At 41.2% G+C, this 576,716-nt stretch overlaps 1 protein-coding gene across 1 annotated transcript; it reads left to right on the top strand.

The window, feature by feature from the left end:
* Window positions 1–452,890: 452,890 nt before the first annotated feature.
* Window positions 452,891–460,846, top strand: LOC138361059 (uncharacterized). The gene is made up of 5 exons (XM_069320536.1): window positions 452,891–452,968; window positions 456,021–456,127; window positions 459,159–459,318; window positions 460,177–460,283; window positions 460,717–460,846. Exons 2-5 carry the CDS (start codon window positions 456,083–456,085, stop codon window positions 460,831–460,833), a joined length of 429 nt encoding a protein of 142 aa, XP_069176637.1. The 5' UTR covers window positions 452,891–452,968; window positions 456,021–456,082; the 3' UTR covers window positions 460,834–460,846.
* Window positions 460,847–576,716: the final 115,870 nt, after the last annotated feature.

Genomic DNA, 576,716 nt, shown 5'->3' with positions numbered 1-576,716 from the left:
TTGAAAACTGCAGGGAGGTTTGGGACAAAATGTGACCAAACGCTGCTTTCAGTACTTGGCATATGTTGGGTATAAAAAAAGTCGCAATTTCAAACTGCGAATACGTGCATAGATCCAGAATTTGGCTCCAAAATATGGCTCAGGCCTCGAAATTGGGATATTTGGGATATTTTGAAAACTGCAGGGGAGTTTGTGCAAAATGTGACTCACTGCCGCTTTCAGGACTTGGCATATGTTGGGTATAAAAAGTCGTAATTTCAAACTGCGAATACGTGCAGAGAGCCTGAATTTGGCTCCAAATTATGACTCAGGCCTCGAAATTGTGAAGTTTTGATATTTTGAAAACTGCAGGGGAGTTTGGTACAAAAATGACCAAATGCCGCTCTCAGTACTTGACATATGTTGGGTATAAAAAAGTCGCAATTTCAAACTGCGAATACGTGCAGAGAGCCAAAATTTGGGTCCAAAATATGGTTCAGGTCTCGAAATTGGGATGTTTGGGATATTTTGAAAATGCAGGGAAGTTTGTGCAAAATTTGACTCACTGCTGCGTCAGTACTTTGCATATGTTGGGTATAAAAAGTCATAATATCAAACTGCGAATACGTGCAGAGAGCCAGAATTTGGGTCCAAATATGGCTCTGGCCTCGAAATTGGGATATTTGGGATATTTCGAAAACTGCAGGGAGTTTGTGCAAAATGTGACTCACTGCCGCTTTCAGGACTTGGCATATGTTGGGTATAAAAAGTCATAATATCAAACTGCGAATACGTGCATAGAGCAAGAATTTGGCTCCAAAATATGACTCAGGCCTAGAAATTGGGATGTTTGGGATATTTTGAAAACTGGAGGGAGGTTTGGGACAAATGTGACCAAACGCCGCTTTCAGTACTTGGCATATGTTGGGTATAAAAAGTCGTAACTTAAAACTGCGAATACGTGCTGAGAGCCAGAATTTGGCTCCAAAATATGGATCAGGCCTCGAAATTGGGATATTTGGGATATTTCGAAACTGAAGGGGAGTTTGTGCTAAATATGACTCACTGCCGCTCTCAGGACTTGGCATATGTTGGGTATAAAAAGGAGTAATATCAAACTTCGAATACATGCATAGAGCCAGAATTTGGCTCCAAAATATGGATCAGGCCTCGAAATTGCGATGTTTGGGATATTTTGAAAACTGCAGGGATGTTTGGGACAAATGTGACCAAACGCCGCTTTCAGTACTTGGCATATGTTGGGTATAAAAAGACGTAATTTCGAACTACGAATACGTGCAGAGAGCCAGAATTTGTCTCCAAAATATGGCTCAGGCCTCGAATTTGAGATATATGGGATATTTTGAAAACTGCAGGGATGTTTGGGACAAATGTGACCAAACGTTGCTTTCAGTACTTGGCATATGTTGGGTATAAAAAGATGTAATTTCGAACTGCGAATATGTATAGAGAGCCAGAATTTGGCTCCAAACTATGGCTCAGGCCTCGAAATTGGGATATTTTGGATACTTTGAAAACTGGAAGGGAGTTTGTGCAAAATGTGACTCACTGCCGCTTTCAGTACTTGGCATATATTGGGTATAAAATTCGTAATATCAAACTGCGAATACGTGAAGAGAGCCAGAATTTGCCTCCAAAATATGGTTCAGGCCTCGAAATTGGGATATTTGCGGTATTTTGAAAACTGGAGGGGAGTTTGTGCAAAATGCAACTCACTGCCGCTTTCAGTACTTGGCATATGTTGGGTATAAAAAGATGTAATTTCAAACTGCGAATACGTGCAGAGAGTCAGAATTTGGGTATAAAATATGGTTCAGGTCTCGAAATTGGGATGTTTGGGATATTTTGAAAACTACAGGGAAGTTTGTGGAAAATGTGACTCATTGCTGCGTCCAGTACTTTTGCATATGTTGGGTATAAAAAAGTGGCAATTTCAAACTGCGAATACGTGCAGAGATCCAGAATTTGGCTCCAAAATATGGCTCAGGCCTCGAAATTGGGATGTTTGAGATATTTTGAAAACTACAGGGATGTTTGGGACAAATGTGTCCAAACCTGCTTTCAGTACTTCGCATATGTTGGGTATAAAAAGTTGCAATTTCAAACTGCGAATACGTGCAGAGATCCAGAATTTGGCTCCAAATTATGACTCAGGCTTTGAAATTGGGATGTTTGAGATATTTTTAAAACTGCAGGGAGGTTTGGGACAAAATGTGACCAAACGCTGCTTTCAGTACTTGGCATATGTTGGGTATAAAAAGTCGTAATTTCAAACTGCGAATACGTGCAGAGAGCCAGAATTTGGGTCCAAAATATGGTTCAGGTCTCGAAATTGGGATGTTTGGGATATTTTGAAAACTGCAGGGAAGTTTGTGCAAAATGTGACTCACTGCTGCGTCCAGTACTTTGCATATGTTGGGTATAAAAAGTCAAACTGCGAATACGTGCAGAGAGCCAGAATTTGGCTCCAAAATATGGCTCAGGCCTCGAAATTGGGATATTTGGGATATTTTGAAAACTGCAGGGAAGTTTGTGCAAATGTGACTCACTGCCGCTTTCAGGACTTGGCATATGTTGGGTATAAAAAGTCGTAATTTCAAACTGCGAATACGTGCAGAGAGCCAGAATTTGGCTCCAAAATATGGTTCAGGTCTCGAAATTGGATTGTTTGGGATATTTTGAAAACTGCAGGGAAGTTTGTGCAAAATGTGACTCACTGCTGCGTCCAGTACTTTGCATATGTTGGGTATAAAAAGTCGTAATATCAAACTGCGAATACGTGAAGAGAGCCAGAATTTGGGTCCAAAATATGGCTCTGGCCTCGAAATTGGGATATTTGGGATATTTCGAAAACTGCAGGGGAGTTTGTGCAAAATGTGACTCACTGCCGCTTTCAGTACTTGGCATATGTTGGGTATAAAATTCGTAATATCAAACTGCGAATACGTGAAGAGAGCCAGAATTTGGCTCCAATTTATGGCTCAGGCTTTGAAATTGGGATGTTTGAGATATTTTGAAAACTGCAGGGAGGTTTGGGACAAAATGTGATCAAACGCTGCTTTCAGTACTTGGCATATGTTGGGTATAAAAAAAGTCGCAATTTCAAACTGCGAATACGTGCATAGATCCAGAATTTGGCTCCAAAATATGGCTCAGGCCTCGAAATTGGGATATTTGGGATATTTTGAAAACTGCAGGGGAGTTTGTTCAAAATGTGACTCACTGCCGCTTTCAGTACTTGGCATATGTTGGGTATAAAAAGTCGTAACTTAAAACTGCGAATACGTGCAGAGAGCCAGAATTTGGCTCCAAAATATGGCTTAGGCCTCGAAATTGGGATATTTGGGATATTTTGAAAACTGCAGGGAGGTTTGGGACAAATGTGACCAAACGCCGCTTTCAGTACTTGGCATATGTTGGGTATAAAAAGACATAATTTCGAACTGCGAATACGTGCAGATAGCCAGAATTTGGCTCCAAAATATGGCTCAGGCCTCGATATTGGGATATTTGGGATATTTTGAAACTGCAAGGATGTTTGGGACAAATGTGACCAAATGCCGCTTTCAGTACTTGGCATATGTTGGGTATAAAAACATGTAATTTCTAACTGCGAATACGTGTAGAGAGCCAGAATTTGGCTCCAAAATATGGTTCAGGCCTCGAAATTGGGATATTTGCGTTATTTTGAAAACTGGAGGGGAGTTTGTGCAAAATGCGACTCACTGCCGCTTTCAGTACTTGGCATATGTTGGGTATAAAAAAGTCGCAATTTCAAACTGCGAATACGTGCAGAGATCCAGAATTTGGCTCCAAAATATGGCTCCAAAATATGGCTCAGGCCTCGAAATTGGGATGTTTGAGATATTTTGAAAACTACAGGGAGGTTTGGGACAAATGTGACCTAACCTGCTTTCAGTACTTGGCATATGTTGGGTATAAAAAGTTGCAATTTCAAACTGCGAATACGTGCAGAGATCCAGAATTTGGCTCCAAATTATGGCTCAGGCTTTGAAATTAGGATGTTTGTGATATTTTGAAAACTGCAGGGAGGTTTGGGACAAAATGTGACCAAACGCTGCTTTCAGTACTTGGCATATGTTGGGTATAAAAAAAGTCGCAATTTCAAACTGCGAATACGTGCATAGATCCAGAATTTGGCTCCAAAATATGGCTCAGGCCTCGAAATTGGGATATTTGGCATATTTTAAAAACTGCAGGGGAGTTTGTGCAAAATGTGACTCACTGCCGCTTTCAGGACTTGGCATATGTTGGGTATAAAAAGTCGTAATTTCAAACTGCGAATACGTGCAGAGAGCCAGAATTTGGCTCCAAATTATGACTCAGGCCTCGAAATTGGGAAGTTTGGGATATTTTGAAAACTGCAGGGGAGTTTGGGACAAAAATGACCAAATGCCGCTCTCGGTACTTGACATATGTTGGGTATAAAAAAGTCGCAATTTCAAACTGCGAATACGTGCAGAGAGCCAGAATTTGGGTCCATAATATGGCTCTGGCCTCGAAATTGGGATATTTGGGATATTTCGAAAACTGAACGGGAGTTTGTGCAAAATGTAACTCACTGCCGCTTTCAGGACTTGGCATATGTTGGGTATAAAAAGTCATAATATCAAACTGCGAATACGTGCATAGAGCAAGAATTTGGCTCCAAAATATGACTCAGGCCTAGAAATTGGGATGTTTGGGATATTTTGAAAACTGGAGGGAGGTTTGGGACAAATGTGACCAAACGCCGCTTTCAGTACTTGGCATATGTTGGGTATAAAAATCGTAACTTAAAACTGCGAATACGTGCTTAGAGCCAGAATTTGGCTCCAAAATATGGATCAGGCCTCGAAATTGGGATATTTGGGATATTTCGAAAACTGCAGGGGAGTTTGTGCTAAATATGACTCACTGCCGCTCTCAGGACTTGGCATATGTTGGGTATAAAAAGACGTAATTTCGAACTGCGAATACGTGCAGAGAGCCAGAAATTGGCTCCAAAATATGGCTCAGGCCTCGAAATTGAGATATTTGGGATATTTTGAAAACTGCAAGGATGTTTGGGACAAATGTGACCAAACGCCGCTTTCAGTACTTGGCATATGTTGGGTATAAAAAGATGTAATTTCGAACTGCGAATATGTGCAGAGAGCCAGAATTTGGCTCTAAACTATGGCTCAGGCCTCGAAATTGGGATATTTGGGATACTTTGAAAACTGGAAGGGAGTTTGTGCAAAATGTGACTCACTGCCGATTTCAGTACTTGGCATATGTTGGGTATAAAATTCGTAATATCAAACTGCGAATACGTGAAGAGAGCCAGAATTTGGCTCCAAAATATGGCTCAGGCCTCGATATTGGGATGTTTGGGATATTTTGAAAACTGCAGGAAGGTTTGGGACAAATGTGACCAAACGCCGCTTTCAGTACTTCGCATATGTTGGGTATAAAAAAGTCGTAATTTCAAACTGCGAATACGTGCAGAGAGCCAGAATTTGGGTCCAAAATATGGCTGAGGCCTCGAAATTGGGATGTTTGGGATATTTTGAAAACTGCAGGGGAGTTTGTGCAAAATGTGACTCACTGCTGCGTCCAGTACTTGGCATATGGTGGGTATAAAAAGTCGTAATATCAAACTGCGAATACGTGCAGAGAGCCAAAATTTGGCTCCAAAATATGGCTCAGGCCTCGAATTTGAGATATTTGGGATATTTTGAAAACTGCAGGGAGGTTTGGGACAAATGTGACCAAACGCCGCTTTCAGTACTTGGCATATGTTGGGTATAAAAAATCGCAATTTCAAACTGCGAATACGTGCAGAGAGCCAGAATTTGGCTCCAAAATATGGCTCAGGCCTCGAAATTGGGATATTTGGGATATTTTGAAACTGCGGGGGGGGGGGGGTTGGGACAAATGTGACCAAACGCCGCTTTCAGTACTTGGCATATGTTGGGTATAAAAAGTCGTAACTTAAAACTGCGAATACGTGCAAAGAGCCAGAATTTGGCTCCAAAATATGGCTCAGGCCTCGAAATTGGGATGTTTGGGATATTTTGAAAACTGCAGGGGAGTTTGTGCAAAATGTGACTCACTGCCGCTTTCAGGACTTGGCATATGTTGGGTATAAAAAGTCGTAATTTCAAACTGCGAATACGTGCAGAGAGCCAGAATTTGGCTCCAAATTATGACTCAGGCCTCGAAATTGGGAAGTTTGGGATATTTTGAAAACTGCAGGGGAGTTTGGGACAAATATGACCAAACGCCGCTTTCATTACTTGACATATGTTGGGTATAAAAAGTTGTAATATCAAACTGCGAATACGTGCACATAGCCAGAATTTGGCTCCAAAATATGGCTCAGGCTTCGAAATTGGGATATTTGGGATATTTTGAAAACTGGAAGGGTGTTTGGGACAAATGTGACCAAATGCCGCTTTCAGTACTTGGCATATGTTGGGTATAAAAAGATGTAATTTCAAACTGCGAATACGTGCAGAGAGTCAGAATTTGGGTATAAAATATGGTTCAGGTCTCGAAATTGGGATGTTTGGGATATTTTGAAAACTACAGGGAAGTTTGTGGAAAATGTGACTCATTGCTGCGTCCAGTACTTTTGCATATGTTGGGTATAAAAAGTCGTAACTTAAAACTGCGAATACGTGCAGAGAGCCAGAATTTGGCTCCAAAATATGGATCAGGCCTCGCAATTGGGATATTTGGGATATTTCGAAAACTGCAGGGGAGTTTGTTCTAAATGTGACTCACTGCCGCTCTCAGGACTTAGCATATGTTGGGTATAAAAAGGAGTAATATCCAACTGCGAATACGTACAGAGAACCTGAATTTGGCTCCAAAATATGGCTCAGGCCTCGAAATTGGTATGTTTGGGATATTTTGAAAACTCCAGGGAGGTTTGGGACAAATGTGACCAAACGCCGCTTTCAGTACTTGGCATATGTTGGGTATAAAAAGACGTAATTTCGAGCTGCGAATATGTGCAAAGAGCCAGAATTTGGCTCCAAAATATGGCTCAGGCCTCGAAATTGGGATATTTGCGTTATTTTGAAAAGTGGAGTGGAGTTTTGGCAAAATGTAACTCACTGCCGCTTTCAGTACTTGGCATATGTTGGGTTTAAAAAAGTCGCAATTTCAAACTGTGAATACTTGCAGAGATCCATAATTTGGCTCCAAAATATGGCTCAGGCCTCGAAATTGGGATATTTCGGAAATTTAAAAAACTGCAGGGGAGTTTGTGCAAAATGTGACTCACTGCCGCTTTCAGGACTTGGCATATGTTGGGGATAAAAATTCGTAATATCAAACAGCGAATACATGCATAGAGCCAGAATTTGGCTCCAAATTATGGCTCACGCCTCGGAATTGGGATGTTTGAGATATTTTGAAAACTGCAGGGAGGTTTGGGACAAATGTGACCAAACGCTGCTTTCAGTACTTGGCATATGTTGGGTATAAAAAGATGTAATATCAAACTGCGAATACATGCAGAGAGCCAGAATTTGGCTCCAAAATATGGCTCAGGGCCTCGAAATTGGGATATTTGGGATATTTTGAAAACTACAGGGGAGTTTGTGCAAAATGCGACTCACTGCTGCTTTCAGTACTTGGCATATGTTGGGTATAAAAAGTTGTAATATCAAACTGCGAATACATGCAGAGAGCCAGAATTTGGCCCCAAAACATGGCTCAGGCCTCGAAATTGGGATATTTGGGATATTTTGAAAACTGCGGGGAGGTTTGGGACAAATGTGACCAAATGCCGCTTTCAGTACTTGGCATATGTTGGGTATAAAAAGACATAATTTCGAACTGCAAATACGTGCAGATAGCCAGAATTTGGCTCCAAAATATTGCTCAGGCCTCGAAATTGGGATGTTTGAGATATTTTGAAAACTGCAGGGGAGTTTGTGCAAAATGCGACTCACTGCTGCTTTCAGTACTTGGCATATGTTGGGTATAAAAAGTTGTAATATCAAACTGCGAATACATGCAGAGAGCCAGAATTTGGCCCCAAAATATGGCTCAGGCCTCGAAATTGGGATATTTGGGATATTTTGAAAACTGCGGGGAGGTTTGGGACAAATGTGACCAAACGCCGCTTTCAGTACTTTTCATATGTTGGGTATAAAAAGACAATTTCGAACTGCGAATACGTGCAGATAGCCAGAATTTGGCTCTAAAATATGGCTCATGCCTCGAAATTGGGATATTTGGGATATTTTGAAAACTGCAAGGATGTTTGGGACAAATGTGACCAAATGCCGCTTTCAGTACTTGGCATATGTTGGGTATAAAAAGATGTAATTTCTAAATGCGAATACGTGCAGAGAGCCATAATTTGGCTCCAAAATATGGATCAGGCCTCGAAATTGGGATATTTGCGTTATTTTGAAAACTGGAGGGGAGTTTGGGTAAAATGTGACTCACTTCCACTTTCAGTACTTGGCATATGTTGGGTATAAAAAAGTCGCAATTTCAAACTGCGAATACGTGCAGAGATCCAGAGTTTGGCTCTAAATTATGGCTCAGGCTTTGAAATTGGGATGTTTGAGATATTTTTAAAACTGCAGGGAGGTTTGGGACAAATGTGACCAAACCTGCTTTCAGTACTTGGCATATGTTGGGTATAAAAAAAGTCGCAATTTCAAACTGCGAATACGTGCAGAGAGCCAGAATTTGGCTCCAAAATATGACTCAGGCCTCGAAATTGGGATTTTTGGGATATTTTGAAAACTCCAGGGGAGTTTGTGCAAAATGTGACTCACTGCCACTTTCAGTACTTGTCATATGTTGGGTATAAAAAGTCGTAATATTAAACTGCGAATACGTGCAAAGAGCCAGAATTTGGCTCCAAAATATGGCTCAGGGCCTCGAAATTGGGATATTTGGGATATTTTGAAAACTACAGGGGAGTTTGTGCAAAATGCGACTCACTGCTGCTTTCAGTACTTGGCATATGTTGGGTATACGTGCAGATAGCCAGAATTTGGCTCTAAAATATGGCTCATGCCTCGAAATTGGGATATTTGGGATATTTTGAAAACTGCAAGGATGTTTGGGACAAATGTGACCAAATGCCGCTTTCAGTACTTGGCATATGTTGGGTATAAAAAGATGTAATTTCTAAATGCGAATACGTGCAGAGAGCCATAATTTGGCTCCAAAATATGGCTCAGGCCTCGAAATTGGGATATTTGCGTTATTTTGAAAACTGGAGGGGAGTTTGGGTAAAATGTGACTCAATGCCACTTTCAGTACTTGGCATATGTTGGGTATAAAAAATTCGCAATTTCAAACTGCGAATACGTGCAGAGAGCCAGAATTTGGCTCCAAAATATGACTCAGGCCTCAAAATTGGGAACTTTGGGATATTTTAAAAACTGCAGGGGAGTTTGGGACAAATATGACCAAATGCCGCTCTCAGTACTTGACATATGTTGGGTATAAAAAAGTCGCAATTTCAAACTGCGAATACGTGCAGAGAGCCAGAATTTGGCTCCAAAATATGGCTCAGGCCTCGAAATTGGGATATTTGGGATATTTTGAAAACTGCAAGGATGTTTGAGACAAATATGACCAAATGCCGCTTTCAGTACTTGGCATATGTTGGGTATAAAAAGATGTAATTTCTAACTGCGAATACGTGCAGAGAGCCAGAATTTGGCTATAAAATATGGCTCAGGGATCGAAATTGGGATATTTGCGATATTTTGAAAACTGGAGGGGAGTTTGGGCCAAATGTGACTCACTGCCGCTTTCAGTACTTGGCATATGTTGGGTATATAGAAGTCGCAATTTCAAACTGCGAATACGTGCAGAGAGCCAGAATTTGGATCCAAAATATGGCTCAGGCCTCGAAATTGGGATATTTGGGAAATTTCGAAAACTGCAGGGGAGTTTGTGCAAAATGTGACTCACTGTCGCTTTCAGGACTTTGCATATGTTGGGTATAAAAATTGGTAATATCAAACTGCAAATACGTGCATAGAGCCAGAATTTGGCTCCAAATTATGGCTCAGGTTTCGAAATTGGAAAGTTTGGGATGATTTGAAAACTGCAGGGGAGTTTAGGACAAATATGACCAAACGCCGCTTTCAGTACTTGACATATGTTGGGTATAAAAAACTCGCAATTTCAAACTGCAAATACACGCATAGAGCCAGAATTTGGCTCCAAAATATGGCTCAGGCCTCGAAATTGGGATATTTGCATTATTTTGAAAACTGGAGGGGAGTTTGGGCAAAATGTGACTCACTGAAACTTTCAGTACTTGGCATATGTTGGGTATAAAAATGTCGCAATTTCAAACTGCGAATACGTGCAAAAAAAACAGTATTTGGCTCCAAAATATGGCTCAGGCCTCGAAATTGGGATATTTGGGATATTTTGAAAACTGCAGGGGAGTTTGTGCAAAATCTGACTCACTGCCGCTTTCAGGACTTGGCATATGTTGGGTATAAAAAGTCGTAATTTCAAACAGCGAATACGTGCAGAGAGCCAGAATTTGGCTCCAAAATGTGACTCAGGCCTCATAATTGGGATATTTGAGATATTAAAAAACTGGAAGGGAGTTTGTGCAAAATGTGACTCACTGCTGCTTTCAGTACTTGGCATATGTTGGGTATAAAATTCGTAATATCAAACTGCGAATACGTGCAGAGAGCCAGAATTTGGCTCCAAAATATGGCTCAGGCCTCGATATTGGGATGTTTCGGATATTTTGAAAACTGCAGGAAGGTTTGGCTCAAATGTGATCAAACGCCGCTTTCAGTACTCTGCATATGTTGGGTATAAAAAAGTCGTAATATCAAACTGCGAATACGTGCAGAGAGCCTGAATTTGGCTCCAATATATGGCTCAGGCCTCGAAATTGGGATGTTTGGGATATTTTGAAAACTGCAGGGGAGTTTGTGCAAAATGTGACTCTGCTGCGTCCAGTAATTGGCATATGTTGGGTACAAAAATTCGTAATATCAAACAGCGAATACGTGCAGAGGGCCAGAATTTGGCTCCAAAATATGGCTCAGGCCTCGAAATTGGGATATTTGCGTTATTACTGGAGGGAAGTTTGGGCAAAATGTGACTCACTGCCGCTTTCAGTACTTGGCATATGTTGGGTATTATATGTCGTAATTTCAACCTGCGAATACGTGCAGAGATCCAGAATTTGGCTCCAAAATATGGCTCAGGCCTCGATTTTAGGATGTTTGGGATATTTTGAAAACTGCAGAGGGGATTGGGACAAATGTGACCAAACGCTGCTTCCAACACTTGGCATATGTTGGGTATAAAAAAGTCGCAATTTCAAACTGCGAATACGTGCAGAGAGCCAGAATTTGGCTCCAAAATATGGCTCAGGCCTCGAAATTGGGATATTTGCGTTATTTTGAAAACCGGAGGGGAATTTGGGCAAAATGTGACTCACTGCCGTTTTCAGTACTTGGCATATGTTGGGAATAAAAAAGTTGCTATTTCAAACTGCGAATACGGGCAGAGATCGAAAATTTGGCTCCAAAATATGGCTCAGGCCTCGAAATTGGGATATTTGGGATATTTCGAAAACTGCAGGGGAGTTTGTGCAAAATGTGACTCACTGCCGCTTTCAGTACTTGGCATATGTTGGGTATAAAAAGTTGTAATTTCAAACTGCGAATACGTGCATAGAGCCAGAATTTGGCTCCAAATTATGGCTCAGGTTTCGAAATTGGGAAGTTTGGGATATTTTGAAAACTGCAGGGGACTTTGGGACAAATATGACCAAACGCCGCTTTCAGTACTTGACATATGTTGGGTATAAAAAAGTCGCAATTTCAAACTGCAAATACGTGCAGAGAGCCAGAATTTGGCTCCAAAATAAGGCTCAAGCATCGAAATTGGGATGTTTGGGATATTTTGAAAACTGCAGGGGACTTTGGGACAAATGTGACCAAACGCCGCTTTCAGCACTTGGTATATATTGGGTATAAAAAAGTCACAATTTCAAACTGCGAATACGTGCAGAGAGCCAGAATTTGGCTCCAAAATATGGCTCAGGCCTCAAAATTGGGATATTGGCGTTATTACTGGAGGGGAGTTTGGGCAAAATGTGACTCACTTCCGCTTTCAGTACTTGGCATATGTTGGGTATAAAATTTCGTAGTATCAAACTGCGAGTACGTGCATAGAGCCAAAATATGGCTCCAAAATATGGCTCAGGCCTCGATATTGGGATGTTTGGGATATTTCGAAAACTGCAGGGGAGTTTGTGCAAAATGTGACTCACTGCCGCTTTCAGTACTTGGCATATGTTGGGTATAAAAAGTTGTAATTTCAAACTGCGAATACGTGCAGAGAGCCTGACTTTTGCTCCAAAATATGGCGCAGGCCCCGAAATTGGTATAATTGGGATATTTTGAAAACTGCAGGGAGGTTTGGGACAAATGAGACCATACGCTGCTCTCAGTACTTCGCAGATGTTGGGTATAAAAAGTCGTAATTTCAAACTGCGAATACGTGCAGAGAGCCAGAATTTGGCTCCAAAACATGGCTCAGGCCTCGAAATTGGGATGTTTGGGATATTTTGAAAACTGCAGGGGAGTTTGTGCAGCATGTGACTCACTGCCGCGTCCAGTACTTGGCATGTGTTGGGTATAAAAAGTCGTAATATCAAACTGCGAATACGTGCAGAGAGCCAGAATTTGGCTCCAAAATATGGCTCAGGCCTCGAAATTGGGATATTTAGGATATTTTGAAAACTGCGGGGAGGTTTGGGACAAATGTGACCAAACGCCGCTTTCAGTACTTGGCATATGTTGTGTATAAAAAAGTCGTAATTTCAAACTGCGAATACGTGCAGAGAGCCAGAATTTGGCTCCAAAATATGGCTCAGGCCTTGAAATTGGGATATTTCGGATATTTAGAAAACTGCAGGGGAGTTTGTGCAAAATGTTACTCACTGCCGCTTTCAGGACTTGGCATATGTTGGGTATAAAAATTGGTAATATCAAACTGCAAATACGTGCATAGAGCCAGAATTTGGCTCCAAATTATGGCTCGGGTTTCGAAATTGGAAAGTTTGGGATGATTTGAAAACTGCAGGGGAGTTTAGGACAAATATGACCAAACGCCGCTTTCAGTACTTGACATATGTTGGGTATAAAAAACTCGCAATTTCAAACTGCAAATACACGCATAGAGCCAGAATTTGGCTCCAAAATATGGCTCAGGCCTCGAAATTGGGATATTTGCATTATTTTGAAAACTGGAGGGGAGTTTGGGCAAAATGTGACTTACTGAAACTTTCATTACTTGGCATATGTTGGGTATAAAAATGTTGCAATTTCAAACTGCGAATACGTGCAAAAAAAACAGTATTTGGCTCCAAAATATGGCTCAGGCCTCGAAATTGGGATATTTGGGATATTTTGAAAACTGCAGGGGAGTTTGTGCAAAATCTGACTCACTGCCGCTTTCAGGACTTGGCATATGTTGGGTATAAAAAGTCGTAATTTCAAACTGCGAATACGTGCAGAGAGCCAGAATTTGGCTCCAAAATGTGACTCAGGCCTCATAATTGGGATATTTGAGATATTTTGAAAACTGGAAGGGAGTTTGTGCAAAATGTGACTCACTGCTGCTTTCAGTACTTGGCATATGTTGGGTATAAAATTCGTAATATCAAACTGCGAATACGTGCAGAGAGCCAGAATTTGGCTCCAAAATTTGGCTCAGGCCTCGATATTGGGATGTTTCGGATATTTTGAAAACTGCAGGAAGGTTTGGGACAAATGTGATCAAACGCCGCTTTCAGTACTCTGCATATGTTGGGTATAAAAAAGTCGTAATATCAAACTGCGAATACGTGCAGAGAGCCTGAATTTGGCTCCAATATATATCTCAGGCCTCGAAATTGGGATGTTTGGGATATTTTGAAAACTGCAGGGGAGTTTGTGCAAAATGTGACTCTGCTGCGTCCAGTAATTGGCATATGTTGGGAACAAAAATTCGTAATATCAAACAGCGAATACGTGCAGAGGGCCAGAATTTGGCTCCAAAATATGGCTCAGGCCTCGAAATTGGGATATTTGCGTTATTACTGGAGGGAAGTTTGGGCAAAATGTGACTCACTGCCGCTTTCAGTACTTGGCATATGTTGGGTATTATATGTCGTAATTTCAACCTGCGAATACGTGCAGAGATCCAGAATTTGGCTCCAAAATATGGCTCAGGCCTCGATTTTAGGATGTTTGGGATATTTTGAAAACTGCAGAGGGGATTGGGACAAACGTGACCAAACGGTGCTTCCAACACTTGGCATATGTTGGGTATAAAAAAGTCGCAATTTCAAACTGCGAATACGTGCAGAGAGCCAGAATTTGGCTCCAAAATATGGCTCAGGCCTCGAAATTGGGATATTTGCGTTATTTTGAAAACCGGAGGGGAGTTTGGGCAAAATAAGACTCACTGCCGTTTTCAGTACTTGGCATATGTTGGGAATAAAAAAGTTGCTATTTCAAACTGCGAATACGGGCAGAGATCGAAAATTTGGCTCCAAAATATGGCTCAGGCCTCGAAATTGGGATATTTTGGATATTTCGAAAACTGCAGGGGAGTTTGTGCAAAATGTGACTCACTGCCGCTTTCAGGACTTTGTATATGTTGGGTATAAAAATTGGTAATATCAAACTGCGAATACGTGCATAGAGCCAGAATTTGGCTCCAAATCATGGCTCAGGTTTCGAAATTGGGAAGTTTGGGATATTTTGAAAACTGCAGGGGACTTTGTGACAAATATGACCAAACGCCGCTTTCAGTACTTGACATATGTTGGGTATAAAAAAGTCGCAATTTCAAACTGCAAATACGTGCAGAGAGCCAGAATTTGGCTCCAAAATAAGGCTCAAGCCTTGAAATTGGGATGTTTGGGATATTTTGAAAACTGCAGGGGACTTTGGGACAAAAGTGACCAAACGCCGCTTTCAGCACTTGGTATATATTGGGCATAAAAAAGTCGCAATTTCAAACTGCGAATACGTGCAGAGAGCCAGAATTTGGCTCCAAAATATGGCTCAGGCCTCAAAATTGGGATATTGGCGTTATTACTGGAGGGGAGTTTGGGCAAAATGTGACTCACTGCCGCTTTCAGTACTTGGCATATGTTGGGTATAAAATTTCGTAATATCAAACTGCGAGTACGTGCATAGAGCCAGAATATGGCTCAAAAATATGGCTCAGGCCTCGATATTGGGATGTTTGGGATATTTCGAAAACTGCAGGGGAGTTTCTGCAAAATGTGACTCACTGCCGCTTTCAGTACTTGGCATATGTTGGGTATAAAAAGTTGTAATTTCAAACTGCGAATACGTGCAGAGAGCCTGACTTTTGCTCCAAAATATGGCGCAGGCCCCGAAATTGGTATAATTGGGATATTTTGAAAACTGCAGGGAGGTTTGGGACAAATGAGACCATACGCTGCTCTCAGTACATCGCATATGTTGGGTATAAAAAGTCGTAATTTCAAACTGCGAATACGTGCAGAGAGCCAGAATTTGGCTCCAAAACATGGCCCAGGCCTCGAAATTGGGATGTTTGGGATATTTTGAAAACTGCAGGGGAGTTTTTGCAGCATGTGACTCACTGCCGCGTCCAGTACTTGGCATGTGTTGGGTATAAAAAGTCGTAATATCAAATTGCGAATACGTGCAGAGAGCCAGAATTTGGCTCCAAAATATGGCTCAGGCCTCGAAATTGGGATATTTAGGATATTTTGAAAACTGCGGGGAGGTTTGGGACAAATGTGACCAAACGCCGCTTTCAGTACTTGGCATATGTTAGGTATAAAAAAGTCGCAATTTCAAACTGCGAATACGTGCAGAGAGCCAGAATTTGGCTCCAAAATATGGCTCAGGCCTTGAAATTGGGATATTTGGGATATTTAGAAAACTGCAGGGGAGTTTGTGCAAAATGTGACTCACTGCCGCTTTCAGGACTTGGCATATGTTGGGTATAAAAAGTCTTATATCAAACTGTGAATACGTGCATAGAGCCAGAATTTGGCTCCAAAATATGGCTCAGGCCTCGAAATTGGGATGTTTGGGATATTTTGAAAACTGGAGGGAGGTTTGGGACAAATGTGACCAAACGCCGCTTTCAGTACTTGGGATATGATGGGTATAAAAAGTCGTAATTTCAAACTGCGAATAGGTACAGAGAGCCTGAATTTGACTCCAAAATATGGCTCAGGCATAGAAATTGGGATGTTTAGGATATTTTGAAAACTGCAGGGGAGTTTGTGCAAAATGTGACTCATTGTCGCTTTCAGGACTTGGCAAATGTTGGGTATAAAAAGTCGTAATTTAAAACTGCGAATACGTGCAGAGAGCCAGAGTTTGGCTGCAAAATATTGCTCAGGCCTCGAAATTGAGATGTTTGGGATATTTTGAAAACTGCAAAGGAGTTTGTGCAAAATGTGACTCACTGCTGCTTTCAGTACTTGGCATATGTTGGGTATAAAACGACGTAATTTCGAACTGCAAATACGTGCATAGAGCCAGAATTTGGCTCCAAAATATGGCTCAGGCCTCGAAATTGGGATGTTTGGGATATTTTGAAAACTGCAGGAAGGTTTGGGTCAAATGTGACCAAACGCCGCTTTCAGAACTTGGCATATGTTAGGTATAAAAAGCCGTAATTTCATACTGCGAATACGTGCAGAGAGCCAGAATTTGGCTCCAAAATATAGCTCAGGCCTCGAAATTGGGATATTTGTGATATTTTGAAAACTGCATGGAGGTTTGGGACAAATGTGACCAAATGCCGCTTTCAGTACTTGGCATATGATGGGTATAAAAAGACGTAATTTCGAACTGCGAATACGTGCAGAGAGCCAGAATTTGGCTCCAAAATATGGCTCCGGCCTCGAAATTGGGATGTTTGGGATATTTTGAAAACTGCAGGGGAGTTTGTGCAAAATGTGACTCACTGCCGCGTCCAGTACTTGGCATATGTTGGGTATAAAAAGTTGTAATATCAAACTGCGAATACGTGCAGAGATCCTGAATTTGGCTCCAAAAAATGGTTCAGGCCTCGAAATTGGGATATTTGGTATATTTTGAAAACTGCAGGGAGGTTTGGGACAAACGTGACCAAACGCCGCTTTCAGTACTTGGCATATGTTGAGTATAAAAAAGTCGCAATTTTAAACTGCGAATACCTGCAGAGAGCCAGAATTTGGCTCCAAAATATGGCTCAGGCCTCGAAATTGGGATATTTAGAAAACTGCAGGGGAGTTTGTGTAAAATGCTACTCACTGCCGCTTTCAGGACATGGCATATGTTGAGTATAAAAAGTCGTAATATCAAACTGCTAATACGTGCATAGAGCCAGAATTTGGCTCCAAAATATGGCTCAGGCCTCGAAATTAGGATGTTTGGGACATTTTGAAAACTGCAGGGAAGTTTGTGCAAAATGTGACTCATTGCCGCTTTCAGGACTTGGCATATGTTGGGTATAAAAAGTCGTAATATCAAACTGCGAATACGTGCAGAGAGCCAGAATTTGGCTCCAAAATATGGCTCACGCTTCGATATTGGGATGTTTGGGATATTTTGAAAACTGCTGGAAGGTTTGGGACAAATGTGACCAAACGCCGCTTTCAGTACTTGGCATATTTTGGGTATAAAAAGTCGTAATATCAAACTGCGAATACGTGCAGAGAGCCTGAATTTGACTTCAAAATATGACTCCGGCCTCGAAATTAGGGTGTTTATGATATTTTGAAAACTGCAGGGGAGTTTGTGCAAAATGTGACTCATTGCCTCTTTCAGTACTTTGCATATGTTGGGTATAAAGGTCGTAATATCAAACTGCGAATACGTGTAGAGAGCCAGAATTTGGCTCCAAAATATGCTTCAGGCCACAAAATTGGGATGTTTGGGATATTTCGAAAACTGCAGGGGAGTTTGTTCAAAATGTGACTCATTGCCGTTTAAAGGACTTGGCATATGTTGGGTATAAAAAGTCGTAATATCAAACTGCGAATACGTGTAGAGAGCCTGAATTTGGCTCCAAAATATGGCTCAGGCCTCAATACTAGGATGTTTGGGATATTTTGAAAACTGCAAGGGAGTTTGTGCAAAATGTGACCAAACGCTGCTTTCAGTACTTCGCATATGTTGGGTTAAAAAAAAGTCGTAATTTTCAATTGCGAATACGTGCAGAGAGCCAGAATTTGTCTCCAAAATATGGCTCAGGTTTCAAAATTGGGATGTTTGGGACATTTCGAAAACTGCAGGGGAGTTTGTTCAAAATGTGACTCATTGCCGTTTAAAGGACTTGGCATATGTTGGGTATAAAAAGTCGTAATATCAGACTGCGAATACGTGCAGAGAGCCAGAATTTGGCTCCAAAATACGGCTCAGGCTTCGATATTAAGATGTTTCGGATATTTTGAAAACTGCAGGAAGGTTTGGGACAAATGTTACCAAACGCCGCTTTCTGTACTTGGCATATGTTGGGTATAAAAAGTCGTTATATCAAACTGCGAATACGTGCAGAGAGCCTGAATTTGGTTTCAATATATGGCTCCGGCCTCGAAATTGGGGTGTTTGGGATATTTTGAAAACTGCATGGGAGTTTGTGCAAAATGTGACTCATTGCCGCTTTCAGTACTTTGCATATGTTGGGTATAATAAGTTGTAATTTCAAACAGCGAATACGTGCAGAGAGCCAGAATTTGGCTCCAAAATATGGCTCCGGCCTCGAAGTTGGGATATTTGGGATATTTTGAAAACTGCAGGGAGGTTTGGGACAAATGTGACCAAACGCCACTTTCAGTACTTGGCATATGTTGGGCATAAAAAAGTCGCAATTTCAAACTGCGAATACATGCAGAGAGCCAGAATTTGGCTCCAAAATATGGCTCAGGCCTCGAAATTGGGATATTTTGGATATTTCGAAAACTGCAGGGGAGTTGGTTCAAAAAGTGACTCACTGCCGCTTTCAGGACTTGGCATATCTTGGGTATAAAAAGTCGTAATATCAAACTGCAAATACGTGCATAGAGCCAGAATTTGGCTCCAAAATATGGCTCAGGCCTCGAAATTGGGATGTTTGGGATATTTTGAAAACTGGAGGGAGGTTTGGGACAAATGTGACCAAACGCCGCTTTCTGTACGTGCCATATGTTGGGTATAAAATTCGTAATTTCAAACTGCGAATACGTGCAGAGAGCCAGAATTTAGCTCCAAAATATGGTTCATGCCTCGAAATTGGGATATTTTGGATATTTCGAAAACTGCAGGGGAGTTTGTGCAAAATGTGACTCACTGCCGCGTCCAGTACTTGGCCTGTGTTGGGTATAAAAATTCGTAATATCAAACTGCGGATACGTGCAGAGAGCCAGAATTTGGCTCCAAAATATGGCTCAGGCCTCGAAATTGGGCTATACGGGATATTTTGAAAACTGCAGGGAGGTTGGGACAAATGTGACCAAACGCCGCATTCAGTACTTGGCATATGTTGTGTATAAAAAAAGTCGCAATTTCAAACTGCGAATACATGCAGAGAGCCAGAATTTGGCTCCAAAATATGGCTCAGGCCTCGAAATTGGGATGTTTGGGATATTTTGAAAACTGCAGGGGAGTTTGTGCAAAATGTGACTCACTGCCGCTTTCAGTACTTGGCATATGTTGGGTATAAAAAGTCGTAATATCAAATGGCGAATACATGCAGAGAGAGAGAATTTGGCTCCAAAATATGGCTCAGGCCTCGAAATTGGGATATTTGGGAAATTTTGAAAACTGCAGGGAGGTTTGGGACAAATGTGACCAAATGCCGCTTTCCGTACTTGGCATATGTTGGGTATAAACAGACGTAATTTCGAACTGCGAATACGTGCAGAGAGCCAGAATTTGGCTCCAAAGTATGTCTCTGGCCTCGAAATTGGGATGCTTGGGATATTTTGAAAACTGCAGGGGAGTTTGTGCAAAATGTGACACACTGCCTCGTCCAGTACTTGGCCTGTGTTGGGTATAAAAAGTCATAATATCAAACTGCGTCTACGTGCAGAGAGCCAGAATTTGGCTCCAAAATATTGCTCAGGCCTCGAAATTGGGATATTTCGAAAACTGCAAGGGAGTTTGTGCAAAATGTGACTCACTGCCGCTTTCAGGACTTTGCATATGTTGGGTATAATAAGTCGTAATATCAAACTGTGAATACGTACATAGAGCCAGAATTTGGCTCCAAAATATGGCTCAGGCCTCGAAATTGGGATGTTTGGAATATTTTGAAAACTGCAGGGGAGTTTGTGCAAAATATGACTCACTGCCGCGTCCAGTACTTGGCATATGTTGGGTATAAAAAGTCGTAATATGAAACTGCAAATACGTGCAGAGAGCCAGAATTTGGCTCCAAAATATGGCTCTGGCCTCGAAATTGGGATGTTTGGGATATATTGAAAACTGCAGGGGAGTTTGTGCAAAATGTGACTCACTGCCGTGTCCAGTATTTAGCATATGTTGGGTATAAAAAGTCGTAATATGAAACTGCGAATACGTGCAGAGAACCAGAATTTGGCTCCAAAATATGGCTCAGGCTTCGATATTGGGATGTTTGGGATATTTTGAAAACTGCAGGAAGGTTTGGGACAAATGTGACCAAACGCTGCTTTCAGTACTTGGCATATGTTGGGTATGAAAAGTCGTTATATCAAACTGCGAATAAGTGCAGAGAGCCAGAATTTGGCTCCAAAATATAGCTCAGGCCACGAAATTGGGATATATGGGATATTTTGAAAACTGCAGGGAGGTTTGGGACAAATGTGACCAAACGCCGCACTCAGTACTTGGCATATGTTGTGTATAAAAAAGTCGCAATTTCAAACTGTGAATACGTGCAGAGAGCCAGAATTTGGCTCCAAAATATGGCTCAGGCCTCGAAATTGGGATATTTCGAAAACTGTAGGGGAGTTTGTGCAAAATGTGACTCACTGCCGCTTTCAGGACTTGGCATATGTTGGGTATAAAAATTCGTAATATAGAACTGCGAATACTTGCATAGAGCCAGAATTTGGCTCCAAAATATGGCTCAGGCCTCGAAATTGGGATGTTTGGAATATTTTGAAAACTGGAGGGAGGTTTGGGACAAATGTGACCAAATGCCGTTTTCAGTACTTGGCATATGTTGGGTATAAAAAGTCGTAATTTCAAAGTGCGAATACGTGCAGAGAGCCAGAATTTGGCTCCAAAATATGTCTCTGGCCTCGAAATTGGGATGTTTGGGATATTTTGAAAAGTTCAGGGGAGTTTGTGCAAAATGTGACACACTGCCCCGTCCAGTACTTGGCCTGTGTTGGGTATAAAAAGTCGTAATATCAAACTGCGTCTACGTGCAGAGAGCCAGAATTTGGCTCCAAAATATTGCTCAGGCCTCGAAATTGGGATATTTCGAAAACTGCAAGAGAGTTTGTGCAAAATGTGACTCACTGCCGCTTTCAGGACTTGGCATATGTTGGGTATAAAAAGTCGTAATATCAAACTGCGAATACGTACATAGAGCCAGAATTTGGCTCCAAAATATGGCTCAGGCCTCGAAATTGGGATGTTTGGGATATTTTGAAAACTGCAGAGGGGATTGGGACAAATGTGACCAAACGCCGATTTCAGGACATGGCATATGTTGGGAATAAAAAGTCGTTATTTCAAACTGAGAATACGTGCAGAGAGCCAGAATATGGCTCCAAAATATGGCTCAGGCCTAGAAATTTGTAAGTTTGGGATATTTTGAAAACTGCAGGGGAGTTTGTGCAAAATGTGACTCACTGCCGTGTCCAGTACTTGGCATATGTTGGGTATAAAAAGTCGTAATATCAAACTGCGAATACATGCATAGAGCCAGAATTTGGCTCCAAATTATGGCTCAGACCTCAAAATTGGGATATTTGGGATATTTTGAAAACTGCAGGGAGGTTTGGACAAATGTGACCAAACGCCGCTTTCAGTACTTGGCATATGTTGGGTATAAAAAGTCGGAATATCAAACTGCAAATACGTGCAGAGAGCCAGAATTTGGCTCCAAAATATGGCTCAGGCCTCGAAATTGGGATATTTCGAAAACTGCAGGGGAGTTTGTTCAAAATGTGACTCACTACCGCTTTCAGGACTTGGCATATGTTGGGTGTAAAAAGTCTTAGAATCAAACTGTGAATAAGTGCATAGAGCCAGAATTTGGCTCCAAAATATGGCTCAGGCCTCGAAATTGGGATGTTTGGGATATTTTGAAAACTGGAGGGAGGTTTGGGACATATGTGACCAAACGCCGCTTTCAGAACTTGGCATATGTAGGGTATAAAAATTCAAAATATCAAACTGCGAATACGTGCAGAGAGCCAGAATTTGGCTCCAAAATATGGCTCAGGCCTCGAAATTGGGATATTTGGGATATTTTGAAAACTGCAGGGAGGTTTGGGACAAATGTGACCAAACTCCGCTTTCAGTACTTGGCATATGTTGGGTATAAAAAGTCGTAATATTAAACTGCAAATACGTGCAGAGAGCCAAAATTTGGCTCCAAAATATAGCTCAGGCCTCGAAATTGGGATATTTGGGATATTTTGAAAACTGCAGGGGGGATTGTTCAAAATGTGACTCATTGCTGCTTTCAGTACTTGGCATATGTTGGGTATAAAAAGTCGTAATTTCAAACTGCGAATACGTGCAGAGAGCCAGAATTTGGCTCCAAAATATGGCTCAGGCCTCGAAATTGGGATATTTGGGATATTTTGAAAACTGCAGGGAGGTTTGGGACAAATGTGACCAAACGCCGCTTTCAGTACTTGGCATATGTTGGGTATAAAAAGTCGTAATATCAAACTGCGAATACGTGCAGAGAGACTGAATTTGGCTTTAAAATATGGCTCCGGCTTCAAAATTAGGGTGTTTGGGATATTTTGAAAACTGCAGGGGAGTTTGTGCAAAATGTGACTCATTGCCGCTTTCAGCACTTCACATATGTTGGGTAAAAAAAAGTCGTAATTTTCAACTGCGAATACGTGCAGAGAGCCAGAATTTGTCTCCAAAATATGGCTCAGGCCTCAAAATTGGGATGTTTGGGATATTTTGAAAACTGCAGGGGGGATTGGGACAAATGTAACCAAACACGGCTTTCAGTACTTGCCATATGTTGGTATAAAAAGTCGTAATATCAAACTGCAAATACGTGCAGAGAGCCAGAATTTGGCTAAAAAATATAGCTCAGGCATCGAAATTGGGATATTTGGGATATTTTGAAGACTGCAGGGGAGTTTGTGTAAAATGTGACCAAACGCCGTTTTCAGTACTTCACATATGTTGGGTACAAAAAAGTCGTAATTTTCAACTACGAATACGTGCAGAGAGCCAGAATTTGGCTCCAAAATATGGCTCAGGCCTCGAAATTTGTAAGTTTGGGATATTTTGAAAACTGCAGGGGAGTTTGTGCAAAATGTGACTCACTGCCGCGTCCAGTACTTGGCATATGTTGATTATAAAAAGTCGTAATATCAAACTGCGAATACATGCATAGAGCCAGAATTTGGCTCCAAAATATGGCTCAGGCCTCGTAATTGGGATATTTGGGATATTTTGAAAACTGCAGGGAGGTTTGGGACAAATGTGACCAAACGCCGCTTTCAGGACATGGCATATGTTGGGTATAAAAAGTTGTAATTTCAAATTGCGAATACGTGCAGAGAGCCAGAATTTGGCTCCAAAATATGGCTCAGGCCTCGAAATTTGTAAGTTTCGGATATTTTGAAAACTGCAGGGGAGTTTGTGCAAAATGTGACCCACTGCCGCGTCCAGTACTTGGCATATGTTGGGTATAAAAAGTCGTAATATCAAACTGCGAATACATGCATAGAGCCAGAATTTGGCTCCAAAATATGGCTCAGGCCTCGAAATTGGGATATTTGGGATATTTTGAAAACTGCAGGGAGGTTTGGGACAAATGTGACCAAACACCGCTTTCAGTACTTGGCATATGTTGGGTATAAAAAGTCGGAATATCAAACTGCAAATACGTGCAGAGAGCCAGAATTTGGCTCCAAAATATGGCTCAGGCCTCGATACTGGGATGTTTGGGATATTTTGAAAACTGCAAGGGAGTTTGTGCAAAATGTGACCAAACGGCGCTTTCAGTACTTCGCATATGTTGGGTAAAAAAAAGTCGTAATTTTCAACTGCGAATACGTGCAGAGAGCCAGAATTTGGCTCAAAAATATGGCTCAGGCCTCAAAATTGGGATGTTTGGGATATTTTGAAAACTGCAAGAGAGTTTATGCAAAATGTGACTCACTGCCGCTTTCAGTACTTGGCATATGTTGGGTATAAAAAGTCGTAATTTCAAACTGCAAATACGTGCAGAGAGCCAGAATTTGGCTCCAAAATATGGCTCAGGCCTCGATACTGGGATGTTTGGGATATTTTGAAAACTGCAAGGGAGTTTGTGCAAAATGTGACCAAACGGCGCTTTCAGTACTTCGCATATGTTGGGTAAAAAAAAGTCGTAATTTTCAACTGCGAATACGTGCAGAGAGCCAGAATTTGGCTCCAAAATATAGCTCAGGCCTCTAAATTGGGATATTTGGGATATTTTGAAAACTGCAGGGGGGATTCTTCAAAATGTGACTCATTGCCGCTTTCAGTACTTGGCATATGTTGGGTATAAAAAGTCGTAATTTCAAACTGCAAATACGTGCAGAGAGCCAGAATTTGGCTCCAAAATATGGCTCAGGCCTCGATATTGGGATGTTTAGGATATTTTGAAAACTGCAAGGGGGATTAGGACAAATGTGACCAAACGCCGATTTCAGGACATGGCATATGTTGGGAATAAAAATTCGTAATTTCAAACTGCGAATACGTGCAGAGAGCCAGAATATGGCTACAAAATATGACTCAGGCCTCGAAATTTGTAAGTTTGGGATATTTTGAAAACTGCAGGGGAGTTTGTGCAAAATGTGACTCACTGCCGTGTCCAGTACTTGGCATATGTTGGGTATAAAAAGTCGTAATATTAAACTGCAAATACGTGCAGAGAGCCAAAATTTGGCTCCAAAATATAGCTCAGGCCTCGAAATTGGGATATTTGGGATATTTTGAAAACTGCAGGGGGGATTGTTCAAAATGTGACTCATTGCTGCTTTCAGTACTTGGCATATGTTGGGTATAAAAAGTCGTAATTTCAAACTGCGAATACGTGCAGAGAGCCAGAATTTGGCTCCAAAATATGGCTCAGGCCTCGAAATTGGGATATTTGGGATATTTTGAAAACTGCAGGGAGGTTTGGGACAAATGTGACCAAACGCCGCTTTCAGTACTTGGCATATGTTGGGTATAAAAAGTCGTAATATCAAACTGCGAATACGTGCAGAGAGACTGAATTTGGCTTTAAAATATGGCTCCGGCTTCAAAATTAGGGTGTTTGGGATATTTTGAAAACTGCAGGGGAGTTTGTGCAAAATGTGACTCATTGCCGCTTTCAGCACTTCACATATGTTGGGTAAAAAAAAGTCGTAATTTTCAACTGCGAATACGTGCAGAGAGCCAGAATTTGTCTCCAAAATATGGCTCAGGCCTCAAAATTGGGATGTTTGGGATATTTTGAAAACTGCAGGGGGGATTGGGACAAATGTAACCAAACACGGCTTTCAGTACTTGCCATATGTTGGTATAAAAAGTCGTAATATCAAACTGCAAATACGTGCAGAGAGCCAGAATTTGGCTCCAAAATATAGCTCAGGCATCGAAATTGGGATATTTGGGATATTTTGAAGACTGCAGGGGAGTTTGTGTAAAATGTGACCAAACGCCGTTTTCAGTACTTCACATATGTTGGGTACAAAAAAGTCGTAATTTTCAACTACGAATACGTGCAGAGAGCCAGAATTTGGCTCCAAAATATGGCTCAGGCCTCGAAATTTGTAAGTTTGGGATATTTTGAAAACTGCAGGGGAGTTTGTGCAAAATGTGACTCACTGCCGCGTCCAGTACTTGGCATATGTTGATTATAAAAAGTCGTAATATCAAACTGCGAATACATGCATAGAGCCAGAATTTGGCTCCAAAATATGGCTCAGGCCTCGTAATTGGGATATTTGGGATATTTTGAAAACTGCAGGGAGGTTTGGGACAAATGTGACCAAACGCCGCTTTCAGGACATGGCATATGTTGGGTATAAAAAGTTGTAATTTCAAATTGCGAATACGTGCAGAGAGCCAGAATTTGGCTCCAAAATATGGCTCAGGCCTCGAAATTTGTAAGTTTCGGATATTTTGAAAACTGCAGGGGAGTTTGTGCAAAATGTGACCCACTGCCGCGTCCAGTACTTGGCATATGTTGGGTATAAAAAGTCGTAATATCAAACTGCGAATACATGCATAGAGCCAGAATTTGGCTCCAAAATATGGCTCAGGCCTCGAAATTGGGATATTTGGGATATTTTGAAAACTGCAGGGAGGTTTGGGACAAATGTGACCAAACACCGCTTTCAGTACTTGGCATATGTTGGGTATAAAAAGTCGGAATATCAAACTGCAAATACGTGCAGAGAGCCAGAATTTGGCTCCAAAATATGGCTCAGGCCTCGATACTGGGATGTTTGGGATATTTTGAAAACTGCAAGGGAGTTTGTGCAAAATGTGACCAAACGGCGCTTTCAGTACTTCGCATATGTTGGGTAAAAAAAAGTCGTAATTTTCAACTGCGAATACGTGCAGAGAGCCAGAATTTGGCTCAAAAATATGGCTCAGGCCTCAAAATTGGGATGTTTGGGATATTTTGAAAACTGCAAGAGAGTTTATGCAAAATGTGACTCACTGCCGCTTTCAGTACTTGGCATATGTTGGGTATAAAAAGTCGTAATTTCAAACTGCAAATACGTGCAGAGAGCCAGAATTTGGCTCCAAAATATGGCTCAGGCCTCGATACTGGGATGTTTGGGATATTTTGAAAACTGCAAGGGAGTTTGTGCAAAATGTGACCAAACGGCGCTTTCAGTACTTCGCATATGTTGGGTAAAAAAAAGTCGTAATTTTCAACTGCGAATACGTGCAGAGAGCCAGAATTTGGCTCCAAAATATAGCTCAGGCCTCTAAATTGGGATATTTGGGATATTTTGAAAACTGCAGGGGGGATTCTTCAAAATGTGACTCATTGCCGCTTTCAGTACTTGGCATATGTTGGGTATAAAAAGTCGTAATTTCAAACTGCAAATACGTGCAGAGAGCCAGAATTTGGCTCCAAAATATGGCTCAGGCCTCGATATTGGGATGTTTAGGATATTTTGAAAACTGCAAGGGGGATTAGGACAAATGTGACCAAACGCCGATTTCAGGACATGGCATATGTTGGGAATAAAAATTCGTAATTTCAAACTGCGAATACGTGCAGAGAGCCAGAATATGGCTACAAAATATGACTCAGGCCTCGAAATTTGTAAGTTTGGGATATTTTGAAAACTGCAGGGGAGTTTGTGCAAAATGTGACTCACTGCCGTGTCCAGTACTTGGCATATGTTGGGTATAAAAAGTCGTAATATTAAACTGCGAATACATGCATAGAGCCAGAATTTGGCTCCAAATTATGGCTCAGGCCTCGAAATTGGGATATTTGGGATATTTTGAAAACTGCAGGGAGGTTTGGACAAATGTGACCAAACGCCTCTTTCAGTTCTTGGCATATGCTGGGTATAAAAACTCGTAATTTCAAACTGCGAATACGTGCAGAGAGCCAGAATTTGGCTAGACAATATGGCTTAGGCCTCGAAATTGGGATGTTTGGGATATTTTGAAAACTGCAGGGGAGTTTGTGCAAAATGTGACTCACTGCCGCGTCCAGTACTTGGCATATGTTGGGTATAAAAAGTCGGAATATCAAACTGCGAATACGTGCAGAGAGCCAGAATTTAGCTCCAAAATATGGCTCATGCCTCGAAGTTGGGATATTTGGAATATTTTGAATACTGCAAGGGAGTTTGTGCAAAATGTGACCAAACGCCGCTTTCAGTACTTCGCATTTGTTGGGTAAAAAAAAGTCGTAATTTTCAACTGTGAATACGTGCATAGAGCCAGAATTTGGCTCAAAAATATGGCTCAGGCCTCAAAATTGGGATGTTTGGGATATTTTGAAAACTGCAGGGGAGTTTATGCAAAATGTGACTCACTGCCGCTTTCAGTACTTGGCATATGTTGGGTATAAAAAGTCGTAATATCAAACTGCGAATACGTGCAGAGAGCCAGAATTTGGCTCCAAAATATAGCTCAGGCCTCGAAATTGGGATATTTGGGATATTTTGAAAACAGGAGGGGAGTTTGTGCAAAATGTCTCACTGCCGCTCTCAGTACTTGGCATGTGTTGGGTATAAAAAGTTGGAATTTCGAACTGCGAATACGTGCAGAAAGCCTAAATTTGGCTCCAAAATATGGCTCAGGCCTCGAAGTTGGGATATTTGGGATATTTTGAAAACTGCAGGGGGGATTGGGACAAATGTGACCAAACGTCGCTTTCAGTACTTGGCATATATTGGGTATAAAAAGTCGGAATTTCAAATTGCGAATACGTGCAGAGAGCCAGAATTTTGCTCCAAAATATGGCTCAGGCCTCGAAGTTGGGATATTTGGAATATTTTGAATACTGCAGGGGAGTTTGTGCAAAATGTGACTCACTGCCGCTTTCAGTACTTGGCATATGTTGTGTATAAAAAGTCGTAATTTCAAACTGCGAATACGTGCAGAGAGCCAGAATTTAGCTCCAAAATATGGCTCAGGCCTCGATACTGGGCTGTTTGGGATATTTTAAAACTGCAGGAAGGTTTGGGACAGATGTGACCAAACGCCGCTTCAGTATTTGGCATATGTTGGGTATAAAAAGTCGTAATATCAAACTGCTAATACGTGCAGAGAGCCTGAATTTGACTTCAAAATATGGCTCCGGCCTCGAAATTGGGGTGTTAGGGATATTTTGAAAACTGCAGGGGAGTTTGTGCAAAATGTGACTCATTGCCGCTTTCAGTACTTCGCATATGTTGGGTATAAAAAGTCGTAATTTCAAACTGCAAATACGTGCAGAGAGCCAGAATTTGGCTCCAAAATATGGCTCAGGCCTCGATATTGGGATGTTTAGGATATTTTGAAAACTGCAAGGGGGATTAGGACAAATGTGATCAAACGCACCTTTCAGGACATGGCATATGTTGGGAATAAAAAGTCGTAATTTCAAACTGCGAATACGTGCAGAGAGCCAGAATATGGCTCCAAAATATGACTCAGGCCTCAAAATTTGTAAGTTTGGGATATTTTGAAAACTGCAGGGGAGTTTGTGCAAAATGTGACTCATTGCCGCTTTCAGTACTTATCATATGTTGGGTATAAAAAGTCGTAATATCAAACTGCGAATACGTGCAGAGCCTGAATTTGGCTTCAAAATATAGCTCCGGCCTCAAAATTAGGGTGTTTGGGATATTTTGAAAACTGCATGGGAGTTTGTGCAAAATGTAACTCATTGCCGCTTTCAGCACTTCGCACATGTTGGGTAAAAAAAATCGTAATTTTCAACTGCGAATACGTGCAGAGAGCCAGAATTTGTCTCCAAAATATGGCTCAGGCCTCAAAATTGGGATGTTTGGGATATTTTGAAAACTGCAGGGGGGATTGTGACAAATGTGACCAAACGCCGCTTTCAGGACATGGCATATGTTGGAAATAAAAAGTCGTAATATCAAACTGCGAATACATGCATAGAGCCAGAACTTGGCTCCAAAATATGGCTCAGGCCTCGAAATTGGGATATTTTGAAAACTGCAGGGAGGTTTAGGACAAATGTGACCAAACGCCGCTTTCAGTACTTGGCATATGCTGGGTATAAAAAGTCGTAATTTCAAACTGCGAATACGTGCAAAGAGCCAGAATTTGGCTCCAAAATATTGCTCAGGCCTCGAAATTGGGATTTTTGGGATATTTTGAAAACTGGAGGGGAGTTTGTGCAAAATGTCTCACTGCCGCTCTCAGTACTTGGCATGTGTTGGGTATAAAAAGTTGGAATTTCGAACTGCGAATACGTGCAGAAAGCCTAAATTTGGCTCCAAAATATTTCTCAGGCCTCGAAGTTGGGATATTTGGGATATTTTGAAAACTGCAGGGGGGATTGGGACAAATGTGACCAAACGCCGCTTTCAGTACTTGGCATATATTGGGTATAAAAAGTCGGAATTTCAAACTGCGAATACGTGCAGAGAGCCAGAATTTTGCTCCAAAATATGGCTCAGGCCTCGAAGTTGGGATATTTGGGATATTTTGAAAACTGCAGGGGAGTTTGTGCAAAATGTGACTCACTGCCGCTTTCAGTACTTGGCATATGATGTGTATAAAAAGTCGTAATTTCAAACTGCGAATACGTGCAGAGAGCCAGAATTTGGCTCCAAAATATGGCTCAGGCCTCGATACTGGGATGTTTGGGATATTTTGAAAACTGCAGGAAGGTTTGGGACAAATGTGACCAAACGCCGCTTCAGTACTTGGCATATGTTGGGTATAAAAAGTCGTAATATCAAACTGCTAATACGTGCAGAGAGCCTGAATTTGACTTCAAAATATGGCTCCGGCCTCGAAATTGGGGTGTTAGGGATATTTTGAAAACTGCAGGGGAGTTTGTGCAAAATGTGACTCATTGCCGCTATCAGCACTTGGCATATGTTGGGTATAAAAAGTCGTAATATCAAACTGCGAATACGTGCAGAGAGCCAGAATTTGGCTCCAAAATATGGCTCAGGCCTCAATACTGGGATGTTTGGGATATTTTGAAAACTGCAAGGGAGTTTGTGCAAAATGTGACTCACTGCCGCTTTCAGTACTTGGCATATGATGTGTATAAAAAGTCGTAATTTCAAACTGCGAATACGTGCAGAGAGCCAGAATTTGGCTCCAAAATATGGCTCAGGCCTCAATACTGGGATGTTTGGGATATTTTGAAAACTGCAAGGGAGTTTGTGCAAAATGTGACCAAACGGCGCTTTCAGTACTTCGCATATGTTAGGTAAAAAAAATCGTAATTTTCAACTGCGAATACGTGCAGAGAGCCAGAATTTGGCTCAAAAATATGGCTCAGGCCTCAAAATTGGGATATTTGGGATATTTTGAAAACTGCAGGGGGGATTCTTCAAAATGTGACTCATTGCCGCTTTCAGTACTTGGCATATGGGTATAAAAATCGTAATTTCAAACTGCGAATACGTGCAGAGAGCCAGAATTTGTCTCCAAAATATGGCTCAGGCCTCAAAATTGGGATGTTTGGGATATTTTGAAAACTGCAGGGGAGTTTGTGCAAAATGTGACTCATTGCCGCTTTCAGTACTTGGCATATGTTGGGTATAAAAAGTCGTAATATCAAACTGCGAATACGTGCAGAGAGCCTGAATTTGGCTTCATAATATAGCTACGGCCTCAAAATTGGGGTGTTTGGGATATTTTGAAAACTGCAGGGGAGTTTGTGCAAAATGTAACTCATTGCCGCTTTCAGCACTTCGCATATGTTGGGTAAAAAAAATCGTAATTTTCAACTGCGAATACGTGCAGAGAGCCAGAATTTGTCTCCAAAATATGGCTCAGGCCTCAAAATTGGGATGTTTGGGATATTTTGAAAACTGCAGGGGGGATTGTGACAAATGTGACCAAACGCCGCTTTCAGGACATGGCATATGTTGGAAATAAAAAGTCGTAATATCAAACTGCGAATACATGCATAGAGCCAGAACTTGGCTCCAAAATATGGCTCAGGCCTCGAAATTGGGATATTTGGGATATTTTGAAAACTGCAGGGAGGTTTGGGACAAATGTGACCAAACGCCGCTTTCAGTACTTGGCATATGCTGGGTATAAAAAGTCGTAATTTCAAACTGCGAATACGTGCAAAGAGCCAGAATTTGGCTCCAAAATATTGCTCAGGCCTCGAAATTGGGATTTTTGGGATATTTTGAAAACTGGAGGGGAGTTTGTGCAAAATGTCTCACTGCCGCTCTCAGTACTTGGCATGTGTTGGGTATAAAAAGTTGGAATTTCGAACTGCGAATACGTGCAGAAAGCCTAAATTTGGCTCCAAAATATTTCTCAGGCCTCAAAGATGGGATATTTGGGATATTTTGAAAACTGCAGGGGGGATTGGGACAAATGTGACCAAACGCCGCTTTCAGTACTTGGCATATATTGGGTATAAAAAGTCGGAATTTCAAACTGCGAATACGTGCAGAGAGCCAGAATTTTGCTCCAAAATATGGCTCAGGCCTCGAAGTTGGGATATTTGGGATATTTTGAAAACTGCAGGGGAGTTTGTGCAAAATGTGACTCACTGCCGCTTTCAGTACTTGGCATATGATGTGTATAAAAATTCGTAATTTCAAACTGCGAATACGTGCAGAGAGCCAGAATTTGGCTCCAAAATATGGCTCAGGCCTCGATACTGGGATGTTTGGGATATTTAGAAAACTGCAGGAAGGTTTGGGACAAATGTGACCAAACGCCGCTTCAGTACTTGGCATATGTTGGGTATAAAAAGTCGTAATATCAAACTGCTAATACGTGCAGAGAGCCTGAATTTGACTTCAAAATATGGCTCCGGCCTCGAAATTGGGGTGTTAGGGATATTTTGAAAACTGCAGGGGAGTTTGTGCAAAATGTGACTCATTGCCGCTATCAGCACTTGGCATATGTTGGGTATAAAAAGTCGTAATATCAAACTGCGAATACGTGCAGAGAGCCAGAATTTGGCTCCAAAATATGGCTCAGGCCTCAATACAGGGATGTTTGGGATATTTTGAAAACTGCAAGGGAGTTTGTGCAAAATGTGACCAAACGGCGCTTTCAGTACTTCGCATATGTTGGGTAAAAAAAAGTCGTAATTTTCAACTGCGAATACGTGCAGAGAGCCAGAATTTGGCTCCAAAATATAGCTCAGGCCTCTAAATTGGGATATTTGGGATATTTTGAAAACTGCAGGGGGGATTCTTCAAAATGTGACTCATTGCCGCTTTCAGTACTTGGCATATGGGTATAAAAAGTCATAATTTCAAACTGCGAATACGTGCAGAGAGCCAGAATTTGTCTCCAAAATATGGCTCAGGCCTCAAAATTGGGATGTTTAGGATATTTTGAAAACTGCAGGGGGGATTGGGACAAATGTGACCAAACGCCGCTTTCAGTACTTGGCATATGTTGGGTATAAAAAGTCGTAATTTCAAACTGCAAATACGTGCAGAGAGCCAGAATTTGGCTCCAAAATATGGCTCAGGCCTCGATATTGGGATGTTTAGGATATTTTGAAAACTGCATGGGGGATTAGGACAAATGTGACCAAACGTCGCTTTCAGGACATGGCATATGTTGGAAATAAAAAGTCGTAATTTCAAACTGCGAATACGTGCAGAGAGCCGGAATATGGCTCCAAAATATGACTCAGGCCTCGAAATTTGTAAGTTCGGGATATTTTGAAAACTGCAGGGGAGTTTGTGCAAAATGTGACTCACTGCCGTGTCCAGTACTTGGCATATGTTGGGTATAAAAAGTCGTAATATCAAACTGCGAATACATGCAGAGAGCCAGAATTTAGCTCCAAAATATGGCTCAGGCCTCGATACTGGGCTGTTTGGGATATTTTAAAACTGCAGGAAGGTTTGGGACAGATGTGACCAAACGCCGCTTCAGTATTTGGCATATGTTGGGTATAAAAAGTCGTAATATCAAACTGCTAATACGTGCAGAGAGCCTGAATTTGACTTCAAAATATGGCTCCGGCCTCGAAATTGGGGTGTTAGGGATATTTTGAAAACTGCAGGGGAGTTTGTGCAAAATGTGACTCATTGCCGCTTTCAGTACTTCGCATATGTTGGGTATAAAAAGTCGTAATTTCAAACTGCAAATACGTGCAGAGAGCCAGAATTTGGCTCCAAAATATGGCTCAGGCCTCGATATTGGGATGTTTAGGATATTTTGAAAACTGCAAGGGGGATTAGGACAAATGTGATCAAACGCACCTTTCAGGACATGGCATATGTTGGGAATAAAAAGTCGTAATTTCAAACTGCGAATACGTGCAGAGAGCCAGAATATGGCTCCAAAATATGACTCAGGCCTCAAAATTTGTAAGTTTGGGATATTTTGAAAATTGCAGGGGAGTTTGTGCAAAATGTGACTCATTGCCGCTTTCAGTACTTGGCATATGTTGGGTATAAAAAGTCGTAATATCAAACTGCGAATACGTGCAGAGAGCCTGAATTTGGCTTCAAAATATAGCTCCGGCCTCAAAATTAGGGTGTTTGGGATATTTTGAAAACTGCATGGGAGTTTGTGCAAAATGTAACTCATTGCCGCTTTCAGCACTTCGCACATGTTGGGTAAAAAAAATCGTAATTTTCAACTGCGAATACGTGCAGAGAGCCAGAATTTGTCTCCAAAATATGGCTCAGGCCTCAAAATTGGGATGTTTGGGATATTTTGAAAACTGCAGGGGGGATTGTGACAAATGTGACCAAACGCCGCTTTCAGGACATGGCATATGTTGGAAATAAAAAGTCGTAATATCAAACTGCGAATACATGCATAGAGCCAGAACTTGGCTCCAAAATATGGCTCAGGCCTCGAAATTGGGATATTTGGGATATTTTGAAAACTGCAGGGAGGTTTAGGACAAATGTGACCAAACGCCGCTTTCAGTACTTGGCATATGCTGGGTATAAAAAGTCGTAATTTCAAACTGCGAATACGTGCAAAGAGCCAGAATTTGGCTCCAAAATATTGCTCAGGCCTCGAAATTGGGATTTTTGGGATATTTTGAAAACTGGAGGGGAGTTTGTGCAAAATGTCTCACTGCCGCTCTCAGTACTTGGCATGTGTTGGGTATAAAAAGTTGGAATTTCGAACTGCGAATACGTGCAGAAAGCCTAAATTTGGCTCCAAAATATTTCTCAGGCCTCGAAGTTGGGATATTTGGGATATTTTGAAAACTGCAGGGGGGATTGGGACAAATGTGACCAAACGCCGCTTTCAGTACTTGGCATATATTGGGTATAAAAAGTCGGAATTTCAAACTGCGAATACGTGCAGAGAGCCAGAATTTTGCTCCAAAATATGGCTCAGGCCTCGAAGTTGGGATATTTGGGATATTTTGAAAACTGCAGGGGAGTTTGTGCAAAATGTGACTCACTGCCGCTTTCAGTACTTGGCATATGATGTGTATAAAAAGTCGTAATTTCAAACTGCGAATACGTGCAGAGAGCCAGAATTTGGCTCCAAAATATGGCTCAGGCCTCGATACTGGGATGTTTGGGATATTTTGAAAACTGCAGGAAGGTTTGGGACAAATGTGACCAAACGCCTCTTCAGTACTTGGCATATGTTGGGTATAAAAAGTCGTAATATCAAACTGCTAATACGTGCAGAGAGCCTGAATTTGACTTCAAAATATGGCTCCGGCCTCGAAATTGGGGTGTTAGGGATATTTTGAAAACTGCAGGGGAGTTTGTGCAAAATGTGACTCATTGCCGCTATCAGCACTTGGCATACGTTGGGTATAAAAAGTCGTAATATCAAACTGCGAATACGTGCAGAGAGCCAGAATTTGGCTCCAAAATATGGCTCAGGCCTCAATACTGGGATGTTTGGGATATTTTGAAAACTGCAAGGGAGTTTGTGCAAAATGTGACTCACTGCCGCTTTCAGTACTTGGCATATGATGTGTATAAAAAGTCGTAATTTCAAACTGCGAATACGTGCAGAGAGCCAGAATTTGGCTCCAAAATATGGCTCAGGCCTCAATACTGGGATGTTTGGGATATTTTGAAAACTGCAAGGGAGTTTGTGCAAAATGTGACCAAACGGCGCTTTCAGTACTTCGCATATGTTAGGTAAAAAAAATCGTAATTTTCAACTGCGAATACGTGCAGAGAGCCAGAATTTGGCTCAAAAATATGGCTCAGGCCTCAAAATTGGGATGTTTGGGATATTTTGAAAACTGCAAGAGAGTTTATGCAAAATGTGACTCACTGCCGCTTTCAGTACTTGGCATATGTTGGGTATAAAAAGTCGTAATATCAAACTGCGAATACGTGCAGAGAGCCAGAATTTGGCTCCAAAATATAGCTCAGGCCTCTAAATTGGGATATTTGGGATATTTTGAAAACTGCAGGGGGGATTCTTCAAAATGTGACTCATTGCCGCTTTCAGTACTTGGCATATGGGTATAAAAATCGTAATTTCAAACTGCGAATACGTGCAGAGAGCCAGAATTTGTCTCCAAAATATGGCTCAGGCCTCAAAATTGGGATGTTTGGGATATTTTGAAAACTGCAGGGGGGATTGGGACAAATGTGACCAAACGCCGCTTTCAGTACTTGGCATATGTTGGGTATAAAAAGTCGTAATTTCAAACTGCAAATACGTGCAGAGAGCCAGAATTTGGCTCCAAAATATGGCTCAGGCCTCGATATTGGGATGTTTAGGATATTTCGAAAACTGCAAGGGGGATTAGGACAAATGTGATCAAACGCACCTTTCAGGACATGGCATATGTTGGGAATAAAAAGTCGTAATTTCAAACTGCGAATACGTGCAGAGAGCCAGAATATGGCTCCAAAATATGACTCAGGCCTCAAAATTTGTAAGTTTGGGATATTTTGAAAACTGCAGGGGAGTTTGTGCAAAATGTGACTCATTGCCGCTTTCAGTACTTGGCATATGTTGGGTATAAAAAGTCGTAATATCAAACTGCGAATACGTGCAGAGAGCCTGAATTTGGCTTCATAATATAGCTACGGCCTCAAAATTGGGGTGTTTGGGATATTTTGAAAACTGCAGGGGAGTTTGTGCAAAATGTAACTCATTGCCGCTTTCAGCACTTCGCATATGTTGGGTAAAAAAAATCGTAATTTTCAACTGCGAATACGTGCAGAGAGCCAGAATTTGTCTCCAAAATATGGCTCAGGCCTCAAAATTGGGATGTTTGGGATATTTTGAAAACTGCAGGGGGGATTGTGACAAATGTGACCAAACGCCGCTTTCAGGACATGGCATATGTTGGAAATAAAAAGTCGTAATATCAAACTGCGAATACATGCATAGAGCCAGAACTTGGCTCCAAAATATGGCTCAGGCCTCGAAATTGGGATATTTGGGATATTTTGAAAACTGCAGGGAGGTTTGGGACAAATGTGACCAAACGCCGCTTTCAGTACTTGGCATATGCTGGGTATAAAAAGTCGTAATTTCAAACTGCGAATACGTGCAAAGAGCCAGAATTTGGCTCCAAAATATTGCTCAGGCCTCGAAATTGGGATTTTTGGGATATTTTGAAAACTGGAGGGGAGTTTGTGCAAAATGTCTCACTGCCGCTCTCAGTACTTGGCATGTGTTGGGTATAAAAAGTTGGAATTTCGAACTGCGAATACGTGCAGAAAGCCTAAATTTGGCTCCAAAATATTTCTCAGGCCTCAAAGATGGGATATTTGGGATATTTTGAAAACTGCAGGGGGGATTGGGACAAATGTGACCAAACGCCGCTTTCAGTACTTGGCATATATTGGGTATAAAAAGTCGGAATTTCAAACTGCGAATACGTGCAGAGAGCCAGAATTTTGCTCCAAAATATGGCTCAGGCCTCGAAGTTGGGATATTTGGGATATTTTGAAAACTGCAGGGGAGTTTGTGCAAAATGTGACTCACTGCCGCTTTCAGTACTTGGCATATGATGTGTATAAAAAGTCGTAATTTCAAACTGCGAATACGTGCAGAGAGCCAGAATTTGGCTCCAAAATATGGCTCAGGCCTCGATACTGGGATGTTTGGGATATTTAGAAAACTGCAGGAAGGTTTGGGACAAATGTGACCAAACGCCGCTTCAGTACTTGGCATATGTTGGGTATAAAAAGTCGTAATATCAAACTGCTAATACGTGCAGAGAGCCTGAATTTGACTTCAAAATATGGCTCCGGCCTCGAAATTGGGGTGTTAGGGATATTTTGAAAACTGCAGGGGAGTTTGTGCAAAATGTGACTCATTGCCGCTATCAGCACTTGGCATATGTTGGGTATAAAAAGTCGTAATATCAAACTGCGAATACGTGCAGAGAGCCAGAATTTGGCTCCAAAATATAGCTCAGGCCTCTAAATTGGGATATTTGGGATATTTTGAAAACTGCAGGGGGGATTCTTCAAAATGTGACTCATTGCCGCTTTCAGTACTTGGCATATGGGTATAAAAAGTCATAATTTCAAACTGCGAATACGTGCAGAGAGCCAGAATTTGTCTCCAAAATATGGCTCAGGCCTCAAAATTGGGATGTTTAGGATATTTTGAAAACTGCAGGGGGGATTGGGACAAATGTGACCAAACGCCGCTTTCAGTACTTGGCATATGTTGGGTATAAAAAGTCGTAATTTCAAACTGCAAATACGTGCAGAGAGCCAGAATTTGGCTCCAAAATATGGCTCAGGCCTCGATATTGGGATGTTTAGGATATTTTGAAAACTGCATGGGGGATTAGGACAAATGTGACCAAACGTCGCTTTCAGGACATGGCATATGTTGGAAATAAAAAGTCGTAATTTCAAACTGCGAATACGTGCAGAGAGCCGGAATATGGCTCCAAAATATGACTCAGGCCTCGAAATTTGTAAGTTCGGGATATTTTGAAAACTGCAGGGGAGTTTGTGCAAAATGTGACTCACTGCCGTGTCCAGTACTTGGCATATGTTGGGTATAAAAAGTCGTAATATCAAACTGCGAATACATGCCTAGAGCCAGAATTTGGCTCCAAATTATGGCTCAGGCCTCGAAATTGGGATATTTGGGATATTTTGAAAACTGCAGGGAGGATTGGACAAATGTGACCAAACGCCTCTTTCAGTACTCGGCATATGCTGGGTATAAAAACTCGTAATTTCAAACTGCGAATACGTGCAGAGAGCCAGAATTTGTCTACAAAATATTGCTCAGGCCTCGAAATTGGGATTTTTGGGATATTTTGAAAACTGGAGGGGAGTTTGTGCAAAATGTCTCACTGCCGCTTTCAGTACTTGGCATATGTTGGGTATAAAAAGTCGGAATTTCGAACTGCGAATACGTGCAGAGAGCCTGAATTTGGCTCCAAAATATGGCTCAAGCCTCGAAACTGGGATGTTTGGGATATTTTGAAAACTGCAGGGGAGTTTGTGCAAAATGTGACCAAACGCCGCTTTCAGTACTTGGCATATATTTGGTATAAAAAGTCGGAATTTCAAACTGCGAATACGTGCAGAGAGCCAGAATTTTGCTCCAAAATATTGCTCAGGCCTCGAAATTGGGATTTTTGGGATATTTTGAAAACTGGAGGGGAGTTTGTACAAAATGTCTCACTGCAGCGTCCAGTACTTGGCATATATTTGGTATAAAAAGTCGTAATATCAAACTGCGAATACGTGCAGAGAGCCAGAATTTGGCTCCAAAATATAGCTCAGGCCTCGAAATTGGGATATTTGGGATATTTTGAAAACTGGAGGGGAGTTTGTGCAAAATGTCTCACTGCCGCTCTCAGTACGTGGCATGTGTTGGGTATAAAAAGTTGGAATTTCGAACTGCGAATACGTGCAGAAAGCCTAAATTTGGCTCCAAAATATGGCTCAGGCCTCGAAGTTGGGATATTTGGGATATTTTGAAAACTGCAGGGGGGATTGGGACAAATGTGACCAAACGCCGCTTTCAGTACTTGGCATATATTGGGTATAAAAAGTCGGAATTTCAAACTGCGAATACGTGCAGAGAGCCAGAATTTTGCTCCAAAATATGGCTCAGGCCTCGAAATTGGGATATTTGGAATATTTTGAAAACTGCAGGGGAGTTTGTGCAAAATGTGACTCACTGCCGCTTTCAGTACTTGGCATATGTTGTGTATAAAAAGTCGTAATTTCAAACTGCGAATACGTGCAGAGAGCCAGAATTTGGCTCCAAAATATGGCTCAGGCCTCGATACTGGGATGTTTGGGATATTTTGAAAACTGCAGGAAGGTTTGGGACAAATGTGACCAAACGCCGCTTCAGTACTTGGCATATGTTGGGTATAAAAAGTCGTAATATCAAACTGCTAATACGTGCAGAGAGCCTGAATTTGACTTCAAAATATGGCTCTGGCCTCGAAATTGGGGTGTTAGGGATATTTTGAAAACTGCAGGGGAGTTTGTGCAAAATGTGACTCATTGCCGCTTTCAGTACTTGGCATATGTTGGGTTTAAAAAGTCGTAATATCAAACTGCGAATACGTGCAGAGAGCCAGAATTTGGCTCCAAAATATTGCTCAGGCCTCAATACTGGGATGTTTGGGATATTTTGAAAACTGCAAGGGAGTTTGTGCAAAATGTGACCAAACAGCGCTTTCAGTACTTCGCATATGTTGGGTAAAAAAAAGTCGTAATTTTCAACTGCGAATACGTGCAGAGAGCCAGAATTTGGTTAGACAATATGGCTTAGGCCTCGAAATTGGGATGCTTGGGATATTTTGAAAACTGCAGGGGAGTTTGTGCAAAATGTAACTCACTGCCGCTTTCAGTACTTGGCATATGTTGGGTATAAAAAGTCGTAATATCAAACTGCGAATACATGCAGAGAGCCAGAATTTGGCTCCAAAATATAGCTCAGGCCTCTAAATTGGGATATTTGGGATATTTTGTAAACTGCAGGGGGGATTCTTCAAAATGTGTCTCATTGCCGCTTTCAGTACTTGGCATATGGGTATAAAAAGTCGTAATTTCAAACTGCGAATACGTGCAGAGAGCCAGAATTTGGCTCCAAAATATGGCTCAGGCCTCGATATTGGGATGTTTAGCATATTTTGAAAACTGCAAGGGGGATTAGGACAAATGTGACCAAACGCCGCTTTCAGGACATGGCATATGTTGGGAATAAAAAGTCGTAATTTCAAACTGCGAATACGTGCAGAGAGCCAGAATATGGCTCCAAAATATGACTCAGGCCTCGAAATTTGTTAGTTTGGGATATTTTGAAAACTGCAGGGGAGTTTGTGCAAAATGTGACTCACTGCCGTGTCCAGTACTTGGCATATGTTGGGTATAAAAAGTCGTAATATCAAACTGCGAATACATGCATAGAGCCAGAATTTGGCTCCAAATTATGGCTCAGGCCTCGAAATTGGGATATTTGGGATATTTTGAAAACTGCAGGGAGGTTTGGACAAATGTGACCAAACGCCTCTTTCAGTACTTGGCATATGTTGGGTATAAAAAGTCGTAATATCAAACTGCGAATACATGCATAGAGCCAGAATTTGGCTCCAAATTATGGCTCAGGCCTCAATACTGGGATGTTTGGGATATTTTGAAAACTGCAGGGGAGTTTATGCAAAATTTGACTCACTGCCGCTTTCAGTACTTGGCATATGTTGGGTATAAAAAGTCGTAATATCAAACTGCGAATACGTGCAGAGAGCAAGAATTTGGCTCCAAAATATTGCTCAGGCCTCGAAATTGGGATTTTTGGGATATTTTGAAAACTGGAGGGGAGTTTGTGCAAAATGTCTCACTGCCGCTTTCAGTACTTGGTATATGTTGGGTATAAAACGTCGGAATTTCTAGCTGCGAATACGTGCAGAGAGCCTGAATTTGGCTCCAAAATATGGCTCAAGCCTCGAAACTGGGATGTTTGGGATATTTTGAAAACTGCAGAGGGGATTGGGACAAATGTGACCAAACGCCGCTTTCAGTACTTGGCATATATTGGGTATAAAAAGTCGGAATTTCAAACTGCGAATATGTGCAGAGAGCCAGAATTTTGCTCCAAAATATGGCTCAGGCCTCGAAACTGGGATATTTGGGATATTTCGAAAACTGCAGGGGAGTTTGTGCAAAATGTGACTCACTGCCGCTTTCAGGACTTGGCATATGTTGGGTATAAAAAGTCGTAATATCAAACTGCGAATACGTGCATAGAGCCAGAATTTGGTTAGACAATATGGCTTAGGCCTCGAAATTGGGATGCTTGGGATATTTTGAAAACTGCAGGGGAGTTTGTGCAAAATGTGACTCACTGCCGCGTCCAGTACTTGGCATATGTTGGGTATAAAAAGTCGGAATATCAAACTGCGAATACGTGCAGAGAGCCAGAATTTGGCTACAAAATATGGCTCATGCCTCAATACTGGGATGTTTGGGATATTTTGAAAACTGGAAGGGAGTTTGTGCAAAATGTGACCAAACGCCGCTTTCAGTACTTCGCATATGTTGGGTAAAAAAAAGTCGTAATTTTCAACTGTTAATACGTGCATAGAGCCAGAATTTGGCTCCAAAATATGGCTCAGGCCTCAAAATTGGGATGTTTGGGATATTTTGAAAACTGCAGGGGAGTTTATGAAAAATTTGACTCACTGCCGCTTTCAGTACTTGGCATATGTTGGGTATAAAAAGTCGGAATTTCGAACTGCGAATACGTGCAGAGAGCCTGAATTTGGCTCCAAAATATGGCTCAGGCCTCGAAACTGGGATATTTGGGATATTTCGAAAACTGCAGGGGAGTTTGTGCAAAATGTGACTCACTGCCGCGTCCAGTACTTGGCATATGTTGGGTATAAAAAGTCGTAATTTCAAACTGCGAATACGTGCAGAGAGCCAGAATTTGGCTCCAAAATATGGCTCAGGCCTCGATACTGGGATGTTTGGGATATTTTGAAAACTGCAGGGGAGTTTGTGCAAAATGTGACTCACTGCCGCTTTCAGGACTTGGCATATGTTGGGTATAAAAAGTCACAATATCAAACTGCGAATACGTGCATAGAGCCAGAATTTGGCTCCACAATATGGCTTAGGCCTGGAAATTGGGATGTTTGGGATATTTTGAAAACTGCAGGGAAGTTTGTGCAAAATGTGACTCACTGCCACATCCAGTACTTGGCATATGTTGGGTATAAAAAGTCGAAATATCAAACTGCGAATACGTGCAGAGAGCCAGAATTTGGCTCCAAAATATGGCTCAGGCCTCAATACTGGGATGTTTGGGATATTTTGAAAACTGCAAGGGAGTTTATGCAAAATGTGACTCACTGCCGCTTTCAGTACTTCGCATCAGTTGGGTAAAAAAAAGTCGTAATTTTCAACTGCGAATACGTGCAGAGAGCCAGAATTTGGCTCAAAAATATTGCTCAGGCCTCAAAATTGGGATGTTTGGGATATTTTGAAAACTGCAAGAGAGTTTATGCAAAATGTGACTCACTGCCGCTTTCAGTACTTGGCATATGTTGGGTATAAAAAGTCGTAATATCAAACTGCGAATATATGCAAAGAGCAAGAATTTGGCTACAAAATATAGCTCAGGCCTCTAAATTGGGATATTTGGGATATTTTGAAAACTGCAGGGGGGATTGTTCAAAATGTTACTAATTGCCGCTTTCAGTACTTGGCATATGGGTATAAAAAGTCGAAATTTCAAACTGCGAATACGTGCAGAGAGCCAGAATTTGGCTCCAAAATATGGCTCAGGCCTCGATACTGGGATGTTTGGGATATTTTGAAAACTGCAGGAAGGTTTGGGACAAATGTGATCAAACGCCGCTTTCAGTACTTGGCATATGTTGGGTATAAAAAGTCGTAATTTCAAACTGCGAATACGTGCAGAGAGCCTAAATTTGACTTCAAAATATGGCTCCGGCCTCGAAATTGGGGTGTTTGGGATATTTTGAAAACTGCAGGGGAGTTTGTGCAAAATGTGACTCATTGCCGCTTTCAGTACTGTGCATATGTTGGGTATAATAAGTTGTAATTTCAAAATGCAAATATGTGCAGAGAGCCAGAATTTGGCTCCAAAATATGGCTCAGGCCTCGATATTGGGATATTTGGGATATTTTGAAAACTGCAGGGAGGTATGGGACAAATGTGACCAAACGCCGCTTTCAGTACTTGGCATATGTTGGGTATAAAAAGTCGTAATTTCAAACTGCGAATACGTGCAGAGAGCCAGAATTTGGCTCCAAAATATAGCTCAGGCCTCGAAATTGGGATTTTTGGGATATTTTTAAAACTGGAGGGGAGTTTGTGCAAAATGTCTCACTGCCGCTTTCAGTACTTGGCATATGTTGGGTATAAAAAGTCGTAATATCGAACTGCTAATACGTGCAGAGAGCCTGAATTTGGCTCAAAAATATGGCTCAGGCCTCAAAATTGGGATGTTTGGGATATTTTGAAAACTGCAGGGAAGTTTGTGCAAAATGTGACTCATTGCCGCTTTCAGTACTTGGCATATGTTGGGTATAAAAAGTCGTAATATCAAACTGCGAATACGTGCAGAGAGCCAGAATTTGGCTCCAAAATATGGCTCAGGCTTCAATACTGGGATGTTTGGGATATTTTGAAAACTGCAAGGGAGTTTGTGCAAAATGTGACCAAACGGCTCTTTCAGTACTTCGCATATGTTGGGTAAAAAAAAGTCGTAATTTTCAACTGCGAATACGTGCAGAGAGCCAGAATTTGGCTCAAAAATATGGCTCAGGCCTCAAAATTGGGATGTTTGGGATATTTTGAAAACTGCAAGAGAGTTTATGCAAAATGTGACACTGCCGCTTTCAGTACTTGGCATATGTTAGGTATAAAAAGTCGTAATATCAAACTGCGAATACGTGCAGAGAGCCAGAATTTGGCTCCAAAATATAGCTCAGGCCTCTAAATTGGGATATTTGGGATATTTTGAAAACTGCAGGGGGGATTCTTCAAAATGTGTCTCATTGCCGCTTTCAGTACTTGGCATATGGGTATAAAAAGTCGTAATTTCAAAATGCGAATACGTGCAGAGAGCCAGAATTTGGCTCCAAAATATGGCTCAGGCCTCGATATTGGGATGTTTAGGATATTTTGAAAACTGCAAGGGGGATTAGGACAAATGTGACCAAACGCACCTTTCAGGACATGGCATATGTTGGGAATAAAAAGTCGTAATTTCAAACTGCGAATACGTGCAGAGAGCCAGAATTTAGCTCCAAAATATGGCTCATGCCTCAATACTGGGATGTTTGGGATATTTTGAAAACTGCAAGGGAGTTTGTGCAAAATGTGACCAAACGCCGCTTTCAGTACTTCGCATATGTTGGGTAAAAAAAAGTCGTAATTTTCAACTGTGAATACGTGCATAGAGCCAGAATTTGGCTCAAAAATATGGCTCAGGCCTCAAAATTGGGATGTTTGGGATATTTTGAAAACTGCAGGGGAGTTTATGCAAAATGTGACTCACTGCTGCTTTCAGTACTTGGCATATGTTGGGTATAAAAAGTCGTAATATCAAACTGCGAATACGTGCAGAGAGCCAGAATTTGGCTCCAAAATATAGCTCAGGCCTCGAAATTAGGATATTTGGGATATTTTGAAAATTGGAGGGGAGTTTGTGCAAAATGTCTCACTGCCGCTCTCAGTACTTGGCATGTGTTGGGTATAAAAAGTTAGAATTTCGAACTGCGAATACGTGCAGAAAGCCTAAATTTGGCTCCAAAATATGGCTCAGGCTTCGAAGTTGGGATATTTGGGATATTTTGAAAACTGCAGGGGGGATTGGGACAAATGTGACCAAACGCCGCTCTCAGTACTTGGCATATATTGGGTATAAAAAGTCGGAATTTCAAACTGCGAATACGTGCAGAGAGCCAGAATTTTGCTCCAAAATATGGCTCAGGCCTCTAAGTTGGGATATTTGGGATATTTTGAAAACTGCAGGGGAGTTTGTGCAAAATGTGACTCACTGCCGCTTTCAGTACTTGGCATATGTTGTGTATAAAAAGTCGTAATTTCAAACTGCGAATACGTGCAGAGAGCCAGAATTTGGCTCCAAAATATGGCTCAGGCCTCGATACTGGGATGTTTGGGATATTTTGAAAACTGCAGGAAGGTTTGGGACAAATGTGACCAAACGACGCTTCAGTACTTGGCATATGTTGGGTATAAAAAGTCGTAATATCAAACTGCTAATACGTGCAGAGAGCCTGAATTTGACTTCAAAATATGGCTCCGGCCTCGAAATTGGGGTGTTAGGGATATTTTGAAAACTGCAGGGGAGTTTGTGCAAAATGTGACTCATTGCCGCTTTCAGTACTTGGCATATGTTGGGTATAAAAAGTCGTAATATCAAACTGCGAATACGTGCAGAGAGCCAGAATTTGGCTCCAAAATATGGCTCAGGCCTCAATACTGGGATGTTTGGGATATTTTGAAAACTACAAGGGAGTTTGTGCAAAATGTGACCAAACGGCGCTTTCAGTACTTCGCATATGTTGGGTAAAAAAAATTCGTAATTTTCAACTGCGAATACGTGCAGAGAGCGAGAATTTGGCTCAAAAACATGGCTCAGGCCTCAAAATTGGGATGTTTGGGATATTTTGAAAACTGCAAGAGAGTTTATGCAAAATGTGACTCACTGCCGCTTTCAGCACTTGGCATATGTTGGGTATAAAAAGTCGTAATATCAAACTGCGAATACGTGCAGAGAGCCAGAATTTGGCTCCAAAAAATTGCTCAGGCCTCTAAATTGGGATATTTGGGATATTTTGAAAACTGCAGGGGGGATTCTTCAAAATGTGACTCATTGCCGCCGCTTTCAGTACTTGGCATTTGGGTATAAAAAGTCGTAATTTCAAACTGCGAATACGTGCAGAGAGCCAGAATTTGTCTCCAAAATATGGCTCAGGCCTCAAAATTGGGATGTTTGGGATATTTTGAAAACTGCAGGGGGGATTGGGACAAATGTGACCAAACGCCGCTTTCAGTACTTGGCATATGTTGGGTATAAAAAGTCGTAATTTCAAACTGCAAATACGTGCAGAGAGCCAGAATTTGGCTCCAAAATATGGCTCAGGCCTCGATATTGGGATGTTTAGCATATTTTGAAAACTGCAAGGGGGATTAGGACAAATGTGACCAAACGCCGCTTTCAGGACATGGCATATGTTGGGAATAAAAAGTCGTAATTTCAAACTGCGAATACGTGCAGAGAGCCAGAATATGGCTCCAAAATATGACTCAGGCCTCGAAATTTGTATGTTTGGGATATTTTGAAAACTGCAGGGTAGTTTGTGCAAAATGTGACTCACTGCCGTGTCCAGTACTTGGCATATGTTGGGTATAAAAAGTCGTAATATCAAACTGCGAATACATGCATAGAGCCAGAATTTGGCTCCAAATTATGGCTCAGGCCTCGAAATTGGGATATTTGGGATATTTTGAAAACTGCAGGGAGGTTTGGACAAATGTGACCAAACGCCTCTTTCAGTACTTGGCATATGCTGGGTATAAAATTTAGTAATTTCAAACTGCGAATACGTGCAGAGAGCCAGAATTTGGCTCCAAAATATTGCTCAGGCCTCGAAATTGGGATTTTTGGGATATTTTGAAAACTGAAGGGGAGTTTGTGCAAAATGTCTCACTGCCGCTTTCAGCACTTGGCATATGTTGGGTATAAAAAGTCGGAATTTCGAACTGCGAATACGTGCAGAGAGCCTGAATTTGGCTCCAAAATATGGCTCAAGCCTCGAAACTGGGATGTTTGGGATATTTTGAAAACTGCAGGGGGGATTGGGACAAATGTGACCAAACGCTGCTTTCAGTACTTGGCATATATTGGGTATAAAAATTCGGAATTTCAAACTGCGAATACGTGCAGAGAGCCAGAATTTTGCTCCAAAATATGGCTCAGGCCTCAAAATTGGGATATTTGGGATATTTCGAAAACTGCAGGAGAGTTTGTGCAAAATGTGACTCACTGCCGCTTTCAGGACTTGGCATATGTTGGGTATAAAAAGTCGTAATATCAAACTGCGAATACGTGCATAGACCCAGAATTTGGCTAGACAATATGGCTTAGGCCTCGAAATTGAGATGTTTGGGATATTTTGAAAACTGCAGGGGAGTTTGTGCAAAATGTGACTCACTGCCGCGTCCAGTACTTGGCATATGTTGGGAATAAAAAGTCGGAATATCAAACTGCGAATACGTGCAGAGAGCCAGAATTTAGCTCCAAAATATGGCTCATGCCTCAATACTGGGATGTTTGGGATATTTTGAAAACTGCAAGGGAGTTTGTGCAAAATGTGACCAAACGCCGCTTTCAGTACTTCGCATATGTTGGGTAAAAAAAAGTCGTAATTTTCAACTGTGAATACGTGCATAGAGCCAGAATTTGGCTCAAAAATATGGCTCAGGCCTCAAAATTGGGATGTTTGGGATATTTTGAAAACTGCAGGGGAGTTTATGCAAAATTTGACTCACTGCCGCTGTCAGTACTTGGCATATGTTGGGTATAAATAGTCGTAATATCAAACTGCGAATACGTGCAGAGAGCCAGAATTTGGCTCCAAAATATTGCTCAGGCCTGGAAATTGGGATTTTTGGGATATTTTGAAAACTGGAGGGGAGTTTGCGCAAAATGTCTCACTGCCGCTTTCAGTACTTGGCATATGTTGGGTATAAAAAGTCGGAATTTCGAACTGCGAATACGTGCAGAGAGCCTGAATTTGGCTCCAAAATATGGCTCAGGCCTCGATACTGGGATGTTTGGGATATTTTGAAAACTGCAGGAAGGTTTGGGACGAATGTGACCAAACGCCGCATTCAGTACTTGGCATATGTTGGGTATAAAAAGTCGTAATATCAAACTGCGAATACGTGCAGAGAGCCTGAATTTGACTTCAAATTATGGCTCCAGCCTCGAAATTGGGGTGTTTGGGATATTTTGAAAACTGCAGGGGAGTTTGTGCAAAATGTGACTCATTGCCGCTTTCAGTACTTTGCATATGTTGGGTATAATAAGTTGTAATTTCAAACTGCGAATACGTGCAGAGAGCCAGAATTTGGCTCCAAAATATGGCTCAGGCCTCGATATTGGGATGTTTGGGATATTTTGAAAACTGCAGGGAGGTTTGGGACAAATGTGACCAAACGCCGCTTTCAGTACTTGGTATATGTTGGGTATAAAACGTCGGAATTTCGAACTGCGAATACGTGCAGAGAGCCTGAATTTGGCTCCAAAATATGGCTCAAGCCTCGAAACTGGGATGTTTGGGATATTTTGAAAACTGCAGGGGGGATTGGGACAAATGTGACCAAATGCCGCTTTCAGTACTTGGCATATATTGGGTATAAAAAGTCGGAATTTCAAACTGCGAATATGTGCAGAGAGCTAGAATTTTGCTGCAAAATATGGCTCAGGCCTCGAAACTGGGATATTTGGGATATTTCGAAAACTGCAGGGGAGTTTGTGCAAAATGTGACTCACTGCCGCTTTCAGTACTTGGCATATGTTGTGTATAAAAAGTCGTAATTTCAAACTGCGAATACGTGCAGAGAGCCAGAATTTGGCTCCAAAATATGGCTCAGGCCTCGATACTGGGATGTTTGGGATATTTTGAAAACTGCAGGAAGGTTTGGGACAAATGTGACCAAACGACGCTTCAGTACTTGGCATATGTTGGGTATAAAAAGTCGTAATATCAAACTGCTAATACGTGCAGAGAGCCTGAATTTGACTTCAAAATATGGCTCCGGCCTCGAAATTGGGGTGTTGGGGATATTTTGAAAACTGCAGGGGAGTTTGTGCAAAATGTGACTCATTGCCGCTTTCAGTACTTGGCATATGTTGGGTATAAAAAGTCGTAATATCAAACTGCGAATACGTGCAGAGAGCCAGAATTTGGCTCAAAAACATGGCTCAGGCCTCAAAATTGGGATGTTTGGGATATTTTGAAAACTGCAAGAGAGTTTATTCAAAATGTGACTCATTGCCGCTTTCAGTACTTGGCATATGTTGGGTATAAAAAGTCGTAATATCAAACTGCGAATACATGCATAGAGCCAGAATTTGGTTCCAAATTATGGCTAAGGCCTCGAAATTGGGATATTTTGAAAACTGCAGGGAGGTTTGGGACAAATGTGACCAAACGCCACTTTCATTACTTGGCATATGCTGGGTATAAAAACTCGTAATTTCAAACTGCGAATACGTGCAGAGAGCCAGAATTTGGCTCCAAAATATTGCTCAGGCCTCGAAATTGGGATTTTTGGGATATTTTGAAAACTGGAGGGGAGTTTGTGCAAAATGTCTCACTGCCGCTTTCAGTACTTGGTATATGTTGGGTATAAAACGTCGGAATTTCGAGCTGCGAATACGTGCAGAGAGCATGAATTTGGCTCCAAAATATGGCTCAAGCCTCGAAACTGGGATGTTTGGGATATTTTGAAAACTACAGGGGGGATTGGGACAAATGTGACCAAACGCCGCTTTCAGTACTTGGCATATATTGGGTATAAAAATTCGGAATTTCAAACTGCGAATATGTGCAGAGAGCCAGAATTTTGCTCCAAAATATGGCTCAGGCCTCGAAACTGGGATATTTGGGATATTTCGAATACTGCAGGGGAGTTTGTGCAAAATGTGACTCACTGCTGCGTCCAGTACTTGGCATATGTTGGGTATAAAAAATTCAAAATATCAAACTGCGAATACGTGCAGAGAGCCAGAATTTGGCTCCAAAATATGGCTCAGGCCTCGAAATTGGGATATTTTGAAAACTGGAGGGAGGTTTGGGACAAATGTGACCAAACGCCGCTTTCAGTACTTGGCATATGTTGGGTATAAAAAGTTGTAATATCAAACTGCGAATACATGCATAGAGCCAGAATTTGGCTCCAAATTATGGCTAAGGCCTCGAAATTGGGATATTTTGAAAACTGCAGGGAGGTTTGGGACAAATGTGACCAAACGCCACTTTCAGTACTTCGCATATGTTGGGTAAAAAAAAGTCGTAATTTTCAACTGTGAATACGTGCATAGAGCCAGAATTTGGCTCAAAAATATGGCTCAGGCCTCAAAATTGGGATGTTTGGGATATTTTGAAAACTGCAGGGGAGTTTATGCAAAATTTGACTCACTGCCGCTGTCAGTACTTGGCATATGTTGGGTATAAATAGTCGTAATATCAAACTGCGAATACGTGCAGAGAGCCAGAATTTGGCTCCAAAATATTGCTCAGGCCTGGAAATTGGGATTTTTGGGATATTTTGAAAACTGGAGGGGAGTTTGCGCAAAATGTCTCACTGCCGCTTTCAGTACTTGGCATATGTTGGGTATAAAAAGTCGGAATTTCGAACTGCGAATACGTGCAGAGAGCCTGAATTTGGCTCCAAAATATGGCTCAGGCCTCGATACTGGGATGTTTGGGATATTTTGAAAACTGCAGGAAGGTTTGGGACGAATGTGACCAAACGCCGCATTCAGTACTTGGCATATGTTGGGTATAAAAAGTCGTAATATCAAACTGCGAATACGTGCAGAGAGCCTGAATTTGACTTCAAATTATGGCTCCAGCCTCGAAATTGGGGTGTTTGGGATATTTTGAAAACTGCAGGGGAGTTTGTGCAAAATGTGACTCATTGCCGCTTTCAGTACTTTGCATATGTTGGGTATAATAAGTTGTAATTTCAAACTGCGAATACGTGCAGAGAGCCAGAATTTGGCTCCAAAATATGGCTCAGGCCTCGATATTGGGATATTTGGGATATTTTGAAAACTGCAGGGAGGTTTGGGACAAATGTGACCAAACGCCGCTTTCAGTACTTGGTATATGTTGGGTATAAAACGTCGGAATTTCGAACTGCGAATACGTGCAGAGAGCCTGAATTTGGCTCCAAAATATGGCTCAAGCCTCGAAACTGGGATGTTTGGGATATTTTGAAAACTGCAGGGGGGATTGGGACAAATGTGACCAAATGCCGCTTTCAGTACTTGGCATATATTGGGTATAAAAAGTCGGAATTTCAAACTGCGAATATGTGCAGAGAGCTAGAATTTTGCTGCAAAATATGGCTCAGGCCTCGAAACTGGGATATTTGGGATATTTCGAAAACTGCAGGGGAGTTTGTGCAAAATGTGACTCACTGCCGCTTTCAGTACTTGGCATATGTTGTGTATAAAAAGTCGTAATTTCAAACTGCGAATACGTGCAGAGAGCCAGAATTTGGCTCCAAAATATGGCTCAGGCCTCGATACTGGGATGTTTGGGATATTTTGAAAACTGCAGGAAGGTTTGGGACAAATGTGACCAAACGACGCTTCAGTACTTGGCATATGTTGGGTATAAAAAGTCGTAATATCAAACTGCTAATACGTGCAGAGAGCCTGAATTTGACTTCAAAATATGGCTCCGGCCTCGAAATTGGGGTGTTAGGGATATTTTGAAAACTGCAGGGGAGTTTGTGCAAAATGTGACTCATTGCCGCTTTCAGTACTTGGCATATGTTGGGTATAAAAAGTCGTAATATCAAACTGCGAATACGTGCAGAGAGCCAGAATTTGGCTCCAAAATATGGCTCAGGCCTCAATACTGGGATGTTTGGAATATTTTGAAAACTGCAAGGGAGTTTGTGCAAAATGTGACCAAACGGCGCTTTCAGTACTTCGCATATGTTGGGTAAAAAAAAGTCGTAATTTTCAACTGCGAATACGTGCAGAGAGCCAGAATTTGGCTCCAAAATATTGCTCAGGCCTCGAAATTGGGATTTTTGGGATATTTTGAAAACTGGAGGGGAGTTTGTGCAAAATATCTCACTGCCGCTTTCAGCACTTGGCATATGTTGGGTATAAAAAGTCGGAATTTCGAACTGCGAATACGTGCAGAGAGCCTGAATTTGGCTCCAAAATATGGCTCAAGCCTCGAAACTGGGATGTTTGGGATATTTTGAAAACTGCAGGGGGGATAGGGACAAATGTGACCAAACGCCGCTTTCAGTACTTGGCATATATTGGGTATAAAAAGTCGGAATTTCAAACTGCGAATACGTGCAGAGAGCCAGAATTTTGCTCCAAAATATGGCTCAGGCCTCAAAATTGGGATATTTGGGATATTTCGAAAACTGCAGGGGAGATTGTGCAAAATGTGACTCACTGCCGCTTTCAGGACTTGGCATATGTTGGGTATAAAAAGTCGTAATATCAAACTGCGAATACGTGCATAGACACAGAATTTGGCTAGACAATATGGCTTAGGCCTCGAAATTGAGATGTTTGGGATATTTTGAAAACTGCAGGGGAGTTTGTGCAAAATGTGACTCACTGCCGCGTCCAGTACTTGGCATATGTTGGGAATAAAAATTCGGAATATCAAACTGCGAATACGTGCAGAGAGTCAGAATTTAGCTCCAAAATATGGCTCATGCCTCAATACTGGGATGTTTGGGATATTTTGAAAACTGCAAGGGAGTTTGTGCAAAATGTGACCAAACGCCGCTTTCAGTACTTCGCATATGTTGGGTAAAAAAAAGTCGTAATTTTCAACTGTGAATACGTGCATAGAGCCAGAATTTGGCTCAAAAATATGGCTCAGGCCTCAAAATTGGGATGTTTGGGATATTTTGAAAACTGCAGGGGAGTTTATGCAAAATGTGACTCACTGCCGCTTTCAGTACTTGGCATATGTTGGGTATAAAAAGTCGTAATATCAAACTGCGAATACGTGCAGAGAGCCAGAATTTGGCTCCAAAATATGGCTCAAGCCTCGAAATTGGGATATGTGGGATATTTTGAACACTGCAGGGAGGTTTGGGACAAATGTGACAAAACGCCGCTTTCAGTACTTGGCATATGTTGGGTATAAAAAATCATAATTTCAAACTTCGAATACGTGCAGAGAGCCAGAATTTGGCTCCAAAATTTGGCTCAGGCCTCGATATTGGGATATTTGGGATATTTTGAAAACTGCAGGGAGGTTTCGGACAAATGTGACCAAACGTCGCTTTCAGTACTTGGCATATGTTGGGTATAAAAAAGTCGCAATTTCAAACTGCGAATACGTGCAGAGAGCCAGAATTTGGCTCCAAAATATTGCTCTGGCCTCGAAATTGGGATTTTTGGGGTATTTCGAAAACTGCTGGGGAGTTTGTTGAAAATGTAACTCACTGCCGCGTCCAGTACTTGGCATATGTTGGGTATAAAAAATTCAAAATATCAAACTGCGAATACGTGCAGAGAGCCAGAATTTGGCTCCAAAATATGGCTCAGGCCTCGAAATTGGGATATTTTGAAAACTGGAGGGAGGTTTGGGACAAATGTGACCAAACGCCGCTTTCAGTACTTGGCATATGTTGGGTATAAAAAGTCGTAATATCAAACTGCGAATACATGCATAGAGCCAGAATTTGGCTCCAAATTATGGCTAAGGCCTCGAAATTGGGATATTTTGAAAACTGCAGGGAGGTTTGGGACAAATGTGACCAAACGCCACTTTCAGTACTTGGCATATGCTGGGTATAAAAACTCGTAATTTCAAACTGCGAATACGTGCAGAGAGCCAGAATTTGGCTCCAAAATATTGCTCAGGCCTCGAAATTGGGATTTTTGGGATATTTTGAAAACTGGAGGGGAGTTTGTGCAAAATGTCTCACTGCCGCTTTCAGTACTTGGTATATGTTGGGTATAAAACGTCGGAATTTCGAGCTGCGAATACGTGCAGAGAGCCTGAATTTGGCTCCAAAATATGGCTCAAGCCTCGAAACTGGGATGTTTGGGATATTTTGAAAACTACAGGGGGGATTGGGACAAATGTGACCAAACGCCGCTTTCAGTACTTGGCATATATTGGGTATAAAAATTCGGAATTTCAAACTGTGAATATGTGCAGAGAGCCAGAATTTTGCTCCAAAATATGGCTCAGGCCTCGAAACTGGGATATTTGGGATATTTCGAATACTGCAGGGGAGTTTGTGCAAAATGTGACTCACTGCCGCTTTCAGGACTTGGCATATGTTGGGTATAAAAATCGTAAAATCAAACTGCGAATACGTGCATAGAGCCAGAATTTGGTTAGACAATATGGCTTAGGCCTCGAAATTGGGATGCTTGGGATATTTTGAAAACTGCAGGGGAGTTTGTGCAAAATGTGACTCACTGCCGCGTCCAGTACTTGGCATATGTTGGGTATAAAAAGTCGGAATATCAAACTGCGAATACGTGCAGAGAGCCAGAATTTGGCTACAAAATATGGCTCATGCCTCAATACTGGGATGTTTGGGATATTTTGAAAACTGAAAGGGAGTTTGTGCAAAATGTGACCAAACGCCGCTTTCAGTACTTCGCATATGTTGGGTAAAAAAAAGTCGTAATTTTCAACTGTGAATACGTGCATAGAGCCAGAATTTGGCTCCAAAATATGGCTCAGGCCTCAAAATTGGGATGTTTGGGATATTTTGAAAACTGCAGGGGAGTTTGTGCAAAATTTGACTCACTGCCGCTTTCAGTACTTGGCATATGTTGGGTATAAATAGTCGTAATATCAAACTGCGAATACCTGCAGAGAGCCAGAATTTGGCTCCAAAATATTGCTCAGGCCTGGAAATTGGGATTTTTGGGATATTTTGAAAACTGGAGGGGAGTTTGCGCAAAATGTCTCACTGCCGCTTTCAGTACTTTGCATATGTTGGGTATAATAAGTTGTAATTTCAAACTGCGAATACGTGCAGAGAGCCAGAATTTGGCTCCAAAATATGGCTCAGGCCTCGATATTGGGATTTTTGGGATATTTTGAAAACTGCGGGGAGGTTTGGGACAAATGTGACCAAACGCAGCTTTCAGTACTTGGTATATGTTGGGTATAAAACGTCGGAATTTTGAGCTGCGAATACGTGCAGAGAGCCTGAATTTGGCTCCAAAATATGGCTCAAGCCTCGAAACTGGGATGTTTGGGATATTTTGAAAACTGCAGGGGGGATTGGGACAAATGTGACCAAACGCCGCTTTCAGTACTTGGCATATATTGGGTATAAAAAGTCAGAATTTCAAACTGCGAATATGTGCAGAGAGCCAGAATTTTGCTCCAAAATATGGCTCAGGCCTCGAAACTGGGATATTTGGGATATTTCGAAAACTGCAGGGGAGTTTGTGCAAAATGTGACTCACTGCCGCTTTCAGGACTTGGCATATGTTGGGTATAAAAAGTCGTAATATCAAACTGCGAATACGTGCATAGAGCCAGAATTTGGTTATACAATATGGCTTAGGCCTCGAAATTGGGATGCTTGGGATATTTTGAAAACTGCAGGGGAGTTTGTGCAAAATGTGACTCACTGCCGCGTCCAGTACTTGGCATATGTTGGGTATAAAAAGTCGGAATATCAAACTGCGAATACGTGCAGAGAGCCAGAATTTAGCTCCAAAATATGGCTCAGGCCTCAATACTGGGATGTTTGGGATATTTTGAAAACTGCAAGGGAGTTTGTGCAAAATGTGACCAAACGCCGCTTTCAATACTTCGCCTATGTTGGGTAAAAAAAAGTCGTAATTTTCAACTGTGAATACGTGCATAGAGCCAGAATTTGGCTCAAAAATATGGCTCAGGCCTCAAAATTGGGATGTTTGGGATATTTTGAAAACTGCAGGGGAGTTTATGCAAAATGTGACTCACTGCCGCTTTCAGTACTTGGCATATGTTGGGTATAAAAAGTCGTAATATCAAACTGCGAATACGTGCAGAGAGCCAGAATTTGGCTCCAAAATATGGCTCAAGCCTCGAAATTGGGATATGTGGGATATTTTGAACACTGCAGGGAGGTTTGGGACAAATGTGACAAAACGCCGCTTTCAGTACTTGGCATATGTTGGGTATAAAAAATCATAATTTCAAACTTCGAATACGTGCAGAGAGCCAGAATTTGGCTCCAAAATTTGGCTCAGGCCTCGATATTGGGATATTTGGGATATTTTGAAAACTGCAGGGAGGTTTCGGACAAATGTGACCAAACGTCGCTTTCAGTACTTGGCATATGTTGGGTATAAAAAAGTCGCAATTTCAAACTGCGAATACGTGCAGAGAGCCAGAATTTGGCTCCAAAATATAGCTCAGGCCTCGAAATTGGGATATTTAGGATATTTTGAACACTGCAGGGAGGTTTGGGACAAATGTGACCAAACGCCGCTTTCAGTACTTGGCATATGTTGGGTATAAAAAAATCATAATTTCAAACTGCGAATACATGCAGAGAGCCAGAATTTGGCTCCAAAATATGGCTCAGGCCTCGATACTGGGATGTTTGGGATATTTTGAAAACTGCAGGAAGGTTTGGGACAAATGTGACCAAACGCCGCTTTTAGTACTTGGCATATGTTGGGTATAAAAAGTCGTAATATCAAACGGCGAATACGTGCAGAGAGCCTGAATTTGACTTCAAAATATGGCTCCGGCCTCGAAATTGGGGTGTTTGGGATATTTTGAAAACTGCAGGGGAGTTTGTGCAAAATGTGACTCATTGCCGCTTTCAGTACTTTGCATATGTTGGGTATAATCAGTTGTAATTTCAAACTGCGAATACGTGCAGAGAGCCAGAATTTGGCTCCAAAATTTGGCTCAGGCCTCGATATTGGGATATTTGGGATATTTTGAAAACTGCAGGGAGGTTTCGGACAAATGTGACCAAACGCCGCTTTCAGTACTTGGCATATGTTGGGTATAAAAAAGTCGCAATTTCCAACTGCGAATACGTGCAGAGAGCCAGAATTTGGCTCCAAAATATTGCTTTGGCCTCGAAATTGGGATTTTTGGGGTATTTCGAAAACTGCTGGGGAGTTTGTTGAAAATGTAACTCACTGCCGCGTCCAGTACTTGGCATATGTAGGGTATAAAAAATTCAAAATATCAAACTGCGAATACGTGCAGAGAGCCAGAATTTGGCTCCAAAATATGGCTCAGGCCTCGAAATTGGGATATTTTGAAAACTGGAGGGAGGTTTGGGACAAATGTGACCAAACGCCACTTTCAGTACTTGGCATATGCTGGGTATAAAAACTCGTAATTTCAAACTGCGAATACGTGCAGAGAGCCAGAATTTGGCTCCAAAATATGGCTCAGGCCTCGAAATTGGGATATTTGGGATATTTTGAACACTGCAGGGAGGTTTGGGACAAATGTGACCAAACGCCGCTTTCAGTACTTGGCATACGTTGGGTATAAAAAGTCGTAATATCAAATTGCGAATACATGCATAGAGCCAGAATTTGGCTCCAAATTATGGCTAAGGCCTCGAAATTGGGATATTTTGAAAACTGCAGGGAGGTTTGTGACAAATGTGACCAAACGCCACTTTCAGTACTTGGCATATGCTGGGTATAAAAACTCGTAATTTCAAACTGCGAATACGTGCAGAGAGCCAGAATTTGGCTAGACAATATGGCTTAGGCCTCGAAATTCGGATGCTTGGGATATTTTGAAAACTGGAGGTGAGTTTGTGCAAAATGTCTCACTGCCGCTTTCAGTACTTGGTATATGTTGGGTATAAAACGTCGGAATTTCGAGCTGCGAATACGTGCAGAGAGCCTGAATTTGGCTCCAAAATATGGCTCAAGCCTCGAAACTGGGATGTTTGGGATATTTTGAAAACTGCAGGGGGGATTGGGACAAATGTGACCAAACGCCGCTTTCAGTACTTGGCATATATTGGGTATAAAAAGTCAGAATTTCAAACTGCGAATATGTGCAGAGAGCCAGAATTTTGCTCCAAAATATGGCTCAGGCCTCGAAACTGGGATATTTGGGATATTTTGAAAACTGCAGGGGAGTTTGTGCAAAATGTGACTCACTGCCGCGTCCAGTACTTGGCATATGTTGGGTATAAAAAGTCGAAATATCAAACTGCGAATACGTGCAGAGAGCCAGAATTTGGCTCCAAAATATGGATAAGGCCTCAATACTGGGATGTTTGGGATATTTTGAAAACTGCAAGGGAGTTTGTGCAAAATGTGACCAAACGCCGCTTTCAGTACTTCGCATCTGTTGGGTAAAAAAAAGTCGTAATTTTCAACTGCGAATACGTGCAGAGAGCCAGAATTTGGCTCAAAAATATGGCTCAGGCCTCAAAATTGGGATGTTTGGGATATTTTGAAAACTGCAAGAGAGTTTATGCAAAATGTGACTCACTGCCGCTTTCAGTACTTGGCATATGTTGGGTATAAAAAGTCGTAATATCAAACTGCGAATACATGCAAAGAGCCAGAATTTGGCTCCAAAATATAGCTCAGGCCTCTAAATTGGGATATTTGGGATATTTTGAAAACTGCAGGGGGATTGTTCAAAATGTGACTCATTGCCGCTTTCAGTACTTGGCATATGGGTATAAAAAGTCGAAATTTCAAACTGCGAATACGTGCAGAGAGCCAGAATTTGGCTCCAAAATATGGCTCAGGCCTCAATACTGGGATGTTTGGGATATTTTGAAAACTGCAAGGGAGTTTGTGCAAAATGTGACCAAATGCCGCTTTCATTACTTCGCATATGTTGGGTAAAAAAAAGTCGTAATTTTCAACTACGAATTCCATGCAGAGAGCCAGAATTTGGCTCCAAAATATGGCTCAGGACTCGATACTGGGATGTTTGGGATATTTTGAAAACTGCAGGAAGGTTTGGGACAAATGTGACCAAACGCCGCTTTCAGTACTTGGCATATGTTGGGTATAAAAAGTCGTAATATCAAACTGCGAATACGTGCCGAGAGCCAGAATTTGGCTACAAAATATGGCTCATGCCTCAATACTGGGATGTTTGGGATATTTTGAAAACTGCAAGGGAGTTTGTGCAAAATGTGACCAAACGCCGCTTTCAGTACTTCGCATATGTTGGGTAAAAAAAAGTCGTAATTTTCAACTGTGAATACGTGCATAGAGCCAGAATTTGGCTCCAAAATATGGCTCAGGCCTCAAAATTGGGATGTTTGGGATATTTTGAAAACTGCAGGTGGGATTGGGACAAATGTGACCAAACGCCGCTTTCAGTACTTGACATATATTGGGTATAAAAAGTCGGAATTTCAAACTGCGAATATGTGCAGAGAGCTAGAATTTTGCTGCAAAATATGGCTCAGGCCTCGATACTAAGATGTTTGGGATATTTTGAAAACTGCAGGGGAGTTTGTGCAAAATGTGACTCAATGCCGCTTTCAGGACTTGGCATATGTTGGGTATAAAAAGTCGTAATATCAAACTGCGAATACGTGCATAGAGCCAGAATTTGGCTAGACAATATGGCTTAGGCATCGAAATTCGGATGCTTGGGATATTTTGAAAACTGCAGGGGAGTTTGTGCAAAATGTGACTCACTGCCGCGTCCAGTACTTGGCATATGTTGGGTATAAAAAGTCGTAATTTCAAACTGCGAATACGTGCAGAGAGCCAGAATTTGGCTCCAAAATATGGCTCAGGCCTCAATACTGGGATGTTTGGGATATTTTGAAAACTGCAAGGGAGTTTGTGCAAAATGTGACCAAATGCCGCTTTCATTACTTCGCATATGTTGGGTAAAAAAAAGTCGTAATTTTCAACTACGAATTCCGTGCAGAGAGCCAGAATTTGGCTCCAAAATATGGCTCAGGACTCGATACTGGGATGTTTGGGATATTTTGAAAACTGCAGGAAGGTTTGGGACAAATGTGACCAAACGCCGCTTTCAGTACTTGGCATATGTTGGGTATAAAAAGTCGTAATATCAAACTGCGAATACGTGCAGAGACCCTGAATTTGGCTCCAAAATATGGCTCAGGCCTCGATACTGGGATGTTTGGGATATTTTGAAAACTGCAGGAAGGTTTGGGACAAATGTGATCAAACGCCGCTTTCAGTACTTGGCATATGTTGGGTATAAAAAGTCGTAATATCAAACTGCGAATACGTGCAGAGAGCCTGAATTTGACTTCAAAATATGGCTCCGGCCTTGAAATTGGGGTGTTTGGGATATTTTGAAAACTGCAGGGGAGTTTGTGCTAAATGTGACTCATTGCCGCTTTCAGTACTTTGCATATGTTGGGTATAATAAGTTGTAATTTCAAAATGCAAATACGTGCAGAGAGCCAGAATTTGGCTCCAAAATATGGCTCAGGCCTCGATATTGGGATATTTGGGATATTTTGAAAACTGCAGGGAGGTATGGGACAAATGTGACCAAACGCCGCTTTCAGTACTTGGCATATGTTGGGTATAAAAAGTCGTAATTTCAAACTGCGAATACGTGCAGAGAGCCAGAATTTGGCTCCAAAATATGGCTCAGGCCTCGATATTGGGTTGTTTAGGATATTTTGAAAACTGCAAGGGGGATTAGGAGAAATGTGACCAAACGCACCTTTCAGGACATGGCATATGTTGGGTATAAAAAGTCGTAATATCAAACTGCGAATACGTGCAGAGAGCCAGAATTTGGCTCCAAAATATGGCTCAGGCCTCAATACTGGGATGTTTTGGATATTTTGAAAACTGCAAGGGAGTTTGTGCAAAATGTGACAAAATGCCGCTTTCATTACTTCGCATATGTTGGGTAAAAAAAAAGTCGTAATTTTCAACTACGAATTCCGTGCAGAGAGCCAGAATTTGGCTCCAAAATATGGCTCAGGACTCGATACTGGGATGTTTGGGATATTTTGAAAACTGCAGGAAGGTTTGGGACAAATGTGACCAAACGCCGCTTTCAGTACTTGGCATTTGTTGGGTATAAAAAGTCGTAATATCAAACTGCGAATACGTGCAGAGAGCCAGAATTTGGCTCCAAAATATAGCTCAGGCCTCTAAATTGGGATATTTGGGATATTTTGAAAACTGCAGGGGGGGATTCTTCAAAATATGACTCATTGCCGCTTTCAGTACTTGGCATATGGGTATAAAAAGTCGTAATTTCAAACTGCGAATACGTACAGAGAGCCAGAATTTGTCTCCAAAATATGGCTCAGGCCTCAAAATTGGGATGTTTGGGATATTTTGAAAACTGCAAGGGGGATTAGGACAAATGTGACCAAACGCCGCTTTCAGGACATGGCATATGTTGGGAATAAAAAGTCGTAATTTCAAACTGCGAATACGTGCAGAGAGCCAGAATATGGCTCCAAAATATGACTCAGGCCTCGAAATTTGTAAGTTTGGGATATTTTGAAAACTGCAGGGGAGTTTGTGCAAAATGTGACTCACTGCCGTGTCCAGTACTTGGCATATGTTGGGTGTAAAAAGTCGTAATATCAAACTGCGAATACATGCATAGAGCCAGAATTTGGCTCCAAATTATGGCTCAGGCCTTGAAATTGGGATATTTGGGATATTTTGAAAACTGCAGGGAGGTTTGGACAAATGTGACCAAACGCCTCTTTAAGTACTTGGCATATGCTGGGTATAAAAATTCGTAATTTCAAACTGCGAATACGTGCAGAGAGCCAGAATTTGGCTCCAAAATATTGCTCAGGCCTCGAAATTGGGATTTTTGGGATATTTTGAAAACTGGAGGGGAGTTTGTGCAAAATGTCTCACTGCCGCTTTCAGCACTTGGCATATGTTGGGTATAAAAAGTCGGAATTTCGAACTGCGAATACGTGCAGAGAGCCTGAATTTGGCTCCAAAATATGGCTCAAGCCTCGAAACTGGGATGTTTGGGATATTTTGAAAACTGCAGGGGGGATTGGGACAAATGTGACCAAATGCCGCTTTCAGTACTTGGCATATATTGGGTATAAAAATTCGGAATTTCAAACTGCGAATACGTGCAGAGAGCCAGAATTTTGCTCCAAAATATGGCTCAGGCCTCAAAATTGGGATATTTGGGATATTTCGAAAACTGCAGGGGAGTTTGTGCAAAATGTGACTCACTGCCGCTTTCAGGACTTGGCATATGTTGGGTATAAAAAGTCGTAATATCAAACTGCGAATACGTGCATAGACCCAGAATTTGGCTAGACAATATGACTTAGGCCTCGAAATTGAGATGTTTGGGATATTTTGAAAACTGCAGGGGAGTTTGTGCAAAATGTGACTCACTGCCGCGTCCAGTACTTGGCATAAGTTGGGTATAAAAAGTCGGAATATCAAACTGCGAATACGTGCAGAGAGCCAGAATTTAGCTCCAAAATATGGCTCAGGCCTCAATACTGGGATGTTTGGGATATTTTGAAAACTGCAAGGGAGTTTGTGCAAAATGTGACCAAACGCCGCTTTCAGTACTTCGGATATGTTGGGTAAAAAAAAGTCGTAATTTTCAACTGTGAATAGGTGCATAGAGCCAGAATTTGGCTCAAAAATTTGGCTCAGGCCTCAAAATTGGGAAGTTTGGGATATTTTGAAAACTGCAGGGGAGTTTATGCAAAATGTGACTCACTGCCGCTTTCAGTACTTGGCATATGTTGGGTATAAAAAGTCGTAATATCAAACAGCGAATACGTGCAGAGAGCCAGAATTTGGCTCCAAAATATAGCTCAGGCCTCGAAATTGGGATATTTGAGATATTTTGAACACTGCAGGGAGGTTTGGGACAAATGTGACCAAACGCCGCTTTCAGTACTTGGCATATGTTGGGTATAAAAAATCAAAATTTCAAACTGAGAATACGTGCAGAGAGCCAGAATTTGGCTCCAAAATATGGCTCAGGCCTCGATACTGGGATGTTTGGGATATTTTGAAAACTGCAGGAAGGTTTGGGACAAATGTGACCAAACGCCGCTTTTAGTACTTGGCATATGTTGGGTATAAAAAGTCGTAATATTAAATGGCGAATACGTGCAGAGAGCCTGAATTTGACTTCAAAATATGTCTCCGGCCTCGAAATTGGGGTGTTTGGGATATTTTGAAAACTGCAGGGGAGTTTGTGCAAAATGTGACTCATTGCCGCTTTCAGTACTTTGCATATGTTGGGTATAATCAGTTGTAATTTCAAACTGCGAATACGTGCAGAGAGCCAGAATTTGGCTCCAAAATTTGGCTCAGGCCTCGATATTGGGATATTTGGGATATTTTGAAAACTGCAGGGACGTTTCGGACAAATGTGACCAAACGCCGCTTTCAGTACTTGGCATATGTTGGGTATAAAAAAGTCGCAATTTCAAACTGCGAATACGTGCAGAGAGCCAGAATTTGGCTCCAAAATATTGCTTTGGCCTCGAAATTGGGATTTTTGGGGTATTTCGAAAACTGCTGGGGAGTTTGTTGAAAATGTAACTCACTGCCGCGTCCAGTACTTGGCATATGTAGGTTATAAAAAATTCAAAATATCAAACTGCGAATACGTGCAGAGAGACAGAATTTGGCTCCAAAATATGGCTCAGGCCTCGAAATTGGGATATTTTGAAAACTGGAGGGAGGTTTGGGACAAATGTGACCAAACGCCACTTTCAGTACTTGGCATATGCTGGGTATAAAAACTCGTAATTTCAAACTGCGAATACGTGCAGAGAGCCAGAATTTGGCTCCAAAATATGGCTCAGGCCTCGAAATTGGGATATTTGGGATATTTTGAACACTGCAGGGAGGTTTGGGACAAATGTGACCAAACGCCGCTTTCAGTACTTGGCATATGTTGGGTATAAAAAGTCGTAATATCAAACTGCGAATACATGCATAGAGCCAGAATTTGGCTCCAAATTATGGCTAAGGCCTCGAAATTGGGATATTTTGAAAACTGCAGGGAGGTTTGGGACAAATGTGACCAAACGCCACTTTCAGTACTTGGCATATGCTGGGTATAAAAACTCGTAATTTCAAACTGCGAATACGTGCAGAGAGCCAGAATTTGGCTCCAAAATATTGCTCAGGCCTCGAAATTGGGATTTTTGGGATATTTTGAAAACTGGAGGGGAGTTTGTGCAAAATGTCTCACTGCCGCTTTCAGTACTTGGTATATGTTGGGTATAAAACTTCGGAATTTCGAGCTGCGAATACGTGCAGAGAGCCTGAATTTGGCTCCAAAATATGGCTCAAGCCTCGAAACTGGGATGTTTGGGATAATTTGAAAACTGCTGGGGGGATTGGGACAAATGTGACCAAACGCCGCTTTCAGTACTTGGCATATATTGGGTATAAAAATTCAGAATTTCAAACTGCGAATATGTGCAGAGAGCCAGAATTTTGCTCCAAAATATGGCTCAGGCCTGGAAACTGGGATATTTGGGATATTTCAAAAACTGCAGGGGAGTTTGTGCAAAATGTGACTCACTGGCGCTTTCAGGACTTGGCATATGTTGGGTATAAAACGTCGTAATATCAAACTGCTAATACGTGCATAGAGCCAGAATTTGGTTAGACAATATGGCTTAGGCCTCGAAATTGGGATGCTTGGGATATTTTGAAAACTGCAGGGGAGTTTGTGCAAAATGTGACTCACTGCCGCGTCCAGTACTTGGCATATGTTGGGTATAAAAAGTCATAATATCAAACTGCGAATACATGCAAAGAGCCAGAATTTGGCTCCAAAATATAGCTCAGGCCTCTAAATTGGGATATTTGGGATATTTTGAAAACTGCAGGGGGATTGTTCAAAATGTGACTCATTGCCGCTTTCAGTACTTGGCACATGGGTATAAAAAGTCGAAATTTCAAACTGCGAATACGTGCAGAGAGCCAGAATTTGGCTCCAAAATATGGCTCAGGCCTCAATACTGGGATGTTTGGGATATTTTGAAAACTGCAAGGGAGTTTGTGCAAAATGTGACCAAATGCCGCTTTCATTACTTCGCATATGTTGGGTAAAAAAAAGTCGTAATTTTCAACTACGAATTCCGTGCAGAGAGCCAGAATTTGGCTCCAAAATATGGCTCAGGACTCGATACTGGGATGTTTGGGATATTTTGAAAACTGCAGGAAGGTTTGGGACAAATGTGACCAAACGCCGCTTTCAGTACTTGGCATATGTTGGGTATAAAAAGTCGTAATATCAAACTGCGAATACGTGCAGAGAGCCTGAATTTGGCTCCAAAATATGGCTCAGGCCTCGATACTGGGATGTTTGGGATATTTTGAAAACTGCAGGAAGGTTTGGGACAAATGTGATCAAACGCCGCTTTCAGTACTTGTCATATGTTGGGTATAAAAAGTCGTAATATCAAACTGCTAATACGTGCAGAGAGCCTGAATTTGACTTCAAAATATGGCTCCGGCCTCGAAATTGGGGTGTTAGGGATATTTTGAAAACTGCAGGGGAGTTTGTGCAAAATGTGACTCATTGCCGCTTTCAGTACTTGGCATATGTTGGGTATAAAAAGTCGTAATATCAAACTGCGAATACGTGCAGAGAGCCAGAATTTGGCTCCAAAATATGGCTCAGGCCTCAATACTGGGATGTTTGGGATATTTTGAAAACTGCAAGGGAGTTTGTGCAAAATGTGGGCAAACGGCGCTTTCAGTACTTCGCATATGTTGGGTAAAAAAAAGTCGTAATTTTCAACTGCGAATACGTGCAGAGAGCCAGAATTTGGCTCAAAAACATGGCTCAGGCCTCAAAATTGGGATGTTTGGGATATTTTGAAAACTGCAAGAGAGTTTATGCAAAATGTGACTCACTGCCGCTTTCAGTACTTGGCATATGTTGGGTATAAAAAGTCGTAATATCAAACTGCGAATACGTGCAGAGAGCCAGAATTTGGCTCCAAAATATAGCTCAGGCCTCTAAATTGGGATATTTGGGATATTTTGAAAACTGCAGGGGGGATTTTTCAAAATATGACTCATTGCCGCTTTCAGTACTTGGCATATGGGTATAAAAAGTCGTAATTTCAATCTGCGAATACGTGCAGAGAGCCAGAATTTGTCTCCAAAATATGGCTAAGGCCTCAAAATTGGGATGTTTGGGATATTTTGAAAACTGCAGGGGGGATTGGGACAAATGTGACCAAACGCCGCTTTCAGTACTTGGCATATGTTGGGTATAAAAAGTCGTAATTTCAAACTGCAAATACATGCAGAGAGCCAGAATATGGCTCCAAAATATGACTCAGGCCTCGAAATTTGTAAATTTGGGATATTTTGAAAACTGCAGGGGAGTTTGTGCAAAATGTGACTCACTGCCGTGTCCAGTACTTGGCATATGTTGGGTATAAAAAGTCGTAATATCAAACTGCGAATACATGCATAGAGCCAGAATTTGGCTCCAAATTATGGCTCAGGCCTCGAAATTGGGATATTTGGGATATTTTGAAAACTGCAGGGAGGTTTGGACAAATGTGACCAAACGCCTCTTTCAGTACTTGGCATATGCTGGGTATAAAAATTCGTAATTTCAAAATGCAAATACGTGCAGAGAGCCAGAATTTGGCTCCAAAATATTGCTCAGGCCTCGAAATTGGGATTTTTGGGATATTTTGAAAACTGCAAGGGAGTTTGTGCAAAATGTGACTCACTGCCGCTTTCAGGACTTGGCATATGTTGGGTATAAAAAGTCGGAATTTCGAACTGCGAATACGTGCAGAGAGCCTGAATTTGGCTCCAAAATATGGCTCAAGCCTAGAAACTGGGATGTTTGGGATATTTTGAAAACTGCAGGGGGGATTGGGACAAATGTGACCAAACGCCGCTATCAGTACTTGGCATATATTGGGTATAAAAAGTCGGAATTTCAAACTGCGAATACGTGCAGAGAGCCAGAATTTTGCTCCAAAATATGGCTCAGGCCTCAAAATTGGGATATTTGGTATATTTCGAAAACTGCAAGGGAGTTTGTGCAAAATGTGACTCACTGCCGCTTTCAGGACTTGGCATATGTTGGGTATAAAAAGTCGTAATATCAAACTGCGAATACGTGCAGAGAGCCAGAATTTTGCTCCAAAATATGGCTCAGGCCTCAAAATTGGGATATTTGGTATATTTCGAAAACTGCAGGGGAGTTTGTGCAAAATGTGACTCACTGCCGCGTCCAGTACTTGGCATATGTTGGGTATAAAAAGTCGGAATATCAAACTGCGAATACGTGCAGAGAGCCAGAATTTAGCTCCAAAATATGGCTCATGCCTCAATACTGGGATGTTTGGGATATTTTGAAAACTGCAAGGGAGTTTGTGCAAAATGTGACCAAACGCCGCTTTCAGTACTTCGCATATGTTGGGTAAAAAAAAGTCGTAATTTTCAACTGTGAATACGTGCATAGAGCCAGAACTTGGCTCAAAAATATGGCTCAGGCCTCAAAATTGGGATGTTTGGGATATTTTGAAAACTGCAGGGGAGTTTATGCAAAATGTGACTAACTGCCGCTTTCAGTACTTGGCATATGTTGGGTATAAAAAGTCGTAATATCAAACTGCGAATACGTGCAGAGAGCCAGAATTTGGCTCCAAAATATAGCTCAGGCCTCGAAATTGGGATATTTGGGATATTTTGAACACTGCAGGGAGGTTTGGGACAAATGTGACCAAACTCCGCTTTCAGTACTTGGCATATGTTGGGTATAAAAAATCATAATTTCAAACTGCGAATACGTGCAGAGAGCCAGAATTTGGCTCCAAAATATGGCTCAGGCCTCGATACTGGGATGTTTGGGATATTTCGAAAACTGCAGGGGAGTTTGTGCAAAATGTGACTCACTGCCGCTTTCAGGACTTGGCATATGTTGGGTATAAAAAGTCGTAATATCAAACTGCGAATACGTGCATAGAGCCAGAATTTGGATAGACAATATGGCTTAGGCCTCGAAATTGGGATGCTTGGGATATTTTGAAAACTGCAGGGGAGTTTGTGCAAAATGTGACTCACTGCCGCGTCCAGTACTTGGCATATGTTGGGTATAAAAAGTCGGAATATCAAACTGCGAATACGTGCAGAGAGCCAGAATTTGGCTCCAAAATATTGCTCAGGCCTGGAAATTGGGATTTTTGGGATATTTTGAAAACTGGAGGGGAGTTTGCGCAAAATGTCTCACTGCTGCTTTCAGTACTTGGCATATGTTTTGTATAAAAAGTCGGAATTTCGAACTGCGAATACGTGCAGAGAGCCTGAATTTGGCTCCAAAATATGGCTCAGGCCTCGATACTGGGATGTTTGGGATATTTTGAAAACTGAAGGAAGGTTTGGGACGAATGTGACCAAACGCCGCTTTCAGTACTTGGCATATGTTGCGTATAAAAAGTCGTAATATCAAACTGCGAATACGTGCAGAGAGCCTGAATTTGACTTCAAAATATGGCTCCAGCCTCGAAATTGGGGTGTTTGGGATATTTTGAAAACTGCAGGGGCTGTTTGTGCAAAATGTGACTCATTGCCGCTTTCAGTACTTTGCATATGTTGGGTATAATAAGTTGTAATTTCAAACTGCGAATACGTGCAGAGAGCCAGAATTTGGCTCCAAAATATGGCTCAGGCCTCGATATTGGGATATTTGGGATATTTTGAAAACTGCAGGGAGGTTTGGGACAAATGTGACCAAACGCCGCTTTCAGTACTTGGCATATGTTGGGTATAAAAAAGTCGCAATTTCAAACTGCGAATACGTGCAGAGAGCCAGAATTTGGCTCCAAAATATTGCTCTGGCCTCGAAATTGGGATTTTTGGGATATTTCGAAAACTGCAGGGGAGTTTGTTCAAAATGTGACTCACTGCCGCGTCCAGTACTTGGCATATGTTGGGTATAAAAATTCGTAATATCAAACTGCGAATACATGCATAGAGCCAGAATTTGGCTCCAAATTATGGCTAAGGCCTCGAAGTTGGGATATTTGGGATATTTTGAAAACTGCAGGGAGGTTTGGGACATATGTGACCAAACGCCGCTTTCAGTACTTGGTATATGTTGGGTATAAAACGTCGGAATTTCGAACTGCGAATACGTGCAGAGAACCTGAATTTGGCTCCAAAATATGGCTCAGGCCTCGATACTGGGATGTTTGGGATATTTTGAAAACTGAAGGAAGGTTTGGGACGAATGTGACCAAACGCCGCTTTCAGTACTTGGCATATGTTGCGTATAAAAAGTCGTAATATCAAACTGCGAATACGTGCAGAGAGCCTGAATTTGACTTCAAAATATGGCTCCAGCCTCGAAATTGGGGTGTTTGGGATATTTTGAAAACTGCAGGGGCTGTTTGTGCAAAATGTGACTCATTGCCGCTTTCAGTACTTTGCATATGTTGGGTATAATAAGTTGTAATTTCAAACTGCGAATACGTGCAGAGAGCCAGAATTTGGCTCCAAAATATGGCTCAGGCCTCGATATTGGGATATTTGGGATATTTTGAAAACTGCAGGGAGGTTTGGGACAAATGTGACCAAACGCCGCTTTCAGTACTTGGCATATGTTGGGTATAAAAAAGTCGCAATTTCAAACTGCGAATACGTGCAGAGAGCCAGAATTTGGCTCCAAAATATTGCTCTGGCCTCGAAATTGGGATTTTTGGGATATTTCGAAAACTGCAGGGGAGTTTGTTCAAAATGTGACTCACTGCCGCGTCCAGTACTTGGCATATGTAGGGTATAAAAATTCAAAATATCAAACTGCGAATATGTGCAGAGAGCCAGAATTTGGCTCCAAAATATGGCTCAGGCCTCGAAATTGGGATATTTGGGATATTTTGAAAACTGCAGGGAGGTTTGGGACATATGTGACCAAACGCCGCTTTCAGTACTTGGTATATGTTGGGTATAAAACGTCGGAATTTCGAATTGCGAATACGTGCAGAGAGCTAGAATTTTGCTGCAAAATATGGCTCAGGCCTCGAAACTGGGATATTTGGGATATTTCGAAAACTGCAGGGGAGTTTGTGCAAAATGTGACTCACTGCCGCTTTCAGGACTTGGCATATGTTGGGTATAAAAAGTCGAAATATCAAACTGCGAATACGTGCAGAGAGCCAGAATTTGGCTCCAAAATATGGCTCAGGCCTCAATACTGGGATGTTTGGGATATTTTGAAAACTGCGAGGGAGTTTGTGCAAAATGTGACAAAACGGCGCTTTCAGTACTTCGCATCTGTTGGGTAAAAAAAAGTCGTAATTTTCAACTGCGAATACGTACAGAGAGCCAGAATTTGGCTCAAAAATATGGCTCAGGCCTCAAAATTGGGATGTTTGGGATACTTTGAAAACTGCAAGAGAGTTTATGCAAAATGTGACTCACTGCCGCTTTCAGTACTTGGCATATGTTGGGTATAAAAAGTCGTAATATCAAACTGCGAATACATGCAAAGAGCCAGAATTTGGCTCCAAAATATAGCTCAGGCCTCTAAATTGGGATATTTGGGATATTTTGAAAACTGCAGGGGGGATTGTTCAAAATGTGACTCATTGCCGCTTTCAGTACTTGGCATATGGGTATAAAAAGTCGAAATTTCAAACTGCCAATACGTGCAGAGAGCCAGAATTTGGCTCCAAAATATGGCTCAGGCCTCAATACTGGGATGTTTGGGATATTTTGAAAACTGCAAGGGAGTTTGTGAAAAATGTGACCAAATGCCGCTTTCATTACTTCGCATATGTTGGGTAAAAAAAAAGTCGTAATTTTCAACTACGAATTACGTACAGAGAGCCAGAATTTGGCTCCAAAATATGGCTCAGGCCTCGATACTGGGATGTTTGGGATATTTTGAAAACTGCAGGAAGGTTTGGGACAAATGTGACCAAACGCCGCTTTCAGTACTTGGCATATGTTGGGTGTAAAAAGTCGTAATATCAAACTGCGAATACGTGCAGAGAGCCAGAATTTGGCTCCAAAATATGGCTCAGGCCTCGATACTGGGATGTTTGGGATATTTTGAAAACTGCAGGAAGGTTTGGGACAAATGTGATCAAATGCCGCTTTCAGTACTTGGCATATGTTGGGTATAAAAAGTCGTAATATCAAACTGCGAATACGTGCAGAGAGCCTGAATTTGACTTCAAAATATGGCTCTGGCCTCGAAATTGGGGTGTTTGGGATATTTTGAAAACTGCAGGGGAGTTTGTGCAAAATGTGACTCATTGCCCCTTTCAGTACTTTGCATATGTTGGGTATAATAAGTTGTAATTTCAAAATGCAAATACGTGCAGAGCCAGAATTTGGCTCCAAAATATGGCTCAGGCCTCGATATTGGGATATTTGGGATATTTTGAAAACTGCAGGGAGGTATGGGACAAATGTGACCAAACGCCGCTTTCAGTACTTTGCATATGTTGGGTATAATAAGTTGTAATTTCAAAATGCAAATACGTGCAGAGAGCCAGAATTTGGCTCCAAAATATAGCTCAGGCCTCGAAATTGGGATTTTTGGGATATTTTTAAAACTGGAGGGGAGTTTGTGCAAAATGTGTCACTGCCGCTTTCAGTACTTGGCATATGTTGGGTATAAAAAGTCATAATATCAAACTGCGAATACGTCCATAGAGCCAGAATTTGGCTCCACAATATGGCTTAGGCCTGGAAATTGGGATGTTTGGGATATTTTGAAAACTGCAGGGGAGTTTGTGCAAAATGTGACTCACTGCCACGTCCAGTACTTGGCATATGTTGGGTATAAAAAGTCGGAATTTCAAACTGCGAATACGTGCAGAGAGCCAAAATTTTGCTCCAAAATATGGCTCAGGCCTCAATACTGGGATGTTTGGGATATTTTGAAAACTGCAAGAGAGTTTATGCAAAATGTGACTCACTGCCGCTTTCAGTACTTGGCATATGTTGGGTATAAAAAGTCGTAATATCAAACTGCGAATACGTGCAGAGAGCCAGAATTTGGCTCCAAAATATTGCTCTGGCCTCGAAATTGGGATTTTTGGGGTATTTCGAAAACTACTGGGGAGTTTGTTGAAAATGTGACTCACTGCCGCGTCCAGTACTTGGCATATGTAGGGTATAAAAATTCAAAATATCAAACTGCGAATACGTGCAGAGAGCCAGAATTTGGCTCCAAAATATGGCTCAGGCCTCGAAATTGGGATATTTTGAAAACTGGAGGGAGGTTTGGGACAAATGTGACCAAACGCCGCTTTCAGTACTTGGCATATGATGGGTATAAAAAGTCGTAATATCAAACTGCGAATACATGCATAGAGCCAGAATTTGGCTCCAAATTATGGCTAAGGCCTCGAAATTGGGATATTTTGAAAACTGCAGGGAGGTTTGGGACAAATATGACCAAACGCCACTTTCAGTACTTGGCATATGCTGGGTATAAAAACTCGTAATTTCAAACTGCGAATACGTGCAGAGAGCCAGAATTTGGCTCCAAAATATGGCTCAAGCCTCGAAACTGGGATGTTTGGGATATTTTGAAAACTGCAGGGGGGATTGGGACAAATGTGACCAAACGCCGCTTTCAGTACTTGGCATATATTGGGTATAAAAAGTCGGAATTTCAAACTGCGAATATGTGCAGAGAGCCAGAATTTTGCTCCAAAATATGGCTCAGGCCTCGAAACTGGGACATTTGGGATATTTCGAAAACTGCAGGGGAGTTTGTGCAAAATGTGACTCACTGCCGCTTTCAGGACTTGGCATATGTTGGGTATAAAAAGTCGTAATATCAAACTGCGAATACGTGCATAGAGCCAGAATTTGGTTAGACAATATGGCTTAGGCCTCGAAATTGGGATGCTTGGGATATTTTGAAAACTGCAGGGGAGTTTGTGCAAAATGTGACTCACTGCCGCGTCCAGTACTTGGCATATGTCGGGTATAAAAAGTCGGAATATCAAACTGCGAATACGTGCAGAGAGCCAGAATTTGGCTCCAAAATATAGCTCATGCCTCAATACTGGGATGTTTGGGATATTTTGAAAACTGCAAGGGAGTTTGTTCAAAATCTGACCAAACGCCGCTTTCAGTACTTCGCATATGTTGGGTAAAAAAAAGTCGAAATTTTCAACTGTGAATACGTGCATAGAGCCAGAATTTGGCTCCAAAATATGGCTCAGGCCTCAAAATTGGGATGTTTGGGATATTTTGAAAACTGCAGGGGAGTTTATGCAAAATTTGACTCACTGCCGCTTTCAGTACTTGGCATATGTTGGGTATAAAAAGTCGCAATATCAAACTGCGAATACGTGCAGAGAGCCAGAATTTGGCTCCAAAATATTGCTCAGGCCTGGAAATTGGGATTTTTGGGATATTTTGAAAACTGGAGGGGAGTTTGCGCAAAATGTCTAACTGCCGCTTTCAGTACTTGGCATATGTTGGGTATAAAAAGTCGGAATTTCGAACTGCGAATACGTGCAGAGAGCCTGAATTTGGCTTCAAAATATGGCTCAGGCCTCGATACTGGGATGTTTGGGATATTTTGAAAACTGCAGGAAGGTTTTGGACGAATGTGACCAAACGCCGCTTTCAGTACTTGGCATATGTTGGGTATAAAAAGTCGTAATATCAAACTGCGAATACGTGCAGAGAGCCTGAATTTGACTTCAAAATATGGCTCCAGCCTCGAAATTGGGGTGTTTGGGATATTTTGAAAACTGCAGGGGAGTTTGTGCAAAATGTGACTCATTGTTGCTTTCAGTACTTTGCATATGTTGGGTATAATAAGTTGTAATTTCAAACTGCGAATACGTGCAGAGAGCCAGTATTTGGCTCCAAAATATGGCTCAGGCCTCGATATTGGGATATTTGGGATATTTTGAAAACTGGAGGGAGGTTTGGGACAAATGTGACCAAACGCCGCTTTCAGTAATTGGCATATGTTGGGTATAAAAAGTCGTAATATCAAACTGCGAATACATGCATAGAGCCAGAATTTGGCTCCAAATTATGGCTAAGGCCTCGAAGTTGGGATATTTGGGATATTTCGAAAACTGCAGGGGAGTTTGTGCAAAATGTGACTCACTGCCGCTCTCAGGACTTGGCATATGTTGGGTATAAAAAGTTGTAATATCAAACTGCGAATACGTGCATAGAGCCAGAATTTGGCTAGACAATATGGCTTAGGCCTCGAAATTGGGATGCTTGGGATATTTTGAAAACTGCAGGGGAGTTTGTGCAAAATGTGACTCACTGCCGCTTTCAGTACTTGGCATATGTTGGGTAAAAAAATCGTAATATCAAACTGCGAATACGTGCAGAGAGCCAGAATTTGGCTCCAAAATATTGCTCTGGCCTCGAAATTGGGATTTTTGGGATATTTTGAAAACTGCAGGGGAGTTTGTGCAAAATGTGACTCACTGCCGCTTTCAGTACTTGGCATATGTAGGGTATAAAAATTCAAAATATCAAACTGCGAATATGTGCAGAGAGCCAGAATTTGGCTCCAAAATATGGCTCAGGCCTCGAAATTGGGATATTTTGAAAACTGGAGGGAGGTTTGGGACAAATGTGACCAAACGCCGCTTTCAGTACTTGGCATATGTTGGGTATAAAAAGTCGTAATATCAAACTGCGAATACATGCATAGAGCCAGAATTTGGCTCCAAATTATGGCTCAGGCCTCGAAATTGGGATATTTTGAAAACTGGAGGGAGGTTTGGGTCAAATGTGACCAAACGCCGCTTTCAGTACTTCACATATGTTGGGTATAAAAAGTCGCAATTTCAAACTGCGAATACGTGCAGAGAGCCAGAATTTGGCTCCAAAATATTGCTCAGGCCTCGAAATTGGGATTTTTGGGATATTTTGAAAACTGGAGGGGAGTTTGTGCAAAATGTCTCACTGCCGCTTTCAGTACTTGGTATATGTTGGGTATAAAACGTCGGAATTTCGAACTGCGAATACGTGCAGAAGGCCTGAATTTGGCTCCAAAATATGGCTCAAGCCTCGAAACTGGGATGTTTGGGATATTTTGAAAACTGCAGGGGGGATTGGGACAAATGTGACCAAACGCCGCTTTCAGTACTTGGCATATATTGGGTATAAAAAGTCGGAATTTCAAACTGCGAATATGTGCAGAGAGCCAGAATTTTGCTACAAAATATGGCTCAGGCCTCGAAACTGGGATATTTGGGATATTTCGAAAACTTCAGGGGAGTTTGTGCAAAATGTGACTTACTGCCGCGTCCAGTACTTGGCATATGTTGGGTATAAAAAGTCGGAATATCAAACTGCGAATACGTGCAGAGAGCCAGAATTTGGCTCCAAAATATGGCTCAGGCCTCAAAATTGAGATGTTTGGGATATTTTGAAAACTGCAGGGGAGTTTATGCAAAATTTGACTCACTGCCGCTTTCAGTACTTGGCATATGTTGGGTATAAAAAGTCGTAATATCAAACTGCGAATACATGCAGAGAGCCAGAATTTGGCTCCAAAATATGGCTCAGGCCTCAATACTGGGATGTTTGGGATATTTTGAAAACTGCAAGGGAGTTTGTTCAAAATGTGACCAAATGCCGCTTTCATTACTTCGCATATGTTGGGTAAAAAAAAGTCGTAATTTTCAACTACGAATTCCGTGCAGAGAGCCAGAATTTGGCTCCAAAATATGGCTCAGGCCTCGATACTGGGATGTTTGGGATATTTTGAAAACTGCAGGAAGGTTTGGGACAAATGTGATCAAACGCCGCTTTCAGTACTTGGCATATGTTGGGTATAAAAAGTCGTAATATCAAACTGCGAATACGTGCAGAGAGCCTGAATTTGACTTCAAAATATGGCTCCGGCCTCGAAATTGGGGTGTTTGGGATATTTTGAAAACTGCAGGGGAGTTTGTGCAAAATGTGACTCATTGCCGCTTTCAGTACTTTGCCTATGTTGGGTATAATAAGTTGTAATTTCAAAATGCAAATACGTGCAGAGAGCCAGAATTTGGCTCCAAAATATGGCTCAGGCCTCGATATTGGGGTATTTGGGATATTTTGAAAACTGCAGGGAGGTATGGGACAAATGTGACCAAACGCCGCTTTCAGTACTTGGCATATGTTGGGTATAAAAAAGTCGCAATTTCAAACTGCGAATACATGCAGAGAGCCAGAATTTGGCTCCAAAATATGGCTCAGGCCTCGAAATTGGGATATTTGGGATATTTCGAAAACTGCAGGGGAGTTTGTTCAAAATGTGACTCACTGCCGCTTTCAGGACTTGGCATATGTTGGGTGTAAAAAGTCGTAGAATCAAACTGCGAATATGTGCATAGAGCCAGAATTTGGCTCCAAAATATGGCTCAGGCGTCGAAATTGGGATGTTTGGGATATTTTGAAAACTGGAGGGAGGTTTGGGACAAATGTGACCAAACGCCGCTTTCAGTACTTGGCATATGTTGGGTATAAAAAGTCGTAATTTCAAACTGCGAATACGTGCAGAGAGCCAGAATTTGGCTCCAAAATATAGCTCAGGCCTCGAAATTGGGATTTTTGGGATATTTTTAAATCTGGAGGGGAGTTTGTGCAAAATGTCTCACTGCCGCTTTCAGTACTTGGCATATGTTGGGTATAAAAAGTCGGAATTTCGAACTGCGAATACGTGCAGAAAGCCTAAATTTGGCTCCAAAATATGGCTCAGGCCTCGAAACTGGGATGTTTGGGATATTTTGAAAACTGCAGGGGGGATTGCGACAAATGTGACCAAACGCTGCTTTCAGTACTTGGCATATATTGGGTATAAAAAGTCGGAATTTCAAACTGCGAATACGTGCAGAGAGCCAGAATTTTGCTCCAAAATATGGCTCAGGCCTCGAAGTTGGGATATTTGGGATATTTTGAAAACTGCAGGGGAGTTTGTGCAAAATGTGACTCACTGCCGCTTTCAGGACTTGGCATATGTTGGGTATAAAAAGTTATAATATCAAACTGCGAATACGTCCATAGAGCCAGAATTTGGCTCCACAATATGGCTTAGGCCTGGAAATTGGGATGTTTGGGATATTTTGAAAACTGCAGGGGAGTTTGTGTAAAATGTGACTCACTGCCACGTCTAGTACTTGGCATATGTTGGGTATAAAAAGTCGTAATATCAAACTGCGAATACGTGCAGAGAGCCAGAATTTTGCTCCAAAATATGGTTCAGGCCTCAATACTGAGATGTTTGGGATATTTTGAAAACTGCAAGGGAGTTTGTGCAAAATGTGACCAAACGACGCTTTCAGTACTTCGCATATGTTGGGTAAAAAAAAGTCGTAATTTTCAACTGCGAATACGTGCAGAGAGCCAGAATTTGGCTCAAAAATATGGCTCAGGCCTCAAAATAGGGATGTTTGGGATATTTTGAAAACTGCAAGAGAGTTTATGCAAAATGTGACTCACTGCCGCTTTCAGTACTTGGCATATGTTGGGTATAAAAAGTCGTAATATCAAACTGCGAATACATGCAGAGAGCCAGAATTTGGCTCCAAAATATAGCTCAGGCCTCTAAATTGGGATATTTGGGATATTTTTAAAACTGCAGGGGGGATTGTTCAAAATGTGACTCATTGCCTCTTTCAGTACTTGGCATATGGGTATAAAAAGTCGTAATTTCAAACTGCGAATACGTGCAGAGAGCCAGAATTTGGCTCCAAAATATAGCTCAGGCCTCGAAATTGGGATTTTTGGGATATTTTTAAATCTGGAGGGGAGTTTGTGCAAAATGTCTCACTGCCGCTTTCAGTACTTGGCATATGTTGGGTATAAAAAGTCGTAATTTTCAACTACGAATACGTGCAGAGAGCCAGAATTTGGCTCCAAAATATGGCTCATTCCTCGATACTGGGATGTTTGGGATATTTTGAAAACTGCAGGAAGGTTTGGGACAAATGTGACCAAACGCGGCTTTCAGTACTTGGCATATGTTGGGTATAAAAAGTCGTAATATCAAACTGCGAATACGTGCAGAGAGCCTGAATTTGACTTCAAAATATGGCTCCGGCCTCGAAATTGGGGTGTTTGGGGTATTTTGAAAACTGCAGGGAAGTTTGTGCAAAATGTGACTCATTGCCGCTTTCAGTACTTTGCATATGTTGGGTATAATAAGTTGTAATTTCAAACTGCGAATACGTGCAGAGAGCCAGAATTCGGCTCCAAAATATAGCTCAGGCCTAGATATTGGGATATTTGAGATATTTTGAAAACTGCAGGGAGGTTTGGGACAAATGTGACAAAACGCCGCTTTCAGTACTTGGCATATGTTGGGTATAAAAAAGTCGCAATTTCAAAATGCTAATACGTGCAGAGAGCCAGAATTTCGCTCCAAAATATGGCTCAGGCCTCGAAATTGGGATATTTGGAATATTTCGAAAACTGCAGGGGAGTTTGTTCAAAATGTGACTCACTGCCGCTTTCAGGACTTAGCATATGTTGGGTATAAAAAGTCGTAGAATCAAACTGCGAATACGTGCATAGAGCGAGAATTTGGCTCCAAAATATAGCTCAGGCCTCGAAATTGGGATATTTCGAAAACTGCAAGGGAGTTTGTGCAAAATATGACTCACTGCCGCGTCCAGTACTTGGCATATGTAGGGTATAAAAAGTCGTAATATCAAACTGCGAATACGTGCAGAGAGCCAGAATTTGGCTCCAAAATATGGGTCAGGCCTCGAAATTGGGATATTTGGGATATTTTGAAAACTGCAGGGAGGTTTGGGACAAATGTGACCAAACGCCGCTTTCAGTACTTGGCATATGTTGGGTATAAAAAGTCGTAATATCAAACTGCGAATACGTGCAGAGAGCCTGAATTTGGCTTCAAAATATGGCTCCGGCCTCGAAATTGGGGTGATTGGGATATTTTGAAAACTGCAGGGGGGATTAGGACAAATGTGACGTAACGGCGCTTTCAGTACTTCGCATATATTGGTATAAAAAGTCGGAATTTCAAACTGCGAATACCTGCAGAGACCCAGAATTTGGCTCCAAAATATGGCTCAGGCCTCAATACTGGGATGTTTGAGAAATTTTGAAAACTGCAAGGGAGTTTGTGCAAAATGTGACCAAACGCCGCTTTCAGTACTTCGCATATGTTGTGTAAAAAAAAGTCGTAATTTTCAACTGCGAATACGTGCAGAGAGCCAGAATTTGGCTCAAAAATATGGCTCAGGCCTCAAAATTATGATGTTTGGGATATTTTGAAAACTGCAAAGGAGTTTATGCAAAATGTGACTCACTGCCGCTTTCAGTACTTGGCATATGTTGGGTATAAAAAGTCGTAATTTCAAACTGCGAATACATGCAGAGAGCCAGAATTTGGCTCCAAAATATGGCTCAGGCCTCAATACTGGGATGTTTGGGATATTTTGAAAACTGCAAGGGAGTTTGTGCAAAATATGACCAAACGCCGCTTTCAGTACTTCGCATATGTTGGGTAAAAAAAAGTCGTAATTCTCAACTACGAATACGTGCAGAGAGCCAGAATTTGGCTCAAAAATATGGCTCAGGCCTCAAAATTGGGATGTTTGGGATATTTTGAAAACTGCAGGGGGGATTGGGCCAAATGTGACCAAACGCCGCTTTAAGGACATGGCATATGTTGGGTATAAAAAGTTGTAATTTCAAACTGCGAATACGTGCAGAGAGCCAGAATTTGGCTCCAAAATATGACTCAGGCCTCGAAATTTGTAAGTTTGGGATATTTTGAAAATTGCAGGGGAGTTTGTGCAAAATGTGACTCACTGCCGCGTCCAGTACTTGGCATATGTTGGGTATAAAAAGTCGTAATATCAAACTGCGAATACATGCATAGAGCCAGAATTTGGCTCCGAAATATGGCTCAGGCCTCGAAATTGGGATATTTGGGATATTTTGAAAACTGCAGGGAGGTTTGGGACAAATGTGACCAAACGCTGCTTTCAGTACTTGGCATATGCTGGGTATAAAAAGTCGTATTTTCAAACTGCGAATACGTGCAGAGAGCCAGAATTTGGCTCCAAAATATTGCTCAGGCCTCGAAATTGGGATTTTTGGGATATTTTGAAAACTGCAGGGGGGATTGGGACAAATGTGACCAAACGTCACTTTCAGTACTTGGCATATATTGGGTAAAAAAAGTCGGAATTTCCAACTGTGAATACGTGCAGAGAGCCAGAATTTTGCTCCAAAATATGGCTCACGCCTCGAAGTTGGAATATTTGGGATATTTTGAAAACTGCAGGGGAGTTTGTGCAAAATATGACTCACTGCCGCTTTCAGGACATGGCATATGTTTTGTATAAAAAGTCATAATATCAAACTGCGAATACGTGCATAGAGCCAGAATTTGGCTCCACAATATGGCTTAGGCTTCGAAATTGGTATGTTTGGGATATTTTGAAAACTGCAGGGGAGTTTGTGCAAAATGTGACTCACTGCCACGTCCTGTACTTGACATATGTTGGGTATAAAAAGTCGTAATATCAAACTGCGAATACGTGCAGAGAGCCAGATTTTGTCTCCAAAATATGGCTCAGGCCTCAATACTGAGATGTTTGGGATATTTTGAAAACTGCAAGGGAGTTTGTGCAAAATGTGACCAAATGCCGCTTTCATTACTTCGCATATGTTGGGTAAAAAAAAGTCGTAATTTTCAACTACGAATACGTGCTGAGAGCCAGAATTTGGCTCCAAAATATGGCTCAGGCCTCGATACTGGGATGTTTTGGATATTTTGAAAACTGCAGGAAGGTTTGGGACAAATGTGACCAAACGCCGCTTTCAGTACTTGGCATATGTTGGGCATAAAAAGTCGTAATATCAAACTGCGAATACGTGCAGAGAGCCTGAATTTGGCTCCAAAATATGGCTCAGGCCTCGATACTGGGATGTTTGGGATATTTTGAAAACTGCAGGAAGGTTTCGGACAAATGTGACCAAACGCCGCTTTCAGTACTTGGCATATGTTGGGTATAAAAAGTCGTAATATCAAACTGCGAATACGTGCAGAGAGCCTGAATTTGACTTCAAAATATGGCTCCGGCCTCGAAATTGGGGTGTTTGGGATATTTTGAAAACTGCAGGGGAGTTTGTGCAAAATGTGACTCATTGCCGCTTTCAGTACTTTGCATATGTTGGGTATAATAAGTTGTAATTTCAAAATGCAAATACGTGCAGAGAGCCAGAATTTGGCTCCAAAATATGGCTCAGGCCTCGATATTGGGATATTTGGGATATTTTGAAAACTGCAGGGAGGTATGGGACAAATGTGACCAAACGCCGCTTTCAGTACTTGGCATATGTTGGGTATAAAAAAGTCGCAATTTCAATCTGCGAATACGTGCAGAGAGCCAGAATTTGGCTCCAAAATATGGCTCAGGCCTCGAAATTGGGATATTTGGGATATTTCGAAAACTGCAGGATAGTTTCTTCAAAATGTGACTCAATGCCGCTTTCAGGACTTGGCATATGTTGGGTATAATAAGTTGTAATTTCAAAATGCAAATACGTGCAGAGAGCCAGAATTTGGCTCCAAAATATGGCTCAGGCCTCGATATTGGGATATTTGGGATATTTTGAAAACTGGAGGGAGGTTTGGGACAAATATGACCAAACGCCGCTTTCAGTACTTGGCATATGTTGGGTATAAAAAGTCGTAATTTCAAACTGCGAATACGTGCAGAGAGCCAGAATTTGGCTCCAAAATATAGCTCAGGCCTCGAAATTGGGATATTTCGAAAACTGCAGGGGAGTTTGTTCAAAATGTGACTCATTGCCGCTTTCAGTACTTGGCATATGGGTATAAAAAGTCGTAATTTCAAACTGCGAATAATTGCAGAGAGCCAGAATTTGGCTCCAAAATATGGCTCAGGCCTCAATACTGGGATGCTTGGGATATTTTGAAAACTGCAAGGGAGTTTGTGCAAAATGTGACCAAACGCCACTTTCATTACTTCGCATATGTTGGGTAAAAAAAAAGTCATAATTTTCAACTACGAATACGTGCAGAGAGCCAGAATTTGGCTCCAAAATATGGCTCAGGCCTCGATACTGGGATGTTTGGGATATTTTGAAAACTGCAGGAAGGTTTGGGACAAATGTGACCAAACGCCGCTTTCAGTACTTGGCATATGTTGGGTATAAAAAAGTCGCAATTTCAAAATGCTAATACGTGCAGAGAGCCTGAATTTGACTTCAAAACATGGCTCAGGCCTCGAAATTGGGGTGTATGGGATATTTTGAAAACTGCAGGGAAGTTTGTGCAAAATGTGACTCATTGCCGCTTTCAGTACTTTGCATATGTTGGGTATAATAAGTTGTAATTTCAAACTGCGAATACGTGCATAGAGCGAGAATTTGGCTCCAAAATATGGCTCAGGCCTCGAAATTGGGATATTTCGAAAACTGCAGGGGAGTTTGTGCAAAATATGACTCACTGCCGCGTCCAGTACTTGGCATATGTAGGGTATAAAAATTCAAAATATCAAACTGCGAATATGTGCAGAGAGCCAGAATTTGGCTCCAAAATATGGGTCAGGCCTCGAAATTGGGATATTTGGGATATTTTGAAAACTGCAGGGAGGTTTGGGACAAATGTGACCAAACGCCGCTTTCAGTACTTGGCATATGTTGGGTATAAAAAGTCGTAATATCAAACTGCGAATACGTGCAGAAAGCCTGAATTTGGCTTCAAAATATGGCTCCGGCCTCGAAATTGGGGTGTTTGGGATATTTTGAAAACTGCAGGGGGGATTGGGACAAATGTGACCAAACGCCGCTTTCAGTACTTGGCATATATTGGGTATAAAAAGTCGGAATTTCAAACTGCGAATACGTGCAGAGAGCCAGAATTTGGCTCCAAAATATGGCTCAGGCCTCAATACTGGGATGTTTGGGAAATTTTGAAAACTGCAAGGGAGTTTGTGCAAAATGTGACCAAACGCCGCTTTCAGTACTTCGCATATGTTGGGTAAAAAAAATCGTAATTTTCAACTGCGAATACGTGCAGAGAGCCAGAATTTGGCTCAAAAATATGGCTCAGGCCTCAAAATTATGATGTTTGGGATATTTTGAAAACTGCAAGGGAGTTTATGCAAAATGTGACTCACTGCCGCTTTCAGTACTTGGCATATGTTGGGTATAAAAAGTCGTAATATCAAACTGCGAATACGTGCAGAGAGCCAAAATTTGGCTCCAAATTATGGCTCAGGCCTCAATACTGGGATGTTTGGGATATTTTGAAAACTGCAAGGGAGTTTGTGCAAAATATGACCAAACGCCGCTTTCAGGACATGGCATATGTTGGGTATAAAAAGTTGTAATTTCAAACTGCGAATACGTGCAGAGAGCCAGAATTTGGCTCCAAAATATGACTCAGGCCTGGAAATTTGTAAGTTTGGGATATTTTGAAAACTGCAGGGGAGTTTGTGCAAAATGTGACTCACTGCCGCGTCCAGTACTTGGCATATATTGGGTATAAAAAGTCGTAATATCAAACTGCGAATACATGCATAGAGCCAGAATTTGGCTCCAAAATATGGCTCAGGCCTCGAAATTGGGATTTTTGGGATATTTTGAAAACTGGAGGGGAGTTTGTGCAAAATGTCTCACTGCTGCTTTCAGTACTTGGCATATGTTGGGTATAAAAAGTCGGAATTTCGAACTGCGAATACGTGCAGAGAGCCTAAATTTGGCTCCAAAATATGGCTCAGGCCTCGAAACTGGGATGTATGGGATATTTTGAAAACTGCAGGGGGGATTGGGACAAATGTGACCAAATGCCACTTTCAGTACTTGGCATATATTGGGTATAAAAAGTCGGAATTTCAAACTGTGAATACGTGCAGAGAGCCAGAATTTTGCTCCGAAATATGGCTCAGGCCTCGAAGTTGGAATATTTGGGATATTTTGAAAACTGCAGGGGAGTTTGTGCAAAATATGACTCACTGCCGCTTTCAGGACTTGGCATATGTTGGGTATAAAAATTCATAATATCAAACTGCGAATACGTGCATAGAGCCAGAATTTGGCTCCACAATATGGCTTAGGCTTCGAAATTGGGATGTTTGGGATATTTTGAAAACTGCAAGGGAGTTTATGCAAAATGTGACTCACTGCCGCTTTCAGTACTTGGCATATGTTGGGTATAAAAAGTCGTAATATCAAACTGCGAATACGTACAGAGAGCCAGAATTTGGCTCCAAAATATAGTTCATGCCTCTAAATTGGGATATTTAAGATATTTTGAAAACTGCAGGGGGCATTGTTCAAAATGTGACTCATTGCCGCTTTCAGTACTTGGCATATGTTGGGTATAAAAGGTCGTAATTTCAAACTGCGAATACGTGCAGAGAGCCAGAATTTGGCTCCAAAATATGGCTTAGGCCTCAATACTGGGATGTTTGGGATATTTTGAAAACTGCAAGGGAGTTTGTGCAAAATGTGACCAAACGCCGCTTTCAGTACTTCGCATATGTTGGGTAAAAAAAAGTCGTAATTTTCAACTACGAATACGTGCAGAGAGCCAGAATTTGGCTCAAAAATATGGTTCAGGCCTCAAAATTGGGATGTTTGGGATATTTTGAAAACTGCAGAGGGGGATTGGGACAAATGTGACCAAACGCCTTGTTCAGGACATGGCATATGTTGGGTATAAAAAGTCATAATATCAAACTGCGAAAACACGCATAGAGCCAGAATTTGGCTCCAAAATATGGCTCAGGCCTCGAAATTGGAATATTTGGGATATTTTGAAAACTGCAGGGAGGTTTGGGATAAATGTGACCAAACGCCGTTTTCCGTACTTGGCATATGCTGGGTATAAAAAGTCGTAATTTCAAACTGCGAATATGTGCAGAGAGCCAGAATTTGGCTCCAAATTATTGCTCAGGCCTCGAAATTGGGATGTTTGGGATATTTTGAAAACTGCAGGGGAGTTTGTTCAAAATATGACTCACTGCCACTTTCAGTACTTGGCATATGTTGGGTATAAAAAGTCGTAATATCCAACTGCGAATGCGTGCATAGAGCCAGAATTTGGCTCCAAAAAATGGCGTCCATTAGGGAGGCTCCGGCCTCCCCCGATGCTGTGAGCCCCTGGATAGCTGCAGTGAGCACACACTGGCCCAAAAAAGCCAGCTGAATTCAAAGATGAGCTCCAGGCGAGGTGTGGAAAGAAAGTCCAGTCAGGAGCGTTCAAACTGCGCGCCAAGATGGCCGACCTTTCGGGCGGGAATTTCTTCCACAACGAAATCTTTTATTGTAGAGCTGTTGACAACGTACTTTTATTTCAACTTATGTTTTCGCCACGCATAATTTTTTCTCATTTGGAAAATACATTATCATCTTCACTATAAATTACTACTATATCGTGTCATTTCTGCTCACACTCATCTCTAAATAAAATGATTACAAATATTTCCCAAGACATAAACTGCCTCATCCAGCCCGCCTCTTCCCTCATTCCAAATCCACAAACCCACCAACAATCCTCCAACTTCATGGGAAGGTCTAGCTTCCCAGGACCTTGGAGTCATTGGAGATGGGTTTGTGGATGACCTGACCTAGCAGTTTATGCCTTTGGGGAGATCTCCCCCACCCCATGGCATATGCATTAATGATATATAATGCATATGCCAGCCAGTCCATGTCTAATCTTAAGATAATTCTCCTATCTCTCAATTTATTCATTACCTACTCTTCACAGCAAGTCTTTGTCACCCACATTGAACAATATTCTAAGTCTTCACTACCCCAAAACTTGCCTCGCCACCCAACTTTTACCTTACCACACACCTTTGCTACCCATCATTTGGTTTGTATTAAACATTCATGGTTAAATGTTCGCCCTTGATCACCTAGCAGCAATTGAGGATACAGATGTAAGCTGATTGGATAGTCGCGTTCTGAGTGTAAACTAGTAGAACGTAAGTCAAGAAACTGCAGATGGCCTATTGTCCTGCACGTGGCACCTCCTATTTATATCCACCTACACTCATTCATATACGTCTAACCTAAGCTTGAAACAATCAAAGATTCCTATGCCTATTATGATCCAGTAATATGGATCCAGTGATCCAGTAGTATGATCCACAATAGACTTGAGAATGGTCCAGGACGGACCGAAACGTCGTCGTCCCTTCACCTTCTAGTGTGTGGTCTGGTCAACATACTTCTGCCACGTTATTGTGACTCGTCGTCTGCACATGATCCAGTAATTTGTTCCACAAATCCACAACCCAGTTACCAAACCAGTATTTACCCAGGTATTTCCTAAATCTAAACTTATCTTCATTGAAAGCCTTATCAATAACTCCCTTGTTATGCCCATTCATCCACTTGTACACTTCAATCATATCACGTTAAGGTTTTTCCAACATCTCTTCATACGGAAGCTTTATAATTTGCGGGATTAACTTTGTCATCCTAACTGACGTGTTCTAGGGAATTATGTCCATTCTTTATCATGGCGATCAAAACTGAACGGCATAATCTAAATGGGACCTAAAAACAATATGTTAATAAACCCAGCCGACTTATTGCTAACTCTTCTATAAATAAATCTATGGTAAAGAAAAGCTCTCAGCCTGCTAACAAGAGTGTACAAATCCACAAGGGCCGGGACGAGGATTCAAACCTGCATCCGAGAGCATCCCAGACGCTGCTGTAATCGACTGAGCTACGACATGGTCAAAAGGAGTTGAAACCGAAGTTCTACTGAACTTACTGGATCCTGCAGCCTCTCCGAGGCACAAACCAGTGTTAGTGTAACAAGAGTGTAAAGTTTTCTACGTCCATCTAGTTCCACCCGCTCCTCCCCAGAACTAGTTGTTAAATAAGCATTTTACCTTGACTCCTCTGATCCAACACTTGTCCACACGTGCCACACTCCTGAAAAAATATTTTTTACATATATTAATGGCAAGTATAAGTAAGTAATTATCAAAAGAAGGCACCAAACCAGGAAGGCTATGTAGCACCAGGGTAAGTATAAACAGTTTATTTCAAATACAATCGAGTAGGAAAATACAATTATGAATTTCAAGAACACTGGAACCAATCACTGGAAAAGGTGTAATTTCAATGGAGATTAATTACAGATTGTAACAACAATAGCGAGTAGGCAAGACTGATAAGACTGCAATAGCCTAACGGAATACATTTTTGTCTTGTAGTCATGAGGCTATGGTTAAGCATCAATGTTCTTTTAAAGTTACATAGAAACACATTAGCTTATTAGGGTCTTCCACTAAAACAAACCTTTAGCTAACCCTAGTTAAAAGTACTGTGTATTATTAATTTATTTAGCTGTCTATTGGCCTAAATTATATAAATAATATGTTTAAAACCTCTTAAGTACAGTATATGGTCTCTGAGCACTAAACCAACGTTAGAAGCCTAGTGGTTACATTGTTAAAAATGACCATTTACAGGTGAATTCATTTTACACCGCAGAGTAAACAAGATGCAAACAATTAACATCTTCCATCTATTAGATAACCAATTATCTAGTCGTCCCTTCACTTTCTAGTGTGTGGTTTGGTCAACATATTTCAGCCCCCGTTATTGTGACTCCTCGTATGCAATAATCTTCCCCATTTATCTGCACAATTGCTATCCTGATATGACCACTCCATCGCCCTAGTCGTTAACACTAAACAATCTAGGGCGACTTGTTGCTAAACATTACATTTCACCTTTAGCTTAGCTACAAGACACCGTGTACATATTATCAAACTACCTTTAATGTCATAATGCAGCAGTTTGCGCGCTCAAAATACAGATAGACAAATTCCTCAGGAACCGTAGGGGAACCTTTGACAAGCCGCCGGTTTCCTGTTGCCGTAGAAGGCACTATGGACAAATGGTGGCTCTCTGGTAAATTTAAGCCAATATTACCTAGGAGTTATTATGTACCAGCCATTAAACATCTGGGACTCAGTTAATATGAAAACAATCCTTAAGAATAGTTAAACGAATCTTTGACTCAAACGAACAACATTGAATATTCAACTGTACGAGTCTCTGTTGTGGTCCCATCTGGCCTACTGTGTCCTAATATGGAAACCTCACTTCAAAAAGATATCAATGATTTTCCGCATTGTATAAAGTTCAAGACAGCAACAACAATCAAGCCAGAACTTGTTCAACTGTCACTACCACGAATCTTTGAAGGACTAACACTATAAATGTTTAAATTGTTATAGATTTTGATAGATTAGCCTATAAATTTTCCTAGAAATTACCTACTTAATATTATCTGTTAGATTAAGGCCCTGCCCGAAGCGCTATGCGTACTAGTGGCTTTACAAGAACGTAAACACATCATGCTGTGTACTCTCAGAAACCCAATGTAACTTCTTGTAGATATATAAATAAATAACAGCCGAGGCCTTTGTAATACTATTTTAATGCATTGCTTTATGCTTTGTAATGTATTTTAGAGAAGTGCTTTGTATTTATAACCTCTAACTTGGTCAGCATTACAAATTAAACAAAAAAAATGATAATACTGACCAAATTGGAGGCTATTAATACAGACCACTTCTCTAAAATGCCATATTTGACACAGACAGGCTGGACAACAGCTTCAAGCTCAACAAGCCACAATGTAACACTGAAAATAGATGTGTTGTTCCCCCAATAGGGTCATTAACCCATGAACCCGCTCGTAAATGCCAAGTCATTCCTCTTGTTCACAATATACACAAGACAAATCCTCAATAAAATAAGGGGGGGGGGGGGAGTAGGAAGGCTGACCTTTGACAAGGCGCCGCCGTCCTGTCCCCGTCGAGACCACTGTAGATGGTGGCCCTTAGGTCAATTCATCATACGAGCCCTTCTCCTTCCATCATTCTGAATCATGCTCATCGTACTAACCTGCACCCCCCTAATCCACTTCCCCCCCACCACCACCACCATCTTCACACAATCTGTGGCCAAAATTTCTAGTTTCATTCAGATTTTCATCAAAATATGTCGAAGATTTCTCTTTGGGTTGTTTTAAAGGGCCTGACAGCCGAGTGGAGAGTGCTTCGGATTCGTAATCCTGAGGTTCCGGGTTCGATCCCCGGTGGAGGCTGAAATAAATGGCCACTTTCTTTCACCCTGTTGAACATGTTCACCTATCAGTAAATAAGTACCTGGGAGTTAGACAGCTGCTACGGGCTGCTTCCTGGGGATGCATAACAAAAAGAAGGCCTGGTCGAGGACCTGGCCGCGGGGACGCTAGGCCCCGAAATCATCTCAAGATTGATGGCTAGCTACTGGCATGGCTTTTAAGGCCACCACAAGCACCCTAATGACTTAACTAGCGGATACACCTATGGCTGCCACCTGACAATCACCTCTATATTTTGTCTAAATACATAAAATATACAAAATAATAAGGAATAACAACATAAAACATACCCCGAACAATCCTTTCTATATAAAGATATCTGCAACACAAATTTCTTTGCACACTGGTAATCAACGTGACCCTTGCCAGGCGGCGGCTGGTCGACAACTGAGCCACACGTTAAGAAGCGGGACTCCCAGACGCGCCACTCACCCTTACTTCACCATAATATCTAAAGTGTCAACCTCTAATACAGTTAAGCATCTGACCACCAGAGGCGCTAATGCTCCCCTGTTATTACACCATCCATATAATGATTGTTCTCATTATTAACTGTTGCAACGTTTAAATACATTCTTGTTCTGTAGTGACAGTGTCAGACCTCGAAGGAAGAATTGAAACACCCTTCTGAAGATGTATTATTAAATACGAAAATACTTAAGGAAATTCCTGTTTCAATTCTTCCTTCGTGGTCTGACACTCACATTTTTCATTACTTGTTAATTGTCTCGTGATTTACACTCAGATTTTGTAGTGTATATACGACAACTTCAGGAAAGTAATGAGTAGCGGATTTAGTCTAAACAATAATATATGCGTTTTGTTTTTTGTGCCAAATTATCTGGCAAATATACATTTGGAGATGTAGCTCAATCCTTCCTGTAGCCCAATCCTTCCTGTAGCCCAATCCTTCCTGTTGCCCAATCCTTCCTGTAGCCCAATCTTTCCTGTAGCTCAATCGTTCCTGTAGCCCAATCCTTCCTGTAGCCCAATCCTTCCTGTAGCCCAATCCTTCCTGTAGCCCAATCCTTCCTGTAGCCCAATCCTTCCTGTAGCCCAATCCTTCCTGTAGCCCAATCCTTCCTGTAGTCCAATCCTTCCTGTAGTCGTGTTTAGTGGTGTAAAGAGTGGAGGTAGGTAGGTACCCGGGAGTTAGTTAACTGTTGTGGGAGACATCCTGAGGTACTGTATACAAACTACAACACTGTATAATCACAACATTGTATACACTACCTTGAGAAAGGTTGTAGGTTACGTCAGATAATGTGTAATACACGTACACATTTATTAGGTAGGCCAACCTGTCCTCCTACAAAGAACGTCGCATTTCGATCGTAGGCGTTACATAAGGCCAAAAATTGTCGCACTGGAAAATGGAGGCGGCTGGCGAAGGTGACGTACTGTCCCGTTTTCTGTTGTGGGTCCTCTGGTAGATTAGGAGAGACCACTTTAAATTTACAATTTAAATTTATCACCCATAACACCGTCCTACCACTAATTGATGTTGTGGGTGGATTGCTTCGGGGCTCTGTCCTGGGACCTCTCTGTTTGCACGATACATCCCAGCGAACATTTACTGTCGAACACAACGACAGCGAACACTTACTGTCCAACACAACGACAGCGAACACTTACTGTCCAACACGACGACAGCGAACACTTACTGTCTAACACAACGACAGCGAACACTTGCCATCCAACATGCCCCCAGCAAACACTTACAATCCTATACCAACACCAGCGGACCTGGATACAAGTCTAAGTGGAAATATATAATGGGTCATTCCTGAACTCGTTGAAAATATATGGGCCAAAAAGGAGAAATCAATAAAAAAGGGAACTAGATGGACGAAACATGTAGTAAAATGAGCTTTGATAACTAAGCAGACCCTCTGGAGAAGGTATAAATCTATGAACATCATTGATTATGATATATGTATATAAGGGCCCTAAACTCAGCCACCCAGGTAATCAGATCAACCAAAAGAAACAATGAAAGAAAACTTTCCAAAAAGAAAGTATGATCCCAAGTCGTTCTATGCCTATACTGAACTGTATAAGAAGTAAAACCAAAACAGAGTACTTGGTAGCACAGATAAAAGATGAGACTAACCAAGTTATAATGGACGATAAAGGGGCAGCAAACTCACAGAATGAATACTTTACATCTGTGTGCACACTAGAAAGGTTAGATGACATCCCAACACCCACACAAATGATTGAAGGAGGTGAAGAGAATGAATTAAGAAATATACCCACAATGTGTGACATAATCTGCAAGAGCATTGACAAATTAAAAGGCTCAAAAGCCCCAGGTGCGGATGGAATTCAATCCAAAATCATAAAGGAACCAGCAGATGAACTATGCCTACCACTGAAACTGCTTATCAGACAATCTTTGGACCAAGGGATAGTAACCATAACTTGGAAATATGCAATTGTCACCCCTATTAAAAAAATCAGCTGAAAACTACTGTCCTATCAGCTTGGCATCATACACCTGCAAGCTCACGGAGACAATTCTAGGGGAAGGAATCATTCACGAACTCACAGCAAACAATCTTGTAAAATCAATAAAGCATGGCTTTGTTAAAATAGATCCTGTATTATAAACCTGTTTACATGTTTGTAAATGGTAACCAGCTACTTAGACAAAGGACTTTCTGTGGATGTAGAAAACATTGATTTTGATTAGGTACCATATGCAAAACTAGCAAAGAAATTTGGGCACTTGGAATAAATGGTAGAATACTATTATGGATAAAACAAAGAAAACACACAATCATGTTAAATGGGAATGAATCTGGCTGGAGAAATGTGGCGAGTGGGGTGCCACAGGGGTCAAGGCCAACCGTTTTTTGTTATATACATCAATGACAGATGAGAGTATAAACCACATGATCAAATTCTCAAATGACAAAATCTATGGTAAAGTGGGAAATGAAAATGATATTGAAGCCTTACAAAGTGATCTACTGTATATGAATTTGACAAGAGGTCATTAGACTGGCAAATGCTTTTTTAATCTCAAGAAATGCAAGACTTTGCATGTGGGGCATAACAACCTACGTCACAACTACTAAATTAATAACATTATCTTGCAGTAGATAGATGAAGAAAAAGACATTGGAGTCAAAATTCACAATTCACTGAGAGTTGCACAACAGGTGGGAGCAGCAGTACCAAAAAGACCTAACCAATCCCCTTGGACTTCAAGTAACAGTTGGTGTTGATTCAACTGCATGAATCTCTGGTGTGCCTTAACTTGGATTATTGTATCCAAGCATGGAGACCTCATCTTCAGAAGGACATGGCTACTCTGGAGAAAGTACAGCACTAAGCGACAAAAATCATTCCAAAGCCAAGTAAACTCTCGTACCAGGAACGATTGAGTGCCTCGGGGCTTTCACTTTCACTGCAAGCCAGGCATGGCGAGGCAGATCTCATCGAAACATTTAAAAAACTTAACAATTTGGAGGATGTTGATCCAGACAACTTTCTCAAAAGGTCAGATGTAACACAAACAAGGATCAATGGTGTTAAACTCAACAAGCCACAATGTAGGACTGAAAACATATTTTTTTTTTCACCTTCCGGGTTATAAACCCTTGGAACCAACTACCCACCGAAGCTGTTCATGCCAAAACTCCATTAAATTTTAAAGTCCAGCTTGAAAAAATCATCATGGCAAATGTCGGGACTTTTGACAAGCTGCCAGCATCCTGTCTTCGTTGAGGCCATTAGTGTGTTAGTGGCTCTCTGCTAAAATCCAGTAAATTCAGGTAAATACACTCTGGCTGCCTGTCCCCCTAACATAGAGCACTTTCTTCCAAAAATGATGCTAACAAGTGTTCTAAGATGGTTGTACAGTTTTGGAATCCTATACATGGGTTAACCTAATTGACAGTTGGGTCCAAGTTCAATATGGTGTGGAACAATTAATTCCATTCATCCATGCACTTCAGAACCTCGAACACATCTCCCTTGTGTGATACAAGGTGAGTGATACAAGCATAAAAGTGATGCCATCCCTTATTGTCATATACATTAATGACAAAGATGAAAATGTTACAAACCTCATCATCAAATTTACAGATGACTCGCAAATCAGTGGTAAAGTGGGAAATCATAATGATATTGAAGTCTTACAGGGAGATCTACATGAACTCCACAAATGGTCAGAAGACTGGCAAATGCTCTTTAATAACGACAAATGCAAGACCTTGCATGTGGGGCATAACAACCCAAGCCACAAATTACAAATTAATACCATTCCATTACAGCAAATTGATGACGAAAAGTTGCTACTCCGTCACTCACTAAAAGTTGCACAACAGGTAGGAGCAGTAGTCAGAAAAGCAAACCAAACCCTTAGAGTAATCAATCGTATCTTTGACTTTAAGGAAAATAAGGAATTGATTCAACTGTAAATATTCTGGTGCATCCACATTTGGACGACTGTATCCAGACATGGAGACCTCATCTTCATTAGGTCATAGCTGCTCTGGAGAAAGTGAACACTGGGCAACAAGTCATTCCTTAGCCAAGTCATGTCTCGTATCGGGAAGGGTTGAGGGCCAAAGGCCTAACAACACTACAAACCTGGCATGACACAGCAGATTTCATTTAAACTTTTAAAATATTGTACTTAAAAAGTTGGATGATGTTGATCCTGACAATTTCTTCAAAAGGTCTGATGTAACACAAACAAGGAGCAACGGTTTAAAACTTGACAAACCTTAATGTAAACTCAACAAACCTTAATGTAGGTCTGAGTTCAGATGCTTTTTCACCCTCAGGGTTACAAGCCTATGGAACCACCTACACACCGAAGTCGTAAATGCCAAAACTAGTTAGGTTTTAAATTTCACCTAGACAGGATCATCAAGGCAAATGAGGGGGACCTTTGACAATCCGCCGGCTTCCTGTCCTCGTTGAGGCCACTAGTTTTAGTGGCCCTCTGTTAGGTTTGGGTAGATAAATATTTGCAGTAGCAATATTTCAATTACAAAATTAATTAATTTTTTTTTTACAATTTGTCAATTGACATAGACAATTACAAAAGTTAGTGTTAACTCTTATGGGTTATCACTGAAGGATCATTAAAAATAATTCAATGTTTTATTACAATTTATTTTGTATTTGCATTGTCATCAATATTTTATATATGAGCTATTCTTTTATTGGACAATGTACTTTTAATAATGAAATTCCCAGTATTCAAGGACTGTATCATATACAGTAAAGTACACAGCTATGTATACTAGTGGTTGTGCAAGAATGTATCACTCACTCACCAGCATATATACTTTAATGATCCATTGTATCATCTTGTATATGAATAAATAAATAAAATAAATATATGTATGTACAGTATAATATATATATATATATATATATATATATATATATATATATATATATATATATATATATATATATATATATATATATATATTATTAAATATGACCGAAAAAGTAAGATTAATAATTCTAACACGAATTTTCTCAATCTTTCGTACATTACGCTTCACTGTTGGAGGTAAATCAAAAATCACTTCTCCAAAATTCATTTTTATTTCTAGTCTGACGCGACACGGGCGCGTTTCGTAAAACTTATTACATTTTCAAAGACTTCACAAATACACAACTGATTAGAACTTATGTATCCCTGATTTTATATCTACATTTGAGTGAGGTGGGAGGGGTGATGTGGCATTAACACAAGACAGAACAAGAGGGGATATTAATAGGGTATTAAAAGTATCAACACAAGACAGAACAGAAACAATGGGTATTGAATAGAAGTGTTTGTAGAAAGCCTATTGGTCCATATTTCTTGATGCTTCTATATTGGAGCGGAGTCTTGAGGTGGGTAGAATATAGTTGTGCAATAATTGGCTGTTGATTGCTGGTGTTGACTTCTTGATGTGTAGTGCCTCGCAAACGTCAAGCCGCCTGCTATCGCTGTATCTATCGATGATTTCTGTGTTGTTTACTAGGATTTCTCTGGCGATGGTTTGGTTATGGGAAGAGATTATATGTTCCTTAATGGAGCCCTGTTGCTTATGCATCGTTAAACGCCTAGAAAGAGATGTTGTTGTCTTGCCTATATACTGGGTTTTTCGGAGCTTACAGTCCCCAAGTGGGCATTTGAAGGCATAGACGACGTTAGTCTCTTTTAAAGCGTTCTGTTTTGTGTCTGGAGAGTTTCTCATGAGTAGGCTGGCCGTTTTTCTGGTTTTATAGTAAATCGTCAGTTGTATCCTCTGATTTTTGTCTGTAGGGATAACGTTTCTATTAACAATATCTTTCAGGACCCTTTCCTCCGTTTTATGAGCTGTGGAAAAGAAGTTCCTGTAAAATAGTCTAATAGGGGGTATAGGTGTTGTGTTAGTTGTCTCTTCAGAGGTTGCATGGCTTTTCACTTTCCTTCTTATGATGTCTTCGATGAAACCATTGGAGAAGCCGTTATTGACTAGGACCTGCCTTACCCTACAGAGTTCTTCGTCGACTTGCTTCCATTCTGAGCTGTGGCTGAGAGCACGGTCGACGTATGCGTTAACAACACTCCTCTTGTACCTGTCAGGGCAGTCGCTGTTGGCATTTAGGCACATTCCTATGTTTGTTTCCTTAGTGTAGACTGCAGTGTGGAAACCTCCGCTCTTTTCCATGACTGTTACATCTAGAAAAGGCAGCTTCCCATCCTTTTCCGTCTCGTAAGTGAAACGCAGCACGGAACTCTGCTCAAATGCCTCCTTCAGCTCCTGCAGATGTCTGACATCAGGTACCTGTGTAAAAATGTCGTCAACATACCTGCAGTATATGGCCGGTTTCAAGTTCATGTCGACTAAGACTTTTTGCTCGTTGGTACCCATGTGGAAGTTTGCAAACAGGACACCTAGGGGAGAACCCATGGCGACCCCATCTACTTGCTTATACATGTGCCCATCCGGGCTCAAGAAGGGTGCCTCTTTAGTACAAGCTTGGAGTAGTTTCCTCAGAATACTTTCTGGCATGTCAAGAAAGGCCCGGGTCCAGGCCTTGACAGGCGCTGGTCCAGGCCTTGACAGGCCCCGGTCCAGGCCCAGACAGGCTCGAGTCCAGGCCCAGACAGGCCCGGGTATAGGCCCAGACAAACCCGGGTATAGGCCCAGTCAGGCCCGGGTATAGGCCCAGACAGGCCCGGGTTTAGGCCCAGACAGGCCCGCGTATAGGCCCAGACTGTCCCGGGTATAGGCCCAGAAAGTCCCGGGTATAGGCCCAGAAAGTCTCGGGTCCAGGCCCAGAAAGACCCGGGTCCAGGCCTAGACAGGCCCCGGTCAAGGCTTTGACAGGCCCCGGTCCAGGCCTTGACAGGCCCGGTCCAGGCTTTGACAGGCCCTGGTCCAGGCCCAGACAGGCCCCGGTCCAGGCCCAGACAGGCCCCGGTCGTGGCCCAGACAGGCTCGAATCCAGGCCCAGACAGGCCCGGGTATAGGGCCAGACAGGCCCGGGTATAGGCCCAGACAGGCCCGGGTATAGGCCCAGCTTTGTCATATGTTGGGTATGAAAAGTCATAATTTCAAACTGCGAATACGTGCAGAGAGCCTGAATTTGGCTCCAAAATATGGCTCAGGCCTCGAAATTGGGATGTTTGGGATATTTTGAAAATTGCAGGGGGGATTGGGGCAAATTTGACCAAACGCAGCTTTCAGTACTTGGCATATGTTGTGTATAAATAAGTCGTAATTTCAAACTGCGAATACGTGCAGAGAGCCAGAATTTTGCTCCAAAATATGGCTCAGGCCTCGAAATTGGGATATTTGGGATATTTTGAAAACTGCAGGGGACTTTGTGCAATATGTGACTCACTGCCGCTTTCAGTACTTGGCTTATGTTGGGTATAAAAAATTCGTAATTTAAAACTGCGAATACGTGCAGAGAGCCAGAAATTGGCTCTAAAGTATGGCTCAGGCCTCGAAATTGGGATATTTGGGATATTTCGAAAACTGCAGGGGAGTTTGTACAATTTGTCACTCACTGCCGCTTTCAGGACTTGGCATGTGTTGCGTATAAAAAGTTGAAATTTCAAACTGCGAATACGTGAATAGAGCCAGAATTTGCCTCCAAAATATGGCTCAAGCCTCGAAATTGGGATGTTTTGGATATTTTGAAAACTGCAGGGGAGTTTGGGACAAATGTGACCAAACGCCGCTTTCAGAACTTGGCATATGTTGTGTATAAATAATTAGGAATTTCAAACTGCGAATATGCGCAGAGAGCCAGAATTTGGCTCCAAAATATGGCTCAGGCCTCGAAATTGGTATATTTGGTATATTTTGAAAACTACAAGGGGTTTGTGCAAAATGTGACTCACTGCCCCTTTCAGTCCTTGGCACATTTCGGGTATAAAAGTCGTAATTTCAAACTGCGAATACGTGCAGAAAGCTTGAATTTGCCTCCAAAATACGGCTCAGGCCTCGAAATTGGGATGTTTGGGATATTTTGAAAACTGCAGGGGGTTTGTGACAAATGTGACCAAACGCCGCTTTCAGAACTTGGCATATGTTGGGTATAAAAAGTCGTAATATCAATCTGCGAATACGTGCAGAGATCCAGAATTTGGCTCCAAAATATGGCTCAGGCCTCGAATGTGGGATGTTTGGGATATTTTGAAGACTACAGGGGAGTTTGGGACAAATATGACTAAACGTCGTTTTCAGTACCTGGCATATGTTGGGTATAAAATCATAAGTTCAAACTGCGAACACGTGCAGAGAGCCTGAATTTGGCTCCAGAATATGGCTCAGGCCTTGAAATTGGTATATTTGGTATAATTTGAAAACTGCAGGGAGATTGGGAAAAATGTGACTCACTGCCGCTTTCAGTACTTGACATATGTTGGGTATAAAAAGTCGGAATTTCAAACAGCGAATACGTGCAGAGAGCCAGAATTTGGCTACAAAATATGGCTCAGGCCTCGAAATCGGGATATTTGGGATATTTTGAAAACTGCATTGGAGTTTGTCCAAAATGTGACTCACTGCCGCTTTCAGTACTTGGTATATGTTGGGTATAAAAATTCGTAATATCAAACTGCGAATACGTACAGAGACCCTGAATTAGGCTCCAAAATATGGCTCAGGCCTCGAAATTGGGATGTTTGGAATATTTTGAAAATTGCAGGGAGGTTTGGGACAAATGTGAATAAACGCCGTTTTCAGTACTTGGCATATGTTGGGTATAAAAAATCGTAATTTCAAACTGCGAATAGGTGCAGAGAGCCTGAATTAGGCTCCAAAATATGGCTCAGGCCTCGAAATTGGTATGCTTAGGATATTTTGAAAACTGCAAGGGGGTTTGGGACAAGTGTGACCAAACGCTGCTTTCAGTACTTGGCATATGTTGGGTATGAAAATTCGTAATTTCAAACTGCGAATACGTGCAGAGAGCCAAAATATGGCTCAGCCCTCGAAATTGGGATGTTTGGATTATTTTGAAAATTGCAGGGGAGTTTGTGCCAAATGTGACTCACTGCCGCTTTCAGTACTTGGCACATTTCGGGTATAAAAGTCGTAATTTCAAACTGCGAATACGTGCAGAAAGCCTGAATTTGCCTCCAAAATATGGCTCAGGCCTCGAAATTGGGATGTTTGGGATATTTTGAAAACTGCAGGGGGGTTTGTGACAAATGTGACCAAACGCCGCTTTCAGAACTTGGCATATGTTGGGTATAAAAAGTCGTAATATCAATCTGCGAATACGTGCAGAGAGCCAGAATTTGGCTCCAAAATATGGCTCAGGCCTCGAAATTGGGGTGTTTGGGATATTTTGAAAACTGCAGGGAGGTTTGGGACAAATGTGAAAAAACTCCGCTTTCAGTTCTTGGCATATGTTGGGTATAAAAATCGTTATATCAAACTGCAAATACATGCAGAGAGCCAGAATTTGGCTCCAAAATATGGCTCAGGCCTCGAAATTGGGATGTTTGGGATATTTTGAAAATTGCAGGGGGGATTGGGACAAATTTGACCAAACGCCACTTTCAGTACTTGGCATATGTTGGGTATAAAAAAGTCGTAATTTCAAACTGCGAATACGTGCAGAGAGCCAGAATTTGGATCCAAAATATGGCTCAGGCCTCAAAATTTTGATATTTGGGATATTTTGAAAACTGCACCAGGGATTGGGACAAATGTGACCAAACAACGCTTTCAGTACTTGGCATATGTTGGGTATAAAAAAGTCGCAATTTGAAACTGCGAATACGTGCAGAGAGCCAGATTTTGGCTCCAAAATATGGCTCAGGCCTCGAAATTGGGATATTTGGGATATTTTGAAAACTGCAGGGGAGTTTGTGCAAAATGTGACTCACTGCCGCTTTCAGGACTTGGCATATGTTGGGTATAAAAAGTCGTAATATCAAATTGCGAATACGTGCAGAGAGCCAGAATTTGGCTGCAAAATATGGCTCAGGACTCGATATTGGGATGTTTGGGATATTTTGAAAACTGCAGGAAGGTTTGTGCAAAATGTGACTCACTGCCGATTTCAGTATTTGGCATATGTTGGGTATAAAAAGTAGTAATATCAAACTGCGAATACGTGCAGAGAGCCAGAATTTGGCTCCAAAATATAGATCAGAACTCGATATTGGGATGTTTGGGATATTTTGAAAACTGCAGGGGGGATTGGGACAAATTTGACCAAACCCCGCTTTCAGTACTTAGCATATGTTGCGTATAAAAAAGTCGTAATTTCAAACTGAAAATACGTGCAGAGAGCAAGAATTTGGCTCGAAAATATGGATCAGGCCTCGAAATTGGGAAATTTGGGATATTTCGAAAACTGCAGGGGAGTTTGTGCAAAATGTGACTCACTGCCGCTTTCAGGACTTGGCATATGTTGGGTATAAAAAGTCGTAATTTCAAACTGCGAATACATGCAGAAAGCCAGAATTTGGCTCCAAAATATGGCTCAGGCCTCGAAATTGGGATATTTGGGATGTTTTGAAATCTGCAGGGAGGTTTGGGACAAATGTGACCAAACGCCGCTTTCAGTACTTGGCATATGTTGAGTTTAAAAAAGGCGTAATTTCGAACTGCAAATACGTGAATACGTGCAGAGAGCTAGATTTTGGCTCCAAAATATAGCTCAAGCCTCGAAATTGGGATATTTGGGATATTTTGAAAACTGGAGGGTGGTTTGGGACAAATGTGACCAAACGCCGCTTTCAGTACTTGGCATATGTTGGGTATAAAAAGTCGTAATTTCAAACTGCGAATACGTGCAGAGAGCCAGAATTTGGCTCCAAAATATGGCTCAAGGCTCGAAATTGGGATATTTGGGATATTTCGAAAATTGCAGGGGAGTTTGTGCAAAATGTGACTCACTGCCACTTTCAGGACTTGGCATATGTTGGGTATAAAAAGTCGTAATTTCTAACTGCGAATACGAGCAGAGAGCCAGAATTTGGCTCGAAAATATGGCTCAGGCCTCAAAATTTTGATATTTGGGATATTTTGAAAACTGCAGGGGAGTTTGTGCAAAATGTAACTCACTGCTGCGTCCAGTACTTGGCATATGTTGGGTATAAAAAGTCGTAATATCAAACTGCGAATACGTGCAGGGAGCCAGAATTTGACTCCAAAATATGGCTCAGGCGTCGAAATTGGGATATTTGGGAGGTTTTGAAAACTGCAGGAAGGTTTGGGACAAATGTGACCAAACGCCGCTTTCAGTACTTGGCATATGTTGGGTATAAATAGTCGTAATTTCAAACTGCAAATACGTGCAGAGACAGAATTTGGCTCCAAAATATGGCTCAGGCCTCGAAATTGGGATATTTGGGATATTTTGAAAACTGCAGGAAGGTTTGGGACAAGTGTGACCAAACACCGCTTTCAATACTTCGCATATGTTGGGTATAAAAAAGTAGAAATTCAAACTGCGAATACGTGCAGAGACAGATTTTGGCTCCAAAATATGGCTCAGGAATAGAAATTGGGATATTTGGGATATTTTGAAAGCTGCAGGGGAGTTTGTGCAAAATGTGACTCACTGCTGCGTCCAGTACTTGGCATATGTTGGGTTTAAAAAGTCGTAATATCAAACTGCGAATACGTGCAGGGAGACAGAATTTGACTCCAAAATATGGCTCAGGTTTCGAAATTGGGATATTTGGGATGTTTTGAAAACTGCAGGAAGGTTTGGGACAAATGTGACCAAACGCCGCTTTCAGTACTTGGCATATGTTGGGTATAAAAAGTCGTAATTTCAGACTGCGAATACGTGCAGAGAGCCTGAATTTGGCTCCAAAATATGGCTCAAGCCTCGAAATTGGGATATTTGGGATATTTTGAAAACTACAGGGGAGTTTGTGCAAAATATGACTCACTGCTGCGTCCAGTACTTGGCATATGTTGGGTATAAAAAGTCGTAATTTCAAACTGCGAATACGTGCTGAGATCCAGAATTTGGCTCCAAAATATGGCTCAGGCCTCGAAATTGGGATATTTGGGATATTTTGAAAACTGCAAGGGAATTTGTGCAAAATGTGACTCACTGCCGCTTACAGGACTTGGCATATGATGGGTATAAAAAGTCGTAATATCAAACTGCGAATACGTGCAGAAAGCCAGAATTTGGCTCCAAAATATGGCTCAGGCCTCGAAATTGGGATATTTGGGATATTTTGAAAACTGCAGGGGACTTTGTGCAATATGTGACTCACTGCCGCTTTCAGTACTTGGCTTATGTTGGGTATAAAAAATTCGTAATTTAAAACTGCGAATACGTGCAGAGAGCCAGAAATTGGCTCTAAAGTATGGCTCAGGCCTCGAAATTGGGATATTTGGGATATTTCGAAAACTGCAGGGGAGTTTGTACAATTTGTCACTCACTGCCGCTTTCAGGACTTGGCATGTGTTGCGTATAAAAAGTTGAAATTTCAAACTGCGAATACGTGAATAGAGCCAGAATTTGCCTCCAAAATATGGCTCAAGCCTCGAAATTGGGATGTTTTGGATATTTTGAAAACTGCAGGGGAGTTTGGGACAAATGTGACCAAACGCCGCTTTCAGAACTTGGCATATGTTGTGTATAAATAATTAGGAATTTCAAACTGCGAATATGCGCAGAGAGCCAGAATTTGGCTCCAAAATATGGCTCAGGCCTCGAAATTGGTATATTTGGTATATTTTGAAAACTACAAGGGGTTTGTGCAAAATGTGACTCACTGCCCCTTTCAGTCCTTGGCACATTTCGGGTATAAAAGTCGTAATTTCAAACTGCGAATACGTGCAGAAAGCTTGAATTTGCCTCCAAAATACGGCTCAGGCCTCGAAATTGGGATGTTTGGGATATTTTGAAAACTGCAGGGGGTTTGTGACAAATGTGACCAAACGCCGCTTTCAGAACTTGGCATATGTTGGGTATAAAAAGTCGTAATATCAATCTGCGAATACGTGCAGAGATCCAGAATTTGTCTCCAAAATATGGCTCAGGCCTCGAATGTGGGATGTTTGGGATATTTTGAAGACTACAGGGGAGTTTGGGACAAATATGACTAAACGTCGTTTTCAGTTCCTGGCATATGTTGGGTATAAAATCATAAGTTCAAACTGCGAACACGTGCAGAGAGCCTGAATTTGGCTCCAGAATATGGCTCAGGCCTTGAAATTGGTATATTTGGTATAATTTGAAAACTGCAGGGAGATTGGGAAAAATGTGACTCACTGCCGCTTTCAGTACTTGACATATGTTGGGTATAAAAAGTCGGAATTTCAAACAGCGAATACGTGCAGAGAGCCAGAATTTGGCTACAAAATATGGCTCAGGCCTCGAAATCGGGATATTTGGGATATTTTGAAAACTGCATTGGAGTTTGTCCAAAATGTGACTCACTGCCGCTTTCAGTACTCGGCATATGTTGGGTATAAAATTCGTAATTTCAAACAGCGAATACGTGCAGAGAGTCAGAATTTGCCTCCAAAATATGGCTCAGACCTCGAAATTGGGATGTTTGGGATATTTTGAAAACTGCAGGGGAGTTTGTGCAAAATGTGACTCACTGCCGCTTTCAGTACTTGGTATATGTTGGGTATAAAAATTCGTAATATCAAACTGCGAATACGTACAGAGACCCTGAATTAGGCTCCAAAATATGGCTCAGGCCTCGAAATTGGGATGTTTGGAATATTTTGAAAATTGCAGGGAGGTTTGGGACAAATGTGAATAAACGCCGTTTTCAGTACTTGGCATATGTTGGGTATAAAAAATCGTAATTTCAAACTGCGAATATGTGCAGAGAGCCTGAATTAGGCTCCAAAATATGGCTCAGGCCTCGAAATTGGTATGCTTAGGATATTTTGAAAACTGCAAGGGGGTTTGGGACAAGTGTGACCAAACGCTGCTTTCAGTACTTGGCATATGTTGGGTATGAAAATTCGTAATTTCAAACTGCGAATACGTGCAGAGAGCCAAAATATGGCTCAGCCCTCGAAATTGGGATGTTTGGATTATTTTGAAAATTGCAGGGGAGTTTGTGCCAAATGTGACTCACTGCCGCTTTCAGTACTTGGCACATTTCGGGTATAAAAGTCGTAATTTCAAACTGCGAATACGTGCAGAAAGCCTGAATTTGCCTCCAAAATATGGCTCAGGCCTCGAAATTGGGATGTTTGGGATATTTTGAAAACTGCAGGGGGGTTTGTGACAAATGTGACCAAACGCCGCTTTCAGAACTTGGCATATGTTGGGTATAAAAAGTCGTAATATCAATCTGCGAATACGTGCAGAGAGCCAGAATTTGGCTCCAAAATATGGCTCAGGCCTCGAAATTGGGGTGTTTGGGATATTTTGAAAACTGCAGGGAGGTTTGGGACAAATGTGAAAAAACTCCGCTTTCAGTTCTTGGCATATGTTGGGTATAAAAATCGTTATATCAAACTGCAAATACATGCAGAGAGCCAGAATTTGGCTCCAAAATATGGCTCAGGCCTCGAAATTGGGATGTTTGGGATATTTTGAAAATTGCAGGGGGGATTGGGACAAATTTGACCAAACGCCACTTTCAGTACTTGGCATATGTTGGGTATAAAAAAGTCGTAATTTCAAACTGCGAATACGTGCAGAGAGCCAGAATTTGGATCCAAAATATGGCTCAGGCCTCAAAATTTTGATATTTGGGATATTTTGAAAACTGCAGCAGGGATTGGGACAAATGTGACCAAACAACGCTTTCAGTACTTGGCATATGTTGGGTATAAAAAAGTCGCAATTTGAAACTGCGAATACGTGCAGAGAGCCAGATTTTGGCTCCTAAATATGGCTCAGGCCTCGAAATTGGGATATTTGGGATATTTTGAAAACTGCAGGGGAGTTTGTGCAAAATGTGACTCACTGCCGCTTTCAGGACTTGGCATATGTTGGGTATAAAAAGTCGTAATATCAAATTGCGAATACGTGCAGAGAGCCAGAATTTGGCTGCAAAATATGGCTCAGGACTCGATATTGGGATGTTTGGGATATTTTGAAAACTGCAGGAAGGTTTGTGCAAAATGTGACTCACTGCCGATTTCAGTATTTGGCATATGTTGGGTATAAAAAGTAGTAATATCAAACTGCGAATACGTGCAGAGAGCCAGAATTTGGCTCCAAAATATAGATCAGAACTCGATATTGGGATGTTTGGGATATTTTGAAAACTGCAGGGGGGATTGGGACAAATTTGACCAAACCCCGCTTTCAGTACTTAGCATATGTTGCGTATAAAAAAGTCGTAATTTCAAACTGAAAATACGTGCAGAGAGCAAGAATTTGGCTCGAAAATATGGATCAGGCCTCGAAATTGGGAAATTTGGGATATTTCGAAAACTGCAGGGGAGTTTGTGCAAAATGTGACTCACTGCCGCTTTCAGGACTTGGCATATGTTGGGTATAAAAAGTCGTAATTTCAAACTGCGAATACATGCAGAAAGCCAGAATTTGGCTCCAAAATATGGCTCAGGCCTCGAAATTGGGATATTTGGGATGTTTTGAAAACTGCAGGGAGGTTTGGGGCAAATGTGACCAAACGCCGCTTTCAGTACTTGGCATATGTTGAGTTTAAAAAAGGCGTAATTTCGAACTGCAAATACGTGAATACGTGCAGAGAGCTAGATTTTGGCTCCAAAATATAGCTCAAGCCTCGAAATTGGGATATTTGGGATATTTTGAAAACTGGAGGGTGGTTTGGGACAAATGTGACCAAACGCCGCTTTCAGTACTTGGCATATGTTGGGTATAAAAAGTCGTAATTTCAGACTGCGAATACGTGCAGAGAGCCTGAATTTGGCTCCAAAATATGGCTCAAGGCTCGAAATTGGGATATTTGGGATATTTCGAAAATTGCAGGGGAGTTTGTGCAAAATGTGACTCACTGCCACTTTCAGGACTTGGCATATGTTGGGTATAAAAAGTCGTAATTTCTAACTGCGAATACGAGCAGAGAGCCAGAATTTGGCTCGAAAATATGGCTCAGGCCTCAAAATTTTGATATTTGGGATATTTTGAAAACTGCAGGGGAGTTTGTGCAAAATGTAACTCACTGCTGCGTCAAGTACTTGGCATATGTTGGGTATAAAAAGTCGTAATATCAAACTGCGAATACGTGCAGGGAGCCAGAATTTGACTCCAAAATATGGCTCAGGCGTCGAAATTGGGATATTTGGGAGGTTTTGAAAACTGCAGGAAGGTTTGGGACAAATGTGACCAAACGCCGCTTTCAGTACTTGGCATATGTTGGGTATAAATAGTCGTAATTTCAAACTGCAAATACGTGCAGAGACAGAATTTGGCTCTAAAATATGGCTCAGGCCTCGAAATTGGGATATTTGGGATATTTTGAAAACTGCAGGAAGGTTTGGGACAAGTGTGACCAAACACCGCTTTCAATACTTGGCATATGTTGGGTATAAATAGTCGTAATTTCAAACTGCAAATACGTGCAGAGACAGATTTTGGCTCCAAAATATGGCTCAGGAATAGAAATTGGGATATTTGGGATATTTTGAAAGCTGCAGGGGAGTTTGTGCAAAATGTGACTCACTGCTGCGTCCAGTACTTGGCATATGTTGGGTTTAAAAAGTCGTAATATCAAACTGCGAATACGTGCAGGGAGACAGAATTTGACTCCAAAATATGGCTCAGGTTTCGAAATTGGGATATTTGGGATGTTTTGAAAACTGCAGGAAGGTTTGGGACAAATGTGACCAAACGCCTCTTTCAGTACTTGGCATATGTTGGGTATAAAAAGTCGTAATTTCAGACTGCGAATACGTGCAGAGAGCCTGAATTTGGCTCCAAAATATGGCTCAAGCCTCGAAATTGGGATATTTGGGATATTTTGAAAACTACAGGGGAGTTTGTGCAAAATATGACTCACTGCTGCGTCCAGTACTTGGCATATGTTGGGTATAAAAAGTCGTAATTTCAAACTGCGAATACGTGCTGAGATCCAGAATTTGGCTCCAAAATATGGCTCAGGCCTCGAAATTGGGATATTTGGGATATTTTGAAAACTGCAAGGGAATTTGTGCAAAATGTGACTCACTGCCGCTTACAGGACTTGGCATATGATGGGTATAAAAAGTCGTAATATCAAACTGCGAATACGTGCAGAAAGCCAGAATTTGGCTCCAAAATGTGGCTCAGGCCTCGAAATTGGGATGTTTGGGATATTTTAAAACTGCAGGGAGGTTTGGGACAAATGTGACCAAACGCCGCTTTCATTACTTCCCATATGTCGGGTATAAAAAGTCGTAATTTCAAACTGCGAATACGTGCAGAGAACCTGAATTTGGCTCTAAAATATGGCTCAGGCCTCGAAATTGGGATATTTGGGATATTTTGAAAACTGCATGGAGGTTTGGGACAAATGTGACCAAACGCCGCTTTCATTACTTCCCATATGTCGGGTATAAAAAGTCGTAATTTCAAACTGCGAATACGTGCAGAGAGCCAGAATATGGCTCCAAAATATAGCTCAGGCCTCGAAATTGAGATGTTTGGGATATTTCGAAAACTGCAAGGGAATTTGTGCAAAATGTGACTCACTGCCGCTTACAGGACTTGGCATATGATGGGTATAAAAAGTCGTAATATCAAACTGCGAATACGTGCAGTAAGCCAGAATTTGGCTCCAAAATGTGGCTCAGGCCTCGAAATTGGGATGTTTGGGATATTTTAAAACTGCAGGGAGGTTTGGGACAAATGTGACGAAACGCCGTTTCAGTACTTGGCATATGTTGGGTATAAAAAGTCGTAATTTCAAACTGCGAATACGTGCAGAGGGCCTGAATTTGGCTCGATAATATGGCTCAGGCCTCGAAATTGGGATATTTGGGATATTTGGAAAACTGCAGGGGAGTTTATGCAAAATGTGACTCACTGCCGTTTTTAGAACTTGGCATATGTTGGGTACAAAAAGTAGTAATTTCAAACTGCGAATACGTGCAGAGAACCAAAATTTTGCTCCAAAATATGACTCAAGCCTCGAAATTATGAAGTTTGGGATATTTTGAAAACTGCAAGGGAGTTTGGGAGAAATATGACCAAACGCCGCTTTCAGTACATGACATATGTTGGGTATAAAAAACTCGCAATTGTAAACTGCGAATACGTGCAGAGTGCCAGAATTTGGCTCCAAAATATGGCTCAGGCCTCGAAATAGGGATGTTTGGGATATTTCGAAAACTGCAGGTGAATTTGTGCAAAATGTGACTCACTGCCGCTTTCAGGACTTGGCATATGTTGGGTATAAAAAGTCGTATTATCAAACTGCGAATACGTGCAGAGAGCCAGAATTTGGCTCCAAAATATTACTCAGGCCTCGAAATTCGGATATTTGGTTTATTTTGAAAACTGCAGGGAGGTTTGGTACAAATGTGACCAAACGCTGCTTTCAGTACTTGGCATATGTTGGGTATAAAAAGACGAAATTTCGAACTGCGGATACATGCAGAGAGCCAGAATTTGGCTCCAAAATATGACTCAGGCCTCGAAATTGGGATATTTGCGTTATTTTGAAAACTGGAGGGGAGTTTGGGCAAAATGTGACTCACTGCCGCTTTCAGTACTTGGCATATGTTGGGTATAATAAGTCGTAATTTCAACCTGCGAACACCTGCAGAGAGCCAGAATTTGGCTCCAAAATATGGCTCAGGCCTCGATATTTGGATGTTTGGGATACTTTGAAAACTGCAGAGGGGATTGGGACAAATGTGACCAAACGCCGCTTCCAGCACTTGGCATATGTTGGTTATAAAAAAATCGCAATTTCAAACTGCGAATACATGCAAAGAGCCAGAATTTGGCTCCAAAATATGGCTCAGGGCCTCGAAATTGGGATATTTGGGATATTTTGAAAACTACAGGGGAGTTTGTGCAAAATGAGACTCGCTGCCGTTTTCAGGACTTGGCATATGTTGGGTATAAAAAGACGTAATTTAAAACTGCGAATACGTGCAGAGAGCCAGAATTTAACTCCAAAATATGGCTCAGGCCTCGAAATTGTGACGTTTGGGATATTTTGAAAACTGCAGGGGAGTTTGAGCAAAATGTGACTCACTGCCGCTTTCAGTACTTGGCATATGTTGGGCATAAAAAGTCGTAATATCAAACTGAGAATACATGCAGAGAGCCAGAATTTGACTCCAAAATATGGCTCAGGCCTCGATATTGGGATATTTGGGATATTTTGAAAACTGCAGGGAGGTTTGGGACAAATGTGACCAAACGCCTCTTTCAGTCCTTCGCATATGTTGGGTATAAAAAAGTCGTAATTTCAAACTGCGAATACATGCAGAGAGTAAGAATTTGGCTCCAAAATATTGCTCATGCCTCGAAATTGGGATGTTTGGGATATTTTGAAAACTGCAGGGAAGTTTGTGCAAAATGTGAATCACTGCCATTTTCAGTACTTGGCATATGTTGGGTATAAAAAGTCATAATATCAAACTGCGTATACATGCAGAGAGCCAGAATTTGGCTCCAAAATATGGCTCAGGCCTCGAAATGGGGATATTTGGGATATTTTGAAAACTGCGGGGAGGTTTGGGACAAATGTGACCAAACGCTGCTTTCAGTACTTGGCATATGTTGGGTATAAAAAGACGTAATTTCGAACTGCAAATACGTGCAGAGAGACAGAATTTGGCTCCAAAATATATCTCAGGCCTCGAAATTGGGATATTTGGGATATTTGGAAAACTGCAGGGATGTTTGGGACAAAAGTGACCAAACGCTGCTTTAAGTACTTGGCATATGTTGGGTATAAAAAGATGTAATTTCAAACTGCGAATACGTGCAGAGAGCCAAAATTTGGCTCAAAAATATGGCTCAGGCCTCGAAGTAAGGATATTTGCGTTATTTTGAAAACTGGAGGGGAGTTTGGGCATAATGTGACTCACTGCCGCTTTCAGTACTTGGCATATGTTGGGTATAAAAAATTCGCAATTTCAAGCTGCGAATACGTGCAGAGAGCCAGAATTTGGCTCCAAAATATGGCTCAGGCCTCGAAATTGGGATATTTGAAATATTTCGAAAACTGCAGGGGGAGTTTGTGCAAAATGTGACTCACTGCCGCTTTCAGCACTTGGCATATGTTGGGTATAAAAATTCGTAATATCAAACTGCGAACACGTGCATAGAGCCAGAATTTGGCTCCAAATTATGGCTCAGGCCTCGAAATTGGGATGTTTGGGATATTTTGAAAACTGCAGGGAGGTTTGGGACAAATGTGACCAAACGCCGCTTTCAGTACTTGGCATATGTTGGTATAAAAAAGTCGCAATTTCAAACTACGAATACGTGCAGAGAGCCAGAGTTTGGCTCCATAATATGGCTCAGGCCTCGAAATTTGGATATTTGGGATATTTTGAAAACTGCAGGGGAGTTTGTGCAAAATGTGACTCACTGCCGCTTTCTGAACTTGGCATATATTGGGGATAAAAAGTCGTAATTTCAAACTGCGAATACGTGCAGAGAGCCAGAATTTGGCTCCAAAATATGACTCAGGCCTCGAAATTGGGAAGTTTGGGATATTTTAAAAATTGCAGGGGAGTTTTGGACAAATATGACCAAACGCCGCTTTCAGTACTTGACATATGTTGGGTATAAAAAAGTCGCAATTTCAAACTGCGAAAACGTGCAGAGAGCCAGAATTTGGCTCCAAAATATGGCTCAGGCCTCGAAATTGGGATGTTTGGGATATTTTGAGAACTGCAGGGGACTTTGGGACAAATATGACCAAACGCCGCTTTCAGTACTTGGCATATGTTGGGTATAAAAAGACGTAATATCAATCTGCGAATACGTGCAGAGAGCCAGAATTTGGCTCCAAAATATGGCTCAGGCCTCGAAATTGGGGTGTTTGGGATATTTTGAAAACTGCAGGGAGGTTTGGGACAAATGTGAAAAAACTCCGCTTTCAGTTCTTGGCATATGTTGGGTATAAAAATCGTTATATCAAACTGCAAATACATGCAGAGAGCCAGAATTTGGCTCCAAAATATGGCTCAGGCCTCGAAATTGGGATGTTTGGGATATTTTGAAAATTGCAGGGGGGATTGGGACAAATTTGACCAAACGCCACTTTCAGTACTTGGCATATGTTGGGTATAAAAAAGTCGTAATTTCAAACTGCGAATACGTGCAGAGAGCCAGAATTTGGATCCAAAATATGGCTCAGGCCTCAAAATTTTGATATTTGGGATATTTTGAAAACTGCAGCAGGGATTGGGACAAATGTGACCAAACAACGCTTTCAGTACTTGGCATATGTTGGGTATAAAAAAGTCGCAATTTGAAACTGCGAATACGTGCAGAGAGCCAGATTTTGGCTCCTAAATATGGCTCAGGCCTCGAAATTGGGATATTTGGGATATTTTGAAAACTGCAGGGGAGTTTGTGCAAAATGTGACTCACTGCCGCTTTCATGACTTGGCATATGTTGGGTATAAAAAGTCGTAATATCAAATTGCGAATACGTGCAGAGAGCCAGAATTTGGCTGCAAAATATGGCTCAGGACTCGATATTGGGATGTTTGGGATATTTTGAAAACTGCAGGAAGGTTTGTGCAAAATGTGACTCACTGCCGATTTCAGTATTTGGCATATGTTGGGTATAAAAAGTAGTAATATCAAACTGCGAATACGTGCAGAGAGCCAGAATTTGGCTCCAAAATATAGATCAGAACTCGATATTGGGATGTTTGGGATATTTTGAAAACTGCAGGGGGGATTGGGACAAATTTGACCAAACCCCGCTTTCAGTACTTAGCATATGTTGCGTATAAAAAAGCCGTAATTTCAAACTGAAAATACGTGCAGAGAGCAAGAATTTGGCTCGAAAATATGGATCAGGCCTCGAAATTGGGAAATTTGGGATATTTCGAAAACTGCAGGGGAGTTTGTGCAAAATGTGACTCACTGCCGCTTTCAGGACTTGGCATATGTTGGGTATAAAAAGTCGTAATTTCAAACTGCGAATACATGCAGAAAGCCAGAATTTGGCTCCAAAATATGGCTCAGGCCTCGAAATTGGGATATTTGGGATGTTTTGAAAACTGCAGGGAGGTTTGGGACAAATGTGACCAAACGCCGCTTTCAGTACTTGGCATATGTTGAGTTTAAAAAAGGCGTAATTTCGAACTGCAAATACGTGAATACGTGCAGAGAGCTAGATTTTGGCTCCAAAATATAGCTCAAGCCTCGAAATTGGGATATTTGGGATATTTTGAAAACTGGAGGGTGGTTTGGGACAAATGTGACCAAACGCCGCTTTCAGTACTTGGCATATGTTGGGTATAAAAAGTCGTAATTTCAAACTGCGAATACGTGCAGAGAGCCAGAATTTGGCTCCAAAATATGGCTCAAGGCTCGAAATTGGGATATTTGGGATATTTCGAAAATTGCAGGGGAGTTTGTGCAAAATGTGACTCACTGCCACTTTCAGGACTTGGCATATGTTGGGTATAAAAAGTCGTAATTTCTAAATGCGAATACGAGCAGAGAGCCAGAATTTGGCTCGAAAATATGGCTCAGGCCTCAAAATTTTGATATTTGGGATATTTTGAAAACTGCAGGGGAGTTTGTGCAAAATGTAACTCACTGCTGCGTCCAGTACTTGGCATATGTTGGGTATAAAAAGTCGTAATATCAAACTGCGAATACGTGCAGGGAGCCAGAATTTGACTCCAAAATATGGCTCAGGCGTCGAAATTGGGATATTTGGGAGGTTTTGAAAACTGCAGGAAGGTTTGGGACAAATGTGACCAAACGCCGCTTTCAGTACTTGGCATATGTTGGGTATAAATAGTCGTAATTTCAAACTGCAAATACGTGCAGAGACAGAATTTGGCTCCAAAATATGGCTCAGGCCTCGAAATTGGGATATTTGGGATATTTTGAAAACTGCAGGAAGGTTTGGGACAAGTGTGACCAAACACCGCTTTCAATACTTGGCATATGTTGGGTATAAATAGTCGTAATTTCAAACTGCAAATACGTGCAGAGACAGATTTTGGCTCCAAAATATGGCTCAGGAATAGAAATTGGGATATTTGGGATATTTTGAAAGCTGCAGGGGAGTTTGTGCAAAATGTGACTCACTGCTGCGTCCAGTACTTGGCATATGTTGGGTTTAAAAAGTCGTAATATCAAACTGCGAATACGTGCAGGGAGACAGAATTTGACTCCAAAATATGGCTCAGGTTTCGAAATTGGGATATTTGGGATGTTTTGAAAACTGCAGGAAGGTTTGGGACAAATGTGACCAAACGCCGCTTTCAGTACTTGGCATATGTTGGGTATAAAAAGTCGTAATTTCAGACTGCGAATACGTGCAGAGAGCCTGAATTTGGCTCCAAAATATGGCTCAAGCCTCGAAATTGGGATATTTGGGATATTTTGAAAACTACAGGGGAGTTTGTGCAAAATATGACTCACTGCTGCGTCCAGTACTTGGCATATGTTGGGTATAAAAAGTCGTAATTTCAAACTGCGAATACGTGCTGAGATCCAGAATTTGGCTCCAAAATATGGCTCAGGCCTCGAAATTGGGATATTTGGGATATTTTGAAAACTGCAAGGGAATTTGTGCAAAATGTGACTCACTGCCGCTTACAGGACTTGGCATATGATGGGTATAAAAAGTCGTAATATCAAACTGCGAATACGTGCAGAAAGCCAGAATTTGGCTCCAAAATGTGGCTCAGGCCTCGAAATTGGGATGTTTGGGATATTTTAAAACTGCAGGGAGGTTTGGGATAAATGTGACCAAACGCCGCTTTCATTACTTCCCATATGTCGGGTATAAAAAGTCGTAATTTCAAACTGCGAATACGTGCAGAGAACCTGAATTTGGCTCTAAAATATGGCTCAGGCCTCGAAATTGGGATATTTGGGATATTTTGAAAACTGCATGGAGGTTTGGGACAAATGTGACCAAACGCCGCTTTCATTACTTCCCATATGTCGGGTATAAAAAGTCGTAATTTCAAACTGCGAATACGTGCAGAGAGCCAGAATATGGCTCCAAAATATAGCTCAGGCCTCGAAATTGAGATGTTTGGGATATTTCGAAAACTGCAAGGGAATTTGTGCAAAATGTGACTCACTGCCGCTTACAGGACTTGGCATATGATGGGTATAAAAAGTCGTAATATCAAACTGCGAATACGTGCAGTAAGCCAGAATTTGGCTCCAAAATGTGGCTCAGGCCTCGAAATTGGGATGTTTGGGATATTTTAAAACTGCAGGGAGGTTTGGGACAAATGTGACGAAACGCCGTTTCAGTACTTGGCATATGTTGGGTATAAAAAGTCGTAATTTCAAACTGCGAATACGTGCAGAGGGCCTGAATTTGGCTCGATAATATGGCTCAGGCCTCGAAATTGGGATATTTGGGATATTTGGAAAACTGCAGGGGAGTTTATGCAAAATGTGACTCACTGCCGTTTTTAGAACTTGGCATATGTTGGGTACAAAAAGTAGTAATTTCAAACTGCGAATACGTGCAGAGAACCAAAATTTTGCTCCAAAATATGACTCAAGCCTCGAAATTATGAAGTTTGGGATATTTTGAAAACTGCAAGGGAGTTTGGGAGAAATATGACCAAACGCCGCTTTCAGTACATGACATATGTTGGGTATAAAAAACTCGCAATTGTAAACTGCGAATACGTGCAGAGTGCCAGAATTTGGCTCCAAAATATGGCTCAGGCCTCGAAATAGGGATGTTTGGGATATTTCGAAAACTGCAGGTGAATTTGTGCAAAATGTGACTCACTGCCGCTTTCAGGACTTGGCATATGTTGGGTATAAAAAGTCGTATTATCAAACTGCGAATACGTGCAGAGAGCCAGAAATTGGCTCCAAAATATTACTCAGGCCTCGAAATTCGGATATTTGGTTTATTTTGAAAACTGCAGGGAGGTTTGGTACAAATGTGACCAAACGCTGCTTTCAGTACTTGGCATATGTTGGGTATAAAAAGACGAAATTTCGAACTGCGGATACATGCAGAGAGCCAGAATTTGGCTCCAAAATATGACTCAGGCCTCGAAATTGGGATATTTGCGTTATTTTGAAAACTGGAGGGGAGTTTGGGCAAAATGTGACTCACTGCCGCTTTCAGTACTTGGCATATGTTGGGTATAATAAGTCGTAATTTCAACCTGCGAACACCTGCAGAGAGCCAGAATTTGGCTCCAAAATATGGCTCAGGCCTCGATATTTGGATGTTTGGGATACTTTGAAAACTGCAGAGGGGATTGGGACAAATGTGACCAAACGCCGCTTCCAGCACTTGGCATATGTTGGTTATAAAAAAATCGCAATTTCAAACTGCGAATACATGCAAAGAGCCAGAATTTGGCTCCAAAATATGGCTCAGGGCCTCGAAATTGGGATATTTGGGATATTTTGAAAACTACAGGGGAGTTTGTGCAAAATGAGACTCGCTGCCGTTTTCAGGACTTGGCATATGTTGGGTATAAAAAGACGTAATTTAAAACTGCGAATACGTGCAGAGAGCCAGAATTTAACTCCAAAATATGGCTCAGGCCTCGAAATTGTGACGTTTGGGATATTTTGAAAACTGCAGGGGAGTTTGAGCAAAATGTGACTCACTGCCGCTTTCAGTACTTGGCATATGTTGGGCATAAAAAGTCGTAATATCAAACTGAGAATACATGCAGAGAGCCAGAATTTGACTCCAAAATATGGCTCAGGCCTCGATATTGGGATATTTGGGATATTTTGAAAACTGCAGGGAGGTTTGGGACAAATGTGACCAAACGCCTCTTTCAGTCCTTCGCATATGTTGGGTATAAAAAAGTCGTAATTTCAAACTGCGAATACATGCAGAGAGTAAGAATTTGGCTCCAAAATATTGCTCATGCCTCGAAATTGGGATGTTTGGGATATTTTGAAAACTGCAGGGAAGTTTGTGCAAAATGTGAATCACTGCCATTTTCAGTACTTGGCATATGTTGGGTATAAAAAGTCATAATATCAAACTGCGTATACATGCAGAGAGCCAGAATTTGGCTCCAAAATATGGCTCAGGCCTCGAAATGGGGATATTTGGGATATTTTGAAAACTGCGGGGAGGTTTGGGACAAATGTGACCAAACGCTGCTTTCAGTACTTGGCATATGTTGGGTATAAAAAGACGTAATTTCGAACTGCAAATACGTGCAGAGAGACAGAATTTGGCTCCAAAATATATCTCAGCCCTCGAAATTGGGATATTTGGGATATTTGGAAAACTGCAGGGATGTTTGGGACAAAAGTGACCAAACGCTGCTTTAAGTACTTGGCATATGTTGGGTATAAAAAGATGTAATTTCAAACTGCGAATACGTGCAGAGAGCCAAAATTTGGCTCAAAAATATGGCTCAGGCCTCGAAGTAAGGATATTTGCGTTATTTTGAAAACTGGAGGGGAGTTTGGGCATAATGTGACTCACTGCCGCTTTCAGTACTTGGCATATGTTGGGTATAAAAAAGTCGCAATTTCAAGCTGCGAATACGTGCAGAGAGCCAGAATTTGGCTCCAAAATATGGCTCAGGCCTCGAAATTGGGATATTTGAAATATTTCGAAAACTGCAGGGGGAGTTTGTGCAAAATGTGACTCACTGCCGCTTTCAGCACTTGGCATATGTTGGGTATAAAAATTCGTAATATCAAACTGCGAACACGTGCATAGAGCCAGAATTTGGCTCCAAATTATGGCTCAGGCCTCGAAATTGGGATGTTTGGGATATTTTGAAAACTGCAGGGAGGTTTGGGACAAATGTGACCAAACGCCGCTTTCAGTACTTGGCATATGTTGGTATAAAAAAGTCGCAATTTCAAACTACGAATACGTGCAGAGAGCCAGAGTTTGGCTCCATAATATGGCTCAGGCCTCGAAATTTGGATATTTGGGATATTTTGAAAACTGCAGGGGAGTTTGTGCAAAATGTGACTCACTGCCGCTTTCTGAACTTGGCATATATTGGGGATAAAAAGTCGTAATTTCAAACTGCGAATACGTGCAGAGAGCCAGAATTTGGCTCCAAAATATGACTCAGGCCTCGAAATTGGGAAGTTTGGGATATTTTAAAAATTGCAGGGGAGTTTTGGACAAATATGACCAAACGCCGCTTTCAGTACTTGACATATGTTGGGTATAAAAAAGTCGCAATTTCAAACTGCGAAAACGTGCAGAGAGCCAGAATTTGGCTCCAAAATATGGCTCAGGCCTCGAAATTGGGATGTTTGGGATATTTTGAGAACTGCAGGGGACTTTGGGACAAATATGACCAAACGCCGCTTTCAGTACTTGGCATATGTTGGGTATAAAAAGACGTAATTTCAACTGCGAATACGTGCAGAGAACCTGAATTTGGCTCTAAAATATGGCTCATGCCTCGAAATTGGGATATTTGGGATATTTTGAAAACTGCAGGAAGGTTGGGGACAAATGTGACCCACTGCCGCTTTCAGTACTTGGCATATGTTGGGCATAAAAATTCGTAATTTCAAACTGCGAATACGTGCAGAGAGCCAGAATTTGGCTCCAAAATATTGCTCATGCCTCGAAATTGGGATGTTTGGGATATTTTGAAAACTGCAGGGGAGTTTCTGCAAAATGTGAATAACTGCCATTTTCAGTACATGGCATATGTTGGGTATAAAAAGATGTAAGTTCAAACTGCGAATACGTGCAGAGAGCCAAAATTTGGCTCCAAAATATGGCTCAGGCCTCGAAGTTGGGATATTTGCGTTATTTTGAAAACTGGAGGGGAGTTTGGGCAAAATGTGACTCACTGCCACTTTCAGGACTTGGCATATGTTGGGTATAAAAATTCGTAATATCAAACTGCGAACACGTGCATAGAGCATGAATTTGGCTCCAAATTATGGCTCAGGCCTCGAAATTGGGATGTTTGGGATATTTTGAAAACTGCAGGGGAGTTTGTGCAAAATGTGACTCATTGCCGCTGTCAGTACTTGGCATATGTTGAGTATAATAATTCGTAATTTTAACCTGCGAATACGTGCATAGAGCCAGAATTTGGATCCAAAATATGGCTCAGGCCTCGATATTGGGATGTTTGGGATATTTTGAAAACTGCAGCAGGGATTGGGACAAATGTGACCAAACAACGCTTTCAGTACTTGGCATATGTTGGGTATAAAAAAGTCGCAATTTGAAATGCGAAAACGTGCAGAGAGCCAGATTTTGGCTCCAAAATATGGCTCAGGCCTCGAAATTGGGATATTTGGGATATTTTGAAAACTGCAGGGGAGTTTGTGCAAAATGTGACTCACTGCCGATTTCAGTACTTGGCATATGTTGGGTATAAAAAGTAGTAATATCAAACTGCGAATACGTGCAGAGAGCCAGAATTTGGCTCCAAAATATGGATCAGGACTCGATATTGGGATGTTTGGGATATTTTGAAAACTGCAGGGGGGATTGGGACAAATTTGACCAAACGCCGCTTTCAGTACTTAGCATATGTTGCGTATAAAAAAGTCGTAATTTCAAACTGAGAATACGTGCAGAGAGCAAGAATTTGGCTCGAAAATATGGATCAGGCCTCGAAATTGGGATATTTGGGATATTTCGAAAACTGCAGGGGAGTTTGTGCAAAATGTGACTCACTGCTGCGTCCAGTACTTGGCATATGTTGGGTTTAAAAAGTCGTAATATCAAACTGCGAATACGTGCATAGAGCCAGAATTTGGCTCCAAATTATGGCTCAGGCCTCGAAATTGGAATGTTTGAGATATTTTGAAAACTGCAGGGAGGTTTGTGACAAATGTGACCAAACGCCGCTTTCAGTACTTGGCATATGTTGGTATAAAAAAGTCGCAATTTCAAACTGCGAATACGTGCAGAGAGCCAGAATTTGGCTCCACAATAGGGCTCAGGCCTCGAAATTGGGAAGTTTGGGATATTTTGAAAACTGCAGGGGGGTTTGCTCAAAATGTGACTCACTGCCGCTTTCAGTACTTGGCATATGTTGGGTATAAAAAAGTCGCAATTTAAAACTGCAAATACGTGCAAAGGCCCAGAATTTGGCTCGAAAATATGGCTCAGGCCTCGAAATTGGGATATTTGGGATATTTTGAAAACTGCAGGAACGTTTGGGACAAATGTGACCAAACACCGCTTTCAGTACTTCGCATATGTTGGGTATAAAAAAGTCAAAATTTCAAACTGTGAATACGTGCAGAGACAGAATTTGCCTCCAAAATATGGCTCAGGCCTCGAAATTGGGATATTTGGGATATTTTGAAAGCTGCAGGGGAGTTTGTGCAAAATGTGACTCACTGCTGCGCCCAGTACTTGGCATATGTTGGGTTTAAAAAGTCGTAATATCAAACTGCGAATACGTGCATAGAGCCAGAATTTGGCTCCAAATTATGGCTCAGGCCTCGAAATTGGAATGTTTAAGATATTTTGAAAACTGCAGGGAGGTTTGTGACAAATGTGACCAAACGCCGCTTTCAGTACTTGGCATATGTTGGTATAAAAAAGTCGCAATTTCAAACTGCGAATACGTGCAGAGAGCCAGAATTTGGCTCTATAATATGACTCAGGCCTCGAATTTGGGATATTTGGGATATTTTGAAAACTGTAGGGGAGTTTGTGCAAAAAATGACTCACTGCCGCTTTCAGAACTTGGCATATGTTGGGTATAAAAAGTCGTAATTACAAACTGCGAATACGTGCAGAGAGCCAGAATTTGGCTCCAAAATATGGCTCAGAACACGATATTGGGATGTTTGGGATATTTTGAAAACTGCAGGAAGGTTTGGGACAAGTGTGACCAAACGCCGCTTTCAGTACTTCGCATATGTTGGGTATAATAAATTCGTAATTTCAAACTGCGAATACATGCAGAGAGCCAGAATTTGGCTCCAAAATATGGCTCAGGCCTCGAAATTGGGATATTTGGGATATTTCGAAAACTGCAGGGGAATTTGTGCAAAATGTGACTCACTGCCGCTTTCAGGACTTGGCATATGTTGGGTATAAAAAGTCGTAATATCAAACTGCGAATACGTGCAGAGAGCTAGAATTTGGCTCCAAAATATGGTTCAGGCCTCAATATTAGGATATTTGGGTTATTTTGAAAACTGCAGGAAGGTTTGGGACAAATGTGACCAAATGCCGCTTTAAGTACTACGCAAATGTTGGGTATAAAAAAAGTCGTAATTTCAAACTGCGAATACGTGCAGAGAGCCAGAATTTGGCTCCAAAATATGGCACAGGCCTCGAAATTGGGATGTTTGGGATATTTTGAAAACTGCAGGGGACTTTGGGACAAATATGACCAAACGCCGCTTTCAGTACTTATCATATGTTGGGTTTAAAAATTCGTAATATCAAACTGCGAATACTTGCAGAGAGCCAGAATTTGGCTCCAAAATATTACTCAGGCCTCAAAATTGGGATATTTGGTTTATTTTGAAAACTGCAGGGAGGTTTGGGACAAATGTGACCAATCGCCGCTTTCAGTACTTGGCATATGTTGGGTATAAAAAGACGAAATTTCGAACTGCGAATATATGCAGAGAGCCAGAATTTGGCTCCAAAATATGGCTCAGGATTCGAAGATGGGATATTTGCGTTATTTTCAAAATTGGAGGGGAGTTTGGGCAAAATGTGACTCACTTCCGCTTTCAGTACTTGGCATATGTTTTGTATAAAATAGTCGCAATTTCAAGCTGCGAATACGTGCACAGATCCAGAATTTGGCTCCAAAATATGGCACAGGCCTCGAAATTGGCATTTTTGGGATATTTCGAAAACTGCAGGGGGAGTTTGTGCAAAATGTGACTCACTGCCGCTTTCAGGACTTGGCATATGTTGGGTATAAAAAATCGTAATATCAAACTGCGAACACGTGCATTGAGCCAGAATTTGGCTCCAAATTATGGCTCAGGCCTCGAAATTGGGATGTTTGGGATATTTTGAAAACTGCAGGGAGATTTGGGACAAATGTGACCAAACGCCGCTTTCAGTACTTGGCTTATGTTGGTATAAAAAAGTCGCAATTTCAAACTGCGAATACGTGCAGAGAGCCAGAATTTGGCTCCATAATATGGCTCAGGCCTCGAATTTGGGATATTAGGGATATTTTGAAAACTGCAGGGGAGTTTGTGCAAAATGTGACTCACTGCCGCTTTCAGGACTTGGCATATGTTGGGTATAAAAAGTCGTAATATCAAACTGCAAATAGGTGCAGAGAGCCAGAATTTGGCTCCAAAATATGACTCAGGCCTCGAAATTGGGAAGTTTGGGATATTTTGAGAACTGCAGGGGAATTTAGGACATATATGACCAAACGCCGCTTTCAGTACTTGGCATATGTTGGGTATAAAAAGTCGTAATTTCAAACTGCGAATACGTGCAGAGAACCTGAATTTGGCTCCAAAATATGGCTCAGGCCTCGAAATTGGGATATTTGGGATATTTTGAAAACTGCAGGGAGGATTGGGACAAATGTGACCAAACGCTGTTTTCAGTACTTTCCATATGTTGGGTATAAAAAGTCGTAATTTCAAACTGCGAATTCGTGCAGAGAGCTAGAATTTGGCTCCAAAATGTGACTCAGGCCTCGAAATTGGGAAGTTTGGGATATTTTGAAAACTGCAGGGGAGTTTGGGACAAATATGACCAAACGCCGCTTTCAGTACTTGGCATATGTTGGGTATAAAAAGTCGTAATTTCAAACTGCGAATACGGGCAGAGAGACAGAATTTGGCTCCAAAATATGGCTCAGGCCTCGAAATTGGGATATTTGGGATATTTCAAAAACTTCAGGGGAATTTGTGCAAAATGTGACTCACTGCCACTTTCAGGACTTGGCATATGTTGGGTATAAAAAGTCGTAATATCAAACTGCGAATACGTGCAGAGAGCCAGAATTTGGCTCCAAAATATGGCTCATTCCTCGATATTGGGATATTTGGGTTATTTTGAAAACTGCAGGAAGGTTTGGGACAAATGTGATCATATGCCGCTTTAATTACTTCGCAAATGTTGGGTATAAAAAAGTCGTAATTTCAAACTGCAAATACGTGCAGAGAGCCAGAATTTGGCTCCAACATATTACTCAGGCCTCGAAATTGGGATATTTGGTTTATTTTGAAAACTGCAGGGAGGTTTGGGACAAATGTGACCAAACGCCGCTTTCAGTACTTGGCATATGTTGGGTATAAAAAGACGAAATTTCGAACTGCGAATACGTGCATAGAGCCAGAATTTGGCTCCAAATTATGGCTCAGGCCTCGAAATTGGGATGTTTGAGATATTTTGAAAACTGCAGGGAGGTTTGTGACAAATGTGACCAAACGCCGCTTTCAGTACTTGGCATATGTTGGGTATAAAAAGACGAAATTTCGAACTGCGAATATATGCAGAGAACCAGAATTTGGCTCCAAAATATGGCTCAGGATTCGAAGTTGGGATATTTGCGTTATTTTGAAAATTGGAGGGGAGTTTGGGCAAAATGTGACTCACTGCCGCTTTCAGTACTTGGCATATGTTTGGTATAAAATAGTCGCAATTTCAAGCTGCGAATACGTGCACAGATCCAGAATTTGCCTCCAAAATATGGCTCAGGCCTCCAAATTGGCATTTTTGGGATATTTCGAAAACTGCAGGGGGAGTTTGTGCAAAATGTGACTCACTGCCGCTTTCAGGACTTGGCATATGTTGGGTATAAAAAATCGTAATATCAAACTGCGAACACGTGCATTGAGCCAGAATTTGGCTCCAAATTATGGCTCAGGCCTCGAAATTGGGATGTTTGGGATATTTTGAAAACTGCAGGGAGATTTGGGACAAATGTGACCAAACGCCGCTTTCAGTACTTGGCATATGTTGGTATAAAAAAGTCGCAATTTCAAACTGCAAATACGTGCAGAGAACCTGAATTTGGCTCTAAAATATGGCTCAGGCCTCGAAATTGGGATATTTGGGATATTTTGAAAACTGCAGGGAGGTTTGGGACAAATGTGACCAAACTCCGCTTTCAGTACTTCCCATATGTTGGGTATAAAAAGTCGTAATTTCAAACTGCGAATACGTGCATAGAGCCAGAATTTGGCTCCAAAATATGGCTCAGGCCTCGAAATTGAGATGTTTTGGATATTTTGAAAACTGGAGGGAGGTTTGGGACAAATGTGACCAAACGCCGCTTTCAGTACTTGGCATATGTTGGGTATAAAAAGTCGTAATTTCAAACTGCGAATACGTGCAGAGAGCTTGAATTTGGCTCCATAATATGGCTCAGGCCTCGAAATTGGGATATATGGGATATTTTGAAAACTGCAGGGGAGTGTGCAAAATGTGACTCACTGCCGTTTTTAGAACTTGGCATATGTTGGGTATAAAATGTCGTAATTTCAAACTGCGAATACGTGCAGAGAACCAGAATTTGCATCCAAAATATGGCTCAGATCTCGAAATTGGGATGTTTGGGATATTTCGAAAACTGCAGGGGAGTTTGTGCAAAATGTGACTCACTGCCGCTTTAAAGCACTTGGCATATGTTGGGTATAAAAAGTCGTAATATCAAACTGCGAATACGTGCAGAGAGCCAGAATTTGGCTCCAAAATATGGCTCATTCCTCGATATTGGGATATTTGGGTTATTTTGAAAACTGCAGGAAGGTTTGGGACAAATGTGACCAAACGCCGCTTTCAGTACTTGGCATATGTTGGGTATAAAAAGACGAAATTTCGAACTGCGAATACATGCAGAGAGCCAGAATTTGGATCCAAAATATGGCTCAGGCCTCGAAATTGGGATGTTTGTGATATTTTGAAAGCTGCAGGGGAGTTTGTGCAAAATGTGACTCATTGCCGCTTTCAGGACTTGGCATATGTTGGGTATAAAAATTCCTAATATCAAACTGCGAATACGTGCATAGAGCCAGAATTTGGCTCCAAATTATGGCTCAGGCCTCGAAATTGGGATGTTTGAGATATTTTGAAAACTGCAGGGAGATTTGGGACAAATGTGACCAAACGCCGCTTTCAGTACTTGGCATATGTTGGTATAAAAAAGTCGCAATTTCAAACTGCGAATACGTGCAGAGAGCCAGAATTTGGCTCCATATTATGGCTCAGGCCTCGAAATTGGGATATTTGGGATATTTTGAAAACTGTAGGGGAGTTTGTGCAAAAAATGACTCACTGCCTCTTTCAGAACTTGGCATATGTTGGGTATAAAAAGTCGTAATTACAAACTGCGAATACGTGCAGAGAGCCAGAATTTGGCTCCAAAATATGGCTCAGGCCTCAATATTAGGATATTTGGGTTATTTTGAAAACTGCAGGAAGGTTTGGGACAAATGTGACCAAATGCCGCTTTAAGTACTACGCAAATGTTGGGTATAAAAAAGTCGTAATTTCAAACTGCGAATACGTGCAGAGAGCCAGAATTTGGCTCCAAAATATGGCTCAGGCCTCGAAATTGGGATGTTTGGGATATTTTGAAAACTGCAGGGGACTTTGGGACAAATATGACCAAACGCCGCTTTCAGTACTTGGCATATGTTGGGTTTAAAAATTCGTAATTTCAAACTGCGAATACTTGCAGAGAGCCAGAATTTGGCTCCAAAATATTACTCAGGCCTCGAAATTGGGATATTTGGTTTATTTTGAAAACTGCAGGGAGGTTTGGGACAAATGTGACCAAACGCCGCTTTCAGTACTTGGCATATGTTGGGTATAAAAAGACGAAATTTCGAACTGCGAATATATGCAGAGAGCCAGAATTTGGCTCCAAAATATGGCTCAGGATTCGAAGTTGGGATATTTGCGTTATTTTGAAAATTGGAGGGGAGTTTGGGCAAAATGTGACTCACTGCCGCTTTCAGTACTTGGCATATGTTTGGTATAAAATAGTCGCAATTTCAAGCTGCGAATACGTGCACAGATCCAGAATTTGCCTCCAAAATATGGCTCAGGCCTCGAAATTGGCATTTTTGGGATATTTTGAAAACTGCAGGGGATGTTTGTGCAAAATGTGACTCACTGCCGCTTTCAGGACTTGGCATATGTTGGGTATAAAAAATCGTAATATCAAACTGCGAACACGTGCATTGAGCCAGAATTTGGCTCCAAATTATGGCTCAGGCCTCGAAATTGGGATGTTTGGGATATTTTGAAAACTGCAGGGAGATTTGGGACAAATGTGACCAAACGCCGCTTTCAGTACTTGGCATATGTTGGTATAAAAAAGTCGCAATTTCAAACTGCGAATACGTGCAGAGAGCCAGAATTTGGCTCCATAATATGGCTCAGGCCTCGAATTTGGGATATTAGGGATATTTTGAAAACTGCAGGGGAGTTTGTGCCAAATGTGACTCACTGCCGCTTTCAGAACTTGGCATATGTTGGGGATAAAAAGCCGTAATTTCAAACTGCAAATAGGTGCAGAGAGCCAGAATTTGGCTCCAAAATATGACTCAGGCCTCGAAATTGGGAAGTTTGGGATATTTTGAAAACTGCAGGGGAGTTTGGGACAAATATGACCAAACGCCGCTTTCAGTACTTGACATATGTTGGGTACAAAAAGTCGTAATTTCAAACTGAGAATACGTGCAGAGAGCCAGAATTTGGCTCCAAAATATGGCTCAGGCCTCAAAACTGGGATGTTTGGGATATTTTGAAAACTGCATGAAGGTTTGGGACAAATGTGACCAAACGCCGCTTTCAGTACTTGGCATATGTTGGGTATAAAATGTCGTAATTTCAAACTGCGAATACGTGCAGAGAGCCAGAATTTGCATCCAAAATATGGCTCAGGCCTCGAAATTGGGATATTTGGGATATTTTTAAAACTGCAGGGGAATTTGTGCAAAATGTGACTCACTGCCGCTTTCGGGACTTGGCATATGTTGGGTATAAAAATTCGTAATATCAAACTCCGAATACGTGCAGAGGGCCAGAATTTGGCTCCAAAATATGGCTCAGGCTTTAAAATTGGGATGTTTGGGACATTTTGAAAACTGCAGGGAGGTTTGGGACAAATGTGACCAAACGCCGTTTCAGTACTTGGCATATGTTGGGTATAAAAAGTCGTAATTTCAAACTGCGAATACGTGCAGAGGGCCTGAATTTGGCTCCATAATATGGCTCAGGCCTCGAAATTGGGATATTTGGGATATTTTGAAAACTGCAGGGGAGTTTGTGCAAAATGTGACTCACTGCCGTTTTTAGAACTTGGCATATGTTGGGTATAAAAAGTCATAATTTCAAACTGCGAATACGTGCAGAGAGACAGAATTTAGCTCCAAAATATGACTCAGGACTCGAAATTGGGAAGTTTGGGATATTTTGAAAACTGCAAGGGAGTTTGGGACAAATATGACCAAACGCCGCTTTCAGTACTTGACATATGTTGGGTATAAAAAAGTCGCAATTTCAAACTGCGAATACGTGCAGAGAGCCAGAATTTGGCTCCAAAATATGGCTCAGGCCTCGAAATTGGGATGTTTGGGATATTTTGAGAAATGCAGGGGACTTTGGGACATATATGACCAAACGCTGCTATCAGTATTTGGCATATGCTGGGTATAAAAAGTCGTAATTTCAAACTGCGAATACGTGCAGAGAACCTGAATTTGGCTCTTAAATATGGCTCAGGCCTCGAAATTGTGATATTTGGGATAGTTTGAAAACTGCAGGGAGGTTTGGGACAAATGTGACCAAACGCCGCTTTCAGTACTTGGAATATGTTGGGTATAAAAAAGTAGTAATTTAAAACTGCGAGTATGTGCAGAGAGCCAGAATTTTACTCCAAAATATGGCTCAGATCTCGAAATTGGGATGTTTGGGATATTTCGAAAACTGCAGGGGAGTTTGTGCAAAATGTGACTCACTGCCGCTTTAAAGCACTTGGCATATGTTGGGTTTAAAAATTCGTAATATCAAATTGCGAATACATGCAGAGAGCCAGAATTTGACTCCAAATTATTACTCAGGCCTCGAAATTGGGATATTTGGTTTATTTTGAAAACTGCAGGAGGTTTGGGACAAATGTGACCAAACGCCGCTTTCAGTACTTGGCATATGTTGGGTATAAAAAGACGAAATTTCGAACTGCGAATACATGCAGAAAGCCAGAATTTGGATCCAAAATATGGCTCAGGCCTCGAAATTGGGATGTTTGTTATATTTTGAAAACTGCAGGGGAGTTTGTGCAAAATGTGACTCATTGCCGCTTTTAGGACTTGGCATATGTTGGGTATAAAAATTTATAATATCAAACTGCGAATACGTGCATAGAGCCAGAATTTGGCTCCAAATTATGGTGCAGGCCTCGAAATTAGGATGTTTGAGATATTTTGATAACTGCAGGGAGGTTTGGGACAAATGTGACCAAACGCCGCTTTCAGTACTTGCCATATGTTGGGTATAAAAATGTTGCAATTTCAAACTGCGAATACGTGCAGAGAGCCAGAATGTGGCTCCAAAATATATCTCAGGCCTCGATATTGGGATGTTTCTGATATTTTGAGAACTGCAGGGGACTTTAGGACATATATGACCAAACGCCGCTTTCAGTACTTGGCATATGTTGGGTATAAAAAGTCGTAATTTCAAACTGCGAATACGTGCAGAGAACCTGAATTTGGCTCCAAAATATGGCTCAGGCCTCGAAATTGAGATATTTGGGATATTTTGAAAACTGCAGGGAGGATTGGGACAAATGTGACCAAACGCTGTTTTCAGTACTTTCCATATGTTGGGTATAAAAAGTCGTAATTTCAAACTGCGAATTCGTGCAGAGAGCTAGAATTTGGCTCCAAAATGTGACTCAGGCCTCGAAATTGGGAAGTTTGGGATATTTTGAAAACTGCAGGGGAGTTTGGGACAAATATGACCAAACGCCGCTTTCAGTACTTGGCATATGTTGGGTATAAAAAGTCGTAATTTCAAACTGCGAATACGTGCAGAGAGCCAGAATTTGGCTCCAAAACATGGCTCAGGCCTCGAAATTGGGATATTTGGGATATTTTGAAAACTGCAGGGAGGTTTGGGACAAATGTGACCAAACGCCGCTTTCAGTACTTGGCATATGTTGGGTATAAAAAGTCGTAATTTCAAACTGCGAATACGGGCAGAGAGCCAGAATTTAGCTCCAAAATATGGCTCAGGCCTCGAAATTGGGATATTTGGGATATTTCGAAAACTTCAGGGGAATTTGTGCAAAATGTGACTCACTGCCGCTTTCAGGACTTGGCATATGTTGGGTATAAAAAGTCGTAATATCAAACTGCGAATACGTGCAGAGAGCCAGAATTTGGCTCCAAAATATGGCTCATTCCTCGATATTGGGATATTTGGGTTATTTTGAAAACTGCAGGAAGGTTTGGGACAAATGTGATCAAATGCCGCTTTAATTACTTCGCAAATGTTGGGTATAAAAAAGTCGTAATTTCAAACTGCGAATACGTGCAGAGAGCCAGAATTTGGCTCCAACATATTACTCAGGCCTCGAAATTGGGATATTTGGTTTATTTTGAAAACTGCAGGGAGGTTTGGGACAAATGTGACCAAACGCCGCTTTCAGTACTTGGCATATGTTGGGTATAAAAAGACGAAATTTCGAACTGCGAATACATGCAGAGAGCCAGAATTTGGATCCAAAATATGGCTCAGGCCTCGAAATTGGGATGTTTGTGATATTTTGAAAACTGCAGGGGAGTTTGTGCAAAATGTGACTCATTGCCTCTTTCAGGACTTGGCATATGTTGGGTATAAAAATTCCTAATATCAAACTGCGAATACGTGCATAGAGCCAGAATTTGGCTCCAAAATATGGCTCAGGCCTCGAAATTGGGATGTTTGTGATATTTTGAAAACTGCAGGGGAGTTTGTGCAAAATGTGACTCATTGCCTCTTTCAGGACTTGGCATATGTTGGGTATAAAAATTCCTAATATCAAACTGCGAATACGTGCAGAGAGCCAGAATTTGGCTCCAACATATTACTCAGGCCTCGAAATTGGGATATTTGGTTTATTTTGAAAACTGCAGGGAGGTTTGTGACAAATGTGACCAAACTCCGCTTTCAGTACTTCCCATATGTTGGGTATAAAAAGTCGTAATTTCAAACTGCGAATACGTGCAGAGAGCCTGAATTTGGCTCCAAAATATGGCTCAGGCCTCGAAATTGAGATGTTTTGGATATTTTGAAAACTGGAGGGAGGTTTGGGACAAATGTGACCAAACGCCGCTTTCAGTACTTGGCATATGTTGGGTATAAAAAGTCGTAATTTCAAACTGCGAATACATGCAGAGAGCCTGAATTTGGCTCCATAATATGGCTCAGGCCTCGAAATTGGGATATATGGGATATTTTGAAAACTGCAGGGGAGTGTGCAAAATGTGACTCACTGCCGTTTTTAGAACTTGGCATATGTTGGGTATAAAAAGTCGTAATTTCAAACTGCGAATACGTGCAGAGAGCCAGAATTTGCCTCCAAAATATGGCTCAGGCCTCGAAATTGGGATATTTGGGATATTTTGAAAACTGCAGGGGAATTTGTGCAAAATGTGACTCACTGCCGCTTTCAGGACTTGGCATATGTTGGGTATAAAAAGTCGTAATATCAAACTCCGAATACGTGCAGAGGGCCAGAATTTGGCTCCAAAATATGGCTCAGGCTTTGAAATTGGGATGTTTGGGACATTTTGAAAACTGCAGGGAGGTTTGGGACAAATGTGACCAAACGGCGTTTCAGTACTTGGCATATGTTGGGTATAAAAAGTCGTAATTTCAAACTGCGAATACGTGCAGAGGGCCTGAATTTGGCTCTATAATATGGCTCAGGCCTCGAAATTGGGATATTTGGGATATTTTGAAAACTGCAGGGGAGTTTGTGCAAAATGTGACTTACTGCCGTTTTTAGAAATTGGCATATGTTGGGTATAAAAAGTCGTAATTTCAAACTGCGAATACGTGCAGAGAGCCAGAATTTGGCTCCAAAATATGACTCAGGACTCGAAATAGGGAAGTTTGGGATATTTTGAAAACTGCAAGGGAGTTTGGGACAAATATGACCAAATGCCGCTTTCAGTACTTGACATATGTTGGTATAAAAAAGTCGCAATTGCAAACTGCGAATACGTGCAGAGAGCCAGAATTTGGCTCCAAAATATGGCTCAGGCCTCGAAATTGGGATGTTTGGGATATTTTGAGAACTGCAGGGGACTTTGGGACATATATGACCAAACGCTGCTATCAGTACTTGGCATATGTTGGGTACAAAAAGTCGTAATTTCAAACTGCGAATACGTGCAGAGAACCTGAATTTGGCTCTGAAATATGGCTCAGGCCTCGAAATTGGGATATTTGGGATAGTTTGAAAACTCCAGGGAGGTTTGGGACAAATGTGACCAAACGCCGCTTTCAGTACTTGGAATATGTTGGGTATAAAATAGTAGTAATTTTAAACTGCGAGTACGTGCAGAGAGCCAGAATTTTACTCCAAAATATGGCTCAGATCTCGAAATTGGGATGTTTGGGATATTTCGAAAACTGCAGGTGAATTTGTGCAAAATGTGACTCACTGCCGCTTCAGGACTTGGCATATGTTGGGTATAAAAAGTCATAATATCAAACTGCGAATACGTGCTGAGAGCCAGAATTTGGCTCTAAAATATGGCTCAGGCCTCGAAATTGAGATGTCTGGGATATTTTGAAAACTGCAGGGGAGTTTGTGCAAAATGTGACTCACTGCCGCTTTAAAGCACTTGGCATATGTTGGGTTTAAAAATTCGTAATATCAAATTGCGAATACATGCAGAGAGCCAGAACGCCGCTTTCAGTACTTGGCATATGTTGGGTATAAAAAGTCCTAATTTCAAACTGCGAATACGTGCAAAGAGCCTGAATTTGGCTCCAAAATATGGCTCAGGCCTCGAAATTGGGATGTTTGGGATATTTTGAAAACTACAGGGGAGTTTGTGCAAAATGTGACTCATTGCCGCTGTCAGTACTTGGCATATGTTGGGTATAATAAGTCGTAATTTTAACCTGCGAATACGTTCATAGAGCCAGAATTTGGATCCAAAATATGGCTCAGGCCTCAAAATTTTGATATTTGGGATATTTTGAAAACTGCAGCAGGGAGGTTTGGGACAAATGTGACCAAACGCCGCTTTCAGTACTTGGCATATGTTGGGTATAAAAAGACGAAATTTCGAACTGCGAATACATGCAGAGAGCCAGAATTTGGATCCAAAATATGGCTCAGGCCTCGAAATTGGGATGTTTGTGATATTTTGAAAACTGCAGGGGAGTTTGTGCAAAATGTGACTCATTGCCTCTTTCAGGACTTGGCATATGTTGGGTATAAAAATTCCTAATATCAAACTGCGAATACGTGCATAGAGCCAGAATTTGGCTCCAAAATATGGCTCAGGCCTCGAAATTGGGATGTTTGTGATATTTTGAAAACTGCAGGGGAGTTTGTGCAAAATGTGACTCATTGCCTCTTTCAGGACTTGGCATATGTTGGGTATAAAAATTCCTAATATCAAACTGCGAATACGTGCAGAGAGCCAGAATTTGGCTCCAACATATTACTCAGGCCTCGAAATTGGGATATTTGGTTTATTTTGAAAACTGCAGGGAGGTTTGTGACAAATGTGACCAAACTCCGCTTTCAGTACTTCCCATATGTTGGGTATAAAAAGTCGTAATTTCAAACTGCGAATACGTGCAGAGAGCCTGAATTTGGCTCCAAAATATGGCTCAGGCCTCGAAATTGAGATGTTTTGGATATTTTGAAAACTGGAGGGAGGTTTGGGACAAATGTGACCAAACGCCGCTTTCAGTACTTGGCATATGTTGGGTATAAAAAGTCGTAATTTCAAACTGCGAATACATGCAGAGAGCCTGAATTTGGCTCCATAATATGGCTCAGGCCTCGAAATTGGGATATATGGGATATTTTGAAAACTGCAGGGGAGTGTGCAAAATGTGACTCACTGCCGTTTTTAGAACTTGGCATATGTTGGGTATAAAATGTCGTAATTTCAAACTGCGAATACGTGCAGAGAGCCAGAATTTGCCTCCAAAATATGGCTCAGGCCTCGAAATTGGGATATTTGGGATATTTTGAAAACTGCAGGGGAATTTGTGCAAAATGTGACTCACTGCCGCTTTCAGGACTTGGCATATGTTGGGTATAAAAAGTCGTAATATCAAACTCCGAATACGTGCAGAGGGCCAGAATTTGGCTCCAAAATATGGCTCAGGCTTTGAAATTGGGATGTTTGGGACATTTTGAAAACTGCAGGGAGGTTTGGGACAAATGTGACCAAACGCCGTTTCAGTACTTGGCATATGTTGGGTATAAAAAGTCGTAATTTCAAACTGCGAATACGTGCAGAGGGCCTGAATTTGGCTCCATAATATGGCTCAGGCCTCGAAATTGGGATATTTGGGATATTTTGAAAACTGCAGGGGAGTTTGTGCAAAATGTGACTTACTGCCGTTTTTAGAAATTGGCATATGTTGGGTATAAAAAGTCGTAATTTCAAACTGCGAATACGTGCAGAGAGCCAGAATTTGGCTCCAAAATATGACTCAGGACTCGAAATAGGGAAGTTTGGGATATTTTGAAAACTGCAAGGGAGTTTGGGACAAATATGACCAAATGCCGCTTTCAGTACTTGACATATGTTGGTATAAAAAAGTCGCAATTTCAAACTGCGAATACGTGCAGAGAGCCAGAATTTGGCTCCAAAATATGGCTCAGGCCTCGAAATTGGGATGTTTGGGATATTTTGAGAACTGCAGGGGACTTTGGGACATATATGACCAAACGCTGCTATCAGTACTTGGCATATGTTGGGTACAAAAAGTCGTAATTTCAAACTGCGAATACGTGCAGAGAACCTGAATTTGGCTCTGAAATATGGCTCAGGCCTCGAAATTGGGATATTTGGGATAGTTTGAAAACTCCAGGGAGGTTTGGGACAAATGTGACCAAACGCCGCTTTCAGTACTTGGAATATGTTGGGTATAAAATAGTAGTAATTTCAAACTGCGAGTACGTGCTGAGAGCCAGAATTTGGCTCTAAAATATGGCTCAGGCCTCGAAATTGAGATGTCTGGGATATTTTGAAAACTGCAGGGGAGTTTGTGCAAAATGTGACTCACTGCCGCTTTAAAGCACTTGGCATATGTTGGGTTTAAAAATTCGTAATATCAAATTGCGAATACATGCAGAGAGCCAGAACGCCGCTTTCAGTACTTGGCATATGTTGGGTATAAAAAGTCCTAATTTCAAACTGCGAATACGTGCAAAGAGCCTGAATTTGGCTCCAAAATATGGCTCAGGCCTCGAAATTGGGATGTTTGGGATATTTTGAAAACTACAGGGGAGTTTGTGCAAAATGTGACTCATTGCCGCTGTCAGTACTTGGCATATGTTGGGTATAATAAGTCGTAATTTTAACCTGCGAATACGTTCATAGAGCCAGAATTTGGATCCAAAATATGGCTCAGGCCTCAAAATTTTGATATTTGGGATATTTTGAAAACTGCAGCAGGGATTGGGACAAATGTGACCAAACAACGCTTTCAGTACTTCGCATATGTTGGGTATAAAAAAGTCGCAATGTGAAACTGCGAATACGTGCAGAGAGCCAGATTTTGGCTCCAAAATATGGCTCAGGCCTCGAAATTGGGATATTTGGGATATTTTGAAAACTGCAGGGGAGTTTGTGCAAAATGTGACTCTCTGCCGCTTTCAGGACTTGGCATATGTTGGGTATAAAAAGTCGTAATATCAAATTGCGAATACGTGCAGAGAGCCAGAATTTGGCTGCAAAATATGGCTCAGGACTCGATATTGGGATGTTTGGGATATTTTGAAAACTGCAGGAAGGTTTGTGCAAAATGTGACTCACTGCCGCTTTCAGGACTTGGCATATGTTGGGTATAAAAAGTCGTAATATCAAATTGCGAATACGTGCAGAGAGCCAGAATTTGGCTGCAAAATATAGATCAGAACTCGATATTGGGATGTTTGGGATATTTTGAAAACTGCAGGGGGGATTGGGACAAATTTGACCAAACGCCGCTTTCAGTACTTAGCATATGTTGCGTATAAAAAAGTCGTAATTTCAAACTGAAAATACGTGCAGAGAGCAAGAATTTGGCTCGAAAATATGGCTCAGGCCTCAAAATTTTGATATTTGGGATATTTTGAAAACTGCAGCAGGGATTGGGACAAATGTGACCAAACAACGCTTTCAGTACTTCGCATATGTTGGGTATAAAAAAGTCGCAATGTGAAACTGCGAATACGTGCAGAGAGCCAGATTTTGGCTCCAAAATATGGATCAGGCCTCGAAATTGGGATATTTGGGAGATTTCGAAAACTGCAGGGGAGTTTGTGCAAAATGTGACTCACTGCCGCTTTCAGGACTTGGCATATGTTGGGTATAAAAAGTCGTAATTTCAAACTGCGAATACATGCAGAAAGCCAGAATTTGGCTCCAAAATATGGCTCAGGCCTCGAAATTGGGATATTTGGGATGTTTTGAAAACTGCAGGGAGGTTCGGGACAAATGTGACCAAACGCCGCTTTCAGTACTTGGCATATGTTGAGTTTAAAAAAGGCGTAATTTCGAACTGCAAATACGTGAATACGTGCAGAGAGCTAGATTTTGGCTCCAAAATATAGCTCAAGCCTCGAAATTGGGATATTTGGGATATTTTGAAAACTGGAGGGTGGTTTGGGACAAATGTGACCAAACGCCGCTTTCAGTACTTGGCATATGTTGGGTATAAAAAGTCGTAGTTTCAAACTGCGAATACGTGCAGAGAGCCAGAATTTGGCTCTAAAATATGGCTCGGGCCTCGAAATTGGGATATTTTGGATATTTGGAAAACTGCAGGGGCGTTTGTGCAAAATGTGACTCAATGCCGCTTTCAGGAATTGGCATATGTTGGGTATAAAAAGTCGTAATATCAAACTGCGAATACGTGCAGGGAGCCAGAATTTGACTCCAAAATATGGCTCAGGCGTCGAAATTGGGATATTTGGGATGTTTTGAAAACTGCAGGAAGGTTTGGGACAAATGTGACCAAACGCCGCTTTCAGTACTTGGCATATGTTGGGTATAAAAAGTCGTAATTTCAAACTGCAAATACGTGCAGAGACAGAATTTGGCTCCAAAATATGGCTCAGGCCTCGAAATTGGGATATTTGGGATATTTTGAAAACTGCAGGAAGGTTTGGGACAAATGTGACCAAACACCGCTTTCAGTACTTCGCATATGTTGGGTATAAAAAAGTAGAAATTCAAACTGCGAATACGTGCAGAGACAGATTTTGGCTCCAAAATATGGCTCAGGAATAGAAATTGGGATATTTGGGATATTTTGAAAGCTGCAGGGGAGTTTGTGCAAAATGTGACTCACTGCTGCGTCCAGTACTTGGTATATGTTGGGTATAAAAAGTCGTAATATCAAACTGCGAATACGTACATAGACAGAATTTGGCTGCAAAATATGGCTCAGGCCTCGAAATTGGGATATTTGGGATATTTTGACAACTGCAGGCAGGTTTGGGACAAATGTGACCAAACGCCGATTTCAGTACTTGGCATATGTTGGGTATAAAAAGTCCTAATTTCAAACTGCAAATACGTGCAAAGAGCCTGAATTTGGCTTCAAAATATGGCTCAGGCCTCGAAATTGGGATATTTGGGATATTTTGAAAACTGCAGGGGAGTTTGTGCAAAATGTGACTCACTGCTGCGTCCAGTACTTGGCATATGTTGGGTATAAAAAATCGGAATTTCAAACTGCGAATACGTGCAGAGAGCCTGAATTTGGCTCCAAAATATGGCTCATGCCTCGAAATTGGGATGTTTGGGAAATTTTTAAAACTGCAGGGGGGATTGGGACAAATGTGACCAAAGGCTGCTTTCCGTACTTGGCATATGTTTTGTATAAAAAAGTCGCAATTTCAAACTGCGAATACGTGTAGAGCGCCAGATTTTGGCTCAAAAATATGGCTCAGGCCTCGAAATTGGGATATTTGGCATATTTCGAAAACTGCAGGGGAGTTTGTGCAAAATGTGACTCATTGCCGCTTTCAGGACTTGACATATGTTGGGTATAAAAAGTCCTAATTTCAAACTGCGAATACGTGCATAGAGCCAGAATTTGGCTCAGACCTCGAAATTGGGATGTTTGGGATATTTTGAAAACTGCAGGGGGGTTTGGGACAAATATGACCAAATGGAGCTTTCAGTACTTGGCATATGTTGGGTATAAAAAGTCGTAATTTCAAACTGCGAATACGTGCATAGAGCCAGAATTTGGCTCAGGCCTCGAAATAAGGATGTTTGGGTTATTTTGAAAACTTCAGGGGGGTTTGGGACAAATATGACCAAACGCTGCTTTCAGTACTTGGAATATGTTGGGTAGGAAAAAGTCGCAATTTCAAACTGCGAATACGTGCAGAGAGCCAGAAATTGGCTCCACAATATGGCTCAGGCCTCGAAATTGGGATATTTTGAAGATTTCAAAAACTGCAGGGGAGTTAGTGCAAAATGTGACTCACTGCCGCTTTCAGAACTTGACATATGTTGGGTATAAAAAGTCGTAATTTCAAACTGCGAATACGTGCATAGAGCCAGAACTTGTCTCAGGCCTCGAAATTAGGATGTTTGGGATATTTTGAAAACTGCAGGAGGGTTTGGAACAAATATGACCAAATGACGCTTTCAGTACTTGGTATATGTTCCCTATAAAAAGTCGTAATTTTAAACTACGAATACGTGCAGAGAGCCAGAAATTGTCTCCAAAATATGGCTCAGGCCTCGATATTGGGATGTTTGGGATATTTTGAAAACTGCAGGGAGGTTTGGGACAAATGTGATCAAATGCCGCTTTCAGTACTTCTCATATTTTGGGTATAAAAAATCATAATTTCAAACTGCGAATACGTGCTGAGAGCCAGAATATGGCTCCAAAATATGGCTCAGGCCTCGAAATTGGGATGTTTGGGATATTTTGAAAACTGCAGGGGAATTTGTGCAAAATGTGGCTTACTGCCGCTTTCAGTACTTGGCATTTGTTGGGTATAATAAGTCGGAATATCAAACTGCGAATACGTGCAGAGAGCCAGAATTTGGCTCCAAAATATGGCTCAGGCCTCGAAATTTTGATATTTGGCATATTTCGAAAACTGCAGGGGAGTTTGTGCAAAATGTGACTCATTGCCGCTTTCAGGACTTGACCTATGTTGGGTATAAAAAGTCGTAATTTCAAACTGCGAATACGTGCATAGAGCTAGAATTTGGCTCAGTCCTCTAAATTGGGATGTTTGGGATATTTTGAAAACTGAACGGGGGATTGGGACAAATGTGACCAAACGCCGCTTTCAGTACTTGGCATATGTTCGGTATAAAAAAGTAGCAATTTCAAACTGCGAATACGTGCAGAGACAGAATTTGGCTCCAAAATATGGCTCAGACCTCGAAATTGGGATATTTGGGATATTTCGAAAGCTGCAGGAGAGTTTGTGCAAAATGTGACTCAATGCTGCGTCCAGTAACTGGCATATGTTGGGTATAAAAAGACGTAATATCAAACTGCGAATACGTGCAGAGAGTCAGAATTTGACTCCAAAATATGGCTCAGGCCTCGAAATTGGGATATTTGGGATGTTTTGAAAACTGCAGGGAGGTTTGGACCCAATGTGACCAAACGCCGCTTTCAGTACTTGGCATATGTTGGGTATAAAAAGTCGTAATTTCAAACTGCGAATAGGTGCAGAGAGCGTGAATTTGGCGCCAAAATATGGTTCAGGCCTCGAAATTGGGATGTTTGAGATATTTTGAAAACTGCAGGGGGGATTGGGACAAATGTGACCAAACGCCGCTTTCAGTACTTGGCATATGTTGGGTATAAAAAAGTCGCAATTTAAAACTGCGAATACGTGCAGAGAACCAGATTTTGGCTCCAAAATATGGCTCAGGCCTCGAAATGGGGATATTTGGGATATTTTGAAAACTGGAGGGAGGTTTGTGACAAATGTGACCAAACGCCGCTTTCAGTACTTGGCATATGTTGGGTATAAAAAGTCGCAATTTCAAACTGTGAATACGTGCAGAGAGCCTGAATTTGGCTATAAAATATGGCTCAGGCCTCGAAATTGGAATGTTTGGGATATTTTGAAAACTACAGGGGAGTTTGTGCAAAACGTGACTCATTGCCACTTTCAGTACTTGGCATATGTTGGGTATAAAAAGTCGAAATATCAAACTGCGAATATGTACAGAGAGCTGGAATTTAGCTCCAAAATATGGCTCAGGCCTCGAAATTGGGAAGTTTGGGATATTTTGAAAACTGCAGGGGGTTTGGGACAAATATGACCAAACGCCGCTTTCAGTACTTGGCATATGTTGGGTATAAAAAAGTCGTAATTTCAAACTGTGAATACGTGCAGAGAGCCAGAATTTGGCTCAAAAATATGGCTCTGGCCTCGAAATTGGGATGTTCGGGATATTTTGAAAATTGCAGGGGGGATTGGGACAAATGTGGCCAAACACCGCTTTCAGTACTTGGCATTTGTTGGGTATAAAAAAGTCATAATATCAAACTGCAAATACGTACAGAGAGCCAAAATTTTGCTTCAAAATATGGCTCAGGCCTCGAAATTGGGATATTTGGGATATTTTGAAAGCTGCAGGAGAGTTTGTGCAAAATGTGACTCACTGCTGCTTTCAGTACCTGGCATATGTTGGGTAAAGAAAGTCGCAATTTCAAACTGCGAATACATACATTGGGCCAGAATTTGGCTCCAAAATATGGCTCAGGCCTCGAAATTGGGATGTTCGGAATATTTTGAAAATTGCGGGGGGGATTGGGACAAATGTGACCCAACGCCACTTTCAGTACTTGGCATATGTTGGGTATGAAAAAGTCGTAATTTCAAACTGAGAATACGTGCAAAGAGCCAGAATTTGGCTCGAAAATATGGCTCAGGCCTCGACATTGGGATACTTGGGATATTTTGAAAGCTGCAGGGGAGTTTGTGCAAAATGTGACTCACTGCTGCGTCCAGTACCTGGCATATGTTGGGTATAAAAAGACGTAATATCAAACTGCGAATACGTGCAGAAAGTCAGAATTTGACTCCAAAATATGGCTCAGGCCTCGAAATTGGGATATTTGGGATGTTTTGAAAACTGCAGGGAGGTTTGGAACCAATGTGACCAAACGCCGCTTTCAGTACTTGGCATATGTTGGGTATAAAAAAGTCGCAATTTCGAACTGCGAATACGTGCAGAGAGACAGATTTTGGCTCCAAAATATAGCTCAAGCCTCGAAATTGGGATATTTGGGATATTTCGAAAACTGGAGGGAGGTTTGGGACAAATGTGACCAAACGCGCTTTCAGTACTTGGCATATGTTGGGTATAAAAAGTCGTAATTTCAAACTGCGAATACGTGCAGAGAGCGTGAATTTGGCTCCAAAATATGGCTCAGGCCTCGAAATTGGGATATTTGATATATTTTGAAACTGCAGGGGAGTTTGTGCAAAATGTGACTCATTGCCGCTTTCAGTACTTGGCATATGTTGGGTATAATAAGTCGTAATTTCAACCTGCGAATACGTGCAGAGAGCCAGATTTTGGTTCCAAAATATGGCTCAAGCCTCGAAATTGGGATATTTGGGATATTTTGAAAACTGGAGGGAGGTTTGGGTCAAATGTGACCAAACGCCGTTTTCAGGACTTGGCATATGTTGGGTATAAAGAGTCGTAATTTAAAACTGCAAATACGTGCAGAGAGCCAGAATTTGGCTCCAAAATATGGCTCAGGCCTCGAAATTGGGATATTTTGAACATTTGGAAAACTGCAGGGGCGTTTGTGCAAAATGTGACTCAATGCCGCTTTCAGGACTTGGCATATGTTGGGTATAAAAAGTCGTAATATCAAACTGCGAATACGTGCAGAGAGCCAAAATTTTGCTTCAAAATATGGCTCAGGCCTCGAAATTGGGATATTTGGGATATTTTGAAAGCTGCAGGGGAGTTTGTGCAAAATGTGACTCACTGCTGTATTCAGTACTTGGCATATGTTGGGTAAAGAAAGTCGCAATTTCAAACTGCGAATACATACATTGGGCCAGAATATGGCTCCAAAATATGGCTCAGGCCTCGAAATTGGGATGTTCGGAATATTTTGAAAATTGCAGAGGGGATTGGGACAAATGTGACCCAACGCCGCTTTCAGTACTTGGCATATGTTCTGTATAAAAAGTCGGTATTTCAAACTGCGAATAGGTGCAGAGAGCCAGGATTTGGCTCCAAAATATGGCTCAGGCCTCGAAATTGGGATATTTGGGATATTTTGAAAACTGCAGGGGAGTTTGTGCAAAATGTTACTCACTGCCGCTTTCAGTACTTGGAATATGTTGGGTATAAAAAGTCGTAATTTCAAACTGCGAATACGTGCAGAGAGCCTGAATTTGGCTCTAAAATATGGCTCAGGGCTCGAAATTGGGATGTTTGATATATTTTGAAAACTGCAGAGGAGATTGGGACAAATGTGACCCAACGCCGCTTTCAGTACTTGGCATATGTTCTGTATAAAAAGTCGTAATTTCAAACTGCGAATACGTGCAGAGAGCCAGATTTTGGCTCCAAAATATGGCTCAGGCCTCGAAATTGGGAAATTTGGGATATTTTGAAAACTGCAGGGGAGTTTGTGCAAAATATGACTCACTGCCGCTTTCAGGACTTGACATATGTTGGGTATAAAATGTCGTAATATCAAACTGCGAATACGTGCAGAGAGCCAGAATTTGGCTCCAAAATATGGCTCAGGACTCGATATTGGGATGTTTGGGATATGTTATAAACTGCAGGAAGGTTTGTGCAAAATGTGACTCACTGCCGCTTTCAGTACTTGGAATATGTTGGGTATAAAAAGTCGTAATTTCAAACTGCGAATACGTGCAGAGAGCCGGAATTTGGCTCTAAAGGTGCCATGGGACCAGGATTTAAAAAATTGTTGTAGGGTATTCATTATTTATTATCCTGATACATTTGAAAGGTGCTGCACCTAGGCCAAGTTTCAGCATCTCAGCCTAAATAGAGACGGAGAAAAACAAAAAAACAAAAAAACAGACGAATTTTTCAACCATGTTCAATTGATTTCACAGCCCACAATTGTGAACCAAAATCATTTATACGACACTCAGCTATGACCTTACTATATAATAAAGATTTGCATGTCACATTATTATCCCAGATGTATTTAGTGCAATAATACAGATTTTATAAAAGTTTCCCAAAAACGTATGCAACAAAATGAGGTGTATCATTATTTATAAAATCAATAAATCTACGTAGATAAGAATAATGACATGCGTTTATAGAGGCGTAAACTCTACATATAATGTGCAAGTTTCATGTAAATAGAGTAATAAATAAAGGCTGTGAAATTTTATCTAGTTGTAAAAGTTGGAGTTGCGTAGCGCGCTCTCAAAGTTTACTCAACCTGCAGTCACTCGTGACTGGTGATTTACGCATTGCGGCCAGCTCGTATGGAGAGCTCGCATGCATCTAGCTGTCAATGCTTTTCTCTTGCTCGTTTGGTAAGTCATATTGCAGTACAAATAGCTAAAAATAGCAAAAATAGCATGTTCTGGGAGATATTGTGTGAGCGCGTCAGCATACATCCTCTCTCCATGAGAGACACGCAGTCACTGACTGCACCACCCTCGTGTCAGACAATAGTGTTGCCATTTGTGTGAGTTTATATTCATTTTATGCATAACATGTTATTTTCAACGCTATTACGAAAAATAAGACATCTACAACGTAAGATACAATACCCCGCGGCGTACTCACGGCGCGAGGACCAGATTCACGAAAGTTGCAGCGGGAAATTTTACTCTAATTACGTTATTTTTCAAGATATCATTAAACGGTTTGGACCACAGTGCTGCCAGAACGTTGTAGTATTTTTCGTAATTTTCGTAAATATTCCATTTTTCATCGGATTTTCGTTTACCATGGCTCCTAAACGCCGCTTTCAGTACTTGGCATATGTTGGGTATAAAAAGACGTAATTTCGAACTGCGAATACGTGCAGAGAGCCAGAATTTGGCTCCAAAATATGGTTAAGACTTCGAAATTGGGATATTTGGGATATTTTGAAAACTGCAGGGATGTTTGGGACAAATGTGACCAAACACCGCTTTCAGTACTTGGCATATGTTGGGTATAAAAAGATGTAATTTCTAACTGCGAATACGTGCAGAGAGCCAGAATTTGGCTCCAAAATATGGCTCAGGCCTCGAAATTGGGATGTTTGGGATATTTTGAAAACTGCAGGGGGGATTGGGACAAATGTGACCAAACGCCGCATTCAGTACGTGGCATATGTTGGGTATAAAAAGTGGCAATTTCAAACTGCGAATACGTGCAGAGAGCGTGAATTTGACTCCAAAATATGGCATAGGCCTCGAAATTGGGATATTTGGGATCTTTCGAAAACTGCAGGGGGGTTTGGGACAAATGTGACCAAATGCCGCTATCGGTACTTCTCATATGTCGGGTATAAAAAGTCGCAATTTCAAACTGCGAATACGTGCAGAGAGCCAGAATTTGGCTCCAAAAAATGGCTCAGGCCTCGAAATTGGGATATTTGCGATATTTTGGAAACTGCAGGGGAGTTTGTGCAAAATGTGACTCACTGCCTTTTACAGTACTTGGCATATGTTGGGTATAAAAAGTTGATATTTCAAGCTGCGAATACGTGCAGAGAGCCTAAATTTGGCTCTAAAATGTGGCTCAAGCCTCGATATTGGGATGTATGGGATATTTTGAAAACTGCATGGAAGTTTGGGACATTTGTGACCAAACGCCGCATTCAGTACTTGGCATATGTTGGGTATAAAAAGTTGTAATTTCAAACTGCGAATACGTGCAGAGAGCCAAATTTTGGCTCCAAAATATGACTCAGGCCTCGAAATTGGGATATTTTGAAAACTGCAGGGGAGTTTGTGGAAAATGTGACCCACTGCCGCTTTCAGTACTTGGCATTAGTTGGGTATAAAAAGTCGTAATTTCAAACTGAGAATACGGGCAGAGAGCCTGAATTTGGCTCCAAAATATGGCTCAGGCCTCGATATTGGAATGTTTGGGATATTTTGAAAACTGCAGTGATGTTTATGACAAATGTGACCAAACGCCGCTTTCAGTACTTCGCATATGTTGGGTATAAAAAAGTAGTAATTTCAAACAGCGAATACGTGCAGAGAGCCACAATTTGGCTCCAAAATATGGCTCATGCCTCGAAATTGGGGTATTTGGGATATTTTGAAACCTGCAGGGGAGTTTGTGCAAAATGTGACTCACTGCTGCTTTCAGTACTCGGCATATGTTTTGTATAAAAATTCGCAATTTCAAACTGCCAATACGTGCTGAGAGCCAGAATTTGGCTCCAAAATATGGCTCAGGCCTCGAAATTGGAATATTTGGGATATTTTGAAAACTGCAGGGGAGTTTGAGCAAAATGTTACTCACTGCAGCTTTCAGTACATGGCATTTGTTGGGTATAAAAAGTCGTAATTTCAAACTGCGAATACGTGCAGAGAGCCTGAATTTGGCTCTAAAATATGGCTCAGGACTCGAAATTGGGATGTTTGATATATTTTGAAAATTGCAGGAGGGATTGGGACAAATGTGTCCAAACGCCGCTTTCAGTTCTTGGCATATGTTGGGTATAAAAAAGTCGATATTTCAAACTGCAAATACGTGCAGAGAGCCAGAATTTGGCTCCAAAAAATGGCTCAGGCCTCGAAATTGGGATATTTGGGATATTTTGAAAGCTGCAGGGGAGTTTGTGCAAAATGTGACTCACTGCTGCGTCCAGTACCTGGCATATGTTGGGTATAAAAAGACGTAATATCAAACTGCGAATACGTGCAGAGAGTCAGAATTTGACTGCAAAATATGGCTCAGGCCTCGAAATTGGGATATTTGGGATATTTCGAAACCTGGAGGGAGGTTTGGGACACATGTGACCAAACGCCGCTTTCAGTACTTGGCATATGTTGGGTATAAAAAGTCGTAATTTCAAACTGCGAATACGTGCAGAGAGCGTGAATTTGGCTCCAAAATATGGCTCAAGCCTCGAAATTAGGATATTTGGGATATTTTGAAAACTGGAGGGAGGTTTGGTCAAATGTGACCAAACGCCATTTTCAGGACTTGGCATATGTTGGGTATAAAAAGTCGTAATTTAAAACTGCAAATACGTGCAGAGAGCCAGATTTTGGCTCCAAAATATGGCTCAGGCCTCGAAATTGGGATATTTTGGACATTTGGAAAACTGCAGGGGCGTTTGTGCAAAATGTGACTCAATGCCGATTTCAGGACTTGGCATATGTTGGGTATAAAAAGTCGTAATATCAAACTGCGAATACGTGCAGAGAGCCAGAATTTTGCTCCAAAATATGGCTCAGGCCTCGAAATTGGGATATTTGGGATATTTTGAAAACTACAGGGAAGTTTGTGCAAAATGTGACTCACTGCCGTTTTCATGACTTAGCATATGTTGGGTATAAAAAGTCGTAATTTCTAACTGCGAATACGTGCAGAGAGGCAGAATTTGGCTCGAAAATATGGCTCAGGTCTCAAAATTGGGAAATTTGGGATATTTTGAAAACTGCAGGGGGGTTTGTTCAAAATGTGACTCACTGCCGCTTTCAGTACTTGGCATATGTTGGGTATAATAAAGTCGCAATTTCAAACTGCGAATAAGTGCAGAGAGGCAGAATTTGGCTCCAAAATATGGCTCAAGCCTCGAAATTAAGATATTTGGGATATTTTGAAAACTGCAGGGGAGTTTGTGCAAAATGTGACTCATTGCCGCTTTCAGTACTTGGCATATGTTGGGTATAATAAGTCTTAATTTCAACTTGCGAATACGTGCAGAGAGCCAGATTTTGGTTCCAAAATATGGCACAAGCCTCGAAATTGGGATATTTGGGATATTTTGAAAACTGGAGGGAGGTTTGGGTCAAATGTGACCAAACGCCGTTTTCAGGACTTGGCATATGTTGGGTATAAAAAGTCGTAATTTAAAACTGCAAATACGTGCAGAGAGCCAGAATTTGGCTCCAAAATATGGCTCAGGCCTCGAAATTGTGATATTTGGGATATTTCGAAAACTGCAGGGGAGTTTGTGCTAAATGTGACTCAATGCCGCTTTCAGGACTTGGCATATGTTGGGTATAAAAAGTCGTAATATCAAACTGCGAATACGTGCAGAGAGCCAGAATTTGGCTCAAAATATGGCTCAGGCCTCGATATTGGGATATTTGGGATATTTTGAAAACTACAGGGAAGTTTGTGCAAAATGTGACTCACTGCCGTTTTCATGACTTAGCATATGTTTGGTATAAAAAGTCGTAATTTAAAACTGCAAATACGTGCAGAGAGCCAGAATTTAGCTCCAAAATATGGCTCAGGCCTCGAAATTGGGATGTTCAGGATATTTTGAAAATTGCAAGGGGGATTGGGACAAATGTGACCAAACGCCGCTTTCAGTACTTGGCATACGGTGGGTATAAAAAGTCGCAATTTAAAACTGCGAATACTTGCAGAGAGCCAGATTTTGGCTCCAAAATATGGCTCAGGCCTTGAAATTGGGATATTTGGGATATTTTGAAAACTGGAGGGAGGTTTGGGACAAATGTGACCAAACGCCGCTTTCAGTACTTGGCATATGTTGGGTATAAAAAGTCGTAATTTCAAACTGTGAATACGTGCAGAGAGCCTGAATTTGGCTATAAAATATGGCTCAGGCCTCGAAATTGGAATCTTTGGGATATTTTGAAAACTACAGGGGAGTTTGTGCAAAATGTTGCTCATTGCCGCTATCAGTACTTGGCATATGTTGGGTATAAAAAGTCGAAATATCAAACTGCGAATATGTACAGAGAGCTGGAATTTAGCTCCAAAATATGGCTCAGGCCTCGAAATTGGGATGTTTGGGATATTTTGAAAACTGCAGGGGGTTTGGGACAAATATGACCAAACGCCGCTTTCAGTTCTTAGCATATGTTGGGTATAAAAAAGTCGTAATTTCAAACTGTGAATACGTGCAGAGAGCCAGAATTTGGCTCCAAAATATGGCTCTGCCCTCGAAATTGGGATGTCAGGGATATTTTGAAAATTGCAGGGGGGATTGGGACAAATGTGGCCAAACACCGCTTTCAGTACTTGGCATTTGTTGGGTATAAAAAATCATAATATCAAATTGCGAATACGTACAGAGAGCCAAAATTTTGCTTCAAAATATGGCTCAGGCCTCGAAATTGGGATATTTGGGATATTTTGAAAATTGCAGGGGGGATTGGGGCAAATGTGACCCAACGCCGCTTTCAGTACTTGGCATATGTTCTGTATAAAAAGTCGTTATTTCAAACTGCGAATACGTGCAGAGAGCCAGGATTTGGCTCCAAAATATGGCTCAGGCCTCGAAATTGGGATGTTCGGAATATTTTGAAAATTGCAGGGGGGATTGGGGCAAATGTGACCCAACGCCGCTTTCAGTACTTGGCATATGTTCTGTATAAAAAGTCGTTATTTCAAACTGCGAATACGTGCAGAGAGCCAGGATTTGGCTCCAAAATATGGCTCAGGCCTCGAAATTGGGATATGTGGGATATTTTGAAAACTGCACGGGAGTTTGTGCAAAATGTTACTCACTGCCGCTTTCAGTACTTGGAATATGTTGGGTATAAAAAGTCGTAATTTCAAACTGCGAATACGTGCAGAGAGCCTGAATTTGGCTCTAAAATATGGCTCAGGGCTCGAAATTGGGATGTTTGATATATTTTGAAAACTGCAGAGGAGATTGGGACAAATGTGTCCAAACTCCGCTTTCAGTTCTTGGCATATGTTGGGTATAAAAAAGTCGCAATTTCAAACTGCGAATACGTGCAGAGAGCCAGAATTTGGCTCCAAAAAATGGCTCAGGCCTCGAAATTGGGATATTTGGGATATTTTGAAAACTGTAGGGGAGTTTGTGCAAAATGTCACTCACTGCCGCTTTCAGTACTTGGCATTAGTTGGGTATAAAAAAGTCGTAATTTCAAACTGCGAATACGTGCAGAGAGCCAGAATTTGGCTCCAAAATATGGCTCAGGCCTTGAAATTGGGATACTTGGGATATTTCGAAAACTGCAAGGGAGTTTGTGCAAAATGTCACTCACTGCCGCTTTCAGTACTTGGCATATGTTGGGTATAAAAAAGTCGCAATTTAAAACTGCGAATACGTGCAGAGAGCCAGATTTTGGCTCCAAAATATGGCTCAGGCCTCGAAATTGGGAAATTTGGGATATTTTGAAAACTGCAGGGGAGTTTGTGCAAAATATGACTCACTGCCGCTTTCAGGACTTGGCATATGTTGGGTATAAAATGTCGTAATATCAAACTGCGAATACGTGCAGAGAGCCAGAATTTGGCTCCAAAATATGGCTCAGGACTCGATATTGGGATGTTTGGGATATGTTATAAACTGCAGGAAGGTTTGTGCAAAATGTGACTCACTGCCGCTTTCAGTACTTGGCATATGTTGGGAATAAAAAGTCGTAATATCAAACTGCGAATACGTGCAAAGAGCCAGAATTTGGCTCCAAAATATGGCTCAGGCCTCGATATTGGGATATTTGGGATATTTTGAAAGCTGCAGGAAGGTTTGGGACAAATGTGACCAAATGCCGCTTTCAGTACTTGGCATATGTTGGGTATAAAAAATTCGTAATTTCAAACTGCGATTACGTGCAGAGAGCTTGAATTTTGCTCCAAAATATGGCTCAGGCCTCGAAATTGGGATATTTGGGATATTTCGAAAACTGCAGGGGAGTTTGTGCAAAATGTGACTCACTGCCGCTTTCAGGACTTGGCATTTGTTGGGTATAAAAAGTCGTAATTTCAAACTGCGATTACGTGCAGAGAGCTTGAATTTTGCTCCAAAATATGGCTCAGGCCTCGAAATTGGGATGTTTGGGATATTTTGAAAACTGCAGGGGGGATTGGGACAAATGTGACCAAACGCCGCTTTCAGTACGTGGCATATGTTGGGTATAAAAAGTCGCAATTTCAAACTGCGAATACGTGCAGAGAGCGTGAATTTGACTCCAAAATATGGCATAGGCCTCGAAATTGGGATATTTGGGATCTTTCGAAAACTGCAAGGGAGATTGTGCAAAATGTGACTCACTGCCGATCTCAGGACTTGGCATATGTTGGGTATAAAAAAGTTGCAATTTCAAACTGCAAATACGTGCAGAGAGACAGAATTTGGCTCCAAAAAATGGCTCAGGCCTCGAAATTGGGATATTTGGGATATTTTGAAAACTGCAGGGGAGTTTATGCAAAATGTGACTCACTGCTGCGTCCAGTACCTGGCATATGTTGGGTATAAAAAATTAGTAATTTCAAACTGAGAATACGTGCAGAGAGCCAGAATTTGGCTCGAAAATTTGGCTCAGGCCTCGAAATTGGGATATTTGGGATATTTTGAAAGCTGCAGGGGAGTTTGTGCAAAATGTGACTCACTGCTGCGTCCAGTACCTGGCATATGTTGGGTATAAAAAGACGTAATATCAAACTGCGAATACGTGCAGAGAGTCAGAATTTGACTCCAAAATATGGCTCAGGCCTCGAAATTGGGATATTTGGGATATTTCGAAAACTGGAGGGAGGTTTGGGACAAATGTGACCAAACGCCGCTTTCAGTACTTGGCATATGTTGGGTATAAAAAGTCGTAATATCAAACTGCGAATACGTGCAGGGAGCCAGAATTTGGCTCCAAAATATGGCTCAGGCCTCGAAATTGGGATATTTGGGATATTTTGAAAACTGCAGGGATGTTAGGGACAAATGTGACCAAATGCCGCTTTCAGTACTTTGCATATGTTGGGTATAAAAATTCGCAATTTCGAACTGCGAATACGTGCAGAGAGCTAGATTTTGGCTCCAAAATATGGCTCAAGCCTCGAAATTGGGATATTTGGGATATTTTGAAAACTGGAGGGAGGTTTGGGACAAATGTGACCAAACGCCGCTTTCAGTACTTGGCATATGTTGGGTATAAAAAGTCGTAATTTCAAACTGCGAATACGTGCAGAGAGCCTGAATTTGGCTCCAAAATATGGTTCAGGCCTCGAAATTGGGATGTTTGGATATTTTGAAAACTGCAGGGGAGTTTTTGCAAAATGTGACTCAATGCCGCTTTCAGTACTTGGCATATGTTGGGTATAAAAAGTCGTAATTTCAACCTGCGAATACGTGCAGAGAGCCAGAATTTGGCTCCAAAATATGGCTCAGGCCTCGATATTGGGATGTTTGGGATATTTTAAAAACTGCAGGGGAGATTGGGACAAATGTGACCAAACGCCGCTTTCAGTACTTGGCATATGTTTTGTATAAAAAAGTCGCAATTTCAAACTGCGAATACGTGTAGAGAGCCAGATTTTGGCTCCAAAATATGGCTCAGGCCTCGAAATTGGGATATTTGGCATATTTCGAAAACTACAGGGGAGTTTGTGCAAAATGTGACTCATTGCCGCTTTCAGGACTAGACATATGTTGTGTATAAAAAGTCGTAATTTCAAACTGCGAATACGTGCATAGAGCCAGAATTTGGCTCAGGCCTCGAAATTGGGATGTTTGGGATATTTTGAAAACTGCAGGGGGGTATGGGACAAATAAGACCAAAGGCCGCTTCCAGTACTTGGCATATGTTGGGTATAAACAGTCGTAATTTCAAACTGCGAATACGTGCAGAGAGCCAGAATTTGGCTCCAAAATATGGCTCGGGCCTCGATATTGGGATGTTTGGGATATTTTAAAAACTGCAGCGGGGATTGGGACAAATGTGACCAAACGCCGCTTTCAGTACTTTGCATATGTTGGTTATAAAAAGTCATAATATCAAACTGCGAATACGTGCAGAGAACCAGAATTTGGCTCCAAATATGGCTCAGGCCTCGATATTGGGATGTTTGAGATATTTTGAAAACTGCAGGGGAGTTTGTGCAAAATGTGAACAAACGCCGCTTTCAGTACTTGGCAAATGTTGGGTATAAAAAGTCGTAATTTCGAACTGCCAATACGTGCAGAGAGCCAGAATTTGGCTCCAAAATATGGTTCAGGCCTCGAACTTGGGATATTTGTCATATTTCAAAAACTGCAGGGGAGTTTGTGCAAAATGTGACTCATTGCCTCTTTCAGGACTTGACATATGTTGGGTATAAAAAGTCAAAATTTCAAACTGCGAATAAGTGCATAGAGCCAGAATTTGGCTCAGGCCTCTAAATTGGGGTGTTTGGGATATTTTGAAAACTGAATGGGGGATTGGGACAAATGTGACCAAACGCTGCTCTCAGTACTTGGCATATGTTCCGTATAAAAAGTCGTAATTTCAAACTGCGAATACGTGCAGACAGCCTGAATTTGTCTCCAAAATATGGCTCAGGCCTCGAAATTGGGATGTTTGCGATATTTTGAAAACTGCAGGGAGGTTTGGGACAAATGTGACCAAACGCCGCTCTCAGTAATTCGCATATGTTGGGTATAAAAAGTCGTAATTTCAAACTGCGAATACGTGCAGACAGCCTGAATTTGTCTCCAAAATAAGGCTCAAGCCTCGAAATTGGTTGATTTGGGATATTTTGAAAACTGCAGGGGAGTTTGTACAAAATGTGACTCACTGCTGCTTTCAGGATTTCGCATATGTTGGGTATAAAAAGTCGTAATTTCAAACTGCGAATACGTGTATAGAGCCAGAATCTGGCTCCAAAATATGGCTCAGCCCTCGAAATTGGGATGTTTGGGATACTTTTAAAAATGCAATGAGGTTTGGGACAAATGTGACCAAACGCCGCTTTCAGTACTTCGCATATGTTGGGTATAAAAAGTCGTAATTTCAAACTGCGAATACCTGCAGAGAGCCAGAATTTGGCTCCAAAATATGGCTCAGGCCTCGAAATTGGGATATTTGGGATATTTTGAAAACTGCAGGGGAGTTTGTTCAAAATGTGACTCTCTGCCGCTTTCAGTACTTGGCATATGTTGGGTATAAAAAAGTCGTAATTTCAAACTGCGAATACGTGAAGAGAGCCAGAATTTAGCTCCAAAATATGGCTCAGGTCTCGAAATTGGGATGTTTGGGATATTTTGAAAACTGCAGGGGGGATTGGGACAAATGTGTCCAAACGCCGCTTTCAGTACTTGGCATAGGTTGGGTATAAAAAAGTCGCAATTTCAAACAGCGAATACGTGCAGAGAGCCAGAATTCGGCTCTAAAATATGGCTCAGGCCACGAAATTGGGATATTTGGGATATTTCGAAAACTGCAGGGGAGTTTGTGCAAAATGTGACTCATTGCCGCTTTCAGGACTAGGCATATGTTGGGTATAAAAAGTCGTAATTTAAAACTGCGAATACACGCATAGAGCCAAAATTTGGCTCCAAAATATGGCTAAGGTCTCGAAATTGGGATGTTTGGGATATTTTGAAAACTGCAGAGGGATTTGGGAGAAATATGACCAAACGCCGCTTTCAGTACGTTGCATATGTTTGGTATAAAAAGTCGTAATTTCAAACTGCGAATACGTGCAGAGAGCCAGAATTTGGCTCAAAAATATGGCTCAGGCCTCCAAATTGGGATATTTGGGATATTTTGAAACCTGCAGGGGAGTTTGTGCAAAATGTGACTCACTGCTGCTTTCAGTACTCGGCATATGTTGGGTATAAAAATTCGCAATTTCAAACTGCCAATACGTGCTGAGAGCCAGAATTTGGCTCCAAAATATGGCTCAGGGCTCGAAATTGGGATGTTTGATATATTTTGAAAACGGCAGGGGGGATTGGGACAAATGTGTCCAAACGCCGCTTTCAGTTCTTGGCATATGTTGGGTATAAAAAAGTCGCAATTTCAAACTGCAAATACGTGCAGAGAGCCAGAATTTGGCTCCAAAAAATGGCTCAGGCCTCAAAATTGGGATATTTGCGATATTTTGGAAACTGCAGGGGAGTTTGTGCAAAATGTAACTCACTGGCTTTTTCAGTACTTGGCATATGTTGGGTATAAAAAGTCGTTATTTCAAGCTGCGAATACGTGCAGAGAGCCTAAATTTGGCTCTAAAATGTGGCTCAGGCCTCGATATTGGAATGTTTGGGATATTTTGAAAACTGCATGGAAGTTTGGGACATATGTGACCAAACGCCGCATTCAGTACTTAGCATATGTTGGGTATAAAAAGTTGTAATTTCAAACTGCGAATACGTGTAGAGAGCCAAATTTTGGCTCTAAATTATGGCTCAGGCCTCGAAATTGGGATATTTTTGAAAACTGCAGGGGAGTTTGTGGAAAATGTGACTCACTGCCGCTTTCAGTACTTGCCATTGGTTGGGTATAAAAAGTCGTAATTTCAAACTGAGAATACGTGCAGAGAGCCTGAATTTGGCTCCAAAATATGGCTCAGGCCTCGAAATTGGGGTATTTGGGATATTTTGAAACCTGCAGGGGAGTTTGTGCAAAATGTGACTCACTGCTGCTTTCAGTACTCGGCATATGTTGGGTATAAAAATTCGCAATTTCAAACTGCCAATACGTGCTGAGAGCCAGAATTTGGCTCCAAAATATGGCTCAGGCCTCGAAATTGGGATATTTGGGATATTTTGAAAACTGCAGGGGAGTTTGTGCAAAATGATACTCACTGCAGCTTTCAGTACTTGGCATTTGTTGGGTATAAAAAGTCGTAATTTCAAACTGCGAATACATGCAGAGAGCCTGAATTTGGCTCTAAAATATGGCTCAGGGCTCGAAATTGGGATGTTTGATATATTTTGAAAACGGCAGGGGGGATTGGGACAAATGTGTCCAAACGCCGCTTTCAGTTCTTGGCATATGTTGGGTATAAAAAGTTGTAATTTCAAACTGCGAATACGTGCAGAGAGCCAAATTTTGGCTCCAAAATATGGCTCAGGCCTCGAAATTGGGATATTTTGAAAACTGCAGGGGAGTTTGTGGAAAATGTGACTCACAGCCGCTTTCAGTACTTGGCATTTGTTGGGTATAAAAAGTCGTAATTTCAAATTGAGAATACGTGCAGAGCCTGAATTTGGCTCCAAAATATGGCTCAGGCCTCGATATTGGAATGTTTGGGATATTTTGAAAACTGCATGGAGGTTTGGGACAAATATCACCAAACGCCGCTTTCAGTACTTTGCATATGTTGGGTATAAAAAAGTAGTAATTTCAAACTTCGAATACGTTCAGAGGGCCAGAATTTGGCTCCAAAATATGGCTCAGGCCTCGAAATTGGGATGTTTGGGATATTTTGAAAACTGCAGGGAGGTTTGGGACAAATGTGTCCAAACGCCGCTTTCAGTACTTCGCATATGTTGGGTATAAAAAAGTAGTAATTTCAAACTGCGAATACGTGCAGAGAGCCAGAATTTGGCTCCAAAATATGGCTCAGGCATCGAAATTGGGGTATTTGGTATATTTTGAAACCTGCAGGGGAGTTTGTGCAAAATGTGACTCACTGCTGCTTTCAGTACTCGGCATATGTTGGGTATAAAAATTCGCAATTTCAAACTGCCAATACGTGCTGAGAGCCAGAATTTGGCTCCAAAATATGGCTCAGGCCTCGAAATTGGGATATTTGGGATATTTTGAAAGCGGCAGGGGGGATTGGGACAAATGTGTCCAAACGCCGCTTTCAGTTCTTGGCATATGTTGGGTATAAAAAAGTCGCAATTTCAAACTGTGAATACGTGCAGAGAGCCAGAATTTGGCTCCAAAATATGGCTCAGGCCTCGAAATTGGGGTATTTGGGATATTTTGAAACCTGCAGGGGAGTTTGTGCAAAATGTGACTCACTGCTGCTTTCAGTACTCGGCATATGTTGGGTATAAAAATTCGCAATTTCAAACTGCCAATACGTGCTGAGAGCCAGAATTTGGCTCCAAAATATGGCTCAGGCCTCGAAATTGGGATATTTGGGATATTTTGAAAACTGCAGGGGAGTTTGTGCAAAATGTTACTCACTGCAGCTTTCAGTACTTGGCATTTGTTGGGTATAAAAAGTCGTAATTTCAAACTGCGAATACGTGCAGAGAGCCAGAATTTGGCTTCAAAAAATGGCTCAGGCCTCGAAATTGGGGTGTTTGGGATATTTTGAAAACTGCAGGGGGGATTGGGACATATGTGACCAAACGCCGCATTCAGGACTTGGCATATGTTTTGTATAAAAAGTCGTAATTTCAAACTGAGAATACGTGCAGATAGCCTGAATTTGGCTCCAAAATATGGCTCAGGCCACGAAATTGTGATATTTGGGATATTTCGAAAACTGCAGGGGAGATTGTGCAAAATGTGACTCACTGCCGATCTCAGGACATGGCATATGTTGGGTATAAAAAGTCGTAATTTCAAACTGCGAATACCTGCAGAGAGCCTGAATTTGGCTCTAAAATATGGCTCAGGGCTCGAAATTGGGATGTTTGGGGTATTTTGAAAACTGCAGGGAGGTTTGGGACAAATGTGACCAAACGCCGCTTTCAGTACTTCGCATATGTTGGGTATAAAAAAGTAGTAATTTCAAACTGTGAATACGTGCAGAGAGCCAGAATTTGGCTCCAAAATATGGCTCAGGCCTTGAAATTGGGGTATTTGGGATATTTTGAAACCTGCAGGGGAGTTTGTGCAAAATGTGACTCACTGCTGCTTTCAGTACTCGGCATATGTTGGGTATAAAAATTCGCAATTTCAAACTGCCAATACGTGCTGAGAGCCAGAATTTGGCTCCAAAATATGGCTCAGGCCTCGAAATTGGGATATTTGGGATATTTTGAAAACTGCAGGGGAGTTTGTGCAAAATGTTACTCACTGCAGCTTTCAGTACTTGGCATTTGTTGGGTATAAAAAGTCGTAATTTCAAACTGCGAATACATGCAGAGAGCCTGAATTTGGCTCTAAAATATGGCTCAGGGCTCGAAATTGGGATGTTTGATTTATTTTGAAAACGGCAGGGGGGATTGGGACAAATGTGTCCAAACGCCGCTTTCAGTTCTTGGCATATGTTGGGTATAAAAAAGTCGTAATTTCAAACTGTGAATACGTGCAGAGAGCCAGAATTTGGCTCCAAAATATGGCCCAGGCCTCAAAATTGGGATATTTGCGATATTTTGGAAACTGCAGGGGAGTTTGTGCAAAATGTGACTCACTGCCTTTTTCAGTACTTGGCATATGTTGGGTATAAAAAGTCGTTATTTCAAGCTGCGAATACGTGCAGAGAGCCTAAATTTGGCTCTAAAATGTGGCTCAGGCCTCGATATTGGGATGTTTGGGATATTTTGAAAACTGCATGGAAGTTTGGGACATATGTGACCAAACGCCGCATTCAGTACTTGGCATATGTTGGGTATAAAAAGTTGTAATATAAAACTGCGAATACGTGCAGAGAGCCAGAATTTGGCTCCAAAATATGGCTCAGGCCTCGAAATTGGGATATTTTGAAAACTGCAGGGGAGTTTGTGCAAAATATGACTCACTGCCACTTTCAGTACTTGGCATATGTTGGGTATAAAAAGTCGTAATTTCAAACTGAGAATACGTGCAGAGAGCCTGAATTTGGCTCCAAAATATGGCTCCGGCCTCGATATTGGAATGTTTGGGATATTTTGAAAACTGCAGGGAGGTTTGGGACAAATGTGACCAAACGCCGCTTTCAGTACTTCGCATATGTTGGGTATAAAAAGTCGTAATTTCAAACTGCGAATACTTGCAGAGAGCCAGAATTTGGCTCCAAAATATGGCTCAGGCCTCAAAATTGGGATATTTGGGATATTTTGAAAACTGCAAGGGAGTTTGTGCAAAATGTGACTCTCTGCCGCTTTCAGTACTTGGCATATGTTGGGTATAAAAACTCGTAATTTCAAACTGCGAATACGTGCAGAGAGCCAGAATTTGGCTCCAAAATATGGCTCAGGCCTCGAAATTGGGATGTTTAGGATATTTTGAAAACTGCAGGGGGGATTGGGACAAATGTGACCAAACGCCGCTTTCAGTACTTGGACTATGTTCCGTATAAAAAGTCGCAATTTCAAACAGCGAATACGTGCAGAGAGCCAGAATTCGGCTACAAAATATGGCTCAGGCCTCGAAATTGGGATGTTTGGGATATTTTGAAAACTGCAGAGGGGTTTGGGACAAATATGACCAAACGCCGCTTTCAGTACTTGGCATATGTTGGGTATAAAAAGTCGTAATATTAAACTGCGAAAACGTGCAGAGAGCCAAAATTTGGCTCCAAAATATATTTCAGGCCTCGATATTAAGATGGTTGGGATATTTTGTAAACTGTAGGGAGGTTTGGGACAAATGTGACCAAACGCTGCTTTCAGTACTTCGCATATGTTGGGTATAAAAAATTGTAATTTCAAACTGCGAATACGTGCAGAGAGCCAGAATTTGGCTCCAAAATATGGCTCAGGCCTCGAAATTGGGATGTTTGGGATATTTTGACAACTGCAGGGGAGTTTATGCAAAATGTGACTCACTGCCGCTTTCAGGACTTGGCATATGTTGGGTATAAAAAAGTCGTAATTTCAAACTGCGAATACCTTCAGAGGGCCAGAATTTGGCTCCAAAATATGGCTCAGGCCTCGAAATTGGGATGTTTGGGATATTTTGAAGACTGCAGGGAGGTTTGGGACAAATGTGGCCAAACTCCGCTTTCAGAACTTCGCATTTGTTGGGTAAAAAAAAGTCATAATATCAAACTGCGAATGCGTCCAGAGAGCCAGAATTTGGCTCCAAAATATGGCTCAGGCCTCGAAATATGGGTATTTGGGATATTTTGAAAACTGCAGGGGAGTTTGTGGAAAATGTGACTCACTGCCGCTTTCAGTACTTGGCATTGGTTGGGTATAAAAAGTCGTAATTTCAAACTGAGAATACGTGCAGAGAGCCTGAATTTGGCTCCAAAATATGGCTCAGGCCTCGATATTGGAATGTTTGGGATATTTTGAAAACTGCAGGGAGGTTTGGGACAAACGCCACTTTCAGTACTTTGCATATGTTGGGTATAAAAAAGTAGTAATTTCAAACTGCGAATACGTTCAGAGGGCCAGAATTTGGCTCCAAAATATGGCTCAGGCCTCGAAATTGGGATGTTTGGGATATTTTGAAAACATCAGGGGGGTTTGGGACAAATGTGACCAAATGCCGCTTTCGGTACTTCTCATATGTTGGGTATAAAAAGTTGTAATTTAAAACTGCGAATACGTGCAGAGAGCCAGAATTTGGCTCCAAAATATGGCTCAGGCCTCGAAATTGGGATATTTTGAAAACTGCAGGGGAGTTTGTGCAAAATATGACTCACTGCCACTTTCAGTACCTGGCATATGTTGGGTATAAAAAGTCGTAATTTCAAACTGAGAATACGTGCAGAGAGCCTGAATTTGGCTCCAAAACATGGCTCCGGCCTCGATATTGGAATGTTTGGGATATTTTGAAAACTGCAGGGAGGTTTGGGACAAATGTGACCAAACGCCGCTTTCAGTACTTCGCATATGTTGGGTATAAAAAGTCGTAATTTCAAACTGCGAATACTTGCAGGGAGCCAGAATTTGGCTCCAAAATATGGCTCAGGCCTCAAAATTGGGATATTTGAGATATTTTGAAAACTGCAGGGGAGTTTGTGCAAAATGTGACTCTCTGCCGCTTTCAGTACTTGGCATATGTTGGGTATAAAATCTCGTAATTTCAAACTGCGAATACGTGCAGAGAGCCAGAATTTGGCTCCAAAATATGGCTCAGGCTTCGAAATTGGGATGTTTGGGATATTTTGAAAACTGCAGGGGGGATTGGGACAAATGTGACCAAACGCCGCTTTCAGTACTTGGCATATGTTCTGTATAAAAAGTCGCAATTTCAAATAGCGAATACGTGCAGAGAGCCAGAATTCGGCTCCAAAATATGGCTCAGGCCTCGAAATGGGGATGTTTGGGATATTTTGAAAACTGCAGGGGGGTTTGGGACAAATATGACCAAACGCCGCTTTCAGTACTTGGCATATGTTGGGTATAAAAAATTGTAATTTCAAACTGCGAATACGTGCAGAGAGCCAGAATTTGGCTCCAAAATATGGCTCAGGCCTCGAAATTGGGATGTTTGGGATATTTTGAAAACTGCAGGGGAGTTTGTGTAAAATGTTACTCACTGCAGCTTTCAGTACTTGGCATTTGTTGGGTATAAAAAGTCGTAATTTCAAACTGCGAATACATGCAGAGAGCCTGAATTTGGCTCTAAAATATGGCTCAGGGCTCGAAATTGGGATGTTTGATATATTTTGAAAACGGCAGGGGGGATTGGGACAAATGTGTCCAAACGCCGCTTTCAGTTCTTGGCATATGTTGGGTATAAAAAAGTCGCAATTTCAAACTGCAAATACGTGCAGAGAGCCAGAATTTGGCTCCAAAAAATGGCTCAGGCCTCGAAATTGGGATATTTGGGATATTTTGAAAACTGCAGGGGAGTTTATGCAAAATGTGACTCACTGCCGCTTTCAGGACTAGGCATATGTTGGGTATAAAAAAGTCGTAATTTCAAACTGCGAATACGTGCAGAGAGCCAGAATTTGGCTTCAAAAAATGGCTCAGGCCTCGAAATTGGGGTGTTTGGGATATTTTGAAAACTGCAGGGGGGATTGGGACATATGTGACCAAACGCCGCATTCAGGACTTAGCATATGTTGGGTATAAAAAGTTGTAATTTAAAACTGCGAATACGTGCAGAGAGCCAGAATTTGGCTCCAAAATATGGCTCAGGCCTCGAAATTGGGATATTTTGAAAACTGCAGGGGAGTTTGTGCAAAATATGACTCACTGCCACTTTCAGTACTTGGCATATGTTGGGTATAAAAAGTCGTAATTTCAAACTGAGAATACGTGCAGAGAGCCTGAATTTGGCTCCAAAACATGGCTCCGGCCTCGATATTGGAATGTTTGGGATATTTTGAAAACTGCAGGGAGGTTTGGGACAAATGTGACCAAACGCCGCTTTCAGTACTTCGCATATGTTGGGTATAAAAAGTCGTAATTTCAAACTGTGAATACTTGCAGGGAGCCAGAATTTGGCTCCAAAATATGGCTCAGGCCTCAAAATTGGGATATTTGATATATTTTGAAAACTGCAGGGGAGTTTGTGCAAAATGTGACTCTCTGCCGCTTTCAGTACTTGGCATATGTTGGGTATAAAAACTCGTAATTTCAAACTGCGAATACGTGCAGAGAGCCAGAATTTGGCTCCAAAATATGGCTCAGGCTTCGAAATTGGGATGTTTGGGATATTTTGAAAACTGCAGGGGGGATTGGGACAAATGTGACCAAACGCCGCTTTCAGTACTTGGCATATGTTCCGTATAAAAAGTCGCAATTTCAAATAGCGAATACGTGCAGAGAGCCAGAATCTCTACTCCAAAATATGGCTCAGGCCTCGAAATTGGGATGTTTGGGATATTTTGAAAACTGCAGGGGGGTTTGGGACAAATATGACCAAACGCCGCTTTCAGTACTTGGCATATGTTGGGTATAAAAAGTCGTAATATTAAACTGCGAAAACGTGCAGAGAGCCAAAATTTGGCTCCAAAATATATTTCAGGCCTCGATATTAAGATGGTTGGGATATTTTGTAAACTGCAGGGAGGTTTGGGACAAATGTGACCAAACGCTGCTTTCAGTACTTCGCATATGTTGGGTATAAAAAATTGTAATTTCAAACTGCGAATACGTGCAGAGAGCCAGAATTTGGCTCCAAAATATGGCTCAGGCCTCGAAATTGGGATGTTTGGGATATTTTGAGAACTGCAGGGGAGTTTATGCAAAATGTGACTCACTGCCGCTTTCAGGACTTGGCATATGTTGGGTATAAAAAAGTCGTAATTTCAAACTGCGAATACCTTCAGAGAGCCAGAATTTGGCTCCAAAATATGGCTCAGGCCTCGAAATTGGGATGTTTGGGATATTTTGATGACTGCAGGGAGGTTTGGGACAAATGTGGCCAAACTCCGCTTTCAGAACTTCGCATTTGTTGGGTAAAAAAAAGTCATAATATCAAACTGCGAATGCGTCCAGAGAGCCAGAATTTGGCTCCAAAATATGGCTCAGGCCTCGAAATATGGGTATTTGGGATATTTTGAAAACTGCAGGGGAGTTTGTGGAAAATGTGACTCACTGCCGCTTTCAGTACTTGGCATTGGTTGGGTATAAAAAGTCGTAATTTCAAACTGCGAATACGTTCAGAGGGCCAGAATTTGGCTCCAAAATATGGCTCAGGCCTCGAAATTGGGATGTTTGGGATATTTTGAAAACATCAGGGGGGTTTGGGACAAATGTGACCAAATGCCGCTTTCGGTACTTGGCATATGTTGGGTATAAAAAGTCGTAATATTAAACTGCGAAAACGTGCAGAGAGCCAAAATTTGGCTCAAAATATATTTCAGGCCTCGATATTAAGATGGTTGGGATATTTTGTAAACTGCAGGGAGGTTTGGGACAAATGTGACAAAACGCTGCTTTCAGTACTTCGCATATGTTGGGTATAAAAAATTGTAATTTCAAACTGCGAATACGTGCAGAGAGCCAGAATTTGGCTCCAAAATATGGCTCAGGCCTCGAAATTGGGATGTTTGGGATATTTTGAAAACTGCAGGGGAGTTTGTGCAAAATGTTACTCACTGCAGCTTTCAGTACTTGGCATTTGTTGGGTATAAAAAGTCGTAATTTCAAACTGCGAATACATGCAGAGAGCCTGAATTTGGCTCTAAAATATGGCTCAGGGCTCGAAATTGGGATGTTTGATATATTTTGAAAACGGCAGGGGGGATTGGGACAAATGTGTCCAAACGCCGCTTTCAGTTCTTGGCATATGTTGGGTATAAAAAAGTCGCAATTTCAAACTGCAAATACGTGCAGAGAGCCAGAATTTGGCTCCAAAAAATGGCTCAGGCCTAGAAATTGGGATATTTTGAAAACTGCAGGGGAGTTTATGCAAAATGTGACTCACTGCCGCTTTCAGGACTAGGCATATGTTGGGTATAAAAAAGTCGTAATTTCAAACTGCGAATACGTGCAGAGAGCCAGAATTTGGCTCCAAAATATGGCCCAGGCCTCAAAATTGGGATATTTGCGATATTTTGGAAACTGCCGGGGAGTTTGTGCAAAATGTGACTCACTGCCTTTTTCAGTACTTGGCATATGTTGGGTATAAAAAGTCGTTATTTCAAGCTGCGAATACGTGCAGAGAGCCTAAATTTGGCTCTAAAATGTGGCTCAGGCCTCGATATTGGGATGTTTGGGATATTTTGAAAACTGCATGGAAGTTTGGGACATATGTGACCAAACGCCGCATTCAGTACTTGGCATATGTTGGGTATAAAAAGTTGTAATATAAAACTGCGAATACGTGCAGAGAGCCAGAATTTGGCTCCAAAATATGGCTCAGGCCTCGAAATTGGAATATTTTGAAAACTGCAGGGGAGTTTGTGCAAAATATGACTCACTGCCACTTTCAGTACTTGGCATATGTTGGGTATAAAAAGTCGTAATTTCAAACTGAGAATACGTGCAGAGAGCCAGAATTTGGCTCCAAAACATGGCTCCGGCCTCGATATTGGAATGTTTGGGATATTTTGAAAACTGCAGGGAGGTTTGGGACAAATGTGACCAAACGCCGCTTTCAGTACTTCGCATATGTTGGGTATAAAAAGTCGTAATTTCAAACTGCGAATACTTGCAGAGAGCCAGAATTTGGCTCCAAAATATGGCTCAGGCCTCAAAATTGGGATATTTGGGATATTTTGAAAACTGCAGGGGAGTTTGTGCAAAATGTGACTCTCTGCCGCTTTCAGTACTTGGCATATGTTGGGTATAAAAACTCGTAATTTCAAACTGCGAATACGTGCAGAGAGCCAGAATTTGGCTCCAAAATATGGCTCAGGCCTCGAAATTGGGATGTTTAGGATATTTTGAAAACTGCAGGGGGGATTGGGACAAATGTGACCAAACGCCGCTTTCAGTACTTGGCATATGTTCCGTATAAAAAGTCGCAATTTCAAACAGCGAATACGTGCAGAGAGCCAGAATTCGGCTCCAAAATATGCCTCAGGCCTCGAAATTGGGATGTTTGGGATATTTTGAAAACTGCAGAGGGGTTTGGGACAAATATGACCAAACGCCGCTTTCAGTACTTGGCATATGTTGGGTATAAAAAGTCGTAATATTAAACTGCGAAAACGTGCAGAGAGCCAAAATTTGGCTCCAAAATATATTTCAGGCCTCGATATTAAGATGGTTGGGATATTTTGTAAACTGCACGGAGGTTTGGGACAAATGTGACCAAACGCTGCTTTCAGTACTTCGCATATGTTGGGTATAAAAAATTGTAATTTCAAACTGCGAATACGTGCAGAGAGCCAGAATTTGGCTCCAAAATATGGCTCAGGCCTCGAAATTGGGATGTTTGGGATATTTTGACAACTGCAGGGGAGTTTATTCAAAATGTGACTCACTGCCGCTTTCAGGACTTGGCATATGTTGGGTATAAAAAAGTCGTAATTTCAAACTGCGAATACGTTCAGAGGGCCAGAATTTGGCTCCAAAATATGGCTCAGGCCTCGAAATTGGGATGTTTGGGATATTTTGAAGACTGCAGGGAGGTTTGGGACAAATGTGGCCAAACTCCGCTTTCAGAACTTGGCATTTGTTGGGTAAAAAAAAGTCATAATATCAAACTGCGAATGCGTGCAGAGAGCCAGAATTTGGCTCCAATATATGGCTCAGGCCTCGAAATATGGGTATTTGGGATATTTTGAAACCTGCAGGGGAGTTTGTGCAAAATGTGACTCACTGCTGCTTTCAGTACTTGGCATATGTTGGGTATAAAAATTCGCAATTTCAAACTGCCAATACCTGCTGAGAGCCAGAATTTGGCTCCAAAATATGGCTCAGGCCTCGAAATTGGGATATTTGGGATATTTTGAAAACTGCAGGGGAGTTTGTGCAAAATGTGACTCACTGCCTTTTTCAGTACTTGGCATATGTTGGGTATAAAAAGTCGTTATTTCAAGCTGCGAATACGTGCAGAGAGCCTAAATTTGGCTCTAAAATGTGGCTGAGGCCTCGATATTGGGATGTTTGGGATATTTTGAAAACTGCATGGAAGTTTGGGACATATGTGACCAAACGCCGCATTCAGTAGTTGGCATATGTTGGGTATAAAAAGTTGTAATTTCAAACTGCAAATACCTGCAGAGAGCCAAATTTTGGCTCCAAAATAAGGCTCAGGCCTCGAAATTGGGATATTTTGAAACCTGCAGGGGAGTTTGTGCAAAATGTGACTCACTGCTGCTTTCAGTACTCGGCATATGTTGGGTATAAAAATTCGCAATTTCAAACTGCCAATACGTGTTGAGAGCCAGAATTTGACTCCAAAATATGGCTCAGGCCTCGAAATTGGGATATTTGGGATATTTTGAAAACTGCAGGGGAGTTTGTGCAAAATGTTACTCACTGCCGCTTTCAGTACTTGGCATTTGTTGGGTATAAAAAGTCGTAATTTCAAACTGCGAATACGTGCAGAGAGCCGGAATTTGGCTCCAAAATATGGCTCAGGCCTCGAAATTGGGATATTTGGGATATTTGGGTAACTAAAGGGGGGTTTGGGACAAATGTGACCAAATGCCGCTTTTGGTTCTTCGCATATGTTGGGTATAAAAAGTCATAATTTCAAACTGCGAATACATGCAGAGAGCCTGAATTTGACTCCAAAATATGGCACAGGCCTAGAAATTGGGATATTTCGAAAACTACAGGGGAGTTTCTGCAAAATGTGACTCACTGCCGCTCTCAGGACTTGGCATATGTTGGGTATAAAAAGTCGTTATTTCAAGCTGCGAATACGTGCAGAGAGGCTAAATTAGGCTCTAAAATGTGGCTCAGGCCTCGAAATTGGGATATTTGGGATATTTTGAAAACTGCAGGGGAGTTTGTGGAAAATGTGACTCACTGCCGCTTTCAGTACTTGGCATTGGTTGGGTATAAAAAGTCGTAATTTCAAACTGAGAATACGTGCAGAGAGCCTGAATTTGGCTCCAAAATATGGCTCAGGCCTCGATATTGGAATGTTTGGGATATTTTGAAAACTGCAGGGAGGTTTGGGACAAAAGCCACTTTCAGTACTTTGCATATGTTGGGTATAAAAAAGTAGTAATTTCAAACTGCGAATACGTTCAGAGGGCCAGAATTTGGCTCCAAAATATGGTTCAGGCCTCGAAATTGGGATGTTTGGGATATTTTGAAAACATCAGGGGGGTTTGGGACAAATGTGACCAAATGCCGCTTTCGGTACTTCTCATATGTTGGGTATAAAAAGTCGTAATTTCAAACTGCGACTACGTGCAGAGAGCCAGAATTTGGCTCCAAAATATGGCTCAGGCCTCGAAATTGGGATATTTGGGATATTTTGAAAACTGCAGGGGAGTTTGTGCAAAATGTGACTCACTGCCACTTTCAGTACTTGGCATATGTTGGGTATAAAAAGTCGTTATTTCAAGCTGAGAATACGTGCAGAGAGGCTAAATTTGGCTCTAAAATGTGGCTCAGGCCTCGAAATTGGGATGTTTAGGATATTTTGAAAACTGCAAGGAAGTTTGGGACATATGTGACCAAATGCCGCATTCAGTACTTGGCATATGTTGCGGACAAAAAGTTGTAATTTCAAACTGAGAATACGAGCAGAGAGCCTGAATTTGGCTCCAAAATATGGCTCAGGCCTCGATATTGGAATGTTTGGGATATTTTGAAAACTGCAGGGAGGTTTGGGACAAATGTGACCAAACGCCGCTTTCAGTACTTTGCATATGTTGGGTATAAATAAGTAGTAATTTCAAACTGCGAATACGTGCAGAGACACGCAATTTGTCTCCAAAATAAAGCTCAGGCCTCGAAATTGTGATGTTTGGGATATTTTGAAAACTGCAGGGAGTTTGGGACAAATGTGACCAAACGCCGCTCTCAGTAATTCGCATATGTTGGGTATAAAAAGTAGTAATTTCAAACTGCGAATACGTGCAGAGAGCCAGAATTCGGCTCCAAAATATGGCTCAGGTCTCGAAATTGGGATTTTTGGGTTATTTCGAAAACTGCAGGGGAGTTTGCACGAAATATGACTCATTGCCGCTTTCAGGACTAGGCATATGTTGGGTATAAAAAGTCGTAATTTCAAACTGCGAATACGTGCAGAGAGCCAGAATTTGGCTCCAAAATATGGCTCAGGCCTCGAAATTGGGATATTTGGGATATTTTGGTAACTAAAGGGGGGTTTGGGACAAATGTGACCAAATGCCGCTTTTGGTACTTCGCATATGTTGGGTATAAAAAGTCATAATTTCAAACTGCGAATACGTGCAGACACACACAATTTGTCTCCAAAATAAAGCTCAGGCCTCGAAATTGTGATGTTTGGGATATTTTGAAAACTGCAGGGAGGTTTGGGACAAATGTGACCAAACGCCGCTCTCATTATTTCGCATATGTTGGGTATAAAAAGTCGTAATTTCAAACTGCGAATACGTGCAGACAGCCTGAATTTGGCTCCAAAATATGGCTCGCGCCTCGAAATTGGGATATTTGGGATATTTTGAAAATTGCAGGGGAGTTTGTGCAAAATGTGACTCACTGCTGCTTTCAGTACTTGGCGTATGATGGGTATAAAAATTCGTAATATTAAACTGCGAATACGTGCAGAGAGCCAGAATTTGGCTCCAAAATATGACTCTGGCCTCAAAATTGGGATGTTTCGGATATTTTGAAGACTGCAGGGAGGTTTGGGACAAATGTGACCAAACGCCGCTTTCAGTACATGGCATATGTTGGGTATAAAAAAGTCGTAATTTCAAATTGCGAATACGTGCAGAGAGCCAGAATTTGGCTCCAAAATATGGCTCAGGCCTCGAAATTGGGGAATTTTGGATATTTTGAAACCTGCAGGGGAGTTTGTGCAAAATCTGACTCACTGCTGCTTTCAGTGCTCGGCATATGTTGGGTATAAAAATTCGCAATTTCAAACTGCCAATACGTGCTGAGAGCCAGAATTTGGCTCCAAAATATGGCTCAGGCCTCGAAATTGGGATATTTGGGTTATTTTGAAAACTGCAGGGGAGTTTGTGCAAAATGTGACTCACTGCCGCTTTCAGGACATGGCATATGTTGGGTATAAAAAAGTCGTAATTTCAAAATGCGAATACGTGCAGAGAGCCAGAATTTGGCTCCAAAATATGGATCAGGCCTCAAAATTGGGATGTTTGGGATATTTTGAAAACTGCAGGGGGGTTTGGGACACATGTGACCAAATGCCGCTTTCGGTACTTCACATATGTTGGGTATAAAAAGTCGCAATTTCAAACTGCGAATACGTGCAGAGAGCCAGAATTTGGCTCCAAAAAATGCCTCAGGCCTCGAAATTGGGATATTTGCGATATTTTGAAAACTGCAGGGGAGTTTGTGCAAAATGTGACTCACTGCCTTTTTCAGTACTTGGCATATGTTGGGAATAAAAAGTCGTTATTTCAAGCTGCGAATACGTGCAGAGAGCCTAAATTTGGCTCTAAAATGTGGCTCAGGCCTCGAAATTGGGATGTTTGGGATATTTTGAAAACTGCATGGAAGTTTGGGACATATGTCACCAAACGCCGCATTCAGTACTTGGCATATGTTGGGTATAAAAAGTTGTAATTTCAAACTGCGAATACGTGCAGAGAGCCAAATTTTGGCTCCAAAATATGGCTCAGGCCTCGAAATTGGGATATTTTGAAAACTGTAGGGGAGTTTGTGCAAAATGTGACTCACTGCCACTTTCAGTACTTGGCATATGTTGGGTATAAAAAGTCGTAATTTCAAACTGAGAATACGTGCAGAGAGCCTGAATTTGGCTCCAAAATATGGCTCAGGTCTCGATATTGGAATGTTTGGGATATTTTGAAAACTGCAGGGAGGTTTGGGACAAATGTCACCAAATGCCGCTTTCAGTACTTGGCATATGTTGGGTATAAAAAAGTAGTAATTTCAAACTGCGAATACGTGCAGCGAGACACAATTTGTCTCCAAAATATCGCTCAGGCCTCGAAATTGGGATGTTTGGGATATTTTGAAAACTGCAGGGAGGTTTGGGACAAATGTGACCAAACGCCAATCTCAGTAATTCGCATATGTTGGTATAAAAAGTCGTAATTTCAAACTGCGAATATGTGCAGACAGCCTGAATTTGGCTCCAAAATATGGATCAAGCCTCGAAATGGGGATATTTGGGATATTTTGAAAACTGCAGGGGAGTTTGTGCAAAATGTGACTCACTACCGCTTTCAGTACTTGGCGTTTGATGGGTATAAAAAGTCGTAATATTAAACTGCGAATACGTGCAGAGAGCCAGAATTTGGCTCCAAAATATGGCTCAGGCCTCGATATTAAGATGGTAGGGATATTTTGAAAACTGCAGGGAGGTTTGGGACAAATGTGACCAAACGCTGCTTTCAGTACTTCGCATTTGTTGGGTATAAAAAATTCGTAATTTCAAACTGCGAATACGTGCAGAGAGCCAGTATTTGGCCCCAAAATATGGCTCAGGCCTCGAAATTGGGATGTTTGGGATATTTTGAAAACTGCAGGGAGTTTGTGCAAGATGTGACTCTCTGCCACTTTCAGTACTTGGCATATGCTGGATATAAAAAGTCGTAATATCAAACGGCGAATACGTGCAGAGAGCCAGAATGTGGCTCCAAAATATGGCTCAGGCCTCGAAATTGGGATGTTTGGGATATTTTGAAGACTGCAGGGAGGTTTGGGACCAATGTGACCAAGCACCGCTTTCAGTACTTGGCATATGTTGGGTATAAAAAAGTCGTAATTTCAAACTGCGAATACGTGCAGAGAGCCAGAATTTGGCTCCAAAACATGGCTCTGGCCTCGAAATTGGGATATTTGGGAAATTTCGAAAGCTGCAGGGGAGATTGTGCAAAATGTGACTCACTGCCGCTTTCAGGACTTAGCATATGTTGGGTATAAAAAGTCGTAATTTCAAACTGTGAATACGTGTATAGAGCCAGAATTTGGCTCCAAAATATGGCTCAGGCTCGAAATAGGGATGTTTGGGATATTTTGAAAACTACAGAGGGATTGGGACAAATGTGACCAAATGCCGCTTTCAGTATTTGGCATATGTTGGGTTTAAAAAAGTCGCAATTTCAAACTGCGAATACGTGCAGAGAGCCAGAATTCGGCTCCAAAATATGGCTCAGGCCTCGAAATTGGGATATTTGGGTTATTTCGAAAACTGCAGGGGAGTTGGCACGAAATATGACTCATTGCCACTTTCAGGACTAGGCATATGTTGGGTATAAAAAGTCGTAATTTCAAACTTCGAATACATGCAGAAAGCCAGAATTTGGCTCCAAAATATGGCTAAGGCCTCGAAATTGGGATATTTGGGATATTTTGGTAACTAAAGGGGGGTTTGGGACAAATGTGACCAAATGCCGCTTTTGGTACTTCGCATATGTTGGGAATAAAAAGTCATAATTTCAAACTGCGAATACGTGCAGAGAGCCTGAATTTGACTCCAAAATAAGGCTCAGGCCTCGAAATTGGGATATCTCGAAAACTGCAGGGGAGTTTGTGCAAAATGTGACTCACTGCCGCTTTCAGTACTTGGCATATGTTCGGTATAAAATTCGTAATTTCAAACTGAGAATACGTGCAGAGAGCCTGAATTTGGCTCCAAAATATGACTCAGGCCTCGATATTGGAATGTTTGGGATATTTTGAAAACTGCAGGGAGGTTTGGGCCAAATGTGACCAAACGCATCTTTCAGTACTTTGCATATGTTGGGTATAAAAAAAGTAGTAATTTCAAACTGCGAATACGTGCAGAGACACACAATTTGTCTCCAAAATATCGCTCAGGCCTCGAAATTGTGATGTTTGGGATATTTTGAAAACTGCAGGGAGGTTTGGGACAAATGTGACCAAACGCCGCTCTCAGTAATTCGCATATGTTGGGTATAAAAAGTCGTAATTTCCAACTGCGAATACGTGCAGACAGCCTGAATTTGGCTCCAAAATATGGCTCGCGCCTCGAAATTGGGATATTTGGGATATTTTGAAAATTGCAGGGGAGTTTGTGCAAAATGTGACTCACTGCTGCTTTCAGTACTTGGCATATGTTGGATATAAAAAGTCGTAATATCAAACTGCGAATACGTGCAGAGAGCCAGAATTTGGCTCCAAAATATGGCTCAGGCCTCGAAATTGGGATGTTTGGGATACTTTTAAGACTGCAGGGAGGTTTGGGACAAATGTGACCAAATGCCGCTTTCAGTATTTGGCATTAGTTGGGTTTAAAAAAGTCGCAATTTCAAACTGCGAATACGTGCAGAGAGCCAGAATTCGGCTCCAAAATATGGCTCAGGCCTCGAAATTGGGATATTTGGGATATTTCGAAAACTGCAGGGGAGTTTGTACGAAATATGACTCATTGCCGCTCTCAGGACTAGGCATATGTTGGGTATAAAGGTCGTAATTTGAAACTGCCAATACGTGCATAGAGCCAGAATTTGGCTTTAAAATATGGCTCAGGCCTCGAAATTGGGATATTTGGGATATTTTGGTAACTAAAGGGGGGTTTGGGACAAATGTGACCAAATGCCGCTTTTGGTACTTCGCATATGTTGGGTATAAAAAGTCATAATTTCAAACTGCGAATACGTGCAGAGAGCCTGAATTTGACTCCAAAATGTGGTTCAGGCCTCGAAATTGGGATATTTGGGATATTTCGAAAACTGCAGGGGAGTTTGTGCAAAATGTAACTCACTGCCGCTCTCAGGACTTGGCATATGTTGGGTATAAAAAGTCGTAATTTCAAACTGCGAATACGTGCAGAGAGCCAGAATTTGGCTCCAAAATATGGCTCAGGCCTCGAAATTGGGATATTTGGGATATTTTGAAAACTGCAGGGGAGTTTGTGTAAAATGTGACTCACTGCCACTTTCAGTACTTGGCATATGTTGGGTATAAAAAGTCGTTATTTCAAGCTGCGAATACGTACAGAGAGGCTAAATTTGGCTCTAAAATGTGGCTCAGGCCTCGAAATTGGGATGTTTGGGATATTTTGAAAACTGCAGGGAAGTTTGGGACATATGTGACCAAATGCCGCATTCAGTACTTGGCATATGTTGGGGATAAAAAGTTGTAATTTCAAACTGCGAATACGTGCAGAGAGCCTGAATTTGGCTCCAAAATATGGCTCAGGCCTCGATATTAAGATGGTAGTGATATTTTGAAAACTGCTTGGAGGTTTATAACAAATGTGACCAAACGCTGCTTTCAGTACTTCGCATTTGTTGGGTATAAAAAATTCGTAATTTCAAACTGCGAATAAGTGCAGAGAGCCAGAATTTGGCTCCAAAATATGGCTCCGGCCTCGAAATTGGGATGTTTGGGATATTGTGAAAATTGCAGGGGAGTTTGTGCAAAATGTGACTCACTGCTGCTTTCAGTACTTGGCGTATGATGGGTATAAAAATTCGTAATATTAAACTGCGAATACGTGCAGAGAGCCAGAATTTGGCTCCAAAATATGACTCTGGCCTCAAAATTGGGATGTTTCGGATATTTTGAAGACTGCAGGGAGGTTTGGGACAAATGTGACCAAACGCCGCTTTCAGTACTTGGCATATGTTGGGTATAAAAAAGTCGTAATTTCAAATTGCGAAAACGTGCAGAGAGCCAGAATTTGGCTCCAAAATATGGCTCAGGCCTCGAAATTGGGGAATTTTGGATATTTTGAAACCTGCAGGGGAGTTTGTGCAAAATGTGACTCACTGCTGCTTTCAGTGCTCGGCATATGTTGGGTATAAAAATTCGCAATTTCAAACTGCCAATACGTGCTGAGTGCCAGAATTTGGCTGCAAAATATGCCTCAGGCCTCGAAATTGGGATATTTGCGTTATTTTGAAAACTGGAGGAGAGTTTGGGCAAAATGTGACTCACTGCCGCTTTCAGTACTTGGAATATGTTGGGTATAAAAAGTCGCAATTTCAAACTGCGAATACGTGCAGAGAGCCAGAATTTGGCTCCAAAAAATGGCTCAGGCCTCGAAATTGGGATATTTGCGATATTTTGAAAACTGCAGGGGAGTTTGTGCAAAATGTGACTCACTGCCTTTTTCAGTACTTGGCATATGTTGGGTATAAAAAGACGTTATTTCAAGCTGCGAATACGTGCAGAGAGCCTAAATTTGGCTCTAAAATGTGGCTCAGGCCTCGAAATTGGGATGTTTGGGATATTTTGAAAACTGCATGGAAGTTTGGGACATATGTCACCAAACGCCGCATTCAGTACTTGGCATATGTTGGGTATAAAAAGTTGTAATTTCAAACTGCGAATACGTGCAGAGAGCCAAATTTTGGCTCCAAAATATGGCTCAGGCCTCGAAATTGGGATATTTTGAAAACTGTAGGGGAGTTTGTGCAAAATGTGACTCACTGCCACTTTCAGTACTTGGCATATGTTGGGGATAAAAAGTTGTAATTTCAAACTGCGAATACGTGCAGAGAGCCTGAATTTGGCTCCAAAATATGGCTCAGGCCTCGATATTAAGATGGTAGTGATATTTTGAAAACTGCTTGGAGGTTTATAACAAATGTGACCAAACGCTGCTTTCAGTACTTCGCATTTGTTGGGTATAAAAAATTCGTAATTTCAAACTGCGAATAAGTGCAGAGAGCCAGAATTTGGCTCCAAAATATGGCTCCGGCCTCGAAATTGGGATGTTTGGGATATTGTGAAAATTGCAGGGGAGTTTGTGCAAAATGTGACTCACTGCTGCTTTCAGTACTTGGCGTATGATGGGTATAAAAATTCGTAATATTAAACTGCGAATACGTGCAGAGAGCCAGAATTTGGCTCCAAAATATGACTCTGGCCTCAAAATTGGGATGTTTCGGATATTTTGAAGACTGCAGGGAGGTTTGGGACAAATGTGACCAAACGCCGCTTTCAGTACTTGGCATATGTTGGGTATAAAAAAGTCGTAATTTCAAATTGCGAAAACGTGCAGAGAGCCAGAATTTGGCTCCAAAATATGGCTCAGGCCTCGAAATTGGGGAATTTTGGATATTTTGAAACCTGCAGGGGAGTTTGTGCAAAATGTGACTCACTGCTGCTTTCAGTGCTCGGCATATGTTGGGTATAAAAATTCGCAATTTCAAACTGCCAATACGTGCTGAGTGCCAGAATTTGGCTGCAAAATATGCCTCAGGCCTCGAAATTGGGATATTTGCGTTATTTTGAAAACTGGAGGAGAGTTTGGGCAAAATGTGATTCACTGCCGCTTTCAGTACTTGGAATATGTTGGGTATAAAAAGTCGCAATTTCAAACTGCGAATACGTGCAGAGAGCCAGAATTTGGCTCCAAAAAATGGCTCAGGCCTCGAAATTGGGATATTTGCGATATTTTGAAAACTGCAGGGGAGTTTGTGCAAAATGTGACTCACTGCCTTTTTCAGTACTTGGCATATGTTGGGTATAAAAAGACGTTATTTCAAGCTGCGAATACGTGCAGAGAGCCTAAATTTGGCTCTAAAATGTGGCTCAGGCCTCGAAATTGGGATGTTTGGGATATTTTGAAAACTGCATGGAAGTTTGGGACATATGTCACCAAACGCCGCATTCAGTACTTGGCATATGTTGGGTATAAAAAGTTGTAATTTCAAACTGCGAATACGTGCAGAGAGCCAAATTTTGGCTCCAAAATATGGCTCAGGCCTCGAAATTGGGATATTTTGAAAACTGTAGGGGAGTTTGTGCAAAATGTGACTCACTGCCACTTTCAGTACTTGGCATATGTTGGGTATAAAAAGTCGTAATTTCAAACTGAGAATACGTGCAGAGGGCCTGAATTTGGCTCCAAAATATGGCTCAGGCCTCGATATTGGAATGTTTGGGATATTTTGAAAACTGCAGGGAGGTTTGGGACAAATGTCACCAAATGCCGCTTTCAGTACTTTGCTTATGTTGGGTATAAAAAAGTAGTAATTTCAAACTGCGAATACGTGCAGCGAGACATAATTTGTCTCCAAAATATCGCTCAGGCCTCGAAATTGGGATGTTTGGGATATTTTGAAAACTGCAGGGAGGTTTGGGACAAATGTGACCAAACGCCGCTCTCAGTAATTCGCATATGTTGGGTATAAAACGTCGTAATTTCAAACTGCGAATATGTGCAGACAGCCTGAATTTGGCTCCAAAATATGGATCAAGCCTCGAAATTGGGATATTTGGGATATTTTGAAAACTGCAGGGGAGTTTGTGCAAAATGTGACTCACTGCCGCTTTCAGTACTTGGCGTATGATGGGTATAAAAAGTCGTAATATTAAACTGCGAAACGTGCAGAGAGCCAGAATTTGGCTCCAAAATATGACTCAGGCCTCGATATTAAGATGGTAGGGATATTTTGAAAACTGCAGGGAGGTTTGGGACAAATGTGACCAAACGCTGCTTTCAGTACTTCGCATTTGCTGGGTATAAAAAATTCGTAATTTCAAACTGCGAATACGTGCAGAGAGCCAGAATTTGGCACCAAAATATGGCTCAGGCCTCGAAATTGGGATGTTTGGGATATTTTGAAAACTGCAGGGGAGTTTGTGCAAAATGTGACTCTCTGCCACTTTCAGTACTTGGCATATGTTGGATATAAAAAGTCGTAATATCAAACTGCGAATACGTGCAGAGAGCCAGAATGTGGCTCCAAAATATGGCTCAGTCCTCGAAATTGGGATGTTTGGGATATTTTGAAGACTGCAGGGAGGTTTGGGACAAATATGACCAAGCGCCGCTTTCAGTACTTGGCATATGTTGGGTATAAAAAATTCGTAATTTCAAACTGCGAATAGGTGCAGAGAGCCAGAATTTGGCTCCAAAACATGGCTCAGGCCTCGAAATTGGGATATTTGGGATATTTCGAAAACTGCAGGGAAGTTTGTGCAAAATGTGACTCACTGCCGCTTTCAGGACTTAGCATATGTTGGGTATAAAAAGTCGTAATTTCAAACTGCGAATACGTGTATTGAGCCAGAATTTGGCTCCAAAATATGGCTCAGGCCTCGAAATTGGGATGTTTGGGATATTTTGAAAACTGCAGAAGGATTAGGACAAATGTGACCAAATGCCGCATTCAGTAATTGGCATATGTTGGGTTTAAAAAAGTCGCAATTTCAAACTGCGAAAACGTTCAGAGAGCCAGAATTCGGCTCCAAAATATTGCTCAGGCCTCGAAATTGGGATATTTGGGATATTTCGAAAACTGCAGGGGAGTTTGTTCGAAATGTGACTTATTGCCGCTTTCAGGACTAGGCATATGTTGGGTATAAAAAGTCGTAATTTGAAACTGCGAATACGTGCATAGAGCCAGAATTTGGCTCCAAAATATGGCTCAGGCCTCGAAATTGGGATGTTTGGGATATTTTGAAAACTGCAGGGAGGTTTGGGACAAATGTGACCAAATGCCGCTTTCAGTATTTGGCATATGTTGGGTTTAAAAAAGTCGCAATTTCAAACTGCGAATACGTGAAGAGAGCCAGAATTCGGCTCCAAAATATGGCTCAGGCCTCGAAATTGGGATATTTGGGTTATTTCGAAAACTGCAGGGGAGATGGACGAAATATGACTCATTGCCACTTTCAGGACTAGGCATATGTTGGGTATAAAAAGTCGTAATTTCAAACTGCGAATACATGCAGAGAGCCAGAATTTGCCTCCAAAATATGGCTCAGGCCTCGAAATTGGGATATTTGGGATATTTTGGTAACTAAAGGGGGGTTTGGGACAAATGTGACCAAATGCCGCTTTTGGTATTTCGCATATGTTGGGTATAAAAATTCATAATTTCAAACTGCGAATACGTGCAGAGAGCCAGAATTTGGCTCCAATATATGGCTCAGGCCTCGAAATTGGGATATTTGGGATATTTTGAAAACTGCAGGGGAGTTTGTGCAAAATGTGACTCACTGCCGCTTTCAGTACTTGGCATATGTTCGGTATAAAATTCGTAATTTCAAACTGAGAATACGTGCAGAGAGCCTGAATTTGGCTCCAAAATATGACTCAGGCCTCGATATTGGAATGTTTGGGATATTTTGAAAACTGCAGGGAGGTTTGGGCCAAATGTGACCAAACGCCGCTTTCAGTACTTTGCATATGATGGGTATAAAAAAAGTAGTAATTTCAAACTGCGAATACGTGCAGACACACACAATTTGTCTCCAAAATATCGCTCAGGCCTCGAAATTGTGATGTTTGGGATATTTTGAAAACTGCAGGGAGGTTTGGGACAAATGTGACCAAACGCCGCTCTCAGTAATTCGCATATGTTGGGTATAAAAAGTCGTAATTTCAAACTGCGAATACGTGCAGACAGCCTGAATTTGGCTCCAAAATATGGCTCGCGCCTCGATATTGGGATATTTGGGATATTTTGAAAATTGCAGGGGAGTTTGTGCAAAATGTGACTCACTGCTGCTTTCAGTACTTGGCATATGTTGGATATAAAAAGTCGTAATATCAAACTGCGAATACGTGCAGAGAGCGAGAATGTGGCTCCAAAATATGGCTCAGGCCTCGAAATTGGGATGTTTGGGATATTTTGAAGACTGCAGGGAAGTTTGGGACAAATGTGACCAAACGCCGCTTTCAGTACTTTGCATATGTTGGGTATAAAAAATTCGTAATTTCAAACTGCGAATACGTGCAGAGAGCCAGAATTTGGCTCCAAAACATGGCTCAGGCCTCGAAATTGGGATATTTGGGATATTTCGAAAACTGCAGGGAAGTTTGTGCAAAATGTGACTCACTGCCGCTCTCAGGACTTAGCATATGTTGGGTATAAAAAGTCGTAATTTCAAACTGCGAATACGTGTATAGAGCCAGAATTTGGCTCCAAAATATGGCTCAGGCCTCGAAATTGGGATGTTTGGGATATTTTGAAAACTGCAGAGGGATTAGGACAAATCTGACCAAATGCCGCTTTCAGTAATTGGCATATGTTGGGTTTAAAAAAGTCGCAATTTCAAACTGCGAAAACGTGCAGAGAGCCAGAATTCGGCTCCAAAATATTGCTCAGGCCACGAAATTGGGATATTTGGGATATTTCGAAAACTGCAGGGGAGTTTGTTCGAAATGTGACTTATTGCCGCTTTCAGGACTAGGCATATGTTGGGTATAAAAAGTCGTAATTTGAAAATGCGAATACGTGCATAGAGCCAGAATTTGGCTCCAAAATATGGCTCAGGCCTCGAAATTGGGATGTTTGGGATATTTTGAAAACTTCAGGGAGGTTTGGGACAAATGTGACCAAACGCTGCTTTCAGTACTTCGCATTTGTTGGGTATAAAAAATTTGTAATTTCAAACTGCGAATACGTGCAGAGAGCCAGAACTTGGCACCAAAATATGGCTCAGGCCTCGAAATTGGGATGTTTGGGACATTTTGAAAACTGCAGGGGAGTTTGTGCAGATGTGACTCTCTGCCACTTTCAGTACTTGGCATATGTTGGATATAAAAAGTCGTAATATCAAACGGCGAATACGTGCAGAGAGCCAGAATGTGGCTCCAAAATATGGCTCAGGCCTCGAAATTGGGATGTTTGGGATATTTTGAAGACTGCAGGGAGGTTTGGGACAAATGTGACCAAGCACCGCTTTCAGTACTTGGCATATGTTGGGTATAAAAAAGTCGTAATTTCAAACTGCGAATACGTGCAGAGAGCCAGAATTTGGCTCCAAAACATGGCTCTGGCCTCGAAATTGGGATATTTGGGATATTTCGAAAGCTGCAGGGGAGATTGTGCAAAATGTGACTCACTGCCGCTTTCAGGACTTAGCATATGTTTGGTATAAAAAGTCGTAATTTCAAACTGCGAATACGTGTATAGAGCCAGAATTTGGCTCCAAAATATGGCTCAGGCCTCGAAATAGGGATGTTTGGGATATTTTGAAAACTACAGAGGGATTGGGACAAATGTGACCAAATGCCGCTTTCAGTATTTGGCATATGTTGGGATTAAAAAAGTCGCAATTTCAAACTGCGAATACGTGCAGAGAGCCAGAATTCGGCTCCAAAATATGGCTCAGGCCTCGAAATTGGGATATTTGGGTTATTTCGAAAACTGCAGGGGAGTTTGTACGAAATATGACTCATTGCCACTTTCAGGACTAGGCATATGTTGGGTATAAAAAGTCGTAATTTCAAACTGCGAATACATGCAGAGAGCCAGAATTTGGCTCCAAAATATGGCTCAGGCCTCGAAATTGGGATATTTGGGATATTTTGGTAACTAAAGGGGGGTTTGGGACAAATGTGACCAAATGCCGCTTTTGGTACTTCGCATATGTTGGGTATAAAAAGTCATAATTTCAAACTGCGAATACGTGCAGAGAGCCTGAATTTGACTCCAAAATATGGCTCAGGCCTCGAAATTGGGATATTTCGAAAACTGCAGGGGAGTTTGTGCAAAATGTGACTCACTGCCGCTTTCAGTACTTGGCATATGTTCGGTATAAAATTCGTAATTTCAAACTGAGAATACGTGCAGAGACACACAATTTGTCTCTAAAATATCGCTCAGGCCTCGAAATTGTGATGTTTGGGATATTTTGAAAACTGCAGGGAGGTTTGGGACAAATGTGACCAAACGCCGCTCTCAGTAATTCGCATATGTTGGGTATAAAAAGTCGTAATTTCAAACTGCGAATACGTGCAGACAGCCTGAATTTGGCTCCAAAATATGGCTCGCGCCTCGAAATTGGGATATTTGGGATATTTTGAAAATTGCAGGGGAGTTTGTGCAAAATGTGACTCACTGCTGCTTTCAGTACTTGGCATATGTTGGATATAAAAAGTCGTAATATCAAACTGCGAATACGTGCAGAGAGCCAGAATTTGGCTCCAAAATATGGCTCAGACCTCGAAATTGGGATGTTTGGGATATTTTGAAGACTGCAGGGAGGTTTGGGACAAATGTGACCAAATGCCGCTTTCAGTATTTGGCATAAGTTGGGTTTAAAAAAGTCGCAATTTCAAACTGCGAATACGTGCAGAGAGCCAGAATTCGGCTCCAAAATATGGCTCAGGCCTCGAAATTGGGATATTTGGGATATTTCGAAAATTGCAGGGGAGTTTGTACGAAATATGACTCATTGCCGCTCTCAGGACTAGGCATATGTTGGGTATAAAGGTCGTAATTTGAAACTGCGAATACGTGCATAGAGCCAGAATTTGGCTCCAAAATATGGCTCAGGCCTCGAAATTGGGATATTTGGGATATTTTGGTAACTAAAGGGGGGTTTGGGACAAATGTGACCAAATGCCGCTTTTGGTACTTCGCATATGTTGGGTATAAAAAGTCATAATTTCAAACTGCGAATACGTGCAGAGAGCCTGAATTTGACTCCAAAATGTGGCTCAGGCCTCGAAATTGGGATATTTGGGATATTTCGAAAACTGCAGGGGAGTTTGTGCAAAATGTAACTCACTGCCGCTCTCAGGACTTGGCATATGTTGGGTATAAAAAGTCGTAATTTCAAACTGCGAATACGTGCAGAGAGCCAGAATTTGGCTCCAAAATATGGCTCAGGCCTCGAAATTGGGATATTTGGGATATTTTGAAAACTGCAGGGGAGTCTGTGCAAAATGTGACTCACTGCCACTTTCAGTACTTGGCATATGTTGGGTATAAAAAGTCGTTATTTCAAGCTGCGAATACGTGCAGAGAGGCTATATTTGGCTCCAAAATGTGGCTCAGGCCTCGAAATTGGGATGTTTGGGATATTTTGAAAACTGCAGGGAAGTTTGGGACATATGTGACCAAATGCCGCATTCAGTACTTGGCATATGTTGGGGATAAAAAGTTGTAATTTCAAACTGCGAATACGTGCAGAGAGCCAGAATTTGGCTCCAAAATATGGCTCAGGCCTCGAAATTGGGATATTTTGAAAACTGCAGGGGAGTTTGTGCAAAATGTAACTCACTGCCACTTTCAGTACTTGGCATATGTTGGGTATAAAAAGTCGTAATTTCAAACTGAGAATACGTGCAGAGAGCCTGAATTTGGCTCCAAAATATGGCTCAGGCCTCGATATTGGAATGTTTGGGATATTTTGAAAACTGCAGGGAGGTTTGGGACAAATGTCACCAAATGCCGCTTTCAGTACTTTGCTTATGTTGGGTATAAAAAAGTAGTAATTTCAAACTGCGAATACGTGCAGAGAGCCAGAATTTGGCTCCAAAATATGGCTCAGGCCTCGAAATTGTGATGTTCGGGATATTTTGAAAACTGCAGGATGGATTGGGACAAATGTGACCAAACGCCGCTTTCAGTACTTGGCATATGTTGGGTATAAAAAAGTAGTAATTTCAAACTGCGAATACGTGCAGCGAGACATAATTTGTCTCCAAAATATCGCTCAGGCCTCGAAATTGGGATGTTTGGGATATTTTGAAAACTGCAGGGAGGTTTGGGACAAATGTGACCAAACGCCGCTCTCAGTAATTCGCATATGTTGGGTATAAAAAGTCGTAATTTCAAACTGCGAATATGTGCAGACAGCCTGAATTTGGCTCCAAAATATGGATCAAGCCTCGAAATTGGGATATTTGGGATATTTTTAAAACTGCAGGGGAGTTTGTGCAAAATGTGACTCACTGCCGCTTTCAGTACTTGGCGTATGATGGGAATAAAAAGTCGTAATATTAAACTGCGAAACGTGCAGAGAGCCAGAATTTGGCTCCAAAATATGGCTCAGGCCTCGATATTAAGATGGTAGGGATATTTTGAAAACTGCAGGGAGGTTTGGGACAAATGTGACCAAACGCTGCTTTCAGTACTTCGCATTTGCTTGGTATAAAAAATTCGTAATTTCAACCTGCGAATACGTGCAGAGAGCCAGAATTTGGCACCAAAATATGGCTCAGGCCTCGAAATTGGGATGTTTGGGATATTTTGAAAACTGCAGGGGAGTTTGTGCAAAATGTGACTCTCTGCCACTTTCAGTACTTGGCATATGTTGGATATAAAAAGTCGTAATATCAAACTGCGAATACGTGCAGAGAGCCAGAATGTGGCTCCAAAATATGGCTCAGGCCTCGAAATTGGGATGTTTGGGATATTTTGAAGACTGCAGGGAGGTTTGGGACAAATGTGACGAAGCGCCGCTTTCAGTACTTGGCATATGTTGGGTATAAAAAATTCGTAATTTCAAACTGCGAATACGTGCAGAGAGCCAGAATTTGGCTCCAAAACATGGCTCAGGCCTCGAAATTGGGATATTTGGGATATTTCGAAAACTGCAGGGAAGTTTGTGCAAAATGTGACTCACTGCCGCTATCAGGACTTAGCATATGTTGGGTATAAAAAGTCGTAATTTCAAACTGCGAATACGTGTATAGAGCCAGAATTTGGCTCCAAAATATGGCTCAGGCCTCGAAATTGGGATGTTTGGGATATTTTGAAAACTGCAGAGGGATTAGGACAAATGTGACCAAATGCCGCTTTCAGTAATTGGCATATGTTGGGTTTAAAAAAGTCGCAATTTCAAACTGCGAAAACGTTCAGAGAGCCAGAATTCGGCTCCAAAATATTGCTCAGGCCTCGAAATTGGGATATTTGGGATATTTCGAAAACTGCAGGGGAGTTTGTTCGAAATGTGACTTATTGCCGCTTTCAGGACTAGGCATATGTTGGGTATAAAAAGTCGTAATTTGAAACTGCGAATACGTGCATAGAGCCAGAATTTGGCTCCAAAATATGGCTCAGGCCTCGAAATTGGGATGTTTGGGATATTTTGAAAACTGCAGGGGAGTTTGTGCAAGATGTGACTCTCTGCCACTTTCAGTACTTGGCATATGTTGGATATAAAAAGTCGTAATATCAAACGGCGATTACGTGCAGAGAGCAAGAATGTGGCTCCAAAATATGGCTCAGGCCTCGAAATTGGGATGTTTGGGATATTTTGAAAACTACAGAGGGATTGGGACAAATGTGACCAAATGCCGCTTTCAGTATTTGGCATATGTTGGGTTTAAAAAAGTCGCAATTTCAAACTGCGAATACGTGCAGAGAGCCAGAATTCGGCTCCAAAATATGGCTCAGGCCTCGAAATTGGGATATTTGGGTTATTTCGAAAACTGCAGGGGAGTTTGTACGAAATATGGCTCATTGCCACTTTCAGGACTAGGCATATGTTGGGGTATAAAAAGTCGTAATTTCAAACTGCGAATACATGCAGAGAGCCTGAATTTGACTCCAAAATATGGCTTAGGCCTCGAAATTGGGATATTTCGAAAACTGCAGGGGAGTTTGTATCCAACATATGCCAAGTACTGAAAGCAGCAGTGAGTCATATTTTGCACAAACTCCCCTGCAATTTTCAAAATATCCCAAATATCCCAATTTCGAGGCGCGAGCCATATTTTGGAGCCAAATTCAGGCTGTCTGCACGTATTCGCAGTTTGAAATTACGACTTTTTATACCCAACATATGCGAATTACTGAGAGCGGCGTTTGGTCACATTTGTCCCAAACCTCCCTGCAGTTTTCAAAATATCCCAAACATCACAATTTCGAGGCCTGAGCGATATTTTGGAGACAAATTGTGTGTCTCTGCACGTATTCGCAGTTTGAAATTACTACTTTTTTTATACCCAACATATGCAAAGTACTGAAAGCTGCGTTTGGTCACATTTGGCCCAAACCTCCCTGCAGTTTTCAAAATATCCCAAACATTTCAATATCGAGGCCTGAGTCATATTTTGGAGCCAAATTCAGGCTCTCTGCACGTATTCTCAGTTTGAAATTACGAATTTTATACCGAACATATGCCAAGTACTGAAAGCGGCAGTGAGTCACATTTTGCACAAACTCCCCTGCAGTTTTCGAAATATCCCAATTTCGAGGCCTGAGCCATATTTTGGAGTCAAATTCAGGCTCTCTGCACGTATTCGCAGTTTGAAATTATGACTTTTTATACCCAACATATGCGAAGTACCAAAAGCGGCATTTGGTCACATTTGTCGCAAACCCCCCTTTAGTTACCAAAATATCCCAAATATCCCAATTTCGAGGCCTGAGCCATATTTTGGAGCCAAATTCTGGCTCTCTGCATGTATTCGCAGTTTGAAATTACGACTTTTTATACCCCAACATATGCCTAGTCCTGAAAGTGGCAATGAGTCATATTTCGTACAAACTCCCCTGCAGTTTTCGAAATAACCCAAATATCCCAATTTCGAGGCCTGAGCAATATTTTGGAGCCGAATTCTGGCTCTCTGCACGTATTCGCAGTTTGAAATTGCGACTTTTTTAAACCCAACATATGCCAAATACTGAAAGCGGCATTTGGTCACATTTGTCCCAATCCCTCTGTAGTTTTCAAAATATCCCAAACATCCCTATTTCGAGGCCTGAGCCATATTTTGGAGCCAAATTCTGGCTCTATACACGTATTCGCAGTTTGAAATTACGACTTTTTATACCCAACATATGCTAAGTCCTGAAAGCGGCAGTGAGTCACATTTTGCACAATCTCCCCTGCAGCTTTCGAAATATCCCAAATATCCCAAATTCGAGGCCAGAGCCATGTTTTGGAGCCAAATTCTGGCTCTCTGCACGTATTCGCAGTTTGAAATTACGACTTTTTTATACCCAACATATGCCAAGTACTGAAAGCGGTGCTTGGTCACATTTGTCCCAAACCTCCCTGCAGTCTTCAAAATATCCCAAACATCCCAATTTCGAGGCCTGAGCCATATTTTGGAGCCACATTCTGGCTCTCTGCACGTATTCGCCGTTTAATATTACGACTTTTTATATCCAACATATGCCAAGTACTGAAAGTGGCAGAGAGTCACATCTGCACAAACTCCCCTGCAGTTTTCAAAATATCCCAAACATCCCAATTTCGAGGCCTGAGCCATATTTTGGTGCCAAATTCTGGCTCTCTGCACGTATTCGCAGTTTGAAATTACGAATTTTTTATACCCAACAAATGCGAAGTACTGAAAGCAGCGCTTGGTCACATTTGTCCCAAACCTCCCTGCAGTTTTCAAAATATCCCAAACATCCCAATTTCGAGGCCTGAGCCATATTTTGGAGCCAAATTCTGGCTCTCTGCACGTTTCGCAGTTTAATATTACGACTTTTTATACCCATCATACGCCAAGTACTGAAAGCGGCAGTGAGTCACATTTTGCACAAACGCCCCTGCAATTTTCAAAATATCCCAAATATCCCAATTTCGAGGCTAGATCCATATTTTGGAGCCAAATTCAGGCTGTCTGCACATATTCGCAGTTTGAAATTACGACGTTTTATACCCAACATATGCGAATTACTGAGAGCGGCATTTGGTGACATTTGTCCCAAACCTCCCTGCAGTTTTCAAAACTATCCCAAACATTCCAATATCGAGGCCTGAGCCATATTTTGGAGCCAAATTCAGGCTCTCTGCACGTATTCTCAGTTTGAAATTACGACTTTTTATACCCAACATATGCCAAGTACTGAAAGTGGCAGTGAGTCACATTTTGCACAAACTCCCCTACAGTTTTCAAAATATCCCAATTTCGAGGCCTGAGCCATATTTTGGAGCCAAAATTTGGCTCGCTGCACGTATTCGCAGTTTGAAATTACAACTTTTTATACCCAACATATGCCAAGTACTGAATTCAGCGTTTGGTGACATATGTCCCAAACTTCCATGCAGTTTTCAAAATATCCCAAACATCCCAATTTCGAGGCCTGAGCCACATTTTAGAGCCAAATTTAGGCTCTCTGCACGTATTCGCAGCTTGAAATAACGACTTTTTATACCCAACATATGCCAAGTACTGAAAAAGGCAGTGAGTCACATTTTGCACAAACTCCCCTGCAGTTTTCAAAATATCGCAAATATCCCAATTTCGAGGCCTGAGCCATTTTTTGGAGCCAAATTCTGGCTCTCTGCACGTATTCGCAGTTTGAAATTGCGACTTTTTATACCCAAACATATTCCAAGTACTGAAAGCGGCAGTGAGTCACATTTTGCCCAAACTCTCCTCCAGTTTTCAAAATAACGCAAATATCCCAATTTCGAGGCCTGAGCCATATTTTGCAGCCAAATTCTGGCTCTCAGCACGTATTGGCAGTTTGAAATTGCGAATTTTTATACCCAACATATGCCGAGCACTGAAAGCAGCAGTGAGTCACATTTTGCACAAACTCCCCTGCAGGTTTCAAAATATCCAAAATTCCCCAATTTCGAGGCCTGAGCCATATTTTGGAGCCAAATTCTGGCTCTCTGCACGTTTTCGCAATTTGAAATTACGACTTTTTTATACCCAACATATGCCAAGTACTGAAAGCGGCGTTTGGTCACATTTGTCCCAAACCTCCCTGCAGTCTTCAAAATATCCGAAACATCCCAATTTTGAGGCCAGAGTCATATTTTGGAGCCAAATTCTGGCTCTCTGCACGTATTCGCAGTTTAATATTACGAATTTTTATACCCATCATACGCCAAGTACTGAAAGCAGCAGTGAGTCACATTTTGCACAAACTCCCCTGCAATTTTCACAATATCCCAAACATCCCAATTTCGAGGCCGGAGCCATATTTTGGTGCCAAATTCAGGCTCTCTGCACTTATTCGCAGTTTGAAATTACGAATTTTTTATACCCAACAAATGCGAAGTACTGAAAGCAGCGTTTGGTCACATTTGTTATAAACCTCCAAGCAGTTTTCAAAATATCACTACCATCTTAATATCGAGGCCTGAGCCATATTTTGGAGCCAAATTCAGGCTCTCTGCACGTATTCTCAGTTTGAAATTACGAATTTTATACCGAACATATGCCAAGTACTGAAAGCGGCAGTGAGTCACATTTTGCACAAACTCCCCTGCAGTTTTCAAAATATCCCAATTTCGAGGCCTGAGCCATATTTTGGAGCCAAATTCTGGCTCTCTGCACGTATTCGCAGTTTGAAATTACAACTTTTTATCCCCAACATATGCCAAGTACTGAATGCGGCATTTGGTCACATATGTCCCAAACTTCCCTGCAGTTTTCAAAATATTCCAAACATCCCAATTTCGAGGCCTGAGCCACATTTTAGAGCCAAATTTAGCCTTTCTGCACGTATTCGCAGCTTGAAATAACGACTTTTTATACCCAACATATGCCAAGTACTGAAAGTGGCAGTGAGTCACATTTTGCACAAACTCCCCTGCAGTTTTCAAAATATCCCAAATATCCCAATTTCGAGGCCTGAGCCATATTTTGGAGCCAAATTCTGGCTCTCTGCACGTATTCGCAGTTTGAAATTACGACTTTTTATACCCAACATATGCCAAGTCCTGAGAGCGGCAGTGAGTTACATTTTGCACAAACTCCCCTGCAGTTTTCGAAATATCCCAAATATCCCAATTTCGAGGCCTGAGCCACATTTTTGAGTCAAATTCAGGCTCTCTGCACGTATTCGCAGTTTGAAATTATGACTTTTTATACCCAACATATGCGAAGTACCAAAAGCGGCATTTGGTCACATTTGTCCCAAACCCCCCTTTAGTTACCAAAATATCCCAAATATCCCAATTTCGAGGCCTGAGCCATATTTTGGAGCCAAATTCTGGCTCTATGCACGTATTTGCAGTTTCAAATTACGACCTTTATACCCAACATATGCCTAGTCCTGAGAGCGGCAATGAGTCATATTTCGTACAAACTCCCCTGCAGTTTTCGAAATATCCCAAATATCCCAATTTCGAGGCCTGAGCCATATTTTGGAGCCGAATTCTGGCTCTCTGCACGTATTCGCAGTTTGAAATTGCGACTTTTTTAAACCCAACTTATGCCAAATACTGAAAGCGGCATTTGGTCACATTTGTCCCAAACCTCCCTGCAGTCTTCAAAATATCCCAAACATCCCAATTTGGAGGCCTGAGCCATATTTTGGAGCCAAATTCTGGCTCTCTGCACGTATTCGCAGTTTGATATTACGACTTTTTATATCCAACATATGCCAAGTACTGAAAGCAGCAGTGAGTCACATTTTGCACAAACTCCCCTGCAATTTTCAAAATATCCCAAATATCCCAATTTCGAGGCGCGAGCCATATTTTGGAGCCAAATTCAGGCTGTCTGCACGTATTCGCAGTTTGAAATTACGACTTTTTATACCCAACATATGCGAATTACTGAGAGCGGCGTTTGGTCACATTTGTCCCAAACCTCCCTGCAGTTTTCAAAATATCCCAAACATCACAATTTCGAGGCCTGAGCGATATTTTGGAGACAAATTGTGTGTCTCTGCACGTATTCGCAGTTTGAAATTACTACTTTTTTATACCCAACATATGCAAAGTACTGAAAGCTGCGTTTGGTCACATTTGGCCCAAACCTCCCTGCAGTTTTCAAAATATCCCAAACATTCCAATATCGAGGCCTGAGTCATATTTTGGAGCCAAATTCAGGCTCTCTGCACGTATTCTCAGTTTGAAATTACGAATTTTATACTGAACATATGCCAAGTACTGAAAGCGGCAGTGAGTCACATTTTGCACAAACTCCCCTGCAGTTTTCGAAATATCCCAATTTCGAGGCCTGAGCCATATTTTGGAGTCAAATTCAGGCTCTCTGCACGTATTCGCAGTTTGAAATTATGACTTTTTATACCCAACATATGCGAAGTACCAAAAGCGGCATTTGGTCACATTTGTCCCAAACCCCCCTTTAGTTACCAAAATATCACAAATATCCCAATTTCGAGGCCTGAGCCATATTTTGGAGCCGAATTCTGGCTCTCTGCACGTATTCGCAGTTTGAAATTGCGACTTTTTTAAACCCAACATATGCCAAATACTGAAAGCGGCATTTGGTCACATTTGTCCCAATCCCTCTGTAGTTTTCAAAATATCACAAACATCCCTATTTCGAGGCCTGAGCCATATTTTGGAGCCAAATTCTGGCTCTATACACGTATTCGCAGTTTGAAATTACGACTTTTTATACCCAACATATGCTAAGTCCTGAAAGCGGCAGTGAGTCACATTTTGCACAATCTCCCCTGCAGCTTTCGAAATATCCCAAATATCCCAATTTCGAGGCTAGAGCCATGTTTTGGAGCCAAATTCTGGCTCTCTGCACGTATTCGCAGTTTGAAATTACGACTTTTTTATACCCAACATATGCCAAGTACTGAAAGCGGCGTTTGGTCACATTTGTCCCAAACCTCCCTGCAGTTTTCAAAATATCCCAAACATCCCAATTTCGAGGCCTGAGCGATATTTTGGAGACAAATTGTCTCGCTGCACGTATTCGCAGTTTGAAATTACTACTTTTTTATACCCAACATATGCCAAGTACTGAAAGCGGCGTTTGGTCACATTTGGCCCAAACCTCCCTGCAGTTTTCAAAATATCCCAAACATTCCAATATCGAGGCCTGAGCCATATTTTGGAGCCAAATTCAGGCTCTCTGCACGTATTCTCAGTTTGAAATTACTACTTTTTATACCCAACATATGCCAAGTACTGAAAGTGGCAGTGAGTCACATTTTGCACAAACTCCCCTACAGTTTTCAAAATATCCCAATTTCGAGGCCTGAGCCATATTTTGGAGCCAAAATTTGGCTCTCTGCACGTATTCGCAGTTTGAAATTACAACTTTTTATACCCAACATATGCCAAGTACTGAATGCGGCGTTTGGTGACATATGTCCCAAACTTTCATGCATTTTTCAAAATATCCCAAACATCCCAATTTCGAGGCCTGAGCCACATTTTAGAGCCAAATTTAGGCTCTCTGCACGTATTCGCAGCTTGAAATAACGACTTTTTATACCCAACATATGCCAAGTACTGAAAAAGGCAGTGAGTCACATTTTGCACAAACTCCCCTGCAGTTTTCAAAATATCGCAAATATCCCAATTTCGAGGCCTGAGCCATTTTTTGGAGCCAAATTCTGGCTCTCTGCACGTATTCGCAGTTTAAAATTGCGACTTTTTATACCCAACATATGTCAAGTACCGAAAGCGGCATTTGGTCACATGTGTCCCAAACCCCCCTGCAGTTTTCAAAATATCCCAAACATCCCAATTTTGAGGCCTGAGCGATATTTTGGAGCCAAATTCTGGCTCTCTGCACGTATTCGCATTTTGAAATTACGACTTTTTTATACCCAACATATGCCAAGTCCTGAAAGCGGCAGTGAGTCACATTTTGCACAAACTCCCCTGCAGTTTTCAAAATATCCCAAATATCCCAATTTCGAGGCCTGAGCCATATTTTGGAGCCAAATTCTGGCTCTCAGCACGTATTGGCAGTTTGAAATTGCGAATTTTTATACCCAACATATGCCGAGCACTGAAAGCAGCAGTGAGTCACATTTTGCACAGACTCCCCTGCAGGTTTCAAAATATCCAAAATTCCCCAATTTCGAGGCCTGAGCCATATTTTGGAGCCAAATTCTGGCTCTCTGCACGTATTCGCAATTTGAAATTACGACTTTTTTATACCAAACATATGCCATGTACTGAAAGCGGCGTTTGGTCACATTTGTCCCAAACCTCCCTGCAGTCTTCAAAATAACCGAAACATCCCAATTTTGAGGCCAGAGTCATATTTTGGAGCCAAATTCTGGCTCTCTGCACGTATTCGCAGTTTAATATTACGAATTTTTATACCCATCATATGCCAAGTACTGAAAGCAGCAGTGAGTCACATTTTGCACAAACTCCCCTGCAATTTTCAAAATATCCCCAATAACCCAATTTCGAGGCGCGAGCCATATTTTGGAGCCAAATTCAGGCTGTCTGCACGTATTCGCAGTTTGAAATTACTACTTTTTATACCCAACATATGCGAATTACTGAGAGCGGCGTTTGGTCACATTTGTCCCAAACCTCCCTGCAGTTTTCAAAATATCCCAAACATCACAATTTCGAGGCCTGAGCTTTATTTTGGAGACAAATTGTGTGTCTCTGCACGTATTCGCAGTTTTTAATTATGACTTTTTATACCCAACATATGCGAAGTACCAAAAGCGGCATTTGGTCACATTTGTCCCAAACCCCCCTTTAGTTACCAAAATATCCCAAATATCCCAATTTCGAGGCCTGAGCCATATTTTGGAGCCAAATTCTGGCTCTCTGCACGTATTCGCAGTTTGAAATTACGACTTTTTATACCCAACATATGCCTAGTCCTGAAAGCGGCAATGAGTCATATTTCGTACAAACTCCCCTGCAGTTTTCGAAATAACCCAAATATCCCAATTTCGAGTCCTGAGCCATATTTTGGAGCCGAATTCTGGCTCTCTGCGCGTATTCGCAGTTTGAAATTACTACTTTTTATACCCAACATATGCCAAGTACTGAATGCGGCGTTTGGTGACATATGTCCCAAACTTTCATGCATTTTTCAAAATATCCCAAACATCCCAATTTCGAGGCCTGAGCCACATTTTAGAGCCAAATTTAGGCTCTCTGCACGTATTCGCAGCTTGAAATAACGACTTTTTATACCCAACATATGCCAAGTGCTGAAAAAGGCAGTGAGTCACATTTTGCACAAACTCCCCTGCAGTTTTCAAAATATCGCAAATATCCCAATTTCGAGGCCTGAGCCATTTTTTGGAGCCAAATTCTGGCTCTCTGCACGTATTCGCAGTTTAAAATTGCGACTTTTTATACCCAACATATGTCAAGTACCGAAAGCGGCATTTGGTCACATGTGTCCCAAACCCCCCTGCAGTTTTCAAAATATCCCAAACATCCCAATTTTGAGGCCTGAGCGATATTTTGGAGCCAAATTCTGGCTCTCTGCACGTATTCGCATTTTGAAATTACGACTTTTTTATACCCAACATATGCCAAGTCCTGAAAGCGGCAGTGAGTCACATTTTGCACAAACTCCCCTGCAGTTTTCAAAATATCCCAAATATCCCAATTTCGAGGCCTGAGCCATATTTTGGAGCCAAATTCTGGCTCTCAGCACGTATTGGCAGTTTGAAATTGCGAATTTTTATACCCAACATATGCCGAGCACTGAAAGCAGCAGTGAGTCACATTTTGCACAGACTCCCCTGCAGGTTTCAAAATATCCAAAATTCCCCAATTTCGAGGCCTGAGCCATATTTTGGAGCCAAATTCTGGCTCTCTGCACGTATTCGCAATTTGAAATTACGACTTTTTTATACCAAACATATGCCATGTACTGAAAGCGGCGTTTGGTCACATTTGTCCCAAACCTCCCTGCAGTCTTCAAAATAACCGAAACATCCCAATTTTGAGGCCAGAGTCATATTTTGGAGCCAAATTCTGGCTCTCTGCACGTATTCGCAGTTTAATATTACGAATTTTTATACCCATCATATGCCAAGTACTGAAAGCAGCAGTGAGTCACATTTTGCACAAACTCCCCTGCAATTTTCAAAATATCCCCAATAACCCAATTTCGAGGCGCGAGCCATATTTTGGAGCCAAATTCAGGCTGTCTGCACGTATTCGCAGTTTGAAATTACTACTTTTTATACCCAACATATGCGAATTACTGAGAGCGGCGTTTGGTCACATTTGTCCCAAACCTCCCTGCAGTTTTCAAAATATCCCAAACATCACAATTTCGAGGCCTGAGCTTTATTTTGGAGACAAATTGTGTGTCTCTGCACGTATTCGCAGTTTTTAATTATGACTTTTTATACCCAACATATGCGAAGTACCAAAAGCGGCATTTGGTCACATTTGTCCCAAACCCCCCTTTAGTTACCAAAATATCCCAAATATCCCAATTTCGAGGCCTGAGCCATATTTTGGAGCCAAATTCTGGCTCTCTGCACGTATTCGCAGTTTGAAATTACGACTTTTTATACCCAACATATGCCTAGTCCTGAAAGCGGCAATGAGTCATATTTCGTACAAACTCCCCTGCAGTTTTCGAAATAACCCAAATATCCCAATTTCGAGTCCTGAGCCATATTTTGGAGCCGAATTCTGGCTCTCTGCGCGTATTCGCAGTTTGAAATTACTACTTTTTATACCCAACATATGCGAATTACTGAGAGCGGCGTTTGGTCACATTTGTCCCAAACTCCCTGCAGTTTGCAAAATATCCCAAACATCACAATTTCGAGGCCTGAGCTTTATTTTGGAGACAAATTGCGTGTCTCTGCACGTATTCGCAGTTTGAAATTACTACTTTTTTATACCCAACATATGCAAAGTACTGAAAGCGGCGTTTGGTCACATTTGTCCCAAACCTCCCTGCAGTTTTCAAAATATCCCAAACATTCCAATATCGAGGCCTGAGCCATATTTTGGAGCCAAATTCAGGCTCTCTGCACGTATTCTCAGTTTGAAATTACGAATTTTATACCGAACATATGCCAAGTACTGAAAGCGGCAGTGAGTCACATTTAGCACAAACTCCTCTGCAGTTTTCAAAATATCCCAAATATCCCAATTTCGAGGCCTGAGCCATATTTTGGAGCCAAATTCTGGCTCTCTGCACGTAGTCGCAGTTTGAAATTACGACTTTTTATACCCAACATATGCCAAGTCCTGAGAGCGGCAGTGAGTCACATTTTGCACAAACTCCCCTGCAGTTTTCGAAATATCCCAAATATCCCAATTTCGTGGCCTGAGCCACATTTTGGAGCCAAATTCTGGCTCTCTGCACGTATTCGCAGTTTGAAATTACAACTTTTTATCCGCCCCATATGCCAAGTACTGAATGCGGCATTTGGTCACATATGTCCCAAACTTCCTTGCAGTTTTCAAAATATCCTAAACATCCCAATTTCGAGGCCTGAGCCACATTTTAGAGCCAAATTTAGCCTCTCTGCACGTATTCGCAGCTTGAAATAACGACTTTTTATACCCAACATATGCCAAGTACTGAAAGTGGCAGTGAGTCACATTTTGCACAAACTCCCCTGCAGTTTTCAAAATATCCCAAATATCCCAATTTCGAGGCCTGAGCCATATTTTGGAGCCAAATTCTGGCTCTCTGCACGTAGTCGCAGTTTGAAATTACGACTTTTTATACCCAACATATGCCAAGTCCTGAGAGCGGCAGTGAGTCACATTTTGCACAAACTCCCCTGCAGTTTTCGAAATATCCCAAATATCCCAATTTCGAGGCCTGAGCCACATTTTGGAGTCAAATTCAGGCTCTCTGCACGTATTCGCAGTTTGAAATTATGACTTTTTATACCCAACATATGCGAAGTACCAAAAGCGGCATTTGGTCACATTTGTCCCAAACCCCCCTTTAGTTAACAAAATATCCCAAATATCCCAATATCGAGGCCTGAGCCATATTTTGGAGCCAAATTCTGGCTCTATGCACGTATTCGCAGTTTCAAATTACGACCTTTATACCCAACATATACCTAGTCCTGAGAGTGGCAATGAGTCATATTTCGTACAAACTCCCCTGCAGTTTTCGAAATATCCCAAATATCCCAATTTCGATGCCTGAGCCATATTTTGGAGCCGAATTCTGGCTCTCTGCACGTATTCGCAGTTTGAAATTGCGACTTTTTTAAACCCAACATATGCCAAATACTGAAAGCGGCATTTGGTCACATTTGTCTCAAACCTCCCTACAATCTTCAAAATATCCCAAACATCCCAATTTCGAGGCCTGAGCCATATTTTGGAGCCAAATTCTGGCTCTCTGCACGTATTCGCAGTTTGATATTACGACTTTTTATATCCAACATATGCCAAGTACTGAAAGCGGCATTGAGTCACATTTTGCACAAACTCCCCTGCAGTTTTCGAAATATCCCAAATATCCCAATTTCGAGGCGCGAGCCATATTTTGGAGCCAAATTCAGGCTGTCTGCACGTATTCGAAGTTTAAAATTACGACTTTTTATACCCAAAATATGCGAATTACTGAGAGCGGCGTTTGGTCACATTTGTCACAAACCTCCCTGCAGTTTTCAAAATATCCCAAACATCACAATTTCGAGGCCTGAGCGATATTTTGGAGACAAATTGTGTGTCTCTGCACGTATTCGCAGTTTGAAATTACTACTTTTTTTATACCCAACATATGCAAAGTACTGAAAGCGGCGTTTGGTCACATTTGGCCCAAACCTCCCAGCAGTTTTTAAAATATCCCAAACATTCCAATATCGAGGCCTGAGCCATATTTTGGAGCCAAATTCAGGCTCTCTGCACGTATTCTCAGTTTGAAATTACGAATTTTATACCGAACATATGCCAATTACAGAAAGCGGCAGTGAGTCACATTTTGCACAAACTCCCCTGCAGTTTTCAAAATATCCCAATTTCGAGGCTTGAGCCATATTTTTGAGCCAGATTCTGGCTCTCTGCACGTATTCGCAGTTGAAATTATAACTTTTTATCCCCAACATATGCCAAGTACTGAATGCGGCATTTGGTCACATATGTCCCAAACTTCCCTGCAGTTTTCAAAATATCCCAAACATCCCAATTTCGAGGCCTGAGCCACATTTTAGAGCCAAATTTAGCCTCTCTGCACGTATTCGCAGCTTGAAATAACGACTTTTTATACCCAACATATGCCAAGTCCTGAAAGCGGCAGTGAGTCACATTTTGCACAAACTCCCCTGCAGTTTTCGAAATATCCCAATTTCGAGGCCTGAGCCATATTTTGGAGTCAAATTCAGGCTCTCTGCACGTATTCGCAGTTTGAAATTATGACTTTTTATACCCAACATATGCGAAGTACCAAAAGCAGCATTTGGTCACATTTGTCCCAAACCCCCCTTTAGTTACCAAAATATCCCAAATATCCCAATTTCGAGGCCTGAGCCATATTTTGGAGCCAAATTCTGGCTCTCTGCACGTATTCGCAGTTTGAAATTACGACTTTTTATACCCAACATATGCCTAGTCCTGAAAGCGGCAATGAGTCATATTTCGTACAAACTCCCCTGCAGTTTTCGAAATAACCCAAATATCCCAATTTCGAGGCCTGAGCCATATTTTGGAGCCGAATTCTGGCTCTCTGCACGTATTCGCAGTTTGAAATTGCAACTTTTTTAAACCCAACATATGCCAAATACTGAAAGCGGCATTTGGTCACATTAGTCCCAATCCCTCTGTAGTTTTCAAAATATCCCAGACATCCCTATTTCGAGGCCTGAGCCATATTTTGGAGCCAAATTCTGGCTCTATACACGTATTCGCAGTTTGAAATTACGACTTTTTATACCCAACATATGCTAAGTCCTGAAAGCGGCAGTGAGTCATATTTTGCACAATCTCCCCTGCAGCTTTCGAAATATCCCAAATATCCCAATTTCGAGGCCAGAGCCATGTTTTGGAGCCAAATTCTGGCTCTCTGCACGTATTCGCAGTTTGAAATTACGACTTTTTTATACCCAACATATGCCAAGTACTGAAAGCGGTGCTTGGTCACATTTGTCCCAAACCTCCCTGCAGTCTTCAAAATATCCCAAACATTCCAATATCGAGGCCTGAGCCATATTTTGGAGCCAAATTCAGGCTCTCTGCACGTATTCTCAGTTTGAAATTACTACTTTTTTATACCCAACATATGCAAAGTACTGAAAGCAGCGTTTGGCCACATTTGTCCCAAACCTCCCTGCAGTCTTCAAAATATCCCAAACATCCCAATTTCGAGGCCTGAGCCATATTTTGGAGCCAAATTCTGGCCCTATGCACGTATTCGCAGTTTGAAATTACTACTTTTTTATACCCAACATATGCAAAGTACTGAAAGCGGCGTTTGGTGACATTTGTCCCAAACCTCCCTGCAGTTTTCAAAATATCCCAAACATTCCAATATCGAGGCCTGAGCCATATTTTGGAGCCAAATTCAGGCTCTCTGCACGTATTCCCAGTTTGAAATTACGACTTTTTATACCTAACATATGCCAAGTTCTGAAAGCGGCAGTGAGTCACATTTTGCACAAACTCCCCTGCAGTTTTCAAAATATCCCAATTTCGAGGCCTGAGCCATATTTTGGAGCCAAAATTTGGCTCTCTGCACGTATTTGCAGTTTGAAATTACAACTTTTTATACCCAACATATGCCAAGTACTGAATGCGGCGTTTGGTCACATATGTCCCAAACTTCCATGCAGTTTTCAAAATATCCCAAACATCCCAATATCGAGGCCTCAGCCACATTTTAGAGCCAAATTTAGGCTCTCTGCACGTATTCGCAGCTTGAAATAACGACTTTTTATACCCAACATATGCCAAGTACTGAAAAAGGCAGTGAGTCACATTTTGCACAAACTCCCCTGCAGTTTTCAAAATATCCCAAATATCCCAATTTCGAGGCCTGAGCCATATTTTGGAGCCAAATTCTGGCTCTCTGCACGCATTCGCAGTTTGATATTATGACTTTTTTTTACCCAACAAATGCCAAGTTCTGAAAGCAGAGTTTGGCCACATTTGTCCCAAACCTCCCTGCAGTCTTCAAAATATCCCAAACATCCCAATTTCGAGGCCTGAGCCATATTTTGGAGCCAAATTCTGGCCCTCTGAACGTATTCGCAGTTTGAAATTACGACTTTTTTATACCCAACATATGCCAAGTCCTGAAAGCGGCAGTGAGTCACATTTTGCATAAACTCCCCTGCAGTTTTCAAAGTATCCCTAATATCCCAATTTCGAGGCCTGAGCCATATTTTGGAGCCAAATTCTGGCTCTCTGCACGTATTCGCAGTTTGAAATTACGACTTTTTTATACCCAACATATGCCAAGTACTGACAGCGGCGTTTGGTCACATTTGTCCCAAACCTCCCTGCAGTCTTCAAAATATCCGAAACATCCCAATTTTGAGGCCAGAGTCATATTTTGGAGCCAAATTCTGGCTCTCTGCACGTATTCGCAGTTTGATATTACGACTTTTTATAACCAACATATGCCAAGTACTGAAAGTGGCAGAGAGTCACATTTTGAACAAACTCCCCTTCAATTTTCAAAATATCCCAAACATCCCAATTTCGAGGCCGGAGCCATATTTTGGTGCCAAATTCTGGCTCTCTGCACTTATTCGCAGTTTGAAATTACGAATTTTTTATACCCAACAAATGCGAAGTACTGAAAGTAGCGTTTGGTCACATTTGTAGCAAACCTCCAAGCAGTTTTCAAAATATCACTACCATCTTAATATCGAGGCCTGAGCCATATTTTGGAGCCAAATTCTGGCTCTCTGCACGTATTGGCAGTTTAATATTACGAATTTTTATACCCATCATACGCCAAGTACTGAAAGCAGCAGTGAGTCACATTTTGCACAAACTCCCCTGCAATTTTCAAAATATCCCAAATATCCCAATTTCGAGGCGCGAGCCATATTTTCGAGCCAAATTCAGGCTGTCTGCACGTATTCGCAGTTTGAAATTACTACTTTTTATACCCAACATATGCGAATTACTGAGAGCGGCGTTTGGTCACATTTGTCCCAAACCTCCCTGCAGTTTTCAAAATATCCCAAACATCACAATTTCGAGGCCTGAGCTTTATTTTGGAGACAAATTGTGTGTCTCTGCACGTATTCGCAGTTTGAAATTACTACTTTTTTATCCCCAACATATGCAAAGTACTGAAAGCGGCGTTTGGTCACATTTGTCCCAAACCTCCCTGCAGTTTTCAAAATATCCCAAACATTCCAATATCGAGGCCTGAGCCATATTTTGGAGCCAAATTCAGGCGCTCTGCACGTATTCTCAGTTTGAAATTACGAATTTTATACCAAACATATGCCAAGTACTGAAAGCGGCAGTGAGTCACATTTTGCACAAACTCCCCTGCAGTTTTCAAAATATCCCAATTTCGAGGCCTGAGCCATATTTTGGAGCCAAATTCTGGCTCTCTGCACGTATTCGCAGTTTGAAATTACAACTTTTTATCACCAATATATGCCAAGTACTGAACGCGGCATTTGGTCACATATGTCCCAAACTTCCCTGCAGTTTTCAAAATATCCCAAACATCCCAATTTCGAGGCCTGAGCCACATTTTAGAGCCTAATTTAGCCTCTCTGCACGTATTCGCAGCTTGAAATAACGACTTTTTATACGCAACATATGCCAAGTCCTGAGAGCGGCAGTGAGTCACATTTTGCACAAACTCCCCTGCAGTTTTCGAAATATCCCAATTTCTAGGCCTGTGCCATATTTTGGAGTCAAATTCAGGCTCTCTGCATGTATTCGCAGTTTGAAATTATGACTTTTTATACCCAACATATGCGAAGTACCAAAAGCGGCATTTGGTCACATTTGTCCCAAACCCCCCTTTAGTTAACCAAATATCCCAAATATCCCAATTTCGAGGCCTGAGCCATATTTTGGAGCCAAATTCCGGCTCTCTGCACGTATTCGCAGTTTGAAATTACGACTTTTTATACCCAACAAATGCCAAGTACTGAAAGCAGCAGTGAGTCACATTTTGCACAAACTCCCCTGCAATTTTCAAAATATCCCAAATATCCCAATTTCGAGGCGCGAGCCATATTTTCGAGCCAAATTCAGGCTGTCTGCACGTATTCGCAGTTTGAAATTACTACTTTTTATACCCAACATATGCGAATTACTGAGAGCGGCGTTTGGTCACATTTGTCCCAAACCTCCCTGCAGTTTTCAAAATATCCCAAACATCACAATTTCGAGGCCTGAGCTTTATTTTGGAGACAAATTGTGTGTCTCTGCACGTATTCGCAGTTTGAAATTACTACTTTTTTATCCCCAACATATGCAAAGTACTGAAAGCGGCGTTTGGTCACATTTGTCCCAAACCTCCCTGCAGTTTTCAAAATATCCCAAACATTCCAATATCGAGGCCTGAGCCATATTTTGGAGCCAAATTCAGGCGCTCTGCACGTATTCTCAGTTTGAAATTACGAATTTTATACCAAACATATGCCAAGTACTGAAAGCGGCAGTGAGTCACATTTTGCACAAACTCCCCTGCAGTTTTCAAAATATCCCAATTTCGAGGCCTGAGCCATATTTTGGAGCCAAATTCTGGCTCTCTGCACGTATTCGCAGTTTGAAATTACAACTTTTTATCACCAATATATGCCAAGTACTGAACGCGGCATTTGGTCACATATGTCCCAAACTTCCCTGCAGTTTTCAAAATATCCCAAACATCCCAATTTCGAGGCCTGAGCCACATTTTAGAGCCTAATTTAGCCTCTCTGCACGTATTCGCAGCTTGAAATAACGACTTTTTATACGCAACATATGCCAAGTCCTGAGAGCGGCAGTGAGTCACATTTTGCACAAACTCCCCTGCAGTTTTCGAAATATCCCAATTTCTAGGCCTGTGCCATATTTTGGAGTCAAATTCAGGCTCTCTGCATGTATTCGCAGTTTGAAATTATGACTTTTTATACCCAACATATGCGAAGTACCAAAAGCGGCATTTGGTCACATTTGTCCCAAACCCCCCTTTAGTTAACCAAATATCCCAAATATCCCAATTTCGAGGCCTGAGCCATATTTTGGAGCCAAATTCCGGCTCTCTGCACGTATTCGCAGTTTGAAATTACGACTTTTTATACCCAACAAATGCCAAGTACTGAAAGCGGCAGTGAGTAACATTTTGCACAAACTCCCCTGCAGTTTTCAAAATATCCCAAATATCCCAATTTCGAGGCCTGAGCCATATTTTGGAGTCAAATTCTGGCTCTCAGCACGTATTGGCAGTTTGAAATTGCGAATTTTTATACCCAACATATGCCGAGTACTGAAAGCAGCAGTGAGTCACATTTTGCACAAACTCCCCTGCAGGTTTCAAAATATCCCAAATACCCCAATTTCTAGGCCTGAGCCATATTTTGGAGCCAAATTCTGGCTCTCTGCACGTATTCGCAGTTTGATATTATGACTTTTCTATACCCAACAAATGCCAAGTTTTGAAAGCGGCGTTTGGCCACATTTGTCCCAAACCTCCCTGCAGTCTTCAAAATATCCCAAACATCCCAATTTCGAGGCCTGAGCCATATTTTGGAGCCAAATTCTGGCCCTATGCACGTATTCGCAGTTTGAAATTACTACTTTTTTATACCCAACATATGCAAAGTACTGAAAGCGGCGTTTGGTGACATTTGTCCCAAACCTCCCTGCAGTTTTCAAAATATCCCAAACATTCCAATATCGAGGCCTGAGCCATATTTTGGAGCCAAATTCAGGCTCTCTGCACGTATTCTCAGTTTGAAATTACGACTTTTTATACCTAACATATGCCAAGTTCTGAAAGCGGCAGTGAGTCACATTTTGCACAAACTCCCCTGCAGTTTTCAAAATATCCCAATTTCGAGGCCTGAGCCATATTTTGGAGCCAAAATTTGGCTCTCTGCACGTATTTGCAGTTTGAAATTACAACTTTTTATACCCAACATATGCCAAGTACTGAATGCGGCGTTTGGTCACACATGTCCCAAACTTCCATGCAGTTTTCAAAATATCCCAAACATCCCAATATCGAGGCCTCAGCCACATTTTAGAGCCAAATTTAGGCTCTCTGCACGTATTCGCAGCTTGAAATAACGAATTTTATACCCAACATATGCCAAGTACTGAAAAAGGCAGTGAGTCACATTTTGCACAAACTCCCCTGCAGTTTTCAAAATATCCCAAATATCCAAATTTCGAGGCCTGAGCCATATTTTGGAGCCAAATTCTGGCTCTCAGCACGTATTGGCAGTTTGAAATTGCGAATTTTTATACCCAACATATGCCAAGTACTGAAAGCAGCAGTGAGTCACATTTTGCACAAACTCCCCTGCAGGTTTCAAAATATCCCAAATACCCATATTTCGAGGCCTGAGCCATATTTTGGAGCCAAATTCTGGCTCTCTGCACGCATTCGCAGTTTGATATTATGACTTTTTTTTACCCAACAAATGCCAAGTTCTGAAAGCAGAGTTTGGCCACATTTGTCCCAAACCTCCCTGCAGTCTTCAAAATATCCCAAACATCCCAATTTCGAGGCCTGAGCCATATTTTGGAGCCAAATTCTGGCCCTCTGAACGTATTCGCAGTTTGAAATTACGACTTTTTTATACCCAACATATGCCAAGTCCTGAAAGCGGCAGTGAGTCACATTTTGCATAAACTCCCCTGCAGTTTTCAAAGTATCCCTAATATCCCAATTTCGAGGCCTGAGCCATATTTTGGAGCCAAATTCTGGCTCTCTGCACGTATTCGCAGTTTGAAATTACGACTTTTTTATACCCAACATATGCCAAGTACTGACAGCGGCGTTTGGTCACATTTGTCCCAAACCTCCCTGCAGTCTTCAAAATATCCGAAACATCCCAATTTTGAGGCCAGAGTCATATTTTGGAGCCAAATTCTGGCTCTCTGCACGTATTCGCAGTTTGATTTTACGACTTTTTATAACCAACATATGCCAAGTACTGAAAGTGGCAGAGAGTCACATTTTGAACAAACTCCCCTTCAATTTTCAAAATATCCCAAACATACCAATTTCGAGGCCGGAGCCATATTTTGGTGCCAAATTCTGGCACTCTGCACTTATTCGCAGTTTGAAATTACGAATTTTTTATACCCAACAAATGCGAAGTACTGAAAGTAGCGTTTGGTCACATTTGTAGCAAACCTCCAAGCAGTTTTCAAAATATCACTACCATCTTAATATCGAGGCCTGAGCCATATTTTGGAGCCAAATTCTGGCTCTCTGCACGTATTGGCAGTTTAATATTACGAATTTTTATACCCATCATACGCCAAGTACTGAAAGCAGCAGTGAGTCACATTTTGCACAAACTCCCCTGCAATTTTCAAAATATCCCAAATATCCCAATTTCGAGGCGCGAGCCATATTTTCGAGCCAAATTCAGGCTGTCTGCACGTATTCGCAGTTTGAAATTACTACTTTTTATACCCAACATATGCGAATTACTGAGAGCGGCGTTTGGTCACATTTGTCCCAAACCTCCCTGCAGTTTTCAAAATATCCCAAACATCACAATTTCGAGGCCTGAGCTTTATTTTGGAGACAAATTGTGTGTCTCTGCACGTATTCGCAGTTTGAAATTACTACTTTTTTATCCCCAACATATGCAAAGTACTGAAAGCGGCGTTTGGTCACATTTGTCCCAAACCTCCCTGCAGTTTTCAAAATATCCCAAACATTCCAATATCGAGGCCTGAGCCATATTTTGGAGCCAAATTCAGGCGCTCTGCACGTATTCTCAGTTTGAAATTACGAATTTTATACCAAACATATGCCAAGTACTGAAAGCGGCAGTGAGTCACATTTTGCACAAACTCCCCTGCAGTTTTCAAAATATCCCAATTTCGAGGCCTGAGCCATATTTTGGAGCCAAATTCTGGCTCTCTGCACGTATTCGCAGTTTGAAATTACAACTTTTTATCACCAACATATGCCAAGTACTGAACGCGGCATTTGGTCACATATGTCCCAAACTTCCCTGCAGTTTTCAAAATATCCCAAACATCCCAATTTCGAGGCCTGAGCCACATTTTAGAGCCTAATTTAGCCTCTCTGCAGGTATTCGCAGCTTGAAATAACGACTTTTTATACGCAACATATGCCAAGTCCTGAGAGCGGCAGTGAGTCACATTTTGCACAAACTCCCCTGCAGTTTTCGAAATATCCCAATTTCTAGGCCTGTGCCATATTTTGGAGTCAAATTCAGGCTCTCTGCATGTATTCGCAGTTTGAAATTATGACTTTTTATACCCAACATATGCGAAGTACCAAAAGCGGCATTTGGTCACATTTGTCCCAAACCCCCCTTTAGTTAACCAAATATCCCAAATATCCGAATTTCGAGGCCTGAGCCATATTTTGGAGCCAAATTCCGGCTCTCTGCACGTATTCGCAGTTTGAAATTACGACTTTTTATACCCAACAAATGCCAAGTACTGAAAGCGGCAGTGAGTAACATTTTGCACAAACTCCCCTGCAGTTTTCAAAATATCCCAAATATCCCAATTTCGAGGCCTGAGCCATATTTTGGAGTCAAATTCTGGCTCTCAGCACGTATTGGCAGTTTGAAATTGCGAATTTTTATACCCAACATATGCCGAGTACTGAAAGCAGCAGTGAGTCACATTTTGCACAAACTCCCCTGCAGGTTTCAAAATATCCCAAATACCCCAATTTCTAGGCCTGAGCCATATTTTGGAGCCAAATTCTGGCTCTCTGCACGTATTCGCAGTTTGAAATTACAACTTTTTATCACCAACATATGCCAAGTACTGAACGCGGCATTTGGTCACATATGTCCCAAACTTCCCTGCAGTTTTCAAAATATCCCAAACATCCCAATTTCGAGGCCTGAGCCACATTTTAGAGCCTAATTTAGCCTCTCTGCACGTATTCGCAGCTTGAAATAACGACTTTTTATACCCAACATATGCCAAGTCCTGAGAGCGGCAGTGAGTCACATTTTGCACAAACTCCCCTGCAGTTTTCGAAATATCCCAATTTCTAGGCCTGTGCCATATTTTGGAGTCAAATTCAGGCTCTCTGCATGTATTCGCAGTTTGAAATTATGACTTTTTATACCCAACATATGCGAAGTACCAAAAGCGGCATTTGGCCACATTTGTCCCAAACCCCCCTTTAGTTACCCAAATATCCCAAATATCCCAATTTCGAGGCCTGAGCCATATTTTGGAGCCAAATTCCGGCTCTCTGCACGTATTCGCAGTTTGAAATTACGACTTTTTATACCCAACATATGCCAAGTACTGAAAGCGGCAGTGAGTAACATTTTGCACAAACTCCCCTGCAGTTTTCAAAATATCCCAAATATCCCAATTTCGAGGCCTGAGCCATATTTTGGAGTCAAATTCTGGCTCTCAGCACGTATTGGCAGTTTGAAATTGCGAATTTTTATACCCAACATATGCCAAGTACTGAAAGCAGCAGTGAGTCACATTTTGCACAAACTCCCCTGCAGGTTTCAAAATATCCCAAATACCCCAATTTCTAGGCCTGAGCCATATTTTGGAGCCAAATTCTGGCTCTCTGCACGTATTCGCAGTTTGATATTATGACTTTTCTATACCCAACAAATGCCAAGTTTTGAAAGCGGCGTTTGGTCACATTTGTCCCAATCCTCCCTGCAGTCTTCAAAATATCCCAAACATCCCAATTTCGAGGCCTGAGCCATATTTTGTAGCCAAATTCTGGCCCTATGCACGTATTCGCAGTTTGAAATTACTACTTTTTTATACCCAACATATGCAAAGTACTGAAAGCGGCGTTTGGTGACATTTGTCCCAAACCTCCCTGCAGTTTTCAAAATATCCCAAACATTCCAATATCGAGGCCTGAGCCATATTTTGGAGCCAAATTCAGGCTCTCTGCACGTATTCTCAGTTTGAAATTACGACATTTTATACCTAACATATGCCAAGTTCTGAAAGCGGCAGTGAGTCACATTTTGCACAAACTCCCCTGCAGTTTTCAAAATATCCCAATTTCGAGACCTGAGCCATATTTTGGAGCCAAAATTTGGCTCTCTGCACGTATTTGCAGTTTGAAATTACAACTTTTTATACCCAACATATGCCAAGTACTGAATGCGGCGTTTGGTCACATATGTCCCAAACTTCCATGCAGTTTTCAAAATATCCCAAACATCCCAATATCGAGGCCTCAGCCACATTTTAGAGCCAAATTTAGGCTCTCTGCACGTATTCGCAGATTGAAATAACGACTTTTTATACCCAACATATGCCAAGTACTGAAAAAGGCAGTGAGTCACATTTTGCACAAACTCCCCTGCAGTTTTCAAAATATCCCAAATATCCCAATTTCGAGGCCTGAGCCATATTTTGGAGCCAAATTCTGGCTCTCGGCACGTATTGGCAGTTTGAAATTGCGAATTTTTATACCCAACATATGCCAAGTACTGAAAGCAGCAGTGAGTCACATTTTGCACAAACTCCCCTGCAGGTTTCAAAATATCCCAAATACCCATATTTCGAGGCCTGAGCCATATTTTGGAGCCAAATTCTGGCTCTCTGCACGCATTCGCAGTTTGATATTATGACTTTTTTTTACCCAACAAAGGCCAAGTTCTGAAAGCGGAGTTTGGCCACATTTGTCCCAAACCTCCCTGCAGTCTTCAAAATATCCCAAACATCCCAATTTCGAGGCCTGAGCCATATTTTGGAGCCAAATTCTGGCCCTCTGAACGTATTCGCAGTTTGAAATTACGACTTTTTTATACCCAACATATGCCAAGTCCTGAAAGCGGCAGTGAGTCACATTTTGCATAAACTCCCCTGCAGTTTTCAAAGTATCCCTAATATCCCAATTTCGAGGCCTGAGCCATATTTTGGAGCCAAATTCTGGCCCTCTGAACGTATTCGCAGTTTGAAATTACGACTTTTTTATACCCAACATATGCCAAGTCCTGAAAGCGGCAGTGAGTCACATTTTGCATAAACTCCCCTGCAGTTTTCAAAGTATCCCTAATATCCCAATTTCGAGGCCGGAGCCATATTTTGGTGCCAAATTCTGGCTCTCTGCACTTATTCGCAGTTTGAAATTACGAATTTTTTATACCCAACAAATGTGAAGTACTGAAAGTAGCGTTTGGTCACATTTGTAGCAAACCTCCAAGCAGTTTTCAAAATATCACTACCATCCTAATATCGAGGCCTGAGCCATATTTTGGAGCCAAATTCTGGCTCTCTGCACGTATTGGCAGTTTAATATTACGAATTTTTATACCCATCATACGCCAAGTACTGAAAGCAGCAGTGAGTCACATTTTGCACAAACTCCCCTGCAATTTTCAAAATATCCCAAATATCCCAATTTCGAGGCGCGAGCCATATTTTGGAGCCAAATTCAGGCTGTCTGCACGTATTCGCAGTTTGAAATTACTACTTTTTATACCCAACATATGCGAATTACTGAGAGCGGCGTTTGGTCACATTTGTCCCAAACCTCCCTGCAGTTTTCAAAATATCCCAAACATCACAATTTCGAGGCCTGAGCTTTATTTTGGAGACAAATTGTGTGTCTCTGCACGTATTCGCAGTTTGAAATTACTACTTTTTTATCCCCAACATATGCAAAGTACTGAAAGCGGCGTTTGGTCACATTTGTCCCAAACCTCCCTGCAGTTTTCAAAATATCCCAAACATTCCAATATCGAGGCCTGAGCCATATTTTGGAGCCAAATTCAGGCGCTCTGCACGTATTCTCAGTTTGAAATTACGAATTTTATACCAAACATATGCCAAGTACTGAAAGCGGCAGAGAGTCACATTTTGCACAAACTCCCCTGCAGTTTTCAAAATATCCCAATTTCGAGGCCTGAGCCATATTTTGGAGCCAAATTCTGGCTCTCTGCACGTATTCGCAGTTTGAAATTACAACTTTTTATCACCAACATATGCCAAGTACTGAACGCGGCATTTGGTCACATATGTCCCAAACTTCCCTGCAGTTTTCAAAATATCCCAAACATCCCAATTTCGAGGCCTGAGCCACATTTTAGAGCCTAATTTAGCCTCTCTGCACGTATTCGCAGCTTGAAATAACGACTTTTTATACCCAACATATGCCAAGTCCTGAGAGCGGCAGTGAGTCACATTTTGCACAAACTCCCCTGCAGTTTTCGAAATATCCCAATTTCTAGGCCTGTGCCATATTTTGGAGTCAAATTCAGGCTCTCTGCATGTATTCGCAGTTTGAAATTATGACTTTTTATACCCAACATATGCGAAGTACCAAAAGCGGCATTTGGTCACATTTGTCCCAAACCCCCCTTTAGTTACCCAAATATCCCAAATATCCCAATTTCGAGGCCCGAGCCATATTTTGGAGCCAAATTCCGGCTCTCTGCACGTATTCGCAGTTTGAAATTACGACTTTTTATACCCAACAAATGCCAAGTACTGAAAGCGGCAGTGAGTAACATTTTGCACAAACTCCCCTGCAGTTTTCAAAATATCCCAAATATCCCAATTTCGAGGCCTGAGCCATATTTTGGAGTCAAATTCTGGCTCTCAGCACGTATTGGCAGTTTGAAATTGCGAATTTTTATACCCAACATATGCCAAGTACTGAAAGCAGCAGTGAGTCACATTTTGCACAAACTCCCCTGCAGGTTTCAAAATATCCCAAATACCCCATTTTCTAGGCCTGAGCCATATTTTGGAGCCAAATTCTGGCTCTCTGCACGTATTCGCAGTTTGATATTATGACTTTTCTATACCCAACAAATGCCAAGTTTTGAAAGCGGCGTTTGGCCACATTTGTCCCAAACCTCCCTGCAGTCTTCAAAATATCCCAAACATCCCAATTTCGAGGCCTGAGCCATATTTTGGAGCCAAATTCTGGCCCTATGCACGTATTCGCAGTTTGAAATTACTACTTTTTTATACCCAACATATGCAAAGTACTGAAAGCGGCGTTTGGTGACATTTGTCCCAAACCTCCCTGCAGTTTTCAAAATATCCCAAACATTCCAATATCGAGGCCTGAGCCATATTTTGGAGCCAAATTCAGGCTCTCTGCACGTATTCTCAGTTTGAAATTACGACATTTTATACCTAACATATGCCAAGTTCTGAAAGCGGCAGTGAGTCACATTTTGCACAAACTCCCCTGCAGTTTTCAAAATATCCCAATTTCGAGACCTGAGCCATATTTTGGAGCCAAAATTTGGCTCTCTGCACGTATTTGCAGTTTGAAATTACAACTTTTTATACCCAACATATGCCAAGTACTGAATGCGGCGTTTGGTCACATATGTCCCAAACTTCCATGCAGTTTTCAAAATATCCCAAACATCCCAATATCGAGGCCTCAGCTACATTTTAGAGCCAAATTTAGGCTCTCTGCACGTATTCGCAGATTGAAATAACGACTTTTTATACCCAACATATGCCAAGTACTGAAAAAGGCAGTGAGTCACATTTTGCACAAACTCCCCTGCAGTTTTCAAAATATCCCAAATATCCCAATTTCGAGGCCTGAGCCATATTTTGGAGCCAAATTCTGGCTCTCGGCACGTATTGGCAGTTTGAAATTGCGAATTTTATACCCAACATATGCCAAGTACTGAAAGCAGCAGTGAGTCACATTTTGCACAAACTCCCCTGCAGGTTTCAAAATATCCCAAATACCCATATTTCGAGGCCAGAGCCATATTTTGGAGCCAAATTCTGGCTCTCTGCACGCATTCGCAGTTTGATATTATGACTTTTTTTTACCCAACAAAGGCCAAGTTCTGAAAGCGGAGTTTGGCCACATTTGTCCCAAACCTCCCTGCAGTCTTCAAAATATCCCAAACATCCCAATTTCGAGGCCTGAGCCATATTTTGGAGCCAAATTTTGGCTCTCTGCACGTTTTCGCAGTTTAATATTACGACTTTTTATACGGAACATATGCCAAGTACTGAAAGTGGCGTTTGGTCACATTTGTCCCAATCCCCCCTGCAGTTTTCAAAATATCCCAAACATCCCAATTTCGAGGCCTGAGCCATATTTTGGAGCCAAATTCTGGCTCTCTGCACGTATTCGCAGTTTGAAATTACGAGTTTTTATACCCAACATATGCCAAGTACTGAAAGCGGCAGAGAGTCACATTTTGCACAAACTCCCCTGCAGTTTTCAAAATATCCCAAATATCCCAATTTTGAGGCCTGAGCCATATTTTGGAGCCAAATTCTGGCTCTCTGCAAGTATTCGCAGTTTGAAATTACGACTTTTTATACCCAACATATGCGAAGTACTGAAAGCGGCGTTTGGTCACATTTGTCCCAAACCTCCCTGCAGTTTTCAAAATATCCCAAACATTCCAATATCGAGGCCGGAGCCATATTTTGGAGCCAAATTCAGGCTCTCTGCACGTATTCTCAGTTTGAAATTACGACTTTTTGTACCCAACATATGCCAAGAACTGAAAGTGGCAGTGAGTCATATTTTGCACAAACTCCCCTGCAGTTTTCAAAATATCCCAATTTCGAGGCCTGAGCCATATTTTGGAGCCAAATTCTGGCTCTCTGCACGTATTCGCAGTTTTAAATTACAACTTTTTATACCCAACATATGCCAAGTCCTGAATGCGGCGTTTGGTCATATATGTTCCATACCTCCCTGCAGTTTTCAAAATATCCCAAACATCCCAATTTCGAGGCCTGAGCCTCATTTTAGAGCCAAATTTAGGCTCTCTGCACGTATTCGCAGCTTGAAATAACGACTTTTTATATCCAACATATGCCAAGTACTGAAAGCAGCAGTGAGTCACATTTTGCACAAACTCCCCTGCAGTTTTCAAAATATCCCAAATATCCCAATTTCGAGGCCTGATCCATATTTTGGAGCCAAATTCTGGCTCTCTGCACGTATTCGCAGTTTTAAATTACAACTTTTTATACCCAACATATGCCAAGTCCTGAATGCGGCGTTTGGTCACATATGTCCCAATCCCCCCTGCAGTTTTCAAAATATCCCAAACACCCCAATTTCGAGGCCTGAGCCATTTTTTGAAGCCAAATTCTGGCTCTCTGCACGTATTCGCAGTTTGAAATTACGACTTTTTATACCCAACATATGAGAAGTACCGAAAGCGGCATTTGGTCACATTTGTCCCAAACCCCCCTGATGTTTTCAAAATATCCCAAACATCCCAATTTCGAGGCCTGAACCATATTTTGGAGCCAAATTCTGGCCCTCTGAACGTATTCGCAGTTTGAAATTACTACTTTTTTATACCCAACATATGCAAAGTACTGAAAGTGGCGTTTGTCCCAAACCTCCCTGCAGTTTTCAAAATATCCCAAACATTCCAATATCGAGGCCTGAGCCATATTTTGGAGCCAAATTCAGGCTCTCTGCACGTATTCTCAGTTTGAAATTACGACTTTTTATACCCAACCAATGCCAAGTACTGAAAGCGGCAGTGAGTCACATTTTCCACAAACTCCCCTGCAGTTTTCAAAATATCCCAATTTCGAGGCCTGAGCCATATTTTGGAGCCAAATTCTGGCTCTCTGCACGAATTCGCAGTTTTATATTACAACTTTTTATACCCAACATATGCCAAGTACTGAATGCGGCGTTTGGTCACATATGTCCCAAACTCCCTTGCATTTTCCAAAATATCGCAAATATCCCAATTTTGAGGCCTGGGCCATATTTTGGAGCCAAATTCTGGCTCTCTGCACGTATTCGCAGTTTGAAATTACGACTTTTTTATACCCAACATATGCCTAGTCCTGAAAGCGGCAGTGAGTCACATTTTGCATAAACTCCCCTGCAGTTTTCAAAATATCCCAAATATCCCAATTTCGAGGCCTGAGCTATTTTTTGGAGCCAAATTCTGGCTCTCTGCACGTATTCACAGTTTGAAATAACAACTTTTTATACAAAACATATGCCAAGTCCTGAATGCGGCGTTTGGTCACATATGTCCCAATCCCCCCTGCAGTTTTCAAAATATCCCAAACACCCCAATTTCGAGGCCTGAGCCATATTTTAGAGCCAAATTCAGGCTCTCTGTAGGTATTCGCAGTTTGAAATTACGAAATTTTATACCCAACATATGCCATGTCCTGAGATCGCCAGTGAGTCATATTTTGCACAATCTCCCCTGCAGTTTTCGAAATATCCAAAATATCACAATTTCGTGGCCTGAGCCATATTTTGGAGCCAAATTCAGGCTATCTGCACGTATTCTCAGTTTGAAATTACGACTTTTTATACAAAACATATGCCAAGTCCTGAATGCGGCGTTTGGTCACATATGTCCCAATCCCCCCCTGCAGTTTTCAAAATATCCCAAACACCCCAATTTCGAGGCCTGAGCCATTTTTTGAAGCCAAATTCTGGCTCTCTGCACGTATTCGCAGTTTGAAATTACGACTTTTTATACCCAACATATGCGAAGTACCGAAAGCGGCATTTGGTCACATTTGTCCCAAACCCCCCTGAAGTTTTCAAAATATCCCAAACATCCCAATTTTGAGGCCTGAGCCATATTTTGGAGCCAAATTCTGGCTCTCTGCACGTATTCGCAGTTTGAAATTACGACTTTTTTATACCCAACATATGCCTAGTCCTGAAAGCGGCAGTGAGTCACATTTTGCATAAACTCCCCTGCAGTTTTCAAAATATCCCAAATATCCCAATTTCGAGGCCTGAGCCATTTTTTGGAGCCAAATTCTGGCTCTCTGCACGTATTTGCAGTTTGAAATTGCGACTTTTTTATACCCAACATATGCCAAGAACTGAAAGCGGCGTTTGGATACATTTGTCCCACTTCCCCCTGCCGTTTTCAAAATATCCCAAATATCCCAATTTCGAGCCCTGAGCCATATTTTGGAGCCAAATTCTGGCTCTCAGCACGTATTGGCAGTATGAAATTGCGAATTTTTATACCCAACATATGCCGAGTACTGAAAGCAGCAGTGAGTCACATTTTGCACAAACTCCCCTGGTGGTTTCAAAATATCCCAAATACCCCAATTTCAATGCCTGAGCCATATTTTGGAGCCAAATTCTGGCTCTCTGCACGTATTCGCAGTTTGAAATTACTGCTTTTTTATACCCAACATATGCAAAGTACTGAAAGCGGCGTTTGGTGACATTTGTCCCAAACCTCCCTGCAGTTTTCAAAATATCCCAAACATTCCAATATCGAGGCCTGAGCCATATTTTGGAGCCAAATTCAGGCTCTCTGCACGTATTCTCAGTTTGAAATTACGACTTTTTATACCCAACCAATGCCAAGTACTGAAAGCGGCAGTGAGTCACATTTTCCACAAACTCCCCTGCAGTTTTCAAAATATCCCAAATATCCCAATTTCGAGGCCTGAGCCATATTTTGGAGCCAAATTCTGGCTCTCTGCACGTATTTGCAGTTTGAAATTGCGACTTTTTTATACCCAACATATGCCAAGAACTGAAAGCGGCGTTTGGACACATTTGTCCCAATCCCCCCTGCCGTTTTCAAAATATATCAAACATCCCAATTTCGAGCCCTGAGCCATATTTTAGAGCCAAATTCAGGCTCTCTGCACGTATTCGCAGTTTGAAATTACGACTTTTTATACCCAACAAATGCCAAGTACTGAAAGCTGCAGTGAGTAACATTTTGCACAAACTCCCCTGCAGTTTTCAAAATATCCCAAATATCCCAATTTCGAGGCCTGAGCCATATTTTGGAGCCAAATTCTGGCTCTCAGCACGTATTGGCAGTTTGAAATTGCGAATTTTTATACCCAACATATGCCGAGTACTGAAAGCAGCAGTGAGTCACATTTTGCACAAACTCCCCTGCAGGTTTCAAAATATCCAAAATACCCTAATTTCGAGGCCTGAGCCATATTTTGGAGCCAAATTCTGGCTCTCTGCACGTATTCGTAGTTTGAATTTACTACTTTTTTATACCCAACATATGCGAAGTACTGAAAGCGGCGTATGGTCACATTTGTCCCAAACCTCCCTGCAGTTTTCAAAATACCCCAAACATCCCAATTTCGAGCCCTGAACCATATTTTAGAGCCAAATTCAGGCTCTCTGCACGTATTCGCAGTTTGAAATTACGACTTTTTATACCCAACATATGCCATGTCCTGAGATCGGCAGTGAGTCACATTTTGCACAATCTCCCCTGCAGTTTTCGAAATATCCCAAATATCACAATTTCGTGGCTTGAGCCATATTTTGGAGCCAAATTCAGGCTATCTGCACATATTCTCAGTTTGAAATTACGACTTTTTATACCAAACATATGCCAAGTCCTGAATGCGGCGTTTGGTCACATATGTCCCAATCCCCCCTGCAGTTTTCAAAATATCCCAAACACCCCAATTTCGAGGCCTGAGCCATTTTTTGAAGCCAAATTCTGGCTCTCTGCACGTATTCGCAGTTTGAAATTACGACTTTTTATACCCAACATATGCGAAGTACCGAAAGCGGCATTTGGTCACATTTGTCCCAAACCCCCCTGAAGTTTTCAAAATATCCCAAACATCCCAATTTCGAGGCCAGAGCCATATTTTGGAGCCAAATTCTGGCTCTCAGCACGTATTGGCAGTTTGAAATTGCGAATTTTTATACCCAACATATGCCGAGTACTGAAAGCAGCAGTGAGTCACATTTTGCACAAACTCCCCTGCTGGTTTCAAAATATCCCAAATACCCCAATTTCGATGCCTGAGCCATATTTTGGAGCCAAATTCTGGCTCTCTTCACGTATTCGCAGTTTGAAATTACTACTTTTTTATACCCAACATATGCAAAGTACTGAAAGCGGCGTTTGGTGACATTTGTCCCAAACCTCCCAGCAGTTTTCAAAATATCCCAAACATTCCAATATCGAGGCCTGAGCCATATTTTGGAGCCAAATTCAGGCTCTCTGCACGTATTCTCAGTTTGAAATTACGACTTTTTATACCCAACCAATGCCTAGTACTGAAAGCGGCAGTGAGTCACATTTTGCATAAACTCCCCTGCAGTTTTCAAAATATCCCAAATATCCCAATTTCGAGGCCTGAGCCATTTTTTGGAGCCAAATTCTGGCTCTCTGCACGTATTTGCAGTTTGAAATTGCGACTTTTTTATACCCAACATATGCCAAGAACTGAAAGCGGCGTTTGGACACATTTGTCCCAATCCCCCCTGCCGTTTTCAAAATATCCCAAATATCCCAATTTCGAGGCCTGAGCCATATTTTGGAGCCAAATTCTGGCTCTCAGCACTTATTGGCAGTTTGAAATTGCGAATTTTTATACTCAACATATGCTGAGTACTGAAAGCAGCAGTGAGTCACATTTTGCACAAACTCCCCTGCAGGTTTCAAAATATACCAAATACCCCAATTTCGATGCCTGAGCCATATTTTGGAGCCAAATTCTGGCTCTCTGCACGTATTCGCAGTTTGAAATTACTACTTTTTTATACCCAACATATGCGAAGTACTGAAAGCGGCATTTGGACACATTTGTCCCAAACCTCCCTGCAGTTTTCAAAATATCCCAAACATCCCAATTTCGAGGCCTGAGCCATATTTTGGAGCCAAATTCTGGCCCTCTGAACGTATTCGCAGTTTGAAATTACTACTTTTTTATACCCAACATATGCAAAGTACTGAAAGCGGCGTTTGGTGATATTTGTCCCAAACCTCCCTGCAGTTTTCAAAATATCCCAAACATTCCAATATCGAGGCCTGAGACATATTTTGGAGCCAAATTCAGGCTCTCTGCACGTATTCTCAGTTTGAAATTACGACTTTTTATACCCAACCAATGCCAAGTACTGAAAGCGGCTGTGAGTCACATTTTCCACAAACTCCCCTGCAGTTTTCAAAATATCCCAATTTCGAGGCCTGAGCCATATTTTGGAGCCAAAATTTGGCTCTCTGCACGTATTCGCAGTTTGAAATTACAACTTTTTATACCCAACATATGCCAAGTACTGAATGTGGCGTTTGGTCACATATGTCCCAAACTTCCATGCAGTTATCAAAATATTTCAAACATCCCAATATCGAGGCCTGAGCCACATTTTAGAGCCAAATTTAGGCTCTCTGCACGTATTCGCAGCTTGAAATAACGACTTTTTATACCCAACATATGCCAAGTACTGAAAAAGGCAGTGAGTCACATTTTGCACAAACTCCCCTGCAGTTTCCAAAATATCGCAAATATCCCAATTTTGAGGCCTGAGCCATATTTTGGAGCCAAATTCTGGCTCTCTGCACGTATTCGCAGTTTGAAATTGCGATTTTTATACCCAACATATGCCAAGTCCTGAGATCGGCAGTGAGTCACATTTTGCACAATCTCCCCTGCAGTTTTCGAAAGATCCCACATATCCCAATTTCGAGGCCTATGCCATATTTTGGAGTCAAATTCAGGCTCTCTGCACGTATTCGCAGTTTGAAAATGCGACTTTTTATACCCAACATATGCCACGTACTGAAAGCGGCGTTTGGTCACATTTGTCCCAATCCCCCCTGCAGTTTTCAAAATATCCCAAACATCCCAATTTCGAGGCCTGAGCCATATTTTGGAGCCAAATTCTGGCTCTCTGCACGTATTCGCAGTCTGAAATTACGACTTTTTCCCATCATTTGCTAAGTCCTGAAAGCGGCAGTGAGTCACATTTTGCACAAACTCCCCTGCAGTTTTCGAAATATCCCAAATATCCCAATTTCGAGGCCTGAGCCATATTTTGGAGCCAAATTCTGGCTCTCTGCACGTATTCGCAGTTTGAAATTGCGACTTTTTTATACCCAACATATGCCAAGAACTGAAAGCGGCGTTTGGACACAAATGTCCCAATCCCCCCTGCATTTTTCAAAATATATCAAACATCCCAATTTCGTGCCCTGAGCCATATTTTAGAGCCAAATTCAAGCTCTCTGCACGTAATCGTAGTTTGAAATTACGACTTTTTATACCCAACAAATGCCAAGTACTGAAAGCGGCAGTGAGTAACATTTTGCAAAAACTCCCCTGCAGTTTTCAAAATATCCCAAATATCCCAATTTCGAGGCCTGAGCCATATTTTGGAGCCAAATTCTGGCTCTCTGCACGTATTCGCAGTTTGAAATTACGACTTTTTATACGGAACATATGCCAAGTACTGAAAGCGGCGTTTGGTCACATTTGTCCCAATCCCCCCTGCAATTTTCAGAATATCCCGAATATCCCAATTTCGAGGCCTGAGCCATATTTTGGAGCCAAATTCTGGCTCTCTGCACATATTCGCAGTTTGAAATTGCGAATGTTTATACCCAACATATGCCGAGTACTGAAAGCAGCAGTGAGTCACATTTTGCACAAACTCCCCTGCAGCTTTCAAAATATCCCAAATATCCCAATTTCGAGGCCTGAGCCATATTTTGGAGCCAACTTATGGCTCTCTGCACGTATTCGCAGTTTGATATTATGACTTATTATACCCAACAAATGCCAAGTACTGAAAGCGGCGTTAGGTCACATTTGTCCCAAACCTCCCTTCAGTTTTCAAAATATCCCAAACATCCCAATTTCAAGGCCTGAGCCATATTTTTTGAGAAAAATTCTGGCCCTCTGAACGTATTCGCAGTTTGAAATTAAGACTTTTTTATACCCAACATTTGCCAAGTCATGCAAGCGGCAGTGAGTCACATTTTGCTTAAACTCCCCTGCAGTTTTCAAAATATCCCAAACATCCCAATTTCGAGGCCTGAGCCATATTTTGGAGCCAAATTCTGGCTCTCTGCACGTATTCGCAGTTTGAAATTACGATTTTTTTATACCCAACATATGCGAAGTACTGAAAGCGGCGTTTGGTCACATTTGTCCCAAACCTCCCTGAAATTATCAAAATATCCCAACCATCTTTGTATCGAGGCCTGAGCCATATTGTGGAGCCAAATTTTGGCTCTCTGCACGTTTTCGCAGTTTAATATTACGACTTTTTATACCCAACATATGCCAAGTACTGAAAGCGGCAGTGAGTCACATTTTTCACAAACTCCCTTGCAGTTTTCAAAATATCCCAAATATCCCAATTTGGAGGCCTGAGCCATATTTTTGAGCCAAATTCTGGCTCTCTGCACGTATTCGCAGTTTGAAATTACGACTTTTTATACCAAACATATGCAACGTACTGAAAGCGGCGTTTGGTCATATTTGTCCCAAACCCCTCTGCAGTTTTCAAAATATCCCAAACATCCTAACTTCGAGGCCTTAGCCATATTTTGGAGCCAAATTTTGGCTCTATGCATGTATTCGCAGTTTTAAATTACGACTTTTTATACCCAACATATGCCTAGTCCTGAAAGCGGCAATGAGTCACATTTTGCACAAACTCCCCTGCAGTTTTCAAAATATCTCAAACATCCCAATATCGAGGCCTGAGCCATATTTTGGAGCCAAATTCTGGTTCTCTGCACGTATTCGCAGTTTGATATTATGACTTTTTATAACCAACATATGCAAAGTACTGAAAGCGGCGTTTGGTCACATTTGTCCCAATCCCCGCTGCAGTTTTTAAAATATCCCAAACATCCCAATATCGAGGCCCGAGCCATATTTTGGAGCCAAATTCTGGCTCTCTGCACGTATTCGCAGTTTGAAATTACGACTTTTTATACCCAACATATGCCAAGTACTGGAAGCGGCATTTGGTCTTATTTGTCCCAAACCCCCCTGCAGTTTTCAAAATATCCCAAACATCCCAATTTCGAGGCCTGAGCCAAATTCTGGCTCTATGCACGTATTCGCAGTTTGAAATTACGACTTTTTATACACAACATATGTCTAGTCCTGAAAGCGGCAATGAGTCACATTTTGCACAAACTCCCCTGTAGTTTTCGAAATATGCCAAATATCCCAATTTCGAGGCCTGAGCCATATTTTGGAGCCAAAATCTGGCTCTCTACACGTATTCGCAGTTTGAAATTGCGACTTTTTTATACAAAACATATGCCAAGTACTGAAAGCGGCGTTTGGTCACATTTGTCCCAATCTCCCCTGCAGTTTTTAAAATATCCCAAGCATCCCAATATCGAGGCCTGAGCCATATTTTGGAGCCAAATTCTGGCTCTCTGCACGTATTCGCAGGTTGAAATTACGACTTATTATACCCAACATATGCCAAGTACTGAAAGCGGCATTGAGTCACATTTTGCAAAAACTCCCCTGCAGTTTTCAAAATATCCCAAACATCCCAATTTCGAGGCCTGAACCATATTTTGGAGCCAAATTCAGGCTCTCTGCACGTATTCGCAGTTTGAAATTACGACTTTTTATACCCAACATATGCCAAGTACTGAAAGCGGCGTTTGGTCACATTTGTCCCAAACCTCCCTCCAGTTTTCAAAATATCCCAAATATTCCAATTTCGAGGCTTGAGCCATATTTTGGAGCCAAAATCTAGCTCTCTGCACGTATTCGCAGTTCGAAATTGCGAATTTTTATACCCAACATATGCAAAGTACTGAAAGCGGCATTTGGTCACATTTGTCCCTAACCTCCCTGCAGTTTTCAAAATATCCCAAATATCCCAATTTCGAGGCCTGAGCCATATTTTGGAGCCAAATTCTGGCTCCCTGCACGTATTCGCAGTTTGATATTACGACTTTTTATACCCAACATATGCCAAGTACTGAAAGCGGCGTTTGGTCACATTTGTCCCAAACCTCCCTCCAGTTTTCGAAATATCCCAAATATCCCAATTTCGAGGCCTGAGCCATATTTTGGAGTCAAATTCTGACTCTCTGCACGTATTCGCAGTTTGATATTACGTCTTTTTATACCCAACATATGCCAGGTACTGGACGCAGCAGTGAGTCACATTTTGCACAAACTCCCCTGCAGTTTTCAAAATATCCCAAATATCCCAATTTCGAGGCCTGAGCCATATTATGGAGCCAAATTCAGGCTCTTTGCACATATTCGCAGTTTGAAATTGCAACTTTTTTATACCAACATATGGCATGTACTGAAAGCGGCTTTCGGTCACATTTGTCCCAAACCTCCCTGCAGTTTTCAAAATATCCCAAACATCCCAATTTCGAGGCCTGAGCAATATTTTGGAGCCAAATTTTGGCTCTCTGCACGTATTCGCAGTTTGAAATTAGGACTTTTTTATACCCAACATACGCGAAGGACTAAAAGCGGCGTTTGGTCACATTTGTTTCAAACCTCCCTGCAGTTTTCAAAATATCCCAAATATCCCAATATCGAGTCCTGACCCATATTTTGGAGCCAAATTCTGGCTCTCTGCACGTATTCGCAGTTTGATATTTCGACTTTTTATACCCAACATATGCCAAGTACTGAAAGCGGCAGTGAGTCACATTTTGCACAAACTCCCCTGCAGTTTTCAAAATATCCCAAGCGTCCCAATTTCGAGGCCTGAGCCCTATTTTGGAGCCAAATTCTGGCTCCTTGACGTATTCGCAGTTTTAAATTACGACTTTTTATACCCAACATATGACAAGTCCTGAAAACGGCAGTGAGTCACATTTTGCTCAAACTCCCCTACAGTTTTCAAAATATCCCAAACATCCCAATTTCGAGGCCTGAGCCATATTTTGGAGCCAAATTCTTGCTCTCTGCACGTATTTGCAGTTTGAAATTACGGCTTTTTTATACCCAACATATGCGAAGTACTGAAAGCGGCGTTTGGTCACATTTGTTCCAAACATCCCTGCAGTTTTCAAAATATCCCAAATATCCCAATTTCGAGGCCTGAGCCATATTTTGGAGCCAAATTCTGGCTCTCTGCACGTATTCGCAGTTCGAAATTACGTCTTTTTATACCCAACATATGTCAAGAACTGAAAGCGGCGTTTAGTCACATTTGTCCCAAACCTCCTTGCAGTTTTCAAAATATCCCAAATATCCCAATTTCGAGGCCTGAGCCATATTTTGGAGCCAAATTATGGCTCTCTGCACGTATTTGCAGTTTGAAATTACGACTTTTTTTAAACACAACATATGCAAAGTACTGAAAGCGGCGTTTGGTCACATTTGTCCCAAACTTTCCTGCAGTTTTCAAAATATCCCAAACATCCCAATATCGAGGCCTGACCCATATTTTGCAGCCAAATTCTGGCTCTTTCCACGTATTCGCAGTTTGATATTACGACATTTTATACCCAACATATGCCAAGTCCTGAAAGCGGCAGTGAGTCACATTTTGCACACACTCCCCTGCATTTTTCGAAATATCTGAAGTATCCCAATTTCGAGGCCTGAGCCATATTTTGGAGCCAAATTCTGGCTCTCTGCACGTATTCGCAGTTCGAAATTACGTCTTTTTATACCCAACATATGTGAAGTACTGAAAGCGGCGTTTGGTCACATTTGTCCCAAATCTAACTGCAGTTTTCAAAATATCCCAAACATCCCAATATCGAGGCCTGAGCCATATTTTGGAGCCAAATTCTGGCTCTCTGCACGTATTCGAAGTTTGATATTACGACTTTTTACACCCAACATATGCCAAGTCCTGAAAGCGGCAGAGTCACATTTTGCACAAATTCCCCTGCAGTTTTCGAAATATCCCAAATATCCCAATTTCGAGGCCTGAGCCATATTTTGGAGCCAAATTCTGGCTCTCTGCACGTATTCGCAGTTTGAAATTGCGATTTTTATACCCAACATATGCGAAGTACTGAAAGCGGCGTTTGGTCACATTTGTCCCAAACCTCCCTGAAGTTTTCAAAATATCCTAAATAACCCAATTTCGAGGCCTGAGCCATATTTTGGAGCCAAATTCAGGCTCTCTGCACGTACTCGCAGTTAGAAATTACGACTTTTTATACCCAACATATGCCAAGTCCTGAAAGCGGCAGTGAGTCACATTTTGCACAAACTCCCCTGCAGTTTTCAAAATATCCCAAATATCCCAATTTCGAGGCCTGAGCCATATTATGGAGCCAAATTCAGGCTCTTTGCACGTATTCGCTGTTTGAAATTGCAACTTTTTTATACCAACATATGGCAAGTACTGAAAGCGGCTTTCGGTCACATTTGTCCCAAACCTCCCTGCAGTTTTCAAAATATCCCAAACATCCCAATTTCGAGGCCTGAGCCGTAATTTGGAGCCAAATTCTGGTTCTATGCACGTATTCGCAGTTTGATATTACGAATTTTTATACCCAACATATGCCAAGTACTGAAAGCGGCAGTGAGTCACATTTTGCCCAAACTCTCCTCCAGTTTTCAAAATAACGCAAATATCCCAATTTCGAGGTCTGAGCCATATTTTGGAGCCAAATTCTCGCTCTCTGCACGTATTCGCAGTTAGAAAATACATCTTTTTATACCCAACATATGCCAAGTACTGAAAGCGGCGTTTAGTCACATTTGTTCCAAACATCCCTGCAGTTTTCAAAATATCCCAAATATCCCAATTTCGAGGCCTGAGCCATATTTTGGAGCCAAATTCTGGCTCTATGCATGCATTCGCAGTTTGAAATTATGACTTTTTTGTACCCAACATATGCGAAGTACTGAAAGCGGCGTTTAGTCACATTTGTCCCAATCCCCCCTGCAGTTTTCAAAATATCCCAAACATCCCAATTTCGAGGCCTGAGCAATATTTTGGAGCCAAATTTTGGCTCTCTGCACGTATTCGCAGTTTGAAATTAGGACTTTTTTATACCCAACATACGCGAAGGACTAAAAGCGGCATTTGGTCACATTTGTCCCAAACCTCCCTGCAGTTTTCAAAATATCCCAAATATCCCAATATCGAGGCCTGACCCATATTTTGGAGCCAAATTCTGGCTCTCTGCACGTATTCGCAGTTTGATATTTCAACTTTTTATACCCAACATATGCCAAGTACTGAAAGCGGCAGTGAGTCACATTTTGCACAAACTCCCCTGCAGTTTTCAAAATATCCCAAACGTCCCAATTTCGAGGCCTGAGCCCTATTTTGGAGCCAAATTCTGGCTCCCTGACGTATTCGCAGTTTTAAATTACGACTTTTTATACCCAACATATGACAAGTCCTGAAAACGGCAGTGAGTCACATTTTGCTCAAACTCCCCTACAGTTTTCAAAATATCCCAAACATCCCAATTTCGAGGCCTGAGCCATATTTTGGAGCCAAATTCTTGCTCTCTGCACGTATTTGCAGTTTGAAATTACGGCTTTTTTATACCCAACATATGCGAAGTACTGAAAGCGGCGTTTGGTCACATTTGTTCCAAACATCCCTGCAGTTTTCAAAATATCCCAAATATCCCAATTTCGAGGCCTGAGCCATATTTTGGAGCCAAATTCTGGCTCTCTGCACGTATTCGCAGTTCGAAATTACGTCTTTTTATACCCAACATATGTCAAGTACTGAAAGCAACGTTTAGTCACATTTGTCCCAAACCTCCTTGCAGTTTTCAAAATATCCCAAATATCCCAATTTCGAGGCCTGAGCCATATTTTGGAGCCAAATTATGGCTCTCTGCACGTATTTGCAGTTTGAAATTACGACTTTTTTTAAACCCAACATATGCAAAGTACTGAAAGCGGCGTTTGGGCACATTTGTCCCAAACTTTCCTGCAGTTTTCAAAATATCCCAAACATCCCAATATCGAGGCCTGACCCATATTTTGGAGCCAAATTCTGGCTCTTTCCACGTATTCGCAGTTTGATATTACGACTTTTTATACCCAACATATGCTAAGTCCTGAAAGCGGCAGTGAGTCACATTTTGCACACACTCCCCTGCAGTTTTCGAAATATCTGAAATATCCCAATTTCGAGGCCTGTGCCATATTTTGGAGCCAAATTCTGGATCTCTGCACGTATTCGCAGTTTGAAATTGCGACTTTTTTTATACCCAACATATGCCAAGTACTGAAAGCGGCAGTGAGTCACATTTTGCCCAAACTCTCCTCCAGTTTTCAAAATAACGCAAATATCCCAATTTCGAGGCCTGAGCCATATTTTGCAGCCAAATTCTGGCTCTCTGCACGTATTCGCAGTTAGAAATTACATCTTTTTATACCCCACATATGCCAAGTACTGAAAACGGCGTTTGGTCACATTTGTCCCAAACATCCCTGCAGTTTCCAAAATATCCCAAATATCCCAATTTCGAGGCCTGAGCCATATTTTAGAGCCTAATTCTGGCTCTCTGCATGTATTCGCAGTTTGATATTATGGCTTTTTATACCCAACATATGCCAAGTACTGAAAGCGGCAGTGAGTCACATTTTGCACAAACTCCCCTGCAGTTTTCAAAATATCCTAAACATCCAAATTTCGAGGCCTGAGCAATATTTTGGAGCCAAACTCTGGCTCTCTGCACGTATTCGCAGTTTGAAATTACGAATTTTTTATACCCAACATATGGGAAGGACTGAAAGCGGCGTTTGGTCACATTTGTCCCAAACCTCCCTTCAGTTTCCAAAATATCCCAAATATCCCAATATCGAGGCCTGACCCATATTTTGGAGCCAAATTCTGGCTCTTTGCACGTATTCGCAGCTTAATATTTCGACTTTTTATACGCAACATATGCCAAGTACTGAAAGCGGCAGTGAGTCAAATTTTGCACAAACTCCCCTGCAGTTTTCAAAATATCCAAACGTCCCAATTTTGAGGCCTGAGCCATATTTTGGAGCCAAATTCTGGCTCTCTGCACGTATTCGCAGTTTTAAATTACGACTTTTTATACCCAACATATGGCAAGACCTGAAAACGGCAGTGAGTCACTTTTTGCACAAACTCTCCTGTAGTTTTCAAAATATCCCAAATATCCCAATTTCGAGGTCCTGAGCCATATTTTGGAGCCAAATTCTCTCTCTCTGCACGTATTCTCAGGTTGAAATTACGACTTATTATACCCAACATATGCCAAGTACTGAAAGCGGCGTTTGGTCACATTTGTCCCAAACCTCCCTCCAGATTTCAAAATATCCCGAACATCCCAATTTCGAGGCCTGAGCCATATTTTCGAGCCAAATTCTGGCTCTCTGCACGTATTCACAGTTTGAAATTACGACTTTTTATACCCAACATATGCCAAGTACTGAAAGCGGCGTTTGGTCACATTTGTCCCAAACCTCCCTCCAGTTTTCAAAATATCCCGAACATCCCAATTTCAAGGCCTGAGCCATATTTTCGAGCCAAATTCTGGCTCTCTGCACGTATTCGCAGTTAGAAATTACGACTTTTTATACCCAACATATGCTAAGTCATGAAAACGGCAGTGAGTCACATTTTGCACAAACTTCCCTGTAGTTTTCAAAATATCCCAAATATCCCAATATCGAGGCCTGAGCCATATTTTGAGCCAAATTCTGGCTCTCTGCACGTATTCGCAGTTTGATATTACAACTTTTTATACCCAACATATGCCAAGTCCTGAAAGCGGCATTGAGTCACATTTTGCAGAAAAGCCCCTGCAGTTTTCCAAATGTTCAAAATATCCCAATTTCGAGGCCTGAGCCATATTTTGGAGCCAAATTCTGGCTCTCTGCACGTATTTGCAGTTTTAAATTACGACTCTTTATACCCAACATATGCCAAGTCCTGAAAACGGCGTTTGGTCACATTTGACCCAAACCTCCCTCCAATTTTCAAAATATCCCAAATATCCCAATTTCGAGGCTTGAGCCATATTTTGGAACCAAAATCTGGCTCTTTGCACGTATTCGCAGGTTGAAATTACGACTTATTATACCCAACATATGCCAAGTACTGAAAGCGGCAATGAGTCACATTTTGCACAAACTCCCCTGCATTTTCAAAATATATCAAATATCCCAATTTCGAGGCCTGAGCCATATTTTGGAGCCAAATTCACGCTCTCTGCACGTATTCGCAGTTTGAAATTACGAATTTTTATACCCAACATATGCCAAGTACTGAAAGCGCATTTGGTCACATTTGTCCCAAACCTCCCTCCAGTTTTCGAAATATCCCAAATATCCCAATTTCGAGGCTTGAGCTATATTTTGGAGCCAAAATCTGTCTCTCTGCACGTATTCGCAGTTCGAAATTGCGACTTTTTTATACCCAACATATGCCAAGTACTGAAAGCGGCGTTTGGTCACATTGGTTCCAAACCTCCCTGCAGTTTTCAAAACACCCCAAATATCCCAATTTCGAGGCCTGAGCCATATTTTGGAGTCAAATTCTGACTCTCTGCACGTATTCGCAGTTTGATATTACGTCTTTTTATACCCAACATATGCCAGGTACTGGACGCAGCAGTGAGTCACATTTTGCACAAACTCCCCTGCAGCTTTCAAAATATCCCAATGTCGAGGCCTGAGCCATATTTTCGAGCCAAATTCTGGCTCTCTGCACGTATTCTCAGTTTGAAATTACGACTTTTTTATACCCAACATATGCCAAGTACTGCAAGCGGCGTTGGGTCACATTTGTCCCAATCCCCGCCGCAATTTTCAAAATATTCCGAACATCCCAATTTCGAGGCCTGAGCCATATTTTGGAGCCAAATTCTGGCCCAATGTTTGTATTCGCAGTTTGAAATTGCGACTTTCTTTACCCAACATATGCCAAGTACTGAAAGCAGCAGTGAGTCACATTTTGCACAAACTCTCCTGCAGCTTTCAAAATATCCCAAATATCCCAATTTCGAGGCCTGAGCCATATTTTGAAGCAAAATTTTGGCTCTCTGTACGTATTCGCAGTTTGATATTATGACTTTTTTATACCCAACATATGCCAAGTACTGAAAGCGGCGTTTGGTCATATTTGTCCCAAACCCCCTGCAGTTTTCAAAATATCCCAAACTTCCCAATTTCGAGGCCTGAGCCATATTTTGGAGCTAAATTCCAGCTCTCTGTACATATTCGCAGTTTGATATTTCGACTTTTTATACCCAACATATGAAAAGTACTGAAAGTGGCAATGAGTCACGTTTTGCACAAACTCCCCTGTAGTTTTCAAAATATCCCAAACATTCCAATTTCGAGGCCTGAGCCATATTTTATAGCCAAATTCAGGCTCTCTGCACGTATTCACAGTTTGAAATTACGACTTTTTATACCCAACATATGCCAAGTACTGAAAGCGGCGTTTGGTCACATTTGTCACAAACCTCCCTCCAGTTTTCAAAATATCCCAAATATCCCCATTTCGAGGCCTGAGCCATATTTTGGAGCCAAAATCTGGTTCTCTGCACGTATTCGCAGTTTTAAATTGCGACTTTTTTATACCCAACATATGTCAAGTACTGAAAGCGGCGTTTGGTCACATTTGTCCCAATCCCCCCCTGCAGTTTTCAAAATATCTCAAACATCCCAATTTCGAGGCCTGAGCCATATTTTGGCGCCAAATTCACGCTCTCTGCACCTATTCGCAGTTTGAAATTACGACTTTTTATACCCAACATATGCCAAGTTCTGAAAGCGGCGTTTGGTCACATTTGTCCCAAACCTCCCTCCAGTTTTCAAAATATCTCAAATATCCCCATTTCGAGGCCTGAGCTATATTTTGGAGTCAAATTCTGACTCTCTGCACGTATTCGCAGTTCGAAATTGCGACTTTTTTATACCCAACATATGCCAAGTACTGAAAGCGGCGTTTGGTCACATTGGGTCCAAACCTCCCTGCAGTTTTCAAAACATCCCAAATATCCCAATTTCGAGGCCTGAGCCATATTTTGGAGTCAAATTCTGACTCTCTGCACGTATTCGCAGTTTGATATTACGTCTTTTTATACCCAACATATGCCAGGTACTGGACGCAGCAGTGAGTCACATTTTGCACAAACTCTCCTGCAGCTTTCGAAATATCCCAAATATCCCAATTTCGAGGTCTGAGCCATATTTTGGAGCCAAATTCTGTCTCTGCACGTATTCGCAGTTTGAAATTGCTACTTTTTTATTCCCAACATTCGCAGTTTGATATTTCGACTTTTTATACCCAACATATGCCAAGTCCTGAAAGCGGCAGTGAGTCATATTTTGCACAAACTCCCCTGCAGTTTTCAAAAAATCCCAAACATCCCAATTTCGAGGCCTGAGCAATATTTTGGAGCCAAATTTTGGCTCTCTGCACGTATTCGCAGTTTGAAATTACGACTTTTTTATACCCAACATATGCGAAGGACTAAAAGCGGCGTTTGGTCACATTTGTCCCAAACCTCCCTGCAGTTTTCAAAATATCCCAAATATCCCAATATCGAGGCCTGACCCATATTTTGGAGCCAAATTCAGTCTCTCTGCACGTATTTGCAGTTTAAAATTACGACTTTTTTATACCCAACATATGCGAAGTACTGAAAGCGGCGTTTGGTCACATTTGTCCCAAACCTCCCTCCAGTTTTCAAAATATCCCAAACATCCCAATTTCAAGGCCTGAGCCATATTTTGGAGCCAAATTCTGGCTCTATTCACATATTCGCAGTTCGAAATTACGTCTTTTTATACCCAACATATGCCAAGTACTGAAAGCGGCGTTTGGTCACATTTGTCCCAAACCTCCCTCAAGTTTTCAAAATATCCCAAACATCCCAATTTCGAGGCCTGAGCCATATTTTGGAGCCAAATTCTGGCTCTATTCACGTGTTCGCAGTTTGATATTACGACTTTTTATACCCAACATATGCTAAGTACTGGATGCGGCAGTGAGTCACAAATTTGCACAAACTCCCCTGCAGTTTTTTGAATTTCCCAAACATCCCCATTTCGAGGCCTGAGCCATATTTTGGAGCCAAATTCTGGCTCTCTTCACGTATTCGCAGTTCGAAATTACGTCTTTTTATACCCAACATATGTCAAGTACTGAAAGCGGCGTTTGGTCACATTTGTCCCAAATCTAACTGCAGTTTTCAAAATATCCCAAACATCCCAATATCGAGGCCTGAGCCATATTTTGGAGCCAAATTCAGGCTCTCTGCACGTACTCGCAGTTAGAAATTACGACTTTTTATACCCAACATATGCCAAGTCCTGAAAGCGGCAGTGAGTCACATTTTGCACAAACTCCCCTGCAGTTTTCAAAATATCCCAAATATCCCAATTTCGAGGCCTGAGCCATATTATGGAGCCAAATTCAGGCTCTTTGCACGTATTCGCAGTTTGAAATTGCAACTTTTTTATACCAACATATGGCAAGTACTGAAAGCGGCTTTCGGTCACATTTGTCCCAAACCTCCCTGCAGTTTTCAAAATATCCCAAACATCCCAATTTCGAGGCCTGAGCCGTAATTTGGAGCCAAATTCTGGCTCTATGCACGTATTCGCAGTTTGATATTACGAATTTTTATACCCAACATATGCCAAGTACTGAAAGCGGCAGAAAGTCACATTTTGCCCAAACTCTCCTCCAGTTTTCAAAATAACGCAAATATCCCAATTTCAAGGTCTGAGCCATATTTTGGAGCCAAATTCTCGCTCTCTGCACGTATTCGCAGTTAGAAAATACATCTTTTTATACCCAACATATGCCAAGTACTGAAAGCGGCGTTTAGTCACATTTATTCCAAACTTCCCTGCAGTTTTCAAAATATCCCAAATATCCCAATTTCGAGGCCTGAGCCATATTTTGGAGCCAAATTCTGGCTCTATGCATGCATTCGCAGTTTGAAATTATGACTTTTTTATACCCAACATATGCGAAGTACTGAAAGCGGCGTTTAGTCACATTTGTCCCAATCCCCCCTGCAGTTTTCAAAATATCCCAAACATCCCAATTTCGAGGCCTGAGCAATATTTTGGAGCCAAATTTTGGCTCTCTGCACGTATTCGCAGTTTGAAATTAGGACTTTTTTATACCCAACATACGCGAAGGACTAAAAGCGGCATTTGGTCACATTTGTCCCAAACCTCCCTGCAGTTTTCAAAATATCCCAAATATCCCTATATCGAGGCCTGACCCATATTTTGGAGCCAAATTCTGGCTCTCTGCACGTATTCGCAGTTTGATATTTCGACTTTTTATACCCAACATATGCCAAGTACTGAAAGCGGCAGTGAGTCACATTTTGCACAAACTCCCCTGCAGTTTTCAAAATATCCCAAACGTCCCAATTTCGAGGCCTGAGCCCTATTTTAGAGCCAAATTCTGGCTCCCTGACGTATTCGCAGTTTTAAATTACGACTTTTTATACCCAACATATGACAAGTCCTGAAAACGGCAGTGAGTCACATTTTGCTCAAACTCCCCTACAGTTTTCAAAATATCCCAAACATCCCAATTTCGAGGCCTGAGCCATATTTTGGAGCCAAATTCTTGCTCTCTGCACGTATTTGCAGTTTGAAATTACGGATTTTTTATACCTAACATATGCGAAGTACTGAAAGCGGCGTTTGGTCACATTTGTTCCAAACATCCCTGCAGTTTTCAAAATATCCCAAATATCCCAATTTCGAGGCCTGAGCCATATTTTGGAGCCAAATTCTGGCTCTCTGCACGTATTCGCAGTTCGAAATTACGTCTTTTTATACCCAACATATGTCAAGTACTGAAAGCGGCGTTTAGTCACATTTGTCCCAAACCTCCTTGCAGTTTTCAAAATATCCCAAATATCCCAATTTCGAGGCCTGAGCCATATTTTGGAGCCAAATTATGGCTCTCTGCACGTATTTGCAGTTTGAAATTACGACTTTTTTTAAACCCAACATATGCAAAGTACTGAAAGCGGCGTTTGGTCACATTTGTCCCAAACTTTCCTGCAGTTTTCAAAATATCCCAAACATCCCAATATCGAGGCCTGACCCATATTTTGGAGCCAAATTCTGGCTCTTTCCACGTATTCGCAGTTTGATATTACGACTTTTTATACCCAACATATGCCAAGTCCTGAAAGCGGCAGTGAGTCACATTTTGCACGCACTCCCCTGCAGTTTTCGAAATATCTGAAATATCCCAATTTCGAGGCCTGAGCCATATTTTGGAGCCAAATTCTGGATCTCTGCACGTATTCGCAGTTTGAAATTGCGACTTTTTTTATACCCAACATATGCCAAGTACTGAAAGCGGCAGTGAGTCACATTTTGCCCAAACTCTCCTCCAGTTTTCAAAATAACGCAAATATCCCAATTTCGAGGCCTGAGCCATATTTTGCAGCCAAATTCTGGCTCTCTGCACGTATTCGCAGTTAGAAATTACATCTTTTTATACCCCACATATGCCAAGTACTGAAAACGGCGTTTGGTCACATTTGTCCCAAACATCCCTGCAGTTTCCAAAATATCCCAAATATCCCAATTTCGAGGCCTGAGCCATATTTTAGAGCCTAATTCTGGCTCTCTGCATGTATTCGCAGTTTGATATTATGGCTTTTTATACCCAACATATGCCAAGTACTGAAAGCGGCAGTGAGTCACATTTTGCACAAACTCCCCTGCAGTTTTCAAAATATCCTAAACATCCCAATTTCGAGGCCTGAGCAATATTTTGGAGCCAAACTCTGGCTCTCTGCACGTATTCGCAGTTTGAAATTACGAATTTTTTATACCCAACATATGGGAAGGACTGAAAGCGGCGTTTGGTCACATTTGTCCCAAACCTCCCTTCAGTTTCCAAAATATCCCAAATATCCCAATATCGAGGCCTGAACCATATTTTGGAGCCAAATTCTGGCTCTTTGCACGTATTCGCAGTTTAATATTTCGACTTTTTATACCCAACATATGCCAAGTACTGAAAGCGGCAGTGAGTCAAATTTTGCACAAACTCCCCTGCAGTTTTCAAAATATCCAAACGTCCCAATTTTGAGGCCTGAGCCATATTTTGGAGCCAAATTCTGGCTCTCTGCACGTATTCGCAGTTTTAAATTACGACTTTTTATACCCAACATATGGCAAGTCCTGAAAACGGCAGTGAGTCACTTTTTGCACAAACTCTCCTGTAGTTTTCAAAATATCCCAAATATCCCAATTTCGAGGTCCTGAGCCATATTTTGGAGCCAAATTCTGGCTCTCTGCACGTATTCTCAGGTTGAAATTACGACTTATTATACCCAACATATGCCAAGTACTGAAAGCGGCGTTTGGTCACATTTGTCCCAAACCTCCCTCCAGATTTCAAAATATCCCGAACATCCCAATTTCGAGGCCTGAGCCATATTTTCGAGCCAAATTCTGGCTCTCTGCACGTATTCACAGTTTGAAATTACGACTTTTTATACCCAACATATGCCAAGTACTGAAAGCGGCGTTTGGTCACATTTGTCCCAAACCTCCCTCCAGTTTTCAAAATATCCCGAACATCCCAATTTCAAGGCCTGAGCCATATTTTCGAGCCAAATTCTGGCTCTCTGCACGTATTCGCAGTTAGAAATTACGACTTTTTATACCCAACATATGCTAAGTCATGAAAACGGCAGTGAGTCACATTTTGCACAAACTTCCCTGTAGTTTTCAAAATATCCCAAATATCCCAATATCGAGGCCTGAGCCATATTTTGAGCCAAATTCTGGCTCTCTGCACGTATTCGCAGTTTGATATTACAACTTTTTATACCCAACATATGCCAAGTCCTGAAAGCGGCATTGAGTCACATTTTGCACAAACGCCCCTGCAGTTTTCCAAATGTTCAAAATATCCCAATTTCGAGGCCTGAGCCATATTTTGGAGCCAAATTCTGGCTCTCTGCACGTATTTGCAGTTTTAAATTACGACTCTTTATACCCAACATATGCCAAGTCCTGAAAACGGCGTTTGATCACATTTGACCCAAACCTCCCTCCATTTTTCAAAATATCCCAAATATCCCAATTTCGAGGCTTGAGCCATATTTTGGAACCAAAATCTGGCTCTCTGCACGTATTCGCAGGTTGAAATTACGACTTATTATACCCAACATATGCCAAGTACTGAAAGCGGCAATGAGTCACATTTTGCACAAACTCCACTGCATTTTCAAAATATATCAAATATCCCAATTTCGAGGCCTGAGCCATATTTTGGAGCCAAATTCACGCTCTCTGCACGTATTCGCAGTTTGAAATTACGAATTTTTATACCCAACATATGCCAAGTACTGAAAGCGGCGTTTGGTCACATTGGTTCCAAACCTCCCTGCAGTTTTCAAAACACCCTAAATATCCCAATTTCGAGGCCTGAGCAATATTTTGGAGCCAAATTTTGGCTCTCTGCACGTATTCGCAGTTTGAAATTAGGACTTTTTTATACCCAACATACGCGAAGGACTAAAAGCGGCATTTGGTCACATTTGTCCCAAACCTCCCTGCAGTTTTCAAAATATCCCAAATATCCCAATATCGAGGCCTGACCCATATTTTGGAGCCAAATTCTGGCTCTATGCATGCATTCGCAGTTTGAAATTATGACTTTTTTATACCCAACATATGCGAAGTACTGAAAGCGGCGTTTAGTCACATTTGTCCCAAACCTCCTTGCAGTTTTCAAAATATCCCAAATATCCCAATTTCGAGGCCTGAGCCATATTTTGGACCCAAATTATGGCTCTCTGCACGTATTTGCAGTTTGAAATTACGACTTTTTTTAAACCCAACATATGCAAAGTACTGAAAGCGGCGTTTGGTCACATTTGTCCCAAACCTCCCTGCAGTTTTCAAAATATCCCAAACATCCCAATATCGAGGCCTGACCCATATTTTGGAGCCAAATTCTGGCTCTTTCCACGTATTCGCAGTTTGATATTACGACTTTTTATACCCAACATATGCCAAGTCCTGAAAGCGGCAGTGAGTCAAATTTTGCACAAACTCCCCTGCAGTTTTCAAAATATCCAAACGTCCCAATTTTGAGGCCTGAGCCATATTTTCGAGCCAAATTCTGGCTCTCTGCACGTATTCGTAGTTTTAAATTACGACTTTTTATACCCAACATATGGCAAGTCCTGAAAACGGCAGTGAGTCACTTTTTGCACAAACTCTCCTGTAGTTTTCAAAATATCCAAACGTCCCAATTTCGAGGTCCTGAGCCATATTTTGGAGCCAAATTCTGGCTCTCTGCACGTATTCTCAGGTTGAAATTACGACTTATTATACCCAACATATGCCAAGTACTGAAAGAGGCAATGAGTCACATTTTGCACAAACTCCCCTGCATTTTTCTAAATATCCCAAACATCCAAATTTCAAGGCCTGAGCCATATTTTGGAGCCAAATTCAGTCTCTCTGCACGTATTTGCAGTTTGAAATTACGACTTTTTTATACCCAACATATGCGAAGTACTGAAAGCGGCGTTTGGTCACATTTGTCCCAAACCTCCCTCCAGTTTTCAAAATATCCCAAACATCCCAATTTCAAGGCCTGAGCCATATTTTGGAGCCAAATTCTGGCTCTATTCACGTATTCGCAGTTCGAAATTACGTCTTTTTATACCCAACATATGCCAAGTACTGAAAGCGGCGTTGGGTCACATTTGTCCCAAACCTCCCTCAAGTTTTCAAAATATCCCAAACATCCCAATTTCGAGGCCTGAGCCATATTTTGGAGGCAAATTCTGGCTCTCTGCACGTATTCGCAGTTTGATATTACGACTTTTTACACCCAACATATGCCAAGTCCTTAAAGCGGCAGAGAGTCACATTTTGCACAAATTTCCCTGCAATTTTCGAAATATCCCAAATAATCCAATTTCGAGGCCTGAGCCATATTTTGGTGCCAAATTCTGGCTCTCTGCACGTATTCGCAGTTTGAAATTACGATATTTATACCCAACATATGCGAAATACTGAAATCGGCGTTTGGTCACATTTGTCCCAAACCTCCCTGCAGTTTTCAAAATATCCTAAATATCCCAATTTCGAGGCCTGAGCCATATTTTGGAGCCAAATTCAGGCTCTCTGCACGTATTCGCAGTTTGAAATTACGACTTTTTATACCCAACATATGCCAAGTCCTGAAAGCGGCAGTGAGTCACATTTTGCACAAACTCCCCTGCAGTTTTCAAAATATCCCAAATATCCCAATTTCGAGGCCTGAGCCATATTATGGAGCAAAATTCAGGCTCTTTGCATGTATTCGCAGTTTGAAATTGCAACTTTTTTATACCAACATATGGCAAGTACTGAAAGCGGCTTTCGGTCACATTTGTCCCAAACCTCCCTGCAGTTTTCAAAATATCCCAAACATCCCAATTTCGAGGCCTGAGCTATAATTTGGAGCCAAATTCTGGCTCTATGCACGTATTCGCAGTTTGATATTACGAATTTTTATACCCAACATATGCCAAGTCCTGAAAGCGGCAGAGTCACATTTTGCACAAACTTGCCTGCAGTTTTCGAAATATCCCAAGTAACCCAATTTCGAGACCTGAGCCATATTTTGGAGCCAACTTTTGGATCTCTGCACGTATTCGCAGTTTGAAATTGCGACTTTTTTATTCCCAACATATGCCAAGTACTGAAAGCGGCATTTGGTCACATTTGTTCCAAACATCCCTGCAGTTTTCAAAATATCCCAAATATCCCAATTTCGAGGCCTGAGCCATATTTTGGAGCCAAATTCTGGCTCTCTGCACGTATTCGCAGTTCGAAATTACGTCTTTTTATACCCAACATATGCGAATTACTGAGAGCGGCGTTTGGTCACATTTGTCCCAATCCTCAATTCAGTTTTCAAAATATCCCAAACATCCCAATTTCGAGGACTGAGCCATATTTTGGAGCCAAATTCTAGCTCTCTACACGTATTCGCAGTTTGAAATTACGAATTTTATACCCAACATATGCGAATTACTGAAAGCGGCGTTTGGTCACATTTGTCCCAAACCTCCCTGCAGTTTTCAAAATATCCTAAATATCCCAATTTCGAGGCCTGAGCCATATTTTGGAGCCAAATTCAGGCTCTCTGCACGTATTCGCAGTTTGAAATTACGACTTTTTATACCCAACATATGCCATGTCCTGAAATCGGCAGTGAGTCACATTTTGCACAAACTCCCCTGCAGTTTTCAAAATATCCCAAACGTCCCAATTTCGAGGCCTGAGCCCTATTTTAGAGCCAAATTCTGGCTCCCTGACGTATTCGCAGTTTTAAATTACGACTTTTTATACCCAACATATGACAAGTCCTGAAAACGGCAGTGAGTCACATTTTGCTCAAACTCCCCTACAGTTTTCAAAATATCCCAAACATCCCAATTTCGAGGCCTGAGCCATATTTTGGAGCCAAATTCTTGCTCTCTGCACGTATTTGCAGTTTGAAATTACGGATTTTTTATACCCAACATATGCGAAGTACTGAAAGCGGCGTTTGGTCACATTTGTTCCAAACATCCCTGCAGTTTTCAAAATATCCCAAATATCCCAATTTCGAGGCCTGAGCCATATTTTGGAGCCAAATTCTGGCTCTCTGCACGTATTCGCAGTTCGAAATTACGTCTTTTTATACCCAACATATGTCAAGTACTGAAAGCGGCGTTTAGTCACATTTGTCCCAAACCTCCTTGCAGTTTTCAAAATATCCCAAATATCCCAATTTCGAGGCCTGAGCCATATTTTGGAGCCAAATTATGGCTCTCTGCACGTATTTGCAGTTTGAAATTACGACTTTTTTTAAACCCAACATATGCAAAGTACTGAAAGCGGCGTTTGGTCACATTTGTCCCAAACTTTCCTGCAGTTTTCAAAATATCCCAAACATCCCAATATCGAGGCCTGACCCATATTTTGGAGCCAAATTCTGGCTCTTTCCACGTATTCGCAGTTTGATATTACGACTTTTTATACCCAACATATGCCAAGTCCTGAAAGCGGCAGTGAGTCACATTTTGCACGCACTCCCCTGCAGTTTTCGAAATATCTGAAATATCCCAATTTCGAGGCCTGAGCCATATTTTGGAGCCAAATTCTGGATCTCTGCACGTATTCGCAGTTTGAAATTGCGACTTTTTTTATACCCAACATATGCCAAGTACTGAAAGCGGCAGTGAGTCACATTTTGCCCAAACTCTCCTCCAGTTTTCAAAATAACGCAAATATCCCAATTTCGAGGCCTGAGCCATATTTTGCAGCCAAATTCTGGCTCTCTGCACGTATTCGCAGTTAGAAATTACATCTTTTTATACCCCACATATGCCAAGTACTGAAAACGGCGTTTGGTCACATTTGTCCCAAACATCCCTGCAGTTTCCAAAATATCCCAAATATCCCAATTTCGAGGCCTGAGCCATATTTTAGAGCCTAATTCTGGCTCTCTGCATGTATTCGCAGTTTGATATTATGGCTTTTTATACCCAACATATGCCAAGTACTGAAAGCGGCAGTGAGTCACATTTTGCACAAACTCCCATGCAGTTTTCAAAATATCCTAAACATCCCAATTTCGAGGCCTGAGCAATATTTTGGAGCCAAACTCTGGCTCTCTGCACGTATTCGCAGTTTGAAATTACGAATTTTTTATACCCAACATATGGGAAGGACTGAAAGCGGCGTTTGGTCACATTTGTCCCAAACCTCCCTTCAGTTTCCAAAATATCCCAAATATCCCAATATCGAGGCCTGAACCATATTTTGGAGCCAAATTCTGGCTCTTTGCACGTATTCGCAGTTTAATATTTCGACTTTTTATACCCAACATATGCCAAGTACTGAAAGCGGCAGTGAGTCAAATTTTGCACAAACTCCCCTGCAGTTTTCAAAATATCCAAACGTCCCAATTTTGAGGCCTGAGCCATATTTTGGAGCCAAATTCTGGCTCTCTGCACGTATTCGCAGTTTTAAATTACGACTTTTTATACCCAACATATGGCAAGTCCTGAAAACGGCAGTGAGTCACTTTTTGCACAAACTCTCCTGTAGTTTTCAAAATATCCCAAATATCCCAATTTCGAGGTCCTGAGCCATATTTTGGAGCCAAATTCTGGCTCTCTGCACGTATTCTCAGGTTGAAATTACGACTTATTATACCCAACATATGCCAAGTACTGAAAGCGGCGTTTGGTCACATTTGTCCCAAACCTCCCTCCAGATTTCAAAATATCCCGAACATCCCAATTTCGAGGCCTGAGCCATATTTTCGAGCCAAATTCTGGCTCTCTGCACGTATTCACAGTTTGAAATTACGACTTTTTATACCCAACATATGCCAAGTACTGAAAGCGGCGTTTGGTCACATTTGTCCCAAACCTCCCTCCAGTTTTCAAAATATCCCGAACATCCCAATTTCAAGGCCTGAGCCATATTTTCGAGCCAAATTCTGGCTCTCTGCACGTATTCGCAGTTAGAAATTACGACTTTTTATACCCAACATATGCTAAGTCATGAAAACGGCAGTGAGTCACATTTTGCACAAACTTCCCTGTAGTTTTCAAAATATCCCAAATATCCCAATATCGAGGCCTGAGCCATATTTTGAGCCAAATTCTGGCTCTCTGCACGTATTCGCAGTTTGATATTACAACTTTTTATACCCAACATATGCCAAGTCCTGAAAGCGGCATTGAGTCACATTTTGCACAAACGCCCCTGCAGTTTTCCAAATGTTCAAAATATCCCAATTTCGAGGCCTGAGCCATATTTTGGAGCCAAATTCTGGCTCTCTGCACGTATTTGCAGTTTTAAATTACGATTCTTTATACCCAACATATGCCAAGTCCTGAAAACGGCGTTTGGTCACATTTGACCCAAACCTCCCTCCAATTTTCAAAATATCCCAAATATCCCAATTTCGAGGCTTGAGCCATATTTTGGAACCAAAATCTGGCTCTCTGCACGTATTCGCAGGTTGAAATTACGACTTATTATACCCAACATATGCCAAGTACTGAAAGCGGCAATGAGTCACATTTTGCACAAACTCCACTGCATTTTCAAAATATATCAAATATCCCAATTTCCAGGCCTGAGCCATATTTTGGAGCCAAATTCACGCTCTCTGCACGTATTCGCAGTTTGAAATTACGAATTTTTATACCCAACATATGCCAAGTACTGAAAGCGGCGTTTGGTCACATTGGTTCCAAACCTCCCTGCAGTTTTCAAAACACCCCAAATATCCCAATTTCGAGGCCTGAGCAATATTTTGGAGCCAAATTTTGGCTCTCTGCACGTATTCGCAGTTTGAAATTAGGACTTTTTTATACCCAACATACGCGAAGGACTAAAAGCGGCATTTGGTCACATTTGTCCCAAACCTCCCTGCAGTTTTCAAAATATCCCAAATATCCCAATATCGAGGCCTGACCCATATTTTGGAGCCAAATTCTGGCTCTATGCATGCATTCGCAGTTTGAAATTATGACTTTTTTATACCCAACATATGCGAAGTACTGAAAGCGGCGTTTAGTCACATTTGTCCCAATCCCCCCTGCAGTTTTCAAAATATCCCAAACATCCCAATTTCGAGGCCTGAGCAATATTTTGGAGCCAAATTTTGGCTCTCTGCACGTATTCGCAGTTTGAAATTAGGACTTTTTTATACCCAACATACGCGAAGGACTAAAAGCGGCATTTGGTCACATTTGTCCCAAACCTCCCTGCAGTTTTCAAAATATCCCAAATATCCCAATATCGAGGCCTGACCCATATTTTGGAGCCAAATTCTGGCTCTCTGCACGTATTCGCAGTTTGATATTTCGACTTTTTATACCCAACATATGCCAAGTACTGAAAGCGGCAGTGAGTCACATTTTGCACAAACTCCCCTGCAGTTTTCAAAATATCCCAAACGTCCCAATTTCGAGGCCTGAGCCCTATTTTGGAGCCAAATTCTGGCTCCCTGACGTATTCGCAGTTTTAAATTACGACTTTTTATACCCAACATATGACAAGTCCTGAAAACGGCAGTGAGTCACATTTTGCTCAAACTCCCCTACAGTTTTCAAAATATCCCAAACATCCCAATTTCGAGGCCTGAGCCATATTTTGGAGCCAAATTCTTGCTCTCTGCACGTATTTCCAGTTTGAAATTACGGCTTTTTTATACCCAACATATGCGAAGTACTGAAAGCGGCGTTTGGTCACATTTGTTCCAAACATCCCTGCAGTTTTCAAAATATCCCAAATATCCCAATTTCGAGGCCTGAGCCATATTTTGGAGCCAAATTCTTGCTCTCTGCACGTATTCGCAGTTCGAAATTACGTCTTTTTATACCCAACATATGTCAAGTACTGAAAGCGGCGTTTAGTCACATTTGTCCCAAACCTCCTTGCAGTTTTCAAAATATCCCAAATATCCCAATTTCGAGGCCTGAGCCATATTTTGGAGCCAAATTATGGCTCTCTGCACGTATTTGCAGTTTGAAATTACGACTTTTTTTAAACCCAACATATGCAAAGTACTGAAAGCGGCGTTTGGTCACATTTGTCCCAAACTTTCCTGCAGTTTTCAAAATATCCCAAACATCCCAATATCGAGGCCTGACCCATATTTTGGAGCCAAATTCTGGCTCTTTCCACGTATTCGCAGTTTGATATTACGACTTTTTATACCCAACATATGCCAAGTCCTGAAAGCGGCAGTGAGTCAAATTTTGCACAAACTCCCCTGCAGTTTTCAAAATATCCAAACGTCCCAATTTTGAGGCCTGAGCCATATTTTCGAGCCAAATTCTGGCTCTCTGCACGTATTCGTAGTTTTAAATTACGACTTTTTATACCCAACATATGGCAAGTCCTGAAAACGGCAGTGAGTCACTTTTTGCACAAACTCTCCTGTAGTTTTCAAAATATCCAAACGTCCCAATTTCGAGGTCCTGAGCCATATTTTGGAGCCAAATTCTGGCTCTCTGCACGTATTCTCAGGTTGAAATTACGACTTATTATACCCAACATATGCCAAGTACTGAAAGAGGCAATGAGTCACATTTTGCACAAACTCCCCTGCATTTTTCTAAATATCCCAAACATCCAAATTTCAAGGCCTGAGCCATATTTTGGAGCCAAATTCAGTCTCTCTGCACGTATTTGCAGTTTGAAATTACGACTTTTTTATACCCAACATATGCGAAGTACTGAAAGCGGCGTTTGGTCACATTTGTCCCAAACCTCCCTCCAGTTTTCAAAATATCCCAAACATCCCAATTTCAAGGCCTGAGCCATATTTTGGAGCCAAATTCTGGCTCTATTCACGTATTCGCAGTTCGAAATTACGTCTTTTTATACCCAACATATGCCAAGTACTGAAAGCGGCGTTGGGTCACATTTGTCCCAAACCTCCCTCAAGTTTTCAAAATATCCCAAACATCCCAATTTCGAGGCCTGAGCCATATTTTGGAGGCAAATTCTGGCTCTCTGCACGTATTCGCAGTTTGATATTACGACTTTTTACACCCAACATATGCCAAGTCCTTAAAGCGGCAGAGAGTCACATTTTGCACAAATTTCCCTGCAATTTTCGAAATATCCCAAATAATCCAATTTCGAGGCCTGAGCCATATTTTGGTGCCAAATTCTGGCTCTCTGCACGTATTCGCAGTTTGAAATTACGATATTTATACCCAACATATGCGAAATACTGAAATCGGCGTTTGGTCACATTTGTCCCAAACCTCCCTGCAGTTTTCAAAATATCCTAAATATCCCAATTTCGAGGCCTGAGCCATATTTTGGAGCCAAATTCAGGCTCTCTGCACGTATTCGCAGTTTGAAATTACGACTTTTTATACCCAACATATGCCAAGTCCTGAAAGCGGCAGTGAGTCACATTTTGCACAAACTCCCCTGCAGTTTTCAAAATATCCCAAATATCCCAATTTCGAGGCCTGAGCCATATTATGGAGCAAAATTCAGGCTCTTTGCATGTATTCGCAGTTTGAAATTGCAACTTTTTTATACCAACATATGGCAAGTACTGAAAGCGGCTTTCGGTCACATTTGTCCCAAACCTCCCTGCAGTTTTCAAAATATCCCAAACATCCCAATTTCGAGGCCTGAGCTATAATTTGGAGCCAAATTCTGGCTCTATGCACGTATTCGCAGTTTGATATTACGAATTTTTATACCCAACATATGCCAAGTCCTGAAAGCGGCAGAGTCACATTTTGCACAAACTTGCCTGCAGTTTTCGAAATATCCCAAGTAACCCAATTTCGAGACCTGAGCCATATTTTGGAGCCAACTTTTGGATCTCTGCACGTATTCGCAGTTTGAAATTGCGACTTTTTTATTCCCAACATATGCCAAGTACTGAAAGCGGCAGTGAGTCCCATTTTGCCCAAACTCCCCTCCAGTTTTCAAAATAATGCAAATATCCCAATTTCGAGGTCTGAGCCATATTTTGGAGCCAAATTCGGGCTCTCTGCACGTATTCGCAGTTAGAAATTACATCTTTTTATACCCAACATATGCCAAGTACTGAAAGCGGCATTTGGTCACATTTGTTCCAAACATCCCTGCAGTTTTCAAAATATCCCAAATATCCCAATTTCGAGGCCTGAGCCATATTTTGGAGCCAAATTCTGGCTCTCTGCACGTATTCGCAGTTCGAAATTACGTCTTTTTATACCCAACATATGCGAATTACTGAGAGCGGCGTTTGGTCACATTTGTCCCAATCCTCAATTCAGTTTTCAAAATATCCCAAACATCCCAATTTCGAGGACTGAGCCATATTTTGGAGCCAAATTCTAGCTCTCTACACGTATTCGCAGTTTGAAATTACGAATTTTATACCCAACATATGCGAATTACTGAAAGCGGCGTTTGGTCACATTTGTCCCAAACCTCCCTGCAGTTTTCAAAATATCCTAAATATCCCAATTTCGAGGCCTGAGCCATATTTTGGAGCCAAATTCAGGCTCTCTGCACGTATTCGCAGTTTGAAATTACGACTTTTTATACCCAACATATGCTATGTCCTGAAATCGGCAGTGAGTCATATTTTGCACAAACTCCCCTGCAGTTTTCAAAATATCCCAAATATCCCAATTTCGATGCCTGAGCCATATTATGGAGCCAAATTCAGGCTCTTTGCACGTATTCGCAGTTTGAAATTTCAACTTTTTATTCCAACATATGCCAAGTACTGAAAGCGGCTTTTGGTCACATTTGTCCCAAACCCCCCTGCAGTTTTCAAAATATCCCAAACATCCCAATTTCGAGGCCTGAGCCATAATTTGGAGCCAAATTCTGGCTCTATGCACATATTCGCAGTTTGATATTACAAATTTTTATACCCAACATATGCCAAGTCCTGAAAGCGGCAGTGAGTCACATTTTGCACAAACTCCCCTGCAGTTTTCGAAATATCCCAAAATATCCCAATTTCGAGGCCTGAGCCATATTATGGTGCCAAATTCTGGATCTCTGTACGTATTCGCAGTTTGAAATTGCGACTCTTTTATACCCAACATTTGCCAAGTACTGAAAGCGGCAGTGAGTGACATTTTGCCCAAACTCCCCTACAGTTTTCAAAATAACGCAAATATCCCAATTTCGAAGCCTCAGCCATATTTTGGAGCCAAATTCTGGCTCTCTGCACGTATTCACAGTTAGAAATTACATCTTTTTATACCCAACATATGCCAAGTACTGAAAGCGGCATTTGGTCACATTTGTTCCAAACATCCCTGCAGTTTTCAAAATATCCCAAATATCCCAATTTCGAGGCCTGACCCATATTTTGGAGCCAAATTCTGGCTCTCTGCACGTATTCACAGTTCGAAATTACGTCTTTTTATACGCAACATATGCCAAGTACTGAGAGCGGCGTTTAGTCACATTTGTCCCAAATCTCCCCGGAGTTTTCAAAATATCCCAAACATCCCAATTTCGAGGCCTGAGCCATATTTTGAAGCCAAATTCTGGCTCTATGCACGTATTCGCAGTTTGAAATTACGACTTTTTTATACCCAACATATGCGAAGTACTGAAAGCGGCGTTTAGTCACATTTGTCCCAATCCCCCCTGCAGTTTTCAAAATATCCCAAACATCCCAATTTCGAGGACTGAGCCATATTTTGGAGCCAAATTCTAGCTTTCTGCACGTATTCGCAGTTTGAAATTACGAATTTTATACCCAACATATGCGAATTACTGAAAGCGGCGTTTGGTCACATTTGTCCCAAACCTCTCTGCAGTTTTCAAAATTTCCTACATATCCCAATTTCGAGGCCCGAGCCATATTTTGGAGCCAAATTCAGGATCTCTGCACGTATTCACAGTTTGAAATTACGACTTTTTATACCCAACATATGCCATGTCCTGAAAGCGGCAGTGAGTCATATTTTGCACAAACTCCCCTGCAGTTTTCAAAATATCCCAAATATCCCAATTAAGAGGCCTGAGCCATATTATGGAGCCAAATTCAGGCTCTTTGCACGTATTCGCAATTCGAAATTACGTCTTTTTATACCGAACATATGCCAAGTACTGAAAGCAGGGTTTAGTCACATTTGTCCGAAACCTCCCCGCAGTTTTCAAAATATCCCAAATATCCCAATTTCGAGGCCTGAGCCATACTTTGGAGCCAAATTCTGGCTCTCTGCATGTATTCGGGGTTTGATACTACGACTTTTTATACCCAACATATGCCAAGTACTGAAAGCGGCAGTGTAGTCACATTTTGCACAAACTCCCCTGCAATTTTCAAAATATCCCAAACATCCGAATTTCGAGGCCTGAGCAATATTTTGGAGCCAAATTTTGGCTCTCTGCCAAAATGTTTGGTAACATTTGTCCCAAATCTAACTGCAGTTTTCAAAATATCCCAAACATCCCAATATCGTGGCCTGAGCCATATTTTGGAACCAAATTCAGGCTCTCTGCACGTATTCGCAGTTTGAAATAACGACTTTTTATACCCAACATATGCCAAGTACTGAAAGCGGCTTTTGGTCACATTTGTCCCAAACCTCCCTGCAGTTTTCAAAATATCCCAAACATCGCAATTTCGAGGCCTGAGCCATAATTTGGAGCCAAATTCTGGCTCTATGCACGTATTCGCAGTTTTAAATAACATCTTTTTATACCCAATATATGTCAAGTACTGAAAGCGGCAGTGAGTTACATTTTGCACAAACTCCCCTGCAGTTTTCGAAATATCCCAAATAACCCAATTTCGAGGCCTGAGCCATATTTTGGAGCCAAATTCTGGATCTCTGCACGTATTCGCAGTTTGAAATTGCGAAATTTTTATACCCAACATATGCCAAGTACTGAAAGCGGCAGCGAGTCACATTTTGCCCAAACTCCCCTCCAGTTTTCAAAATAACGCAAATATCCCAATTTCGAGGTCTGAGCCATATTTTGGAGCCAAATTCTGGCTCTCTGCACGTATTCGCAGTTTTAAATAACATTTTTTATACCCAACATATGTCAAGTACTTAAAGCGGCGTTTGGTCACATTTCTCCCAAACCTCCCTTCAGTTTTCAAAATATCATAAACATCCCAATTTTGAGGCCTGAGCCATATTTTGGAGCCAAATTCTTGCTCTCTGCACGTATTCGCAGTTTGAAATAACGACTTTTTATACCCAACATATGCCAAGTACTGAAAGCGGCGTTTTGGTCACATTTGTCCCAAATCTAACTGCAGTTTTCAAAATATCCCAAACATCCCAATATCGAGGCCTGAGCCATATTTTGGAGCCAAATTCTGGCTCTCTGCACGTATTCGCCGTTTGATATTACTTCTTTTTATACCCAACATATGCCAAGTCCTGAAAGCGGCAGTGATTCACATTTTGCACAAACTCCCCTGCAGTTTTCGAAATATCCCAAACATCCCAATATCGAGGCCTGAGCCATATTTTGGAGCCAAATTCTGGCTCTCTGCACGTATTCGCAGTTTGTTATTACTTCTTTTTATACCCAACATATGCCAAGTCCTGAAAGCGGCAGTGATTCACATTTTGCACAAACTCCCCTGCAGTTTTCGAAATATCCCAAATATCCCAATTTCGAGGCCTGAGCCATATTTTGGAGCCAAATTCAGGCTCTCTGCACGTATTCGCAGTTTGAAATTGCAACTTTTTTATACCAACATATGCCAAGTACTGAAAGCGGCTTTTGGTCACGTTTGTCCCAAACCTCCCTGTAGTTTTCAAGATATCCCAAACATCCCAATTTCGAGATGTTTTGGATGTTGTGTTGGGTTGATGTTAAACTGCGAATACGTGTTGAGAGCCAGAATTTTGCTCCAAAATATAGCTTAGGCGTTGAAATTGGGATGTTCGGGATATTTTGAAAATTGCAGGGGGATTGGGTCAAATGTGACCAAACGCCGCTTTCAGTACTTGGCATATGTTGGGTATAAAAAACTCGTAATTTCAAACTGCGAATACGTGCAGAGAGCCAGAATTTCGCATCAAAATATGGCTAAGGCCTCGAAATTGGGATGTTTGGGATATTTTCAAAACTGCAGGAGAGTTTGGGACAAATACGACCAAATGCCGCTTTCAGTACTTGGCATATGTTGGGTATAAAAAAGTCGTAATTTCAAACTGAGAATACATGCAGAGAGCCAGAATTTGGCCCCAAAATATGGCTCAGGCCTCGAAATTGGAATGTTTGGGAAATTTTGAAAACTGCAGGGGGGTTTGGGACAAATATGACTAAACGCCGCTTTCAGTACTTGGCATTTATTGGGTATTAAAAAGTCGCAATTTCAAACTGCGAATACGTTCAGAGAGCCAGAATTTGGCACCAAAATATGGCTCAGGCGTCGAAATTGGGAAGTTTGGGATATTTTGAAAACTGCAGGGGGGTTTGGGACAAATATGACCAAACACCGCATTCAGTACTTGTAATATGTTGGGTATAAAAAGTCGTAATTTCAAACTGCCAATACATGCAGAGAGCCAGAATTTGGCTCTAAAATATGGCTCAGGCCTCGAAATTGAAATGTTTGGGATATTTTGAAAACTGCAGGGGAGTTTGTGCAAAATGTGACTCACTGCCACTTTCAGTATTTGGCATATGTTGGGTATAAAAAGTCGTAATATCAAAATGCGAATACGTGCAGAGTGCCAGAATTTGGCTCCAAAATATGGCTCAGACCTCAAAACTGGGATATTTTGGATTTTTTGAAAACTGCATTGGAGTTTGTGCAAAATGTGACTCACTGCCGCTTTCAGTACTTCGCATATGTTGGGTATAAAAAGTCGTAATTTCAAACTGCGAATACGTGCAGAGAGTCTAAATTTGGCTCTAAAATATGGCTCAGTCCTCGAAATTGCTATGTTTGATATATTTTGAAAACTGCAGGAGGGATTGGAACAAATTTGTCTAAACGCCGCTTTCAGTACTTGGCATATGTTGGGTATAAAAAAGTCGCAATTTCAAACTGCGAATACGTTTCCGAGAGCCAGAATTTGTCTCCAAAATATGGCTCAGGCCTCGATATTGGGATATTTGATATGTTGAAAACTGCAGGGGAGTTTGTGCAATATGTGACCCACTGCCGCTTTCAGTACTTGGCATATGTTGGGTATAAAAAAGTCGTAATTTCAAACTGCGAATACGTGCAGAGAGCCAGAATTTAGCTCCAAAATATGGCTCAGGCCTCGAAATTGGGAAGTTTGGGATATTTTGAAAACTGCAGGAGAGTTTGGGACAAATACGACCAAACGCCGCTTTCAGTACTTGGCATATGTTGGGTATAAAAAAGTCGCAATTTCAAACTGCGAATACGTGCAGAGAGCCAGAATTTGGGTCCAAAATATGGCTCAGGCCTCGAAATTGGGACTTTTGGGATATTTCGAAAACTGCAGGGGAGTTTGTGCAATATGTGTCTCTCTGCCGCTTTCAGGACTAGGCATATGTTGGGTATAAAAAGTCGTAATTTCAAACAGCGAATACGTGCATAAAGCCAGAATTTAGCTCCAAAATATGGCTCAGGCCTCGAAATTGGGATGTTTGTGATATTTTACAAACTGCAGGGGAGTTTGTACAAAATGTGACTCACTGCCGCTTTCAGTACTTGGTATATGTTGGGTATAAAAAGTCGTAATATCAAACTGCGAATACGTGCAGAGAGCCTGAATTTGGCTCCAAAATATGGCTCAGACCTCAAAACTGGGATATTTGGGATTTTTTGAAAACTGCATTGGAGTTTGTGCAAAATGTGACTCACTGCCGCTTTCAGTACTTCGCATATGTTGGGTATAAAAATTCGTAATTTCAAACTGCGAATACGTGCAGAGAGCCTGAATTTGGCTCCAAAATTTGGCTCAGGCCTCGAAATTGGGATGTTTGATATATTTTGAAAACTGCAGGGGGGATTGGAACAAATGTCTCCAAACGCTGTTTTCAGTACATGGCATATGTTGGGTATAAAATTCGCAATTTCAAACTGCGAATACGTTCAGAGAGCCAGAATCTGGCTCCAAAATATGGCTCAGGCCTCTAAATTGCGATATTTGGGATATTTTGAAAACTGCAGGGGAGTTTGTGCAAAATGTGACTCACTGCCGCTTTCAGTACTTGGCATATGGTGGGTATGAAAAGTCGTAGTTTCAAACTTCGAATATGTGCAGAGAGCCTGAATTTGGCTCCAAAATATGGCTCGGGCCTCGAAATTGGGATGTTTGATATATTTTGAAAACTGCAGTAGGGATTGGAACAAATGTGTCCAAACGCCGTTTTCAGTACTTGGCATATGTTGGGTATAAAAAGTCGTAATTTCAAACTGCGAATACGTGCAGAGAGCCTGAATTTAGCTCCAAAATATGGCTCAGGCATCGAAATTGGGATATTCGGGATATTTTGAAAATTGCAGGGGGGATTGGGACAAATGTGACCAAACGCCGCTTACAGTACTTTGCATATATTGGGTATAAAAAAGGAGCAATTTCCAACTGCAAATACGAGCAGAGAGCCAGAATTTGGCTCCAAAATATGGCTCAGGCCTCGAAATTGTGATGTTTGATAAATTTTGAAAACTGCAGGTGGGATTGGGACAAATGTGTCCAAACGCCGCTTTCATTACTTGCTATATGTTGGGTATAAAAAAGTCAGAATTTCAAACTGCAAATACGTGCAGAGAGCCAGAATTGGTCTCCAAAATATGGCTCAGGCCTCGAAATTGGGATGTTTGGGATATTTTGAAAACTGCAGGGGAGTTTGTGCAAAATGTGACTCACTGCTGCTATCAGTACTTGGCATATGTTGGGTATAAAAAGTCGTAATATCAAACTGCGAATACGTGCAGAGAGCCAGAATTTGGCTCCAAAATATGGCTCAGACCTCGAAACTGAGATATTTAAGATATTTTGAAAACTGCAGGGGAGTTTGTGCAAAATGTGACTCACTGCCGTTTTCAGTACTTGGCATATATTGGGTATAAAAAGTCGTAATTTCAAACTGCGAATACGTGCAGAGAGCCTGAATTTGGCTCCAAAATATGGCTCAGTCCTCGAAATTGGGATGTTTGATATATTTTGAAAACTGCAGAGGGGATTGGGACAAACGTGTCCAAACGCCGCTTTCAGTACTTGGCGTTTATTGGGTATAAAAAAGTCGCAGTTTCGAACTGCGAATACGTTCAGAGAGCCAGAATTTGGCTCCAAAATAGGGCTCGGGCCTCGAAATTGGGATTTTTGGGATATTTTGAAAACTGCAGGGGAGTTTGTGCAAAATGTGACTCACAGCTGCTTTCAGAACTTGGCATAGGTTGGGTATAAAAAGTCGTAATTTCAAATTGCGAATACGTTCAGAGAGACAGAATTTGGCACCAAAATATGGCTCAGGCTACGCAATTGGGAAGTTTGGGATATTTTGAAAACTGCAGGGGGTTTGGGACAAATATGACCAAACGCCGCTCTCAGTACTTGGCATATGTTGGGTATAAAAAGTCGTAATTTAAAAATGCGAATACGTGCAGAGAGCCAGAATTTGGCTCCAAAATATGGCTCAGGCCTCGAAATTGGGATGTGTAGGATATTTTGAAAACTGCAAGGGGGTTTTGGAAAAATGTGACCAAACGCAGTTTTCAGTAATTGGCATATGTTGGGTATAAAAATTCGTAATTTCAAACTGCGAATACGTGCAGAGAGCCAGAATTTGGCTCCAAAATATGGCTCAGGCCTCAAAATTGGGATATTTGGGATATATTGAAAACTGCAGGGAGGTTTGGGACAAATGTGACCAAATGCCGCTTTTAGTACTTGGCATATGTTGGGTATAAAAATTCGTAATTTAAAACTGCGAATATGTGCAGAGAGCCAGAATTTTGCTCCAAAATATGGCTCAGGCCTATTAATTGGAATATTTGGGATATTTTGAAAACTGCTGGGGAGTTTGTGCAAAATATGACTCACTGCCGCTTTCAGTACTTGGCATATGTTCGGTATAAAAAGCCGTAATTTAAAACTGCAAATACGTGCAGAGAGCCAGAATTGGCTTCAAAATATGGCTCAGGCCTCGAAATTAAGATGTTTGGGATATTTTAAAAACTGCAGGGGGGATTGGGATAAATTTGACCAAACGCCGCTTTCAGAACTTGTCATATGTTGGGTATAAAAAGTCGTAATTTCAATGGGCGAATACGTGCAGAGAGCCAGAATTTGGCTCCAAAATATGGCTCAGGCCTATTAATTGGAATATTTGGGATATTTTGAAAACTGCTGGGGAGTTTGTGCAAAATATGACTCACTGCCGCTTTCAGTACTTGGCATATGTTCGGTATAAAAAGTCGCAATTTCAAACTGCAAATACGTGCAGAGAGTCAGAATTTGGCTCCAAAATATAGCTCAGGCCTTGAAATTGGGATATTTGGGATATTTTGAAAACTGCAGGGGAGTTTGTTCAAAATTTGACTCACTGCTGCTTTATGGACTTGGCATATGTTGGGTATAAAAAGTCGTAATATCAAACTGTGAATACGTGCAGAGAGATAGACGTTGACTCCAAAATATGGCTCAGGCCTCGATATTGGGATGTTTGGGATATTTCGAAAACTGCAGGGGGGATTGGGCCAAATGTGACCAAACGCCGCTTTCAAGACTTGGCATATGTTGGGTAAAAAAAAGTTTCAATTTTAAACTGCGAATACGTGCAGAGAGCCAGAATTTGGCTCCAAAATATGGCTCAGGCCTCGAAATTGGGATATTTGGGATATTTCGAAAACTGCATGGGAGTTTGTGCAATATGTGACTTTCTGCCGCTTTCGGGAATTGGCATATGTTGGGTATAAAAAGTCGTAATTAAAAAATGCAAATACGTGCAGAGAGCCAGAATTTGGCTCCAAAATATGGCTCAGGCCTCAAAATTGAGATGTTTGGGATATTTTAAAAACTGCAGGGGGGATTGGGACAAATTTGACCAAACGCCGCTTTCAGTACTTGGCATATGTTGGGTATAAAAAAGACGCAATTTCAAACGAATACGTGCAGAGAGCTAGAATTTGGCTCCAAAATATTGCTCAGGCCTCGAAATTGGGATATTTGGGATATTTCGAAAACTGCAGGGGAGTTTGTGCAAAATAAGTGACTCACTGCCGCTTTCAGGACTTGGCATATGTTGGGTATAAAAATTAGGAAATTCAAACTGCGAATTCGTGCATAGAGCCAGAATTTGGCTACAAAATATAGCTCAGTCCTCGAAATTGGGATGTTTGGGTTATTTTGAAAACTGCAGGGGGGGTTTAGGACAAATATGACCAAACGCCGCTTTCAGAACTTGGCATATGTTGGGTATGAAAAGTCGTAATTTCAAAGTGCGAATATATGCATAGAGCTTGAATTTGACTCCAAAATATGGCTCAGGCCTCGAAATTGGAATGTTTGGGATATTTTGTAAACTGCAGGGAGGTTAGGGACAAATGTGACCAAACGCCGCTTTCAGTACTTGGCATATGTTGGGTATAAAATAGAAGCAATTTCAAACTGCGAATACGTGCAGAGAGCCAGAAATTGGCTCCAAAATATGGCTCAGACCTCGAAACTGGGATATTTGGGATATTTTGAAAACTGCATTGGAGTTTGTGCAAAATGTGACTCACTGCCGCTTTCAGTACTTGGCATATGTTGGGTATGAAAATTCGTAGTTTCAAACTTCGAATATGTGCAGAGAGCCTGAATTTGGCTCCAAAATATGGCTCGGGCCTCGAAATTGGGATGTTTGATATATTTTGAAAACTGCAGTGGGGATTGGAACAAATGTGTCCAGACGCCGTTTTCAGTACTTGGCATATGTTGGGTATAAAAAGTCGTAATTTCAAACTGCAAATAGGTGCAGAGAGCCTGAATTTGGCTCCAAAATATGGCTCAGGCCTCGAAATTGGGATATTCGGGATATTTTGAAAATTGCAGTGGGGATTGGGACAAATGTGACCAAACGACGCTTACAGTACTTTGCATTAATTGGGTATAAAAAAGCCGCAATTTCCAACTGCAAATACGAGCAGAGAGCCAGAATTTGGCTCCAAAATATGGCTCAGGCCTCGAAATTGGGATGTTTGATAAATTTTGAAAACTGTAGGGGGGGTTGGGACAAAAGTGTCCAAACGCCGCTTTCAGGTCTTGTTATATGTTGGGTATAAAAAAGTCGCAATTTCAAACTGTGAATACGTGCAGAGAGCCAGAATTTGGCTCCAAAATATGGCTCAGGCCTTGAAATTGGGATATTTGGGATATTTTGAAAACTGCAGGGGAGTTTGTGCAAAATGTGACTCACTGCCGCTTTCAGGACTTGGCATATGTTGGGTATAAAAAGTAGTAATATCAAACTGCGAATACGTGCAGAGAGCCAGAAATTGGCTCCAAAATATGGCTCAGGCCACGATATTGGGATGTTTGGGATATTTTGAAAACTGCAGTTTGATTTAGGATAAATGTGACCAAACACCGCTTTCAGTACTTGGCATATGTTGGGTATAAAAAGTCGCAATTTCAAACTGCAAATACGTGCAGAGAGCCAGAATTTGGCTCCAAAATATGGCTCAGGCCTCGAAATTGGGATGTTTAGGATATTTTGAGAACTGAAGGGAGGTTTGGGACAAATGTGACCAAACGCCGCTTTCAGTACTTGACATATGTTGGGCATAAAAAGATTTAATTTAAAACTGCGAATACGTGCAGAGAGCCAGAATTTGGCTCCAAAATATGGCTCAGGCCTCGAAATTGGGATGTTTAGGATATTTTGAGAACTGAAGGGAGGTTTGGGACAAATGTGACCAAACGCCGCTTCAGTACTTCGCATATGTTGGGTGTAAAAAGTCGTAATTTCATACGGAGAATACGTGCAGAGAGCCAGAATTTGGCTCTATAATATGGCTCAGGCCACGAAATTAGGATATTTGGGATATTTTGAAAATTGCCGGGGGGATTGGGACAAATGTGACATACTGCCGCTTTCAGTACTTGGCATATGTTCGGTATAAAAAGTCGTAATATCAAACTGCAAATACGTGTGGAGAGCCATAATTTGGCTCCAAAATATGGTTCAGGCCTCGAAATTTGGAAGTTTGGGATATTTTGAAAACTGCACGGAGGTTTGGGAGAAATCTGACCAAACGCCACTTTCAGTACTTGGCATATGTTAGGTATAAAAAAGTCACAATTTCAATCTGCGAATACGTGCAGAGAGCCAGAATTTCGCTTCAAAATATGGCTCAGGCCTCGAAATTGGGATGTTTGATAAATTTTGAAAACTGCAGGTGGGATTGGGACAAATGTGTCCAAGCGCCGCTTTCAGGACTTGGCATATGTTGGGTATAAAAAGTCGTAAATTCAAACTGCGAATACGTGCAGAGAGCCAGAATTCGGCTCCAAAATGTGGCTCAGGCCACGAAATTGGGATATTTGGGATATATTGAAAACTGCAGGGAGGTTTGGGCCAAATGTGACCAAACGTTGCTTACAGTACTTGGCATATGTTGGGTATAAAAAGTCGTAATTTAAAACTGCAAATACGTGCACAGAGCTAGAATTTGCCTCCTAAATATGGCTCAGGCCTATAAATATGAATATTTGGGATATTTTGAAAACTGCAGGGGAGTTTGTGCAAAATATGTCTCATTGCCGCTCTCAGTACTTGGCATATGTTAGGTATAAAAAGTCGTAATTTAAAACTGCAAATACGTGCAGAGAGCAAGAATTTAGCTTCAAAATATGGCTCTGGCCTCGAAATTGAGATGTTTGGGATATTTTAAAACTGCAGGGGGGATTGGGACAAATTTGACCAAACGCCACTTTCAGTACTTGGCATATGTTGGGTATATAAAGTCGAAAATTCAAACTGCGAATACGTGCAAAGAGCTTGAATTTGGCTCCAAAATATGGCTCAGGCCTCGAAATTGGGATGTTTGGGAAATTTTGTAAACTGCAGGGAGGTTAGGGACAAATGTGACCAAACGCTGCTTTCAGTACTTCGCATATGTTGGGTATATAAAGTCGTAATTTCAAACTGCGAATACGTGCAGGGAGCCAGAATTTGGCTCTATAGTATGGCTCAGGCCTCGAAATTAGGATATTTGGGATATTTTGAAAACTGCAGAGAGGTTTGGGACAAATGTGACCAAACGCCCCTTTCAGTACTTGGCATATGTTGGGTATATAAAGTCGTAATTTCAAACTGCGAATACGTGCAGAGAGCGAGAATTTAGCTCCAAAAGATGGCTTAGGCCTCGAAATTGGGATATTTGTGATATTTTGAAAACTGCAGGGGAGTTTGTGCAAAATGTGACTCACTGCCGCTTTCAGTACTTGGCATATGTTGGGTATAAAAAGTCGTAATATTAAACTGCGAATACGTGCAGAGAGCCAGAATTTGGCTCCAAAATATGGCTCAGACCTCGAAACTGGGATATTTGGGATATTTTGAAAACTGCAGGGGAGTTTGTGCAAAATGTGACTCACTGCTGCTTTCAGTACTTAGCATATATTGGGTATAAAAAGTCGTAATTTCAAACTCCGAATACGTGCAGAGAGCCTGAATTTGGCCCCAAAATATGGCTCAGTCCTCGAAAATGGGATGTTTGATATATTTTGAAAACTGCAGAGGGGATTGGGACAAATGTGTCCAAACGCCGCTTTCAGTACTTGACATTAATTGGGTATAAAAAAGTCGCAGTTTAAAACTGCGAATACGTTAAGAGAGCCAGAATTTGGCTCCAAAATATGGCTCGGGCCTCGATATTGGGATTTTTGGGATATTTTGAAAACTGCAGGGGAGTTTGTGCCAAATGTGACTCACTGCTGCTTTCAGTACTTGGCATTTATTGGGTATTAAAAAGTCACAATTTCAAACTGCGAATACGTTCAGAGAGACAGAATTTGGCACCAAAATATGGCTCAGGCCTCGCAATTGGGATGTTTGGGATATTTTGAAAACTGCAGGGGTTTTGGGACAAATATGACCAAACGCCGCTTTCAGTACTTGTCATATGTTGGGTATAAAAAATTAGTAATTTCAAACTGCGAATACGTGCAGCGAGACATAATTTGTCTCCAAAATATCGCTCAAGCCTCGAAATTGGGATGTTTGGGATATTTTGAAAACTGCAGGGAGGTTTGGGACAAATGTGACCAAACGCCGCTCTCAGTAATTCGCATATGTTGGGTATAAAAAGTCGTAATTTCAAACTGCGAATATGTGCAGACAGCCTGAATTTGGCTCCAAAATATGGATCAAGCCTCGAAATTGGGATATTTGGGATATTTTGAAAACTGCAGGGGAGTTTGTGCAAAATGTGACTCACTGCCGCTTTCAGTACTTGGCGTATGATGGGTATAAAAAGTCGTAATATTAAACTGCGAAACGTGCAGAGAGCCAGAATTTGGCTCCAAAATATGGCTCAGGCCTCGATATTAAGATGGTAGGGATATTTTGAAAACTGCAGGGAGGTTTGGGACAAATGTGACCAAACGCTGCTTTCAGTACTTGGCATATGTTGGGTATAAAAAATTCGTAATTTCAAACTGCGAATACGTGCAGAGAGCCAGAATTTGGCTCCAAAACATGGCTCAGGCCTCGAAATTGGGATGTTTGGGATATTTCGAAAACTGCAGGGGAGTTTGTGCAAAATGTGACTCTCTGCCACTTTCAGTACTTGGCATATGTTGGATATAAAAAGTCGTAATATCAAACTGCGAATACGTGCAGAGAGCCAGAATGTGGCTCCAAAATATGGTTCAGGCCTCGAAATTGGGATGTTTGGGATATCTTGAAGACTGCAGGGAGGTTTGGGACAAATGTGACCAAGCGCCACTTTCAGTACTTGGCATATGTTGGGTATAAAAAATTCGTAATTTCAAACTGCGAATACGTGCAGAGAGCCAGAATTTGGCTCCAAAACATGGCTCAGGCCTCGAAATTGGGATATTTGGGATATTTCGAAAACTGCAGGGAAGTTTGAGCAAAATGTGACTCACTGCCGCTTTCAGGACTTAGCATATGTTGGGTATAAAAAGTCGTAATTTCAAACTGCGAATACGTGTATAGAGCCAAAATTTGGCTCCAAAATATGGCTCAGGCCTCGAAATTGGGATGTTTGGGATATTTTGAAAACTGCAGAGGGATTAGGACAAATGTGACCAAATGCCGCTTTCAGTAATTGGCATATGTTGGGTTTAAAAAAGTCGCAATTTCAAACTGCGAAAACGTTCAGAGAGCCAGAATTCGGCTCCAAAATATTGCTCAGGCCTCGAAATTGGGATATTTGGGATATTTCGAAAACTGCAGGGGAGTTTGTTCGAAATGTGACTTATTGCCGCTTTCAGGACTAGGCATATGTTGGGTATAAAAAGTCGTAATTTGAAACTGCGAATACGTGCATAGAGCCAGAATTTGGCTCCAACATATGGCTCAGGCCTCGAAATTGGGATGTTTGGGATATTTTGAAAACTGCAGGGAGGTTTGGGACAAATGTGACCAAACGCTGCTTTCAGTACTTCGCATTTGTTGGGTATAAAAAATTCGTAATTTCAAACTGCGAATACGTGCAGAGAGCCAGAATTTGGCACCAAAATATGGCTCAGGCCTCGAAATTGGGATGTTTGGGATATTTTGAAAACTGCAGGGGAGTTTGTGCAAGATGTGACTCTCTGCCACTTTCAGTACTTGGCATATGTTGGATATAAAAAGTCGTAATATCAAACGCCGAATACGTGCAGAGAGCCAGAATGTGGCTCCAAAATATGGCTCAGGCCTCGAAATTGGGATGTTTGGGATATTTTGAAGACTGCAGGGAGGTTTGGGACAAATGTGACCAAGCACCGCTTTCAGTACTTGGCATATGTTGGGTATAAAAAAGTCGTAATTTCAAACTGCGAATACGTGCAGAGAGCCAGAATTTGGCTCCAAAACATGGCTCTGGCCTCGAAATTGGGATATTTGGGATATTTCGAAAGCTGCAGGGGAGATTGTGCAAAATGTGGCTCACTGCCGCTTTCAGGACTTAGCATATGTTGGGTATAAAAATTCGTAATTTCAAACTGCGAATACGTGTATAGAGCCAGAATTTGGCTCTAAAATATGGCTCAGGCCTCGAAATAGGGATGTTTGGGATATTTTGAAAACGACAGAGGGATTGGGACAAATGTGACCAAATGCCGCTTTCAGTAATTGGCATATGTTGGGTTTAAAAAAGTCGCAATTTCAAACTGCGAAAACGTTAAGAAAGCCAGAATTCGGCTCCAAAATATTGCTCAGGCCTCGAAATTGGGATATTTGGGATATTTCGAAAACTGCAGGGGAGTTTGTTCGAAATGTGACTTATTGCCGCTTTCAGGACTAGGCATATGTTGGGTATAAAAAGTCGTAATTTGAAACTGCGAATACGTGCATAGAGCCAGAATTTGGCTCCAAAATATGGCTCAGGCCTCGAAATTGGGATGTTTGGGATATTTTGAAAACTGCAGGGAGGTTTGGGACAAATGTGACCAAACGCTGCTTTCAGTACTTCGCATTTGTTGGGTATAAAAAATTCGTAATTTCAAACTGCGAATACGTGCAGAGAGCCAGAATTTGGCACCAAAATATGGCTCAGGCCTCGAAATTGGGATGTTTGGGATATTTTGAAAACTGCAGGGGAGTTTGTGCAAGATGTGACTCTCTGCCACTTTCAGTACTTGGCATATGTTTGATATAAAAAGTCGTAATATCAAACGGCGAATACGTGCAGAGAGCCAGAATGTGGCTCCAAAATATGGCTCAGGCCTCGAAATTGGGATGTTTGGGATATTTTGAAGACTGCAGGGAGGTTTGGGACAAATGTGACCAAGCACCGCTTTCAGTACTTGGCATATGTTGGGTATAAAAAAGTCGTAATTTCAAACTGCGAATACGTGCAGAGAGCCAGAATTTGGCTCCAAAACATGGCTCAGGCCTCGAAATTGGGATATTTGGGATATTTCGAAAGCTGCAGGGGAGATTGTGCAAAATATGGCTTACTGCCGCTTTCAGGACTTAGCATATGTTGGGTATAAAAATTCGTAATTTCAAACTGCGAATACGTGTATAGAGCCAAAATTTGGCTCCAAAATATGGCTCAGGCCTCGAAATTTGGATGTTTGGGATATTTTGAAAACTGCAGAGGGATTAGGACAAATGTGACCAAATGCCGCTTTCAGTAATTGGCATATGTTGGGTATAAAAAAGTCGCAATTTCAAACTGCGAAAACGTTCAGAGAGCCAGAATTCGGCTCCAAAATATTGCTCAGGCCTCGAAATTGGGATATTTGGGATATTTCGAAAACTGCAGGGGAGTTTGTTCGAAATGTGACTTATTGCCGCTTTCAGGACTAGGCATATGTTGGGTATAAAAAGTCGTAATTTGAAACTGCGAATACGTGCATAGAGCCAGAATTTGGCTCCAACATATGGCTCAGGCCTCGAAATTGGGATGTTTGGGATATTTTGAAAACTGCAGGGAGGTTTGGGACAAATGTGACCAAACGCTGCTTTCAGTACTTCGCATTTGTTGGGTATAAAAAATTCGTAATTTCAAACTGCGAATACGTGCAGAGAGCCAGAATTTGGCACCAAAATATGGCTCAGGCCTCGAAATTGGGATGTTTGGGATATTTTGAAAACTGCAGGGGAGTTTGTGCAAGATGTGACTCTCTGCCACTTTCAGTACTTGGCATATGTTGGATATAAAAAGTCGTAATATCAAACGGCGAATTCGTGCAGAGAGCCAGAATGTGGCTCCAAAATATGGCTCAGGCCTCGAAATTGGGATGTTTGGGATATTTTGAAGACTGCAGGGAGGTTTGGGACAAATGTGACCAAGCACCGCTTTCAGTACTTGGCATATGTTGGGTATAAAAAAGTCGTAATTTCAAACTGCGAATACGTGCAGAGAGCCAGAATTTGGCTCCAAAACATGGCTCTGGCCTCGAAATTGGGATATTTGGGATATTTCGAAAGCTGCAGGGGAGATTGTGCAAAATGTGGCTCACTGCCGCTTTCAGGACTTAGCATATGTTGGGTATAAAAATTCGTAATTTCAAACTGCGAATACGTGTATAGAGCCAGAATTTGGCTCTAAAATATGGCTCAGGCCTCGAAATAGGGATGTTTGGGATATTTTGAAAACGACAGAGGGATTGGGACAAATGTGACCAAATGCCGCTTTCAGTAATTGGCATATGTTGGGTTTAAAAAAGTCGCAATTTCAAACTGCGAAAACGTTCAGAAAGCCAGAATTCGGCTCCAAAATATTGCTCAGGCCTCGAAATTGGGATATTTGGGATATTTCGAAAACTGCAGGGGAGTTTGTTCGAAATGTGACTTATTGCCGCTTTCAGGACTAGGCATATGTTGGGTATAAAAAGTCGTAATTTGAAACTGCGAATACGTGCATAGAGCCAGAATTTGGCTCCAAAATATGGCTCAGGCCTCGAAATTGGGATGTTTGGGATATTTTGAAAACTGCAGGGAGGTTTGGGACAAATGTGACCAAACGCTGCTTTCAGTACTTCGCATTTGTTGGGTATAAAAAATTCGTAATTTCAAACTGCGAATACGTGCAGAGAGCCAGAATTTGGCACCAAAATATGGCTCAGGCCTCGAAATTGGGATGTTTGGGATATTTTGAAAACTGCAGGGGAGTTTGTGCAAGATGTGACTCTCTGCCACTTTCAGTACTTGGCATATGTTTGATATAAAAAGTCGTAATATCAAACGGCGAATACGTGCAGAGAGCCAGAATGTGGCTCCAAAATATGGCTCAGGCCTCGAAATTGGGATGTTTGGGATATTTTGAAGACTGCAGGGAGGTTTGGGACAAATGTGACCAAGCACCGCTTTCAGTACTTGGCATATGTTGGGTATAAAAAAGTCGTAATTTCAAACTGCGAATACGTGCAGAGAGCCAGAATTTGGCTCCAAAACATAGCTCAGGCCTCGAAATTGGGATATTTGGGATATTTCGAAAGCTGCAGGGGAGATTGTGCAAAATGTGGCTTACTGCCGCTTTCAGGACTTAGCATATGTTGGGTATAAAAATTCGTAATTTCAAACTGCGAATACGTGTATAGAGCCAGAATTTGGCTCTAAAATATGGCTCAGGCCTCGAAATAGGGATGTTTGGGATATTTTGAAAACTACAGAGGGATTGGGACAAATGTGACCAAATGCCGCTTTCAGTATTTGGCATATGTTGGGTTTAAAAAAGTCGCAATTTCAAACTGCGAATACGTGCAGAGAGCCAGAATTCGGCTCCAAAATATGGCTCAGGCCTCGAAATTGGGATATTTGGGTTATTTCGAAAACTGCAGGGGAGTTTGTACGAAATATGACTCATCGCCACTTTCAGGACTAGGCATATGTTGGGTATAAAAAGTCGTAATTTCAAACTGCGAATACATGCAGAGAGCCAGAATTTGGCTCCAAAATATGGCTCAGGCCTCGAAATTGGGATATTTGGGATATTTTGGTAACTAAAGGGGGGTTTGGGACAAATGTGACCAAATGCCGCTTTTGGTACTTCGCATATGTTGGGTATAAAAAGTCATAATTTCAAACTGCGAATACGTGCATAGAGCCAGAATTTGGCTCCAATATATGGCTCAGGCCTCGAAATTGGGATATTTGGGATATTTTGAAAACTGCAGAGGAGTTTGTGCAAAATGTGACTCACTGCAGCTTTCAGTACTTGGCATATGTTCGGTATAAAATTCGTAATTTCAAACTGAGAATACGTGCAGAGAGCCTGAATTTGGCTCCAAAATATGACTCAGGCCTCGATATTGGAATGTTTGGGATATTTTGAAAACTGCAGGGAGGTTAGGGCCAAATGTGACCAAACGCCGCTTTCAGTACTTTGCATATGTTGGGTATAAAAAAAGTAGTAATTTCAAACTGCGAATACATGCAGAGACACACAATTTGTCTCCAAAATATCGCTCAGGCCTCGAAATTGTGATGTTTGGGATATTTTGAAAACTGCAGGGAGGTTTGGGACAAATGTGACCAAACGCCGCTCTCAGTAATTCGCATATGTTGGGTATAAAAAGTCGTAATTTCAAACTGCGAATACGTGCAGACAGCCTGAATTTGGCTCCAAAATATGGTTCGCGCCTCGAAATTGGGATATTTGGGATATTTTGAAAATTGCAGGGGAGTTTGTGCAAAATGTGACTCACTGCTGCTTTTGGTACTTCGCATATGTTGGGTATAAAAAGTCATAATTTCAAACTGCGAATACGTGCAGAGAGCCAGAATTTGGCTCCAATATATGGCTCAGGCCTCGAAATTGGGATATTTGGGATATTTTGAAAACTGCAGGGGAGTTTGTGCAAAATGTGACTCACTGCCACTTTCAGTACTTGGCATATGTTGGGTATAAAAAGTCGTTATTTCAAGCTGCGAATACGTGCAGAGAGGCTAAATTTGGCTCTAAAATGTGGCTCAGGCCTCGAAATTGGGATGTTTGGGATATTTTGAAAACTGCAGGGAAGTTTGGGACATATGTGACCAAATGCCGCATTCAGTACTTGGCATATGTTGGGGATAAAAATTTGTAATTTCAAACTGCGAATACGTGCAGAGAGCCAGAATTTGGCTCTAAAATATGGCTCAGGCCTCGAAATTGGGATATTTTGAAAACTGCAGGGATATTTTGAAAACTGCAGGGAGGTTTGGGACAAATGTGACCAAACGCCGCTTTCAGTACTTTGCATATGTTGGGTATAAAAAAGTAGTAATTTCAAAAAGCGAATACGTGCAGAGACTCACAATTTGTCTCCAAAATAAAGCTCAGGCCTCGAAATTGTGATGTTTGGGATATTTTGAAAACTGCAGGGAGGTTTGGGACAAATGTGACCAAACGCTGCTCTCAGTAATTCGCATATGTTGGGTATAAAAAGTAGTAATTTCAAACTGCGAATACGTGCAGACAGCCTGAATTTGGCTCCAAAATATGGCTCGCGCCTCGAAATTGGGATATTTGGGATATTTTGAAAATTGCAGGGGAGTTTGTGCAAAATGTGACTCACTGCTGCTTTCAGTACTTGGCGTATGATGGGTATAAAAATTCGTAATATTAAACTGCGAATACCTGCAGAGAGCCAGAATTTGGCTCGAAAATATGGCTCAGGCCTCGATATTAAGATGGTAGTGATATTTTGAAAACTGCTTGGAGGTTTATAACAAATGTGACCAAACGCTGCTTTCAGTACTTCGCATTTGTTGGGTATAAAAAATTCGTAATTTCAAGCTGCGAATAAGTGCAGAGAGCCAGAATTTGGCACCAAAATATGGCTCCGGCCTCGAAATTGGGATGTTTGGGATATTGTGAAAATTGCAGGGGAGTTTGTGCAAAATGTGACTCACTGCTGCTTTCAGTACTTGGCGTATGATGGGTATAAAAATTCGTAATATTAAACTGCGAATACATGCAGAGAGCCAGAATTTGGCTCTAAAATATGGCTCAGGGCTTGAAATTGGGATGTTTGATATATTTTGAAAACAGCAGGGGGGATTGGGACAAATGTGTCCAAACGCCGCATTCAGTTCTTGGCATATGTTGGGTATAAAAAAGTCGCAATTTCAAACTGCAAATACGTGCAGAGAGCCAGAATTTGGCTCCAAAAAATGGCTCCGGCCTCGAAATTGGGATATTTGGGATATTTTGTAAACTGCAGGGGAGTTTATGCTAAATGTGACTCACTGCCGCTTTCAGGACTTGGCATATGTTGGGAATAAAAAAGTCGTAATTTCAAACTGCGAATACGTGCAGAGAGCCAGAATTTGGCTCCAAAATATGGCTCAGGCCTCAAAATTGGGATGTTTGGGATATTTTGAAAACTGCAGGGGGGTTTGGGACAAATGTGACCAAATGCCGCTTTCGGTACTTCGCATATGTTGGGTATAAAAAGTCGCAATTTCAAATTGCAAATACGTGCAGAGAGCCAGAATTTGGCTCCAAAAAATGGCTCAGGCCTCGAAATTGGGATATTTGCGATATTTTGAAAACTGCAGGGGAGTTTGTGCAAAATGTGACTCACTGCCTTTTTCAGTACTTGGCATATGTTGGGTATAAAAAGTCGTTATTTCAAGCTGCGAATACGTGCAGAGAGCCTAAATTTGGCTCTAAAATGTGGCTCAGGCCTCGAAATAGGGATGTTTGGGATATTTTGAAAACTGCATGGAAGTTTGGGACATATGTCACCAAACGCCGCATTCAGTACGTGGCATTTGTTGGGTATAAAAAGTTGTAATTTCAAACTGCGAATACGTGCAGAGAGACAAATTTTGGCTCCAAAATATGGCTCAGGCCTCGAAATTGGGATATTTTGAAAACTGTAGGGGAGTTTGTGCAAAATGTGACTCACTGCCACTTTCAGTACTTGGCATATGTTGGGTATAAAAAGTCGTAATTTCAAACTGAGAATACGTGCAGAGAGCCTGAATTTGGCTCCAAAATATGGCTCAGGCCTCGATATTGGAATGTTTGGGATATTTTGAAAACTGCAGGAAGGTTTGGGACAAATGTCACCAAACGCCGCTTTCAGTACTTTGCTTATGTTGGGTATAAAAAAGTAGTAATTTCAAACTGCGAATACGTGCAGAGAGCCAGAATTTGGCTCCAAAATATGGCTCAGGCCTCGAAATTGTGATGTTCGGGATATTTTGAAAATTGCAGAGAGGTTTGGGACAAATGTGACCAAACGCCGCTTTCAGTACTTGGCATATGTTGGATATAAAAAGTAGTAATTTCAAACTGCGAATACGTGCAGACAGCCTGAATTTGGCTCCAAAATATGGCTCGCGCCTCGAAATTGGGATATTTGGGATATTTTGAAAATTGCAGGGGAGTTTGTGCAAAATGTGACTCACTGCTGCTTTCAGTACTTGGCGTATGATGGGTATAAAAATTCGTAATATTAAACTGCGAATACGTGCAGAGAGCCAGAATTTGGCTCGAAAATATGGCTCAGGCCTCGATATTAAGATGGTAGTGATATTTTGAAAACTGCTTGGAGGTTTACAACAAATGTGACCAAACGCTGCTTTCAGTACTTCGCATTTGTTGGGTATAAAAAATTCGTAATTTCAAACTGCGAATAAGTGCAGAGAGCCAGAATTTGGCCCCAAAATATGGCTCCGGCCTCGAAATTGGGATGTTTGGGATATTGTGAAAATTGCAGGGGAGTTTGTGCAAAATGTGACTCACTGCTGCTTTCAGTACTTGGCGTATGATGGGTATAAAAATTCGTAATATTAAACTGCGAATACATGCAGAGAGCCAGAATTTGGCTCTAAAATATGGCTCAGGCCTTGAAATTGGGATGTTTGATATATTTTGAAAACGGCAGGGGGGATTGGGACAAATGTGTCCAAACGCCGCATTCAGTTCTTGGCATATGTTGGGTATAAAAAAGTCGCAATTTCAAACTGCAAATACGTGCAGAGAGCCAGAATTTGGCTCCAAAAAATGGCTCCGGCCTCGAAATTGGGATATTTGGGATATTTTGTAAACTGCAGGGGAGTTTATGCTAAATGTGACTCACTGCCGCTTTCAGGACTTGGCATATGTTGGGAATAAAAAAGTCGTAATTTCAAACTGCGAATACGTGCAGAGAGCCAGAATTTGGCTCCAAAATATGGCTCAGGCCTCAAAATTGGGATGTTTGGGATATTTTGAAAACTGCAGGGGGGTTTGGGACAAATGTGACCAAATGCCGCTTTCGGTACTTCGCATATGTTGGGTATAAAAAGTCGCAATTTCAAATTGCAAATACGTGCAGAGAGCCAGAATTTGGCTCCAAAAAATGGCTCAGGCCTCGAAATTGGGATATTTGCGATATTTTGAAAACTGCAGGGGAGTTTGTGCAAAATGTGACTCACTGCCTTTTTCAGTACTTGGCATATGTTGGGTATAAAAAGTCGTTATTTCAAGCTGCGAATACGTGCAGAGAGCCTAAATTTGGCTCTAAAATGTGGCTCAGGCCTCGAAATTGGGATGTTTGGGATATTTTGAAAACTGCATGGAAGTTTGGGACATATGTCACCAAACGCCGCATTCAGTACGTGGCATTTGTTGGGTATAAAAAGTTGTAATTTCAAACTGCGAATACGTGCAGAGAGACAAATTTTGGCTCCAAAATATGGCTCAGGCCTCGAAATTGGGATATTTTGAAAACTGTAGGGGAGTTTGTGCAAAATGTGACTCACTGCCACTTTCAGTACTTGGCATATGTTGGGTATAAAAAGTCGTAATTTCAAACTGAGAATACGTGCAGAGAGCCTGAATTTGGCTCCAAAATATGGCTCAGGCCTCGATATTGGAATGTTTGGGATATTTTGAAAACTGCAGGAAGGTTTGGGACAAATGTCACCAAACGCCGCTTTCAGTACTTTGCTTATGTTGGGTATAAAAAAGTAGTAATTTCAAACTGCGAATACGTGCAGAGAGCCAGAATTTGGCTCCAAAATATGGCTCAGGCCTCGAAATTGTGATGTTCGGGATATTTTGAAAATTGCAGAGAGGTTTGGGACAAATGTGACCAAACGCCGCTTTCAGTACTTGGCATATGTTGGGTATAAAAAAGTAGTAATTTCAAACTGCGAATACGTGCAGCGAGACACAATTTGTCTCCAAAATATCGCTCAGGCCTCGAAATTGGGATGTTTGGGATATTTTGAAAACTGCAGGGAGGTTTGGGACAAATGTGACCAAACGCCGCTCTCAGTAATTCGCATATGTTGGGTATAAAAAGTCGTAATTTCAAACTGCGAATATGTGCAGACAGCCTGAATTTGGCTCCAAAATATGGATCAAGCCTCGAAATTGGGATATTTGGGATATTTTGAAAACTGCAGGGGAGTTTGTGTAAAATGTGACTCACTGCCGCTTTCAGTACTTGGCGTATGATGGGTATAAAAAGTCGTAATATTATACTGCGAATACGTGCAGAAAGCCAGAATTTGGCTCCAAAATATGGCTCAGGCCTCGATATTAAGATGGTAGGGATATTTTGAAAACTGCAGGGAGGGGTGGGGACAAATGTGACCAAACGCTGCTTTCAGTACTTGGCATATGTTTTTTATACCCAACATATGCCAAGTACTGAAAGCGGCAGTGAGTCACATTTTGCACAATCTCCCCTGCAGTTTTCAAAATATCACAAATATCCCAATTTCGAGGCCTAAGCCATCTTTTGGAGCTAAATTCTCGCTCTCTGCACGTATTCGCAGTTTGAAATTACGACTTTATATACCCAACATAGGCCAAGTACTGAAAGCGGCGTTTGGTCACATTTGTCCCAAACCTCTCTGCAGTTTTCAAAATATCCCAAATATCCTATTTTCGAGGCCTGAGCCATACTATAGAGCCAAATTCTGGCTCTCTGCACGTATTCGCAGTTTTTAATTACGACTTTTTATACCCAACATATGCGAAGTACTGAAAGCAGCGTTTGGTCACATTTGTCCCTAACCTCCCTGCAATTTACAAAATTTCCCAAACATCCCAATTTCGAGGCCTGAGCCATATTTTGGAGCCAAATTCAAGCTCTTTGCACGTATTCGCAGTTTGAATTTTCGACTTTATATACCCAACATATGCCAAGTACTGAAAGTGGCGTTTGGTCAAATTTGTCCCAATCCCCCCTGCAGTTTTAAAATATCCCAAACATCTCAATTTCGAGGCCAGAGCCATATTTTGAAGCCAAATTCTTGCTCTCTGCACGTATTTGCAGTTTTAAATTAAAACTTTTTATACCTAACATATGCCAAGTACTGAGAGCGGCAATGAGACATATTTTGCACAAACTCCCCTGCAGTTTTCAAAATATCCCAAATATTCATATTTATAGGCCTGAGCCATATTTAGGAGGCAAATTCTAGCTCTGTGCACGTATTTGCAGTTTTAAATTACGACTTTTTATACCCAACATATGCCAAGTACTGTAAGCAACGTTTGGTCACATTTGGCCCAAACCTCCCTGTAGTTTTCAATATATCCCAAATATCCCAATTTCGTGGTCTGAGCCACATTTTGGAGCCGAATTCTGGCTCTCTGCACGTATACGCAGTTTGAATTTACGACTTTTTTATACCTAACATATGCCAAGTACTGAAAGTGGCGTTTGGTCAGATTTGTCCCAAACCTCCCTGCAGTTTTCAAAATATCCCAAACTTCCAAATTTCGAGCCCTGAGCCATATTTTGAAGCGAAATTCTGGCTCTCCTCACGTATTTGCAGTTTGATTATACGACTTTTTATACCAAAAAAATGCCAAGTACTGAAAGCGGCAGTATGTCACATTTGTCCCAATCCCCCCGGCAATTTTCAAAATATCCCAAATATCCTAATTTCGTGGCCTGAGCCATATTATAGAGCCAAATTCTGGCTCTCTGCACGTATTCTCCGTATGAAATTACGACTTTTTACACCCAACATATGCGAAGTACTGAAGCGGCGTTTGGTCACATTTGTCTCTAACCTCCCTGCAGTTTACAAAATATCCCAAACATTCCAATTTCCGTGCCTGAGCCATATTTTGGAGCCAAATTCTTGCTCTCTGCACGTATTCGCAGTTTTAAATTAAATCTTTTTATGCACAACATATGTCAAGTACTGAAAGCGGCGTTTGGTCACATTTGTCCCAAACCTCCCTTCAGTTCTCAAAATATCCTAAACATCCCAATTTCGAGGCCTGAGCCATATTTTGGAGCCAAATTCTGGCTCTCTGCACGTATTTGCAGTTTGAAATAACGACTTTTTATACCCAACATATGCCAAGTACTGAAAGCGGTGTTTGGTCACATTTATCCTAAATCAAACTGCAGTTTTCAAAATATCCCAAACATCCCAATATCGTGGCCTGCGCCATATTTTGGAGCCAATTTCTGGCTCTCTGCTCGTATTCGCAGTTTGATATTACTACTTTTTATACCCAACATATGCCAAGTCCTGAAAGCAGCAGTGAGTCACATTTTGCACAAACTCCCCTGCAGTTTTCAAAATATCCCAAATATCCCAATTTCAAGGCCTGAGCCATATTTTGGAGCTAAATTCTGGCTCTCTGCACGTATTCACAGTTTGGAATTGCGACTTTTTGATACCCAACATATAACAAGACCTGAAAGCGGCGTTTGGACACTTTTGTCCCAACCCCCCTACAGTTTTCAAAATTTATCAAACATCCCAATTTCGAGGCCTGAGCCATATTTTGGAGCCAAATTCTGGCTCTCTGCTCGTATTTGCAGTTGGAAATTGCGGCTTTTTTATACCCAATTAATGCAAAGTACTGTAAGCGGCGTTTGGTCACATTTGTCCCAATCCCCCCTGCAATTTTCAAAATATCCCGAATATCCCAATTTCGAGGCCTGAGCCATATTTTGGAGCCAAATTCAGGCTCTCTGCACGTATTTGCAGTTTGAAATTACGACTTTTTATACCCAACATATGCCAAGTACTGAAAACGGCGTTTGGACACATTTGTTCCAATCCCCACTGCAGTTTTCAAAATATATCAAACATCCCAATTTCGAGGCCCGAGCCATATTTTGGAGCCAAATTCAGGCTCTCTGCACATATTCGAAGTTTGAAACTACGAATTTTCATACCCAACATATGCCAAGTACTGAAAGCGGCAGTGAGTCACATTTTGCACAAACTCCAATGCATTTTTCAAAATATCCCAAACTTCCAAATTTCGAGGCCTGAACCATATTTTGGAGCCAAATTATGGCTCTCCTCACGTATTCGCAGTTTGATATTACGACTTTTTATACCGAACATATGCCAAGTACTGAAAGCGGCAGTGAGTCACATTTGTCCCAATCCCCCCGGCAATTTTCAAAATATCCCAAATATCCTAATTTCGTGGCCTGAGCCATATTATAGAGCCAAATTCTGGCTCTCTGCACGTATTCTCCGTATGAAATTACGACTTTTTACACCCAACATATGCGAAGTACTGAAAGCGTCGTTTGGTCACATTTGTCTCTAACCTCCCTGCAGTTTACAAAATATCCCAAACATTCCAATTTCGAGGCCAGAGCCATATTTTGGAGCCAAATTCTGGCTCTCTGCACTTATTCGCCTTTTGAAATTACGACTTTTTATACCCAACATATGACAAGTTCCGAGAGCGGTGTTTGGTCAAATTTATCCCAATCCCCCCTGCAGTTTTTAAAATATCCCAAACATCTTAATTTCGAGGCCTGAGCCATATTTTGAAGCCAAATTCTGGCTCTCTGCACGTATTTGCAGTTTTAAATTACGACTTTTCATACCGAACATATGCCAAGTACTGAAAGCGGCAGTTAGTCATATTTTGCACAAACTCCCCAGCAGTTTTCAAAATATCCCAAATATTCCAATTAATAGGCCTGAGCCATATTTTGGAGCCAAATTCTGGCTCTCTGCACATATTCGCAGTTTTAAATTACGACTTTTTATACCCAACATATGCCAAGTACTAAAAGTGGTGTTTGGTCACTTTTGTCCCAATCCCCCCTGCAATTTTCAAAATATCCCGAACATCCCAATTACGAGGCCTGAGCAATATTTTGGAGCCAAATTCTGACTCTCTGCACGTTTCGCAGTTTGAAATTGCGACATTTTTATACCTAACATATGCCAAGTACTGAAAGCGGCATTTGGTCATATTTGTCCCAAACCCCCCTGCAGTTTTCAAAATATCCCAAATATCCTAATTTCGTGGCTTGAGCCATATTATAGAGCCAAATTCTGGCTCTCTGCAGGTATTCTCAGTATGAAATTACTACTTTTTATACCCAACATATGCGAAGTACAGAAAGCGGCGTTTGGTCACATTTGTCCCTAACCTCCCTGCAGTTTACAAAATATCCCAAACATTCCAATTTCGTGGCCTGAGCCATATTTTGGAGCCAAATTCAAGCTCTATGCACATATTCGCACTTTGAAATTACGACTTTTTATACCCAACATATGCCAAGTTCTGAAAGCGGCGTTTGGTCATATTTGTCCTAAACCCCCCTGCAGTTTTCAAAATATCCCAAACATCCCAATTTCGAGGACTGAGCCATATTTTGTAGCCAAATTCTGGCTCTATGCACGAATTCGCAGTTTGAATTTCCTAATTTTTATACCCAACATATGCCAAGTCCTGAAAGCGGCAGTGAGTCACTTATTTTGCACAAACTCCCCTGCAGTTTTCGAAATATCCCAAATATCCCAATTTCGAGGCCTGAGCCATATTTTGGAGCCAAATTCTAGCTCTCTGCACGTATTCGTTTGAAATTGCGTCTTTTTTATACCCAACATATGCCAAGTACTAAAAGCGGCGTTTGGTCAAATTTGTCCCAATCCCCCCTGCAGTTTTTAAAATATCCCAAACATCTCAATTTTGAGGCCTGAGCCATATTTTGGAGCCAAATTCTGGCTCTCTGCACGTATTTACATTTTTTAATTACGACTTTTTATACCCAACATATGCCAATTCCCGAAAGCGGCAGAAAGTCACATATTGCACAAACTCCCATGCAGTTTTCGAAATATCCCAAATATCTCAATTTCGAGGCCTGAGCCATATTTTGGAGCCAAATTCTGGCTCTCTGCACGTATTCGCAGTTTAAAATTGCAACTTTTTTTTACCCAACATATGCCAAGTCTTGAAAGTGGCGTTTGGTCACATTTGGCCCAATCCCCCCTGCAGTTTTCGAAATATCCCAAACATCTCAATATCGAGGCCTGAGCCATATTTTGGAGTCAACGTCTAGCTCTCTGCACGTATTCACAGTTTGATATTACGACTTTTTATACCCAACATATGCCAAGTCCATAAAGCAGCAGTGAGTCAAATTTTGAACAAACTCCCCTGCAGTTTTCAAAATATCCCAAATATCCCAATTTCAAGGCCTGAGCCATATTTTGGAGCCAAATTCTGACTCTCTGCACGTATTTGCAGTTTGAAATTGCGACTTTTTTATACCCAACATATAACAAGTACTGAAAGCGGCGTTTGGACACTTTTGTCCTAACCCCCCTACAGTTTTCAAAATTTATCAAACATCCCAATTTCGAGGCCTGAGCCATATTTTGGAGCCAAATTCTGTCTCTCTGCTCGTATTTGCAGTTGGAAATTGCTCCTTTTTTATACCCAATATATGCAAAGTACTGTAAGCGGCGTTTGGTCACATTTGTCCCAATCCCCCCCGCAATTTTCAAAATATCCCGAATATCCCAATTTCGAGGCCTGAGCCATATTTTGGAGCCAAATTCAGGCTCTCTGCACGTATTCGCAGTTTGAAATTACGACTTTTTATACCCAACATATGCAGAGTACTGAAAGCAGCAGTGAGTCACATTTTGCACAAACTCCCCTGCAGTTTTCAAAATATCCCAAATATCGCAATTTAGAGGCCTGTGCCATATTTTGGAGCCAGATTCTGGCTCTCTGAACGTATTCGCAGTTTGAAATTGCGAATTTTATACCCAACATATGCCATGTACTGAAAACAGCGTTTGGACACATTTGTTCCAATCCCCCCTGCAGTTTTCAAAATATATCAAACATCCCAATTTCGAGGCCTGAGCCAAATTTTGGAGCCAAATTCAGGCTCTCTGCACGTATTCGCAGTTTGATATTACGACTTTTTATACCCAACATATACCAAGTACTGAAAGCGGCAGTGAGTCACATTTTGCACAAACTCCCCTGCAGTTTTTAAAATATCGCAAACATCCCAATTTCGAGGCCTGAGCCATATTTTGGAGCTAAATTCTGGCTCTATGCACGTATTCGCTGTTTGAAATTACGACTTTTTATACCCAACATATGTATAGTCCTGAAAGCGGCAGAGAGACACATATTGCACAAACTCCCCTGCAGTTTTCGAAATATCCCAAAGTCCCAATTTCGAGGCCTGAGCCATATTTTGGACCCAAATTCTGGCTCTCTGCACGTATTCGCAGTTTGAAATTGCGACTTTATTATACCCAACATATGCGAAGTACTGAAAGCGGCGTTTGGTCACATTTGTCCCTAACCTCCCTGCAGTTTACAAAATATCCCAAACATTCCAATTTCGAGGCCTGAGCCATATTCTGGAGTCAAATTCAAGCTCTATGCACATATTCGCACTTTGAAATTACGACTTTTTATACCCAACATATGCCAAGTTCTGAAAGCGGCGTTTGGTCATATATGTCCTAAACCCCCCCTGCAGTTTTCAAAATATCCCAAACATCCCAATTTCGAGGACTGAGCCATATTTTGTAGCCAAATTCTGGCTCTATGCACGAATTCGCAGTTTGAATTTCCTAATTTTTATACCCAACATATGCCAAGTCCTGAAAGCAGCAGTGAGTCACTTATTTTGCACAAACTCCCCTGCAGTTTTCGAAATATCCCAAATATCCCAATTTCGAGGCCTGAGCCATATTTTGGAGCCAAATTCTAGCTCTCTGCACGTATTCGTTTGAAATTGCGTCTTTTTTATACCCAACATATGCCAAGTACTGAAAGCGGCGTTTGCTCAAATTTGTCCCAATCCCCCCTGCAGTTTTTAAAATATCCCAAACATCTCAATTTTGAGGCCTGAGCCATATTTTGGAGCCAAATTCTGGCTCTCTGCACGTATTTGCATTTTTTAATTACGACTTTTTATACCCAACATATGCCAATTCCCGAAAGCGGCAGAAAGTCACATATTGCACAAACTCCCATGCAGTTTTCGAAATATCCCAAATATCCCAATATCGAGGCCTGAGCCATATTTTGGAGCCAAATTCTTGCTCTCTGCACGTATTCGCAGTTTAAAAAATGAAACTTTTTTTTACCCAGCATATGCCAAGTCTTGAAAGCGGCGTTTGGTCACATTTGGCCCAATCCCCCCTGCAGTTTTCGAAATATCCCAAACATCCCAATATCGAGGCCTGAGCCATATTTTGGAGTCAACGTCTATCTCTCTGCACGTATTCACAGTTTGATTTTACGACTTTTTATACCCAACATATGCCAAGTCCATAAAGCAGCAGTGAGACAAATTTTGAACAAACTCCCCTGCAGTTTTCAAAATATCCCAAATATCCCAATTTCAAGGCCTGAGCCATATTTTGGAGCCAAATTCTGACTCTCTGAGCGTATTTGCAATTTGAAATTGCGACTTTTTTATACCCAACATATAACAAGTACTGAAAGCGGCGTTTGGACACTTTTGTCCCAACCCCCCTACAGTTTTCAAAATTTATCAAACATCCTAATTTCGAGGCCTGTGCCATATTTTGGAGACAAAATCTGGCTCTCTGCTCGTATTTGCAGTTGGAAATTGCTCCTTTTTTATACCCAATATATGCAAAGTACTGTAAGCGGCGTTTGGTCACATTTGTCCCAATCCCCCCAGCAATTTTCAAAATATCCCGATTATCCCAATTTCGATGCCTGAGCCATATTTTGAGCTAAATTCAGGCTCTCTGCACGTATTCGCAGTTTGAAATTACGACTTTTTATACCCAACATATGCCAAGTACTGAAAACGGCGTTTGGACACATTTGTTCCAATCCCTACTGCAGTTTTCAAAATATATCAAACATCCCAATTTCGAGGCCCGAGCCATATTTTGGAGCCAAATTCAGGCTCTCTCTGCACATATTCGAAGTTTGAAACTACGACTTTTCATACCCAACATATGCCAAGTACTGAAAGCGGCAGTGAGTCACATTTTGCACAAACTCCCCTGCAGTTTTCAAAATATCCCAAATATCGCAATTTAGAGGCCTGAGCCATATTTTGGAGCCAGATTCTGGCTCTCTGAACGTATTCGCAGTTTGAAATTGCGAATTTTATACCCAACATATGCCATGTACTGAAAACAGCGTTTGGACACATTTGTTCCAATCCCCCCTGCAGTTTTCAAAATATATCAAACATCATAATTTCGAGGCCTGAGCCAAATTTTGGAGCCAAATTCAGGCTCTCTGCACGTATTCGCAGTTTGAAATTACGAATTTTTATACCCAACATATGCGAAGTACTGAAAGCGGCAGTGAGTCACATTTTGCACAAACTCCAATGCAGTTTTCAAAAAATCCCAAATATCCCAGTTTTGAGGTCTGAGCCATATTTTGGAGCCAAATTCAGGCTCTCTGCACGTATTCGCAGTTTGATATTACGACTTTTTATACCCAACATATACCAAGTACTGAAAGCGGCAGTGAGTCACATTTTGTACAAACTCCCCTGCAGTTTTTAAAATATCGCAAACATCCCAATTTCGAGGCCTGAGCCATATTTTGGAGCTAAATTCTGGCTCTATGCACGTATTCGCTGTTTGAAATTACGACTTTTTATACCCAACATATGCCTAGTCCTGAAAGCGGCAGAGAGACACATATTGCACAAACTCCCCTGCAGTTTTCGAAATATCCCAAAAGTCCCAATTTCGAGGCCTGAGCCATATTTTGGACCCAAATTCTGGCTCTCTGCACGTATTCGCAGTTTGAAATTGCGACTTTTTTATACCCAACATATGCCAAGTACTGAAAACGGCGTTTGGTCGTATTTGTCCCAAACTCTCCTGCAGTTTTCAAAATATCCCAAACTTCCCAATTTCGAGGCCTGAGCCATATTTTGGAGCTAAATTCTGGCTCTCTGCACGTATTCGCAGTTTGAAATTATGACTTTTTTATACCCAACATATGCCAAGTACTGAAAGCGGCAGTGGGTCACATATTGCACAAACTCCCCTGCAGTTTTCAACATATCAAATATCCCAATATCGAGGACTGAGCCATATTTTAGAGCCAAATTTAGACTCTCTGCACGTATTCGCAGTTTGAAATTACGACTTTTTATACCCAATATAAGGCAAGTACTGAAAGCGGCAGTGAGTCACATTTTGCACAAACTCCAATGCAGTTTTCAAAAAATCCAAAATATCCCAGTTTTGAGGTCTGAGCCATATTTTGGAGCCAAATTCTGGCACTCTGCACGTATTCGCAGTTTGATATTACGACTTTTTATACCCAACATATTACAAGTACTGAATGCGGCGTTTGGTCATATTTGTCCCAAACCCCCCTGCAGTTTTCAAAATATCCCAAACTTCCCAATTTCGACGCCTGAGCCATATTTTGGTGCCAAATTCTGGCTCTCTGAACGTATTCGCAGTTTGAAATTGCGACTTTTTAATACCCAATAAATGCCAAGTACTGAGAGCGGCGTTTAGTCATATTTGTCCCAAACCCCCCTGCAGTTTTCAAAATATCCCAAACATTCCAATTTCGAGGCCTGAGCCATATTTTGGGGCCAAATTCTGGCTCTCTGCAAGTATTCGCAGTTTGAAATTACTACTTTTTATACCCAACCTATGCCAAGTTCTGAAAGCAGCAGTGAGTCACATTTTGCACAAACTCCACTGCAGTTTTCAAAAAAACCCAAATCTCCCAATTTCGAGGCCCGAGCCATATTTTGGAGCCAAATTCTGGCTCTCTTAACGTATTCGCCGTTTGAAATTTCGACTTTTTTTATACCCAATAAATGCCAAGTACTGAAAGCGGCGTTTGGACACATTTGTCCCAATCCCCTCTGCAGTTTTCAAAATATATCGAACATCCCAATTTCGAGGCCTGAGCAATATTTTGGAGCCTAATTCTGGCTCTCTGCACGTATTCGCAGTTTTAAATAACATCTTTTTATACCCAACATATGTCAAGTACTGAAAGCGGCGTTTGGTCACATTTGTCCCAAACCTCCCTGCAATTTTCAAAATATCCAAAATATCCCAATTTCGTGGCCTGAGCCATATTTTGGAGCCAAATTCTGGCTCTATGCACGTATTCGCAGTTTGAATTTACGACTTTTTATACCCAACATATGCCAAGTCCTGAAAACGGCAGTGAGTCACATTTTGCTCAAACTCCCCTGCAGTTTTCGAAATATCCCAAATATCCCAATTTCGAGGCCTGAGCCACATTTTGGAGCCAAATTCTGGCTCTCTGCATGTATTCTCAGTTTGAAATTACGACTTTTTTATACCCAACATATGCCAAGTACTGAAAGCGGCATTTGGTCGTATTTGTCCCAAACTCTCCTGCAGTTTTGAAAATATCCCAAACATCCCAATTTCGAGGCCTTAGCCATATTTTGATGCGAAATTCTGGCTCTCTGCACGTATTCGCAGTTTGAAATTACGAGTTTTTTATACCCAACATATGCCAAGTACTGAAAGCGGCGTTTGGTCACATTTGACCCAATCCCCCTGCAATTTTCAAAATATCCCGAACATCCCAATTTCAACGCCTAAGCTATATTTTGGAGCAAAATTCTGGCTCTCAACACATATTCGCAGTTTAACATCAACCCAACACAACATCCAAAACATCTCGAAATTGGGATGTTTGGGATATCTTGAAAACTGCAGGGAGGTTTGGGACAAATGTGACCAAAAGCCGCTTTCAGTACTTGGCATATGTTGGTATAAAAAAGTTGCAATTTCAAACTGCGAATACGTGCAGAGAGCCTGAATTTGGCTCCAAAATATGGCTCATGCCTCGAAATTGGGATGTTTGGGATATTTCGAAAACTGCAGGGGAGTTTGTGCAAAATGTGAATCACTGCCGCTTTCAGGACTTGGCATATGTTGGGTATAAAAAGAAGTAATATCAAACTGCGAATACGTGCAGAGAGCCAGAATTTGGCTCCAAAATATGGCTCAGGCATCGATATTGGGATGTTTGGGATATTTTGAAAACTGCAGTTAGATTTGGGACAAATGTGACCAAAACGCCGCTTTCAGTACTTGGCATATATTGGGTATAAAAAGTCGTTATTTCAAACTGCGAATACGTGCAGAGAGCAAGAATTTGGCTCCAAAATATGGCTCAGACCTCAAAATTGGGATGTTTATGATATTTTGAAAACTGAAGGGAGGTTTGGGACAAATGTGACCAAACGCCGCTTTCAGTACTTGACATATGTTGGGTATAAAAAGATGTTATTTAAAACTGCGAATACGTGCAGAGAGCCAGAATTTGGCTCCAAAATATGGCTCAGACCTCGAAATTGGGATATTTGCGTTATTTTGAAAACTGGAGGGGAGTTTGGGCAAAATGTGACTCACTGCCGCTTTCAGTACTTGGCATATGTTGGGTATAAAAAATTCGCAATTTCAAACTGCGAATACGTGCAGAGATCCAGAATTTGGCTCCAAAATATGGCTCAGGCCTCGAAATTGGGTTATTTGGGATATTTCGAAAACTGCAGGGGAGTTTGTGCAAAATGTAACTCACTGCCGCTTTCAGTACTTGACATATATTGGGTATAAAAAGATGTTATTTAAAACTGCTAATACGTGCATAGAGCCAGAATTTGGCTCCAAATTATGGCTCAGGCCTCGAAATTGCGATGTTTGGGATATTTTGAAAACTGCAGGGAGGTTTGGGACAAATGTGACCAAAAGCCGCTTTCAGTACTTGGCATATGTTGGGTATAAAAAGTCGTTATTTCAAACTGCGAATACGTGCAGAGAGCCTGAATTTGGTTCCAAAATATGGCTCAGGCCACGATATTGGGATGTTTGGGATATTTTGAAAACTGCAGTTAGATTTGGGACAAATGTTACCAAACGCCGCTTTCGGTACTTGGCATATGTTGGGTATAAAAAGTCGTTATTTCAAACTGCGAATACGTGCATAGAGCCAGAATTTGGCTCCAAAATATAGCTCAGGCCTTGATATTGGGATGTTTGGGATATTTTGAAAACTGCAGGAAAGTTTGGGACAAATGTGACCAAACGCCGCTTTCAGTACTTCGCATATGTTGGGTATAAAAATGCCGTAATTTCAAACTGCAAATACGTGCAGAGAGCCAGAATTTGGCTCCAAAATATGGTTCGTGCCTCGAAATTGGGATGTTTGGGATATTTTGAAAACTGCAGGGGAGTTTGTTCAAAATGTGACTCACTGCCGTTTTCAGGACTTGGCATATGTTGGGTTATCTAGAGGTTATCTAGAGATGATTTCGGGGCTTTTAGTGTCCCCGCGGCCCGGTCTTCGACCAGGCCTTCACCCCCAAGAAGCAGCCCATGACAGCTGACTAACACCCAGGTACCTATTTTACTGCTAGGTAACAGGGACATAGGGTGAAAGAAACTCTGCCCATTGTTTCTCGCCGGCGCCAGGGATCGAACCCAGGACCAGAGGATCACAAGTCCAGTGTGCTGTCCGCTCGGCCGACCGGCTCCCTTCTGGGTATAAAAAGTCGTAATTTAAAAATGCGAATACGTCAGAGAGCCTGAATTTGGCTCCAAAATATGGCTCAGGCCTCGAAATTAGGACGTTTGAGATATTTTGAAAACTGCAGGGGAGTTTGTGCAAAATGTGACTCACTGCCGCTTTCAGTACTTGGCATATGTTGGGTATAAAAAGTCGTAATATCAAACTGCGAATACGTGCAAAGAGCCAGAATTTGGCTCCAAAATATGGGTCAGGCCTCGATATTGGGATATTTGGGATATTTTGAAAACTGCAGAGAGGTTTTGGACAAATGTGACCAAACGCTGCTTTCAGTCCTTCGCATATGTTGGGTGTAAAAAAGTCGTAATTTCAAACTGCGAATACGTGCAGAGAGCCAAAATTTGTCTCCAAAATATTGCTCAGGCCTCGAAATTCGGATGTTTGGGATATTTTGAAAATTGCAGGGGAGTTTGTGCAAAATGTGACTACACTGCCGCTTTCAGTACTTGGCATATGTTGGGTATAAAAAGTCGTAATATCAAACCCCGAATACATGCAGAGAGCCAGAATTTGGCTCCAAAGTATGGCTCAGGCCTCGAAATTGGGATATTTGGGATATTTTGAAAACTGCGGGAAGGTTTCGGACAAATGTGACTAAACCCCGCTTTCAGTACTTGGCATATGTTCGGTATAAAAAGACGTAATTTCGAATTGCGAATACGTGCAAAGAGCCTGAATTTGGCTCCATAATATGGCTCAGGCCTCGTAATTGGGATATTTGGGATATTTTGAAAACTGCAGGGGAGTTTGTGCAAAATATGACTCACTGCCGCTTTCAGGACATGGCATATGTTCTGTATAAAAAGTCGTAATTTTAAACTGTGAATACGTGCAGAGATCCTGAATTTGGCTCCAAAATATGGCTCGGGCCTCGAAATTGGGATATGTAGGATATTTTGAAAACTGCAGAGAGGTTTGGGACAAATGTGACCAAACGCCGCTTTCAGTAATTCGCATATGTTGGGTATAAAATTCGTAATTTCAAACTGCGAATACGTGCAGAAAGCTAGAATTTGGCTCCAAAATATGGCTCAGTCCTCGAAATTGGGATGTTTGGGATATTTTGAAAACTGCAGGGGGGATTGGGACAAATGTGACTAAACGCCGCTTTCAGTACTTCGCATATGTTGGGTATAAAAAAGTCGTAATTTCAAACTGCGAATACGTGCATAGAGCCAGAATTTGGCTTCAAAATATGGCTCAGGCCTCGAAATTGGGATGTTTGGGATATTTTGAAAACTCCGGGGAGATTTGGGACAAATGTGACTAAACGCCGCTATCAGTACTTGGCATATGTTGCGTATAAAAAGACGTAATTTCGAACTGCGAATACGTGCAGAGAGCCAGAATTTGGCTCCAAAATATGGGTCAGGTCTCGAAATTGGGATATTTGGGATATTTTGAAAACTGCAGGGATGTTTGGAACAAATGTGACCAAATGCACGCTTTCAGTACTTGGCATATGTTGGGTATAAAAAGATGTAATTTCTAACTGTGAATACGTGCAGAGAGCCAGAATTTGGCTCCAAAATATGGCTCAGGCCTCGAAATTGGTATATTTGCGTTATTTCGAAAACTGGAGGGGAGTTTGGGCAAAATGTCACTCACTGCCGCTTTCAGTACTTGGCAAATGTTGGGTATAAAAGAGTCGCAATTTCAAACTGCGAAAAAGTGCAGAGATCCAGAATTTGACTCCAAAATATGGCTCAGGCCTCGAAACTGGGATATTTGGGATATTTCGAAAACTGCAGGGGAGTTTGTGCAAAATGTGACTATCTGCAGCTTTCAGGACTTGGCATATGTTGGGTATAAAAAGTCGTAATATCAAACTGCGAATACGTGCATAGAGCCGGAATTTGGCTCCAAAATATGGCTCAGGCCTCGAAATTGGGATGTTTGGGATATTTTGAAAACTGAAGGGAGGTTTGGGACAAATGTGACAAAACGCCGCTTTCAGTACTTGACACATGTTGGGTATAAAAAGATGTAATTTCTAACTGCGAATACGTGCAGAGAGCCAGAATTTGGCTCCAAAATATTGCTCAGACCTAGAAATTGGGATATTTGCGTTATTTTGAAAACTGGAGGGGAGTTTGGGCAAAATATGACTCACTGCCGCTTTCAGTTCTTGGCATATGTTGGGTATAAAAATTCGTAATATCAAACTGCGAATACGTGCAAAGAGCCAGAATTTGGCTCCAAAATATGGGTCAGGTTTCGATATTGGGATATTTGGGTTATTTTGAAAACTGCAGGGAGGTTTGGGACAAATGTGACCAAACGCCGCTTTCAGGCCTTCGCATATGTTGGGTGTAAAAAAGTCGTAATTTCAAACTGCGAATACGTGCAGAGAGCCAAAATTTGGCTCCAAAATATTGCTCAGGCCTCGAAATTGGGATGTTTGGGATTTTTTGAAAACTGCAGGCAAGTTTGTGCAAAATGTGACTCACTGCCGCTTTCAGTACTTGGCATATGTTGGGAATAAAAAAGTCGCAATTTCAAACTGCGAATACGTGCAGAGATCCAAAAGTTGGCTCCAAAATATGGCTCAGGCCTCGAAATTGGGTTACTTGGGATATTTCGAAAACTGCAGGCAAGTTTGTGCAAAATGTGACTCTGCCGCTTTCAGGACTTGGCATATGTTGGGTATAAAAATTCGTAATATCAAACTGCGAATACGTGCATAGAGCCAGAATTTGGCTCCAAATTATAGCTCAGGCCTCGAAATTGGGATGTTTGGGATATTTTGAAAACTGCAGGGAGGTTTGGGACAAATGTGACCGAAAGCCGCTTTCAGTACTTGCCATATGTTGGTATAAAAAAGTTGCAATTTCAAACTGCGAATACATGCAAAGAGCCTGAATTTGGCTCCATAATATGGCTCAGGCCTCGAAATTGGGATATTTGGGATATTTTGAAAACTTCAGGGGAGTTTGTGCAAAATGTGACTCACTGCCGCTTTCAGGACTTGGCATCTGTTGGGTATAAAAAGTCGTAATTTCAAACTGCGAATACGTGCATAGAGCCAGAATTTGGCTCCAAATTATAGCTCAGGCCTCGAAATTGGGATGTTTAGGATATTTTGAAAACTTGAGGGAGGTTTGGGACAAATGTGACCCAACGCCGCTTTCAGTACTTTGCATATGTTGGGTTTAAAAAAAGTCGTAATTTCAAACTGCAAATACGTGCAGAGAGCCATAATTTGGCTCCAAAATATGGCTCAGGCCTCGAAATTGGGATATTTGGGATATTTTGAAAACTGCAAGGAGGTTTGGGACAAATGTGACTAAACGCCGCTTTCAGTACTTGACATATGTTGGGTATAAAAAGACGTAATTTCGTACTGCGAATACGTGCAGAGAGCCAGAATTTGGCTCCAAAATATGGCTCAGGCCTCGAAATTGGGATATTTGGGATATTTTGAAAACTGCAGGGATGTTTGGAACAAATGTGACCAAACGCCGCTTTCAGTACTTCGCATATGTTGGGTATAAAAAAGCCGTAATTTCAAACTGCAAATACGTGCAGAGAGCAAGAATTTGGCTCCAAAATATGGCTCAGGCCTCGAAATTGGGATGTTTGGGATATTTTGAAAACTGTAGGGGAGTTTGAGCAAAATGTGACTCACTGCCGTTTTCAGGAATTGTTGGGTATAAAAAGTCGTAATTTAAAACTGCGAATACGTCAGGGAGCCAGAATTTGGCTCCAAAATAGGGCTCAGGCCTCGAAATTGGGACGTTTGGGATATTTTGAAAACTGCAGGGGAGTTTGTGCAAAATGTGACTCACTGCCGCTTTCAGTACTTGGCATATGTTGGGTATAAAAAGTCGAAATATCAAACTGCGAATACGTGCAGAGAGCCAGAATTTGGCTCCAAAATATGGGTCAGGCCTCGATATTGGGATATTTGGGATATTTTGAAAACTGCAGGGAGGTTTGGGACAAATGTGACCAAATGCCGCTTTTAGTCCTTCGCGTATGTTGGGTATAAAAAAGTCCTAATTTCAAACTGCGAATACGTGCAGAGAGCCAAAATTTGGCTCCAAAATATTGCTCAGGCCTCGAAATTGGGATGTTTGGGATAATTTGAAAACTGCAGGGGGGATTGGGACAAATGTGACTAAACGCCGCTTTCAGTACTTCGCATATGTTGGGTATAAAAAAGTCATAATTTCAAACTGCGAATGCATGCATAGAGCCAGAATTTGGCTCCAAAATATGGCTCAGGCCTCGAAATTGGAATATTTGGGATATTTTGAAAACTGCAGGGATGTTTGGAACAAATGTGACTAAACGCCACTTTCAGTACTTGGCATATGTTGGGTATAAAAAGATGTATTTTCTAACTGCGAATACGTGCAGAGAGCGAGAATTTGGCTCCAAAATATGGCTCAGACCTCGAAATTGGGATATTTGCGTTATTTTGAAAACTGGAGGAGAGTTTGGGCAAAATGTGACTCACTGCCGCTTTCAGTACTTGGCATATGTTGGGTATAAAAATTCGTAATATCAAACTGCGAATACGTGCATAGAGCCAGAATTTGGCTCCAAATTACGGCTCAGGCCTCGAAATTGGGATATTTAGGATATTTTGAAAACTGCAGGGAGGTTTGGGACAAATGTGACCAAACGCCGCTTTCAGTATTTCACATATGTTGGGTATAAAAATCGTAATTTCAAACTGCGAATACGTGCAGAGAGCCAGAATTTGGCACCAAAATATGGCTCAGGCCTCGAAATTGGGATATTTGGGATATTTCGAAAACTGCAGGGAAATTTGTGCAAAATGTGACTCACTGCCGCTTTCAGGACTTGGCATATGTTGGGTGTAAAAAGTCGTAATATCAAACTGCGAATACGTGCAGAGAACCAGAATTTGCCTCCAAAATATGGCTCAGGCCTCGAAATTGGGATGTTTGGGATATTTTGAAAACTTGAGGGAGGTTTGGGACAAATGTGACCCAACGCCGCTTTCAGTACTTGGCATATGTTGGGTATAAAAAGACGTAATTTCGAACTGCGAATACGTGAATAGAGCCAGAATTTGGCTCCAAAATATGGCTCAGGCCTTTAAATTGGGATGTTTGGGATATTTTGAAAACTGGAGGGAGGTTTGGGACAAATGTGACCAAACGCCGCTTTCAGTACTTCGCATATGTTGGGTATAAAAAAGTCGTAATTTCAAACTGCAAATACGTGCAGAGAGACTGAATTTGGCTCCAAAATATGGCTCAGGCCTTGAAATTTGGATGTTTGGGATATTTAGAAAAATGCAGGGGAGTTTGTGCAAAATGTGACTCATTGCCTCTTTCAGTACTTGGCATATGTTGGGTATAATAAGTCGTAATTTCAACCTGAGAATACGTGCAGAGAGCCAGAATTTGGCTCCAAAATATGGCTCAGGACCTCGAAATTAGGATATTTGGGATATTTTGAAAACTACAGGAGAGTTTGTGCAAAAAGTGACTCACTGCCGTTTTCAGGACTTGCCATATGTTGGGTATAAAAAGTCGTAATTTAAAACTGCGAATACGTGCAGAGAGCCAGAATTTGGCTCCAAAATATGGCTCAGGCCTCAAAATTGGGACGTTTGGATATTTTGAAAACTGCAGGGGAGTTTGTGCAAAATTTGACTCACTGCCGCTTTCAGTACTTGGCATATGTTGGGTATAAAAAGTCGAAATATTAAACTGCGAATACGTGCAAAGTGCCAGAATTTGGCTCCAAAATATGGGTCAGGCCTCGATATTGGGATATTTGGGATATTTTGGAAACTGAAGGGAGGTTTGGGACAAATGTGACCAAACGCCGCTTTCAGTCCTTCCCATATGTTGGGTATAAAAAATTCGTAATTTCAAACCGCGAATACGTGCAGAGAGCCAGAGTTTGGCCCCAAAATATTGCTCAGGCCTCGAAATTGGGATGTTTAGGATATTTTGAAAACTGCAGGGGAGTTTGTGCAAAATGTGACTCACTGCCGCTTTCAGTACTTGGCATATGTTGGGTATAAAAAGCCATAATATCAAACTGCGAATACATGCAGAGAGCCAGAATTAGGCTCTAAAATATGGCTCAGGCCTCGAAATTGGGATATTTAGGATATTTTGGAAACTGCAGGGATGTTTGGGACAAATGTGACCAAACGCCGTTTTCAGTACTTGGCATATGTGGGTTATAAAAAGATTTAATTTCTAACTGCGAATACGTGCAGAGAGCCAGAATTTGGCTACAAAATATGGCTCAGGCCTCGAAATTGGGATATTTGCGTTATTTTGAAAACTGGAGGAGAGTTTGGGCAAAATGTGACTCACTGCCGCTTTCAGTACTTGGCATATGTTGGGTATAAAAAGCCATAATATCAAACTGCGAATACATGCAGAGAGCCAGAATTAGGCTCTAAAATATGGCTCAGGCCTCGAAATTGGGATATTTAGGATATTTTGAAAACTGCAGGGAGGTTTGGGACAAATGTGACCAAATGCCGCTTTCAGTACTTCGCATATGTTGGGTATAAAAATCGCAATTTCAAACTGCGAATACGTGCAGAGAGCCAGAATTTGGCTCCAAAATATGGCTCAGGCCTCGAAATTGGGATATTTGGGATATTTCGAAAACTGCAGGGGAATTTGTGCAAAATGTGACTCTGCCGCTTTCAGGACTTGGCATATGTTGGGTGTAAAAAGTCATAATATCAAACTGCGAATACGTGCAGAGAGCCAGAATTTGGATCCAAAATATGGCTCAGGCCTCGATATTGGGATGTTTGGGATATTTTGAAAACTGCAGTTAGATTTGGGACAAATGTGACCAAACGCCGCTTTCAGTACTTGACATATGTTGGGTATAAAAAGACGTAATTTCGAACTGCGAATACGTGCAGAGAGCCAGAATTTGGCTCCAAAATATGGCTCAGGCCTCGAAATTGGGATATTTCAGATATTTCGAAAAATGCAGGGGAGTGTGTGCAAAATGTGACTCACTGCCGCTTTCAGGACTTGGCATATGTTGGGTATAAAAAGTCGTAATATCAAACTGCGAATACGTGGAAAGAGCCAGAATTTGGCTCCAAAATATGGGTCAGGCCTCGATATTGGGATGTTTGGGATATTTTGAAAACTGCAGGAATGTTTGGGACAAATGTGACCAAACGCCGCTTTCAGTACTTTGCATATGTTGGGTTTAAAAAAAGTCGTAATTTCAAACTCCAAATACGTGCAGAGAGCCATAATTTGGCTCCAAAATATGGCTCAGGCCTCGAAATTGGGATATTTGGGATATTTTGAAAACTGCAGGGGAGTTTGTGCAAAATGTGACTACACTGCCGCTTTCAGTACTTGGCATATGTTGGGTATAAAAAGTCGTAATATCAAACCCCGAATACATGCAGAGAGCCAGAATTTGGCTCCAAAGTATGGCTCAGGCCTCGAAATTGGGATATTTGGGATATTTTGAAAACTGCGGGGAGGTTTCGGACAAATGTGACTAAACCCCGCTTTCAGTACTTGGCATATGTTCGGTATAAAAAGACGTAATTTCGAATTGCGAATACGTGCAAAGAGCCTGAATTTGGCTCCATAATATGGCTCAGGCCTCGTAATTGGGATATTTGGGATATTTTGAAAACTGCAGGGGAGTTTGTGCAAAATATGACTCACTGCCGCTTTCAGGACATGGCATATGTTGGGTATAAAAATTCGTAATTTTAAACTGTGAATACGTGCAGAGATCCTGAATTTGGCTCCAAAATATGGCTCGGGCCTCGAAATTGGGATATGTAGGATATTTTGAAAACTGCAGAGAGGTTTGGGACAAATGTGACCAAACGCCGCTTTCAGTAATTCGCATATGTTGGGTATAAAATTCGTAATTTCAAACTGCGAATACGTGCAGAAAGCTAGAATTTGGCTCCAAAATATGGCTCAGTCCTCGAAATTGGGATGTTTGGGATATTTTGAAAACTGCAGGGGGGATTGGGACAAATGTGACTAAACGCCGCTTTCAGTACTTCGCATATGTTGGGTATAAAAAAGTCGTAATTTCAAACTGCGAATACGTGCATAGAGCCAGAATTTGGCTTCAAAATATGGCTCAGGCCTCGAAATTGGGATGTTTGGGATATTTTGAAAACTCCGGGGAGATTTGGGACAAATGTGACTAAACGCCGCTTTCAATACTTGGCATATGTTGCGTATAAAAAGACGTAATTTCGAACTGCGAATACGTGCAGAGAGCCAGAATTTGGCTCCAAAATATGGGTCAGGTCTCGAAATTGGGATATTTGGGATATTTTGAAAACTGCAGGGATGTTTGGAACAAATGTGACCAAATGCACGCTTTCAGTACTTGGCATATGTTGGGTATAAAAAGATGTAATTTCTAACTGTGAATACGTGCAGAGAGCCAGAATTTGGCTCCAAAATATGGCTCAGGCCTCGAAATTGGTATATTTGCGTTATTTCGAAAACTGGAGGGGAGTTTGGGCAAAATGTCACTCACTGCCGCTTTCAGTACTTGGCAAATGTTGGGTATAAAAGAGTCGCAATTTCAAACTGCGAAAACGTGCAGAGATCCAGAATTTGACTCCAAAATATGGCTCAGGCCTCGAAACTGGGATATTTGGGATATTTCGAAAACTGCAGGGGAGTTTGTGCAAAAAGTGACTATCTGCAGCTTTCAGGACTTGGCATATGTTGGGTATAAAAAGTCGTAATATCAAACTGCGAATACGTGCATAGAGCCGGAATTTGTCTCCAAAATATGGCTCAGGCCTCGAAATTGGGATGTTTGGGATATTTTGAAAACTGAAGGGAGGTTTGGGACAAATGTGACAAAACGCCGCTTTCAGTACTTGACATATGTTGGGTATAAAAAGATGTAATTTCTAACTGCGAATACGTGCAGAGAGCCAGAATTTGGCTCCAAAATATTGCTCAGACCTAGAAATTGGGATATTTGCGTTATTTTGAAAACTGGAGGGGAGTTTGGGCAAAATATGACTCACTGCCGCTTTCAGTTCTTGGCATATGTTGGGTATAAAAATTCGTAATATCAAACTGCGAATACGTGCAAAGAGCCAGAATTTGGCTCCAAAATATGGGTCAGGTTTCGATATTGGGATATTTGGGATATTTTGAAAACTGCAGGGAGGTTTGGGACAAATGTGACCAAACGCCGCTTTCAGGCCTTCGCATATGTTGGGTGTAAAAAAGTCGTAATTTCAAACTGCGAATACGTGCAGAGAGCCAAAATTTGGCTCCAAAATATTTCTCAGGCCTCGAAATTGGGATGTTTGGGATATTTTGAAAACTGCAGGCAAGTTTGTGCAAAATGTGACTCACTGCCGCTTTCAGTACTTGGCATATGTTGGGTGTAAAAAAGTCGTAATTTCAAACTGCGAATACGTGCAGAGAGCCAAAATTTGGCTCCAAAATATGGCTCAGGCCTCGAAATTGGGTTACTTGGGATATTTCGAAAACTGCAGGCAAGTTTGTGCAAAATGTGACTCTGCCGCTTTCAGGACTTGGCATATGTTGGGTATAAAAATTCGTAATATCAAACTGCGAATACGTGCATAGAGCCAGAATTTGGCTCCAAATTATAGCTCAGGCCTCGAAATTGGGATGTTTGGGATATTTTGAAAACTGCAGGGAGGTTTGGGACAAATGTGACCGAAAGCCGCTTTCAGTACTTGCCATATGTTGGTATAAAAAAGTTGCAATTTCAAACTGCGAATACATGCAAAGAGCCTGAATTTGGCTCCATAATATGGCTCAGGCCTCGAAATTGGGATATTTGGGATATTTTGAAAACTGCAGGGGAGTTTGTTCAAAATGTGACTCACTGCCGCTTTCAGGACTTGGCATATGTTGGGTATAAAAAGTCGTAATTTCAAACTGCGAATACGTGCATAGAGCCAGAATTTGGCTCCAAATTATAGCTCAGGCCTCGAAATTGGGATGTTTGGGATATTTTGAAAACTGCAGGGAGGTTTGGGACAAATGTGACCAAACGCCGCTTTCAGTATTTCGCATATGTTGGGTATAAAAATCGTAATTTCAAACTGCGAATATATGCAGAGAGCCAGAATTTGGCACCAAAATATGGCTAAGGCCTCGAAATTGGGATGTTTGGGATATTTTGAAAACTTGAGGGAGGTTTGGGACAAATGTGACCCAACGCCGCTTTCAGTACTTGGCATATGTTGGGTATAAAAAGACGTAATTTCGAACTGCGAATACGTGAATAGAGCCAGAATTTGGCTCCAAAATATGGCTCAGGCCTTGAAATTGGGATGTTTGGGATATTTTGAAAACTGGAAGGAGGTTTGGGACAAATGTGACCAAACGCCGCTTTCAGTACTTCGCATATGTTGGGTATAAAAAAGTCGTAATTTCAAACTGCAAATACGTGCAGAGAGACTGAATTTGGCTCCAAAATATGGCTCAGGCCTTGAAATTTGGATGTTTGGGATATTTAGAAAAATGCAGGGGAGTTTGTGCAAAATGTGACTCATTGCCTCTTTCAGTACTTGGCATATGTTGGGTATAATAAGTCGTAATTTCAACCTGAGAATACGTGCAGAGAGCCAGAATTTGGCTCCAAAATATGGCTCAGGACCTCGAAATTGGGATATTTGGGATATTTTGAAAACTACAGGAGAGTTTGTGCAAAAAGTGACTCACTGCCGTTTTCAGGACTTGCCATATGTTGGGTATAAAAAGTCGTAATTTAAAACTGCGAATACGTGCAGAGAGCCAGAATTTGGCTCCAAAATATGGCTCAGGCCTCAAAATTGGGACGTTTGGATATTTTGAAAACTGCAGGGGAGTTTGTGCAAAATTTGACTCACTGCCGCTTTCAGTACTTGGCATATGTTGGGTATAAAAAGTCGAAATATTAAACTGCGAATACGTGCAAAGAGCCAGAATTTGGCTCCAAAATATGGGTCAGGCCTCGATATTGGGATATTTGGGATATTTTGGAAACTGAAGGGAGGTTTGGGACTTATGTGACCAAACGCCGCTTTCAGTCCTTCCCATATGTTGGGTATAAAAAATTCGTAATTTCAAACCGCGAATACGTGCAGAGAGCCAGAGTTTGGCTCCAAAATATTGCTCAGGCCTCGAAATTGGGATGTTTAGGATATTTTGAAAACTGCAGGGGAGTTTGTGCAAAATGTGACTCACTGCCGCTTTCAGTACTTGGCATATGTTGGGTATAAAAAGCCATAATATCAAACTGCGAATACATGCAGAGAGCCAGAATTAGGTTCTAAAATATGGCTCAGGCCTCGAAATTGGGATATTTGGGATATTTTGGAAACTGCAGGGATGTTTGGGACAAATGTGACCAAACGCCGTTTTCAGTACTTGGCATATGTGAGGTATAAAAAGATATAATTTCTAACTGCGAATACGTGCAGAGAGCCAGAATTTGGCTGCAAAATATGGCTCAGGCCTCGAAATTGGGATATTTGCGTTATTTTGAAAACTGGAGGAGAGTTTGGGCAAAATGTGACTCACTGCCGCTTTCAGGACTTGGCATATGTTGGGTATAAAAAGTCGTAATATCAAACTGCGAATACGTGCAGAGATCCAGAATTTGGCTCCAAAATATGGCTCAGGCCTCGAAATTGGGATATTTCATATATTTCGAAAACTACAGGGGAGTGTGTGCAAAATGTGACTCACTGCCGCTTTCAGGACTTGGCATATGTTGGGTATAAAAAGTCGTAATATCAAACTGCGAATACGTGGAAAGAGCCAGAATTTGGCTCCAAAATATGGGTCAGGCCTCGATATTGGGATGTTTGGGATATTTTGAAAACTGCAGGAAAGTTTGGGACAAATGTGACCAAACGCCGCTTTCAGTACTTTGCATATGTTGGGTTTAAAAAAAGTCGTAATTTCAAAATGCAAATACGTGCAGAGAACCATAATTTGGCTCCAAAATATGGCTCAGGCCTCGAAATTGGGATATTTGGGATATTTTGAAAACTGCAAGGAGGTTTGGGACAAATGTGACTAAACGCCGCTTTCAGTACTTGACATATGTTGGGTATAAAAAGACGTAATTTCGAACTGCGAATACGTGCAGAGAGCCAGAATTTGGCTCCAAAATATGGCTCAGGCCTCGAAATTGGGATATTTGGGATATTTTGAAAACTGCAGGGATGTTTGGAACAAATGTGACCAAACGCCGCTTTCAGTACTTCGCATATGTTGGGTATAAAAAAGCCGTAATTTCAAACTGCAAATACGTGCAGAGAGCAAGAATTTGGCTCCAAAATATGGCTCAGGCCTCGAAATTGGGATGTTTGGGATATTTTGAAAACTGTAGGGGAGTTTGAGCAAAATGTGACTCACTGCCGCTTTCAGTACTTGGCATATGTTGGGTATAAAAAGTCGAAATATCAAACTGCGAATACGTGCAGAGAGCCAGAATTTGGCTCCAAAATATGGGTCAGGCCTCGATATTGGGATATTTGGGATATTTTGAAAACTGCAGGGAGGTTTGGGACAAATGTGACCAAATGCCGCTTTTAGTCCTTCGCGTATGTTGGGTATAAAAAAGTCCTAATTTCAAACTGCGAATACGTGCAGAGAGCCAAAATTTGGCTCCAAAATATTGCTCAGGCCTCGAAATTGGGATGTTTGGGATATTTTGAAAACTGCAGGGGGGATTGGGACAAATGTGACTAAACGCCGCTTTCAGTACTTCGCATATGTTGGGTATAAAAAAGTCATAATTTCAAACTGCGAATGCATGCATAGAGCCAGAATTTGGCTCCAAAATATGGCTCAGGCCTCGAAATTGGAATATTTGGGATATTTTGAAAACTGCAGGGATGTTTGGAACAAATGTGACTAAACGCCGCTTTCAGTACTTGGCATATGTTGGGTATAAAAAGATGTATTTTCTAACTGCGAATACGTGCAGAGAGCGAGAATTTGGCTCCAAAATATGGCTCAGACCTCGAAATTGGGATATTTGCGTTATTTTGAAAACTGGAGGAGAGTTTGGGCAAAATGTGACTCGCTGCCGCTTTCAGTACTTGGCATATGTTGGGTATAAAAATTCGTAATATCAAACTGCGAATACGTGCATAGAGCCAGAATTTGGCTCCAAATTACGGCTCAGGCCTCGAAATTGGGATATTTAGGATATTTTGAAAACTGCAGGGAAATTTGTGCAAAATGTGACTCACTGCCGCTTTCAGGACTTGGCATATGTTGGGTGTAAAAATTCGTAATATCAAACTGCGAATACGTGCAGAGAACCAGAATTTGCCTCCAAAATATGGCTCAGGCCTCGAAATTGGGATGTTTGGGATATTTTGAAAACTTGAGGGAGGTTTGGGACAAATGTGACCCAACGCCGCTTTCAGTACTTGGCATATGTTGGGTATAAAAAGACGTAATTTCGAACTGCGAATACGTGAATAGAGCCAGAATTTGGCTCCAAAATATGGCTCAGGCCTTGAAATTGGGATGTTTGGGATATTTTGAAAACTGGAAGGAGGTTTGGGACAAATGTGACCAAACGCCGCTTTCAGTACTTCGCATATGTTGGGTATAAAAAAGTCGTAATTTCAAACTGCAAATACGTGCAGAGAGACTGAATTTGGCTCCAAAATATGGCTCAGGCCTTGAAATTTGGATGTTTGGGATATTTAGAAAAATGCAGGGGAGTTTGTGCAAAATGTGACTCATTGCCTCTTTCAGTACTTGGCATATGTTGGGTATAATAAGTCGTAATTTCAACCTGAGAATACGTGCAGAGAGCCAGAATTTGGCTCCAAAATATGGCTCAGGACCTCGAAATTGGGATATTTGGGATATTTTGAAAACTACAGGAGAGTTTGTGCAAAAAGTGACTCACTGCCGTTTTCAGGACTTGCCATATGTTGGGTATAAAAAGTCGTAATTTAAAACTGCGAATACGTGCAGAGAGCCAGAATTTGGCTCCAAAATATGGCTCAGACCTCAAAATTGGGACGTTTGGATATTTTGAAAACTGCAGGGGAGTTTGTGCAAAATTTGACTCACTGCCGCTTTCAGTACTTGGCATATGTTGGGTATAAAAAGTCGAAATATTAAACTGCGAATACGTGCAAAGAGCCAGAATTTGGCTCCAAAATATGGGTCAGGCCTCGATATTGGGATATTTGGGATATTTTGGAAACTGAAGGGAGGTTTGGGACTTATGTGACCAAACGCCGCTTTCAGTCCTTCCCATATGTTGGGTATAAAAAATTCGTAATTTCAAACCGCGAATACGTGCAGAGAGCCAGAGTTTGGCTCCAAAATATTGCTCAGGCCTCGAAATTGGGATGTTTAGGATATTTTGAAAACTGCAGGGGAGTTTGTGCAAAATGTGACTCACTGCCGCTTTCAGTACTTGGCATATGTTGGGTATAAAAAGCCATAATATCAAACTGCGAATACATGCAGAGAGCCAGAATTAGGTTCTAAAATATGGCTCAGGCCTCGAAATTGGGATATTTGGGATATTTTGGAAACTGCAGGGATGTTTGGGACAAATGTGACCAAACGCCGTTTTCAGTACTTGGCATATGTGAGGTATAAAAAGATATAATTTCTAACTGCGAATACGTGCAGAGAGCCAGAATTTGGCTGCAAAATATGGCTCAGGCCTCGAAATTGGGATATTTGCGTTATTTTGAAAACTGGAGGAGAGTTTGGGCAAAATGTGACTCACTGCCGCTTTCAGGACTTGGCATATGTTGGGTATAAAAAGTCGTAATATCAAACTGCGAATACGTGCAGAGATCCAGAATTTGGCTCCAAAATATGGCTCAGGCCTCGAAATTGGGATATTTCATATATTTCGAAAACTACAGGGGAGTGTGTGCAAAATGTGACTCACTGCCGCTTTCAGGACTTGGCATATGTTGGGTATAAAAAGTCGTAATATCAAACTGCGAATACGTGGAAAGAGCCAGAATTTGGCTCCAAAATATGGGTCAGGCCTCGATATTGGGATGTTTGGGATATTTTGAAAACTGCAGGAAAGTTTGGGACAAATGTGACCAAACGCCGCTTTCAGTACTTTGCATATGTTGGGTTTAAAAAAAGTCGTAATTTCAAACTGCAAATACGTGCAGAGAACCATAATTTGGCTCCAAAATATGGCTCAGGCCTCGAAATTGGGATATTTGGGATATTTTGAAAACTGCAAGGAGGTTTGGGACAAATGTGACTAAACGCCGCTTTCAGTACTTGACATATGTTGGGTATAAAAAGACGTAATTTCGAACTGCGAATACGTGCAGAGAGCCAGAATTTGGCTCCAAAATATGGCTCAGGCCTCGAAATTGGGATATTTGGGATATTTTGAAAACTGCAGGGATGTTTGGAACAAATGTGACCAAACGCCGCTTTCAGTACTTCGCATATGTTGGGTATAAAAAAGCCGTAATTTCAAACTGCAAATACGTGCAGAGAGCAAGAATTTGGCTCCAAAATATGGCTCAGGCCTCGAAATTGGGATGTTTGGGATATTTTGAAAACTGTAGGGGAGTTTGAGCAAAATGTGACTCACTGCCGCTTTCAGTACTTGGCATATGTTGGGTATAAAAAGTCGAAATATCAAACTGCGAATACGTGCAGAGAGCCAGAATTTGGCTCCAAAATATGGGTCAGGCCTCGATATTGGGATATTTGGGATATTTTGAAAACTGCAGGGAGGTTTGGGACAAATGTGACCAAATGCCGCTTTTAGTCCTTCGCGTATGTTGGGTATAAAAAAGTCCTAATTTCAAACTGCGAATACGTGCAGAGAGCCAAAATTTGGCTCCAAAATATTGCTCAGGCCTCGAAATTGGGATGTTTGGGATATTTTGAAAACTGCAGGGGGGATTGGGACAAATGTGACTAAACGCCGCTTTCAGTACTTCGCATATGTTGGGTATAAAAAAGTCATAATTTCAAACTGCGAATGCATGCATAGAGCCAGAATTTGGCTCCAAAATATGGCTCAGGCCTCGAAATTGGAATATTTGGGATATTTTGAAAACTGCAGGGATGTTTGGAACAAATGTGACTAAACGCCGCTTTCAGTACTTGGCATATGTTGGGTATAAAAAGATGTATTTTCTAACTGCGAATACGTGCAGAGAGCGAGAATTTGGCTCCAAAATATGGCTCAGACCTCGAAATTGGGATATTTGCGTTATTTTGAAAACTGGAGGAGAGTTTGGGCAAAATGTGACTCGCTGCCGCTTTCAGTACTTGGCATATGTTGGGTATAAAAATTCGTAATATCAAACTGCGAATACGTGCATAGAGCCAGAATTTGGCTCCAAATTACGGCTCAGGCCTCGAAATTGGGATATTTAGGATATTTTGAAAACTGCAGGGAAATTTGTGCAAAATGTGACTCACTGCCGCTTTCAGGACTTGGCATATGTTGGGTGTAAAAATTCGTAATATCAAACTGCGAATACGTGCAGAGAACCAGAATTTGCCTCCAAAATATGGCTCAGGCCTCGAAATTGGGATGTTTGGGATATTTTGAAAACTTGAGGGAGGTTTGGGACAAATGTGACCCAACGCCGCTTTCAGTACTTGGCATATGTTGGGTATAAAAAGACGTAATTTCGAACTGCGAATACGTGAATAGAGCCAGAATTTGGCTCCAAAATATGGCTCAGGCCTTGAAATTGGGATGTTTGGGATATTTTGAAAACTGGAGGGAGGTTTGGGACAAATGTGACCAAACGCCGCTTTCAGTACTTCGCATATGTTGGGTATAAAAAAGTCGTAATTTCAAACTGCAAATACGTGCAGAGAGACTGAATTTGGCTCCAAAATATGGCTCAGGCCTTGAAATTTGGATGTTTGGGATATTTAGAAAAATGCAGGGGAGTTTGTGCAAAATGCCTCTTTCAGTACTTGGCATATGTTGGGTATAATAAGTCGTAATTTCAACCTGAGAATACGTGCAGAGAGCCAGAATTTGGCTCCAAAATATGGCTCAGGACCTCGAAATTGGGATATTTGGGATATTTTGAAAACTACAGGAGAGTTTGTGCAAAAAGTGACTCACAGCCGTTTTCAGGACTTGCCATATGTTGGGTATAAAAAGTCGTAATTTAAAACTGCGAATACGTGCAGAGAGCCAGAATTTGGCTCCAAAATATGGCTCAGGCCTCAAAATTGGGACGTTTGGATTTTTTGAAAACTGCAGGGGAGTTTGTGCAAAATTTGACTCACTGCCGCTTTCAGTACTTGGCATATGTTGGGTATAAAAAGTCGAAATTTTAAACTGCGAATACGTGCAAAGAGCCAGAATTTGGCTCCAAAATATGGATCAGGCCTCGATATTGGGATATTTGGGATATTTTGGAAACTGAAGGAAGGTTTGGGACAAATGTGACCAAACGCCGCTTTCAGTCCTTCCCATATGTTGGGTATAAAAAATTCGTAATTTCAAAACGCGAATACGTGCAGAGAGCCAGAGTTTGGCTCCAAAATATTGCTCAGGCCTCGAAATTGGGATGTTTAGGATATTTTGAAAACTGCAGGGGAGTTTGTGCAAAATGTGACTCACTGCCGCTTTCAGTACTTGGCATATGTTGGGTATAAAAAGCCATAATATCAAACTGCGAATACATGCAGAGAGCCAGAATTAGGCTCTAAAATATAGCTCAGGCCTCGAAATTGGGATATTTAGGATATTTTGGAAACTGCAGGGATGTTTGGGACAAATGTGACCAAACGCCGTTTTCAGTACTTGGCATATGTGGGGTATAAAAAGATTTAATTTGTAACTGCGAATACGTGCAGAGAGCCAGAATTTGGCTACAAAATATGGCTCAGGCCTCGAAATTGGGATATTTGCGTTATTTTGAAAACTGGAGGAGAGTTTGGGCAAAATGTGACTCACTGCCGCTTTCAGTACTTGGCATATGTTGGGTATAAAAAACCATAATATCAAACTGCGAATACATGCAGAGAGCCAGAATTAGGCTCTAATATATGGCTCAGGCCTCGAAATTGAGATATTTAGGATATTTTGAAAACTGCAGGGAGGTTTGGGACAAATATGACCAAATGCCGCTTTCAGTACTTCGCATATGTTGGGTATAAAAATCGCAATTTCAAACTGCGAATACGTGCAGAGAGCCAGAATTTGGCTCCAAAATATGGCTCAGGCCTCGAATTTGGGATATTTGGGATATTTCGAAAACTGCAGGGGAATTTGTGCAAAATGTGACTCTGCCGCTTTCAGGACTTGGCATATGTTGGGTGTAAAAAGTCGTAATATCAAACTGCGAATACGTGCAGAGAGCCAGAATTTGGATCCAAAATATGGCTCAGGCCTCGATATTGGGATGTTTTGGATATTTTGAAAACTGCAGTTAGATTTGGGACAAATGTGACCAAACGCCGCTTTCAGTACTTGACATATGTTGGGTATAAAAAGACGTAATTTCGAGCTGCGAATACGTGCAGAGAGCCAGAATTTGGCTCCAAAATATGGCTCAGGCCTCGAAATTGGGATATTTCAGATATTTCGAAAAATGCAGGGGGGTGTGTGCAAAATGTGACTCACTGCCGCTTTCAGGACTTGGCATATGTTGGGTATAAAAAGTCGAAATATCAAACTGCGAATACGTGCAGAGAGCCAGAATTTGGCTCCAAAATATGGGTCAGGCCTCGATATTGGGATATTTGGGATATTTTGAAAACTGCAGGGAGGTTTGGGACAAATGTGACCAAACGCCGCTTTCAGTACTTGACATATGTTGGGTATAAAAAGACGTAATTTCGAACTGCGAATACGTCAAGGAGCCAGAATTTGGCTCCAAAATAGGGCTCAGGCCTCGAAATTGGGACGTTTGGGATATTTTGAAAACTGCAGGGGAGTTTGTGCAAAATGTGACTCACTGCCGCTTTCAGTACTTGGCATATGTTGGGTATAAAAAGTCGAAATATCAAACTGCGAATACGTGCAGAGAGCCAGAATTTGGCTCCAAAATATGGGTCAGGCCTCGATATTGGGATATTTGGGATATTTTGAAAACTGCAGGGAGGTTTGGGACAAATGTGACCAAACGCCGCTTTTAGTCCTTCGCGTATGTTGGGTATAAAAAAGTCCTAATTTCAAACTGCGAATACGTGCAGAGAGCCAAAATTTGGCTCCAAAATATTGCTCAGGCCTCGAAATTGGGATATTTGGGATATTTTGAAAACTGCAGGGATGTTTGGAACAAATGTGACTAAACGCCGCTTTCAGTACTTGGCATATGTTGGGTATAAAAAGATGTATTTTCTAACTGCGAATACGTGCAGAGAGCGAGAATTTGGCTCCAAAATATGGCTCAGACCTCGAAATTGGGATATTTGCGTTATTTTGAAAACTGGAGGAGAGTTTGGGCAAAATGTGACTCACTGCCGCTTTCAGTACTTGGCATATGTTGGGTATAAAAATTCGTAATATCAAACTGCGAATACGTGCATAGAGCCAGAATTTGGCTCCAAATTACGGCTCAGGCCTCGAAATTGGGATATTTAGGATATTTTGAAAACTGCAGGGATATTTGGGACAAATGTGACCAAACGCCGCTTTCAGTATTTCGCATATGTTGGGTATAAAAATCGTAATTTCAAACTGCGAATACGTGCAGAGAGCCAGAATTTGGCACCAAAATATGGCTCAGGCCTCGAAATTGGGATATTTGGGATATTTCGAAAACTGCAGGGAAATTTGTGCAAAATGTGACTCACTGCCGCTTTCAGGACTTGGTATATGTTGGGTGTAAAAAGTCGTAATATCAAACTGCGAATACGTGCAGAGAACCAGAATTTGCCTCCAAAATATGGCTCAGGCCTCGAAATTGGGATGTTTGGGATATTTTGAAAACTTGAGGGAGGTTTGGGACAAATGTGACCCAACGCCGCTTTCAGTACTTGGCATATGTTGGGTATAAAAAGACGTAATTTCGAACTGCGAATACGTGAATAGAGCCAGAATTTGGCTCCAAAATATGGCTCAGGCCTTGAAATTGGGATGTTTGGGATATTTTGAAAACTGGAGGGAGGTTTGGGACAAATGTGACCAAACGCCGCTTTCAGTACTTCGCATATGTTGGGTATAAAAAAGTCGTAATTTTAAACTGCAAATACGTGCAGAGAGACTGAATTTGGCTCCAAAATATGGCTCAGGCCTTGAAATTTGGATGTTTGGGATATTTAGAAAAATGCAGGGGAGTTTGTGCAAAATGTGACTCATTGCCTCTTTCAGTACTTGGCATATGTTGGGTATAATAAGTCGTAATTTCAACCTGAGAATACGTGCAGAGAGCCAGAATTTGGCTCCAAAATATGGCTCAGGACCTCGAAATTGGGATATTTGGGATATTTTGAAAACTACAGGAGAGTTTGTGCAAAAAGTGACTCACTGCCGTTTTCAGGACTTGCCATATGTTGGGTATAAAAAGTCGTAATTTAAAACTGCGAATACGTGCAGAGAGCCAGAATTTGGCTCCAAAATATGGCTCAGGCCTCAAAATTGGGACGTTTGGATATTTTGAAAACTGCAGGGGAGTTTGTGCAAAATTTGACTCACTGCCGCTTTCAGTACTTGGCATATGTTGGGTATAAAAAGTCGAAATATTAAACTGCGAATACGTTCAAAGAGCCAGAATTTGGCTCCAAAATATGGGTCAGGCCTCGATATTGGGATATTTGGGATATTTTGGAAACTGAAGGAAGGTTTGGGACAAATGTGACCAAACGCCGCTTTCAGTCCTTCCCATATGTTGGGTATAAAAAATTCGTAATTTCAAAACGCGAATACGTGCAGAGAGCCAGAGTTTGGCTCCAAAATATTGCTCAGGCCTCGAAATTGGGATGTTTAGGATATTTTGAAAACTGCAGGGGAGTTTGTGCAAAATGTGACTCACTGCCGCTTTCAGTACTTGGCATATGTTGGGTATAAAAAGCCATAATATCAAACTGCGAATACATGCAGAGAGCCAGAATTAGGCTCTAAAATATAGCTCAGGCCTCGAAATTGGGATATTTAGGATATTTTGGAAACTGCAGGGATGTTTGGGACAAATGTGACCAAACGCCGTTTTCAGTACTTGGCATATGTGGGGTATAAAAAGATTTAATTTCTAACTGCGAATACGTGCAGAGAGCCAGAATTTGGCTACAAAATATGGCTCAGGCCTCGAAATTGGGATATTTGCGTTATTTTGAAAACTGGAGGAGAGTTTGGGCAAAATGTGACTCACTGCCGCTTTCAGTACTTGGCATATGTTGGGTATAAAAAACCATAATATCAAACTGCGAATACATGCAGAGAGCCAGAATTAGGCTCTAATATATGGCTCAGGCCTCGAAATTGAGATATTTAGGATATTTTGAAAACTGCAGGGAGGTTTGGGACAAATATGACCAAATGCCGCTTTCAGTACTTCGCATATGTTGGGTATAAAAATCGCAATTTCAAACTGCGAATACGTGCAGAGAGCCAGAATTTGGCTCCAAAATATGGCTCAGGCCTCGAATTTGGGATATTTGGGATATTTCGAAAACTGCAGGGGAATTTGTGCAAAATGTGACTCTGCCGCTTTCAGGACTTGGCATATGTTGGGTGTAAAAAGTCGTAATATCAAACTGCGAATACGTGCAGAGAGCCAGAATTTGGATCCAAAATATGGCTCAGGCCTCGATATTGGGATGTTTTGGATATTTTGAAAACTGCAGTTAGATTTGGGACAAATGTGACCAAACGCCGCTTTCAGTACTTGACATATGTTGGGTATAAAAAGACGTAATTTCGAACTGCGAATACGTGCAGAGAGCCAGAATTTGGCTCCAAAATATGGCTCAGGCCTCGAAATTGGGATATTTCAGATATTTCGAAAAATGCAGGGGGGTGTGTGCAAAATGTGACTCACTGCCGCTTTCAGGACTTGGCATATGTTGGGTATAAAAAGTCGAAATATCAAACTGCGAATACGTGCAGAGAGCCAGAATTTGGCTCCAAAATATGGGTCAGGCCTCGATATTGGGATATTTGGGATATTTTGAAAACTGCAGGGAGGTTTGGGACAAATGTGACCAAACGCCGCTTTCAGTACTTGACATATGTTGGGTATAAAAAGACGTAATTTCGAACTGCGAATACGTCAAGGAGCCAGAATTTGGCTCCAAAATAGGGCTCAGGCCTCGAAATTGGGACGTTTGGGATATTTTGAAAACTGCAGGGGAGTTTGTGCAAAATGTGACTCACTGCCGCTTTCAGTACTTGGCATATGTTGGGTATAAAAAGTCGAAATATCAAACTGCGAATACGTGCAGAGAGCCAGAATTTGGCTCCAAAATATGGGTCAGGCCTCGATATTGGGATATTTGGGATATTTTGAAAACTGCAGGGAGGTTTGGGACAAATGTGACCAAACGCCGCTTTTAGTCCTTCGCGTATGTTGGGTATAAAAAAGTCCTAATTTCAAACTGCGAATACGTGCAGAGAGCCAAAATTTGGCTCCAAAATATTGCTCAGGCCTCGAAATTGGGATATTTGGGATATTTTGAAAACTGCAGGGATGTTTGGAACAAATGTGACTAAACGCCGCTTTCAGTACTTGGCATATGTTGGGTATAAAAAGATGTATTTTCTAACTGCGAATACGTGCAGAGAGCGAGAATTTGGCTCCAAAATATGGCTCAGACCTCGAAATTGGGATATTTGCGTTATTTTGAAAACTGGAGGAGAGTTTGGGCAAAATGTGACTCACTGCCGCTTTCAGTACTTGGCATATGTTGGGTATAAAAATTCGTAATATCAAACTGCGAATACGTGCATAGAGCCAGAATTTGGCTCCAAATTACGGCTCAGGCCTCGAAATTGGGATATTTAGGATATTTTGAAAACTGCAGGGAGATTTGGGACAAATGTGACCAAACGCCGCTTTCAGTATTTCGCATATGTTGGGTATAAAAATCGTAATTTCAAACTGCGAATACGTGCAGAGAGCCAGAATTTGGCACCAAAATATGGCTCAGGCCTCGAAATTGGGATATTTGGGATATTTCGAAAACTGCAGGGAAATTTGTGCAAAATGTGACTCACTGCCGCTTTCAGGACTTGGCATATGTTGGGTGTAAAAAGTCGTAATATCAAACTGCGAATACGTGCAGAGAACCAGAATTTGCCTCCAAAATATGGCTCAGGCCTCGAAATTGGGATGTTTGGGATATTTTGAAAACTTGAGGGAGGTTTGGGACAAATGTGACCCAACGCCGCTTTCAGTACTTGGCATATGTTGGGTATAAAAAGACGTAATTTCGAACTGCGAATACGTGAATAGAGCCAGAATTTGGCTCCAAAATATGGCTCAGGCCTTGAAATTGGGATGTTTGGGATATTTTGAAAACTGGAGGGAGGTTTGGGACAAATGTGACCAAACGCCGCTTTCAGTACTTCGCATATGTTGGGTATAAAAAAGTCGTAATTTTAAACTGCAAATACGTGCAGAGAGACTGAATTTGGCTCCAAAATATGGCTCAGGCCTTGAAATTTGGATGTTTGGGATATTTAGAAAAATGCAGGGGAGTTTGTGCAAAATGTGACTCATTGCCTCTTTCAGTACTTGGCATATGTTGGGTATAATAAGTCGTAATTTCAACCTGAGAATACGTGCAGAGAGCCAGAATTTGGCTCCAAAATATGGCTCAGGACCTCGAAATTGGGATATTTGGGATATTTTGAAAACTACAGGAGAGTTTGTGCAAAAAGTGACTCACTGCCGTTTTCAGGACTTGCCATATGTTGGGTATAAAAAGTCGTAATTTAAAACTGCGAATACGTGCAGAGAGCCAGAATTTGGCTCCAAAATATGGCTCAGGCCTCAAAATTGGGACGTTTGGATATTTTGAAAACTGCAGGGGAGTTTGTGCAAAATTTGACTCACTGCCGCTTTCAGTACTTGGCATATGTTGGGTATAAAAAGTCGAAATATTAAACTGCGAATACGTTCAAAGAGCCAGAATTTGGCTCCAAAATATGGGTCAGGCCTCGATATTGGGATATTTGGGATATTTTGGAAACTGAAGGAAGGTTTGGGACAAATGTGACCAAACGCCGCTTTCAGTCCTTCCCATATGTTGGGTATAAAAAATTCGTAATTTCAAAACGCGAATACGTGCAGAGAGCCAGAGTTTGGCTCCAAAATATTGCTCAGGCCTCGAAATTGGGATGTTTAGGATATTTTGAAAACTGCAGGGGAGTTTGTGCAAAATGTGACTCACTGCCGCTTTCAGTACTTGGCATATGTTGGGTATAAAAAGCCAAAATATCAAACTGCGAATACATGCAGAGAGCCAGAATTAGGCTCTAAAATATAGCTCAGGCCTCGAAATTGGGATATTTAGGATATTTTGGAAACTGCAGGGATGTTTGGGACAAATGTGACCAAACGCCGTTTTCAGTACTTGGCATATGTGGGGTATAAAAAGATTTAATTTCTAACTGCGAATACGTGCAGAGAGCCAGAATTTGGCTACAAAATATGGCTCAGGCCTCGAAATTGGGATATTTGCGTTATTTTGAAAACTGGAGGAGAGTTTGGGCAAAATGTGACTCACTGCCGCTTTCAGTACTTGGCATATGTTGGGTATAAAAAGCCATAATATCAAACTGCGAATACATGCAGAGAGCCAGAATTAGGCTCTAAAATATGGCTCAGGCCTCGAAATTGGGATATTTAGGATATTTTGAAAACTGCAGGGAGGTTTGGGACAAATGTGATCAAATGCCGCTTTCAGTACTTCGCATATGTTGGGTATAAAAATCGCAATTTCAAACTGCGAATACGTGCAGAGAGCCAGAATTTGGCTCCAAAATATGGCTCAGGCCTCGAAATTTGGATATTTGGGATATTTCGAAAACTGCAGGGGAATTTGTGCAAAATGTGACTCTGCCGCTTTCAGGACTTGGCATATGTTGGGTGTAAAAAGTCGTAATATCAAACTGCGAATACGTGCAGAGAGCCAGAATTTGGATCCAAAATATGGCTCAGGCCTCGATATTGGGATGTTTGGGATATTTTGAAAACTGCAGTTAGATTTGGGACAAATGTGACCAAACGCCGCTTTCAGTACTTGACATATGTTGGGTATAAAAAGACGTAATTTCGAACTGCGAATACGTGCAGAGAGCCAGAATTTGGCTCCAAAATATGGCTCAGGCCTCGAAATTGGAATATTTCAGATATTTCGAAAAATGCAGGGGGGTGTGTGCAAAATGTGACTCACTGCCGCTTTCAGGACTTGGCATATGTTGGGTATAAAAAGTCGTAATATCAAACTGCGAATACGTGGAAAGAGCCAGAATTTGGCTCCAAAATATGGGTCAGGCCTCGATATTGGGATGTTTGGGATATTTTGAAAACTGCAGGAATGTTTGGGACAAATATGACCAAACGCCGCTTTCAGTTCTTTGCATATGTTGGGTTTAAAAAAAGTCGTAATTTCAAACTGCAAATACGTGCAGAGAGCCATAATTTGGCTCCAAAATATGGCTCAGGCCTCGAAATTGGGATATTTGGGATATTTTGAAAACTGCAAGGAGGTTTGGGACAAATGTGACTAAACGCCGCTTTCAGTTCTTGACATATGTTGGGTATAAAAAGACGTAATTTCGAACTGCGAATACGTGCAGAGAGCCAGAATTTGGCTCCAAAATATGGCTCAGGCCTCGAAATTGGGATATTTGGGATATTTTGAAAACTGCAGGGATGTTTGGAACAAATGGGACCAAACGCCGCTTTCAGTACTTCGCATATGTTGGGTATAAAAAAGCCGTAATTTCAAACTGCAAATACGTGCAGAGAGCAAGAATTTGGCTCCAAAATATGGCTCAGGCCTCGAAATTGCGATGTTTGGGATATTTTGAAAACTGTAGGGGAGTTTGAGCAAAATGTGACTCACTGCCGTTTTCAGGACTTGGCATATGTTGGGTATAAAAAGTCGTAATTTAAAACTGCGAATACGTCAAGGAGCCAGAATTTGGCTCCAAAATAGGGCTCAGGCCTCGAAATTGGGACGTTTGGGATATTTTGAAAACTGCAGGGGAGTTTGTGCAAAATTTGACTCACTGCCGCTTTCAGTACTTGGCATATGTTGGGTATAAAAAGTCGAAATATCAAACTGCGAATACGTGCAGAGAGCCAGAATTTGGCTCCAAAATATGGGTCAGGCCTCGATATTGGGATATTTGGGATATTTTGAAAACTGCAGGGAGGTTTGGGACAAATGTGACCAAACGCCGCTTTTAGTCCTTCGCGTATGTTGGGTATAAAAAAGTCCTAATTTCAAACTGCGAATACGTGCAGAGAGCCAAAATTTGGCTCCAAAATATTGCTCAGGCCTCGAAATTGGGATGTTTGGGATATTTTGAAAACTGCAGGGGGGATTGGGACAAATGTGACTAAACGCCGCTTTCAGTACTTCGCATATGTTGGGTATAAAAAAGTCATAATTTCAAACTGCGAATGCATGCATAGAGCCAGAATTTGGCTCCAAAATATGGCTCAGGCCTCGAAATTGGGATATTTGGGATATTTTGAAACCTGCAGGGATGTTTGGAACAAATGTGACCAAACGCCGCTTTCAGTACTTGGCATATGTTGGGTATAAAAAGATGTATTTTCTAACTGCGAATACGTGCAGAGAGCGAGAATTTGGCTCCAAAATATGGCTATGACCTCGAAATTGGGATATTTGCGTTATTTATAAAACTGGAAGAGAGTTTGGGCAAAATGTGACTCACTGCCGCTTTCAGTACTTGGCATATGTTGGGTATAAAAATTCGTAATATCAAACTGCGAATACGTGCATAGAGCCAGAATTTGGCTCCAAATTACGGCTCAGGCCTCGAAATTGGGATGTTTGGGATATTTTGAAAACTGCAGGGAGGTTTGGGACAAATGTGACCGAAAGCCGCTTTCAGTACTTGCCATATGTTGGTATAAAAAAGTTTCAATTTCAAACTGCGAATACGTGCAAAGAGCCTGAATTTGGCTCCATAATATGGCTCAGGCCTCGAAATTGGGATATTTGGGATATTTTGAAAACTGCAGGGGAGTTTGTGCAAAATGTGACTCACTGCCGCTTTCAGGACTTGGCATATGTTGGGTATAAAAAGTCGTAATTTCTAACTGCGAGTACGTGCAGAGAGCCTGAATTTGGCTCCAAAATATGGTTAAGGCCTCGAAATTGGGATATTTAGGATATTTTGAAAACTGCAGGGAGGTTTGGGGCAAATGTGACCAAACGCCGCTTTCAGTACTTCGCATATGTTGGGTATAAAAAGTCGTAATTTAAAACTGCGAATACGTCAGGGAGCCAGAATTTGGCTCCAAAATAGGGCTCAGGCCTCGAAATTGGGACGTTTGGGATATTTTGAAAACTGCAGGGGAGTTTGTGCAAAATGTGACTCTGCCGCTTTCAGTACTTGGCATATGTTGGGTATAAAAAGTCGTAATATCAAACTGCGAATACGTGCAAAGAGCCAGAATTTGGCTCCAAATTACGGCTCAGGCCTCGAAATTGGGATGTTTGGGATATTTTGAAAACTGCAGGGAGGTTTGGGACAAATGTGACCGAAAGCCGCTTTCAGTACATGCCATATGTTGGTATAAAAAAGTTGCAATTTCAAACTGCGAATATGTGCAAAGAGCCTGAATTTGGCTCCATAATATGGCTCAGGCCTCGAAATTGGGATATTTGGGATATTTTGAAAACTGCAGGGGAGTTTGTGCAAAATGTGACTCACTGCCGCTTTCAGGACTTGGCATATGTTGGGTATAAAAAGTCGTAATTTCTAACTGCGAGTACGTGCAGAGAGCCTGAATTTGGCTCCAAAATATGGTTAAGGCCTCGAAATTGGGATATTTAGGATATTTTGAAAACTGCAGGGAGGTTTGGGGCAAATGTGACCAAACGCCGCTTTCAGTACTTCGCATATGTTGGGTATAAAAATCGCAATTTCAAACTGCGAATACGTGCAGAGAGCCAGAATTTGGCTCCAAAATATGGCTCAGGCCTCGAAATTGGGATATTTGGGATATTTCGAAAACTGCAGGGGAATTTGTGCAAAATGTGACTCTGCCGCTTTCAGGACTTGGCATATGTTGGGTGTAAAAAGTCGTAATATCAAACTGCGAATACGTGCAGAGAGCCAGAATTTGGCTCCAAAATATGGCTCAGGCCTCGATATTGGAATGTTTGGGATATTTTGAAAACTGCAGTTAGATTTGGGACAAATGTGACCAAACGCCGTTTTCAGTACTTGGCATATGTTGGGTATAAAAAGTCGTTATTTCAAACTGCGAATACGTGAAGAGAGCCTGAATTTGGCTCCAAAATATGGCTCAGGCCTCGAAATGGGGATGTTTGGGAAATTCAAAAAACTGCAGGGGAGTTTGTGCAAATTTGTGACTCACTGCCGCGTCCAGTACTTAGCATATGTTGGGTATAAAAAGTCGTAATATCAAACTGCGAATACGTGAATAGAGCCAGAATTTGGCTCCAAAATATGGCTCAGGCCTTGAAATTGGGATGTTTGGGATATTTTGAAAACTGGAGGGAGGTTTGGGACAAATGTGACCAAACGCCGCTTGCAGTACTTCGCATATGTTGGGTATAAAAAAGTCGTAATTTTAAACTGCAAATACGTGCAGAGAGACTGAATTTGGCTCCAAAATATGGGTCAGGCCTCGATATTGGGATATTTGGGATATTTTGAAAACTGCAGGGAGGTTTGGGACAAATGTGACCAAACGCTGCTTTTAGTCCTTCGCATATGTTGGGTATAAAAAAGTCGTAATTTCAAACTGCGAATACGTTCAGAGAGCCAAAATTTGGCTCCAAAATATTGCTCAGGCCTCGAAATTGGGATGTTTGGGATCTTTTAAAAACTGCAGGGAAGTTTGTGCAAAATATGACTCACTGCCGCTTTCAGGACTTGGCATATGTTGGGTATAAAAAGTCGAAATATCAAACTGCGAATACGTGCAGAGAGCCAGAATTTGGCTCCAAAATATGGCTCAGGCCTCGATATTGGGATGTTTAGGATATTTTGAAAGCTGCAGTTAGATTTGGGACAAATGTGACCAAACGCCGCTTTCAGTACTTGGCGTATGTTGGGTATAAAAAGTCGCTATTTCAAACTGCGAATACGTGCAGAGTACCAGAATTTGGCTCCAAAATATGGCTCAGGCCTCGAAATTGGGATGTTTGGGATATTTTGAAAACTGCAGGGGGGATTGGGACAAATGTGACTAAACGCCGCTTTCAGTACTTGACATATGTTGGGTATAAAAAGACGTAATTTCGAACTGCGAATACGTGCAGAGAGCCAGAATTTGGCTCCAAAATATGGCTCAGGCCTCGAAATTGGGATATTTGGGATATATTGAAAACTGCAGGGATGTTTGGAACAAATGTGACCAAACGCCGCTTTCAGTACTTCGCATATGTTGGGTATAAAAAAGCCTTAATTTCAAACTGCAAATACGTGCAGAGAGCAAGAATTTGGCTCCAAAATATGGCTCAGGCCTCGAAATTGGGATGTTTGGGATATTTTGAAAACTGTAGGTGAGTTTCTGCAAAATGTGACTCACTGCCGTTTTCAGCACTTGTCATATGTTGGGTATAAAAAGTCGTAATTTAAAACTGCGAATACGTCAGGGAGCCAGAATTTGGCTCCAAAATAGGGCTCAGGCCTCGAAATTTGGATGTTTGGGATATTTTGAAAACTGCAGGGGGGATTGGGACAAATGTGACTAAACGCCGCTTTCAGTACTTCGCATATGTTGGGTATAAAAAGATGTAATTTCTAACTGCAAATACGTGCAGAGAGCCAGAATTTGGCTCCAAAATATGGCTCAGACCTCGAAATTGGGATATTTGCGTTATTTTGTAAACTGGAGGAGAGTTTGGGCAAAATATGACTCACTGCTGCTTTCAGGACTTGGCGTATGTTGGGTATAAAAAGTCGTTATTTCAAACTGCGAATACGTGCAGAGAACCAGAATTTGGCTCCAAAATATGGCTCAGGCCTCGAAATTGGGATGTTTGGGATATTTTGAAAACTGCAGGGGGGATTGGGACAAATGTGACTAAACGCCGCTTTCAGTACTTCGCATATGTTGGGTATAAAAAGATGTAATTTCTAACTGCAAATACGTGCAGAGAGCCAGAATTTGGCTCCAAAATATGGCTCAGACCTCGAAATTGGGATATTTGCGTTATTTTGTAAACTGGAGGAGAGTTTGGGCAAAATATGACTCACTGCTGCTTTCAGGACTTGGCGTATGTTGGGTATAAAAAGTCGTTATTTCAAACTGCGAATACGTGCAGAGAACCAGAATTTGGCTCCAAAATATGGCTCAGGCCTCGATATTGGGATGTTTGGGATATTTTGAAAACTGCAGTTAGATTTGGGACAAATGTGACCAAACGCCGCTTTCAGTACTTGGCATATGTTGTGTATAAAAAGTCGTAATATCAAACTGCGAATACGTGAATATAGCCAGAATTTGGCTCCAAAATATGGCTCAGGCCTCGATATTGGGATGTTTGGGATATTTTGAAAACTTGTGGGAGGTTTGGGACAAATGTGACCAAACGCCGCTTTCAGAACTTGGCATATGTTGGGTATAAAAAGACGTGATTTCGAACTGCGAATACGTGAATAGAGCCAGAATTTGGCTCCAAAATATGGCTCAGGCCTTGAAATTGGGATGTTTGGGATATTTTGAAAACTGGAGGGAGGTTTGGGACAAATGTGACCAAACGCCGCTTTCAGTACTTCGCATATGTTGGGTATAAAAAATCGTAATTTCAAACTGCAAATACGTGCAGAGAGCCAGAATTTGGCTCCAAAATATGGCTCAGGCCTCGAAATTGGGATATTTGGGATATTTTGAAAACTGCAAGGAGGTTTGGGACAAATGTGACTAAACGCCGCTTTCAGTACTTGACATATGTTGGGTATAAAAAGACGTAATTTCGAACTGCGAATACGTGCAGAGAGCCAGAATTTGGCTCCAAAATATGGCTCAGGCCTCGAAATTAGGATATTTGGGATATTTTGAAAACTGCAGGGATGTTTGGAACAAATGTGACCAAACGCCGCTTTCAGTACTTCGCATATGTTGGGTATAAAAAAGCCGTAATTTCAAACTGCAAATACGTGAAGAGAGCCTGAATTTGGCTCCAAAATATGGCTCAGGCCTCGATATTGGGATGTTTGGGATATTTTGAAAACTGCAGTTAGATTTGGGACAAATGTGACCAAACGCCGCTTTCAGTACTTGGCATATGTTGGGTATAAAAAGTCGTTATTTCAAACTGCGAATACGTGAAGAGAGCCTGAATTTGGCTCCAAAATATGGCTCAGGCCTCGAAATTAGGATGTTTAGGAAATTCTAAAAACTGCAGGGGAGTTTGTGCAAATTTGTGACTCACTGTTGCGTCCAGTACTTAGCATATTTTGGGTATAAAAAGTCGTAATATCAAACTGCGAATACGTGAATATAGCCAGAATTTGGCTCCAAAATATGGCTCAGGCCTCGAAATTGGGATGTTTGGGATATTTTGAAAACTTGTGGGAGGTTTGGGACAAATGTGACCAAACGCCGCTTTCAGAACTTGGCATATGTTGGGTATAAAAAGACGTAATTTCGAACTGCGAATACGTGAATAGAGCCAGAATTTGGCTCCAAAATATGGCTCAGGCCTTGAAATTGGGATGTTTGGGATATTTTGAAAACTGGAGGGAGGTTTGGGACAAATGTGACCAAACGCCGCTTTCAGTACTTCGCATATGTTGGGTATAAAAAAGTCGTAATTTCAAACTGCAAATACGTGCAGAGAGCCAGAATTTGGCTCCAAAATATGGCTCAGGCCTCGAAATTGGGATATTTGGGATATTTTGAAAACAGCAAGGAGGTTTGGGACAAATGTGACTAAACGCCGCTTTCAGTACTTGACATATGTTGGGTATAAAAAAGCCGTAATTTCAAACTGCAAATACGTGCAGAGAGCAAGAATTTGGCTCCAAAATATGGCTCAGGCCTCGAAATTGGGATGTTTGGGATATTTTGAAAACTGTAGGGGAGTTTGAGCAAAATGTAACTCACTGCCGTTTTCAGGACTTGTCATATGTTGGGTATAAAAAGTCGAAATATCAAACTGCGAATACGTGCAGAGAGCCAGAATTTGGCTCCAAAATATGGGTCAGGCCTCGATATTGGGATATTTGGGATATTTTGAAAACTGCAGGGAGGTTTGGGACAAATGTGACCAAACGCCGCTTTTAGTCCTTCGCGTATGTTGGGTATAAAAAAGTCCTAATTTCAAACTGCGAATACGTGCAGAGAGCAAAAATTTGGCTCCAAAATATTGCTCAGGCCTCGAAATTGGGATGTTTGGGATATTTTGAAAACTGCAAGGGGGATTGGGACAAATGTGACTAAACGCCGCTTTCAGTACTTCGCATATGTTGGGCATAAAAAAGTCATAATTTCAAACTGCAAATGCATGCATAGAGCCAGAATTTGGCTCCAAAATATGGCTCAGGCCTCGAAATTGGGATATTTGGGATATTTTGAAAACTGCAGGGATGTTTGGAACAAATGTGACCAAACGCCGCTTTCAGTACTTGGCATATGTTGGGTATAAAAAGATGTATTTTCTAACTGCGAATACGTGCAGAGAGCGAGAATTTGGCTCCAAAATATGGCTCAGACCTCGAAATTGGGATATTTGCGTTATTTTGAAAACTGGAGGAGAGTTTGGGCAAAATGTGACTCACTGCCGCTTTCAGTACTTGGCATATGTTGGGTATAAAAATTCGTAATATCAAACTGCGAATACGTGCATAGAGCCAGAATTTGGCTCCAAATTACGGCTCAGGCCTCGAAATTGGGATGTTTGGGATATTTTGAAAACTGCAGGGAGGTTTGGGACAAATGTGACCAAACGCCGCTTTCAGTACTTGGCATATGTTGGGTATAAAAAGTCGTTATTTCAAACTGCGAATACGTGAAGAGAGCCTGAATTTGGCTCCAAAATATGGCTCAGGCCTCGAAATGGGGATGTTTGGGAAATTCAAAAAACTGCAGGGGAGTTTGTGCAAATTTGTGACTCACTGCAGCGTCCAGTACTTAGCATATGTTGGGTATAAAAAGTCGTAATATCAAACTGCGAATACGTGAATAGAGCCAGAATTTGGCTCCAAAATATGGCTCAGGCCTCGAAATTGGGATGTTTGGGATATTTTGAAAACTTGAGGGAGGTTTGGGACAAATGTGACCAAACGCCGCTTTCAGTACTTGGCATATGTTGGGTATAAAAAGACGTAATTTCGAACTGCGAATATGTGAATAGAGACAGAATTTGGCTCCAAAATATGGCTCAGGCCTTGAAATTGGGATGTTTGGGATATTTGGAAAACTGGAGGGAGGTTTGGGACAAATGTGACCAAACGCCGCTTTCAGTACTTCGCATATGTTGGGTATAAAAAAGTCGTAATTTCAAACTGCGAATACGTGCAGAGAGCCAAAATTTGGCTCCAAAATATTGCTCAGGCCTCGAAATTGGGATGTTTGGGATATTTTGAAAACTGCAGGGGAGTTTGTGCAAAATATGACTCACTGCCGCTTTCAGGACTTGGCATATGTTGGGTATAAAAAGTCCAAATATCAAACTGCGAATACGTGCAGAGAACCAGAATTTGGCTCCAAAATATGGCTCAGGCCTCGATATTGGGATGTTTAGGATATTTTGAAAGCTGCAGTTAGATTTGAGACAAATGTGACCAAACGCCGCTTTCAGTACTTGGCGTATGTTGGGTATAAAAAGTCGTTATTTCAAACTGCGAATACGTGCAGAGAACCAGAATTTGGCTCCAAAATATGGCTCAGGCCTCGAAATTGGGATGTTTGGGATATTTTGAAAACTGCAGAGGGGATTGGGACAAATGTGACTAAACGCCGCTTTCAGTACTTCGCATATGTTGGGTATAAAAAGATGTAATTTCTAACTGCAAATACGTGCAGAGAGCCAGAATTTGGCTCCAAAATATGGCTCAGACCTCGAAATTGGGATATTTGCGTTATTTTGTAAACTGGAGGAGAGTTTGGGCAAAATATGACTCACTGCCGCTTGCAGGACTTGGCATATGTTGGGTGTAAAAAGTCGTAATATCAAACTGCGAATACGTGCAGAGAGCCAGAATTTGGCTCCAGAATATGGCTCAGGCCTCGATATTGGGATGTTTGGGATATTTTGAAAACTGCAGTTAGATTTGGGACAAATGTGACCAAACGCCGCTTTCAGTACTTGGCATATGTTGGGTATAAAAAGTCGTTATTTCAAACTGCGAATACGTGAAGAGAGCCTGAATTTGGCTCCAAAATATGGCTCAGGCCTCGAAATTAGGATGTTCAGGAAATTCTAAAAACTGCAGGGGAATTTGTGCAAATTTGTGACTCACTGTTGCGTCCAGTACTTAGCATATGTTGGGTATAAAAAGTCGTAATATCAAACTGCGAATACGTGAATATAGCCAGAATTTGGCTCCAAAATATGGCTCAGGCCTCGAAATTGGGATGTTTGGGATTTTTTGAAAACTTGTGGGAGGTTTGGGACAAATGTGACCAAACGCCGCTTTCAGTACTTGGCATATGTTGGGTATAAAAAGACGTAATTTCGAACTGCGAATACGTGAATAGAGCCAGAATTTGGCTCCAAAATATGGCTCAGGCCTTGAAATTGGGATGTTTGGGATATTTTGAAAACTGGAGGGAGGTTTGGGACAAATGTGACCAAACGCCGCTTTCAGTACTTCGCATATGTTGGGTATAAAAAAGTCGTAATTTCAAACTGCAAATACGTGCAGAGAGCCAGAATTTGGCTCCAAAATATGGCTCAGGCCTCGAAATTGGGATATTTGGGATATTTTGAAAACTGCAAGGAGGTTTGGGACAAATGTGACCAAACGCCGCTTTCAGTACTTGGCATATGTTGGGTATAAAAAGACGTAATTTCGAACTGCGAATACGTGAATAGAGCCAGAATTTGGCTCCAAAATATGGCCCAGGCCTTGAAATTGGGATGTTTGGGATATTTTGAAAACTGGAGGGAGGTTTGGGACAAATGTGACCAAATGCCGCTTTCAGTACTTCGCATATGTTGGGTATAAAAAAGTCGTAATTTCAAACTGCAAATACGTGCAGAGAGCCAGAATTTGGCTCCAAAATATGGCTCAGGCCTCGAAATTGGGATGTTTGGGATATTTTGAAAACTGTAGGGGAGTTTGAGCAAAATGTGACTCACTGCCGTTTCCAGGACTTGTCATATGTTGGGTATAAAAAGTCGTAATTTAAAACTGCGAATACGTCAGGGAGCCAGAATTTGGCTCCAAAATAGGGCTCAGGCCTCGAATTTGGGACGTTTGGTATATTTTGAAAACTGCAGGGGAGTTTATGCAAAATGTGACTCACTGCCGTTTTCAGTACTTGGCATATGTTGGGTATAAAAAGTCGAAATATCAAACTGCGAATACGTGCAGAGAGCCAGAATTTGGCTCCAAAATATGGGTCAGGCCTCGATATTGGGATATTTGGGATATTTTGAAAACTGCAGGGAGGTTTGGGACAAATGTGACCAAACGCCGCTTTTAGTCCTTCGCGTATGTTGGGTATAAAAAAGTCCTAATTTCAAACTGCGAATATGTGCAGAGAGCCAAAATTTGGCTCCAAAATATTGCTCAGGCCTCGAAATTGGGATGTTTGGGATATTTTGAAAACTGCAGGGGGGATTGGGACAAATGTGACTAAACGCTGCTTTCAGTACTTCGCATATGTTGGGTATAAAAAAGTCATAATTTCAAACTGCAAATGCATGCATAGAGCCAGAATTTGGCTCCAAAATATGGCTCAGGCCTCGAAATTGGGATATTTGGGATATTTTGAAAACTGCAGGGATGTTTGGAACAAATGTGACCAAACGCCGCTTTCAGTACTTGGCATATGTTGGGTTTTAAAGATGTATTTTCTAACTGCGAATACGTGCAGAGAGCGAGAATTTGGCTCCAAAATATGGCTCAGACCTCGAAATTGGGATATTTGCGTTATTTTGAAAACTGGAGGAGAGTTTGGGCAAAATGTGACTCACTGCCGCTTTCAGTACTTGGCATATGTTGGGTATAAAAATTCGTAATATCAAACAGCGAATACGTGCATAGAGCCAGAATTTGGCTCCAAATTACGGCTCAGGCCTCGAAATTGGGATGTTTGGGATATTTTGAAAACTGCAGGGAGGTTTGGGACAAATGTGACCGAAAGCCGCTTTCAGTACATGCCATATGTTGGTATAAAAAAGTTGCAATTTCAAACTGCGAATATGTGCAAAGAGCCTGAATTTGGCTCCATAATATGACTCAGGCCTCGAAATTGGGATATTTGGGATATTTTGAAAACTGCAGGGGAGTTTGTGCAAAATGTGACTCACTGCCGCTTTCAGGACTTGGCATATGTTGGGTATAAAAAGTCGTAATTTCTAACTGCGAGTACGTGCAGAGACCCTGAATTTGGCTCCAAAATATGGCTCAGGCCTCGAAATTGGGATATTTAGGATATTTTGAAAACTGCAGGGAGGTTTGGGGCAAATGTGACCAAACGCCGCTTTCAGTACTTTGCATATGTTGGGTATAAAAATCGCAATTTCAAACTGCGAATACGTGCAGAGAGCCAGAATTTGGCTCTAAAATATGGCTCAGGCCTCGAAATTGGGATATTTGGGATATTTCGAAAACTGCAGGGGAATTTGTGCAAAATGTGACTCTGCCGCTTTCAGGACATGGCATATGTTGGGTGTAAAAAGTCGTAATATCAAACTGCGAATACGTGCAGAGAGCCAGAATTTAGCTCCAAAATATGGCTCAGGCCTCGATATTGGGATGTTTGGGATATTTTGAAAACTGCAGTTAGATTTGGGACAAATGTGACCAAACGCCGCTTTCAGTACTTGGCATATGTTGGGTATAAAAAGTCGTTATTTCAAACTACGAATACGTGAAGAGAGCCTGAATTTGGCTCCAAAATATGGCTCAGGCCTCGAAATGGGGATGTTTGGGATATTTTGAGAACTGCAGGGGAGTTTGTGCAAAATATGACTCACTGCCGCTTTCAGGACTTGGCATATGTTGGGTATAAAAAGTCAAAATATCAAACTGCGAATACGTGCAGAGAGCCAGAATTTGGCTCCAAAATATGGCTCAGGCCTCGATATTGGGATGTTTAGGATATTTTGAAAGCTGCAAATAGATTTGGGACAAATGTGACCAAACGCCGCTTTCAGTACTTGGCGTATGTTGGGTATAAAAAGTCGCTATTTCAAACTGCGAATACGTGCAGAGAACCAGAATTTGGCTCCAAAATATGGCTCAGGCCTCGAAATTGGGATGTTTGGGATATTTTGAAAACTGCAGGGGGGATTGGGACAAATGTGACTAAACGCCGCTTTCAGTACTTGACATATGTTGGGTATAAAAAGACGTAATTTCGAACTGCGAATATGTGCAGAGAGCCAGAATTTGGCTCCAAAATATGGCTCAGGCCTCGAAATTGGGATATTTGGGATATTTTGAAAACTGCAGGGGGGATTGGGACAAATGTGACTAAACGCCGCTTTCAGTACTTCGCATATGTTGGGTATAAAAAAGCCTTAATTTCAAACTGCAAATACGTGCAGAGAGCAAGAATTTGGCTCCAAAATATGGCTCAGGCCTCGAAATTGGGATGTTTGGGATATTTTGAAAACTGTAGGGGAGTTTGTGCAAAATGTGACTCACTGCCGTTTTCAGGACTTGGTATATGTTGGGTATAAAAAGTCGTTATTTCAAACTGCGAATACGTGAAGAGAGCCTGAATTTGGCTCCAAAATATGGCTCAGGACCTCGAAATTGGGATGTTTGGGATAGTTTAAACACTACAGGGGAGATTGTGCAAAATGTGACTCACTGCCGTTTTCAGGACTTGCCATATGTTGGGTATAAAAAGTCGAAATTTAAAACTGCGAATACGTGCAGAGAGCCAGAATTTGGCTCCAAAATATGGCTAAGGCCTCAAAATTGGGACGTTTGGATATTTTGAAAACTGCAGGGGAGTTTGTACAAAATTTGACTCACTGCCGCTTTCAGTACTTGGTATATGTTGGGTATAAAAATTCGTAATATCAAACTGCGAATACGTGCATAGAGCCAGAATTTGGCTCCAAATTACGGCTCAGGCCTCGAAATTGGGATGTTTGGGATATTTTGAAAATTGCAGGGAGGTTTGGGACAAATGTGACCGAAAGCCGCTTTCAGTACTTGCCATATGTTGGTATAAAAAAGTTGCAATTTCAAACTGCGAATACGTGCAAAGAGCCTGAATTTGGATCCATAATATGGCTCAGGCCTCGAAATTGGGATATTTGGGATATTTTGAAAACTGCAGGGGAGTTTGTGCAAAATGTGACTCACTGCCGCTTTCAGGACTTGGCATATGTTGGGTATAATAAGTCGTAATTTCAAACTGCGAGTACGTGCAGAGAGCCTGAATTTGGCTCCAAAATATGGCTCAGGCCTCGAAATTGGGATATTTAGGATATTTTGAAAACTGCAGGGAGGTTTGGGACAAATGTGACCAAACGTCGCTTTCAGTACTTCGCATATGTTGGGTATAAAAATCGTAATTTCAAACTGCGAATACGTGCAGAGAGCCAGAATTTGGCTCCAAAATATGGCTCAGGCCTCGAAATTGGGATGTTTGGGAAATTCTAAAAACTGCAGGGGAGTTTGTGCAAATTTGTGACTCACTGCCGCGTCCAGTACTTAGCATATGTTGGGTATAAAAATTCGTAATATCAAACTGCGAATACGTGAATAGAGCCAGAATTTGGCTCCAAAATATGGCTCAGGCCTCGAAATTGGGATGTTTGGGATATTTTGAAAACTTGTGGGAGGTTTGGGACATATGTGACCAAACGCCGCTTTCAGTACTTGGCATATGTTGGGTATAAAAAGACGTAATTTCGAACTGCGAATACGTGAATAGAGCCAGAATTTGGCTCCAAAATATGGCTCAGGCCTTGAAATTGGGATGTTTGGGATATTTTGAAAACTGGAGGGAGGTTTGGGACAAATGTGACCAAACGCCGCTTTCAGTACTTCGCATATGTTGGGTATAAAAAAGTCGTAATTTCAAACTGCAAATACGTGCAGAGAGACTGAATTTGGCTCCAAAATATGGCTCAGGCCTTGAAATTTGGATGTTTGGGATATTTAGAAAAATGCAGGGGAGTTTGTGCAAAATGTGACTCATTGCCTCTTTCAGTACTTGGCATATGTTGGGTATAATAAGTCGTAATTTCAACCTGAGAATACATGCAGAGAGCCAGAATTTGGCTCCAAAATATGGCTTAGGACCTCGAAATTGGGATATTTGGGATAGTTTGAAAACTACAGGGGAGATTGTGCAAAATGTGATTCACTGCCGTTTTCAGGACTTGCCATATGTTGGGTATAAAAAGTCGTAATTTAAAACTGCGAATACGTGCAGAGAGCCAGAATTTGGCTCCAAAATATGGCTTAGGCCTCAAAATTGGGACGTTTGGATATTTTGAAAACTGCAGGGGAGTTTGTGCAAAATTTGACTCACTGCCGCTTTCAGTACTTGGCATATGTTGGGTATAAAAAGTCGAAATATTAAACTGCGAATACGTGCAAGGAGCCAGAATTTGGCTCCAAAATATGGCTCAGGCCTCGATATTGGGATGTTTTGGATATTTTGAAAGCTGCAATTAGATTTGGGACAAATGTGACCAAACGTTGCTTTCAGTACTTGGCATATGTTGGGTATAAAAAGTCGTTTTTTCAAACTGCGAATACGTGCAGAGAGCCAGAATTTGGCTCCAAAATATTGTTCAGGCCTCGAAATTGGGATGTTTGGGATATTTTGAAAACTGCAGGGGGGATTGGGACAAATGTGACTAAACGCCGCTTTCAGTACTTCGCATATGTTGGGTATAAAAAGACGTAATTTCGAACTGCGAATACGTGCAGAGAGCCAGAATTTGGCTCCAAAATATGGCTCAGGCCTCGAAATTGGGATGTTTGGGATATTTTGAAAACTGCAGGGAGGTTTGGGACAAATGTGACCAAACGCCGCATTCAGTACTTGGCATATGTTGGGTATAAAAAGATGTAATTTCTAACTGCGAATACGTGCAGAGAGGCAGAATTTGGCTCCAAAATATGGCTCAGACTTCGAAATTGGGATATTTGCGTTATTTTGAAAACTCTAGGGGAGTTTGGGCAAAATGTGACTCACTGCAGCTTTCAGTACTTGGCATATGTTGGGTATAAAAAAGTCGCAATTTCAAACTGCGAATACGTGCAGAGATCCAAAATTTGGCTCCAAAATATGGCTCAGGCCTCGAAATTGGGTTATTTGGGATATTTCGAAAACTGCAGGGAAGTTTGTGCAAAATGTGACTCACTGCCGCTTTCAGGACTTGGCATATGTTGGGTATAAAAATTCGTAATATCAAACTGCGAATATGTGCATAGAGCCAGAATTGGGCTCCAAAATATGGGTCAGGCCTCGATATTGGGATATTTGGGATATTTTGAAAACTGCAGGGAGGTTTGGGACAAATGTGACCAAACGCCGCTTTCAGTCCTTCGCATATGTTGGGTATAAAAAAGTCGTAATTTCAAACTGCGAATACGTGCAGAGAGCCTAAATTTGGCGCCAAAATATTGCTCAGGCCTCGAAATTGGAATGTTTGGGATATTTTGAAAACTGCAGGGGAGTTTGTGCAAAATGTGACTCACTGTCGCTTTCAGTTCTTGGCATATGTTGGGTATAAAAAGTCGTAATATCAAACCCCTAATACATGCAGAGAGCCAGAATTTGGCTCCAAATTATGGCTCAGGCCTCGAAATTGGGATATTTGGGATATTTTGAAAACTGCAGGGATGTTTGGAACAAATGTGACCAAACGCCGCTTTTAGTTCTTGGCATATGTTGGGTATAAAAAGATGTAATTTCTAACTGCGAATACGTGCAGAGAGCCAGAATTTGGCTCCAAAATATGGCTCAGGCTTTGAAATTGGAATATTTGGGATATTTCGAAAACTGCAGGGGAGTTTGTGCAAAATGTGACTCACTGCAGTTTTCAGGACTTGGCATATGTTGGGTATAAAAATTTGTAATATCAAACTGCAAATATGTGCATAGAGCCAGAATTTGGCTCCAAATTATGGCTCAGGCCTCGATATTGGGATGTTTGGGATATTTTGAAAGCTGCAGTTAGATTTGGGACAAATGTGACCAAACGTACGCCGCTTTCAGTACTTGGCGTATGTTGGGTATAAAAAGTCGTTATTTCAAACTGCGAATACGTGCAGAGAACCAGAATTTGGCTCCAAAATATGGCTCAGGCCTCGAAATTGGGATGTTTGGGATATTTTGAAAACTGCAGGGGGGTTGGGACAAATGTGACTAAACGCCGCTTTCAGTACTTCGCATATGTTGGGTATAAAAAAGTCATAATTTCAAACTGCGAATGCGTGCATAGAGCTAGAATTTGGCTCCAAAATTTGGCTCAGGCCTCGAAATTGGGATGTTTGGGATATTTTGAAAACTGCGGGGAGGTTTGGGACAAATGTGACTAAACGCCGCTTTCAGTACTTGGCATATGTTGGGTATAAAAATTCGTAATATCAAACTGCGAATACGTGCAGAGAGCCAGAATTTGGCTCCAAAATATGGCTCAGGCCTCGATATTGGGATGTTTGGGATATTTTGAAAACTGCAGTTAGATTTGGGACAAATGTGACCAAACGCCGCTTTCAGTACTTGGCATATGTTGGGTATAAAAAGTCGTTATTTCAAACTGCGAATACGTGAAGAGAGCCTGAATTTGGCTCCAAAATATGGCTCAGGCTTAGAAATTGGGATGTTTGGGAAATTTTAAAAACTGCAGGGGAGTTTGTGCAAATTTGTGACTCACTGCCGCGTCCAGTACTTAGCATATGTTGGGTATAAAAAGTCGTAATATCAAACTGCGAATACGTGCAGAGAGCCAGAATTTGGCTCCAAAATATGGCTCAGGCCTCGAAATTGGGATGTTTGGGATATTTTGAAAACTGGAGGGAGGTTTGGGACAAATGTAACCAAACGCCGCTTTCAGTACTTCGCATATGTTGGGTATAAAAATCGTAATTTAAAACTGCGAATACGTGCAGAGAGCCAGAATTTGGCTCCAAAATATGGTTCAGGCCTCGAAATTGGGACGTTTGGATATTTTGAAAATTGCAGGGGAGTTTGTGCAAAATTTGACTCACTGCCGCTTTCAGAACTTGGCATATGTTGGGTATAAAAAGTCGAAATATTAAACTGCGAATACGTGCAAAGAGCCAGAATTTGGCTCCAAAATATGGGTCAGGCCTCGAAATTGGGATATTTGGGATATTTTGAAAACTGCAGGGATGTTTGGGACAAATGTGACCAAACGCCGCTTTCAGTACTTGGCATATGTTGGGTATAAAAAAGTCGTAATTTCAAACTGCGAATACGTGCAGAGAGCCAGAATTTGGCTCCAAAATATGGCTCAGGCTTTGAAATTTGGATATTTGCATTATTTCGAAAACTGTAGGGGAGTTTGGGCAAAATGTGACTCACTGCCGCTTTCAGTACTTGGCAAATGTTGGGTATAAAAGTCGCAATTTCGAAATGCGAATACGTGCAGAGATCCAGAATTTGCCTCCAAAATATGATTTAGGCCTCGAAACTGGGATATTTGGGATATTTCGAAAACTGCAGGGGAGTTTGTGCAAAATGTGACTCACTGCAGTTTTCAGGACTTGGCATATGTTGGGTATAAAAATTTGTAATATCAAACTGCAAATATGTGCATAGAGCCAGAATTTGGCTCCAAATTATGGCTCAGGCCTCGATATTGGGATGTTTGGGATATTTTGAAGGCTGCAGTTAGATTTGGGACAAATGTGACCAAACGCCGCTTTCAGTACTTGGCGTATGTTGGGTATAAAAAGTCGTTATTTCAAACTGCGAATACGTGCAGAGAACCAGAATTTGGCTCCAAAATATGGCTCAGGCCTCGAAATTGGGATGTTTGGGATATTTTGAAAACTGCAGGGGGGTTGGGACAAATGTGACTAAACGCCGCTTTCAGTACTTCGCATATGTTGGGTATAAAAAAGTCAAAATTTCAAACTGCGAATGCGTGCATAGAGCTAGAATTTGGCTCCAAAATTTGGCTCAGGCCTCGAAATTGGGATGTTTGGGATATTTTGAAAACTGCGGGGAGGTTTGGGACAAATGTGACTAAACGCCGCTTTCAGTTCTTGGCATATGTTGGGTATAAAAAGTCGTAATATCAAACTGCGAATACGTGCAGAGAGCCAGAATTTGGCTCCAAAATATGGCTCAGGCCTCGATATTGGGATGTTTGGGATATTTTGAAAACTGCAGTTAGATTTGGGACAAATGTGACCAAACGCCGCTTTCAGTACTTGGCATATGTTGGGTATAAAAAGTCGTTATTTCAAACTGCGAATACGTGAAGAGAGCCTGAATTTGGCTCCAAAATATGGCTCAGGCTTAGAAATTGGGATGTTTGGGAAATTTTAAAAACTGCAGGGGAGTTTGTGCAAATTTGTGACTCACTGCCGCGTCCAGTACTTAGCATATGTTGGGTATAAAAAGTCGTAATATCAAACTGCGAATACGTGCAGAGAGCCAGAATTTGGCTCCAAAATATGGCTCAGGCCTCGAAATTGGGATGTTTGGGATATTTTGAAAACTGGAGGGAGGTTTGGGACAAATGTAACCAAACGCCGCTTTCAGTACTTCGCATATGTTGGGTATAAAAATCGTAATTTAAAACTGCGAATACGTGCAGAGAGCCAGAATTTGGCTCCAAAATATGGTTCAGGCCTCGAAATTGGGACGTTTGGATATTTTGAAAATTGCAGGGGAGTTTGTGCAAAATTTGACTCACTGCCGCTTTCAGAACTTGGCATATGTTGGGTATAAAAAGTCGAAATATTAAACTGCGAATACGTGCAAAGAGCCAGAATTTGGCTCCAAAATATGGGTCAGGCCTCGAAATTGGGATATTTGGGATATTTTGAAAACTGCAGGGATGTTTGGGACAAATGTGACCAAACGCCGCTTTCAGTACTTGGCATATGTTGGGTATAAAAAAAGTCGCAATTTCAAACTGCGAATACGTGCAGAGATCCAGAATTTGGCTCCAAAATATGGCTCAGGCCTCGAAATTGGGATATTTCAGATATTTCGAAAACTGCAGGGGAGTGTCTGCAAAATGTGACTCACTGCCGCTTTTAGGACTTGGCATATGTTGGGTATAAAAAGTCGTAATATCAAACTGCGAATACGTGCAAAAAGCCAGAATTTGGCTCCAAAATATGGGTCAGGCCTCGATATTGGGATGTTTGGGATATTTTGAAAACTGCAGGAAAGTTTGGGACAAATGTGACCAAACGCCGCTTTCAGTACTTTGCATATGTTGGGTTTAAAAAAAGTCGTAATTTCAAACTGCAAATACGTGCAAAGAGCCAGAATTTGGCTCCAAAATATGGATCAGGCCTCGATATTGGGATATTTGTGATATTTTGAAAACTGCAGGGAGGTTTGGGACAAATGTGACCAAACACCGCTTTCAGTCCTTCGCATATGTTTGGTATAAAAAATTTGTAATTTCAAACTGCGAATACTTGCAGAGAGACAACATTTGGCTCCAAAATATTGCTCAGGCCTCGAAATTGGGATGTTTGGGATATTTTGAAAACTGCAAGGAGGTTTGGGACAAATGTGACTAAACGCCGCTTTCAGTACTTGGCATATGTTGGGTATAAAAAGTCGTAATATCAAACCCCGAATACATGCAGAGAGACAGAATTTGGCTCCAAAATATGGCTCAGGCCTCGAAATTGGGATATTTGGGATATTTTGAAAACTGCAAGGAGGTTTGGGACAAATGTGACTAAACGCCCCTCTCAGTACTTGGCATATGTTGGGTATAAAAAGACGTAATTTCGAACTGCGAATGCGTGCAGAGAGCCAGAATTTGGCTCCAAAATATGGCTCAGGCCTCGAAATTGGGATATTTGGGATATTTTGAAAACTGCAGGGATGTTTGGAACAAATGTGACCAAATGCCGCTTATAGTACTTGGCATATGTTGGGTATAAAAAGATGTAATTTCTAACTGCGAATACGTGCAGAGAGCCAGAATTTGACTCCAAAATATGGCTCAGACCTCGAAATTGGGATATTTGCGTTATTTTGAAAACTGGAGGGGAGTTTGGGCAAAATGTGACTCACTGCCGCTTTCAGTACTTGGCATATGTTGGGTATAAAAAGTCGTAATATCAAACAGCGTATACGTGCAAAGAGCCAGAATTTGGCTCCAAAATATGGGTCAGGCCTCGATATTGGGATATTTGGGATATTTTGAAAACTGCAGGGAGGTTTGGGACAAATGTGACCAAACGCCGCTTTCAGTCCTTCGCATATGTTTGGTATAAAAAATTCGTAATTTCAAACTGCGAATACGTGCAGAGAGACAACATTTGGCTCCAAAATATTGCTCAGGCCTCGAAATTGGGATGTTTGGGATATTTTGAAAACTGCAGGGGAGTTTGTGCAAAATGTGACTCACTGCCACTTTTAATACTTGGCATATGTTGGGTATAAAAAGTCGTTATCTAACTGCGAATACGTGTAATGAGCCAGAATTTGGCTCCAAAATATGATTCAGGCCTCGAAATTGGGATGTTAGGGATATTTTGAAAACTGTAGGGTGGTTTGGGACAAATGTGACCAAACGCCGCTTTCAGTACTTAGCATATGTTGGGTATAAAAAAGTAGTAATTTCAAACTGCAAATACGTGCAGAGAGCCTGAATTTGGCTCCAAAATATGGCTCAGGCCTTGAAATTTGGATGTTTGGGATATTTAGAAAACTGCAGGGGAGTTTGTGCAAAATGTGACTCACTGCCGCTTTCAGGACTTGGCATATGTTGGGTATAAAAAGTCGTAATTTCAACCTGCGAATACATGCAGAGAGCAAGAATTTGGCTCCAAAATATGGCTCAGGACCTCGAAATTGTGATATATGGGATATTTTGAAAACTACAGGGGAGTTTGTGCAAAATGTGACTCACTGCTGTTTTCAGGACTTGCCATATGTTGGGTATAAAAAGTCATAATTTAAAACTGCGAATACGTGCAGAGAGCCAGAATTTGGCTCCAAAATATGGCTCAGGCCTCGAAATTGGGACGTTTGGATATTTTGAAAACTGCAGGGGAGTTTGTGAAAAATTTGACTCACTGCCGCTTTCAGTACTTGGCATATGTTGCGTATAAAAAGTCGAAATATTAAACTGCGAATACGTGCAAAGAGCCAGAATTTGGCTCCAAAATATGGGTTAGGCCACGATATTGGGATATTTGGGATATTTTGAAAACTGAAGGGAGGTTTGGGACAAATGTGACCAAACGCCGCTTTCAGTCCTTCGCATATGTTGGGTATAAAAAAGTCGGAATTTCAAACCACGAATACGTGCAGAGAGCCAGAGTTTGGCTCCAAAATATTGCTCAGGCCTCGAAATTTATGATGTTTAGGATATTTTGAAAACTGCAGGGGAGTTTGTTCAAAATGTGACTCACTGCCGCTTTCAGTACTTGGCATATGTTGGATATAAAAAGTCGTAATATCAAACTGCGAATACATGCAGAGAGCCAGAATTTGGCTCCAAAATATGGCTCAGGACCTCGAAATTGGGATATTTGGGATAGTTTGAAAACTACAAGGGAGATTGTGCAAAATGTGACTCACTGCCGTTTTCAGGACTTGCCATATGTTGGGTATAAAAGTCTTAATTTAAAACTGCGAATACGTGCAGAGAGCCAGAATTTGGCTCCAAAATATGGCTTAGGCCTCAAAATTGGGACGTTTGGATATTTTGAAAACTGCAGGGGAGTTTGTGCAAAATTTGACTCACTGCCGCTTTCAGTACTTGGCATATGTTGGGTATAAAAAGTCGAAATATTAAACTGCGAATACGTGCAAGGAGCCAGAATTTGGCTCCAAAATATGGCTCAGGCCTCGATATTGGGATGTTTATGATATTTTGAAAGCTGCAATTAGATTTGGGACAAATGTGACCAAACGCCGCTTTCAGTACTTGGCATATGTTGGGAATAAAAAGTCGTTTTTTCAAACTGCGAATACGTGCAGAGAGCCAGAATTTGGCTCCAAAAAATTGCTCAGGCCTCGAAATTGGGATGTTTGGGATATTTTGAAAACTGCAGGGGGGATTGGGACAAATGTGACAAAACGCCGCTTTCAGTACTTCGCATATGTTGGGTATAAAAAGACGTAATTTCGAACTGCGAATACGTGCAGAGAGCCAGAATTTGGCTCCAAAATATAGTTCAGGCCTCGAAATTGGGATATTTGGGATATTTTGAAAACTGCAGGATGTTTGGAACAAATGTGACCAAACGCCGCTTTCAGTACTTGGCATATGTTGGGTATAAAAAGATGTAATTTCTAACTGCGAATACGTGCAGAGAGGCAGAATTTGGCTCCAAAATATGGCTCAGACCTCGAAATTGGGATATTTGCGTTATTTTGAAAACTCTAGGGGAGTTTGGGCAAAATGTGACTCACTGCAGCTTTCAGTACTTGGCATATGTTGGGTATAAAAAATTCGCAATTTCAAACTGCGAATACGTGCAGAGATCCAAAATTTGGCTCCAAAATATGGCTCAGGCCTCGAAATTGGGTTATTTGTGATATTTCGAAAACTGCAGGGAAGTTTGTGCAAAATGTGACTCACTGCCGCTTTCAGGACTTGGCATATGTTGGGTATAAAAATTCGTAATATCAAACTGCGAATATGTGCATAGAGCCAGAATTTGGCTCCAAAATATGGGTCAGGCCTCGATATTGAGATATTTGGGATATTTTGAAAACTGCAGGGAGGTTTGGGACAAATGTGACCAAACGCCGCTTTCAGTCCTTCGCATATGTTGGGTATAAAAATGTCGTAATTTCAAACTGCGAATACGTGCAGAGAGCCAAAATTTGGCTCCAAAATATTGTTCAGGCCTCGAAATTGGAATGTTTGGGATATTTTGAAAACTGCAGGGGAGTTTGTTCAAAATGTGACTCACTGTCGCTTTCAGTTCTTGGCATATGTTGGGTATAAAAAGTCGTAATATCAAACCCCTAATACATGCAGAGAGCCAGAATTTGGCTCCAAAGTATGGCTCAGGCCTCGAAATTGGGATATTTGGGATATTTTGAAAACTGCAGGGATGTTTGGAACAAATGTGACCAAACGCCGCTTTTAGTTCTTGGCATATGTTGGGTATAAAAAGATGTAATTTCTAACTGCGAATACGTGCAGAGAGCCAGAATTTGGCTCCAAAATATGGCTCAGGCTTTGAAATTGGGATATTTGCGTTATTTTGAAAACTGTAGGGGAGTTTGGGCAAAATGTCACTCACTGCCGCTTTCAGTACTTGGCAAATGTTGGGTATAAAAGAGTCGCAATTTCGAAATGCGAATACGTGCAGAGATCCAGAATTTGGCTCCAAAATATGGCTCAGGCCTCGAAACTGGGATATTTGGGATATTTCGAAAACTGCAGGGGAGTTTGTGCAAAATGTGACTCACTGCAGTTTTCAGGACTTGGCATATGTTGGGTATAAAAATTTGTAATATCAAACTGCGAATATGTGCATAGAGCCAGAATTTGGCTCCAAATTATGGCTCAGGCCTCGATATTGGGATGTTTGGGATATTTTGAAAGCTGCAGTTAGATTTGGGACAAATGTGACCAAACGCCGCTTTCAGTACTTGGCGTATGTTGGGTATAAAAAGTCGTTATTTCAAACTGCGAATACGTGCAGAGAACCAGAATTTGGCTCCAAAATATGGCTCAGGCCTCGAAATTGGGATGTTTGGGATATTTTGAAAACTGCAGGGGGGATTGGGACAAATGTGACTAAACGCCGCTTTCAGTACTTCGCATATGTTGGGTATAAAAAAGTCATAATTTCAAACTGCGAATGCGTGCATAGAGCTAGAATTTGGCTCCAAAATATGGCTCAGGCCTCGAAATTGGGATGTTTGGGATATTTTGAAAACTGCGGGGAGGTTTGGGACAAATGTGACTAAAGGCCGCTTTCAGTACTTGGCATATGTTGGGTATAAAAAGACGTAATTTCGAACTGCGAATACGTGCAGAGAGCCAGAATTTGGCTCCAAAATATGGCTCAGGCCTCGAAATTGGGATATTTGGGATATTTTGAAAACTGCAGGGATGTTTGGAACAAATTTGACCAAACGCCGCTTTCAGTACTTGGCATATGTTGGGTATAAAAAGATGTAATTTCTAACTGCGAATACGTGCAGAAGGCCAGAATTTGGCTCCAAAATATGGCTCAGACCTCGAATTTGGGATATTTGCGTTATTTTGAAAACTGGAGAGAGGTTTGGGACAAATGTGACCGAAAGCCGCTCTCAGTACTTGCCATATGTTGGTGTAAAAAAGTTGCAATTTCAAACTGCGAATACGTGCAAAGAGCCTGAATTTGGCTCCATAATATGGCTCAGGCCATGAAATTGGGATATTTGGGATATTTCGAAAACTGCATGGGAATTTGTGCAAAATGTGACTCACTGCCGCTTTCAGGACTTGGCATATGTTGGGTGTAAAAAGTCGTAATATCAAACTGCGAAAACGTGCAGAGAGCCAGAATTTGGCTCCAAAATATGGCTCAGGCCTCGATACTGGGATGTTTGGGATATTTTGAAAACTGCAGTTAGATTTGGGACAAATGTGACCAAACGCCGCTTTCAGTACTTGGCATATGTTGGGTATAAAAATTCGTTATTTCAAACTGCGAATACGTGAAGAGAGCCTGAATTTGGCTCCAAAATATGGCTCAGGCTTAGAAATTGGGATGTTTGGGAAATTCTAAAAACTGCAGGGGAGTTTGTGCAAATTTGTGACTCACTGCCGCGTCCAGTACTTAGCATATGTTGGGTATAAAAAGTCGTAATATCAAACTGCGAATACGTGCAGAGAGCCAGAATTTGGCTCCAAAATATGGCTCAGGCCTCGAAATTGGGATGTTTGGGATATTTTGAAAACTGGAGGGAGGTTTGGGACAAATGTAACCAAACGCCGCTTTCAGTACTTCGCATATGTTGGGTATAAAAATCGTAATTTAAAACTGCGAATACGTGCAGAGAGCCAGAATTTGGCTCCAAAATATGGTTCAGGCCTCGAAATTGGGACGTTTGGATATTTTGAAAATTGCAGGGGAGTTTGTGCAAAATTTGACTCACTGCCGCTTTCAGAACTTGGCATATGTTGGGTATAAAAAGTCGAAATATTAAACTGCGAATACGTGCAAAGAGCCAGAATTTGGCTCCAAAATATGGGTCAGGCCTCGATATTGGGATATTTGGGATATTTTGAAAACTGAAGGGAGGTTTGGGACAAGAGTGACCAAACGCCACTTTCAGTCCTTCGCATATGTTGGGTATAAAAAAGTCGTAATTTCAAACCGCGAATACGTGCAGAGAGCCAGAGTTTGGCTCCAAAATATTGCTCAGGCCTCGAAATTGGGATGTTTAGGATATTTTGAAAACTGCAGGGGAGTTTGTGCAAAATGTGACTCACTGCCGCTTTCAGTACTTGGAATATGTTGGGTATAAAAAGTCGTAATATCAAACTGCGAATACATGCAGAGAGCCAGAATTAGGCTCCAAAATATGGCTCAGGCCTCGAAATTGGGATATTTGGGATATTTTGAAAACTGCAGGGATGTTTGGGACAAATGTGACCAAACGCCGCTTTCAGTACTTGGCATATGTTGGGTATAAAAAAGTCGCAATTTCAAACTGCGAATACGTGCAGAGATCCAGAATTTAGCTCCAAAATATGGCTCAGGCCTCGAAATTGGGATATTTCAGATATTTCGAAAACTGCAGGGGAGTGTCTGCAAAATGTGACTCACTGCCGCTTTTAGGACTTGGCATATGTTGGGTATAAAAAGTCGTAATATCAAACTGCGAATACGTGCAAAAAGCCAGAATTTGGCTCCAAAATATGGGTCAGGCCTCGATATTGGGATGTTTGGGATATTTTGAAAACTGCAGGAAAGTTTGGGACAAATGTGACCAAACGCCGCTTTCAATACTTTGCATATGTTGGGTTTAAAAAAAGTCGTAATTTCAAACTGCAAATACGTGCAGAGAGCCAGAATTTGGCTCCAAAATATGGATCAGGCCTCGATATTGGGATATTTGTGATATTTTGAAAACTGCAGGGAGGTTTGGGACAAATGTGACCAAACGCCGCTTTCAGTCCTTCGCATATGTTTGGTATAAAAAAATCGTAATTTCAAACTGCGAATACGTGCAGAGAGACAACATTTGGCTCCAAAATATTGCTCAGGCCTCGAAATTGGGATGTTTGGGATATTTTGAAAACTGCAAGGAGGTTTGGGACACATGTGACTAAACGCCGCTTTCAGTACTTGGCATATGTTGGGTATAAAAAGTCGTAATATCAAACCCCGAATACATGCAGAGAGCCAGAATTTGGCTCCAAAATATGGCTCAGGCCTCGAAATTGGGATATTTGGGATATTTTGAAAACTGCAGGGATGTTTGGAACAAATGTGACCTAATGCCGCTTATAGTACTTGGCATATGTTGGGTATAAAAAGATGTAATTTCTAACTGCGAATACGTGCAGAGAGCCAGAATTTGACTCCAAAATATGGCTCAGACCTCAAAATTGGGATATTTGAGTTATTTTAAAAACTGGAGGGGAGTTTGGGCAAAATGTGACTCACTGCCGCTTTCAGTACTTGGCATATGTTGGGTATAAAAAATCGTAATTTCAAACTGCGAATACGTGCAGAGAGCCTGAATTTGGCTCCATAATAAGGCTCAGGCCTCGAAATTGGGATATTTGGGATATTTCGAAAACTGCAGGGGAGTTTGAGTATAATGTGACTCACTGCCGCTTTCAGGACTTGGCATATGTTGGGTATAAAAATTCGTAATTTCAAACTACGAATACGTGCAGAGAGCCTGAATTTGGCTCCAAAATATGGCTCAGGCCTCGAAATTGGGATATTTAGGATATTTTGAAAACTGCAGGGAGGTTTGGGACAAATGTGACCAAACGCCGCTTTCAGTACTTCGCATATGTTGGGTATAAAAATCGTAATTTCAAACTGCGAATACGTGCAGAGAGCCAGAATTTGGCTCCAAAATATGGCTCAGGCCTCGAAATTGGGATATTTGGGATATTTCGAAAACTGCACGGGAATTTGTGCAAAATGTGACTCACTGCCGCTTTCAGGACTTGGCATATGTTGGGTATAAAAAGTCGTAATTTAAAACTGCGAATACATGCAGAGAGCCAGAATTTGGCTCCAAAATATGGCTCAGGCCTCGAAATTCGGACGTTTGGGATATTTTGAAAACTGCAGGGGAGTTAATAGAAAATGTGACTCACTGCCGCTTTCAGTTCTTGGCATATGTTGGGTATAAAAAGTCGTAATATCAAACAGCGTATACGTGCAAAGAGCCAGAATTTGGCTCCAAAATATGGGTCAGGCCTCGATATTGGGATATTTGGGATATTTTGAAAACTGCAGGGAGGTTTGGGACAAATGTGACCAAACGCCGCTTTCAGTCCTTCGCATATGTTTGGTATAAAAAATTCGTAATTTCAAACTGCGAATACGTGCAGAGACACAACATTTGGCTCCAAAATATTGCTCAGGCCTCGAAATTGGGATGTTTGGGATATTTTGAAAACTGCAGGGGAGTTTGTGCAAAATGTGACTCACTGCCACTTTTAATACTTGGCATATGTTGGGTATAAAAAGTCGTTATTTCAAACTGCGAATACGTGAAGAGAGCCTGAATTTGGCTCCAAAATATGGCTCAGGCCTCGAAATTGGGATGTTTGGGAAATTCTAAAAACTGCAGGGGAGTTTGTGCAAATTTGTGACTCACTGCCATGTCCAGTACTTAGCATATGTTGGGTATAAAAAGTCGTAATATCAAACTGCGAATACGTGTATAGAGCTAGAATTTGGCTCCAAAATATGATTCAGGCCTCGAAATTGGGATGTTAGGGATATTTTGAAAACTGTAGGGAGGTTTGGGACAAATGTGACCAAACGCCGCTTTCAGTACTTAGCATATGTTGGGTATAAAAAAGTAGTAATTTCAAACTGCAAATACGTGCAGAGAGCCTGAATTTGGCTCCAAAATATGGCTCAGGCCTTGAAATTTGGATGTTTGGGATATTTAGAAAACTGCAGGGGAGTTTGTGCAAAATGTGACTCACTGCCGCTTTCAGGACTTGGCATATGTTGGGTATAAAAAGTCGTAATTTCAACCTGCGAATACGTGCAGAGAGCCAGAATTTGGCTCCAAAATATGGCTCAGGACCTCTAAATTGTGATATATGGGATATTTTGAAAACTACAGTGGAGTTTGTGCAAAATGTGACTCACTGCTGTTTTCAGGACTTGCCATATGTTGGGTATAAAAAGTCATAATTTAAAACTGCGAATACGTGCAGAGAGCCAGAATTTGGCTCCAAAATATGGCTCAGGCCTCGAAATTGGGACGTTTGGATATTTTGAAAACTGCAGGGGAGTTTGTGCAAAATTTGACTCACTGCCGCTTTCAGTACTTGGCATATGTTGCGTATAAAAAGTCGAAATATTAAACTGCGAATACGTGCAAAGAGCCAGAATTTGGCTCCAAAATATGGGTTAGGCCACGATATTGGGATATTTGGGATATTTTGAAAACTGAAGGGAGGTTTGGGACAAATGTGACCAAACGCCGCTTTCAGTCCTTCGCATATGTTGGGTATAAAAAAGTCGTAATTTCAAACCACGAATACGTGCAGAGAGCCAGAGTTTGGCTCCAAAATATTGCTCAGGCCTCGAAATTTATGATGTTTAGGATATTTTGAAAACTGCAGGGGAGTTTGTGCAAAATGTGACTCACTGCCGCTTTCAGTACTTGGCATATGTTGGATATAAAAAGTCGTAATATCAAACTGCGAATACATGCAGAGAGCCAGAATTAGGCTCCAAAATATGGCTCAGGCCTCGAAATTGGGATATTTGGGATATTTTGAAAACTGCAGGGATGTTTGGGACAAATGTGACCAAACGCCGCTTTCAGTACTTGGCATATGTTGGGTATAAAAAGATGTAATTTCTAACTGCGAATACGTGCAGAGAGCCAGAATTTGGCTCCAAAATATGGCTCAGACCTCGAAATTAGGATATTTGCGTTATTTTGAAAACTGGAGGGGAGTTTGGGCAAAATGTGACTCACTGCCGCTTTCAGTACTTGGCATATGTTGGGTATAAAAATTCGTAATATCAAACTGCGAATACGTGCATAGAGCCAGAATTTGGCTCAAAATTTTGGCTCAGGCCTCGAAATTGGGATGTTTGGGATAGTTTGAAAACTGCAGGGAGGTTTGGGACAAATGTGACCGAAAGCCGCTCTCAGTACTTGCCATATGTTGGTATAAAAAAGTTGCAATTTCAAACTGCGAATACGTGCAAAGAACCTGAATTTGGCTCCATAATATGGCTCAAGCCTCGAAATTGGGATATTTGGGATATTTTGAAAACTGCAGGGGAGTTTGTGCAAAATGTGACTCACTGCCGCTTTCAGGACTTGGCATATGTTGGGTATAAAAAGTCGTAATTTTAAACTGCGAATACGTGCAGAGAGCCTGAATTTGGCTCCAAAATATGGCTCAGGCCTCGAAATTGGGATATTTAGGATATTTTGAAAACTGCAGGGAGGTTTGGGACAAATGTGACCAAACGCCACTTTCAGTACTTTGCATATGTTGGGTATAAAAATCGTAATTTCAATCTGCGAATACGTGCAGAGAGCCAAAATTTGGCTCCAAAATATGGCTCAGGCCTCGAAATTGGGATATTTGGGATATTTCGAAAACTGCACGGGAATTTGTGCAAAATGTGACTCTCTGCCGCTTTCAGTACTTGGCATATGTTGGGTATAAAAAGTCGTAATATCAAACTGCGAATACATGCAGAGAGCCAGAATTAGGCTCCAAAATATGGCTCAGGCCTCGAAATTGGGATATTTGGGATATTTTGAAAACTGCAGGGATGTTTGGGACAAATGTGACCAAACGCCGCTTTCAGTACTTGGCATATGTTGGGTATAAAAAGATGTAATTTCTAACTGCGAATACGTGCAGAGAGCCAGAATTTGGCTGCAAAATATGGCTCAGGCCTCGAAATTGGGATATTTGCGTTATTTTGAAAACTGGAGGAGAGTTTGGGCAAAATGTGACTCACTGCCGCTTTCAGTACTTGGCATATGTTGGGTATAAAAAAAGTCGCAATTTCAAACTGCGAATACGTGCAGAGATCCAGAATTTCGCTCCAAGATATGGCTCAGGCTTTGAAATTGGGTTATTTGGGATATTTCGAAAACTGCAGGGGAGTTTGTGCAAAATGTGACTCACTTCTGCTTTCAGGACTTGGCATATGTTGGGTATAAAAATTCGTAAAATCAAACTGCGAATACGTGCATAGAGCCAGAATTTGGCTCCAAATTATGTCTCAGGCCTCGAAATTGGGATGTTTGGGATATTTTGAAAACTGCAGGGAGGTTTGGGACAAATGTGACCAAAAGCCGCTTTCAGTAATTGCCATATGTTGGTATAAAAAATTCGCAATTTCAAACTGCGAATACGTGCAAAGAGCCAGAATTTGGCTCCATAATAAGGCTCAGGCCTCGAAATTGGGATATTTGGGATATTTCGAAAACTGCAGGGGAGTTTGTTCAAAATGTGACTCACTGCCGCTTTCAGGACTTGGCATATGTTGGGTATAAAAATTTGTAATATCAAACTGCGAATACGTGCATAGAGCCAGAATTTGGCTCCAAATTATGGCTCTGGCCTCGAAATTGGGATGTTTGGGATATTTTGAAAACTGCAGGGAGGTTTGGGACAAATGTGACCAAAAGCCGCTTTCAGTACTTGGCATATGTTGATATAAAAAAGTTGCAATTTCAAACTGCGAATACGTGCAAAGAGCCTGAATTTGGCTCCATAATATGTCTCAGGCCTTGAAATTGGGATATTTTGGATGTTTTGAAAACTGCAGGGGAGTTTGTGCAAAATGTGACTCACTGCCGCTTTCAGGACTTGGCATATGTTGGGTATAAAAAGTCGTAATATCAAACTGCGAATACGTGCAAAGAGCCAGAATTTGGCTCCAAAATATGGGTCAGGCCTCGATATTGGGATGTTTGGGATATTTTCAAAACTGCAGGAAAGTTTGGGACAAATGTGACCAAACGCCGCTTTCAGTACTTTGCATATGTTGGGTTTAAAAAAGTCGTAATTTCAATCTGCAAATACGTGCAGAGAGCCAGAATTTGGCTCCAAAATATGGCTCAGACCTCGAAATTGGGATGTTTGGGATATTTTGAAAACTGCAGGGGAGTTTGTGCAAAATGTGACTCACTGCCGTTTTCAGGACTTGGCATATGTTGGGTATAAAAATCGTAATTTAAAACTGCGAATACGTGCAGAGAGCCAGAATTTGGCTCCAAAATATGGCTCAGGCCTCGAAATTGGGACGTTTGGGATATTTTGAAAACTGCAGGGGAGTTAATGGAAAATGTGACTCACTGCCGCTTTCAATACTTGGCATATGTTGGGTATAAAAAGTCGTAATATCAAACAGCGAATACGTGCAAAGAGCCAGAATTTGGCTCCAAAATATGGGTCAGGCCTCGATATTGGGATATTTGGGATATTTTGAAAGCTGCAGTTAGATTTGGGACAAATATGACCAAAAACAGCTTTCAAGACTTGGCATATGTTGGGTATAAAAATTCGTTATTTCAAACTGCGAATACGTGCAGAGAACCAGAATTTGGCTCCAAAATATGGCTCAGGCCTCGAAATTGGAATGTTTGGGATATTTTGAAAACTGCAGGGGGGATTGGGACAAATGTGACTAAACGCCGCTTTCAGTACTTCGCATATGTTGGGTATAAAAAAGTCATAATTTCAAAATGCGAATGCGTGCATAGAGCCAGAATTTGGCTCCAAAATATGGCTCAGGCCTCGAAATTGGGATGTTTGGGATATTTTGAAAACTGCGGGGAGGTTTGGGACAAATGTGACTAAACGCCGCTTTCAGTACTTGGCATATGTTGGGTATAAAAAGACGTAATTTCGAACTGCGAAAACGTGCAGAGAGCCAGAATTTGGCTCCAAATTATGGCTCTGGCCTCGAAATTGGGATGTTTGGGATATTTTGAAAACTGTAGGGAGGTTTGGGACAAATGTCACTGAAAGCCGCTCTCAGTACTTGCCATATGTTGGTATAAAAAAGTTGCAATTTCAAACTGCGAATACGTGCAAAGAGCCTGAATTTGGCTCCATAATATGGCTCAGGCCTCGAAATTGGGATATTTGGGATATTTTGAAAACTGCAGGGGAGTTTGTGCAAAATGTGACTCACTGCTGCTTTCAGGACTTGGCATATGTTGGGTATAAAAAGTCGTAATTTCAAAATGCGAATACGTGCAGAGAGCCTGAATTTGGCTCCAAAATATGGCTCAGGCCTCAAATTGGGATATTTAGGATATTTTGAAAACTGCAGGGAGGTTTGGGACAAATGTGACCAAACGCCGCTTTCAGTACTTTGCATATGTTGGGTATAAAAATCGTAATTTCAAACTGCGAATACGTGCAGAGAGCCAGAATTTGGCTCCAAAATATGGCTCAGGCCTCGAAATTGGGATATTTGGGATATTTCGAAAACTGCATGGGAATTTGTGCAAAATGTGACTCACTGCCGCTTTCAGGACTTGGCATATGTTGGGTATAAAAAGTCGTTATTTCAAACTGCGAATACGTGAAGAGAGCCTGAATTTGGCTCCAAAATATGGCTCAGGCCTCGAAATTGGGATGTTTGGGAAATTCTAAAAACTGCAGAGGAGTTTGTGCAAATTTGTGACTCACTGCCCCGTCCAGTACTTAGCATATGTTGGGTATAAAAAGTCGTAATATCAAACTGCGAATACGTGAATAGAGCCAGAATTTGGCTCCAAAATATGGCTCAGGCCTCGAAATTGGGATGTTTGGGATATTTTTAAAACTGGAGGGAGGTTTGGGACAAATGTGACCAAACGCCGCTTTCAGTACTTAGCATATGTTGGGTATAAAAAAGTAGTAATTTCAAACTGCAAATACCTGCAGAGAGCCTGAATTTGGCTCCAAAATATGGCTCAGGCCTTGAAATTTGGATGTTTGGGATATTTAGAAAACTGCAGGGGAGTTTGTGCAAAATGTGACTCACTGCCGCTTTCAGGACTTGGCATATGTTGGGTATAAAAAGTCGTAATATGAATCTGCGAATACATGCAGAGAGCCAGAATTAGGCTCCAAAATATGGCTCAGGCCTCGAAATTGGGATATTTGGGATATTTTGAAAACTGCAGGGATGTTTGGGACAAATGTGACCAAACGTCGCTTTCAGTACTTGGCATATGTTGGGTATAAAAAGATGTAATTTCTAACTGCGAATACGTGCAGAGAGCCAGAATTTGGCTGCAAAATATGGCTCAGGCCTCGAAATTGGGATATTTGCGTTATTTTGAAAACTGGAGGAGAGTTTGGGCAAAATGTGACTCACTGCCGCTTTCAGTACTTGGAATATGTTGGGTATAAAAAAAGTCGCAATTTCAAACTGCGAATACGTGCAGAGATCCAGAATTTGGCTCCAAAATATGGCTCAGGCCTCGAAATTGGGATATTTCAGATATTTCGAAAACTGCAGGGGAGTGTGTGCAAAATGTGACTCACTGCCGCTTTCAGGACTTGGCATATGTTGGGTATAAAAAGTCGTAATATCAAACTGCGAATACGTGCAAAGAGCCAGAATTTGGCTCCAAAATATGGGTCAGGCCTCGATATTGGGATGTTTGGGATATTTTTAAAACTGCAGGAAAGTTTGGGACAAATGTGACCAAACGCTGCTTTCAGTACTTTGCATATGTTGGGTTTAAAAAAGTCGTAATTTCAAACTGCAAATATGTGCAGAGAGCCAGAATTTGGCTCCAAAATATGGCTCAGGACCTTGAAATTGTGATATATGGGATATTTTGAAAACTACAGGGGTGTTTGTGCAAAATGTGACTCACTGCCGTTTTCAGGACTTGCCATATGTTGGGTATAAAAAGTCATAATTTAAAACTGCGAATACGTGCAGAGAGCCAGAATTTGGCTCCAAAATAAGGCTCAGGCCTCGAAATTGGGACGTTTGGATATTTTGAAAACTGCAGGGGAGTTTGTGCAAAATCTGAATCACTGCCGCTTTCAGTACTTGGCATATGTTGCGTATAAAAAATCGAAATATTAAACTGCGAATACGTGCAAAGAGCCAGAATTTGGCTCCAAAATATGGGTTAGGCCTCGATATTGGGATATTTGGGATATTTTGAAAACTGAAGGGAGGTTTGGAACAAATGTGACCAAACGCCGCTTTCAGTCCTTCGCATATGTTGGGTATAAAAAGTCGTAATATCAAACTGCGAATACGTGCAGAGAGCCAGAATTTGGCTCCAAAATATGGCTCAGGCCTCGATATTGGGATGTTTGGGATATTTTGAAAGCTGCAGTTAGATTTGGGACAAATGTGACCAAACGCCGCTTTCAGTACTTGGCATATGTTGGGTATAAAAAGTCGTTATTTCAAACTGTGAATACGTGCAGAGAGAGAGAATTTTGCTCCAAAATATGGCTCAGGCCTCGAAATTGGGATGTTTGGGATATTTTGAAAACTGCAGGGGGGATTGGGACAAATGTGACTAAACGCCGCTTTCAGTACTTCGCATATGTTGGGTATAAAAAAGTCATAATTTCAAACTGCGAATGCGTGCATAGAGCCAGAATTTGGCTCCAAAATATGGCTCAGGCCTCGAAATTGGGATGTTTGGGATATTTTGAAAACTGCGGGGAGGTTTGGGACAAATGTGACTAAACGCCGCTTTCAGTACTTGGCTTATGTTGGGTATAAAAAGACGTAATTTCGAACTGCGAATACGTGCAGAGAGCCAGAATTTGGCTCCAAAATATGGCTCAGGCCTCGAAATTGGGATATTTGGGATATTTTGAAAACTGCAGGGATGTTTGGAACAAATGTGACCAAACGCCGCTTTCAGTACTTGGCATATGTTGGGTATAAAAAGTCGTAATTTCAAACTGCGAATACGTGCAGAGAGCCTGAATTTGGCTCCAAAATATGGCTCAGGCCTCGAAATTGGGATATTTAGGATATTTTGAAAACTGCAGGGAGGTTTGGGACAAATGTGACCAAACGCCGCTTTCAGTACTTGGCATATGTTGGGTATAAAAGGTCAATATTTCAAACTGCGAATACGTGCAGAGAGCCTGAATTTGGCTCCACAAATATGGCTCAAGCCTCGAAATTGGGATGTTTGGGAAATTTTGAAAACTGCAGGGGGGATTGGGACAAATGTGACTAAACTCCACTTTCAGTACTTCGCATATGTTGGGTATAAAAAAGTCGTAATTTCAAACTGCGAATACGTGCAGAGAGCCAGAATTTGGCTCCAAAATATGGCTCAGGCTTCGAAATTGGGATGTTTGGGAAATTTTGAAAACTGCATGGGAGTTTGTGCAAAATGTGAATCACTGCCGCGTCCAGTACTTGGCATTTGTTGGGTATAAAAAGTCGTAGTATCAAACTGCGAATACGTGCATAGAGCCAGAATTTGGATCTAAAATATGGCTCAGGCCTCGATATTAGGATGTTTGCGATATTTTAAAAACTGCAGGAAAGTTTGGGACAAATGTGACCAAACGCCGCTTTCAGTTCTTTGCATATGTTGGGTATAAAAAAGTCGTAATTTCAAACTGCAAATACGTGCAGAGAGCCAGAATTTGGCTTCAAAATATGGCTCAGGCCTTGAAATTGGGATGTTTGGGATATTTTGAAAACTGGAGGGAGGTTTAGGACAAATGAGACCAAACGCCGCTTTCAGCACTTCACATATGTTGGGTATAATAATTCGTAATTTCAAACTGCGAATACGTGCAGAGAGCCAGAATTTGGCTCCAAAATATGGCTCAGGCCTCGAAATTGGGACGTTTGGATATTTTGAATATTGCAGGGGAGTTTGTGCAAAATTTGACTCACTGCCGCTTTCAGTACTTGGCATATGTTGGGTATAAAAAGTCGAAATATTAAACTGCGAATACAGGCAAAGAGCCAGAATTTGGCTCCAAAATATGGGTCAGGCCTCGATATTGGGATATTTTGCATATTTTTAAAACTGCAGGGAGGTTTGGGACAAATGTGACCAAAAGCCACTTTCAGTCCTTCACATATGTTGGGTATAAAAAAGTCGTAATTTCAAACCGCGAATACGTGCAGAGAGCCAGAGTTTGGCTCCAAAATATTGCTCAGGCCTCGAAATTGGGATGTTTAGGATATTTAGAAAACTGCAGGGGAGTTTGTGCAAAATGTGACTCACTGCCGCTTTCAGGACTTGGCATATGTTGGGAATAAAAATTCGTAATATCAAACAGCGACTACATGCATAGAGCCAGAATTTGGCTCCAAATTATGGCTCAGGTCTCGATATTGGGATGTTTGTAATATTTTAAAAGTGGAGAGAGGTTTGGGACAAATGTGACCAAACGCCGCTTTCAGGACTTGGCATAAGTTGGGTATAAAAAGTCGTAATATCAAACTGCGAATACGTGCATACAGCCAGAATTTGGCTCCAAAATATGGCTCAGTCCTCGATATTGGGATGTTTGGGATATTTTGAAAACTGCAGTTTGATTTGGGACCAATGTGACCAAACGCCGCTTTTAGTACTTGGCATATGTTGGGTATAAAAATAGTAATTTCAAACTGCGAATACGTGCAGAGAGCCAGAATTTGGCTCCAAAATATGGCTCTGGCCTCGAAATTGGGATATTTCGAAAACTGCAGGGGAGTTTGTGCAAAATGTGACTCACTCCCGCTTTCAGGACTTGGCATATGTTGGGTATAAAAAGTCGTAATATCAAACTGCGAATACGTGCAGAGAGCCAGAATTTGGCTCCAAAATATGGCTCAGGCCTCGATATTGGGATGTTTGGGATATTTTGAAAACTGCAGTTAGATTTGGGACAAATGTGACCAAACGCCGCTTTCAGTACTTCGCATATGTTGGGTATAAAATTCGTAATTTCAAACTGGGAATACGTGCAGAGAGCTAGAATTTGGCTCCAAAATATGGCTCAGTCCTCGAAATTGGGATGTTTGGAATATTTTGAAAACTGGAGGGTGGTTTGGGACAAATGTGCCCAAACGCCGCTTTTAGTACTTGGCATATGTTGGGTATAAAAATCGTAATTTCAAACTGCGAATACGTGCAGAGAGCCAGAATTTGGCTCCAAAATATGGCTCTGGCCTCGAAATTGGGATATTTCGAAAACTGCAAGGGAGTTTGTGCAAAATGTGACTCACTGCCGCTTTCAGGACTTGGCATATGTTGGGTATAAAAAGTCGTAATATCAAACTGCGAATACGTGCAGAGAGCCAGAATTTGGCTCCAAAATATGGCTCAGGCCTCGAAATTGGGATGTTTGGGATATTTTGAAAACTGCAGGGGGGATTGGGACAAATGTGACTAAACGCCGCTTTCAGTACTTCGCATATGTTGGGTATAAAAAAGTCGTTATTTAAAACTGCATATATGTGCAGAGAGCCAGAATTTGGCTCCAAAATATGGCTCAGGCCTCGATATTGGGATGTTTGGGATATTTTGAAAGCTGCAGTTAGATTTGGGACAAATGTGACCAAACGCCGCTTTCAGTACTTGGCATATGTTGGGTATAAAAAGTCGTTATTTTAAACTGTGAATACGTGCAGAGAGAGAGAATTTTGCTCCAAAATATGTCTCAGGCCTCGAAATTGGCATGTTTGGGATATTTTGAAAACTGCCGGGGGGATTGGGACAAATGTGACTAAACCCCGCTTTCAGTACTTCGCATATGTTGGGTATAAAAAAGTCATAATTTCAAACTGCGAATGCGTGCATAGAGCCAGAATTTGGCTCCAAAATATGGCTCAGGCCTCGAAATTGGGATGTTTGGGATATTTTGAAAACTGCGGGGAGGTTTGGGACAAATGTGACTAAACGCTGCTTTCAGTACTTGGCTTATGTTGGGTATAAAAAGACGTAATTTCGAACTGCGAATACGTGCAGAGAGCCAGAATTTGGCTCCAAAATATGGCTCAGGCCTCGAAATTGGGATATTTGGGATATTTTGAAAACTGCAGGGATGTTTGGAACAAATGTGACCAAACGCCGCTTTCAGTACTTGGCATATGTTGCGTATAAAAAGTCGCAATTTCAAACTGCGAATACGTGCAGAGAGCCTGAATTTGGCTCCAAAATATGGCTCAGGCCTCGAAATTGGGATATTTAGGATATTTTGAAAACTGCAGGGAGGTTTGGGACAATGTGACCAAACGCCGCTTTCAGTACTTTGCATATGTTGGGTATAAAAATCGTAATTTCAAACTGCGAATATATGCAGAGAGCCAGAATTTGGCTCCAAAATATGGCTCAGGCCTCGAAATGGGGATATTTGGGATATTCCGAAAACTACTGGGGAATTTGTGCAAAATGTGACTCACTGCCGCTTTCAGGACTTGGCATATGTTGGGTATAAAAAGATATAATTTCTAACTGCGAATACGTGCAGAGAGCCAGAATTTGGCTGCAAAATATGGAATAAGGCCTCGAAATTGGGATATTTGCGTTATTTTTAAAACTGGAGGAGAGTTTGAGCAAAATGTGACTCACTGCCGCTTTCAGTACTTGGCATATGTTGGGTTTAAAAAAAGTCGTAATTTCAAACTGCAAATACGTGCAGAAAGCCAGAATTTGGCTCCAAAATATGGCTCAGGCCTCGAAATTGGGATGTTTCGGATATTTTGAAAACTGCAGGGGAGTATGTGCAAAATGTGACTCACTGCCGTTTTCAGGACTTGGCATATGTTGGGTATAAAAAGTCGTAATTTAAAACTGCGAATACGTGTAGAGAGCCAGAATTTGGCTCCAAAAAATGGCTCAGGCCTCGAAATTGGGACGTTTGGGATATTTTGAAAACTGCAGGGGAGTTAATGGAAAATGTGACTCACTGCCGCTTTCAGTACTTGGCATATGTTGGGTATAAAAAGTCGTAATATCAAACAGCGAATACGTGCAAAGAGCCAGAATTTGGCCCCAAAATATGGGTCAGGCCTCGATATTGGGATATTTGTGATATTTTGAAAACTGCAGGGAGGTTTGGGACAAATGTGACCAAACGCCGCTTTCAGTCCTTCGCATATGTTTGGTATAAAAAATTCGTAATTTCAAACTGCGAATACGTGCAGAGAGAGAAAATTTGGCTCCAAAATATTCCACAGGCCTCGAAATTGTGATGTTTGGGATATTTTGAAAACTGCAGGGGAGTTTGTGCAAAATGTGACTCACTGCTGCTTTTAATATTTGGCATATGTTGGGTATAAAAAGTCGTAATATCAGACCCCGAATACATGCAGAGAGCCAGAATTTGGCTCCAAAATATGGCTCAGGCTTCGAAAATAGGATATTTGGGATATTTTGAAAACTGCAAGGAGGTTTGGGACAAATGTGACTAAACGCCACTTTCAGTACTTGGCATATGTTGGGTATAAAAAGACGTAATTTCGAACTGCGAATACGTGCAGAGAGTCAAAATTTGACTCCAAAATATGGCTCAGGCCTCGAAATTGGGATATTTGGGATATTTTGAAAACTGCAGGGATGTTTGGAACAAATGTGACCAAACGCCGCTTATAGTAATTGGCATATGTTCGGTATAAAAAGATGTAATTTCTAACTACAAATGCTTGCAGAGAGCCAGAATTTGGCTCCAATATATGGCTCAGACCTCGAAATTGGGATATTTGCGTTATTTTGAAAACTGGAGGGGAGTTTGGGCAAAATGTGACTCACTGCCGCTTTCAGGACTTGGCATATGTTGGGTATAAAAATTCGTAATATCAAACAGCGACTACATGCATAGAGCCAGAATTTGGCTCCAAATTATGGCTCAGGTCTCAATATTGGGATGTTTGTGATATTTGAAAACTGGAGAGAGGTTTGGGACAAATGTGACCAAACGCCGCTTTCAGGACTTGGCATAAGTTGGGTATAAAAAGTCGTAATATCAAACTGCGAATACTTGCAGAGAGCCAGAATTTGGCTCCAAAATATGGCTCAGGTCTCGATATTGGGATGTTTGGGATATTTTGAAAACTGCAGTTAGATTTGGGACAAATGTGACCAAACGCCGCTTTCAGTACTTCGCATATGTTGGGTATAAAATTCGTAATTTCAAACTGGGAATACGTGCAGAGAGCTAGAATTTGGCTCCAAAATATGGCTCAGTCCTCGAAATTGGGATGTTTGGGATATTTTGAAAACTGGAGGGTGGTTTGGGACAAATGTGCCCAAACGCCGCTTTTAGTACTTGGCATATGTTGGGTATAAAAATCGTAATTTCAAACTGCGAATACGTGCAGAGAGCCAGAATTTGGCTCCAAAATATGGCTCTGGCCTCGAAATTGGGATATTTCGAAAACTGCAGGGGAGTTTGTGCAAAATGTGACTCACTGCCGCTTTCAGGACTTGGCATATGTTGGGTATAAAAAGTCGTAATATCAAACTGCGAATACGTGCAGAGAGCCAGAATTTGGCTCCAAAATATGGCTCAGGCCTCGATATTGGGATGTTTGGGATATTTTGAAAACTGCAGTTAGATTTGGGACAAATGTGACCAAACGCCGCTTTCAGTACTTCGCATATGTTGGGTATAAAATTCGTAATTTCAAACTGGGAATACGTGCAGAGAGCTAGAATTTGGCTCCAAAATATGGCTCAGTCCTCGAAATTGGGATGTTTGGGATATTTTGAAAACTGGAGGGTGGTTTGAGACAAATGTGCCCAAACGCCGCTTTTAGTACTTGGCATATGTTGGGTATAAAACTCGTAATTTCAAACTGCGAATACGTGCAGAGAACCAGAATTTGGCTCCAAAATATGGCTCTGGCCTCGAAATTGGGATATTTCGAAAACTGCAGAGGAGTTTGTGCAAAATGTGACTCACTGCCGCTTTCAGGACTTGGCATATATTGGGTATAAAAAGTCGTAAAATATGGCTCAGGCCTCGAAATTGGGATGTTTGGGATATTTTGAAAACTGCAGGGGGGATTGGGACAAATGTGACTAAACGCCGCTTTCAGTACTTCGCATATGTTGGGTATAAAAAAGTCGTTATTTAAAACTGCGAATACGTGCAGAGAGCCAGAATTTGGCTCCAAAATATGGCTCAGGCCTCGATATTGGGATGTTTGGGATATTTTGAAAGCTGCAGTTAGATTTGGGACAAATGTGACCAAACGCCGCTTTCAGTACTTGGCATATGTTGGGTATAAAAAGACGTTATTTTAAACTGTGAATACGTGCAGAGAGAGAGAATTTTGCTCCAAAATATGTCTCAGGCCTCGAAATTGGCATGTTTGGGATATTTTGAAAACTGCAGGGGGGATTGGGACAAATGTGACTAAACCCCGCTTTCAGTACTTCGCATATGTTGGGTATAAAAAAGTCATAATTTCAAACTGCGAATGCGAGCATAGAGCCAGAATTTGTTTGGAACAAATGTGACCAAACGCCGCTTTCAGTACTTGGCATATGTTGGGTATAAAAAGTCGCAATTTCAAACTGCGAATACGTGCAGAGAGCCTGAATTTGGCTCCAAAATATGGCTCAGACCTCGAAATTGGGATATTTAGGATATTTTGAAAACTGCAGGGAGGTTTGGGACAAATGTGACCAAACGCCGCTTTCAGTAGTTCGCATATGTTGGGTATAAAAATCGTAATTTCAAACTGCGAATATGTGCAGAGAGCCAGAATTTGGCTCCAAAATATGGCTCAGGCCTCGAAATTGGGATATTTGGGATATTCCGAAAACTACTGGGGAATTTGTGCAAAGTGTGACTCACTGCCGCTTTCAGGACTTGGCATATGTTGGGTGTAAAAAGTCGTAATATCAAACTGCGAATACGTGCAGAGAGCCAGAATTTGGCTCCAAAATATGGCTCAGGCCTCGAAATTGGGATATTTGGGATATTTTGAAAACTGCAGGGATGTTTGGAACAAATGTGACCAAATGCTGCTTTCAGTACTTGGCATATGTTGGGTATAAAAAGTCGTAATATCAAACAGCGAATACGTGCAAAGAGCCAGAATTTGGCCCCAAAATATAGGTCAGGCCTCGATATTGGGATATTTGGGATATTTTGAAAACTGCAGGGAGGTTTGGGACAAATGTGACCAAACGCCGCTTTCAGTCCTTCGCATATGTTTGGTATAAAAAATTCGTAATTTCAAACTGCGAATACGTGCAGAGAGACAAAATTTGGCTCCAAAATATTCCTCAGGCCTCGAAATTGGAATGTTTGGGATATTTTGAAAACTGCAGGGGAGTTTGTGCAAAATGTGACTCACTGCTGCTTTTAATATTTGGCATATGTTGGGTATAAAAAGTCGTAATATCAAACCCCGAATACATGCAGAGAGCCAGAATTTGGCTCCAAAATATGGCTCAGGCTTCGAAAATGGGATATTTGGGATATTTTGAAAACTGCAAGGAGGTTTGGGACAAATGTGACTAAACGCCACTTTCAGTACTTGGCATATGTTGGGTATAAAAAGACGTAATTTCGAACTGCGAATTCGTGCAGAGAGTCAAAATTTGACTCCAAAATATGGCTCAGGCCTCGAAATTGGGATATTTGGGATATTTTGAAAACTGCAGGGATGTTTGGAACAAATGTGACCAAACGCCGCTTATAGTAATTGGCATATGTTGGGTATAAAAAGATGTAATTTCTAACTGCAAATACGTGCAGAGAGCCAGAATTTGGCTCCAAAATATGGCTCAGACCTCGAAATTGGGATATTTGCGTTATTTTGAAAACTGGAGGGGAGTTTGGGCAAAATGTGACTCACTGCCGCTTTCAGGACTTGGCATATGTTGGGTATAAAAATTCGTAATATCAAACTGCGAATACGTGCAGAGAGCCAGAATTTGGCTCCAAAATATGGCTCAGGCCTCGATATTGGGATGTTTGGGATGTTTTGAAAACTGCAGTTAGATTTGGGACAAATGTGACCAAACGCCGCTTTCAGTTCTTCGCATATGTTGGGTATAAAATTCGTAATTTCAAACTGGGAATACGTGCAGAGAGCTAGAATTTGGCTCCAAAATATGGCTCAGTCCTCGAAATTGGGATGTTTGGGATATTTTAAAAACTGGAGGGAGGTTTGGGACAAATGTGCCCAAACGCCGCTTTCAGTACTTGGCATATGTTGGGTATAAAAAGATATAATTTCTAACTGCGAATACGTGCAGAGAGCCAGAATTTGGCTGCAAAATATGGAATAAGGCCTCGAAATTGGGATATTTGCGTTATTTTTAAAACTGGAGGAGAGTTTGAGCAAAATGTGACTCACTGCCGCTTTCAGTACTTGGCATATGTTGGGTTTAAAAAAAGTCGTAATTTCAAACTGCAAATACGTGCAGAGAGCCAGAATTTGGCTCCAAAATATGGCTCAGGCCTCGAAATTGGGATGTTTGGGATATTTTGAAAACTGCAGGGGAGTATGTGCAAAATGTGCCTCACTGCCGTTTTCAGGACTTGGCATATGTTGGGTATAAAAAGTCGTAATTTAAAACTGCGAATACGTGCAGAGAGCCAGAATTTGGCTCCAAAATTTGGCTCAGGCCTCGAAATTGGGACGTTTGGGATATTTTGAAAACTGCAGGGGAGTTAATGGAAAATGTGAATCACTGCCGCTTTCAGTACTTGGCATATGTTGGGTATAAAAAGTCGTAATATCAAACAGCGAATACGTGCAAAGAGCCAGAATTTGGCCCCAAAATATGGGTCAGGCCTCGATATTGGGATATTTGGGATATTTTGAAAATTGCAGGGAGGTTTGGGACAAATGTGACCAAACGCCGCTTTCAGTCCTTCGCATATGTTTGGTATAAAAAATTCGTAATTTCAAACTGCGAATACGTGCAGAGAGACAAAATTTGGCTCCAAAATATTGCTCAGGCCTTGAAATTGGGATGTTTGGGATATTTTGAAAACTGCAGGGGAGTTTGTGCAAAATGTGACTCACTGCCGCTTTTAATACTTGGCATATGTTGGGTATAAAAAGTCGTAATATCAAACCCCGAATACATGCAGAGAGCCAGAATTTGGCTCCAAAATATGGCTCAGGCTTCGAAATTGGGATATTTTAGATATTTTGAAAACTGCAAGGAGGTTTGGGACAAATGTGACTAAACGCCACTTTCAGTACTTCGCATATGTTGGGTATAAAAAGACGTAATTTCGAACTGCGAATACGTGCAGAGAGTCAGAATTTGACTCCAAAATATGGCTCAGGCCTCGAAATTGGGATATTTTGAAAACTGCAGGGATGTTTGGAACAAATGTGACCAAACGCCGCTTATAGTAATTGGCATATGTTGGGTATAAAAAGATGTAATTTCTAACTGCAAATACGTGCAGAGAGCCAGAATTTGGCTCCAAAATATGGCTCAGACCTCGAAATTGGGATATTTGCGTTATTTTGAAAACTGGAGGGGAGTTTGGGCAAAATGTGACTCACTGCCGCTTTCAGTACTTGGCATATGTTGGGTATAAAAAAGTTGCAATTTCAAACTGCGAATACGTGGAGAGATCCAGAATTTTGCTCCAAAATATGGCTCAGGCCTCGAAATTGGGTTATTTGGGATATTTCGAAAACTGCAGGGGAGTTTGTGCAAAATGTGACTCACTGCCGCTTTCAGGACTTGGCATATGTTGGGTATAAAAATTTGTAAAATCAAACTGCGTATACGTGCATAGAGCCAGAATTTGGCTACAAATTATGTCTCAGGCCTCGAAATTGGGATGTTTGGGATATTTTGAAAACTGCAGGGAGGTTTGGGACAAATGTGATCAAAAGCCACTTTCAGTACTTGCCATATGTTGGTATAAAAAAAGTCGCAATTTCAAACTGCGAATACGTGCAAAGAGCCAGAATTTGGCTCCATAATAAGGCCCAGGCCTCGAAATTGGGATATTTTGGATGTTTTGAAAACTGCAGGGGAGTTTGTGCAAAATGTGACTCACTACCCCTTTCAGGACTTGGCATATGTTGGGTATAAAAAGTCGTAATTTCAAACTGCGAATACGTGCAGAGAGCCTGAATTTGGCTCCAAAATATGGCTCAGGCCTCGAAATTGGGATATTTAGGATATTTTGAAAACTGCAGGGAGGTTTGGGACAAATGTGACCAAACGCCGCTTTCAGTACTTCGCATATGTTGGGTATAAAATTCGTAATTTCATACTGGGAATACGTGCAGAGAGCTAAAATTTGGCTCCAAAATATGGCTCAGTCCTCGAAATTGGGATGTTTGGGATATTTTGAAAACTGGAGGGAGGTTTGGGACAAATGTGACCAAACGCCGCTTTTAGTACTTGGCATATGTTGGGTATAAAAATCGTAATTTCAAACTGCGAATACGTGCAGAGAGCCAGAATTTGGCTCCAAAATATGGCTCAGGCCTCGAAATTGGGATGTTTGGGATATTTTGAAAACTGCAGGAAAGTTTGGGACAAATGTGACCAAACGCCGCTTTCAGTTCTTTGCATATGTTGGGTAAAAAAAAATCGTAATTTCAAACTGCAAATACGTGCAGAGAGCCAGAATTTGGCTTCAAAATATGGCTCAGGCCTTGAAATTATGATGTTTGGGAAATTTTGAGAACTGGAGGGAGGTTTGGGACAAATGAGACCAAACGCCGCTTTCAGCACTTCGTATATGTTGGGTATAAAAATTCGTAATTTCAAACTGCGAATACGTGCAGAGAGCCAGAATTTGGCTCCAAAATATGGCTCAGGCCTTGAAATTGGAATGTTTGGGATATTTAGAAAAATGCAGGGGAGTTTGTGGAAAATGTGTCTCATTGCCGCTTTCAGTACTTGGCATATGTTGGATATAATAAGTCGTAATTTCAACCTGCGAATACGTGCAGAGAGCCAGAATTTGGCTCCAAAATATGGCTCAGGCCTCGAAATTGGGACGTTTGGATATTTTGAAAATTGCAGGGGAGTTTGTGCAAAATTTGACTCACTGCCGCTTTCAGTACTTGGCATATGTTGGGTATAAAAAGTCAAAATATTAAACTGCGAATATGGGCAAAGAGCCAGAATTTGGCTCCAAAATATGGGTCAGGCCTCGATATAGGGATTTTTTGGATATTTTGAAAACTGCAGGGAGGTTTGGGATAAATGTGACCAAACGCCGCTTTCAGTACTTGGCATATGTTGGGTATAAAAAAGTCGTAATTTCAAACCGCGAATACGTGCAGAGAGCCAGAATTTGGCTCCAAAATATTGCTCAGGCCTCGAAATTGGGATGTTTAGGATATTTATAAAACTACAGGGAAGTTTGTGCAAAATGTGATTCACTGCCGCTTTCAGGACTTGGTTTATGTTGGGTATAAAAATTCGTAATATGAAACAGCGACTACATGCATAGAGCCAGAATTTGGCTCCAAAATATGGCTCAGGCCTCGATATTGGGATGTTTGGGATATTTTGAAAACTGCAGTAAGATTTGGGACAAATGTGACCAAACGCCGCTTTCAGTACTTGGCATATGTTGGGTATAAAAAGTCAATATTTCAAACTGCGAATACGTGCAGAGAGCCTGAATTTGGCTCCAAAATATGGCTCAGGCCTCGAAATTGGGATGTTTGGGATATTTTGAAAACTGCAGGGGGGATTGGGACAAATGTGACTAAACGCCGCTTTCAGTACTTCGCATATGTTGGGTATAAAAAAGTCGTAATTTCAAACTGCGAATACGTGCAGAGAGCCAGAATTTGGCTCCAAAATATGGCTCAGGCTTCGAAATTGGGATGTTTGGGAAATTTTGAAAACTGCATGGGAGTTTGTGCAAAATGTGACTCACTGCCGCGTCCAGTACTTGGCATATGTTGGGTATAAAAAGTCGTAGTATCAAACTGTGAATACGTGCATAGAGCCAGAATTTGGTTCCAAAATGTGGCTCAGGCCTCGATTTTGGGATGTTTGCGATATTTTGAAAACTGCAGGAAAGTTTGGGACAAATGTGACCAAACGCCGCTTTCAGTTCTTTGCATATGTTGGGTATAAAAAAGTCGTAATTTCGAACTGCAAATACGTGCAGAGAGCCAGAATTTGGCTTCAAAATATGGCTCAGGCCTGGAAATTGGGATGTTTGGGGTATTTTGAGAACTGGAGGGAGGTTTGGGACAAATGAGACCAAACGCCGCTTTCAGCACGTCGCATATGTTGGGTATAAAAATTCGTAATTTCAAACTGCGAATACGTGCAGAGAGCCAGAATTTGGCTCCAAAATATGGCTCAAGCCTCGAAATTGGGACGTTTGGATATTTTGAAAATTGCAGGGGAGTTTGTGCAAAATTTGACTCACTGCCGCTTTCAGTACTTGGCATATGTTGGGTATAAAAAGTCAAAATATTAAACTGCGAATACGGGCAAAGAGCCAGAATTTGGCTCCAAAATATGGGTCAGGCCTCGATATTGGGATGTTTTGGATATTTTGAAAACTGCAGGGAGGTTTGGGACAAATGTGACCAAACGCAGCTTTCAGTCCTTCGCATATGTTGGGTATAAAAATGTCGTAATTTCAAACCGCGAATACGTGCAGAGAGCCAGAGTTTGGCTCCAAAATATTGCTCAGGCCTCGAAATTGGGATGTTTAGGATATTTAGAAAACTGCAGGGGAGTTTGTGCAAAATGTGACTCACCGCCGCTTTCAGGACTTGGTATATGTTGGGTATAAAAATTCGTCATATCAAACAGCGACAACATGCATAGAGCCAGAATTTGGCTACAAAATATGGCTCAGGTCTCGATATTGGGATGTTTGTGATATTTGGAAACTGGAGAGAGGTTTGAGACAAATGTGACCAAACCCGCTTTCAGGACTTGGCATATGTTGGGTATAAAAAGTCGTAATATCAAACTGCGAATACGTGCAGAGAGGCAGAATTTGGCTCCAAAATATGGCTCAGGCCTCGATATTGGGATGTTTGGGATATTTTGAAAACTGCAGTTAGATTTCGGACAAATGTGACCAAACGCCGCTTTCAGTACTTGGCATGTGTTGGGTATAAAAAGTCAATATTTCAAACTGCGAATACGTGCAGAGAGCCTGAATTTGGCTCCAAAATATGGCTCAGGCCTCGAAATTGGGATGTTTGGGATATTTTCAAAACTGCAGGGGGGATTGGGACAAATGTGACTAAACGCCGCTTTCAGTACTTTGCATATGTTGGGTACAAAAAAGTCGTAATTTCAAACTGCGAATACGTGCCGAAAGCCAGAATTTGGCTCTAAAATATGGCTCAGGCTTCGAAATTGGGATGTTTGGGAAATTTTGAAAACTGCAGGGGAGTTTGTGCAAAATGTGACTCACTTCCGCATCCAGTACTTGGCATATGTTGGGTATAAGAAGTCGTAGTATCAAACAGCGAATACGTGCATAGAGCCAGAATTTGGCTCCAAAATATGGCTCAGGCCTCGATATTGGGATGTTTGGAATATTTAGAAAAATGCAGGGGAGTTTGTGCAAAATGTGTCTCATTGCCGCTTTCAGTACTTTGCATATGTTGGGTATAATAAGTCGTAATTTCAACCTGCGAATACGTGCAGAGAGCCAGAATTTGGCTCCAAAATATGGCTCAGGCCTCGAAATTGGGACGTTTGGATATTTTAAAAATTGCAGGGGAGTTTGTGCAAAATTTGACTCACTGCCGCTTTCAGTACTTGGCATATGTTGGGTATAAAAAGTCGAAATATTAAACTGCGAATACGGGCAAAGAGCCAGAATTTGGCTCCAAAATATGGGTCAGGCCTCGATATTGGGATATTTTGGATATTTTGAAAGCTGCAGGAATGTTTGGGACAAATGTGACCAAACGCCGCTTTCAGTCCTTCGCATATGTTGGGTATAAAAAAGTCGTAATTTCAAACCGCGAATACGTGCAGAGAGCCAGAGTTTGGCTCCAAAATATAGCTCAGGCCTCGAAATTGGGATGTTTAGGATATTTAGAAAACTGCTGGGGAGTTTGTGCAAAATGTGATTCACTGCTGCTTTCAGGACTTGGCATATGTTGGGTATAAAAATTCGTAATATCAAACAGCGACTACATGCATAGAGCCAGAATTTGCCTCTAAATTATGGCTCAGGCCTCGAAATTGGGATGTTTGAGATATTTTGAAAACTGCAGGGAGGTTTGGAACCAATGTGACCAAACGCTGCTTTCAGTACTTGGCATATGTTGGTATAAAAAATCGCAATTTTAAACTGCGAATACGTCCAGAGAGCCAGAATTTGGCTCCAAAATATTGCTCAGGCCTCGAAATTGGGATGTTTAGGATATTTAGAAAACTGCAGGGGAGTTTGTGCAAAATGTGACTCACTGCCGCTTTCAGGACTTGGCATACGTTGAGTATAAAAATTCGTAATATCAAACAGCGACTACATGCATAGAGCCAGAATTTGGCTCCAAAATATGGCTCAGGTCTCGATATTGGGATGTTTGTGATATTTGAAAACTGGAGAGAGGTTTGGGACAAATGTGACCAAACGCCGCTTTCAGGACTTAGCATATGTTGGGTATAAAAAGTCGTAATATCAAACTGCGAATACGTACAGAGAGCCAGAATTTGGCTCCAAAATATGACTCAGGCCTCGATATTGGGATGTTTGGGAAATTTTGAAAACTGCATGGGAGTTTGTGCAAAATGTGACTCATTGCCGCTTTCAGTACTTGGCATATGTTGGGTATAATAAGTCGTAATTTCAACCTGCGAATACGTGCAGAGAGCCAGAATTTGGCTCCAAAATATGGCTCAGGCCTCGAAATTGGGACGTTTGGATATTTTAAAAATTGCAGGGGAGTTTGTGCAAAATTTGACTCACTGCCTCTTTCAGTACTTGGCATATGTTGGGTATAAAAAGTCGTAATATCAAACTGCGAATACGTACAGAGAGCCAGAATTTGGCTCCAAAATATGACTCAGGCCTCGATATTGGGATGTTTGCGATATTTTGAAAACTGCAGGAAAGTTTGGGACAAATGTGACCAAACGCCGCTTTCAGTTCTTTGCATATGTTGGGTATAAAAAAGTCGTAATTTCGAACTGCAAATACGTGCAGAGAGCCAGAATTTGGCTCCAAAATATGGCTCAGGCCTTGAAATTGGGATGTTTGGGGTATTTTGAGAACTGGAGGGAGGTTTGGGACAAATGAGACCAAACGCCGCTTTCAGCACTTCGCATATGTTGGGTATAAAAATTCGTAATTTCAAACTGCGAATACGTGCAGAGAGCCAGAATTTGGCTCCAAAATATGGCTCAGGCCTTGAAATTGGGATGTTTGGGATATTTAGAAAAATGCAGGGGAGTTTGTGCAAAATGTGTCTCATTGCCGCTTTCAGTACTTGGCATATGTTGGGTATAGTAAGTCGTAATTTCAACCTGCGAATACGTGCAGAGAGCCAGAATTTGGCTCCAAAATATGGCTCAAGCCTCGAAATTGGGACGTTTGGATATTTTGAAAATTGCAGGGGAGTTTGTGCAAAATTTGACTCACTGCCGCTTTCAGTACTTGGCATATGTTGGGTATAAAAAGTCAAAATATTAAACTGCGAATACGGGCAAAGAGCCAGAATTTGGCTCCAAAATATGGGTCAGGCCTCGATATTGGGATATTTTGGATATTTTGTAAACTGCAGGGAGGTTTGGGACAAATGTGACCAAACGCAGCTTTCAGTCCTTCGCATATGTTGGGTATAAAAAAGTCGTAATTTCAAACCGCGAATACGTGCAGAGAGCCAGAGTTTGGCTCCAAAATAATGCTCAGGCCTCGAAATTGGGATGTTTAGGATATTTAGAAAACTGCAGGGGAGTTTGTGCAAAATGTGACTCACCGCCGCTTTCAGGACTTGGTATATGTTGGGTATAAAAATTCGTAATATCAAACAGCGACTACATGCATAGAGCCAGAATTTGACTCCAAAATATGGCTCAGGCCTCGATATTGGGATGTTTGCGATATTTTGAAAACTGCAGGAAAGTTTGGGAAAAATGTGACCAAACGCCGCTTTCAGTTCTTTGCTTATGTTGGGAATAAAAAAGTCGTAATTTCAAACTGCAAATACGTGCAGAGAGCCAGAATTTGGTTTCAAAATATGGCTCAGGCCTTGAAATTGGGATGTTTGGGATATTTTGAAAACTGGAGGGAGGATTGGGACAAATGAGACCAAACGCCGCTTTCAGCACTTCGCATATGTTGGGTATAAAAATTTGTAATATCAAACAGCGACTACATGCATAGAGCCAGAAATTGGCTCCAAATTATGGCTCAGGCCTCGAAATTGGGATGTTTGAGATATTTTGAAAACTGCAGGGAGGTTTGGAACAAATGTGACCAAACGCTGCTTTCAGTACTTGGCATATGTTGGTATAAAAAATCGCTATTTTAAACTGCGAATACGTGCAGAGAGCCAGAATTTGGCTCCAAAATATGACTCAGGCCTCGAAATTTGGAAGTTTGGGATATTTTGAAAACTGCAGGGAGGTTTGGGACAAATGTGACCAAACGCAGCTTTCAGTACTTCGCATATGTTGGGTATAAAATTCGTAATTTCAAACTGGGAATACGTGCACAGAGCTAGAATTTGGCTCCAAAATATGGCTCAGTCCTCGAAATTGGGATGTTTGGAATATTTTGAAAACTGGAGGGAGGTTTGGGACAAATGTGCCCAAACGCCGCTTTTAGTACTTGGCATATGTTTGGTATAAAAATCGCAATTACAAACTGCGAATACGTGCAGAGTGCCAGAATTTGGCTCCAAAATATGGCTCAGGGCCTCGAAATTGGGATATTTGGGATATTTTGAAAACTACAGGGGAGTTTGTGCAAAATGTGACTCACTGCCGCTTTCAGTCCTTCGCATATGTTGGGTATAAAAAGTTATAGTATCAAACTGCGAATACATGCAGAGAGCCAGAATTTGGCTCCAAAATATGGCTCAGGCCTCGAAATTGGGATATTTGGGATATTTTGAAAACTGCGGGGAAGTCTGGGACAAATGTGACCAAACGCCGCTTACAGTACTTGGCATATGTTGGGTATAAAAAGACATTATTTCGAACTGCGAATACGTGCAGATAGCCAGAATTTAACTCCAAAATATGGCTCAGGCCTCGAAATTGGGATATTTGGGATATTTTGAAAACTGCAAGGATGTTTGGGACAAATGTGACCAAACGCCGCTTTCAGTAATTGGCATATGTTGGGTATAAAAAGATGTAATTTCTAACTGCGAATACATGCAGAGAGCCAGAATTTGGCTCCAAAATATGGCTCAGGCCTCGAAATTGGGGTATTTCCGTTATTTTGAAAACTGGAGGGGAGTTTGGGTAAAATGTGACTCACTGCCGCTTTCCGTACTTGGCATATGTTGGGTATAAATAAGTCGCAATTTCAAACTGCGAATACGTGCAGAGATCCAGAATTTGGCTCCAAAATATGGCTCAGGCCTCGAAATTGGGATGTTTGAGATATTTTGAAAACTGCAAGGAGGTTTGGGACAAATGTGACCAAACGCTGCTTTCAGTACTTGGCATATGTTGGGTATAAAAAAGTCGCAATTTCAAACTGCGAATACGTGCAGAGAGCCAGAATTTGGCTCCAAAATATGGCTCAGGCCTCGAAATTGGGATATTTGGGATATTTCGAAAACTGCAGGGGAGTTTGTGCAAAATGTGACTCACTGCCGCTTTCAGGACTTGGCATATGTTGGGTATAAAAAGTCGTAATATCAAACTGCGAATACGTGCAAAGAGCCAAAATTTGGCTCAAAAATATGGCTCAGGCCTCGATATTGGGATGTTTGGGATATTTTGAAAACTGCAGTTAGATTTGGGACAAATGTGACCAAACGCTGCTTTCAGTACTTGGCATATGTTGGGTATAAAAAGTCAATATTTCAAACTGCGAATACGTGCAGAAAGCCTGAATTTCGCTCCAAAATATGGCTCAGGCCTCGAAATTGGGATGTTTTGGTTATTTTGAAAACTGCAGGGGGGATTGGGACAAATGTGACTAAACGCCGCTTTCAGTACTTCGCATATGTAGAGTATAAAAAAGTCGTAATTTCAAACTGCGAATACGTGCAGAGAGCCAGAATTTGGCTCTAAAATATGGCTCAGGCTTCGAAATTGGGATGTTTGGGAAATTTTGAAAACTGCAGGGGAGTTTGTGCAAAATGTGACTCACTTTCGCGTCCAGTACTTGGCATATGTTGGGTATAAGAAGTCGTAGTATCAAACAGCGAATACGTGCATAGAGCCAGAATTTGGCTCCAAAATATGGCTCAGGCCTCGATATTGGGATGTTTGGAATATTTAGAAAAATGCAGGGGAGTTTGTGCAAAATGTGTCTCATTGCCGCTTTCAGTACTTGGCATATGTTGGGTATAATAAGTCGTAATTTCAACCTGCGAATACGTGCAGAGAGCCAGAATTTGGCTCCAAAATATGGCTCAGGCCTCGAAATTGGGACGTTTGGATATTTTAAAAATTGCAGGGGAGTTTGTGCAAAATTTGACTCACTGCCGCTTTCAGTACTTGGCATATGTCGGGTATAAAAAGTCGAAATATTAAACTGCGAATACGGGCAAAGAGCCAGAATTTGGCTCCAAAATATGGGTCAGGCCTCGATATTGGGATATTTTGGATATTTTGAAAACTGCAGGAAGGTTTGGGACAAATGTGACCAAACGCCGCTTTCAGTCCTTCGCATATGTTGGGTATAAAAAAAGTCGTAATTTCAAACCGCGAATACGTGCAGAGAGCCAGAGTTTGGCTCCAAAATATTGCTCAGGCCTCGAAATTGGGATGTTTTGGATATTTAGAAAACTGCTGGGGAGTTTGTGCAAAATGTGACTCACTGCCGCTTTCAGGACTTGGCATATGTTGGGTATAAAAATTTGTAATATCAAACAGCGACTACATGCATAGAGCCAGAATTTGCCTCCAAATTATGGCTCAGGCCTCGAAATTGGGATGTTTGAGATATTTTGAAAACTGCAGGGAGGTTTGGAACCAATGTGACCAAACGCTGCTTTCAGTACTTGGCATATGTTGGTATAAAAAATCGCAATTTTAAAATGCGAATACGTCCAGAAAGCCAGAATTTGGCTCGAAAATATGACTCATGCCTCGAAATTGGGAAGTTTGGGATATTTTGAAAACTGCAGGGAGGTTTTAAACAAATGTGACCAAACGCCGCTTTCAGTACTTCGCATATGTTGGGTATAAAATTCGTAATTTCAAACTGGAAATACGTGCAGAGAGCTAGAATTTGGCTCCAAAATATGGCTCAGTCCTCGAAATTGGGATGTTTGGGATATTTTGAAAACTGGAGGAAGGTTTGGGACAAATGTGCCAAAACGCCGCTTTTAGTACTTGGCATATGTTGGGTATAAAAATCGTAATTTCAAACTGCGAATACGTGCTGAGAGCCAGAATTTGGCTCCAAAATATGGCTCAGGCTTCGAAATTGGGATGTTTGGGAAATTTTGAAAACTGCAGGGGAGTTTGTGCAAAATGTGACTCACTTCCGCGTCCAGTACTTGGCATATGTTGGGTATAAGAAGTCGTAGTATCAAACAGCGAATACGTGCATAGAGCCAGAATTTGGCTCCAAAATATGGCTCAGGCCTCGATATTGGGATGTTTGGAATATTTAGAAAAATGCAGGGGAGTTTGTGCAAAATGTGTCTCATTGCCGCTTTCAGTACTTGGCATATGTTGGGTATAATAAGTCGTAATTTCAACCTGCGAATACGTGCAGAGAGCCAGAATTTGGCTCCAAAATATGGCTCAGGCCTCGAAATTGGGACGTTTGGATATTTTAAAAATTGCAGGGGAGTTTGTGCAAAATTTGACTCACTGCCGCTTTCAGTACTTGGCATATGTTGGGTATAAAAAGTCGAAATATTAAACTGCGAATATGGGCAAAGAGCCAGAATTTGGCTCCAAAATATGGGTCAGGCCTCGATATTGGGATATTTTGGATATTTTGAAAACTGCAGGAAGGTTTGGGACAAATGTGACCAAACGCCGCTTTCAGTCCTTCGCATATGTTGGGTATAAAAAAGTCGTAATTTCAAACCGCGAATACGTGCAGAGAGCCAGAGTTTGGCTCCAAAATATTGCTCAGGCCTCGAAATTGGGATGTTTAGGATATTTAGAAAACTGCTGGGGAGTTTGTGCAAAATGTGACTCACTGCCGCTTTCCGTACTTGGCATATGTTGGGTATAAAAAAGTCGCAATTTCAAACTGCGAATACGTGCAGAGATCCAGAATTTGGCTCCAAAATATGGCTCAGGCCTCGAAATTGGGATGTTTGAGAAATTTTGAAAACTGCAGGGAGGTTTGGGACAAATGTGACCAAACGCTGCTTTCAGTACTGGCATATGTTGGGTATAAAAAAGTCGCAATTTCAAACTGCGAATACGTGCAGAGAGCCAGAATTTGGCTCCAAAATATGGCTCAGGCCTCGATATTGGGATGTTTGGGATATTTCGAAAACTGCAGTTAGATTTGGGACAAATGTGACCAAACGCTGCTTTCAGTACTTGGCATATGTTGGGTATAAAAAGTCAATATTTCAAACTGCGAATACGTGCAGAGAGCCAGAATTTGGCTCCAAAATATAGCTCAGGCCTCGAAATTGGAATGTTTGGGTTATTTTGAAAACTGCAGGGGGGATTGGGACAAATGTGACCAATCGCTGCTTTCAGTACTTGGCATATGTTGGGTATAAAAAAGTCGCAATTTCAAACTGCGAATACGTGCAGAGAGCCAGAATTTGGCTCCAAAATATGGCTCAGGCCTCGAAATTGGGATATTTGGGATATTTCGAAAACTGCAGGGGAGTTTGTGCAAAATGTGACTCACTGCCGCTTTCAGGACTTGGCATATGTTGGGTATAAAAAGTCGTAATATCAAACTGCGAATACGTGCAGAGAGCCAAAATTTGGCTCAAAAATATGGCTCAGGCCTCGATATTGGGATGTTTGGGATATTTTGAAAACTGCAGTTAGATTTGGGACAAATGTGCCCAAACGCCGCTTTTAGTACTTGGCATATGTTGGGTATAAAAATCGTAATTTCAAACTGCGAATACGTGCTGAGAGCCAGAATTTGGCTCCAAAATATGGCTCAGGGCCTTGAAATTGGGGTATTTGGGATATTTTGAAAACTACAGGGGAGTTTGTGCAAAATGTGACTCACTGCCGCTTTCAGTCCTTCGCATATGTTGGGTATAAAAAGTTATAATATCAAACTGCGAATACATGCAGAGAGCCAGAATTTGGCTCCAAAATATGGCTCAGGCCTCGAAATTGGGATATTTGGGATATTTTGAAAACTGCGGGGAGGTCTGGGACAAATGTGACCAAACGCAGCTTTCAGTACTTGGCATATGTTGGGTATAAAAAGACATAATTTCGAGCTGCGAATACGTGCAGATAGCCAGAATTTGGCTCCAAAATATGGCTCAGGCCTCGAAATTGGGATATTTGGAATATTTTGAAAACTGCAAGGATGTTTGGGACAAATGTGACCAAACGTCGCTTTCAGTACTTGGCATATGTTGGGTATAAAAAGATGTAATTTCTAACTGCGAATACGTGCAGAGAGCCAGAATTTGGCTCCAAAATATGGCTCAGGCCTCGAAATTGGGATATTTCCGTTATTTTGAAAACTGGAGGGGAGTTTGGGTAAAATGTGACTCACTGCCGCTTTCCGTACTTGGCATATGTTGGGTATAAAAAAGTCGCAATTTCAAACTGCGAATACGTGCAGAGATCCAGAATTTGGCTCCAAAATATGGCTCAGGCCTCGAAATTGGGATGTTTGAGAAATTTTGAAAACTGCAGGGAGGTTTGGGACAAATGTGACCAAACGCTGCTTTCAGTACTTGGCATATGTTGGGTATAAAAAAGTCGCAATTTTAAAATGCGAATACGTCCAGAAAGCCAGAATTTGGCTCGAAAATATGACTCAGGCCTCGAAATTGGGAAGTTTGGGATATTTTGAAAACTGCAGGGAGGTTTTAAACAAATGTGACCAAACGCCGCTTTCAGTACTTCGCATATGTTGGGTATAAAATTCGTAATTTCAAACTGGAAATACGTGCAGAGAGCTAGAATTTGGCTCCAAAATATGGCTCAGTCCTCGAAATTGGGATGTTTGGGATATTTTGAAAACTGGAGGAAGGTTTGGGACAAATGTGCCAAAACGCCGCTTTTAGTACTTGGCATATGTTGGGTATAAAAATCGTAATTTCAAACAGCGAATACGTGCATAGAGCCAGAATTTGGCTCCAAAATATGGCTCAGGCCTCGATATTGGGATGTTTGGAATATTTAGAAAAATGCAGGGGAGTTTGTGCAAAATGTGTCTCATTGCCGCTTTCAGTACTTGGCATATGTTGGGTATAATAAGTCGTAATTTCAACCTGCGAATACGTGCAGAGAGCCAGAATTTGGCTCCAAAATATGGCTCAGGCCTCGAAATTGGGACGTTTGGATATTTTAAAAATTGCAGGGGAGTTTGTGCAAAATTTGACTCACTGCCGCTTTCAGTACTTGGCATATGTTGGGTATAAAAAGTCGAAATATTAAACTGCGAATACGGGCAAAGAGCCAGAATTTGGCTCCAAAATATGGGTCAGGCCTCGATATTGGGATATTTTGGATATTTTGAAAACTGCAGGAAGGTTTGGGACAAATGTGACCAAACGCCGCTTTCAGTCCTTCGCATATGTTGGGTATAAAAAAGTCGTAATTTCAAACCGCGAATACGTGCAGAGAGCCAGAGTTTGGCTCCAAAATATTGCTCAGGCCTCGAAATTGGGATGTTTAGGATATTTAGAAAACTGCTGGGGAGTTTGTGCAAAATGTGACTCACTGCCGCTTTCAGGACTTGGCATATGTTGGGTATAAAAATTCGTAATATCAAACAGCGACTACATGCATGGAGCCAGAATTTGCCTCCAAATTATGGCTCAGGACTCGAAATTGGGATGTTTGAGATATTTTGAAAACTGCAGGGAGGTTTGGAACCAATGTGACCAAACGCTTCTTTCAGTACTTGGCATATGTTGGTATAAAAAATCGCAATTTTAAACTGCGAATACGTCCAGAGAGCCAGAATTTGGCTCGAAAATATGACTCAGACCTCGAAATTGGGAAGTTTGGGATATTTTGAAAACTGCAGGGAGGATTGAGACAAATGTGACCAAACGCCGCTTTCAGTACTTCGCATATGTTGGGTATAAAATTCGTAATTTCAAACTGGGAATACGTGCAGAGAGCTAGAATTTGGCTCCAAAATATGGCTCAGTTCTCGAAATTGGGATGTTTGGGATATTTTGAAAACTGGAGGGAGGTTTGGGACAAATGTGCCCAAACGCCGCTTTTAGTACTTGGCATATGTTGGGTATAAAAATCGTAATTTCAAACTGCGAATACGTGCAGAGAGCCAGAATTTGGCTCCAAAATATGGCTCAGGGCCTTGAAATTGGGATATTTGGGATATTTTGAAAACTACAGGGGAGTTTGTGCAAAATGTGACTCACTGCCGCTTTCAGTCCTTCGCATATGTTGGGTATAAAAAGTTATAATATCAAACTGCGAATACATGCAGAGAGCCAGAATTTGGCTCCAAAATATGGCGCAGGTCTCGAAATTGGGATATTTGGGATATTTTGAAAACTGCGGGGAGGTCTGGGACAAATGTGACCAAACGCCGCTTTCAGTACTTGGCATATGTTGGGTATAAAAAGACATAATTTCGAACTGCGAATACGTGCAGATAGCCAGAATTTGGCTCCAAAATATGGCTCAGGCCTCGAAATTGGGATATTTGGGATATTTTGAAAACTGCAAGGAAGTTTGGGACAAATGTGACCAAACGCCGCTTTCAGTACTTGGCATATGTTGGGTATAAAAAGATGTAATTTCTAACTGCGAATACGTGCAGAGAGCCAGAATTTGGCTCCAAAATATGGCTCAGGCCTCGAAATTGGGATATTTCCGTTATTTTGAAAACTGGAGGGGAGTTTGGGTAAAATGTGACTCACTGCCGCTTTCCGTACTTAGCATATGTTGGGTATAAAAAATTCGCAATTTCAAACTGCGAATACGTGCAGAGATCCAGAATTTGGCTCCAAAATATGGCTCAGGCCTCGAAATTGGGATGTTTGAGAAATTTTGAAAACTGCAGGGAGGTTTGGGACAAATGTGACCAAACGCTGCTTTCAGTACTGGCATATGTTGGGTATAAAAAAGTCGCAATTTCAAACTGCGAATACGTGCAGAGAGCCAGAATTTGGCTCCAAAATATGGCTCAGGCCTCGATATTGGGATGTTTGGGATATTTCGAAAACTGCAGTTAGATTTGGGACAAATGTGACCAAACGCCGCTTTCAGTACTTGGCATATGTTGGGTATAAAAAGTCAATATTTCAAACTGCGAATACGTGCAGAGAGCCAGAATTTGGCTCCAAAATATAGCTCAGGCCTCGAAATTGGGATGTTTGGGTTATTTTGAAAACTGCAGGGGGGATTGGGACAAATGTGACCAAACGCTGCTTTCAGTACTTGGCATATGTTGGGTATAAAAAAGTCGCAATTTCAAACTGCGAATACGTGCAGAGAGCCAGAATTTGGCTCCAAAATATGGCTCAGGCCTCGAAATTGGGATATTTGGGATATTTCGAAAACTGCAGGGGAGTTTGTGCAAAATGTGACTCACTGCCGCTTTCAGGACTTGGCATATGTTGGGTATAAAAAGTCGTAATATCAAACTGCGAATACGTGCAGAGAGCCAAAATTTGGCTCAAAAATATGGCTCAGGCCTCGATATTGGGATGTTTGGGATATTTTGAAAACTGCAGTTAGATTTGGGACAAATGTGCCCAAACGCCGCTTTTAGTACTTGGCATATGTTGGGTATAAAAATCGTAATTTCAAACTGCGAATACGTGCTGAGAGCCAGAATTTGGCTCCAAAATATGGCTCAGGCCTCGAAATTGGGATATTTGGAATATTTTGAAAACTGCAAGGATGTTTGGGACAAATGTGACCAAACGTCGCTTTCAGTACTTGGCATATGTTGGGTATAAAAAGATGTAATTTCTAACTGCGAAAACGTGCAGAGAGCCAGAATTTGGCTCCAAAATATGGCTCAGGCCTCGAAATTGGGATATTTCCGTTATTTTGAAAACTGGAGGGGAGTTTGGGTAAAATGTGACTCACTGCCGCTTTCCGTACTTGGCATATGTTGGGTATAAAAAAAGTCGCAATTTCAAACTGCGAATACGTGCAGAGATCCAGAATTTGGCTCCAAAATATGGCTCAGGCCTCGAAATTGGGATGTTTGAGAAATTTTGAAAACTGCAGGGAGGTTTGGGACAAATGTGACCAAACGCTGCTTTCAGTTCTTGGCATATGTTGGGTATAAAAAAGTCGCAATTTCAAAATGCGAATACGTGCGGAGAGCCAGAATTTGGCTCCAAAATATGGCTCAGGCCTCGATATTGGGATGTTTGGAATATTTAGAAAAATGCAGGGGAGTTTGTGCAAAATGTGTCTCATTGCCGCTTTCAGTACTTGGCATATGTTGGGTATAATAAGTCGTAATTTCAACCTGCGAATACGTGCAGAGAGCCAGAATTTGGCTCCAAAATATGGCTCAGGCCTCGAAATTGGGACGTTTGGATATTTTAAAAATTGCAGGGGAGTTTGTGCAAAATTTGACTCACTGCCGCTTTCAGTACTTGGCATATGTTGGGTATAAAAAGTCGAAATATTAAACTGCGAATACGGGCAAAGAGCCAGAATTTGGCTCCAAAATATGGGTCAGGCCTCGATATTGGGATATTTTGGATATTTTGAAAACTGCAGGAAGGTTTGGGACAAATGTGACCAAACGCCGCTTTCAGTCCTTCGCATATGTTGGGTATAAAAAAGTCGTAATTTCAAACCGCGAATACGTGCAGAGAGCCAGAGTTTGGCTCCAAAATATTGCTCAGGCCTCGAAATTGGGATGTTTAGGATATTTAGAAAACTGCTGGGGAGTTTGTGCAAAATGTGACTCACTGCCGCTTTCAGGACTTGGCATATGTTGGGTATAAAAATTTGTAATATCAAACAGCGACTACATGCATAGAGCCAGAATTTGCCTCCAAATTATGGCTCAGGCCTCGAAATTGGGATGTTTGAGATATTTTGAAAACTGCAGGGAGGTTTGGAACCAATGTGACCAAACGCTGCTTTCAGTACTTGGCATATGTTGGTATAAAAAATCGCAATTTTAAAATGCGAATACGTCCAGAGAGCCAGAATTTGGCTCGAAAATATGACTCAGGCCTCGAAATTGGGAAGTTTGGGATATTTTGAAAACTGCAGGGAGGTTTGAGACAAATGTGACCAAACGCCGCTTTCAGTACTTTGCATATGTTGGGTATAAAAAGTCGTAATATCAAACTGCGAATACGTGCAGAGAGCCAAAATTTGGCTCAAAAATATGGCTCAGGCCTCGATATTGGGATGTTTGGGATATTTTGAAAACTGCAGGTAGATTTGGGACAAATGTGACCAAACGCCGCTTTCAGTACTTGGCATATGTTGGGTATAAAAAGTCAATATTTCAAACTGCGAATACGTGCAGAGAGCCTGAATTTCGCTCCAAAATATGGCTCAGGCCTCGAAATTGGGATGTTATGGTTATTTTGAAAACTGCAGGGGGGATTGGGACAAATGTGACCAAACGCCGCTTTCAGTACTTCGCATATGTAGAGTATAAAAAAGTCGTAATTTCAAACTGCGAATACGTGCAGAGAGCCAGAATTTGGCTCTAAAATATGGCTCAGGCTTCGAAATTGGGATGTTTGGGAAATTTTGAAAACTGCAGGGAGGTTTGAGACAAATGTGACCAAACGCCGCTTTCAGTACTTCGCATATGTTGGGTATAAAATTCGTAATTTCAAACTGGGAATACGTGCAGAGAGCTAGAATTTGGCTCCAAAATATGGCTCAGTCCTCGAAATTGGGATGTTTGGGATATTTTGAAAACTGGAGGAAGGTTTGGGACAAATGTGCCCAAACGCCGCTTTTAGTACTTGGCATATGTTGGGTATAAAAATCGTAATTTCAAACTGCGAATACGTGCTGAGAGCCAGAATTTGGCTCCAAAATATGGCTCAGGGCCTTGAAATTGGGATATTTGGGATATTTTGAAAACTACAGGGGAGTTTGTGCAAAATGTGACTCACTGCCGCTTTCAGTCCTTCGCATATGTTGGGTATAAAAAGTTATATTATCAAACTGCGAATACATGCAGAGAGCCAGAATTTGGCTCTAAAATATGGCTCAGGCCTCGAAATTGGGATATTTGGGATATTTTGAAAACTGCGGGGAGGTCTGGGACAAATGTGACCAAACGCCGCTTTCAGTACTTGGCATATGTTGGGTATAAAAAGACATTATTTCGAGCTGCGAATACTTGCAGATAGCCAGAATTTGGCTCCAAAATATGGCTCAGGCCTCGAAATTGGGATATTTGGAATATTTTGAAAACTGCAAGGATGTTTGGGACAAATGTGACCAAACGTCGCTTTCAGTACTTGGCATATGTTGGGTATAAAAAGATGTAATTTCTAACTGCGAATACGTTCAGAGAGCCAGAATTTGGCTCCAAAATATGGCTCAGGCCTCGAAATTGGGATATTTGGGATATTTCGAAAACTGCAGGGGAGTTTGTGCAAAATGTGACTCACTGCCGCTTTCAGGACTTGGCATATGTTGGGTATAAAAAGTCGTAATATCAAACTGCGAATACGTGCAGAGAGCCAAAATTTGGCTCAAAAATATGGCTCAGGCCTCGATATTGGGATGTTTGGGATATTTTGAAAACTGTAGTTAGATTTGGGACAAATGTGACCAAACGCCGCTTTCAGTACTTGGCATATGTTGGGTATAAAATTCAATATTTCAAAATGCGAATACGTGCAGAGAGCCTGAATTTCGCTCCAAAATATGGCTCAGGCCTCGAAATTGGGATGTTATGGTTATTTTGAAAACTGCAGGGGGGATTGGGACAAATGTGAATAAACGCCGCTTTCAGTACTTCGCATATGTAGAGTATAAAAAAGTCGTAATTTCAAACTGCGAATACGTGCAGAGAGCCAGAATTTGGCTCTAAAATATGGCTCAGGCTTCGAAATTGGGATGTTTGGGAAATTTTGAAAACTGCAGGGGAGTTTGTGCAAAATGTGACTCACTTCCGCGTCCAGTACTTGGCATATGTTGGGTATAAGAAGTCGTAGTATCAAACAGCGAATACGTGCATAGAGCCAGAATTTGGCTCCAAAATATGGCTCAGGCCTCGATATTGGAAATCGATATTGAAATCGTAATTTCAAACTGCGAATACGTGCTGAGAGCCAGAATTTGGCTCCAAAATATGGCTCAGGGCCTTGAAATTGGGATATTTGGGATATTTTGAAAACTACAGGGGAGTTTGTGCAAAATGTGACTCACTGCCGCTTTCAGGACTTGGCATATGTTGGGTATAAAAAGTCGTAATATCAAACTGCGAATACGTGCAGAGAGCCAAAATTTGGCTCAAAAATATGGCTCAGGCCTCGATATTGGGATGTTTGGGATATTTTGAAAACTGCAGGTAGATTTGGGACAAATGTGACCAAACGCCGCTTTCAGTACTTGGCATATGTTGGGTATAAAAAGTCAATATTTCAAACTGCGAATACGTGCAGAGAGCCTGAATTTCGCTCCAAAATATGGCTCAGGCCTCGAAATTGGGATGTTATGGTTATTTTGAAAACTGCAGGGGGGATTGGGACAAATGTGAATAAACGCCGATTTCAGTACTTCGCATATGTAGAGTATAAAAAAGTCGTAATTTCAAACTGCGAATACGTGCAGAGAGCCAGAATTTGGCTCTAAAATATGGCTCAGGCTTCGAAATTGGGATGTTTGGGAAATTTTGAAAACTGCAGGGAGGTTTGAGACAAATGTGACCAAACGCCGCTTTCAGTACTTCGCATATGTTGGGTATAAAATTCGTAATTTCAAACTGGGAATACGTGCAGAGAGCTAGAATTTGGCTCCAAAATATGGCTCAGTCCTCGAAATTGGGATGTTTGGGATATTTTGAAAACTGGAGGAAGGTTTGGGACAAATGTGCCCAAACGCCGCTTTTAGTACTTGGCATATGTTGGGTATAAAAATCGTAATTTCAAACTGCGAATACGTGCTGAGAGCCAGAATTTGGCTCCAAAATATGGCTCAAGGCCTTGAAATTGGGATATTTGGGATATTTTGAAAACTACAGGGGAGTTTGTGCAAAATGTGACTCACTGCCGCTTTCAGTCCTTCGCATATGTTGGGTATAAAAAGTTATAATATCAAACTGCGAATACATGCAGAGAGCCAGAATTTGGCTCTAAAATATGGCTCAGGCCTCGAAATTGGAATATTTGGGATATTTTGAAAACTGCGGGGAGGTCTGGGACAAATGTGACCAAACGCCGCTTTCAGTACTTGGCATATGTTGGGTATAAAAAGACATTATTTCGAGCTGCGAATACTTGAAGATAGCCAGAATTTGGCTCCAAAATATGGCTCAGGCCTCGAAATTGGGATATTTGGAATATTTTGAAAACTGCAAGGATGTTTGGGACAAATGTGACCAAACGTCGCTTTCAGTACTTGGCATATGTTGGGTATAAAAAGATGTAATTTCTAACTGCGAATACGTTCAGAGAGCCAGAATTTGGCTCCAAAATATGGCTCAGGCCTCGAAATTGGGATATTTCCGTTATTTTGAAAACTGGAGGGGAGTTTGGGTAAAATGTGACTCACTGCCGCTTTCCGTACTTGGCATATGTTGGGTATAAAAAAGTCGCAATTTCAAACTGCGAATACGTGCAGAGATCCAGAATTTGGCTCCAAAATATGGCTCAGGCCTCGAAATTGGGATGTTTGAGAAATTTTGAAAACTGCAGTTGATTTGGGACAAATGTGACCAAACGCCGCTTTCAGTACTTGGCATATATTGGGTATAAAAAGTCAATATTTCAAACTGCGAATACTTGCAGAGAGCCAGAATTTGGCTCCAAAATATAGCTCAGGCCTCGAAATTGGGATGTTTGGGTTACTTTGAAAACTGCAGGGGGGATTGGGACAAATGTGACCAAACGCTGCTTTCAGTACTTGGCATATGTTGAGTATAAAAAAGTCGCAATTTCAAACTGCGAATACGTGCAGAGAGCCAGAATTTGGCTCCAAAATATGGCTCAGGCCTCGAAATTGGGATATTTGGGATATTTCGAAAACTGCAGGGGAGTTTGTGCAAAATGTGACTCACTGCCGCTTTCAGGACTTGGCATATGTTGGGTATAAAAAGTCGTAATATCAAACTGCGAATACGTGCAGAGAGCCAAAATTTGGCTCAAAAATATGGCTTAGGCCTCGAAATTGGGAAGTTTGGGATATTTTGAAAACTGCAGGGAGGTTTGAGACAAATGTGACCAAACGCCGCTTTCAGTACTTCGCATATGTTGGGTATAAAATTCGTAATTTCAAACTGGGAATACATGCAGAGAGCTACAATTTGGCTTCAAAATATGGCTCAGTCCTCGAAATTGGGATGTTTGGGATATTTTGAAAACTGGAGGGAGGTTTGGGACAAATGTGCCCAAACGCCGCTTTTAGTACTTGGCATATGTTGGGTATAAAAATCGTAATTTCAAACTGCGAATACGTGCAGAGAGCCAGAATTTGGCTCCAAAATATAGCTCAGGGCCTTGAAATTGGGATATTTGGGATATTTTGAAAACTACAGGGGAGTTTGTGCAAAATGTGACTCACTGCCGCTTTCAGTCCTTCGCATATGTTGGGTATAAAAATTCGTAATATCAAACAGCGACTACATGCATAGAGCCAGAATTTGCCTCCAAATTATGGCTCAGGCCTCGAAATTGGGATGTTTGAGATATTTTGAAAACTGCAGGGAGGTTTGGAACCAATGTGACCAAACGCTGCTTTCAGTACTTGGCATATGTTGATATAAAAAATCGCAATTTTAAACTGCGAATACGTCCAGAGAGCCAGAATTTGGCTCGAAAATATGACTCAGGCCTCGAAATTGAGAAGTTTGGGATATTTTGAAAACTGCAGGGAGGTTTGAGACAAATGTGACCAAACGCCGCTTTCAGTACTTCGCATATGTTGGGTATAAAATTCGTAATTTCAAACTGGGAATACATGCAGAGAGCTACAATTTGGCTCCAAAATATGGCTCAGTCCTCGAAATTGGGATGTTTGGGATATTTTGAAAACTGGAGGGAGGTTTGGGACAAATGTGCCCAAACGCCGCTTTTAGTACTTGGCATATGTTGGGTATAAAAATCGTAATTTCAAACTGCGAATACGTGCAGAGAGCCAGAATTTGGCTCCAAAATATAGCTCAGGGCCTTGAAATTGGGATATTTGGGATATTTTGAAAACTACAGGGGAGTTTGTGCAAAATGTGACTCACTGCCGCTTTCAGTCCTTCGCATATGTTGGGTATAAAAAGTTATAATATCAAACTGCGAATACATGCAGAGAGCCAGAATTTGGCTCCAAAATATGGCTCAGGCCTCGAAATTGGAATATTTGGGATATTTTGAAAACTGCGGGGAGGTCTGGGACAAATGTGACCAAACGCCGCTTTCAGTACTTGGCATATGTTGGGTATAAAAAGACATAATTTCGAACTGCGAATACGTGCAGATAGCCAGAATTTGGCTCCAAAATATGGCTCAGGCCTCGAAATTGGGATATTTGGGATATTTTGAAAACTGCAAGGATGTTTGGGACAAATGTGACCAAACGCCGCTTTCAGTACTTGGCATATGTTTGGTATAAAAAGATGTAATTTCTAACTGCGAATACGTGCAGAGAGCCAGAATTTGGCTCCAAAATATGGCTCAGGCCTCGAAATTGGGATATTTGGGATATTTCGAAAACTGCAGGGGAGTTTGTGCAAAATGTGACTCACTGCCGCTTTCAGGACTTGGCATATGTTGGGTATAAAAAGTCGTAATATCAAACTGCGAATACGTGCAGAGAGCCAAAATTTGGCTCAAAAATATGGCTCAGGCCTCGATATTGGGATGTTTGGGATATTTTGAAAACTGTAGTTAGATTTGGGACAAATGTGACCAAACGCCGCTTTCAGTACTTGGCATATGTTGGGTATAAAATTCAATATTTCAAACTGCGAATACGTGCAGAGAGCCTGAATTTCGCTCCAAAATATGGCTCAGGCCTCGAAATTGGGATGTTATGGTTATTTTGAAAACTGCAGGGGGGATTGGGACAAATGTGAATAAACGCCGCTTTCAGTACTTCGCATATGTAGAGTATAAAAAAGTCGTAATTTCAAACTGCGAATACGTGCAGAGAGCCAGAATTTGGCTCTAAAATATGGCTCAGGCTTCGAAATTGGGATGTTTGGGAAATTTTGAAAACTGCAGGGGAGTTTGTGCAAAATGTGACTCACTTCCGCGTCCAGTACTTGGCATATGTTGGGTATAAGAAGTCGTAGTATCAAACAGCGAATACGTGCATAGAGCCAGAATTTGGCTCCAAAATATGGCTCAGGCCTCGATATTGGGATGTTTGGAATATTTAGAAAAATACAGGGGAGTTTGTGCAAAATGTGTCTCATTGCCGCTTTCAGTACTTGGCATATGTTGGGTATAATAAGTCGTAATTTCAACCTGCGAATACGTGCAGAGAGCCAGAATTTGGCTCCAAAATATGGCTCAGGCCTCGAAATTGGGACGTTTGGATATTTTAAAAATTGCAGGGGAGTTTGTGCAAAATTGGACTCACTGCCGCTTTCAGTACTTGGCATATGTTGGGTATAAAAAATCGCAATTTTAAACTGCGAATACGTCCAGAGAGCCAGAATTTGGCTCGAAAATATGACTCAGGCCTCGAAATTGGGAAGTTTGGGATATTTTGAAAACTGCAGGGAGGTTTGAGACAAATGTGACCAAACGCCGCTTTCAGTACTTCGCATATGTTGGGTATAAAATTCGTAATTTCAAACTGGGAATACATGCAGAGAGCTACAATTTGGCTTCAAAATATGGCTCAGTCCTCGAAATTGGGATGCTTGGGATATTTTGAAAACTGGAGGGAGGTTTGGGACAAATGTGCCCAAACGCCGCTTTTAGTACTTGGCATATGTTGGGTATAAAAATCGTAATTTCAAACTGCGAATACGTGCAGAGAGCCAGAATTTGGCTCCAAAATATAGCTCAGGGCCTTGAAATTGGGATATTTGGGATATTTTGAAAACTACAGGGGAGTTTGTGCAAAATGTGACTCACTGCCGCTTTCAGTCCTTCGCATATGTTGGGTATAAAAATTCGTAATATCAAACAGCGACTACATGCATAGAGCCAGAATTTGCCTCCAAATTATGGCTCAGGCCTCGAAATTGGGATGTTTGAGATATTTTGAAAACTGCAGGGAGGTTTGGAACCAATGTGACCAAACGCTGCTTTCAGTACTTGGCATATGTTGATATAAAAAATCGCAATTTTAAACTGCGAATACGTGCAGATAGCCAGAATTTGGCTCCAAAATATGGCTCAGGCCTCGAAATTGGGATATTTGGGATATTTTGAAAACTGCAAGGATGTTTGGGACAAATGTGACCAAACGCCGCTTTCAGTACTTGGCATATGTTTGGTATAAAAAGATGTAATTTCTAACTGCGAATACGTGCAGAGAGCCAGAATTTGGCTCCAAAATATGGCTCAGGCCTCGAAATTGGGATATTTCCGTTATTTTGAAAACTGGAGGGGAGTTTGGGTAAAATGTGACTCACTGCCGCTTTCCGTACTTGGCATATGTTGGGTATAAAAAAGTCGCAATTTCAAACTGTGAATACATGCAGAGATCCAGAATTTGGCTCCAAAATATGGCTCAGGCCTCGAAATTGGGATATTTGCGTTATTTTGAAAACTGGAGGGGAGTTTGGGTAAAATGTGACTCACTGCTGCTTTCAGTACTTGGCATATGTTGGGTATAAAAAAGTCGCAATTTCAAACTGCGAATACGTGCAGAGAGCCAGAATTTGGCTCCAAAATATGGCTCAGGCCTCGATATTGGGATGTTAGGGATATGTCGAAAACTGCAGTTAGATTTGGGACAAATGTGACCAAACGCCGCTTTCAGTACTTGGCATATGTTGGGTATAAAAAGTCAATATTTCAAACTGCGAATACGTGCAGAGAGCCAGAATTTGGCTCCAAAATATAGCTCAGGCCTCGAAATTGGGATGTTTGGGTTATTTTGAAAACTGCAGGGGGGATTGGGACAAATGTGACTAAACGCCGCTTTCAGTACTTTCGCATATGTTGGGTATAAAAAAGTCGTAATTTCAAACTGCGAATACGTGCAGAGAGCCAGAATTTGGCTCCAAAATATGGCTCAGGCCTTGAAATTGGGATGTTTGGGATATTTTGAAAACTGGAGGGAGGTTTGGGACAAATGAGACCAAACGCCGCTTTCAGCACTTCGTATATGTTGGGTATAAAAATTCGTAATTTCAAACTGCGAATACGTGCAGAGAGCCAGAATTTGGCTCCAAAATATGGCTCACGCCTTGAAATAGGGATGTTTGGGATATTTAGAAAAATGCAGGGGAGTTTGTGCAAAATGTGTCTCATTGCCGCTTTCAGTACTTGGCATATGTTGGGTATAATAAGTCGTATTTTCAACCTGCGAATACGGGCAAAGAGCCAGAATTTGGCTCCAAAATATGGGTCAGACCTCGATATTGGGATATTTTGGATATTTTGAAAACTGAAGGGAGGTTTGGGACAAATGTGACCAAACGCCGCTTTCAGTCCTTCGCATATGTTGGGTAAAAAAAAATCGTAATTTCAAACCGCGAATACGTGCAGAGAGCCAGAGTTTGGCTCCAAAATATTGCTCTGGCCTCGAAATTTGGATGTTTAGGATATTTAGAAAACTGCAGGGGAGTTTGTGCAAAATGTGACTCACTGCCGCTTTCAGGACTTGGCATATGTTGGGTATTAAAATTCGTAATATCAAACAGCGACTACATGCATAGAGCCAGAATTTGGCTCCAAATTATGGCTCAGGCTTCGAAATTGGGATGTTTGAGATATTTTGAAAACTGCAGGGAGGTTTGGAACAAATGTGACCAAACGCTACTTTCAGTACTTGGCATATGTTGGTATAAAAAATCGCAATTTCAAACAGCGAATACGTGTAGAGAGCCAGAATTTGGCTCCAAAATATGGCTCAGGCCTGGAAATTGGGATATTTGCGATATTTTGAAAACTGCAGGGATGTTTGTGACAAATGTGACCAAACTCCGCTTTCAGTACTTGGCATATGTTGGGTATAAAAAGATGTAATTTCTAACTGCGAATACGTGCAGAGAGCCAGAATTTGGCTCCAAAATATGGCTCAGGCCTCGAAATTTGGATATTTGCGTTATTTTGAAAACTGGAGGGGAGTTTTGGCAAAATGTGACACACTGCCTCTTTCAGTACTTGGCATATGTTGGGCTTAAAAAAATCGCAATTTCAAACTGTGAATACGTGCAGAGATCCATAATTTGGCTCCAAAATATGGCTCAAGCCTCAAAATTGGGATATTTTGGATATTTCGAAAACTGCAGGGGAGTTTGTGCAAAATGTGACTCACTGCCGCTTTTAGTCCTTCGCATATGTTGGGTATAAAAAGTTGTAATATCAAACTGCGAATACATGCAGAGAGCCAGAATTTGGCACCAAAATATGGCTCAGGCCTCGAAATTGGGATATTTGGGATATACTGAAAACTGCGGGGAGGTTTGGGACCAATGTGAACAAACGCCGCTTTCAGTACTTGGCATATGTTGGGTACAAAAAGACATAATTTCGAACTGCGAATACGTACAGATAGCCAGAATTTGGGTCCAAAATATGGCTCAGGCCTCGAAATTGGGATATTTAGGATATTTTGAAAACTGCAAGGATGTTTGGGACAAATGTGACCAAACGCAGCTTTCAGTACTTGGCATATGTTGGGTATAAAAAGATGTAATTTCTAACTGTGAATACGTGCAGAGAGCCAGAATTTGGCTCCAAAATATGGCTCAGGCCTCGAAATTGGGATGTTTGAGATATTTTTAAAACTGCAGGGAGGTTTGGGACAACTGTTACCAAACGCTGCTTTCAGTACTTGGCATATGTTGGGTATAAAAAAAGTCGCAATTTCAAACTGCGAATACGTGCAGAGATCCAGAATTTGGCTCCAAGTTATGGCTCAGGCTTTGAAATTGGGATGTTTGAGATATTTTTAAAACTGCAGGGAGGTTTGGGACAAATGTGACCAAACGCTGCTTTCAGTACTTGGCATATGTTGGGTATAAAAAAGTCGCAATTTCAAACTGCGAATACGTGCAGATATCCAGAATTTGGCTCCAAAATATGGCTCAGGCCTCGAAACTGGGATATTTGGGATATTTCGAAAACTGCAGGGAAGTTTGTGCAAAATGTGACTCACTGCTGCGTCCAGTACTTTGCATATGTTCGGTATAAAAAGTCGTAATATCAAACTGCGAATACGTGCAGAGAGCCAGAATTTCGCTCAAAAATATGGCTCAGGCCTCGAAATTTAGATATTTGGGATATTTCGAAAACTGCAGGGGAGTTTGTGCAAAATGTGACTCACTGCTGCTTTCAGGACTTGGCATATGTTGGGTATAAAAAGTCGTAATATCAAACTGCGAATACGTGCATAGAGCAAGAATTTGTCTCCAAAAATGGCTCAAGCCTAGAAATTGGGATGTTTGGGATATTTTGAAAACTGGAGGGAGGTTTGGGACAAATGTGACCAAACGCCGCTTTCAGTCCTTCGCATATGTTGGGTATAAAAAGGCGTAATATCAAACTGCGAATACGTGCATAGAGCCAGAATTTGGCTCCAAAATATGGGTCAGGCCTCGATATTGGGATATTTGGGATATTTTGAAAACTGCAGGGAGGTTTGGGACATATGTGACCAAACGCCGCTTTCAGTCCTTCGCATATGTTGGGTATAAAAAAGTCGTAATTTCAAACTGCGAATACGTGCAGAGAGCCAGAATTTGGCTCCAAAATATTGCTCAGGCCTCGAAATTGGGATGTTTAGGATATTTTGAAAACTGCAGGGGAGTTTGTGCAAAATGTGACTCACTGCCGCTTTCAGTACTTAGCATATGTTGGGAATAAAAAGTCGTAATATCAAACTGCGAATACGTGCAGAGAGCCAGAATTTGGCTCCAAAATACGGCTCAGGCCTCGATATTGGGATGTTTGGGATAATTTGAAAACTGCAGTTAGATTTGGGACAAATGTGACCAAACGCCACTTTCAGTACTTGGCATATGTTGGGTATAAAAAATAAATATTTCAAACTGCGAATACGTGCAGAGAGCCTGAATTTGGCTCCAAAATATGGCTCAGGCCTCGAAATTGGGATATTTTGGATATTTTGAAAACTGCAGGGAGGTTTGGGACAAATGTGACCATACGCCGCTTTCATTCCTTCGCATATGTTGGGTAAAAAAAAGTCGTAATTTCAAACCGCGAATACGTGCAGAGAGCCAAAGTTTGGCTCCAAAATATTGCTCAGGCCTCGAAATTGGGATGTTTAGGATATTTAGAAAACTGCAGGGGAGTTTGTGCAAAATGTGACTCACTGCCGCTTTCAGGACTTGGCATATGTTGGGTATAAAAATTCGTAATATCAAACAGCGACTACATGCATAGAGCCAGAATTTGGCTCCAAATTATGGCTCAGGCCTCGAAATTGGGATGTTTGTGATATTTTGAAAACTGCAGGGAGGTTTGGAACAAATGTGACCAAACGCTGCTTTCAGTACTTGGCATATGTTGGTATAAAAAATCGCAATTTTAAACTGCGAATACGTGCAGAGAGCCAGAATTTGGCTCCAAAATATGACTCAGGCCTCGAAATTGGGAAGTTTGGGATATTTTGAAAACTGCAGGGGAGTTTGTGCAAAATGTGACTCACTGCCGCTTTCAGTACTTAGCATATGTTGGGAATAAAAAGTCGTAATATCAAACTGCGAATACGTGCAGAGAGCCAGAATTTGGCTCCAAAATACGGCTCAGGCCTCGATATTGGGATGTTTGGGATAATTCGAAAACTGCAGTTAGATTTGGGACAAATGTGACCAAACGCCACTTTCAGTACTTGGCATATGTTGGGTATAAAAAATCAATATTTCAAACTGCGAATACGTGCAGAGAGCCTGAATTTGGCTCCAAAATATGGCTCAGGCCTCGAAATTGGGATATTTTGGATATTTTGAAAACTGCAGGGAGGTTTGGGACAAATGTGACCAAACGCCGCTTTCAGTCCTTCGCATATGTTGGGTAAAAAAAAGTCGTAATTTCAAACCGCGAATACGTGCAGAGAGCCAAAGTTTGGCTCCAAAATATTGCTCAGGCCTCGAAATTGGGATGTTTAGGATATTTAGAAAACTGCAGGGGAGTTTATGCAAAATGTGACTCACTGCCGCTTTCAGGACTTGGCATAGGTTGGGTATAAAAATTTGTAATATCAAACAGCGACTACATGCATAGAGCCAGAATTTGGCTCCAAATTATGGCTCAGGCCTCGAAATTGGGATGTTTGAGATATTTTGAAAACTGCAGGGAGGTTTGGAACAAATGTGACCAAACGCTGCTTTCAGTACTTGGCATATGTTGGTATAAAAAATCGCAATTTTAAACTGTGAATACATGCAGAGAGCCAGAATTTGGCTCCATAATATGGCTCAGGCCTCGAAATTGGGATATTTGGGATATTTTGAAAACTGCAGGGGAGTTTGTGCAAAATGTGACTCACTGCCGCTTTCAGGACTTGGCATATGAAGGGTATAAAAAGTCGTAATATCAAACTGCGAATACGTGCATAGAGCCAAAATTTGGCTACAAAAATATGGCTCAGGCCTTGAAATTGGGATGTTTGGGATATTTTGAAAACGGGAGGGAGGTTTGGGACAAATGTGACCAAACGCCGCTTTCAGTACTTGGCATATGTTAGTTATAGAAAGTCGTAATATCAAACTGCGAATACATGCAGAGAGCCAGAATTTGGCTCCAAAATATGGCTCAGGCCTCGAAATTGGGATATTTGGAATATTTTGAAAACTGCGGGGAGATTTGGGACAAATGTGACCAAACGCCGCTTTCAGTACTTGGCATATGTTGGGTATAAAAGGACGTAATTTCGAACTGCGAATACGTGCAGAGAGCCAGAATTTGGCTCCAAAATATGGCTCAGGCCTGGAAATTGGGATATTTGCGATATTTTGAAAACTGCAGGGATGTTTGTGACAAATGTGACCAAACGCCGCTTTCAGTACTTGGCATATGTTGGGTATAAAAAGATGTAATTTCTAACTGCAAATACGTGCAGAGAGCCAGAATTTGGCTCCAAAATATGGCTCAGGCCTCGAAATTTGGATATTTGCATTATTTTGAAAACTGGAGGGGAGTTTTGGCAAAATATGACTCACTGCCTCTTTCAGTACTTGGCATATGTTAGGTTTAAAAAAATCGCATTTTCAAACTGTGAATACGTGCAGAGATCCATAATTTGGCTCCAAAATGTGGCTCAGGCCTCGAAATTGGGATATTTCGGATATTTCGAAAACTGCAGGGAAGTTTGTGCAAAATGTGACTCACTGCCGCTTTCAGGACTTGGCATATGTTGGGTATAAAAATTCGTAATATCAAACTGCGAATACATGCATAGAGCCAGAATTTGGCTCCAAATTATGGCTCAGGCCTCGAAATTGGGATGTTTGAGATATTTTGAAAACTGCAGGGAGGTTTGGGACAAATGTGACCAAACGCTGCTTTCAGTACTTGGCATATGTTGGTATAAAAAAGTCGCAATTTCAAACTGCGATTACGTGCAGAGAGCCAGAATTTGGCTCCAAAATATGGCTCAGGGCCTCGAAATTGGGATATTTGGGATATTTTGAAAACTACAGGGGAGTTTGTGCAAAATGTGACTCACAGCCGCTTTCAGTCCTTTGCATATGTTGGGTATAAAAAGTTGTAATATCAAACTGCGAATACATGCAGAGAGCCAGAATTTGGCTCAGGCCTCGAAATTGGGATATTTGGGATATTTTGAAAACTGCGGGGAGGTTTGGGACAAATGTGACCAAACGCCGCTTTCAGTACTTGGCATATGTTGGGTATAAAAAGACATAATTTCAAACTGCGAATACGTGCAGATAGCCAGAATTTGGCTCCAAAATATGGCTCAGGCCTCGAAATTGGGATATTTGGGATATTTTGAAAACTGCAAGGATGTTTGGGACAAATATGACCAAACGCCTCTTTCAGTACTTGGCATATGTTGGGTATAAAAAGATGTAATTTCTAAGAACGAATACGTGCAGAGAGCCAGAATTTGGCTCCAAAATATGGCTCAGGCCTCGAAATTGGGATATTTGCGTTATTTTGAAAACTGGAGGGGAGTTTGTCCAAATGTGACTCACTGCCTCTTTCAGTCCTTCGCATATGTTGTGTATAAAAAAGTCGTAATTTCAAACTGCGAATACGTGCAGAGAGCCAGAATTTGGCTCCAAAATATTGCTCTGGCATCGAAATTGGGATGTTTAGGATATTTTGAAAACTGCAGGGGAGTTTGTGCAAAATTCGACTCACTGCCGCTTTCAGTACTTGGCATATGTTGGGTATAAAAATTGTAATATCAAACTGCGAATACATGCAGAGAGCCAGAATTTGGCTCCAAATTATGGCTCAGGCCTCGAAATTGGGATGTTTGAGATATTTTGAAAACTGCAGGGAGGTTTGGGACAAATGTGACCAAACGCTGCTTTCAGTACTTGGTATATGTTGGGTATGAAAAAGTCGCAATTTCAAACTGCGAATACGGGCAGAGATCCAGAATTTGGCTCCTAAATATGGCTCAGGCCTCGAAATTGGGATATTTGGGATATTTTGAAAACTGCAAGGATGTTTGGGACAAATGTGACCAAACGCCGCTTTCAGTACTTGGCATATGTTGGGTATAAAAAGATGTAATTTCTAACTGCGAATACGTGCAGAGAGCCAGAATTTGGCTCCAAAATATGGCTCAGGCCTCGAAATTGGGATATTTGGGATATTTTGAAAACTGCAGGGGAGTTTGGGACAAATATGACCAAACGCCGCTTTCAGTACTTGACATATGTTGGGTATAAAAAAGTCGCAATTTTAAACTGCGAATACGTGCAGAGAGCCAGAATTTGAGTCCAAAATATGGTTCAGGTCTCGAAATTGGGAAGTTTGGGATATTTTGAAAACTGCAGGGAAGTTTGTGCAAAATGTGTCTCAATGCTGCGTCCAGTACTTTGCATATGTTGGGTATAAAAAGTCGTAATATCAAACTGCGAATACGTGCAGAGAGCCAGAATTTGGCTTAGAAATATGGCTCAGGCCTCGAAATTGGGATATTTGGGATATTTTGAAACTGCGGGGGGGTTTGGGACAAATGTGACCAAATGCCGCTTTCAGTACTTGGCATATGTTGGGTATGAAAAGACATAATTTCGAACTGCGAATACGTGCAGAGATCCATAATTTGGCTCCAAAATATGGCTCAGGCCAAGAAATTGGTATGTTTGGGATATTTTGAAACCTGGAGAGAGGTTTTGGACAAATGTGACCAAATGCCGCTTTTCAGTACTTGGCATATGTTGGGTATGAAAAGTCGTAACTTAAAACTGCGAATACGTGCAGAGAGCCAGAATTTGGCTCAGAAATATGGCTTATGCCTCGAAATTGGGATATTTGGGATATTTCAAAAACTGCAGACGAGTTTGTGCAAAATGTAACTCACTGTCGCTTTCAGGACTTGGCATATGTTGGGTATAAAAGTCGTAATTTCAAACTGCGAATACGTGCAGAGAGCCAGAATTAGGCTCCAAAATATGACTCATGCCTCGAAATTGGGATGTTTGGGATATTTTGAAAACTGCAGGGGAGTTTGTGCAAAATTTGACTCAGTGCCGCTTTCAGGACTTGGCATATGATGGGTATAAAAAGTCGTAGTATCAAACTGCGAATACGTGTATAGAGCCAGAATTTGGCTCCAAAATATGGCTCAGGCCTCGAAATTGGGATGTTTGAAATATTTTGAAAACTGCAGGGAGGTTTGGGACAAATGTGACCAAACGCTGCTTTCAGTACTTGGCATATGTTGGGTATGAAAAAGTCGCAATTTCAAACTGCGAATACGGGCAGAGATCCTGAATTTGGCTCCAAATTATGGCTCAAGCTTTGAAATTAGGATGTTTGAGATATTTTGAAAACTGCAGGGAGATTTGGGACAAATGTGACCAAACGCTGCTTTCAGTATTTGGCATATGTTGGGTATAAAAAAAGTCGCAATTTCAAACTGCGAATACGTGCAGAGATCCAGAATTTGGCTCCAAAATATGGCTCAGGCCTCGAAATTGGGATATTTGGGATATTTAGAAAACTGCAGGGGAGTTTGTGCAAAATGTGACTCACTACCGCTTTCCGGATTTGGCATATGTTGGGTATAAAAAGTCGTAATTTCAAACTGCGAATACGTGCTGAGAGCCAGAATTTGGCACCAAAATATGCTTCAGGCCTCGAAATTGGGAAGTTTGGGATATTTTGAAAACTGCAGGGGAGTTTGGGACAAATATGACCAAATGCCGCTTTCAGTACTTGGCATTTGTTGGGTATAAAAAGACATAATTTCGAACTGCGAGTACGTGCAGATAGCCAGAATTTGGCTCCAAAATATGGCTCAGGCCTCGAAATTGGGATATTTGGGATATTTTGAAAACTGCAAGGATGTTTGGGACAAATGTGACTCACTGCCGCTTTCAGGACTTGGCATATGTTGGGTATAAAAGTCGTAATTTCAAACTGCGAATACGTGCAGAGAGCCAGAAATTGGCTCCAAAATATGACTCAGGCTTCGAAATTGGGATGTTTGGGATATTTTGAAAACTGCAGGGGAGTTTGTGCAAAATTTGACTCAGTGCCGCTTTCAGGACTTGGCATATGATGGGTATAAAAAGTAGTAATATCAAACTGCGAATACGTGCATAGAGCCAGAATTTGGCTCCAAAATATGGCGCAGGCCTCGAAATTGAGATGTTTGAGATATTTTTAAAACTGCAGGGAGGTTTGGGACAAATGTGACCAAACGCTGCTTTCAGTACTTGGCATATGTTGGGTATAAAAAAGTCGCAATTTCAAACTGCGAATACGTGCAGAGAGCCAGAATTTGGGTCCAAAATATGGTTCAGGTCTCGAAATTGGGAAGTTTGGGATATTTTGAAAACTGCAGGGGAGTTTGTGCAAAATGTGACTCACTGCCGCTTTCAGGACTTGGCATATGTTGGGTATAAAAAGTCGCAATTTCAAACTGCGAATACGTGCATAGAGCAAGAATTTGGCTCCAAAATATGGCTCAGGCCTAGAAATTGGGATGTTTGGGATGTTTTGAAAACTAGAGGGAGGTTTGGGACAAATGTGTCCAAACGCCGCTTTCAGTACTTGGCATATGTTGGGTATAAAAAGTCGTAACTTAAAACTGCGAATACGTGCAGAGAGCCAGAATTTGGCTCCAAAATATGGCTCAGGTCTCGAAATTGGGATATTTGGGATATTTCGAAAACTGCAGGGGAGTTTGTGCTAAATGTGACTCACTGCCGCTTTCAGGACTTGGCATATGTTGGGTATAAAAAGGCGTAATATCAAACTGCGAATACGTGCAGAGAGCCAGAATTTGGCTCCAAAATAGGGCTCAGGCCTCGAAATTGGGATGTTTGAGATATTTTGAAAACTGCAGGGAGGTTTGGGACAAATGTGACCAAACGCTGCTTTCAGTACTTGGCATATGTTGGGTATGAAAAAGTCGTAATTTCAAACTGCGAATACGGGCAGAGATCCAGAATTTGGCTCCAAATTATGGCTCAGGCTTTGAAATTTGAATGTTTGAGATATTTTGAAAACTGCAGGGAGATTTGGGACAAATGTGACCAAACGCTGCTTTCAGTACTTGGCATATGTTGGGTATAAAAAAAGTCGCAATTTCAAACTGCGAATACGTGCAGAGATCCAGAATTTGGCTCCAAAATATGGCTCAGGCCTCGAAGTTGGGATATTTGGGATATTTAGAAAACTACAGGGGAGTTGGTGCAAAATGTGACTCACTGCCGCTTTCCGGACTTGGCATATGTTGGGTATAAAAAGTCGCAATTTCAAACTGCGAATACGTGCAGATAGCCAGAATTTGGCTCCAAAATATGGTTCAGGTCTCGAAATTGGGAAGTTTGGGATATTTTGAAAACTGCAGGGGAGTTTGGGACATATATGACCAAACGCCGCTTTCAGTACTTGACATATGTTGGGTATAAAAAAGTCGCAATTTCAAACTGCGAATACGTGCAGAGATCCAGAATTTGGGTCCAAAATATGGTTCAGGTCTCGAAATTGGGAAGTTTGGGATATTTTGAAAACTGCATGGAAGTTTGTGCAAAATGTAACTCACTGTTGCGTCCAGTACTTTGCATATGTTGGGTATAAAAAGTCGTAATATCAAACTGCGAATACGTGCAGAGAGCCAGAATTTGGCTCAGAAATATTGCTCAGGCCTCGAAATTGGGATATTTGGGATATTTCGAAAACTGCAGGGAAGTTTGTGCAAAATGTGACTCACTGCCGCTTTCAGGACTTGGCATATGTTGGGTATAAAAAGTCTTAATATCAAACTGCGAATACGTGCATAGAGCAAGAATTTGGCTCCAAAATGTGGCTCAGGCCTAGAAATTGGGATGTTTGGGATGTTTTGAAAACTGGAGGGAGGTTTGGGACAAATGTGTCCAAACGCCGCTTTCAGTACTTGACATATGTTGGGTATAAAAAGTCGCAATTTTAAACTGCGAATACGTACAGAGAGCCAGAATTTGGCTCCAAAATATGACTCAGGCCACGAAATTGGGATGTTTGGGATATTTTGAAAACTGCAGGGGAGTTTGTGCAAAATGTGACTCACTGCCGCTTTCAGGACTTGGCATATGTTGGGTATAAAAAGTCGTAATATCAAACTGCGAATACGTGCATAGAGCCAGAATTTGGCTACAAAAATATGGCTCAGGCCTTGAAATTGGGATGTTTGGGATATTTTGAAAACTGGAGGGAGGTTTGGGACAAATGTGACCAAACGCCGCTTTTAGTACTTGGCATATGTGGGTTATAAAAAGTCGTAATATCAAACTGCGAATACATGCAGAGAGCCAGAATTTGGCTCCAAAATATGGCTCAGGCCTCGAAATTGGGATATTTGGAATATTTTGAAAACTGCGGGGAGATTTGGGACAAATGTGACCAAACGCCGCTTTCAGTACTTGGCATATGTTGGGTATAAAAAGATGTAATTTCTAACTGCAAATACGTGCAGAGAGCCAGAATTTGCCTCCAAAATATGGCTCAGCCTCGAAATTGGGATTTTTGGGATATTTTGAAAACTGCAGGGAGGTTTGAGACAAATGTGACCAAACGCCGCTTTCAGTACTTGGCATATGTTGGGTATAAAAGGAGGTAATTTCGAACTGCGAATACGTGCAGAGAGCCAGAATTTGGCTCCAAAACATGGCTCAGGCCAGGAAATTTGGATATTTGCGTATTTTGAAAACGTGAGGGAAGTTTTGGCAAAATGTGACTCACTGCCTCTTTCAGTACTTGGCATATGTTGGGTTTAAAAAAGTCGCAATTTCAAACTGTGAATACGTGCAGAGATCCATAATTTGGCTCCAAAATATGGCTCAGGCCTCGAAATTGGGATATTTCGGATATTTCGAAAACTGCAGGGGAGTTTGGGCAAAATGTGACTCACTGCTGCTTTCAGAACTTGGCATATGTTGGTTATAAAAAGTCGTAATATCAAACTTCGAATATATGCAGAGAGCCAGAATTTGGCTCCAAAATATGGCTCAGGCCTCGAAATTGGGATGTTTGAGATATTTTGAAAACTGCGGGGAGGTTTGGGACAAATGTGACCAAACGCCGCTTTCAGTACTTGGCATATGTTGGGTATAAAAACACATAATTTCGAACTGCGAATACGTGCAGATAGCCAGAATTTGGCTCCAAAATATGGCTCAGGCCTCGAAATTGGGATATTTGCGTTATTTTAAAAACTGGAGGGGAGTTTGGGTAAAATGTGACTCACTGCAGCTTTCAGTACTTGGCATATGTTGGGTATAAAAAAGTCGCAATTTCAAACAGCGAATATGTCCAGAGATCCAGAATTTGGCTCCAAAATATGGCTCAGGCCTCGAAATTGGGATATTTGAGATATTTTGAAAACTGCAGGGAGGTTTGGGACAAATGTGACCAAACGCTGCTTTCAGTACTTGGCATATGATGGGTATAAAAAGATTTAATTTCTAACTGCGAATACGTGCAGAGAGCCAGAATTTGGCTCCAAAATATGGCTCAGGCCTCGAAATTGGGATATTTGCGTTATTTTGAAAACTGGAGGGGAGTTTGGGTAAAATGTGACTCACTGCCGCTTTCTGTACTTGGCATATGTTGGGTATAAAAAAGTCGCAATTTCAAACTGCGAATACGTGCAGAGATCCAGAATTTGGCTCCAAAATATGGCTCAGGCCTCGAAATTGGGATGATTGAGATATTTTGAAAACTGCAGGGAGGTTTGGGACAAATGTGACCAAACGCTGCTTTCAGTACATGGCATATGTTGGGTATAAAAAGACGTAATTTCGAAATGCGAATAAGTGCAGAGAGCCAGAATTTGGCTCCAAAATAAGACTCAGGCCTCGAAATTGGGATGTTTGGGATATTTTGAAAACTGCAGGGGAGTTTGTGCAAAATTTGACTCAGTGCCGCTTTCAGGACTTGGCATATGATGGGTATAAAAAGTCGTTATATCAAACTGCGAATACGTGCATAGAGCCTGAATTTGCCTCCAAAATATGGCTCAGGCCTCAAAATTGGGATGTTTGAGATATTTTGAAAACTGCAGGGAGGTTTGGGACAAATGTGACCAAACGCTGCTTTCAGTATTTGGCATATGTTGGGTATAGAAAAGTCGCAATTTCAAACTGCGAATACGGGCAGAGATCCAGAATTTGGCTCCAAATTATGGCTCAGGCTTTGAAATTGGGATGTGTGAGATATTTTGAAAACTGCAGGGAGATTTGGGACAAATGTGACCAAACGCTGCTTTCAGTACTTGGCATATGTTGGGTATAAAAAAAAGTCGCAATTTCAAACTTCGAATACGTGCAGAGATCCAGAATTTGGCTTCAAAATATGGCTCAGGCCTCGAAATTGGGATATTTGGGATATTTTGAAAACTGCAGGGGAGTTGGTGCAAAATGTGACTCACTGCCGCTTTCCGGACTTGGCATATGTTCGGAATAAAAAGTCGTAATTTCAAACTGCGAATACGTGCATAGAGCCAGAATTTGGCTGCAAAATATGGCTCAGGCCTTGAAATTGGGGATGTTTGGGATATTTTGAAAACTGGAGGGAGGTTTGGGACAAATGTGACCAAACGCCGCTATCAGTACTTGGCATATGTTGGTTATAAAAAGTCGTAATATCAAACTGCGAATACATGCAGAGAGCCAGAATTTGGCTGCAAAATATGACTCAGGCCTCGAAATTGGGATGTTTGGGATATTTTGAAACTGCGGGGGGGGGGGGGGTTTGGGACAAATGTGACCAAATGCCGCTTTCAGTACTTGGCATATGTTGGGTATAAAAAGACCTAATTTCGAACTGCGAATACGTGCAGATAACCTGAATTTGGCTCCAAAATATGGCTCAGGCCTCGAAATTGGGATATTTGGGATATTTTGAAAACTGCAAGGAAGTTTGGGACAAATGTGACCAAACGCCGCTTTCAGTACTTGGCATATGTTGGGTATAAAAAGACGTAATTTCTAAGAGAGCCAGAATTTGGCTCCAAAATATGGCTCAGGCCTCGAAATTGGGATATTTGCGTTATTTTGAAAACTGCAGGGGAGTTTGTGCAAAATGTGACTCACTGCCGCTTTCAGGACTTGTCATATGTTGGGTATAAAAGTAGTAATTTCAAACTGCGAATACGTGCAGATAGCCAGAATTTGGCTACAAAATATGGCTCAGGCCTTGAAATAGGGATGTTTGGGATATTTTGAAAACTACAGGGGAGTTTGTGCAAAATTTGACTCAGTGCCGCTTTCCGGACTTGGCATATGATGGGTATAAAAAGTCGTAATATCAAACTGCGAATACGTGCATAGAGCCAGAATTTGGCTCCAAAATATGGCTCAGGCCTTGAAATAGGGATGTTTGGGATATTTTGATAACTGGAGGGAGGTTTGGGACAAATGTGACCAAACGCCACTTTCAGTACTTGGCATATGTTGGTTATAAAAAGTCGTAATATCAAACTGCGAATACATGCAGAGAGCCAGAATTTGGCTCCAAAATATGGCTCAGGCCTTGAAATAGGGATGTTTGGGATATTTTAAAAACTGCGGGGAGGTTTGGGACAAATGTGACCAAACGCCGCTTTCAGAACTTGGCATATGTTGGGTATAAAAGGACGTAATTTCGAACTGCGAATACGTGCAGAGAGCCAGAATTTGGCTCCAAAATATGGCTCAGGCCTGGAAATTGGGATATTTGCGATTTTTTGAAAACTGCAAGGATGTTTGAGACAAATGTGACCAAACGCCTCTTTCAGTACTTGGCATATGTTGGGTATAAAAAGATGTAATTTCTAACTGCGAATACGTGCAGAGACATAGAATTTGGCTCCAAAATATGGCTCAGGCCTCGAAATTAGGAAATTTGCGTTATTGAGAAAACTGGAGGGGAGTTTTGGCAAAATGTGACTCACTGCCGCTTTCAGTACTTGGCATATATTGGGTTTAAAAAAGTCGCTATTTCAAACTGTGAATACGTGCAGAGATCCATAATTTGGCTCCAAAATATGGCTCAGGCCTCGAAATTGGGATATTTCGGATATTTCGAAAACTGGAGGGGAGTTTGTGCTAAATGTGACTCACTGCCACTTTCATAACTTTGCATATGTTGGGTAAAAAATTCGTAATATCAAACTTCGAATACATGCATAGAGCCAGAATTTGGCTCCAAATTATGGCTCAGGCCTCGAAATTGGGATGTTTGAGATATTTTGAAAACTGCAGGGAGGTTTGGGACAAATGTGACCAAACGCTGCTTTCAGTACTTGGCATATGTTGGTATAAAAAAGTCGCAATTTCAAACTGCGAATACGTGCAGGGATCCAGAATTTGGCTCCATGTTATGGCTCAGGCCTCGAAATTGAGATATTTGGGATATTTTGAAAACTGCAGGGATGTTTGGGACAAATGTGACCAAACGCAGCTTTCAGTACTCGGCATATGTTGGGTATAAAAAGACGTAATTTCTATCTGCGAATACGTGCAGAGTGCCAGAATTTGGCTCCAAAATATTGCTCAGGCCTCGAAATTGGGATGTTTAGGATATTTTGAAAACTGCAGGGGAGTGTGTGCAAAATGCGACTCACTGCCGCTTTCAGTACTTGGCATATGTTGGGTATAAAAAGTTTTAATATCAAACTGCGAATACATGCAGAGAGCAAGAATTTGGCTCCAAAATATGGCTCAGGCCTCGAAATTGGGATATTTGGGATATTTTGAAACTGCGGGGGGGTTTGGGACAAATGTGACCAAACGCCGCTTTCAGTACTTGCCATATGTTGGGTATAAAAAGACATAATTTCGAACTGCGAATACGTGCAGATAGCCAGAATTTGGCTCCAAAATATGGCTCAGGCCTCGAAATTGGGATATTTGGGATATTTTGAAAACTGCAAGGATGTTTGGGACAAATGTGACCAAACGCCGCTTTCAGTACTTGGCATATGTTGGGTATAAAAAGTTGTAATATCAAACTGCGAATACATGCAGAGAGCCAGAAATTGGCTCCAAAATATGGCTCAGGCCTCGAAATTGGGATATTTGCGTTATTTTGAAAACTGGAGGGGAGTTTATGCAAAATGTGACTCACTGCCGCTTTCAGTACTTGGCATATGTTGGGTATAAAAAAGTCGCAATTTCAAACTGCGAATACGTGCAGAGATCCAGAATTTGGCTCCATATTATGGCTCACGCTTCGAAATTGGGATGTTTAAGATATTTTGAAAACTGCAGGGAGGTTTGGGACAAATTTGACCAAACGTGGCTTTCAGTACTTGGCATATGCTGGGTATAAAAAAATTCGCAATTTCAAACTGCGAATACGTGCAGAGATCCAGAATTTGGCTCCAAAATATGGCTCAGGCCTCGAAATTGGGATATTTGGGATATTTCGAAAACTGCAGGGGAGTTTGTGCTAAATGTGACTCACTGTCGATTTTAGGACTTGGCATATGTTGGGTATAAAAAGTGTAATATCAAAGTTCGAATACGTGCATAGAGCCAGAATTTGGCTCCAAAATATGGCTCAGGCCTCGAAATTGGGATGTTTGGGATATTTTGAAAACTGCAGGGGAGTCTGTGCAAAATGTGACTCACTGCCGCTTTCAGTACTTGGCATATGTTGGGTATAAAAAGTCAGAATATTAAACTGCGAATGCGTGCAAAAAGCCAGAATTCGGCTCCAAAATATGGGTCAGGCCTCGATATTGGGATATTTCGGATATTTTGAAAACTGCAGGGATGTTTGGGACAAATGTGACCAAACGCCGCTTTCAGTACTTGGCATATGTTGGGTATAAAAAGACGTAATTTCTAACTGCGAATACGTGCAGAGAGCCAGAATTTGGCTACAAAATATGGCTCAGACCTCGAAATTGGGATATTTGTTATATTTTGAAAACTACAGGAGAGTTTGTGCAAAATGTGACTCACTGCCGCTTTCAGTCCTTCGCAAATGTTGGGTATAAAAAAGTCGTAATTTCAAACTGCGAATACGTGCAGAGACCCAGAATTTGGCTCCAAAATATTGCTCAGGCCTCGAAATTAGGATGTTTAGGATATTTTGAAAACTGCAGGGGAGTGTGTGCAAAATGCGACTCACTGCCGCTTTCAGTACTTGGCATATGTTGGGTATAAAAAGTTTTAATATCAAACTGCGAATACATGCAGAGAGCCAGAATTTGGCTCCAAAATATGGCTCAGGCCTCGAAATTGGGATATTTGGGATATTTTGAAACTGCGGGGGGGTTTGGGACAAATGTGACCAAACGCCGCTTTCAGTACTTGCCATATGTTGGGTATAAAAAGACAATTTCGAACTGCGAATACGTGCAGATAGCCAGAATTTGGCTCCAAAATATGGCTCAGGCCTCGAAATTGGGATATTTGGGATATTTTGAAAACTGCAAGGATGTTTGGGACAAATGTGACCAAACGCCGCTTTCAGTACTTGGCATATGTTGGGTATAAAAAGTTGTAATATCAAACTGCGAATACATGCAGAGAGCCAGAAATTGGCTCCAAAATATGGCTCAGGCCTCGAAATTGGGATATTTGCGTTATTTTGAAAACTGGAGGGGAGTTTATGCAAAATGTGACTCACTGCCGCTTTCAGTACTTGGCATATGTTGGGTATAAAAAAGTCGCAATTTCAAACTGCGAATACGTGCAGAGATCCAGAATTTGGCTCCATATTATGGCTCAGGCTTCGAAATTGAGATGTTTAAGATATTTTGAAAACTGCAGGGAGGTTTGGGACAAATTTGACCAAACGTGGCTTTCAGTACTTGGCATATGCTGGGTATAAAAAAATTCGCAATTTCAAACTGCGAATACGTGCAGAGATCCAGAATTTGGCTCCAAAATATGGCTCAGGCCTCGAAATTGGGATATTTGGGATATTTCGAAAACTGCAGGGGAGTTTGTGCTAAATGTGACTCACTGTCGATTTTAGGACTTGGCATATGTTGGGTATAAAAAGTGTAATATCAAAGTTCGAATACGTGCATAGAGCCAGAATTTGGCTCCAAAATATGGCTCAGGCCTCGAAATTGGGATGTTTGGGATATTTTGAAAACTGCAGGGGAGTCTGTGCAAAATGTGACTCACTGCCGCTTTCAGTACTTGGCATATGTTGGGTATAAAAAGTCAGAATATTAAACTGCGAATGCGTGCAAAAAGCCAGAATTCGGCTCCAAAATATGGGTCAGGCCTCGATATTGGGATATTTCGGATATTTTGAAAACTGCAGGGATGTTTGGGACAAATGTGACCAAACGCCGCTTTCAGTACTTGGCATATGTTGGGTATAAAAAGACGTAATTTCTAACTGCGAATACGTGCAGAGAGCCAGAATTTGGCTACAAAATATGGCTCAGACCTCGAAATTGGGATATTTGTTATATTTTGAAAACTACAGGAGAGTTTGTGCAAAATGTGACTCACTGCCGCTTTCAGTCCTTCGCAAATGTTGGGTATAAAAAAGTCGTAATTTCAAACTGCGAATACGTGCAGAGACCCAGAATTTGGCTCCAAAATATTGCTCAGGCCTCGAAATTAGGATGTTTAGGATATTTTGAAAACTGCAGGGGAGTGTGTGCAAAATGCGACTCACTGCCGCTTTCAGTACTTGGCATATGTTGGGTATAAAAAGTTTTAATATCAAACTGCGAATACATGCAGAGAGCCAGAATTTGGCTCCAAAATATGGCTCAGGCCTCGAAATTGGGATATTTGGGATATTTTGAAACTGCGGGGGGGTTTGGGACAAATGTGACCAAACGCCGCTTTCAGTACTTGCCATATGTTGGGTATAAAAAGACAATTTCGAACTGCGAATACGTGCAGATAGCCAGAATTTGGCTCCAAAATATGGCTCAGGCCTCGAAATTGGGATATTTGGGATATTTTGAAAACTGCAAGGATGTTTGGGACAAATGTGACCAAACGCCGCTTTCAGTACTTGGCATATGTTGGGTATAAAAAGTTGTAATATCAAACTGCGAATACATGCAGAGAGCCAGAAATTGGCTCCAAAATATGGCTCAGGCCTCGAAATTGGGATATTTGCGTTATTTTGAAAACTGGAGGGGAGTTTATGCAAAATGTGACTCACTGCCGCTTTCAGTACTTGGCATATGTTGGGTATAAAAAAGTCGCAATTTCAAACTGCGAATACGTGCAGAGATCCAGAATTTGGCTCCATATTATGGCTCAGGCTTCGAAATTGAGATGTTTAAGATATTTTGAAAACTGCAGGGAGGTTTGGGACAAATTTGACCAAACGTGGCTTTCAGTACTTGGCATATGCTGGGTATAAAAAAATTCGCAATTTCAAACTGCGAATACGTGCAGAGATCCAGAATTTGGCTCCAAAATATGGCTCAGGCCTCGAAATTGGGATATTTGGGATATTTCGAAAACTGCAGGGGAGTTTGTGCTAAATGTGACTCACTGCCGATTTCAGGACTTGGCATATGTTGGGTATAAAAAGGCGTAATATCAAACTGCGAATACGTGCAGAGAGCCAGAATTTGGCTCCAAAATACGACTCAGGCCTCGAAATTGGGAAGTTTGGGATATTTTGAAAACTGCAGGGGAGTTTGGGACAAATATGACCAAAAGCCGCTTTCAGTGCTTGACATATGTTGGGTATAAAAAAGTCGCAATTTCAAACTGCGAATATGTGCAGCCAGAATTTGGCTCCAAAATATGGCTCAGGCCTCGAAATTGGGATATTTGTGATACTTTGAAAACTGGAAGGGAGTTTGTGCAAAAGGTGACTCACTGCCGCTTTCAGTACTTGGCATATGTTGGGTATAAAATTCGTAATATCAAACAGCGAATACGTGAAGAGAGCCAGAATTTGGCTCCAAAATATGGCTCAGGCCTCGATATTGGGATGCTTGGGATATTTTTAAAACTGCAAGAAGGTTTGGGACAAATATGACCAAACGCCGCTTTCAGTACTTCGCATATGTTGTGTATAAAAAAGTCGTAATTTCAAACTGCGAATAGGTGCAGAGAGCCAGAATTTGGGTCCAAAATATGGCTCAGGCCTCGAAATTGGGATGTTTGGGATATTTATAAAACTGCAGGGGAGATTGTGCAAATTGTGACTCACTGCTGAGTCCAGTACTTGGCATATGGTGGGTATAAAAAGTCGTAATATCAAACTGCGAATACGTGCAGAGAGCCAGAATTTGGCTCAAAAATATGGCTCAGGCCTCGAAATTGGGATATTTGGGATATATCGAAAACTGCAGGGGAGTTTGTGCAAAATGTGACTCACTGCCGCTTTCAGGACTTGGCATATGTTGGGTATAAAAAGTCGTAATGTCAAACTGCGAATACGTGCATAGAGCAAGAATTTGGCTCCAAAATATGGCTCAGGCCTCGAAATTGGGATATTTGGGATATTTCGAAAACTGCAGGGGAGTTTGTGCTAAATGTGACTCACTGCCGCTTTCAGGACTTGACATATGTTGGGTATAAAAAGTCGTAATATTAAACTGCGAATACGTGCAAAAAGCCAGAATTTGGCTCCAAAATATGGGTCAAGCCTCGATATTGGGATATTTCGGATATTTTGAAAACTGCAGGGATGTTTGGGACAAATGTGACCAAACGCCGCTTTCAGTACTTGGCATATGTTGGGTATAAAAAGTCGTAATTTCGAACTGCGAATACGTGCAGAGAGCCAGAATTTGGTTCCCAAATATGACTCAGGCCTCGAAATTGAGATATTTGGGATATTTTGAAAACTGCAGGGATGTTTGGGACAAATGTGACCAAACGCAGCTTTCAGTACTCGGCATATGTTGGGTATAAAAAGACGTAATTTCTATCTGCGAATACGTGCAGAGTGCCAGAATTTGGCTCCAAAATATTGCTCAGGCCTCGAAATTGGGATGTTTAGGATATTTTGAAAACTGCAGGGGAGTGTGTGCAAAATGCGACTCACTGCCGCTTTCAGTACTTGGCATATGTTGGGTATAAAAAGTTTTAATATCAAACTGCGAATACATGCAGAGAGTCAGAATTTGGCTCCAAAATATGGCTCAAGCCTCGAAATTGGGATATTTGGGATATTTTGAAACTGCGGGGGGGTTTGGGACAAATGTGACCAAACGCCGCTTTCAGTACTGCCATATGTTGGGTATAAAAAGACATAATTTCGAACTGCGAATACGTGCAGATAGCCAGAATTTGGCTCCAAAATATGGCTCAGGCCTCGAAATTGGGATATTTGGGATATTTTGAAAACTGCAAGGATGTTTGGGACAAATGTGACCAAACGCCGCTTTCAGTACTTGGCATATGTTGGGTATAAAAAGTTGTAATATCAAACTGCGAATACATGCAGAGAGCCAGAAATTGGCTCCAAAATATGGCTCAGGCCTCGAAATTGGGATATTTGCGTTATTTTCAAAACTGGAGGGGAGTTTATGCAAAATGTGACTCACTGCCGCTTTCAGTACTTGGCATATGTTGGGTATAAAAAAGTCGCAATTTCAAACTGCGAATACGTGCAGAGATCCAGAATTTGGCTCCATATTATGGCTCAGGCTTCGAAATTGGGATGTTTAAGATATTTTGAAAACTGCAGGGAGGTTTGGGACAAATTTGACCAAACGTGGCTTTCAGTACTTGGCATATGCTGGGTATAAAATTCGCAATATCAAACTGCGAATACGTGAAGAAAGCCAGAATTTGGCTCCAAAATATGGCTCAGGCCTCGATACTGGGATGTTTGGGATATTTTTAAAACTACAGGAAGTTTTGGGACAAATGTGACCAAACGCCGCTTTCAGTACTTGGCATATGTTGTGTATAAAAAAGTCGTAATTTCAAACTGCGAATACGTGCAGAGATCCAGAATTTGGCTCCAAAATATGGCTCAGGCCTCGAAATTGGGATATTTGGGATATTTCGAAAACTGCAGGGGAGTTTGTGCTAAATGTGACTCACTGCCGATTTCAGGACTTGGCATATGTTGGGTATAAAAAGTCGTAATATCAAACTGCGAATACGTGCAGAGAGCCAGAATTTGGCTCCAAAATATGACTCAGGCCTCGAAATTGGGAAGTTTGGGATATTTTGAAAAGTGCAGGGGAGTTTGGGACAAATATGACCAAACGCCGCTTTCAGTGCTTGACATATGTTGGGTATAAAAAAGTCGCAATTTCAAACTGCGAATATGTGCAGAGAGGCAGAATTTGGCTCCAAAATATGGCTCAGGCCTCGAAATTGGGATATTTGTGATACTTTGAAAACTGGAAGGGAGTTTGTGCAAAATGTGACTCACTGCCGCTTTCAGTACTTGGTATATGTTGGGTATAAAATTCGCAATATCAAACTGCGAATACGTGAAGAAAGCCAGAATTTGGCTCCAAAATATGGCTCAGGCCTCGATACTGGGATGTTTGGGATATTTTTAAAACTGCAGGAAGTTTTGGGACAAATGTGACCAAACGCCGCTTTCAGTACTTCGCATATGTTGTGTATAAAAAAGTCGTAATTTCAAACTGCGAATACGTGCAGAGAGCCAGAATTTGGGTCCAAAATATGGCTCAGGCCTCGAAATTGGGATGTTTGGGGAATTTTGAAAACTGCAGGGGAGTTTGTGCAAAATATTACTCACTGCTGCGTCCAGTACTTGGCATATGGTGGGTATAAAAAGTCGTAATATCAAAATGCGAATATGTGCAGAGAGCCAGAATTTGACTCCAAAATATGGCTCAGGCCTCGAAATTGAGATATTTGGGATATTTTGAAAACTGCAGGGAGGTTTGGGACAAATGTGACCTAACGCCGCTTTCAGTACTTGGCATATGTTGGGTATAAAAAATTCGCAATTTCAAACTGCGAATACGTGCAGAGAGCCAGAATTTGGCCCCAAAATATGGCTCAGGCCTCGAAATTGGGATATTTGGGATATTTTGAAAACTGCAGGGGAGGTTGTGCAAAATGTGACTCACTGCCGCTTTCAGTACTTGGCAAATGTTGGGTATAAAAAGTCGTAATATCAAACTGCGAATACATGCAGAGAGCCGGAATTTGGCTCCAAATTATGGCTCAGGCCTCGAAATTGGGATGGTTGGGATATTTTGAAAACTGCAGGGAGGTTTGGGACAAATGTGACCAAACGCTGCTTTCAGTACTTGGCATATGTTGGTATAAAAAATTCGCACTTTCAAACTGCGAATACGTGCAGAGAGCCACAATTTGGCTCCAAAATATGGCTCAGGCCTCGAAATTGGGAAATTTGGGATATTTCGAAAACTGCAGAGGAGTTTGTGCAATATGTGACTCACTGCCACTTTCAGTACTTGGCATATGTTGGGTATAAAAAAGTCGCAATTTCAAACTGCGAATACGTGCAGAGATCCAGAATTTAGCTCCAAAATATGGCTCAGGCCTCGAAATTGTGATATTTGGGATATTTCGAAAACTGCAGGGGAGTTTGTGCAAAATGTGACTCACTGCCGCTTTCCTGACTTGGCATATGTTGGGTATAATAAGTTTTAATTTAAAACAACGAATACCTGCAGAGAGCCAGAATTTGGCTCCAAAATATTGATCAGGCCTCGAAATTGGGATGTTTGGGATATTTTGAAAACTGCAGGGGAGTTTGTGCAAAATGTGACTCACTGCCGCTTTCAGTACTTGGCATATGATGGGTATAAAAAGTCGTAATATCAAACTGCGAATACATGCAGAGAGCCAGAATTTGGCTCCAAAATATTGCTCAGGCCTCGAAATTGGGATTTTGGGGATATTTTGAAAACTGCGGGGAGGTTTGGGACAAATGTGACCAAACGCCGCTTTCAATACTTGGCATATGTTGGGTCAAAAAAGATGTAATTTCTAACTGCGAATACGTGCAGAGAGCCAGAATTTGGCTCCAAAATATGGCTCAGGCCTCGAAATTGGGATATTTGCGTTACTTTGAAAACTGGAGGGGAGTTTGGGCAAAATGTGACTCACTGCCGCTTTCAGTACTTGGCATATGTTGGTATAAATAAATTCGCAATTTCAAACTGCGAATACCTGCAGAGAGCCAGAATTTGGCTCCATAATATGGCTCAGGCCTCGAAATTGGGATATTTGGGATATTTTGAAAACTGCAGGGGAGTTTGTGCAAAATGTGACTCACTGCCTCTTTCAGGACTTGGCATATGTTGGGTATAAAAAGTCGTAATTTCAAACTGCGAATACGTGCAGAGAGCCAGAATTTGGCTCCAAAATATGACTCAGGCCTCGAAATTGGGAAGTTTGGGATATTTTGAAAATTGCAGGGGAGTTTGGGACAAATATGACCAAACGCCGCTTACAGTACTTGGCATATGTTGGGTATAAAAAGTCGTAATATCAAACTGCGAATACGTGCAGAGAGCCAGAATTTGGCTCAAAAATATGGCTCAGGCCTCGAAATTGGGATATTTGGGATATTTCAAAAATTGCAGGGGAGTTTGAGCAAAATGTGACTCACTGCCTCTTTCAGGACTTGGCATATGTTGGGTATAAAAAGTCGTAATATCAAACTGCGAATACGTGCATAGAGCAAGAATTTGGCTCCAAAATATAGCTCAGGTCTCGAAATTGGGATATTTGGGATATTTCGAAAACTGCAGGGGAGTTTGTGCTAAATGTGACTCACTGCCACTTTCAGTACTTGGCATATGTTGGGTATAAAAAGTCGTAATATTAAACTGCGAAAACGTGCAAAGAGCCAGAATTTGGCTCCTAAATATGGGTCAGGCCTCGATATTGGGATATTTGGGATATTTTGAAAACTGCAGGGAGGTTTGGGACAAATGTGACCAAACGCCGCTTTCAGTCCTTTGCATATGTTGGGTATAAAAAAGTCGTAATTTCAAACTGCGAATACATGCAGAGAGCCAGAATTTTTTCTCCAAAATATTGCTCAGGCCTCGTAATTGGGATGTTTAGGATATTTTGAAAACTGCAGGGGAGTTTGTGCAAAATGTGACTCACTGCCGCTTTCAGTACTTGGCATATGTTGGGTATAAAAAGTCGTAATATCAAACTGAGAATACAGGCAGAGAGCCAGAATTTGGCTCCAAAATATGGCTCAGGCCTCGAAATTGAGATATTTGGGATATTTTGAAAACTGCAGGGATGTTTGGGACAAATGTGACCAAACGCCGCTTTCAGTACTTGGCATATGTTTGGTATAAAAAGACGTAATTTCGAACTTCGAATACGTGCAGTAAGCCAGAATTTGGCTCCAAAATATGGCTCAGGCCTCGAAATTGAGATATTTGGGATATTTTGAAAACTGCAGGGATGTTTGTGACAAATGTGACCAAATGCCGCTTTCAGTACTTGGCATATGTTGGGTATAATAAGTTGTAATTTCAAATTGCGAATACGTGCAGAGAGCCAGAATTTGGTTCCAAAATATGGCTCAGGCCTCGATATTGGGATGTTTTGATATTTTGAAAACTGCAGGGGGGATTGGGACAAATCTGACTAAACGCCGCTTTCAGTACTTGGCATATGTTGGGTATAAAAAGACGTAATTTCGAACTGCGAATACGTGCAGAGAGCCAGAATTTGGCTCCAAAATATGGCTCATACCTCGAAATTGGGATATTTGGGATATTTTGAAAACTGCAGGGATGTTTGGGACAAATGTGACCAAACACCGCTTTCAGTACTTGGCATATGTTGGGTATAAAAAGTAGTAATTTCTAACTGCGAATACGTGCAGAGAGCCAGAATTTGGCTCCAAAATATGGCTCAGTCCTCGAAATTGAGATAGTTGGGATATTTCGAGAACTGCAGGAGAGTTTGTACAAAATGTGACTCACTGCCGCTTTCAGGACTTGGCATATGTTGGGTATAAAAAGTCGTAATTTCAAACTGCGAATACGTGCAGAGAACCAGAATTTGGCTCCAAAATATGACTCAGGCCTCGAAATTGGAAAGTTTGGGATATTTTGAAAACTGCAGGGGAGTTTGGGACAAATATGACCAAACGCCGCTTTCAGTACTTGACATATGTTGGGTATAAAAAGACGTCATTTCGACCTGCGAATACGTGCAGAGAGCCAGAATTTGGCTCCAAAATATGGCTCAGGCCTCGAAATTGGGATATTTGGGATATTTTGAAAACTGCAGGGATGTTTGGGACAAATGTGACCAAACGCCGCTTTCAGTACTTGGCATATGTTGGGTGTAAAAAGATGTAATTTCTAACTGCGAATACGTGCAGAGAGCCAGAATTTGGCTCCAAAATATGGCTCAGGCCTCGAAATTGGGATATTTTGAAAACTGCAGGGAGGTTTGGGACAAATGTGACCAAACGCCGCTTTCAGTAGTTGGCATATGTTGGGTATAATAAGTTGTAATTTCAAACTGCGAATACGTGCAGAGAGCCAGAATTTGGCTCCAAAATATGGCTTAGACCTCGAAATTGGGATATTTTGGATATTTTGAAAACTGCAGGGATGTTTGGAACAAATGTGACCAAATGCCGCTTTCAGTACTTGGCATATGTTGGGTGTAAAAAGATGTAATTTCTAACTGCGAATACGTGCAGAGAGCCAGAATTTGGCTCCAAAATATGGCTCAGGCCTCGAAATTGTGATATTTGGGATATTTCGAAAACTGCAGGAGAGTTTGTACAAAATGTGACTCACTGCCGCTTTCAGGACTTGGCATATGTTGGGTATAAAAAGTCGTAATTTCAAACTGCGAATACGTGCAGAGAACCAGAATTTGGCTCCAAAATATGACTCAGGCCTCGAAATTGGGAAGTTTGGGATATTTTTAAAACTGCAGGGGAGTTTGGGTCAAATATGACCAAACGCCGCTTTCAGTACTTGACATATGTTGGGTATAAAAAGACGTCATTTCGACCTGCGAATACGTGCAGAGAGCCAGAAATTAGCTCCAAAATATGGCTCAGGCCTCGAAATTGGGATATTTGGGATATTTTGAAAACTGCAGGGAGGTTTGGGGCAAATGTGACCAAATGCCGCTTTCAGTAGTTGGCATATGTTGGGTATAATAAATTGTAATTTCAAACTGCGAATACGTGCAGAGAGCCAGAATTTGGCTCCAAAATATGGCTTAGACCTCGAAATTGGGATATTTTGGATATTTTGAAAACTGCAGGGATGTTTGGGACAAATGTGACCAAACGCCGCTTTCAGTACTTGGCATATGTTGGGTGTAAAAAGATGTAATTTCTAACTGCGAATACGTGCAGAGAGCCAGAATTTGGCTCCAAAATATGGCTCAGTCCTCAAAATTGTGATATTTGGGATATTTCGAAAACTGCAGGAGAGTTTGTTCAAAATGTGACTCACTGCCGCTTTCAGGACTTGGCATATGTTGGGTATAAAAAGTCGTAATATCAAACTGCGAATACGTGCATAGAGCCAGAATTGGGCTCCAAATTATGGCTCAGGCCTCGAAATTGGGATATTTGGGATATTTTGAAAACTGCAGGGGAGATTGTGCAAAATGTGACTCACTGCCGCTTTCAGGACTTGGCATATGTTGGGTATAAAAAGTCGTAATATTAAACTGCGAATACGTGCATAAAGCAAGAATTTGGCTCCAAAATATGGCACAGGCCTAGAAATTGGGATTTTGGGAATATTTTGAAAACTGGAGGGAGGTTTGGGACAAATGTGACCAAACGCCGCTTTCAGTACTTGGCATATGTTGGGTATAAAAATTCGTAACTTATAACTGCGAATACGTGCAGAGAGCCAGAATTTGGATCCAAAATATGGCTCAGGCCTCGAAATTGGGATATTTGGGATATTTCGAAAACTGCAGGGGAGTTTGTGCAAAATGTAACTCACTGCAGCTTTCAGTACTTGGCATATGTTGGGTATAAAAATTCATAATATTAAACTGCGAATACGTGCAACGAGCCAGAATTTGGCTCCAAAATATGGGTCAGGCCTCGAAATTGGGATATTTTGGATATTTTGAAAACTGCAAGGAGGTTTGGGACAAATGTGACCAAACGCCACTTTCAGTACTTGGCATATGTTGGGTATAAAAAGACGTAATTTCTAACTGCGAATACGTGCAGATAGCCAGAATTTGGCTCCAAAATATGGCTCAGGCCTCGAAATTGGGATATTTGGCATATTTTGAAAACTGCGGGGAGGTTTGGGACAAATGTGACCAAAAGCCGCTTTCAGTACTTGGCATATGTTGGGTATAAAAAGATGTAATTTCTAACTGCGAATACGTGCATAGAGCCAGAATTTGGCTCCAAATTATGGCTCAGGCCTCGAAATTGGGAAGTTTGGGATATTTTGAAAACTGCAGGTAGGTTTGGGACAAATGTGACCAAACGCTGATTTCAGTACTTGGCATATGTTGGGTAAAAAAAGTCGTAATATCAAACTGCGAATGCGTGCAGAGAGCTAGAATTTGGCTCCAAAATATGGCTCAGGCCTCGAAATTGAGATATTTGGGATATTTTAAACTGCAGGGAGGTTTGGGACAAATGTGACCAAACGCCGCTTTCAGTACTGGGCATATGTTGGGTATAAAATAAGTCGCAATTTCAAACTGCGAATACGTGCAGAGAGCCAGAATTTGGCACCAAAATATGGCTCAGTCCTCGAAATTGGGATATTTGGAATATTTCGAAAACTGCAGGGGAGTTTGTGCAAAATGTGACTCACTGCTTCTTTCAGGACTTTGCATATGTTGGGTAAAAAAAGTCGAAATATCAAACTGCGAATACGTTCATAGAGCTTGAATTTGGCTCCAAAATATATCTTAGGCCTCGAAATTGGGATATTTCGGATATTTTGAAAACTGCAGGGAGGTTTGGGACAAATGTGACCAAATGCCGCTTTCAGTAGTTGGCATATGTTGGGTATAATAAGTTGTAATTTCAAATTGCGAATACGTGCAGAGAGCCAGAATTTGGCTTCCAAAATATGGCTCAGGCCTCGATATTGGGATGTTTTGATATTTTGAAAACTGCAGGGGGGATTGGGACAAATCTGACTAAACGCCGCTTTCAGTACTTGGCATATGTTGGGTATAAAAAGACGTAATTTCGAACTGCGAATACGTGCAGAGAGCCAGAATTTGGCTCCAAAATATGGCTCAGACCTCGAAATTGGGATATTTGGGATATTTTGAAAACTGCAGGGATGTTTGGGACAAATGTGACCAAACACCGCTTTCAGTACTAGGCATATGTTGGGTATAAAAAAAGTAGTAATTTCTAACTGCGAATACGTGCAGAGAGCCAGAATTTGGCTCCAAAATATGGCTCAGTCCTCGAAATTGAGATAGTTGGGATATTTCGAAAACTGCAGGAGAGTTTGTACAAAATGTGACTCACTGCCGCTTTCAGGACTTGGCATATGTTGGGTATAAAAAGTCGTAATTTCAAACTGCGAATACGTGCAGAGAACCAGAATTTGGCTCCAAAATATGACTCAGGCCTCGAAATTGGAAAGTTTGGGATATTTTGAAAACTGCAGGGGAGTTTGGGACAAATATGACCAAACGCCGCTTTCAGTACTTGACATATGTTGGGTATAAAAAGACGTCATTTCGACCTGCGAATACGTGCAGAGAGCCAGAATTTGGCTCCAAAATATGGCTCAGGCCTCGAAATTGGGATATTTGGGATATTTTGAAAACTGCAGGGATGTTTGGGACAAATGTGACCAAACGCCGCTTTCAGTACTTGGCATATGTTGGGTGTAAAAAGATGTAATTTCTAACTGCGAATACGTGCAGAGAGCCAGAATTTGGCTCCAAAATATGGCTCAGGCCTCGAAATTGGGATATTTTGAAAACTGCAGGGAGGTTTGGGACAAATGTGACCAAACGCCGCTTTCAGTAGTTGGCAAATGTTGGGTATAATAAGTTGTAATTTCAAACTGCGAATACGTGCAGAGAGCCAGAATTTGGCTCCAAAATATGGCTTAGACCTCGAAATTGGGATATTTTGGATATTTTGAAAACTGCAGGGATGTTTGGAACAAATGTGACCAAATGCCGCTTTCAGTACTTGGCATATGTTGGGGGTAAAAAGATGTAATTTCTAACTGCGAATACGTGCAGAGAGCCAGAATTTGGCTCCAAAATATGGCTCAGGCCTCGAAATTGTGATATTTGGGATATTTCGAAAACTGCAGGAGAGTTTGTACAAAATGTGACTCACTGCCGCTTTCAGGACTTGGCATATGTTGGGTATAAAAAGTCGTAATGTCTAACTGCGAAAACATGCAGAGAGAGAGAATTTGACTCCAAAATATGGCTCAGGCCTCGAAATTGGGATATTTCGAAAACTGCAGGGGAGTTTGTGCAAAATGTGACTCACTGCCGCTTTCAGGACTTGGCATATGTTGGGTATAAAAAGTCGTAATATCAAACTGCGAATACGTGCATAGAGCCAGAATTTGGCTCCAAAATATGGCTCAGGCCTCGAAATTGGGATGTTTGAGATATTTTGAAAACTGCAGGGGAGTTTGTGCAAAATGTGATTCACTGCCGCTTTCAATACTTGACATATATTGGGTATAAAAAGTCGTAATGTCTAACTGCGAATACATGCAGAGAGAGAGAATTTGGCTCCAAAATATGGCTCAGGCCTCGAAATTAGGATATTTGGGATATTTTGAAAACTGCAGGGAGGTTTGGGACAAATGTGATCAAATGCCGAATTCAGTACTTGGCATATGTTGGGTATAAAAAGTCGTAATGTCTAACTGCGAATACATGCAGAGAGAGAGAATTTGGCTCCAAAATATGGCTCAGGCCTCGAAATTGGGATGTTTGGGATATTTCGAAAACTGCAGGGGAGTTTGTGCAAAATGTGACTCACTGCTGCGTCCAGTACTTGGCCTGTGTTGGGTATAAAAAGTCGTAATATCAAACTGCGGATACGTGCAGAGAGCCAGAATTTGGCTCCAAAATATGGCTTAGGCCTCGAAATTGGGATATATGGGATATTTTGAAAACTGCAGTTATGTTTGGGACAAATGTGACCAAACGCCACATTCAGTACTTTGCATATGTTGTGTATAAAAAAGTCGCAATTTCAAACTGCGAATACGTGCAGAGAGCCTGAATTTGGCTTCAAAATATGGCTCCGGCCTCGAAATTGGGGTGTTTGGGATATTTTGAAAACTGTAGGGGAGTTTGTGCAAAATGTGATTCATTGCCGCTTTCATTACTTTGCATATGTTGGGTATAAAACTTCTTAATATCAAACTGCTAATACGTGTAGAGAGCCAGAATTTGGCTCCAAAATATGGCTCAGGCCTCAATATTGGGATGTTTGGGATATTTTGAAAACTGCAAGGGAGTTTGTGCAAAATGTGACCAAACGCCGCTTTCAGGACATGGCATATGTTGGGTATAAAAATTCGTATTTTCAAATTGCGAATACGTGCAGAGAGCCAGAATTTGGCTCCAAAATATGGCTCAGGCCTCGAAATTTGTAAGTTTGGGATATTTTGAAAACTGCAGGGGAGTTTGTGCAAAATGTGACTCACTGCCGCCTCCAGTACTTGACATATGTTGGGTATAAAAAGTCATAATATCAAACTGCGAATACATGCATAGAGCCAGAATTTGGCTCCAAATTATGGCTCAGGCCTCGAAATTGGGATTTTGGGATATTTTGAAAACTGCAGAGAGGTTTGGGACAAATGTGACCAAACGCCGCTTTCAGTACTTGGCATATGCTGGGTATAAAAACTCGTAATTTCAAACTGCGAATACGTGCAGAGAGCCAGAATTTTGCTCCAAAATATGGCTCGGGCCTCGATACTGGGATATTTGGGATATTTTGAAAACTGGGAGGTAGGTTTGGGACAAATGTGACCAAACGCCGCTTTCAGTACTTGGCATATGTTGGGTATAAAAAGTCGTAATATCAAATTGCGAATACGTGCAGAGCGCCTGAATTTGGCTTCAAAATATGGCTCCGGCCTCGAAATTGGGGTGTTTGGGATATTTCGAAAACTGCAGGGGAGTTTGTGCAAAATGTGACTCAGTGCGGCGTCCAGTACTTGGCCTGTGTTGGGTATAAAAAGTCGTAATATCAAACTGCGGATACGTGCAGAGAGCCAGAATTTGGCTCCAAAATATGGCTCAGGCCTCGAAATTGGGATATATGGGATATTTTGAAAACTGCAGGGATGTTTGGGACAAATGTGACCAAACGCCGCATTCAGTACTTGGCATATGTTGTGTATAAAAAAGTCGCAATTTCAAACTGCGAATACGTGCAGAGCGCCTGAATTTGGCTTCAAAATATGGCTCCGGCCTCGAAATTAGGGTGTTTGGGATATTTTGAAAACTGCAGGGGAGTTTGTGCAAAATGTGACTCATTGCCGCTTTCAGTACTAATTTTACCCAACTATGTTGGGTAAAAAAAAGTCGTAATTTTCAACTGCGAATATGTGTAGAGAGCTAGAATTTGTCTCCAAAATATGGCTCAGGCCTCAAAATTGGGATGTTTGGGATATTTTGAAAACTGCAGGGGGGATTGGGACAAATGTGACCAAACGCCGCTTTCAGTACTTGGCATATGTTGGGTATAAAAAGTCGTAATATCAAACTGCAAATACGTGTAGAGAGCCATAATTTGGCTCCAAAATATAGCTCTGGCCTCGAAATTGGGATATTTGGGATATTTTGAAAACTGCAGGGGGGGATTGTTCAAAATGTAACTCATTGCCGCTTTCAGTACTTGGCATATGTTGGGTATAAAAAGCCATAATTTCAAACTGCGAATACATGCAGAGAGCCAGAATTTGGCTCCAAAATATGGCTCAGGCCTCGATACTGGGATGTTTGGGATATTTTGAAAACTGGGAGGTAGGTTTGGGACAAATGTGACCAAACGCCGCTTTCAGTACTTGGCATATGTTGGGTATAAAAAGTCGTAATATCTAACTGCGAATACGTGCAGAGAGTCTGAATTTGACTTCAAAATATGGCTCCGGCCTCGAAATTGGGGTGCTTGGGATATTTTGAAAACTGCAGGGGAGTTTGTGCAAAATGTGACTTATTGCCTCTTTCAGTACTTTGCATATGTTGGGTATAATAATTTGTAATTTCAAACTGCGAATACGTGCAGAGAGCCAGAATTTGGCTCCAAAATATGGCTCAGTCCTTGAAATTGGGATGTTTGGGATATTTTGAAAACTGGAGGGAGGTTTGGGACAAATGTGACCAAACGCCGCTTTCAGTACTTGGCATATGTTGGGTATAAAAAGTCGTAATTTCAAACTGCCAATTCGTGCAGAGAGCCAGAATTTGGCTCCAAAATATGACTCAGGCCTCGAATTTGGGATATTTCGAAAACTGCAGGGGAGTTTGTGCCAAATGTGACTCATTGCCGCTTTCAGTACTTCGCATATGTTGGGTAAAAAAAGTCGTAATTTTCAACTGCGAATACGTGCAAAGAGCTAGAATTTGTCTCCAAAATATAGCTCAGGCCTCGAAATTGGGATGTTTGGGATATTTTTAAAACTGCAGGGGAGTTTGTGCAAAATTTGACTCACTGCCGCGTCCAGTACTTGACATATGTTGGGTATAAAAAGTCGTAATTTCAAACTGCGAATACGTGCAAAGAGCCAGAATTTGGCTCCATAATATGGCTACGGCCTCGATATTGGAATGTTTGGGATATTTTGAAAACTGCAGGGGGGATTGGGACAAATGTGAGCAAACGCCGCTTGCAGGACATGGCATATGTTGGGTATAAAAAGTCGTAATTTCAAACTGCGAATACGTGCAGAGAGGCAGAATTTGGATCCAAAATATGGCTCAGGCCTCGAATTTTGTAAGTTTGGGATATTTTGAAAACTGCAGGGGAGTTTGTGCAAAATGTGACTCTCTGCCGCGTCCAGTACTTGGCATATGTAGTGTATAAAAAGTCGTTATATCAAACTGCGAATACATGCATAGTTCCAGAATTTGGCTCCAAAATATGGCTCATGCCTCGAAATTGGGATATTTGGGATATTTTGAAAACTGCAGGGAGGTTTGGGACAAATGTGACCAAACGCCGCTTTCAATACTTGGCATATACTGGGTATAAAAAGTCGTAATTTCAAACTGCGAATACAAACAGAGAGCCAGAATTTAGCTCCAAAATATTACTCAGGCCTCAAAATTGGGATGTTTTGGATATTTTGAAAACTAGAGGGGAGTTTGTTCAAAATGTCTCACAGCCGCTTTCAGTACTTGGCATATGTTGGGTATAAAAAGTCGGAATTTCGAACTGCGAATACGTGCAGAGAGCCTAAATTTGGTTCCAAAATATGGCTCAGGCCTCGAAACTGGGATGTTTGGAATATTTTGAAAACTGCAGGGGGGATTGGGACAAATGTGACCAAACGCCGCTTTCAGGACTTGGCTTATGTTTTGTATAAAAAGTCATAATATCAAACTGCGAAAACGTGCATAGAGCCAGAATTTGGCTCCACAATAAGGCTTAGGCCTCGAAATTGGGATGTTTGGGATATTTTGAAAACTGCAGGGGAGTTTGTGCAAAATGTGACTCACTGCCACGTCCAGTACTTGGCATATGTTGGGTATAAAAAGTCGTAATATCAAACTGCGAATACGTGCAGAGAGCCAGAATTTGGCTCCAAAATATGGCTCAGGCCTCAATACTGGGATGTTTGGGATATTTTGAAAACTGCAAGGGAGTTTGTGTAAAATGTGACCAAACGCCGCTTTCAGTACTTCGCATATGTTGGGTAAAAAAAAGTCGTAATTTTCAACTGCGAATACGTGCAGAGAGCCAGAATTTGGCTCAAAAATATGGCTCAGGCCTCAAAATTGGGATGTTTGGGATATTTTGAAAACTGCATGGGAGTTTAGTGCAAAATGTGACTCACTGCCACTGTTACAGTACTTGGCATATGTTGGGTATAAAAAGTCGTAATATCAAACTGCGAATACATGCATAGAGCCAGAATTTGGCTCCAAAATATGGCTCAGGCCTAAAAATTGGGATGTTTGGGATATTTTGAAAACTGGAGGGATGTTTGGGACAAATGTGACCAAACGCCGCTTTCAGGACTTGGCATATGTTGGGTATAAAAAGTCGTAATTTCAAACTGCGAATACGTGCAGAGAGCCAGAATTTGGCTCCAAAATATGGCTCAGGCCTCGAAATTGGGGTATTTCGAAAACTGCAGGTAAGTTTGTGCAAAATGTGACTCACTGCCGCGTCCAGTACTTGGCATATGTAGGGTATAAAAATTCGAAATATCAAACTGCGAATACGTGCAGAGAGCCAGAATTTGGCTCCAAAATATGGCTCAGGCTTCGAAATTGGGATATTTTGAAAACTGGAGGGAGGTTTGTGACAAATGTGACCAAACGCCGCTTTCAGTACTTGGCATATGTTGGGTATAAAAAGTCGTATTATCAAACTGCAAATACGTGCAGAGCGCCTGAATTTGGCTTCAAAATATGGCTCCGGCCTCGAAATTGGGGTGTTTGGGATATTTTGAAAACTGCAGGGGAGTTTGTGCAAAATGTGACTCATTGCCGCTTTCAGTACTTCGCATATGTTGGGTAAAAAAAAAGTCGTAATTTTACACTGCGAATACGTGCAGAGAGCCAGAATTTGTCTCAAAAATATGGCTCAGGCCTCAAAATTGGAATGTTTGGGATATTATGAAAACTGCAGGGGGGATTGGGACATATATGACCAAATGCCGCTTTCAGTACTTGGCATATGTTGGGTATAAAAAGTCGTAATATCAAACTGCAAATACGTGCAGAGAGCCAGAATTTGGCTCCAAAGTATAGCTCAGGCCTCGAAATTGGGATACTTGGGATATTTTGAAAACTGCAGGGGGGGATTGTTCAAAATGTGACTCATTGCCGCTTTCAGTACTTGGCATATGTTGGGTATAAAAAGTTGTAATTTCAAACTGCGAATACGTGCAGAGAGCCAGAATTTGGCTCCACAATATGGTTTAGGCCTCGAAATTGGGATGTTTGGGATATTTTGAAAACTGCAGGGGAGTTTGTGCAAAATGTCTCACTGCCGCTTTCAGTACTTGGCATATGTTGGGTATAAAAAGTCGGAATTTCGAACTGCGAATACGTGCAGAGAGCCTAAATTTGGCTCCAAAATATGGCTCAGGCCTCGAAACTGGGATATTTGGGATATTTTGAAAACTGCATGGGGGATTGGGACAAATGTGACCAAACGCCGCTTTCAGGACTTGGCATATGTTGGGTATAAAAAGTCATAATATCAAACTGCGAATACGTGCATAGAGCCAGAATTTGGCTCCACAATATGGCTTAGGCCTCGAAATTGGGATGTTTGGGATATTTTGAAAACTGCAGGGGAGTTTATGCAAAATGTGACTCACTGCTGCCGCTTTCAGTACTTGGCATATGTTGGGTATAAAAAGTCGTAATATCAAACTGCGAATACGTGCAGAGAGCCAGAATTTGGCTCCAAAATATAGCTCAGGCCTCTAAATTGGGATATTTGGGATATTTTGAAAACTGCAGGGGGGATTGTTCAAAATGTGACTCATTGCCGCTTTCAATACTTGGCATATGTTGGGTAAAAAAATTCGTAATTTCAAACTGCGAATACGTGCAAAGAGCCAGAATTTGGCTCCAAAATATGGCTCAGGCCTCGATATTGGGATGTTTGGGATATTTTGAAAACTGCAGGGGGGATTGGGACAAATGTGACCAAACGCCGCTTTCAGGACATGGCATATGTTGGGTATAAAAAGTCGTAGTTTCAAACTGCGAATACGTGCATAGAGCCAGAATTTGGCTCCAAAAAATGGCGTCCATTAGGGGGGTTCCGGCCTCCCCCGGTGCTGTGAGCCTCTGGGTAGCTGCAGTGAGCACACACTGGCCCAAAAAATCCAGCTGAATTCAAAGATGAGCTCCAGGCGAGGTGTGGAAAGAAAGTCCAGCCAGGAGCGTTCAAACTGCGCGTCAAGATGGCCGACCTTTCGGCCGGGAATCTCTTCCACAACGAAATCTTTTATTGTAGAGCTGTTGACAACATACTTTTATCTCAACTTAAGTTTTCGCCACGCATAATTTTTTCTCATTTGGAAAATACATTATCATCTTCACTATAAATTACTACTATAGCGTGTCATTTCTGCTCACACTCATCTCTAAATAAAATTATTACAAATATTTCCCAAGACATAAACTGCCTCATCCAGCCCGCCTCTTCCCTCATTCCAAATCCACAAACCCACCAACAATCCTCCAACTTCATGGGAAGGTCAAGCTTCCCAGGACCTTGGAGTCATTGGATATGGGTTTGTGGATGACCTGACCTAGCAGTTTATGCCTTTGGGGAGATCTCCCCCCCCCTCCTTTCATATGCATTAATGATATATAATGCATATGCCAGCCAGTCCAAGTCTAATCTTAAGATAATTCTCCTATCTCTCAATTTATTCTTTACCTACTCTTCACAGCAAGTCTTTGTCACCCACATTGAACAATATTCTAAGTCTTCACTACCCCAAAACTTGCCTCGCCACCCAGCTTTTACCTTATCATACATCTTTGCTACCCATCATTTGGTTTGTATTAAACATTCAAGGTTAAATGTTCGCCCTTGATCACCTAGCAGCAATTGAGGATACAGATGTAAGTTGATTGGAGAGTCGCGTTCTGAGTGTAAACTAGTAGAACGTAAGTCAAGAAACTGCAGATGGCCTATTGTCCTGCACTTGGTACTTCCTATTTATATCCACCCACACTCATTCATATACGTCTAACCTAAGCTTCAACCAATCAAAGATTCCTATGCCTATTATGATGCAGTAATATGGATCCAGTGATCCAGTAATATGATCCACAATAGACTTGAGAATGGTCCAGGACGGACCGAAACGTAGTCGTCCCTTCACCTTCTAGTGTGTGGTCTGGTCAACATACTTCAGCCACGTTATTGTGACTCGTCGTCTGCACATGATCCAGTAATTTGTTCCACAAATCCACAACCCAGTTACCAAACCAGTATTTACCCAGGTATTTCCTAAATCTAAACTTATCTTCATTTAAAGCCTTATCAATAACTCCCTTGTTATGCCCATTCATCCACTTGTACACTTCAATCATGTCACGTTAAGGTTTTTGCAACATCTCTTCATACGGAAGCTTTCTAATTTGCGGGATTAACTTTGTCATCCTAACTGACGTGTTCTAGTGAATTATGTCCATTGTTTAGCATGGCGATCAAAACTGAACTGCATAATCTAAATGAGGCCTAAAAACAATACGTTAATAAACCTAGCCGACTTATTGCTAACTCTTCTATAAATAAATCTATGGGAAAGAAAAGCTCTCAGCCTGTTAACAAGAGTGTACAAATCCACAAGGGCCGGAACGAGGATTCAAACCTGCATCCGAGAGCATCCCAGACGCTGCCGTAATCGACTGAGCTACGACATGGTCAAAAGGAGTTGAAACCGAAGTTCTACTGAACTTACTGGATCCTGTAGCCTCTCTGAGGCACAAACCAGTGTTAGTGTAACAAGAAGGTGAAGTTTTCTACGTCCATCTAGTTCCACCCGCTCCTCCCCAGAACTAGTTGTTAAATAAGCACTTTACCTTGACTCCTCTGATCCAACACTTGTCCACACTTGCCACGCCCCTGAAAAAATATTTTTTACATATATTAAGGGCAAGTATAAGTAAGTAATTATCAAAAGAAGGCACCAAACCGGGAAGGCTATGTAGCACCAGGGTAAGTATAAACAGTTTATTTCAAATACAATCGAGTAGGAAAATACAATTATGAATTTCAAGAACACTGGAACCAATCACTGGAAAAGGTGTAATTGCAATGGAGATTAATTACAGATTGTAGCAACAATAGCGAGTAGGCAAGACTGATAAGACTGCAATAGCCTAACGGGGTACAGTTTTGTCTTGGACTCATGAGTCTATGGTAAAGCATCAATGTTCTTTTAAAGTTACATAGAAACACATTACCTTATTAGGGTCTTCCACTAAAACAAACCTTTAGCTAACCTTAGTTAAAAGTACTGTGTATTATTAATTTATTTAGCTGTCTATTGGCCTAAATTATATAAATAATATGTTTAAAACCTCTTAAGTACAGTATATGGTCTCTGAGCACTAAACCAACGTTAGAAGCCTAGTGGTTACATTGTTAAAAATGACCTTTTACAGGTGAATTCATTTTACATCGCAGAGTAAACAAGATGCAAACAATTAACATCTTCCATCTATTAGATAAACCATTATCTAGTCGTCACTTCACTTTCTAGTGTGTGGTTTGGTCAACATATTTCAGCCCCCGTTATTGTGACTCCTCGTATGCAATAATCTTCCCCATTTATCTGCACAATTGCTATCCTGATATGACCACTCCATCGCCCTAGTCGTTAACACTAAACAATCTAGTGTGTCTTGTTGCTAAACATTACATGTCACCTTTAGCTTAGATACAAAACACGTTGTACATATAATCAAACTACCTTTAATGTCATAATGCAGCAGTTTGCGCGCTCAAAATACAGATAGACAAACTCCTCAGGAACCGTAGGGGAACCTTTGACAAGCCGCTGGTTTCCTGTTGCCGTAGAAGGCACTATGGACAAATGGTGGCTCTCTGGTAAATTTAAGCCAATATTACCTAGGAGTTATGATGTACCAGCCATGAAACATCTGGGACTCAGTTAATATGAAAACAATCCTTAAGAATAGTTAAACGAATCTTTGACTTAAACGAACAACATTGAATATTCAACTGTACGAGTCTCTGTTGTGGTCCCATCTGGCCTACTGTGTCCTAATATGGAAACCTCACTTCAAAAAGATATCAATGATTTTCCGCTTTGGAGAAAGTTCAAGACAGCAACAACAATCATGCCAGAACTTGTTCAACTGTCACTACCACGAATCTTTGAAGGACTAACACTATAAATGTTTAAATTGTTATAGATTTTGATAGATTAGCCTATAAATTTTCCTAGAAATTACCTCCTTAATATTATCTGTTAGATTAAGGCCCTGCCCGAAGCGCTATGCGTACTAGTGGCTTTACAAGAATGAAAACACATCATGCCGTGTACTGTGTACTCTCAGAAACCCAATGTAACTTCTTGTAGTTATATAAATAAATAAATAACAGCCGAGGCCTTTATAATACTATTTTAATGCATTGCTTTATACTTTGTAAAGTCTTTTAGAGAAGTGCTTTGTATTTATAACCTCCAACTTTGTCAGTATTACAAATTAAACAAAAAAAAATGATAATACTGACCAAATTGGAGTCTATTAATAGAGACCACTTCTCTAAAATGTCATATTTGACACAGACAGGCTGGACAACAGCTTCAAGCTCAACAAGCCACAATGTAACACAGACAATAGATGTGTTGTTTCCCCCATAGGATTATTAACCCATGAACCCGCTTAACCACTCAAGTCATAAATGCCGAGTCATTCCTCTTGTTCACAATATACACAAGACAAATCCTCAATAAAATAAGGGTGGGGGGGAGTAGGAAGGCTGACCTTTGACAAGGCGCCGCCGTCCTGTCCCCGTCGAGGCCACTGTAGATGGTGGCCCTTAGGTCAATTCATCATACGAGCCCTTTTCCTTCCATCATTCTGAATCATGCTCATCGTACTAACCTGCACCCCCCTAATCCACCCCCCCCCACCACCACCACCATCTTCACACAATCTGGCCAAAATTTCTAGTTTCATTCAGATTTTCATCAAAATATGTCGAAGATTTCTCTTTGGGTTGTTTTAAGGGGCCTGACAGCCGAGTGGACAGCGCTTCGGATTCGCAATCCTGAGGTTCCGGGTTCGATCCCCGGTGGAGGCTAAAATAAATGGGCACTTTCTTTCACCCTGATGAACCTGTACACCTATCAGTAAATAAGTACCTGGGAGCTAGACAGCTGCTACGGGCTGCTTCCTGGGGATGTTTAACAAGAAGAAGGCCTGGTCGAGGACCGGGCCCCGGAGACGCTAGGCCCCGAAATAATCTCAAGATTGATGGCTAGCTACTGGCATGGCTATTAAGGCCACCACAAGCGCCCTAGTGACTTAACTAGCGGGTACACCTATGGCTGCCACCTGACAATCACCTCTATATTTTGTCTAAATACATAAAATATACAAAATAATAAGGAATAACAACATAAAACATACCCCGAACAATCCTTTCTATATAAAGATATCTTCAACACAAATTTCTTTGCACACTGGTAATCAACGTGACCCTTGCCAGGCGGCGGCTGGTCGACAACTGAGCCACACGTTAAGAAGCGGGACTTCCAGACGCGCCACTCACCCTTACTTCACCATAATATCCAAAGTGTCAACCTCTAATACATTTAAGCATCTGACCACCAGAGGCGCTAATGCTCCCCTGTTATTACACCATCCATATAATGATTGTTCTCATTATTCAATGTTGCATCCTTTAAATACATTCATGTTCTGTAGTGACAGTGTCAGACCTCGAAGGAAGAAATGAAACACCCTTCTGAAGATGTATTATTAAATGCGAAAATACTTAAGGAAATTCCTGTTTCAATTCTTCCTTCGTGGTCTGACACTCACATTTTTCATTACTTGTTAATTGTCGTGATTTACACTCCGATTTTGTAGTGTATATACGACAACTTCAGGAAAGTAATGAGTAGCGGATTTAGTCTAAACAATAATATATGCGTTTTGTTTTTAGTGCCAAATTATCTGGCAAATATACATTTGGAGATGTAGCCCAATCCTGCCTGTAGCCCAATTCTTCCTGTAGCCCAATCTTTCCTGTACCCCAATCCTTCCTGTAGCCCAATCCTTCCTGCACCCCAATCCTTCCTGTAGCCCAATCCTTCCTGTACCCCAATTCTTCCTGTACCCCAATCCTTCCTGTACCCCAATACTTCCTGTAGCCCAATCCTTCCTGTACCCCAATCCTTCCTGTAGCCCAATCCTTCCTGTAGCCCAATCCTTCCTGTAGTCGTGTTTAGTGGTGTAAAGAAAGAGTGGAGGTAGGTAGGTACCCGGGAGTTAGTTAACTGTTGTGGGAGGCATCCTGAGATACTGTATACACACTACAACACTGTATAATCACAACATTGTATACACTACCTTGAGAAAGGTTGTAGGTTTCGTCAGATAATGTGTAATACACCTACACATTTATTGGGTAGGCCTCCTACAAAGAACGTCGCATTTCGATCGTAGGCGTTACATAAGGCCAAAAATTGTCGTACTAGAAAATGGAGAACATAAGAACAAAGGCAACTGCAGAAGATCTATTGGCCCATACGAGGCAGCTCCTATTTATAACCACCCAATCCCACTCATATACATGTCCAACCCATGCTTGAAACAATCGAGGGACCCCACCTCCACAATGTTACGCGGCAATTGGTTCCACAAATCAACAACCCTGTTACTGAACCAATATTTACCCAAGTCTTTCCTAAATCTAAACTTATCCAATTTATAGCCATTGTTTCGTGTTCTGTCTTGTGTTGATACTTTTAATACCCTATTATTATCCCCTTTGTTATGTCCATTCACCCACTTGTAAACCTCTATCATGTCACCCCTAACTCTTCGCCTTTCCAGTGAATGCAACTTAAGCTTTGTTAATCTTTCTTCATATGAAAGATTTCTAATTTGGGGAATTAACTTCGTCATCCTACGCTGGACACGTTCAAGTGAATTTATGTCCATTCTATAATATGGCGACCAAAACTGAACTGCATAATCTAAATGGGGCCTAACCAGAGCAAGATATAGCTTAAGAACCACACCAGGTGTCTTGTTACTAACGCTTCGATTAATAAATCCCAGTGTCCTATTCGCCTTATTACGAACATTCAAGCATTGATCCTTTTGTTTTAAATTCTTGCTACTCATAACTCCCAGATCCCTTTCGCAATCCGACTTCGCAATCTCAACACCATCTAGCTCGTATCTTGTAACTATATCATCATTACCTAGCCTCAGAACTTTACATTTATCAGCATTAAACTGCATCTGCCAATCCTTCGACCATTTCAAAACCCTATCTAGATCAATTTGAAGTGATAGTGAGTCTTCCTCCGAATTAATTTCCCTACCGATTTTCGTATCATCGGCAAATTTGCAAATGTTGCTACTCAAACCTGAATCTAAATCATTTATATATATTATAAACAACAGAGGTCCCAGGACAGAGCCCTGAGGCACCCCACTTACAACATTTTCCCACTGTGACTTGACTCCATTTATACTAACTCTGTTTCCTTTGGTATAGCCATGCCCTAATCCAGCTTAATATAGCACCCCCAATACCATGAGACTCTAACTTTTTAATCAGTCTTTCATGTGGCACTGTATCAAAAGCTTTGCTAAAGTCAAGGTACACAACATCGCAATCCTTACCACTATCAACTGCCTCAACAATGCTAGAATAAAAAGATAACAAATTTGTTAAACATGAACGGCCATTTATAAAACCATGTTGCAACTCAATTATTAATTTATGTTTTTCAAGATGAAGACGAATTTTATTTGCTATTATAGATTCGAGTAACTTTCCCACAATAGACGTTAGGCTAATTGGTCGATAGTTAGACGCAAGTGATCTATCTCCATTCTTAAAAACTGGTATCACATTAGCAACTTTCAAAAACTCTGGCACTCTGCCTGACTCTATTGATTTATTAAATATGGTTGACAGTGGGTCACAAAGCTCCTCTTTGCATTCTTTAAGCACCCTGGCAAACACTTCATCCGGCCCTGGGGATTTGTTTGGTTTGAGTTTTACTATTTGTTTAAGAACATCCTCCCTGGTAACTGTTAAACGAGTCAACCTGTCCTCGTCCCCACCCACATAGACTTGTTCGGCTGAAGGCATATTGTTAGGTTCCTCTTTAGTAAATACAGATACAAAATATTTATTAAAAATACTACTCATCTCTTCATCACTATCTGTTATTTGACCAGTCTCAGTTTTTAATGGACCTATCCTTTCCCTAGTCTTAGTACGATATAACTGAAAAAACCCTTTAGGATTTGTCTTTGTTTGCCCTGCTATGCGAACTTCATAGTTTCTTTTTGCTTCCCTTATCTCTTTTTTAACATTTCTAACCAGTTGTACGAATTCCTGTTCTAAAGTGACCTCCCCATTTTTAATCCTTTTGTACCAAGCTCTCTTTTTACCTATAAGGTTCTTCAAATTCTTTGTTATCCACTTTGGGTCATTGGTATTCGATCTATTCAATTTGTATGGTATACTACGTTCCTGTGCTTTGTTTAGAATATTCTTAAATAAGTTATATATTGAATCCACATCGAAATCCCCATTTACGTCACCTATCGCTGGGTTCATGTCTCGCTCCAAGACCGGCCCCCACCCCATACCCAAGACTTTCCAATCAATTTGACCCAAAAATTTCTAAGGCTATTAAAATCAGTTTTTCGAAAATCTGGCACTTTAACAGAATTTTCTCCTACAGGTCTATTCCATTCTATGCTAAATCTGATTTCTTTGTGATCACTGTTCCCTAGCTCACTCCCTGTTTCGATGTCATTAATTTGTGTTTCCCTGTTAGTTAACACTAAATCTAAAATATTATTTTCCCGTGTTGGTTCCATAATGTGTTGGGTAAGAAAGCCATCGTCAATTAATTCTAGAACATCTTCTGCTTCACTATTCCCTGTTTTGTTCAACCAGTTTATTCCACTAAAATTAAAGTCACCCATGACGTAAATACTGTTAGATCTAGATGCCCTAGATATTGCATCCCATAGATGCTTTGCTTCCATTCTGTCTAAATTTGGTGGCCTATATATAACTCCTATTATAATATTATTTGCTTTTTCGTATAATTCTATCCAAATAGTTTCTGTGTGTGGCTCAGTTTTGATTCCCTCTTTGAGACTACATTTCAAATTGTCCCTAACATATATGGCTACTCCCCCTCCTCGTCTAATATATCTATCTGTGTGAAATAGTTTAAATCCATTTATTTGATATTCAGCTAATAGCTCTCTATTTTCTACATTCATCCACGTTTCGGTAAGTGCAATAATATCTATTTTTTTCTGTGCAGACAAGAGCATTTAATTCGTTAATTTTATTTCTTAGACTTCTACTGTTAGTGTAAAATACCTTAAGTGAATTGTTATTTTGAGGCCCTTCTCTTTCCCTGATCATTTTGCCAATTCCTCTCTCCCACAAACACGTACTTTTATTATCTCCTTCCTCCAAATCAATTCCCATACCTCTATCAGCTAACAGTTTAAACCCAAACAAACACCTTTAACCACTTCTTCCAAGGAGTTCGCAACAGCAACAACCCCAGCTCTCGATAGATGCACCCCATCACGAGCATACATTCCATTTCTTCCATAGAAGTGTTCCCAGATGTCTATGAAAGATATTGCATTTGATTTGCAATATCTTTCCAGCCGGCAATTGACACCAAGTGCCCTCGATATCCATTCATTTCCTACTCCCTTTCTTGGAAGAATGCCGCATATGATCGGGATTCCTCCCATGCTCCTAACTAATTCAATGGCTGTCCTGAATCTCTGTATTAGTTCCTCACTCCTAACTCGTCCAACATCATTACCCCCTGCACTAATACAAATAATGGGTTTGTTTCCATTTCCTGTCATAATATCATTCATGTTTCTAACAATATCACCAATTCCAGCTCCCGGATAGCAAATCCTAAATCTGTTCCCCCTATCTCTGGCACAAAACGTTCTGTCTAAATACCTTACCTGGGAATCTCCCACAACCAAAATTCGCTTCGATTCTCCCTTTTCCTTTCGAGCAGTATGAAGGACCTGCGCTTCAATGCTCCTCGTTACTTTGTCTTTGCCACCTCGTTGAACAACAGGTTCAACACAGCACTCGTCCTCTAATACGTTAAAAGTCCTTAGGTGTAGGCTATTAGTAGTCAGTTTTGCCAAGGTCTTCTTAAGACCCCTGTCTTTCACAACTTGCCAAGACGAGGACTTCTTAATACTGGTTTCGTCAGTCCTTCTTAATGAGGTCCCGTCAACACTGGCCTCCTCCTTCGTTTCCTCCCGAAGACGTAGCCGTCGTACCTCCTCCCGCAGGGAATCCATCTCTGCTCTCAGAGCTCTAACCAGACTCACCAAATCTTTTACTAATCCTTCCATTATTGCAATAATAATGTTATTAGAATCGGAGCTCCAGCTAACACAACCTCTCACTGTGACTGCACCTGGAGGCGACTGGTGAAGGTGACGTACTGTCCCGTTTTCTGTTTTGGGTCCTCTGGTAGGTTGGAGAGACTACTTTAAATTAAAATGATCGTTTAAATTTACCACCCATAACACCATCCTACCACTAATGGGTTTTGTGGGTGGAGTGCCTCGGGGCTCTGTCCTGGGACCTCTCTGTTTGCACGATACATGCCAGCGAACATTTGCTGTCCAACACAACGACAGCGAACACTTACTGTCCAACATGCCCCCAGCAAACACTCGCTATCCAACGTGACAGCAGCAAACACTTACAATACTATACAAACACCAGCGGACCTTGATATAAGCCTAAATGGAAATAAATAATGGGTCATTCCTGAACTCGTTCAAAAAATATGCCAAAAAGGAGAAATAAATAAAAAAGGGAACTAGATGGACCAAACATATAGTTTAATGAGCTTTGATAACTAAGCAAACCCTCTGGAGAAGGTATAAATCTATGAACATCATTGATTATGATATATGACTGAAAACTCACACCCCAAACTCACAGTCGCATATAGTCCTGGGGACCATTCAGGCTTGTTCGCATTATCATATATATATAAAAGGGCACTAAACTCAGCCACCCAGAAAACCCGAAAATATGCCAATTACTGAAAGCGGCGATGGATCACATTTTAACCCCCCCCCCCCCTCCAGTTTTCAAAATAACCCAAGCATTCCAAATTCGACGCCTGAGCCACATTTTGGAGCCAAATTCTGGCTCTCTGCACGTACTCGCAGTTTGAAACTACGACTTTTTATACCGAAGTTTAATGTTTAATGAGGTTAATTATATAGTTGATTGAGGTTTGGTAGCATGTTCCTTTTGGTAATCTGGCGCCAATTTGACGTTAGATGAGGAAGGAGGAGCATTGAGTGTGGTGATGGTTGACTGAGGGCGGAGGGAAGAGTGAGGGAGGGGTTACCAGATAAGTCTGGTCGCCGTTACAATTTACCCTCAAAATCGTTACTAATGTAGTCATTTCATGATCATTTGAGGGTTTATCTAAATATTTCCCACTCGTTTCGATATACTTTAAGCGTGAAAACGCCCAAAATTCTTTTAGGACTTTCTTGCAAAGTGGTAGATGGCAACTAACGATCGTTCAACCCGTCCTCGACTCAAGTCCATTACATTCAGCGGTCAACCCCACAGACGCATTCATAAATTTTAACATGTTGTTCATTCAAAACGGGAATTTTCGCAAGTATAAATTAATATTATAATATATTAGCATATTGTGTATATATAGGCATAGGATAGGTTCGGTTAGGTGTTTAGGTTCTGTTGGAATTATTTGTATTTATAGTACGTGGGTGAAGCATTTATTGCGTTGTGATTCGAACAAAATTCGTCAGTGAAGCACTTGTTCCGGATATGTTCGAACGTCAGAAGTTGTGAGTCGTGCGTAAACCGCTTTTCATTCATAAACAGAGGGTTTGGTGGGTGCATGGAATCACTTTTGGATCTTTGTTTGGAGGACGGGCTGCGATCGTTACGTCATCGGCGATTGTCAACTCGAGAACAACCCTTCCAGCAGTTCATTTAGCTCTTAAAACACCTCGAACATATAATTACTTATATTATTCACGCAGTAGCTACACACTGCAACGAATATTAACGTGAAAACTGCACATACAATGGTATAATGTTGAATAGATTAACTGCATGTACTCAGTCATTTTGAATAATTGTGATTTTGTGCAGTTAAACTTCCCTGCTCCTGTGCCAGGTAAGTCCACTACGGGCTCACCATAGCCCGTGCTACTTGGAACTTTTTGTTCCAAGTAGCGAATCTTAAACAACAACAACAAGTTTAACTCTTCTTGATGCCCGAACTTTCGTCAGTCATTTAGAAGAGACTAACATTATATGACGTTAGTTTAGGTAAGGGAAGACTTTCATTGAATTGACAGTCTCCGTGGTGTAGTGGTAAGACACTCGCCTGGCGTTCCGCGAGCGCTTTGTCATGGGTTCGTATCCTGGCCGGGGAGGATTTACTGGGCGCAAATCCTTAACTGTAGCCTCTGTTTAACTCAACAGTAAAATGTGTACTTGGTTGTAACAACGATTCTTCGCGGCGGGGGATCGTATTCCAAGGACCTGCCCGAAACGCTACGCGTACTAGTGGCTCTACAAGAATGTAACAACTCTTGTATATATCTCAAAAAAAAAGAAAAAAAAAAGAAGAAGAAGTTGACAAGACGAGAGTAAGGAGGAGATTCACAAGCATCCACTGGTCTGAACAAGTATCCACTGGTCTAAACAAGCACCCACTGGTCTAAACAAGCACCCATTTTTCTGTGGCTCTCTTCGCTATCTCATCACCTACCTCATTCTACAGTATTCCCACATGTGAAGGGACCCACATGAATCTTACTTTATACCCAGTTTTTTTCTAATTTATTAACACTCTCTCTATACTCTATCACAATATTCTGGTATACTGGGCGTCTGCTATTTAAAGACTCTAATGCTCCTCTGCTGTCAATAAGAAGCAGGCATTTTTACCACATTTGACTACTTTCTGTAATCCTGCTAATACACCTTAGAGTTTAGTCTGCGTTGAAGAGACATTGTCAGTTAAGCGGCGTCCAATAACAGTATCTACAGTGCCGATGTCAGTGTACTCCCTGATCAAGACTCCACATCCTGCCTTCCCATTCCTAGCTACTGACCCATCAATATATATACATGTAGAGTGTTTTCTGTAGGTAATTTTCGAATTATACAATCATATGTTGCCCTCAGCTCTCCTATTTCACACATTTTTTCTTATGCAAGGGAGTAATTACTACATCTACATTACAATCCACCCATGGTGGTGTGAATTGTCTCTTCGGCACAGCAATACACTCTGTAATAACATCATACTTTATAACATTAGAACTTAAGGTATTCATATATGCTCTCTTCTTTATCATACACTGTTCACTACTTCCCACCTTTTGAACCGAGAGGATTAATTCATTAGCTCCCCCACCTGTCATTAATCGAATATCAGAGGCTACATTTATCTCCACAATTCTATCCCCAATACTCTGCAGATTAAACTCCATCCTCATTATCTGAATCATAGCATTTTTTGGGCATCTTAAGAAAAATATCATGGCTTCATTTTGTACCTTCTCCAACTTGCTCATCCTACCTTTACCAAAAAAAAAAGAAATGACAGGTGCAGCATAATCAATAAGAGATCTTACAGTACTCAAGTATACCATTCGTAGCACAGGGACTCCCACTCCCTTTCCACAGCATGCCAAGGCCTTCAGAGGGTGTAATCTCTTCTGACATTGACTCAACAGTCTGTTCATCTCAGCTTCCAAACTCTCATGGGTATATCCAACATATATGCCTAAATATTTATATATATTAACTCTATATATTTTTACCATTTATTTTCAGTATAGTGGGCCTCCGACTTCTACATTAAAACTTAGTTTTGTCTTCATTAACCACCAGTTCTATATGGTGACACAGGTTTCCGAAATTGTCCAACACTGTTTGAACCTTTCAAATATCTTTGCCCTGAAACAAAATATCATCGACATATATGATCGGAGTTACCCCATTTGAGTATCTCTCAGATGTTTAGTACATAAATACATTAAATCGCCAGAATCGCACCAAAATATTGTGAATATTAGGGTTTACCCAAAGAGCTGAATAGAAAACCACGACCTAACCTAACCTTCTTAGTGTATGAGTACAAGCAATTTATTGCTTCTTAAATACAATTAGTACTTAACCTATAGCTATTATGATATTACAGTTTTAGAAAACTAATAAAACAAAACTAAAATCTTTCAATAAATTGTAAAGTAACTCCGGATATTTTCGAATTTTGTATAATACCTATTGTTTAATAAAAGTGAAAAAGAAATTCTATTTAAAACTTGAGTATATAGAATTAAACATGAAAACTTCATTCTTAGATTCTGAGTGTCTTAACAAGGAGAAAATATGGTGAGGTAGATGTATAGGCACAATTAAGTGTAATTTTGTACTATTCTTAGTAGTCTGAAAATGTACTTATTACACTTAATATTATAAACGGTACTGTCAATTCGGAGGATGCGTTGCAGTAGTCAAACTCATAGGTGTGTATTATAGAGGGAGTATTGACAGATACTGAATGACAATACTGATTGACAGATATAAACAGATAGACATGTTATATCTGTTAAGGTTTCTTATGTGGAATAGTTAGGGGTCCAACGTATTGGTCTACGGTATGGACATATTAGGATGAAGCGTGTGAACCTCTATGTACATAGTGGACTGTGATGTTTATCAGTAACCTGGCTTTGTAATCACGGTAAAAATAAACTCATTACCAGTAATTGACTGAAATGGGAAATAAATTCTTTATGTAATTGTTCACAGACTATTTATATATGATAAATACTAAGTTTTTGGGCTTCTGTGGCCATTCCTTATACTCAAATGTGTACCAAGAGACGAACAGTATACCTCTAAGAGTCTGGTCTAAGTGTTGTTGATTGATACTTAATATTTATTTAATTTAATAATAACACACTATTAATGCATACATAACAAATAAAACTTACGTTTTAACAAAGGAAGTGTACTGTCGACTACGATAAATGGTGGCAGTGAAAACCTGCTTTACAGCAAATTAAAAGTTACAAGTTTACATTTGTGGAGAAAAGATATACGATGTATTGACGTCAGTTCAGTGAATGAGGAATGTTAGGTCAGGGGAAGACCAGGTCATAGGATTAATAGTCTTCACAGGTGTCTCTTTTTATTTCTTTACAGATTCCAACAACGAGAAATACATTAAAAGGAGTGATAGTATATTTAATTAATCTAGATACAACGTAAAAGACATTTTTTATTGTATTATTATTTTCTACCACAGACGTGGCTACACATTTACAATGCTAACTAACATATATACATTTTCTTCTGTCCTCCATGGACAGGGTTAGAGATGTGTTAAACATATAGTTCAAGGGTATATTGAACAATCAACCACAGAAGGTGATTCGGTGCTTTTAAAATGCTAAGCTAACCTACATACCTAAATACATAGATACACAGATTTACGTATGCCCTACATAGAGTGTTCGATGTGTCTTTTACATAGGGTCATTAATGTGCAGTGTTAGTAGCGGGAATCAGAGCTAATGGCTAGGGTAATTAGTGTGTCGTAGGCCGGAAAAGCCATGTGTGTGTGTGGGCCAAGTTTTTTTTTTTTTTTTTTTTTTTACATGCGAACATGCGAATAAATACAATAAAATAATAAACTAATAACAGTCAGAAAACAAAAAAATACAGAAGCACAAAGCAAGTTAATACAAAGTAACACAAATACACTAAATACCGGCCCGAAGGGCCGACAACAAAAACACAACAAGGAGCATAAACAGAATGAAACAACACCGGACAGAAGGGTAACGGAAATATGATAAATACAACAAAAAAACAACACCACCAGCCTGATGGGCGCACAATAGGTACATCACATTGCAACAAACCACAGGTCACAGCAAGCACACAGACTACTCAAAGTGTTCATACTTATCCGGCCACACCGCCGCCGGGAATCGAACACAATACGCCTCCCACAGTAACACTACGTCATCCGGAACAGGTACAGTATTAACAGTACGAGGATCAGGCATTAACTCCGGCACACCCACAACAAAACACCGAGCCTGCTGTACCCAGATGGAAGAAGGGCACCACGGAACAGGATGCACGCGGTCAATAATGTCAAACTGCAAAGGATGCTGCGCATCATGCGCCACTCCGGAGGCCAAGACGAGAGGGAGAGGCTCCTTCCCACGAGGCCGGGCAATGGGCAGCGCACTAGGAGCCTCCTCGGCCGCCTCACAGGGCCCCGCGTCAACCACCGGACGTTGCACCTGCCGGGACCCCCAACGCTTGGCATCCTTCTTCAGTACCAGCTTGATGCCTCGGCGCGCACCAGAACTCTCATCATCCACGTCAGTAGGAGCGACCACCTCCCACTGGGGAGAACCTTCTGCAGGAGAAAGAACAGGAGGTAAATCATAGGTACAACCATCGTCAACAGCAGACACATGGACGTCAGCCACCACCAGCGTCGTAGAGCGCGAAGCACCCGGAATCGCCACATCATCTCCCGAAGCTCCACCTGCGTCGTAGTCCGCATCAGCCCATGCAGTAGAAGAACGCCTGGACAGCTTGGGCACTGGCCGCACATCCTCACAGCCGGAGGCGGACCCAGAACCACTGGCCTCACGAACCGGGCGAACCGACGCCCGTCGCAGAACGGCAGCAGCCTCTACCACAGGGGGAACCGGACCACACACAGCAGGAGGCACCGCAGCCACCCCAGCACCCAGCACAGGAGGAACCCGAGGGGAGGACGCAGGGCCAGGGTCCACAGCCGAAGACGAGGAAGCCGACGGCGACGCTCCACAGGGATCACCAGGAAGGTCCACGGGAACGGCAGGGCCAGAGACATGGTCAGGAGGAACATCTGACGGCACCGCAACACCCGGAGGAGGGTCTGCAACAACCGGGGGAACGTCGGGTGACACTGGGGGAGCCGCAGCAGCGAACTGGACGCGCACCTCCTCACCCCTGGAGTCCTCCTCCAGAGGGAGCGGCGGGAAATCCTCCTCACGGAACAAGTTCACAGGAGCGACCGGATCAGCAGTACACCCGGCAACTTGATGCCCCAACAAGCCACACCGGAAGCAAGTACGGGCTTGCCGGGCATAAAACACACGCACGTAGTACCCCAACAGCCGGACAGAGCACGGTATGTCCGACCTCAGGCGCATCCCGAGGGTCCGAATGTTGGTCTTCACACCCGAATACGTGCCAGCCGAAAGTGAGTTCATCCCCACACTGATGACGGAGCCGTACCTCTGGAAGAATCGCCGAAGGAGAGTCTCAGGAAACTCCATGAGGGCGCCATGAACACTGACATACGTCACAACACCACTACGGTCTGAAATGGTCACAGACCCGGTGCCGTCCGGTAGCTGCAAAGTACGGCCCTCGTACCTCCGTAAGAAAGCACGGTACACCGCCTCACCCACAAACTTGACAACAACACGGTGGGCAGTTACCAGCTCAATGCCATATACGTCCCCAACCGGGACACGAAGCATGGCACTCAATACCACGTCCACCAGCGGGACGCTGGTGGACGTGGTATGCAAATGAGTCACATATGCAAAATGTGACTCACTGCCGCTATCAGTACTTGGCATATGTTGGTATAAAAAGTCGTAATTTCCAACTGCGAATACGTGCAGAAAACTAGAATTTGGCTCCAAAATATGGCTCAGGCCTCGAAATTGGGATGGTTGGGATATTTTGAAAACTGGAGGGAGGTTTGGGACAAATGTGACCAAATGCCGCTTTCAGTACTTGGCATATGTTGGGTATAAAAAGTCGTTATTTCAAACTGCGAATACGTGCAGAGAGCCTGAATTTGGTTCCAAAATATGGCTTAGTCCTCGATATTGGGATGTTTGGGATATTTTGAAAACTGCAGGGGGGATTGGGACAAATGTGACTAAATGCCACTTTCAGTACTTCGCATATGTTGGGTATAAAAAGTCGTAATCTCAAACTGCGAATACGTGCAAAGAGCCAGAATTTGGCTCCAAAATATGGTTCAGGCCTCGAAATTGGGATATTTGGGATATTTTGAAAACTGCAGGGAGGTTTGGGACAAATGTGACCAAACGCCGCTTTCAGTACTTTGCATATGTTGGGTATAACAAGTCGTAATTTCAAACTGCGAATACGTGCAGAGAGCCTGAATTTGGTTCCAAAATATGGCTCAGGCCTCGATATTGGGATGTTTGGGATATTTTGAAAACTGCAGGGGAGATTGGGACAAATGTGACTAAACGCCGCTTTCAGTACTTCGCATATATTGGGTATAAAAATTCGTTATTTCAAACTGCGAATACGTGCAGAGAGCCAGAATTTGGCTTTAAAATATGTCTCAGGCCTCGATATTGGGATGTTTGGGATATTTTGAAAACTGCAGGGAGGTTTGGGACAAATGTGACCAAACGCCGCTTTCAGTCGTTCGCATATGTTGGGTATAAAAAAGTCGTAATTTCAAACTGCGAATACGTGCAGAGAGTCAAAATATGGCTCCAAAATATTGCTCAGGCCTCGAAAATGGGATGTTTGGGATATTTTGAAAATTGCAGGGGAGTTTGTGCAAAATGTGACTCACTGCCGCTCTCAGTACTTGGCATATGTTGGGTATAAAAAGTCGTAATATCAAACCCCGAATACATGCAGCGAGCCAGAATTTGGCTCCAAAATATGGCTAAGGCCTCGAAATTGGGATATTTGGGATATTTTGAAAACTGCAGGGAGGTTTGGGACAAATGTGACTAAACGCCGCTTTCAGTACTTGGCATATGTTAGGTATAAAAAGACGTAATTTCGAACTGCGAATACGTGCAGAGAGCCAGAATTTGGCTCCAAAATATGGCTCAGGCCTCGAAATTGGGATATTTGCGTTATTTTGAAAACTGGAGGGGAGTTTGGGCAAAATGTCACTCACTGCCGCTTTCAGTACTTGGCAAATGTTGGGTATAAAAGAGTCGCAATTTCAAACTGCGAATACGTGCAGAGATCCAGAATTTGGCTCAAAAATATGGCGCAGGCCTCGAAACTGGGATTTTTGGGATATTTCGAAAACTGCAGGGGAGTTTGTGCAAAATGTGACTCACTGCCGCTTTCAGTACTTGGCATATGTTGGGTATAAAAAGTCGTAATTTCAAACTGCGAATACGTGCAGAGAGCCTGAATTTGGCTCCAAAATATGGCACAGGCCTCGAAATTGGGATATTTGGGATATTTTGAAAACTGCAGGGAGGTTTGGGACAAATGTGACCAAACGCCGCTTTCAGTACTTGGCATATGTTGGGTATAAAAAGTCGTTATTTCAAACTGCGAATACGTGCAAAGTGCCTGAATTTGGTTCCAAAATATGGCTCAGGCCTCGATATTGGGATGTTTGGGATATTTTGAAAACTGCAGGGGGGATTGGGACAAATGTGACTAAACGCTGCTTTCAGTACTTCGCATATGTTGGGTATAAAAAGTCGTTATTTCAAATTGCGAATACGTGTAGGGAGCCAGAATTTGGCTTCAAAATATGGCTCAGGCCTCGATATTGGGATGTTTGGGATATTTTGAAAACTGCAGGGATGTTTGGGACAAATGTGACTAAACGCCGTTTTCAGTCCTTCGCATATGTAGGGTATAAAAAGACGTAATTTCGAACTGCGAATACGTGCAGAGAGACAGAATTTGGCTCCAAAATATGGCTCAGGCCTCGAAATTGGGATATTTGTGTTATTTCGAAAACTGGAGGGGAGTTTGGGCAAAATGTCACTCACTGCCGCTTTCAGTACTCGGCAAATGTTGGGTATAAAAGAGTCGCAATTTCAAACTGCGAATACCTGCAGAGATCCAGAATTTGGCTCCAAAATATGGCTCAGGCCTCGAAATTGGGATGTTTGGGATATTTTGAAAACTGAAGGGAGGTTTGGGACAAATGTGACCAAACGCCGCTTTCAGTACTTGGCATATGTTGGGTATAAAAAGATGTAATTTAAAACTGCGAATACGTGCAGAGAGCCAGAATTTGGCTCCAAAATATGGCTCAGACCTCGAAATTGGGATGTTTGGGATATTTCGAAAACTGCTGTGGAGTTTGTGGAAAATGTGACTCACTGCCGCTTTCAGTACTTGGCATATGTTGGCATAAAAAAGTTGCAATTTCAAACTGCAAATACGTGCAAAGAGCCTGAATTTGGCTCCATAATATGGCTCAGGCCTCGAAATTGGGATATTTGTCATATTTTGAAAACTGCAGGGGAGTTTGTGCAAAATGTGACTCACTTCTGCTTTCAGGACTTGGCATATGTTGGGTATAAAAAGTCGTAATTTCAAACTGCGAATACGTGCAGAGAGCCTGAATTTTGCTCCAAAATATGGCTCAGGCCTCAAAATTGGGATATTTTGAAAACTGCAGGGAGGTTTGGGACAAAAGTGACCAAACGCCGCTTTCAGTACTTGGCATGTGTTGGGTATAAAAAGTCGTTATTTCAAACTGCGAATACGTGCAGAGAGCCTGAATTTGGTTCCAAAATATGGCACAGGCCTCGATATTGGGATGTTTGGGATATTTTGAAAACTGCAGGGGAGATTGGGACAAATGTGACTAAACGCCGCTTTCAGTACTTCGCATATGTTGGGTATAAAAAGTCGTTATTTCAAACTGCGAATACTTGCAGAGAGCCAGAATTTGGCTTTAAAATATGTCTCAGGCCTCGATATTGGGACGTTTGGGATATTTTGAAAACTGCAGGGAGGTTTGGGACAAATGTGACCAAACGCCGCTTTCAGTCCTTCACATATGTTGGGTATAAAAAATTCGTAATTTCAAGCTGTGAATACGTGCAGAGAGCCAGAATTTGGCTCCAAAATATGGTTCAGGCCTCGAAATTGGGATGGCTGGGATATTTTGAAAACTGGAGGGAGGTTTGGGACAAATGTGACCAAACGCCGCTTTCAGTACTTGGCATATGTTAAGTATAAAAAGTCGTTATTTCAAACTGCGAAAACGTGCAGAGAGCCTGAATTTGGTTCCAAAATATGGCTCAGGCCTCGATATTGGGATGTTTGGGATATTTTGAAAACTGCAGGGAGGTTTGGGACAAATGTGACCAAACGCCGCTTTCAGTACTTGGCATATGTTGGTATAAAAAGTCGTAATTTCCAACTGCGAATACGTGCAGAAAACTAGAATTTGGCTCCAAAATATGGCTCAGGCCTCGAAATTGGGATGATTGGGATATTTTGAAAACTGGAGGGAGGTTTGGGACAAATGTGACCAAATGCCGCTTTCATTACTTGGCATATGTTGGGTATAAAAAGTCGTTATTTCAAACTGCGAATACGTGCAGAGAGCCTGAATTTGGTTCCAAAATATGGCTTAGGCCTCGATATTGGGATGTTTGGGATATTTTGAAAACTGCAGGGGGGATTGGGACAAATGTGACTAAACGCCACTTTCAGTACTTCGCATATGTTGGGTATAAAAAGTCGTAATCTCAAACTGCGAATACGTGCAAAGAGCCAGAATTTGGCTCCAAAATATGCGTCAGGCCTCGATATTGGGATGTTTGGGATATTTTGAAAACTGCAGGGGACTTTGGGACAAATATGACCAAACGCCGCTTTCAGTACTTGGCATATGTTGGGTATAAAAAGTCGTAATATCAAACTGCGAATACGTGCAGAGAGTCTGAATTTGGCTCCAAAATATGGCGCAGGCCTCGAAATTGGGATATTTGGGATATTTTGAAAACTGCAGGGAGGTTTGGGACAAATGTGACCAAACGCCGCTTTCAGTACTTTGCATATGTTGGGTATAACAAGTCGTAATTTCAAACTGCGAATACGTGCAGAGAGCCTGAATTTGGTTCCAAAATATGGCTCAGGCCTCGATATTGGGATGTTTGGGATATTTTGAAAACTGCAGGGGAGATTGGGACAAATGTGACTAAACGCCGCTTTCAGTACGTCGCATATATTGGGTATAAAAAGTCGTTATTTCAAACTGCGAATACGTGCAGAGAGCCAGAATTTGGCTTTAAAATATGTCTCAGGCCTCGATATTGGGATGTTTGGGACATTTTGAAAACTGCAGGGAGGTTTGGGACAAATGTGACCAAACGCCGCTTTCAGTCCTTCACATATGTTGGGTATAAAAAATTCGTAATTTCAAACTGCGAATACGTGCAGAGAGCCAAAATAGGGCTCCAAAATATTGCTCAGGCCTCGAAAATGGGATGTTTGGGATATTTTGAAAATTGCAGGGGAGTTTGTGCAAAATGTGACTCACTGCCGCTTTCAGTACTTGGCATATGTTGGGTATAAAAAGTCGTAATATCAAACCCCGAATACATGCAGCGAGCCAGAATTTGGCTCCAAATATGGCTCATTCCTCGAAATTGGGATATTTGGGATATTTTGAAAACTGCAGGGAGGTTTGGGACAAATGTGACTAAACGCCGCTTTCAGTACTTGGCATATGTTAGGTATAAAAAGACGTAATTTCGTACTGCGAATACGTGCAGAGAGCCAGAATTTGGCTCCAAAATATGGCTCTGGCCTCGAAATTGGGATATTTGTGATATTTTGAAAACTGCAGGGATGTTTGGAACAAATGTGACCAAACGCCGCTTTCAGTACTTGGCATATGTTGGGTATAAAAAGATGTAATTTCTAACTGCGAATACGTGCAGAGAGCCAGAATTTGGCTCCAAAATATGGCTCAGGCCTCGAAATTGGGATATTTGTGTTATTTCGAAAACTGGAGGGGAGTTTGGGCAAAATGTCACTCACTGCCGCTTTCAGTACTCGGCAAATGTTGGGTATAAAAGAGTCGCAATTTCAAACTGCGAATACCTGCAGAGATCCAGAATTTGGCTCCAAAATATGGCTCAGACCTCGAAATTGGGATGTTTGGGATATTTTGAAAACTGAAGGGAGGTTTGGGACAAATGTGATCGAATGCCGCTTTCAGTACTTGGCATATGTTGGGTATAAAAAGATGTAATTTAAAACTGCGAATACGTGCAGAGAGCCAGAATTTGGCTCCAAAATATGGCTCAGACCTCGAAATTGGGATATTTGCGTTATTTTGAAAACTGGAGGGGAGTTTGGGAAAAATGTGACTCACTGCCGCTTTCAGGACTTGGCATATGTTGGATATAAAAATTCGTAATATCAAACTGCGAATACATGCATAGAACCAGAATTTGGCTCCAAATTATGGCTCAGGCCTCGAAATTGGGATGTTTGGGATATTTCGAAAACTGCTGTGGAGTTTGTGGAAAATGTGACTCACTGCCGCTTTCAGGACTTGGCATATGTTGTGTATAAAAATTCGTAATATCAAACTGCTAATACGTTCATAAAGCCAGAATTTGGCTCCAAATTATGGCTCAGGCCTCGAAATTGGGATGTTTGGGATATTTTGAAAACTGCAGGAAGGTTTAGGACAAATGTGACCAAAAGCCGCTTTCAGTACTTGGCATATGTTGGCATAAAAAAGTTGCAATTTCAAACTGCGAATACGTGCAAAGAGCCTGAATTTGGCTCCATAATATGGCTCAGGCCTTGAAATTGGGATATTTGGGATATTTTGAAAACTGCAGGGGAGTTTGTGCAAAATGTGACTCACTTCCGCTTTCAGGACTTGGCATATGTTGGGTATAAAAAGTAGTAATTTCAAACTGGGAATACGTGCAGAGAGCCTGAATTTTGCTCCAAAATATGGCTCAGGCCTCAAAATTGGGATATTTTGAAAACTGCAGGGAGGTTTGGGACAAATGTGACCAAACGCCGCTTTCAGTACTTCGCATATGTTGGGTATAAAAAGTCGTAATTTCAAACTGCGAATACGTGCAGAGAGCTAGAATTTGGCTCCAAAATATGGCTCAGGCCTCGAAATTGGGATGTTTGGGATATTTGGAAAACTGCAGGGGAGTTTGTGCAAAATGTGACACACTGCCGTTTTCAGGACTTGGCATATGTTGGGTACAAAAAGTCGTAATTTAAAACTGCGAATACCTGCAGAGAGCCAGAATTTGGCTCCAAAATATGGGTCAGGCCTCGAAATTGAAATGTTTGGGATATTTTGAAAACTGCAGGGAGATTTGGGACAAATGTGACCAAATGCCGCTTTCAGTACTTGGCATATGTTGGTATAAAAAAGTCGCAATTTTAAACTGCGAATACGTGCAAAGAGCCAAAATTTGGCTCCATAATATTGCTCAGGCCTTGAAATTGGGTTATTTGGGATATTTTGAAAACTGCAGGGGAGTTTGTGCAAAATGTGACTCACTGCCGCTTTCAGGACTTGGTATATGTTGGGTATAAAAGGTGGTTATTTGAAACTGCGAATACGTTCAGAGAGCCAGAAATTGGCTCCAAAATATAACTCAGGCCTCGAAATTGGGATGTTTGGGATATTTTGAAAACTGCAGGGGACTTTGGGACAAATATGACCAAACGCCGCTTTCAGTACTTGGCATATGTTGGGTATAAAAAGTCGTAATTTCAAACTGCGAATACGTGCAGAGAGCCTGAATTTGGCTCCAAAATATTGCGCAGGCCTCGAAATTGGGATATTTGGGATATTTTGAAAACTGCAGGGAGGTTTGGGACAAATGTGACCAAACGCCGCTTTCAGTACTTTGCATATGTTGGGTATAAAAATTCGTAATTTCAAACTGCGAATACGTGCAGAAAGCTAGAATTTGGCTCCAAAATATGGCTCAGGCCTCGAAATTGGGTTGGTTGGGATATTTTGAAAACTGCAGTTAGATTTGGGACAAATGTGACCAAACGCAGCTTTCAGTACTTGGCATATGTTGGGATTATAAAAAGTCGTTATTTCAAACTGCGAATACGTGCAGAGAGCCTGAATTTGGTTCCAAAATATGGCTCAGGCCTCGATATTGGGATGTTTGGGATATTTTGAAAACTGCAGGGGAGATTGGGACAAATGTGACTAAACGCCGCTTTCAGTACTTCGCATATGTTGGGTATAAAAAGTCGTTATTTCAAACTGCGAATACTTGCAGAGAGCCAGAATTTGGCTTTAAAATATGTCTCAGGCCTCGATATTGGGACGTTTGGGATATTTTGAAAACTGCAGGGAGGTTTGGGACAAATGTGACCAAACGCCGCTTTCAGTCCTTCACATATGTTGGGTATAAAAAATTCGTAATTTCAAGCTGTGAATACGTGCAGAGAGCCAGAATTTGGCTCCAAAATATGGTTCAGGCCTCGAAATTGGGATGGCTGGGATATTTTGAAAACTGGAGGGAGGTTTGGGACAAATGTGACCAAACGCCGCTTTCAGTACTTGGCATATGTTAAGTATAAAAAGTCGTTATTTCAAACTGCGAAAACGTGCAGAGAGCCTGAATTTGGTTCCAAAATATGGCTCAGGCCTCGATATTGGGATGTTTGGGATATTTTGAAAACTGCAGGGAGGTTTGGGACAAATGTGACCAAACGCCGCTTTCAGTACTTGGCATATGTTGGTATAAAAAGTCGTAATTTCCAACTGCGAATACGTGCAGAAAACTAGAATTTGGCTCCAAAATATGGCTCAGGCCTCGAAATTGGGATGATTGGGATATTTTGAAAACTGGAGGGAGGTTTGGGACAAATGTGACCAAATGCCGCTTTCATTACTTGGCATATGTTGGGTATAAAAAGTCGTTATTTCAAACTGCGAATACGTGCAGAGAGCCTGAATTTGGTTCCAAAATATGGCTTAGGCCTCGATATTGGGATGTTTGGGATATTTTGAAAACTGCAGGGGGGATTGGGACAAATGTGACTAAACGCCACTTTCAGTACTTCGCATATGTTGGGTATAAAAAGTCGTAATCTCAAACTGCGAATACGTGCAAAGAGCCAGAATTTGGCTCCAAAATATGCGTCAGGCCTCGATATTGGGATGTTTGGGATATTTTGAAAACTGCAGGGGACTTTGGGACAAATATGACCAAACGCCGCTTTCAGTACTTGGCATATGTTGGGTATAAAAAGTCGTAATATCAAACTGCGAATACGTGCAGAGAGTCTGAATTTGGCTCCAAAATATGGCGCAGGCCTCGAAATTGGGATATTTGGGATATTTTGAAAACTGCAGGGAGGTTTGGGACAAATGTGACCAAACGCCGCTTTCAGTACTTTGCATATGTTGGGTATAACAAGTCGTAATTTCAAACTGCGAATACGTGCAGAGAGCCTGAATTTGGTTCCAAAATATGGCTCAGGCCTCGATATTGGGATGTTTGGGATATTTTGAAAACTGCAGGGGAGATTGGGACAAATGTGACTAAACGCCGCTTTCAGTACGTCGCATATATTGGGTATAAAAAGTCGTTATTTCAAACTGCGAATACGTGCAGAGAGCCAGAATTTGGCTTTAAAATATGTCTCAGGCCTCGATATTGGGATGTTTGGGACATTTTGAAAACTGCAGGGAGGTTTGGGACAAATGTGACCAAACGCCGCTTTCAGTCCTTCACATATGTTGGGTATAAAAAATTCGTAATTTCAAACTGCGAATACGTGCAGAGAGCCAAAATATGGCTCCAAAATATTGCTCAGGCCTCGAAAATGGGATGTTTGGGATATTTTGAAAATTGCAGGGGAGTTTGTGCAAAATGTGACTCACTGCCGCTTTCAGTACTTGGCATATGTTGGGTATAAAAAGTCGTAATATCAAACCCCGAATACATGCAGCGAGCCAGAATTTGGCTCCAAATATGGCTCATTCCTCGAAATTGGGATATTTGGGATATTTTGAAAACTGCAGGGAGGTTTGGGACAAATGTGACTAAACGCCGCTTTCAGTACTTGGCATATGTTAGGTATAAAAAGACGTAATTTCGAACTGCGAATACGTGCAGAGAGCCAGAATTTGGCTCCAAAATATGGCTCTGGCCTCGAAATTGGGATATTTGTGATATTTTGAAAACTGCAGGGATGTTTGGAACAAATGTGACCAAACGCCGCTTTCAGTACTTGGCATATGTTGGGTATAAAAAGATGTAATTTCTAACTGCGAATACGTGCAGAGAGCCAGAATTTGGCTCCAAAATATGGCTCAGGCCTCGAAATTGGGATATTTGTGTTATTTCGAAAACTGGAGGGGAGTTTGGGCAAAATGTCACTCACTGCCGCTTTCAGTACTCGGCAAATGTTGGGTATAAAAGAGTCGCAATTTCAAACTGCGAATACCTGCAGAGATCCAGAATTTGGCTCCAAAATATGGCTCAGACCTCGAAATTGGGATGTTTGGGATATTTTGAAAACTGAAGGGAGGTTTGGGACAAATGTGATCGAACGCCGCTTTCAGTACTTGGCATATGTTGGGTATAAAAAGATGTAATTTAAAACTGCGAATACGTGCAGAGAGCCAGAATTTGGCTCCAAAATATGGCTCAGACCTCGAAATTGGGATATTTGCGTTATTTTGAAAACTGGAGGGGAGTTTGGGAAAAATGTGACTCACTGCCGCTTTCAGGACTTGGCATATGTTGGATATAAAAATTCGTAATATCAAACTGCGAATACATGCATAGAACCAGAATTTGGCTCCAAATTATGGCTCAGGCCTCGAAATTGGGATGTTTGGGATATTTCGAAAACTGCTGTGGAGTTTGTGGAAAATGTGACTCACTGCCGCTTTCAGGACTTGGCATATGTTGTGTATAAAAATTCGTAATATCAAACTGCTAATACGTTCATAAAGCCAGAATTTGGCTCCAAATTATGGCTCAGGCCTCGAAATTGGGATGTTTGGGATATTTTGAAAACTGCAGGAAGGTTTAGGACAAATGTGACCAAAAGCCGCTTTCAGTACTTGGCATATGTTGGCATAAAAAAGTTGCAATTTCAAACTGCGAATACGTGCAAAGAGCCTGAATTTGGCTCCATAATATGGCTCAGGCCTTGAAATTGGGATATTTGGGATATTTTGAAAACTGCAGGGGAGTTTGTGCAAAATGTGACTCACTTCCGCTTTCAGGACTTGGCATATGTTGGGTATAAAAAGTAGTAATTTCAAACTGGGAATACGTGCAGAGAGCCTGAATTTTGCTCCAAAATATGGCTCAGGCCTCAAAATTGGGATATTTTGAAAACTGCAGGGAGGTTTGGGACAAATGTGACCAAACGCCGCTTTCAGTACTTCGCATATGTTGGGTATAAAAAGTCGTAATTTCAAACTGCGAATACGTGCAGAGAGCTAGAATTTGGCTCCAAAATATGGCTCAGGCCTCGAAATTGGGATGTTTGGGATATTTGGAAAACTGCAGGGGAGTTTGTGCAAAATGTGACACACTGCCGTTTTCAGGACTTGGCATATGTTGGGTACAAAAAGTCGTAATTTAAAACTGCGAATACCTGCAGAGAGCCAGAATTTGGCTCCAAAATATGGGTCAGGCCTCGAAATTGAAATGTTTGGGATATTTTGAAAACTGCAGGGAGATTTGGGACAAATGTGACCAAATGCCGCTTTCAGTACTTGGCATATGTTGGTATAAAAAAGTCGCAATTTTAAACTGCGAATACGTGCAAAGAGCCAAAATTTGGCTCCATAATATTGCTCAGGCCTTGAAATTGGGTTATTTGGGATATTTTGAAAACTGCAGGGGAGTTTGTGCAAAATGTGACTCACTGCCGCTTTCAGGACTTGGTATATGTTGGGTATAAAAGGTGGTTATTTGAAACTGCGAATACGTTCAGAGAGCCAGAAATTGGCTCCAAAATATAACTCAGGCCTCGAAATTGGGATGTTTGGGATATTTTGAAAACTGCAGGGGACTTTGGGACAAATATGACCAAACGCCGCTTTCAGTACTTGGCATATGTTGGGTATAAAAAGTCGTAATTTCAAACTGCGAATACGTGCAGAGAGCCTGAATTTGGCTCCAAAATATTGCGCAGGCCTCGAAATTGGGATATTTGGGATATTTTGAAAACTGCAGGGAGGTTTGGGACAAATGTGACCAAACGCCGCTTTCAGTACTTTGCATATGTTGGGTATAAAAATTCGTAATTTCAAACTGCGAATACGTGCAGAAAGCTAGAATTTGGCTCCAAAATATGGCTCAGGCCTCGAAATTGGGTTGGTTGGGATATTTTGAAAACTGCAGTTAGATTTGGGACAAATGTGACCAAACGCAGCTTTCAGTACTTGGCATATGTTGGGATTATAAAAAGTCGTTATTTCAAACTGCGAATACGTGCAGAGAGCCTGAATTTGGTTCCAAAATATGGCTCAGGCCTCGATATTGGGATGTTTGGGATATTTTGAAAACTGCAGGGGAGATTGGGACAAATGTGACTAAACGCCGCTTTCAGTACTTCGCATATATTGGGTATAAAAAGTCGTTATTTCAAACTGCGAATACGTGCATAGAGCCAGAATTTGGCTTTAAAATATGTCTCAGGCCTCGATATTGGGATGTTTGGGACATTTTGAAAACTGCAGGGAGGTTTGGGACAAATGTGACCAAACGCCGCTTTCAGTCCTTCACATATGTTGGGTATAAAAAATTCGTAATTTCAAACTGCGAATACGTGCAGAGAGCCAAAATATGGCTCCAAAATATTGCTCAGGCCTCGAAAATGGGATGTTTGGGATATTTTGAAAATTGCAGGGGAGTTTGTGCAAAATGTGACTCACTGCCGCTTTCAGTACTTGGCATATGTTGGGTATAAAAAGTCGTAATATCAAACCCCGAATACATGCAGCGAGCCAGAATTTGGCTCCAAATATGGCTCATTCCTCGAAATTGGGATATTTGGGATATTTTGAAAACTGCAGGGAGGTTTGGGACAAATGTGACTAAACGCCGCTTTCAGTACTTGGCATATGTTAGGTATAAAAAGACGTAATTTCGAACTGCGAATACGTGCAGAGAGCCAGAATTTGGCTCCAAAATATGGCTCAGGCCTCGAAATTGGGATATTTGTGATATTTTGAAAACTGCAGGGATGTTTGGAACAAATGTGACCAAACGCCGCTTTCAGTACTTGGCATATGTTGGGTATAAAAAGATGTAATTTCTAACTGCGAATACGTGCAGAGTGCCAGAATTTGGCTCCAAAATATGGCTCAGGCCTCGAAATTGGGATATTTGTGTTATTTCGAAAACTGGAGGGGAGTTTGGGCAAAATGTCACTCACTGCCGCTTTCAGTACTCGGCAAATGTTGGGTAAAAAAGAGTCGCAATTTCAAACTGCGAATACCTGCAGAGATCCAGAATTTGGCTCCAAAATATGGCTCAGACCTCGAAATTGGGATGTTTGGGATATTTTGAAAACTGAAGGGAGGTTTGGGACAAATGTGATCGAACGCCGCTTTCAGTACTTGGCATATGTTGGGTATAAAAAGATGTAATTTAAAACTGCGAATACGTGCAGAGAGCCAGAATTTGGCTCCAAAATATGGCTCAGACCTCGAAATTGGGATATTTGCGTTATTTTGAAAACTGGAGGGGAGTTTGGGAAAAATGTGACTCACTGCCGCTTTCAGGACTTGGCATATGTTGGGTATAAAAATTCGTAATATCAAACTGCGAATACATGCATAGAACCAGAATTTGGCTCCAAATTATGGCTCAGGCCTCGAAATTGGGATGTTTGGGATATTTCGAAAACTGCTGTGGAGTTTGTGGAAAATGTGACTCACTGCCGCTTTCAGGACTTGGCATATGTTGTGTATAAAAATTCGTAATATCAAACTGCTAATACGTTCATAGAGCCAGAATTTGGCTCCAAATTATGGCTCAGGCCTCGAAATTGGGATGTTTGGGATATTTTGAAAACTGCAGGAAGGTTTAGGACAAATGTGACCAAAAGCCGCTTTCAGTACTTGGCATATGTTGGCATAAAAAAGTTGCAATTTCAAACTGCGAATACGTGCAAAGAGCCTGAATTTGGCTCCATAATATGGCTCAGGCCTTGAAATTGGGATATTTGGGATATTTTGAAAACTGCAGGGGAGTTTGTGCAAAATGTGACTCACTTCCGCTTTCAGGACTTGGCATATGTTGGGTATAAAAAGTACTAATTTCAAACTGGGAATACGTGCAGAGAGCCTGAATTTTGCTCCAAAATATGGCTCAGGCCTCAAAATTGGGATATTTTGAAAACTGCAGGGAGGTTTGGGACAAATGTGACCAAACGCCGCTTTCAGTACTTCGCATATGTTGGGTATAAAAAGTCGTAATTTCAAACTGCGAATACGTGCAGAGAGCTAGAATTTGGCTCCAAAATATGGCTCAGGCCTCGAAATTGGGATGTTTGGGATATTTGGAAAACTGCAGGGGAGTTTGTGCAAAATGTGACACACTGCCGTTTTCAGGACTTGGCATATGTTGGGTACAAAAAGTCGTAATTTAAAACTGCGAATACCTGCAGAGAGCCAGAATTTGGCTCCAAAATATGGGTCAGGCCTCGAAATTGAAATGTTTGGGATATTTTGAAAACTGCAGGGAGATTTGGGACAAATGTGACCAAACGCCGCTTTCAGTACTTGGCATATGTTGGTATAAAAAAGTCGCAATTTTAAACTGCGAATACGTGCAAAGAGCCAAAATTTGGCTCCATAATATTGCTCAGGCCTTGAAATTGGGTTATTTGGGATATTTTGAAAACTGCAGGGGAGTTTGTGCAAAATGTGACTCACTGCCGCTTTCAGGACTTGGTATATGTTGGGTATAAAAGGTGGTTATTTGAAACTGCGAATACGTTCAGAGAGCCAGAAATTGGCTCCAAAATATAACTCAGGCCTCGAAATTGGGATGTTTGGGATATTTTGAAAACTGCAGGGGACTTTGGGACAAATATGACCAAACGCCGCTTTCAGTACTTGGCATATGTTGGGTATAAAAAGTCGTAATTTCAAACTGCGAATACGTGCAGAGAGCCTGAATTTGGCTCCAAAATATTGCGCAGGCCTCGAAATTGGGATATTTGGGATATTTTGAAAACTGCAGGGATGTTTGGGACAAATGTGACCAAACGCCGCTTTCAGTACTTTGCATATGTTGGGTATAAAAATTCGTAATTTCAAACTGCGAATAAGTGCAGAAAGCTAGAATTTGGCTCCAAAATATGGCTCAGGCCTCGAAATTGGGTTGGTTGGGATATTTTGAAAACTGCAGTTAGATTTGGGACAAATGTGACCAAACGCAGCTTTCAGTACTTGGCATATGTTGGGATTATAAAAAGTCGTTATTTCAAACTGCGAATACGTGCAGAGAGCTTGAATTTGGTTCCAAAATATGGCTCAGGCCTCGATATTGGGATGTTTGGGATATTTTGAAAACTGCAGGGGGGATTGGGACAAATGTGACATAACGCCGCTTTCAGTACTTCGCATATGTTGGGTATAAAAAGTCGGTATTTCAAACTGCGAATACGTGCAGAGAGCCAGAATTTGGCTTTAAAATATGTCTCAGGCCTCGATATTGGGATGTTTGGGGTATTTTGAAAACTGCAGGAAAGTTTGGGACAAATGTGACCAAACGCCGCTTTCAGTACTTCGCATTTGTTGGGTATAAAAAAGTCGTAATTTCAAACTGCAAATACGTGCAGAGAGCCAGAATTTGGCTCCAAAATATGGCTCAGACCTCGAAATTGGAATGTTTGGGATATTTTGAAAACTGCAGGGGAGTTTGTGCAAAATGTGGCTCACTGCCGCTTTCAGTACTTGGCATATGTTGGGTATAAAAAGTCGTAATATCAAACTGCGAATACGTGCAAAGAGCCAGAATTTGGCTCCAAAATATGGGTCAGCCCTCGATATTGGGATATTTGGGATATTTTGAAAACTGCAGGGAGGTTTGGGACAAATGTGACCAAACGCCGCTTTCAGTCCTTCGCATATGTTGGGTATAAAAAAGTCGTAATTTCAAACTGCGAATACGTGCAGAGATCCAGAATTTGGCTCCAAAATATAGCTCAGACCTCGAAATTGGGATATTTGCGTTATTTTAAAAACTGGAGGGGAGTTTGGGCAAAATGTGACTCACTGCCGCTTTCAGTACTTGACATATGTTGGGTATAAAAAAGTCGCAATTTCAAACTGCGAATACCTGCAGAGATCCAGAATTTGGCTCCAAAATATGGCTCAGGCCTCGAAATTGGGATGTTTGGGATATTTTGAAAACTGAAGAGAGGTTTGGGACAAATGTGACCAAACGCTGCTTTCAGTACTTGGCATATGTTGGGTATAAAAAGATGTAATTTAAAACTGCGAATACGTGCAGAGAGCCAGAATTTGGCTCCAAAATATGGCTCAGGCCTCAAAATTGGGATGTTTGGGATATTTTGAAAACTGCAGGGAGGTTTGGGACAAATGTGACCAAAAGCCGCTTTCAGTACTTGGCATATGTTGGCATAAAAAAGTTGCAATTTCAAACTGCGAATACGTGCAAAGAGCCTGAATTTGGCTCCATAATATGGCTCAGGCCTCGAAATTGGGGTATATGGGATATTTTGATAACTGCAGGGGAGATTGTGCAAAATGTGACTCACTTCCGCTTTCAGGACTTGGCGTATGTTGGGTATAAAAAGTCGTAATTTCAAACTGCGAATACGTGCAGAGAGCCTGAATTTTGCTTCAAAATATGGCTCAGGCCTCAAAATTGGGATATTTTGAAAACTGCAGGGAGGTTTGGGACAAATGTGACCAAACGCCGCTTTCAGTACTTCGCATATGTTGGGTATAATAAGTCGTAATTTCAAACTGCGAATACGTGCAGAGAGCTAGAAATTAGCTCCAAAATATGGCTCAGGCCTCGAAATTGGGATGTTTGGAATATTTTGAAAACTGCAGGGGAGTTTGTGCAAAATGTGACTCACTGCCGCTTTCAGTACTTGGCATATGTTGGGTATAAAAAGTCGTAATATCAAACTGCGAATACGTGCAAAGAGCCAGAATTTGGCTCCAAAATATGGTTCAGGCCTCGATATTGGGATATTTGGGATATTTTGAAAACTGCAGGGAGGTTTGGGACAAATGTGACTAAACGCCGCTTTCAGTCCTTCACATATGTTGGGTATAAAAAGACGTAATTTCGAACTGCGAATACGTGCTTAGAGACAGAATTTGTCTCCAAAATATGGCTCAGGCCTCGAAATTGGGATATTTGTGTTATTTCGAAAACTGGAGGGGAGTTTGGGCAAAATGTCACTCACTGCCGCTTTCAGTACTCGGCAAATGTTGGGTATAAAAGAGTCGCAATTTCAAACTGCGAATACCTGCAGAGATCCAGAATTTGGCTCCAAAATATGGCTCAGGCCTCGAAATTGGGATGTTTGGGATATTTTGAAAACTGCAGGGGGGATTGGGACAAATGTGACTAAACGCCGCTTTCAGTACTTTGCATATGTTGGGTATAAAAAGTCGTAATTTCAAACTGCGAATACGTGCAGAAAGCTAGAATTTGGCTCCAAAATATGGCTCAGGCCTCGAAATTGGGTTGGATGGGATATTTTGAAAACTGCAGTTAGATTTGGGACAAATGTGACCAAACGCAGCTTTCAGTACTTGGCATATGTTGGGTATAAAAAGTCGTTATTTCAAACTGCGAATACGTGCAGAGAGCCTGAATTTGGTTCCAAAATATGGCTCAGGCCTCGATATTGGGATGTTTGGGATATTTTGAAAACTGCAGGGGGGATTGGGACAAATGTGACTAAACGCCGCTTTCAGTACTTCGCATATGTTGGGTATAAAAAGTCGTTATTTCAAACTGCGAATACGTGCAGAGAGCCAGAATTTGGCTTTAAAATATGTCTCAGGCCTCGATATTGGGATGTTTGGGATATTTTGAAAACTGCAGGAAAGTTTGAGACAAATGTGACAAAACGCCGCTTTCAGTACTTCGCATATGTTGGGTATAAAAAAGTCGCAATTTCAAACTGCGAATACGTGCAGAGATCCAGAATTTGGCTCCAAAATATGGCGCAGGCCTCGAAATTGGGTTATTTGGGATATTTCAAAAACTGCAGGGGAGTTTGTGCAAAATGTGACTCACTGCTGCTTTCAGGACTTGGCATATGTTGGGTATAAAAATTCGTAATATCAAACTGCGAATACGTGCATAGAGCCAGAATTTGGCTCCAAATTATGGCTCAGGCCTCAAAATTGGGATGTTTGGGATATTTTGAAAACTGCATGGAGGTTTGGGACAAATGTGACCAAAAGCCGCTTTCAGTACTTGGCATATGTTGGTATAAAAAAGTTGCAATTTCAAACTGCGAATACTTGCAAAGAGCCTGAATTTCCATAATATGGCTCAGGCCTCGAAATTGGGATATTTGGGATATTTTGAAAACTGCAGGGGAGTTTGTGCAAAATGTGACTCACTTCCGTTTTCAGGACTTGGCATATGTTGGGTATAAAAAGTCGTAATTTCAAACTGCGAATACGTGCAGAGAGCCTGAATTTGGCTCCAAAATATGGCTCAGGCCTCGAAATTGGGATATTTTGAAAACTGCTTGGAGGATTGGGACAAATGTGACCAAACGCTGCTTTCAGTACTTCGCATATGTTGGATATAAAAAGTCGTAATTTCAAACTGCGAATACGTGCAGAGAGCTAGAATTTGGCTTCAAAATATGGCTCAGGCCTCGAATTTGGAATGTTTGGGATATTTGGAAAACTGGTGGGGAGTTTGTGCAAAATGTGACTCACTGCCGTTTTCAGGACTTGGCATATATGTTGGGTACAAAAAGTCGTAATTTAAAACTGCGAATACCTGCAGAGAGCCAGAATTTGGCTCCAAAATATGGGTCAGGCCTCGAAATTGAAATGTTTGGGATATTTTGAAAACTGCAGGGAGATTTGGGACAAATGTGACCAAACGCCGCTTTCAGTACTTGGCATATGTTGGTATAAAAAAGTCGCAATTTTAAACTGCGAATACGTGCAAAGAGCCAAAATTTGGCTCCATAATATAGCTCAGGCCTCGAAATTGGGATATTTGGGATATTTTGAAAACTGCAGGGGAGTTTGTGCAAAATGTGACTCACTGCCGCTTTCAGGACTTGGTATATGTTGGGTATAAAAGTTGGTTATTTGAAACTGCGAATACGTTCAGAGAGCCAGAAATTGGCTCCAAAATATAACTCAGGCCTCGAAATTGGGATGTTTGGGATATTTTGAAAACTGCAGGGGACTTTGGGACAAATATGACCAAACGCCGCTTTCAGTACTTGGCATATGTTGGGTATAAAAAGTCGTAATTTCAAACTGCGAATACGTGCAGAGAGCCTGAATTTGGCTCCAAAATATTGCGCAGGCCTCGAAATTGGGATATTTGGGATATTTTGAAAACTGCAGGGAGGTTTGGGACAAATGTGACCAAACGCCGCTTTCAGTACTTTGCATATGTTGGGTATAAAAATTCGTAATTTCAAACTGCGAATACGTGCAGAAAGCTAGAATTTGGCTCCAAAATATGGCTCAGGCCTCGAAATTGGGTTGGTTGGGATATTTTGAAAACTGCAGTTAGATTTGGGACAAATGTGACCAAACGCAGCTTTCAGTACTTGGCATATGTTGGGATTATAAAAAGTCGTTATTTCAAACTGCGAATACGTGCAGAGAGCTTGAATTTGGTTCCAAAATATGGCTCAGGCCTCGATATTGGGATGTTTGGGATATTTTGAAAACTGCAGGGGGGATTGGGACAAATGTGACATAACGCCGCTTTCAGTACTTCGCATATGTTGGGTATAAAAAGTCGGTATTTCAAACTGCGAATACGTGCAGAGAGCCAGAATTTGGCTTTAAAATATGTCTCAGGCCACGATATTGGGATGTTTGGGGTATTTTGAAAACTGCAGGAAAGTTTGGGACAAATGTGACCAAACGCCGCTTTCAGTACTTCGCATTTGTTGGGTATAAAAAAGTCGTAATTTCAAACTGCAAATACGTGCAGAGAGCCAGAATTTGGCTCCAAAATATGGCTCAGACCTCGAAATTGGAATGTATGGGATATTTTGAAAACTGCAGGGGAGTTTGTGCAAAATGTGGCTCACTGCCGCTTTCAGTACTTGGCATATGTTGGGTATAAAAAGTCGTAATATCAAACTGCGAATACGTGCAAAGAGCCAGAATTTGGCTCCAAAATATGGGTCAGCCCTCGATATTGGGATATTTGGGATATTTTGAAAACTGCAGGGAGGTTTGGGACAAATGTGACCAAACGCCGCTTTCAGTCCTTCGCATATGTTGGGTATAAAAAAGTCGTAATTTCAAACTGCGAATACGTGCTGAGATCCAGAATTTGGCTCCAAAATATAGCTCAGACCTCGAAATTGGGATATTTGCGTTATTTTAAAAACTGGAGGGGAGTTTGGGCAAAATGTGACTCACTGCCGCTTTCAGTACTTGACATATGTTGGGTATAAAAAAGTCGCAATTTCAAACTGCGAATACCTGCAGAGTTCCAGAATTTGGCTCCAAAATATGGCTCAGGCCTCGAAATTGGGATGTTTGGGATATTTTGAAAACTGCAGGGAGGTTTGGGACAAATGTGACCAAATGCCGCTTTCAGTCCTTCGCATATGTTGGGTATAAAAAAGTCGTAATTTCAAACTGCGAATGCGTGCAGAGAGCCAAAATTTGGCTCCAAAATATTGCTCAGGCCTCGAAAATGGGATGTTTGGGATATTTTGAAAATTGCAGGGGAGTTTGTGCAAAATGTGACACACTGCCGCTTTCAGTACTTGGCATATGTTGGGTATAAAAAGTCCGAATATCAAACCCCGAATACATGCAGAAAGCCAGAATTTGGCTCCAAAATATAGCTCAGGCCTCGAAATTGGGATATTTGGGATATTTTGAAAACTGCAGGGAGGTTTGGGACAAATGTGACTAAACGCCGCTTTCAGTACTTGGCATATGTTAGGTATAAAAAGACGTAATTTCGAACTGTGAATACGTGCAGAGAGCCAGAATTTGGCTCCAAAATATGGCTCAGGCCTCGAAATTGGGATATTTGTGATATTTTGAAAACTGCAGGGATGTTTGGAACAAATGTGACCAAACGCGCTTTCAGTACTTGGTATATGTTGGGTATAAAAAGATGTAATTTCTAACTGCGAATACGTGCAAAGAGCCAGAATTTGGCTCCAAAATATGGCTCAGGCCTTGAAATTGGGATATTTGCGTTATTTTGAAAACTGGTGGGGAGTTTGGGCAAAATGTCACTCACTGCCGCTTTCAGTACTTGGCAAATGTTGGGTATAAAAGAGTCGCAATTTCAAACTGCGAATACGTGCAGAGATCCAGAATTTGGCTCCAAAATATGGCGCAGGCCTCGAAACTGGGATTTTTGGGATATTTCGAAAACTGCAGGGGAGTTTGTGCAAAATGTGACTCACTGTCGCTTTCAGTACTTGGCATATGTTGGGTATAAAAAGTCGTAATATCAAACTGCGAATACGTGCAAAGAGCTAGAATTTGGCTCCAAAATATAGCTCAAACCTCGAAATTGGGATATTTGTGTTATTTTGAAAACTGGAGGGGAGTTTGGGCAAAATGTGACTAACTGCCGCTTTCAGTACTTGACATATGTTGGGTATAAAAAAGTCGCAATTTCAAACTGCGAATACCTGCAGAGATCCAGAATTTGGCTCCAAAATATGGCTCAGGCCTCGAAATTGGGATGTTTGGGATATTTTGAAAACTGAAGAGAGGTTTGGGACAAATGTGACCAAACGCTGCTTTCAGTACTTGGCATATGTTGGGTATAAAAAGATGTAATTTAAAACTGCGAATACGTGCAGAGAACCAGAATTTGGCTCCAAAATATGGCTCAGACCTCGAAATTGGGATATTTGCGTTATTTTGAAAACTGGAGGGGAGTTTGGGCAAAATGTGACTCACTGCCGCTTTCAGGACTTGGCATATGTTGGGTATAAAAATTCGTAATATCAAACTGCGAATACGTGCATAGAACCAGAATTTGGCTCCAAATTATGGCTCAGGCCTCGAAATTGGGATGTTTGGGATATTTCGAAAACTGCTGTGGAGTTTGTGGGAAATGTGACTCACTGCCGCTTTCAGGACTTGGCATATGTTGGGTATAAAAATTCGTAATATCAAACTGCGAATACGTGCATAGAGCCAGAATTTGGCTCCAAATTATGGCTCAGGCCTCGAAATTGGGATGTTTGGGATATTTCGAAAACTGCTGTGGAGTTTGTGGGAAATGTGACTCACTGCCGCTTTCAGGACTTGGCATATGTTGGGTATAAAAATTCGTAATATCAAACTGCGAATACGTGCATAGAGCCAGAATTTGGCTCCAAATTATGGCTCAGGCCTCGAAATTGGGATGTTTGGGATATTTTGAAAACTGCAGGGAGCTTTGGGACAAATGTGACCAAAAGCCGCTTTCAGTACTTGGCATATGTTGGCATAAAAAAGTTGCAATTTCAAACTGCGAATACGTGCAAAGAGCCTGAATTTGGCTCAATAATATGGCTCAGGCCTCGAAATTGGGATATTTGGGATATTTTGAAGACTGCAGGGGAGATTGTGCAAAATGTGACTCACTTCCGCTTTCAGGACTTGGCATATGTTGGGTATAAAAAGTCGTAATTTCAAACTGCGAATACGTGCAGAGAGCCTGAATTTTGCTCCAAAATATGGCTCAGGCCTCAAAATTGGGATATTTTGAAAACTGCAGGGAGGTTTGGGACAAATGTGACCAAACGCCGCTTTCAGTACTTCGCATATGTTGGGTATAATAAGTCGTAATTTCAAACTGCGAATACGTGCAGAGAGCTAGAAATTGGCTTTAAAATATGGCTCAGGCCTCGAAATTGGGATGTTTGGGATATTTGGAAAACTGCAGGGGATTTTGTGCAAAATGTGACACACTGCCGTTTTCAGGACTTGGCATATGTTGGGTATAAAAAGTCGTAATTTAAAACTGCGAATACCTGCAGAGAGCCAGAATTTGACTCCAAAATATGGGTCAGGCCTCGAAATTGGGATGTTTGGGATATTTTGAAAACTGCAGGGAGATTTGGGACAAATGTGACCAAACGCCGCTTTCAGTACTTGGCATATGTTGGTATAAAAAAGTCGCAATTTTAAACTGCGAATACATGCAAAGAGCCAAAATTTGGCTCCATAATATGGCTCAGGCCTTGAAATTGGGTTATTTGGGATATTTTGAAAACTGCAGTGGAGTTTGTGCAAAATGTGACTCACTGCCGCTTTCAGGACTTGGTATATGTTGGGTATAAAAGGTGGTAATTTCAAACTGTGAATACGTTCAGAGAGCCAGAAATTGGCTCCAAAATATAACTCAGGCCTCGAACTTGGGATGTTTGGGATATTTTGAAAACTGCAAAGGACTTTGGGACAAATATGACCAAACGCCGCTTTCAGTACTTGGCATATGTTGGGTATAAAAAGTCGTAATTTCAAACTGTGAATACGTGCAGAGAGCCTGAATTTGGTTCCAAAATATGGCTCAGGCCTCGATATTGGGATGTTTGGGATATTTTGAAAACTGCAGGGGGGATTGGGACAAATGTGACTAAACGCCGCTTTCAGTACTTTGCATATGTTGGGTATAAAAAGTCGTAATTTCAAACTGCGAATACGTGCAGAAAGCTAGAATTTGGCTCCAAAATATGGCTCAGGCCTCGAAATTGGGTTGGATGGGATATTTTGAAAACTGCAGTTAGATTTGGGACAAATGTGACCAAACGCAGCTTTCAGTACTTGGCATATGTTGGGTATAAAAAGTCGTTATTTCAAACTGCGAATACGTGCAGAGAGCCTGAATTTGGTTCCAAAATATGGCTCAGGCCTCGATATTGGGATGTTTGGGATATTTTGAAAACTGCAGGGGGGATTGGGACAAATGTGACTAAACGCCGCTTTCAGTACTTCGCAAATGTTGGGTATAAAAAGTCGTTATTTCAAACTGCGAATACGTGCAGAGAGCCAGAATTTGGCTTTAAAATATGTCTCAGGCCTCGATATTGGGATGTTTGGGATATTTTGAAAACTGCAGGAAAGTTTGGGACAAATGTGACCAAACGCCGCTTTCACCCAGCAAACACAAATCATCTACACAACGTTCGCCTATCTCTTGCCATAGGTGTGGGAATGATTTGCATTGAGAATGGTGCAGGAAAGCCTTTGAGAAACGTTTACTCAAAAAATCCAAACACAAAGGTTTAATTATAAATTGTTTTTCTACAATTATTTTCTTCCAAATGTAAAACAAATAGTTTTTACATGTTTAAATATAAAATTTATGGTGTTTTTTTGTAAAATTCATTAATAAATTGTGAATGATATATATTGGCTGAGTGAAACCTTTATAATCCATTTAGTTATAAGTTGAACAGAAAAAAGTATTTTTCCAAATTTTCTAAAAATTGCTCTTTTTAACACAATTTGACTCCTTATACATTCCACTAAACACTATATCATGTTTAAATATATAATTTATGTATTATTCTCTAAAATAATTTATATAAATTATATAAGTTGTTGGAAAGTGGTGTTAAGGATTCTGAAAACATTTTGTTGTGTTAATATGTTCTTATTAACTATGTCTCAAGTTCACAGTTTATCAAACAAGAATATTAACATTCGTCAACTCTTAAAATCTTATATGTTATCTTGCTGGTGCAAAAAAGGGTGAATCTTTAGGAACAGCTATAGTATCTATATATCACAAATGGTGTTTTCCCTAACTCAAACAATGTAGGGTTTATTATTCTACACATATTTCTAATGACTCTTAGATGTTTACATTCTCTGAAGTATAATTGTGAAGGCTGTGTCCATCACTCTCAACACAGATTCTTAAACTCGTCTCTGCAGGTTCAACTATATAATTAGTTTCCATTTTGAATTTCCATGGACATTTGTATCCAAAATGAAACCAATGTGGTTTCCTTCAGCGCCTTCAGCCAGCACATTTGCTCATTCATTTCCACAGATTCCAACAAGGTAGGGGATTTACAGAAATTTGTATATTCATATTGTTATATATTAAAAATATGAATGCAGTTCAATATGATAAGACAAATACATGAGTTTATGATAAATTCGTTTTCTGTGATATACCATTGATATGCTCTTTTTTTCTTTAAACGGCAGACTAAACTAAAGTGCTCACATCAACAGATTTGATGTATAAATGGTCAACGCTCAACAGAGTTAGTATAAATATATTAGTATAAATCTTACTTGTCTCATTGTTAATTCACATTCAATGTCAACTTGTGGTTTTGATGTGGCACGTTTGGCCAAGACACCCCACCCCATTATGCACCCCATACCCATCTTGTGGGCGGTTGTGGAAAGGGTTACAGAGGCACATAATGGGCTCAGGGACTGAACCCCACAATTCATTTAGCTAAGCAAGTTACAATCTTGATGAGCTAGTTACAAAATTCAATATAAGTCATCACATCAACAATGGGTTCGAGATCGACCTCAAGTACAGGTTCTAAATTAAGCAACTGACATATGTGGAGAGCTAGTATCAAAATTTATATGTTTGTCCTGCACACCGTCCCCCATCCAGTGGGCAGCGGTGGATAGGTTACAATCACTTAGTTGTTATCTACAGTTAGCAAACTGGGGATATTTGGCTAAAATTTCTGGTAGCAGATCATTTTGAATGAAATATTGACACATCGCTGGAACATTGGTTATAGAATTGTCTCTAAATTCATGTATCTTTTCGCACTCCATCACATAGTGACGGAGGGTGTGCGAATAATTTTGTTGACACAGTTTACATTTGGTCAGGTCTACATCAGCAGATAATGAGAATTCCCAGAGATACTTGTAACCGAGTCTAAGCCGAGCAGTAGTAACATCTAGAAGTCTGCTGATTTTATTGGATGATCCATAGATGTGTGGCTCCTCTTGTATGATATGTATGATAGATGGAATTACTAGTTCCAGTTTCTAGGCAGGCGATGAGTACTCACAATAACCTTAATTAAGCGTCAAAACAAAAATGTGTATACTCTTTTTACTCTCCTGACCTTAGTTCTTGAGCTATGTATTTCATTTTGGTACCAACGTGTTCGCAATAACATTCTCTAGAAGAAAATCAGCAAAAACGGTCACCAAAAGTTATATGAATACCAGCACCCAATAAATACCTACGTAGATGACTCGCCGTGAGTGCCCAAGAGCAACAAAATGTTTTTACTCTTGGGATTGTTATCACTTCCACACTTGTCCTACAGCGTTAATTTTGGTATCAATGTACTCGCAATGAAATTCCCAACACGGTGATATGAATATAAACGTAGAATAATGGTCGCTGCCCACCCGCAAGAGTGTGGAAGTGGCGGAACTGTTACCCAGTATTGGTGACAAGACGACACATGGGCGATACAGTGCTTTGAAAGTTTATAATTATATCACTGTCCTGACATTATTATTGTATGTACGTCATTCATTTTTGTGCCAATGTTTTCGCAATAGAATGTTCTATGAGCCCGTAGGTAAAAAAGAGCAACAAAGCGTAAGATAGAATAGCACCATATATAAAACAACGCTGGTACATATCAGTGAGCGTCAAACACACACGAAATGTGTGTGTTTGATGGTGGTCAAACGATGTTTGATGTGTTTGATCAGGTGATGTCCTGATCCGCATAATTAAAGTATGAATTATGTTGAGAAAAAATAAGAAAAAAGGGAAAAAACAGGGGTGGGAGAAACATGACAGAAAAAGAGTAAAAATACAATTTGGTCAACAAAACAGCATTGTTTAAAATAAAAGATATGGATTGACATTTTGGGGGTTAGGTTGGTAGGTTACATTGAGTTAATTAGGTAGTACTTAGTGTTTATCTGTTATAGATAGGAGCTGCCTGGTATGGGCCAATAGGCCTTCTGCAGTTACCTTTGTTTTTATGTTTTTGCCCTGTAACCTAAATGGTTAGAGAGGCACATATATGGGCTTAGGGACTGAACCCCACACTACATTTAGCTAAGCTGGTTACAATCTTGATGATATAGTTACAAAATTCTGTATAAGTCGTCACATTATCAATGGGTTCGAGATCAACCACAATTTCCTGAATAGATATAACAAAGGGGATATTAATAGGGTATTAAAATTGTCAACACAAGATAGAACACGAAACAATGGGTATAAATTGGATAAGTTTAGATTTAGGAAAGACTTGGGTAAATACAGGGTCAGTAACAGGGTTGTTGATTTGTGGAATTTTTCTTAACTTATAAATTTATCTTTATTTATCTTAAACTGGTTGGGAGAGGTACAGTTTTTAACATAATTGGGAAGGTCATTCCACATTCGAGGTCTCTTGATTTGTAAAGCATTTCTAGTTTGACTAAGTCGTACTCTTGGAATATCAAATAGGTATTTGTTTCTGGTGTGGTGCTCATGGGATCTGTTACAACCTTCTAGGAAGCTTTTAAGGTCAGGATTGACATTACAGTGCAGCGTTTTATATATATAAAATACACATGAGAGTATGTGCAGGGACTTAATATCTAACATATTCAGAGATTTGAGTAAGGGGTCCATATATACTGCCCGGTTGCATGAAATGCTATAGGACTACTATAGTGGCTTTAGGTATTGTATGCACTAGCTCTATCTATAAATCCAACATTATGTTTGTAAATCAACTATGTATGTACTTTCCTGAATAAAATTGACTTTACTGTACACTTATATTCTCTGTGGATTTGTTACCACTATCGTTTGGGAGAAAAAAAAATGACTAATACGTTCGGCGAATGACTTTGACTTCAACTTCACTTTGACTTCGTTCATGTCATCGTATTTTCCGTAATATATAAAGGTTATGACAATGCAATTATATTATTGTGTGCAAATAAGTTTGAAATTTCATGTACCCTAAAAATATTAAAATAAAGAATAAGAATAATTAAATAATTGTTGTAGTAAATTGTCACACGTTCATCATACGCAAACGAACACACAGTTTGGAGCGTCAGTACAAGACCGCCGCCATTTTAAAACACGGCTTCGAATGTAAGTAATGTTTTTCTCGTACTAACACTGTGTTATACAATAGATTTGGTCTTGAATTCACAAATTTAGTTGTTACATCTGACAGAGTATGTTAGACGGTGTAATGCTGGTCCATGTTAACGTATTTGTGGGCTTGGTTGGTTTAAATGTGGAGGCGAGGCCTGGCAGTGCTGGTGTATGTGGAGGCGAGGCGAGGCCTGGCAGTGCTGGTGTATGTGGAGGCGAGGCCTGGCTGTGCTGGTGAGTATGTGGAGGCGAGGCCTGGCAGTGCTGGTGTATGTGGAGGCGAGGCCTGGCAGTGCTGGTGTATGTGGAGGCGAGGCCTGGCTGTGCTAGTGTGTATGTGGAGGCGAGGCCTGGCTGTGCTAGTGTGTATGTGGAGGCGAGGCCTGGCAGTGCTGGTGTATGTGGAGGCGAGGCCTGGCTGTGCTAGTGTGTATGTGGAGGCGAGGCCTGGCTGTGCTAGTGTGTATGTGGAGGCGAGGCATGTACAACACTCCCCAATAGGAAGAAAACCCACTGGGTTCTAGGCTAGGTTAGGCTTATCTGTAATAATTGAATTAAGCCTAGCAAAGCCTAGAACCTAGTTCAGTAATTTAAAAAATGTTGTAACTTGAAAAATGCCATTCAATACATTACACAATTTAAATATTTTCAGGCAATCAACACAACCCTCATGTTGGCTAACCCTCTCTCATGTTGGTCAATAATTTAATTATTTTTTTATGGAGTAATCTTTGCTGTTGAAATGTAGTCTTTTTGAGACTACATTTCAAATGTAGTGTGTGTGGAGGCGTGTATGTTAGGTATTACCTAATATACACGGTGTAATATATCTATCTGTGTGAAATAGATTAAATCCATTTATTTGATATTCAGCTAATAGTTCTGTATTTTCTACATTCATCCATATTTTGGTAAGTGCAATAATATGTATTGTTTCATTGCAGATTAGAGATTCAAGATAGTTCTAGATTTCCGAAGTACTGAAACGCGCGCCATACAGGCTTGGTGGATCTAGGTGCAAGGTAAAATTATTTACATTTACTTGTTTTGTATTTATGTTTTGTATTTATATGCATATATGCATTTATATGCATTATTCTATAGAATAATAGATCTCGTAATAATTTTGCAAAAATAGTGGCATTTACTATTTTTAAAAGATTATTAAAAAATTTACTGATATGGTGCATTCGGAAGGGCGAAGAGGGAGAACGGCCTGTTGACATAGCTCGGGTGCAGGGGGGGGGGGTTGTGTAGAAGCCTGGTTTGTGCCTCGGAGAGGCTATGGGATCCAGTAAGTTCAGTAGAACTTCGGTTTCAACCCTTTTACCCTGTTGTAGCTCAGTCGATTAAGGCAGTGTCTGGGATGCTCCCGGACGCAGGTTCGAATCCTCGTCACGGCCCTTGTGGATTTGTTCATTTGATGCATCACGTTATTGTGATCTGTGTGTGTAATTCTTCACTTGCTACAGCAACAGGAATGTGTGTGTATGTATTTGTGTTGTTGAATATGACCGAAAGTGTAAGATTAATGATTCTAACACAAATCGTCTGAATATTTGTTTTTCTTCACTGTCGAGAGTAGTTAAAAAAATTTACTCGAGTTTATTTTCACACTTTATTTATGGTCCTTAAGTCCCTCTCCTTAATGCTGCTGCTGTTTCTCGCATCTTTGCATCGCTTGTATGTTTGGGGGTTTGGCCTCTTGCTATATATTGATTCCATTTGTGTGTGTTTGGGTCTCAGGCCCTCTCGCAATTTCTGTTGAACAAACCCCTTTTCCTAGTTCTGCATCTCTCCTTTGGTACAAATTTTGTTGTGCTTTTATCATATATTTCACAAAACTTGACATACATTTCATTTACTTCATGTCCTATCAGCAAGTGTTTGTCAAATTCTTTAAGGAAAGTTTATCATCCTGATTGCAGATCTCTAGCGATATTATGTCAACTTCTTGTGGATTCGCAATCATTATTTAATTTACCTTTAGGTGTTCTTTCACCAGCACAGCAACACTGTACCTCTCCCAACCAGTTTAAGATAAAAACTAAGTACTAACTAATTAACTCAATGTAACCTACCTTACCCCCAAAATGACAACCCATGTCTTCTATTTTAAACAATGCTGTTTTGTTGACCAAATTGTATTTTTGTTTTTTTCTGCAATGTTTCCCCCCCCCCCCCCCCACCACTCTACCACCACATTGAGTTTAGTAGCTCTGTGCACGTCAGGTGCTGTTTAATATACAGACCTACTCCTCCATTTGACCTAGTTTCTCTATCACATCTATATCACTTTGTGCTTTAGCCCTGGTGGAGCTTGGTCCACCAGGCTGTTGTTTGGAGTGGCCCGCAGATCCACATACAGTCTGCATATGATATACAGTCTGTTGATCAATTAAACTACAGTAGTTAGTTTTTATCATCCGAATGCACCAATATGTGTTCATTCTTCCCAGATGAAGGAACTAGGTAATATTCATCATCTGAATGCACCATCTGATGCTTTAACACACTCATGATACACGAGAGGTTTAAAAAACTTTTAAAACTTTTAAAACTTTTTGACCTATGTATTTAAAAGCAATTCTAAAGTTAAAAAGTGTAGCATAGGCCCCTCGCAGAATGTTCTTAATATGATCCTCAGGTTATAGTTTTCTATCTAAAACCACCCCTAGATCTCTTTCTTGATCAGAATTCTTTATAGATCTCAGTGGCTCGATCATAGAAACTGCTCTAAATCCTTGTTGGCCTGGATTGTGGAGGTCATTGGTCTCTATAAAACTAGTAATCTGACTCCTGATCACTCTCAAATAATTTTATTATGTGGGATGTTAGTGCAACTGGTCTATAATTCTTTGCCAATGCTTGTGTTGTGTTGTGTTGTTTTGGTAGTGATGTGCAATGTGTTGTTTTGGTAGTGATTCGTCCAGTTCTGGTAGTAGTGAGGTTGTTGTGTAGTGTAGTACTTGTGTGCTTGTTAATGACTTGTATTCCAGTCTTGTGGGTATCTCCTTTCCCCTACGGGCCAACTGCTTTGTTCTTACCTAGCATTTTGCTTTGTTTGGATATGAATGTTTGTGTGCCGTATATTTTGCAAAATTTGCCATATATCTCATTATTTACTCCTCTGCCTAGCAACAAGTCTGTCTAATTATACTCATTAACTGTTTTTCAAAGTTCCCCATAGTGTCCTTTATTGAAATCGAGTTCATGAACCGTTTCAATGTTCTTATTTTCTTCTAGATTATATCTTAAAGTATATTTAAATGTTATTGTTATTATTGTTATTAAATGTTATTGTGACATTGCATTGCAATTGAGCTATGTTGTTTACCATACCGTTCATTTCGTGAGTATAAGTATAGATGCCACACTTGTGACAGGTAAAACCATGCCTTTTTTGAAAAACAGCACCGTCTGTTGCACGTAAGAGCAACCCACACTATATTATGTTGCGATATTATTTCAATATTTCCGATTGTATTGATAATTTGAATTTTCATAGATTTCAATTTATTTTCATTTCGATTTAATAATTTTGTGTGACATTGCATTGAAATTGAGCTGTGTTGTTTACCATACTGTTCATTTCATGAGTATAGTATATTTTTTTATTTTTTTCATTTCATTTTTTTAGCTGTTCTTATTTTTCAGTGATGGGAATATCAGATCATTTGATGTTCCCAATTTTCTGATGGAAGCATCAGACCATTATAGAATGCATCGGATGAGGTAGTTTGGAATGGTGGGGAGGACGAGAGGGGGGTATGGTGGGGAAGACGAGGGGACAGAGGAGAGGGTAATGGTGGGGAGGACGAGGGGACTGGGGAGTTGGGGATGGTGGGGACAGGGGAATGCTGGGGAGGACAAAGGGACAGGTGAATGGGAGATAGTGGGGGAGGAAGAAGGACAGGGGAGGGGAAAATGGTAAGGAGGACGATGGGACAGGGAAGTGGGAATAGTGGGGATGATGTGGGGACAGGGAAGTGGGAAGGACGAGAGGACTGTGGAATGGGGAATAGCAAAGTGAATTATAATTATATATATTAATTAATTCTTATAAATTTCCAGAAGCCTGTATCAACACCCACACTAATGCAACTGAAAGAGATGTTGAGACAAGTATTGCTGATATGTTGAAGAACGCCCCAAACAAACTCGGTGGAAACAGATACAAGGTAAAGTTTGCCAATTTGCTGTAGTCTAATTCAATTTCTTTTTAGTAATCTTCGAGAACATTTATGCTATGAATAAGATAAAATAATGTAACTGATTTTGATTTATTTACTATTTATTATTTATTTACCGTTATTAGTATAATAGATCTCGTAATAATTTTGCAAAAATAATGGCATTTACTATTTTAAAAAGCTAGGGTGCAGGGGGGGGGGGTTATGTAAAAGCCTGGTTTGTGCCTCGGAGAGGCTATGGGATCCAGTAAGATCGTCCTTCCTTTCCTCCCTAGAATCTGGATGTAGCAGGTGCTCAATTGTCAAAAGTGAAAAATTGGTTTTGTCTTCCGAATGCACCATTTCTGTAAATTTGCTAATAATCTTTTAAAAATAGTAAATGCCATTATTTTTGCAAAATTATTACGAGATCTATTATACTAATAACGGTTTGATAAAATACAGTAGACTGCCTACTGGTTTTACCTGTAATAAGGTTTGATACAGATGATTATGATTATGGTTTTGGCCTCCACCACCCTCTCACCTAACTTGTTCCAACCATGTCTACCACGGTTTTGTCTTCCGAATGCACCATTTCTGTAAATTTGCTAATAATCTTTTAAAAATAGTAAATGCCATTATTTTTGCAAAATTATTACGAGATCTATTATACTAATAACGGTTTGATAAAATACAGTAGACTGCCTACTGGTTTTACCTGTAATAAGGTTTGATACAGATGATTATGATTATGGTTTTGGCCTCCACCACCCTCTCACCTAACTTGTTCCAACCATGTCTACCACGGTTTTGTCTTCCGAATGCACCATTTCTGTAAATTTGCTAATAATCTTTTAAAAATAGTAAATGCCATTATTTTTGCAAAATTATTACGAGATCTATTATACTAATAACGGTTTGATAAAATACAGTAGACTGCCTACTGGTTTTACCTGTAATAAGGTTTGATACAGATGATTATGATTATGGTTTTGGCCTCCACCACCCTCTCACCTAACTTGTTCCAACCATGTCTACCACGGTTTTGTCTTCCGAATGCACCATTTCTGTAAATTTGCTAATAATCTTTTAAAAATAGTAAATGCCATTATTTTTGCAAAATTATTACGAGATCTATTATACTAATAACGGTTTGATAAAGTACAGTAGACTGCCTACTGGTTTTACCTGTAATAAGGTTTGATACAGATGATTATGATTATGGTTTTGGCCTCCACCACCCTCTCACCTAACTTGTTCCAACCATGTCTACCACGGTTTTGTCTTCCGAATGCACCATTTCTGTAAATTTGCTAATAATCTTTAAAAAATAGTAAATGCCATTATTTTTGCAAAATTATTACGAGATCTATTATACTAATAACGGTTTGATAAAATACAGTAGACTGCCTACTGGTTTTACCTGTAATAAGGTTTGATACAGATGATTATTATTATGGTTTTGGCCTCCACCACCCTCTCACCTAACTTGTTCCAACCATGTCTACCACGGTTTTGTCTTCCGAATGCACCATTTCTGTAAATTTGCTAATAATCTTTTAAAAATAGTAAATGCCATTATTTTTGCAATATTATTACGAGATCTATTATACTAATAACGGTTTGATAAAATACAGTAGACTGCCTACTGGTTTTACCTGTAATAAGGTTTGATACAGATGATTATGATTATGGTTTTGGCCTCCACCACCCTCTCACCTAACTTGTTCCAACCATGTCTACCACGGTTTTGTCTTCCGAATGCACCATTTCTGTAAATTTGCTAATAATCTTTTAAAAATAGTAAATGCCATTATTTTTGCAAAATTATTACGAGATCTATTATACTAATAACGGTTTGATAAAATACAGTAGACTGCCTACTGGTTTTACCTGTAATAAGGTTTGATACAGATGATTATGATTATGGTTTTGGCCTCCACCACCCTCTCACCTAACTTGTTCCAACCATGTCTACCACGGTTTTTTCTTCCGAATGCACCATTTCTGTAAATTTGCTAATAATCTTTTAAAAATAGTAAATGCCATTATTTTTGCAAAATTATTACGAGATCTATTATACTAATAACGGTTTGATAAAGTACAGTAGACTGCCTACTGGTTTTACCTGTAATAAGGTTTGATACAGATGATTATGATTATGGTTTTGGCCTCCACCACCCTCTCACCTAACTTGTTCCAACCATGTCTACCACGGTTTTGTCTTCCGAATGCACCATTTCTGTAAATTTGCTAATAATCTTTTAAAAATAGTAAATGCCATTATTTTTGCAAAATTATTACGAGATCTATTATACTAATAACGGTTTGATAAAATACAGTAGACTGCCTACTGGTTTTACCTGTAATAAGGTTTGATACAGATGATTATGATTATGGTTTTGGCCTCCACCACCCTCTCACCTAACTTGTTCCAACCATGTCTACCACGGTTTTGTCTTCCGAATGCACCATTTCTGTAAATTTGCTAATAATCTTTTAAAAATAGTAAATGCCATTATTTTTGCAAAATTATTACGAGATCTATTATACTAATAACGGTTTGATAAAATACAGTAGACTGCCAATCTATATATACCATATACTAGATATACCAATCCTGGAAGACATTCTTCCATCCCCACTTGAAACTGTTGAGCAGGTGGAAAGTCTGTCACATGAGCTAAAAGTTAACAGTGAATATAAAAAGAGTATGGTAAGTGTTGCTTAATTCTTTTAGCCTGAGTATGGTAAGTGTTGTTGAATTTTTTTAGCCTTGTACATATGTCTTTTGATTAGTTTTTTTGCAGATGAAGGAAGGTGGGGTGGCACATAATTGATTGTTCAGTGTTATGTTTAAGGTACAAATAAAACAAAAGCAAAAGTTACTCAAATTCGTTGATTTTTGTAATAGTTAAGAAGGAAAATATTTTAATGCTATTTATTTAATACAGTTGGAAATTAGAAAATCTAATGTTGAGATTGAAAGATATATATTATTCTCTATTACCTTACAGCTTATGCATTATTTTAACAGGTCCAGACGCTGTCTCAAATGGGCGGTGCAAGCTGTGGAGACACAGTGAGACGAATGATGAGGAGGATAGGGACCTATTTGGTCTGGTCTCAGTATTCACTCGTTGGGCGCAAGAGGAAACGTGTCTTCAAAACCTTGGATATTTGTAATGTAATAATAAGTACGTAAATTTGACATTTTTTTGGATTATATATATGTCTGCATGTATTATGTATTATACTTGCATGCTTGTTAATGACTTGTATTCTAGTCTTGTGGGTATCTCCTTTCTCCTACGGGCCAAATGCTTTGTTCTTACCTAGCATTTTGCTTTGTTTGGGTATGAATGTTTGTGTACCTTCATTGTATATTTTGCAAAATTTGCCATATATCTCATTACTCCTCTGCCTAGCAACAAGTCTGTCTAATTATACTCAATAACTATTTTTCAAAGTTCCCCATAGTGTCCTTTATTGAAATAGAGTTCATGAACCGTTTCAATATCCTTATTTTCTTCTAGATTATATCTTAAAGTATATTTAAATGTTATTGTGACATTGCATTGCAATTGAGCTGCGTTGTTAACCATTCTGTTCATTTCATGAGTATATTTTATTTTCTATTTTTTCATATCATTTTTTTTATCTGTTTTTATTTTTCAGTGATGGGAATATCAGATCATTTGATGTTCCCATCAGAAAATTGGGAAAGTCAGATCTTTTGATGTTCCCAATTTTCAGATGGAAGCATCAGACCATCATGGAATGCATGGGATGAGGTAGTTTAGAATGGTGGGGAGGACGACAGGGGGGATGGTGGGGAAGACGAGGGAACAGAGGAGAGGGTAATGGTGGGGAGGACGAGGGGACAGGGGAATGGAGAATGCTGGGGAGGACAAAGGGGACGAGGGGACGGAGGAAGACTGGAGAACAGGGGAACACCTAAATAAAAGCCAACAATGTTATTACTCTGTGGCTTCTTGTCTCCTGACAAAAAGAATTATAATTATATATATTAATTAATTCTTATAACTTTCCAGAAGCCTGTATCAACACCCACACTAATGCAACTGAAAGAGATGTTGAGACAAGTATTGCTGATATGTTGAAGAACGCCCCAAACAAACACGGTGGAAACAGATACAAGGTAAAGTTTGCCAATTTGCTGTAGTCTAATTCAATCTCTTTTTAGTAATCTTTGTGAACATTTATGCTATGAATAAGATAAAATAATGTAATTGATTTTGACTAAATATGTAGATATATTTAATTTTCTGAGCACTAATAATGAAAGAAAACCAAAATAAGAGGTGGCTACTATCTCTAATAATGGGCTGGAATAATACAGGATATAATAATATATATATATATAAATATATATACATATATTTATATATATATATATTTATTTATATAAATATATATATGATATATATATTTTATTCTATTAGTCTCTTCTATTCTATAGTTATAGTTTTTTTCTATAATATGGAAAGGGTTTTTAATTAATAAATTAAATATTATATAATAAAATAATGTATTATTGAAAACAATTAGTAACAAACAATATTTCATTACAGGGTGGTGAAGCAAGAATACATGTGCATCACATAGCAGAGTCGGATATGACGAATAATGAAAACAGCGGAGAGCCTGGTGCATGGCATACCGCTGAATCTTCTCTAATGTCTATATAGAAGAATCTTTGTTTCTGTGTGTATATATGTATATATATACACACATATTTATATATATATATATATATATATATATATATATATATATATTTATATATATATATATATATATATATTATATATATATATATATATATTTATATATATATATATATTATATATATATATATATATATATATTTATATATATATATATATATATATATATATATATATATATATATATATATATATATATATATATATATATATATATATATATATATATATATATATATATATATATATATATATTATATATATATATATATATATATATATATATATATATATATATATTATATATATATATATATATATATATATATATATATATATTATATATATATATATATATATATATATATATATATATATATATATATATATATATATATATATATATATATATATTTATATATATATATATATATATATATATATATATATATATATTTATATATATATATATATATATATATATATATATATATATATATATATATTTATATATATATATATATATATATATATATATATATATATATTTATATATATATATATATATATATATATATATATATATATATATATATATATATATATATTTATATATATATATATATATATATATATATATATATATATATATATATATATATATATATATATATATATTTATATATATATATATATATATTTATATATATATATATATATATATATATATATATATATATATATATATTTATATATATATATATATATATATATATATATATATATATATATATATATATATATTTATATATATATATATATATATATATATATATATTTATATATATATATATATATATATATATATATATATATATATTTATATATATATATATATATATATATTTATATATATATATATATATATATATATATATATATATATATATATATATTTATATATATATATATATATATATATATTTATATATATATATATATATATATATATATTTATATATATATATATATATATTTATATATATATATATATATATATATATATATATATATTTATATATATATATATATATATATATATATATATATATATATATATATATATATATATATATATTTATATGTATATATATATTTATATATATATATATATATTTATATATATATATATATATATTTATATATATATATATATATTTATATATATATATATATATATATATATATATATATATATTTATATATATATATATATATATATATATATATATATATATATATATATATATATTTATATATATATATATATATATATTTATATATATATATATATTTATATATATATATATATATTTATATATATATATTAGGTTAGGTTTGGTAGGGTTGGTTAGTTATCATATATCTACGTATAACTAGCTAGTTTTACCTTTATATATATAATATTTATATATATATATATATTATATAAAAAGTTTGTGAGGAAGACCTCTGGTGCCAATGTGGGGACCCATAGCATAGGAGAAGAAAATAAAAAGTATTCAGAGGAGACCTTGTGGTCACTCACTAAACACTAATATTATCTTCTACCACCCCCATTCTTTTGTATGTACACATATATTTGCTTTATTTGAACTTTGTTACAAAGAGGGAGTTACATATAGGTTACAAAGATGGTTATCATATATATATTATTTATATATATATATATTATTTATATATATATATATTATTTATATATATATATATTATTTATATTATTTATATATATATATATATTATTTATATATAAATATATTATTTATATATAAATATATATATATATAATATATATACTATTACACTACATTCTTATGTATTACACTAATATATATATATATATATATATATATATATATATATATATATATATATATATATATTATATAAATTATTTATATATATATTATATATATAATTATATAGGTCATATGTTTTTGTATTTTTGCTGATTTGTTAGTAAATAATAAAAGAAATATAAATTATTTGATTTTTTTACCCTTAAATTGGTTTTAATATTTAAATTGAAAACACTAATATAATATAAAAAATATAAGAAAAATAATAATAAATTATAAAATAAAATATAATAAAAATAATAACACAAAGATGTGAAAAGGGTTCAGATAAGGCTCAAACCTTTCACAAGAGATTCATATTGGTGTATGAATGGATTATGAATGACTCATGTTAGGAGTGTAAGTTGCCACAACATCTCAAATTAGTGTTAGATACATATGTCTTGGTTATAAGTTTTGGAAACCTATTTAAGTCCACACACAATATCGTATCTGATACGATAAAACAAACGTTTCCAATACTTTCAAATACTTTCCAGATATGTTGTGGCAACCTAAAATTGTTTGCTGTCTCTTTACTTCGCATATGTTGGGTATAAAAAAGTCGCAATTTCAAACTGCGAATACGTGCAGAGATCCAGAATTTGGCTCCAAAATATGGCGCAGGCCTCGAAATTGGGTTATTTGGGATATTTCAAAAACTGCAGGGGAGTTTGTGCAAAATGTGACTCACTGCTGCTTTCAGGACTTGGCATATGTTGGGTATAAAAATTCGTAATATCAAACTGCGAATACGTGCATAGAGCCAGAATTTGGCTCCAAATTATGGCTCAGGCCTCAAAATTGGGATGTTTGGGATATTTTGAAAACTGCATGGAGGTTTGGGACAAATGTGACCAAAAGCCGCTTTCAGTACTTGGCATATGTTGGTATAAAAAAGTTGCAATTTCAAACTGCGAATACTTGCAAAAAGCCTGAATTTGGCTCCAAAATATGGCTCAGGCCTCGAAATTGGGATATTTGGGATATTTTGAAAACTGCAGGGGAGTTTGTGCAAAATGTGACTCACTTCCGTTTTCAGGACTTGGCATATGTTGGGTATAAAAAGTCGTAATTTCAAACTGCGAATACGTGCAGAGAGCCTGAATTTGGCTCCAAAATATGGCTCAGGCCTCGAAATTGGGATATTTTGAAAACTGCTTGGAGGTTTGGGACAAATGTGACCAAACGCTGCTTTCAGTACTTCGCATATGTTGGGTATAAAAAGTCGTAATTTCAAACTGCGAATACGTGCAGAGAGCTAGAATTTGGCTCCAAAATATGGCTCAGGCCTCGAAATTGGAATGTTTGGGATATTTGGAAAACTGGTGGGGAGTTTGTGCAAAATGTGACTCACTGCCGTTTTCAGGACTTGGCATATGTTGGGTATAAAAAAGTCACAATTTCAAACTGCGAATACCTGCAGAGATCCAGAATTTGGCTCCAAAATATGGCTCAGGCCTCGAAATTGGGATGTTTGGGATATTTTGAAAACTGAAGGGAGGTTTGGGACAAATGTGACCAAACGCTGCTTTCAGTACTTGGCATATGTTGGGTATAAAAAGATGTAATTTAAAACTGCGAATACGTGCAGAGAGCCAGAATTTGGCTCCAAAATATCGCTCAGACCTCGAAATTGGGATATTTGCGTTATTTTGAAAACTGGAGGGGAGTTTGGGCAAAAGGTGACTCACTGCCGCTTTCAGGACTTGGCATATTTTGGGTATAAAAATTCGTAATATCAAACTGCGAATACGTGCATAGAACCAGAATTTGGCTCCAAATTATGGCTCAGGCTTCGAAATTGGGATGTTTGGGATATTTCGAAAACTGCTGTGGAGTTTGTGGAAAATGTGACTCACTGCCGCTTTCAGGACTTGGCATATGTTGGGTATAAAAATTCGTAATATCAAACTGCGAATACGTGCATAGAGCCAGAATTTGGCTCCAAATTTTGGCTCAGGCCTCGAAATTGGGATTTTTGGGATATTTTGAAAACTGCAGGGAGGTTTGGGACAAATGTGACCAAAAGCCGCTTTCAGTACTTGGCATATGTTGGCATAAAAAAGTTGCAATTTCAAACTGCGAATACGTGCAAAGAGCCTGAATTTGGCTCCATAATATGTCTCAGGCCTCGAAATTGGGATATTTGGGATATTTTGAAAACTGCAGGGGAGTTTGTGCAAAATGTGACTCACTTCCGCTTTCAGGACTTGGCATATGTTGGGTATAAAAAGTAGTAATTTCAAACTGCGAATACGTGCAGAGAGCCTGAATTTTGCTCCAAAATATGGCTCAGGCCTCAAAATTGGGATATTTTGAAAACTGCAGGGAGGTTTGGGACAAATGTGACCAAACGCCGCTTTCAGTACTTGGCATATGTTGGGTATAAAAAGTCGTAATTTCAAACTGCGAATACGTGCAGAGAGCTTGAATTTGGCTCCAAAATATGGCTCAGGCCTCGAAATTGGGATATTTTGAAAACTGCTTGGAGGTTTGGGACAAATGTGACCAAACGCTGCTTTCAGTACTTCGCATATGTTGGGTATAAAAAGTCGTAATTTCAAACTGCGAATACGTGCAGAGAGCTAGAATTTGGCTCCAAAATATGGCTCAGGCCTCGAAATTGGAATGTTTGGGATATTTGGAAAACTGGTGGGGAGTTTGTGCAAAATGTGACTCACTGCCGTTTTCAGGACTTGGCATATGTTGGGTATAAAAAGTCGTAATTTAAAACTGTGAATACGTGCAGAGAGCCAGATTTTGGCTCCAAAATATGGCTCAGGCCTCGAAATTGGGATGTTTGGGATATTTTGAAAACTGCAGGAAGGTTTGGGACAAATGTGACCAAACGCCGCTTTCAGTACTTGGCATATGTTGGTATAAAAAAGTCGCAATTTCAAACAGCGAATACGTGCAAAGAGCCAAAATTTGGCTCCATAATAGTGCTCAGGCCTCGAAATTGGGTTATTTGGGATATTTTGAAAACTGCAGGGGAGTTTGTGAAAAATGTGACTCACTGCCGCTTTCAGGACTTGGCATATGTTGGGTATAAAAGGTGGTAATTTAAAACTGCGAATACGTTCAGAGAGCCAGAAATTGGCTCCAAAATATAACTCTGGCCTCGAAATTGGGATGCTTATGATATTTTGAAAACGGCAGGGGACTTTGGGACAAATATGACCAAACGGCGCTTTCAGTACTTGGCATATGTTGGGTATAAAAAGTCGTAATTTCAAACTGCGAATACGTGTAGAGAGCCTGAATTTGGCTCCAAAATATGGCGCAGGCCTCGAAATTGGGATATTTGGGATATTTTGAAAACTGCAGGGAGGCTTGGGACAAATGTGACCAAACACCGCTTTCAGTACTTAGCGTATGTTGGGTATAAAAAGATGTAATTTCTAACTGCGAATACGTGCAGAGAGCCAGAATTTGGCTCCAAAATATGGCTCAGGCCTGGAAATTAGGATATTTGCGTTATTTTGAAAACTGGAGGGGAGTTTGGGCAAAATGTCACTCACTGCCGTTTTCAGTACTTGGCAAATGTTGGGTATAAAAGAGTCGCAATTTCAAACTGCAAATACGTGCAGAGAACCAGAATTTGGCTCCAAAATATGGCGCAGGCCTCGAAACTGGGATATTTCGAAAACTGCAGGAGAGTTTGTGCAAAATATGACTCACTGCCGCTTTCAGTACTTGGCATATGTTGGGTATAAAAATCGTAATATCAAACTGTGAATACGTGCAAAGAGCCAGAATTTGGCTCCAAAATATGGGTCAGGCCTCAAAATTGGGATGTTTGGGATATTTTGAAAACTGCAGGGAGGTTTGGGACAAATGTGACCAAACGCCGCTTTCAGTCCTTCGCATATGTTGGGTATAAAAAGTCGTTATTTCAAACTGCGAATACGTGCAGAGAGCCTGAATTTGGTTCCAAAATATGTCTCAGGCCTCTATATTGGGATGTTTGGGATATTTTGAAAACTGCAGTATGATTTGGGACAAATATGTGACCAAACGCCGCTTTCAGTACTTGGCATATGTTGGGTACTAAAAGTCGTTATTTCAAACTGCGAATACGTGCGGAGAGCCTGAATTTGGTTCCAAAATATGGCTCAGGCCTCGATATTGGGATGTTTGGGATATTTTGAAAACTGCAGGGGTGATTGGGAGAAATGTGACCAAACGCCGCTTTCAGTCCTTCGCATATGTTGGGTATAAAAAAGTCGTAATTTCAAACTGCGAATATGTGCAGAGTGCCAAAATTTGGCTCCAAAATATTGCTCAGGCCTCGAAATTGAGATGTTTGGGATATTTTGAAAACTGCAGGGAGATTTGGGACAAATGTGACCAAACGCCGCTTTCAGTACTTGGCATATGTTGGTATAAAAAAGTCGCAATTTTAAACTTCGAATACATGCAAAGAGCCAAAATTTGGCTCCATAATATGGCTCAGGCCTTGAAATTGGGTTATTTGGGATATTTTGAAAACTGCAGTGGAGTTTGTGCAAAATGTGACTCACTGCCGCTTTCAGGACTTGGTATATGTTGGGTATAAAAGGTGGTAATTTCAAACTGTGAATACGTTCAGAGAGCCAGAAATTGGCTCCAAAATATAACTCAGGCCTCGAACTTGGGATGTTTGGGATATTTTGAAAACTGCAAAGGACTTTGGGACAAATATGACCAAACGCCGCTTTCAGTACTTGGCATATGTTGGGTATAAAAAGTCGTAATTTCAAACTGTGAATACGTGCAGAGAGCCTGAATTTGGTTCCAAAATATGGCTCAGGCCTCGATATTGGGATGTTTGGGATATTTTGAAAACTGCAGGGGGGATTGGGACAAATGTGACTAAACGCCGCTTTCAGTACTTTGCATATGTTGGGTATAAAAAGTCGTAATTTCAAACTGCGAATACGTGCAGAAAGCTAGAATTTGGCTCCAAAATATGGCTCAGGCCTCGAAATTGGGTTGGATGGGATATTTTGAAAACTGCAGTTAGATTTGGGACAAATGTGACCAAACGCAGCTTTCAGTACTTGGCATATGTTGGGTATAAAAAGTCGTTATTTCAAACTGCGAATACGTGCAGAGAGCCTGAGTTTGGTTCCAAAATATGGCTCAGGCCTCGATATTGGGATGTTTGGGATATTTTGAAAACTGCAGGGGGGATTGGGACAAATGTTACTAAACGCCGCTTTCAGTACTTCGCATATGTTGGGTATAAAAAGTCGTTATTTCAAACTGCGAATACGTGCAGAGAGCCAGAATTTGGCTTTAAAATATGTCTCAGGCCTCGATATTGGGATGTTTGGGATATTTTGAAAACTGCAGGAAAGTTTGGGACAAATGTGACCAAACGCCGCTTTCAGTACTTCGCATATGTTGGGTATAAAAAAGTCGCAATTTCAAACTGCGAATACGTGCAGAGATCCAGAATTTGGCTCCAAAATATGGCACAGGCCTCGAAATTGGGTTATTTGGGATATTTCAAAAACTGCAGGGGAGTTTGTGCAAAATGTGACTCACTGCTGCTTTCAGGACTTGGCATATGTTGGGTATAAAAATTCGTAATATCAAACTGCGAATACGTGCATAGAGCCAGAATTTGGCTCCAAATTATGGCTCAGGCCTCAAAATTGGGATGTTTGGGATATTTTGAAAACTGCATGGAGGTTTGGGACAAATGTGACCAAAAGCCGCTTTCAGTACTTGGCATATGTTGGTATAAAAAAGTTGCAATTTCAAACTGCGAATACTTGCAAAGAGCCTGAATTTCCATAATATGGCTCAGACCTCGAAATTGGGATATTTGGGATATTTTGAAAACTGCAGGGGAGTTTGTGCAAAATGTGACTCACTTCCGTTTTCAGGACTTGGCATATGTTGGGTATAAAAAGTCGTAATTTCAAACTGCGAATACGTGCAGAGAGCCTGAATTTGGCTCCAAAATATGGCTCAGGCCTCGAAATTGGGATATTTTGAAAACTGCTTGGAGGTTTGGGACAAATGTGACCAAACGCTGCTTTCAGTACTTCGCATATGTTGGGTATAAAAAGTCGTAATTTCAAACTGCGAATACGTGCAGAGAGCTAGAATTTGGCTCCAAAATATGGCTCAGGCCTCGAAATTGGAATGTTTGGGATATTTGGAAAACTGGTGGGGAGTTTGTGCAAAATGTGACTCACTGCCGTTTTCAGGACTTGGCATATGTTGGGTATAAAAAAGTCGCAATTTCAAACTGCGAATACCTGCAGAGATCCAGAATTTGGCTCCATAATATGGCTCAGGCCTCGAAATTGGGATGTTTGGGATATTTTGAAAACTGAAGGGAGGTTTGGGACAAATGTGACCAAACGCTGCTTTCAGTACTTCGCATATGTTGGGTATAAAAAAGTCGTAATTTCAAACTGCGAATACGTGCAGTGCCAAAATTTGGCTCCAAAATATTGCTCAGGCCTCGAAATTGAGATGTTTGGGATATTTTGAAAACTGCAGGGGAGTTTGTGCAAAATGTGACTCACTGCCGCTTACAGTACTTGGCATATGTTGGGTATAAAAAGTCGTAATATCAAACCCCGAATACATGCAGAGAGCCAGAATTTGGCTCCAGAATATGGCTCAGGCTTCGAAATTGGGATATTTGGGATATTTTGAAAACTTCAGGGATGTTTGGAACAAATGTGACCAAATGCCGCTCTCAGTACTTGGCATATGTTGGGTATAAAAAGATGTAATTTCGAACTGCGAATACGTGCAGAGAGCCAGAATTTCTCTCCAAAATATGGCTCAGGCCTCGAAATATGGATATTTGGGATATTTTGAAAACTTCAGGGATGTTTGGAACAAATGTGACCAAATGCGCTCTCAGTACTTGGCATATGTTGGGTATAAAAAGATGTAATTTCTAACTGCGAATACGTGCAGAGAGCCAGAATTTGGCTCCAAAATATGGCTCAGGCCTCGAAATTGGGATATTTGCGTTATTTTGAAAACTGGAGGGGAGTTTGGCCAAAAAGTCACTCACTGCCGCTTTCAGTAATTGGCAAATGTTGGGTATAAAAAGAGTCGCAATTTCAAACTGCGAATGCGTGCAGAGATCCAGAATTTGGCTCCAAAATATGGCTCAGGCCTCGAAACTGGGATATTTGGGATATTTCGAAAACTGCAGGGGAGTTTGTGCAAAATGTGACTCACTGCAGCTTTCAGGACTTGGCATATGTTGGGAATAAAAAGTCGTAATATCAAACTGCGAATACGTGCAAAGAGCCAGAATTTGGCTCCATAATATGGGTCAGGCCTCGAACTTGGGATATTTGGGATATTTCGAAAACTGCAGGGGAGTTTGTGCAAAATGTGACTCACTGCCGTTTCAGGACTTGGCATATGTTGGGTATAAAAAATTTTAATATCAAACTGCGAATATGTGCATAGAGCCAGAATTTGGCTGCAAATTATGGCTCAGGCCTCGAAAATGGGATATTTGGGACATTTTGAAAACTGTAGGGAGTTTGTGCAAAATGTGACTCACTGCCGCTTTCAGGACTTGGAATATGTTGGGTATAAAAAGTCGTAATTTAAAACTGCGAATACGTGCAGAGAGCCTGAATTTGGCTCCAAAATATGGCTCTGGCCTCGAAATGGGATATTTAGGATATTTTGAAAACTGCAGGGAGGTTTGGGACAAATGTGACCAAACGCCGCTTTCAGTACTTGGCATATGTTGGGTATAAAAAGTCCTTATTTCAAACTGCGAATACGTGCAGAGAGACTGAATTTGGTTCCAAAATATGGCTCAGGCCTCGATATTGGGATGTTTGGGATATTTTAAAAACTGCAGTTAGATTTGGGACAAATGTGACCAAACGCCACTTTCATTACTTGGCATATGTTGGGTATAAAAAGTCGTAATTTCAAACTGCAAATACGTGCTGAAAGCCAGAATTTGGCTCCAAAATATGGCTCAGGCCTCGAAATTGGGATGGTTGGGATATTTTGAAAACTGCAGGAAAGTTTGGGACAAATGTGACCAAACGCTGCTTTCAGTACTTCGCATATGTTGGGTATAAAAAAGTCGAAATTTCAAAATGCAAATTCGTGCAGAGAGCCATAATTTGGATCCAAAATATGGGTCAGGCCTCGATATTGGGATATTTGGGATATTTTGAAAACTGCAGGAAGGTTTGGGACAAATGTGACCAAACGCCACTTTCAGTCCTTCGCATATGTTGGGTATAAAAAAGTCGTAATTTCAAACTGCGAATACGTGCAGAGAGCCAAAATTTGGCTCCAAAATATTGCTCAGGCCTCGAAATTGGGATGTTTGGGATATTTTGAAAACTGCAGGGGAGTTTGTGCAAAATGTGACTCACTGCCGCTTTCAGTACTTGGAATATGTTGGGTATAAAAAGTCGTAATTTAAAACTGCGAATACGTGCAGAGAGCCTGAATTTGGCTCCAAAATATGGCTCTGGCCTCGAAATGGGATATTTAGGATATTTTGAAAACTGCAGGGAGGTTTGGGACAAATGTGACCAAACGCCGCTTTCAGTACTTGGCATATGTTGGGTATAAAAAGTCCTTATTTCAAACTGCGAATACGTGCAGAGAGACTGAATTTGGTTCCAAAATATGGCTCAGGCCTCGATATTGGGATGTTTGGGATATTTTAAAAACTGCAGTTAGATTTGGGACAAATGTGACCAAACGCCACTTTCATTACTTGGCATATGTTGGGTATAAAAAGTCGTAATTTCAAACTGAAAATACGTGCTGAAAGCCAGAATTTGGCTCCAAAATATGGCTCAGGCCTCGAAATTGGGATGGTTGGGATATTTTGAAAACTGCAGGAAAGTTTGGGACAAATGTGACCAAACGCTGCTTTCAGTACTTCGCATATGTTGGGTATAAAAAAGTCGAAATTTCAAAATGCAAATTCGTGCAGAGAGCCATAATTTGGCTCCAAAATATGGGTCAGGCCTCGATATTGGGATATTTGGGATATTTTGAAAACTGCAGGAAGGTTTGGGACAAATGTGACCAAACGCCGCTTTCAGTCCTTCGCATATGTTGGGTATAAAAAAGTCGTAATTTCAAACTGCGAATACGTGCAGAGAGCCAAAATTTGGCTCCAAAATATTGCTCAGGCCTCGAAATTGGGATGTTTGGGATATTTTGAAAACTGCAGGGGAGTTTGTGCAAAATGTGACTCACTGCTGCTTTCAGTACTTGGCATATGTTGGGTATAAAAAGTCGTAATATCAAACCCCGAATACATGCAGAGAGCCAGAATTTGGCTCTAAAATATGGCTCAGGTCTCGAAATTGGGATATTTGGGATATTTTGAAAACTGCGGGGAGGTTTGGGACAAATATGACTAAACGCCGCTTTCAGTGCTTGGAATATGTTGGGTATAAAAAGACGTAATTTTGAACTGTGAATACGTGCAGAGAGCCAGAATTTGGCTCCAAAATATGGCTCAGGCCTCGAAATATGGATATTTGGGATATTTTGAAAACTTCAGGGATGTTTGAAACAAATGTGACCAAACGCCGCTTTCAGTACTTGGCATATGTTGGGTATAAAAAGATGTAATTTCTAACTGCGAATACGTGCAGAGAGCCAGAATTTGGCTCTAAAATATGGCTCAGGCCTCGAAATTGGGATATTTGCGTTATTTTGAAAACTGGAGGGGAGTTTGGGCAAAATGTCACTCACTGCCGCTTTCAGTACTTGGCAAATGTTGGGTATAAAAAGAGTCGCAATTTCAAACTGCGAATACGTTCAGAGATCCAGAATTTGGCTCCAAAATATGGCTCAGGCCTCGAAACTGGGATATTTGGGATATTTCGAAAACTGAAGGGGAGTTTGTGCAATATGTGACTCACTGCAGCTTTCAGGACTTGGCATATGTTTGGTATAAAAAGTCGTAATATTAAACTGCGAATACGTGCAAAGAGCCGTTATTTGGCTCCATAATATGGGTCAGGCCTCGAAATTGTGATATTTGGGATATTTCGAAAACTGCAGGGGAGTTTGTGCAAAATGTGACTCACTGCCGCTTTCAGGACTTGGCATATGTTGGGTATAAAAATTTGTAATATCAAACTGCGAATATGTGCATAGAGCCAGAATTTGACTGCAAATTATGGCTCAGGCCTCGAAATTGGGATGTTTGGGATAATTTGAAAACTGCAGGGAGGTTTGGGACAAATGTGACCAAAAGCCGCTTTCAGTACTTGGCATATGTTGGTATAAAAAAGTTGCAATTTCAAACTGCGAATACGTGCAAAGAGCCTGAATTTGGCTCCATAATATGGCTCAGGCCTCGAAAATGGGATATTTGGGATATTTTGAAAACTGTAGGGAGTTTGTGCAAAATGTGACTCACTGCTGCTTTCATGACTTGGCATATGTTGGGTATAAAAAGTCGTAATTTCAAACTGCGAATACGTGCAGAGAGGCTGAATTTGGCTCCAAAATATGGCTGTGGCCTCGAAATTGGGATATTTAGGATATTTTGAAAACTGCAGGGAGGTTTGGGACAAATGTGAGCAAACGCCGCTTTCAGTACTTGGCATATGTTGGGTATAAAAAGTCGTTATTTCAAACTGGGAATACGTGCAGAGAGACTGAATTTGGTTCCAAAATATGGCTCAGGCCTCGGAATTGGGATGTTTGGGATATTTTAAAAACTGCAGTTAGATTTGGGACAAATGTGACCAAACGCCGCTTTCAGTACTTCGCGTATGTTGGGTATAAAAAAGTCGAAATTTCAAACTGCAAATACGTGCAGAGAGCAATAATTTGGCTCCAAAATATGGGTTAGGCCTCGATATTGGGATATTTGGGATATTTTGAAAACTGCAGGAAGGTTTGGGACATATGTGACCAAACGCCGCTTTCAGTCCTTCGCATATGTTGGGTATAAAAAAGTCGTAATTTCAGACTGCGAATACGTGCAGAGAGCCAAAATTTGGCTCCAAAATATTGATCAGGCCTCGTAATTGGGATGTTTGGGATATTTTGAAAACTGCAAAGGAGTTTGTGCAAAATGTGACTCACTTCCGCTTTCAGTACTTGGCATTTGTTGGGTATAAAAAGTCGTAATATCAAACCCCGAATACATGCAGAGAGCCAGAATTTGGCTCCAAAATATGGCTCAGGCCTCGAAATTGGGATATTTGGGATATTTTGAAAACTGCAGGAAGGTTTGGGACAAATGTGACTAAACGCCGCTTTCAGTACTTGGCATATGTTGGGTATAAAAAGACATAATTTCGAACTGCGAATACGTGCAGAGAGCCAGAATTTGGCTCCAAAATATGGCTCAGGCCTCAAAATCGGGATATTTGCGTTATTTTGAAAACTGGAGGGGAGTTTGGGCAAAATGTGACTCACTGCCGCTTTCAGTACTTGGCATATGTTGGGTATAAAAAAGTCGCAATTTCAAACTGCGAATACGTGCAGAGATCCAGAATTTGGCTCCAAAATATGGCTCAGGCCTCGAAATTGGGTTATTTGGGATATTTCGAAAACTGCAGGGGAGTTTGTGCAAAATGTGACTCATTGCCGCTTTCAGGACTTGGCATATGTTGGGTATAAAAGTTGGTAATTTCAAACTGCGAATACGTTCAGAGAGCCAGAAATTGGCTCCAAAATATAACTCAGGCCTCGAAATTGGGATGTTTGGGATATTTTGAAAACTGCAGGGGACTTTGGAACAAATATGACCAAACGCCGCTTTCAGTACTTGGCATATGTTTGGTATAAAAAGTCGTAATTTCAAACTGCGAATACGTGCAGAGAGCCTGAATTTGGCTCCAAAATATGGCGCAGGCCTCGAAATTGGGATATTTGGGATATATTGAAAACTGCAGGGAGGTTTGGGACAAATGTGACCAAACGCTGCTTTCAGTGCTTCGCATTTGTTGGGTATAAAAAGTCGTAATTTCAAACAGCGAATACGTGCAGAAAGCTAGAATTTGGCTCCAAAATATGGCTCAGGGCTCGAAATTGGGATGGTTGGGATATTTTGAAAACTGGAGGGAGGTTTGGGACAAATGTGACCAAACGCCGCTTTCAGTACTTGGCATATGTTGGGTATAAAAAGATGTAATTTCTAACTGCGAATACGTGCAGAGAGCCAGAATTTGGCTCCAAAATATGGCTCAGGCCTCGAAATTGGGACGTTTGGGATATTTTGAAAACTGCAGGGGAGTTTGTGCAAAATGTGACTCACTGCCGCTTTCAGTACTTGGCATATGTTGGGTATAAAAAGTCGAAATATCAAACTGCGAATACGTGCAGAGAGCCAGAATTTGGCTCCAAAATATGGCTCAGACCTCGAAATTGAGATATTTGCGTTATTTTGAAAACTGGAGGGGAGTTTGGGCAAAATGTGACTCACTGCCGCTTTCAGTATCTGGCATATGTTGGGAATAAAAAACTCGCAATTTCAAACTGCGAATACGTGCAGAGATCCAGAATTTGGCTCCAAAATATGGCGCAGGCCTCGAAATTGGGTTATTTGGGATATTTCGAAAACTGCAGGGGAGTTTGTGCAAAATGTGACTCACTGCCGGTTTCAGGACTTGGCATATGTTGGGTATAAAAATTCGTAATATCAAACTGCGAATACGTGCATAGAGCCAGAATTTGGCTCCAAATTATAGCTCAGGCCTCGAAATTGAGATGTTAGGGATATTTTGAAAACTGCAGGGAGGTTTGGGACAAATGTGACCAAAAGCCACTTTCAGTACTTGGCATATGTTGGTATAAAAAAGTTGCAATTTCAAACTGCGAATACGTGCAAAGAGCCTGAATTTGGCTCCATAATATGGCTCATGCCTCGAAATTATAATATTTGGGATATTTTGAAAACTGCAGGGGAGTTTGTGCAAAATGTGACTTGCTTCCTCTTTCAGGACTTGGCCTATGTCGGGTATAAAAATTCGTGATTTCAAACTGCGAATACGTGCAGAGAGCCTGAATTTGGCTCCAAAATATGGCTCAGGCCTCGAAATTGGGATATTTTGAAAACTGCAGGGAGCTTTGGGACAAATGTGACCAAACGCCGCTTTCAGTACTTCGCATATGTTGGGTATAAAAAGTCGTAATTTCAAACTGGGAATACGTGCAGAGAGCTAGAATTTGGCTCCAAAATATGGCTCAGGCCTCAAAATTGGAATGTTTGGGATATTTGGATAACTGCAGGGGAGTTTGTGCAAAATGTGACTCACTGCCGTTTTCAGAACTTGGCATATGTTGGGTATAAAAAGTCGTAATTTGAAATTGCGAATACGTGCAGAGAGCCAGAATTTGGCTCCAAAATATGGCTAAGGCCTCGAAATTGGGATGTTTGGGATATTTTGAAAAATGCAGTTAGGTTTGGGACAAATGTGACCAAACGCCGCTTTCAGTACTTGGCATATGTTGGTATAAAAAAGTCGCAATTTCAAACAGCGAATACGTGCAAAGAGCCAAAATTTGGCTCCATAATATGGCTCAGGCCTCGAAATTGGGTTATTTGGGATATTTTGAAAACTGCAGGGGAGTTTGTGCAAAATGTGACTCACTGCCGCTTTCAGGACTTGGCATATGTTGGGTATAAAAGGTGCTAATTTAAAACTGCGAATACGTTCAGAGAGCCAGAAATTGGCTCCAAAATATAACTCAGGCCTCGAAATTGGGATGTTTGGGATATTTTGAAAACTGCAGGGGACTTTGGGACAAATATGACCAAACAGCGCTTTCAGTACTTGCCATATGTTGGGTATAAAAAGTCGTAATTTCAAACTGCGAATACGTGCAGAGAGCCTGAATTTGGCTCCAAAATATGGCGCAGGCCTCGAAATTGGGATATTTGGGATATTTTGAAAACTGCAGGGAGGTTTGGGACAAATGTGACCAAACGCCGCTTTCAGTACTTCGCATATGTTGGGTATAAAAAGTCGTAATTTCAAACTGTGAATACGTGCAGAAAGCTAGAATTTGACTCCAAAATATGGCTCAGGCCTCGATATTGGGATGTTTGGGATATTTTGAAAACTGCAGGAAAGTTTGGGACAAATGTGACCAAACGCCGCTTTCAGTACTTCGCATATGTTGGGTATAAAAAAGTCGTAATTTCAAACTGCAAATACGTGCAGAGAGCCAGAATTTGGCTCCAAAATATGGCTCAGACCTCGAAATTGGGATGTTTGGGATATTTTGAAAACTGCAGGGGAGTTTGTGCAAAATGTGACTCACTGCCGCTTTAAGTACTTGGCATATGGTGGAATAAAAAGTCGTAATATCAAACTGCGAATACGTGCAAAGAGCCAGAATTTGGCTCCAAAATATGGGTCAGGCCTCGATATTGGGATATTTGGGATATTTTGAAAACTGCAGGGAGGTTTAGGAGAAATGTGACCAAACGCCGCTTTCAGTCCTTTGCATATGTTGGGTATAAAAAAGTCGTAATTTCAAACTGTGAATACGTGCAGAGAGCCAACATTTGGCTCCAAAATATTGCTCAGGCCTCGAAATTGGGATGTTTGGGATATTTTGAAAACTGCAGGGAGGTTTGGGACAAATGTGACCAAAAGCCACTTTCAGTACTTGGCATATGTTGGTATAAAAAAGTTGCAATTTCAAACTGCGAATACGTGCAAAGAGCCTGAATTTGGCTCCATAATATGGCTCATGCCTCGAAATTATAATATTTGGGATATTTTGAAAACTGCAGGGGAGTTTGTGCAAAATGTGACTTGCTTCCTCTTTCAGGACTTGGCCTATGTCGGGTATAAAAATTCGTGATTTCAAACTGCGAATACGTGCAGAGAGCCTGAATTTGGCTCCAAAATATGGCTCAGGCCTCGAAATTGGGATATTTTGAAAACTGCAGGGAGCTTTGGGACAAATGTGACCAAACGCCGCTTTCAGTACTTCGCATATGTTGGGTATAAAAAGTCGTAATTTCAAACTGGGAATACGTGCAGAGAGCTAGAATTTGGCTCCAAAATATGGCTCAGGCCTCAAAATTGGAATGTTTGGGATATTTGGATAACTGCAGGGGAGTTTGTGCAAAATGTGACTCACTGCCGTTTTCAGAACTTGGCATATGTTGGGTATAAAAAGTCGTAATTTGAAATTGCGAATACGTGCAGAGAGCCAGAATTTGGCTCCAAAATATGGCTAAGGCCTCGAAATTGGGATGTTTGGGATATTTTGAAAAATGCAGTTAGGTTTGGGACAAATGTGACCAAACGCCGCTTTCAGTACTTGGCATATGTTGGTATAAAAAAGTCGCAATTTCAAACAGCGAATACGTGCAAAGAGCCAAAATTTGGCTCCATAATATGGCTCAGGCCTCGAAATTGGGTTATTTGGGATATTTTGAAAACTGCAGGGGAGTTTGTGCAAAATGTGACTCACTGCCGCTTTCAGGACTTGGCATATGTTGGGTATAAAAGGTGCTAATTTAAAACTGCGAATACGTTCAGAGAGCCAGAAATTGGCTCCAAAATATAACTCAGGCCTCGAAATTGGGATGTTTGGGATATTTTGAAAACTGCAGGGGACTTTGGGACAAATATGACCAAACAGCGCTTTCAGTACTTGCCATATGTTGGGTATAAAAAGTCGTAATTTCAAACTGCGAATACGTGCAGAGAGCCTGAATTTGGCTCCAAAATATGGCGCAGGCCTCGAAATTGGGATATTTGGGATATTTTGAAAACTGCAGGGAGGTTTGGGACAAATGTGACCAAACGCCGCTTTCAGTACTTCGCATATGTTGGGTATAAAAAGTCGTAATTTCAAACTGTGAATACGTGCAGAAAGCTAGAATTTGACTCCAAAATATGGCTCAGGCCTCGATATTGGGATGTTTGGGATATTTTGAAAACTGCAGGAAAGTTTGGGACAAATGTGACCAAACGCCGCTTTCAGTACTTCGCATATGTTGGGTATAAAAAAGTCGTAATTTCAAACTGCAAATACGTGCAGAGAGCCAGAATTTGGCTCCAAAATATGGCTCAGACCTCGAAATTGGGATGTTTGGGATATTTTGAAAACTGCAGGGGAGTTTGTGCAAAATGTGACTCACTGCCGCTTTAAGTACTTGGCATATGGTGGAATAAAAAGTCGTAATATCAAACTGCGAATACGTGCAAAGAGCCAGAATTTGGCTCCAAAATATGGGTCAGGCCTCGATATTGGGATATTTGGGATATTTTGAAAACTGCAGGGAGGTTTAGGAGAAATGTGACCAAACGCCGCTTTCAGTCCTTTGCATATGTTGGGTATAAAAAAGTCGTAATTTCAAACTGTGAATACGTGCAGAGAGCCAACATTTGGCTCCAAAATATTGCTCAGGCCTCGAAATTGGGATGTTTGGGATATTTTGAAAATTGCAGGGGGGATTGGGACAAATGTGACTAAACGCCGCTTTCAGTACTGCGCATATGTTGGGTATAAAAAGTCGTTATTTCAAACTGCGAATACGTGCAGAGAGCCAGAATTTGGCTCCAAAATATGGCTCAGGCCTCGATATTGGGATGTTTGGGATATTTTGAAAACTGCAGGGGGGATTGGGACAAATGTGACTAAACGCCGCTTTCAGTACTGCGCATATGTTGGGTATAAAAAGTCGTTATTTCAAACTGCGAATACGTGCAGAGAGCCAGAATTTGGCTCCAAAATATGGCTCAGGCCTCGATATTGGGATGTTTGGGATATTTTGAAAACTGCAGGAAAGTTTGGGACAAATGTGACCAAACGCCGCTTTCAGTACTTCGCATATGTTAGGTATAAAAAATTCGTAATTTCAAACTGAAAATACGTGCAGAGAGCCAGAATTTGGCTCAGGCCTCGAAATTGGGATATTTGGGATATGTTGAAAACTGCAGGGAGGTTTAGGACAAATGTGACTAAAGGCCGCTTTCAGTACTTGGCATATGTAAGGTATAAAAAGACGTTATCTCGAACTGCGAATACGTGCAGAGAGCCAGAATTTGGCTCCAAAATATGGCTCAGGCCTCGATATTGGGATGTTTGGGATATTTTGAAAACTGCAGGAAAGTTTGGGACAAATGTGACCAAACGCCGCTTTCAGTACTTCACATATGTTGGGTATAAAAAAGTCGTAATTTCAAACTGCAAATACGTGCAGAGAGCCAGAATTTGGCTCCAAAATATGGCTTAGACCTCGAAATTGGGATGTTTGGGATATTTTGAAAACTGCACGGGAGTTTGTGCAAAATGTGACTCACTGCCGCTTTCAGTACTTGGCATATGTTGGGAATAAAAAGTCGTAATATCAAACTACGAATTCGTGCAAAGAGCCAGAATTTGGCTCCAAAATATGGGTCAGGCCTCGATATTGGGATATTTGGGATATTTTGAAAACTGCAGGGAGGTTTTGAACAAATGTGACCAAACGCCGCTTTCAGTCCTTCGCATATGTTGGGTATAAAAAAGTCGTAATTTCAAACTGCGAATACGTGCAGAGAGCCAAAATTTGGCTCCAAAATATTGCTCAGGCCTCGAAATTGGGATGTTTGGGATATTTTGAAAATTGCAGGGGAGTTTGTGCAAAATGTGACTCAATGCCGCTTTCAATACTTGGCATATGTTGGGTATAAAAAGTCGTAATATCAAACCCCGAATACATGCAGAGAGCTAGAATTTGGCTCCAAAATATGGCTCAGGCCTCGAAATTGGGAAATTTGTGATATTTTGAAAACTGCAGGGATGTTTGGAACAAATGTGACCAAACACCGCTTTCAGTACTTGGCAAATGTTGGGTATAAAAGAGTCGCAATTTCAAACTGCGAATACGTGCAGAGATCCAGAATTTGGCTCCAAAATATGGCGCAGGCCTCGAAACTGGGATATTTGGGATATTTCGAAAACTGCAGGGGAGTTTGTGCAAAATGTGACTCACTGCCACTTTCAGGACTTGGCATATGTTGGGTATAAAAATTCGTAATATCAAACTGCGAATACGTGCATAGAGCCAGAATTTGGTTCCAAAATATGGCTCAGGCCTCGAAATTGGGATGTTTGGGATATTTTGAAAACTGCAGGGAGGTTTGGGACAAATGTGACCAAAAGCCGCTTTCAGTACTTGGCATATGTTGGTATAAAAAAGTTGCAATTTCAAACTGCGAATACGTGCAAAGAGCCTGAATTTGGCTCCATAATATGGCTCAGGCCTCGAAATTGGGATATTTGGGATATTTTGAAAACTGCAGGGGAGTTTGTGCAAAATGTGACTCACTGCCGCTTTCAGTACTTGGCATATGTTGGGTATAAAAAGTCGTAATAACAAACCCCCAATACATGCAGAGAGCCAGAATTTGGCTCCAAAATATGGCTCAGGCCTCGAAATTGGGATATTTGGGATATTTTGAAAACTGCGGGGAGGTTTGGGACAAATGTGACTAAACGCCGCTTTCAGTACTTGGCATATGTTGGGTATAAAAAGACGTAATTTCGAACTGCGAATACGTGCAGAGAGCCAGAATTTGTCTCCAAAATATGGCTCAGGCCTCAAAATCGGGATATTTGCGTTATTTTGAAAACTGGAGGGGAGTTTGGGCAAAATGTGACTCACTGCCGCTTTCAGTACTTGGCATATGTTGGGTATAAAAAAGTCGCAATTTCAAACTGCGAATACGTGCAGAGATCCAGAATTTGGCTCCAAAATATGACTCAGGCCTCGAAATTGGGTTATTTGGGATATTTCGAAAACTGCAGGGGAGTTGGTGCAAAATGTGACTCACTGCCGCTTTCAGGACTTGGCATATGCTGGGTATAAAAATTCGTAATATCAAACTGCGAATACGTGCATAGAGCCAGAATTTGGCTCCAAAATATGGCTCAGGCCTAAAAATTGGGATATTTAAGTTATTTTGAAAACTGCAGGGAGGTTTGGGACAAATGTGACAAAACGCCACTTTCAGTACTTCGCATATGTTGGGTATAAAAAGTCGATATTTCAAACTGCGAATACGTGCGGAGAGCTTGAATTTGGCTCCAATATATGGCTCAGGCCTCGAAATTGGGATGTTTGGGAAATTTTGAAAATTGAAGGGAGGTTTAGGACAAATGTGACCAAACGCCGCTTTCAGTACTTGGCATATGTTGGGTATAAAAATCGTAATTTCAAACTGCAAATACGTGCAGAGAGCTAGAATTTGGCTCCAAAATATGGCTCAGGCCTCGAAATTGGGATGTTTGGGATATTTTGAAAACTGCAGGGGAGTTTGTGCAAAATGTGACTCACTGCCGTTTTCAGGACTTGGCATGTGTTGGGTATAAAAAGTCGTAATTTAAAACTGCGAATACGTGCAGAGAGCCAGAATTTGGCTCGAAAATATGGCTCAGGCCTCGAAATTGGGATGTTTGGGATATTTTGAAAACTGCAGGGAGGTTTTGGACAAATGTGACCAAACGCCGCTTTCAGTACTTGGCATATGTTGGTATAAAAAAGTCGCAATTTCAAACTGCGAATACGTGCAAAGAGCCAAAATTTGGCTCCATAATATGGCTCAGGTCTCGAAATTGGGTTATTTGGTATATTTTGAAAACTGCAGGGGAGTTTGTGCAAAATGTAAATCACTGCCGTTTCAGGACTTGGCATATGTTGGGTATAAAAGGTGATAATTTCAAACTGCGAATACGTTCAGAGAGCCAGAAATTAGCTCAAAAATATAACTCAGGCCACGAAATTGGGATGTTTGGGATATTTTGGAAACTGCAGGGGACTTTGGGACAAATATGACCAAACGCCGCTTTCAGTACTTGGCATATGTTGGGTATAAAAAGTCGTAATTTCAAACTGCGAATACGTGCAGAGAGCCTGAATTTGGCTCCAAAATATGGCGCAGGCCTCGAAATTGGGATATTTGGGATATATATTGAAAACTGCAGGGAGGTTTGGGACAAATGTGACCACACGCCGCTTTCAGTACTTGGCATATGTTGGGTATAAAAAGATGTAATTTCTAACTGCGAATACGTGCAGAGAGCCAGAATTTGGCTCCAAAATATGGCTCAGGCCTCGAAATTGGGACGTTTGGGATATTTTGAAAACTGCAGGGGAGTTTGTGCAAAATGTGACTCACTGCCGCTTTCAGTACTTGGCATATGTTGGGTATAAAAAGTCGAAATATCAAACTGCGAATACGTGCAAAGAGCCAGAATTTGGCTCCAAAATATGGGTCAGGCCTCGATATTGGGATATTTGGGATATTTTGAAAACTGCAGGGGAGTCTGTTCAAAATGTGACTCATTGCCGCTTTCAGTACTTGGCATATGTTGGTTATAAAAAGACGTAATTTCGAACTGCGAATACGTGCAGAGAGCCAGAATTTGGCTCCAAAATATGGCTCAGGCCTTGAAATTGGGATATTTGGGATATTTTGAAAACTTCAGGGATGTTTGGGACAAATGTGACCAAACGCCGCTTTCAGTACTTCGCATATGTTGGGTATAAAAAAAGTCGCAATTACAAACTGCGAATACGTGCAGAGATCCAGAATTTGACTCCAAAATATGTGTCAGGTCTCGATATTGGGATGTTTGGGATATTTTGAAAACTGGAGGAAAGTTTGGGACAAATATGACCAAACGCCGCTTTCAGTACTTCGCATATGTTGGGTATAAAAAAGTCGTAATTTCAAACTGCAAATACGTGCAAAGAGCCAAAATTTGGCTCCAAAATATGGCTCAGGCCTCGAAATTGGGATGTTTGAGATATTTTGAAAACTACAGGGAGGTTTGGGACAAATGTGACCAAACGCCGCTTTCAGTACTTGGCATATGTTGGTATAAAAAAGTCGCAATTTCAAACTGCGAATACGTGCAAAGAGCCAAAATTTGGCTCCATAATATGGCTCAGGCCTCGAAATTGGGTTATTTGGTATATTTTGAAAACTGCAGGGGAGTTTGTGCAAAATGTAAATCACTGCCGCTTTCAGGACTTGGCATATGTTGGGTATAAAAGGTGATAATTTCAAACTGCGAATACGTTCAGAGAGCCAGAAATTAGCTCAAAAATATAACTCAGGCCACGAAATTGGGATGTTTGGGATATTTTGGAAACTGCAGGGGACTTTGGGACAAATATGACCAAACGCCGCTTTCAGTACTTGGCATATGTTGGGTATAAAAAGATGTAATTTTTAACTGCGAATACGTGCAGAGAGCCAGAATTTGGCTCCAAAATATGGCTCAGGCCTCGAAATTGGGACGTTTGGGATATTTTGAAAACTGCAGGGATGTTTGGAACAAATGTGACCAAACGCCGCTTTCAGTACTTGGCATATGTTGGGTATAAAAAGATTTAATTTCCAACTGCGAATACGTGCAGAGAGCCAGAATTTAGCTCCAAAATATGGCTCAGGCCTCGAAATTTGGATATTTGCGTTATTTTGAAAACTGGAGGGGAGTTTGGGCAAAATGTCACTCACTGCCACTTTTAGTACTTGGCAAATGTTGGGTATAAAAGAGTCGCAATTTCAAACTGCGAATACGTGCAGAGATCCAGAATTTGGCTCCAAAATATGGCTCAGGCCTCGAAACTGGGATATTTAGGATATTTCGAAAACTGCAGGGGAGTTTGTGCAAAATGTGACTCATTGCAGCTTTCAGGACTTGGCAATATGTTGGGTATAAAAAGTCGTAATATCAAACTGCGAATACGTGCAAAGAGCCAGAATTTGGCTCCATAATATGGCTCAGGCCTCGAAATTGGGATATTTGGGATATTTCGAAAACTGCAGGGGAGTTTGTGCAAAATGTGACTCACTGCCGCTTTCAGGACTTGGCATATGTTGGGTATAAAAATTTGTAATATCAAACTGCGAATATGTGCATAGAGCCAGAATTTGGCTCCAAATTATGGCTCAGGCCTCGAAATTGGGATGTTTGGGATATTTTGAAAACTGCAGGGAGGTTTGGGACAAATGTGAAAAAAAGCCGCTTTCAGTACTTGGCATATGTTGGTATAAAAAATTTGCAATTTCAAACTGCGAATACGTGCAAAGAGCCTGAATTTGGCTCCATAATATGGCTCAGGCCTCAAATTTGGGATATTTGGGATATTTTGAAAACTACTGGGAGGTTTAGGACAAATGTGACCAAACGCCGCTTTAAGTACTTCGCATATGTTGGGTATAAAAGGTCGTTATTTCAAACTGCGAATACGTGCAGAGAGCCTGAATTTGGCTCCATAATATGGCTCAGGCCTCGAAATTGGGTTATTTGGGATATTTTGAAAACTGCAGGGGAGTTTGTGCAAAATGTGACTCACTGCCGCTTTCAGGACTTGGCATATGTTGGGTATAAAAGGTGGTAATTTCAAACTGCGAATACGTTCAGAGAGCCAGAAATTGGCTCCAAAATATAACTCAGGCCTCGAAATTGGGATGTTTGGGATATTTTGAAAACTGCAGGGGACTTTGGGACAAATATGACCAAACGCCGCTTTCAGTACTTGGCATATGTTGGGTATAAAAACTCGTAATATCAAACTGCGAATACGTGCATAGAGCCAGAATTTGGCTCCAAATTATAGCTCAGGCCTCGAAATTGAGATGTTAGGGATATTTTGAAAACTGCAGGGAGGTTTGGGACAAATGTGACCAAAAGCCACTTTCAGTACTTGGCATATGTTGGTATAAAAAAGTTGCAATTTCAAACTGCGAATACGTGCAAAGAGCCTGAATTTGGCTCCATAATATGGCTCATGCCTCGAAATTATAATATTTGGGATATTTTGAAAACTGCAGGGGAGTTTGTGCAAAATGTGACTTGCTTCCTCTTTCAGGACTTGGCATATGTCGGGTATAAAAATTCGTGATTTCAAACTGCGAATACGTGCAGAGAGCCTGAATTTGGCTCCAAAATATGGCTCAGGCCTCGAAATTGGGATATTTTGAAAACTGCAGGGAGCTTTGGGACAAATGTGACCAAACGCCGCTTTCAGTACTTCGCATATGTTGGGTATAAAAAGTCGTAATTTCAAACTGGGAATACGTGCAGAGAGCTAGAATTTGGCTCCAAAATATGGCTCAGGCCTCAAAATTGGAATGTTTGGGATATTTGGAAAACTGCAGGGGAGTTTGTGCAAAATGTGACTCACTGCCGTTTTCAGAACTTGGCATATGTTGGGTATAAAAAGTCGTAATTTAAAATTGCGAATACGTGCAGAGAGCCAGAATTTGGCTCCAAAATATGGCTAAGGCCTCGAAATTGGGATGTTTGGGATATTTTGAAAAATGCAGTTAGGTTTGGGACAAATGTGACCAAACGCCGCTTTCAGTACTTGGCATATGTTGGTATAAAAAAGTCGCAATTTCAAACAGCGAATACGTGCAAAGAGCCAAAATTTGGCTCCATAATATGGCTCAGGCCTCGAAATTGGGTTATTTGGGATATTTTGAAAACTGCAGGGGAGTTTGTGCAAAATGTGACTCACTGCCGCTTTCAGGACTTGGCATATGTTGGGTATAAAAGGTGCTAATTTAAAACTGCGAATACGTTCAGAGAGCCAGAAATTGGCTCCAAAATATAACTCAGGCCTCGAAATTGGGATGTTTGGGATATTTTGAAAACTGCAGGGGACTTTGGGACAAATATGACCAAACAGCGCTTTCAGTACTTGCCATATGTTGGGTATAAAAAGTCGTAATTTCAAACTGCGAATACGTGCAGAGAGCCTGAATTTGGCTCCAAAATATGGCGCAGGCCTCGAAATTGGGATATTTGGGATATTTTGAAAACTGCAGGGAGGTTTGGGACAAATGTGACCAAACGCCGCTTTCAGTACTTCGCATATGTTGGGTATAAAAAGTCGTAATTTCAAACTGTGAATACGTGCAGAAAGCTAGAATTTGACTCCAAAATATGGCTCAGGCCTCGAAATTGGGACGGTTGGGATATTTTGAAAACTGGAGGGAGGTTTGGGACAAATGTGACCAAACGCCGCTTTCAGTACTGCGAATATGTTGGGTATAAAAAGTCGTTATTTCAAACTGCGAATACGTGCAGAGAGCCAGAATTTGGCTCCGAAATATGGCTCAGGCCTCGAAATTGGAATATTTGGGATATTTTGAAAACTGCAGGGAGGTTTGGGACAAATGTGACCAAACGCCGCTCTCAGTACTTCGCATATGTTGTGTATAAAAAGTCGTAATTTCAAACTGCGAATACGTGCAGAAAGCTAGAATTTGAATCCAAAATATGGCTCAGGCCTCGAAATTGGGGTGGTTGGGATATTTTAAAAACTGCAGTTATATTTGGGACAAATGTGACCAAACGCCGCTTTCACTACTTGGCATATGTTGGGTATAAAAAGTCGTTATTTCAAACTGCGAATACGAGCAGAGAGCCTGAATTTGGTTGCAAAATATGGCTCAGGCCTCGATATTGGGATGTTTGGGATATTTTGAAAACTGCAGGGGGGATTGGGACAAATGTTACTAAACGCCGCTTTCTGTACTTCGCATATGTTGGGTATAAAAAGTCGTTATTTCAAACTGCGAATACGTGCAGAGAGCCAGAATTTGGCTCCAAAATATGGCTCAGGCCTCGATATTGGTATGTTTGGGATATTTTGAAAACTGCAGGAAAGTTTGGGACAAATGTGACCAAACGCCGCTTTCAGTACTTCGCATATGATGGGTATAAAAAAGTCGTAATTTCAAACTGCAAATACGTGCAAAGAGCCAGAATTTGGCTCCAAAATATGGCTCAGACCTCGAAATTGGGATGTTTGGGATATTTTGAAAACTGCAGGGGAGTTTGTGCAAAATGTGACTCACTGCCGCTTTCAGTACTTGGCATATGTTGGGAATAAAAAGTCGTAATATCAAACTACGAATACGTGCAAAGAGCCAGAATTTGGCTCCAAAATATGGGTGAGGCCTCGATATTGGGATATTTGGGATATTTTGAAAACTGCAGGGAGGTTTAGGACAAATGTGACCAAACGCCGCTTTCAGTCCTTCGCATATGTTGGGTATAAAAAAGTCGTAATTTCAAACTGCGAATACGTGCAAAGAGCCAAAATTTGGCTCCAAAATATTGCTCAGGCCTCGAAATTGGGATGTTTGGGATATTTTGAAAACTTCAGGGATGTTTGGAACAAATGTGACCAAACGCCGCTTTCAGTACTTGGCATATGTTGGGTATAAAAAGTCGTAATATCAAACCCCGAATACATGCAGAGAGCCAGAATTTGGCTCCAAAATATGGCTCAGGCCTAGAAATTGGGATATTTGGGATATGTTGAAAACTGCAGGGAGGTTTGGGACAAATGTGACTAAACGCCGCTTTCAGTACTTGGCATATGTTAGGTATAAAAAGACGTTATTTCGAACTTCGAATACGTGCAGAGAGCCAGAATTTGGCTCCAAAATATGGCTCAGGCCTCGAAATTGGGATATTTGTGATATTTTGAAAACTTCAAGGATGTTTGGAACAAATGTGACCAAACGCCGCTTTCAGTACTTGGCATATGTTGGGTATAAAAGAGTCGCAATTTCAAACTGCGAATACGTGCAGAGATCCAGAATTGGCTCCAAAATATGGCGCAGGCCTCGAAACTGGGATATTTGGGATATTTCGAAAACTGCAGGGGAGTTTGTGCAAAATATGACTCGCTGCCACTTTCAGGACTTGGCATATGTTGGGTATAAAAATTCGTAATATCAAACTGCGAATATGTGCATAGAGCCAGAATTTGGCTGCAAATTATGGCTCAGGCCTCGAAAATGGGATATTTGGGACATTTTGAAAATTGCAGGGGAGTTTGTGCAAAATGTCACTCACTGCCGCTTTCAGTACTTGGCAAATGTTGGGTATAAAAAGAGTCGCAATTTCAAACTACGAATACGTGCAGAGATCCAGAATTTGGCTCCAAAATATGGCTCAGGCCTCGAAACTGGGATATTTGGGATATTTCAAAAACTGCAGGGGAGTTTGTGCAAAATGTGACTCACTGCCGCTTTCAGGACTTGGCATATGTTGGGTATAAAAATTTGTAATATCAAACTGCGAATATGTGCATAGAGCCAGAATTTGGCTGCAAATTATGGCTCAGGCCTCGAAAATGGGATATTTGGGACATTTTGAAAACTGTAGGGAGTTTGTGCAAAATGTGACTCACTGCCGCTTTCAGGACTTGGCATATGTTGGGTATAAAAAGTCGTAATTTCAAACTGCGAATACGTGCAGAGAGCCTGAATTTGGCTCCAAAATATGGCTCTGGCCTCGAAATTGGGATATTTAGGATATTTTGAAAACTGCAGGGAGGTTTGGGACAAATGTGACCAAACGCCGCTTTCAGTACTTCGCATATGTTGGGTATAAAAAGTCGTAATTTTAAACTGCGAATACGTGCAGAAAGCTAGAATTTGACTCCAAAATATGGCTCAGGCCTCGAAATTGGGATGGTTGGGATATTTTGAAAACTGGAGGGAGGTTTGGGACAAATGTGACCAAATGCCGCTTTCAGTACTTGGCATATGTTGGGTATAAAAAGTCGTTATTTCAAACTGCGAATACGTGCAGAGAGCCTGAATTTGGTTCCAAAATATGGCTCAGGCCTCGATAATGTGATGTTTGGGATATTTTGAAAACTTCAGTTATATTTGGGACAAATGTGACCAAACGCCGCTTTCAGTACTTGGCATATGTTGGTATAAAAAGTCGTTATTTCAAACTGCGAATTCGAGCAGAGAGCCTGAATTTGGTGGCAAAATATGGCTCAGGCATCGATATTGGGATGTTTGGGATATTTTGAAAACTGCAGGGGGGATTGGGACAAATGTGACTAAACGCCGCTTTCAGTACTGCGCATATGTTGGGTATAAAAATTCGTTATTTCAAACTGCGAATACGTGCAGAGAGCCAGAATTTGGCTCCAAAATATGGCTCAGGCCTCGATATTGGGATGTTTGGGATATTTTGAAAACTGCAGGAAAGTTTGGGACAAATGTGACCAAACGCCGCTTTCAGTACTTCGCATATGTTGGGTATAAAAAATTCGTAATTTCAAACTGAAAATACGTGCAGAGAGCCAGAATTTGGCTCCGAAATATGGCTCAGGCCTCGAAATTGGGATATTTGGGATATGTTGAAAACTGCAGGGAGGTTTAGGACAAATGTGACTAAAGGCCGCTTTCAGTACTTGGCATATGTAAGGTATAAAAAGACGTTATCTCGAACTGCGAATACGTGCAGAGAGCCAGAATTTGGCTCCAAAATATGGCTCAGGCCTCGATATTGGGATGTTTGGGATATTTTGAAAACTGCAGGAAAGTTTGGGACAAATGTGACCAAACGCCGCTTTCAGTACTTCACATATGTTGGGTATAAAAAAGTCGTAATTTCAAACTGCAAATACGTGCAGAGAGCCAGAATTTGGCTCCAAAATATGGCTCAGACCTCGAAATTGGGATGTTTGGGATATTTTGAAAACTGCACGGGAGTTTGTGCAAAATGTGACTCACTGCCGCTTTCAGTACTTGGCATATGTTGGGAATAAAAAGTCGTAATATCAAACTACGAATTCGTGCAAAGAGCCAGAATTTTGCTCCAAAATATGGGTCAGTCCTCGATATTGGGATATTTGGGATATTTTGAAAACTGCAGGGAGGTTTAGGACAAATGTGACCAAACGCCGCTTTCAGTCCTTCGCATATGTTGGGTATAAAAAAGTCGTAATTTCAAACTGCGAATACGTGCAGAGAGCCAAAATTTGGCTCCAAAATATTGCTCAGGCCTCGAAATTGGGATGTTTGGGATATTTTGAAAATTGCAGGGGAGTTTGTGCAAAATGTGACTCAATGCCGCTTTCAATACTTGGCATATGTTGGGTATAAAAAGTCGTAATATCAAACCCCGAATACATGCAGAGAGCTAGAATTTGGCTCCAAAATATGGCTCAGGCCTCGAAATTGGGAAATTTGTGATATTTTGAAAACTGCAGGGATGTTTGGAACAAATGTGACCAAACGCCGCTTTCAGTACTTGGCAAATGTTGGGTATAAAAGAGTCGCAATTTCAAACTGCGAATACGTGCAGAGATCCAGAATTTGGCTCCAAAATATGGCGCAGGCCTCGAAACTGGGATATTTGGGATATTTCGAAAACTGCAGGGGAGTTTGTGCAAAATGTGACTCACTGCCGCTTTCAAGACTTGGCATATGTTGGGTATAAAAAGTCGTAATATCAAACTGCGAATACGTGCATAGAGCCAGAATTTGGTTCCAAAATATGGCTCAGGCCTCGAAATTGGGATGTTTGGGATATTTTGAAAACTGCAGGGAGGTTTGGGACAAATGTGACCAAAAGCCGCTTTCAGTACTTGGCATATGTTGGTATAAAAAAGTTGCAATTTCAAACTGCGAATACGTGCAAAGAGCCTGAATTTGGCTCCATAATATGGCTCAGGCCTCGAAATTGGGATATTTGGGATATTTTGAAAACTGCAGGGGAGTTTGTCCAAAATGTGACTCACTGCCGCTTTCAAGACTTGGCATATGTTGGGTATAAAAAGTCGTAATTTCAAACTGCGAATACGTGCAGAGAGCCTGAATTTGGCTCAAAATATGGCTCAGGCTTCGAAATTGGGATACTTAGGATATTTTGAAAACTGCAGGGAGGTTTGGGACAAATGTGACCAAGCGCCGCTTTCAGTCCTTCGCACCTGTTGGGCATAAAAAAGTCGTAATTTCAAACTGCGAATACGTGCAGAGAGCCAAAATTTGGCTCCAAAATATTGATCAGGCCTCGTAATTGGGATGTTTGGGATATTTTGAAAACTGCAGGGGAGTTTGTGCAAAATGTGACTCACTGCCGCTTTCAGTACTTGGCATATGTTGGGTATAAAAAGTCGTAATAACAAACCCCCAATACATTCAGAGAGCCAGAATTTGGCTCCAAAATATGGCTCAGGCCTCGAAATTGGGATATTTGGGATATTTTGAAAACTGCGGGGAGGTTTGGGACAAATGTGACTTAACGCCGCTTTCAGTACTTGGCATATGTTGGGTATAAAAAGACGTAATTTCGAACTGCGAATACGTGCAGAGAGCCAGAATTTGTCTCCAAAATATGGCTCAGGCCTCAAAATCGGGATATTTGCGTTATTTTGAAAACTGGAGGGGAGTTTGGGCAAAATGTGACTCACTGCCGCTTTCAGTACTTGGCATATGTTGGGTATAAAAAAGTCGCAATTTCAAACTGCGAATACGTGCAGAGATCCAGAATTTGGCTCCAAAATATGACTCAGGCCTCGAAATTGGGTTATTTGGGATATTTCGAAAACTGCAGGGGAGTTGGTGCAAAATGTGACTCACTGCCGCTTTCAGGACTTGGCATATGCTGGGTATAAAAATTCGTAATATCAAACTGCGAATACGTGCATAGAGCCAGAATTTGGCTCCAAAATATGGCTCAGGCCTAAAAATTGGGATATTTAAGTTATTTTGAAAACTGCAGGGAGGTTTGGGACAAATGTGACAAAACACCACTTTCAGTACTTCGCATATGTTGGGTATAAAAAGTCGATATTTCAAACTGCGAATACGTGCGGAGAGCTTGAATTTGGCTCCAATATATGGCTCAGGCCTCGAAATTGGGATGTTTGGGAAATTTTGAAAATTGAAGGGAGGTTTAGGACAAATGTGACCAAACGCCGCTTTCAGTACTTGGCATATGTTGGGTATAAAAATCGTAATTTCAAACTGCAAATACGTGCAGAGAGCTAGAATTTGGCTCCAAAATATGGCTCAGGCCTCGAAATTGGGATGTTTGGGATATTTTGAAAACTGCAGGGGAGTTTGTGCAAAATGTGACTCACTGCCGTTTTCAGGACTTGGCATGTGTTGGGTATAAAAAGTCGTAATTTAAAACTGCGAATACGTGCAGAGAGCCAGAATTTGGCTCGAAAATATGGCTCAGGCCTCGAAATTGGGATGTTTGGGATATTTTGAAAACTGCAGGGAGGTTTTGGACAAATGTGACCAAACGCCGCTTTCAGTACTTGGCATATGTTGGTATAAAAAAGTCGCAATTTCAAACTGCGAATACGTGCAAAGAGCCAAAATTTGGCTCCATAATATGGCTCAGGCCTCGAAATTGGGTTATTTGGTATATTTTGAAAACTGCAGGGGAGTTTGTGCAAAATGTAAATCACTGCCGTTTCAGGACTTGGCATATGTTGGGTATAAAAGGTGATAATTTCAAACTGCGAATACGTTCAGAGAGCCAGAAATTAGCTCAAAAATATAACTCAGGCCACGAAATTGGGATGTTTGGGATATTTTGGAAACTGCAGGGGACTTTGGGACAAATATGACCAAACGCCGCTTTCAGTACTTGGCATATGTTGGGTATAAAAAGTCGTAATTTCAAACTGCGAATACGTGCAGAGAGCCTGAATTTGGCTCCAAAATATGGCGCAGGCCTCGAAATTGGGATATTTGGGATATATATTGAAAACTGCAGGGAGGTTTGGGACAAATGTGACCAAACGCCGCTTTCAGTACTTGGCATATGTTGGGTATAAAAAGATGTAATTTCTAACTGCGAATACGTGCAGAGAGCCAGAATTTGGCTCCAAAATATGGCTCAGGCCTCGAAATTGGGACGTTTGGGATATTTTGAAAACTGCAGGGGAGTTTGTGCAAAATGTGACTCACTGCCGCTTTCAGTACTTGGCATATGTTGGGTATAAAAAGTCGAAATATCAAACTGCGAATACGTGCAAAGAGCCAGAATTTGGCTCCAAAATATGGGTCAGGCCTGGATATTGGGATATTTGGGATATTTTGAAAACTGCAGGGGAGTTTGTTCAAAATGTGACTCATTGCCGCTTTCAGTACTTGGCATATGTTGGGTATAAAAAGTCGTAATATCAAACCCCGAATACATGCAGAGAGCCAGAATTTGGCTCCAAAATATGGCTCAGGCCTCGAAATCGGGATATTTGAGATATTTTGAAAACAGCGGGGAGTTTTGGGACAAATGTGACTAAACGCCGCTTTCAGTACTTGGCATATGTTGGGTATAAAAAGACGTAATTTCGAACTGCGAATACGTGCAGAGAGCCAGAATTTGGCTCCAAAATATGGCTCAGGCCTTGAAATTGGGATATTTGGGATATTTTGAAAACTTCAGGGATGTTTGGGACAAATGTGACCAAACGCCGCTTTCAGTACTTCGCATATGTTGGGTATAAAAAAAGTCGCAATTACAAACTGCGAATACGTGCATAGATCCAGAATTTGACTCCAAAATATGTGTCAGGTCTCGATATTGGGATGTTTGGGATATTTTGAAAACTGAAGGAAAGTTTGGGACAAATATGACCAAACGCCGCTTTCAGTACTTCGCATATGTTGGGTATAAAAAAGTCGTAATTTCAAACTGCAAATACGTGCAGAGAGCCAGAATTTGGCTCCAAAATATGGCTCAGGCCTCGAAATTGGGATGTTTGGGATATTTTGAAAACTGCAGGGGAGTTTGTGCAAAATGTGACTCTCTGCCGTTTTCAGGACTTGGCATGTGTTGGGTATAAAAAGTCGTAATTTAAAACTGCGAATACTTGCAGAGAGCCAGAATTTGGCTCGAAAATATGGCTCAGGCCTCGAAATTGGGATGTTTGGGATATTTTGAAAACTGCAGGGAGGTTTGGGACAAATGTGACCAAACGCCGCTTTCAGTACTTGGCATATGTTGGTATAAAAAAGTCGCAAATTCAAACTGCGAATACGTGCAAAGAGCCAAAATTTGGCTCCATAATATGGCTCAGGCCTCGAAATTGGGTTATTTGGTATATTTTGAAAACTGCAGGGGAGTTTGTGCAAAATGTAAATCACTGCCGCTTTCAGGACTTGGCATATGTTGGGTATAAAAGGTGATAATTTCAAACTGCGAATACGTTCAGAGAGCCAGAAATTAGCTCAAAAATATAACTCAGGCCACGAAATTGGGATGTTTGGGATATTTTGGAAACTGCAGGGGACTTTGGGACAAATATGACCAAACGCCGCTTTCAGTACTTGGCATATGTTGGGTATAAAAAGATTTAATTTCCAACTGCGAATACGTGCAGAGAGCGAGAATTTAGCTCCAAAATATGGCTCAGGCCTCGAAATTTGGATATTTGCGTTATTTTGAAAACTGGAGGGGAGTTTGGGCAAAATGTCACTCACTGCCACTTTTAGTACTTGGCAAATGTTGGGTATAAAAGAGTCGCAATTTCAAACTGCGAATACGTGCAGAGATCCAGAATTTGGCTCCAAAATATGGCTCAGGCCTCGAAACTGGGATATTTAGGATATTTCGAAAACTGCAGGGGAGTTTGTGCAAAATGTGACTCATTGCAGCTTTCAGGACTTGGCAATATGTTGGGTATAAAAAGTCGTAATATCAAACTGCGAATACGTGCAAAGAGCCAGAATTTGGCTCCATAATATGGCTCAGGCCTCGAAATTGGGATATTTGGGATATTTCGAAAACTGCAGGGGAGTTTGTGCAAAATGTGACTCACTGCCGCTTTCAGGACTTGGCATATGTTGGGTATAAAAATTTGTAATATCAAACTGCGAATATGTGCATAGAGCCAGAATTTGGCTCCAAATTATGGCTCAGGCCTCGAAATTGGGATGTTTGGGACATTTTGAAAACTGCAGGGAGGTTTGGGACAAATGTGAAAAAAAGCCGCTTTCAGTACTTGGCATATGTTGGTATAAAAAATTTGCAATTTCAAACTGCGAATACGTGCAAAGAGCCTGAATTTGGCTCCATAATATGGCTCAGGCCTCAAATTTGGGATATTTGGGATATTTTGAAAACTACTGGGAGGTTTAGGACAAATGTGACCAAACGCCGCTTTCAGTACTTCGCATATGTTGGGTATAAGAGGTCGTTATTTCAAACTGCGAATACGTGCAGAGAGCCTGAATTTGGCTCCATAATATGGCTCAGGCCTCGAAATTGGGTTATTTGGGATATTTTGAAAACTGCAGGGGAGTTTGTGCAAAATGTAAATCACTGCCCCTTTCAGGACTTGGCATATGTTGGGTATAAAAGGTGGTAATTTCAAACTGCGAATACGTTCAGAGAGCCAGAAATTGGCTCCAAAATATAACTCAGGCCTCGAAATTGGGATGTTTGGGATATTTTGAAAACTGCAGGGGACTTTGGGACAAATATGACCAAACGCCGCTTTCAGTACTTGGCATATGTTGGGTATAAAATTCGTAATTTCAAACTGCGAATACAAGCAGAGAGCCTGAATTTGGCTCGAAAATATGGCGCAGGCCACGAAATTGGGATATTTGGGATATATTGAAAACTGCAGGGAGGTTTGGGACAAATGTGACCAAACGCCGCTTTCAGTACTTGGCATATGTTGGGTATAAAAAGATTTAATTTCCAACTGCGAATACGTGCAGAGAGCCAGAATTTAGCTCCAAAATATGGCTCAGGCCTCGAAATTTGGATATTTGCGTTATTTTGAAAACTGGAGGGGAGTTTGGGCAAAATGTCACTCACTGCCGCTTTCAGGACTTTGCATATGTTGGGTATAAAAAGTCGTAATTTCAAACTGCAAATACGTGCAGAGAGCCAGAATTTGGCTCCAAAATATGGCTCAGGCCTCGAAATTGGGATGGTTGGGATATTTTGAAAACTGCAGTTAAGTTTGGGACAAATGTGACCAAACGTCGCTTTCAGTACTTCGCATATGTTGGGTATAAAAAAGTCGTAATTTCAAACTGCAAATACGTGCAGAGAGCCAGAATTTGGCTCCAACATATGGGTCAGGCCACGATATTGGGATATTTGGGATATTTTGAAAACTGCAGGGAGGTTTGGGACAAATGTGACCAAACGCCGCATTCAGTCCTTCGCATATGTTGGGTATAAAAAGTCGTAATATCAAACTGCGAATACGTGCATAGAGCCAGAATTTGGCTCCAAAATATGGCTCAGGCCTCGAAATTGGGATGTTTGGGATATTTTGAAAAACTGAAGGGAGGTTTGGGACAAATGATACCAAACGCCGCTTTCAGTACTTGGCATATGTTGGGTATAAAAAGTCGTTATTTCAAACTGCGAATACGTGCAGAGAGCCTGAATTTGGTTCCAAAATATGGCTCAGGCCTCGATATTGCGACGTTTGGGATATTTTGAAAACTGCAGGGGGGATTGGGACAAATGTGACTAAACGTCGCTTTCAGTACTTGGCAAATGTTGGGTATAAAAGAGTCGCAATTTCAAACTGCGAATACGTGCAGAGATCCAGAATTTGGCTCCAAAATATGGCTCAGGCCTCGAAATTGGGATATTTAGAAAATTTCGAAAACTGCAGGGGAGTTTGTGCAAAATGTGACTCACTACAGCTTTCAGGACTTGGCATATGTTGGGTATAAAAAGTCGTAATATCAATCTGCGAATACGTGCAAAGAGCCAGAATTTAGGTCCATAATATGGCTCAGCCTCGAAATTGGGATATTTGGGATATTTCGAAAACTGCAGGGGAGTTTGTGCAAAATGTGACTCACTGCCGCTTTCAGGACTTTGCATATGTTGGGTATAAAAAATTTATAATATCAAACTGCGATTATGTGCAGAGAGCTAGAATTTGGCTCCAAAATATGGCTCAGTCCTCGAAATTGGGATGTTTGGGATATTTTGAAAACTGGAGGGAGGTTTGGGACAAATGTGACCAATCGCCGCTTTCAGTACTTCGCATATGTTGGGTATAAAAAAAAGACGCAATTACAAACTGCGAATACGTGCAGAGATCCAGAATTTGACTCCAAAATATGTGTCAGGTCTCGATATTGGGATGTTTGGGATATTTTGAACACTGCAGGAAAGTTTGGGACAAATATGACCAAACGCCGCTTTCAGTACTTCGCATATGTTGGGTATAAAAAAGTCGTAATTTCAAACTGCAAATACGTGCAGAGAGCCAGAATTTGGCTCCAAAATATGGCTCAGGCCTCGAAATTGGGATGTTTGGGATATTTTGAAAACTGCAGGGGAGTTTGGCAAAATGTGACTCACTGCCGTTTTCATGACTTGGCATATGTTGGGTATAAAAAGTCGTAATCTAAAACTGCGAATACGTGCAGAGAGCCAGAATTTGGCTCCAAAATATGGCTCAGGCCTCGAAATTGGGACGTTTGGGATAATTTGAAAACTGCAGGGGAGTTTGTGCAAAATGTGACTCACCGCCGCATTCAGTACTTGGCTTGTGTTGGGTATATAAAGTCGTAATATCAAACTGCGAATCAGTGCAAAGAGCCAGAATTTGGCTCCAAAATATGGGTCAGGCCTCGATATTGGGATATTTGTGATATTTTGAAAACTGCATGGAGGTTTGGGACAAATGTGACCAAACGCCGCTTTCAGTACTTCGCATATGTTGGGTATAAAAAAGTCGTAATTTCAAACTGCGAATACGTGCAGAGAGCCAAAACTTGGCTCCAAAATATTGCTCAGGCCTCGAAATTGGGATGTTTCGGATATTTTGAAAACTGCAGGAGAGCTTGTGCAAAATGTGACTCACTGCCGCTTTCAGTACTTGAAACATGTTGGGTATAAAAAGATGTAATTTCTAACTGCGAATACGTGCAGAGAGCCAGAATTTGGCTGCAAAATATGGCTCAGGCCTCGAAATTGGGATATTTGTGTTATTTTGAAAACTGGAGGGGAGTTTGGGCAAAATGTCACTCACTGCCTCTTTCAGTACTTGGCAAATGTTGGGTATAAAAGAGTCGCAATTTCAAACTGCGAATACGTGCAGAGATCCAGAATTTGGCTCCAAAATATGGCTCAGGCCTCGAAACTGGGATATTTAGGATATTTCGAAAACTGCTGGGGAGTTTGTGCAAAATGTGACTCACTGCAGCTTTCAGGACTGGGCATATGTTGGGTATAAAAAGTCGTAATATCAAACTGCGAATACGTGCAAAGAGCCAGAATTTGGCTCCATAATATGGCTCAGGCCTCGAAATTGGGATATTTGGGATATTTCGAAAACTGCAGGGGAGTTTGTGCAAAATGTGACTCACTGCCGCTCTCAGGACTTGGCATATGTTGGGTATAAAAATTTGTAATATCAAACTGCGAATATGTGCATAGATCCAGAATTTGGCTCCAAATTATGGCTCAGGCCTCGAAATTGGGATGTTTGGAATATTTTGAAAACTGCAGGGAGGTTTGGGACAAATGTGACCAAAAGCCGCTTTCAGTACTTGGCATATGTTGGTATAAAAAAGTTGAAATTTCAAACTGCGAATTCGTGCAAAGAGCCTGAATTTGGCTCCATAATATGGCTCAGGCCTCGAAATTGGGATATTTGGGATATTTTGAAAACTGCAGGGGAGTTTGTGCAAAATGTGACTCACTGCCGCTTTCAGTACTTGGCATATGTTGGGTATAAAAAGTTGTAATATCAACCTGCGAATACATGCAGAGAGCCAGAATTTGGCTCCAAAATTTGGCTCAGGCCTCGAAATTGGGATACTTGGGATATTTTGAAAACTACAGGGGAGTTTGTGCAAAATGTGACTCACTGCCGCTTTCAGTCCTTCGCATATTTTGGGTATAAAAAAGTCGTAATTTCAAACTGCGAATACGTGCAGAGAGCCAGAATTTGGCTCCAAAATATTGCTCAGGCCTCGAAATTGGGATGTTTAGGATATTTTGAAAACTGCAGGGGAGTTTGTGCAAAATCCGACTCACTGCCGCTTTCAGTACTCGGCATATGTTGGGTATAAAAAGTTGTAATATCAACCTGCGAATACATGCAGAGAGCCAGAATTTGGCCCCAAAATATGGCTCAGGCCTCGAAATTGGGATATTTGGGATATTTTGAAAACTGCGGGGAGGTTTGGAACAAATGTGACCAAACGCCCCTTTCAGTTCTTGGCATATGTTGGGTATAAAAATTCGTAATATCAAACTGCGAATACATGCATAGAGCCAGAATTTGGCTCCAAATTATGGCTCAAGCCTCGAAATTGTGATGTTTGAGATATTTTAAAAACTGCTGGGAGGTTTGGGACAAATGTGACCAAACGCTGCTTTCAATACTTGGCATATGTTGGTATAAAAAATTCGCAATTTCAAACTGCGATTACGTGCAGAGAGCCAGAAATTGGCTCCAAAATATGGCTCAGGGCCTCGAAATTGGGATATTTGGGATATTTGGAAAACTACAGGGGAGTTTGTGCAAAATGTGACTCACTGCCGCTTTCAGTCCTTCGCATATGTTGGGTATAAAAAAGTCGTAATTTCAAACTGCGAATACGTGCAGATAGCCAGAATTTGGCTCCAAAATATTGCTCAGGCCTCGAAATTGGGATGTTTAGGATATTTTGAAAACTGCAAGGATGTTTGGGACAAATGTGACTAAATGCCGCTTTCAGTACTTGACATATGTTGGTATAAAAAATTCGCAATTTCAAACTGCGAATACGTGCAGAGAGCCAGAATTTGGGTCCAAAATATGGTTCAGGTCTCGAAATTGGGATGTTTGGGATATTTTGAAAACTGCAGGGAAGTTTGTGCAAAATGTGACTCACTGCTGCGTCCAGTACTTTGCATATGTTGGGTATAAAAAGTCGTAATATCAAACTGCGAATATGTGCAGAGAGCCAGAATTTGGGTCCAAAATATGGCTCTGGCCTCGAAATTGGGATATTTGGGATATTTCGAAAACTGCAGGGGAGTTTGTGCAAAATGTGACTCACTGCCGCTTTCAGGACTAGGCATATGTTGGGTATAAAAAGTCATAATATCAAACTGCGAATACGTGCATAGTGCAAGAATTTGGCTCCAAAATATGACTCAGGCCTAGAAATTGGGATGTTTGGGATATTTTGAAAACTGGGAGGGAGGTTTGGGACAAATGTGACCAAACGCCGCTTTCAGTACTTGGCATATGTTGGGTATAAAAAGTCGTAACTTAAAACTGCGAATACGTGCTGAGAGCCAGAATTTGGCTCCAAAATATGGATCAGGCCTCGAAATTGGGATATTTGGGATATTTCGAAAACTGCAGGGGAGTTTGTGCTAAATATGACTCACTGCCGCTCTCAGGACTTGGCATATGTTGGGTATAAAAAGTTGTAATATCAACCTGCGAATACATGCAGAGAGCCAGAATTTGGCTCCAAAATATGGATCAGGCCTCGAAATTGCGATGTTTGGGATATTTTGAAAACTGGTGGAAGGTTTGGGACAAATGTGACCAAACGCCGCTTTCATTACTTGGCATTTCTTGGGTATAAAAATACGTAATTTCGAACTGCGAATACGTGCAGAGAGCCAGAATTTGGCTCCAAAATATGGCTCAGGCCTCGAAATTGAGATATTTGGGATATTTTGAAAACTGCAGGGATGTTTGGGACAAATGTGACCAAACGCCGCTTTCAGTACTTGGCATATGTTGGGTATAAAAAGATGTAATTTCGAACTGCGAATATGTGCAGAGAGCCAGAATTTGGCTCCAAACTATGGCTCAGGCCTCGAAATTGGGATATTTGGGATACTTTGAAAACTGGAAGGGAGTTTGTGCAAAATGTGACTCACTGCCGCTTTCAGTACTTGGCATATGTTGGGTATAAAATTCGTAATATCAAACTGCGAATACGTGAAGAGAGCCAGAATTTGGCTCCAAAATATGGCTCAGGCCTCGATATTGGGATGTTTGGGATATTTTGAAAACTGCAGGAAGGTTTGGGACAAATGTGACCAAACGCCGCTTTCAGTACTTCGCATATGTTGGGTTTAAAAAAAATCGTAATTTCAAACTGCGAATACGTGCAGAGAGCTAGAATTTGGGTCCAAAATATGGCTCAGGCCTCGAAATTGGGATGTTTGGGATATTTTGAAAACTGCAAGGATGTTTGGGACAAATGTGACCAAATGCCGCTTTCAGTACTTGGCATATGTTGGGTATAAAAACATGTAATTTCTAACTGTGAATACGTGTAGAGAGCCAGAATTTGGCTCCAAAATATGGTTCAGGCCTCGAAATTGGGATATTTGCGTTATTTTTAAAACTGGAGGGGAGTTTCTGCAAAATGCGACTCACTGCCGCTTTCAGTACTTGGCATATGTTGGGTATAAAAAAGTCGCAATTTCAAACTGCGAATACGTGCAGAGATCCAGAATTTGGCTCCAAAATATGGCTCAGGCCTCGAAATTGGGATGTTTGAGATATTTTGAAAACTACAGGGAGGTTTGGGACAAATGTGACCAAACCTGCTTTCAGTACTTGGCATATGTTGGGTATAAAAAGTTGCAATTTCAAACTGTGAATACGTGCAGAGATCCAGAATTTGGCTCCAAATTATGGCTCAGGCTTTAAAATTGGGATGTTTGAGATATTTTGAAAACTGCAGGGAGGTTTGGGACAAAATGTGACCAAACGCTGATTTCAGTACTTGGCATATGTTGGGTATAAAAAAAGTCGCAATTTCAAACTGCGAATACGTGCATAGATCTAGAATTTGGCTCCAAAATATGGCTCAGGCCTCGAAATTGGGATATTTGGGATATTTTGAAAACTGCAGGGGGGGATTGTTCAAAATGTAACTCATTGCCGCTTTCAGTACTTGGCATATGTTGGGTATAAAAAGCCATAATTTCAAACTGCGAATACATGCAGAGAGCCAGAATTTGGCTCCAAAATATGGCTCAGGCCTCGATACTGGGATGTTTGGGATATTTTGAAAACTGGGAGGTAGGTTTGGGACAAATGTGACCAAACGCCGCTTTCAGTACTTGGCATATGTTGGGTATAAAAAGTCGTAATATCTAACTGCGAATACGTGCAGAGAGTCTGAATTTGACTTCAAAATATGGCTCCGGCCTCGAAATTGGGGTGCTTGGGATATTTTGAAAACTGCAGGGGAGTTTGTGCAAAATTTGACTTATTGCCTCTTTCAGTACTTTGCATATGTTGGGTATAATAATTTGTAATTTCAAACTGCGAATACGTGCAGAGAGCCAGAATTTGGCTCCAAAATATGGCTCAGTCCTTGAAATTGGGATATTTGGGATATTTTGAAAACTGGAGGGAGGTTTGGGACAAATGTGACCAAACGCCGCTTTCAGTACTTGGCATATGTTGGGTATAAAAAGTCGTAATTTCAAACTGCCAATTCGTGCAGAGAGCCAGAATTTGGCTCCAAAATATGACTCAGGCCTCGAATTTGGGATATTTCGAAAACTGCAGGGGAGTTTGTGCCAAATGTGACTCATTGCCGCTTTCAGTACTTGGCATATGTTGGGTATAAAAAGCCATAATTTCAAACTGCGAATACATGCAGAGAGCCAGAATTTGGCTCCAAAATATAGCTCAGGCCTCGAAATTGGGATGTTTGGGATATTTTTAAAACTGCAGGGGAGTTTGTGCAAAATTTGACTCACTGCCGCGTCCAGTACTTGACATACGTTGGGTATAAAAAGTCGTAATTTCAAACTGCGAATACGTGCAAAGAGCCAGAATTTGGCTCCATAATATGGCTACGGCCTCGATATTGGAATGTTTGGGATATTTTGAAAACTGCAGGGGGGATTGGGACAAATGTGAGCAAACGCCGCTTGCAGGACATGGCATATGTTGGGTATAAAAAGTCGTAATTTCAAACTGCGAATACGTGCAGAGAGGCAGAATTTGGATCCAAAATATGGCTCAGGCCTCGAATTTTGTAAGTTTGGGATATTTTGAAAACTGCAGGGGAGTTTGTGCAAAATGTGACTCACTGCCGCGTCCAGTACTTGGCATATGTAGTGTATAAAAAGTCGTTATATCAAACTGCGAATACATGCATAGTTCCAGAATTTGGCTCCAAAATATGGCTCAAGCCTCGAAATTGGGATATTTGGGATATTTTGAAAACTGCAGGGAGGTTTGGGACAAATGTGACCAAACGCCGCTTTCAATACTTGGCATATACTGGGTATAAAAAGTCGTAATTTCAAACTGCGAATACAAACAGAGAGCCAGAATTTGGCTCCAAAATATTACTCAGGCCTCAAAATTGGGATGTTTTGGATATTTTGAAAACTAGAGGGGAGTTTGTTCAAAATGTCTCACAGCCGCTTTCAGTACTTGGCATATGTTGGGTATAAAAAGTCGGAATTTCGAACTGCGAATACGTGCAGAGAGCCTAAATTTGGTTCCAAAATATGGCTCAGGCCTCGAAACTGGGATGTTTGGAATATTTTGAAAACTGCAGGGGGGATTGGGACAAATGTGACCAAACGCCGCTTTCAGGACTTGGCTTATGTTTTGTATAAAAAGTCATAATATCAAACTGCGAAAACGTGCATAGAGCCAGAATTTGGCTCCACAATAAGGCTTAGGCCTCGAAATTGGGATGTTTGGGATATTTTGAAAACTGCAGGGGAGTTTGTGCAAAATGTGACTCACTGCCACGTCCAGTACTTGGCATATGTTGGGTATAAAAAGTCGTAATATCAAACTGCGAATACGTGCAGAGAGCCAGAATTTGGCTCCAAAATATGGCTCAGGCCTCAATACTGGGATGTTTGGGATATTTTGAAAACTGCAAGGGAGTTTGTGTAAAATGTGACCAAACGCCGCTTTCAGTACTTCGCATATGTTGGGTAAAAAAAAGTCGTAATTTTCAACTGCGAATACGTGCAGAGAGCCAGAATTTGGCTCAAAAATATGGCTCAGGCCTCAAAATTGGGATGTTTGGGATATTTTGAAAACTGCATGGGAGTTTATGCAAAATGTGACTCACTGCCTGTTTCAGTACTTGGCATATGTTGGGTATAAAAAGTCGTAATATCAAACTGCGAATACATGCATAGAGCCAGAATTTGGCTCCAAAATATGGCTCAGGCCAAAAAATTGGGATGTTTGGGATATTTTGAAAACTGGAGGGATGTTTGGGACAAATGTGACCAAACGCCGCTTTCAGGACTTGGCATATGTTGGGTATAAAAAGTCGTAATTTCAAACTGCGAATACGTGCAGAGAGCCAGAATTTGGCTCCAAAATATGGCTCAGGCCTCGAAATTGGGGTATTTCGAAAACTGCAGGTAAGTTTGTGCAAAATGTGACTCACTGCCGCGTCCAGTACTTGGCATATGTAGGGTATAAAAATTCGAAATATCAAACTGCGAATACGTGCAGAGAGCCAGAATTTGGCTCCAAAATATGGCTCAGGCTTCGAAATTGGGATATTTTGAAAACTGGAGGGAGGTTTGGGACAAATGTGACCAAACGCCGCTTTCAGTACTTGGCATATGTTGGGTATAAAAAGTCGTATTATCAAACTGCAAATACGTGCAGAGCGCCTGAATTTGGCTTCAAAATATGGCTCCGGCCTCGAAATTGGGGTGTTTGGGATATTTTGAAAACTGCAGGGGAGTTTGTGCAAAATGTGACTCATTGCCGCTTTCAGTACTTCGCATATGTTGGGTAAAAAAAAAGTCGTAATTTTACACTGCGAATACGTGCAGAGAGCCAGAATTTGTCTCAAAAATATGGCTCAGGCCTCAAAATTGGAATGTTTGGGATATTATGAAAACTGCAGGGGGGATTGGGACATATGTGACCAAATGCCGCTTTCAGTACTTGGCATATGTTGGGTATAAAAAGTCGTAATATCAAACTGCGAATACGTGCAGAGAGCCTGAATTTGGCTCCAAATTATGACTCAGGCCTCGAAATTGGGAAGTTTGGGATATTTTGAAAACTGCAGGGGAGTTTGGGACAAAAATGACCAAATGCCGCTCTCAGTACTTGACATATGTTGGGTATAAAAAAGTCGCAATTTCAAACTGCGAATACGTGCAGAGAGCCAGAATTTGGGTCCAAAATATGGTTCAGGTCTCGAAATTGGGATGTTTGGGATATTTTGAAAACTGCAGGGAAGTTTGTTCAAAATTTGACTCACTGCTGCGTCCAGTACTTTGCCTATGTTGGGTATAAAAAGTCGTAATATCAAACTGCGAATACGTGCAGAGAGCCAGAATTTGGGTCAAAAATATGGCTCTGGCCTCGAAATTGGGATGTTTCAGATATTTTGAAAACTACAGGGAGGTTTGGGACAAATGTGACCAAACCTGCTTTCAGTACTTGGCATATGTTGGGTATAAAAAGTTGCAATTTCAAACTGCGAATACGTGCAGAGATCCAGAATTTGGCTCCAAATTATGGCTCAGGCTTTGAAATTGGGATGTTTGAGATATTTTGAAAACTGCAGGGAGGTTTGCGACAAAATGTGACCAAACGCTGCTTTCAGTACTTGGCATATGTTGGGTATAAAAAAAGTCGCAATTTCAAACTGCGAATACGTGCATAGATCCAGAATTTGGCTCCAAAATATGGCTCAGGCCTCGAAATTGGGATATTTGGGATATTTTGAAAACTGCAGGGGAGTTTGTGCAAAATGTGACTCACTGCCGCTTTCAGGACTTGGCATATGTTGGGTATAAAAAGTCGTAATTTCAAACTGCGAATACGTGCAGAGAGCCAGAATTTGGCTCCAAATTATGACTCAGGCCTCGAAATTGGGAAGTTTGGGATATTTTGGAAACTGCAGGGGAGTTTGGGACAAAAATGACCAAATGCCGCTCTCAGTACTTGACATATGTTGGGTATAAAAAATTCGCAATTTCAAACTGCGAATACGTGCAGAGAGCCAGAATTTGGGTCCAAAATATGGTTCAGGTCTCGAAATTGGGATGTTTGGGATATTTTGAAAACTGCAGGGAAGTTTGTGCAAAATGTGACTAACTGCTGCGTCCAGTACTTTGAATATGTTGGGTATAAAAAGTCGTAATATCAAACTGCGAATACGTGCAAAGAGTCAGAATTTGGGTTCAAAATATGGCTCTGGCCTCGAAATTGGGATATTTGGGATATTTCGAAAACTGCAGGGGAGTTTGTGCAAAATGTGACTCACTGCCGCTTTCAGGACTTGGCATATGTTGGGTATAAAAAGTCATAATATCAAACTGCGAATACGTGCATAGAGCAAGAATTTGGCTCCAAAATATGACTCAGGCCTAGAAATTGGGATGTTTGGGATATTTTGAAAACTGGAGGGAGGTTTGGGACAAATGTGACCAAACGCCGCTTTCAGTACTTGGCATATGTTGGGTATAAAAAGTCGTAACTTAAAACTGCGAATACGTGCTGAGAGCCAGAATTTGGCTCCAAAATATGGATCAGGCCTCGAAATTGGGATATTTGGGATATTTCGAAAACTGCAGGGGAGTTTGTGCTAAATATGACTCACTGCCGCTCTCAGGACTTGGCATATGTTGGGTATAAAAAGGAGTAATATCAAACTTCGAATACGTGCATAGAGCCAGAATTTGGCTCCAAAATATGGATCAGGCCTCGAAATTGCGATGTTTGGGATATTTTGAAAACTGCAGGGATGTTTGGGACAAATGTGACCAAACGCCGCTTTCAGTACTTGGCATATGTTGGGTATAAAAAGACGTAATTTCGAACTACGAATACGTGCAGAGAGCCAGAATTTGTCTCCAAAATATGGCTCAGGCCTCGAATTTGAGATATATGGGATATTTTGAAAACTGCAGGGATGTTTGGGACAAATGTGACCAAACGCCGCTTTCAGTACTTGGCATATGTTGGGTATAAAAAGATGTAATTTCGAACTGCGAATATGTATAGAGAGCCAGAATTTGGCTCCAAACTATGGCTCAGGCCTCGAAATTGGGATATTTTGGATACTTTGAAAACTGGAAGGGAGTTTGTGCAAAATGTGACTCACTGCCGCTTTCAGTACTTGGCATATGTTGGGTATAAAATTCGTAATATCAAACTGCGAATACGTGAAGAGAGCCAGAATTTGGCTCCAAAATATGGTTCAGGCCTCGAAATTGGGATATTTGCGGTATTTTGAAAACTGGAGGGGAGTTTGTGCAAAATGCAACTCACTGCCGCTTTCAGTACTTGGCATATGTTGGGTATAAAAAAGTGGCAATTTCAAACTGCGAATACGTGCAGAGATCCAGAATTTGGCTCCAAATTATGACTCAGGCTTTGAAATTGGGATGTTTGAGATATTTTTAAAACTGCAGGGAGGTTTGGGACAAAATGTGACCAAACGCTGCTTTCAGTACTTGGCATATGTTGGGTATAAAAAGTCGTAATTTCAAACTGCGAATACGTGCAGAGAGTCAGAATTTGGGTCCAAAATATGGTTCAGGTCTCGAAATTGGGATGTTTGGGATATTTTGAAAACTGCAGGGAAGTTTGTGCAAAATGTGACTCACTGCTGCGTCCAGTACTTTGCATATGTTGGGTATAAAAAGTCAAACTGCGAATACGTGCAGAGAGCCAGAATTTGGCTCCAAAATATGGCTCAGGCCTCGAAATTGGGATATTTGGGATATTTTGAAAACTGCAGGGAAGTTTGTGCAAAATGTGACTCACTGCCGCTTTCAGGACTTGGCATATGTTGGGTATAAAAAGTCGTAATTTCAAACTGCGAATACGTGCAGAGAGCCAGAATTTGGCTCCAAAATATGGTTCAGGTCTCGAAATTGGATTGTTTGGGATATTTTGAAAACTGCAGGGAAGTTTGTGCAAAATGTGACTCACTGCTGCGTCCAGTACTTTGCATATGTTGGGTATAAAAAGTCGTAATATCAAACTGCGAATACGTGAAGAGAGCCAGAATTTGGGTCCAAAATATGGCTCTGGCCTCGAAATTGGGATATTTGGGATATTTCGAAAACTGCAGGGGAGTTTGTGCAAAATGTGACTCACTGCCGCTTTCAGGACTTGGCATATGTTGGGTATAAAAAGTCATAATATCAAACTGCGAATACGTGCATAGAGCTAGAATTTGGCTCCAAAATATGACTCAAGCCTAGAAATTGGGATGTTTGGGATATTTTGAAAACTGGAGGGAGGTTTGGGACAAATGTGACCAAACGCCGCTTTCAGTACTTGGCATATGTTGGGTATAAAAAGATGTAATTTCGAACTGCGAATATGTGCAGAGAGCCAGAATTTGGCTCCAAACTATGGCTCAGGCCTCGAAATTGGGATATTTGGGATACTTTGAAAACTGGAAGGGAGTTTGTTCAAAATGTGACTCACTGCCGCTTTCAGTACTTGGCATATGTTGGGTATAAAATTCGTAATATCAAACTGCGAATACGTGAAGAGAGCCAGAATTTGGCTCCAAAATATGGCTCAGGCCTCGATATTGGGATGTTTGGGATATTTTGAAAACTGCAGGAAGGTTTGGGACAAATGTGACCAAACGCCGCTTTCAGTACTTGGCATATGTTGGGTATAAAATTCGTAATATCAAACTGCGAATACGTGAAGAGAGCCAGAATTTGGCTCCAATTTATGGCTCAGGCTTTGAAATTGGGATGTTTGAGATATTTTGAAAACTGCAGGGAGGTTTGGGACAAAATGTGATCAAACGCTGCTTTCAGTACTTGGCATATGTTGGGTATAAAAAAAGTCGCAATTTCAAACTGCGAATACGTGCATAGATCCAGAATTTGGCTCCAAAATATGGCTCAGGCCTCGAAATTGGGATATTTGGGATATTTTGAAAACTGCAGGGGAGTTTGTTCAAAATGTGACTCACTGCCGCTTTCAGTACTTGGCATATGTTGGGTATAAAAAGTCGTAACTTAAAACTGCGAATACGTGCAGAGAGCCAGAATTTGGCTCCAAAATATGGCTTAGGCCTCGAAATTGGGATATTTGGGATATTTTGAAAACTGCAGGGAGGTTTGGGACAAATGTGACCAAACGCCGCTTTCAGTACTTGGCATATGTTGGGTATAAAAAGACATAATTTCGAACTGCGAATACGTGCAGATAGCCAGAATTTGGCTCCAAAATATGGCTCAGGCCTCGATATTGGGATATTTGGGATATTTTGAAAACTGCAAGGATGTTTGGGACAAATGTGACCAAATGCCGCTTTCAGTACTTGGCATATGTTGGGTATAAAAACATGTAATTTCTAACTGCGAATACGTGTAGAGAGCCAGAATTTGGCTCCAAAATATGATTCAGGCCTCGAAATTGGGATATTTGCGTTATTTTGAAAACTGGAGGGGAGTTTGTGCAAAATGCGACTCACTGCCACTTTCAGTACTTGGCATATGTTGGGTATAAAAAAGTCGCAATTTCAAACTGCGAATACGTGCAGAGATCCAGAATTTGGCTCCAAAATATGGCTCCAAAATATGGCTCAGGCCTGGAAATTGGGATGTTTGAGATATTTTGAAAACTACAGGGAGGTTTGGGACAAATGTGACCTAACCTGCTTTCAGTACTTGGCATATGTTGGGTATAAAAAGTTGCAATTTCAAACTGCGAATACGTGCAGACATCCAGAATTTGGCTCCAAATTATGGCTCAGGCTTTGAAATTGGGATGTTTGTGATATTTTGAAAACTGCAGGGAGGTTTGGGACAAAATGTGACCAAACGCTGCTTTCAGTACTTGGCATATGTTGGGTATAAAAAAAGTCGCAATTTCAAACTGAGAATACGTGCATAGATCCAGAATTTGGCTCCAAAATATGGCTCAGGCCTCGATATTGGGATGTTTGGGATATTTTGAAAACTGCAGGAAGGTTTGGGACAAATGTGACCAAACGCCGCTTTCAGTACTTCGCATATGTTGGGTATAAAAAAAGTTGCAATTTCAAACTGCGAATACGTGCAGAGAGCCAGAAATTGGCTCCAAAATATGGCTCAGGCCTCGAAATTGAGATATTTGGGATATTTTGAAAACTGCAAGGATGTTTGGGACAAATGTGACCAAACGCCGCTTTCAGTACTTGGCATATGTTGGGTATAAAAAGATGTAATTTCGAACTGCGAATATGTGCAGAGAGCCAGAATTTGGCTCTAAACTATGGCTCAGGCCTCGAAATTGGGATATTTGGGATACTTTGAAAACTGGAAGGGAGTTTGTGCAAAATGTGACTCACTGCCGATTTAAGTACTTGGCATATGTTGGGTATAAAATTCGTAATATCAAACTGCGAATACGTGAAGAGAGCCAGAATTTGGCTCCAAAATATGGCTCAGGCCTCGATATTAGGATGTTTGGGATATTTTGAAAACTGCAGGAAGGTTTGGGACAAATGTGACCAAACGCCGCTTTCAGTACTTCGCATATGTTGGGTATAAAAAAGTCGTAATTTCAAACTGCGAATACGTGCAGAGAGCCAGAATTTGGGTCCAAAATATGGCTCAGGCCTCGAAATTGGGATGTTTGGGATATTTTGAAAACTGCAGGGGAGTTTGTGCAAAATGTGACTCACTGCTGCGTCCAGTACTTGGCATATGGTGGGTATAAAAAGTCGAAATATCAAACTGCGAATACGTGCAGAGAGCCAGAATTTGGCTCCAAAATATGACTCAGTTCTCGTAATTGGGAAGTTTGGGATATTTTGAAAACTGCAGGGGAGTTTGGGACAAATATGACCAAACGCCGCTTTCAGTACTTGACATATGTTGGGTATAAAAAGTTGTAATATCAAACTGCGAATACGTGCAGAGATCCAGAATTTGGCTCCAAAATATGGCTCAGGCCTCGAAATTGGGATATTTTGAAAACTGCAGGGGAGTTTGTGCAAAATGTGACTCACTGCCACTTTCAGGACTTGGCATATGTTGGGTATAAAAAGTTGCAATTTCAAACTGCGAATACGTGCAGAGAGCCAGAATTTGGCTCCAAAATATGACTCAGGCCTCGAAATTGGGAAGTTTGGGATATTTTGAAAACTGCAGGGGAGTTAGGGACAAATATGACCAAATGCCGCTCTCAGTACTTGACATATGTTGGGTATAAAAAAGTCGCAATTTCAAACTGCGAATACGTGCAGAGAGTCAGAATTTGGGTATAAAATATGGTTCAGGTCTCGAAATTGGGATGTTTGGGATATTTTGAAAAATACAGGGAAGTTTGTGGAAAATGTGACTCATTGCTGCGTCCAGTACTTTTGCATATGTTGGGTATAAAAAGTCGTAACTTAAAACTGCGAATACGTGCAGAGAGCCAGAATTTGGCTCCAAAATATGGATCAGGCCTCGCAATTGGGATATTTGGGATATTTCGAAAACTGCAGGGGAGTTTGTTCTAAATGTGACTCACTGCCGCTCTCAGGACTTAGCATATGTTGGGTATAAAAAGGAGTAATATCCAACTGCGAATACGTACAGAGAACCTGAATTTGGCTCCAAAATATGGCTCAGGCCTCGAAATTGGTATGTTTGGGATATTTTGAAAACTCCAGGGAGGTTTGGGACAAATGTGACCAAACGCCGCTTTCAGTACTTGGCATATGTTGGGTATAAAAAGACGTAATTTCGAACTGCGAATATGTGCAAAGAGCCAGAATTTGGCTCCAAAATATGGCTCAGGCCTCGAAATTGGGATATTTGCGTTATTTTGAAACGTGGAGTGGAGTTTGGCAAAATGTGACTCACTACCGCTTTCAGTACTTGGCATATGTTGGGTTTAAAAAAGTCGCAATTTCAAACTGTGAATACATGCAGAGATCCATAATTTGGCTCCAAAATATGGCTCAGGCCTCGAAATTGGGATATTTCGGAAATTTCAAAAACTGCAGGGGAGTTTGTGCAAAATGTGACTCACTGCCGCTTTCAGGACTTGGCATATGTTGGGGATAAAAATTCGTAATATCAAACAGCGAATACATGCATAGAGCCAGAATTTGGCTCCAAATTATGGCTCACGCCTCGGAATTGGGATGTTTGAGATATTTTGAAAACTGCAGGGAGGTTTGGGACAAATGTGACCAAACGCTGCTTTCAGTACTTGGCATATGTTGGTATAAAAAAGTCGCAATTTCAAACTGCGATTACGTGCAGAGAGCCAGAATTTGGCTCCAAAATATGGCTCAGGGCCTCGAAATTGGGATATTTGGGATATTTTGAAAACTACAGGGGAGTTTGTGCAAAATGCGACTCACTGCTGCTTTCAGTACTTGGCATATGTTGGGTATAAAAAGTTGTAATATCAAACTGCGAATACATGCAGAGAGCCAGAATTTGGCCCCAAAACATGGCTCAGGCCTCGAAATTGGGATATTTGGGATATTTTGAAAACTGCGGGGAGGTTTGGGACAAATGTGACCAAATGCCGCTTTCAGTACTTGGCATATGTTGGGTATAAAAAGACATAATTTCGAACTGCGAATACGTGCAGATAGCCAGAATTTGGCTCCAAAATATTGCTCAGGCCTCGAAATTGGGATGTTTGAGATATTTTGAAAACTGCAGGGGAGTTTGTGCAAAATGCGACTCACTGCTGCTTTCAGTACTTGGCATATGTTGGGTATAAAAAGTTGTAATATCAAACTGCGAATACATGCAGAGAGCCAGAATTTGGCCCCAAAATATAGCTCAGGCCTCGAAATTGGGATATTTGGGATATTTTGAAAACTGCGGGGAGGTTTGGGACAAATGTGACCAAACGCCGCTTTCAGTACTTGGCATATGTTGGGTATAAAAAGACATAATTTCGAACTGCGAATACGTGCAGATAGCCAGAATTTGGCTCTAAAATATGGCTCATGCCTCGAAATTGGGATATTTGGGATATTTTGAAAACTGCAAGGATGTTTGGGACAAATGTGACCAAATGCCGCTTTCAGTACTTGGCATATGTTGGGTATAAAAAGATGTAATTTCTAAATGCGAATACGTGCAGAGAGCCATAATTTGGCTCCAAAATATGGATCAGGCCTCGAAATTGGGATATTTGCGTTATTTTGAAAACTGGAGGGGAGTTTGGGACAAATGTGACCAAACCTGCTTTCAGTACTTGGCATATGTTGGGTATAAAAAAGTCGCAATTTCAAACTGCGAATACGTGCAGAGATCCAGAATTTGGCTCCAAATTATGGCTCAGGCTTTGAAATTGGGATGTTTGAGATATTTTGAAAACTGCAGGGAGGTTTGGGACAAATGTGACCAAACCTGCTTTCAGTACTTGGCATATGTTGGGTATAAAAAAAGTCGCAATTTCAAACTGCGAATACGTGCAGAGAGCCAGAATTTGGCTCCAAAATATGACTCAGGCCTCGAAATTGGGAAGTTTGGGATATTTTGAAAACTGCAGGGGAGTTCGGGACAAATATGACCAAATGCCGCTCTCAGTACTTGACATATGTTGGGTATAAAAAAGTCGCAATTTCAAACTGCGAATACGTGCAGAGACCCAGAATTTGGGTCCAAAATATGGTTCAGGTCTCGAAATTGGGATGTTTGGGATATTTTGAAAACTGCAGGGAAGTTTGTTCAAAATGTGACTCACTGCTGCGTCCAGTACTTTGCATATGTTGGGTATAAGAAGTCGTAATATCAAACTGCGAATACGTGCAGAGAGCCAGAATTTGGCTCAAAAATATGGCTCAGGCCTCGAAATTGGGATATTTGGGATATTTCGAAAACTGCAGGGGAGTTTGTGCTAAATGTGACTCACTGCCGCTCTCAGGACTTGGCATATGTTGGGTACAAAAAGGCGTAATATCAAACTGCGAATACGTGCATAGAGCCAGAATTTGGCTCCAAAATATGGATCAGGCCTCGAAATTGGGATGTTTGGGATATTTTGAAAACTGGTGGAAGGTTTGGGACAAATGTGACCAAACGCCGCTTTCAGTACTTGGCATATGATGGGTATAAAAAGTCGTAATTTCAAACTGCGAATACGTACAGAGAACCTGAATTTGGCTAAAAAATATGGTTCAGGCCTCGAAATTGGGATTTTTGGGATATTTTGAAAACTCCAGGGGAGTTTGTGCAAAATGTGACTCACTGCCACTTTCAGTACTTGGCATATGTTGGGTATAAAAAGTCGTAATATTAAACTGCGAATACGTGCAAAGAGCCAGAATTTGGCTCCAAAATATGGCTCAGGGCCTCGAAATTGGGATATTTGGGATATTTTGAAAACTACAGGGGAGTTTGTGCAAAATGCGACTCACTGCTGCTTTCAGTACTTGGCATATGTTGGGTATAAAAAGTTGTAATATCAAACTGCGAATACATGCAGAGAGCCAGAATTTGGCCCCAAAACATGGCTCAGGCCTCGAAATTGGGATATTTGGGATATTTTGAAAACTGCGGGGAGGTTTGGGACAAATGTGACCAAACGCCGCTTTCAGTACTTGGCATATGTTGGGTATAAAAAGACATAATTTCGAACTGCGAATACGTGCAGATAGCCAGAATTTGGCTCCAAAATATTGCTCAGGCCTCGAAATTGGGATGTTTGAGATATTTTGAAAACTGCAGGGGAGTTTGTGCAAAATGCGACTCACTGCTGCTTTCAGTACTTGGCATATGTTGGGTATAAAAAGTTGTAATATCAAACTGCGAATACATGCAGAGAGCCAGAATTTGGCCCCAAATTATGGCTCAGGCCTCGAAATTGGGATATTTGGGATATTTTGAAAACTGCGGGGAGGTTTGGGACAAATGTGACCAAACGCCGCTTTCAGTACTTGGCATATGTTGGGTATAAAAAGACATAATTTCGAACTGCGAATACGTGCAGATAGCCGGAATTTGGCTCCAAAATATGGCTCAGGCCTCGAAATTGGGATATTTGGGATATTTTGAAAACTGCAAGGATGTTTGAGACAAATGTGACAAAATGCCGCTTTCAGTACTTGGCATATGTTGGGTATAAAAAGATGTAATTTCAAACTGCGAATACGTGCAGAGAGCCAGAATTTGGCTCCAAAATATGGCTCAGGCCTCGAAATTGGGATATTTGGGATATTTTGAAAACTGCGGGGAGGTTTGGGACAAATGTGACCAAACGCCGCTTTCAGTACTTGGCATATGTTGGGTATAAAAAGACATAATTTCAAACTGCGAATACGTGCAGAGAGCCAGAATTTGGCTCCAAAATGTGACTCAGGCCTCATAATTGGGATATTTGAGATATTCTGAAAACTGGAAGGGAGTTTGTGCAAAATGTGACTCACTGCTGCTTTCAGTACTTGGCATATGTTGGGTATAAAATTCGTAATATCAAACTGCGAATACGTGCAGAGAGCCAGAATTTGGCTCCAAAATATGGCTCAGGCCTCGATATTGGGATGTTTCGGATATTTTGAAAACTGCAGGAAGGTTTGGGACAAATGTGATCAAACGCCGCTTTCAGTACTCTGCATATGTTGGGTATAAAAAAGTCGTAATATCAAACTGCGAATACGTGCAGAGAGCCTGAATTTGGCTCCAATATATGGCTCAGGCCTCGAAATTGGGATGTTTGGGATATTTTGAAAACTGCAGGGGAGTTTGTGCAAAATGTGACTCTGCTGCGTCCAGTAATTGGCATATGTTGGGTACAAAAATTCGTAATATCAAACAGCGAATACGTGCAGAGGGCCAGAATTTGGCTCCAAAATATGGCTCAGGCCTCGAAATTGGGATATTTGCGTTATTACTGGAGGGAAGTTTGGGCAAAATGTGACTCACTGCCGCTTTCAGTACTTGGCATATGTTGGGTATTATATGTCGTAATTTCAACCTGCGAATACGTGCAGAGATCCAGAATTTGGCTCCAAAATATGGCTCAGGCCTCGATTTTAGGATGTTTGGGATATTTTGAAAACTGCAGAGGGGATTGGGACAAATGTGACCAAACGCTGCTTCCAACACTTGGCATATGTTGGGTATAAAAAAGTCGCAATTTCAATCTGCGAATACGTGCAGAGAGCCAGAATTTGGCTCCAAAATATGGCTCAGGCCTCGAAATTGGGATATTTGCGTTATTTTGAAAACCGGAGGGGAATTTGGGCAAAATGTGACTCACTGCCGTTTTCAGTACTTGGCATATGTTGGGAATAAAAAAGTTGCTATTTCAAACTGCGAATACGGGCAGAGATCGAAAATTTGGCTCCAAAATATGGCTCAGGCCTCGAAATTGGGATATTTGGGATATTTCGAAAACTGCAGGGGAGTTTGTGCAAAATGTGACTCACTGCCGCTTTCAGTACTTGGCATATGTTGGGTATAAAAAGTTGTAATTTCAAACTGCGAATACGTGCATAGAACCAGAATTTGGCTCCAAATTATGGCTCAGGTTTCGAAATTGGGAAGTTTGGGATATTTTGAAAACTGCAGGGGACTTTGGGACAAATATGACCAAACGCCGCTTTCAGTACTTGACATATGTTGGGTATAAAAAAGTCGCAATTTCAAACTGCAAATACGTGCAGAGAGCCTGAATTTGGCTCCAAAATAAGGCTCAAGCATCGAAATTGGGATGTTTGGGATATTTTGAAAACTGCAGGGGACTTTGGGACAAATGTGACCAAACGCCGCTTTCAGCACTTGGTATATATTGGGTATAAAAAAGTCACAATTTCAAACTGCGAATACGTGCAGAGAGCCAGAATTTGGCTCCAAAATATGGCTCAGGCCTCAAAATTGGGATATTGGCGTTATTACTGGATGGGAGTTTGGGCAAAATGTGACTCACTTCCGCTTTCAGTACTTGGCATATGTTGGGTATAAAATGTCGTAGTATCAAACTGCGAGTACTTGCATAGAGCCAAAATATGGCTCCAAAATATGGCTCAGGCCTCGATATTGGGATATTTGCGTTATTACTGGAGGGAAGTTTGGGCAAAATGTGACTCACTGCCGCTTTCAGTACTTGGCATATGTTGGGTATTATATGTCGTAATTTCAACCTGCGAATACGTGCAGAGATCCAGAATTTGGCTCCAAAATATGGCTCAGGCCTCGATTTTAGGATGTTTGGGATATTTTGAAAACTGCAGAGGGGATTGGGACAAATGTGACAAAACGGTGCTTCCAACACTTGGCATATGTTGGGTATAAAAAAGTCGCAATTTCAAACTGCGAATACGTGCAGAGAGCCAGAATTTGGCTCCAAATTATGGCTCAGGTTTCGAAATTGGGAAGTTTGGGATATTTTGAAAACTGCAGGGGACTTTGGGACAAATATGACCAAACGCCGCTTTCAGTACTTGACATATGTTGGGTATAAAAAAGTCGCAATTTCAAACTGCGAATACGTGCAGAGAGCCAGAATTTGGCTCCAAAATATGGCTCAGGCCTCGAAATTGGGATATTTAGGATATTTTGAAAACTGCGGGGAGGTTTGGGACAAATGTGACCAAACGCCGCTTTCAGTACTTGGCATATGTTGGGTATAAAAAAGTCGCAATTTCAAACTGCGAATACGTGCAGAGAGCCAGAATTTGGCTCCAAAATATGGCTCAGGCCTTGAAATTGGGATATTTGGGATATTTAGAAAACTGCAGGGGAGTTTGTGCAAAATGTGACTCACTGCCGCTTTCAGGACTTGGCATATGTTGGGTATAAAAAGTCTTATATCAAACTGTGAATACGTGCATAGAGCCAGAATTTGGCTCCAAAATATGGCTCAGGCCTCGAAATTGGGATGTTTGGGATATTTTGAAAACTGGAGGGAGGTTTGGGACAAATGTGACCAAACGCCGCTTTCAGTACTTGGGATATGATGGGTATAAAAAGTCGTAATTTCAAACTGCGAATAGGTACAGAGAGCCTGAATTTGACTCCAAAATATGGCTCAGGCATAGAAATTGGGATGTTTAGGATATTTTGAAAACTGCAGGGGAGTTTGTGCAAAATGTGACTCATTGTCGCTTTCAGGACTTGGCAAATGTTGGGTATAAAAAGTCGTAATTTAAAACTGCGAATACGTGCAGAGAGCCAGAGTTTGGCTGCAAAATATTGCTCAGGCCTCGAAATTGAGATGTTTGGGATATTTTGAAAACTGCAAAGGAGTTTGTGCAAAATGTGACTCACTGCTGCTTTCAGTACTTGGCATATGTTGGGTATAAAACGACGTAATTTCGAACTGCAAATACGTGCATAGAGCCAGAATTTGGCTCCAAAATATGGCTCAGGCCTCGAAATTGGGATGTTTGGGATATTTTGAAAACTGCAGGAAGGTTTGGGACAAATGTGACCAAACGCCGCTTTCAGAACTTGGCATATGTTAGGTATAAAAAGCCGTAATTTCATACTGCGAATACGTGCAGAGAGCCAGAATTTGGCTCCAAAATATAGCTCAGGCCTCGAAATTGGGATATTTGTGATATTTTGAAAACTGCATGGAGGTTTGGGACAAATGTGACCAAATGCCGCTTTCAGTACTTGGCATATGATGGGTATAAAAAGACGTAATTTCGAACTGCGAATACGTGCAGAGAGCCAGAATTTGGCTCCAAAATATGGCTCCGGCCTCGAAATTGGGATGTTTGGGATATTTTGAAAACTGCAGGGGAGTTTGTGCAAAATGTGACTCACTGCCGCGTCCAGTACTTGGCATATGTTGGGTATAAAAAGTTGTAATATCAAACTGCGAATACGTGCAGAGATCCTGAATTTGGCTCCAAAAAATGGTTCAGGCCTCGAAATTGGGATATTTGGTATATTTTGAAAACTGCAGGGAGGTTTGGGACAAACGTGACCAAACGCCGCTTTCAGTACTTGGCATATGTTGAGTATAAAAAAGTCGCAATTTTAAACTGCGAATACCTGCAGAGAGCCAGAATTTGGCTCCAAAATATGGCTCAGGCCTCGAAATTGGGATATTTAGAAAACTGCAGGGGAGTTTGTGTAAAATGCGACTCACTGCCGCTTTCAGGACATGGCATATGTTGAGTATAAAAAGTCGTAATATCAAACTGCTAATACGTGCATAGAGCCAGAATTTGGCTCCAAAATATGGCTCAGGCCTCGAAATTAGGATGTTTGGGATATTTTGAAAACTGCAGGGAAGTTTGTGCAAAATGTGACTCATTGCCGCTTTCAGGACTAGGCATATGTTGGGTATAAAAAGTCGTAATATCAAACTGCGAATACGTGCAGAGAGCCAGAATTTGGCTCCAAAATATGGCTCACGCTTCGATATTGGGATGTTTGGGATATTTTGAAAACTGCTGGAAGGTTTGGGACAAATGTGACCAAACGCCGCTTTCAGTACTTAGCATATTTTGGGTATAAAAAGTCGTAATATCAAACTGCGAATACGTGCAGAGAGCCTGAATTTGACTTCAAAATATGGCTCCGGCCTCGAAATTAGGGTGTTTATGATATTTTGAAAACTGCAGGGGAGTTTGTGCAAAATGTGACTCATTGCCTCTTTCAGTACTTTGCATATGTTGGGTATAAAGGTCGTAATATCAAACTGCGAATACGTGTAGAGAGCCAGAATTTGGCTCCAAAATATGCTTCAGGCCACAAAATTGGGATGTTTGGGATATTTCGAAAACTGCAGGGGAGTTTGTTCAAAATGTGACTCATTGCCGTTTAAAGGACTTGGCATATGTTGGGTATAAAAAGTCGTAATATCAAACTGCGAATACGTGTAGAGAGCCTGAATTTGGCTCCAAAATATGGCTCAGGCCTCAATACTAGGATGTTTGGGATATTTTGAAAACTGCAAGGGAGTTTGTGCAAAATGTGACCAAACGCTGCTTTCAGTACTTCGCATATGTTGGGTTAAAAAAAAGTCGTAATTTTCAATTGCGAATACGTGCAGAGAGCCAGAATTTGTCTCCAAAATATGGCTCAGGCCTCAAAATTGGGATGTTTGGGACATTTCGAAAACTGCAGGGGAGTTTGTTCAAAATGTGACTCATTGCCGTTTAAAGGACTTGGCATATGTTGGGTATAAAAAGTCGTAATATCAGACTGCGAATACATGCAGAGAGCCAGAATTTGGCTCCAAAATACGGCTCAGGCTTCGATATTAAGATGTTTCGGATATTTTGAAAACTGCAGGAAGGTTTGGGACAAATGTTACCAAACGCCGCTTTCTGTACTTGGCATATGTTGGGTATAAAAAGTCGTTATATCAAACTGCGAATACGTGCAGAGAGCCTGAATTTGGTTTCAATATATGGCTCCGGCCTCAAAATTGGGGTGTTTGGGATATTTTGAAAACTGCATGGGAGTTTGTGCAAAATGTGACTCATTGCCGCTTTCAGTACTTTGCATATGTTGGGTATAATAAGTTGTAATTTCAAACTGCGAATACGTGCAGAGAGCCAGAATTTGGCTCCAAAATATGGCTCCGGCCTCGAAGTTGGGATATTTGGGATATTTTGAAAACTGCAGGGAGGTTTGGGACAAATGTGACCAAACGCCACTTTCAGTACTTGGCATATGTTGGGCATAAAAAAGTCGCAATTTCAAACTGCGAATACATGCAGAGAGCCAGAATTTGGCTCCAAAATATGGCTCAGGCCTCGAAATTGGGATATTTTGGATATTTCGAAAAACTGCAGGGGAGTTGGTTCAAAAAGTGACTCACTGCCGCTTTCAGGACTTGGCATATCTTGGGTATAAAAAGTCGTAATATCAAACTGCAAATACGTGCATAGAGCCAGAATTTGGCTCCAAAATATGGCCCAGGCCTCGAAATTGGGATGTTTGGGATATTTTGAAAACTGGAGGGAGGTTTGGGACAAATGTGACCAAACGCCGCTTTCTGTACGTGCCATATGTTGCGTATAAAATTCGTAATTTCAAACTGCGAATACGTGCAGAGAGCCAGAATTTAGCTCCAAAATATGGTTCATGCCTCGAAATTGGGATATTTTGGATATTTCGAAAACTGCAGGGGAGTTTGTGCAAAATGTGACTCACTGCCGCGTCCAGTACTTGGCCTGTGTTGGGTATAAAAAGTCGTAATATCAAACTGCGGATACGTGCAGAGAGCCAGAATTTGGCTCCAAAATATGGCTCAGGCCTCGAAATTGGGCTATACGGGATATTTTGAAAACTGCAGGGAGGTTGGGACAAATGTGACCAAACGCCGCATTCAGTACTTGGCATATGTTGTGTATAAAAAAAGTCGCAATTTCAAATTGCGAATACATGCAGAGAGCCAGAATTTGGCTCCAAAATATGGCTCAGGCCTCGAAATTGGGATGTTTGGGATATTTTGAAAACTGCAGGGGAGTTTGTGCAAAATGTGACTCACTGCCGCTTTCAGTACTTGGCATATGTTGGGTATAAAAAGTCGTAATATCAAACGGCGAATACATGCAGAGAGAGAGAATTTGGCTCCAAAATATGGCTCACGCCTCGAAATTGGGATATTTGGGAAATTTTGAAAACTGCAGGGAGGTTTGGGACAAATGTGACCAAATGCCGCTTTCCGTACTTGGCATATGTTGGGTATAAACAGACGTAATTTCGAACTGCGAATACGTGCAGAGAGCCAGAATTTGGCTCCAAAGTATGTCTCTGGCCTCGAAATTGGGATGTTTGGGATATTTTGAAAACTGCAGGGGAGTTTGTGCAAAATGTGACACACTGCCTCGTCCAGTACTTGGCCTGTGTTGGGTATAAAAAGTCGTAATATCAAACTGCGTCTACGTGCAGAGAGCCAGAATTTGGCTCCAAAATATTGCTCAGGCCTCGAAATTGGGATATTTCGAAAACTGCAGGGGAGTTTGTGCAAAATGTGACTCACTGCCGCTTTCAGGACTTGGCATATGTTGGGTATAATAAGTCGTAATATCAAACTGTGAATACGTACATAGAGCCAGAATTTGGCTCCAAAATATGGCTCAGGCCTCGAAATTGGGATGTTTGGAATATTTTGAAAACTGCAGGGGAGTTTGTGCAAAATATGACTCACTGCCGCGTCCAGTACTTGGCATATGTTGGGTATAAAAAGTCGTAATATGAAACTGCGAATACGTGCAGAGAGCCAGAATTTGGCTCCAAAATATGGCTCTGGCCTCGAAATTGGGATGTTTGGGATATATTGAAAACTGCAGGGGAGTTTGTGCAAAATGTGACTCACTGCCGTGTCCAGTATTTAGCATATGTTGGGTTTAAAAAGTCGTAATATGAAACTGCGAATACGTGCAGAGAACCAGAATTTGGCTCCAAAATATGGCTCAGGCTTCGATATTGGGATGTTTGGGATATTTTGAAAACTGCAGGGAGGTTTGGGACAAATGTGACCAAATGCCGTTTTCAGTACTTGGCATATGTTGGGTATAAAAAGTCGTAATTTCAAAGTGCGAATACGTGCAGAGAGCCAGAATTTGGCTCCAAAATATGTCTCTGGCCTCGAAATTGGGATGTTTGGGATATTTTGAAAAGTGCAGGGGAGTTTGTGCAAAATGTGACACACTGCCGCGTCCAGTACTTGGCCTGTGTTGGGTATAAAAAGTCGTAATATCAAACTGCGTCTACGTGCAGAGAGCCAGAATTTGGCTCCAAAATATTGCTCAGGCCTCGAAATTGGGATATTTCGAAAACTGCAAGAGAGTTTGTGCAAAATGTGACTCACTGCCGCTTTCAGGACTTGGCATATGTTGGGTATAAAAAGTCGTAATATCAAACTGCGAATACGTACATAGAGCCAGAATTTGGCTCCAAAATATGGCTCAGGCCTCGAAATTGGGATGTTTGGGATATTTTGAAAACTGCAGAGGGGATTGGGACAAATGTGACCAAACGCCGATTTCAGGACATGGCATATGTTGGGAATAAAAATTCGTTATTTCAAACTGAGAATACGTGCAGAGAGCCAGAATATGGCTCCAAAATATGGCTCAGGCCTAGAAATTTGTAAGTTTGGGATATTTTGAAAACTGCAGGGGAGTTTGTGCAAAATGTGACTCACTGCCGTGTCCAGTACTTGGCATATGTTGGGTATAAAAAGTCGTAATATCAAACTGCGAATACATGCATAGAGCCAGAATTTGGCTCCAAATTATGGCTCAGACCTCGAAATTGGGATATTTGGGATATTTTGAAAACTGCAGGGAGGTTTGGACAAATGTGACCAAACGCCGCTTTCAGTACTTGGCATATACAGGGTATAAAAACTCGTAATTTCAAACTGCGAATACGTGCAGAGAGCCAGAATTTGGCTCCAAAATATGGCTCAGGCCTCGAAATTGGGATGTTTGGGATATTTTGAAAACTGGAGGGAGGTTTGGGACATATGTGACCAAACGCCGCTTTCAGAACTTGGCATATGTAGGGTATAAAAATTCAAAATATCAAACTGCGAATACGTGCAGAGAGCCAGAATTTGGCTCCAAAATATGGCTCAGGCCTCGAAATTGGGATATTTGGGATATTTTGAAAACTGCAGGGAGGTTTGGGACAAATGTGACCAAACTCCGCTTTCAGTACTTGGCATATGTTGGGTATAAAAAGTCGTAATATTAAACTGCAAATACGTGCAGAGAGCCAAAATTTGGCTCCAAAATATAGCTCAGGCCTCGAAATTGGGATATTTGGGATATTTTGAAAACTGCAGGGGGGATTGTTCAAAATGTGACTCATTGCTGCTTTCAGTACTTGGCATATGTTGGGTATAAAAAGTCGTAATTTCAAACTGCGAATACGTGCAGAGAGCCAGAATTTGGCTCCAAAATATGGCTCAGGTTTCGAAATTGGGATATTTGGGATATTTTGAAAACTGCAGGGAGGTTTGGGACAAATGTGACCAAACGCCGCTTTCAGTACTTGGCATATGTTGGGTATAAAAAGTCGTAATATCAAACTGCGAATACGTGCAGAGAGACTGAATTTGGCTTTAAAATATGGCTCCGGCCTCAAAATTGGGGTGTTTGGGATATTTTGAAAACTGCAGGGGAGTTTGTGCAAAATGTGACTCATTGCCGCTTTCAGCACTTCACATATGTTGGGTAAAAAAAAGTCGTAATTTTCAACTGCGAATACGTGCAGAGAGCCAGAATTTGTCTCCAAAATATGGCTCAGGCCTCAAAATTGGGATGTTTGGGATATTTTGAAAACTGCAGGGGGGATTGGGACAAATGTGACCAAACACGGCTTTCAGTACTTGCCATATGTTGGTATAAAAAGTCGTAATATCAAACTGCAAATACGTGCAGAGAGCCAGAATTTGGCTCCAAAATATAGCTCAGGCATCGAAATTGGGATATTTGGGATATTTTGAAGACTGCAGGGGAGTTTGTGTAAAATGTGACCAAACGCCGTTTTCAGTACTTCACATATGTTGGGTACAAAAAAGTCGTAATTTTCAACTACGAATACGTGCAGAGAGCCAGAATTTGGCTCCAAAATATGGCTCAGGCCTCGAAATTTGTAAGTTTGGGATATTTTGAAAACTGCAGGGGAGTTTGTGCAAAATGTGACTCACTGCCGCGTCCAGTACTTGGCATATGTTGGGTATAAAAAGTCGTAATATCAAACTGCGAATACATGCATAGAGCCAGAATTTGGCTCCAAAATATGGCTCAGGCCTCGTAATTGGGATATTTGGGATATTTTGAAAACTGCAGGGAGGTTTGGGACAAATGTGACCAAACGCCGCTTTCAGGACATGGCATATGTTGGGTATAAAAAGTTGTAATTTCAAACTGCGAATACGTGCAGAGAGCCAGAATTTGGCTCCAAAATATGGCTCAGGCCTCGAAATTTGTAAGTTTCGGATATTTTGAAAACTGCAGGGGAGTTTGTGCAAAATGTGACCCACTGCCGCGTCCAGTACTTGGCATATGTTGGGTATAAAAAGTCGTAATATCAAACTGCGAATACATGCATAGAGCCAGAATTTGGCTCCAAAATATGGCTTAGGCCTCGAAATTGGGATATTTGGGATATTTTGAAAACTGCAGGGAGGTTTGGGACAAATGTGACCAAACACCGCTTTCAGTACTTGGCATATGCTGGGTATAAAAAGTCGTAATTTCAAACTGCGAATACGTGCAAGGAGCCAGAATTTGGCTCCAAAATATTGCTCAGGCCTCGAAATTTGTAAGTTTGGGATATTTTGAAAACTGGAGGGGAGTTTGTGCAAAATGTCTCACTGCCGCTCTCAGTACTTGGCATGTGTTGGGTATAAAAAGTTGGAATTTCGAACTGCTAATACGTGCATAAAGCCTAAATTTGGCTCCAAAATATGGCTCAGGCCTCGAAGTTGGGATATTTGGGATATTTTGAAAACTGCAGGGGGGATTGGGACAAATGTGACCAAACGCCGCTTTTAGTACTTAGCATATATTGGGTATAAAAAGTCGGAATTTCAAACTGCGAATACGTGCAAAGAGCCAGAATTTTGCTCCAAAATATGGCTCAGGCCTCGAAGTTGGGATATTTGGGATATTTTGAAAACTGCAGGGGAGTTTGTGCAAAATGTGACTCACTGCCGCTTTCAGTACTTGGCATATGTTGGGTATAAAAAGACATAATTTCGAACTGCGAATACGTGCAGATAGCCAGAATTTGGCTCCAAAATATTGCTCAGGCCTCGAAATTGGGATGTTTGAGATATTTTGAAAACTGCAGGGGAGTTTGTGCAAAATGCGACTCACTGCTGCTTTCAGTACTTGGCATATGTTGGGTATAAAAAGTTGTAATATCAAACTGCGAATACATGCAGAGAGCCAGAATTTGGCCCCAAAATATAGCTCAGGCCTCGAAATTGGGATATTTGGGATATTTTGAAAACTGCGGGGAGGTTTGGGACAAATGTGACCAAACGCCGCTTTCAGTACTTGGCATATGTTGGGTATAAAAAGACATAATTTCGAACTGCGAATACGTGCAGATAGCCAGAATTTGGCTCTAAAATATGGCTCATGCCTCGAAATTGGGATATTTGGGATATTTTGAAAACTGCAAGGATGTTTGGGACAAATGTGACCAAATGCCGCTTTCAGTACTTGGCATATGTTGGGTATAAAAAGATGTAATTTCTAAATGCGAATACGTGCAGAGAGCCATAATTTGGCTCCAAAATATGGATCAGGCCTCGAAATTGGGATATTTGCGTTATTTTGAAAACTGGAGGGGAGTTTGGGTAAAATGTGACTCACTTCCACTTTCAGTACTTGGCATATGTTGGGTATAAAAAAGTCGCAATTTCAAACTGCGAATACGTGCAGAGATCCAGAATTTGGCTCCAAATTATGGCTCAGGCTTTGAAATTGGGATGTTTGAGATATTTTGAAAACTGCAGGGAGGTTTGGGACAAATGTGACCAAACCTGCTTTCAGTACTTGGCATATGTTGGGTATAAAAAAAGTCGCAATTTCAAACTGCGAATACGTGCAGAGAGCCAGAATTTGGCTCCAAAATATGACTCAGGCCTCGAAATTGGGAAGTTTGGGATATTTTGAAAACTGCAGGGGAGTTCGGGACAAATATGACCAAATGCCGCTCTCAGTACTTGACATATGTTGGGTATAAAAAAGTCGCAATTTCAAACTGCGAATACGTGCAGAGACCCAGAATTTGGGTCCAAAATATGGTTCAGGTCTCGAAATTGGGATGTTTGGGATATTTTGAAAACTGCAGGGAAGTTTGTGCAAAATGTGACTCACTACCGCTTTCAGGACTTGGCATATGTTGGGTGTAAAAAGTCTTAGAATCAAACTGCGAATAAGTGCATAGAGCCAGAATTTGGCTCAAAAATATGGCTCAGGCCTCGAAATTGGGATGTTTGGGATATTTCGAAAACTGCAGGGGAGTTTATGCAAAATGTGACTCACTGCCGCTTTCAGGACTTGGCATATGTTGGGTATAAAAAGTCGTAATATCAAACTGCGAATACGTGCATAGAGCAAGAATTTGGCTCCAAAATATGGCTCAGGCCTAGAAATTGGGATGTTTGGGATATTTTGAAAACTGGAGGGAGGTTTGGGACAAATGTGACCAAACGCCGCTTTCAGTACTTGGCATATGTTGGGTATAAATAGTCGTAACTTAAAACAGCGAATACGTGCAGAGAGCCAGAATTTGGCTCCAAAATATGGATCAGGCCTCGAAATTGGGATATTTGGGATATTTCGAAAACTGCAGGGGAGTTTGTGCTAAATGTGACTCACTGCCGCTCTCAGGACTTGGCATATGTTGGGTACAAAAAGGCGTAATATCAAACTGCGAATACGTGCATAGAGCCAGAATTTGGCTCCAAAATATGGATCAGGCCTCGAAATTGGGATGTTTGGGATATTTTGAAAACTGGTGGAAGGTTTGGGACAAATGTGACCAAACGCCGCTTTCAGTACTTGGCATATGATGGGTATAAAAAGTCGTAATTTCAAACTGCGAATACGTACAGAGAACCTGAATTTGGCTAAAAAATATGGTTCAGGCCTCGAAATTGGGATTTTTGGGATATTTTGAAAACTCCAGGGGAGTTTGTGCAAAATGTGACTCACTGCCACTTTCAGTACTTGGCATATGTTGGGTATAAAAAGTCGTAATATTAAACTGCGAATACGTGCAAAGAGCCAGAATTTGGCTCCAAAATATGGCTCAGGGCCTCGAAATTGGGATATTTGGGATATTTTGAAAACTACAGGGGAGTTTGTGCAAAATGCGACTCACTGCTGCTTTCAGTACTTGGCATATGTTGGGTATAAAAAGTTGTAATATCAAACTGCGAATACATGCAGAGAGCCAAAATTTGGCCCCAAAACATGGCTCAGGCCTCGAAATTGGGATATTTGGGATATTTTGAAAACTGCGGGGAGGTTTGGGACAAATGTGACCAAACGCCGCTTTCAGTACTTGGCATATGTTGGGTATAAAAAGACATAATTTCGAACTGCGAATACGTGCAGATAGCCAGAATTTGGCTCCAAAATATTGCTCAGGCCTCGAAATTGGGATGTTTGAGATATTTTGAAAACTGCAGGGGAGTTTGTGCAAAATGCGACTCACTGCTGCTTTCAGTACTTGGCATATGTTGGGTATAAAAAGTTGTAATATCAAACTGCGAATACATGCAGAGAGCCAGAATTTGGCCCCAAATTATGGCTCAGGCCTCGAAATTGGGATATTTGGGATATTTTGAAAACTGCGGGGAGGTTTGGGACAAATGTGACCAAACGCCGCTTTCAGTACTTGGCATATGTTGGGTATAAAAAGACATAATTTCGAACTGCGAATACGTGCAGATAGCCGGAATTTGGCTCCAAAATATGGCTCAGGCCTCGAAATTGGGATATTTGGGATATTTTGAAAACTGCAAGGATGTTTGAGACAAATGTGACAAAATGCCGCTTTCAGTACTTGGCATATGTTGGGTATAAAAAGATGTAATTTCAAACTGCGAATACGTGCAGAGAGCCAGAATTTGGCTCCAAAATATGGCTCAGGCCTCGAAATTGGGATATTTGGGATATTTTGAAAACTGCAAGGATGTTTGAGACAAATGTGACCAAATGCCGCTTTCAGTACTTGGCATATGTTGGGTATAAAAAGATGTAATTTCTAACTGCGAATACGTGCAGAGAGCCAGAATTTGGCTATAAAATATGGCTCAGGGATCGAAATTGGGATATTTGCGATATTTTGAAAATTGGAGGGGAGTTTGGGCCAAATGTGACTCACTGCCGCTTTCAGTACTTGGCATATGTTGGGTATATAGAAGTCGCAATTTCAAACTGCGAATACGTGCAGAGAGCCAGAATTTGGATCCAAAATATGGCTCAGGCCTCGAAATTGGGATATTTGGGAAATTTCGAAAACTGCAGGGGAGTTTGTGCAAAATGTGACTCACTGTCGCTCTCAGGACTTTGCATATGTTGGGTATAAAAATTGGTAATATCAAACTGCAAATACGTGCATAGAGCCAGAATTTGGCTCCAGATTATGGCTCAGGTTTCGAAATTGGAAAGTTTGGGATGATTTGAAAACTGCAGGGGAGTTTAGGACAAATATGACCAAACGCCGCTTTCAGTACTTGACATATGTTGGGTATAAAAAACTCGCAATTTCAAACTGCAAATACACGCATAGAGCCAGAATTTGGCTCCAAAATATGGCTCAGGCCTCGAAATTGGGATATTTGGGATATTTTGAAAACTGCAGGGGAGTTTGTTCAAAATCTGACTCACTGCCGCTTTCAGGACTTGGCATATGTTGGGTATAAAAAGTCGTAATTTCAAACTGCGAATACGTGCAGAGAGCCAGAATTTGGCTCCAAAATGTGACTCAGGCCTCATAATTGGGATATTTGAGATATTCTGAAAACTGGAAGGGAGTTTGTGCAAAATGTGACTCACTGCTGCTTTCAGTACTTGGCATATGTTGGGTATAAAATTCGTAATATCAAACTGCGAATACGTGCAGAGAGCCAGAATTTGGCTCCAAAATATGGCTCAGGCCTCGATATTGGGATGTTTCGGATATTTTGAAAACTGCAGGAAGGTTTGGGACAAATGTGATCAAACGCCGCTTTCAGTACTCTGCATATGTTGGGTATAAAAAAGTCGTAATATCAAACTGCGAATACGTGCAGAGAGCCTGAATTTGGCTCCAATATATGGCTCAGGCCTCGAAATTGGGATGTTTGGGATATTTTGAAAACTGCAGGGGAGTTTGTGCAAAATGTGACTCTGCTGCGTCCAGTAATTGGCATATGTTGGGTACAAAAATTCGTAATATCAAACAGCGAATACGTGCAGAGGGCCAGAATTTGGCTCCAAAATATGGCTCAGGCCTCGAAATTGGGATATTTGCGTTATTACTGGAGGGAAGTTTGGGCAAAATGTGACTCACTGCCGCTTTCAGTACTTGGCATATGTTGGGTATTATATGTCGTAATTTCAACCTGCGAATACGTGCAGAGATCCAGAATTTGGCTCCAAAATATGGCTCAGGCCTCGATTTTAGGATGTTTGGGATATTTTGAAAACTGCAGAGGGGATTGGGACAAATGTGACCAAACGCTGCTTCCAACACTTGGCATATGTTGGGTATAAAAAAGTCGCAATTTCAATCTGCGAATACGTGCAGAGAGCCAGAATTTGGCTCCAAAATATGGCTCAGGCCTCGAAATTGGGATATTTGCGTTATTTTGAAAACCGGAGGGGAATTTGGGCAAAATGTGACTCACTGCCGTTTTCAGTACTTGGCATATGTTGGGAATAAAAAAGTTGCTATTTCAAACTGCGAATACGGGCAGAGATCGAAAATTTGGCTCCAAAATATGGCTCAGGCCTCGAAATTGGGATATTTGGGATATTTCGAAAACTGCAGGGGAGTTTGTGCAAAATGTGACTCACTGCCGCTTTCAGTACTTGGCATATGTTGGGTATAAAAAGTTGTAATTTCAAACTGCGAATACGTGCATAGAGCCAGAATTTGGCTCCAAATTATGGCTCAGGTTTCGAAATTGGGAAGTTTGGGATATTTTGAAAACTGCAGGGGACTTTGGGACAAATATGACCAAACGCCGCTTTCAGTACTTGACATATGTTGGGTATAAAAAAGTCGCAATTTCAAACTGCAAATACGTGCAGAGAGCCTGAATTTGGCTCCAAAATAAGGCTCAAGCATCGAAATTGGGATGTTTGGGATATTTTGAAAACTGCAGGGGACTTTGGGACAAATGTGACCAAACGCCGCTTTCAGCACTTGGTATATATTGGGTATAAAAAAGTCACAATTTCAAACTGCGAATACGTGCAGAGAGCCAGAATTTGGCTCCAAAATATGGCTCAGGCCTCAAAATTGGGATATTGGCGTTATTACTGGATGGGAGTTTGGGCAAAATGTGACTCACTTCCGCTTTCAGTACTTGGCATATGTTGGGTATAAAATTTCGTAGTATCAAACTGCGAGTACTTGCATAGAGCCAAAATATGGCTCCAAAATATGGCTCAGGCCTCGATATTGGGATATTTGCGTTATTACTGGAGGGAAGTTTGGGCAAAATGTGACTCACTGCCGCTTTCAGTACTTGGCATATGTTGGGTATTATATGTCGTAATTTCAACCTGCGAATACGTGCAGAGATCCAGAATTTGGCTCCAAAATATGGCTCAGGCCTCGATTTTAGGATGTTTGGGATATTTTGAAAACTGCAGAGGGGATTGGGACAAATGTGACAAAACGGTGCTTCCAACACTTGGCATATGTTGGGTATAAAAAAGTCGCAATTTCAAACTGCGAATACGTGCAGAGAGCCAGAATTTGGCTCCAAATTATGGCTCAGGTTTCGAAATTGGGAAGTTTGGGATATTTTGAAAACTGCAGGGGACTTTGGGACAAATATGACCAAACGCCGCTTTCAGTACTTGACATATGTTGGGTATAAAAAAGTCGCAATTTCAAACTGCAAATACGTGCAGAGAGCCAGAATTTGGCTCCAAAATATGGCTCAGGCCTCGAAATTGGGATATTTAGGATATTTTGAAAACTGCGGGGAGGTTTGGGACAAATGTGACCAAACGCCGCTTTCAGTACTTGGCATATGTTGGGTATAAAAAAGTCGCAATTTCAAACTGCGAATACGTGCAGAGAGCCAGAATTTGGCTCCAAAATATGGCTCAGGCCTTGAAATTGGGATATTTGGGATATTTAGAAAACTGCAGGGGAGTTTGTGCAAAATGTGACTCACTGCCGCTTTCAGGACTTGGCATATGTTGGGTATAAAAAGTCTTATATCAAACTGTGAATACGTGCATAGAGCCAGAATTTGGCTCCAAAATATGGCTCAGGCCTCGAAATTGGGATGTTTGGGATATTTTGAAAACTGGAGGGAGGTTTGGGACAAATGTGACCAAACGCCGCTTTCAGTACTTGGGATATGATGGGTATAAAAAGTCGTAATTTCAAACTGCGAATAGGTACAGAGAGCCTGAATTTGACTCCAAAATATGGCTCAGGCATAGAAATTGGGATGTTTAGGATATTTTGAAAACTGCAGGGGAGTTTGTGCAAAATGTGACTCATTGTCGCTTTCAGGACTTGGCAAATGTTGGGTATAAAAAAGTCGCAATTTCAAACTGCAAATACGTGCAGAGAGCCAGAATTTGGCTCCAAAATATGGCTCAGGCCTCGAAATTGGGATATTTAGGATATTTTGAAAACTGCAGGAAGGTTTGGGACAAATGTGACCAAACGCCGCTTTCAGAACTTGGCATATGTTAGGTATAAAAAGCCGTAATTTCATACTGCGAATACGTGCAGAGAGCCAGAATTTGGCTCCAAAATATAGCTCAGGCCTCGAAATTGGGATATTTGTGATATTTTGAAAACTGCATGGAGGTTTGGGACAAATGTGACCAAATGCCGCTTTCAGTACTTGGCATATGATGGGTATAAAAAGACGTAATTTCGAACTGCGAATACGTGCAGAGAGCCAGAATTTGGCTCCAAAATATGGCTCCGGCCTCGAAATTGGGATGTTTGGGATATTTTGAAACTGCAGGGGAGTTTGTGCAAAATGTGACTCACTGCCGCGTCCAGTACTTGGCATATGTTGGGTATAAAAAGTTGTAATATCAAACTGCGAATACGTGCAGAGATCCTGAATTTGGCTCCAAAAAATGGTTCAGGCCTCGAAATTGGGATATTTGGTATATTTTGAAAACTGCAGGGAGGTTTGGGACAAACGTGACCAAACGCCGCTTTCAGTACTTGGCATATGTTGAGTATAAAAAAGTCGCAATTTTAAACTGCGAATACCTGCAGAGAGCCAGAATTTGGCTCCAAAATATGGCTCAGGCCTCGAAATTGGGATATTTAGAAAACTGCAGGGGAGTTTGTGTAAAATGCGACTCACTGCCGCTTTCAGGACATGGCATATGTTGAGTATAAAAAGTCGTAATATCAAACTGCTAATACGTGCATAGAGCCAGAATTTGGCTCCAAAATATGGCTCAGGCCTCGAAATTAGGATGTTTGGGATATTTTGAAAACTGCAGGGAAGTTTGTGCAAAATGTGACTCATTGCCGCTTTCAGGACTTGGCATATGTTGGGTATAAAAAGTCGTAATATCAAACTGCGAATACGTGCAGAGAGCCAGAATTTGGCTCCAAAATATGGCTCACGCTTCGATATTGGGATGTTTGGGATATTTTGAAAACTGCTGGAAGGTTTGGGACAAATGTGACCAAACGCCGCTTTCAGTACTTAGCATATTTTGGGTATAAAAAGTCGTAATATCAAACTGCGAATACGTGCAGAGAGCCTGAATTTGACTTCAAAATATGGCTCCGGCCTCGAAATTAGGGTGTTTATGATATTTTGAAAACTGCAGGGGAGTTTGTGCAAAATGTGACTCATTGCCTCTTTCAGTACTTTGCATATGTTGGGTATAAAGGTCGTAATATCAAACTGCGAATACGTGTAGAGAGCCAGAATTTGGCTCCAAAATATGCTTCAGGCCACAAAATTGGGATGTTTGGGATATTTCGAAAACTGCAGGGGAGTTTGTTCAAAATGTGACTCATTGCCGTTTAAAGGACTTGGCATATGTTGGGTATAAAAAGTCGTAATATCAAACTGCGAATACGTGTAGAGAGCCTGAATTTGGCTCCAAAATATGGCTCAGGCCTCAATACTAGGATGTTTGGGATATTTTGAAAACTGCAAGGGAGTTTGTGCAAAATGTGACCAAACGCTGCTTTCAGTACTTCGCATATGTTGGGTTAAAAAAAAGTCGTAATTTTCAATTGCGAATACGTGCAGAGAGCCAGAATTTGTCTCCAAAATATGGCTCAGGCCTCAAAATTGGGATGTTTGGGACATTTCGAAAACTGCAGGGGAGTTTGTTCAAAATGTGACTCATTGCCGTTTAAAGGACTTGGCATATGTTGGGTATAAAAAGTCGTAATATCAGACTGCGAATACATGCAGAGAGCCAGAATTTGGCTCCAAAATACGGCTCAGGCTTCGATATTAAGATGTTTCGGATATTTTGAAAACTGCAGGAAGGTTTGGGACAAATGTTACCAAACGCCGCTTTCTGTACTTGGCATATGTTGGGTATAAAAAGTCGTTATATCAAACTGCGAATACGTGCAGAGAGCCTGAATTTGGTTTCAATATATGGCTCCGGCCTCAAAATTGGGGTGTTTGGGATATTTTGAAAACTGCATGGGAGTTTGTGCAAAATGTGACTCATTGCCGCTTTCAGTACTTTGCATATGTTGGGTATAATAAGTTGTAATTTCAAACTGCGAATACGTGCAGAGAGCCAGAATTTGGCTCCAAAATATGGCTCCGGCCTCGAAGTTGGGATATTTTGAAAACTGCAGGGAGGTTTGGGACAAATGTGACCAAACGCCACTTTCAGTACTTGGCATATGTTGGGCATAAAAAAGTCGCAATTTCAAACTGCGAATACATGCAGAGAGCCAGAATTTGGCTCCAAAATATGGCTCAGGCCTCGAAATTGGGATATTTTGGATATTTCGAAAAACTGCAGGGGAGTTGGTTCAAAAAGTGACTCACTGCCGCTTTCAGGACTTGGCATATCTTGGGTATAAAAAGTCGTAATAACAAACTGCAAATACGTGCATAGAGCCAGAATTTGGCTCCAAAATATGGCCCAGGCCTCGAAATTGGGATGTTTGGGATATTTTGAAAACTGGAGGGAGGTTTGGGACAAATGTGACCAAACGCCGCTTTCTGTACGTGCCATATGTTGCGTATAAAATTCGTAATTTCAAACTGCGAATACGTGCAGAGAGCCAGAATTTAGCTCCAAAATATGGTTCATGCCTCGAAATTGGGATATTTTGGATATTTCGAAAACTGCAGGGGAGTTTGTGTAAAATGTGACTCACTGCCGCGTCCAGTACTTGGCCTGTGTTGGGTATAAAAAGTCGTAATATCAAACTGCGGATACGTGCAGAGAGCCAGAATTTGGCTCCAAAATATGGCTCAGGCCTCGAAATTGGGCTATACGGGATATTTTGAAAACTGCAGGGAGGTTGGGACAAATGTGACCAAACGCCGCATTCAGTACTTGGCATATGTTGTGTATAAAAAAAGTCGCAATTTCAAATTGCGAATACATGCAGAGAGCCAGAATTTGGCTCCAAAATATGGCTCAGGCCTCGAAATTGGGATGTTTGGGATATTTTGAAAACTGCAGGGGAGTTTGTGCAAAATGTGACTCACTGCCGCTTTCAGTACTTGGCATATGTTGGGTATAAAAAGTCGTAATATCAAACGGCGAATACATGCAGAGAGAGAGAATTTGGCTCCAAAATATGGCTCAGGCCTCGAAATTGGGATATTTGGGAAATTTTGAAAACTGCAGGGAGGTTTGGGACAAATGTGACCAAATGCCGCTTTCCGTACTTGGCATATGTTGGGTATAAACAGACGTAATTTCGAACTGCGAATACGTGCAGAGAGCCAGAATTTGGCTCCAAAGTATGTCTCTGGCCTCGAAATTGGGATGTTTGGGATATTTTGAAAACTGCAGGGGAGTTTGTGCAAAATGTGACACACTGCCTCGTCCAGTACTTGGCCTGTGTTGGGTATAAAAAGTCGTAATATCAAACTGCGTCTACGTGCAGAGAGCCAGAATTTGGCTCCAAAATATTGCTCAGGCCTCGAAATTGGGATATTTCGAAAACTGCAAGGGAGTTTGTGCAAAATGTGACTCACTGCCGCTTTCAGGACTTGGCATATGTTGGGTATAATAAGTCGTAATATCAAACTGTGAATACGTACATAGAGCCAGAATTTGGCTCCAAAATATGGCTCAGGCCTCGAAATTGGGATGTTTGGAATATTTTGAAAACTGCAGGGGAGTTTGTGCAAAATATGACTCACTGCCGCGTCCAGTACTTGGCATATGTTGGGTATAAAAAGTCGTAATATGAAACTGCGAATACGTGCAGAGAGCCAGAATTTGGCTCCAAAATATGGCTCTGGCCTCGAAATGGGGATGTTTGGGATATATTGAAAACTGCAGGGGAGTTTGTGCAAAATGTGACTCACTGCCGTGTCCAGTATTTAGCATATGTTGGGTTTAAAAAGTCGTAATATGAAACTGCGAATACGTGCAGAGAACCAGAATTTGGCTCCAAAATATGGCTCAGGCTTCGATATTGGGATGTTTGGGATATTTTGAAAACTGCAGGGAGGTTTGGGACAAATGTGACCAAATGCCGTTTTCAGTACTTGGCATATGTTGGGTATAAAAAGTCGTAATTTCAAAGTGCGAATACGTGCAGAGAGCCAGAATTTGGCTCCAAAATATGTCTCTGGCCTCGAAATTGGGATGTTTGGGATATTTTGAAAAGTGCAGGGGAGTTTGTGCAAAATGTGACACACTGCCGCGTCCAGTACTTGGCCTGTGTTGGGTATAAAAAGTCGTAATATCAAACTGCGTCTACGTGCAGAGAGCCAGAATTTGGCTCCAAAATATTGCTCAGGCCTCGAAATTGGGATATTTCGAAAACTGCAAGAGAGTTTGTGCAAAATGTGACTCACTGCCGCTTTCAGGACTTGGCATATGTTGGGTATAAAAAGTCGTAATATCAAACTGCGAATACGTACATAGAGCCAGAATTTGGCTCCAAAATATGGCTCAGGCCTCGAAATTGGGATGTTTGGGATATTTTGAAAACTGCAGAGGGGATTGGGACAAATGTGACCAAACGCCGATTTCAGGACATGGCATATGTTGGGAATAAAAATTCGTTATTTCAAACTGAGAATACGTGCAGAGAGCCAGAATATGGCTCCAAAATATGGCTCAGGCCTAGAAATTTGTAAGTTTGGGATATTTTGAAAACTGCAGGGGAGTTTGTGCAAAATGTGACTCACTGCCGTGTCCAGTACTTGGCATATGTTGGGTATAAAAAGTCGTAATATCAAACTGCGAATACATGCATAGAGCCAGAATTTGGCTCCAAATTATGGCTCAGACCTCGAAATTGGGATATTTGGGATATTTTGAAAACTGCAGGGAGGTTTGGACAAATGTGACCAAACGCCGCTTTCAGTACTTGGCATATACAGGGTATAAAAACTCGTAATTTCAAACTGCGAATACGTGCAGAGAGCCAGAATTTGGCTCCAAAATATAGCTCAGGCCTCGAAATTGGGATATTTCGAAAACTGCAGGGGAGTTTGTTCAAAATGTGACTCACTACCGCTTTCAGGACTTGGCATATGTTGGGTGTAAAAAGTCTTAGAATCAAACTGCGAATAAGTGCATAGAGCCAGAATTTGGCTCCAAAATATGGCTCAGGCCTCGAAATTGGGATGTTTGGGATATTTTGAAAACTGGAGGGAGGTTTGGGACATATGTGACCAAGCGCCGCTTTCAGAACTTGGCATATGTAGGGTATAAAAATTCAAAATATCAAACTGCGAATACGTGCAGAGAGCCAGAATTTGGCTCCAAAATATGGCTCAGGCCTCGAAATTGGGATATTTGGGATATTTTGAAAACTGCAGGGAGGTTTGGGACAAATGTGACCAAACTCCGCTTTCAGTACTTGGCATATGTTGGGTATAAAAAGTCGTAATATTAAACTGCAAATACGTGCAGAGAGCCAAAATTTGGCTCCAAAATATAGCTCAGGCCTCGAAATTGGGATATTTGGGATATTTTGAAAACTGCAGGGGGGATTGTTCAAAATGTGACTCATTGCTGCTTTCAGTACTTGGCATATGTTGGGTATAAAAAGTCGTAATTTCAAACTGCGAATACGTGCAGAGAGCCAGAATTTGGCTCCAAAATATGGCTCAGGTTTCGAAATTGGGATATTTGGGATATTTTGAAAACTGCAGGGAGGTTTGGGACAAATGTGACCAAACGCCGCTTTCAGTACTTGGCATATGTTGGGTATAAAAAGTCGTAATATCAAACTGCGAATACGTGCAGAGAGACTGAATTTGGCTTTAAAATATGGCTCCGGCCTCAAAATTGGGGTGTTTGGGATATTTTGAAAACTGCAGGGGAGTTTGTGCAAAATGTGACTCATTGCCGCTTTCAGCACTTCACATATGTTGGGTAAAAAAAAGTCGTAATTTTCAACTGCGAATACGTGCAGAGAGCCAGAATTTGTCTCCAAAATATGGCTCAGGCCTCAAAATTGGGATGTTTGGGATATTTTGAAAACTGCAGGGGGGATTGGGACAAATGTGACCAAACACGGCTTTCAGTACTTGCCATATGTTGGTATAAAAAGTCGTAATATCAAACTGCAAATACGTGCAGAGAGCCAGAATTTGGCTCCAAAATATAGCTCAGGCATCGAAATTGGGATATTTGGGATATTTTGAAGACTGCAGGGGAGTTTGTGTAAAATGTGACCAAACGCCGTTTTCAGTACTTCACATATGTTGGGTACAAAAAAGTCGTAATTTTCAACTACGAATACGTGCAGAGAGCCAGAATTTGGCTCCAAAATATGGCTCAGGCCTCGAAATTTGTAAGTTTGGGATATTTTGAAAACTGCAGGGGAGTTTGTGCAAAATGTGACTCACTGCCGCGTCCAGTACTTGGCATATGTTGGGTATAAAAAGTCGTAATATCAAACTGCGAATACATGCATAGAGCCAGAATTTGGCTCCAAAATATGGCTCAGGCCTCGTAATTGGGATATTTGGGATATTTTGAAAACTGCAGGGAGGTTTGGGACAAATGTGACCAAACGCCGCTTTCAGGACATGGCATATGTTGGGTATAAAAAGTTGTAATTTCAAACTGCGAATACGTGCAAAGAGCCAGAATTTGGCTCCAAAATATTGCTCAGGCCTCGAAATTTGTAAGTTTGGGATATTTTGAAAACTGAAGGGGAGTTTGTGCAAAATGTCTCACTGCCGCTCTCAGTACTTGGCATGTGTTGGGTATAAAAAGTTGGAATTTCGAACTGCTAATACGTGCATAAAGCCTAAATTTGGCTCCAAAATATGGCTCAGGCCTCGAAGTTGGGATATTTGGGATATTTTGAAAACTGCAGGGGGGATTGGGACAAATGTGACCAAACGCCGCTTTTAGTACTTAGCATATATTGGGTATAAAAAGTCGGAATTTCAAACTGCGAATACGTGCAAAGAGCCAGAATTTTGCTCCAAAATATGGCTCAGGCCTCGAAGTTGGGATATTTGGGATATTTTGAAAACTGCAGGGGAGTTTGTGCAAAATGTGACTCACTGCCGCTTTCAGTACTTGGCATATGTTGGGTATAAAAAGTCGTAATATCAAACTGCGAATACGTGCATAGAGCCAGAATTTGGCTAGACAATATGGCTTAGGCCTCGAAATTGGGATGTTTGGGATATTTTGAAAACTGCAGGGGAGTTTGTGCAAAATGTGACTCACTGCCGCGTCCAGTACTTGGCATATGTTGGGTATAAAAAGTCGGAATATCAAACTGGGAATACGTGCATAGAGCCAGAATTTGACTCTAAAATATGGCTCAGACCTCGAAATTGGGATATTTGGGATATTTCGAAAACTGCAGGGGAGTTTGTTCAAAATGTGACTCACTACCGCTTTCAGGACTTGGCATATGTTGGGTGTAAAAAGTCGTAGAATCAAACTGCGAATACGTGCATAGAGCCAGAATTTGGCTCCAAAATATGGCTCAGGCCTCGAAATTGGGATGTTTGGGATATTTTGAAAACTGGAGGGAGGTTTGAGACATATGTGACCAAACGCCGCTTTCAGAACTTGGCATATGTAGGGTATAAAAATTCAAAATATCAAACTGCGAATACGTGCAGAGAGCCAGAATTTGGCTCCAAAATATGGCTCAGGCCTCGAAATTGGGATATTTAGGATATTTTGAAAACTGCAGGGAGGTTTGGGACAAATGTGACCAAACTCCGCTTTCAGTACTTGGCATATGTTGGGTATAAAAAGTCGTAATATCAAACTGCAAATACGTGCAGAGAGCCAAAATTTGGGTTCAAAATATAGCTCAGGCCTCGAAATTGGGATATTTGGGATATTTTGAAAACTGCAGGGGGGATTGTTCAAAATGTGACTCATTGCTGCTTTCAGTACTTGGCATATGTTGGGTATAAAAAGTCGTAATTTCAAACTGCGAATACGTGCAGAGAGCCAGAATTTGGCTCCAAAATATGGCTCAGGCCTCGAAATTGGGATATTTGGGATATTTTGAAAACTGCAGGGAGGTTTCGGACAAATGTGACCAAACGCCGCTTTCAGTACTTGGCATATGTTGGGTATAAAAAGTCGTAATATCAAACTGCGAATACGTGCAGAGAGACTGAATTTGGCTTTAAAATATGGCTCCGGCCTCAAAATTGGGGTGTTAGGGATATTTTGAAAACTGCAGGGGAGTTTGTGCAAAATGTGACTCATTGCCGCTTTCAGCACTTCACATATGTTGGGTAAAAAAAAGTCGTAATTTTCAACTGCGAATACGTGCAGAGAACCAGAATTTGTCTCCAAAATATGGCTCAGGCCTCAAAATTGGGATGTTTGGGATATTTTGAAAACTGCAGGGGGGATTGTTACAAATGTGACCAAACACGGCTTTCAGTACTTGCCATATGTTGGTATAAAAAGTCGTAATATCAAACTGCAAATAAGTGCAGAGAGCCAGAATTTGGCTCCAAAATATAGCTCAGGCATCGAAATTGGGATATTTGGGATATTTTGAAGACTGCAGAGGAGTTTGTGTAAAATGTGACCAAACGCCGTTTTCAGTACTTCACATATGTTGGGTACAAAAAAGTCGTAATTTTCAACTACGAATACGTGCAGAGAGCCAGAATTTGGCTCCAAAATATGGCTCAGGCCTCGAAATTTGTAAGTTTGGGATATTTTGAAAACTGCAGGGGAGTTTGTGCAAAATGTGACTCACTGCCGCGTCCAGTACTTGGCATATGTTGGGTATAAAAAGTCGTAATATCAAACTGCGAATACATGCATAGAGCCAGAATATGGCTCCAAAATATGGCTCAGGCCTCGAAATTGGGATATTTGGGATATTTTGAAAACTGCAGGGAGGTTTGTGACAAATGTGACCAAACGCCGCTTTCAGGACATGGCATATGTTGGGTATAAAAAGTTGTAATTTCAAACTGCGAATACGTGCAGAGAGCCAGAATTTGGCTCCAAAATATGGCTCAGGCCTCGAAATTTGTAAGTTTGGGATATTTTGAAAACTGCAGGGGAGTTTGTGCAAAATGTGACTCACTGCCGCGTCCAGTACTTGGCATATGTTGGGTATAAAAAGTCGTAATATCAAACTGCGAATACATGCATAGAGCCAGAATTTGGCTCCAAAATATGGCTCAGGCCTCGAAATTGGGATATTTGGGATATTTTGAAAACTGCAGGGAGGTTTGGGACAAATGTGACCAAACGCCGCTTTCAGTACTTGGCATATGCTGGGTATAAAAAGTCGTAATTTCAAACTGCGAATACGTGCAAAGAGCCAGAATTTGGCTCCAAAATATTGCTCAGGCCTCGAAATTTGTAAGTTTGGGATATTTTGAAAACTGGAGGGGAGTTTGTGCAAAATGTCTCACTGCCGCTCTCAGTACTTGGCATGTGTTGGGTATAAAAAGTTGGAATTTCGAACTGCGAATACGTGCAGAAAGCCTAAATTTGGCTCCAAAATATGGCTCAGGCCTCGAAGTTGGGATATTTGGGATATTTTGAAAACTGCAGGGGGGATTGGGACAAATGTGACCAAACGCCGCTTTCAGTACTTAGCATATATTGGGTATAAAAAGTCGGAATTTCAAACTGCGAATACGTGCAAAGAGCCAGAATTTTGCTCCAAAATATGGCTCAGGCCACGAAGTTGGGATATTTGGGATATTTTGAAAACTGCAGGGGAGTTTGTGCAAAATGTGACTCACTGCCGCTTTCAGTACTTGGCATATGTTGGGTATAAAAAATCGTAATATCAAACTGCGAATACGTGCATAGAGCCAGAATTTGGCTAGACAATATGGCTTAGGCCTCGAAATTGGGATGTTTGGGATATTTTGAAAACTGCAGGGGAGTTTGTGCAAAATGTGGCTCACTGCCGCGTCCAGTACTTGGCATATGTTGGGTATAAAAAGTCGGAATATCAAACTGCGAATACGTGCATAGAGCCAGAATTTGGCTCTAAAATATGGCTCAGACCTCGAAATTGGGATATTTGGGATATTTCGAAAACTGCAGGGGAGTTTGTTCAAAATGTGACTCACTGCCGCTTTCAGGACTTGACATATGTTGGGTATAAAAATTCGTAGAATCAAACTGCGAATACGTGCATAGAGCCAGAATTTGGCTTCAAAATATGGCTCAGGCCTCGAAATTGGGATGTTTGGGATATTTTGAAAACTGGAGGGAGGTTTGGGACATATGTGACCAAACGCCGCTTTCAGTACTTGGCATATGTTGGGTATATAAAGTCGTAATTTCACACTGCGAATACGTGCAGAGAGCCAGAATTTGGCTCCAAAATATTGCTCAGGCCTCGAAATTGGGATTTTTGGGATATTTTGAAAACTGGAGGGGAGTTTGTGCAAAATGTCTCACTGCCGCTCTCAGTACTTGGCATGTGTTGGGAATAAAAAGTTTGAATTTCGAACTGCGAATACGTGCAGAAAGCCTAAATTTGGCTCCAAAATATGGCTCAGGCCTCGAAGTTGGGATATTTGGGATATTTTGAAAACTTCAGGGGGGATTGGGACAAATGTGACCAAACGCCGCTTTCAGTACTTGGCATATATTGGGTATAAAAAGTCGGAATTTCAAACTGCGAATACGTGCAGAGAGCCAGAATTTTGCTCCAAAATATGGCTCAGGCCTCGAAGTTGGGATATTTGGGATATTTTGAAAACTGCAGGGGAGTTTGTGCAAAATGTAACTCACTGCCGCTTTCAGTACTTGGCATATGTTGGGTATAAAAAGTCGTAATATCAAACTGCAAATACGTGCATAGAGCCAGAATTTGGCTAGACAATATGGCTTAGGCCTCGAAATTGGGATGTTTGGGATATTTTGAAAACTGCAGGGGAGTTTGTGCAAAATGTGACTCACTGCCGCGTCCAGTAATTGGCATATGTTGGGTATAAAAAGTCTGAATATCAAACTGCGAATACGTGCATAGAGCCAGAATTTGGCTCTAAAATATGGCTCAGGCCTCGAAATTGGGATATTTGGGATATTTCGAAAACTGCAGGGGAGTTTGTTCAAAATGTGACTCACTGCCGCTTTCAGGACTTCGCATATGTTGGGTGTAAAAAGTCGTAGAATCAAACTGCGAATACGTGCATAGAGCCAGAATTTGGCTCTAAAATATGGCTCAGGCGTCGAAATTGGGATGTTTGGGATATTTTGAAAACTGGAGGGAGGTTTGGGACATGTGACCAAACGCCGCTTTCAGTACTTGGCATATGTTGGGTATAAAAAGTCGTAATTTCAAACTGCCAATACGTGCAGAGAGCCAGAATTTGGCTCCAAAATATAGCTCAGGCCTCGAAATTGGGATATTTCGAAAACTGCAGGGGAGTTTGTGCAAAATGTGACTCACTGCCGCGTCCAGTACTTGGCATATGTAGGGTATAAAAATTCAAAATATCAAACTGCGAATACGTGCAGAGAGCCAGAATTTGGCTCCAAAATATGGCTCAGGCCTTTAAATTGGGATATTTGTGATATTTTGAAAACTGCAGGGAGGTTTGGGACAAATGTGACCAAACGCCGCTTTCAGTACTTGGCATATGTTGGGTATAAAAAATCGGAATATCAAACTGCAAATACGTGCAGAGAGCCAGAATTTGGCTCCAAAATATGGCTCAGGCCTCGATACTGGGATGTTTGGGATATTTTGAAAACTGCAAGGGAGTTTGTGCAAAATGTGACCAAACGGCGCTTTCAGTACTTCGCATATGTTGGGTAAAAAAAAGTCGTAATTTTCAACTGCGAATACGTGCAGAGAGCCAGAATTTGGCTCAAAAATATGGCTCAGGCCTCAAAATTGGGATGTTTGGGATATTTTGAAAACTGCAAGAGAGTTTATGCAAAATGTGACTCACTGCCGCTTTCAGTACTTGGCATATGTTGGGTATAAAAAGTCGTAATATCAAACTGCGAATACGTGCAGAGAGCCAGAATTTGGCTCCAAAATATAGCTCAGGCCTCTAAATTGGGATATTTGGGATATTTTGAAAACTGCAGGGGGGATTCTTCAAAATGTGACTCATTGCCGCTTTCAGTACTTGGCATATGTTGGGTATAAAAAGTCGTAATTTCAAACTGCAAATACGTGCAGAGAGCCAGAATTTGGCTCCAAAATATGGCTCAGGCCTCGATATTGGGATGTTTAGGATATTTTGAAAACTGCAAGGGGGATTAGGACAAATGTGACCAAACGCCGATTTCAGAACATGGCATATGTTGGGAATAAAAATTCGTAATTTCAAACTGCGAATACGTGCAGAGAGCCAGAATATGGCTCCAAAATATGACTCAGGCCTCGAAATTTGTAAGTTTGGGATATTTTGAAAACTGCAGGGGAGTTTGTGCAAAATGTGACTCACTGCCGTGTCCAGTACTTGGCATATGTTGGGTATAAAAAGTCGTAATATTAAACTGCGAATACATGCATAGAGCCAGAATTTGGCTCCAAATTATGGCTCAGGCCTCGAAATTGGGATATTTGGGATATTTTGAAAACTGCAGGGAGGTTTGGACAAATGTGACCAAACGCCTCTTTCAGTTCTTGGCATATGCTGGGTATAAAAACTCGTAATTTCAAACTGCGAATACGTGCAGAGAGCCAGAATTTGGCTAGACAATATGGCTTAGGCCTCGAAATTGGGATGTTTGGGATATTTTGAAAACTGCAGGGGAGTTTGTGCAAAATGTGACTCACTGCCGCGTCCAGTACTTGGCATATGTTGGGTATAAAAAGTCGGAATATCAAACTGCGAATACGTGCAGAGAGCCAGAATTTAGCTCCAAAATATGGCTCATGCCTCAATACTGGGATGTTTGGGATATTTTGAAAACTGCAAGGGAGTTTGTGCAAAATGTGACCAAACGCCGCTTTCAGTACTTCGCATTTGTTGGGTAAAAAAAAGTCGTAATTTTCAACTGTGAATACGTGCATAGAGCCAGAATTTGGCTCAAAAATATGGCTCAGGCCTCAAAATTGGGATGTTTGGGATATTTTGAAAACTGCAGGGGAGTTTATGCAAAATGTGACTCACTGCCGCTTTCAGTACTTGGCATATGTTGGGTATAAAAAGTCGTAATATCAAACTGCGAATACGTGCAGAGAGCCAGAATTTGGCTCCAAAATATAGCTCAGGCCTCGAAATTGGGATATTTGGGATATTTTGAAAACAGGAGGGGAGTTTGTGCAAAATGTCTCACTGCCGCTCTCAGTACTTGGCATGTGTTGGGTATAAAAAGTTGGAATTTCGAACTGCGAATACGTGCAGAAAGCCTAAATTTGGCTCCAAAATATGGCTCAGGCCTCGAAGTTGGGATATTTGGGATATTTTGAAAACTGCAGGGGGGATTGGGACAAATGTGACCAAACGTCGCTTTCAGTACTTGGCATATATTGGGTATAAAAAGTCGGAATTTCAAACTGCGAATACGTGCAGAGAGCCAGAATTTTGCTCCAAAATATGGCTCAGGCCTCGAAGTTGGGATATTTGGAATATTTTGAATACTGCAGGGGAGTTTGTGCAAAATGTGACTCACTGCCGCTTTCAGTACTTGGAATATGTTGTGTATAAAAAGTCGTAATTTCAAACTGCGAATACGTGCAGAGAGCCAGAATTTAGCTCCAAAATATGGCTCAGGCCTCGATACTGGGCTGTTTGGGATATTTTAAAACTGCAGGAAGGTTTGGGACAGATGTGACCAAACGCCGCTTCAGTATTTGGCATATGTTGGGTATAAAAAGTCGTAATATCAAACTGCTAATACGTGCAGAGAGCCTGAATTTGACTTCAAAATATGGCTCCGGCCTCGAAATTGGGGTGTTAGGGATATTTTGAAAACTGCAGGGGAGTTTGTGCAAAATGTGACTCATTGCCGCTTTCAGTACTTCGCATATGTTGGGTATAAAAAGTCGTAATATCAAACTGCGAATACGTGCAGAGAGCCAGAATTTGGCTCCAAAATATGGCTCAGGCCTCAATACTGGGATGTTTGGGATATTTTGAAAACTGCAAGGGAGTTTGTGCAAAATGTGACCAAACGGCGCTGTCAGTACTTCGCATATGTTAGGTAAAAAAAATCGTAATTTTCAACTGCGAATACGTGCAGAGAGCCAGAATTTGGCTAAAAAATATGGCTCAGGCCTCAAAATTGGGATGTTTGGGATATTTTGAAAACTGCAAGAGAGTCTATGCAAAATGTGACTCACTGCCGCTTTCAGTACTTGGCATATGTTGGGTATAAAAAGTCGTAATATCAAACTGCGAATACGTGCAGAGAGCCAGAATTTGGCTCCAAAATATAGCTCAGGCCTCTAAATTGGGATATTTGGGATATTTTGAAAACTGCAGGGGGGATTCTTCAAAATGTGACTCATTGCCGCTTTCAGTACTTGGCATATGGGTATAAAAAGTCGTAATTTCAAACTGCGAATACGTGCAGAGAGCCAGAATTTGTCTCCAAAATATGGCTCAGGCCTCAAAATTGGGATGTTTGGGATATTTTGAAAACTGCAGGGGGGATTGGGACAAATGTGACCAAACGCCGCTTTCAGTACTTGGCATATGTTGGGTATAAAAAGTCGTAATTTCAAACTGCAAATACGTGCAGAGAGCCAGAATTTGGCTCCAAAATATGGCTCAGGCCTCGATATTGGGATGTTTAGGATATTTCGAAAACTGCAAGGGGGATTAGGACAAATGTGATCAAACGCACCTTTCAGGACATGGCATATGTTGGGAATAAAAAGTCGTAATTTCAAACTGCGAATACGTGCAGAGAGCCAGAATATGGCTCCAAAATATGACTCAGACCTCAAAATTTGTAAGTTTGGGATATTTTGAAAACTGCAGGGGAGTTTGTGCAAAATGTGACTCATTGCCGCTTTCAGTACTTGGCATATGTTGGGTATAAAAAGTCGTAATATCAAACTGCGAATACGTGCAGAGAGCCTGAATTTGGCTTCAAAATATAGCTCCGGCCTCAAAATTGGGGTGTTTGGGATATTTTGAAAACTGCAGGGGAGTTTGTGCAAAATGTAACTCATTGCCGCTTTCAGCACTTCGCATATGTTGGGTAAAAAAAATCGTAATTTTCAACTGCGAATACGTGCAGAGAGCCAGAATTTGTCTCCAAAATATGGCTCAGGCCTCAAAATTGGGATGTTTGGGATATTTTGAAAACTGCAGGGGGGATTGTGACAAATGTGACCAAACGCCGCTTTCAGGACATGGCATATGTTGGAAATAAAAAGTCGTAATATCAAACTGCGAATACATGCATAGAGCCAGAACTTGGCTCCAAAATATGGCTCAGGCCTCGAAATTGGGATATTTGGGATATTTTGAAAACTGCAGGGAGGTTTGGGACAAATGTGACCAAACGCCGCTTTCAGTACTTGGCATATGCTGGGTATAAAAAGTCGTAATTTCAAACTGCGAATACGTGCAAAGAGCCAGAATTTGGCTCCAAAATATTGCTCAGGCCTCGAAATTGGGATTTTTGGGATATTTTGAAAACTGGAGGGGAGTTTGTGCAAAATGTCTCACTGCCGCTCTGAGTACTTGGCATGTGTTGGGTATAAAAAGTTGGAATTTCGAACTGCGAATACGTGCAGAAAGCCTAAATTTGGCTCCAAAATATTTCTCAGGCCTCGAAGTTGGGATATTTGGGATATTTTGAAAACTGCAGGGGGGATTGGGACAAATGTGACCAAACGCCGCTTTCAGTACTTAGCATATATTGGGTATAAAAAGTCGGAATTTCAAACTGCGAATACGTGCAGAGAGCCAGAATTTTGCTCCAAAATATGGCTCAGGCCTCGAAGTTGGGATATTTGGGATATTTTGAAAACTGCAGGGGAGTTTGTGCAAAATGTGACTCACTGCCGCTTTCAGTACTTGGCATATGATGTGTATAAAAAGTCGTAATTTCAAACTGCGAATACGTGCAGAGAGCCAGAATTTGGCTCCAAAATATGGCTCAGGCCTCAATACTGGGATGTTTGGGATATTTTGAAAACTGCAAGGGAGTTTGTGCAAAATGTGACCAAACGGCGCTTTCAGTACTTCGCATATGTTAGGTAAAAAAAATCGTAATTTTCAACTGCGAATACGTGCAGAGAGCCAGAATTTGGCTCAAAAATATGGCTCAGGCCTCAAAATTGGGATGTTTGGGATATTTTTAAAACTGCAAGAGAGTTTATGCAAAATGTGACTCACTGCCGCTTTCAGTACTTGGCATATGTTGGGTATAAAAAGTCGTAATATCAAACTGCGAATACGTGCAGAGAGCCAGAATTTGGCTCCAAAATATAGCTCAGGCCTCTAAATTGGGATATTTGGGATATTTTGAAAACTGCAGGGGGGATTCTTCAAAATGTGACTCATTGCCGCTTTCAGTACTTGGCATATGGGTATAAAAAGTCGTAATTTCAAACTGCGAATACGTGCAGAGAGCCAGAATTTGTCTCCAAAATATGGCTCAGGCCTCAAAATTGGGATGTTTGGGATATTTTGAAAACTGCAGGGGGGATTGGGACAAATGTGACCAAACGCCGCTTTCAGTACTTGGCATATGTTGGGTATAAAAAGTCGTAATTTCAAACTGCAAATACGTGCAGAGAGCCAGAATTTGGCTCCAAAATATGGCTCAGGCCTCGATATTGGGATGTTTAGGATATTTTGAAAACTGCAAGGGGGATTAGGACAAATGTGATCAAACGCAACTTTCAGGACATGGCATATGTTGGGAATAAAAAGTCGTAATTTCAAACTGCGAATACGTGCAGAGAGCCAGAATATGGCTCCAAAATCTGACTCAGGACTCAAAATTTGTAAGTTTGGGATATTTTGAAAACTGCAGGGGAGTTTGTGCAAAATGTGACTCATTGCCGCTTTCAGTACTTGGCATATGTTGGGTATAAAAAGTCGTAATATCAAACTGCGAATACGTGCAGAGAGCCTGAATTTGGCTTCAAAATATAGCTCCGGCCTCAAAATTGGGGTGTTTGGGATATTTTGAAAACTGCAGGGGAGTTTGTGCAAAATGTAACTCATTGCCGCTTTCAGCACTTCGCATATGTTGGGTAAAAAAAATCGTAATTTTCAACTGCGAATACGTGCAGAGAGCCAGAATTTGTCTCCAAAATATGGCTCAGGCCTCAAAATTGGGATGTTTGGGATATTTTGAAAACTGCAGGGGGGATTGTGACAAATGTGACCAAACGCCGCTTTCAGGACATGGCATATGTTGGAAATAAAAAGTCGTAATATCAAACTGCGAATACATGCATAGAGCCAGAACTTGGCTCCAAAATATGGCTCAGGCCTCGAAATTGGGATATTTGGGATATTTTGAAAACTGCAGGGAGGTTTAGGACAAATGTGACCAAACGCCGCTTTCAGTAATTGGCATATGCTGGGTATAAAAAGTCGTAATTTCAAACTGCGAATACGTGCAAAGAGCCAGAATTTGGCTCCAAAATATTGCTCAGGCCTCGAAATTGGGATTTTTGGGATATTTTGAAAACTGGAGGGGAGTTTGTGCAAAATGTCTCACTGCCGCTCTCAGTACTTGGCATGTGTTGGGTATAAAAAGTTGGAATTTCGAACTGCGAATACGTGCAGAAAGCCTAAATTTGGCTCCAAAATATTTCTCAGGCCTCGAAGTTGGGATATTTGGGATATTTTGAAAACTGCAGGGGGGATTGGGACAAATGTGACCAAACGCCGCTTTCAGTACTTGGCATATATTGGGTATAAAAAGTCGGAATTTCAAACTGCGAATACGTGCAGAGAGCCAGAATTTTGCTCCAAAATATGGCTCAGGCCTCGAAGTTGGGATATTTGGGATATTTTGAAAACTGCAGGGGAGTTTGTGCAAAATGTGACTCACTGCCGCTTTCAGTACTTGGCATATGATGTGTATAAAAAGTCGTAATTTCAAACTGCGAATACGTGCAGAGAGCCAGAATTTGGCTCCAAAATATGGCTCAGGCCTCGATACTGGGATGTTTGGGATATTTTGAAAACTGCAGGAAGGTTTGGGACAAATGTGACCAAACGCCGCTTCAGTACTTGGCATATGTTGGGTATAAAAAGTCGTAATATCAAACTGCTAATACGTGCAGAGAGCCTGAATTTGACTTCAAAATATGGCTCCGGCCTCGAAATTGGGGTGTTAGGGATATTTTGAAAACTGCAGGGGAGTTTGTGCAAAATGTGACTCATTGCCGCTATCAGCACTTGGCATATGTTGGGTATAAAAAGTCGTAATATCAAACTGCGAATACGTGCAGAGAGCCAGAATTTGGCTCCAAAATATGGCTCAGGCCTCAATACTGGGATGTTTGGGATATTTTGAAAACTGCAAGGGAGTTTGTGCAAAATGTGACCAAACGGCGCTTTCAGTACTTCGCATATGTTAGGTAAAAAAAATCGTAATTTTCAACTGCGAATACGTGCAGAGAGCCAGAATTTGGCTCAAAAATATGGCTCAGGCCTCAAAATTGGGATGTTTGGGATATTTTGAAAACTGCAAGAGAGTTTATGCAAAATGTGACTCACTGCCGCTTTCAGTACTTGGCATATGTTGGGTATAAAAAGTCGTAATATCAAACTGCGAATACGTGCAGAGAGCCAGAATTTGGCTCCAAAATATAGCTCAGGCCTCTAAATTGGGATATTTGGGATATTTTGAAAACTGCAGGGGGGATTCTTCAAAATGTGACTCATTGCCGCTTTCAGTACTTGGCATATGGGTATAAAAAGTCGTAATTTCAAACTGCGAATACGTGCAGAGAGCCAGAATTTGTCTCCAAAATATGGCTCAGGCCTCAAAATTGGGATGTTTGGGATATTTTGAAAACTGCAGGGGGGATTGGGACAAATGTGACCAAACGCCGCTTTCAGTACTTGGCATATGTTGGGTATAAAAAGTCGTAATTTCAAACTGCAAATACGTGCAGAGAGCCAGAATTTGGCTCCAAAATATGGCTCAGGCCTCGATATTGGGATGTTTAGGATATTTCGAAAACTGCAAGGGGGATTAGGACAAATGTGATCAAACGCACCTTTCAGGACATGGCATATGTTGGGAATAAAAAGTCGTAATTTCAAACTGCGAATACGTGCAGAGAGCCAGAATATGGCTCCAAAATATGACTCAGGCCTCAAAATTTGTAAGTTTGGGATATTTTGAAAACTGCAGGGGAGTTTGTGCAAAATGTGACTCATTGCCGCTTTCAGTACTTGGCATATGTTGGGTATAAAAAGTCGTAATATCAAACTGCGAATACGTGCAGAGAGCCTGAATTTGGCTTCAAAATATAGCTCCGGCCTCAAAATTGGGGTGTTTTGGATATTTTGAAAACTGCAGGGGAGTTTGTGCAAAATGTAACTCATTGCCGCTTTCAGCACTTCGCATATGTTGGGTAAAAAAAATCGTAATTTTCAACTGCGAATACGTGCAGAGAGCCAGAATTTGTCTCCAAAATATGGCTCAGGCCTCAAAATTGGGATGTTTGGGATATTTTGAAAACTGCAGGGGGGATTGTGACAAATGTGACCAAACGCCGCTTTCAGGACATGGCATATGTTGGAAATAAAAAGTCGTAATATCAAACTGCGAATACATGCATAGAGCCAGAACTTGGCTCCAAAATATGGCTCAGGCCTCGAAATTGGGATATTTGGGATATTTTGAAAACTGCAGGGAGGTTTGGGACAAATGTGACCAAACGCCGCTTTCAGTACTTGGCATATGCTGGGTATAAAAAGTCGTAATTTCAAACTGCGAATACGTGCAAAGAGCCAGAATTTGGCTCCAAAATATTGCTCAGGCCTCGAAATTGGGATTTTTGGGATATTTTGAAAACTGGAGGGGAGTTTGTGCAAAATGTCTCACTGCCGCTCTCAGTACTTGGCATGTGTTGGGTATAAAAAGTTGGAATTTCGAACTGCGAATACGTGCATAAAGCCTAAATTTGGCTCCAAAATATTTCTCAGGCCTCAAAGTTGGGATATTTGGTATATTTTGAAAACTGCAGGGGGGATTGGGACAAATGTGACCAAACGCCGCTTTCAGTACTTGGCATATATTGGGTATAAAAAGTCGGAATTTCAAACTGCGAATACGTGCAGAGAGCCAGAATTTTGCTCCAAAATATGGCTCAGGCCTCGAAGTTGGGATATTTGGGATATTTTGAAAACTGCAGGGGAGTTTGTGCAAAATGTGACTCACTGCCGCTTTCAGTACTTGGCATATGATGTGTATAAAAAGTCGTAATTTCAAACTGCGAATACGTGCAGAGAGCCAGAATTTGGCTCCAAAATTTGGCTCAGGCCTCGATACTGGGATGTTTGAGATATTTAGAAAACTGCAGGAAGGTTTGGGACAAATGTGACCAAACGCCGCTTCAGTACTTGGCATATGTTGGGTATAAAAAGTCGTAATATCAAACTGCTAATACGTGCAGAGAGCCTGAATTTGACTTCAAAATATGGCTCCGGCCTCGAAATTGGGGTGTTAGGGATATTTTGAAAACTGCAGGGGAGTTTGTGCAAAATGTGACTCATTGCCGCTATCAGCACTTGGCATATGTTGGGTATAAAAAGTCGTAATATCAAACTGCGAATACGTGCAGAGAGCCAGAATTTGGCTCCAAAATATGGCTCAGGCCTCAATACTGGGATGTTTGGGATATTTTGAAAACTGCAAGGGAGTTTGTGCAAAATGTGACCAAACGGCGCTTTCAGTACTTCGCATATGTTGGGTAAAAAAAAGTCGTAATTTTCCACTGCGAATACGTGCAGAGAGCCAGAATTTGGCTCCAAAATATAGCTCAGGCCTCTAAATTGGGATATTTGGGATATTTTGAAAACTGCAGGGGGGATTCTTCAAAATGTGACTCATTGCCGCTTTCAGTACTTGGCATATGGGTATAAAAAGTCATAATTTCAAACTGCGAATACGTGCAGAGAGCCAGAATTTGTCTCCAAAATATGGCTCAGGCCTCAAAATTGGGATGTTTAGGATATTTTGAAAACTGCAGGGGGGATTGGGACAAATGTGACCAAACGCCGCTTTCAGTACTTGGCATATGTTGGGTATAAAAAGTCGTAATTTCAAACTGCAAATACGTGCAGAGAGCCAGAATTTGGCTCCAAAATATGGCTCAGGCCTCGATATTGGGATGTTTAGGATATTTTGAAAACTGCATGGGGGATTAGGACAAATGTGACCAAACGCCGCTTTCAGGACATGGCATATGTTGGAAATAAAAAGTCGTAATTTCAAACTGCGAATACGTGCAGAGAGCCGGAATATGGCTCCAAAATATGACTCAGGCCTCGAAATTTGTATGTTCGGGATATTTTGAAAACTGCAGGGGAGTTTGTGCAAAATGTGACTCACTGCCGTGTCCAGTACTTGGCATATGTTGGGTATAAAAAGTCGTAATATCAAACTGCGAATACATGCCTAGAGCCAGAATTTGGCTCCAAATTATGGCTCAGGCCTCGAAATTGGGATATTTGGGATATTTTGAAAACTGCAGGGGGGATTGGGACAAATGTGACCAAACGCCTCTTTCAGTACTCGGCATATGCTGGGTATAAAAACTCGTAATTTCAAACTGCGAATACGTGCAGAGAGCCAGAATTTGTCTACAAAATATTGCTCAGGCCTCGAAATTGGGATTTTTGGGATATTTTGAAAACTGGAGGGGAGTTTGTGCAAAATGTCTCACTGCCGCTTTCAGTACTTGGCATATGTTGGGTATAAAAAGTCGGAATTTCGAACTGCGAATACGTGCAGAGAGCCTGAATTTGGCTCCAAAATATGGCTCAAGCCTCGAAACTGGGATGTTTGGGATATTTTGAAAACTGCAGGGGAGTTTGTGCAAAATGTGACCAAACGCCGCTTTCAGTACTTGGCATATATTTGGTATAAAAAGTCGGAATTTCAAACTGCGAATACGTGCAGAGAGCCAGAATTTTGCTCCAAAATATTGCTCAGGCCTCGAAATTGGGATTTTTGGGATATTTTGAAAACTGGAGGGGAGTTTGTGCAAAATGTCTCACTGCAGCGTCCAGTACTTGGCATATATTTGGTATAAAAAGTCGTAATATCAAACTGCGAATACGTGCAGAGAGCCAGAATTTGGCTCCAAAATATGACTCAGGCCTCGAAATTTGTTAGTTTGGGATATTTTGAAAACTGCAGGGGAGTTTGTGCAAAATGTGACTCACTGCCGTGTCCAGTACTTGGCATATGTTGGGTATAAAAAGTAGTAATATCAAACTGCGAATACATGCATAGAGCCAGAATTTGGCTCCAAATTATGGCTCAGGCCTCGAAATTGGGATATTTGGGATATTTTGAAAACTGCAGGGAGGTTTGGACAAATGTGACCAAACGCCTCTTTCAGTACTTGGCATATGCTGGGTATAAAAATTCGTAATTTCAAACTGCGAATACGTGCAGAGAGCCAGAATTTGGCTCCAAAATATTGCTCAGGCCTCGAAATTGGGATTTTTGGGATATTTTGAAAACTGGAGGGGAGTTTGTGCAAAATGTCTCACTGCCGCTTTCAGCACTTGGCATATGTTGGGTATAAAAAGTCGGAATTTCGAACTGCGAATACGTGCAGAGAGCCTGAATTTGGCTCCAAAATATGGCTCAAGCCTCGAAACTGGGATGTTTGGGATATTTTGAAAACTGCAGGGGGGATTGGGACAAATGTGACCAAACGCCGCTTTCAGTACTTGGCATATATTGGGTATAAAAAGTCGGAATTTCAAACTGCGAATACGTGCAGAGAGCCAGAATTTTGGTCCAAAATATGGCTCAGGCCTCAAAATTGGGATATTTGGGATATTTCGAAAACTGCATGGGAGTTTGTGCAAAATGTGACTCACTGCTGCTTTCAGGACTTGGCATATGTTGAGTATAAAAAGTCGTAATATCAAACTGCGAATACGTGCATAGACCCAGAATTTGGCTAGACAATATGGCTTAGGCCTCGAAATTGGGATGTTTGGGGTATTTTGAAAACTGCAGGGGAGTTTGGTCAAAATGTGACTCACTGCCGCGTCCAGTACTTGGCATATGTTGGGTATAAAAAGTCGGAATATCAAACTGCGAATACGTGCAGAGAGCCAGAATTTAGCTCCAAAATATGGCTCATGCCTCAATACTGGGATGTTTGGGATATTTTGAAAACTGCAAGGGAGTTTGTGCAAAATGTGACCAAACGCCGCTTTCATTACTTCGCATATGTTGGGTAAAAAAAAGTCGTAATTTTCAACTGTGAATACGTGCATAGAGCCAGAATTTGGCTCAAAAATATGGCTCAGGCCTCAAAATTGGGATGTTTGGGATATTTTGAAAACTGCAGGGGAGTTTATGCAAAATGTGACTCACTGCCGCTTTCAGTACTTGGCATATGTTGGGTATAAAAAGTCGTAATATCAAACTGCGAATACGTGCAGAGAGCCAGAATTTGGCTGCAAAATATAGCTCAGGCCTCGAAATTGGGATATTTGGGATATTTTGAACACTGCAGGGAGGTTTGGGACAAATGTGACCAAACGCCGCTTTCAGTACTTGGCTTTACAGTACTACAGTACTTTCAGTACTTTCAGTACTTTCAGTACTTGGTACTTCAGTTGGGTATAAAAAATCATAATTTCAAACTGCGAATACGTGCAGAGAGCCAGAATTTGGCTCCAAAATATAGCTCAGGCCTCGATACTGGGATGTTTGGGATATTTTGAAAACTGCAGGAAGGTTTGGGACAAATGTGACCAAACGCCGCTTTTAGTACTTGGCATATGTTGGGTATAAAAAGTCATAATATCAAACGGCGAATACGTGCTGAGAGCCAGAATTTGACTTCAAAATATGTCTCCGGCCTCGAAATTGGGGTGTTTGGGATATTTTGAAAACTGCAGGGGAGTTTGTGCAAAATGTGACTCATTGCCGCTTTCAGTACTTTGCATATGTTGGGTATAATCAGTTGTAATTTCAAACTGCGAATACGTGCAGAGAGCCAGAATTTGGCCTGAAATTTGGCTCAGGCCTCGATATTGGGATATTTGGGATATTTTGAAAACTGCAGGGAGGTTTCGGACAAATGTGACCAAACGCCGCTTTCAGTACTTGGCATATGTTGGGTATAAAAAAGTCGCAATTTCAAACTGCAAATACGTGCAGAGAGCCAGAATTTGGCTCCAAAATATTGCTCTGGCCTCGAAATTGGGATTTTTGGGGTATTTCGAAAACTGCTGGGGAGTTTTTTGAAAATGTAACTCACTGCAGCGTCCAGTACTTGGCATATGTAGGGTATAAAAAATTCAAAATATCAAACTGCGAATACGTGCAGAGAGCCAGAATTTGGCTCCAAAATATGGCTCAGGCCTCGAAATTGGGATATTTTGAAAACTGGAGGGAGGTTTGGGACAAATGTGACCAAACGCCGCTTTCAGTACTTGGCATATGTTGGGTATAAAAAGTCGTAATATCAAACTGCGAATACATGCATAGAGCCAGAATTTGGCTCCAAATTATGGCTAAGGCCTCGAAATTGGAATATTTTGAAAACTGCAGGGAGGATTGGGACAAATGTGACCAAACGCCACTTTCAGTACTTGGCATATGCTGGGTATAAAAACTCGTAATTTCAAACTGCGAATACGTGCAGAGAGCCAGAATTTGGCCCCAAAATATAGCTCAGGCCTCGAAATTGGGATTTTTGGTATATTTTGAAAACTGGAGGGGAGTTTGTGCAAAATGTCTCACTGCCGCTTTAAGTACTTGGTATATGTTGGGTATAAAACGTCGGAATTTCGAACTGCGAATACGTCCAGAGAGCCTGAATTTGGCTCCAAAATATGGCTCAAGCCTCGAAACTGGGATGTTTGGGATATTTTGAAAACTGCAGGGGGGATTGGGACAAATGTGACCAAACGCCGCTTTCAGTACTTGGCATATATTGGGCATAAAAAGTCGGAATTTCAAACTGCGAATATGTGCAGAGAGCCAGAATTTTGCTCCAAAATATGGCTCAGGCCTCAAAATTGGGATGTTTGGGATATTTTGAAAACTGCAGGGGAGTTTATGCAAAATTTGACTCACTGCCGCTTTCAGTACTTGGCATATGTTGGGTATAAAAAGTCGTAATATCAAACTGCGAATACGTGCAGAGAGCCAGAATTTGGCTCCAAAATATTGCTCAAGCCTCGAAATTGGGATTTTGGGGATATTTTGAAAACTGGAGGGGAGTTTGTGCAAAATGCCTCACTGCCGCTTTCAGTACTTGGTATATGTTGGGTATAAAACGTCGGAATTTCTAGCTGCGAATACGTGCAGAGAGCCTGAATTTGGCTCCAAAATATGGCTCAAGCCTCGAAACTAGGATGTTTGGGATATTTTGAAAACTGCAGAGGGGATTGGGACAAATGTGACCAAACGCCGCTTTCAGTACTTGGCATATATTGGGTATAAAAAGTCGGAATTTCAAACTGCGAATATGTGCAGAGAGCCAGAATTTTGCTCCAAAATATGGCTCAGGCCTCGAAACTGGGATATTTGGGATATTTCGAAAACTGCAGGGGAGTTTGTGCAAAATGTGACTCACTGCCGCTTTCAGGACTTGGCATATGTTGGGTATAAAAAGTCGTAATATCAAATTGCGAATACGTGCATAGATCCAGAATTTGGTTAGACAATATGGCTTAGGCCTCGAAATTGGGATGCTTGGGATATTTTGAAAACTGCAGGGGAGTTTGTGCAAAATGTGACTCACTGCCGCGTCCAGTACTTGGCATATGTTGGGTATAAAAAGTCGGAATATCAAACTGCGAATACGTGCAGAGAGCCAGAATTTGGCTGCAAAATATGGCTCATGCCTCAATACTGGGATGTTTGGGATATTTTGAAAACTGGAAGGGAGTTTGTGCAAAATGTGACCAAACGCCGCTTTCAGTACTTCGCATATGTTGGGTAAAAAAAAGTCATAATTTTCAACTGTGAATACGTGCATAGAGCCAGAATTTGGCTCCAAAATATGGCTCAGGCCTCAAAATTGGGATGTTTGGGATATTTTGAAAACTGCAGGGGAGTTTATGCAAAATTTGACTCACTGCCGCTTTCAGTACTTGGGATATGTTGGGTATAAAAAGTCGGAATTTCGAACTGCGAATACGTGCAGAGAGCCTGAATTTGGGTCCAAAATATGGCTCAGGCCTCGATACTGGGATGTTTGGGATATCTTGAAAACTGCAGGAAGGTTTGGGACGAATGTGACCAAACGCTGCTTTCAGTACTTGGCATATGTTAGGTATAAAAAGTCGTAATATCAAACTGCGAATACGTGCAGAGAGCCTGAATTTGGCTCAAAAATATGGCTCAGGCCTCAAAATTGGGATGTTTGGGATATTTTGAAAACTGCAAGAGAGTTTATGCAAAATGTGACTCACTGCCGCTTTCAGTACTTGGCATATGTTGGGTATAAAAAGTCGTAATATCAAACTGCGAATACATGCAGAGAGCCAGAATTTGGCTCCAAAATATAGCTCAGGCCTCTAAATTGGGATATTTGGGATATTTTGTAAACTGCAGGGGGGATTCTTCAAAATGTGTCTCATTGCCGCTTTCAGTACTTGGCATATGGGTATAAAAAGTCGTAATTTCAAACTGCGAATACGTGCAGAGAGCCAGAATTTGGCTCCAAAATATGGCTCAGGCCTCGATATTGGGATGTTTAGCATATTTTGAAAACTGCAAGGGGGATTAGGACAAATGTGACCAAACGCCGCTTTCAGGACATGGCATATGTTGGGAATAAAAAGTCGTAATTTCAAACTGCGAATACGTGCAGAGAGCCAGAATATGGCTCCAAAATATGACTCAGGCCTCGAAATTTGTTAGTTTGGGATATTTTGAAAACTGCAGGGGAGTTTGTGCAAAATGTGACTCACTGCCGTGTCCAGTACTTGGCATATGTTGGGTATAAAAAGTCGTAATATCAAACTGCGAATACATGCATAGAGCCAGAATTTGGCTCCAAATTATGGCTCAGGCCTCGAAATTGGGATATTTGGGATATTTTGAAAACTGCAGGGAGGTTTGGACAAATGTGACCAAACGCCTCTTTCAGTACTTGGCATATGCTGGGTATAAAAATTCGTAATTTCAAACTGCGAATACGTGCAGAGAGCCAGAATTTGGCTCCAAAATATTGCTCAGGCCTCGAAATTGGGATTTTTGGGATATTTTGAAAACTGGAGGGGAGTTTGTGCAAAATGTTTCACTGCCGCTTTCAGCACTTGGCATATGTTGGGTATAAAAAGTCGGAATTTCGAACTGCGAATACGTGCAGAGAGCCTGAATTTGGCTCCAAAATATGGCTCAAGCCTCGAAACTGGGATGTTTGGGATATTTTGAAAACTGCAGGGGGGATTGGGACAAATGTGACCAAACGCCGCTTTCAGTACTTGGCATATATTGGGTATAAAAAGTTGGAATTTCAAACTGCGAATACGTGCAGAGAGCCAGAATTTTGGTCCAAAATATGGCTCAGGCCTCAAAATTGGGATATTTGGGATATTTCGAAAACTGCATGGGAGTTTGTGCAAAATGTGACTCACTGCTGCTTTCAGGACTTGGCATATGTTGGGTATAAAAAGTCGTAATATCAAACTGCGAATACGTGCATAGACCCAGAATTTGGCTAGACAATATGGCTTAGGCCTCGAAATTGGGATGTTTGGGATATTTTGAAAACTGCAGGGGAGTTTGGTCAAAATGTGACTCACTGCCGCGTCCAGTACTTGGCATATGTTGGGTATAAAAAGTCGGAATATCAAACTGCGAATACGTGCAGAGAGCCAGAATTTAGCTCCAAAATATGGCTCATGCCTCAATACTGGGATGTTTGGGATATTTTGAAAACTGCAAGGGAGTTTGTGCAAAATGTGACCAAACGCCGCTTTCATTACTTCGCATATGTTGGGTAAAAAAAAGTCGTAATTTTCAACTGTGAATACGTGCATAGAGCCAGAATTTGGCTCAAAAATATGGCTCAGGCCTCAAAATTGGGATGTTTGGGATATTTTGAAAACTGCAGGGGATTTTATGCAAAATGTGACTCACTGCCGCTTTCAGTACTTGGCATATGTTGGGTATAAAAAGTCGTAATATCAAACTGCGAATACGTGCAGAGAGCCAGAATTTGGCTGCAAAATATAGCTCAGGCCTCGAAATTGGGATATTTGGGATATTTTGAACACTGCAGGGAGGTTTGGGACAAATGTGACCAAACGCCGCTTTCAGTACTTGGCATATGTTGGGTATAAAAAATCATAATTTCAAACTGCGAATACGTGCAGAGAGCCAGAATTTGGCTCCAAAATATAGCTCAGGCCTCGATACTGGGATGTTTGGGATATTTTGAAAACTGCAGGAAGGTTTGGGACAAATGTGACCAAACGCCGCTTTTAGTACTTGGCATATGTTGGGTATAAAAAGTCATAATATCAAACGGCGAATACGTGCTGAGAGCCAGAATTTGACTTCAAAATATGTCTCCGGCCTCGAAATTGGGGTGTTTGGGATATTTTGAAAACTGCAGGGGAGTTTGTGCAAAATGTGACTCATTGCCGCTTTCAGTACTTTGCATATGTTGGGTATAATCAGTTGTAATTTCAAACTGCGAATACGTGCAGAGAGCCAGAATTTGGCCTGAAATTTGGCTCAGGCCTCGATATTGGGATATTTGGGATATTTTGAAAACTGCAGGGAGGTTTCGGACAAATGTGACCAAACGCCGCTTTCAGTACTTGGCATATGTTGGGTATAAAAAAGTCGCAATTTCAAACTGCAAATACGTGCAGAGAGCCAGAATTTGGCTCCAAAATATTGCTCTGGCCTCGAAATTGGGATTTTTGGGGTATTTCGAAAACTGCTGGGGAGTTTTTTGAAAATGTAACTCACTTTCCGCGTCCAGTACTTGGCATATGTAGGGTATAAAAAATTCAAAATATCAAACTGCGAATACGTGCAGAGAGCCAGAATTTGGCTCCAAAATATGGCTCAGGCCTCGAAATTGGGATATTTTGAAAACTGGAGGGAGGTTTGGGACAAATGTGACCAAACGCCGCTTTCAGTACTTGGCATATGTTGGGTATAAAAAGTCGTAATATCAAACTGCGAATACATGCATAGAGCCAGAATTTGGCTCCAAATTATGGCTAAGGCCTCGAAATTGGAATATTTTGAAAACTGCAGGGAGGTTTGGGACAAATGTGACCAAACGCCACTTTCAGTACTTGGCATATGCTGGGTATAAAAACTCGTAATTTCAAACTGCGAATACGTGCAGAGAGCCAGAATTTGGCTCCAAAATATAGCTCAGGCCTCGAGATTGGGATTTTTGGTATATTTTGAAAACTGGAGGGGAGTTTGTGCAAAATGTCTCACTGCCGCTTTAAGTACTTGGTATATGTTGGGTATAAAACGTCGGAATTTCGAACTGCGAATACGTCCAGAGAGCCTGAATTTGGCTCCAAAATATGGCTCAAGCCTCGAAACTGGGATGTTTGGGATATTTTGAAAACTGCAGGGGGGATTGGGACAAATGTGACCAAACGCCGCTTTCAGTACTTGGCATATATTGGGCATAAAAAGTCGGAATTTCAAACTGCGAATATGTGCAGAGAGCCAGAATTTTGCTCCAAAATATGGCTCAGGCCTCAAAATTGGGATGTTTGGGATATTTTGAAAACTGCAGGGGAGTTTATGCAAAATTTGACTCACTGCCGCTTTCAGTACTTGGCATATGTTGGGTATAAAAAGTCGTAATATCAAACTGCGAATACGTGCAGAGAGCCAGAATTTGGCTCCAAAATATTGCTCAGGCCTCGAAATTGGGATTTTGGGGATATTTTGAAAACTGGAGGGGAGTTTGTGCAAAATGCCTCACTGCCGCTTTCAGTACTTGGTATATGTTGGGTATAAAACGTCGGAATTTCTAGCTGCGAATACGTGCAGAGAGCCTGAATTTGGCTCCAAAATATGGCTCAAGCCTCGAAACTAGGATGTTTGGGATATTTTGAAAACTGCAGAGGGGATTGGGACAAATGTGACCAAACGCCGCTTTCAGTACTTGGCATATATTGGGTATAAAAATCGGAATTTCAAACTGCGAATATGTGCAGAGAGCCAGAATTTTGCTCCAAAATATGGCTCAGGCCTCGAAACTGGGATATTTGGGATATTTCGAAAACTGCATGGGAGTTTGTGCAAAATGTGACTCACTGCCGCTTTCAGGACTTGGCATATGTTGGGTATAAAAAGTCGTAATATCAAATTGCGAATACGTGCATAGATCCAGAATTTGGTTAGACAATATGGCTTAGGCCTCGAAATTGGGATGCTTGGGATATTTTGAAAACTGCAGGGGAGTTTGTGCAAAATGTGACTCACTGCCGCGTCCAGTACTTGGCATATGTTGGGTATAAAAAGTCGGAATATCAAACTGCGAATACGTGCAGAGAGCCAGAATTTGGCTACAAAATATGGCTCATGCCTCAATACTGGGATGTTTGGGATATTTTGAAAACTGGAAGGGAGTTTGTGCAAAATGTGACCAAACGCCGCTTTCAGTACTTCGCATATGTTGGGTAAAAAAAAGTCATAATTTTCAACTGTGAATACGTGCATAGAGCCAGAATTTGGCTCCAAAATATGGCTCAGGCCTCAAAATTGGGATGTTTGGGATATTTTGAAAACTGCAGGGGAGTTTATGCAAAATTTGACTCACTGCCGCTTTCAGTACTTGGGATATGTTGGGTATAAAAAGTCGGAATTTCGAACTGCGAATACGTGCAGAGAGCCTGAATTTGGGTCCAAAATATGGCTCAGGCCTCGATACTGGGATGTTTGGGATATTTTGAAAACTGCAGGAAGGTTTGGGACGAATGTGACCAAACGCTGCTTTCAGTACTTGGCATATGTTGGGTATAAAAAGTCGTAATATCAAACTGCGAATACGTGCAGAGAGCCTGAATTTGACTTCAAAATATGGCTCCAGCCTCGAAATTGGGGTGTTTGGGATCTTTTGAAAACTGCAGGGGAGTTTGTGCAAAATGTGACTCATTGCCGCTTTCAGTACTTTGCATATGTTGGGTATAATAAGTTGTAATTTCAAACTGCGAATACTTGCAGAGAGCCAGAATTTGGCTCCAAAATATGGCTCAGGCCTCGATATTGGGATATTGGGGATATTTTGAAAACTGCAGGGAGGTTTGGGACAAATGTGACTCATTGCCGCTTTCAGTACTTGACATATGTTGGGTATAAAAAAGTCGCAATTTCAAACTGCGAATACGTGCAGAGAGCCAGAATTTGGCTCCAAAATATTGCTCTGGCCTCGAAATTGGGATTTTTGGGATATTTCAAAAACTGCAGGGGAGTTTGTTCAAAATGTGACTCACTGCCGCGTCCAGTACTTGGCATATGTAGGGTATAAAAATTCAAAATATCAAACTGCGAATATGTGCAGAGAGCCAGAATTTGGCTCCAAAATATGGCTCAGGCCTCGAAGTTGGGATATTTGGGATATTTTGAAAACTGCAGGGAGGTTTGGGACAAATGTGACCAAACGCCGCTTTCAGTACTTGCTATATGTTGGGTATAAAACTTCGGAATCTCGAACTGCGAATACGTGCAGAGAGCCTGAACTTGGCTCCAAAATATGGCTCAAGCCTCGAAACTGGGATGTTTGGGATATTTTGAAAACTGCAGGGGGGATTGGGACAAATGTGACCAAACGCCGCTTTCAGTACTTGGCATATATTGGGTATAATTCGGAATTTCAAACTGCGAATATGTGCAGAGAGCTAGAATTTTGCTGCAAAATATGGCTCAGGCCTCGAAACTGGGATGTTTGGGATATTTTGAAAACTGCAGGGGAGTTTGTGCAAAATGTGACTCACTGCCGCTTTCAGGACTTGGCATATGTTGGGTATAAAAAGTCACAATATCAAACTGCGAATACGTGCATAGAGCCAGAATTTGGCTCCACAATATGGCTTAGGCCTGGAAATTGGGATGTTTGGGATATTTTGAAAACTGCAGGGGAGTTTGTGCTAAATGTGACTCACTGCCACATCCAGTACTTGGCATATGCTGGGTATAAAAACTCGAAATTTCAAACTGCGAATACGTGCAGAGAGCCAGAATTTGGCTCCAAAATATTGCTCAGGCCTATAAATTGGGATTTTTGGGATATTTTGAAAACTGGAGGGGAGTTTGTGCAAAATGTCTCACTGCCGCTTTCAGTACTTGGCATATGTTGGGTATAAAAAGTCGGAATTTCGAACTGCGAATACGTGCAGAGAGCCTGAATTTGGCTCCAAAATATGGCTCAAGCCTCGAAACTGGGATGTTTGGGATATTTTGAAAACTGCAGGGGGGATTGGGACAAATGTGACCAAACGCCGCTTTCAGTACTTGGCATATATTGGGTATAAAAAGTCGGAATTTCAAACTGCGAATATGTGCAGAGAGCCAGAATTTTGCTCCAGAATATGGCTCAGGCCTCAAAATTGGGATGTTTGGGATATTTTGAAAACTGCAGGGGAGTTTATGCAAAATTTGACTCACTGCCGCTTTCAGTACTTGGCATATGTTGGGTATAAAAAGTCGTAATATCAAACTGCGAATACGTGCAGAGAGCAAGAATTTGGCTCCAAAATATTGCTCAGGCCTCGAAATTGGGATTTTTGGGATATTTTGAAAACTGGAGGGGAGTTTGTGCAAAATGTCTCACTGCCGCTTTCAGTACTTGGTATATGTTGGGTATAAAACGTCGGAATTTCTAGCTGCGAATACGTGCAGAGAGCCTGAATTTGGCTCCAAAATATGGCTCAAGCCTCGAAACTGGGATGTTTGGGATATTTTGAAAACTGCAGAGGGGATTGGGACAAATGTGACCAAACGCCGCTTTCAGTACTTGGCATATATTGGGTATAAAAAGTCGGAATTTCAAACTGCGAATATGTGCAGAGAGCCAGAATTTTGCTCCAAAATATGGCTCAGGCCTCGAAACTGGGATATTTGGGATATTTCGAAAACTGCAGGGGAGTTTGTGCAAAATGTGACTCACTGCCGCTTTCAGGACTTGGCATATGTTGGGTATAAAAAGTCGTAATATCAAACTGCGAATACGTGCATAGAGCCAGAATTTGGTTAGACAATATGGCTTAGGCCTCGAAATTGGGATGCTTGGGATATTTTGAAAACTGCAGGGGAGTTTGTGCAAAATGTGACTCACTGCCGCATCCAGTACTTGGCATATGTTGGGTATAAAAAGTCGGAATATCAAACTGCGAATACGTGCAGAGAGCCAGAATTTGGCTACAAAATATGGCTCATGCCTCAATACTGGGATGTTTGGGATATTTTGAAAACTGGAAGGGAGTTTGTGCAAAATGTGACCAAACGCCGCTTTCAGTACTTCGCATATGTTGGGTAAAAAACAAGTCGTAATTTTCAACTGTGAATACGTGCATAGAGCCAGAATTTGGCTCCAAAATATGGCTCAGGCCTCAAAATTGGGATGTTTGGGATATTTTGAAAACTGCAGGGGAGTTTATGCAAAATTTGACTCACTGCCGCTTTCAGTACTTGGCATATGTTGGGTATAAAAAGTCGGAATTTCGAACTGCGAATACGTGCAGAGAGCCTGAATTTGGCTCCAAAATATGGCTCAGGCCTCGATACTGGGATGTTTGGGATATTTTGAAAACTGCAGGAAGGTTTGGGACGAATGTGACCAAACGCCGCTTTCAGTACTTGGCATATGTTGGGTATAAAAAGTCGTAATATCAAACTGCGAATACGTGCAGAGAGCCTGAATTTGACTTCAAAATATGGCTCCAGCCTCGAAATTGGGGTGTTTGGGATATTTTGAAAACTGCAGGGGAGTTTGTGCAAAATGTGACTCATTGCCGCTTTCAGTACTTGGCATATGTTGGGTATAATAAGTTGTAATTTCAAACTGCGAATACTTGCAGAGAGCCAGAATTTGACTCCAAAATATGGCTCAGGCCTCGATATTGGGATATTTGGGATATTTTGAAAACTGCAGGGAGGTTTGGGACAAATGTGACCAAACGCCGCTTTCAGTACTTGGCATATGTTGGGTATAAAAAAGTCGCAATTTCAAACTGCGAATACGTGCAGAGAGCCAGAATTTGGCTCCAAAATATTGCTCTGGCCTCGAAATTGGGATTTTTGGGATATTTCGAAAACTGCAGGGGAGTTTGTTCAAAATGTGACTCACTGCCGCGTCCAGTACTTGGCATATGTAGGGTATAAAAATTCAAAATATCAAACTGCGAATATGTGCAGAGAGCCAGAATTTGGCTCCAAAATATGGCTCAGGCCTCGAAGTTGGGATATTTGGGATATTTTGAAAACTGCAGGGAGGTTTGGGACAAATGTGACCAAACGCCGCTTTCAGTACTTGGTATATGTTGGGTATAAAACTTCGGAATCTCGAACTGCGAATACGTGCAGAGAGCCTGAATTTGGCTCCAAAATATGGCTCAAGCCTCGAAACTGGGATGTTTGGGATATTTTGAAAACTGCAGGGGGGATTGGGACAAATGTGACCAAACGCCGCTTTCAGTACTTGGCATATATTGGGTATAAAAAGTCGGAATTTCAAACTGCGAATATGTGCAGAGAGCTAGAATTTTGCTGCAAAATATGGCTCAGGCCTCGAAACTGGGATATTTGGGATATTTCGAAAACTGCAGGGGAGTTTGTGCAAAATGTGACTCACTGCCGCGTCCAGTACTTGGCATATGTTGGGTATAAAAAGTCGTAATTTCAAACTGCGAATACGTGCAGAGAGCCAGAATTTGGCTCCAAAATATGGCTCAGGCCTCGATACTGGGATGTTTGGGATATTTTGAAAACTGCAGGGGAGTTTGTGCAAAATGTGACTCACTGCCGCTTTCAGGACTTGGCATATGTTGGGTATAAAAAGTCACAATATCAAACTGCGAATACGTGCATAGAGCCAGAATTTGGCTCCACAATATGGCTTAGGCCTGGAAATTGGGATGTTTGGGATATTTTGAAAACTGCAGGGGAGTTTGTGCAAAATGTGACTCACTGCCACATCCAGTACTTGGCATATGTTGGGTATAAAAAGTCGAAATATCAAACTGCGAATACGTGCAGAGAGCCAGAATTTGGCTCCAAAATATGGCTCAGGCCTCAATACTGGGATGTTTGGGATATTTTGAAAACTGCAAGGGAGTTTGTGCAAAATGTGACCAAACGGCGCTTTCAGTACTTCGCATCAGTTGGGTAAAAAAAAGTCGTAATTTTCAACTGCGAATACGTGCAGAGAGCCAGAATTTGGCTCAAAAATATTGCTCAGGCCTCAAAATTGGGATGTTTGGGATATTTTGAAAACTGCATGAGAGTTTATGCAAAATGTGACTCACTGCCGCTTTCAGTACTTGGCATATGTTGGGTATAAAAAGTCGTAATATCAAACTGCGAATATATGCAAAGAGCAAGAATTTGGCTCCAAAATATAGCTCAGGCCTCTAAATTGGGATATTTGGGATATTTTGAAAACTGCAGGGGGGATTGTTCAAAATGTTACTAATTGCCGCTTTCAGTACTTGGCATATGGGTATAAAAATTCGAAATTTCAAACTGCGAATACGTGCAGAGAGCCAGAATTTGGCTCCAAAATATGGCTCAGGCCTCAATACTGGGATGTTTGGGATATTTTGAAAACTGCAAGGGAGTTTGTGCAAAATGTGACCAAATGCCGCTTTCATTACTTCGCATATGTTGGGTAAAAAAAAGTCGTAATTTTCAACTACGAATTCCGTGCAGAGAGCCAGAATTTGGCTCCAAAATATGGCTCAGGCCTCGATACTGGGATGTTTGGGATATTTTGAAAACTGCAGGAAGGTTTGGGACAAATGTGATCAAACGCCGCTTTCAGTACTTGGCATATGTTGGGTATAAAAAGTCGTAATTTCAAACTGCGAATACGTGCAGAGAGCCTAAATTTGACTTCAAAATATGGCTCCGGCCTCGAAATTGGGGTGTTTGGGATATTTTGAAAACTGCAGGGGAGTTTGTGCAAAATGTGACTCATTGCCGCTTTCAGTACTTTGCATATGTTGGGTATAAGAAGTTGTAATTTCAAAATGCAAATACGTGCAGAGAGCCAGAATTTGGCTCCAAAATATGGCTCAGGCCTCGATATTGGGATATTTGGGATATTTTGAAAACTGCAGGGAGGTATGGGACAAATGTGACCAAACGCCGCTTTCAGTACTTGGCATATGTTGGGTATAAAAAGTCGTAATTTCAAACTGCGAATACGTGCAGAGAGCCAGAGTTTGGCTCCAAAATATAGCTCAGGCCTCGAAATTGGGATTTTTGGGATATTTTTAAAACTGGAGGGGAGTTTGTGCAAAATGTCTCACTGCCGCTTTCAGTACTTGGCATATGTTGGGTATAAAAAGTCGTAATATCGAACTGCTAATACGTGCAGAGAGCCAGAATTTGGCTCCAAAATATGGCTCAGGCTTCAATACTGGGATGTTTGGGATATTTTGAAAACTGCAAGGGAGTTTGTGCAAAATGTGACCAAACGGCTCTTTCAGTACTTCGCATATGTTGGGTAAAAAAAATTCGTAATTTTCAACTGCGAATACGTGCAGAGAGCCAGAATTTGGCTCAAAAATATGGCTCAGGCCTCAAAATTGGGATGTTTGGGATATTTTGAAAACTGCAAGAGAGTTTATGCAAAATGTGACTCACTGCCGCTTTCAGTACTTGGCATATGTTAGGTATAAAAAGTCGTAATATCAAACTGCGAATACGTGCAGAGAGCCAGAATTTGGCTCCAAAATATAGCTCAGGCCTCTAAATTGGGATATTTGGGATATTTTGAAAACTGCAGGGGGGATTCTTCAAAATGTGTCTCATTGCCGCTTTCAGTACTTGGCATATGGGTATAAAAAGTCGTAATTTCAAAATGCGAATACGTGCAGAGAGCCAGAATTTGGCTCCAAAATATGGCTCAGGCCTCGATATTGGGATGTTTAGGATATTTTGAAAACTGCAAGGGGGATTAGGACAAATGTGACCAAACGCACCTTTCAGGACATGGCATATGTTGGGTAAAAAAAAGTCGTAATTTTCAACTGCGAATACGTGCAGAGAGCCAGAATTTGGCTCAAAAATATGGCTCAGGCCTCAAAATTGGGATGTTTGGGATATTTTGAAAACTGCAGGGGAGTTTATGCAAAATGTGACTCACTGCTGCTTTCAGTACTTGGCATATGTTGGGTATAAAAAGTCGTAATATCAAACTGCGAATACATGCAGAGAGCCAGAATTTGGCTCCAAAATATAGCTCAGGCCTCGAAATTAGGATATTTGGGATATTTTGAAAATTGGAGGGGAGTTTGTGCAAAATGTCTCACTGCCGCTCTCAGTACTTGGCATGTGTTGGGTATAAAAAGTTGGAATTTCGAACTGCGAATACGTGCAGAAAGCCTAAATTTGGCTCCAAAATATGGCTCAGGCCTCGAAGTTGGGATATTTGGGATATTTTGAAAACTGCAGGGGGGATTGGGACAAATGTGACCAAACGCCGCTCTCAGTACTTGGCATATATTGGGTAAAAAAAGTCGGAATTTCAAACTGCGAATACGTGCAGAGAGCCAGAATTTTGCTCCAAAATATGGCTCAGGCCTCTAAGTTGGGATATTTGGGATATTTTGAAAACTGCAGGGGAGTTTGTTCAAAATGTGACTCACTGCCGCTTTCAGTACTTGGCATATGTTGTGTATAAAAAGTCGTAATTTCAAACTGCGAATACGTGCAGAGAGCCAGAATTTGGCTCCAAAATATGGCTCAGGCCTCGATACTGGGATGTTTGGGATATTTTGAAAACTGCAGGAAGGTTTGGGACAAATGTGACCAAACGACGCTTCAGTACTTGGCATATGTTGGGTATAAAAAGTCGTAATATCAAACTGCTAATACGTGCAGAGAGCCTGAATTTGACTTCAAAATATGGCTCTTGCCTCGAAATTGGGGTGTTAGGGATATTTTGAAAACTGCAGGGGAGTTTGTGCAAAATGTGACTCATTGCCGCTTTCAGTACTTGGCATATGTTGGGTATAAAAAGTCGTAATATCAAACTGCGAATACGTGAAGAGAGCCAGAATTTGGCTCCAAAATATGGCTCAGGCCTCAATACTGGGATGTTTGGGATATTTTGAAAACTACAAGGGAGTTTGTGCAAAATGTGACCAAACGGCGCTTTCAGTACTTCGCATATGTTGGGTAAAAAAAATTCGTAATTTTCAACTGCGAATACGTGCAGAGAGCGAGAATTTGGCTCAAAAACATGGCTCAGGCCTCAAAATTGGGATGTTTGGGATATTTTGAAAACTGCAAGAGAGTTTATGCAAAATGTGACTCACTGCCGCTTTCAGCACTTGGCATATGTTGGGTATAAAAAGTCGTAATATCAAACTGCGAATACGTGCAGAGAGCCAGAATTTGGCTCCCAAAAATTGCTCAGGCCTCTAAATTGGGATATTTGGGATATTTTGAAAACTGCAGGGGGGATTCTTCAAAATGTGACTCATTGCCGCCGCTTTCAGTACTTGGCATATGGGTATAAAAAGTCGTAATTTCAAACTGCAAATACGTGCAGAGAGCCAGAATTTGGCTCCAAAATATGGCTCAGGCCTCGATATTGGGATGTTTAGCATATTTTGAAAACTGCAAGGGGGATTAGGACAAATGTGACCAAACGCCGCTTTCAGGACATGGCATATGTTGGGAATAAAAAGTCGTAATTTCAAACTGCGAATACGTGCAGAGAGCCAGAATATGGCTCCAAAATATGACTCAGGCCTCGAAATTTGTATGTCTGGGATATTTTGAAAACTGCAGGGTAGTTTGTGCAAAATGTGACTCACTGCCGTGTCCAGTACTTGGCATATGTTGGGTATAAAAAGTCGTAATATCAAACTGCGAATACATGCATAGAGCCAGAATTTGGCTCCAAATTATGGCTCAGGCCTCGAAATTGGGATATTTGGGATATTTTGAAAACTGCAGGGAGGTTTGGACAAATGTGACCAAACGCCTCTTTCAGTACTTGGCATATGCTGGGTATAAAAATTAGTAATTTCAAACTGCGAATACGTGCAGAGAGCCAGAATTTGGCTCCAAAATATTGCTCAGGCCTCGAAATTGGGATTTTTGGGATATTTTGAAAACTGGAGGGGAGTTTGTGCAAAATGTCTCACTGCCGCTTTCAGCACTTTTCATATGTTGGGTATAAAAAGTCGGAATTTCGAACTGCGAATACGTGCAGAGAGCCTGAATTAGGCTCCAAAATATGGCTCAAGCCTCGAAACTGGGATGTTTGGGATATTTTGAAAACTGCAGGGGGGATTTGGACAAATGTGACCAAACGCTGCTTTCAGTACTTGGCATATATTGGGTATAAAAAGTCGGAATTTCAAACTGCGAATACGTGCAGAGAGCCAGAATTTTGCTCCAAAATATGGCTCAGGCCTCAAAATTGGGATATTTGGGATATTTCGAAAACTGCAGGAGAGTTTGTGCAAAATGTGACTCACTGCCGCTTTCAGGACTTGGCATATGTTGGGTATAAAAAGTCGTAATATCAAACTGCGAATACGTGCATAGACCCAGAATTTGGCTAGACAATATGGCTTAGGCCTCGAAATTGAGATGTTTGGGATATTTTGAAAACTGCAGGGGAGTTTTTGCAAAATGTGACTCACTGCCGCGTCCAGTACTTGGCATGTTGGGAATAAAAAGTCGGAATATCAAACTGCGAATACGTGCAGAGAGCCAGAATTTAGCTCCAAAATATGGCTCATGCCTCAATACTGGGATGTTTGGGATATTTTGAAAACTGCAAGGGAGTTTGTGCAAAATGTGACCAAACGCCGCTTTCAGTACTTCGCATATGTTGGGTAAAAAAAAGTCGTAATTTTCAACTGTGAATACGTGCATAGAGCCAGAATTTGGCTCAAAAATATGGCTCAGGCCTCAAAATTGGGATGTTTGGGATATTTTGAAAACTGCAGGGGAGTTTATGCAAAATGTGACTCACTGCCGCTTTCAGTACTTGGCATATGTTGGGTATAAAAAGTCGTAATATCAAACTGCGAATACGTGCAGAGAGCCAGAATTTGGCTCCAAAATATGGCTCAGGCCTCGAAATTGGGATATTTGGGATATTTTGAACACTGAAGGGAGGTTTGGGACAAATGTGACCAAACGCCGCTTTCAGTACTTGGCATATGTTGGGTATAAAAAGTCGTAATATCAAACTGCGAATACATGCATAGAGCCAGAATTTGGCTCCAAATTATGGCTAAGGCCTCGAAATTGGGATATTTTGAAAACTGCAGGGAGGTTTGGGACAAATGTGACCAAACGCCGCTTTCAGTACTTCGCATATGTTGGGTAAAAAAAAGTCGTAATTTTCAACTGTGAATACGTGCATAGAGCCAGAATTTGGCTCAAAAATATGGCTCAGGCTTCAAAATTGGGATGTTTGGGATATTTTGAAAACTGCAGGGGGGATTGGGACAAATGTGACCAAATGCAGCTTTCAGTACTTGGCATATATTGGGTATAAAAAGTCGGAATTTCAAACTGCGAATATGTGCAGAGAGCTAGAATTTTGCTGCAAAATATGGCTCAGGCCTCGAAACTGGGATATTTGGGATATTTCGAAAACTGCAGGGGAGTTTGTGCAAAATGTGACTCACTGCCGCTTTCAGTACTTGGCATATGTTGTGTATAAAAAGTCGTAATTTCAAACTGCGAATACGTGCAGAGAGCCAGAATTTGGCTCCAAAATATGGCTCAGGCCTCGATACTGGGATGTTTGGGATATTTTGAAAACTGCAGGAAGGTTTGGGACAAATGTGACCAAACGACGCTTCAGTACTTGGCATATGTTGGGTATAAAAAGTCGTAATATCAAACTGCTAATACGTGCAGAGAGCCTGAATTTGACTTCAAAATATGGCTCCGGCCTCGAAATTGGGGTGTTAGGGATATTTTGAAAACTGCAGGGGAGTTTGTGCAAAATGTGACTCATTGCCGCTTTCAGTACTTGGCATATGTTGTGTATAAAAAGTCGTAATTTCAAACTGCTAATACGTGCAGAGAGCCAGAATTTGGCTCCAAAATATGGCTCAGGCCTCAATACTGGGATGTTTGGAATATTTTGAAAACTGCAAGGGAGTTTGTGCAAAATGTGACCAAACGGCGCTTTCAGTACTTCGCATATGTTGGGTAAAAAAAAGTCGTAATTTTCAACTGCGAATACGTGCAGAGAGCCAGAATTTGGCTCAAAAACATGGCTCAGGCCTCAAAATTGGGATGTTTGGGATATTTTGAAAACTGCAAGAGAGTTTATGCAAAATGTGACTCACTGCCGCTTTCAGCACTTGGCATATGTTGGGTATAAAAAGTCGTAATATCAAACTGCGAATACGTGCAGAGAGCCAGAATTTGGCTCCAAAATATTGCTCAGGCCTCTAAATTGGGATATTTGGGATATTTTGAAAACTGCAGGGGGGATTCTTCAAAATGTGACTCATTGCCGCCGCTTTCAGTACTTGGCATATGGGTATAAAAAGTCGTAATTTTAAACTGCGAATACGTGCAGAGAGCCAGAATTTGTCTCCAAAATATGGCTCAGGCCTCAAAATTGGGATGTTTGGGATATTTTGAAAACTGCAGGGGGGATTGGGACAAATGTGACCAAACGCCGCTTTCAGTATTTGGCATATGTTGGGTATAAAAAGTCGTAATTTCAAACTGCAAATACGTGCAGAGAGCCAGAATTTGGCTCCAAAATATGGCTCAGGCCTCGATATTGGGATGTTTAGCATATTTTGAAAACTGCAAGGGGGATTAGGACAAATGTGACCAAACGCCGCTTTCAGGACATGGCATATGTTGGGAATAAAAAGTCGTAATTTCAAACTGCGAATACGTGCAGAGAGCCAGAATATGGCTCCAAAATATGCCTCAGGCCTCGAAATTTGTATGTTTGGGATATTTTGAAAACTGCAGGGTAGTTTGTGCAAAATGTGACTCACTGCCGTGTCCAGTACTTGGCATATGTTGGGTATAAAAAGTCGTAATATCAAACTGCGAATACATGCATAGAGCCAGAATTTGGCTCCAAATTATGGCTCAGGCCTCGAAATTGGGATATTTGGGATATTTTGAAAACTGCAGGGAGGTTTGGACAAATGAGACCAAACGCCTCTTTCAGTACTTGGCATATACTGGGTATAAAAATTCGTAATTTCAAACTGCGAATACGTGCAGAGAGCCAGAATTTGGCTCCAAAATATTGCTCAGGCCTCGAAATTGGGATTTTTGAGATATTTTGAAAACTGGAGGGGAGTTTTTGCAAAATGTCTCACTGCCGCTTTCAGCACTTGGCATATGTTGGGTATAAAAAGTCGGAATTTCGAACTGCGAATACGTGCAGAGAGCCTGAATTTGGCTCCAAAATATGGCTCAAGCCTCGAAACTGGGATGTTTGGGATATTTTGAAAACTGCAGGGGGGATTGGGACAAATGTGACCAAGCGCCGCTTTCAGTACTTGGCATATATTGGGTATAAAAAGTCGGAATTTCAAACTGCGAATACGTGCAGAGAGCCAGAATTTTGCTCCAAAATATGGCTCAGGCCTCAAAATTGGGATATTTGGGAAATTTCGAAAACTGCAGGGGAGTTTGTGCAAAATGTGACTCACTGCCGCTTTCAGGACTTGGCATATGTTGGGTATAAAAAGTCGTAATATCAAACTGCGAATACGTGCATAGACACAGAATTTGGCTAGACAATATGGCTTAGGTCTCGAAATTGAGATGTTTGGGATATTTTGAAAACTGCAGGGGAGTTTGTTCAAAATGTGACTCACTGCCGCGTCCAGTACTTGGCATATGTTGGGAATAAAAATTCGGAATATCAAACTGCGAATACGTGCAGAGAGCCAGAATTTAGCTCCAAAATATGGCTCATGCCTCAATACTGGGATGTTTGGGATATTTTGAAAACTGCAAGGGAGTTTGTGCAAAATGTGACCAAACGCCGCTTTCAGTACTTCGCATATGTTGGGTAAAAAAAAGTCGTAATTTTCAACTGTGAATACGTGCATAGAGCCAGAATTTGGCTCAAAAATATGGCTCAGGCCTCAAAATTGGGATGTTTGGGATATTTTGAAAACTGCAGGGGAGTTTATGCAAAATGTGACTCACTGCCGCTTTCAGTACTTGGCATATGTTGGGTATAAAAAGTCGTAATATCAAACTGCGAATACGTGCAGAGAGCCAGAATTTGGCTCCAAAATATGGCTCAGGCCTCGAAATTGGGATATGTGGGATATTTTGAACACTGCAGGGAGGTTTGGGACAAATGTGACCAAACGCCGCTTTCAGTACTTGGCATATGTTGAGTATAAAAAAATCATAATTTCAAACTTCGAATACGTGCAGAGAGCCAGAATTTGGCTCCAAAATTTGGCTCAGGCCTCGATATTGGGATATTTGGGATATTTTGAAAACTGCAGGGAGGTTTCGGACAAATGTGACCAAACGCCGCTTTCAGTACTTGGCATATGTTGGGTATAAAAAAGTCGCAATTTCAAACTGCGAATACGTGCAGAGAGCCAGAATTTGGCTCCAAAATATTGCTCTGGCCTCGAAATTGGGATTTTTGGGGTATTTCGAAAACTGCTGGGGAGTTTGTTGAAAATGTAACTCACTGCCGCGTCCAGTACTTGGCATATGTTGGGTATAAAAAATTCAAAAT

Source organism: Procambarus clarkii, unplaced genomic scaffold, assembly GCF_040958095.1.
Source record: "Procambarus clarkii isolate CNS0578487 unplaced genomic scaffold, FALCON_Pclarkii_2.0 HiC_scaffold_158, whole genome shotgun sequence".
NCBI lineage: Eukaryota > Metazoa > Arthropoda > Malacostraca > Decapoda > Cambaridae > Procambarus > Procambarus clarkii.
This window is presented reverse-complemented; position numbering and strand designations above follow the sequence as displayed.

What these genes read in the sequence shown, in the direction of transcription:
- LOC138361059 (XM_069320536.1), top strand. Translation starts at nt 456,083, where the DNA reads ATGTTGAAGAACGCCCCAAACAAACTCGGTGGAAACAGATACAAG. An exon ending in TCGGTGGAAACAGATACAAG is followed by an intron (nt 456,128 to 459,158) that starts GTAAAGTTTGCC and finishes TTATTTTAACAG; the next exon opens with GTCCAGACGCTGTCTCAAAT. An exon ending in ACGGTGGAAACAGATACAAG is followed by an intron (nt 460,284 to 460,716) that starts GTAAAGTTTGCC and finishes ATTTCATTACAG; the next exon opens with GGTGGTGAAGCAAGAATACA.